This window comes from Eublepharis macularius, chromosome 8 (genome assembly GCF_028583425.1).
Source record: "Eublepharis macularius isolate TG4126 chromosome 8, MPM_Emac_v1.0, whole genome shotgun sequence".
Lineage (NCBI taxonomy): Eukaryota > Metazoa > Chordata > Lepidosauria > Squamata > Eublepharidae > Eublepharis > Eublepharis macularius.
In genome coordinates this window covers 87,084,016-87,660,731 of record NC_072797.1, presented here as the reverse complement: position 1 = coordinate 87,660,731, position 576,716 = coordinate 87,084,016, and the positions used below count along the sequence as shown (strand labels likewise).

The following is a 576,716-nucleotide window of genomic DNA, read 5'->3' as shown; positions in this document are numbered from 1 at the left end:
TGAAATGACATTATCTTGAATGTTATTATACTGAGTAAGATTTTGACATAGAATTGTTGTATAGGCATTTTGTATAGATACCCTGTATAAGTAGTTATGAGCACCTTGCACTTTTGATATCTTGGAATTAGATGAATGGAAATATCTTACAAATATATATGAATTGATTTTTTGTATCCTGTGGGTGTTTACCTTTATTTTCACATCACTGATTACAGGTACAGCCAGTTACTTTTGCTTCTGAATGTACCAACCAGCAGGAGGTTTGGTGGGCAGGAGGTTTGGTGGGCAGGAACATGTGGGTGATGTGTAGCATGGCTGACATCACTGCTTCAAGCCAGAAGTGTCAGTGGTAGCTCTAGGAATCACCACAACCATAGAGTTTTGCAATAGTTGCCAGCAAATCCTAGAGCTACCATTGTACCATTGTCATGCACCGGCAACTAGGTAAAAGTTCCCTTCATTTTTCTCCCACCACTGCTCAAAGTGGCAGCAGATAATGGACTGAATCCCTGGTACTCTGCCCACCATAAGTGGGTGAATAGCAAGCCTAGTGACTCCTGCAGTGCAGACCCATACTATCACAGAAGCCTCTTGGCTTGGTTTGCTCCAGGGTTGTTTTTTCTTCCAAATCTGCTCATATGCAGGGCTCATTTGGAGGCAGAACATGCTGGAACGGCGTTCTGGTAGATCAGAAAAGAGGTCACGTGGGTTTTGGCCTCGCCCACGTGATTACTTTTCCTCCTGGCTGTCCTTGTCTTTAGCAGCAGGCAGTGGCGGCAGCAGCACCTCCTCCTGGTTTCCTTGGTAGAAACCGAGGGAGGGGGCCTGGGCCATCCTTGAGGCCTATAAGCGGTGAGGGCTCTCCAAAGGAGGGTAAGATGCTTTGAATTCGTTCTGCTCTGCTGCCTTATTTTCATTTGTGACTCGTGAGAGAGGGAGAGAGGGAGTGAGTGAGTGCAAGCCAAGTGGGGCTGGCCTCCAAAGGAACGTAAGCTGCTTTGAATTCATTCTGCTCTGCTGCTTTATTTTAATTTGTGACTCATGAGAGAGAGGGAGAGAGAGAGAAAATGAGTGAGTGAGTGCAAGCCGAGTGGGGCTGGGCTCCAAAGGAGCATAAGCTGCTTTGAATTCATTCTGCTCTGCTGCTTTATTTTCATTTGTGACTTGTGAGTGAGACTGAGTGAGTGAGTGAGTGAGTGCAAGCTGGGTGGGGCTGGGCTCCAAAGGAGGGTAAACTGCTTTAAATTCATTCTGCTGCTTTATTTTCATTTGTGACTTGTGAGAGAAAATGAATGTGTGCATGTGTGCAAGCAGGGCTGGCTCGCCAGAGGAGGGTAAGCTGCTTTGAGTTCATTCTGCTTTAAGGAAATACCTGGAGATTTTTGGGGAAAGGGGCCTTAGGGGTGGATGTTGCCTTCTGACACACTTCTGGTGATGTCAGGGGGTGTGGCATATGCTAAGGAGATATGCTAATGAGTTATGCTAATGAGTTCCTGCCGTTTTTTTTCTAGGAAATGACCCCTGCTCATATGTATAACATATACTTATGTATGTAATGTATATACATACAAAAGAAGGCGGGCAGGTAGGTAGATAGGCAGCAGTGGATATTAAGTACCCAACTCTTTTTCTCTAAGTTCACTGCTCCTTTGTCACTTATTCATCAATAGGATATCAAGTCATGAATTAGCCTGATACAACAACAGGTATGCATATTGTACAAACTGGCCTAATCTTTGGGAACTACAGAGACTAGTATTATATTAATGCACATCCCAACAGAGATGTGAAACTTCCCAACCCCACTATTTTGTCATGAAATTTTCATTTCATTTTTTTTCTCCTGTGCAACTCAAAATGAGGGGTATCTTTCTGTCATTTTCTGTTTCATTATGGCTAATTCTGCCTGGTATATTTATGCTAAATACTCTTTTTGCATCACTTGCATATAATAGTGTCAAAATGGTATGTCTTCTCAGCTGTGGCACCAAAGCTGCAGAACTCTCTCCACAGTGATATTCCACTGTCCCCTTCTGCCATTGTCTTCTAACAGTGACCCAAACTGTATTAATTACTGTTTTAATATGCACTTTAGTTCTGGTTTTTATGGATTTTTAAAATACTGTTTTGTTTTGTTTAAGCAGCCTTGGTGGCCTTGACTGTGAATTAACTATCTGGTGTTCTTAGGGGTTTTTTTGAGGGAGAACGCCCCAGAACGGTGTTCTGCCAGCTCTGAAATCTGCCCACATAATTCCTTCCTCCTTCAGCCCTGGGCTGTGCAGAGGAGGTTAAGCTGCTTTGAATTCATTCTGCTTTCTTTTCATTCCTATCTCTCTCTCTCTCTCTCTCTGTGAGTGAGTGAATGAGTGTGTGTGTGTGAGAGAGAGAGACAGACAGACAGAGACAGAGAGAGAGCAAGCAGACGCTGCTTGGACCTGGCGCGGGCTCTCCAGAGGAGGCTAAGCTGCTTTGAGTTCATTCTGCTTTCTTTTCATTACTCTGAGAGACAGAGAGAGAGAGAGAAAGAGAAAGCAAGAGGGATGGGGCCTGGCACGGGCTCTGCAGAGGAAGTTAAGCTGCTTTGAGTTCATTCTGCTTTCATTTCTTTCAGGGGTTGCTGTGTATGTGTGTACTGCTTTGAATTCATTCTGCTTTCTTTTCATGTCAGTGTGAGGGCTGTTGGGGGGCTGCCTGTGTGTGTGCTGCTTTGAGTTCCTTCTGCTTTCTTTTCATGGGGGGTGGGGCAGTGTGTGTTTGTGTGTGTGTGTTGCTTTCATTCTTTTGTTGACTGAAGTTGACATTGTTATGGTTCCCACAGCTTTTGAATGCAGGTTCTGTGTTAGTTAAATATATCAGTTATGGTTATTTGTATTAGTTAAAATATCAGTTATGGTTATTCCAGTTATATGCTAGGAATGGATAGCTGTGTCCAAGTCACAGAAGGCTTTCATCAATATATTAATTAGCATATAAGTGTTCTTATGTCTTAATAGCAGTAACTCACATGGTTCTCCCCACCCTCAGCTGATTAACATCACTGAAATTGCAGTGGACATTTGAGTGTTAAGGAAGTTTTTATGAATATTGTTTGTCTGGGACATTGGAATATTTATTTATTTATTTTTCTGTTTTATTACAATACAACATTAACATAAAATACAAATATAAAGAGGGAAGGGGAACGAGGAGGAAGACATACCAATAAATACACTTTTTACAAGCTTGTCAGATTCGTTACTTAGTCAATAATTCTTTTGTATTACCCTTATCTTTACTAAATATGTAAATTCAATCATTATACACATGTATCCCCATTACACAATGTCACAACAGCTTAGCCATTGGTAAGGTAGAGTTGGCAGGCAACAAAAAAATGCCATTTTAAAATGCCATTTTAAACTAAGTATAAATCTAAAGTTGTTAAAGTTGAGTATCTAATTTTGAATTGCTCCAGTAAAGCAAAACCTTCCCTGAAAATCTGAAAATTCAATATTCATTACATTAGGAATTTCAGACTCTGGAATTTTGAGAAAGAATTTTGGATTTTCTTCTATGGTGGCAGAGGGAATCTGTTAGAATTTAATTTGTGAGATGAATTTTGGATTTTTAGAGGCCCCCTCCTTCTTGCATATTTTAAAATATGATTCCAAGGAAATCAAATGTTTGAGAAAGGAAATGGAAGACTTCATTTTTATAGAGGATACAGAAAGGGGAAAAAACCCTTTCTCATAATAATGTAATTTTCCAAGTTTACTAACATTTATCTCGTCGTAATGCATTGTGCTGGGTTCCGGGAAGTGGCATCACTTCCAGCTGGCTTCAAGCGGAGGAGTGGGGAATCAAACCTAGTTCTCCTGATTAGAGTCCCGTGCTCTTTACCACTATACCAAACTGGCTCTTACCTGACTAACATATTTACTGTGAAATGTGCAGCATCACTAATTCAAATACTTTGTGTCTTTAATGCCCCATTATTCTCTAAGGAAGGTGCAGTTAGACGGAAACCCTTATGTTTTTAAATCCTCGACACTTTTCTCCAACATATGCAGCTGTTCAGAATGGAACATAAGAAACATATGAACCCAAATCAGAACATAAGAATCCAAACCAGAATTTTCTGCATTGTGCAGGAGGTTGGACTAGATGATCCTGGAGATCCCTTCCAACTCTGTGATTCTATGATTCTGTGAAATAATAAATATAGATGAAGCTGGACAGATAAAATGTAGATTGGTTGGTGGATGGAAGGGGAGAAAGAAGCAGGGAAAGGTGAGGATATGGGGGCTATCAGAAAGAAAAGAGGAGATAGTGTGTGGAGTGATACAGGGGAAAGTTAGCTGCCCTTCACAAGTTCTTGCAGGTTCCCCATTACACATCTGGGCTCAGCCCAGTGGCTGACATTGTATAACCTGGCCATAATTTTTCCAAGTAGAGGCTGCCAGGGAAAGAGGAAAAGGGAAAGTTGAAGACGGGGTTCGGGGGGAGATAAAGGTAAGCTGAGCAGGAGAGAAAAGAGCAGGAAAAGGGGCGAGGGTATGGAGGCTTTCAGGGAATGTAAAAGAAGAATAGTGGTGGAGTAGAAATGACCCTCCCCCCTTCAAATGAGATGTGCTGTTTCTAGATTCCTCTTGATGCTGTTGAGCTCTGTGTTTGTGAAATACAGAATGGGACAGTATAGCATTATCATCACCTCTATTAAGCTACAATTTACAGAAATAAAACCAAGAGTGTATTATTTCTTTCTATGAAATGTGTGGAAATGCTTTGTATTGATTCAGTCATTAAATATCTAGTTCAGTACTTTTGTAGCATTTTCCTAAAGTTTCTGAGGTCTTTCCTGGCCTTGTACAGGACATCTTTTTATCTGGAGTTTCTAGGGATTACCCCTGGGACCCTCTGCAACACCAGTGATGATTATTTTCCCCTAGTATTTGCTGAACTAATGTAATGGCAATACATCAATTATTTCATTTAGATTTTAGATTTTTCTCAGAGATGTAAATACAAATATCCTTGATACAGAATAAAGAAAGTCTCAAATCTCATTGTTCTAGGTTCGTTGTGTCATTCTTTTCAACATAACCCTGTTCACGGGTTTTGCAACACCTTTGACCAACTGCAATCTTACGCACACCTACTTACTTGGGAGAAAGCTTCATTTTACTCAGAGTGACTTACTTCCAGAAAAACATAATAATGCTAACTGTGCTTATATACTGTTCTTCTAGACAGATTAGTGTCTTGCCCAGAGAGGTAAACAAGGTTAGTAATATTATTATCCCTACAAGACAGCTGGGGATCTGGGGCTGAGAGCAGTGGCTTGCCCAAGGCCACCTGCTGAGCTGATGGCAGTAGTGGGATTCAAATGAGCAAAGTGCTGACTCACAACCCAACCACTTAACCACTATGTTGCCTAGGACTGGACTATACATCATTTTTCTATGCCTATAAGGAATTTGAGTATTCTATATGATAGATATTGCATCTGGAATTCATTTCTTCAAAGGATTTGAAGGAGAACTGCTTTGGCAACAGAGTTTAAGTTAACTAATAATTCAAGTGTGTTATGCTGCTTCAGGTAAATTGTAACTTAGTTCTTAAATAAACCAAATCAATATTCTGCTAAAATATTACTTTTTGCTTTTTAATCCCTGCAGGGAAGAACATGAATACATTATTATCTGAGATTTAGTTGAAGCAGTAAATTAGAGCAGCTTCTTTTAACAAATAAATGTAGCATTCTAAGTTGTTCCTCAAAAATCATTAAAATTTTAAGATTAATTTTAAATTTCACTGTTTGGCATTTATTCACTATAAAGTGATACAAATACTCATCATGCTTAAGCATAAATCTGTCTCATTACCTTGAGAGTGTGCTAGGAGTACTGGAGGGTGAATATCAAATGCTCAAACGATGCAGGTTTTTTTCAGTACTTTATCTCTTCCCAATTCAGTGATAATTTAGATTAATATACTACTTAACAATTTGCCAATCTCATAATCTTACCATAATGTTTAGTGAAACAAAGAAAGAAGAGAGAGAACCATGGATGAAGATGTGAGGAAAAACTACTGAATGCTAATATGCCACCATTTCAATTTTTTAAAACGACAGTTTCTGACTTCTTTTCCCACATGGAACAAAACATGGAACAAAATTGAGGCCAGCTGTTTCCCCACTCATATGGATAAAATTTGGTAGAAATTTTCCCATAAAATGGACTTATTCAGGGCCTTTGTACTACACACATGAAAACACATGACACTGCCTTATATTGAATCAGACCATCAGTCCATCAAGGTCAGTATTGTCTGCTCTGACTGGCAGCAACTCTCCAGGGTCTCAGGCAGAGGTCTTTCACATCTCCTACTGCCTGGTCCTTTTAACTAGAGGTGCCGGGGATTGAATCTGGGACCTTCTGCATGCAAAGCAGTGGCTGCATGCAAAGCCACAGCCCTTTCCCTTGGAAGGAACTGTGTCCTAGTGACATGTTATGTTCTATAAGGTTAAAGTGGCATACATTTAATAAACGAAACACATCAATTCCAAAGAAAAGAATCAGTGTAGGGTATAGCCAGTCCTGCCGAGACCAGTTCATGCCCTTGTCCCCATAGCAGAAACCTGACATGGGAGCAGCAGAGGTATTGGGGACCCCAGAGTCCTTTCTATGTTGCCCTTGTAATTTTTTTAATTTATTCAAATAAACAGGTTACAGAGATGTACAAAAAAATCCAAAATATTTATAAGATACGTTGTCAATCTAAATCCCCTTCCGTCATGCCTCCATGGACATATAAAGCCTTTCACCATCAACTGATGTTATCAATACTATTTCCAGTTATACAGTTATCAGTTCCATTCTTTGCATCACTCCATAAAAGATGTACTCTATAGAGAAGATGGCACACCCAGCTGCATGTGAAACATGTTTAGGCTGGGTGCCACTTTTGCCTCACTGCACGGATGGAGAGACAGCCTTACATTCCTGGGCATCCAGGCTTTGGGAGGTGGGGCCTGGCCCTGTAAAGAGCAGCTCCGCCTCTGTAGGGCTCAGTCAGTTTTGAAAGCTCTCTCAGCCGAGCTCCTCTGAGGCCAGTTTTACTGCAGGCCCTCAGGGCTAGGTGGCTATAGCTACCTTCTTGGGGAAAGCTGTGATAATCCCCTGCTTGATATCTTTAAACAACAGGAGGAGAGCCAGGGCCCAGTGCCAGGCTCAGTGGTTTGGCAGAGTTATTATTATTATTATTATTATTATTATTATTATTATTATTATTATTATTATTATCATCCTCTTCTTATTTACACTTGGGGACTGTTGGTTATCAGTCAGGAGGGCTAAAGCAGGGTTATATCCAGTCCTTCCAGGCCTCTAGCCTAATTAGGCTTTGCTTCCCCTTATTTTGTTGGGTGTACTTTCAGCATAAACAGCAATAGGCTTTTCTGTAGGCTGCAAGAGAGAATTGTAGCCATATGAGGGGTGGATTACATTACTGCTTCTGGCTTAGCAGGGTGGATGCTGGTAGGCCTCCTCTCTGACTAGGCTGTTTTCCTCCCCCCCACCCCCCCGTTTATACTTACTTGGGAGGGAGTATTTCTAGCAGCAATAGCTCGGCTTACGGCCTTCAGGCAGCAGGGGGCGCATTTTGTGAAAAGGCTTGGCAGTTTATTCAGTTGGATGCAGCCATTTCGAGTGTGGCATCAGTGGCCTTCTTTGCCTCCTGGCAGTACAGCCTTATTGAGAAGGCATCTGCAATATGCATAGCTCCAGCAGTGGCCATTTTGAGTGTGGGTTTTATATGGTCTGATTTGCCTCCTGCTTACTGGCAGTGGAGGCCATTTTGGTGAGGCTTTTACAGCTTCTGCTGTGCTGGGGTGGCCATTTTGAGTGTGTCATCCTGTGGCCTGCTTAGCCTAGCACTGGCAGCCATTTTATAGATGCCTCTGCAGTTTACCCAGTGTTTGGGCTTCCATTTTGGGGGTATGTGTTACTGCAATACATTGTGTTACTGTACATTTCCATCATGCCACTATAAATTTAAACAATATAAAGGCTAGCAGCCCTGCTAAGGGCAAACAGCCACTGAATATGTATCCTGCAAAGCAGCCCTACCTGCACAGTTAACCTTTGAGGATGATGAAGTGGCCACAGGGAGTAAGGAAATTACTGGGCTATCAGTGTCCATCAGTCAGGAGGGCTTTTCTTGTTGAAAGCAGGAAACATGGTTAGGCTCAGTCCCTGCAGGCCTCTAGTTTATCTAGCCCCCTTCCTCCCCAACGTTTTCACTCTATTGGAGAAAGTACTTACAGCTACAGCTGTGAAGGCCTGGCTGAGGCTGGGGTAGGGGGTGGCTTGCAGTCATCTGAAAGGCAGATTGCTTCACATATTATTGCTATTGGCTTAGCAAGGGTTTATATGCTCAGGGTGGTAGCTTGTAAACCCCTACCCCTGCTCAATTTTGCAGCCTTAGCACAATTGATGGTAGCAGAACTGGCCTAGGCTGCTGTAACCTAGTCATGTGAGGGTAACAGTGAACCTGACTGGCAGATAGGTAAGTCCACTGGCTCCTAGTGCATGACTGTGGGGGCTCCTGGGGTAAGGCAACAGTCTCCAGGCTCCCATGTTTAGACTCCTGGGTTGTATCCTCTTGGGTATTGCCTTTGAGTTTTATAGTCTGGCCTCTTGAGTTATTTCTTGATTCAGTTATAAAGGGACAGTCATAGAGGGAGCAGCAGTTTGGGGGTTAACCCTCCTCTTCAGGAAGTGGAGGAGAAGGATGAGGTAGACCTGAGGAGGGAGACAGTGATTAGATTTAAGGTGGTTTACTGTACATGGACCAGGCAGCTGCCAGCCGGCCTCCTTTATGGGAGCTTCAGCAGCTGGCTGGGCTTTGAGCCTTGTCTCCAGGGTGTTGATACCTAGAGGTGGAGTTTCCTTGGAGTTTCTGCTGCCTTGGGGCTTAACAGTTCTGAGTTTAGTTCAGGGGCGCTGGTGGGCTGAGCAGTGGCCCATTTACCAGTCAGAATGGGGGACTTACTATACACCGTATATGCTTGGAATTTTCCAATCCTCCTGGCAGTTGGTGTGGGGGAGGGAACTAGATAACCCCTCAGCACACTTCACGTGGACAATTAGGCAGTGATGCCCATACCTAACCCTTTCATCCAAATCATATAGGATTTTGAGATGGGTTCCGGAGACTGGTCCTGGCATTTATGTTTCAAAGCAACACCCAGTCTCAACTGCAGATGCAACAGGGCAGTTTGCCCTCAGATTTCCTCTGAGCTAGGCCTTCAGGGATGGCTGTGGTTATTGGTCAACCAGATATTATAGCTCCCAGCACACGGTGCACCTATGTCTAAGTAGATGGAGGTCTCTAGGCTGGGGCATAGGTTGGTCTGTAGGAGTTATGGCTAGTGGATATATCCCACAGTTATGGGGGTGGGGTTGAAATTAAGGGGCTTGCCTTGTATCCAGTAGCAGCCATCAGGCAGCTTATGCGCCTTTAGGTTCACCAGTAAACCTCCCCGTTTGATGTCGGCCTGGGCATTTTCTGGGGCTACATGATGTTAATGGTTGGTGTGAAAGTTAGATTCTTGAGAATTTGCACAGTGATGCCCCAAGCCCTTAAGGAAGGGTCTGGTTGACACTGCACTTAGCCACAAGGAACATGATGGCCAGCTGTTATTTCTGTTTGATGGGACATGAGGATCTTTCCCTCACTCCTGGTCATTCACCAGGGGGTAATGAGTTGAAATTTCCAAGGGCACAGCCCTTCTATTACAGGCCCCACAGACGTGCATGTATAGGCTGGGTGGCCCAGTGTGCTTGAGGGGAGGAGCTGTCCTCTGCCTCACATATTGTTATTCACATGTGCAGTAATAACCTGGGCTGTGGGGCATGGCTCTTGCATGCATAGGCTGGGTGGCCTTATGAGCTGGAGGGTGGAGCGGCCTCCATTTCACATTCAGTTTGTTCACCTGGGTGGTATGACCTTGGTTCATAGGGTCTGGACCTTTCCTTACATGCTCACACAGACTTGCAGCCTGGGTTTAGGCTCTGTTTGGAAAAAGGTGTGCCTATCAGGATATGAGTCTGCACTATTCATGTAACGTCACTGATGGCCTTCTGCGGAACTCTGAGAGGAGTGAGCTGGTGGCCCAATTCCTCACAGATCTGTCTGGGTGTGCACTGAGGGCACAGGACCTGAAGTTTGAGACTGATTCAGTGACCCTTCATATTAGGTGGTCCAAGATGGATCAGTGACAGTGGGGGCACAATTGTTCAGGTGGGCCCTTGTGATGAGTCCGAGCAGTGCAACTGCACTGGGCTATCTGAGACCAAAGAGTAGGTCGGTGATAGTAGGCAGTGTATTGGGTATACGTGCACCCCTGCTGACGCTTTAAAGAGTTGTGTCTAATTGTTTCTTTTTCTTTTTAGGTGCTGTGATTCACTGCAGGAGGTGTTGAAGCCTCATATGTGGACACAGCATGATTTTCTGGGTGGCTCATCAGGCCAAGAGGATGCCAATCGGGTAGTGACAGGGCCTCTGCGTGCAATCCTCTGCCTCACATTTTGGTCATTCGCCGCATGGTGTTGACCTAGTCTCACAGGGCATGGTCCTTTCCTTACAAGCTCACACAGGCTTGCAGCGCCCAGGCAAGTAGTGGCCTGATGGTTTGAGGGGAGGTGCGGACTTCTGCCTCACGTCCTGGTCATTCACCGCGTGGTGTTGACCTTGTCTCTCAGGGCATGGCCCTTTCCTTATAGGCTCACACAGGCTTGCAGCACCCAGGCAAGTAGTGGCCTGATGGCTGGAGGGGAGGTGCGGACCTCCGCCTCACATGTTGGTCATTCGCCGCGTGGTGTTGACCTTGTCTCGCAGGGCATGGCCCTTTCCTTACAGGCTCACACAGGCTTGCAGCGCCCAGGCAAGTAGTGGCCTGATGGCTGGAGGGGAGGTGCGGACCTCCGCCTCACATGTTGGTCATTTGCCGCGTGGTGTTGACCTTGTCTCACGGCATGGCCCTTTCCTTACAGGCTCACACAGGCTTGCAGCGCCCAGGCAAGTAGTGGCCTGATGGCTTGAGGGGAGGTGCTGTTACCAGAACTGCTCTTTATTATAAGGGGAAATTAGCTTTAGCAGTCTGTAACTAAAATTAGCGCGGATCTAACCTATGTTTATGGAGGTCCCGATTCCAGACACTCTAGTGACAAAGAGGCAGACTACAAATAGGTTCAATCACATGTATTTACTAATAGTGTGGGGTAAGCCTGAACTTGCACATACATACAAGAAAACATACAAGACCTAGGAAATACAGAGTAGGAAATATAGAGACTTTCGCATTAGCAGGTTCCCAATGTTGGTGGGGAATACTCACAATCCTGAAGCGAAGCAGAGACACAACAGCGAGGTGGCCCAATGCCAGCACTGGGACCACAGATGGACAGCGAGGGGTTCTGGATAGGATGGCACGCGCACCATGCGGTCTGAGAGACCAACTTAAATACCCCAAAACGTACCCTGGGGCTGGTGCTGTACTTGGTGGTTCTCACAGATTAAGACAAAGGTTCTAATGGGTTACTGAATGGCTTGGATGGGACACTTTGGTAATCTGATTGTGATAAGTGACACCTCAGGAAGAAGGGACAAAGGAGGGAGGGGGAAATCCGAGTGGGCTGAAAGGATGTTCCAGCGGACAGGGCTTGTCCTGATGTCATCAGCTCTGGAATGCGGAGGTCTCTTTGAGATGCATTCTCTAAGTGCTTGGGATGGTCGGCACTTAGTTCCTTCTCCAGGGTGGCTCCTAAGATATGCAGAGCAGGGCGAGGTACTCTCACTGCGGACGTGGTGTGCCCGCTTCACCGAAATGGCTTCCCAAAGCAGTCTTTTCCTCTGGGTCTTCTGGCTGCCTGAGAACATGGATGCCGGCGGGGCATAGCTGGGGCTGGATAGCAGGCTGCCCGGTACCGGGGGCAAGCTCGGCGACCGGCCCGCGGGAGGCTCCAAGCGGGAACTGACCAGGGAGCGCCTAGCCAGGCTCGCTGGAGGTTTCCCCGGCAGGCGCCCGGCTGCTAGCAGCGGCTTGGGCCCATATGAGGCAGGCTTCCATGGAGGCAGGGGGAGCAGCACATAAAACACAGTCCAAAGCAGGGAACAGGCACAGTCCGTGGCAGATGGCAATGCAGGCTCAGGGCACACTTGTAATAAAGTCTAAACACACACTGGGAAGTCCAGATATAAGTCTGAGCAGGGCTGCCCAGGAAAAGAGTCCTTTGTGCAGTTAACCAAACATGGAGTCAGGGAACTACACAGTCTGTTGTAGCAGCAAGGTAATCAAACAGCAGACAGGAAACTGACACGTGTACCAGAACACACACGTGCAGGGCAATCTTTGTGTAGCAGTAAAACAGTAATGCAGGAAACTTTACCACAGTCCATGGCAGGCCTTAAAGCAGGAGAGGGGGCCTACTTGGCAACAGTGCACCTCCGCCTTACGTTCTGGTTATTACCTGGATGGTAGTGACCTTGGTCTACTGTGCTTCCCCGTCATGGTGGCGGGAAGGGTCATTCACCTGGGTGGTGATGACCTTGGTCTGCAGTGCTTCCGCGTCAGTGTGGCGGGACGATTGAGACCCACTAGGTTGGGGCTAGGCATATGGCCAACAGAGCCCAAGAGAAAGCTGTCGGGAGGGACTGAGCATCTATTTGCCACTCCCCTCCATAAAGGCTGAATTTGCTGACCTCTACAGAGGTTATCAGGGGTCATGGCATAAGGCCAAAATGGCCCTTTAAAAGGCTTTGGGAGCAGGAGGGGTATTTATTTGCCCTTTCCTGGCATTAGGGCCGAAGTTGCCAACCTCTACAGAGGTGTCGGTGTTCACCTATTGGTGAAGGGCAACAATATTCTGTGGTAACTGATGGCAAGGGTGATGGTTGGCACTAGGCTAACTGTGGGGTGCAAGGGCCTAAGCAGAGGCTTGACCCTAGCTGTGGCAGGTTAGATTTGGGTAGACAGAGCGGGTCGGTGAGCACCCAGTGGCACCTCCCCATTGGTGGGGAATAGGGGTCTGTCAGGGATTGGCTGGCGGGCTGTACGGCTGCCAGCTGAGAGGGCAGACTGCCTGTGGGACCCCCTGTACAAGTCCTTCCCTCGGGCTTCACGGCTGGGGTGTATGGAGCTTTAAGGGGGGAACCATTCACCTGGCCGGCCGGGTTATAGCCATTCACATGGATGGCTCGCACCTGGGGCAGGGGGTGCTCGCCCAAGCAGGTCGAGGAGTTGGTCCAATTGACCCCTTGTCTTGACCTGTAGTACCGCTAGTTATACCCTTGCCGTTATTAAGTTTAATGTTGGTCAATAAATGGCCCAAATTTATACCCAAGCCTTGTGTCTGTCTCTTCATTCCGAATAGGGGGGCAAATGGTTAATTTCACTAAAGTATAGATCTCCTTTATTTTCAACAACCAATCTTGTAGCTTAGGAATATCTGCTTGTTTCCATTACCTGGCAAAACCAGCCTGGTAGTAGTAATCATATGCAAGGCAACCATTTGCTGATCTCTAGATATATCAGGCAGATATATGGGGTTTGTTTTTCCAATCCAATTGATATAATTTTCACCACATGCTTCCAATTACTGGAAGCATGTATACATGTCCACCATATGTGAAAAAAAATCTGCCTTATCTTCTTTACAGAATCAGTATATGCTGGTACCAGTCTTCTAGATCTTTGCCAGCCTTAAAGAAATGCCACCTATAAATAATTTTCAACAGGTTTTCCCTAAAAGAGAGGCTAACTGTAAAGGAAATACCATGAGTGAAAATAAATTTCCACGTTGAATCATTTAAGTTGTTACCTATATTTTCTTTCCACCTACTGCAGAAGTTTTGATCAGGTTTGAGCATCATTTTCAATAAACAAAAATACATACTGGAAATAAAACCTTTATCACCCACTAAAAGCAATTCCTCAAACTCTGTTGTAGGCCTTAAAACAGCATTTTTGGGTATCAGTTCACAAAGGTAGCCCCTAACTTTGAGATATTCAAATACTGAAATGCAAGTTGCCTAGGTCATTTTTGCCCAGCATCATTGAGAGGAGGCAATTAGCTTGGAGAAAGCAGAAACTGTACCTAAGGCACAGCTCCCCATGGGGATCTGATGGAGGCACCAGGCAGAAGTAACTTCAAGTTAGGTGTGCCCCAATATGGACGGAGGATGCCGAAGCTTTCTGAGACACTTCCAGATTGCACTGGAGCAAAGTGACCGATGAGTTGTGTGTGTGTGTGGGGGGGGGGAGTCTCCTCTCCATCTTTTTTGTTTTGTTTTTGCTGGGGTTTGGCGGGTGGGGTGTTCCTGAATGACAGAACTCAGGGTCCTTTCTTTTAGCTTTTACTGTCAAGCATATTTTTTCAAATATAGCTATTCTCTCACCTGCCTTCTTTCTGTTACTTGGACGGCTAATGACTGGATTCCATAAGGCAACTCAAGTCAGGGCTGAAGCTAAATCCTGGGACAACCTTGCTCTAATACTGTTTGGTTAGTGAAGAGCATCCAGGGCACAGGATCACACCAAACTATCTCACCCAGGGATATAGTTGGGAGTATATGAGTGGGTAACCCATTAGATGCTGCCCTGAGATCCTTTGAGGAAGTGTGATAAATGGATAACTAAATAAATCAATAATCCTACATAGCATGAAATGTATCATGGACTCAGCTACTGATGAACGAGAAAAGAGGAGGGAAGAGGAAAACTGCATTTCTGGTGATGAGCTTAGTAACCATGGCTAATATTTTTTTTTAAAAAATGGGATATTTCTAATCTCTTGTGTCTATGGGCCAAGCTACAAGTGATGAATGACACTTGAACGGCAAGTGGATTGAGTGGAGGGCAAGTGAACAGGGAGAAATACACTTGCTGTTCAGGTGTCATTCGTCACTTGTAGCTTGGCCCTTTGTTTCTGAATCTAATCAAAACACTGCATTTATATTTTTGCATTAAATTCAATTTGTGAGCCAGACAGGTAACTAACAAATTGATAGTCAGGATTGAAGGCAGCTTGAAATGGTCCTTGATGGCTGCCACATTTTTCCTGTTCAACCACACACTTTTCTTGTTGAAAGCAGGATTAACATTAAGTAGATAATTAGTGCTAGCCTAAGGCATTTTTGCCCCTGAAGCAATACATAAATATTGATAATAATCCACTCCAAATAACAGGATCAACATATCCTCTAGCATTTTCTGTCTGAAAATCTCCTGCTTTTTGGTCAGCAAAGCTGACTTTATGCTCCATGGGTGGGCATTAACAGACAAGAAAGATGGATGTTCACCGTACAGGTAATAACTTCTCTGCTACTCTACCCTTCCAGCAGATTGCCTACTTTGAAATAGAGGCAAACATTTGTTGTTTGCTTTGTTTCCTTTTTCTAAAAAAAATTACATTTCATTTGCTGGTTCAGTTATTTCATTTTATTATTAAGATAATTTTCATTCCCAACTCCAGCTTCAGCAATCTTTCCCTACCCTGTTTCTGTATTGCAGTGAGAGGTTAGGATGGAAAGACTGCTACTAGGACTCCTGCTGCCCGAATTGGAAGTGCTGTTTATGACATGTTTGAGACAGGAAGGCCTCAGTACACCCTGAGGAATGCCTAATATTAAAGAGGAAGGGAAAGGACCAGGAAAGGAGAAGATTCTCAGAATAAATGGCACTTGATTATTCATTGTTTTCCCCATTAGTTTTCCTTGTTAAAAGTATGTAACAACCAAGACTATTTAAAGCTCATTTTCTATTAGTTTAACAATGAAAGCACTCTTTACTCCTTGCATTCTACAGGGAGATGTGCTAAGCTATTTGCTTGCTGTAAAAAGGAAGGAAAGTGGGTGTGGTGTATTGATTAGAATGTTGGACAAGAATTTGGGGTTAAATCTCCATTCTGCCATGTTTTCTAGGTGACCTGTCACAGGATTAAATAGAGAGGGAATTTCTAAAAATGGAAGGGGAAGCAATTCCTGCCAGTTCTCCCTCCTACAGCTGACTTCTGACTTCCCTGATGCCATTTCTTGGGGTCTCCTCTCCTCCAGAAACATCAATTGGGGATATTTTTCAGTGGAAGCAAGAGTAGTACAATTCCCTAACCAAAAAAAAAAATCCCTTCTGTCAGCTGAAATTTTAGATTGACTCTAATCCACACAGCCTCACACACCTTATAGCATTGTTCTCAGAATAAAATGGTGTATGGGGAACCAAATATACCACTCTGAACTTCTTGAGGGTAGGGTTGGATAAAATTGGACAGGGAGTCAATATGAAGCTAGACGCTAGGAAAATTCTACATCCATGCATTCTCTCACTGAGATTCAGTACTAACAGCAGAATCAAATTTATTATAACCCCATCATTTTCAACTTTTTGGTGCTTGGCATTATATGTCTATAGGCCCTGGTCCTCTCTCAAACCACCATGGGTCCAACACATTAAAGAGACCACATCTTAGACTTGATGTTTTGCATTGAGTCTTTTAGAAGAGGTTTTATTTTGGGATTGGGAATTCAGCCTGATTCATGGCCTCACTATTATCTACTGAATATGGCACCAACACCCTGCAAGAAGGAGGGCAGTAAAAATGGTCTGCCCACGGAGGCTCATGGATTTTCTGGATTCTAAAGTGCACTGGAGGATTTTAGAATTCCAAACACTTGCTTTGTTGAGGCTGTGGTGAGAGCTTGGAATATGAAGCACCTCATAGAGCCAAGCTACAAGTGATGCCTAACACGAGTTAGACACGTGTCAGTTTCACTCAGGCTTTGATGAGAACTGCAGGCATCCTTGCAGCTTGGCTCTCCATTTAATTTGAAGTTTACAGAGCAGTAGTCTATGGGAGGGAGAACATGTGGTCAGGAGGGGGCTGCAGGCATCGGGCTCTTGCAGGGCACCCCTCTTCGCCTCTGCTGGGTGGTGGTGTGTTGCAGGGCCCCTCTCCTGCCCCCTCCCTCCCCACACAGCAGACAGGGCAGGCCAGAACATCGCTGAATCTCCCCCCCCGCTCCCCCAGCCCCCACAGAGCGATGCTGCATGTGTGCCTGGGCCAGCGCTGTGGCGGGCCAGAGCTTCACTGCCTTCCCGCTCACCCAGTCCCCACCCAAAGCTGAACCATGCTACTGCTCTGTAAACTTCAAATTAAATGGAGAGTCAAGCTGCAAGGATGCCTACAGTTCCCATCAAAACTTGCATGAAACTGATACATGTCTAATTTGTGTCAGTCATCACTTGTAGCTTGGCTCATAGATCTTGACAAGATTACTCCTTGTCAGCCTCTCACACTTTTGGGTAGAAACCAGCCTTGTGGTTTATCATGGAGCTGGGTAATCTAAAGAGGTCAGAAGACATCTAGAAAGTCACTAATGGAAAAGATTCACTGAATTTAACAGAGCATGCCACTGGTAGATTTATGAAACAGCTGTGGTAGCAACAAAGAAAAGTTATTTCTCTATGACCATTGCATCAGCCAGCTAATACCACCCCACTTGTTTAAGGTTGTGATGGACTCAGCTTCAGAGGCTGAGATTTTCATTCAGTGAACATATGATTGACATGCCCCCCCCCCGGGCTAGCCTGAAATGGCAGTTGGGGATGGAATGTTGGGGAAACTGTCGGTTGGAGTTGGAGAGTAAACAAGAGAGTGAAAGGGAGTTGGAGCCTGGCTTTAGACCAGAGAGGGTCAGCCAGAGAATCCTCTGTGAGAGGAAATAATGTTTGTGAAACACTTTTAGTCCTAGGACTAAAGTGGGGAAAACCAGCACTAACTCCTACTTAGACTCAAGAGATCTGGGAATTATAGAGGGCCAAGGAAGTGGGTAGAGAGAAGTCTCCCCTTCAGTGCCAGGACTCATAACTATAATGCCTGCCCAGTATCTAGAAAGGGTTTGTCTCAGTGGAGCACCCTTAAGTCTGGAGAGGAGGGAAAGTTGTGCTGTGTTTGTGTTTGAGTATATAAAGTGTAACATCTGTAAAGCAGTGTCAACCTCTGAAAGAAGCCAGCAACCTAGTGTTATACCAAGTGTTTTGTGACTCACACCAGTGAAGTTCCTGTACAAAAACCTTTCTGTTTCTTCAGGTCAAACACCTGCCTACCTGCCTTCTGACTTTACCTACTGTAAATAAACCTTCAGTTGCATTTTGAACCTCCCCAAGCCTTATGTGCCAGTTTTCTGCTAAAGGGAAATGCAAACCCCGGATCTGTCGCCTACTAAGACTTGGCTGGGTAACCATCTTTAATATTTCCTAAAGGTGGGACAAGTAGGAAAGTTGAAGCTTAACATCAACCACGCTACCAGAGGCTTCCCAGCCCAGTATACAGCTTCATAGGCTTAAAGAGGAGAAGTTTTACCTCAAAGTAGGGGAAGGTCAGCCTAAGCCTGAGTTGGACATGGGTTTGTGGCAAAGGTTTAACACTTTTGCTGATAAAATAATCCATATATGCTCTGAGCTGGATGGTGGCTGTAATATAAACCAGGAAGAAGATAATACATTGTCTGATCAGATCCTAGAACCATGACGCCATATTCAGTAACAAACACATGGAAAGTGCTAGGTAAGGATCCTTTTAAATGAAACCAAGCTTTATTTAAATCCCTTACATATCCTAGGCTAGCTTCATTCACACTCCACACTCAACCAAGGTAAGGTTGCCCAGACATAGTTATATACACAATCTCCTGGAGAAGAAAAGCGCCACTGATGATTGCTGATAGAACTCTGCTCTGCCCCATCTTTGCCTCCCTCCTTTGTAGGGCAGATGACGACTTGATGCATCAGGCCCTTCTCTTCCTTCACCTCTTCTATACTTTCCCTTTAGCCTCCAAAATGTGGGTGTGCCCAGTTCTTGCTTGGAACCAGATGTTCCTTGTTGACATCTTTGTTTTCCTTTGCCAGACTAATTGGCTCAACCAGTCTTTGCTTTTCAGGGTTGTTTCTTATCTTGCTGGGCTGACCAAAGGCGGGGGGGGGGGGAGGGAGGACAAAGAGTCAAACTACTTGGAGAGGTTCAAGCATATCACATGTCATATTGGAGTGGAACAAGTTGTTCCAGTGCTAGCGTACGGTGTCCTTGATCGTTGGACTAATGTGGCTGTTCATGCATTCTTGCAAACATTCTCTATTTCTAAACGTGGCTTAAGAAACTATGAATCTGGTAAGGCCTAATTCAGATATAGGCATACACTTAGGAAGCCCTAAGCATCTAGTTAGCTTTCCTGTCTCAAATCATTTAACTCATGGCAAGAGGTACACCATAGATAACATTTTAGGTTTGCTATTGGGTATAGTACACAAATAATACTATTAAAGAATTTCTGTTTCCATTAAAAAAACTTTATTAATAAAACATAATTATTCAGCATTCTTAATATCAGCATAATCAACAGAAAATCATACCATCCATTATAACTACATAGATCATTAATGGAGAGCAATTCTATGAGTCCAAAAATGTATTTTATCGAAAGGTAAGCAGGTCACAGGCAAAGATTGCATTCTAGGAAGAAGCTCTCAATCAATCCAGCTTCTCATATTTATAGAAGAGCAAGATTTAGGACCAGTAGCACCCTGGAGACTAATTAGCTTTTCAGGATATGAACTTTTGAGAGTCAAAATGCTCTCTTTGTCAGACAAAAGGAGCTTTGAGTCTCAAAAGCTCATACCGTAGAAATCTAGCTGGTTTCTAAGGTGCTACTGGACCCAAATCTTGCTCTTCTACTACAGACCAACACGGCTACCCACCTGAAACTATCATATTTATATAGTTTCAAAGCCATCTCCTAACTGTCCTGCTTTAAGGGTTCATATTCTTGGCTAACTAATTATCGTATAACTTCAAATACCAGACAAGGTTATCTATATTTGAAACATCTTCTTAAAGAATATAAAAACTGTTAGTTCATTTTTGCTACATTTTATCTTACCAAATCTATGGAAAACTTGTGATCAGAAGTTTTTTTTTGTACATATGAATATCTTTTAGCCTTCAACTAATAGATACATCCTTAAATTAATATTTCCAACTTCCGTGAAGTTAGAAATTCTTGCCATTCTCAGATGCTCTCTGAACTTGGGCCTCAACAAATAGTATCTATACATATGTAAGATGGCTTTTCTAACCTACAAAAGGCCATACAACTGTGTTACTTTTCTGTTTTATGCCCAATCTCTAAGGTTGTTCTACTCTAGCTCTCTAGACTCCCTTTGTGGCATGTCTATCTAAGGGGACGGGTGAGTCCTGTTTCTGTGTACAAAGACATCTTCTATGATTTTCTTGGTCAAATCCAATAACTAATCTTCTATAGTTCTAGCTATATCCATCACAGTTGACTATGCCGAGGTTTCAAGCTAAAGTTGCTGAATGGACATGACAGTTGCAGTTTCTGAATTAGCTGGTTTACTTTGTCCTACAGACTCAAATGTAAACATATAGGCATTTAATGAAGCATTTCATAAAGCAGAATCTATGAGTCACCAATCTATATTCCATGACTCACAATGTATTTTCATTTCTACAGCATGGGTTTTATAGATATTTCTTCCTATACTGTTATTAGCTAGGCTGTCTTTTGTCTGACAATACCAAGATAATACCAGTTTATATTTTAAAGAAACATCTTTTACTTCACCTTCTACATAATGTTATGAAAACTGAAAAGGTGTGGACAGCTCACTATCAGTAAAGGTGTCAGAGGCATACTGTATAATTGTGACTGGTGGAGAAATAAATTAATTAATTTAAGGGGCCTCAGAGGTACTACTTTTTCCTTCTTGCTGTCAAAAGTTTACAAGTAAGGTAGTCTTGCTCTTCCACTTTATCTGATTAGTAAATTTCCCCAGTCTCAGCCTTAGTCAACAATTTTTCTCTGCCACGGCAATTGAATTTACTGCAGCTAAAACAAATAAACAAAAAATCCCTACTACGCCATGCTGCTAGTTTATATATTGCTACTGGACTTTTCCTCCTAACAAAGAAATCAGAATCTAACCTGCTGTTATGTAACCTCTGAACATGAGATTTCAATAGACATTAATAAAGTTATACGAGTTAATTTGTTTTAATAAAATAGCAACATGAGAAAATAATCACCAGGCTGCCCATATTCAAATGATAGTACAGAGTGACATATAGAGATAAATGCAGGCTATTAAAACATGTTGGGTTAGCTTCCTGGAGGTTCTTCAAATATTTAATTTCTATCCCATCTGGTTTAGACAAATGAGTGACTTTCAGCTACATGCATATTATTGTTGCAAGCATTGCACTGAATTCTCACCTACCAAAAAAAGGAGTGAAGGGGATGGGCTGCAAAATTCATGCCCCTTTTGCTTAGTGTTTCATGTTCAGTTTGCTATCTCTTCGAAACTGCTTCTTTCCCTGATCTGTAACTTTAGCAGCATTTTTTGAAAAAGCGTTTAGTGTGTTTCATAAGGAGGGAGAAGGTGTTTCATTAAACACATTAAACACACCTTGCCTCAGGTAAACCGTAAATACTACAGCTGCAATTCCCATCAAATGGGAACATATGTGTAAATGTGGCCATTAGGGATGTACATTCAAAATGTAATAAATAAAAATTTCAATCCAAACATGCCTTGTTCATTAATCTTAGCCAGCAACATCACTAAAATCACTATGTCACTTTTGGGTACTATGGAAGTGACAATAGGAGAAACAGCTATCGTTAAAAGAGGGTTCTAGAACCCTATAAATAAGACAGGCTAAACTGATAGAGAGCTTCTTATTAGAAGGGGCTCCTCACCTGTGACCTTCTTATGCTTGGATAAGAGTTTTGTTTTTGGGTTTTTTTACTCATGTTTATTGCGCTCCATAATGATCTCTTTAGTTGTTATAATGGATGGTATGGTTTTTGTTAACTGAGTTATTATAAAGAATACTAAATAAACATGTTATAATAAAAAAGGCTTAGAAGGGAAGCAGAGACTCCACCATTGTATTATTTGTGTACTTTACCCAGTAATGAACCTAAACCGTTATGTGTAGTGTACCTCTGCGAGTCACATGATTTGATATAGGAAAGCTAACTAGATGCTCAAGACTTCTTAAGTGCACACTTATATCTGAATCAAGCCTGACCAGAGTAATCCAGAAGAGTGTGTCAGACCAGAATACAAACATATATTACAGTTTTGCAATCATAATTCCCAGATGCCCTTCATTAGCAGGCTGTCAGAGACCCACCCCCATCGGGCGCTCTGCCTGCAGCTGATTCCTCCTCCTCTGAGGAGGGACTGGAAGAGCCGGTGCAGGGTGCACTCCCAGCCCCCAAAGCCCTGGACGGCAATCAGTGGCCCAGCCCCTCAGCGCAGGATAGTGGAGCTAAGGGGGCGCGTGGAGAGGAGACAGAACCAGCACCTCCGAAGACCAAGACCAGCGAGCCGGCAGCAAGGCGAAAGGCTTGCGCATGCGAGGCGCTGTGGGAGCGGAGGCGGAGCGCGCGACTCCAGGCACAGCGGCGGGCAGGGCTGTCTGCTGAAGACGAAGCAGAGCAATCAGGCGAAGGCGAGGCACCTGGCCCTCTGACGCTGCCCTGACCTTATAAGCAGAAAGCTGGGCAGAACCCAGCGTGGGAGCAGCTTTGCTCACACTCCGTGCGCCTGGCGGCTCACCTCGTGTCCTCCCTTGTTCAAAGGATTTCCTGCGTCCCGACCTCGGCTCCTTCCTCAGCTTCTTGACCTTGGCTTGGCTCATTGACTCCTCCCCCCCTCCCCGCGACTCTGACGGACAGCTTTCCCGGCTCCTTGACCTCAGTTCGGCTTATTGACTATCCTCCGCCCATGACTCTGATGGACAGCTTTCCCAGCTCCTTGACCTCGGCTCAGCTTATTGACTCTTCTCCACCTGCAACTCTGAGAGACAGCTTCCCCGGCTCGAGACCTTGCGAGCTCTGGGCTCCTGCTTGCAGCTCAGAGCTCAGCTCAGCCCTCGCCTCGCCAGGCGCCCTTGCCCTGACCATGACACATTGCTCCCACCCCAGCAGCTACTGGCAGCATGGACGCAGCCACAGCTGCTGCATTCGTAGCTCAAAACCAGATGCTGCAGCAGACGGTAACCCAACTGAGCAACGCTGTGGCCCAGCTTCAGCAACAGCTCCAGCAGCAAGCTCAGGCAACACCACCCCCAGCCACACCCAAGTGCCCAGTGAGCCCACCCAAGAAGTGGAAGAGTTTCCTGTTTTTCTAGCCCAGTGCCAGCTGTACATCAGCCTGCACCCACAAGACTTTCCTGATGACAAGACCAAGGTTGGCTTCATCCTGAGTCTTTTGAAAGGCCAGGTGGCCAAATGGTCTACGCCCCTGCTCCTGGAACCGTTGCCGCTGCTGCAAGACTACACCAGGTTTGTGGAGTGGCTCCAGCAAGCCTTTGCCAACCCCGTTAAGGCTGAGAGCACGAACCAGCGCATCTGACGGCTCCGCCAGGGACGGGGGACCGTGGCAGCCTACACGACAGAATTCCAGCTATTGGCTCAGGACCTTGCGTGGAACGAGGCGGCGCTGCAGGACCAGTTCATGGAGGGATTTTCTGATGAGGTTGCAGATGAGCTAGCCCGAACAGAACGCCCCAGTTCCCTTCAAAACCTTGTGGTGCTGGGATTCGGTTTCGTTTTCTCAGCCATGTCGGACGCTCCTCTTCGCAGGTCCGAGAGGAAGCGCCTGAGCACCCTGTCCGGGCGGCTGATCTGCGAAGATTAGCCCCCAAAACTCCCAGTGAGGGAGGCTGGGTCCGGGTCGCTGCGGGAAGAGCCCCCCGGAATCAATGCGGGGGGTTAATTGCCCGTTTGTCCCTACGGAGGCCGGCAGACGTGCGCGGCGCCTCAAGTGCTGCCGGGCCATGGAAAACGGCAAAGAGCAGAATTAGGCGAAAGCCTGCAAGTAAGTGAATCCCTTCTGTTATTACAAGCGTACGCGAAGGAGTGGTGGGATCTGAAGCTAAGAAGGCTCGTTCTTCCCCTTCGCTGAGTTTCAGAATCTGGTTGGCGGTTCCCCCCCCCCCTAAAATGGCAACGAAAAAACAAAGTCCCGCTCTGGGCAAGTCAGTTTCGGCTGCCCTGAAGGGAGAGTCGTTGGAGGAAGTAGTGCGGAGGGCGGTTGGTGAAGCCATAAAACCCTTTGTTGACAAGCTGAACGAAACAGATCAAAGGGTGGGCTTAATTGAGAGCGAAGTGAAAACCATTAAGGAAGCAGCGGGGGGGCAGAGAAGTCTGCTCGGGAAAGTGCGTCACTCGTGAAGGCTACGAATAAAGAGCTTAAGCTGGTGGAGAACCAGCTGATCGGGCTACAAGTGGAACGAACACAGACAATTTTGCGCCTCCAGAATGTGAAAGAGGAGGAAAATGAGGATTTACGGGGTCTGGTCTCGGAACTACTGGCGACACCCGCGAGGGCAACTAAAGAAGAAGTAAAAAGCGCCATTTTGGAAGTCCGTCGGGCTACTTCAAAATATGCAATGAAGCGTCAGCTGCCTCGCGAGATCATCATTGATTTTTCATCTAAGAGGATCCGGGACACTATCCTATATAATTCATACAATGCAGATTTGGACTTTTTGGGTAATAAAGTTAAGATATTGAAAGACGTCCCATTTCTAGTTCGGAAAAGACGTTTTAAGTATAAAAAGTTCGCAGCTCTTCTGAGAGAACGTGGAATAAAGTACAAATGGTTATTTCCGGAAGGAATTTGGTTCAGTCACAAAGATCAAGCTTTCAAGATATTATCAGAAGATCAACTAAGGGATTTTGAGGATAAAAATCCGGAATTTCAGTGCACCAAGCAAGACGAAAAGGAGAAGTCTGAGGGGGGGGGGAGGAAACGAGCACGGCGGCTGCAGTTGCTCAGAGAGAATTGCGTCCGGGACCCAGGAGGGGAAGGAAAATTTAATTTGAATTTAAATTGTAATTTGCATTTAGTAAGGTCAACCACTCCATCAATATAACATAAAGCTTTAACTTTTGAATAATGGCAGTATGAAGGGAAAACATTTTGTGTAGCATAGTTGTTACATGTTGTAGTTGTTGTGTTTTTTTTTCCTTCCTCCCCTTGTTCCCTTTCTTCCCTTTGTATTGTTAGTTAATGTAGTTAATAAAAAATAAAAAAAAAATAAAAAAAACCCTTATGGTGCTGTGCCAGCGAATTGACCAGTGCCTGGAAGCCTGGAGACAGGCACGCAGCGAAGGGCCTCGGCGGGGAGGGGGACCCCGGCCGGTACCTGAAGGCCCCTACACTGCCCCAGCTGCTCCAAAGGGGGCATACAACCTGATCTGGATCCAGCAGGGGGATGAGTGGAAGACGGCCTTTGGGACTCGCTATGGCCAGTTCAAGTACCTTGTTATGCCATTCGGTCTGTGTAATGCGCCCTCTGTCTTCCAGAGGTATATAAACGATGTGTTCCATGACCTTCTGGACTACTACGTCATCGTGTACTTTGATGACATCCTGATGTTCTCTTGGAACCCCGCTGAGCACCTCAACCATGTGCGGAATGTGCTCCACCAGCTGAGGCAACATGGACTGTATGCTAAGCTGGAGAAGTGTGCGTTCGACCAGGAGGAGGTGGAATTCCTAGGGCACCGTGTTTCGGCCCAAGGCCTCCAGATGGACCCAGCCAAGGTAGAGGCCGTGCTCTCCTGGCACACCCCCAGAAATCAGAAGGACATCCAGCGGTTCCTGGGATTCGCCAACTATTACCGGCAGTTTATCCCGGGTTTTGCTGAGCTGGCAGTACCCCTAACCCAGCTTGTAAGACCCCGAGTTCCCTTTGTCTGGTCCTCAGCCACCCAGCAGGCTTTCCAAGCCCTCAAGCTCCGCTTCGCCACTGGTCCTGCCCTGTGCTACCCGGACGTCAACCGGCCGTTCATCGTTGAAACCGATGCCTCGAACACTGCGTTCGGCACCATCCTGGCATAGCAAGACTCCCCTGAGGGCCCGCTACACCCCTGTGCATACTACTCCCGCCAACTCACGCCGGCGGAGCGCAACTACACCATATGGAGGAGAGAGTTGCTGGCCATCAAGGCGGCCTTCAAGACTTGGCGGCACCATCTGGAAGGTGCATGACACCCCATCATGGTGCACTCCGACCACCACAACCTGGAACATCTGCAGACTGCCTGGAACCTGAACCAACGCCATAGCCGGTGGGCCTTGTTCTTTGCCCGGTTCCAGTTCACTATCCGCTACATCCCTGGTGCCCAGAATAAACAGGCTGATGCCTTGTCCCGGAAACCTGAGTTCACCCGACCCGACGGGAAGGCAGCCATAGTCACCACCATCCTTCCACCTGAGGTCTTTGCCGTGTCCAATGGGCCAGGCCCCCTGAGACGCTGGATCCAGCATGCCCAGCAGGAAGACCCTTGGGCCTGGCGCATTGTCCAGCGCCTGCGCGACCTGGGCCAGGCAGACCCACCTGGGTACTGCCTCCAGCAGGACCTTCTCACACACCGTGACCAGATCTATGTACCCCTGGGCTCCCTACTTCGGGAGGTGCTACAGTTGGCACACGATACGCCGGCCGCTGGGAACTTTGGGCGGTACAAGACCCTGCACCTCCTCTCCCATGAATTCTGGAGGCCTTGGGTGCAGGGCGATGTAATCCAGTATGTACAGTCCTACGACGTATGCCGCCATGCCAAAGACGTTCCTGGGAAACCGGCCGGTCTGCTGCAGCCCCTGCTGACCCCGACTAGACCCTGGGAGTCGGTTTCCTTGGACTTCATCACTGCCCTTCCCCTATCGCGAGGACACACCTGTATCACAGTCATAGTGGATCTTCTCACCAAGATGGCGCACTTTGTCCCCTGTCCTGCACCACCCACGGCCGTGGAAGTCGCCCACCTGTACCTACACCATATCTTCCGCTTACATGGGATCCCTCAGCACCTGATCTTGGACTGAGGAGTACAGTTCACTTCCCATTTCTGGCAGGCCCATTTCTGGCAGGCCCTCCAGGCCCTTCTGGGTGCCCACGTCCACCTGCCCACCTTGCATCACCCACAGACTGATGGGCAAATGGAACGGACAAACGCCACGTTGGAGCAGTACCTGCGCTGCTACACCAACTATCAGCAGGACAACTGGGCCGACCTCCTACCCTTGGCGGAGTTCACGTGTAACAACTCCGTCCACTCCTCGACCCGGCAGACTTCTTTCATGGCCAATTATGGGCACCACCCCCGATATTTCCCGCAAGCCGCTCCCGAGTCCGCTGTCCCAGTGGCAAACGCCTTAGTACAGGAACTCCAAGCCCTGCACCAAGTACTCCACGAGCAATTGGATCAGGCCAAGCAGGCATACAAGGCCGCAGCGGATCATCACCGGTGGGAGGGAGAGGTCCTGGCAGTGGGCGATACCGTCTGGCTCTCCACAAGGCATATCTGGTCCCAACGCCCCTCCAGGAAACTGGACCATCGATTCATCGGGCCCTACCGGATTGCGGAACAGGTCAACCCCGTGGCGTTCCGCCTTGAACTACCCCCAGCCCTCTGGATCCTCCCGTCTTCCATCGATCCCTGCTCATCCCAACGGCACCCCGGCACTCGCTCCGTGACCGACCTCAGCCACCACCGCTGGTGCTGGTGGACGGCCAAGAAGAATATGAGGTAGATCGGATCCTGGACTCACTTTGGCACTGGGGGCAGCTCCAGTACCTGGTGGAATGGAAGGGATATGGTCTAGATGACAGGTCCTGGGAACCTGCAGGCAACCTCCATGTGCCGCGCCTCCTCCAGCGCTTCCATCGGGCATACCCCAACAAGCCGGGGCCTCCAGGGTGCTCACAGGAGGGGGGCCTTGGGGGGGATGGTGTCAGAGACCCACCCCCGTCGGGCGCTCTGCCTGCAGCTGATTCCTCCTCCTCTGAGGAGGGACTGGAAGAGCCGGTGCAGGGTGCACTCCCAGCCCCCAAAGCCCCGGACGGCAATCAGTGGCCCGGCCCCTCAGCGCAGGATAGCAGAGCTGAGGGGGCGTGCAGAGAGGAGACAGAACCAGCACCTCCGAAGACCAAGACCAGCAAGCCGGTAGCAAGGCGAAAGGCGCGCGCATGTGAGGTGCTGTGGGAGTGGAGGCAGAGCGCGCGACTCCATGTACAGTGGTGGGCGGGGCTGTCTGCTGAAGACGAAGCAGAGCAATCAGGTGAAGGTGAGGCACCTGGCCCTCTGACACTGCCCTGACCTTATAAGCAGAACGCTGGGCAGAGCCCAGCGTGGGAGCAACTTTGCTCATGCTCCATGCGCCTGGCGGCTCACCTCATGTTCTGCTTTGTTCAAAGGATTTCCTGCATCCCAACCTCAGCTCTTTCCTCAGCTTCTTGACCTTGGCTCAGCTCATCGACTCCCCCCCCCCCCACAACTCTGACAGACAGCTTTCCTGGCTCCTTGACCTTGGCTCGACTTATTGACTCTTCTCCACCCGCAACTCTGAGAGACAGCTTCCCCGGCTCGAGACCTTGTGAGCTCTGGACTCCTGCTCGCAGCCCGGAGCTCAGCTCAGCCCTCGCCTCGCCAGGCGCCCTTGCCCTGACTGTGACACAGGCTCTACACTGGAGTATCTTCAGATGTGCCTGTATATCTTCAAGTTATGCTAATATAGGACTTTGTCAGTTTCCTAAGTAGTTTGCCAACTGGCTTAAGAGTGCACTGGTAATTGTCATGACTTTTACTAATAAAAGGGGAGCTTGTTTCTTTGCTCTCTCTCTCTCGATATATATATAATATTTATATAAATGTAATTTTAATGATAAGATGTAGTATTTTTATAATTTTAATGATAGTTAAATATGTTTTAAATTGTGTTGTTATCCGCCCTGAGCCCGCTGATGTGGGGAGGGCGGAGTATAAATCCAATAAATTAAATTAAATTAAAAGTAGTAAAGCTGTGGCTCAGGGGTACAACATTTGTATCTTTAGTTAAAAGGATCAAGTGATAAGACCATTACCTGAGGTGAGCTTCTGCAATTTAGAATAGACAACACTAGTCTTTATAGATCCACAATCTGATAAGTCAGCTTTATATATATTAAGAAAGAATACATTATGTACTTATAAATACAGCTTTTTAGTTTTCAGCTACCAGCATTTACCTCATTTACTAATTTCAACATTAACACTCATACACCCAATATTCTCCACTTGTATAATCCATTTTACATCATACTTACTATTCTTCATTATTAGGTATAATTTATTAGTTCTGATTTTTTTAAAAGAAACTACAGTCTGTGGATTGGATTTGTTTATCACAGTGGAAGTAATTGTGGTAAATGTTCTCCATAATCTATCTTAGAAAATAGAAGCAGGTAGGCTTCCTTTCCAGAAAAGACCTACTGGCTGTTTGGAATACCACAAATGGTAAGAAACACTCAGGGATACAATTAAAGAAGTAATTCATCACCTGGAAAAATCTGTGAACATGAGATGTATCCTACTATATAAAAGGCTAACCATGTTCCAGACAACACACTTCCTACCCTGGTGCACCTATAGAGGGTGCTGCCATGGAGGGAAGTCCAGAAGAGACTGTCTGTCCCTCTGAGAGTGCACTGCAGTGGGAAGCCCAGCTGGGATTAGGAACAGAGCAGGGGGCAATGCCCACTCACCGCCTTCATCCAGCTGTGATCAGATGCAGAGCAGGTGGCAATACCTGCCTCATCTTCACCCAGCTGGGATCAGGGATGGAAGTAGGTGGCAATGCCCACCCACCCCCTGCCTTTACCCGGCTGGGATCAGGAGAGGAGCAGGTGGCAATGCCCACCACCTGGCTTCACCCAGCTGGGATCAGGAGCACAGCAGGTGGCAATGCCTGTCCCCCGACTTTACCATATCAAGATCAGGAGCAGAGCAGGTGACAATGCCCACCCCCACCTTTACTCAGCTGGAATCAGGAGCAGAGGAGGTGGCAATGCCCACCCCCAACTTCACCCAGCTGGGATCAGGAGTGGAGCAGGTGGAAATGCCCACACCCCCTTCACCTGGCCAGAATCAGTCACAGAGGAGAAGGCAAGGCCAGCCTGCCCACTCTCCCCTTTCTAGATCCCATTGTATTTTTTCCCACAACGGGCTTTGTTACTAGTCACACAATAATTGTTATGCAGAGTAAGCATACTAAAACAAAATGGTACAGAAAAATGCCTTAGAAAAATTGCAAATATTATTTATAATTATGGCAAACCATAAATATTCCCATTAATATTAAAAAACCCGGTCACAAAATGAGGCTGCTAACATTATAACCTATTCCATATGTGCACATAGTTAGCAGGGATCTGAAGCCTGACACGTTGATTAATGTGCTATGCTGGCAAAACTGCTCAAATTCTAGTTCATCATATTCCTCTCACATCTTTTTTTAATAAAAAAAAATTACTGCTTCTGCTTAATTAAATAAGTAAAACAATTATATGAGTTTTAGTCATCTATTAAATATGAATATATTTAATATGAATAAAACAATTGTCCTAAAGAAAAGCAAACCTTTGTGTTGGATCTAATGACTATCCTCTGCTGAATACATAGTCTTATCTTGGTAAACAAAAGCTTGTTTCACTGGATATAAGTTTCAGATACAGGCAGGTAATCATTGGATCTAAGTTTTGATTTTAAGTGATGGCCACATGTGACACATTAGACACCACTGATGAACATATGTTAAAGGAGAAAAACTATTTCTAAGTTGGAGCTGCCCCCCATTTTTGTATGCTATTGTATTAAAATAATTTTAACAATTTTTATGTGAAAGGGATACAACTCAATAGAGAAGCTCATTTCTGCCTGCAGAAAGTACTGAGTTCAGTGCTTGACATCTTCAGTGAAAAGATATTGGATAGCAGGGCTAGGGAAGATTTCTGCTTGAGACTCTAGAGATTTGCTGGTAGCCACAGAAGACTATACTCAGCTAGATGGATCAATTGCATCAGTATCTGAGTGATTCAAACATTCAGTAAACGTTTTTTAAAGAAAAAAATCTGCTATTTGTATTTGGGGCACTGTTCTAGTCAATTATTTGGGTTTTTCCAGTCTAGTTAATCAGCTTACCAAATATTTCAGCCCTATGTATTATAACAAAATATATTATATTTCAGTTCAAAATAAAAACATTCACAACTAAACATTTCAAATCTTTTTGGATATTGTTTTCCTGCCCTGTCTTTAAGCACCAGGTTGAACACTGAGAGAAGCAAGAAGCTGGTCTAGGATGGATCTGATCTAGCAAGGTTTATATTTCATTATTTCTCATGCAGTTAACATTAGAGCTAGGGATGCCACTGAAGGCATCTCCCTCCCCCTCCTTACATTGTTTGACATCATTCCAGCAGCTGGAGGGAGAAAAAAATATTAAAAATCACTGTCAGCACAATGATGTTATGGAACTTCTGGGGAAAGCATGGAAATGACATGATTCCACTCAAGGAATCATCAGAAACACTATGTTTTATCATAAAATTTCTAGCAATTCCTTGAGTAGAGTGATGCCACTTACAGGTGCTCTCCAGAGTTGATGAAAGATCATTGAGCCAATGGTGCCCCCTTGTTCCCACCCCTCTAGACTCCTGCTACTTGCCAGCTGTTGGCTGGCAAACCTAACAGGAGTGGTGGTGTAGTGATTTCTCTGCGTATGCAAAGGCTACAGTAACCCTATAGAGCACCAGGCATAGAGCACATTCATTTTGGTATTAAGAAGTTCTCTTACAGCAAACATAAATCAATCTAAAGAAATTAGTTTGCCTCCCTCCGTTTGTGTATAAACTCAGTGTATATTGTCAATTCCTCCCAATTAACCTTTTATATTATGGACAATCATGTTACCTGAGTGGAGCAAACAATTTTGGAAATAATTATTTGTGCTTTCAGACACTGCCATTGTCTTGTGCTTTCAGATACTGGCATTGACTGTTGCTTGCAAGGTCTGCATCCCAGATTGTTACAATCACAAAAGCATACCTAGTAACCAAAAAGCATTTCATTAGCACCTCTTCCAATGGTAGCCCCAAAATTCCTTGATTCATAAATGTCATACATTTGCACTTACGCATAATCTTCTGTGTACACAAGAATCACTGTTCATCTATTTTTTTCTACATGACAGCTTTTAAACAGAGAGCATTAATATCTGGAGACTGAATTGTTTATTATAATGTAAAATCTATGTATGTTTTAATTTCAAGGCCCATTACATAGGACAAGTGAATGCAACTAGTCTTCTAGAATCTCACAGCTTCAGGCTGCAGGAGACATTTTTTAAAAAGGAATAAATCTTCAGAGAGCCTCCAGACAACTGTATAAATGATGTGAAATGGAACTTGTGAAAGGTCATTGAGCCTGAAAATGATGCATTGAATGTCTATTATCAAAACTTCATAATAATGATCACTTAACCTTTTCATTTACTTACATCAAGTTCATAAAATCCTTCTTTTTACAAGGAAACTTAAAACTTAACTATTCCTAAGAGGGCTTTTTTTTTGCTCTTACAGATGTCAGATGCAATGCATCTGAAGTCAATACTGGAGTCAATATCGAGCCTACCTTTAATTTTATTGATTCTGCATAGCACTTGGACCATGCTTTGTTAATTTGAACATAAGTTAATGCTATGTGTGTATGTATGGAGAGTGTCTGCACATTGTAGCCTCTGGTGCTGTGTACTAAATCTTGCATGACATATCTGTAGCTGGGTAAGGATCTATAAGTACTTGCATTGCAGTTACTCTCCTATTTGCCACAAGTTATGTCCACAACACAAGAAAAAAAACCGGCGTAAAGCAATAACTCAGTCTAATAAATATAAGTATAAAATTTTTTACTTGCTATATTTACTCAAAGTGCAAAAGTGCTCAAAATTGTGCAGAAGATGAATAACATAGCCAAAGTACATATAGTATCTAATACATATCATATAGTCCTCAAATATGAAAAGTTCATGGGTCAAGCCCAGGAACAAGCCCAGCCATACATCTATGTTTTCTTCTGGATTTAAAGGTCACCCTTTGGGCCATTGTGCAATATGATTGAAGAAATATTATTCTATTGACCCATGAACTTTTCATATTTGAGGACTATATGATATGTATGAGATACTATATGTACTTTGGCTATGTTATTCATCTTCTGCACAATTTTGAGCACTTTTGCACTTTGAGTAAATATAGCAAGTAAAAATTTTTATACTTATATTTATTAGACTGAGTTATCGCTTTACACTGGTTTTTTTCTTGTGTTGTTGACAGTCTTGCATCCGGTGTGCCTTCCTTTTTTGCCTTTTACAAGTTATGTCCAAGCAGCCCTTCTAGAAAATCAGTGAGGTGTTGAGAGATTGATTAATTTTCTCTGTTCTTCTTCTTTGACAGAGTGTTATTTTCTGGTAGGACTTCTCTGTTCACATCAATGAAATAGTGATGTGCATTTACTACTCTATTTAAACCACAATCTAACCACAAATTCAGAGCAGGACCCTGGAACACCCATATAAAGTTAGCTTTTTACCACTTACTGTTCTAAATGATATAAGCAAATGATTTGCAAATACACATTCTTGCATTGATTTCCCACAACTATACCTTTCCCCTCCCCAGCTGATGTCTTCCCACTCTTCCTAAAAGCTAAGTATTGAGACTTACAAAAGAAGCACTTTCCTTTGTTGTCTCAAATGTGCTAGTGGGGGTGAAAAGCTTGCCATTCTAGTATTCCAGATCTGTCCATTTTGACTGCCTAACTCACTGAAGTGACTGTATTCTATTTATTTATTTAAATATTTTTATCCAATTTTTCAACCCAATGGGACCCAAGGCACTCACAAGAACAGATATGAGAACAAACAAAGTATTTGTGACCCAATGTAGAACAGCTACAGGTGTAAACTATGGGGGACTGGGGGGCTCAAGCTCCCCCTGGATTTGGCCAGGGGGCTGAGCTCCCTCCAGGGCAACCAGTGACAAGCTCACATGAGGGACTCAGTTACAATGGCAACAGAAGCACAGGACTGCCCGCCCTTCCTCTTTTATCCTATTACAATTTCCATGACTCTTCAGGGCTTTGTTCTTGTTTGCTAGTATGCATTTGTGTGTTTATTAAGAATTTATAATAAAATAGGCATCGTGGTTTATATAAATAATTTACAAATAAATGTAAATACATTTACAAATATATGCCTCAAACAATGCAAGAGAAAAATTTTATGGAAATGTTTTCCAATCCATTTTAGATTTTCAAGGAGACACATGAATAGAGATGGGCATGATCCAAAAATTTTTAATGATCCAGCGGATTGTGGATCGGCGCCGACGACAATCCCGAAATAACGATCCACGCCGATCATCTCCCATTCCCGAGCTGTGGATCATGGATCGTGGATCATGGAGGCCAAAGCAGGGCACGCTGGTATTATGTGGGAAGGTGGGTGGTGCCGGCGGCCACTGGGCCTGGTGGGCATGGGGAGGTGGCGACGAGCTGCCTCCTCTCAGGGGAGGCTGGCCGCTCGCCAGTGGCACCCCCCATGTGCCCGCTTGCCAGGCCAAACTGGAGTGCTCTGGTATTCCCTGCACAGGCAGGATGGTGGGTGATGACAGCGGCCACTGGGCCTGGCAGGCATGGAGAGACAGCGATGAGCCACCTCCCCTCAGGGGGCAGGGGGTCTGGCCACTCACTGGTGGCACCTCCCATGTGCCCACCCACCAGGCCAAACTAGAACACGCTGGTATTCCCAGTGATACATGAATGGTGGGTGCTGGCGGCGGCCACTGGGCCTGGCAGGCACGGGGAGGCGGCGATGAGCTGCCTCCCCTCAGGTCCCATTCAGCAACACAGGAGGTTTGTGTTTGACCATCAGAGCTGCCTATCAGGGTTTGCAGGGATGAGATTGGAGTGCCCATAGCTACAGAACACCCCCTTCCCCCTCCCTCCCCTGGGTGTCTTCTCCCAACTTGTGACTGCTTTGCTGCTCCATGGTTGGAAAGAGGCCCTGCTGATCAAGGAAAGCTGGGCTTCCATTCGGGTTTCCACGGCGACAGAAGGAGGGCAAACAGAGCTCAGGCTTTCCCCTGGCTCCATTGACAGGGGAATAGATAGCTGGTGCCTGAGTGTCTGGATCCCCGATCCGAGCCCGAACGCAACGATCCAGGCCTCTCCCGATTGCTGGATCGTTGGCTGTGGATGATCACGATCCGCTGGATCGTGATTGCGCGATCGCCATTATCGTAGGTTTTTTCGATCGTAATGCGGATCATGCCCATCTCTAGACATGAATGAGTGTGTGGCTTAGGACAATAAAATATTGGCTACACTTGCGTTATAAAGCAGAGGCAAGGAACCTTATATAACATATGTTCTTAGAGTCCAACAAGTCTAATTGGCTAGCCTACATTGGAAAAAAAATAACTTCCATAGGCATATCCATGGACTCCTTATACCTACTCTCATTTCTGGAGGCCTACCGAGTAATAAAGTATAGAATCCTAGATATCGAATAACAAAAGTTATTTAACCAGGCTAATACATTTTGTTCCCCTCTAAGTATTGAGATTCCCCTCAAAACAGCTGGCTTGGCTACATATTTATCTGCCCTATGGGCACCACATCTCCGTAGAGCTTTTTCTCTTGTAAGATTCAACACTATGCCGTCGGCAATCTTATACATTAGATATAATAAGATCCCATACCCAGATAGAGTTTGTCCTCGATCATAGCAGTATTGAGACAGTCCCACGTCCTGCTTTATTGCCATCTATATGGAGACTTGCACCTCAAACATTTAAACTCGAAATTAGTTAATATGAGGGACTTTCAAGATTCCCTAAAGGTCTATCACCATTTGAATGACACCTTGCCCCAAATCACCGTGAGGGTAGCAATGTTTCTTTATATGACTATAAAAATGCATCAGAAAAGTTTTCAAAACTAGTCCATGTTTTATGTTTCTGTATCTTGCTCTGTATTTACTGTGTCGACTAATGCCAATAAAGGTTGACTGACTGACTGACTGACTGACTGACTGACTGACTGACTGACTGACTGACTGACTGACTGAATGAATGAATGAATGAATGAATGAATGAATGAATGAATGAGAGACATTGTAAGGAGCAGGCCCTGTTCCACCATATACAGAGTAAAACTTTGGTTCAGGCTTCACGCCTGCAAAAGATCTTACTAGGCCTGTTTGCTGAGAGAGGCACAGCCATTGTTAATGGCTGCATTCCTATCGCTTCCTGAGAAGGTGGCCTTGAGAAGCTCAGTACCTAGCACTGCTCTCAGCTCTAGTCATACTCCCTAAACTTTCACACTGAGGAAATGTCCAATTAAGTAATGAGCCCTGATTGGTTCCTTTAGTGGGCTGATGGCCTCCACCATTTTGAAGAAGCCTCACTGTTTCTGGGCAGTTTACCATTCTACCATTACCATTCTATCTTTTTACAACAGTCCACACTTGACTAGCTATGCTACCTTGTAATCACTCCCAGCTACCAGCTATGGAAGAAGAGGGCTTCTAGCTCCATGCCATCTCCAGGATGCCTAGAGTGAGCTGGCATGGATGGATTTTGGTAAGGACAACCAACCTTGGAACCAACTCAGAGAATGCTTAGACAGCTAGCCAGCAAAGTAGTACTTTAGCTAGATAGAACATAGATTAGCAAGTTGTTATTTGTTTTTGCCTTGCCTAAATGCTTTTATGAGCGGTTTTTGCCTAGCAAATGCTCCTGTGTTCTTTTCCTAATAAATTGCTTTATATTTTACCAGTCTGTGTCCAGTGTTGCTTGCTAAGGAGGTACACACACTCAAAAAAGAACCCAGAAGCAAGGGTGCTTCAAACTAATGGCCAGAGCTCTTAGAGGTTTCTAGGGGTCCTGTGCAGACTGGAGAACCGACAGGGACAGGGGATGAGAGGCTCTGGGTTGATACAGACATGAATGGAGTAATGGATCTAAAAATAAAAAGGTGAAAAAAAACCAAAGGCAAACTCCCCCAAAATATGTTTAATTATATGGAAATGTTACAATTGGAAGATGCTTGGAGGATCAAAAATTTGAATATTAGATTCTTTCTTTTCTGACAGACACCAAACATATTCAAGGATTGATATGTGCTGGATATCAAGCACAAAGATACAATCAAAAACCTTTGCAGATTACAATCAATAACTTGGGAACAAAACAGACAGAAGAGGAATATGGAGATTAAATGACATTATTTTATTACAAAAAGACAGTAAAAATTATATAATTTTATTGTTTACAATATTATTGTTTATGATGTTTACTCTTTCTTTTCTTTTTTTCTTTTGATTACACACAATTGTGATATTTTTTCTGTTCTGTTTACATTTATAAAAATATTTTTTATTCAAAAGAATTTATGCAGTGCCTTAAAAGATCTGTGGCTATGATGCACACAAAGTAGCTTGATCCTTAATGGCTCCACCCACTTTCAATGTAGCATCAGTCAGACTGCAAGATCTCTGTTAGGCCCTACATACTTGCTTGGCTCCAATTTACATTTGGGGAATGTTATAAGAGGAGGATTTGATGCTGTCCCTTTCCACAGGTTTCAGAGGGAGACAAACCAAATAGAAAGGTTAGGGAACCCTTTTACTGTTTACTTCTTTACTGCCCTGAACAATCCTTTGATGTGTAGATTGCTAATCTCAGGATTTCTTCCTCATGACATCCTTATCTTCCTCCCTTTGGCACACTTCAACTTTTTCTCTCCATCTTGCACCATGCATGCAGGACTTTCCTGCCATCTATGCCCATCCTTAGACTTAGGTAGATAGGAATCTATCTCTCCACTTTCCTATCTAAGTATGGAGTTCCTATAATAAAGAATTCTTATTTCTTTTCTAAACCTAAGGCAAGTGTAAATTTGTTACTTTCTTTCTCACACTCACACCAGCCACCATGCCCCAACCACCCATCACATTTTTTCTGCAATCTATTCTACTCTGTTAAGAACCAGTTTCTGTTCCTTTTAATAGGGAAAAAAGTGAGTCTCTATTCTATTTTACTCTTCAGTTAAGCTATCATTACATTGTATTTTGGAAATGGAACAATAGGGAAGGATAGGGATTATGTTTCCTTGTTAAAATACTATATATAGTATATATAAAATTGATTGAGTACAGTTAGTTTTTTCATGGTAGTGTGTGCGTGGGGGGGGGGGCTGCTTCAGCCACTCCTAAGATCCTCTTTCAATTTCCATTCCATTTTTAAATAGTGAAGTGGTATCTGCTGAAGAAAAGGATAATTCCTAAAATGCCAGCCCGGGTGCTGTCTCTCTAAAGCAATGAGAAAGCCCATCTGCATGAACAAGACTGGAGGGGGGATGCAGATCAGAGGCCTTTTTAAAATTTCCTTTTGCCCTGAGTGAAGCTCAGAGATAACATTGGGAAGGAATATGCACTCTGTACATTGTCATGTATAGAGTGCTGTTTTTGCTATTACCTAAAATGGTATAGTACAGTTTCAAAGGAGCAACCAACTAGCTAATGCATAGAGAAGTTGAGTAGCACTTTCAAAACTACAGCAAATGTATTGCTGTAGGATCTGGAGATTCTTTTGATAAATAGTTTGTGTCTTCTTCAAGCCTGTGATATCCTATGTTTGCTGAAGTGGATGCTGAACCAGTTCCTTTTTAAAGTTAGTTAATGGCCCAACCAATCCTTTAAAGCATTTTTTTAAAATGTCTATAATCTAATCAAGAAGCTGTGTACTGATAATTATTCACCACTTAGGCAGCAACAACTAACATGAACTGGTTTCAAGCATATAATAGTATTATTGCACTGTGGCTTACTTTGCTTGGTGGTTGTTTGGATTAAAAGCTATAAAACATGGTGGCAAATTTGAAATGCTATTACAAAATGTTAGACGCTCCAGATGTTACACCCTGCCTGCACAACCCAGGCAAGCCTGTCCCAGCAGACATTCACACATAATATAACATCTAATGTATACAAAATATAACGTCTACAGACCAGAATATTCAGACAAGGAAAATGTCTGCATCAGCTACTACCAGAATTAAGAATAGTCCTTACTATACCTGTTTCCTCCTGTGCCTCAGAAAGATCATTTTCATGCCTTTATAGAATAAAGACCTTTCTATGGTCAAGCATGAAACAGGCCCAACCAAATGGTTCTTCTTTATGGACATAACCAAATATCTCAAGAAACTGATCTTAAAGTTATAGCTAATGAGTTCATTCAAAGAACATCAGTTAGAACAAACACATTCAGTGAAATTTAAAATCTAGGTAGCATTACTGTGAGTTTTCTTTGGGATCATGGCTATGGGCACTGTTCTGAATTGCCTCAAAATGTACTTCTACTCACTTATAAGATATGAGTGTGAAGTGAGAAAAAGATTGCTACTAGTCTGATCTCCGTACATTGCTCAGAAATTGAATGCTCAGAGACTTCACACAGAGCCAGTTTGGTGTAGTGGTTAAGAGTGCAGGACTCTAATCTGGAGAACCGGGTTTGATTCCCCACTCCTACGCTTGAAGCCAGCTGGGTGACCTTGGGTCAGTCACAGCTTCTAGGAGCTCTCTCAGCCCCACCCACCTCACAGGGTGTTTGTTGTTGTGGGGATAATAATAACATACTTTGTAAACCACTCTAAGTGGGTGTTGTTGTTATTCACCAAATGAAGACATCTGTAATACCATAATTTAGTAAATTTCAGCACTAAATTGCCCTTATGAATAAGGCACAAACAAAACTCCTGTAAATGAATGTCCAGAAATTTTTTTAAAATGTTCCCTTTCAGAAATTTCTGTGTTTCCTTTCTTATTGTCAAATTTGTGACCATTAGTTTGTCCTATGGACAAGGTATGTATATTTGTAGATCATAAGTTACTATCCTAAAAGTGAATTTCGAAAAAACAGGACACGGCAGGAGATCGATGAGATACTCCTATAACCACTGGCCAACTCCTACCTTTTTCTAGGTTTGACCCAGCCCAGTGGCATTGTTATGGGGGTGCCCAGGTCCCCTAATTTTGTTGGGAGCTCTTCTCTAAATCCCCCATGGCCTTGCCTCCATAGATAGTAGAGCCCCCTCCCTATGATGTCACCAGGGCCCAGTTCTTTTAAGGACCTAGCATAGCAACCCATCTGGCCCAGCCCCACCCCCCCACCCCACGAAGTGGGAAAGTCTACACCCCTGATTGTGGGCAATATTTTCTGAAACTTCACAGCAAGTTCTCTATCTTACTTCTTTTTCCTATTCATCTTCAGTTGTTGTCAAACATATCAGAATTTCTGAGCATGTAAAAACTTAAGATCACAAATATATTGGCTTTACAGGGAAAAATAAAATTGCAGTGTTGGATCACAACTGGGACAAAAGGGTTTCCTTCTTTCCCCCAGTTAATTGGTAGCAACTGACGGTGTGCCAATATGCTGAATGGGGAATGACAGTCAAGTGCAAAGAAAGGACCAAAGCTTGCTACACTCGAACACTTCTTGACTGCAATCAAATGCTTTCCACAGTGGCATGTGTTCATGTGATAAACCTGCTATGAATAAAATCACTACAATTTGCATACCTACTTAAAAAAAAGTCCTGCTTATTTTTCTTGGCCTCTTTTACCACATTATCTTCCTCAGGTTACTATTTTATATCCCAGCTGGTGGGCTGCAGATCAATTAAGTTGCTGTATCCACAGAGACTCAGAAAACCTCCTATATACCCTACCTAGAGAGTAATTTCCATTGGATTTATTCAGCATCTAGAATTAGACTGTATACATGAAAACTTTCTATCATCAACTTTGATGGCCTGATAGAATAGTTGCTTGGAAACATATTTTGAAAAAAATACACTCATTGATACCAATCTTATCTTACCTCATCTCCTGCCTTTCCCAGTTTGACCCATTTTCACTTCCTCTGTCACCCACCTTCAGAGTTTCTAGACACCAAGTTGTAATCTAATACTACTAATCCACAACTTCTAATACACAAGCGGAAAAAAATTAAGACAATTTACTCTGAATCCCAGTTAGCTGTGCAAAATGTTCCTGGGATTGTACTGTAAGGGTTTTTACCCAGTGTAATGAAGATGAAATTGCCCAAGGGTTTCAGTGACTAAGAAAGATTTTGTCAATTTTATTTCAATGTCCTTGTCTCAAGAAGAGTTTAGAAGTTAGTTATCAACCAGTTCCAATACCTAATTGCTATGCAACTTCATTAAAAATATGGTTATACAGTAACTTCTGGCGTTCATCCGGTCTCCTTATGGAATCTTGCTAGTTACTCTGTGATCTGCATATATTTTCTTACTTATTAATTTTAAATACTTCCACTCCACTGCTCAACCATGTTTGTTCCTAGGACAATATATGAAAAAGTTAACAGACGAGTACACTAAAAGAGTAAGAAAGTTTTTTAAATCCTCATAAAAGTAATAATCACAAATGAAACATAAACTAGAAAACCTGTAAAAACCTCTTAAAATCAGTGTTTAAGATAGAAATATCGTAATTATTTTAAGATGATTATTTGAATTAAAGCACAAACCTCAGCAAGTCTTCTCAGAATTCTCCTTAGGTCTACTCAATGTGTCTTACTCTCAGGAAAATGTTTTAGGTTCATACTCCTAGGTAGGTCTCACAATATCAGTTTGAAAAAAATCACCAGTTCTTGGAGGGAAGACTTTGAACATCTCATTCCAACGATGTCAATGTGATTTAATGTATCTCTTATGTGAATCACATTCTTTTTGTGCTCTTATTTCTTCACAGGAATTTTTTTCAAGTAAAATATTAGTGCATCAATAAATCAGCATTATATCCCATATATAAATAGTGTACATTATGCTTTTTCGTAACATATAAACTGCATATAAAATAGTATAAATATACAACACAGATTAATCTACAAAATCAACAATGGGAAATGGAAAAAATCATTTGGAGATATAAACAAGTATACAAAAAAGAGAGCATTACTTATCTTTGTTTTCTGGTCATATTATGATCTTTCAAGATGCAAAGAGTAGGTAAATGTGTTTAGCACATCTGCAATTGGCCATTGATAGTGACAGGAGAAATGCCACATGGAAGAGACCTATATCACATGGCATTACTTTGATATCATTTTATTTATGTTATTCACATGCCTTTCTCACTGAGATTCAAAATTCAATGACTGGGACATTTAATAAAAATACAATAGTGTGTGGATTGCAGAAATTTGAAAACAAACAGAAATCCGAATACAAAGCCGTAAACAATGCTGAAACAAGTATAGGCAATTTGACATATCATGTTAAACAACATAGAAATTGCCTTCTAGAGTATAATTATAGTACAAAGTAGTATAGTCTAAAGACCTTATCCCTGTACCAAAGCATCTCTCTGGACTATTTCCTTACAGTACAGCCCTATGACTCATGTTAAAAAACCTTCCTGAATAATTCAGTCTTATTTAGTTTGTGGAAATCCGGGAGAATGGGAGCTTTCCCGACCTCTTCAGGCAGACCATTCCACAACATGGCAGCAACAGTGAATTCACATGTATGGGCAGTTGTTGATTTTGTCCATTTGCAGGGTGACATCTGCAGAAGGCCCTGTTCAGATGAGCAAAACTATCTTAGAGGAGCATAGGGGAGAGGTGGTCATGAAAATATGAGAGACCAAAACCATGAAGGACCCTGTAAGTGATAGCCAAAAACTTGAATTAAGTCCAGTAACTGATGGAAGTGACTGCAGAATGAGCGTGATATGCATGTTAGGCCATGCTCCTGATAATAATCTAGTTGCTGTCCTGCACCAACTGGCGTCTCCAAATTGTCTTTGAGCAGAGACCTATACAGAGTGCATTATAGTAGTCTAGTCTTCATGTTACCATAGTGTGGCCAGATAAGCTGTGTCAGGGCAGAGGGCCCTCTTCTGTTCTACATTGATGTTCTAGTTACAAACTACTCAATACTTGATATCTGAAGAAGTGAGCTGTAGCTCACGAAAGCTCATACCCTACCAAAAATGTTGTTAGTCTTATAGGTGCTACTGGGCTCTTGCTCTTTTCTACTATCTCAGTGCTGCCATTTTAAAATATCACAAGATAATACTGAGAACATAAATTAGTCTAGGGATTGTTTTCATTTCGTTTATAGAATGTTAAAATTACTTAGCCAAAGTTACTGCTTTGTGTCATGAGAAACTGATCGATGTGGCAAACTTACTGATACTACGAGTGTAGCTCATAGATGGCCTTGTGATTGGCCATGGCTATTGATCACTTTAATGGACTTTCGGATGTCTATGACTAAGTATCTCTTTACAAAGTGAATTCAAATATATCATGATTGGTACCCCATAATGTAGAGCTTCGAAAATTGTTTTAATTTCCTGATGCTGCTGAGTAATGATACTTCCATTCTCTGTTAATATTATCCTCCATTACTGTCTTTATTAATTACCTGAAAAATACTTTTCAATGATTTTAATAATGGCTAGATTTAGGCTCATTATTTTATTAATATTTTGACACAGTTTCACCTGGAGCAGGATATGGTTTCATAATTATAATTATATCTTCCATTGACTTAAAGGGAAACTCACTTCTTAACCATATTTGCGCAAGGTTTTTTGGAATTATCCTTATGAGGCTTCAGGTATAAAAGAAAAAGAAATGAGTTCATCCTCCAAGAAGACAACTAATATAAGGCAAAGTTATGAAAGCTGTTGGTTGTTGTGCAAAAGAACCTGAGGAGGTTCTTTTGCATATGGATTGGTGCTTGATGTGCTAATCTTCTCTGCAGGGCTATTGTCGGGTATAGAGTGTTTTGTTAGCCTGGTGTTTTTCAGAACTGGAAACCATGCTCTGTTCATTCTTAAGGTTTCTTCTTTCCTGTTGAAGTTTTGCTTATGCTTGTGAATTTCAATGGCTTCCCTGTGCAGTCTGACAAAGTAGTTGTAAGTGTTGTCCAGTATTTTGGTGTCCTGGAATAAGACACTGTGCCCTGTTTGAGTTAGGCTATGTTCAGCCACTGCTGATTTTTCAGGTTGTCCAAGTCTGCAATGCCTTTCATGTTCTTTTATTCTTGTCTGGATGCTACACTTTGTGGTCCCAATGTAAACTTGTCCACAGCTGCAGGGTATACGGTATACTCCTGCAGAGGTGAGGGGGTCTCTACTGTCTTTTGCTGATCGTAGCATCTGTTGTATTTTTTGGGTGGGTCTGAATACTGCTTGAAGGTTATGCTTTTTCATAAGCTTTCCCATCTGATCAGTAATTCCTTTGATATATGGCAAAAACACTTTTCCTGTAGGAGACTGTTTTTCCTTGGTTGTTTGACTCATCCTGGGTATGATTGCTCTTCGGATTTCATTTCTAGAGTAGCCATTTGCCTGAAGTGCGTGGTTTAGATGATTAATTTCCTCATTGAGAAAGTGCGGCTCACATATCCGTTTTGCACGATCCACTAATGTTTTCATTATGCCTCTTTTCTGTTGGGGGTGGTGGTTGGAGTTTTTGTGTAAGTACCGATCTGTGTGAGTTGGTTTCCTGTAGACCTTGTGACCTAACTGAAAGTTTGCTTTGCAGATGACCAAGGTATCCAGAAATGGGAGTTTTCCCTCGATTTCTTTCTCCATTGTGAATTGTATGTTCAGGTGGATGTTGTTGAGATGATTCAAAAACCCCATCCTCAGGATACAGTGAAGCCTCCCACCATTAGCATTCCACACCATGGGAAACTCTTACAGGATGACTCAGCTCAATCCCACCCCTCCTGAGTAGATATAAATGACCTGCCAACGTCTTTTCCACACTGTGACACTAAGAGATCTCTCTCTTTTGGTGCTACACCTCTGAAGATGCCAGCCACAGCTGCTGGTGAAACGTCAGGAACTACAATGCCAAGACCACGGCAATACAGCCTGGAAAACCCACAACAACCATCGTTCTCCGGCCGTGAAAGCCTTCGACAATACATTATGAAAGCTGTGCTTTTAATGTCATGAATTATTAGAAACCAGACTTTAAAGATACAGGTACAACAGGATCGAACTATTTTTAAGGTCACTATTAAACCCCTGAAAATCTTTGCCTGAGAACTGGTAGACATGGAAATGATACTAAATATGAAATGAGGACAGAGTAGCATGGGGAGGGAAAAACTACAGAAACCAAATGTCTGCCATCTTTAAAAAACATACACAAAAATGGTTTTCTTTTACTCACACATCACACTATCTGTTTATTTGAGCTGTATTGCCTTATAGCCACAAAGTTCCCAAAGTATTGAATAGGAATAAAACCTCTAAAATAAGTTAAGTCAATTTAAAAGAATCCAACAGTAAACACTAATTCCACCCCCCCCCCAGCTCCAGAACAAAAAAATAGGCCCAACATATTGCAGCCACAGGAGCTCTTTCAAGATGGATAAGTCTCATACAATGCCATAGAATTCTACCCTCTGATGTATTGTTGAAGGCTTTCATGGCCGGAGAACAATGGTTGTTGTGGGTTGTAGCTACACCTCTGAAGATGCCTTCCACAGCTGCTGGCGAAACGTCAGGAACTACAATGCCAAGACCACGGCAATACAGCCCGGAAAACCCACAACAACCATCTACCCTCTGAAGTTGCAATTTTCTCCAGGGAATCAATTGTAACATTGAATGATCTCCAGGCCCCTCCTGAAGGTTGGAAACCATATCTGTACCCTGAATGTTGCACTCTTCAGTGATAGCCCCTGGTACATTGAATTATGGCAATTAAGTCATCATGCAACCAGAACATGGATAATTGTGTTTGGATTTGCCATAGTATTAATGCAGGCAATTCAACTATTTCACCATAAGATATCACTATGTCTATACCTATTCCATGATAGCTTTGCTGTCATATCATTGTGTAGCCAGCTCGAAAAGTGAAGGGCAAGAGGCAAGCTGACAGAAAATACAGAGACATCAGGTGGAGTTTAAAAGGCCACAACTTTATTGAATACCACTTTAAAGCGCATTGGTGCCTCATGGGGCTTGGATTCAAGCATCCGGTGACCCACCTGCCAGCCAATAACCCCATATCCCTTCAGCCCATCAGCTGAGTAGGAAACTGTGGGAAGGGAATCAGTGGGAATCCACATGAGCGCAAGCCTCTGTGTGGTTCTCTTGCCATCTAGAAGCATGCCCTAGCAGCCCTCAAGCTAGCCTTGCCCCCTTCTTTGCCTCACTCCCATGATTCCTTAAGAGGATCCCCAGCTATGGGGAAACAGTGCTGTCTGGCTGTGTTTTCCCCAGAAAGGATCCATGCTCCATGCCAAACTGCCCCTACAAAAATTGTGACAGAAGTGTAAACTGCAACCAACATCTGAAGTGCAAAGAAGACCCCCAGAGCGAAGAAGGGAGAAATCAAACTCAACTGAGCCAAACTCTGCTGAAGCCAAGAGGGGTGGGTGGGAGGAATGCCAACAGCAGGCAACTGTGCCTGAAGGCCCAACCAGCTCCCTATTTGCAGACCTGAGCAAAGCTCATCTTCACCCAGTCTGCCAGCCAGGGGCCCTCCCACTGCCCAGCCAGGCCATCATTGATTGGCCAGCTGGGCAGCCCAAGCCCATTGGCTCCTTACACTGGGCATGAAAGTCATTGGGGCCTGCTGGGTCAAGATAGGATGTTGACTAGAGATGGGCACGATTGGCATTACGATAGAAAAATACCCACGATAATGGCGTTCGCACGATCGGGACCCGGCGGATCGGTGCTGTCCACGGCGACCGATCCAGCATTCGGGGGGGGGGCTTCATCGGGGCTTGATTGGGCCATTGGGATCTGATTGGGGATCCAGACAATCAGGCGCCAGTAATCTATTCCCAGGGCAACGGAGCCAGGGGAATGCCTGAGCTGTGTTTGCCCTTCTTCTGTCGCCCTGGAAACCCGAATGGAAGCCCAGCTTTCCTTGATTAGCAGGGCTTCCTTCCAACCACGGAGCAGCAGCACACTCACCAGTTGGGAGAAGATCCCCAGGGGAGGAAGGGGGAAGGGGGTGTTCTGTAGCCATGGGCACTCCAAACGATTTTTGCTTTTTAAATAAATGGGGCTTTGTAGGAGGAATGGCTGTTTTTCTGTCTGTCACTCTCTGTTTTTAACCTGCTTTTAAAACACTGTATTTTGTGGGAAAACCTCATTCACGGCTCTGTGTGTGTGTTTAAAATATGCTTTTGGAAGACTGGCTGCTTGCTTTTAAAATCAGGTGGGGAAGAATGGAGGATTCTGTCCCTGCTTTTTTTAAAAAGCTGGCTGAAACATGTTGATGGGGTGTGTCTCTCTCTCTATTTGGAGAGGCAGGGATGGGTTAAAAACTCCTCCCCCCTCTGTTCTAAGTGTGTGTGTGTGTGTGTGAACATCCCCTCCCTGAGGGGAGGCGGCTCATCGCCAGGTTAAAAACTTTTCCCCCCTCTGCTCTAAGTGTGTGTGAACGTCCCCTCCCTGAGGGGAGGCGGCTCATCGCCGGGTTAAAAACTCCCCCCCTGCTCTAAGTGTGTGTGTGTGAATGTCCCCTCCCCGTGCCCACCGGGCCCGGCAGTTGCCGCCACCACCCACCTTCCCACATAGCTGGGAACAGCGGGGCGCCCCTCTGCTTTGGCCTCCCCAATCCCCAATCCCCGGATAGGAAATGGGAGATGATCGGTGTGGATCGGTGATTTGGGGTCATCGCCGGCGCCAATCCCCGATCAGCTTGATCGGTAATTTTTTTTGGATCATGCCCACCTCTAGTGGTGACTGCCCTGCCCCAAGCCCTGCACCCCACAGCTCACAAATGGCACACACAATGAGTTGAGAGGTTTGGCCTTATCAGTAACAGAATAATTTTACTGGTAGACAGCTTTGGCTAAATTCCTGTGACTTAGGACTAAGAACAGAAGACCAAGAAGTGAATGTCTTAATATAGTGTTGAAGAGCCAAGTAAAATAGTGGAGTGAATTAGCTACCAAATTCTAACTCTTAGAGACTTCCCTGCCTAAGGACTTCAGTGCATAAACATTTCTGTAAACATTAGAAAAATCAATACATTGAATCAATAGCTGCCTGTCATACTAGCAGTGGAGCCACTGTGTATAACAATAATGTGTTATGCTTTTATTTTCAGAAGATCTGCTCCATTGGCAAGCTTCTCAATATATGGTAAGTCAAAGAAAAAATAAGAATTTGTTCTAGAAGATGCTACTACAGACATAAACTAAGAATTCTATCTGGAATTTCTGTTATTGAATGATCTACTTATAAATTAAAACCATGAATATGATACAAATTAATAAATGAATGAAGATGTAATTAGTATTGAAGCACCTTTGTTTCCAGAAACAAACTGAACCCTCAAGCACATAAACATGATGTAGCTTTTTAAGCAACCTGAACTGATGTGTAGATACAGGCAGAAAAGTTGTGTTCCCCAACATATTATATACTGGGTAACTGGAGACAGTACTTAGATTTCTCATTACAATGTCCCATTTCAGAAATCTAGAATTGTGTCTGTTCTGAGGCTGAAACCTTGCCCAAGAATACTCACATCCTACAATATCTAGAGTAAGCAGTAATTTGAAACGCTTGAAGATGAAGACTCACCAAGGGACAAAAATGGAAAATGAAATTCAGTAACATTGCATTTCTGATTGACACATCCAAAACCAAAAGATGATTAATCTCTTTGGCTTTCTTTGTATCTATGCACTGCTAAGCAGAAAGGTTCATCACATGGACACATAGCATATAAACAATCTACATAAGTAAATACATCTTGCCACACTAGTCGGAATGAAGAGGCAGACACCAAGTTGGATCTAAGGGCCACTTTATTAACTAAATAAACATGCAATAAGAACAGTAACAACAGCGGCAAGGGGCTAAAGCGGTACAGGTCAAGCCACGGGGTCCCAACAGACCACCGCCCTGACCTGTCTGGGCGAGCCCCGAAGCCCCGGGTGCGACCCATCCACCAGATGGCTCGGACCCGGCCAGCCAGGCAACGTGGTCACCCCCCTCTTAAGCTCCTAACACCTCAGCCATATAGCAGTGAGGGAAGGACTTGCAAGCTGGCAGCCTGCCTTGCCTCTGGCAGCCGTCAAAGCAGTACCAGTTCCTCAGGCAGGCCTCTCTTCCCACTAAAGGGGGAAGCGCCAAGGGTGCTCACCGGCCCGCACCCTATCTAACCCCAAACCTGCCAACGCCAACGCCAAGCCTCTGCTTAGGCCCTGGCGCCCCACTGATAACCCAAGGCTAACTGAAACCCCTGCCGCAAATCATCCAACAATATTTGATTGCCCGACTCCGATAGGTGGACACTGTCTCCTCTGTAGAGGCCGGGCACACCAGCCCTGATCCGGGGATGAGGCAAATACATGCCCAACCCCCCTTCCAAAGCCTTCTGTATAGCCTGATTGGCTTTCATTCTGGCCCGTTCGATGGCCTGACGGCTCCCAGCCTCCCTCCAAACCAGGCGAGGGATCATAGATGACCATATGATCAGTACACCTGGCCAGCGCCATGCAATAAGGCGCAGATCAGACTGCGCCTGTGCAGACAAAGCCTTGCCTTGTATCATCCCAAGATCGTTGCCGCCCAAATGTATAACCAAGATATGGGGGGGGGCAACACCTGCCCCATACCAAACAGCAAAAGCAACAGGCCCGACCACCTGAGGCCCCTTGCCATTCAACAACGGCCCGTTCGCTCAAACCAAGTGGGGACCCAACCGATGTCTGTCTCGCTTGATGGGCCGCCCAAAATACATAACTGTGACCGCAGATCAGGATCCTCTGCTTGCCACCGGGCACCACAGGACCTAAGAAAAACAGTTGATTAACGACGTTCAACATGGGAAAGAGGACGTACATAAGAACGATAGGCCGCTGACCTCCACCGGCCCACCTGCTGAATAACCGGTGCCGGATATCCCATGGCAGCTGCAGTGGACACGGCCCCAATCCGAAAGGAATGAGTGCCAAAATTAAAACCGCTCAAACCTAACCTGGACAAAGCGCGCTTTGTCACCACCCAAAACTGGTAATGGGTCAGAGGGGCACCATCATGGTGCAAAAACAGGCAACCCTCATTAGCTCCTCCAACCCTCCAATACCTCCAATACCTACCCTCCAATACCTACGCAGAGCCCCAACCCCAACAGGAACCCAACTGGACCACCGCCCCCTTACGTCTTTGATCCGTCTTAGACCACCGTATAGTAAGAGTGACAGTGTCCCCCTCAAATTTCAAGTCTCTGGCCTGAATGGCATGACCAGAGGTATCCCTGCCCAACTGAGCCACGAGCTCCCTGACTCGCAAGGCTCCAAAAAAGGCCGTCAAGGCTGCCGCATGAAAAAGTGTAGCCTCATACTGGGAACTACAAACCTCCTTCCACGCTCCCTTAAGTCCCTTAAGGACTGCAGGGGAGATGGGTTCCCAAGAATCAACGCAACTGGCTCCTTCTCTGGCCCAAACTTCTAACATCTTCCGTACCCGAAAATCACCCGTGGCCTCAGGTAATCCCCGGGCCTTGCTAATGAAGGCCAAGGCTGCCAATTGCCCACGAATGGACCTCACCACCAGTCCCCTGTCTCTTTGCCAAATACAGAATTGGAGAACATGCTCCACCGGTACTGGCCAACTGTCGCCCAAACCTGCAGACTTCCTAAACTCCCCCAACTGGCCTACCACTCTCCGATAGGCTCTTCTCGTGCTGGGTGCGATGGCTACTTGAATAGCCCGATAAACTTCGGTCTCCCAAGCTGCCACAGCTCCGGTGGCATCCGCGCCGGTTGCCGATCGGCCTCCGGAGCAAGCCGCCAAAAACGCTCCATCTGCAGGCGAGACAAAGCGTCTGCCAGACCATTGTCCACCCCAGGAACGTGCTTGGCCCTAAACAAGATATTCCGCCGGAGACACACAAGCGTAAACTCCCTCACTAACCGCATTACTCTGGGGGATTTGGAAGTCAGTGTGTTAACCACCTGAACCACTGCCTGGTTGTCACACCAGAAGTGGACAGTGTGGTTGGCCAATTCCCGACCCCACAGGTGAACCGCCACTAAAATTGGAAAGAATTCCAAAAAGGTCAGGTCCTGCACCACTGCAGATGCCCGCCTGTCTGGTGGCCACTGCTCTGCACACCAATGCCTCCGGAAATAAACTCCGAAACCAGTGGATCCTGATGCGTCAGACGTTACCTGCAGTTCAGCCTCCAGCAGCAACTCATCCCGCCACAAGGTGACCCCGTTAAATTCAGCGAGGAAGGAGTCCCAAATGGCTAGATCCTCCTGCATGCCCTTGGACACTATCAAACGGTGATGAGGGGCTCTCAAGTGAGCCATGGCATCGCATAAGCGATGTAAGAAGGCCCGTCCCGGTGCCACCGCCTTGCAAGCAAAATTAAGGTAGCCCACTAGCTGCTGAAGCTCTTTGAGGGACACCTTACGCTACCCAAACAGGCCCTAAGCTCATTCACTTTATCCCCCGGTAGGCGCAAGGATTGCTGGACAGTGTCCAGCTCAATCCCAAGAAAGGTAAGAACCAAAGAAGGTCCCTCCGTCTTCTCCTGTGCCAATGGAACTCCTAGCTCATCGGCCAGCGCCGTAAATGTGGCCATAAGCCTGGCGCACTGACCCGACCCGGCTGGCCCAACAAACAAACAATCGTCCAAATAATGGGCCGTATCGCGACTGGCCACCCGGCGCTGCACTTCCCACTCCAGGAAGGAACTAAAGTGCTCAAACACAGCGCATGAAATGGAGCAACCCATCGGCATGGCCCTATCCATATAAAACTGGCCATTAAAAGCAAATCCCAAGAGTTCAAAATCATTGGGGTGCATGGGGAGAAGGCAAAAGGCAGACTTAATGTCGCATTTCGCCATCTCAGCCCCCACCCCACATCTACGAACCACCTTAACCGCCTGGTCAAACGAGGTGTACTGCACCAAACATAAGTGCTCGGGTATGGCATCATTTACTGACTCCCCCCTGGGAAAAGACAGGTGGTGTATCAGACGGAATTCCCCCACCGCCTTTTTAGGCACCACACCAAGGGGGGAAACCCTGAAGTTAGGGGTTGGAGGGGCCGAAAATGGCCCCAACACCCGGCCCTCAGCACATTCCTTGTCAATCTTGCCCTTAACTATGTCCTCTTTCCCAACAACTGAACGTAGGTTATCTGCCATAAACGGGGCGCGGGCTCCCTGAACCAGAATCCTAAAACCTTCTTTAAACCCTTGGAACAAATAAACAGCATCAACCTGTTTGGGGTAACCACACAACAGCCGCTTAAGGACCTTCATTTTTACCGGGCTGGTACCCTTTACCAGGGGGGTGCTGACCCGCTGCGCCGCCACCTCCTGATTTTTTACCTCCCCAGGCCTGCTTAACCCTGGAACAGGAGTTATAAGGGTGGGAGCCCCCGCAGGAAGGACACTCATCCTGGTACCGGCATGGCTTCCTAAGGCATGATCCCTTATAGGCAAACTCCCAACACAACAGCCAGGGTTGAACCGGCTGACCCGCCACACCGCGGGAGGTCTGAGCTTGTGAAGAGCGATACACCACGTGCCCGCTGTCAGACCTGTCCCCCGAATTTGGCTTAGCAGGGGACATCAACTGCAGCCACAACTCTTGATGGACCCGATCCCACGGGATATTGAGGTTCGTAGCTGCCCTCATACGTACTCCTCGTCGTACTGCACCCGAGAAGCCTGTATACCCCTTAAAGATAATGTCCAAATACTGAAATAACTGCATGGCCCGGCTGGGCTGAGCTCTAGAAATAACCCCGGCATATATTAAAAAACCAGGAAGACAATTATTCCAGGTCCTGTCAACATGCCTCCGCTTGGGGCGTTCCTTATCCCTCTCATCCCTCTCATCCTTACTCTTTTTCTCCAGCTCCCTAAAGAGCAGAGAAAAAATATCCACGGACTCCCCCTTCAGTATTTTATCCCTGGTCGCCTGCGTTAAGTGGTCCCCTAGAGGCAAAGCCGTGTCCCCAAATGGCATAGCATTGATGGGAACCTGGCCATAAGGTAAAGCCGGATGGGGGTAGAAACCCCACGGGCTCCCGGCAAATCCCGGCCATCCCATAGTCAAACCTGAGAAGGGGGGCACTCCTCCCCCTCCCCATGATGTAGAAACAGAAGCAAGGTGCTGGGAACCTAGTCCCACTCCAGATCCTGACCAAGCCGACTGACCACCTCCAGCCACAGCCCCAGAAAAGGGGGTGTAATTCCCCTGGGACAAAGCTGGCATTGCACAGGCGGCTGCCTGGCCCCATGGTCCCCATGGCCAGTGGCCACCGGCATGGGGTGCGATATCCTTACCCTCAGCCTCCGCCGGCTCAACAGCCACTGCCACAGGAGAGGAATCATCCGGCCACTCTGGCTCCAAGTCGACTGCTGGTCCCTGAGGTTCCTTGCAGGAGGCACCTTTCCCGCTGCTGCTTTCACCCGCTGAACTTCCACCTGTGCCTTCTAGAAGAGATAAACACCGCAAAATATCCCTGTTAGTTGCGTTCCTAGAAGCATGTCTAATAGGCCGCACAGTACCAGTCCCCTGAGAAGCTGGCTCAGAGGACACCTTGGCCTGCTCCAAAGCCACCAGCCGCTTAATAATATCCTGTTGATCCATGGGAGCGTCCTCCTCAGAGGAAGACAAGGCAACATAAGGCCTCTTAGCAGGCGCCTTCTTCGCAGGCTGCTTCCCTTTGGGGGCGGCCCTGCCTTTCTTGGGAGGCATAAGGCCACCTACTGAGCGTGTAGCAAGAATAAAATTTGAACCAGTGAAGTGCTGATTCTCAGCCACACTACTTAACCACTGTGCTACAGTGGCTCGGCCTAGGTGAACAATGCAGTCAAACACACGGTAGCCTTACAACTAGCCCAGCCCAAAATGGCCGCCAATGCTCCAGTGCCTGCCCAAAATGGCTGCCGCAAGTTGAAACACACAGCACCAAATCTGGGACGCTATACCCCTTCTAAAGCAATGTAATTCAATATCACCAACTCACACTCCCCACCCCTGCGTATTTCTGGAGCAGGGAGTGCATGCCAACTACCCACCAGCAGCTTTCCCACCAAGGCCTCAGCCCCCTTAAGTAAACTGAGGGGGGGGAGGAGAAAGGCTCCCACTCAACCACTTGCCCCCCAAAGACACCCTGTTTAAGCACCCCCCTACAGGCCCCGGCAGAAAAAAGGGGGGGCAGGCCACCAACAGCTGCACCACTTGTCCCCTCGCCGCCTCAGCCAAAAACCCAGACAGCGATAGGGACGCGCCGCAGCCCTGCTCACAGGGGTAAGCTCCGCTCGTTCCACCCGCTTCCCAGGCCCGCTACTACTAAGCGGGCAAGGCCGGCTCTAGATGGGCCAGCTCCTCCTCCCCCACGCCTCGGAGGCACCAAAACCGCATAGAACGAAAGGCCTTGCCGCGGCCCTGTTCAAAAGGGGGAAGCCCCACTTGCTCCGCCCGCTTCCCTGGCCCGCTGCCACTAAGCAGGCAAAGGCGGGCTAACGATGGGCCGGCTCAGCGCCCGGAACCGCAGAGACCAAGAGGCCTCGCTGCGCCGCCGCCGAAAAGCCTCGCGCTGCCGCCTCTCGAAGCTCCGCCGGGTCCTCTCTTCCAAAGCGGCCAGGCCGCACCGGCGCGCAAGGGCTCGTGCCACCGAAACCGCTGCCGCCACCTAAACGCCCGCTCCGCTCGGAGGAAGGCACGTCAGCCTTCTCCGAGCAACAAAAGCGACTGTGGCTGGGCTGGGGCAGCGCGGCCTCAACGGCTCCTGTTCTGCCCCGCCCAGCCAGCCTAACATGGAAGGAGGGCGGGGTTGGTGCAGCCTCCCTCCTTCCAGTGCGGCAATGGACGGCACCCAGCTTAGCAGCGTTGCTGCCTGCCGGGTAAGTGCCGCATTTCCTAAAGAAAGAGTGGCAATATAAGCATAACTGTTCTCCCCTTCCTAGCAAGGATATTGCCTTGTACCAGTCAATTTTCATCTCCCTCTGCAATACTTCTGAAGATCGATGGGGCTAGCATGACTGTAGATCTAAATATATAATCCAAAGAACTGAATATGTATGTCTACTTCGTAATCCTGTTATAATTTCTGTTCCTTTCTCAGAAATTCTACCCCCAATGCGTTCCTTTCTTTAATATAAGCATGTTGTAGCTACTGGGAACACACTTGGCTAGTCTCCTCTAAAATATGTATATGATCACACCCTGTCACTCCCCCCATCTCTCACCCCTCAGAAATGATTGGTCTATGGACTAGAAATGCTTGAAGAATTGCTCGAAGAATTGGCACAGAATCCATACTGAAGAAATAAAGAATGCAGTTGAAAAGTTATCCAAGATGGCAGCTTGCCTTCAGTTCTTACTTCATATGTTCATTAATACTGGGAAAATGGAGTAGACAGCATGATTCATTTGTAGATGATACTAAATTAAGAAAAGCTGTAGACCTCAAGCAGGACAAAGATATAAATCAAGAAACCCTAGAGAACTTAAAATACACTTGATAAAAAATAAAAGTTAGATTAGAAGAGACAAGATAAATTGTATAAGAAATAAGGATGAAATCTGCCACAAGCATCAGCTTGAACCACAAATATTACAGTGTCCAAACCATTTTCATTGTAGTAGTTCTCTTAAAATTAGTGGAACTATTCCAAGTCACTGATTTTACAATTTCAGTCAAAGTGTGAAATAGAATAACACATTGTAGGGCAATCCAACAACATTTTAATCTTTAGGGGTGATGCCTGAAGATCAAATTACTAGGTTACTACTGTATATTTTAAACTTGGGCCGTTTCCACACGTCATTAAAGGGATGGCCCACTCATCGAATGCTGCCAGCTTTTATCTTTCACTCCACACGTCTTCAATTTCAGAACATTAGCAGGCTGTTTGGCTTCTGTTTTCTTCGGCACCTTTTCTGAGAATGCATTTCCCAAGTTCCCCCAAAAGGTGCTGAAAAAATGGAAGCCAAACAGCCTGCTACCGTTTTGAAATTGGTGACATGTGGAGTGAAGGAGAAAAGATGGCAGCATTCAGTGAGTGGGCTGTCCTTTTAAGGATGTGTGGAAACAGCCTTGATTGGTAAGACTTTGGGTACCAATTCAGGTTCTTTGAGTGGAAGAACAAAACGTAATTAGCAAGCCAGATGCAATAATCACTAGGGATGTGTAATTAGAATTTGGAAATATTTAGAGTCACTAAATAATGCTATATTTGGAATAATTATGAATATTTCTGGTTCTAAAATGTATAGTTCCAGAGATCTTCAGAATAATTCCTACTATTTGGAGAGCCAATGACTTCGATAAAAAGCAAGCTAGGCTGCTTGCAACAGAAGAAAATTGAAACCGATTCCTCTGATAGACTGGCCTGCCTGCATGAAGATGAAGACTGAAACAATCCCCAGACAGGCCTTGACAGTAAGGAGAGGAGGGGACAGAGAGTTCAGTGTCCCCTGATTGGCCTTGTCTTGATTTTGCCAGAAGGAGGACATGGCAGAGGCAGAGGCAGAGCTAGAGGAGTATGTACATAAGCCCTGCAAATTGAAAGAGACTTGACTTTTTGGCTTAGTGGGCTGAGGAAGAAACTGGCCACAGTGGCAGTGGGAGTGAAGTTTTGCCCACCAACCAGTGTGCCCAGTGAGCAGGTGTTCTCCTAGGCAGGCAAAATTGAAAGTCCATACTGTTCATGCCTGGAACCTGGATCTGTAGAAAAACTGGTTTTCCTGAAGGTCAACTGGCCATTGCTAGGCTTCCCTGAGTTGCCCTTTGAATAAAAGACAATGGCATACTCCATTCCACAGTACAAGGCATGCCATGCTTCAGTCTGCTCCCTCTCCTGCTGCTCTTTCCTTTTGTTCACTGCTGCTCTAGTACTGTGCTCACACATTCAGCTGTACTGGGCCCCAATGCTCTTGGAAGAATTCCCAGACAACCCCCACTGTCTGTTTATCTGCTGTCCTAGTCTGTCTGCCTGTGCTGCCCAGGGTATTTTCCCACTCTTCTGCACCACCCCGGTTCAGGGGTCATGCTCAGATTGCAGTCATTGTCTAATGCCTGGCACTGCTGCCTGGTAATAATGGCTGTTACTGTGTGTACTTGGCACATCTCAACTAGGGATGTGCGTTTCGGCATTCAGAATGCCGAAAGAATGCCAAAACAAAAGTGTTTCGGCTTCTTTCAGGGAATGCCGAAACGTTTCGGGGAATCCCGAAACGTTTCGGGTAGCCGAAAGAAAAAAGCCGAAACGTTTCGGGATTCTTTCGTCTTTCATTCGGCTTTTCAATGGGAAAATGCCTCCGTCTTCCCGGACGTCTGGGGGAGGCATCTTCCCACCGAATAAGCCCAAAATTGGTGGGGACCTTCCTCTAACCCTTCTCTAACAACCACCCAAGTTTCAGACAGATTGGACTTTGGGGGGCCATGTTATGGCCCCCCAAAGCAGGTCCCCCCATCCTCCCATAAAGGAGCATCTTCTTCATTATTTCCTATGGGGAAAAAATGAAGAAGCAGGCTTCCTTTGCCAGGGGTGGCATTTTGCATGCAAAATGCCCCCTTACCCTCAGGGGCCCTTCTCCCACCCCTCCTCCCACCCCCCACCAAGGCTCAGCCTGCTCCCACTTGGGGGGGCCATTTCATGGCCTCCCCAAGTAGGTGCTCTAATCTCTACCACTGACAGCTGGGGGAGGCTTGTGTTGCCAGGGGTGGCATTTTGCATGCAAAATGCCCCCCAACCCTCTGGGGCCCTTCTCCCACCCCTCCTCCCACCCCCCACCAAGGCTCAGCCTGCTCCCACTTGGGGGGGGCCATTTCATGGCCTCCCCAAGTAGGTCCTCTCAGCCCCTAAAGTCCACCCCTTACATCTCCACACAAACCCAATTCCCCCCAGCTGCCACACACAGACCCAAATCCCCACATTAGCCCCTCACAGACCCAAATCCACCCCCACCTGCCCCACACCCATAACCCCAGGAACAGGCTGGCAAAGGCCAGCCCTCTCCCTTTGTTCCCTATGCTGGGAACTTCTAAACTCTCTTTCCCTGGGCAATTCTGCACAGCCCAGGGGTGCCACAATGGTGGGCACACTTCTGAGTGCCAGCTGGTCCCTGTGAAAGAGCACCTGAACCACAGACACCCTCCCTCAAATTCCCCCACCACCTACAGAGATGGCTGGCCAGCCAGCCCCATTGTTCCCTATGATGGGAACCAACTGCACAACAAAGAATAAAACAAGAACAACACAAAATAAAGTTTTTTAAAAATTATTTTCTCCCTTCCAAAGTACAAGTAGGCAAAGCATTATGACACATAACACCAGCAGTCCCCCACACAGAAAAATAACACAACTCACTTAACATCAGAGAATCACAAAGCACGATTCCTGTCAAAAACACTTTATTTCTTGAACAGCTTTAGGCTACACAGCAGGGGGGGAACACCAAAGGGCATGGCAGCAGTATCTTACACAAAAATAACACAACTCACTTAACATCAGAGAATCACAAAAGCACAATTCCTGTCAAAAACACTTTATTTCTTGAACAGCTTTAGGCTACACAGCAGGGGGGGAACACCAAAGGGCATGGAAGCAGTATCTTACACAAAAATAACACAACTCACTTAACATCAGAGAATCACAAAAACACAATTCCTGGCAAAAACACTTTATTTCTTGAACAGCTTTAGGCTACACAGCAGGGGGGGAACACCAAAGGGCATGGAAGCAGTATCTTACACAAAAATAACACAACTCACTTAACATCAGAGAATCACAAAAACACAATTCCTGGCAAAAACACTTTATTTCTTGAACAGCTTTAGGTTACACAGTAGGAGGGCACAAAAGGGCATGATAGCAATGTACTACAAAAAATAATACAACCCACTTCACCGTTTTTGACAGCAATTGTGTTTGTGTGATTCTCTGATGTGAAGTGAGTTGTGTTATTTTTGTGTAGTACACTGCTTTCCTGCTCTGTGGTGCCTTCCTACTGTGTAACCTAAAGCAGTTACAGAAATAAAGTGCTTTTGACAGCAATTTTTTGGGGTGATTCTTTAATGTGAAGTGAGTTGTGTTATTTTTGTGTAAGATACTGCTTCCATGCCCTTTGGTGTCCCCCCCCTGCTGTGTAGCCTAAAGCTGTTCAAGAAATAAAGTGTTTTTGACAGGAATTGTGCTTTTGTGATTCTCTGATGTTAAGTGAGTTGTGTTATTTTTGTGTAAGATACTGCTGCCAAGCCCTTTGGTGTTCCCCCCTGCTGTGTAACCTAAAGCTGTTCAAGAAATAAAGTGTTTTTGACAGGAATCGTGCTTTGTGATTCTCTGATGTTAAGTGAGTTGTGTTATTTTTCTGTGTGGGGGACTGCTGGTGTAATGTGTCATAATGCTTTGCCTACTTGTACTTTGGAAGGGAGAAAATAATTTTTTAAAAACTTTATTTTGTGTTGTTCTTGTTTTATTCTTTGTTGTGCAGTTGGTTCCCATCATAGGGAACAATGGGGCTGGCTGGCCAGCTATCTCTGTAGGTGGTGGGGGAATTTGAGGGAGGGTGTCTGTGGTTCAGGTGTTCTTTCACAGGGACCAGCTGGCACTCAGAAGTGTGCCCACCATTGTGGCACCCCTGGGCTGTGCAGAATTGCCCAGGGAAAGAGAGTTTAGAAGTTCCCAGCATAGGGAACAAAGGGAGAGGGCTGGCCTTTGCCAGCCTGTTCCTGGGGTTATGGGTGTGGGGCAGGTGGGGGTGGATTTGGGTCTGTGAGGGGCTAATGTGGGGATTTGGGTCTGTGTGCGGCAGCTGGGGGGGAATTGGGTTTGTGTGGGGCTGTAAGGGGTGGACTTTAGGGGCTGAGAGGACCTACTTGGGGAGGCCATGAAATGGCCCCCCCAAGTGGGAGCAGTCTGAGCCTTGGTGTGGGGTGGGAGGAAGGGTGGGAGAAGGGCCCCAGAGGGCTGGGGGGCATTTTGCATGCAAAATGCCACCCCTGGCAACACAAGCCTCCCCCAGCTGTCAGTGGTAGAGATTAGAGCACCTACTTGGGGAGGCCATGAAATGGCCCCCCCAAGTGGGAGCAGGCTGAGCCTTGGTGGGGGGTGGGAGGAGGGGTGGGAGAAGGGCCCCAGAGGGTTGGGGGGCATTTTGCATGCAAAATGCCACCCCTGGCAACACAAGCCTCCCCCAGCTGTCAGTGGTAGAGATTAGAGCACCTACTTGGGGAGGCCATGAAATGGCCCCCCCAAGTGGGAGCAGGCTGAGCCTTGGTGGGGGGTGGGAGGAGGGGTGGGAGAAGGGCCCCTGAGGGTAAGGGGGCATTTTGCATGCAAAATGCCACCCCTGGCAAAGGAAGCCTGCTTCTTCATTTTTTCCCCATAGGAAATAATGAAGAAGATGCTCCTTTATGGGAGGATGGGGGGACCTGCTTTGGGGGGCCATAACATGGCCCCCCAAAGTCCAATCTGTCTGAAACTTGGGTGGTTGTTAGAGAAGGGTTAGAGGAAGGTCCCCACCAATTTTGGGCTTATTCGGTGGGAAAATGCCTCCTCCAGGCGTCCTGGAAGACGGAGGCATTTTCCCATAGAAAAAAGCCGAAAGAATGCCGAAATAATGCCGAAAGAATCCCGAATCCCGAATCCCGAAAGAGATTCTTGTTTCGGCTTTCAGCTTTAACGATAGAGAATTTTCTTTCGGCTTTCTACTTTCGGCTATAGCCGAAAATTTTTGGCTTGCACACCCCTAATCTCAACTCTTTGACACTGGCAATGGCATAGAGAAAGTGTTAGAGGGCTGAGGAAAACCTTTTAAAAGGCTTTGCTTTTTAATTTTTTTAAAGAGGAAAACTGCTATTCCAATTGATTTTAATATTCGGAAAATCCAGATTTCCTAAATTCTTATCAGAATTCCTAATCTGGATACCAAATCTATATTTTGATGCTGGTGCAAATCCCTAATAACCATGCTCAGTTATTAGCTGGAGCTAGGAGAAGAATGAATATTACTCCAATTCTGTAGAAACTCCACTGACTACCTATCAGTTACTGGGCTCAATTCAAGGTATTGGCTATCACATACAAAGGTCTTCATGGCATTTGTCTTGCATTTCTATGGGCCTGTCTCTCTCCCAATATTCCACCATGGCAGCTTTGCTCATTTGAACAGGGCCTTCTGCAGGTGCCTCCACCTTATGGAACAGCCTACCTGAAGAGGTCAAGAAAAGTCCCACTTTCCTGGCTTTCTACAAACTGTGCAAAAATGAATTATCCAAGAGGGCCTTTTTATTCAGACAGGTGGGCTGTAGTATAAGGAAGTGGTCTCAGAGGGATGTATCTGTAGAAGGATGGGGACCATAGACTTCATTACTATATGCTACTATTTGCTTTGTGTATGATCTTACTGGGTAGTTCTAGCTTGTTTTATGTTGTTTAATCTATTATTCTTAGAATTCAGCATTTTTCTAACACTGTTTTAGATTTCTGCTGGTTTTAAATCCTTGCAAATTTTCATATATAGACCCTATTATATTGTTTATTGAAATGACCTTGAAACTGTCTGTATTAATCCGCCTTGAGTCTCAGTGAGAAAGGCAGACAATCAATCAACCAACCAACCAATCAAGATGCAAGATTTCCTTTTAAATATTTTAATGACTAAAACGCAAAAAAAAAGTTTTTAAGACCAGTTATTATGGTTATTGTTTGCATTGTGATATGCAGAGTTAAAGGTGTTCCCAAGGAATATAAAATCTGCAACATGGAAGAAAAAATTACCTCCCTTTAATGGCAGCTCTGAAGTCAGCGATGCATTGTCATACGTGCAGGCCTTTTTTTGCTGGAATGTGCCAGAACAGCATTCCAGCAGCTCTGCAAAGTAGTCACATGTTCAGGTGGCCCTGGCCATCTTGTGAGGGAAAGACGCTCTTTAACCCCCACTCTTCAGCTGGTGGGAGGAAGTCCTCCTCACCAGCTGAAGAGAGGGGTTAAAAGAGCTCCTTTTTGCTTGGCAAGCTGTGGGAAAGGAGCTCTTTAATCCTCACTCTTCAGCTGGTCCGAGGAAGCTCCAAATGGCTTTAAACTTCAGCTGAGAGGGGGATTCCCCTCCTCTCAGCTGAAGCCTTCCTTCCTTCTTCCCTCTCTTCTTTCTCTTTCCTTTTTTCCATGTCTTTCCATGTCTTTCCTTCTTTCTTTCCCTTCCTCTTTCCTTCTTTCCATATGTTTCTTTCTTTCTCTTTCATTTTTTCCACGTCTTTCCTTCTTTCCCTTCCTCCCTCCCTTCCTTTCTCTTTCCATGACTTTCCATGTCTTTCTTTCTCTCTTTTTTTCCTTCTTCCCTTCTTTCCCTTCCCTCTCTCTCTCTCCCTCACTTTCTTTCTTTCTTTCTCCTGCTGTGCATGATGACATCACTTCTGCACTTTGCGCATGTACATGTGTAGTTACACGGGAGCCACTTCCTGCCAGAAGTTGCCCCAGGTGGGAGTTCCCCCACCTCTTTCCCCAGAAAAAAACCCCTGCATACATGTTATGATGTACATTCTCCTGACAAGGTGGATTTCAAGTTATTTCTGAAAAGAAAAAATACATCTCCCAAATAAAGACAAATTCTATTGAAAAGTCCCCTTAGTGAGATGTTTTCAGAATTTCTTCTGCATATATGTACACAATGTTATCTGTAAATTTCACAGGCTTTCAAAAATGCTGACAGCCTGAAAATAATTCACAACTGGGACACAAAAATAAAAGCTATTAACCAGTTAAATACATTCAATAGACCATTATAATAATACACAATAGTTTTGTCTCAGTTAGAAACAAGTATATGACAATATAGTTTATTCGACCTTTAAGTGGCTGTGTAAAATAGTGCACCTTCTTTTACTGAAAAATGCTCCACTATTTTCTGTTCCAGGAAGATAATTAGGGACCATTATTTAAGCACAAAATGTTATAGAATTTCCTGTCTCTTAATTTATCAAATGAAAGAATTTCAACAATAGAGTTTATTCATTTTAAAATTAAAATAGTAATTGCAATCTGCTGGTAATTAAAGTATTCACTATTCTCCAAAAGAGAAAGTTGAATGGGAGTTGGCCAGTAAAACTTAATTGAAAATAATATTTCATTCCTTTTAAACTGAGCTACATGGTCTCCATCTCTACCCACCCAAGAGATTTACTGTGCATTACCATAATTAAGGGTAATACTTGAAAGTCAAGAATTCAGTTACAATTTTCTAATACATTTTTTTCTGCTGAGTATTTGGTACTAGTGGTTCATGGGAAGTTGGATTTGTCACATACCTCAGCAGCCTCAAAAAACCTTATGTATACGTTTCTAGCAATACATTCAGTGTAACTGGGTGCAGTTGCAATATACATGGCAAATATGAAAGTTATTATTTTTCCCATGGACAATTCTTTCTTCAGTGGAATAGAAATGAGAAAAGATGGTATCAATACTATTGACTATCTGACCTAGCAGCTTTTTGTTCAGGAAATATAATCTCATTTGGGTCAATGTAAGTGATTTCTGACCATACCTAAATCTTTCTTGTGATCCAGGCTGCAAGTGGGTTGAATCCAGTGATATTTTTCTATGAATCCCAGAGAGTGATTTTTGCTGATTTCCTCTTTTCACTGCAGACCCCCAGTTCGTTCCTCATGCCATTCCCTACACTGTTCAATAACAATCTGAGGAGCTCTAACTGTAGCAGAAGGAGATTGGCAAGTTCCATTCTACTGATGGAAATGCTTTCCCTTAGCAGAATATTACCAATAGAATGTTACCCTTTGTACAGAAATGTGCTGAAGTTGACTTCTAGAAGATCCATAGCAATCTTAAAATTATATTATTGATATTCATATAATATCTAATAACATTAAAAAGTCTCTTATTTTAAAAAGAGAAGGAGTTACCCTTAGTATCAATGACTTGAATCCAACCCCTATTATAGCACTCACTGAGCAAAGTATATTTATTTATTTATTACATATTTATACTCTACCCTTCCTTTCATTGGAAGAAGAGCCATTTAAGTTGGAGGAAGGCTTATAGAAGATGGTTGAACCCACTCAATGTCTAACATTTCAGGAACATCTCCACCATTTCCATCTCTCCAAAAACATATTAATATTTTTGGCATTCCTCTTCAACATGAATAACACTTGCAAATGTTGTTTATAATAAATTTCATATTTTAGTAACCACAACTTTTTTAGTTACCATTGTTTCAATGGTGGCATAATCTTAGTTCTGGTATTTAGCATATACAGATCAGGTCACTACAAACATATATGTTCCTTTCACTCTTGATATTGTTCCTTTCAGATATATCAAACAAACATATTTTAGGATCTAGTGCCAAACTACCCTTTGAATAGTTATCATGTTAAAAGAGAGACTCTGTAGTATTACTGCAGAAATCCTACTCCACATTGGAAATGTGAGGTAGAAGATTTCACATATCCTTCTAGACTACTTCATTTCCATTGCCTAATTCAGTAATTAACAGAACCTGATATTCTCTTTGTTGCTGGTCATAAGCGAAGGAGACTGTTTCAGCACATGATGTCAATGATGAAGATGCTCTCCTTTGAAGTGACAGTTTTCACCTCTATAATAATATAATAATAATAAAAATAATAACATCTGATTTATATACTGCCCTTCAGGACAACTTAATGCCCACTCAGAACGGTTTACAAAGTATGTTATTATTATCCCCACAACAAAACACCCTGTGAGGTGGGTGGGGCTGAGAGAGCTCCTAGAAGCTGTGACTGAACCAAGGGCACCCAGCTGGCTTCAAGTGGAGGAGTGAGGAATCAAACCCAGCTCTCTAGATTAGAGTCCCGCGCTCTTAACCACTACACCAAACTGGGTCTCTGTTTGCTTCTCGAAAGGCTCCTTTGGGGAGAGGAATGTTTTGTTTTATGAAAAGCTTACACCCATTTTGGTTCTTCCTTGTTTCTGAAGGATTTATTCATTTTATTTATGGGCAGCTCAAACCTAAAGGGGGGTGGGGGGTGGAAAGCGCTCAGAGAATGAACTAAGGCTTAAGCTGGCAGAACTGGCTCACATTGATGTAAACCTCTCTCTGCTGGTGCCCGCCCAAGGAGCACTACTGCAAATGGGTCAGTGCCAGTGGGCATGCTTGGTGGCCAGGCAGAGACGCAAGTGCGGCGCAAGTTCCGGCACCAGCATGGGAGGGGGCGGGGCAGGGGGCAGGCTGTGAGTTAGTCCACTTTCAAAGCCACTTCAGGCCCAGGAACGCCCCCTGCAGCAGGAGAAACTTATACCACAAAAAGGAGGTGTAGCCCATAGGCGCCCATTGAGCGAGAAAACTCGGGCCCCTCTCCCTGCACCCTGAAGGAGCATAGGATGGGAACTACCATGGGCGTAAATCCACATGCACTTCCAAGCTGGGCGAGCCCCCCTCCTCATTCTCAATTATCTGCCCATGCACACTACAAAACCTCTGGCTGCATTGCTCATGACCTTGGGTAGGTGAGCACGGGGCCAGAGGCTCTGCCCATCAGCCTCCTGCCATGGGAACTTTGTGCACGAGGTGGGAGAGTGGGTACTCACAGTGGCAGGCCATGAGTGCACAGGGGGGACTTTGCAGAAATTTGGGAGCACTTTGCACTCGCTCAAGGGAAGAAGGGCAAAGTCCAGAATGTCTGGTTTATGTACAATAACCAACCAAGACCCCTTGCAGGTTATCTGACTCTGCAGTCCCAGCACAAGAAGGAGTGAGGGTGCATTGACAGGTAAGAAGGAGCTGGGGCAGTGGCTAACCCAGCTTGCCGATTTGTGTCAGCTGTCCTCTCACCTGATCTCTCCTGACTGCCAGCCTCTGCGGGTGATACTTGGTGGGGAAGGGGATGGGGGAGGCAGCCCCTACCTGCCACAGAGGCAGTTGCCCAGAAAACTACTCTTGACACAGCCATTTGAGGGGGCACCAGCTACCCTTCTGGGTGCTTTATTCAGATTCCATCAACTGGGGACCCTCCTGGCGGAGGAGGAAGTGTGGCCACAGGTCAGATTTACTGGGTGTTCCTAACCCCCTATTGACTTTCTCCCTCACAGAATAAAATCATCCCAAGGCAGAGCGCTTCCTTGCCAGCAGGTCATGCATCATCTGGTTGCTAGCTGCACATGTGGGGCTGCCACTGCTGTATTCAACGACGGGCATTTTCCTAGGTGTTGCAAATTGGCCTTGGCCTCAGCTATGGACCAAGCTGGGTCATTTGCAACACATATGTCTCTTTCCCTTGCAGGCACATTGCAACTTGTCTGGGAGACCATGGAGCATGTCTGTTTCAGCCCACCCACCCCAAATCCCCTGCGAGTGCTATTCAGGTCCTGTCCAGGGAGCAGTTTCCAAAGGCAGCTCGAATCTCAGCCTCACTCTTGGGAGCACAGAACAAGGGCTGCGCAAACTGCCCTGGCTCCCTTTCCAGCTGAGGAAGGTTGGCACTTTTTCCAGTTTAATAAAACATGTGTTGAAAAACAACAAACTGCTGTGTTTTCTTGCTTGTCTGACATTGACAGTAGCCCCCCCCCCCCATTCCCCATCAGAGTGTTTCCAATCAGGGCAAGGATGGATGGGGTGGGCTCTGCTGCCAGGAGGAGCAGGTGTAAAGTGGCGCCCCGTCCAGATTCCCTGCCCCCTTCCTCTCCTCAATGTAACTTCAGAAAGTGGGGTGGGAATTGCAGATGAGTGCTGCATGCGAGGGAAGGAGGGAGTTGCTGCCAGAAGGTGGGGGATGTGGAGTGACATCTTGGGATCTCTGACATCCCCCTCCAGAAGGATGGACCCTTTTCCTTTCTGCTGTTTGCAGAAGCAGGGATGGACTTCGGAAATCTGGCACAGGGAGGAGCTGCAAGTCTGTGGGTGCTTTTCACACCCCTCACCTCCAATCTGGCTTCTTGTTTGGTTTCCAATGGGCATTCTTATCACTCATTGAAGAACCCACCTCTCCAGAACCTGGGGTCTGATTAGGGTTTTCAATCTCCAGGTGGTGGCTGGAGATCTCCTGGAATTACAACTGATCTCCAGGTAACAGAGATCAGTTCCCTTGAAGGAAATAGCTGCTGTGAAGGGTGAACTCTAGGGCATTTTACCTGAGTGAGGTGCCTCCCCTCCTCAAACCCTGCCCCCTGCAGGCTCTACCATCCAAATCTCTAGGAATTTCCCAACCTGGACCTGGCAACCTGCCAGCCTCTGCTAGACCAACCCTTGATGAATTCTTATGCTGCCTGGATTGGCTATTGCCAGACCCATGACTGTGCACAATCCTCATGTGCCTAGGGCCGATGACGGGCATTCCTGATGGCTCAGCATCCACATGCTGGCAGAGTGCATGGACACCCCTCGTGCACTGTGTGGTCTGATGCGCTGCTTGGCATTGGACCCCAGGTTTGGTCGGGGGTTGGCCTCTGTGCACAATAAATGCATGGGAACTGAGGGGGACGTGGGGCATGCTACCATGACTGCCACCTGGGCATCCGACCACCCCCATTCTCACTGCACCCCCTGCCTCTTGGACAAGCACGGCCAGCAATGGCAAAGCCTCTCTGCTCCCACGCCCTGGCCACTCCTCATCCCCCCTTCTCTGCATCCGTCTGATGCAGCGGGCGACACTAGCCCACAGCCGCCAAGGGCATGCCTGATTGGGCTACAGCCACCAGCTTGTGAGCCCAGCCATGCCGACCACCCACCCTGTCAATTGCTGGCCTCTCCCAGGATGGGAGGCAGGGTGGTCTGCCGGCAAGGGTGCTGTGCGTCTGTCGCTCTGAAGGTTGCCCCGGATCATGAGCAGCCCACTGGCTGTGCCTCTCCTCACCCCTCCCACAGCTGTTAGCCAGCAGCAGTGCCTGTTGGCTGTTGGTGGTGGAGCCCGCACATCCACCCCACCCACTATGCTTTTTGGCACTCCTGCTTTGCAACTCTGTGCAGCTGCCACTGTCACTGCCTCTGCACTTTGCTAGCACAAGAGCCAGTCCAGTGGCACCGCTGCTCCACTTCTGTGGCCACACTGGCATCACAGCCGACCATAGGATTGTGCAGTTAGAATATTTCTATGCTGCCTATTCAGAGTCCTGCTTAGGATGGCTTACAAATAAAATCACAATATTAAACACACAAACCATTAAAATGCACCATTAAAACAAGCATTTCTTCATTTATTTATCATTTCTGAAAGAAATTGTCCTTTGACTGCATCCATTTGATAGAATAATTGCAACTACTTTGCCAGTCCTGGAATAAAGGAGGGAAATAATGGTAATTCATTGTCTTCAGTTCTGGATCAGCTGCCTTCATGGAAATAAACACTGAAGGTGCCTAAAAAATTTATAGCACCAGTAGACCATTGTCCCTTCATGTTATTAATTTAACTTGTACATATTTTATTGCTCTCAAAACTGCTTTCTCCTATTAGAAGGATAGAAGGCATTTAGCAGTTACTGTTTCTGTAAGAACATTTTTTCCAATATGCCATTAAACATGCCACCCATGGTTCACCTGTAGGCAAGTGAATGTGACACTGGAACAGTTCCACAAATGTTAAAACAATCAAGAGTACAAGAGTTCCTGGTTTCCAACGCACAGGTGATTTATCTTGCAGTTGCGTATCTAGGAAACCACTATTACTTCATAAATTATGAACATAGTTGCTTAATTTGTGATGGATGTTTTTGTCCTTGAGAACTGCTTGTCTCAGACCACCAAACAAGTAATTTCATTCCTTACGGGAATTACCAGCTAATAAACTCAGAAAGCATTGGTACATCTTCAACTTTTGAACACTAAGTGAAGTCAGCACATTTTCGGGAAAATACTCTAACTTAGAAATAAAGGAAAGGGGGAAGGACCCATCCACTGGGGAAAATTGCAAAAGTGGATGGATAACAAGTTAACAACCTCTTCAAGTGGCCCAGGGAAGGTGCCCTGAGTTAGTGACTGATTTATTATAGACACCAAGTGCTCATTTATGTGGTCTTTACATGATTTTAGCAGCCAAGATAGGCTAGGATCCAGAGCATATGTAGAGTCTTCACAGATCCCAGAATCTTGTGAACATTTGGAAACTGAATTAAAATGACCCATAAACAGACCAGATGATGTATTAGACATTTATTCTGACTGACCTATGTTGCAACTTGCTTCTAGATCAGAGCATATTTGTAATATTTTATCAGTAAAAAAAAATTGCAAAAGTATCACAACTAAATAACTGTCCCTGAGATAAAAAAAGGTTCGGATTTAGGAGCGAGCAGATGCTGAGATATCTTAAGCAATCAGGATGGTTGTGAAATAGCTGGTACAACAATATCAGAAAAATTTCTTTGCTGCTGTCACTGCCACTTCATAAGTCTTCCAATGGGTTCTATAGCATAATCTGTCAGATTCACTACAAGTTTTCCAGCAGAGTCTTTCTACACATCTCTTGGCTATCTTCAGATCACCCAGATCTGTGGTAAACCAGGGAACTATGGGTAAGAGAGGTAAATGAGGGGAAAACTTGTTGTTAGCTTCAATAAGCTTCATGATCCAAGGCCACCCACATCCTTAACAGAGCATGTGTTTGGAATCTTAAAAAAACCCAGAGCATTCTGCAATCCAGTAGGATCCATAAGCCTCCATAGACAAGAAGCACTGAAGTCCACAATAGTGAGGTATACCAGCCAGTCCTACAAGGAAGGCATCTCCTGAGAGGGCCTATAGACAGTCACTTCAACTGCACTGTATTGACTCTCGATGGAGAGTGGGCAGATCCCCCCACTGTTTGGATATCCTGGCTCCATGTATAGGGTACATGTCAAGGACAGCTTCAGGTAGTGCAACAGATGCTTTTCTGGCTGCCAATCAATGGCAAACCAGTCCTGCAGCCTTTCAATCTCCGCCAGAAGCTGTGCCGCAGCTCCAGAACATTCTTGATGATGCCCTAGGAGCACATGGGAACCACAGCAGAGAGAAGAAAAAAGAACAGCCACTTTGTAGTATGATGTTACTGTGCGCCCCTCCCCCCCCCCGCCCCAGTGTAGGATCAGATTCAGGGACTCCGTGGCCACAGACTGGGAGTGAGAAATCAGCTCAAGCTTCAGGTCACTTTCCAAAGCATAATTCAGTTTTACACCTGGCAGTGTCTCCAAGAGGCACCAGAAATCAAAGAGTGTCTGCACCTTCTGCCATCAACCACACAAGCCTGCCACTCTTGCTCTTCTAGCGCCCCCTGGAGGCACTGTAACTCCTCCCAATGTGTCTGCAGCCTGCCCTGCACTTCTACCACTTGTCCTTCCATCTGCTCCTGCAGCTTGCTCAAGTGGTCCTGTTCCTTGTGATGCCAGTCCTGAGCACTCTTCACCTTCTCCTCCATTTCCTGCTTCTTGGCTTGGTAGCATTGCAATGTGTTTTCCAACAGCTGGGTCCAGTGGCGCACCTCCTCAGATTTGGCCTTGATGGCCTCAATCTTCTTCTGGTACTCAGCTTTGAGGGCCTTTCACTGCTGTTTGGCTTCTGTCATCTCATTCCGAACACCCAAAAAAGAGGCATATCAAACACTAGGGCTGGAGTTCAGGAAATTCAAAAGGAACTTCATCACTTGCAGCTGCATGAAGTGCAGCTAGTGTGTTTTTCTGGTGTTTACTGCATGTTCAGTCTAGACTTTGGTTGACAATTCAACCCCTGCCTCCTCTTTGGTTTGGCCCTCCAAGACAAACATGTCCTTCAGTTGAGCCGGGAGCCCCAGGGGCCCTCCACTGAGACATTTTCCTCCATCCTTTCACTGATTCATAAACACACACAAAACTTTCCCTGCAGAATATTGAGGCCACAGCATTGCCTTGAGTAGACAGTGGTCACACCAGGGTTCAGGCCAAATCTCCAAGCCTTCCCTAAACCACACCTCCTTTCAAAGGCTTTGTGCAAAACTCCCAAGTATGATCTTGTTCATATGTTGGTCCATCATGATTTGAAACATGCCCAAGGAAGTCAAAGAAGTTATAAAATCCTGGGCTGGCCCCAGCATGAATGGTGACATCCCCCAGAACAATTGGCCTATGTGTTTGCAGCACCATGCCCAAGAGCACCTCCTACTATTCAGACAGCATGTCTACCAGGGAAATAGGCAGTCAATAAACAAGGTGTACGCGTAATCTATATTTAGTCTCCTACATCAGGAGCATACAATCAATGACGGCGATAGTTTGCATTTGGAGTTTGAGGAAGTCGAAGGGCTCATGGAGAATAGCCACCTGGGGTTGGTGGAGGACTGCATAACCTGGCAGAGTTAATTGGAACACACAGACCATGTTATTTTCTTCATATTGAGTCTCTGTTATGCAAGGCGGGTCAATTTTCTTTTCCCGTAACATCCTGGATCAGCATGAAGTGTTGTGCCTCATTTATCTGGTATTGCACAATATTAGTGAAGAAGTGGAGAAAATAGGGGCCCTTGCACCATCAGTTCTCCGGATGATACAAAGGTTAGATAGGCAGTGAGCATTCTTGTCAAAAACTAGCCATCTCTGAAAAATCTCACTTCCATAACTATTATCTCCCATTCACACTGAAACAATGTATTCATCAAACATCTTGCCCCAGTTAAAGATTACCCCCAGAACCACTAACTCCCTCTGGCTTCCTCACATTCAACATTTACAAAGAACACTATTTGACTTGGAAGAACTAAGAAGATATAACTGAGGCATTAAATCAAGTTTATTGGTTGTTTGCATAACAAAGGTTTTATGAACCTAACGTGGCAGGTCTGAAAAAATAGAAGGAAAAAATACAAGGAAAAGAAAATCATGTGACTCTGACATTTGGCAGTAGAAGGTGTGTACATGTCAAAATTCTTTCCTTGTCCTGAAACGCATGGAAGTGTAATCTTGCAGTGAATCTGGGAGACTTACTGAAGAAGAAAAGTAGCAGTCTGAAATGTATTGGATGTATGCAGGTGAAATGTTGCTTTTGATTCATTTTTTTCAATGATATAAAATATACCTTAAAACCACATATATTCCCAAGCAAAGCAGAGAGTTCTTGAAAAATAAATTCATAGTAATAGACATTTTAGCTTGTTGAGACAATTGGGTGGATAAGATCCAGTGGAGTTTTTCAATAAGGACGTTTATCCATGAAGAGTGACTTGCATGGCTCTTCCCTCCTGCAGCACCTCAAAATGCATCCTAAAATCTTGTTCCTGAAAGTTTCCTCCCCCACAAGATCAGGATTTCAGGGAATATTCAGGGTAGGAATTTCATAAATAAATCATTTTGTTCATATCATAGCAAATCCATAATTTCAAGTTTTAATATCTTAGCAACAGCTGCAGAATCCTTCCCTGGAGCAAGCCATTCAATCAATACAGTTAATTTTGTTGTTTTATAATATAGTTTAACATTTGGAACTCCATGGCCTCCTTAAGAAATATCTGTATACAGACTGTTTGCAGCTACTCTAGGTTTTCTTTACTGTATAAAATTTAAAATAATTTCTTGCTACTGATTTACAATAGTGATCTTCACATAAAGAAGAATATTTCAAAATGAGATAACATTTTGGTAATAAAACCATTATACTATGTTACCTATTCTGCACAAACACAATTTATTATTTATTTTACTTAAAACATTTATATACCACCTTTCCTCCCAAAGTATGGTTCGCAAGGCTGCAAACAACAAATATTAAAACATTTAAAACATTAAAATAATATTTAAAATGTGTGTTTGTGTATACACACACATATATAAACAAACACACACACAACCTACAGAGGAGGAAGGGCAATAAGAGTTTACTGGAAATAGTCAGAGATTATCAAAAATCTCAGATTGCATTATAACATGATTATAATCTAATATTTTCTTAATGTCGTGGGGGATGCATATGCCTAGATATTTAATAGATTCTAGGGGTGTGCACCCAAAAAAATATTCGGCTTTCCTTCTTCGTGTTTACCCGAAGCAGGAAAAGCTTCAGAAAAAGCCCCAAAATCCGAAGCAGCATGCTGCTTTGGGTTCAGGTTTCTAAATCACTTTGGTATGCTCTGGAAAGATTCAGAGCATACTGAAGTGACAAGGGAGGGGGGAGGCCCACCACCACCCTTAAATTCTCACCCCCACCTTTAACCCCACCCCCCACCCCACTTACCTTCTCAGGCAGAAGGCTGGAGTGGTCCAACGCTGCACTGGCCAACTGGCTGTTGTGGAAGGCCTTCCATGCTGCTGTCGCCATGCAGCCACGGTCGTCGCAGCTGGGTAGCAGAGAGGGCCTTCCCTGCCGCTGTTGCCACACAGCCGCGGCCATCGTGGCTTGCTGGCAGAGAAGGATGCTGCTGCTGCCACCACCAGAGACCAGCAGGCAGAAGGGAGGCTGCCTCCTCCAGTACGGTGCCAGCAGTAAGTGGGGGTGGGGAGAAGTGGGGGTGGGGTGAGGTAAGGGTGGGAAATGGGTAAGTTTAAAGGGCCCTTCCACTTGCGAAAGGGCCCTTTAAACTTAATCCCCAGAGGCCCCGAAGCTTCCTGAAGCATTATGAATGCTTCGGAAAGCTTTGCTTTGGGATTTCCGAATCTGGGCTGATTCGAAATTCCCAAAGGTTTCCAAATCGGGCCTGATTCGGGTATTTTACCTGAATCGGATACCCAAAGCACACACCCCTAGATGTTGTATTATATTCAATATATAATACCTCAGACTGTTCAGTTGCGATGATAAATTAAAGCTAGTGCCTTCTTTGAAGATTTATTTTATAATTTACTAATTTACTAAACATTTGAATTGTCTGAATAACTCCTTTATCTGATAAACATGGCTGACTCAAAAACTAGTATATATCATCTGCATAATATTTTAAAAATATTAACACCAAACTGCACACCTTTAATTTGACTATTGTTTCTAATAGCCATAGCAGGAGATTCAATAGTCAAAACAAAGGAAAAGAGGATAAAGAATAACCTTCTCTAGTGCTTTTCTTAATTCATATTCTCTCAGACAAACAACCATTCACTAGGAGTCTTATCACATGTATATTTTAACCATGGTTTATCATATGTAAATTTTAACCCATTTAAAAATTGCCCCCCTAAATTGAAAGAATCCATAACCTGCCACAAATAATCCATGTGAATGTGATCATTCAAAGTCCAGTTTTCAGCCTGCAAAAACAACAAAGCTAACTCAGCCCCTCTGTTGAAGTTGCAACTCACACCCACCATAAAGACAGTGCTCTCCAGTTTTATCTTCTTCCAAATCATAATCTTATTCAGCAATCACAGATGTCCATAATCTGAATGAGATGGTTTTATATGAATCACAGGGCAAAGGATCTTTTCCTGGGTTTAGAATCACAAACATACATAGTTCCTTGCAAGGGGGGAGTTGCTGATGGGGATCTACATCATTAATGAGACCAGGCTGAGCTAATCTTATGAACAACAAAAAATTATAAACTCTAAAGGAAAACCAACAGATCCAGGAGCTCTATTATTTTAAATATTCATTGCCTTAGTATTGTAAAAAGAACATATAACTTACAAAGATCTTCCATAGAAAACTTGGGAAATCTAATTTTCCAAGTTATCCCTGGAATCCTAACTATCCCTAAAATCATATAGTACCTCGTAAATATCATAAAAGTTTGATTGACAAAAATAGAAAAAAGAACGTTTTCAGCAGGTATTCTACATTAATGTAAAGCCTTCCCCTAGGGATTCTAAATGATATATAACATTATGTTTAAGATCATGAACCAGTTATTCCCATTCTAGAGTCTAATAAACTCAGTACTGATTTGGGTGGCTTTAGGGAAGCCATTCTGTCTCAGCCTCATCTTGCCTCCAGTAATATGAAGAATAATGTAATCCGGGGGCCTTGAATTTTAAAACACAGAGGCTTTAATCTTAACCATACTTACTGTCCCATTGACATCCTTACTAGATTTATCGTCTGAGTATGAATCCAATAGGGTTTATTCACATGAGAACATAAGAAAGGCCTGCTGGATAAGACCAGTGGCCCATCTAGTCCAACATCCTGTCTCACACAACAACCAATCATTTGCTATGGACCAACAACAACAGGGCATAGAGGTTGAGGACTTTCCCTGAAGTTGCCTCTTGGCATTGGTATTCAGAGGTTAACTGCCTCTCGATATGAAGGTTCCATTTAGGGCCAAGCTACAAGTGACGAATGACACTTGAACAGCAAGTGTATTTCTCCCTGTTCACTTGCCCTCCACTCAATCCACTTGCCATTCAAGTGTCATTCGTCATGTGTAGCTTGGCCCTCAGTCAGCATGGTTAGTAGCCACTGACAGGCCTATCCTCTGTGACTGAGTCTAATCTCCTTTTAAAGCTTTCTATGCCTATGGCCATCAATACATCCTCCAGTAGTTAATTCTACATCTTAATCATTTGTTGTATAAAGAAGTATTTCCTTTTATCTGTCCTGAATCTACTGCCCACCAGCTTCTCTGGATGCCTTCAACTTCTAGTATTAGGGGAAACTGACTGGAATGGAATGGTAGAGAAGAAAGCAGGGAAAAGAGAGAGCTTATAGGGGCTTTCAGGGAAGAGAAAGAAGTAATAGTGGCAGAGGGGGAAATGAGATGCCTCCTGCAAGTCCTTTCAAGTCCCCCACTTGTCTTACCTAAACTCTGTTTCTTTAGTTACTTTACATTAAGAAGTATGCCTTTTGCCATGTGGGAGAAAATCATCTCAATGCCAGGCCAACATGTGTAGAGTCATAGATCCAGAGGAGCTAGCCATGTTAGTCTGTAGTAGCAAAACAGAAGAGTCCAGTAGCACCTTTAAGACTAACCAACTTTACTGTAGCATATGCTTTCAAGAACCACAGTTCTCTTTGTCAGATGCATGGAGAGTGTGAGAAAACTGATGAGATATATATAGGTGGTGAGGGGAGGGGGGAGTAGATGCAATCAGTAGCTTCTGATAATGAGATCAGTTTGCTTCTGACGTGTAGTGTCAGCCAGTCAATCAGTAATTTCTGGCCTTTGCGTGCAGTTCAAATTCCACTTTAATTCCTGTAACTTTCCTACTCCACAGGGAACAAAGAATTGACCTGTTGAGTGGTGTTTATGGGTTGAAGCAAACTGTGACAGTTATAATGATGAAGAGGCTACACTTAACAGTACAGCAGCTTCATTTCAGCTTTTCCTATTACAGTATAATAACATTCTGTATAGCTTCATCGCTCCTGTCCTCATTTATTTAAGAAAAGCATGTTGTGTAAGCTGCATGTGTATGATGTAAACAGAGATGAATCAGACAACTGATGTCTGCTAGAATCTCTTCGCCAAGGGTAAAATCATAATGAAAGTTGTTTTGAGTCAAACCTTGCAAATGGATATGCCTTAGAAGTATTGATTTGACAAGCTGTAATGAGCCATTCATTGAGCACTTTTTAAAAAGTTTTTTTTTTTTGTAATAAAAAAACAATTTGTAACTCCTGCTGCATCACCAAGTGTGAAGAATATCTGGAAGTCCAGTTGAGCTGTTACTTCCATAGGTATTGTAACAGCAGCAGCAGCAGCAGCATTGAACAGTCGATTTGATCAACTTCCAGACATAGTGTGATCCTCATTCCCAAATAAAATTAAGCTGGATTTCATGCAGTATGCTAAACAAATGTATAGAGGCAGATAGAGTCAGTCAATCATTTCTGTTTATGTCATCCTGTTTCAAAGTATTAGCATGGATAATAGCCTATGAAGGGAGATGGAGAGGAATAAAACAATTCCATTGGTATCTAATATAGATATAAGGCCTAGAAAGAGGAAAAAATGAGACAAATAGAAATCAAATTTTTAAAAGACGTCTGCAGAAAAAATGACTACAATTTGAATTGGAGAGTAGAGGGGCCAATCACAGCTGCTAGAAGCAATTTATGTGGTTCTGTCAGTCTGGCATTTCTCCTTTCCTTCACACAAGGACATTGGGACTTGTGGTGGTGATAGAGCTATCACTCCCAACTGGAAATAGCAGAAGATACAACAACTCAAAAAGAAACAACAGTTTCTCAAAACATGGTATATTGCTCTGAATAGAGTTCTGCTGCTGTGATTACTAAAAATTCCGATAGTTTCCATTAGATTTTAGCACCATGCAGAGACAGAAATTTGAACTAAGGAAGATGATTTGCTGTAGGCTGTAGCCTGGTCAATTCTGGCCGTTTCCACACATCCTAAAAATAACACCCCACTCACTGAATGCTGGCGGCTTTTCTGTGCACTTTCTGACATCACCGTTTCCAAAATGGATACAGGAAGTTTGATTCCATTTTTGTGGTGACATGAAAATAGAATAAAAACTGCTTGCACCAGTGACATCAGAAATTGTGCGGAAAAGCTGCCAGCATTCAGTGAGTGGGGTGCTAATTTTAGGACATGTGGAAACAGCTCATAAATAGGCAAACAATGTGCTTAGAAGATTCTCCTGCAGCACCTCCTTGCCACCTCCTTGCCTCTTAGCAACTCCCTTGATAATTCCACAGCCCCCGTGGGTGGTAGAGCACTGACTGTGGGAACCACTGATCTAGGTGAAAGTGAATTAATGTACACTGAGATCCTACATACTTGATAATCTCATCAGATACCAAACTAGGGTTTCTGATGAAGAAGTGAACATTTTGCAATGCAGTTAGTGGCAAAGCTCATTCTCTTGACTTGGCATTGCTGACAATGACATTCATACTTTGGTTCTGTGACTGAATCCTCAGTGCATTTTGATACTATTGTATCCTTATCAGTGAACCAATAACTTTCCTTTACTCCATTTATAACACAAAGGTGGTGGTGGTGGGGAGATGTTTCAAAGAGATGCACCCAGGACCTTCTCCAGGATCCTGGGACCAAAAAAGGGAGGCATATAATGTTCTTACTTTGGAAGCAAGCCTAACTGGTCTACTCAGATGGAAGTCTACATTATTCAATGGGAATTGCTTTCAAGAAAATATCTTTTGAATCACAGACTTTATGAATCAATAGAATTTTCCTTGTAATGAAAGTCTTTGATGCCGCTTCTTATATTGTTGTAGATTGTATTTTATGCCCACCTACATAATTACACATCATAAAAAGAACCAAGTGCCAAAAAGTCAAATGGGTTAAAAAGACTATCTCACTAAAATATGTGAAAGTGATTAGCATTTATGCATTTTTCTGTATCCTGGCCCTTTCTTTTGAGCATTTGCAATTTTGAATGGTCTGAAATTGGTAACAATACATTTCACTCCTGGATAATTCATTTACTTATAATGCATGCTTTGAAATGAAACAAATCAAGTGATTTTCTTGAATCTTCTTGATTTAATTATGTACATTTTCTGAAAGGAAATACAATAAGCTGGAATTCAGTTTTAACAAAGTATAAATTGGATTTCATTTTTTCATTCAATAAAAAATGACCAAACAATGCCACAGTTTCCAGAAGACTGTGGATTTAGGTAGAAAAGCATCAGCATGGAAACATTTAAATCTCCAATCCCATTGTTTAACTCCTTATTGAAAGTGTGTCACCCCATAGTTGCTTCTTCAAGCAGGTTGATGGATGTCTACTTTTAAATGCATGTTGAGTGGCCAGCAAATCAGTAAGATGGCAAAATGTGTTGTCCTTTAGACACAGGAACAGATGAGAATACTGACTGTCTAATGACCTTTGAGAAGGAATAGTTTTTCTACCCGTAAACATTTTAAGGTTATGGGCTTTATTCCAAGTCCCCACAAATGCTGACATTTTACATAAGCCAGAAGCAACTCAGAACCAGTTTTGTTGTCTAGGAAACATCTCCCATTGGTACCCATTAATATGAGTCAAATTTATTCAGGGTGCAATTCAGGCAGCCGCAGTTAAAATTAACAAGTTTGTGGATGTATGGTATTTGACCAGCTAGTTCAGATTCCATCAGTAAATTACATGAGTTTAGTATGGTTACTATAGTGAATCAAGATCAGCTTGTTTACATTAACTTATGTTGACCATTCTGTGGTCATTTATTCAGTTTGAGATCATTGTATCACATGTATCTGGGAGGGGTATATTGTAAGCTAAATGGTGTTATTTTTTCTTGAGTTTAGACTCCAGTTAATGGAACTTTTAACTCTGATAAAATATGTATTAGAGAAATCCAATTTTTAAACTTGCCTTTGGATTTCTACTTTTATGGATGTAGTCTTTATTGAAGTATGCCTCTGCAGATATAATTTAAGTTCAGTGGCACCTCAGATGCCAACAAGATTTTCAGAGTGTGAGCCTTTGAGAGTCAGAGCTCCCTTCTTCAGTGTGGGAGCTCTGACTCAGCTTACACACTGAAAATCTTGTTGGTCTCTAAGATGTCACTGGACTCAAATCCTGCTGTTCAACTGCAGACCTCCTAAAACTCCTAAAACTATCTGCAAGCAGAATATGGCCTTATTTTATTTATGTGAACTTCACAGCTCAACCAGAAATCAGGGGAAATTGGTTTGAACTATTACCTTGACTACCCCAAGTCTGCATAAGGGTGGCTCATAGTGCTAAAGATGTGGACTAGTTTCCCCCAGCCCACCATGAAATCAAATGTAGCACAAGGCATTATTGAAAGGTAACTAAAGGAGTCAACCAATTAGAGGAGAGCAGTAGGAGACTACTTATCTTGCTGCATCCTCTCCCTGCTAGCATTTTGCTGCTGCAATTGATGGATAAAGAGCCTTGGTAGAGCTTTCAGTTCATCCCCATGTCTTTCCCTTGCTTACTGATTTGGTTTCATGAGTTTCTAGCCGGGATGTGGCTGGTGTTTGGAAATGTTTTATGAGAGTGCGAATTGTGTGAGTTCTATATGATGATTTGGAGTTTTGGTTAAATTAATTGGTTTCCCCCAACCAATAACCCCCTGGCCACACCCCTCATCCCAAACCTATTGTAGGCATATATATATATATTTTAAAAAGGAAATTGTGTGTGTATGAGAGAGAAACATTGAAGGGAGTGAGGACTGCAGCAAATGCAGGCTTACCAGCACTAGGTTTAAACACACAGTGGCAGCAGCCAGAGTATCTTGCACTGAGGCCTTTTTTCCTAAGGCAGGAGCATGAGCACCTTGTTCCTCCTCCCAAGAGTAAGGAGAAGGTTAAGGAGTGTCAGTGCATTAGAAAAGAATGTGGGATAACTGATTGTCTGGTTATATGGCAGTGGTGATTCAAGACCGGTTGAAAAAGCCCCCATCATTAGTGAACTGTCACAACATAATTCACAGGGATAAGCTGTGAATTTCATGCAGGGTCTATGTGAAAACTTTCATATGAGAATGCGGCTCTCCCAGTGCGGCAGAATGCCACTGGAGCTGGGAGCCATCCTTTGAAGCCCCGCCCGGTGGAACGGAGACAGTCTCCCTTCCCTGGCATCCGGGGCTTTGCTGGGGGAGCGGAGCCAGGAGCCATTTGCTGGCTGCTCCGCCCTTCCCCAGCTCCAGTCTCTTCGATCGCTCGGAGAGGCAGGAGGCTTTTTGCTCCAGGCTTCCCCGAGCATCGAAGGGTAGGCCCTCCGCAGCAACAGCTGCTCGTCGGGAGGGCCTTGGAGCAGCGATAGCAGTCAGCTCTTGGAGGCTGTCGGAGGCGGCTGGCGGCTGCAGCTGCAGCGCACAATACAGGCCAGGGCTTCAGGGCCTGTTGGGGCTAGAGTAATTGAGCAGTTTAATTGAGCAGGCTGGTGGGGCACTGGGGTGGCAGGCAGCTGGGCTGTATTGGAGGGACTTTGGCCCAACTTGGGTGGGGTCTCTCCCCTTAATAGTTGTCTTGGAGAAAGTGGGTGGTGAGAGCCCTCTCCCCCCCCCACTCACACATAAACCCCTCTTCCTGCCATAAGCCTGTTTGTTTCCATTTAGCCTCGCCACCACCACCGGCAAGAAGTAAAATAAAGTAACTTAAAAACAGAGCCGGTGTTCTTCACTTTGGCTTACTGGTAAAGCGGCACCTAAGCCTATATTCTTGTGGGCCATAAAAGAGGGCCTGTCTCTGCCTGATAGCCATTCTGTTAGCAGGCAGATTTGCTCAGGGCTGTGCTTAGCGCCATCTTTTGGTGGAGAATTACTGGTGGCCTGTTTCTGCCTAACAGCCATTCTGTTGGCAGGCAGATTTGCTCAGGGCTGTGCTCGGCGCCATCTTTTGGTGGAGAATTACTGGTGGACTGTTTCTGCCTGACAGCCATTCTGTTGGCAGGCAGATTTGCTCAGGGCTGTGCTCGGCGCCATCTTGTAGTGGAGAATTACTGGTGGCCTGTCTCTGCCTGATAGCCATTCTGTTAGCAGGCAGATTTGCTCAAGGCTGTGCTCAGCGCCATCTTTTGGTGGAGAATTACTGGTGGCCTGTTTCTGCCTGGCAGCCATTCTGTTAGCAGGCAGATTTGCTCAGGGCTGTGCTCGGCGCCATCTTGTGGTGGAGAATTACTGGTGGCCTGTCTCTGCCTGGCAGCCATTCTGCTGGCAGGCAGATTTGCTCAGGGCTGTGCTCGGCACCATCTTGTGGTGGAGAATTACTGGTGGCCTGTTTCTGCCTGACAGCCATTCTGTTGGCAGGCAGATTTGCTCAGGGCTGTGCTCGGCGCCATCTTGTGGTGGAGAATTACTGGTGGCCTGTTTCTGCCTGACAGCCATTCTGTTGGCAGGCAGATTTGCTCAGGACTGTGCTCGGCACCATCTTGTGTGGCAGCTTGGTACTGCTCCTGGCAATTGCTACTTTTGCTGGGGCTTAGTGCTACCTGTCAGGGCTAGCGTCAACAGTTGGTTAAGGGGTAAAGCTGTGAGCCAGTCCAACACATTATTAACGGCTGCCGTGTCATCATTTGAGAATGTTTATGCTGCCCAGAAAAGGGGGTGTCCCATCAATGGGGAAGTGGCCTGTAAACGGCCAGTGCCGCGGAACCCTACTCGGGCTCTGTCTCCCTCAGACGAGGATGATGGCCCAGGCAGGCAGGAACTTATGGAGTGCATTGTTGCTCTTGAGAGGGCTAGGAGTGGTACAGCATCAGCTATTGCACCTGTTCAGCCACACAAGGGTGCTAAAAGAATTACAATTGCTGCTTTTAATAAGGATTTTGCCTCTTGTCTTTCTGCCCTGGAGGGAGTATCAGGAGTGGTGGCAAGTGATGGAGGCAGCAGCCAGGACCATCCAACATCAACTGAGAGTGTGGCTGACATTGACCAGGAATGGTCAGCTGACAGTGGGCAAGTTGCCATAGCAGTGGAACGACCCATGCCTGACGGTACGGATCCTTTGCCCAAGCAGAGTGCCACTTGGCCCTGGGGCTCTTTGGGGCAGGTAGCTGCTACCGGCGCTCCTGCATCTTCTGTTTTGGAGACATATCCCATGCTTGGTTGGCCTTCTGCAGGCCCAACTATTTGGCCTAGTTATGCCAGACGCTCCTTGCACCTCCAGCAGGTGCAAGTACTGCCTGTATCGGGCTGTGCTACCAGTTGGGATGGATAGGCCTTCCCTCTGTCTGTGACTGGGTGGCCTTTTGGTTATGGCAAGCTGATGGGCCTGGCCCCTTATGGACCCCAGGGATATGGCATGGTTCCTTATAGGACACTTCCCCCGGGAGATATGGCATTGCCTGCGGGGGCGGGGAGAATATACAAAGGGTTAGTACATGGATGACTTTACCCTTCTCTTCAGGGAAGTGGAGAAGAAGGATATAGATGATCTGTATGATAGGGATAAGGAGAAGATCCGCTGTAGGCAGATTGTCAGGAACTAGACTCATTGGTTGTCTGGGTTCCTGGTTTATGCAGGGGTATTGGCTAGGGCACAGCCAGGTAGGGCTCTCCCCCTTTTCCAATACATGAATATTATATACAGGGGGTACATGGACTTTGAGGGGGTGGCTTGGTTGATACAGCTGTGGGTGCAGGTCATGGCCCTTGCCAAGTCCAACCTCAGAAATAGGAGCGAGAGTGGTCATATGATTATTCTGCCCTCTCAGGGTTCAGGTTCCCACACTTCTGCAGGGCAGCAGGTTTAAATACGGCTGCTTTGTTGGGACTTCACGTCCGAGGAACTTTGCAACAAAAAAAGTGGGCAACTATATGCATGACTGCCCTGCATGCATGGGAACCCACCCATGATCTGCCTGCCCCAAAGGAAGACAGGGTGGGAAATGCTTTGGGGGCAGTGGTGGCCAACAAGGGCCTGGCAAAGGGGCCCAGCCCAGTAAAGCTGAGGGTACTTGAATGGTTTCTTCAGGTCTCCCCAAGGCGCAGGGTGCTGACTATTCGTCCATTGTTTAGATGACCTTTTGATGTCTGGGCCAGCTGGCATGGGGCAGTGTGCCAGGCTTTGGGCAGGGGTCATGGAGTGTTCAGAGGAACTGGGGGTTCCTTTAGCTCATGAGAAAACCGAGAGACCATTTCTTGTCATAGCGTTCTTGGGAATAGAACTGGACACAGTACAACAGACCTTAAGGTTGCCCTTAGAGATGGTGATAGATCTTGGGCTCGATTGGAGGGCTGCTTGAGTGGAGCCTAGATATCTCTCCTTGAGTTGCGGCAATTAGTTGGCCATTTAAACTTTGCCTGTAAGGCAGTTGTGCCTGGGAGGGCTTTCCTCAGGTGGCTGTGTGATGCTATGAGGGCCTTACGGTTGCCCCATCAGCGTTTAAGAATTAATAAGGGCATGCGGGATGACCTTTTGGTGTGGAAGGAATTCCTTTACACCTCTAATGAGGTGACTTTTTGGAGGGAGGAGCTTTTGCTAGAAGCCGAACTTCAAGTCACCTCTGATGCCTCCTGGTCTACAGGCTTTGGAGTCTTTTTTAGGGGGCATTGGTGTGCTGACCAATGGCCCGCTGATTGTGTAGCCCAGGGATTGTCCAAAGAACCTACGTTTTTGGAGACCTTTCCCTTGTTAGTGGCCATGTGGCTTTGGGGATCACACACTTTTGGTCTGACAACTTGGCTGTCATGCACGTGGTCAAAACCATGGCATCTAGATCCCCCAGGGTGATGAGGCTGGGCGGGGGCCTTGCAGTGAGGTCCATCAGGGGTCAGTTGGCCGCTTTAGCCTTCGCCAGCAAAGCACGTGGCTTACCTGAATTCACGGGTGTCTTCAGGATTAGAAAGATGCTGGAAGGCTGGGCCAGGGAGATAAAAATGCCACGTGACCCGAGGCAGCCCATCTCCCCATCAGTTCTTAAGGGACTGGGGACCACATGGGCAGAAGTCCGTTGGTCAGCGTTTGAACGGAAGCTTTTCCACGCTTCTGCCTTAATGGCATTTTTTGGAGCTCTGCGAGTTAGTGAGCTGATGGCCTCATCGCGTACAGATGCGTCTGGCCAGGCACTGAATGCCCGGGACATTAAAATTGTTGGGGATAAAGTCTCAATTGGGATCAGATGGTCCAAGACTGACCAGTGACAGCAGGGGAGCCCCTTGCTTTTGGGCCCCTGCTCTGAGCAGGAGCTGTGCCCTGTTAAGGCCCTCAAGGAATATGTCACGCTTCGTGGGGATGACCAAGGGGTTTTATTCTGCCACGAAGATGGGGCCCCAGTGACTAAATATCAGTTTGGGCGGTGACAGAGAGGGCCCTTAAGAATCTTGGCTTGTCAGGAGTCATGTTTGGAACCCAGACTGACCAGCGGCAGCAGGGAAGCACCTTGCTTTTGTGCCTGAGCTTTTGCTCTGAGCAGGAGCTGTGCCCTGTTAAGGCCCTCAAGGAATGTGTCACGCTTTGTGGTATGACCAAGGGGTCTTATTCCACCATGAAGATCAGGCCCCACTGACTAAATATCAGTTTTGGGCGGTGACAGAGAGGGCACTTAAGACAATTGGCTTCTCGGGGGTCAAATTCGGAACCAACTCCTTCCGGATTGGTGCGGCCTCCACAGCAGCTGCTATGAGATACCCGCAGCAGGCGATTCAGAGAGTGGGCAGGTGACGGTCAAGGGCGTTTCGGTCCTATGTCCAGCCCCTGCAGAAGTTTTAAATGGCAAACTACTTGTTCTTTCCTCAGGTGCTGTGTCGGGCCCGGAGAGGAAGAGAATCCTGATTTGTGGCCACAGCATGGTGTTCTGGGCAGCCAATCAAGCCGAGAGAACACAGTGTGGATCCCAGCTGGGCCTGAGCACTGTGGCCACAGTGGATTGGCAGGGCAGGCGTGGTCTCAGATGGCCTGGCCTGCTGCCTCTCCTGTTTAGGGGACGGAAAGGTCCTCCCCCACACATTGTGGTCATTCACCTGGGTGGTAATGACCTTGGGCTGGTACAGGGCAAGGCCCTGTCGATGCAGGTAGCTGAGGACCTTGAATACATAAGCAGCCAATGGACGGGTGTGCTTATAGTATGGTCAGAGATGCTACAGCGATGGGGTTTGGCAGGAGGCCTTTGACACCAGGGCAATAGAGAGGGCCCGACGCAAGGCTAACCACGCCATTAAGAGGTCTTTGGGGCAAGGCTTGGGTATTTATTTGCCACACCCCAAGATTAGGGCCGAATTTGCCCACCTCTATAGAGGCGACGGTGTCCACCTGGCACCTGAGGGCAATGATATTTTTCTAGATGACCTGCGGCAAGGGCTTCGGGTGGCTCTAGGCCACCTGTGGGGCGCGAGGGTCTAAGCAGAGGCTTGACCCTTGCGGTGGCAGGAGATTTTGGGAATAGGGTGCGGGCCGGTGAGCCCCTCTGGCATTTCCCCATGCGTGGGGTGCAGGGCTGCCAGGACGGCGGGATGCTTTTGATGGCTCCTTGCTAAGAGGGCAGGCGCCTGAGGGGATCCCCAGGAGCAAGGCCTAACCTCATGCTAGTCGGCTGGGGCGTAAAGGGTGCTTGAGGGGGGATCCAAGGCCTGGCTGCCGGGTTCCAGCCATTCAGGAGATGGCCTATACCCGGGGCAGTGGGGCTCGCCCAGACAGGCAAGGCGGTGGTCAGTGGTATGACCCCAGGGCTTGACCTGTACCGCTTAGTTAGCTCTTGCCGTGCATTACATTTATGGTCATTTTAATAAACGCCCCTTTATTCCAAGCCTGTGTCTGTCTCTTCCTTCCGGCTGGGGTTTCAAATGTCCAATGTCTTTCAGGCCTAGTTTGGGAGTTTAAAGAGAGTACACATGAAATCCAAGCGTTGTCTGAAGTAGTGATATTGCCAATTTGTGTGCTAATTACATTGTTTTTTATGTTTTCAGTTGTTAAAATGTAGTCAATTCTTGTGTATGTTCTGTGTCTAGATGAGTAATAGGTATAGTCTTTTTCAGTTGGATGCATTGTGCGCCAAATATCCAGTAAGTGGTATTTTTTCAGTATAGATGGTAATTCTGTGTCCTGTTTTTTCCCACTTTTTAGAAGTTCATAGTTTGATTTATCTAACTTGTAATTGCTGACATAGTTTAAGTCCCCTCCTATAATCATTTCTCCCTGTTGGAATGTGGTCAGTTTAGTAAGAGTATCTTCAAGAAATTCTAATTGATTGGAGTTTGGGGCGTATATTGAGCCTAGGGTTATTGGTTGGTTATCAATTGTGCCTTTTATGAATATGAATCTTCCCACAGGGTCTATTAAAGTAGATTCATGTTGATAGTTAACTGATTTAGATATTATTATCGAAACTCCCTGGGATTTTGATGATCGTTTGGCATTGTGTTGTTGTTGGATCCATTTTGCTTTTAATAACGTATTATTAGAAGAATGGAAGTGGGTTTCTTGAAAGAGGGCTACTTTTTGCTGTGCCAAAACATTCAAGATTTTCTTTTGTTTAATATTGTTGTTAAGGCCTCTCACGTTGTAAGATAGTATTTTAATATTGGTTTGCATAATTAGATGAAGTAATTTCAATATATATTATAATATACCTTGATTATATAAATTTAGGTTCCGTCTGACAGATACAGATTTGTTTAAAGAGATGTAGGTGGCTTTCTTTTTCTTTGTTTGTGGTTGGGTTTGTACAAAGAAATAGGATGCTAGATCTTAGCACTTACAATTTAGTTAGTATTAAATGAACTTATGTTGCTTAATGACACACAGGGTATTTCAAAAATGCTTTAGAAAACTCAAAATTATTACCTTTGTATATAGTAGTTAACAGTAATTATAAACTAACAATGTATATATGTATACAAGTTATAAGATGAAAGTACACATTCTATAATTAAAAATAACTATATATCAATTCAATATATGGATAACAATCGCCAATCTTAATATTATGTTTGTATAGTATATAGTTATTTAGCACTTTGTTATAACACTCCTCAAATAACAGTAAACCTTAATTCAGCAAGTAAACTTAATAGAATAAAGATAACAGTTACAAAGCTATTCAAAAATGCTGCGGAAAACTCAAACTGATAGTATTAACTTTGTATGTTTACAATTTTTATAGATTTATAATTTTTATCAAAGTAAATATATATATGTGTGTGTGTGTGTGTGTGTGTGTGTGTAGTATATATATATATTGTTTTTTGTTTTATTTAATTTTTATTATTATTATTTTCTTTTTTGTTACAAGGCTTTAAATTAATATATAAGTAACAGTTTCTAATGTATATTTTATATTATTATATAATGCAATATGATACTCCACTGATAACAATAAACCTTTAACTTAACAAATAAACTTAATGAAATTTTATTTATTATTATTGTTTATATTGATAAACTATATTTTTCTTGTTTCCCCTCTTTCCCACCCTCTACCCCACTCCCTTCTCCCCCAAAGACAAAGATTATTATATAATGCTATTAAATTCCTGATACAAACTAATTAAACCTCCCTATACCCTCCCACCACCCCCTCTCCTTCTCCTTCTCCTTCCTCTCTTTTAAAATCCCTCACTATTATTTAATTAAGGATCTTCTTTTAACTAAAACTTCACAACGTGTAATACAGAAAGTGAAATCAACTATTGTAACTTCTAACAGATAAATTGAACAGTTTAATATGTGCTGCCCCAGCTCCTATAGTTGGTGTGTTAAACTTCACTCACCAACTATTGGAGTTCTACACAAAAACAAGCAGGAGCTGGGCTTAAATATATTGCTTTTTATCTTAACAAGCTCTATAAATAAGTCTTGAAAACGAAAGGCTAAACTAAAGAGGTCACAGTTCCCCCTTTACCTAAAACCTGGCATAGAATGCTAACAAAAATTATAGTTGCCCCCCTAGTTGGAATGAGAGTCAGACACAAAGGTTTGGGTAAAATGAGCCGCTTTATTAAATGAAACAGCAACAAGAAAATACGGCAAGGAGCCTAACTAGTGGTACAGGTCAGGCCCTGGGGTCATTCACTGGGACCCCGCCCTGACCTGTCTGGGCGAGCACCCGCTGCCACCGGGTGCGATCCATCCATGAATGGCTGCAACCCGTCCTGGCCAGGCGGAGTGTATCGCCCCTGGAGAGCTCCCCCACCAGGCCGAACGGCAGCGGGGGGAGACCGGCTTGTCCAGGGGTTCCGCACCCAAGGGCGTCTGACCTCGCAGCTGGGCCGAACGGCAGCCTGCTGCTCCTGAAAGACCCCAGTTCCCCACCAATGGGTAGGTGCCAAGGGTGCTCACCGGCCCGCCACAAATATATCCCTAGCTAAATCCTGCACCCATGGCAGCAAATAAGGTCCACCCCTAAATTACCAAACTACACCTCTTATCCAGTGCGAGGTAGGCAGAAAAACTCACAACCCAAGGCCAATCAGGGCAGGGAGACAAAAAATTCCTACCTGGCCCCATCAAATAGCGACCGGCTAATCCCGCACTGAATTAGGGTGAGGAGGGTGGGCCGAGCACGAGGCGAGACTGTGCTGTGGAGGGCGGAGCGGCAGGCTGCTGCCTAGAAGCTCCGCCCACCTTAGCTAAGCCCAGGAAGCAGGGCTGATCCTCTCTGGCTTCATCCTGCCAGGGAGGCAAATGGCTGCCACCAGCCTAAGGGGCTTAAGCCCCTGGCTGGAATGGCAGTATTGCCCCCCTAGTTGGAATGAGAGTCAGACACAAAGGTTTGGGTAAAATGGGCTGCTTTATTAAATGAAACAGCAACAAAAAAATACGGCAAGGAGCCTAACTAGCGGTACAGGTCAGGCCCTGGGGTCATTCACTGGGACCCTGCCCTGACCTGTCTGGGCGAGCACCCGCTGCCACCGGGTGCGATCCATCCATAAATGGCTGCAACCCGTCCTGGCCAGGCGGAGTGTATCGCCCCTGGAGAGCTCCCCCACCGGGCCGAACGGCAGCGGGGGGAGACCGGCTTGTCCAGGGGTTCCGCACCCAAGGGCGTCTGACCTCGCAGCTGGGCCGAACGGCAGCCTGCTGCTCCTGAAAGACCCCAGTTCCCCACCAATGGGGAGGTGCCAAGGGTGCTCACCGGCCCGCCACAAATATATCCTACTTCACAACGTGTAATACAGAAAGTGAAATCAACTATTGTAACTTCTAACAGATAAATTGAACAGTTTAATATGTGCTGCCCCAGCTCCTATAGTTGGTGTGTTAAACTTCACTCAACAACTATTGGAGTTCTACACAAAAACAAGCAGGAGCTGGGCTTAAATATATTGCTTTTTATCTTAACAAGCTCTATAAATAAGTCTTGAAAACGAAAGGCTAAACTAAAGAGGTCACAGTTCCCCCTTTCCCTAAAACCTGGCATAGAATGCTAACAAAAATTATAGTAACTAGCATAACATTTCTAGTGATGCAGAAGAAGTTTATATAAGAGTTCTTCTTTTCCTTTTATTTTTTCAGTTGTACCTAACAGGAATTTTGCTTCCTTTGCTTGGTGAAAATTCCTGTGGCATCTTCCTTTTTTGTGATGTCTTATCTATATCCATGGAGATTTCCAGATTCAGATCAAGCAAGAGGGAAGATCCTGAGTCTGAATCTGTTGCAGTATAATGCTTTCCTTGATAGTAGACAGACAACTTGGTGTAGTTTATCCATCTATATTGAATCTTTGCTTTCTGAAGAGCTTCAGTTGTTGTTTTAAGCTCTTTTCTTTTGTTCAAGACTTCTCCAGGTAAGTCAGTAAAGACTTGTATGGGTTTGTTATTAAGCAGGATGAAGCCTTTATTTTTTGCTTCTAGTAATATCTTTTTATGGATTTTTTGGTCAGCAAACTCTGCTAAAATATCTCTAGGTTTTGATCTTTGCTTCTTTGAGCCCACACGATAGGCCTTGACAATTAGTGGAGCTTCTCCCTCCTCAGAGGCAATGGCATTTGCTAGCCATGAAGCTAGGCATGATGTTAGGTTTTCATTTAAAGTTAATGATTCTTCTATGCCCCTGAAACGGAGGTTTCGCTGCCGAGAGTTGATCTCAAGAAGCAGAACTCTCTCTTGGAGGTTTGTGTTTGCATTTTGCAGCTCTTTTATATTGCTGCAGGCTGAGTTGCAGAGTTCCAGTGCTTCCTCCGCTTTACTGTTTGTGTTTCTTAAATCTTGCTTGATTTCTGATAGCTGATCGTTTATAGGACATAGGAGCAGAGCTATTTCATCAAGCATACTGATTTTAAGAATTTTTAGTTGTGGAGAAAGATCTATTTCTGGGTGGCAAGAATCAGCATTAGTGTTTCTATTTGTTCCGTCTGCCATTTTGGCACCCTCTTTGTCTGCTGCTTCTTGTAAGGTTGTTTGGCTTGGAGACAAAAAACAGCTGCTGACTCACCAGCGAGTGGAGTTGGCACCCGGGGCTGGACGGAGTGGAGGCGGGGAGAAGAGTAGAGGCGGAGCATCCATCCCGCGAAGGTCCAGACGCTTGGTCATCGCCATTGTTGTCCGAGCATCTGCAGCAGCAAGATTCACCCTCCCACCCTCTGCATTTTCAGAGCTATTGAGGGGGCTCTGTCACAACTTTATGGGTTGGCGGTATTTTAGGGCATTGGGCTGGATCCCAACAGGGTGAGCGGGCCTGCGAGCTGCTCACCCCGACGGATTTGGAGGCAAGGGTCGCCAGGCGGAGCCGGCGACGGAACAGCTCGTGCCGAGGCGCCAGCGGGAGGCTGGCGGGTGATGCATCGGTTCGGCAGCAAGGCCTACGATGCCAACGGGGATCCAGCCCAGATGCTAGGCCAATGCTCCGTATAGCTGTAATCAATAAAGTTGTGGCCATTTTATAACCCACGCAAGTGTCTGGTGTGTTTATTGAGCCGCAACGCAGTTCGACGTAGCCCCTGGGTGACAAAAAGAATTCTTGCAATTTTTTAGCTGCTTTACTTGATTGCTTTTTGTCTGAGTCTTGCTTGCCCATAATTTCTAGGATTGAGATAAAGTTATGCTGCTTACTGCCAGGAAGTTGGGCTAGGGAGGATTGGAGCTCTCTAGAATGCACCCGACTCCATTACTGCCGAAGCCACGCCCCCCATGCATTTACACTTTTCACAAACCGTTGTACCACTGATCCAGAGGAGTTAGCCGTGTTAGTCTGTAGTAGCAAAATCGAAAAGAGTCCAGTAGCACCTTTAAGACTAACCAACTTTACTGTAGCACAAGCTTTTGAGAATCACAGTTCTCTGACGAAGAGAACTGTGATTCTCAAAAGCTTATGCTACAGTAAAGTTGGTTAGTCTTAAAGGTGCTACTGGACTCTTTTCCGTTGTACCACTGCAATAGATTTGGGAATGGTTTCTGATTCTATCTAACCACAGTTTCTGTTGTGTGAACTGTTTCATTATATCTACAGGAGTACAACTTTGCTTGTAGTCGCTGCTATTTAGACAAAGCTGTGTAGACTGGAGTAAGGGAATCCTGTTTTCCCCCTCTCCCTGGCAGAGGCAGATCATTTACTCTGCAGATTTGATGAGGGGATAAAAGCAGAGGTCCAGATTTTGTGCACTAGCAATAGAGTGCCCCTACAGCAGAGGCAAAATGTTTGCTTTTGTGGTATATCTATTGTATACCTTATAATGTTACAGGCTATTCCTCTCTCTGATATTTGTGTGTGTTGGTTTACTCTTGTTGTTTTGAATGCACCAAAGAGCAAGAATCTGAGTGAGTACCCTACACCTGATCTGTTAGAAAAAGGGAACATCACAGCTTGTACAAGGACTACTTGACTGGTGGGTGTGAAATAAAGCTGCAGAGGCAAAATCTTTGCTCCCCAATTTCCCCTGTGTAGACTATGGAGAAACAGAGTGGGAGGCTAAGGCTTCATACAGTAAATGCGCGCACACACACAAACCTGCTGAAATGCAAGAGATCAGTGATGATGAAGCATCAATTAATCTTAGAATATGAGTTTACTCACAAGTTGCCACCAGGAACTAGCAGCAAGCCCCCATGATGAATTTGTGCAGTCTGTAACATCTAATTACGGTCTCAGTCATTTTCATAATATGACAAACAAGGCCTATAAAATCTCAAACCACAACAAAAGTATCTCTAGGGATTTGGTTATTCATACTGTAAAAAATATTGCACGTGCATGCTTGTACTTTAAATGCAATATTAAGTGATGAAGTGCATATATGAAATAGCCTTTACAGTTCAAACACAAAGCTTTCCCATCGCATCACACCAAAACACACATTAATGGTGGCAATTCACTCTTTTTTATTTTTTAAGGATGCGGATGCTTTGTACATGCATGTGTGAATCATTTCATTCCCCCCCCCCTAGAATTAGTGTTAGCTACTTTCCACCAAATATTTCCATATCAACAGGTGTGCTACTGAAGAACTCCTCAGCGGCTTATTATAATGCCAGATAAGAAGGATCTTTTCAGCATCTGCCTAAATTGCATACCCTCTCTTATTTCTGCTTAGATCACTGCTGTTTGAGAAGTTCTGTTGTAACAGCCAGCATATATCTAATTGCCAGGCTTTTTTATCTCAGAATCAATGTTTAACTGTATTTGCTAGCATTACCAGGCCACAGCTGAGGTGATCTTGGTCTGCCAGCATTGCACCAGTGCACTTACTGCACTTTCAGTGAAAAATGAGAGAGTCATGACAGACACTCTAATGTTTTTCAAAAACTTTGTTTTTATTTTTTGCAAAATGCTAGAGTGTCTGCCATGTCACTTCTTGTTTCCATGAGAAAAAATTCCTTCCCCCCTAATTTTTTCCTGTTGGTGGCCAAGGTGCTGGGAAGCCTCCCTAGTATTTGCCATACCATTGTATTTTGCCATAGTGCAAAAGAAAGGCTATCAACATTATCTTGACTCTAAAATACATTTAAAAAGTTCACTGTTCTGCCAGGGACAATATCTTGTTTATTCCAGTTAAGATTGCCTTTTCATTCTTTTCTGAGTTCATCCCCCTACTGTGTTAGCAGTCAGACCCCTTCTTCATACTAAAAGGGCAGTTTATGGATACAGAATATCATAAACCCCTTGCCAGAAGTCCCAGACATTGCCTGGCCCCAGACAGAGTGGATGCCAGCCACTCTGGAGACTGGAAAGACATGAGTCATAGGGGATGACTGAATGAACACCCTCACACCCCCAGAGAGAAGCAGAGATAATGAGGCTTCCTGAGGAGACTCCCAGCTTAATCCCATCAATGCCCTTTTGTGCTTCCCTCACCCAGCTAACCTAATCAGGCTATTCAGCAAACTTGACAGCCTTCCAGTCCAACACTTACCAGGCCAATAAGCAATATTTTTACCTATAGTCCAGCCCAGAAAGCCATAGCACACCTTTCCCAACTTATTGTTCCACCTCTGGACAAACCATTAAGGCATTGTTTCTGGAAGCAAGACGTCAGTTTTGCTTCAGGGCATGTTTCACACTATAACTGGGCTCTTTAGCCCCATTCTGTGTGTGTGTGTGTGTGTGTGTGTTCGTACCTACTCACACACTGCCCCCCCCCCAATCTGTTGGGTTCCTTTTCTCTGTCAAATTCTGGTTGTTTTGCTGCTCTTCTGTGGACCTCCTCCTTCTTCTCTCCGAGATCTTCCCTCACCCTTTCCCTGAAACTGCTTTTCCATTTCCTCACTTTTCTTAGTTCTGTGTGCATCCTGTGTGTGTTTTCTGTGTGTTTGCCATTTTTATTGCTCTGTTAATAAAAAAACACCTTTCCTTTAGAACATCTGCCTGTTCATTTGAAAGTTCTCTAAGAGAACAATTCTGGTATATATTGGTAGAGAACCCAATTACGCCCCCTCACTGTGTCTCCTTGAATTCTAATTCCCTCAACTTACAAGAAGATACACCCCCTCCCCCAATTTGGGTAACAACTGTATTATTTCTCTACTCAACTTTAATGTCTTATCATACATTTCTGGAAAGATGATTTCTACTAAATTTTATTTTTACACTTAATCCTGATTAATTTTCCTTCTCTTTAAATTTAGTCTCAGTGGTGAAAATATATGGCTTGACACTAATATAGATTTATTCTCTTGGCTGTGGCCATAGCTCTTGCTGTCAGCCCTTTCCATTCATTGAATTTCATCTACTCCACTCTTTTGCTCTCTCTCCCTCATTAGTATTATTTTTAACCAGTTAAAAATTAAGACTGTAGGTGCAGATTTTGAAAATTTCCACTAATAAGGCAGCAAGGGAATGGAATCTCAGGGCCAAGCTACACATGACGAATGACACTTGAACGGCAAGTGGATTGAGTGGAGGGCAAGTGAACAGGGAGAAATACACTTGCTGTTCAAGTGTCATTCGTCATGTGTAGCTTGGCCCTAAGCTGTAGTGAAAACAAGCTACTATTCTGGTTACAGTCTGTTTAGTGAACTAAATCAGGCTCTTGCTAATTATAAGTAATTTCCCTTGACAAAGGACAGCAATGTGAAAAATACCCTATCATAAGTTTTCACTGTGAACTTATCCTTCTGATACTTATGCTTAATGATTGCCAAAAATCAGAATTCTTCTCATTAAATTCCATGTAGAGTTTGAGGCTATTAAGATCGTTCATGTCTAAGCCTATCTTACATTACATAAGATTGTGTTATGGCAGCAGCTGGCCTGAGTTGCAATTATCTTTCCTCCTCTAAGCACAGTGACAGCCATCATTTCACAATCCAGAACCAAGGAGGGTAGTCTGCAACATAGAGTAGTTTAATAGCCATTCGTTGTTCCCATAAAACTCTAGGCCAGTTTGGTGTAGTGGTTAAGAACGCAGGACTCTAATCCAGATGAACCAGGTTTGATTCCTCACTCCTCCACTTGAAGCCAGCTTGGTGACCTTGGGTCAATCACAGCTTCTAGCTCTCTCAGCCCCACCCACCTCACAGGGTGTTTTGTTGTGGGGATAATAATAATATACTTTGTAAACTGCTCTGAGTGGGTGTTAAGTCATCCTGAAGGGCAGTATATAAATCAAATGTTGTTGTTGTTGTTGTTGTTGTTGTTGTTGTTAGGAGTTGTAGTTCAGTACTTTACCCAAACTATAGCATTCAGGGTTGGGGAGGAGGAGCTTTATAAAAGGCACAAAACCAATTTAAGTTTGTAGTGTACACAATTCCACAATTGCAATGAATCAATAGTTTTCCTTTGGTTCTAAAAGGTTTTCCAGGCTCCATATGGGGCTTGGAGATCTTCTGGAATTGCAACTGAACTCCAGATGACAAAGATCAGGTTACCTGAAGAAAATGGCTTTGGACTCTATGGCACTATACCGTTCTGAAGTTATCTCCCCCTGGTTCCACCTCCAAATCTCCAGGAATTTCCCAACCATAGGTAATAATAATTGTAATAATTATTGAAAGTTGTACCTAGGGGTGTGCAAGCCAAAAATTTTCGGCTATAGCCGAAAGTAGAAAGCCGAAAGAAAATTCTCTATCGTTAAAGCTGAAAGCCGAAACAAGAATCTCTTTCGGGATTCGGGATTCGGGATTCTTTCGGCATTATTTCGGCATTCTTTCGGCTTTTTTCTATGGGAAAATGCCTCCGTCTTCCAGGACGCCTGGAGGAGGCATTTTCCCACCGAATAAGCCCAAAATTGGTGGGGACCTTCCTCTAACCCTTCTCTAACAACCACCCAAGTTTCAGACAGATTGGACTTTGGGGGGCCATGTTATGGCCCCCCAAAGCAGGTCCCCCCATCCTCCCATAAAGGAGCATCTTCTTCATTATTTCCTATGGGGAAAAAATGAAGAAGCAGGCTTCCTTTGCCAGGGGTGGCATTTTGCATGCAAAATGCCCCCTTACCCTCAGGGGCCCTTCTCCCACCCCTCCTCCCACCCCCCCACCAAGGCTCAGCCTGCTCCCACTTGGGGGGGCCATTTCATGGCCTCCCCAAGTAGGTGCTCTAATCTCTACCACTGACAGCTGGGGGAGGCTTGTGTTGCCAGGGGTGGCATTTTGCATGCAAAATGCCCCCCAACCCTCTGGGGCCCTTCTCCCACCCCTCCTCCCACCCCCCACCAAGGCTCAGCCTGCTCCCACTTGGGGGGGCCATTTCATGGCCTCCCCAAGTAGGTGCTCTAATCTCTACCACTGACAGCTGGGGGAGGCTTGTGTTGCCAGGGGTGGCATATTGCATGCAAAATGCCCCCCCAGCCCTCTGGGGCCCTTCTCCCACCCTTCCTCCCACCCCACACCAAGGCTCAGACTGCTCCCACTTGGGGGGGCCATTTCATGGCCTCCCCAAGTAGGTCCTCTCAGCCCCTAAAGTCCACCCCTTACAGCCCCACACAAACCCAATTCCCCCCCAGCTGCCGCACACAGACCCAAATCCCCACATTAGCCCCTCACAGACCCAAATCCACCCCCACCTGCCCCACACCCATAACCCCAGGAACAGGCTGGCAAAGGCCAGCCCTCTCCCTTTGTTCCCTATGCTGGGAACTTCTAAACTCTCTTTCCCTGGGCAATTCTGCACAGCCCAGGGGTGCCACAATGGTGGGCACACTTCTGAGTGCCAGCTGGTCCCTGTGAAAGAACACCTGAACCACAGACACCCTCCCTCAAATTCCCCCACCACCTACAGAGATAGCTGGCCAGCCAGCCCCATTGTTCCCTATGATGGGAACCAACTGCACAACAAAGAATAAAACAAGAACAACACAAAATAAAGTTTTTAAAAAATTATTTTCTCCCTTCCAAAGTACAAGTAGGCAAAGCATTATGACACATTACACCAGCAGTCCCCCACACAGAAAAATAACACAACTCACTTAACATCAGAGAATCACAAAGCACGATTCCTGTCAAAAACACTTTATTTCTTGAACAGCTTTAGGTTACACAGCAGGGGGGAACACCAAAGGGCTTGGCAGCAGTATCTTACACAAAAATAACACAACTCACTTAACATCAGAGAATCACAAAAGCACAATTCCTGTCAAAAACACTTTATTTCTTGAACAGCTTTAGGCTACACAGCAGGGGGGGGGGACACCAAAGGGCATGGAAGCAGTATCTTACACAAAAATAACACAACTCACTTCACATTAAAGAATCACCCCAAAAAATTGCTGTCAAAAGCACTTTATTTCTGTAACTGCTTTAGGTTACACAGTAGGAAGGCACCACAGAGCAGGAAAGCAGTGTACTACACAAAAATAACACAACTCACTTCACATCAGAGAATCACACAAACACAATTGCTGTCAAAAACGGTGAAGTGGGTTGTATTATTTTTTGTAGTACATTGCTATCATGCCCTTTTGTGCCCTCCTACTGTGTAACCTAAAGCTGTTCAAGAAATAAAGTGTTTTTGCCAGGAATTGTGTTTTTGTGATTCTCTGATGTTAAGTGAGTTGTGTTATTTTTGTGTAAGATACTGCTTCCATGCCCTTTGGTGTTCCCCCCCTGCTGTGTAGCCTAAAGCTGTTCAAGAAATAAAGTGTTTTTGCCAGGAATTGTGTTTTTGTGATTCTCTGATGTTAAGTGAGTTGTGTTATTTTTGTGTAAGATACTGCTTCCATGCCCTTTGGTGTTCCCCCCCTGCTGTGTAGCCTAAAGCTGTTCAAGAAATAAAGTGTTTTTGACAGGAATTGTGCTTTTGTGATTCTCTGATGTTAAGTGAGTTGTGTTATTTTTGTGTAAGATACTGCTGCCATGCCCTTTGGTGTTCCCCCCCTGCTGTGTAGCCTAAAGCTGTTCAAGAAATAAAGTGTTTTTGACAGGAATCGTGCTTTGTGATTCTCTGATGTTAAGTGAGTTGTGTTATTTTTCTGTGTGGGGGACTGCTGGTGTTATGTGTCATAATGCTTTGCCTACTTGTACTTTGGAAGGGAGAAAATAATTTTTAAAAAACTTTATTTTGTGTTGTTCTTGTTTTATTCTTTGTTGTGCAGTTGGTTCCCATCATAGGGAACAATGGGGCTGGCTGGCCAGCCATCTCTGTAGGTGGTGGGGGAATTTGAGGGAGGGTGTCTGTGGTTCAGGTGCTCTTTCACAGGGACCAGCTGGCACTCAGAAGTGTGCCCACCATTGTGGCACCCCTGGGCTGTGCAGAATTGCCCAGGGAAAGAGAGTTTAGAAGTTCCCAGCATAGGGAACAAAGGGAGAGGGCTGGCCTTTGCCAGCCTGTTCCTGGGGTTATGGGTGTGGGGCAGGTGGGGGTGGATTTGGGTCTGTGAGGGGCTAATGTGGGGATTTGGGTCTGTGTGTGGCAGCTGGGGGGAATTGGGTTTGTGTGGAGATGTAAGGGGTGGACTTTAGGGGCTGAGAGGACCTACTTGGGGAGGCCATGAAATGGCCCCCCCAAGTGGGAGCAGGCTGAGCCTTGGTGGGGGGTGGGAGGAGGGGTGGGAGAAGGGCCCCAGAGGGTTGGGGGGCATTTTGCATGCAAAATGCCACCCCTGGCAACACAAGCCTCCCCCAGCTGTCAGTGGTAGAGATTAGAGCACCTACTTGGGGAGGCCATGAAATGGCCCCCCCAAGTGGGAGCAGGCTGAGCCTTGGTGGGGGGTGGGAGGAGGGGTGGGAGAAGGGCCCCTGAGGGTAAGGGGGCATTTTGCATGCAAAATGCCACCCCTGGCAAAGGAAGCCTGCTTCTTCATTTTTTCCCCATAGGAAATAATGAAGAAGATGCTCCTTTATGGGAGGATGGGGGGACCTGCTTTGGGGGGCCATAACATGGCCCCCCAAAGTCCAATCTGTCTGAAACTTGGGTGGTTGTTAGAGAAGGGTTAGAGGAAGGTCCCCACCAATTTTGGGCTTATTCGGTGGGAAGATGCCTCCCCCAGACGTCCGGGAAGACGGAGGCATTTTCCCATTGAAAAGCCGAATGAAAGACGAAAGAATCCCGAAACGTTTCGGCTTTTTTCTTTCGGCTACCCGAAACGTTTCGGGATTCCCCGAAACGTTTCGGCATTCCCTGAAAGAAGCCGAAACACTTTTGTTTCGGCATTCTTTCGGCATTCTGAATGCCGAAACGCACATCCCTAGTTGTACCTTCTTCGTTCTTTCTTTAGCTCCTAAAGTTTTTAAGTCTTGTCTATCCACATTTCTACAGATACAAATAGATAATTATGGATAAAATATTATGTCATTTTATTTCATTGTGCTTTTTTTAGAGTATGGATTATTAATGGTGTGTGTTGTCTTAAGTGTCATTGAGAAGACAGGAAAATTTTAAATAAATATATATTAATTATAGAATATATTTTGGAAATCAGGGACCTGTCATTCAAATAGTCCCTGTTCATAGTATATTATAATTGGAAAGCAGACTCAATTTGCCAAGTGCTTTTCACCTCACAATTCATGAGGTGAATTACTATATTTTACATATGGAATTTGGCAGATAATGACCTCCTCAAGGTCACCATCAACCCCTGTTTAAACAAATGTATGTATTTAATTCAAATATTTATATTCCACCTTATCTCCTCAGATTGAAGGAGGCTAACAAGGCAACACCTAGTTGCCAAAGCACAATACCAATGTAAAAGTCCATCAATTTGATAATAGCACAGAGGTTTAAAATGCACAGGCCAAAATCTACAAATTCAAAGTTTATGTTTATGTTCTCTATCCACTGACTGATGCAGGAAAAGTGCTGGATCCAAATGAAGCTTTCCACTAGTGGAAGTTGCCTCTTCTTGTGCAAGTAAGGATCCAAGGTTTTCATGGATTTTTTACTGGTCCTGTGATTTTTTTCACTGCAACCCATAAGTCCTCTGAGATTGGTTGACCATTGGGAGCAACTTTTATTGTGCAGGAAGCTGAGGAAGGTAGCATGCAGAAAGACTTACTTCACCAATGAGACTTGGGGTGCGTATCAAAAGAAAAAGTCTGGGTGATCCAGATATGAGTTTCAGGGAGACAAAAAAATCAGTGTTCCCAGAAATCTGGGAATATTAGATAATTCCAGATTTATTTGACCATTATTTTGTATGGGAAAACCTATCTGGGGGCTATCTCTGGGTCTGAGTAGGCCATGTCCAAGAACAATCCACCAAATTTGCAGGGGATCTATTCCTAACTAGAGATGGGCACGAACAACAATACGAACTCAAAAAAGCCACAAACAGCCCAATCAGCTTCGCGAACAAGCTGTTTGTGAGGCCCCATTCTAAACGAACTCTAAATGAACAGCAACTCGTTCGTTGCTGTTCATCAAGCCAGACAGTTTGGCACCTGCAATCAATTCCCTTGGCAACCAGAGGCAGGGACTGCCTTAACTCGGTCTGAATTCCTGCTGTTGCCCTAGAAACCCCAGTCTAAGCCCAATTTAGCTTGATAGGCAGGTCTTCCTTTCAAGTGTGGAGCTACAAATTTGTTACAACAAGGGAGCAAAGAGCAGGGGGGAGGGGGGCTCCCAGCTCTGGCTTAGTTTGCAGACAGTGGAGAGGGAGCAAGTTGCTGTTGGCATTTTGATAGAGAGAGTGCATTGGAGCTTGAATTTTCTTTGTGTGTGGTGGGATAGGGATCTACCCCTTCAGGTTCCAGGGCTGCTGCCAGGCTCTGGGCCAAGCTATTATTTATTATTGGTACCTTTCCTGCTGCCTGCTCCGGTAAGGTTTCTGGAAGTGGTGCGGTAGGGATCTACCCCTTCAAGTTCCAGGGCTGCTGCCAGGCTCTGTGGCCAAGCTATTATTTATTATTGGTACCTTTCCTGGTGCCTGCTCAGGTCAAGTTCCTGGTGCAGTAGGGATCTTGACCAAACTTGGCTGATGGCTGGAGGAGACCCTGCTGGCCCCTATGAACAATGAACAACAAACATGTTTGTGAATAGGTCATGTTCATCAACGTTTGTTGTTCATTGTTTGTGGATGGCAATGGACAATTAACACCATGTTTGTTTGTTTTTCTGTTCGTGCCCATCTCTGTTCCTAACTATTCTCTAAAGACTCTCCCTCCCTCCAAGTTTCAGGAAGATTGGATCCCATGGTCCAATTCTATAAGTCCATGAACAAGGTGCCCCCAGCCACTCTTGATTCTTTCCTATCATTGGAAAAAAATCAAAGCTGACTCCCATTGCAGAAACACACTGCTCTGGTTAGACCTCACCTAAAGTATTGTGTTCAGTTTTTGGTACCACAATTTCAGAAGTATATAGACAAGCTGGAACATTTCCAGAGGAGGGCAACAAAGATGGTGAGGGGTCTAGAGACCAAGTTCTAAGGGGAAAGGTTGAAGGAGCTCAGTATGTTTAGCCTGGAGAGAAGACAACTGAGAGGTGATATGATAACCATCCTGAAGTACTTGAAGGGCTGTCATATAAAGGATGATATGGAGTTGCTTTCCATTTCCCTAGAAAGTTGGACCAGAACCAATGGATTGAAATTAAAGCAAAAGAGTTTTGGGCTAAGCATTAGAAAGAACTTCCTGACAGAGTGGTCCCTCAGGCCAAAACAGACTGGGGCAAGGTTGCCATGGCCAAGTCACACTCTCAACTACTAGCTCAACCCACAGAAAGCCCAAGAGAACCAAACTGAAGCAAGAGAATCCCCCCCCAACCAAAGCGAAGGAAGAGGACCAACATCAAACCAGAGAATCATGTCAAAACAGAGAATTTCACCCAAACCAAACTGAAGCAAGGGAGACGTGCAATTTAGCCCAACTGAACCAGTGTCACTCACAGAAGCCAGGCAGATAAGAATAGTTCCTGGATGGATTAGCCACTCATTCCCCCTCCCTGCCTCACTCCCCCCTCTGTCATGCCTCTGCCTCAGTCCCCCTCCCTCCCCCCTTTCCTCCTCGGATAAAAATGCAGGAGAAGAATACCCAGTCAAGAGATGGAAGTTGCATTTACCCAGATTACCCAGATTAAACCAAATTTATCTGGGGATGGGGGCTTGATTCAGGGCCCAGATCAGATAAGAGATTCTCTCATTTGATCTGGGAAAGCTGGATTTAGCTATATCATCAAAATCCATTTTTTAAAGCTGGTTCCCAGACCCAGATCACACATCTCTCAGTGAGACTCTGTTCATGATTCTTTGGGATTAATCCAGTATGCTCCATAGTAAAAGAAGTTATATACTAGGGTATTAACCATATAATATATAGCAGAGGAAACTGCAAAGCTTCTTTGATGCCCATCTAAAAGGTATACATCAGCTTCAGTATGAATAATAAAACAGAATAAGTACAGGATTGATTTATATGACATGGCCTTAAACAAACACCATTTTTCTTGCCTTCGGTGTATATGGGAGCATGTCAGGTCAGGCTCATAATCTTCAGTTACAATATGTACAATAAATCATAATTAACGTTCATGGACATTCTTGGATATGCTATACTGTGTTACATGAATTATTTAGCAGATTTTTATCTACATTTCCTTTCTTATAGAGGCTTTCCTACCAAAAATATTTAACAGAGGCTGCATTATTTAGGTTACCAAACCTGTACTTCTGCAAGGAGCATGAGAATAATATGCAGCTAACAAAGCTGGGGCTTTGATGTTATTTTCCCAAAGTTTCCAGTGATAAAGAGATAAGCAGTTTTTTTAACTGACCTGTAGTTTTTCTCTTCAACAGTGGAACAGACATAGTGAAAATTTGAAGTAAAACTTTATCTGGTTTTCTCTTTTGAACACAATCTCCTTCTTCAGATCTCAACCATATTGAATATGGTTCAATATTCTAAGGCCGAAGTATTTATTCATCAAACTTAAAATGACTGTATTGACTAATTACATACACAAGGGGCTTAGCGCTATCTCCCAATAATATAAGCAGCAGCTGCAGCCTTAAGAGACTAATGCCCTCTGTGGCCATTGCTAGGCAACTAAAACTTTATTGTCAATGTTGAAGTCTCAGTTTCTGTCAGTAAAAGGCAGAGGAAGGGCCTTGGGGGGGGGGCTGTTTTGGTCTTTGAGGAAGAACTCATCAGGGCCAAGCCCCAATTTTAAAATCTGGATTGGTGCATAATGTTAGTTTACCAAGTGCAAATGGCTCAAATTGATATTGTTGCGATATTATGAGCCATACTGCAGAAATTGCAGGATGAACAGAATCCATTTTAATGCATTCCTCTTAACATGGTTCTAAACATGAAACCTCCAAGAGAGCCCAAGACAGATAATCAAACAGAGAGGAGAGATCCCAATAATTTGAACAAGTTGAACAAATATGCCTAATGACATAAACTAAGATCCTGAAAACCAAATACTCCTTCGTTAACTGCAAGCTGCATCCTTTTTAAAAAAGATGTGCACATACATTTCTGAAACAGAGTATTAATTTTATAAATATATGAAAATGTATATGAAAATGTATATGAAAAGCAATTGCATACAAAACATATAATTTGAGGTACAATATTGATTTTGAGAGTATTTACTTTACCCCATAATTACAGGTTTAAAGTTGCCCATCTGTCCAAATCCAAGGATATATCAACCAACTAATAAACATTCAGCATAATCATGTAATTAATATTTCATGGAAGCAATACATTCCCTGATATATTGTCTCCCAATCATTTCTGATTTTGTACAATTGATTGAATAGCCAGACAAATCACCAAAATTATTAATCAAGCTTATTAATATGGGAATGGAAGACTGAAGTTTTGAAATAAATAATAAAAGATCTGCATATAAAATCATTTTAAATTCTAAAGAAATTATGTATATTATTATTTTTTCTAATAGCACAAGCCAGATGTTCCAAAAATAGGTCTAAAGTAAGAGGAGAAAGAGGACAACCTAGCTAGTATCTGTCTCAAGAGGAAAAGGCACGGAAAAGATGCCATTGTTCTGTACCCTAGATCTGAGGGATGAATAAAGAATTCTAATACATTTCAAGAATTCTAATACCTTGAGGCAAGCCAAATTTAGTCAGTGTGGCAAAAATAAATGTCTGGTATTATACCAGTGGTATATTTTGTCAAAAGCTTTTTCAGTGTCAAATGAAAGAATAGCAAGTTGATCAGATCACTTTCTATTTAATGCAATCACATTAGTGACCAAACTGAGAGCCAAGCTACAAGTGACACCTGACACAGGTTGGACACTTTTCAGCTTCCCTCAAGTTTTGATGGGAAATGTAGGCATCCTGGTTTTACAGTTTGGCTCTCCATTACAGCTGCAAGACCAGGATGCCTACATTTCCCATCAAACCTTGAGGGAAGCTGACAAGTGTCCAACCTGTGTCAGGCGTCACTTGTAGCTTGTCTCTGAGATTATCAGAACCTTGTCTACCTCATATACATCCTACCCAGTCTACAAGAACCAAAGTTGTAATAACCTTTTGAAGTTTTTTAACAAGAGTGGTAGTTAATATCCTAGCATCTACATTCATCAAAGAAATAGGTCAAAAACTTGCACATTGGATATGGTCTTTGGAATCATAGTAATATAAGCTTCCTTCAGCAATATTGGGAATAAACCAGATTAAAAAATCTCATTGTATAATTGATATAATTTTAGAATTAGAAAATCTGAAAAGGTTTTATACCATTCAGTAGGCAACTTATCTGGTCCTGGAAATTTGCCAGTGTTTATATTCATTATCACTACATTAATTTCATCCATATGCAAAGATCCAGAAAGAAGCTGTTGCTGAGTAATATCTAAACATGGAAAATCAAGGTGAGAAAAAAATGCTTCCAAGTTTTTTTCTAAAAGTTCTTTACCCTTAGAATAAAACTTCTGAAGCTGTAAATTTATTTCAGTAGAGGCAGTGTGTGTTACATTCTTTTTATCCTTAGTCAAAGGAATATAGTTCTTAGCCTTTTGCTGTCTTAAACGAGTGTGCTAATAATTTGCCTGTTCTCCCTCCCCTTTCCCAATATGTTGAGTGCAAACTGGTCAAAGCATATTCTGCTTTCCCAGACAATAAGTTATTCAACTCTTGATAGCGGGTCTGGTGTGGGAGTTGTAATAAATTGAACTAATAAACTTTTCAATGTAATCTTCACAATTGTGTCTTCCCTTTCTCTAAGCTTCTTCTGATGAGAAGCATAAGCTTCATCAGATTCTAATCTAATAGTCACTCCAGCAATGTATTTTATGAAGAGACTCATTTTAAAAGTGTCCAGAAAGCAGATTGTGCTGCACGATTAACTGGGCCAAGCCATTTGGGGCATATTATTTCAGTTTTGAGACAACTTCGCTGGCCTTTACTTTGTGTCCAGACCCACTTCAAAGCGCTGGTTTTTACTTTTAAAGTTCTTAAGGACTAGAAACCTGATACTGTAAGGTATGCTTTTTCCCATATAAATTCCCTGAAGTTTAATGTATGGCAACACAAAACTGGATCTTCTCCCTTTCAGCATCAAAGTTGTGGAATGCCTTCCAAGGAAGACTTGATATAGAGTTGTCAGTGATGTCACTCTGCATAAGGATGTCATTCTACATAATAGGGTTTGATCAAGTTTATTTTTTCTTCTGGGCAACTGTGGTATTCTTTTTGGTAGATGGTGAATTTAATGTTTATAGTTGTATTGCCATAGCACTGTAAATTGTCAACTGCCTAGAAGACCTGCAAGGTAAAAACTGTCAGGATAAAATACTTTAAATAAATAAAAAGTGATGCTGTGAATGAGGGGTCCTATGGCACAACACCAGTGCTTTTTTTCTAAAAAAATGTTTAGGGGTACTCTCAGTTTGACTCAAGAAAATCACCATTTTATAGTTCAAATTGGAAAAAATAAATGCTGTCAATGGACGAAATTAACAAGAACATGCTCACTCTTCACATGGTCAACAGAAGATTGGGCTGTGTGCCCACTCTCCACGTGGTCTACAGCAGACGCTGTATCACATAACACCGTTGTCGCATCTTTTGTTTTTACAGAGTCATCACTCACTTTACACTTCTTTGCTGGCTGTGATGATGTAAAATAGTAATTTTCCTACTCATATTGAAATACTGCCACTCAATGAGGTTATAGGCCAAACTTTCATCAGTAAAACACCACACTACTTCACAGATTAAACACTTGCTTCCATTCGAGACTCAGGAAACACCGTGAAAGGAAATGATGTCAGAAGACTGTCGGTGATGAGAATTATGGGTATTGCCAACAAAGCCCCTCTATAGTGACACGTGTGCACAACCAAAGAGTTTCGGTATAGACAAACTCTTTGCAGTCTTTGCGCAAAACGTACACAAATACACAAATTGGTCACCGTCATCGGAGGTAGCAACAAGACTGTCCAATCACCGTGCTAGATTCCAACTACCAGAGCTCCAAATGGCTTAGAGAAGACTTCTTTGTATTTGTCTGCACCCTAACAATCACCGATTATGCCAGCGATCTCAGTGGCGTGTTCGATGCTCAAAGACGTTCCATTTTTTGTAAGACGAACAGCGCTCCTAGTGAGTTTAAATATAACTAAACATCTTTGTTGCCAACATATGCTACATAAAACTTAACAAATCACATAAATATCCATAATACATTTGGAGTTTGTTTAGCGGGAATTCCAACATTTAAAAATTTTTACTTTCTTCCGTTAGATTCACAAAATGTTTAGGGGTATGCGTACCCCTGTGTACCCCCAGAAAAAAAGCACTACACAAGACTACTTGAAAATGAGGAGGAACTGTGGCTCAGTTTGCAAAACTGGCATCTCCAATTAAAAGAGCTCAGGTTGAAGAAGCTGGAAAATACTTTTCTGTACTTGAGAATCTGGGGAGTTGCTCCGATCAGGGCTGCTAAAATTCATAATGAGGCCCAAAGAGAGATTTCTTTACCCCTCCCCCCTCAACTCAATTCATATGTCATGTGAAAGCAAGTCCATGACTTGGCTGTTTCTATGGATGCACAAAGGTGATCAGGACCCCTGGAAATTTTCCTCTGGTCTCCCCTTCAATATCCGTCTTTGAAGTGGGGAAAGGACTGATACTACTATTACTGTAATTATATCCATGTAAAAATAAAGTTACTTATTGCCTTAAAACTTGTCATGTTTTATGATTGTGCCTTGAGATTTTTTAAAAAAATAAACCTGGAAAAAACTTTGACTCCTATTATGCCCTTACGACTGAGCCTACAATTAGCAAACATTTCTTAACCTGGAATTACCTGTATTAATTTAAAGAAAGTATGTTGAGAAATGTTTCTGATAAGGACAATATAAATACCTAAATGTATATAGATGCCTAAACTAAAGGCTGTCAAATCCTTGGGGACTGTAAGAATAGAAGCCAATTAGCATAAATATTTCCACTTGAGCAGCTCCCCAAATGATATTCCTCCCAAGCGAGCTGTAAACAATAATTAGCTATCTAGAAGATGTTCAATTTATGTACCTGTGGTTTTACAAAGTTTCTTGAGATATTCCTATTAGGCCTTAAAATGGAAGTGTCACTTCACTGTGAAATTTTTACTGAGAAATGCTAAACCTCACTATTCTATTTTTTATTACTGTGGCAATATATTGTACTTTGATATAACTACATAGCAAATTCATGAATAGATCCAAAAATGAAATAATCTGATTTCTGTAACCACCCAAGGAGCTATTTTGCAATAGAAGTATGTGCCCTTTGACATAATTTCCTGTGGGTATTATTTAGTGAAGGCTCATAATTAAGCTGTGCTGACTACAGAGAACAGTCTCTGGGTCAAGGTGGAGGTTAATGGAAAGATGTTAATATGGTACCTGTGTGACCAATAGGTCCTTGAATAAAAATGGGAGTTTATTTCCCTTTTCTTTCATCATTCTTACCATTCTAATAATGTGTGTGTGCGCGCGCACACACACACAGTTTAAAGCTCTGAAATTTATTGTTCTTTCATTAATCAATACAAACATATGTTTGCATAATTATATTAAGGCATATATGAGAAGGAAAAATTATATAATGCATGTGGAGAATGTTCTTTTCTCAGCAACAAAAATACCACTAATAAGTTTTTTGTGCTGTAAAAGGCAACAGGCTGTGGAGGTAGCAGGTTTTGGGTTTTATTAGCCATTCTGGTTTGGGACTTGTTGTGGAAGTCACCATGAATTTTAAGGCTGATGGGATACAATTTTTTTAACAAATAAACTAAACACATGTATGGCAAATAAATCTGTTTTTACTTTTTCTGCTCCAAGTAGCTTTCAAGTGTATGGACTAAACAGTTACAGTGATCTAAAAATAGAGGAATTAACAACAGTTTCTTTGTCAAGGACAGATCACTATTTGCTTCGGTTTAGACTTACATGGATACCAAGACTCCACAGGAGTGGGGGATCTAATGATCTGCCCCCAGAGCCAGGTGAATCTGAATGGCTTTCTGGTGGTTCTAGGTGGTTTTTCTGTTGATATGGTTGGTACTCCTGTTGATGCTTTGGTTGACCTCTGGAGTGAGGAAATGACCCAGGGGGTTGACACAATCACTACCAGGTGTCCTCTCTCAAGTTAGAGCCATGTAACCCCTTCATTTGCTGAGGGGCTGTGGGTGATAAGACAAGAGAAATGGCTAGAGGGACTGTAGAGGAAGACTTGAGATGAAGTGTGCATGCATTTCCACCACACAAGATGATTTAATTTCATAAGTGACATCATCATGGCAGGGTGCAGAGGTTAAAATGTAAGTACTGCACCTCCCCTGCACCCCTGCTCCTCAATCTCCTGCTGGTTGCCAGAGACACCTGGCAATTCTATGCAGGGTCCTGCAAGGTTCCATTACATCCCCCATGATTTTTAATATCTACATGAAACCACTGAGTAAGGTCATCAGGAGTTTTTGCCTGGGTAGTTACCAATATGCAGATAACACCCAGTTCTATTTTACACTTTCAGCTGATCCCAGGGAAGGTATAGTAATCCAGAACAGGTGCCTGGAAGCAGTTTTGAAGTAGATGTGGGTTAATAAACTGAAGCTTAATCCTGACAAGACAGAAATGCTGTTGGTGAGCAGAAGGTCTAGACTAGAGATGGGCATGAACATAAAAAAAGGAACATGATGTTCATTGTTCGTTGCCATCCATGAACAGGAACTCAAGAACAACCACGAACATGGCCCTGTTCACGAACATGTTCGTGGTAGGCCGTTCGTGGGGGCCAGCAGGCTTTCCTCCAGCCATCATCCAAGTCAAGATCCCTACTGCACCACTCCCAGAAACCTGACATGAGCAGGCAGCAGGAAAGGTACCAATAATAAATAATAGCTTGGCCCAGAGCCTGGCAGCAGCCCTGGAACTTGAATGGGTAGATCTCTATCCCACCACACACAAAGAAAATTCAAGCTCCAATGCACTCTATCAAAATGCCAACAGCATCTGTCTCTCCCTCTCCAGAGCCAGAGCTGGGAACCCCCCTCCCCCCTGGTCTTTGTTCCCTTGTAACAAATTTGTAGCTCCACACTTGAAAGGAAGACCTGCCTCTCAAGCTAAATTGGGTTTAGATTGGGGTTTCCAAGTCAACAGTAGGAGTTCAAACAGAGTTCAGACAATCCCTGTCTAAGTTGCCAAGGGAATTGATTGCAGGTGCCAGACTGTCTGGCTTGATGAACAGCAATGAACGAAGCTTGCAATGACTACCTGTTCATTTAGAATGGGGCGTCATGAACAGCTTGTTCATGAACAGCAGATTGGGCTGTTAGTGGCTTTGTTTTGTTCGTATTGCCATTTGTGTCCATCTCTAGTCTGGACTAAGATTTCAGATGTCAACAGTTCTGGATGGGGTTGCAGTCCCCTTGAAAAAAGAGGTCCATAGCTTGAGGGTCCTTTTGGACCCACACGTACTGCTAGATAAGTGGATGTGGCCAGGAGTGCCTTTTAGTGGCTTTATCTGGTTAGTCAACTGCAGACTTTCTTGGGCAGAAAAGGTCTGACCGCTGTGATGCATGCCCTGCTTACATCAAGATTAGATTACTGCAATGCGCTCTACATGGAGTTGCTCTTGAAAAATGTTTGGAAACTTCTATTGGTGCAGAATTCTGCAGCCACAGACTGGAGTGGGTCATAGGGACCATATCCCTCTGGTCTTGGCCCATGTACACTGGCTCCCAGTTTGTTTCTGGGTACAATTCAAGGTGCTGATGCTGCCTTTTAAAATCCTATATGGTTTGGGACTAACATATCTGAAAGACTGTCTACTTCCTTATGAACCTACACAGTGATTATAGTCATCTTCAGAAACCTTGCTTTGGGTGCCCCTGCTTTCTGAGATTAGATGGGTGGTAATCTAGGAGAGGACCTTCTCAGTTGTGAAACCAAAACTCTGGAACTCTCTCCCCAGGGAGATTCATTTGTCCCCTTCTGTTGTCATCTTCCACCAATGATTGAAGACTTTGTTTTGCTTTGCATACTCTCAGTGATCCCTCTTTCATGCTCAATGTTTTAAGTGTTTTAATTTTTAACTTTCTGACTTTGTATATTTTTAAAACTCTGGTTTTGTTTTAATGATGTGTTTTGGTCGATTTTAATGTTTTTATAATGTAATTTTATTACATGCGTTAATTTGTTAGTAGCCTTAGTGGCCCTGATGAAGTTAGAAAGAGGTGGAAGAAGTCCATCTTAGCTCAAGTGAACAGCTAAGAGTACATGTATGGTTCCCAGGTGCCCGCCAGTGGTGGAAAAACTCCTGAGGGTTTGCCATCTTGCCCACTGCCCCGCCACTGGTCAGCAGGAGGTTGCAAGCTCCTGGAGGTTGCCTGTCACTGGCAGGCACCTCAGGAATGCATGCCATGCTCCCAACAGGCCCAGAGATGTCACTTCCAGATTTGGGCCCCAAATGGGCCGAATTGGCCCTGCATAGAGCATGGGAGCTCTCCCATAGCTGGTGTGACATGTCACTTCCAGCGGTGATGTCATCATGCAGGCACCAGAATGTGCATGTGCAAAGCACGCTCTCGAAGAGGACCACACTATCACCATGAGTGCTCGGTTCCTCCCCCCACCCTTGTGGGAGGGTGTAGGGACCTGGCAACCCTAAGCACATGGTCCTGACAAAACAAGGGAAGGCCTCTGAATAAGCCCAGATGATGGCAAATGATGGCAACTGGGCAGCCAAGAGATGGGGAAAAGGAGGACAAAAATTCCCGGGGCCCATCAGCTCTTGAGGGCCCTGGAACCTAGCTAAATCATTCGTTCAGAGAATGCTTATTTATTTATTTTTTGGTACAGTTCTGTCTGCAGCCACTAGGGGTCGCAGACCCCAGGAGCAAACAGATTCCTGGTCGTCAGTGTTTTGCCTCCTTTTTCGCAGCGATTTTTTAAAAAGAAAACTCTCCATAGCTACAAGGCTTAAGCAAACATGGACGCATCAACTACCTGGTATGCTCTAATTCCTCTTCCCCCTCTTCTAATTTTACCTTCGTTTGTCTCTCCCATTACCTCTACCCTGGCTGGGGAGTTAAAACATTTAGCTACAGAACAGAAAAACTTTCTTTATATCATATTCAGAAAGGGTATGTCTGTGTGCACTTCCCAAGAATCAATCAAATTAGCTATAGGGTGATTCCCTCTACCTCGGACATAACACTTTGCATGCATTGTGATCTGTTTTAATGGTTGTGAATGTGGAATAGAGAAATATTAAGAGGTACAGAATGTGCAAACTGAGTACTTGATACAGGGAATCTTCCTGGGCTGATACAAAGGGAACAAGGAAATTTTTATAATCTTTAATAAATAGAAGAGTATTTTTGGCAGGAATACTTTGGCTAGAAACAGCTGAGGAAAGCTGCCCATGCTCCTTTTGCACATTTATGAAGGCTTATATAGATAGATAACCCCATGTAAATATAGAGGCTTATAAACTACTGAATTATGTGAAGACAATTAAGGTGAGGATTTTTTTATCCATAGCTAACCTGGGGCTCAGAACAGCCCAAAGGAGCTGCTGTATCATATGCTACATATTTAATTCATTGAATAAACTATGAGATAACACACTGGTTTACAAAACTTTAAAAAGGTATTAGAAGGATTTGTGGAGGTGGACAAGTCCATGAAGAGCCGTTAGGTATGATGGCCAAACAGAAGCATGTTCACAGGCTATATACTCTTGAATGCAAATTTTGGAGAGCAACTGTAGAGTGGCTGTTGCCTTTATTCTCTGCTGGTGGGATTCCCAGAAGCAACTGGCTGGCCAGCATGGGGAACAGGAGACTGTATTAGGAAGACCTGGGGTATGATCCAGCAAGACTATTATTTTATTGGTTTTTTATTTGATTATCATTTCTGTTATTTATAGTCTGCTTTTCTCACTGAGACTTGAGCCAGATTTCACAGTGTAAGTTGCTGTGATTAACAGCTGGGACATTCAGTAAACAACAGGGTAAGGATTGCAGAAATTTGAAAACAAGCAGAAATCCAATACAGAGCTAAAAACAATGCTGAGGTGAAATGTGAGCAAACTGACATGACATGTTAAAAGAGCGTGGAACTAACTATCAGTAGGAACATACTTACAGGAACAGACGGTACATATTATATGTTAAATTTTTAAAAGGCACATATGCAAGTGAAACAGAAGTAAGTTCCACTGCATAAAATTAGTTCTGCATAAAATTACTTCTAAGAAGACCTATTTAGCATTGCTCCCCAAAGATCTTGTCAATGCTGTTGATCTGTATCCTCAACTGATCAGAAGCATTGATTGGGCTACTCTGGAAATTTTTTCAATTGCTCAACCTGCCTCTGCTTCTGTTTTATTTTTTCTCTTTATGGAGGCAGCTGCAGCAGGGGGAGGGGAGTTAAGGGAGCTGGAGTTAGCTGGATTTTGACATCAGGGACTAGAATCTCTTTCTGAAGTTAGAGCAGGTATAGAGAGAAAACAGCATATGGAGGCTTGGCTCATCTGCCTCCTTTCTCTGCAGGATAAAACCGACTTTTCTCATCTCCCCGATTTTCCTTCCCCCTTCAAGCATCTTCATGTAACTATGAGTTTACTTTTCTTTTGGTTTAGTAGAAACATATTTAAAGTTTTTTTTTCCAATTTAGTACTTTTTGGGAGACTGATGCCTGACTTTATTCAACGGATCCCGTTCCCAGGTAACTTGCATCCCGCCAACGTTTAATTGCTAGTATGGCTGAGTGTTCTGCCTAAGCTCTTGGCTGGAGAGACTTCCTGACTCTGCTGTTGGGAGTGGGGGTTGCACCATGTCCTGCTGCAGTTGTTATTCTGTTTTCAGTAAGAAAAAGCCAAGTGATTCGTTATATATTTCTTTAAATGAGGAGGATTGCTACACTGAGGAAGGCAATGGCAAACAACTTTTGCTCATCTCTTGATTTGAACAATCCTTGGTTAGATGTATTGTCGAAGGCTTTCACGGCTGGAGAACGATGGTTGTTGTGGATTTTCCGGGCTCTTATGGTGCTGCACCTCTGAAGATGCCAGCCACAGCTGCTGGCGAAACGTGAGGAACTACAATGCCAAGACCACGGCTATACAGCCCGGAAAACCCACAACAATCCTTGGTTAGGGTTGCCATGAGTCGGCTGCAAATCAGTAGCACATTCTTCTTCTACTTATGGCTGGGAGATAGGGGGGGATATGAAATTTTTGTCCAGGCACCCATGGTGGCTCTTGGCGACCCTGGATGGCAACTCTGAAAATGATATAGTCTTTCTCTGTTTTAACATCCTAGCAGACAAATACATGCCAGGGTTAGAAGATTTTGCTTTCATGCTGACAATTCCTTCCAGCGCTTGGTAGCAACCACTTGGGGAATCTTCCAAGCTGACTTCAAATTGTCCAAGTCCATGGTCACCTGTGGCCCAGAGTAGGGAATCTAAAAAAACATCGTAAATCCATCCTATATCATCCTGGCAGAAGCCCTGTCAGCACAGTGCAGCTGGAACAACCCGCGTTCTGGCAAGGGCCCATCAACCCCCCTCTTGCACCATGAGCCTACTAGGAGATCATACTGGCTGTTCCAGGAGGGGTGTGGCTCCCCCCAAAGCCCTTGATGGACACCCCAGCAACCCCTGGTAACCTTTCCCCCCATAAAGGGCTGCTGAGCAACCACCATGTGGGAATCTGTAGCAGCCTTCACACACACACTCAAACTTGCACCCAGATCTGTGCATTTCCCTTGGTTAAACTCCCAGCACACCATCTTGCCTGTGCTACACTGGATGCCACTCTTCACCACCGGAGCTTGCTCATCCCAGCCATGACTTGGGGCCCCAACCATCACTAGCCAGACATTGCCATCAATCTGATCTCATCTTGTTTGTTCACAGTTGGATGCTTCCTTCTGAAATTCTTCATCATACTCAATGGTCCACCACTTAGCTTGCTAGGGAGTGGGCTTGTAGTACATTCATCAGGTGGCTGCTAAGATGGCATCCCCTCTCAGGGTATGTCAAGGCAATCACCTCCATGAAAACTGCATACCCATTGTCAAAAGTGCATCAACTGCCCATCTGCTACTGCTTTTCCTCCTCTTCTTTGCAAAACTGCAATCCCCCCGAGCCCACTCAGAGTGGGATAGTGTAAAAATATCCACATAGTAATTGTCCAAGATGTGCTCCCTGACCTTCCTCACTAAATGCATGCCCTGAGGGGGGCACCACCCGCTGAGGCAACTGATGTTGTGCTTTGCCTCAATCTGCCTCAATGCCTGTTGCATCCTGCTTGCCGCCATACTAGTGCTGGCTAGCCTATTCAGCGAGGCCAGACACTTGTGCCACCATGTTCCAGTAGATGCCCCATGATACCCATCCAAGGAAGACTAACCTGATGAATCCCGCAACATGGAAGAGTCACAGCTGAGTTATTAAATGTGTCCTGAGGTGCACCCTGCCCCTCAGAGCCCATTGTGCCACCCTGGATATAATCCAGCTGACCCTGGGTGATCCCGCCAGCTGACCCTCCAGGGAAGCCCATGGGCAGACTTCTGTCCTTCAGGCCAATGGAGCCCCGGGGGTGCCAGCAGGCTGTCCAATCACTGCTCCCTCCTTGCCCATATGCCTGATCGACCGCTGCTGGCTGCCCTGGCCAACCGCAGCAGCACCCCCCGGCGGGACAGTCATACCATTGTCCCTCAGGTCCAAGATTATCATGTCTGTGAGACCCTCCAGTATGGCCAGGACCATATTGTCCTGAGCATTGACCATAGTGCAAGCCTGCTTCCAGTGTCATGAAGCTGCTGCCATGGCCCATTCTGAAGAGAGGATAAGCCCGTCCCAGGACTAGCGCAGTCCACTGGCAGACCCCTTTGGTGATGGGTCCAGCTCAAGCCAACTTCGCTGCCCCTTTCATCTTTTGTCCGTTAGACATGCCTGCAAACCCAAAAGAAAAGAAGCCATAATAGACCAGAAGTCCTGCGAGGCACCAGTATTAGATTTCCTTCTACTGCCCCAGGACATGGCTGGCAAGGGCCACCTTTTTCACCCCTGCCACCCCGGCAACCTGCCTGGAGCCCATGAGGCAGAGGCCTGGGCACACATGGAATGTAAGGGGGACTAGTGAAGTGCCAGCCCCTGCCCCCCCCAGACTCCCCCCCCATGTACACCACATTCTGGCCCAGGCAAGCAGAGGAGAGCCTAGTGAATTGGGAAAGGCAGGCACCCCTCCTTGCCAAACCTAGGCCCTTCCCACCCATGAGATGAGGTCGGGTGGCAATGAAGTGAGCCCCACAGCCACACTTGCCACAGCGCAGGCTCCCCCTGTCCATCCTTGCCCCAAAGATGCCAAAAGATGTTCTGATGGGGTAGCCATTGCCCACTTTGGCATAGCAACCCAGATCCCCTTTGGATGTCTCCCATCCAACTACTAACCGGGACCACCCTGCTTAGCTTTTGAGATGTGAGATGATCAGGCTTGCCCAGGCTATCCATCATCCCAGGGCTGTCACATGGATCCATCCCCAGCACCGTGCATGGGTGGTCATGGTAGCAGGAGGAACCCAGGGCTGCTGCTGCCACCCATGCCACTGCAAGAGCCTGTCCCAGCGCTTGCCACTTTAAAGTAGGCAGGGTATGCAGAGCAGCCCCAGGCGGCCACACGTTCAGCTCAAGAAGCCCCAACCCTGCAGTGCAGTGATAAAAAAGGCAGTAGTGCAGGGGGGAAATGGGGCTGCCCTCCTCTGCCCTGCTGCAACCCACTCCCATCACTGTGCCCACCACCATGGAGGTGGCAAGGTGCATGGGCAACCCTGGAGTGGGCCGGGCAATGCCACAGTGTGGGGCCAAAGCCTCCCACTGCCACCATGCAGGCCTGCTGGATTGCCCCACAATGCAGCACATCATGGTAAAAGGCAACACTAGTAAAACAAGCTGTCCAGTGGAAGGCCTCTGTCGTATACCCCCTCCAGTGCACTCTAGGTGGGCGCATAACCCTTCTACCCAGGCCCCAGCTACTTACCCAAATATGGAAAACAGGAACATCCTGAAGAAGCATCCTGTTGTCTCTATCTCCACTTGCACAATAGTGGTGACCAGATGGGCTGCCTAGAGGAGGAGCCCACCCACTTTCTCTCCTCCCTCTATGCCCTCCACTCCTTTTTCACCTCCGCTGGGCCTCACCTCCAGTAAGTTGACGAGCTTCCATTAAGTGACCAAGAGAGGAATCTGAGCTCAATTCCTTGAGCTGAGTTCAGATAAATTCCTGATAGCTGCAATTGTTGTTTTAATTTGTATGCACAAAGATGCACAAACACTCCTATACATATTTGTGGTTGACATTAACATTTTCCATGAATAGAACACTCAATCTATAACACCAAAAAAAAAATTCAGCTTTCTAGGTAACATTTAGCTCTGCATTCATATTAAGGCTTTGCCGTCGCTTCCTTTCTTTGCTTATCATACAAAGTACTTAACAATTCGGTCTTAAATAGAGTTATATCCTTCTGTGTCTGTTAAGTCTATTGGATGTCTATTAGATGAGTATAACTCTGCTTAGGATTGCAGTGTAAACAGTCCACCTCATAAGTAATCTGTACTCAGAATAGTCACCACTTTCCCAATCTAAACAAACAAAACCAAACAAAATCAGCCTTTTCATTTGCCTCTAGACAAATTCAATTATCCTTAATAATCATTCTCCTTTGGTTCCCACAATGCATTCTGGCAGGCAAATACATATCCAGAAATATTGAGCTTCTACTATCTTTCCAGTCAATTCTACTCACAATCAACTCCATGCCAATAATTTTATTTCATTCATCAGACAAATCAAAACCACTCCATTCTAAGAGAGAGAGAGAGAGAGAGAGAGAGAGAGAGTTCATTGTTCAGCACTTAAATGCCAATGAGAATTCTTATGACAATTTTACTAATTTCTCCCTCCCAGTACAAATTTCAGCTATGAAACAAAGCTGTAATTCTGCCCTAAAAACAATATTTTTAAAACTAAAAGAGAATAATTTGAGAGCCAAAGAAAAGAGAATCAGTAAAAAGTTTGGTATAATTAATAAAAGAACTGGTAAAAATACAGAAGGCACATGTATTGTTTCCTTCTTTGAGAACTTGCTAAAACACTGTTAAAGAATTTTCCCCGTTCACATAAACTTATTTCTTTCATTTATGAACTTTCTTCAATGAATTAGAGATAGTTGAGCACCTATCAGTTTGGCTTACATCCTGTTCACCAGTGATAAACAGGTAGCTGATTAATGGATGAGCTGTCCGCAACCTGTTTGTATCTATTCTACTCTAATTTCACTTCTTCCAGTACCTCCTTCCACTGATATTGTCCTTTTATTTCAGTAAAAGAGCATTGGACCTGAGTATTCCTGACATATGATATTCTGAGAGTGATCTCCTCAGGGGATTTTGTTTAGCTTAATTAGTTTATCAGTAGCTAGCCAAAGGATGCAGCTGCATAGAGATGGCCCAGTTATCAAAAGTAAGCAAGAGAATATACTTGCAAACAGGACTGGCTCTGTAATGAGGTGGCCTTAGGAAATGGATTTTGGATAATGGCAACCTTTGCCTCTACCACTGCCTCCCTCCCTTTCATTCACTGCTTCTACAGTGTTTCCTTGCCACTCCCACCCAGGAGCCAGAGCAACAAACACTTTTTTGCTTCTCCAGATGTCTTTAAACGCAGCATAGCAAGCTGCACATGTTCAAGATGGCTTCCCAAACATGTTGCCACACTGTGTTTAAAGTTGTCTGTGGTAGAAACATCGGCTGCTTCAGGTGTAGGTAAGAGGCGTGGGAGCAGCCTCAGCCATTACCTGTTGTGGAGCTGCCACTACTTTCAAAGATCCATGACACTTGGGCCATCTGTACTACTTCAATTTACATGAATTTCACTGAGCTTTAATAAATCTATGACCTAATCAAAGGTCCCCAAAAAAGCTTTCCCTATACTTAACAAATGAGCAGTACAAGAGGAGAGGCACTATGTCTGTAGTGGCCACTTTCCTCCCATAGAGCTATAGTAGGTGGCTTGGTTAACACAGGAATGGGTATGCACTAGAGGTGGGCATGAACCAAAATATGAACCAAAGTGTGTCATGAACCAGGCTGATTCATGGTTCCTGAACTGGTGGTTCATCAGAGCTCATTTCTGACAAACTGTGATGAACTTTAGGCCGGTTTGTTTGGTTTGTTTTTCAGTTCATCACTGCGGACAGAGTGGCGCCGATCAATCAGTTTCCTAGGCAACTAGGGATGGGATTTCTGCAATAGAGGTGTGCACCTGGCTGCTTTTCAGCTGATGGGAGGGTGATCCCGCATAAGCTGAAAAAGCTGCCAGCATTTGAAAGCAAATATAACAGAACCAGAGGTGGCTCCTTAGACACAATAAACGACAAACCAACAATAAGGAGCCACAATGAAATATATAACAAAGTACAAATCAATGTAGTCGTGTATGCTATGTACAATAATAAAGTATGTTCATACAAAAATGACAGTATAATCAAACATTCTTAAAAATGTGACTAATTGCTTCACAATAGACCATAAACTCTCAATGAGTTCCACCAGTGAACAACACTTGTAAATGATTTTTCATGCAGTACATTCCAGGTGCATTCCCCTAGTTCACTGGAGTATCTAGCCACAGATGGCAAAGCATTGAGGGTCCCTAAGAAAAACTCCGAGTTGGGGTGGGTCGCACTATGGATGTGATGCACCCTATGGGGAATCCAGTCACACCGGGTTGATGGCTGCACCGCCCTACAAGCGTCCGGATTAAACAGCTTGTTTCAAGATGACCGCTTCCTCAGGGACGGTGTGGAAACGACCCTGGTGTGTAGTCCCAACTGTCGACGGAGAACCACTCTTTAATGCATAGATTCAGAGCACCAGAAAGGGACGGTCCCTTTCTACAATTCATATGTAAATTTGACTCAGTCAAGCTGGGATTGAATAGAGACTATGAATGGTTATCTCATTATCAGAAGTAACTGACTTCCTTAACAGAAGCAAACTGATCTCCATATCAGAAGCTCCATATTTGCATCTACTCCTCCCTCCCCTCTCCACCTATATATCTGACCAGTTTCTTCTTGCCCTCCATGCATCTGACGAAGAGAACTGTGATTCTCGAAAGCTTATGCTACAATAAAGTTGGTTAGTCTTAAAGGTGCTACTGGACTCTTTTTGATTTTGCTACTACAGACTAACACGGCTAACTCCTCTGCATCTATGAAATACTTTAAAGTCCCAGTGCCAAAAAGACCTCAGCTGATGGGAGGGGGATGCCCCTCAGCTGAAAAAGCGGCTGGTGTTTGAAAGCAGCAAGACTTTTTTTTTCGCACAAGAAAAATGTTGCTGCTTTCAAATGCTGGTGTCACGGTCAGGGCTGGAGTTCCAGCTTGGGCACTGGGCTGAGCAGGAGGGATAGAGCGAAAGTCCAAAGCATGCCAGGGTAGGGAGCCAGAAAGTCTGTCCATCAGGGGAGCAAGCAGAGGAGAGTCAGAAAGCTGAGCCGAGGTCTGAAAGCCGAGTCGTCAGTTCAATGCAGAGACAAGCAAGGGGTGGTCAAAGACAAAGCTGAGGTCAGGACACAGGAGGTCTATCCGAGCGAGTGCAGGGTACAAGGCAGAGGTGAAGCTTCCAGGAGCCGAGCTGCTGGGCGCAAGGAGTGGTGAACGACATTGCTCCCACGCTGAGCTTTGCCCATCGCCCCCCTTATAAGCTCAGGACGGCATAGGAGGACGAGGGGTTCACACTCTTTCACCGTTCCCAAACCACCTCTCTTGCTCGAGCCTTCCGCCTTGCTGCTGGCTCGCAAGACTTGGTTCTCCGAGGTGCTGGTTCCCCCTCTCCTTCGCTACCTTGCGCCAAGGGACTGGGTTGCTGGTCGCTGGATGGCTCTTCGGGGACTGCGGGTGGGTCTCCTGCTGGCTCTTCCAGCCCCTCCTCTGAAGAGGAGGAATTGTCAGCAGGTAGAGAGCCCAGCCAATGCAGGTCTCCGACAGCTGGCAGCTTTTTTCAGCTGATGGGGGATCCCCCTTCCATCAGCTGAAAAGCTGTCAGTGTTTGAAAGAGGGAAACCAGAAGCACACAGCCCTATTTTGCAGACCTTCTACTGCCCCAAAAGTGACGTTTTCATGACCGGGGCAAGTTTGTGAAAGTTTGTAGTTCGTGAAACGCAACAAACCACAAACTGCATAGTTCAGATTTTTCCTGGCTCATGCTAATCTCTAGTATGCAATTATGACTATTTGGATAATGGTTAGAGTCATTTGGAAAAGTCAGTCTCCCTGTGGTGGGAGATTCTGAGCAGCAGGAACGATCTACAAATGGAAAGCTCTGAGTGAACCATCAAAAGTGACTATGGGTGTGACCTGTAGTCCTGTCCTCCATGATACACTTTGAAATAATGGGGTTTGTATGCTTTAATTGTGAAAAGAATTTCAGCCATCCCTCAGAGAACAATACAGCTAGTGTTAATTGTTTGGCATTCACAGAACGGAGAGCAGAGTTTTGAGAGGCCAAAACACAACTTTTTCCTTCTTTTAATGGTATTTCCAAAGAAGGAATATAGAGACAGGATACCACAGGTACTTGTTATTTCTTTGAGCCCACTTTCTAAGGAGATATACTTCAAGGAATCTCATAAAAGGTAACACAGTATATTGAACCCTTTAAAGCTGTGAAAGGGATTCTCTTAGAAACTGAAAAGATCAAAGTTAATCCTCCACAGAATACACATACCAAAGCCCTTTTGAAATTCCCTCTGGTAGAAAGTTGTTTGACAACTTCTTAATTTAATGAAATCATACAACTTCAGTTCCCAAACTATATATCTTTATATCTATCTCTATCATAGCTATATTTATGTATCTCTACATCTCAGCAAGATATCAGTATGAATCTCTTTACTTCTTGGGCTTCACTAAGTCATAGGGACTGAGAGGATCAAAACTGTTAAGGTACTTCCACATGGATTAGAAAGCTGAATATTGCTACACCCTTATACCCATAAAATTTTGGAATGTGTGTGAGATGCCATTAATAATAGAAAAAGTATCCAATGGAACATTTTTATATTCAGTAGGTCAAACAATATTTTCCACATGATACGGAGAAGCATTTCATCACAGAATAAGCAAAACCAAATACTAGTGAATACCACCCTTCTGGTAACTCTCTGTGCTCTGCCCGTTGTAAGCCATGTTTAGCACACCATTCTGCATTAGGCATGGAATCATAGTTGGGTATCACCACCACCCCACTGAGTGCCAGTTCTTTACAGACAGATCTTGAATTATCAGAGACAAAAAAACATTTGTGTGAAATGGGCATCAACAATAGAAATGGAGCCCTGACCTGGATAGCCCAGGTGAGCCTGATCTCGTCAGATCTAAGAAGCTAAGCAGGGTAGGCCTTGGTTTGTAATTGGATGGGAGACCTCCAATGAAGACCAGGGCTATAGAGGCAGGCAATGGCAAACCACCTTTGTTAGTCTCTTGCCATGAAAACTCTACTAGGGGTCACTGTAAGTCAGCTATGACTTGAGGGTACTTCCACCACCAATGGAAGTGGAAGAGGATAAAGGCAGAGGTTTCAGTTTTGACTGATTCGCACTCCCAAGCCTACCACAAAGCTCCAACTGGGAAAATGGCAAAGACTTTCCTTTGCGACAGAAGGGCCTTGTCATTATTTTATGGCTGATGCCGTTCTATTATTTTTATTTTGAAAAGAATTATATACATTTGACAGTGAACAGAACTACATTGTTCAGTTTTAACATTCTCTTTGCTCTTTATACAAGAAACAATAATCTCTTTAAGGGTAATTTATATTTATCTTTTTTATAAAACTATCAATCTTGGCCTATTATCCCAAGGTCCTTTGCTTATAAAAGACTGTTTAGCAACTCAATTAGTAATTAAAGTTTGTTAGAAAAGGTCTCATTAGAGATATATTCCTATTTTAAGTTTCTCTACACACTTGGAACTCTTTAGGGGTTGTATTCTCCATAGAGTAATACCTAGGAACATTATAGCATGAAACTGATTACTTCTCTAAAGGAAGGTTAATGGAGGTGCAATCCAAAAACTGCAATTCAACACTGAGAAGGTTGTGACCTGACCTTGTTTCAGAAGATACATTTTTATGGATTTTTAGGATTGTTTCAGCATCATTTAAAGGAGTACAAATATATAAGTCATATCTGCTTAATTTTTAGAACAAGAGATGCCAGAGCTCAAATTTGTCTAGGAAGTTCACCTTCTGTTTGTGAACCCATCACACAGTTCCTGGTGTACAAAATATAGCATGCACCCAAACACTTTCTGCCCTTTTTGTGGTCATTTTTAATTCCGCTTTCTTTGATAAAGGGCATAAATGTCAATTAAGATAAGCACAATAGCAACAATAGGTTTAATTCGAGCAGCAATTTTCATTGATAGAAGGCATTTCTATCAATTTCTTTTATCCCCATTCTGATTAGGCCAGAGCAACTCCTTGCTTCTGAGGGACTCCTTGAAATAGAAAGTAGCAACAAGCAATCTTATGCCACTCTTTTAATAAACCCATATCCATATGCATGCAACAGGAAGGATAATCCATCTCTAAGAGATAGCATGTCTTTTAAGTTGTAAGTTGAAGTCTTGTAAATTGTAGACATCAAGAAACTGGTTTATTTTTTAGTTTGTGTGTTCTGTATTTTTCATCTCCTCAGTTTACCCATTGTTTGTGCATAGATTAAAAAATAATCCAGTTTGTTCTTTGATGCTGACAGACTTTTTGGATTATTTTCCCTCATGAGCCTGTTGTTCAAGCACACTCTATCAACTAAGGGAGAAAAGGAGAGGTGAGATTTCTCCCCCCCCCCCCGCCCAAATCATACATGAACATTTCAAGAGTATACTTATTGGCTGACTTACAGCAGCTGATGAATACACTATATAATAATAGATGGTGGCAGAAACTACTTGAGGGTCATTTGAGGCCCAAGATGCTGGGCTGCCCACATAATGATTCATATATGCACACACAGCAGATTCAGAAAAAACGGGTAACTATAACAGAAACAAGCTCATCTCTGCTCTCCCTTTCATTTTCAGCCTCCAAGAATCAATGCTCCATCTGTCTTCATAACTCTTATCATGCAGCATATCTTTTTTTCAGTCTATATCAGTGCTCTTCCTTATTTCTACTTTTTAAGGAAAACTTCTATAGCCTCTGGAAGGTTAACACCAATCCAAGTCTAGAGAAACCTGTCCTTTCCTACCACTTTGCCTGACTTTACAAAGCTCTCCCTAAGAAGGTGTTCCTTAGCAGGTATCTTTTTGAGAGGAACTGGAAACTGGCTACTTTGAACTTCCACCTTGAATTTCAGTGAGAAAAGGGGACTATAAATAAACAACCAGTTAAACAAGCTTCCTGAGAGAAACTTAGCAGGGCCAGTGGCTCTTCATTTTTGTTTATTTTTACTACAAGACTGCATTTCAGAGACAGAACCCAACCATAACATACAACAACAACAACAACAACATTCGATTTATATACTGCCCTTCAGGACAACTTAATGCCCACTCAAAGAGGTTCACAAAGTATGTTACTATTATCCCCACAACAAAACACCCTGTGAGGTGGGTGGGGCTGAGAGAGCTCCTAGAAGCTGTGACTGACCCAAGGTCACCCAGCTTGCTTCAACTGGAGGAGTGGGGAATCCCCCTCCCTGTTTTTACTGCTGCATGTGCACAGAATACTCCATGTGGAGCAACAAAACAGAGACACGCCCCCCCCCCATCACTTGCTGTTTTGGAAAATGGTTTGAGGATGAAGAGATGAGCCCTTCCTCCACACACAGTGGCTTTCTGAGGCTGTTTGGGCTCTCCTTTATTTTTTCACAGCCATTCCCCTCAGCTTCTGTGTGGTGTGGGACCTTGAACCTGAACATCTAAAGAGGCTCTTAAAGATAGACAAACAACATCTGCAACCCTATTGAGTATTAAACAAGAAGTCAGCCTTGCAAGGTTGAATACCTGCAGGTTGAGTTCCATGAAAAAATTACTTAGTAGCTGTAGTGAAATTCAGCCAAGGTACTTGTTTTAGATTGAAGCCTGAAAATCCAAATAACAGTACAGAAATATAATGAATGACATTTATTAAGAATAATGCAAAAGAATACAACTAGAAAGTGTGCAAAACAGGAAAGGAAATAATAAAACTACATAATTATCCTAAAATAGTGTATAGGTTTCGGTGACCTAATATAAATGTCACCTTGTTAGGTCCAAAGATCCAAGGTCCAAAAGCTCAAGATGGTGCATAAGCAGCTAGTATCTACAAATAGCAAAAAGCACACAGAATAGAAGACCCTTGCGTCATGTCATGCTGTCCACAGCATGGCCTGATCTTGCTTGACCAATCAGGGGTGTTACTAGGACATGTGACCACAACTCTCTGCAGCTGGGATGTGTTTGCAATCGGAACAATCCTTCTAGTGTGCTTTGCATTAATTAGATGGAATGCAGTAGAGATCTTTCCATCTTGGTCTATGGCCTTGAAGCCCTCCTCACCTGCACCAGTAGTCGATCTTATCTGCAAACTGCTAGCTCAAAGTACAGCTAATTTCCAGAGACTTCTCTTCCTGCAGCCTGACTAGGCCCCAAAGCCTGAACTAAAGATTTAGGAAAGCCAAGAAATGGGCTAGACAAGGCCAGTTTCTTGACAAACCATATGTTTAAAAAGCCAAAAACCCTTTCAGCCTATAAAGGAATTTAAAAAGGAAGGAATGCTATCAAGTTGTTATTACTGTAATTCTTTCTTTATAAAACGAAGAAATATGTGGGGTGATTAAAAATGTTCTGTGTGTAAGCATGCACAGAATACCCCTGTATCAGGGATTTGGAATCCAAAACACAGTAGTGCTCTTCTAAATCCATGGTCTTAGAAGCGTGCTTTGGATTGTACTATTTGTTAGGATAGTTCTTTGGATTTTTAATACTTGGAATCAGACACAGTAGCCCAGACATTAAAGTCTTCCAGCTTGCTGAAAGGTACCCTACTCTCTTGTCCTAATGATGTTAAATAATTCTGGAGTCAACAGGACTCAGTGATCATTGATTCATTTCCTTCCTGTCAAAAATGCTTTCTCTGCCAGCCTCTGTCTAAGCTTAGTACAATGCACTTAACCTTCACTAAGAAAGCCAGTGGTAATAAGAAGAGAGAGTGTCCTGCCTGTCAGCTTCTAAGATATATCTTGCAGGCCACTGTTAGAAAGAGAATGCTTAATTAGAAAAGCCTTTGATCCAAGCCAGCAGTACTGTTCTTATATTCTTCACTCATGTATGAGGAGGCCCTGCATACAACAGCCACCACATGGAGAGATGTAATGTACTTGCGTAGTGGTGATCATGATAGGTAAGCTGGCCCTAGGGCATTAGATGCAGTTTTCTAAGAACTATTTATAGCCTCTTACTTCCACATCAAAAAAATCCGACGATTTTAAATTAACAGCTGGCATCCAATAGCCCATGAATCAAATGGGGCTATCTGGCTGGGCATATGACAAGGCCCCTTATTTGGTAATCTAAAATTGAGGAAGTTGCACAAAGGAGACTGGTAAGAAGGATGAAACTATATTGACAAAAAGTCTACTTCTGCCCCATCCCCTTGAAATTATTTTCCCTTGTTCACCGTAGTGGCCCAGTTATGCTTTAAAAAAAAAAAGAGAGAGAGCAAGTGTCTGAATAAGTAGAAGTCTAAAGTTCCTTTTCAGCCCTGTATTTCTTTGAATAACACTCTAAAATTATTCAAAACTGCTGGCAACAAAAGTTCTAGTTAGACCTGAAGATGTTTGCTTGACAACCACTGTTCCATTTTGTGTATGGCAGTTTTCAGCACTTCTGACAAGCCAGAAGCGCTAGCTTCCCTGTTCTTCATTTATTCAAAAGAATTGACAAGATTCCAGGCAACAGAAGGAACCACATTGCTACCACATTCACAGTACAAGGTTTTGCTGTCACTTGAAAATATTCTTACAGCTAGCTATGAGCATGTGTCATCTCAACACCTATGACTATGGTAAGCCTTTTCGGCAGCAGCCCCAACATGGCATGCAGAAAATCCAATGTAAGCCAATGATACCTATCAGTTTCTCCTACCTGACAAGATAGATGAATATTTTGAGAATTATCATTTTCTCAACATACTGTATAGCATATTAATATGACCCGAACTACAATATTTGTGATACTATAAGAATAATTGGACAGTGTCATAATATGCTATTGTACTATCCCAATGTAATGTAATGTCATCTATTCTACAGTTGAGGGGAAAATAATTATTTTCAAATGCCTATAGTTCAACACCTTATGAAGGTAAAAAACCTTGAATGCACTTGTATGAAACTTTTATTGTTCAGCACATGGGGAGTAGAACATGCAGGAATGTTGGAAATCCTGGTGTTTGTCCACTTTCAATGTGCACTGTGCACTTCTGGTTGATTTTAATCTGCAGTACTGGACTGATTAATTTGTGTAGATGACATGGGTCACTACTGAACATGGGCTGTCCGTTTCAGTGACAAATCGGCCCAATTCATTAAAATATCTTGTTCTCATTTCTGAATACCTTCCCTAAATACCTTTCTAAGCCATTTTTACTTCTTGACACACTAGAATTGCCTTAGTCTTTCTCCTTCTGCTTTGACTAGTACATTTTATTTTTAAAAATATGCATCTGTTGCTCATTTGACACATTAAGATGTTCAAAATAGTCTCCAATTGAGTTCCCTGTCTGCACAGTCCTTAAAATAGTAAAGAGAAGAGGGGTCAAACATTAAGTGGATGTAGGAGAAACAAAAAAGACGAGTGCCTCATGCTTTGTCTCTTCACAGTACCAGAGAAAGATCAAGACAGTGTCCACAAGGCACTTTCAAAATATAAATAAAGTCATCTGCATATTTCCATTGTTTCTAAAGCCTATCCAATCCCCTACCTAGAGTTCTGCTCTTTTATATTTCTAACAATTAGGAGCTTTCCTACTTGGGTGGTGCTATGCCTACTAATTAATAAATCTGTAGACTATCACTCTCATGGCAATATACTGTTTAATCTTGCATCTGGCCATCTTGAGCAGCAATCATTCATAATAGATACTGACTTTTATATTTCTCCTCCTGCTTTGTGTCCTGTGATTTTAACACCTTATACTGCTATCACCTTTCACATTCTTTAAATCAGAACTAGTAACATGGAGAAGTATTAACATGGAGAAGATATCAGATTTGACATTGCAGGTCAGTATAGGTGATGGAGTACATCATAATTTCAGATCTCTCCTGTAAGGTAGTACTCAATACAAGCATATTCTAACAATCCAGTGACACCTGATCATTTTAGTCTTCCTTTCCCTGTCTTTGAAAACTGCAAAGGGCTACTACCTGTGATGTATTTAAATCAAGAACTGATTAATCTGTTGCTTAGGTATCTCCTGGGAAGATATGTGGAGGCAATAAAAATGAAGGCAACTGCAAGATTATTAGATACAGAAGCTGTAAAGAGAACTCACTGTCCAAGGGTGAAGTGAATACATTTAGATTGGATTTTTAACCAAAGAGAAATTACTGAAGCTTTCTGATAGGAAGATAACCATACATTGTCAGCATTGTCATTTTTTTCAGTGATCAAAATTTCTTTGATTGGTTACCTGACTGTGAAATACAACAGAAATCACTTACAAAAAAGTGGGATTGCCTGATTTGTATCTGTTTCCTTTCCTACCTAGGATAATTTTGAGTTTATCATCCCTGCTGTTTCAGATCTAAAATTCCTGATTTGATTTTTGCTGTAGCATAGCGGTTTAGTGCTTGGGTTGTGAATCAGCACTCTGCTGGTTCGACTCATGCTATGAGCTCAACAGGTGGCCTTGGGTAAGCCACTTCTCATAGCCCCAGCTCCCCAGCTGTACTGTGGGGATATTGATAACACCATTCTGAATGGGATATATAAGCACAGTTGTTGCTGTTCTGTGATCTTTGAGTGGAATCAAACACTAGGAATTTGGGAAGACCATACAAAGCTCACTGATCTTGGGGAGGGTCCATTGCTCAGTAGTACAACATCTGCTTTGCATACAAAAAGTTCCAAGTTCAATACCTTTAATTTAATTCTAATTCTTAATATTAGCTAAATCAACTGAAAATCATAGCATTCATCATTGCTATATCATGTCTTCTTAAAATATATGAGAATTGTTAATTCATTCTTCTTACTTTTTATTTTAACAAAGTCTATGTAAAATTAATGATTACTAGTTTCTCATACATGTGAATATCTTTTGGCCCTCAACCAATACAACTATCCTTGAGTAACATCTTTATTTCCATGAAGCTGAACATTAGTGCCATTTTCAGCCACTCTCTGCAACTGGGCCTCAACAAATAATATTTATTGATAATGGGTTGCATAGCTTCTAATCTACACAGGGCCATATCATTGTGTTACTCCTTTGTTTCATGGCCAACTCCAAGGCTGTTTTATTCAAGCCTCTAGGCTCCCTTTGTGGCTTGTTTAGCTGTGGGGCCAGGGTAGCCTGCCTTCTATGTGCAAAGACATCTCCTATGATCTTGGTCAAATCCAAAAGCAGGGTCAAAAATATAGTGCATATGTGTGTGGTTCCCTCAAGTCATAGCTGACTTATGGTGACCCTGACGGGGTTTTCATGGCAAGAGACTAACAGAGGTGGTTTGCCATTGCTTGCCTCTGCAACCCTGGTCTTTGTTGGAGATTCCCATCCAATCACTAACCAAGGCCAACACTGCTTAGCTTCAGAGATCTGATGAGATCAGGCTCACCTGGGCTACCCAGGTCAGGGCTTTTTTACTATATCCATGAAATATATTATATGTATGTTATAGGTATAAATTATGTTGTGTAGGAGAGTCACATTTTTCATGATCTACCATGTAAAAATACAAGTAAAATATTAACTTATCTGATCACATGGTATACTAGTTCTCTTTTTACTAGGAGTTATTACTATGAGAGAACTTTGAAAAATTATCTGCCTTACCTGCACACTGGACTGGTACATTCCACCTCAGTACTCTGCCACCTCGTTACCACTGCCATCTACTGTGTGGAACAGCCCAATATGGATCCTTTCATTGGTCTGTGAGGTTCTAAACATCATCAAAATCAAGTGTCAGTCCTTGATTAATGCCTCAGAACATGGAAACAAGCAATTCAAAAAGGATATCCATAGACTTTGCTATGGTAAGGTACTATTAAGACCTTCTTTCCTTTCCACTAATAAAGCTGCTAATGAACTTCAACTCTTGATTTTAAGTAATACACAGGTAAGTTTAAAACTCTTAAGCCGCATTTATTTCTTACAACAGGCTGCATAAACCATTGACATGTTTGCTTAGGCATCATTTAATACAAATATATATTGCTCAGATATATGCAGTGAATTTTATTTTTAAGAAAGCTAAGTTGCAATTTTCATAAAGCAGTTTTTTTAAAAATCTGACTGGAGGAGTATTCCTTTATTCCTCACTACTAGCACCACTGACAGCAGTCTAATTGTTGCAGTTTTAGGGCAGCCTGCTATGCTGCAGAATAAATATTTGAAGAAGGCAAATTGATGACTAGTTCAAGATGAAGAATAAATAGCTTAGGTCCAGATCTTTGGTTATAGCCAAATACTCCTCTCAGAGACATGGAAATACTATTCATGCTTGATCCTGGTTAGATCTTTCAGCAAATTTTGTGAATGAATAATAGCCAATAAATGTCAGAATATCTACAAAAACAGAATGACCAATATAGGCCATTCCATCTAAGCACTATATGCTGGAGATGCCTCTGCAGAATAATATTCATAGGAAGGAACAGCTCATATTGTTTCACAGATGGCTATTTCAGTATTATTATTTTTTATAAAGCTTTCTGAGTGGCTAACTCCTGGGCAATGTAGGCAGAAACTGAGGAGACATAGCCTGCTATGGCAGTTTAGCAGCCAACTATTGCAGCAGTATGACCACCAACAGGATTTTCTAGATGTGATAGTGTGCCCTGCTATAGATTCAGAGTTAGCCATGTTAGTCTGTAGTGACAAAATAGTAAAGACTCCAGTAGCACCTTTAAGACTGACCAACTTTACTGTAGCATAAGCTTTTGAGAACCACAGTTCTCTTTGTCAGATGCATCTGATGGAGAGAACTGTGGTTCTTGAAAGCTTATGCTACAGTAAAGTTGGTTAGTCTTAAAAGTGCTACTGGAGTCTTTACTATTGTGCCCTGTTAGTGGCTGAAGGGTTAGGACCAGGGTTTTCTTTTTCTTTTTGAGGGGCGGTGGGTGGGTGATGGTACTATTAGGAATAAATCTGGGAGGGGGGCTGGGAGGAAAAGGAGAAGTGATCAAGCTCTACCTTCCACTCCACCAGTTTGCACTGGGATTTGCTTTGAGCTCAGATACCAAGAAACAAATCTGCAGCTTTATTGATTATAGAATATGCCCTAGCGACAAGCATGCATCACACTCACCTAAAAGGCTGGCCAAGCTGGGACATTCAGGCTGCAATCCTAAGGGCACATTCCTGGGAGTAAGTCCCAATAAATAACATGCCATTTGCTTCTGAATAAACCTGATTAAGATTGCTCCCTCAGTGCTGACCTATCAGGAAAGATCTTCAAGGGAGCCCTCTGCACGCTCTTAGTGATAGGGTAAAGGTAAAGGTAGTCCCCTGTGCAAGCACCGAGTCATTAACTCATGGGTGGGGGGGACGTTGCATCACGACGTTTTCTTGGCAGCCTTTTTTACGGGGTGGTTTGCCATTACCTTCCCCAGTCATCTACACTTTTACATCTACATCTACACACTACACTCTTAGTGAGCACAGGTTTTATAGTACTGTCTCTGGTTCTCTGCTCCTACTTTCCTATTGGGAGTCTTGCCATGCATGGACATCATGACATCTATCAATTCATGTTTCATGGCTCAGAGTAACTTTGCCTCACATCCTTAGGATTAGGTGGGATGATGATGACTTACAATGTTCTGACTCTCAATATCTTTGTCTATGGCCCATTTGACTTCTCTTCCATCTTGTCATCACCTCCTCTGACAAGCCCAATGTTAGCCATGTTAGTCTGTAGTAGCAAAATAGTAAAGACTCCAGTAGCACCTTTAAGACTAACCAACTTTACTGTAGCATAAGCTTTCAAGAACCTCAGAGTTCTCATAGGAAGACCCTGAAGAGCCAAGGCCAGGGAACCAGGAGGACCAGAGGGATCAAGGAAAGCCTGACACTGCAGAAGCACTTGCTGACCATGCCCCAGTAGTGCCAGAGGCCACCCTGACAGATCCTGCAAGGGAGATCTTGCCACCAGCCTCTGAGATAGCCACTAGGCACCCATCAAGCAGGATGAAAACTCAGGCTCATTGCCCATCAGGACCCCCTCCCATACCACAAGAGCCACATCGGTGGAAGGCCTGGGCTGAGGTCACAAAAGAGGTGAAGTGCCAGACTGGCAGCATGCAATCCTAGCCTAGTTCCAGAACAGAGCTCTGAGAGTAATGTTTCTTTGCAGGATCCTGGCCAATGCCCAGCACAGTCTCAGGAGCCTCAACACTTGCCAGCAAGTGCAACTGAACCAGTTTAACTCCCTTTCTGTTTATGCTGAGGCTTGAGAAGGCTGCATTGCTGGATCAATTTAACCACTAGGTACAAACCCTGTGCTCCTGTGGAGCCTCCTAAACCAAACCTGAAGCCCTACTCTAGGAGAGACTAAACCAGGCCTGCCTGCACAGCACAGGGGAGCTCCAGTTGAGCCTTTGGTGCTTTCTAACCTGACAGAGGTGATCACCTAAGACTTTCCTACTGACAGTCCTCTTTCTCCTGGCCTAGGCCTTTAGCTTACTTTCATACTTCCAGGGCTTTTTTTCAGCTGGAAAACGGTGCAATGGAGTTCCGGAACCTCTTGAAAATGGTCACATGGCTGATGGGCCTGCCCCCGATCTCCAGACAGACAGGAGTTTAGATTGCCCTCCATGCTGCTCCAGTGCGGAGGGCAATCTAAACTCCCCTCTGTCTGGAGATCAGGGGGTGGGGCCACCAGCCATGTGACCATTTCCTCTGAGGGTGACCCATGGAGTTCCACCATCTCTTTTCCCAGAAAAAAAAGCCCTGCATACTTCCATATGCTCTCCCATTCATAAGCTCTTGCGCACACATGGACAGACTTGCCTTACTTACAAGTTACAAAGTTATTTTTTAAGTTGCATTCATTTTCAAATTTCTACTGTGCTGTCAACAGGAAGTTATAACACATTGACTACTCCATGGACTGTCTATATTATGATCACAGAATCTGTAGCAGTTCCATCTCTAAGTCTCACAACATTCACAATATTCTACATTATCACAACATTCTACAGTTCCACGCAACATGGAATTAATTCTTCTGTTTGAGCAACATGATCTACATAATTCCACAGAATGCCAGTGGTAGTACCCTTAAGATGTGGAAAGGCCTGGAACCCAGACCTGGAGCCAGCCAGATAAGTCTCCAGGCTCGTTCGGAGGGGCCTTTTCCTATGAGCAGTCAATTAGGCTCTATTCTAGATCATGATTGGGAACTGCCTGTGTATTTATCTCATATGTATCATGAGAACATAATAATCAGATCATCTATTTACATATTTAATTCATTTATAGCCTGCCTTTCTCTCTGGGACCTACGATAGATTACAAGTATGATAATAAAACTTTTCAGTCAATCGGTAAGAGGATTCCATGATAGCATGTGAAGATAACAGCACAGATCCCAGTTATAATATATATATTCTACACAATATATATATTCTACATATATATATATATATTCTACAATCCCAGCCCAACAGCACTTTGAAATATATATATATATATATATATATATATATATGTTGGGCTGGGATTGTAGAATATATATATATATATGTAGAATATATATATTGTGTAGAATATCCCAGCCCAATCCCAGCCCAACAGCACTTTGAAATATATATATATATATATATATATATATATATATATATATATATATATATATATATATATGTTGGGCTGGGATTGTAGAACAGGAAGAAAAAGCCAAACACCTCATGCAAATGTATCTGTTAATACAACAAGACTATCAGTATAGAAAAGACTTTATCCTCTTATTCTGTACATTTTGAAAAATACAGAAGCATGAGGGCCTTCCTAATATCTCTTACTTCCAGCATATGGAAACAGTGAACAAGTGCCTGGAAGCAGTTTTTGGAAGGATGAGGGCTGACAAACTGACACTTAATCCAAACCAAATGGATGTGCTCCTGATGGGGGGAAGATCTGACCGAGTAAATGGGTTATCTCCTGTTCTGGATGGGGTTGTATTCCACCTAAAGGGACAGATCAGTAGTTTTGGCATGCTCGTAGTCCTGGGCCTCCTATCTAGTTTGTGACTCCAGATAACACTGGATAAAAGTTGGATAAAAAATATATTAACTCTTCTAAAAAGAACAGGCTTTCCAGTGTTTCAGTGACCAGATTGTGACTGAGGAGCAAAATAACCCCTCAACCACAGAGCTGGAGAATGGCAACAACCTTCACTTTTACAGGCCACATGTTTATCCAGGATAAATATGAAATGCTGTTGGTTGTCAGTCTTGTGCTCGCTCCCCTCTCCTTACTCCTTTGCATGGTGCGATCAAAGGGTACCTGATTTGGGAAGCCTTGAATCATATTCAAATTATCATATCGAATCATATTCAAATTAACTGTTGCATTCTACGGTAGGTGCCTCAGAAAATTTGAATTTATTTCTTCACTTTAAACTGCACTTCTAAATGAGTTAAATTGAGGTTAAGAATTTTGTGGTAGAGGCAATGTTCCAATTTCCAGAGGCACTTGCATTTTGACATCATGGCAAACTAGTTTGATTAGAATTCCCCAATAAGGAATAATAGAAAATCTGTCGATATCATTCCTTACTTTCTTAAACAGAGCATAACAAGGAATAATGGCAAATGGAATACTTTCAGCAGCTTTTTTTTTGCCAGCCAGTCACTGCAGGAGTAGGCAAATGAAATCAATGCAGATCAATATAAGGGGATTTTATATTTCCCTATTGTCCACCTACAGTTCTCCTGCTTGGCTACAGCCATTTTAGGAGCCAGTAGAGAGAGAGGCGCACAGAGAGAGATCTACTTCAGGACTATAAATCAACCCCCTTTGTTCAACCTTCTTATAATTTAGGAAGTCTTTAAATTATAGGGAGGACTGTGCTCTGTGCAAATTTGGCACCAGTATCTTTATAAACAGCTGCCCCAGATTCTTGAATAGATTTCCCAGACAATAATGGGGGGGACAGATTTGACTCCTGCGTCAGTAATATCATACACAGAAATAAGCAATCGAAGTAAAAAAAATCCCCCCAAAGTCTGGATCAGAAATTATAACAAAAAAAATTTCAGTGCACATCTCTAGTCACTCTTCCTTTTTTTGGATCTGTGACCAGCTCCCCCCTGCCCCAGTGCATAGTCATTTCTGATATCCAGATACCTTATCGCTGTGGCATGAATTGAAAATAGTTTATGCCCCGTTTATATGAGGGTAGTTAAAACCACCAAGTACTACAACATCTGTGAGGGTAGTTAAATAATAATAACACTTTGTAAACCGCTCTGAGTGGGCATTAAGTTGTCCTGAAGGACGGTATATAAATCGAATGTTATTATTATTATTATTAAAGCCACTAAGTATTACAGAATTTGTGTTTTAATCACCTCCCTTATTTTCTTTTCTATCTTAGGATCACTATCTAAATTTTGGTCAGGCAACCCCAGTTTTAAGTTGCCTTTAAGTTACCAATGCCTTCACCCATAGCAATTCAGCAAGAAAGTTTATTCTCCCTATGTTTTATTTTGATTTTATGCTAGCTTTGATATATAAAGCAACATCACACTCCTCACATCCTTCCCTGTCCTGTCTGTAGAATTTATATCCAAAAATAACAATATCCCTTTGATTTTCCCCATTCTGACATGTTTCTGAAATGCCCACTGTATTTAAGTTGTCAGTAAGCACCAAGTGCTCCAGCCCCTTGCTCCAGCTAACTCTGAATTTCTGATCATGCACTAGAAAATTTGAAAACACAGTAATATTAAGATTAATATCATATTTAATGTGCTAAAGTACATAAATGCCTGCCAAAGTCTTGTGTTTTGCCTTCTGTGATGTCTGTTTGACATTGCAGGGTAAGGTTTTTCTTTTTTTCTAACACTTCCTCCAATTTTGAGAATTTTAGATTTTTCTGCAACCTGCAATTGTCCAATAATTACAGAACCATAAATGGAAACTGTACCTTGCCCTATTTGGGGTTTTTGTTAACTCAAGGGTGCCAGACTTTCATTATTACGCATATTGACAGTAATCTGGAGAGCTGGGTTTGATTCCCCGCTTCTCCATGTGAAGCCAGCTGGGTGACCTTGGGCTAGTCACAGTTCTCTGGAGCTATTTCAGCCCCACCCACCTCACAGGGTGTTTTGTTGTGGGGATAATAGTAACATACTTTGTAAACCGTTCTGAGTGGGCATTAAGTTGTCTTGAAGGGCGGTATATAAGTTGAATGTTGTTGTTGTTATAAAAACAGCAATTGGTCAACTTGGTTTCATTTTTTATTAGATCTGAATTGCAGAGATGAAAAGATTAAAATTCAATTTTCTGTATTTTTTGTGTGTACACGCTCATGTGTAGTGATCCATATTTTGCATCTATATGTTACAAAAATCATTCTATCTATTGTCTCTCAGACAAAGTAGTTTTTAGTAAATATTCAGCTGCTTATTCCCTACGGGGAGCCTATCTGAGGGGCTGGGGGGCATTTTTCAAAAAACCTCCACCCAATTTCTAGGGAACCTACTCCTTCCTGTCCACTAAAGAACTCCAAGTTTCATTAAGACTGAAACTAAACAAGGTGCCCCAGTCACTCTATTGTTTCCTATTGGGGAAGCATAGCCAAGGCTTTCCAGACAAAGGCCATTTCCACACACCCTTAAAGGGACAGCCCACTCAGGGAACACTAGCAATATCTCCATTTGCAAAATGTTTGTGGGCTGTTTGGCTTCTGTTTTTTCTGCACGTTTTCTGTGACCACAGAAAGTGTGCTCCTGAAAAGGCACTGAAAAAACAGAAACCAAACGGCCCACAACTGTTTTGCAAACAGAGACATCTGCATTCTTGGGGGAAAGCTGCCTGTGTTTGTTGAGTGGAACTGCATGTTCCACTCAACTGCATGTGGAAATGGCCAAGGAAAATTTAAGCAAAGGGGCAACACCTGGCCAAAAGCCAATTCACGATGCAAGGCCCAATGCAAGCTGAATCAACAAAGCCCAACAGAACCAAACTGATGAAAGGGAACTCCATCAGAACCAAATTGAAGGAAGAGGATCAAATTCACATCAGAAATTCCCACTAGAACCAATGTCAGACTAGAAAATCCCATGAAAACCAAAATGAGAGCAATCAATGTCAAATCATAGAACTCACCAAAGTCAATGTCAACCAAGGGAATCTCAGCAGAACCACATAGAAGCAAGGAACAACACTGTTGCAAACCCAACAGAACCAGTGTCACCCAAAGAACCCGGGCAGACAGAACCCAAGGCCAATGCAAGTATAACAGAAACAACTCCAAACCACCGTGTCTCAGCAAAACCAATGTCAAAAAGCCAATCTGAGTCAAGAAAGGACACTGTTCAACATCAACTGTACAACTGTACATCAACTGTACATCAACTGTACAACATCAACAACCCACATCAATCCATTGCGATACAACACTGGGAAGCCTGAGCAGAGGGGACAACTCACTCACCCACCCACCCACCCACCCCAGAGGAAAGAAAGCCCAGGAAAGCTTTGGAAAGCTGGTGGAGAAAAGAAAAGAGCTTGCAGGAGCAGCCAGCCAGGTTTAAAAAGATTGTAGCTGGATAAACCCAAATATATTCAGGTTTCTCAAATGTTATTCAGTACACCCAAATAATGCCAAATCAGTGTATATTTGGCTACATATTTGGTATGCCAATACTGAATTGCACACGCACACCCCTACTAGGAATACTGCAAATTTCTCAGTAAATGTAAGTCAAACTCACCTCATTCACAATCAGTCTGTGAGCCAGTCTGGGATATATTTGAACAAATCGAATAGCCTCCAATCAAGTTTGCAGCTTTCTGTTGGTGAGAAGCTGACTAACAGATGACTGGGGGATCAGCTGGAAGCTGGGTGCTGATTCACCCCCCTCCCTCAGCAAAATAGCTAATACATTGAAATTACAAGGGAAAGGAGCTTGTTTCTCTTCAAGCTGCATGGGGACAGAAACAATGGGGTTTTTTTTTACCTTGTAAAAGGGAGGGAGGGTCTTCCCCCCCCCGCCAAGCTACAAGGGGACAGCTGGAATGGGTTAGATCCAACCAGCTTTTTTGTTCAGTCTCCCCCAATTCTCCTCCTTACTATTACCCCATCTCATATGGCTTTTGCCCATGCATGTCCCATGATTCCAAGCTTAGTCATTTCAGGTGGTCAAAGGAATTCCTACTTTCTTTTTTCATCAGTAGACATTCTGGCTGGCTCCAATACAATTCTTTTAATCTCTGTACTACAATATGGAGAGGGGAAAGCATTCATTTTTCTTCCTTTATCTGAAACCCAAGTTGACAACTTGAGTTGGGGAGAAGGAAAACCAGCTGGGTTTCTGATCACCCACCCTTTGCTACATCACAGTCTGGGAGGCAGCAAAATTTTCAAGATGAGAGAGCAGAAGAACCTGATTTCCTGTTGATCACCTGGGAGTTGGCTCTTGATTCTCTCCCTTGAAAAACTTTGCCGGGTCCAGAGTAGGAGGAGCAGGAGATCAGAGGCCAACTTCTGTCTGATCTCATACATGTTGCAAGCAACCAGCTGAACACAAACAGGTACAAACAGCTCAAACAGCCCATTGATCAGCTGTCTGACCACCACTGGAAAAAGGGAAGTGAACTGATCCATCAGGTGTCTGATCATCCCTAATTACTACTCAGATTCATTTAATACCTTTTACAGAAAGAGGATGCTTATTTTTATTCTTTCAACTAGCAGTATTCTGTTTCTGTAGTCTGTCCCATCCTTTTCACCATAAGAATCAACTCTTTCCCTACTTCTCTGTACTAAACCTTCCCCCGCCCCCCCCCCCCCGGCAAGCTAGCTAAGATAGCTACAAAGTGTGATGTGGCGGTTATACAGCACACAAACAATTCTCAGGATTGTTGAGTGTATCTTCATACCTACGTACCTTTTTGACACTTAAGATAGTGATAGTGACAGAGCAATCCTAAACAGAATCCTGTTTAGGTCTATTTAATGGAGCTTACTCCCAGGAAAGTGTACTTAAGTTTGCATTTTTAAGAGTAATTTTTTGTGCTCAGCACAAACTTTATAACATGCCTCCCTGAGCTTCAGGACACAGTAAAGTATACCTGTTTTGCCCCCAACTTTAGTCTTGCTTAGTGTGAATATTTGCCCCCAACTTTAGTCTTGCTTAGTGGCCATATTTTATCAACTGATTCTTTCCTCATATAATCAGACCTACTTGTGACTTAAAACAACCTGAGAGAACCTGCAAAATGTTGTGCACATCACTATGTATTTAATGTATTGTCTTCTGAAATGAAGAAGGCACCATTGACATAAAAAACTCAATGTGTAGTATAGTAATGTGACAAAGATTATATGCCTATTGAACTTCTCAATGGTAATAATAAAATAATCTCAGCAGTGTTGGCCAGGAAACTGAAAAAGTCTGTGTGTGTAATGCATGTTAACTATATAGGGTTTGTTTCTTACAGACAAAGAGGACAATGGCCGTTTCCACACTACTCACCTTCATCCGGAATGCTGCAGAACGTCGCAAAAAAAACGTGGAAGATAGCGTCTTCTCATACGAGTTTTGCATACGTGGGGAAACGGCCCATGTAAGACTCTTTGTAGCCCTAACACTGGACACTGAAAAGGCCTGATTATTTTGCTTTCCACTGCATTCGTAACTTACTAGCTTTTCGGAACAAAATAAAATAACTGCATGCACCACTGACAAATAGTAGCTATTATTCTGATTCTTTCTGGAGTTACTTGGCACATGCCCCATTTTAATGGCACCTTAGATCTAATTATGTGTGCTATCTAAATTTCACCAAATTTTCAGGGGACCGACTCCCAACTGTCCTTTAAATATCCCCAAGTTTCAGGGAAACTGGATTCGAGGGGGCACTTTATGGATCCCAATGAAGGTGCCCCCAGCCACCTCCAATCTTAATTATTCCCTATGGGAAATACTGCTACCCACCCTTCTGTATGAGGTTAATGAAGGACTGATTAACCTGGTAATGTTAATTGCGTGAGAGGGACCATGTCCTCCTCACTCAACCAGCTCTCAGTCACACAAACCAGGTTATAATTGCCCTTCCTAAAAAGCTCCCAGAGGGTATCAATTTTGTTCTTCACTTACTTAGTATTACACAACATCAAACTGGAAGAGAAGGGAACACATTGGGCCTGACCACCACCATTCTGAGGGATGGGATGGAGTTTAGAAGAGAGCCAAGTATATCCATATCAACCCACTTCTTTGAATTCCATACCTTCTCCCACAGCCATACCTTCTTTTCCCAAATAGCTGAGAAATTCTGATTCTGGAAACACATTCCAACCTGTAGGCATGAGATGTAGACAGCTAGAACTAAAATCTGGCTGAGCAGTAAAGTGAGGCATACAGCAAGTTAGTACTATTCAAAGTATCTGCTGTCTCTCAGCATAGGCAGGAATTATCCTCTCTCTGGCAGCACAGTCCCTGGAGGCAGGAGTTCTTATAGTGCCTCAGGCACAGGACAGGGCAGAACTGAGCAGCTAGCTTCTCTCAGCATACGCAGGATTTGTTTGAAGTGTGTGTGTGTTATGTGCTGTCAAATCATTTCCGACTTATGGCAACCCCATAAATCAACAACCTCTAAAACATCATTAACAGCCTTGCTTAGATCTTGCAAACTGGAGGTCATTTCTTTCTTTGAGTCAAGCCATCTCATTTTGGGGTTTTCCTCTTTTCCTTCTACCTTTCTAAATATTGTTATCTTTTTTGGTGAGTCTTGTCTTATCACAACGTTATCACAATGTGACCAAAGTACAATAGCCTCAGTTTCATCATTTTAGCTTCTAGGGAAGATTCAGGCTTGATTTGATCTAGAACCCATTTATTTGTCTTTTTGGCCATCCATATAGGGAGTAAGTCAGAGGATTTGTCTTTACAGGCCTTGCAATCAAGAGGAGCAGTAGTCAGTGAGTAATTCACTACTGACAATATGGCCAATTAAATAGGGGAGGTAAGAAATCATTTCCCCCATTATCCTTCAATGGCTCAAATTTCATATTGTGTTCCCATAAGTCTCTAATCTCCTTCCTGAGAACTTCACAACTCATTCCGCATCAGCCTGTAGATTCCCTTACCTTTGGCTGGTGTGTTGGCTGCTGCTGCTTAGCCCGATCCGCTGATGGAAATTGACAACTTCATAGTGACAGTGACCACCTCCACTGTTGTCCAGCCTGCTCGCTAAGATCCTATTTTAAAACCCTGCCATCTGTGTGTCTATATGCAGATTTATAACTAGAAACAGGCCCCCCCCAGAGATGGTGCCTAGCCTAACATGTGGAACATCCTCCCCCTTTTGGCTTGCTTGTTGCCTACCTTACTTTCAAGCCAATATATTCCTTTTTACCCAGCCTTATAATGATGTAGTTTTATGGTGTGTTCTTTGCCTGAGGACTGTTTTAGCAATATCTATATAATTACAAAATAGCTACATTTCCCAGTCTGCTGCCAAGCAGAGTACAAGGCTCAGGGAAAAGGGGAAGGGAGAGGGAGAAGGACTGCAAAACCTCCTTCCCACACACTACTTAGGTGCAGTGGCTGCCACCACCAGAGGTGTAACACCTGGGGAAAACAAGGATTGAAGAAAAAGCAGCTGTTTTAATAGCAAGATGAAAGTGAAAATTTTAAGAAGAAAATGAAGAGAAGAAAAGGAGGCTGGAGAATTAAGCAGAGCTGAAGAAAGATGCATGTTTTAAACTTTTTTTTATTGATTGCCATCTTTTCTTTAAAATTAATTCAGTATAAAATAAAAACCAGTTGGAATCTGAATTTCATTTCAGAGAGATTGTTGCAGGAGTTACCAAAACCAATTATTATTTTTGAAAGCAATTAGCAAAAAAGAAGAAGAGGCCTTTATTACTCTCTGTTCATTTGACAGCAAGCTTCATTTTGTCCCCTTCCTCATTTCCCCTATGGTGAATACACTTCTCTTCCATCTGTGTAACTCTTTCAAAAAGCAATAGGGAAGCAAAGCATTTTAAAGAAATTGTGGGAAATAGGTTTTAATAAAGCTTGTTGTGGGACATAAGAGCAACTGTGCTACTTGAAATTGCCAGGTTGTAATAATGATATTTTGCTCAAAGAAAGAAATAGCTGAGGAATCAGATCACAAAGGCTTTTCAAATGTGCTGCTCACTGAGATAGATTAGAGAAGGCATTTGTATATTCCTTGCTTTATTTGGTTTATGGGCCCTTTATAATTTAAGTCACAGAACAATTAGCAAAATGGAAAGCACACTAGATGATTTTGCATACAACTTTTTTGAAAACATAGTGCTCCTTTTGACTGCATGAAGTCTATGTTCCTGCTCCATCAGTATAGCAATAGGAGTAAGGCTGAGCAAACATTTCATGACTCTTCATACTTGTTTATACTTTTTCATGGGGTATCATTCTCTGCTTTTTGATGTTAGTTTAGTAATTTGTTTGCTTTATGCGTGCATACGGTATGACATTTATACACAATTTGTTTTAGACAGACAGACAACTTTATTTTTGATATAATGCATGTATCAGTAAATCTATATGATTATGGGAAAAATTGGTTAAAAGCCATGAAAATTAAGAAATGAGGATTTAATCTGGTGGGGGATCTACCATTGTGCCTTGTATGAACTAGAGTTTTATCCAAGAATCAAGGAATCAATGATATATCTCCTTAGTATGTCACATATTCTAAATAGTGCAGCTGTTTGCAGTTGTCCAATTGTTATCCAGTCTGTATTGGTATCACCTAGGTGTTTAGTTAGTCCTTTTGGAATTGCACCTAGCAGCACTCCTGTTGCTCCTGGAATAACCATTGTATGTTTTTCCCAGATGAGCTGATTTTCAAATCTTAAATCTCGTTATTTTGTTATCTTCTCAATCTTTTTTTCTTCAAATGTCACATGGGATTGCTACATTAATCAGTTTGATCTTCTTACTTTCGTTCACCGTAATATCCAGAGTATTATATTTTGACTTCTTATTTCTTTTGATTTTGAAATCCCACAGAATGGTCACTTTCTCATTTTCAACAGCTTATGTTCACACCAATATTTTGCAGATTGTATGTAACGATTTACTTAATTTTTATACCTTTTTAAATGTTTGCTTTTGTCTTTCAATTCAGCTCTTCTTTACGTTACCGTAAACTTATGATGGACTTCAGTTAAAACATTGTTTTTTTCTCTACAGAGCTTTGGGTATTCTCTACTTTACCCAAGCTTCTAACTCGAAAACACCTTCCCTTTTGTGTTTGTGTAATTTATGTATTTCTGCCTCCCTAACTGCCTCAAAAAGTTTTTACAGCCACCAAAGACTTTCGCTTTAGACTTTCTTAATTTAACTGGTAATATAGGAAAGCTATGGTAGTTTGACAGAACAGTCAGCATGTGAGTATAGTTGTGAGATAAAAAGGATATATTTTTTAAAAACAAAATATATGTGCATAAGCATGATGGTTGCAGAGTGTTAATAAGAATATTGGTTTCAGGATAGTTCTTAAGCTTAGTGGTTTCACAACTAAGTATCTCCTTAAGTATCTCACAGACTCAGTCACACAGTTTAATTTTACATACAAATCTTCACTAACAAACTAAACTCTAGAAAAAAATAGAGTCCAGTAGCACCTTTAAGACTAACCAACTTTATTGTAGCATAAGCTTTCGAGAATGCAGTTCTGACAAACAGAACTGCATCTGAAAAGAGAACTGTGGTTCTCGAAAGCTTATGCTACAATAAAGTTGGTTAGTCTTAAAGGTGCTACTGGACTCTGCTCTTTTCTGTTTTGTGACTATAGACTAACACGGCTAACTCCTTGGGATATAAGACTAAACTCTCTTCTCACTTACACACAGATAGATTCATTCAGGCCTTTCTATACTGCTTGCCTGACCTAGATAGATTATTCTCTCAGATATACACAGACTGACTCAGGTGCTCACACAGGGCGAAGCTACAAGTGACGAATGACACTTGAACAGCAAGTGTATTTCTCCCTGTTCACTTGTGCTCCACTCAATCCACTTGCCATTCAAGTGTCATTCGCCACTTGTAGCTTGGCCCTCAGTTTGCCTGACTTAGACAGAATTAGGCTCTCAGGCTTCCACACAGTTTGCTTGCTTTATCCAGAATTCTTTCTCCGAGACATACAAAGGCTGACTTAACCAGAATCTCCTGGGTGGTTAACTTTCTTCAGAAATACAGACTCTCTCTCTCAGGCTCCACAAAGTTTGCTCGACTCAACCCAAAAAAGAACACTTTTCTCAGAAACACACAGACACAGACTCTCAGGCACCACACAGTTTGCCCAATTTAACTAGAATGGTCACTTTCTCTCAGCAAACCAACTAAAAACTGCAGTTCACTCCACCTCCAAGGATACAGTTACTGTTCAATCACTGCATTCTCCTATCCAGTCTCCCTCTTTCTTACCTCAGAGGCCTGCATTTAAACCCACAATAACAATAAAAAAAAACATTAACAAGCAGAATGAAAATCCAAACTACTCAGATGCAAAACATTACATGGCAGCTTGCATGTGTTTTGCATAAATTCCAGTGCAGTGTTGTAGGTACTTTATCATGGTGTTTTTATTATCAGTTTATGTGATCTTAGTATACCAGCTGATGAGATATCAGCCATTTCATCTACTTCATTACTTAATCTACACTAGCTGTCATTCGTGGTCTTTTCAATTTTCTCTTCATATAGTTTGTTCTTAATGCCTGTTCTTGTACTGCTAATATAAGTCCTTCTGTCTCTTTTTCAATATCCCTTGTGTTAGCTATTTCCAGTTGTTACTCTTGTTACTGTTGTGGGAGCGCATTTTTCATTGAAACCAAATGCAGTAATTCAGATCACATGCCATAAAAATACTAAAGAATATGAAAAAATGTATTGGACAAAATTACAAAATCAAATCAAAATAAAATTTCTGTGCACAGTTCCACTAAGTCAAAATTAACATCTGAATGAATAGTGTCCACAGTGTGTACCTGTACAGATTTACATTAGGAAGTATTTTTTATTTCTTCAACAAGTGAAAGCTCATTTTCTGCCAAGAGTATACTAAGGAGGAGATTGTTGCCTATTAATGCAATCAACAGATTTAGTCTAGATTTGTTAAGCACTATGCTAAAAATTGGCTTTACCCAGTAAAGAACTTACCTGATCACTAAAGGTACTCTGAAATCACATTTTCACAAACAACTTAATAGTGTATATCTAGTTTTTGAGGTAAAAGATCAGATACAAGTTGCAACCCCAGCCAGAATGAAGAGACAGACACAGGCTTGGAATTAAAGGGCCATTTATTAAAATGACCATTAACATAAACAAGGCAAGGGCCAACTAAGTGGTACAGGTCAAGCCACAGGATCAGCTCTGGACCTCCGCCTTGACCTGCCTGGGCGAGCCCCAAAGCCCCGGGTGTAGGCCACCCCTTGAATGGCTGCAGCCCAGCCAGCCAGGCAAGGGATCCCCCCATCAAGCACCTAACGCCCCAGCCGTACAGCATGAGGGAAGGCCTTGTGCCTGGGGATCCCCGCAGGCACCTGCCTGTGCTATGGTAGCCACCACCAGCATACTGCACTAATGGCAGACCCTGTTTCCCACCCCTGGGGAAGAGCCACTGGGTGCTCACTGGCCCGCACCCTATTCGCAAAACTCTCCTGCCAGTGACATAACCCAACAGCACCACCACTCTAATGCCTCAACACTGCCATTAGTGCAAGGTAGACGAAAAAACTCATTTCCCCATAGCCAATCAGGGGAAAAGGGTAAAAAAATCCTACCTGACTCAGCCACATCAGCCGGCTAGTCCTTCACTAAAAACAGAGAGGTGGGTGGGCCGAGCGCGTTTCCAACTGCGCACAGGGGAAAGCGGAGCCGCCTGCAAAAGGCTCGTGGCTCCGCCCTTGGCCAAAGCCCCGGATGCCTGGGAAAGGAGCCTGTCTCCTTTCCTCTGGGCGGGGCTGCAACAATCGGCTCCCAGCTGAAGATTTATTTAGGATTACTTCTTTCATTTATTTATTTATTCATTCATGTAATAAGTCCCACAAGGCCCGGAGAAGGCCCTGGCCCTGGTTGAGGTCAGGTGAACATCCTTGGAGCCAGGGACCACCAGCAAATGTTAGTCTGCAGAGTGTAACACCCTCCAAGGAACATACGAGGAGACACAGTCCCATAGACTGTGGGCAAGTGGAATTAAAATGGAAATTTAAGGGTCAAAACAGCACAGATTTTTAAAAAATTGAAATCACTACTGTCCTGTCTGTTGTCTAGCCTTTTCTCTGCATAAACTAAAGCTACTCCCAATTTAAATGTTGTGAAATTCCTTCGAATCACTTACCAAATATTTCTCTGATAAGTTATTTCTTTCCTCCATTCTCTGGCTAGTGGTTCCATCTTGGTTAGACTTGGGAGCAGAAGTCCAACCCTTTAACAGGTTCAGCCCAGTAGCAACCCAGAAGACCATTTAGTGCTTAGTCAGAAATTACCTTACTGTACTATTCTCCTTCCAGACATTTTTGTCCGCCTGTCATTAATTTGGGTTCTTCTTTCTCAGTCTATGGCCTACTAAAGAGTTCCTAACTCTTCCCACAGCTTCCTTGCCTTTGCTGTCCCAATCCCTTAGTTCTTTTAATTCATAGCCTGCCCCTAAGTAATGTTTTCATCCAAGTCAAACTGACAACTTTCTCTTCACTTCCATAATCTGAACTGCAAGCTATCTGGCCCCTGAGAAAAAGAAACTTCCATGATACAATACCAGTCCAGATAATCAGTATCAGAGACTTCACAGCCTCAACTGCAATAAAGTACAGGCAGGTTTCTACATGTGGACCAGTCCAAATTACTCTACTTTTAACTGAATTAGTAAATCATAGCAGAAAATTAAAGACATACTGTAGTGTAGAATACAATTTTGCTCACCACAATGTGCCATAATATATATAAACAGACACTCCACAAGGACAACATTGACAGTAGTATTGCTATTATGTGCCTCATTTCTGTTTTAAGATGGTCCATTTTAGCCATTATAAGCTGTTCAATAATCAGCATTTACTAAAGCTCCCATGGTTAAATTTTGAGTAAATGGGTTTATAAGCAATTATGAAAGGAATGTGTTAAAGCATACAAACATCTGACAAGCACAATACAACAGACTGTGCCAACAGTGTTAGGCTTTCAAGAAAGGGGAATGTAAGTATATTCTAGCATGTATTGAAAGTATTGAGTTAATCCTGAATCCAAATACATTTATTTGCAATTCCCTATTTATCATGTATCAGGTGGGTCAGGATACTGTGGGTAGAGACAGGAGCTTGAACAGTCAGCTAGAGAAGCAGAATAGTCTAGCAAGAAAAAAGTGTAGTACAGGATCAGCTCCGTTGATGAAGGCTCCAAGTTTTAGGACAGTAACTACTAGGATTGTATGTGTAAAATGCCATCAAGTCACAATTGACTTATGGCGACTCCCCAACAAGTGGCTGTGAAGGCAAGTGAGAAGCAGAGGTAGTTTGCCGTTGCCTTAACTACCATGGTTAGGCTGCAGGATTTCAGCACATGGCCAATTCCAGTTTTTACAATAGCACTATTGACTTGATCAGGCCTAAATCTCCAAATGGGTATAAGCACAGCTGTCTTCTCCAAGTTTTTTTTTTCTTTCCAGGCATGTTGGGGGGGGATACCTTGTCCTTCAACCTGTGCTCTCATGGCTCCTACCACAGAGCTTGCCTGGTGCTTCGAGCCACTTTGTGCTGGTGACCTCTTGCTTGCTGCTGTGCCACCTCTGTTGTCTGCTTTTCTCTGCAAGGGCTGTGGGTTCCCATCCCACCTCCACCCCCAAGCTCCAAAAAACAAGCTGCATCTTGACTGGCAAGCCTAACTCCCCCTCCTCACTTCAGTTTGGAATTATCTGGTTTTACATTGAGGTTTTCTTGTTTGACATTGGTTCCTTTGCTTCACTTTGGTTCTGTTGGCTTTGTTGGTTCAGCTTGCATTGGGAGTGGCTTTTGGCTAGAGGTTGCCTTTTCTTAAGTTTTCCTTTTGCCTGGAAAGCATTAGAAATGTTTCCCCTATAGGAAACAATGGAGAGTGGCTGGAGGCATCTTGTACAGGGGCCCATAGAATTGGACCTCTGGGTCCAATCTTCCTGAAACTTGTGAGGGAGTCTTTATTATTTATTTATTTATTTATTTATTTATTTATTTATTTATTTATTTATTTATTTATTTATTTATTTATTTATTTATTTATTTATTTATTTATTTATTTATTTATTTATTTATTTATTTATTACATTTCTAGACTGCCCTCCCCATCAGATGGGCTCAGGGCAGTGTAACAACCAACAATTTACAAAATACAATTTAAAACAATAAAAACATCATGAATAAACATTTAAAACATTTAAAACATGTTTCTGTATACAATAAAATTTCTCAGTGGCGGATATAAATATTAAAATTCAGCATTTTAAATGCAGGGCCTAGGTCTTACAAAATGCCCTGCACCAGACTTTGTGAGCTCCTGCATGGGTGGTGGATGTTCTTCAATGGTATGGTTGGCAAGAGGACAGACTAGCCCCCATCAAATGCCTGGCAGAACATCTCCTTCTTGCAGGCACGGTGGAAAGATAACAAATTCCACCAGGCCCTAGTCTCCTCAGAGAGTTCCACCAGGTCGGTGCCAGGGCTGAAAAGACCCTGGCTCTGGTAGAGGCCAGACGGACCTCCCTGGGGCCAGGGGACATCAGCAGATGCTTATTAGCTGATCGAAGCTACCTCTGGGGAATATATGGGGAGAGGTGGTCCCGAAGGTATGCTGGGCCCAGTCCACATAGGGCTTTATAGGTCAACACCAAAACCTATAACCAGACCCGGTACTCAACTGGTAACCAGTGCAGCTGTCAGAGGATAGGTGTTGTATGTGCCATGGTTGGAACTCTTGCAATCACTTGTGCAGCTGCATTCTGAACCAGCTGCAGTTTCTGAATCAAGCCCAAGGGAAGCCCCACGTAGAGCGAGTTACAGTAGTCTAATCTGGAGGTGACCATTGCCTGGATCACTGTCGTAAGGTCATGGGTCAACAAGGAAGGGACAAGTTGCCGAGCCTGTCTAAGATAGAAGAATGAGGACCGAACAACCGCTGTGACCTGTGCCTCCATAGATAGGGAAACATCCAGGACCACCCCCAGGCTCCTAACTCTTGACACTGGCACAAGTGGCACTCCATCGAGAGCTGGGAGCCGGAGTCCCACACCCATGGACCCTAGACCCACATGCAGGACCTCCGTCTTCATGGGATTCAATTTCAGCCAACTCTGTTTCAACCATCAAGTCACAGCTTCAATGGCACATTCCAGGACATCTGGGGTAGAGTTGGTCCGGCCATCCATCATGAAATACAATTGGGTGTCATCTGCATATTGATGGCACCCAAGTCCGAAACTCCATACTAGCTGGGCGAGGGGGCGCATGCATACATTAAATAGCAAGGGGGAGAGTATTGCCACTTGGGGGACACTGCACACCAACGGGTGTGGACAGGAAGAGGTACGTTCCCTGAATATTTGGTGGATTTTGCTTGAAAAATGCTTCCCAGCCTCTTGCATTGATTCCCCCATAGAGAATAATGGCCAGATAAATCTGGGATTCTCTAAATTTACCAAAACTAGATTAGAGAATTTGACCTGAATTTCAGGGATACTGATTTTTTTATGGTATTCCTGATACTCAGATCTGGATTGAGACTTTTTTTTTTTTAGGTGCACATTCATACCCTTATATACTTAAAACAGAACTGATAACCACTCCTTAAAGTGAAGCTGCAAATGATGTCATATTTTAGTTGACACTGCAGTCACAACCTGTGATGCTAACACGTCCTCGTCTGGGAATCTCATCAAAGTAGACAACCTTTGATATTTGGTGGGCTAATGTGGCAGAATTTTTGATGTCTTTACCTTAAGAATCTGAACCAAATTTCATTGGCTGAAAACCTGTCCTCCGTTTCACAGTGGTTTTCAGTGAGTTCCACAACAGGGTTTTTCTTAAGTGAGTTTTAGATGCTGCAGAATTTCTAGGGTGGTTCCTGTTGTCTCAAAGGTCACTATTAGAGAAGTCCAGAGGCTGTTTGATGATAAGGAGAAATGCTTTGGCACTGTAATAGGGCACTGCAATTACAACCATTCCTAATCTTCATCAACTAGGTGTTGATAGAATTGCAGGGGGTTTGGCCTGAATTGAATCAGCAGAAGGCTGTGCTTCTCATTGGCTCCCAGAAGAGAGTGATGTCCAGGGAAGATATGGACTGAAATTACAAGTTAAACATGCTTGCTTTTGTTTATTGTAAAATACAAGTTGTTGCTCAAAAAGGGAGAGAACTGGCAAGGACTGGTGTTTCTGTGAGCCTTTATTTCATGAATTCACAACAGCCCATGAAGTTCTGGTTGACCATCATGGTGGTATTGTTAGGAGGGGATCAGTCATCACTAGTGTACACATAGTTGTAGCACAGAGTTTGTATGCTTTCATTACACAAACATGCTGGTACCATATTTATGATGTTAGTAGTGACCCCCACTTGCATATTCATAGTAATATTGTCTAGAAGATTGATCAGGCATGCTATTATAATTCAGTTTAGCATTGGTATATAGGTTTTGGACTTCAAAGTGTAATAAAGTGCATTAAATTTCCCGAATCACAAGTATTATTCTTCACATAATTTGCAAGAATCAGAAAGGATAGACTGGAAAGGTAAACAGTTGTATCAAGGCTGCAAGAGAGTACACCGGCAAGATAAAAACTCTAAAGTACAAAGTGCACTTCAAAACCTGTAAAAAAGGCGCAGTAATTACTTGAAACACTTGGAAGCTATCAATGTTCAGACTGTCTTGAGCTTCCTATTCACAACTCTTTCTTCTTGGTTCAGCAAACAATATGTTGGATGGTTTCTACTTCAATTACTGTCAACTCCCAAATGGTTGTTTGGAACAGTGCTGTGGAATAGGTGAATCAAGAACCATTACTTTCAGTTCCTAACCTTATAGTATGTAACAAAGGAAAGCATTCTAAAGTTGGCTGATGTCTTTAAGTATGAAACTTTTTGGAATGTTATAGAACTACACGCCCTGTGATACTACTAGAACTTAAAGGCATCCAATGAAGTTGATGAGCAGTAGATTCAGGACAGTGTGAGCCTCAGCCCCACCCACTGGGTCGTCCCCACCTTCAGCCATCGTCTCGGGTGCATTGACAGGCTCCCCTTGTGCTTCAGAGTCATCAGGGGAGGGGGTTTACTTCACCCCAATCCTCCTGGCCACTGGCTGGGAGATCTGTCCCTCTCTCTGTGGCTTGTCTCCTCACACCAGTCTGCTCATCCCCAGCCTCAGGGAAAGGCTCCTCTTTTATAGGACCCTTCCACCCCTCCCTTCCCAGGGCCACCAATCGCCCCTTGTTCCCTATCCTCCTCTCACCCCCCTCACCTGTGCCCAGTGGTGCTCTGCCCTGCGATAGGGTAAGGTCCCTATCCTCACACCAGTGTTCCCACCCCTGCTCTATCTTCTGCCCAATCAGCTGGGGTCTCCCATTCTCCCCTGACTCCACCCCCTGCCCTGGCCCACCTGGCGTTCCTCCAAGACAGCCTGGCTGGCTCCTGCACTGTCTCTCTGCTGTGCGGTGGCCGCGGGCTCAGGGCCCGGTTCCCCGGTGGTTGCCGCGGTGGTTCCTGTGCTCCCTTTCTGGTCTGCACTCCAGCCCACCCAACCGCGAGCTCCTGGGTTGCTGCCCGGCTGGGAGGATGTGCTGCCGCCATGCCCAGCTGGCCAGCGGGCCCTGCCGCCCTTCCCCCATCATCACACCTCTCAGCTGTTCCAGGGGATCCCCCCTCACCCTCAGCCCAGCGCAGCTCCTTCCCCATCGCTGGAGCCTTGGGTAAGTTCAGCTGGGGAGGGAAAGCCCCCTGCAAGGTCTCCTGGGCCAGGGTTGCCTGGGCTCGGGCTGCCGGCTAGGATTGGGTGCTGGCTCTATGTCCGGGGCAGTTGGAGGCTGCTCCGGACAGACAGACAAAAGGAAATATTTCTCACAATGAGTTGTTAAAAATGTGGAACTTGCTGCCAGAGGATATAGTGATGGCATGGACAACTTTAAAAGGGGATTAGACGGATTCATAGAGGATTGGTCTATCAGTGGCTACTAGCCATAGTGACCAAGGGGATCCTCCACATTCAGAGGAAGTAAAACTCTGAATACCAATTCCAGAAGGCAACATCAGGGGAAGGTCTTGGCCTCTATGCCTTTTTGTTCTCCCTCCAGAGTAACTGGTTGACCACTGTGTGAGACAGGATGCTGGGTTAAATGGACCATTGGTCTGATCCAGCAGGGCTTCTCTTTTGTGACTGCACGTCTTTACATTTTTTCAACACAGCATGAAGAAAGAACCAACATAGCCTATATTTCACTAAGTACAAGCAGCTTGGGACAAATAATTGGGACAAAACCCACTAGCACCATCACTCCAAACCATTTTTGACTGACAATAATTACATCAGCAGTAGCACCAGGTTTTTTTTTTAATTGGATTGCCTTTTTCACTTTTCTGTGGATAGGATCTTGGTTGGATTCTATTCCAAGACACTGATTTGCAGTCCCATCCTACCCATGTATACATAAAAGTAAGTACAATCAATTTCAGTGACTAATGTCCAAATAAGCATACTTGAGCAGGTCTCTGAAGAGATGGCATTCACTTTTTCTAAACAAACATTACAGCATAGAGAATATTATTTGGTCCTTTGTACTGTAACAAATGGCATTTGAGATAATCTTTTGCCTGAATTCAAGCTTCAGGCTTCCCGCCCTCCCAAATAACAGTGGCATAAAATCTGCAGAAATGTTGCTTAAATGGAATTCATTGATCATCTTATGCTTTCAGAAGAACCACAATGAGAAATTCTCACTCTCTCTTTCCCTTTCATATACAAACACACACCAGCCTTAAGAATTTCAACAAGCATTCTTTAACTATTGATATACTCCTCTTGATAGAGAGGTTTGGTAAGCTGCATAGCAATAAGGGATGTGCTAGCTACAGCATTGTGGTTATGGGACCTTGGAAGAAGCACAGAATTAATAAACTAGTTATAGTACAACATTTTTGCTTTAGCTGGAATAGTGCAGAAATGACAGAAGTAAATAAATGCTGCGTATTTATGAAAGGTGATCTACAATAATTGACTTGAAAAGCTTTTCTTATCTGAACTTGCAATATTACATCTGGAAGTCACCTCATAGTTAACTTGATTTGTGGGTATTTCTGCACTAAAATTGTTGTGTGTCTAAGATAACTCATTTCCTATCAGGAGACAATCATGCCTTGTCTTTGACTTAACATGATCAGAACCACCTCTTCCAAGAGGATGACAGTCTTTCTCGGTGTCCTGGATCCAGCTCTCATTGATCTGGAAAATCTGTGTTTGGATTATATCATTTCAGATTACAGGTGGAGGCTCACATTACTGGACGCTTTTCCATAGAAACAGTACCAGCATATAGGAAAGTGGATGGCTTTAAGTCCTCCCTGTGGAGGCCAAAGGCCAAAGGCCAAAGTAGCTGTGGGAAAGGCCTTGCCCTCCACTCGCCTGTGACTAAACTCCTGATGATATTCTCAGTTTCACTGATAGCTTCTGTTGGTGCTACCCTGCAAATATGCAAAATAAACAGCTGTCCAACACATGTGCATTCTCTGCAGTGGCCCCCAGCTTACGGTCTGCCTAATTAGATTAGGAAGGCTTCCACTCTCCTGAATTTCTGCAAATCAAGTAAAACTTAATTAGTCAATTTTATTACATGAGTAATAAGGCTGTACTATAAGGAAATGGTTGAGAGAGATGCTTCGGTAAAGGGATAGGGACTGTAGACTATACTAATGTATACTGTGTTGCTGCAAGTATGTTCATATTGGGTAGTTTCCACATCATTTAAAATGTCATGATGCTTAAAAACTCTATATTCTGCTTAAAACTGTACTTACCATCCTTCCTTATTGCGGTCTATTTTTCTTTACAAAGAGAGGGGGACCTTCCTTTGTAGATCCCCTTTCTCCATCAGTTTACCATCATTCCCAATAGGAACCCCAAGTTTCAAGCAAATTGGACCAAGTGTTGCAATTCTATGGGCCCCTGAACAAGGTGCTACCTGGCTTTCAAAGGGAACAATGAAGTCAGTGAAAGCTCTTTGCAGCTAGCCTCCAAAGATAATTGGCTGGAAATGTTCTTTGAAAAGTGATTGGCTGAGAGCTCTCTTTTCCAAGGATATAATTAGAAGAGACAATTGCCATTTCCCAGGAACTTAGTAGAAACCAAGAAAAACACCAGCGCACGCTGCATTGATGGAACTTGGGAAGGGGGTATGTTTTCTTTGGGAGACAGAGTAATTTCTAAGTATCCAGTTGGGAGACAGAGTAATTCCTAAGTATCCAATTTTTTTTTTACTGTCCCAGAAATCAAGGTAATGATTTGGAACAGTGATTTTCATGTATATTTTTGAATCAGGAGTTTTGTTATGCATATCCCTAATCCCAGCTATTGATCGTATTGATTTATACTATGTAATCTGTCTTGAGCATCAGTGAGAAAGGCAGACTATAAATAACATAAATAATGAATAATCTATTAATAATCCACAATATTCTTTGGGAACAGAGATATTTTATGCTGTGACACATCGGTCATGATAGCCTTTTATGAAAAGGAAATACATTGCTAAACAAATGAACCTCTCAGGAACAAGTTAAACAGGAATTAATTGACCTATTCTCTCTGCCTCTTGCCCTACATATTATTGATTTTTATTAAATCATGTGTCTAAAATGCCAAAGAAAATGAGGGAGGAAAGCCTCTGGGAGGTCTGCAGAGCCATCATATCATTTATCCTTTTATTTAATACTAATTTCAGTGATTTTCAACTTTTTTATATCTTATGCTTGATAATGCTCAATCTCATTAAGTGATCAAAAACACCAGGGATTTGTTTGTGCTTGTTTCTGCAAAATTAAGATTTCTTTAATAAAATTCTGAACAGTTCAATTAAATGGTAGCTTGCGTGTACAATGTTATAGAGAGGATGAGATCTGTTTTTTTAACAAGAAAGACTTTCAACCCGAACATATACTTTTGCAGTTTTGCAGTCCCTCTATTACACAGGCCCATTTTGCACAGCACACTTTAAGCCAGCGATGCTGAGCATTCACACTGATCGGTGCTGAAACAGTTTGGGGTCTCATCATTCTGCAGTTATTCTCTGTGATTTGATGTCTGCTGACGAGTTGAGATGTGTCTGTTTGGAGCCGTATTTTGTGGGGCTGGAGCTGATGTTATTTTTTTCCCACATGCATGGTAACATTGCAATGTTAAAACCCATCCCCCCTCCCTGTATTTGCTGATTGGGCTGTCCTGTGCCCACTGGAGAGGCAATTGGAGGTGTAGTTCTGGGGTGGAAATGTACTTTTCATGCTTGTTCCACTCTCATTTTTTTTAAGTCAAGCCAGGAAAGGGTTAAAATGTTGCTGCTTTATTCCCTCCCTGCAGCTTCCCTGCTGCTTTGTTTTTTCCCCCTTCTTTGACATTAGCAGAAGCCTAAAACATACCAGGAAGGAGGGGAAAGCAGCGATTTAGCCCTTTCCTGGCTTTTAAAGCCAACAGGGAATAAGCAACAATGTTAGAACTTGTTCCTGGCTTTGAAAAAAAATGAGTGTGTACATACACAGGAGGAAGGAATCCAATGGAGAAACAGCTTTATGACCCTTACCTTGCTTTACTGATTAAAATGGTGGAAAAGGAGTTCAGAGAGCTGAGCAGGGTGGGAGTGGTTACCAGCAGACAGACCAATCAGCTCCTGATGAAAGGAAGTGGGAGGTGGGAGAAGTAGAATGGGAGGTTTTGATTCTTCATGGACAGACTGCATGCCAGCAGTTACTGGGCAGCAGCTTAAAAAAAATCATGGAATGTGCACAGGGGGAAAGATGAACAAAACTGTTTCTGCTTCTCATGACTCCCTTGCAGGTGCAGAACTCGAGAGAACATGGGAAACAGAATAGAGTCTGAAATACTGTAAAGTGACCATGCAGAAAACACCACACATGCACATGCGCATGCATGAATGTGCACATGCACATACAATCTATGGTGAATGCCGTCATTGGTATTTAGAATGACACGTTTTTGCAGTTCCATTTATTGACATCCAGGTATCAGCTACTAAACTGCAGGAATTACACAGCTTTTTCTGTGCACCTGTAAATATTTAGAGCTATGTGACATGCACAATTTCATATATGGCTATTTTCCATATAGCATTTACCTGGTTGATACTTTGCTCTGTATTTTGATATTGAACATATCATGAGTCTTTGACATTCTGCACTTGCACCCTAATCCAGTTATCTGAGCATGGAAACTCCATTGCATGTAGGATGTTTCTTTCTCCAAGAGTTTCCCAATTCTATAGAAAAGGCCATATTTTTCCAGTAAGTTTGTATAAATGAATCTGTCCTCACCTTTTAACTTCTATATAGAAGCTTCCGTTCAAACGCTGACCAACAGACTTCTGCCCATGCGGTCCCCAGTCCCTTAAGAACTGATGGGGAGATGGGCTGCCTCGGGTCACGTGGCATTTTTATCTCCCTGGCCTAGCCTTCCAGCATCTTTCTAATCCTGAAGACACCCGTGAATTCAGATAAGCCACGTGCTTTGCTGGCAAAGGCTAAAGCGGCCAACTGACCCCTGATGGACCTCACTGCAAGGCCCTGGCCCCGCTGCACTACACAAAGTGCATCAAGTGCTCAGGTGGGATGAGCCACTACTGCTGGAGCCCCGCCAACACCCTGAACTGGTAAAGCTGCCCAACCGCCCGGTCGTAGGCCTGGCGTGTACTGGGGGCAATGGACAGCTGGATTGCTCTATTTACTTCCGCCGTCCAAGCTCGCATATCTCCTGGGGCATCCTCGCTGGTTGCCTGTCAGCCCAAGGGGGCAAGCTGCCAGAATCATTCCATCTGTTGGCAAGACAAAGCGTCTGCCACACCGTTATTAACACCTGGAACATGCCTGGCCCTGAACAAAATGTTCATCTGCACACATTTCAATGTAAAGGCCCTTTCCAGCCTCATCACCCTGGGGGATCTAGATGCCATGGTTTTGACCATGTGCATGACAGCCAAATTGTCAGACCAAAAGTGTGTGATCCCCAAAGCCACACGGCCACTAACAAGGGAAAGGACTCCAAAAACGTAGGTTCTTTGGACAATCCCTGGGCTACACAATCAGCGGGCCATTGGTCAGCACACCAATGCCCCCTAAAAAAGACTCCAAAGCCTGTAGACCAGGAGGCATCAGAGGTGACTTGAAGTTCGGCTTCTAGCAAAAGCTCCTCCCTCCAAAAAGTCACCTCATTAGAGGTGTAAAGGAATTCCTTCCACACCAAAAGGTCATCCCGCATGCCCTTATTAATTCTTAAACGCTGATGGGGCAACCGTAAGGCCCTCATAGCATCACACAGCCACCTGAGGAAAGCCCTCCCAGGCACAACTGCCTTACAGGCAAAGTTTAAATGCCAACTAATTGCCGCAACTCAAGGAGAGATATCTAGGCTCCACTCAAGCAGCCCTCCAATCGAGCCCAAGATCTATCACCATCTCTAAGGGCAACCTTAAGGTCTGTTGTACTGTGTCCAGTTCTATTCCCAAGAACGCTATGACAACAAATGGCCTCTCAGTTTTCTCATGAGCTAAAGGAACCTCCAGTTCCTCTGAACACTCCATGACCCCTGCCAAAAGCCTGGCACACTGCCCCATGCCAGCTGGCCCAGACATCAAAAAGTCATCTAAACAATGGACGAATAGTCAGCACCCTGCGCCTTGGGGAGACCTGAAGAAACCGTTCAAGTACCCTCAGCTTTACTGGGCTGGGCCCCTTTGCCAGGCCCTTGTTGGCCACCACTGCCCCAAAGCATTTCCCCCCCTGTCTTCCTTTGGGGCAGGCAGATTATGGGTGGGTTCCCATGCATGCAGGGCAGTCATGCATATAGTTGCCCACTTTTTTTGTTGCAAAGTTCCTCGGACATGAAGTCCCAACAAAGCAGCCGTATTTAAACCTGCTGCCCCGCAGAAGTGCGGGAACCTGAACCCTGAGAGGGCAGAATAATCATATGACCACTCTCGCTCCTATTTCTGAGGTTGGACTTGGCAAGGGCCATGACCTGCACCCACAGCTGTATCAACCAAGCCACCCCCTCAAAGTCCATGTATCCCCTGTATATAATATTCATGTATTGGAAAAGGGGGAAAGCCCTACCTGGCTGTGCCCTAGCCAATACCCCTGCATAAATCAGGAACCCAGACAACCAATGAGTCCAGTTCCTGACAATCTGCCTACAGCGGATCTTCTCCTTATCCCTATCATACAGATCATCTATATCCTTCTTCTCCACTTCCCTGAAGAGAAGGGTAAAGTCATCCATGTACTAACCCTTTGTATATTCTCCCCGCTTCCGCAGGCAATGCCATATCTCCCAGGGGAAGTGTCCTATAAGGAACCATGCCATATCCCTGGGGTCCATAAGGGGCCAGGCCCATCTGCTTGCCATAACCAAAAGGCCACCCAGTCACAGACAGAGGGAAGGCCTATCCATCCCAACTGGTAGCACAGCCCGATACAGGCAGTACTTGCACCTGCTGGAGGTGCAAGGAGCGTCTGGCATAACTAGGCCAAATAGTTGGGCCTGCAGAAGGCCAACCAAGCATGGGATATGTCTCCAAAACAGAAGATGCAGGAGCGCCGGTAGCAGCTACCTGCTTCAAAGAGCCCCAGGGCCAAGTGGCACTCTGGTTGGGCAAAGGATCCGTACCGTCAGGCATGGGTCGTTCCACTGCTATGGCAACTTGCCCACTGTCAGCTGACCATTCCTGGTCAATGTCAGCCACACTCTCAGTTGATGTTGGATGGTCCTGGCTGCTGCCTCCATCACTTGCCACCACTCCTGATACTCCCTCCAGGGCAGAAAGACAAGAGGCAAAATCCTTATTAAAAGCAGCAATTGTAATTCTTTTAGCACCCTTGTGTGGCTGAACAGGTGCAATAGCTGATGCTGTACCACTCCTAGCCCTCTCAAGAGCAACAATGCGCTCCATAAGTTCCTGCCTGCCTGGGCCATCATCCTCGTCTGAGGGAGACAGAGCCCGAGTAGGGTTCCGCGGCACTGGCCGTTTACAGGCCACTTCCCCATTGATGGGACACCCCCTTTTCTGGGCAGCATAAACATTCCCAAATGATGACACAGCAGCCGTTAATAATGTGTTGGACTGGCTCACAGCTTTACCCCTTAACCAACTGTTGACGCTAGCCCTGACAGGTAGCACTAAGCCCCAGCAAAAGTAGCAATTGCCAGGAGCAGTACCAAGCTGCCACACAAGATGGTGCCGAGCACAGTCCTGAGCAAATCTGCCTGCCAACAGAATGGCCGTCAGGCAGAAACAGGCCACCAGTAGTTCTCCACCACAAGATGGCACCGAGCACAGCCCTGAGCAAATCTGCCTGCCAACAGAATGGCTATCAGGCAGAGACAGGCCCTCTTTTATGGCCCACAAGAATATAGGCTTAGGTGCAGCTTTACCAGTAAGCCAAAGTGAAGAACACCGGCTCTGTTTTTTAAGTTACTTTAGTTTACTTCTTGCCGGTGGGGTGGGGGGGAGGCTAAATGGAAACAAACAGGCTTATGGCAGGAAGAGGGGTTTATGTGTGAGTGGGGGGGGGAGAGGGCTCTCACCACCCACTCTCTCCAAGACAACTATTAAGGGGAGCGACCACACCCAAGTTGGGCCAAAGTCCCTCCAATACAGCCCTGCTGCCTGCCACCCCAGTGCCCCACCAGCCTGCTCAATTAAACTGCTCAATTACTCTAGCCCCAACAGGCCCTGAAGCCCTGGCCTGTATTGTGCGCTGCAGCCGCCAGCCGCCTCCGCCAGCCTCCAAGAGCTGACTGCTATCGCTGCTCCAAGGCCCTCCTGACGAGCAGCTGTTGCTGTGGAGGGCCTACCCTTCGACGCTCGGGGAAGCCTGGAGCAAAAAGCCTCCTGCCTCTCCAAGCGATCTGGAGCTGGGGAAGGGCGGAGCAGCCAGCAAATGGCTCCTGGTTCCGCCCCCCAGCAAAGCCCCGGATGCCCAGGAAGGGAGACTGTCTCCGTTCCACCGGGCGGGGCTTCAAAGGACGGCTCCCAGCTCCAGCGGCATTCTGCCGCGCTGGGAGAGCCGCATTATTGACATCCAGGTATCAGCTACTAAACTGCAGGAATTACACAGCTTTTTCTGTGCACCTGTAAATATTTAGAGCTATGTGACATGCACAATTTCATATATGGCTATTTTCTATATAGCATTTACCTGGTTGATACTTTGCTCTGTATTTTGATATCGAACATATCATGAGTCTTTGACATTCTGCACTTGCACCCTAATCCAGTTATCTGAGCATGGAAACTCCAATTCTATAGAAAAGGCCATACTTTCCCAGTAAGTTTGTATAAATGAATCTGTCCTCACCTTTTAACTTCTATATAGAAGATTACTTACTACACACACATCAGTTTACATGTGGGGCTTTGGTTTTGTATGTATGTTTTTCCTACCATTTCCTTGTATTCAGAGGAACAAGGACAACAACCATTAGTAGCTACAGTAACAATATTTAATATGTGCATGGAACAGAAATTGCATAATCTTTTTGAAGGTATTGCATTCACACTGTAAAGCCAATGTAGTGTAGTAGCTAGAGTATCAAACTGAGATGTGGGAGACTCAAGTTTGAATCTGCAATCAGCTGTGGAAGCTCACTTGGTGACCTTAAGCTAATCACACATTCTCAGCCTAACCTATCTCATAGGACTGTTGTGAGGATAATGAAGAGGAGAGAAAAATGACCCACTTAGGGTCCCCATTGGAAAGGCAGGGTATAAATTAAGTATACACTGATTTTACGTATTTATACAACCATCCTATCTTATTCAACCTATGATATGTGATCTTCTACACCTTTGGAATACCCTCTTCCTTGAGGCTCATCCAGCACCTACTTTACTTTCTTCTAGGAACAAAGCTAAAACATCTTTTTTTACCCCCAGGCTTTTAATTAGGGATTGGGGGGGTAATGTGAGGGGGGAGGAAAGATGGCGACCAGACCAGACGTGTAATCGGGAGCTCCGTGGCTTTAATTAGGGACTTATTAGCTTTTAATGGTCTGCTCTATCTTACGGACATTTTTTTATACTGCTTATGTCTAATTGCTTGATGTTAATGGATTGTGTTTTGCAATGTGTTTTTTTAACTGTAAGCTGCATCAAGCAGGACATTGAAGAGAAATATTCTAAAAAAATTAATATTATATATTATTGTATCTGAAATCAAAAGTGGTATCTTGTAGGTGTATTATCACTGGTAATTTAAAAATAAAATCACAACAGAGAGATTGGACACAATTGTGCGCTTGCCATGTAATAAATGCATACTTTTCCATTTTGGCCCGTTATATGGAATGGACTCCCGAGGAAGTGAGGGGATCCCCCTCCATGGATATATTACTGAGATACTGCAAGGCTTATTTTCCAGGGCTTTTGAGGGGGTGTGAAGTGCAGGCATCTTTTAAGGGAGGAAGAGAGAGATTTTATTTTGGTTTTAATTTGGAATTTTAAAATCATTTTGAAAGATGCTTTGAAATATATGGAAAGGTGGAGTATAAATACTTTAATCAATCAATCAACCTTTATGTTGTTTTAATTCTGATTTTTCTACTTGCAAGATGTTCTGCCAGGCCTACAGTGGTGGTTGAGGCATGGGTGAACTGCCCGGTTGGCCTCTCTACTGCAGCCTTTGGACTGCTTGTTTTACGTTCTAGTGACCTGCCTGCCTTACCTCCATGATACTGGTATGTGGTAAATCATCACATGCTGCATCTTAGATTGTGGTTTTAACTTTTGTATTGAATTATGAAATTGTGTATTTTATCTTTTATTGTGTATTGTTGTTTTAATTTATTGTTTCACTATATAATGTTGTAACCCACCCTTAGCCCACTCGCGGGGAGGGTGGGCAAGAAGTCTAATAAATTAAATTAATTAAATGTTAAGCTAATGACCCTCTAAACAAACAAGCAAACTGTAATTCTCTGATAAATTATTTATCAGAATGAAAGTAATATTGAACATACAAAGCTGCCTTCTACAGTTCACTCCATGGGGCCATGTAGCCCAGTATCGTCTACTCCAATGGTCCATGGTTCTCCAGAGCCTCAGGCTTAGAAACTTTCCTAACACTTGCTATCAATGGTCTTTTGATTGCTGATGCCAGGGATTAAATCTGAGATTTTCAGCAGGCAAAACAGAAGGAAAGCCTTGCCCTCTTCCATTACCAAACATGCTTGAATTTTTAATTTATGAATCATTACAGTTCTTTTGTAGCCTGATTGAACCCAAACTGACAGTGCAATCCTATGAAAATTATTCCAGTCTAAATCATTTTACTAAACATGAATTAATGTCAAATAAATCTGAGTTTATATCATCGATATATGTGATTGTCTCCTGCTATCACTTTAGAAATAAGAATTCTGTTTAACTGAGCATCCTTGCTTGTTTGGAATATATAGATGATTTCTTTTATCTCTTAGCACATCAGTTTGGCTGTCTGCTATGATGTAAATCGTGATATTACTGATGTATGTCATTTCCTATATACAGTACATCATGGTGAACCTACATTAGTAGTCTCCAATATCAAGCAATCATTAGGTTCCTAGGAATGAAATCCTAAAAAGAGTTACTCAGCCTAAGGTAATTGAAATCAATAGGCTTAGACTGGAGTAACTCTGTTTAGGATTGCACTGTAGATTTGTTTTACCATTCAGATTGTAATCTATGCTGACAAATTCATCATTACTTCCACCACCACCCCTAGTATTCAAGGCATCCAAATCTGGCAGTGTGCAGGATACTAGGAGTCCTGGGAAATACAGTTTTCCCAGATTTCCTTTTTTAAAATTTCGTATTTTCCCAATCCACTTACAACTTGATCTGGTTCCTCAGTTTCCAGTGGGATTTGGGAAAATTATGGATCTTTACATTATCTGTCACAATACCAAAAAAGGCACACTCATTTTTGATTATGTCAAATCATACTAATTCAATTTTCACTGATTCAAACTTAGAAAGAACCACACTTACCAGTATATCGTATACACTTCCTCATTTTTTTTTTACTGTTTGGAAAAAAGTATCATATTGTCTTCCATCGTTTAATACAAGTTTTTTTTTTTTAAAAAAAGATATTTTTCTCTCTTTATTTTAAAAATTGATTGTTTATTAACAGGGAGTTGATAGGTTACAAACTGGAGCAATAGGATCCAGGGAAGGACAGCAATGGCATATGATGGGTCAGTATAACTTGAGACTACCATTTCACAGGGCCAGTTCCCAGAGGTGGTAAACCTGTATATGATCTGTGCCATTTCAGAAGATGCTTCTGAACTTCTCTTCCAAATATACCACTGGATTTGGAAGCTCTAAATTACCAGGCCTTTTTTCCAAATTGGAACTATTGCAAAACCTTATATGGGGGCGGGGAGGGGGGTTGTTTCGAAATTGTGTACCGCATGCTGTGCATGTGTGCTTTGCTGTATTTTCCCCACTCCTCTCCATTAACAATGTGTACATGCATTTTGATAAAACATTACAAGAAAAGCAATACTGATGTCCTCATATGTGAAGTTGTATCAAGATACTTTTTGTAGTAGTATATAATCAATGCCAAGGAACTAATGTTTACCTATAAAATGCTACTCAAAAAGGATCTTCAGTACTGCTTTTCATTTTATCAATGCACACGTGCACATTTGATAACAGAAGAGATAAAGAAATGTAAATGCTCCAATCTTGGAATTAATTTTACAAATATTCTTAGGTAAAATAAAATTGAGTCCTTTCAACATGGATCAGGAGTCTCAGGACTCAGCAAATCTGTCCATTTGCAGCCACTTCATACAAAAAAGGAGGGCTCATATAACTGAATGCATACCCTTACAAAACCATTCTCTCCCCTTAGATCACTAACATGTCAGGGAAAGAGCTAAACTAGAACCCAGATTTATGACATTCTAGTTTTCTATGTAGAAAGAATATCTTTGTACAGAGGAACTTGCAGTCATGTCAGCTGCACCCACTACAGTATGAAGTGGAATGGCCCAGATACAGGTTTACAAGCTCCATTAGAACTAGGTCACTAAGGAAGCAGCAAACAGGACTTATTGCTGTTTTCCTGCCTCTGTATCTGGATCTGTGTCCTACAGGCAAATTCATTAACATTGAGCTCATCTTATAAGTGAACAAATGAGGAAGCATCACCTTTCCAACAAAACAAAAACCAAGGCAAATAAGAATAAGACAAACAGGTGTTTGTGAAAGATTTAACCATTTTAAATGACAATTATAGAAGGGACCGGTCAGGCATGTAGTGAGTTTCCCTGGATCAACGGAGAATGACATTATTTACAGTCTCTGCATTAATATATCCCCAAAGAAACAGGCACTTCTAAATTTGCCTGGGCTCATCAAAATGCATCCATATTTTAGGACTGATTTCTTACATATGCATACATATGTATGCTTATGTGTATATGGGCTCCTTTTCCAAATTACAAATGGGCTAAGCTCTCTATAAGAAATTAAGTTATTTTACACTATATATCTATAGACAACATTTCAGCTAAAGTATATCTTCCAAATTCCTTCCAACAAAACCATAAAGCCTCCCCCCTCCCCCAAGATGTGTTGTGTACTTATCAAGTATTCCCTTATCTTTTTCAAATATACACTACAAAGTGGGTAAAGGGATACTCCTGATTTACTATCTTCCTCTTGATGGTTTGAAAAGCAGTCAAAAGACACTTCATCATTCCTTGGGACTTATACAGTTGACTCAAAAAAGTAAAACAGAAACCAACATGCTATTTCACAAACATAAGTAAACACAGGGGGGAAATCATAATAAATCAACTACAGATGTCCAGCTTGCCCCAGTTCACAGCTGTATGGGTTAGGTATGGTTGGTAACAATATGGTGGAAAAGTCGGGACTAGAGGTGGGCACAGACCAGGAAAAAAACACAGACTGTTGGTCCTTGGTCTGTCACATTTCACAGACCATGAACTTTTCACGGACCCACCCCAATTCATGGACCGGTTCATCGGTCCATGGTCTGTCACTTCCAGGGCCCACGTCACACTCAGAGATGCCAAACTCACAGAGAGTCTTCAGCAAGCTCTCCTCCAGCCACCCTCCAAGTGTGATAAAGACTGGATTTTGGATGTCCAAATTATAGACACCCAAAGCGGCTGCCCCCAGGAAAGTCCCATTAAATATAATAGAAGCTGCAAATGCCAATTGACTTCCATTGGCCCCACTGAGATACATTGCAGCACTAAAGAGTAGCAATGAAAATGTGGAATGGAGTCCTCTGTCTTCCTCTGAGAATGGAAAGTGCTCTACAGAGGCACTTTTCTCTGTTCTTTCTGTACAAGCCTAGATGCACTGCTCTGCTCTGGGCCTAGGGTTGCCAGCCTCCAAGTGGTGGCTGGAGATCTCTCTGAACGTTTCCAGGCCACAGAGATGAATTCATCTGGAGAAAGTGGCTGCTTTGGAGGGAGATCCCTATGGCATTATACCCTGCTGAGGTCCGTCCGCTCCCCAAACCCTGCCTTCTTCAGGCTCCACCCCCAAATTCTTGCAGAATTTCCCAACCTGGAGCTGGCAACCCTATCTGGGCCTGGAATGAAGGCCCCCAGAGTGGAATGACAGTCCCAACTGCTCTGGGGCTGGAATAACAACCACCAGAGTGGAATGACAGTCTCTGGGAACAGATGAAAGGGAGTTGGTAAAAGTCAGATCAAGATGATTTTAAACGGATCCTTATGAATTCATATGACTTTTATATTGAAAAAAGTGAATGCCGAACCGGGCTGGACTGTGTCAAATTTTGGTCCTTTTTTGGTCTGTGCCCACCTCTACTCAGGACCTTAATGGGCAACAATGTTATTTGGTCTTTATAATGACAGATATACTTCCCACACAAGAGGAGGCATTGATTTAGCACATTCATTACAATACAATAAAATAAAAGTGAATGCTTGTGCTTCAGGAGATGCTGAGGGAAAAACCAAGCATATTCATTTAAGCAAATGGGACTGGAACAGTGATTTCAATGCTTCTGTGTTTGCTAGCACATGTGGAAAGGATTAGATCAGCTACAAAGCACTTTACACGATCAAGAGACTGAAAGCAGTGCAGCAGATTCATAATCAAAGATAGCAGATCAGATTTAACAACAAAAAGGTACAATTACAAAAATTTCTAAAAATAAACTCTAGTATTATGTCTGAATTTTATAGTTTGATATTTCTTGAGGACATCATTTGAGGCTTCTGAAGCCAATACACTTTAGCAAGAACTCCAGCTTTAAAACTTAGAGAGATAGCCATTTTTATGTTTTATGCAGTACAAACAATGGAGGGTCTTGTTTTAGCATAACAACAACTAAGGCTGCAGTCCCATGCACACTTATCTGCAAGTATGCCTTATTGAATAAATTAGGACATCTGAATAAACATACATAGGAATGCCCCTTAACATATTTATTATTGTGTAAACTGGCTATTATAAGTCTGTTGGCTATGAACTCACCCTCCCCCATTGGCTGAGTTGTGATGTCTTAATATCATGAATGTTCTGTCAGTGATATAGTGATGAGGATCAGAGAAGCCTCTGTAAAGGAAGGACAAATCGGTTTGGCTGGGAGATAAATCCTTTTGTGGGGTATAGGAAGAAGAACTTTCTGCTAGTTTCTGAAAATGTAGATGTTGGAAAGAGTGGTGATCAAGCATCAGGCTGTGTGTCAGGAGCTGAGTGCTGGGAAGGCCCTGAAGGAATGGAAGTACAGAAGAAGAGAAGGTGGGATTTGGCGACAAGATACACAGAAGGCTGAGAAGCAGGGCCTGGGAAGGTAGGTGGGGCCGGGAGCATCAGAAATCAGAAGAAGGGGGAGCACAGAGCTGAGGGAAACAGACAAGGAAATAAGCAGGGGATAAAGCACACACAGGAAAAAGAGAAGGCAGGTGCTGTTAACAAGAATGTACTGAATAAACACAACAGCACTGGAATATGAAGAATGTCAACGAAGGATGTAGTATCAAGGGACTGAATTTCATATATTTATTTCAACTAAATGGACAAATCTTTGAATTTAGGACTCAAGATATTATATGAATTAACTTCAAAGATGGGGAAAACAGCACACGAAGTTGTCAAGAAATATGTATACTTATCCATCCAAAATCCAAACTGATTGTTTAACTATAAGAAATGTGCTTATGAGTATAACTGAACTAACTTTGGGAAAGTCCACTCTAGATCTTAAATTCATGTTTATGTCTTGTTTACAAAAAAGAAGCTATGCTGAAGGGAAAGTCCAAGCCTCTGGTACCATTATAGCCCAGATTAATGGTACAAGTACATTAATATGGGAAAGGATGGGGACAAAGGGCATCAAAGATACTACTTTGGCTGCTGCAAAAGCTTAAACACTTCAAGTTGCTTCCTGTTCTCTATAGTGAGATCTCATATCAATGACATATGTGCACATATACTCATATCACATGAGTTCAGCCAGCTGAACAGGCCCTTCCCCTGAGTTGTCCTTCATCAGGAGGAATGATGGGAAAAACTCATAAAATGGACCCACCCGCATAGGGGCACAGATATCCAGGCAGATATTTTAGCAGTTTGGAGATCTTGCCCCAGCATTCAAAAAGCCCCATATCCTTCCTGCATGGTGGTCAAGTAGTGAGAGGATTTCAGTTTTGCCTTTTCAGTTCTGTGCTTACAATTTCTGTGTATCAGAATATATATGTAAGTTTTTTATCAGCTACCACTGGAATGCTTGTAGTTATAATACTAAAGAAATGGTACATATAATTTACCTACTGAACTATCAGTCAACACCACAAAAGCTAGTCTGTCTGGGAACAAGTCTATAAGAATAACTCTTGTGTTGTGAATCAGCTTAAATAGGCATCACATAGAAATACAGGTGGGTTGTCTTGTAGGGTCAAGTTATAAAAGGAATAAGTGTTTATCAGGTTAGGTTTTTTTAAAAACATCTTTAAACACTGAAACTGGCCAACAGTGAATGAAAATAACATTTTCAGCATCAATTATCTGAACTGATTTAACTGGGAGCACCACAAGGCCCCAGTTCAGCACAAGTAAGCATTCTAAAATTTCTTGATTTCAATTGTTTTCAGCATGTTCAACAGTGTATTGAAACATGGATCAAGTGTTTAGATGTAACATTACAACCCACCATTTATTTTGAACAACATTCCTGTATAGATCTCTAAAGAGAACAACTGGAAGGGGACTTGGCCAAACCACAACATTATGATTTCCCCCATCAAAATCCATGTTCAGTTTGCACGTTAAGCTTCCATTTTAGAAAGTCACAGCAGAACAGTCGGAAACTACCAACAATGAAATTGGTTACAATATCTAAGTCACTGTTACATAAAATGTATTTATGATATAATAGCTAAGAAATGCATGTCATTTTAAGAGGCCTCCCATAGCAATCAACAAGACTGAACATATGCAGTTTAACAGATTTTAAATCCATTTTGTATGTTCTTTGAGTGCAACAGCTTTTATTGATTCATATTTTGTCCATCAAGAGCCCCTGGCTTAGCAAGAGAGTCAGACTGTTACATTATTATTAAACTAAACTAAAAAGTAAATCAGAAGAAGTACTCCTTTTGATTTTCATGGACTGTATTTTGCACGCTGAGTTCACTTTTCAAGGCAGTCTCAACACAGTCCTCATTTTCTGATACTTTCACCTCCTTTTTTTTATAGATACTTTTCTTTTTATAAATCCGTATAGCTATGGCAGTAATGCAAAGCAGGATGAATATCACAACAGCTATGACACCTGTGGGAGAGAGATTAGAAAGTGAGAAATTTTGTGACACCAATAATAACAGCATACAACACGTTTCATTTTTTTTTTATTTACATGATGCTGCGAAGTAAATTAGAGATCAAACTTGCCCAAGGCCATAAAAGTGAACTTCAGGACTGAGCAGGGGTTTGAATTAGGGATTCTTACGTACTGATTCAACTGTGTCCCCTGGTCATACTTTCCCCATAATGACTAGATCATTCTCAGAGAAGAAAGTTTTGCTCAAAATTCAGGTAACACTGATTGAAAACAGTGCTTTTTTTCATGCCATAGATACCCCAAGGACTGGCAGTAGAGGAGGAGGACAAAGTTCAGTATCAAGAAGTAATGGGAGATTTAAGAATTAGAGCTGGGTGTAGAGTTGCTTGCATGTTACCGAAGGACTGAGTTCCACTTGAACTGTCATGTAAACCAACAGACTGCTGCTGCTTAATGTTAAAAGGATTACAAAGTATATTTTAAACTGACATGTAGAAGAAAGCTGCGGTGCTAGGAAGCATTTTGTTGGGGATGATTCATCCCTAGAGATGATGTTGCAAAGAACTTTCAGATTCTAAAAGTGGGTATAGGGTAGAACTTGGCAATGGACATAGAAAAACAAACAGGAGACACTGAAGGGGTCACCAAAAAAGGAATCAAAAAAGGGAGGAGAATTGTAATAGGGATTCGGTGTGTCAATATGCTAATAGCAGAAGCACCAAAGACAAAATGACGGAACAATAAAAGTCATGTGAATAGTCTTTATACAAAATCTATAGAAAGAACAGGAAATGATGGGTCATGGCTAGACGTTACAATATATTCAGAGAAGGCAGAGTCTGAGGAACAGAGTATTATGTAATAGTAATTTGTCATCTGTTTAAACTGTAATTTGCTTGCAAATTACTAGCAATACCATGGAACACTTGATAAAAGTTCAGTGTTTTACAAATGTTATAATTTGGATTGCAAATAAGGAGCTGCAGTCCCTGATTGGGCATCTGAATTTTGCTTGCCACGTGGTCCCCCCAGGGTGGGCCTTCTGTGCCCTCCTAGCCAGAGCCTTGGCGGGGGCCTCTTTTCTGTCTCACCATATCAGGATCACAAAGTACATGAGGGAGGACCTTGGGGTGTGGCTGTCATTCTTTTATGGATATAATGGGGTTTCCTTCTGGCAGGACTTGTGGGATACCGGTGCAGAGTTGCAAGTGCACTCTAATGCCACTAGGATCAGGGGCTTTGGCGTATACCTGCAGGGCTGATGGTGAGCCCAGTCGTGGCTAGACCATTGGTCTGGTTCCAACCTGCTATACAACTTCACGTTCCTGGAACTATTCCCCATCTTCATGACCATCATCATTTGGTGGGACTAGTTTAGAGTCAAATTTGGTGCCAGTTTGGTTTAGTGGTTAAGAGTGCAGGACTCTAATCTGGAGAACCAAGTTTGATCCCTCACTCCTCTACTTGAAGCCTGCTGGGTAATCTTGGGTCAGTCACAGCTTCTAGCTCTCTCAGCCCCATCCACTTCACAGGGTGTTTTGTTGTGGGGATAATAATAGCATACTTTGTAAACCGCTTTGAGTGGGCATTAAGTCATCCTGAAGGGCAGTATATAAAACTAATGTTATTATTATTATAAATGTTTCCATTTCTGGTGTGACAACTAGACAGTGGTCAGGGTGTTAAATAAGCAGTCTTCGTGTTCTGAGCAGGTCATGCACCTCGTGCACACAGGTTCATCCTGGCATGCTTGTTGGCTAGCATTTCATTTTCAGCTTGACATGTAGCAGGTATAGATAACAGCACCACAGACGCATTGTCCCACTTCCAGATGGACAGGTCCTTTGCTGTAGTGCCAGAGGCGTAGTAATATGTGGACCCATTCCCAGAGAAGTTGTGGGAGCTTGGAAACTCATGATAATGCAAGGAATATTGGCGTCAGTGGCATCCTCTATACTATGGACCTACTGGGGAGCCTTAGCGAGCTTTCTGACCTTCTCAGCACATGGCAGGAGGCCTACCTCCCTGCTGGATAGTGATCACAGGGGGCAGGGGCCATATCTCCTTTCGGGCAGCCAGGCCCCCTCTATGCTCCTTCTGGGCACTGTCAGCATACCTGGTGACCTGCCTGCTGGGTGAGGAGCCCCACTTGGTCATGTAGATGGCTGTCCCCTCATGCCATTTCAGTTTGCCAACATTCTATAGTCAGCTCTGCAGCCACAGTCAGACCTGCTCACTGGGGAATTTGGAGCCACTCCTTTTGGATCGGGGTGGCTATGGTGGCTTTGGCAATCGACCTGTCTCCTGCATCCATACAAGTTGTAGGTAGATGGCACTCCAGCAAATATAAGGCACACGTTTGGCCTGAGCTTTAACTAGTCTGGATCTTTGGATACAGCATTGTCCACTGGCATGTGTGCTATGCTGTAAGTTCTGGTTGAAGTCTGGACCTGGAACTTCAGGTGAATCAGTGAGATGGAGATCAGCAAATGGAACTCCTTGCTTCTTAATTTCTGTAGGCTCACAGACCAGAGGGGATGCCTAGATGCCTTGGTGATCCAACTTGTGGAGAATGACTTGTGCTGGCAACTGGGACTGGCTATATTGAGGACAATTCAAGCAGACCTGGTGACTTTGCAGGGTCAGTTTCCAACATACACATCCTGTGGTCAGACTGGTTGGACTGCCATGTGTGGCACAGGGCCTTTTCCCAGGAGAAAATCAACATGGCAAGAAGTAGGGTAGCCAAAACTGTCAGGCACTTTGTAGAGGTGGTAGAGGACATGGTTATTTGCCATCCTGACATTTCCTTTTGGCTGAAGGCATTGTACTGTTCCAATGGGGTGCACCTGTCCCCAGTACCTGTGTACCTGTCCCCATCTGAGATGTCCTGCAGCCAAATGTCCTGTCCCCAGCTGAGGAGAAGACATTTGGCTGCAGGACATCTCAGATGGGCTGAGGGGTTGGTTGCAGTTATAGGAGCTTTGAAAGGACCCATTTTGGGGGCCTTGTGGTGGTTTTAGCATTGGTCACGGATCATTTGAGGGGAAAATATGGCCTGTGTGCACTGTTTTCCTATAGTTGGGGATCTCCATAAGGGTCCTTGGGGTGAGCATGGCAGAGAAAAGCCCAGCTCGGGGGCTGTCAGGGCATATCCATTCCCAGGTGACAAAGGAACCATGCAGAGGCTTACACCCCTGTGGAATCCCACTTACTCTCATCCCGTGATTTAATCCTTCAGCAGGGGGCAAGGGGGTCATTGGCTGGCAAGCAGAACAGCTGATGCTTCCACTCTATATTGCACCAATGCTCCTAAAACTGTAATCAATAAATCTGTGGCCTTTTGACTCCAGGTGATGCCTCCGTCTGTTTTGTCACCTTGCCCCTCATCCTTGAGTTGGCCCTCAAGCAGCAACCTGATTTTAGCAAGTGAGTCTCTGCGAGGTAGAAGTCTCAGGAATCTGATGAAGGGAGCTTTGACTCTCAAAAGCTTATACCCTGAAAATCTTGTTGATCTTTACATGACGCATGCATATTTACATGACGCTGCATATTTACATGACGCATGCACTCCCCCTATATACATGATTTTGCAAGTCATGTATTGTTGATGTTATTCATTCTAATCTTTAGACAGAACCAAGGTACATATCATTCTTTAAATTACATCTCCTTTTACACAAAGCATCTGATTAACAGTGCAATCCTAAACAGTATCACACCCAAGGATGCCTCTACTGTAGACAATATTTTTCTGCACAGGCATGCACTCATTTTAACTTGTTCCCTGCAATCACACAGCAGCTGCAAGGAACTGCTTCTTAAGAAAAGGAGAGCTCAAATAGGCTCAGAATGGTGCTGTGAGGAGGAAAGAAAAGGCTATTCCCCCCTCCAATGTAGTTTTCTCAGTTAAAACTGCACAGGGGGAGTCGTTTAACTCATTTTGCTGTTCAACATGGAGAATCTGTGCACAGATGCTTCACAATGAGTAGGAAAATTGGTGAAATAATTCCCCTTTATGCAGTTTTTGTGTGAAAAAAAGTTGTTGTTGGGGGTGGGGGGAGGCAGGAGTGTTTCCTATCCCCCACCCTTGCAGCATCATTCCAAGGGGCTCTCCATTTTTAAAGAAACAGTTCCCTCAGCTGATGTGTGACTGCACAGAGTACATTAAAACAAGTGCATGCCCATGCAGAAAAATATCACCTATTGGTGCTCCCTGCCCACTGACTTCAGTAGACTTAGAAAGCTGTAACTCTGCTTAGGACTGCACTGTTAAGCAATTACTAATTATAACGAGGTCTTGGAGCATATGTGACTTTTAAGTTATATTCCCATTTACCAGAAGCTTTAGTTAGTTTAATAAACAGGAATTTAGGAAGGAATCACTCATTTCAGGCAGTTTCTCATGCATTACACAATCTTGGATTATTCCAATGATGGCAACTACTTCCAAGTGCCCATTGTGATGAGTGCACAAAAATGCAAAATATATCCCCTTTGAGAGCATAGAGAATCCTAAAATAATCTGGGTATATGAACAATGGAAATTTGTATTACTAGTATATTATTTATGATGCTATGAGTGTAACCCCTGTGAGGTAATTGGTTTAGCCCAGCAAGGTGGAGTCAGTAACTAGAGACAGGCTGCTGAGGAGGAGGCTGGTTGCTGGGGAGCTGAATAATAAATTACATGCTCTTATCACCTTGAATAAGGTAATCAAATGTTGTATGTAAACAATATGACTTAAAATGGTGTTTGTGTACTGTGTTTGGTTGGTGTTATTGGGACTGTATTATTTTGCAGGGTTGTAATTCGCCAACGAGGACAGAAGACTGGGCCGCAGTTGCTTTGAATTAGTGAGAAAGGACTCACCACTTTTACCTTTTCAAAGACATTGTTGATTTAAAGTTTTCTGTATGATTGCACTTATAAGTTTAGTTTTAAAAAATAGTTGTATTTTATTAATGGTTGCACTTATGAGTTAGTTTAAAAAATTATTTTATTAACTGTTAAAAGTTTTTAAAAAAGAAAAAAATCTTTCTTAAAGTTGTGTGAAAGTTTGCTTCCTAAGCTCCATAAAACCCATAAGAAGAGAAGTTACATGAGCATTTCCATAGAATCACTCAGGATTGAAAGACAAGCCTCCAAGAACAATTTAGGACAGGGGACCTATCACCTCTCTGACCAAAATTCTGATTGTGAGTTTGACAAAGCAAGAAATCAGAGACAGCCAAACCAGAAAATTGCAGTAGTGACTCCACAATTTTCACATTAACTGCATGAATGAACATTCAAATTGTATGAAAGAAACAAAAATATCCAGATATAGTAAATGATTTTGAGCAGTAATTCATGGTCAATTAGAGAGGAGGTGGCCCTTAATTTAGTTATAAGTGGTACCCATGATCTAGTGTGAGATGAAACAATTGTTGAACTGAGTAGGAACAGCAAGCATGGCGCTATCAGTGTCAATGTTATGCAAGTGGAAAATTTCCCAGGAAGTCAACACAGTTCAAGAGAGGAAACTTCTCAAATATAAGAGGAATACTTAAAAGAAATGTGAAGAGGGAAGTTGTGTGTGTGTGTGTGTGTGTGAGGGGTCATTTGTCTTTAAGATCTTGTTGGTTATTCAAAACCACAAAAAGAGAAGAGCAGGCAAAATATAGATCGCATATCAAATGAATGTAGAAACCTAAGAGAAAACAAGCATGGCTATCAAGCAGAATCTGGTAGAGGGTTTTCTTTACAAAACTGCCCAAATTTTCAAAATAAAGAGAAGTGTTAATGCAGGCAAATGTAAAGAAAGTGAATAGGTAATTTGAGGAACATATTGTTAAGAATATCAAACAATAAAAACATTCTTTATATAGATCAGAACCAGGAAAACACCTAGGAAGGTGTTTGGCTATTAGATTACAAAGGTGTGAAAGAAGAAGAACAGAGAGCCTGCAGGGAAGATAAATAAATTCTTTAAGTTGGTCTTAACTGCAAGTGGAAGATGCTGGGCAGTGAAATAATCAAATTTATAAATGACACAAATTATTTAGGATACTGAAAAAAATCCAAACATACTGTGAATGGCTCAGAAAGAAGTTAGTCAAGTTATACAGATGCATAATAAAATGGCTAATGAGACTTAGGATACAACAATAAGAATACTTCCCTTTGGGGTTGCCAGGTCCCCTGGAGCCAAACTGGAGGTTTGCCAGGTCCCTTTACTTCCCTGGTGGGAGATTGGGAGCCTGGTACTCACCTTGCCCCTGGGGGGGGGGGTGTTCTTTTTTGCATGCATGCATAGAGCGTGCAATCCTGGCTTGCGCGAAGATGTCATTTCCAGAAGTGATGTCATCACGCAGGGGTCAAAGTGCTCCTGCACTCACCAAGGGCCGGATCGGGCCTTGCGGGGCATGATTCTCCCCAAAATGGGCTCGCTGTCGGTGCAGGAGTGTGTTGCGTGGCTCAGGGAACGCAGCTCGGGGCCCACGCCACCACTCGGGGGGCACGCCCCGGGAGAGCGCGCTCCCCCACCAGCCAAGTAAGTGGGTGTGGGGGGCATAAGAGTGGTAAGCGGGGGAATGGTACGACTACTTTCCTTGAAGTCAGCCCATAATAATAGGACTTATTTCCGTGTAAGCCTGCTTAGGCTATATGTAAAGTGATACACATTAGGCAAAACTCTCTCTCTCTCTCTCTCTCTCTCTCTCTCTCTCTCTCGCTCGCTCGCTCGCTCGCTCGCTCGCTCGCTCACACATACAGGCTGATAAAGTTTAAAGGAACTGTGAAAGAAGAGATCTTCAAATCAAGATGGACATTTCAATGAAAACATCAATGTTTGGCAGAGGTGAAAAAAGCACATTCATTGCTAAGCATTATTAAGACTGGAGGGGAAATAAAACAGTTGGTATAATGGCCGTTTCCACACGGTCAAAAATCCCACGAATCAGGCGCAATGAATCGCCTGCCCACAACCCCACGATCATCCTCCTCATTGCGGCTTCTTCCGCATCCTGCCGCATTGTTCCGCTCCCAACAGCCCACACGGGCATTAGAAACTGCTGGGCAGTGGGCGGCTTGGCCACCCCCTGTCTCCGCCTTTTTTTTTTGTTTGGGAGCTGAGTTTTGCGTTAGTTCGGGATTTCAGTAGATAAACCTGACGCTCCTCCCATGACGGCTTGTGATAGGACTGCTACTTTGCCTGCGAAAATCTCTCGGGGGGGCTATTGGTTGCACTGGTTTATGGGCACTGGTTTATGGGATGCACTGGTTTATGGGCAAACTCCAGATTAGGGGCTATCATTCCAAGCACCAGAGCAGCAGGACTCTTAAAACCCATTCCACGTTTTCTTTGCAGTTTTTTTGTGCTGCCTTCCTTCCCTCGGGGAGCTTCAGGCGCTCTCCTCAACGTCCCACCTCGGCTCCTTCTCCCGCCACTCTTGCCCCCACGGCCAAAGGAGCCTGTGTCGCTGCCGCCTCCTTTCCTCCCAGCGGAGCCATCGCTGGTACTCCACAACAAAATCAACCCACTGTATAAAGGATTTCTCAGTTTAATGAAAGAGGGAGAGAGCCAAGCATCAGCTTCTTTGGTTGTTGTGGGTTTTCCGGGCTGTATTGCCGTGGTCTTGGCATTGTAGTTCCTGACGTTTCGCCAGCAGCTGTGGCTGGCATCTTCAGAGGTGTAGCACCAAAAGACAGAGATCTCTCAGTGTCACAGTGTGGAAAAGATGTGGGTCATTTGTATCTACTCAGGAGGGGTGGGGTTGAGCTGAGTCATCCTGTGAGAGTTTCCCAGGGTGTGGAATGCTAATGGCGGGAGGCTTCACTGTATCCTGAGGAGGTTCTTTTGCATATGGATTGGTACTTGATGTGCTAATCTTCTCTGAAGGGCTATTGTCGGGGATAGAATGTTTTGTTAGCCTGGTGTTTTTCAGAACTGGAAACCATGCTCTGTTCATTCTTAAGGTTTCTTCTTTCCTGTTGAAGTTTTGCTGATGCTTGTGAATTTCAATGGCTTCCCTGTGCAGTCTGACAAAGTAGTTGGAAGTGTTGTCCAGTATTTTGGTGTCCTGGAATAAGATACTGTGCCCTGTTTGAGTTAGGCTATGTTCAGCCACTGCTGATTTTTCAGGTTGTCCAAGTCTGCAGTGTCTTTCATGTTCTTTTATTCTTGTCTGGATGCTACGCTTTGTGGTCCCGATGTGAACTTGTCCACAGCTGCAGGGTATACGGTATACTCCTGCAGAGGTGAGGGGGTCTCTACTGTCTTTTGCTGATCGTAGCATCTATTGTATTTTTAAAACCACACAGGCGAACCGCATTTATGACCGTCTAGAACAGGCCCTCTTACGTGAGAGAATCCACACTACCCGCAGAGAACTTGCTGCCACAGACAAGGAGCTATTTTGCTTGCATATCAACACCAGCCATAAAATGAGAAGTCAGGATTGGGACAAGGTCGATAATCTCACCTACAGGAAGATGGAACAAGTTTTTACCAATCACACATCCAGACAGAAGCAGAAGTTTAACAAACTACAGGAAAAAAGACAGACAAGCCCAATGCTCGACAATGCACGCATTGTCATCAATCTGACAGACCGTCAACTCTCACCAGAAGAAACCTCCATCTTGGCAAAGGGAGGAAACTTTGCAGTCACCCCCACCAGAATTCCTGTGGAAGACATCATTGCAAATGTAGAAGCTGCCATTCGTCATCTACCTGAAGAGGAAGCTGAGGAAATAAGAGGAGAGACAGCCAGGATTCTACGAAAGGCAAAGCTTCCCACCAGCAATATAACACGCAAGGAGAGAAATGCCATCAAGACCCTCAATGCAGATCCAGACATCATCATTCTACCAGCTGATAAAGGCAATGCTACAGTGATCATGAAAACAGAGGAATACAAAAAGAAGATTAAGGAACTCCTGGACCCCTCCACCTACAAAAAACTAAAACGAGATCCCACTTGCAAAATCACCAGGCTAACAAATGCGCTGATCAAGAATTCCTCACTACATCCCGACACGCACAGAAAACTATGCAAGACTGAAGCACAGCCACCTAGACTATATGGACTCCCCAAAATACATAAGGGTTCAGTCCCACTCCGACCCATTGTGAGTGCCATTGGTTCACCGACATATGAATTAGCTAGACATCTGGCAGATCTCCTGCAGGACCACATCGGGAAAACCTCCTCTTACATCAAAGATTCAGCAGATTTCATCAACAAAATCAGTTCTCTGAAACTCAATCCACAAGACATACTTGTCAGTTTTGATGTTGTATCCCTGTTTACCAAGGTTCCAGTAAAAGACACTATTGCACTTATTAATCAGATTTTCCCAGAGGATGTAACAGCCTTATTCCACCATTGTCTGACAACCAGTTACTTCCAATGGGACAACGAATTCTATGAACAGATGGATGGGGTGGCCATGGGGAGCCCACTCAGCCCAGTTATAGCAAACTTCTACATGGAACATTTTGAAAAAAACAGCTTTAGAATCAGCACCCCACAAACCTAGTGTATGGTTCCGGTTTGTGGATGATACATTTATCATTTGGAGCCATGGGGAGGAAGAATTGATGGGGTTTTTGAATCATCTCAACAACATCCACCTGAACATACAATTCACAATGGAGAAAGAAATCGAGGGAAAACTCCCATTCCTGGATACCTTGGTCATCCGCAAAGCAAACTTTCAGTTAGGTCACAAGGTCTACAGGAAACCAACTCACACTGATCGGTACTTACACAAAAACTCCAATCACCACCCCCAACAGAAAAGAGGCATAATGAAAACATTAGTGGATCGTGCAAGACAGATATGTGAGCCGCACTTTCTCAATGAGGAAATTAACCATCTAAACCACGCACTTCAGGCAAATGGCTACTCCAGAAATGAAATCCGAAGAGCAATCAAACCCAGGATGAATCAAACAACCAAGGAATACCGGCCTCCTACAGGAAAAGTGTTTTTGCCATATATCAAAGGAATTACTGATCAGATGGGAAAGCTTATGAAAAAGCATAACCTTCAAGCAGTATTCAGACCCACCCGAAAAATACAACAGATGCTACGATCAGCAAAAGACAGTAGAGACCCCCTCACCTCTGCAGGAGTATACCGTATACCCTGCAGCTGTGGACAAGTTTACATCGGGACCACAAAGCGTAGCATCCAGACAAGAATAAAAGAACATGAAAGACACTGCAGACTTGGACAACCTGAAAAATCAGCAGTGGCTGAACATAGCCTAACTCAAACAGGGCACAGTATCTTATTCCAGGACACCAAAATACTGGACAACACTTCCAACTACTTTGTCAGACTGCACAGGGAAGCCATTGAAATTCACAAGCATCAGCAAAACTTCAACAGGAAAGAAGAAACCTTAAGAATGAACAGAGCATGGTTTCCAGTTCTGAAAAACACCAGGCTAACAAAACATTCTATCCCCGACAATAGCCCTTCAGAGAAGATTAGCACATCAAGTACCAATCCATATGCAAAAGAACCTCCTCAGGATACAGTGAAGCCTCCCGCCATTAGCATTCCACACCCTGGGAAACTCTCACAGGATGACTCAGCTCAACCCCACCCCTCCTGAGTAGATACAAATGACCCACATCTTTTCCACACTGTGACACTGAGAGATCTCTGTCTTTTGGTGCTACACCTCTGAAGATGCCAGCCACAGCTGCTGGCGAAACGTCAGGAACTACAATGCCAAGACCACGGCAATACAGCCCGGAAAACCCACAACAACCATCGTTCTCCGGCCGTGAAAGCCTTCGACAATACATCAGCTTCTTTATTGTACAAGGCACAGAATTTCACACACTTCCTGCCCAGCGACAACCAGCGGCTTGCTACAGCCCTGCACGTTGCCAAGCACCGGCCGCTCCTCTCAGCCACGCACGGGCGAAGAGAGCCCCTCGCCCTGGCACTCCTTCATCCATTGAAATTACGAAACTGTGCAAAATGTGCCTTTAAAAAAAATGGTTGGGCTGCCTGGCAGCAGCGACAAAAAAAAAGGAAAAGGGTGGCGGGTTTCCACAATGGTGGAATGTTTCTTCCTTCCCTTGAGGAGCTCCAGGCGCTCTCCCCTACGTCCCACCTCGGCTCCTTCTCCCGCCTCTCTTTTCCCCGCGGCCAAAGGTGCCATCTCCGGCTTGTCTTCCTGCCCAGTGACAACCGGTGGCTCACTTCAGCCCCCCACGCCGCCAAGCACCAGCCGCTCCTTGCAGCCACACATAGGCGAAGAGAGCCCCTCGCCCCAGCGCTCCTAGCCAAGCAGGGTGGAGGTCTGTGGGGCGCTGCGGGGGTGCCAACGGCAAAGCTAGTCTGGGAGCGAGGGGTGTTGCAGGCTGCTGCTGATCAAAGCAGCCCACCACAGCACATTGGGATCTGCCTCTCCATTTTTTAAAAAATCACCTTTTCTTTTGCATCTGAAAGAAAAATCACTTTTTTCATGGATCAAAAACATTTTTTGTGATGCCCATCAGTGGGTCCAACTCATAATATCGTGCCCCTCATCCACTGAAATTACAAAATTGTGCAAAACGTGCCTTTAAAAAAAAATTGGCTGGGCTGCCTGGCGGCGGCAACAAAAAAAAAGGAAAAGGGGGGAGGGCTTCCACGATGGCGGAATGTTTCCAAACGTTAGGAATCGTCATCAGAGGATCACACGGACTGCTCAAAAATCGGAAGGACGCAGAATAAATGGAGGCGGAACAAGACAGGTAATGTCGGGTATTGCCGGGTTTTGATGGGTTTTAGAGTGAAAGTATGCGGGAGTTTCTCGCTATATCTGGACCGTGTGGAAACAGCCAATGTCTTCATATACATCTACTGCTCTGTCAACAGCTTTTTATTAAAGTGTAGTGGAATCTCCATGTGGACACTGAAACCCAACAGGAAGGGAAAGGACTGCAGTGTTCATTTGGGTATCTAGCATCTGGCCACTTCTGGATACAGGTTGCTGGACTAAATGGACTCTTGTTATGCTCCAGCAAAACAATTTTATAAATCCTTTATGGAATTTTGACATAAACATACAACTGTTAAATACAACAGAAATACAGTGCAAATTCTAGTATATAATAATATATATATTTTCCTCTAATCAAATGAGTAACTGGCTTTCCAGCCTTTCAATAGACTCTATCTATTAGCCTATCCTTTTCCGCAGTCTCAAGACCTTTTAATAGATATTCCTTTATCCTGGGACCTAAAGTAGATTTTCAATGTCTTGCTAAACATTTTTTCTGCTGCAAAAAGATTTTGCAACAAGACTTTTAACATTATTGTCAAAGCAATTTTAAATGAATGTTAACATCAAATTTCACCTTAACCCCTGTCATCGGATATATCAGTTAAGACACTTGAGTTCAATATGTTTGTCCCAAAGGGTATCTGTACTATACACAGCAAAAGTTTGCAAGCTGACTTACATTTCAAATAGCTGAAAGTGTTTGTTGCAAACACATTACACAATATTAGAACTGTCATATTATATATTGTCTAAGCAGTATATTTTCAGCTTCTCTCAAAAAAGAAATTACTGAAAATAAATTAATAAATAGTTCTCTAAAATGTAATCTGAAATAGAAGACTTTATAGAATTACTTTTATCTCAGTTCTGAGGGCTCTTTCTATTTTTTCATGACTATTTTATGAGAAAGCATTTGGGATGGGCAGCACAATCCTAACCCTCCATCTAGACAGGGCTTAGGATAGTGACTAAGCCTCTGTGCTAGTAGATCCCAAAGATACCATGCACATTTAGATGGAGGAGCTTTGGGTGATGGGAAACCCACAGAAAGGGCATTTTGCATACAATGGTGCACTTTGAACAAACTGTCAAAGGACAGATCGAATGTTTTGTGTCATATTACTAGCAGCACTCTGTTCAGAACCTTTTCCATTGCTGCTGCTTCTGCGGGTAGAAAAACCATGCACCCCACTCAGGAAGAGGATCTCTGGCCTCAGGCTGGGACAGCTAAAATTGTTCACACTGTTTCTCCAAATATCTATGCTATTTCCCGGTACAGTTGCTAGCAGTAAATATGTTGAGTGCAGAAAAGGGTGGGGGCTTGTAGATATGCCAGCAGCGTATCACTGCACTGTCAGAACTGTCCCACAATGAGGACTGCACTGTTCTCAGGATGACATGATGGGAAGGGAGGCAGGCCTGCAGAAATATACCCTGCTTGGCTGTTTCCATCTCTGCCTGTTACAGGGATATTGTTGGAACACTGCATCATAGTTTCTGGGTTATAGTGGGGATTGTTTTGACTTTGGTACAATTGCTATGCTCTCAGCACTTAGGCACGTCATCATTTATATACTTTTCTCTGCCGAGACATCATAGGATACCAACTACATGCTAGAGTCTTAGAGTTAAGGTGTCAGTCATACAAAAGGGAAGGAATCAGTTAAACACAAGGAACACTTTTGATCAACTGTTGTTTAAGTTGCTTTAAGGTAGTGATTAATGAAGATAATATGCCTTTAATGAGGTGCCTAATGAATAGAAGATGCTATTATTTCAGCAGTAACAGCAGCTGTGTAGGTGAGCACATATTCCTATTTGAGCACAGCATTCTTTTAACCTTTTCCAAGTATAAGTGCTGAGCCCACAGTGGGAATTGGTAGTTTTATTCCACTAAATTCTTGTGTTTGTCACTTATCTGTGCAGTCTCTAGTGACTTTACCAAAGAAATCTATTCAGGAGTTAACTGGAGGTTATCAAGGATACAGGCTGGCTTCTTTTCTTTCTTCTTTAAAAATAACTTCAATGGCAATTGGATAGTTGAATTATATTGTAGAGAACCCATTTCCAGTGGAGAAGAATGCTTTTTCTCCACCCTTGTTCCCAAAGGGAAATAATGCCACCAGAAAACTGAGTCTCATGGAATAACTCCTTTAAAATAATCACTGAATCTTACAGACTTAGACTGGTTTGTATGCTTGTCACAGAAACTGAAATCCTCTTGGGAACTTTCTGAGTCCACAAACATGTACTGTTTAGGTATACTTAGCTTCTCTTCATTTGTTCTGAATTAAGTTAAAACAATATGGTACTTAAAAGCAGGAATAAATGGAATTTGACCAGGATTCGAATCTCAGATCCAAGACCATACTTCTAGTTAATTACCTACTAATATTCACCATTATCAATAAACCACTTAAACTTAAGTATTTTTGTTTAAATCAATCTGTCAGAACTTTGGGCTGCTTCAGATATGAGGCTTGCATATCTTCTTTCTAGTCTTTTGACACTGGATTTAAGAGAAAGCTTGTACCAGGTATAGAAAAATTATTCAATTCTTTACTTTTTATCACTGCTACTGCACAAAAGTATTGACTGAGGGCCAAGCTACACATGACGAATGACACTTGAACAGCAAGTGTATTTCTCCCTGTTCACTTGCCCTCCACTCAATCCACTTGCTGTTCAAGTGTCATTCGTCACTTGTAGCTTGGCCCTGATAGACAAAATCAAACCACAAGGGAAGCTCCCCAATTTTGCAGTGCCTGCAAAGATTCTTTGTGAGAATTGCCAATTCTTTGCAATAGTGATTTTGTTAGATGTGTTGATAATGTTGACGAGAAGGTAGGGTATAAATCTAATACATTCCTGTAATTCCTGTAGGGAATTAGATGTGCTCCCAGTCCAAATTAAGTAATTCTCCTATGGAGGAGATATGCAAATTTCCATTTCACACAGTGTGTTGGATCATGAAATCTACCTGGAAAAGCTTATTCCAAGTGTTGAGGAACTCATATAGTACCTGCAGTGGAGAGAGGGAAGTGGGCAAAATAACTCTCTCCTGGCTCTTCCATGGGAAGTGCTCTGTTCAGGGAAGAGGAAGAAGGAAGCAGTTTCACACCCTTCCTACTGCAGCCTCCTAATCCATGGAGCTACTACCCCAGTAGGACCCATGTCTTCAGCAATAAACTTTCCCAGGTCAGAAAGGACTGGCTGGTGGAAGGGAAAGGGGTGTGTGTGACATGCTGGAAGCCACCAGAGCACATGGCAAAAAGGCACATGTGCATACTCTGGAGGTCCCAGTGGCAAACTTCTGGTTGAAAACCAGAAGCTATGGAGTCTTAGCAAAGCAAAATTGGCCCCAAATATAGTGAAAATGGGGATGATTTGGGGATGATATCGGCCATGCTGAGTCCCCATAGCTTCAATTTTCAACCGAAGGTGATGTCATCAAGGCTTCCAGAGAGCGTGCATAAGGATCCTGGACTGGAGTCCTGTACCTGACTTTCAACACTCCATCCCCAGTCTTTGAGTTGGGGGGAAGGTAGCAACCCTAATGCAAGCATTTTGTGAAATCATTAACAAATCTTCACTTCCTTGTATGATATGAAGCTGTCCTGGGCCTTCCTCAAACACACTCCAGGTTATGGCAAAGCTTTAGGGTTAATGAGATGGGAAATATTCTTCAAGATATTCTGCAATCCTTAAGAAATCTTGTAATCTTATTGCATAACACAATTAAAATAGCCGTTGGCAGTTCCAGTTTCATTTTGTCAAAAGGAAGGCAGGGTTTTTGTTGTTGTTAGTTATTCATGAAAATGTTATTATTGGCATTTTTGGTGAATGTAAGGAATTTCCCCAAACGCCTAGCTGAAGAAGAAAGTTGAAAATAAAATCCTCAGTAATGTCATCTGCATTTCTCTTTATATCCTCCTCATGCTATGTTTTCTGTTTTGGTTCTCAGATTAAAGCAAGTAGCGCTTACAGAAATATTTTACCCAGATCCCTTAATTTTGAGACTAATAGCCATTCCTTGATCCTGTTTCTGCTATTGTTTTCCCTACATGCTGTGCTGTAGCTCTAATTTTTTCACTTTTAATCACTGCTTCTTGGATTAGTCACATGGACAATCTGGTACTCAGAAATCACATCTTGAATAGTGTGACATCACAATGTTAGGTATACAACCAGATTTCATTGTTTGATGATGTCCCTGAGAACAAACAAAGCCTTGTGGATCAGTCACATTGGTAATACCAGACAATTAGTATACAAATAGGATCACTGAGATACTCCATTGTCAATTTGAATATAGGGTAATAAGTTAAACCAGAGTGGGAACAATGCTTTCTAAGAACAAATATTTTCAAAGCAATTATAAACATTACCAAAAGGAAATGCTGTTTAGTGCTGCCAAAAAAGTTTATAAGAAATAATTACATTCAGCTCAGCTCCACACTTGCAGTGAAAGGATTTTAAGTTCCTGAAACAAGGTCCCCTTACCCTCCGGGAGGGAGGGGGGAATCTGGCACTTACCTTTAGAGATGTGGCGTGATGATGTCACTTTTGGGAGTGATGTCATCACTCCCAATGGTGGGCATGCTCCCACCCTTCACAGGGGGCAATTGGGGTGCGATGATGTCACTCCTTGAAGTAAGGTCATCACGCACACGGGTAGTGTGCCCACTTTGCATACTGGCCCAAGAGATTTTTTGCCCCCAGGACTCATTTCCCAGGGCCTCTTCACTCTACCAGCCAGGTGAGTGGCAGCAGAGGGCAGTCTAGGAGTGGAAGATCCCCAGCCCCAACCAGGGGACCGGCAGCCCTACCTGAAACACAGGCTTGGCATGAAGCAAAAATGTTTTTCTTTCAACCTCTGTTAGTGAGACTGTTAAAGAAAGGAGATACTTTGAAGGCTCTAAGTGGAAACCTTGAGGCCATTTTTCATTCAGGAAAGTCATCAGAGTGGGCAAGCTATCCTGACTGAAGCACTGAATAAGTTATTTTTTTCTTTAAGAGCTGACATGGTGTGAGATGAGGACAGCAAGTACGTTAACAGGTTTTATTCCTTCAGTGCTTGTGAACTAGACTGCATCTGCTATGTGAATTTATATATTTACCAATTAGTTTACAATTAGCTTGGAAACCAATGTTTCCTGATCTACATAAGCCCATGTTATAAAGATGGAGGCAAGAATTATGGGATCATAATATAAATCAACCAATCTGATATATCCTTTTTCTATCTAATTTATTTAATATTGATTGAAAGGAGGACAAGTGTGAATCTCTTCTAAGTTCTTATTGATTGGGGTTTTTTTTAAGGAATTGTATTTGCATGAATGAGAACATGTAAACGGCTTCAGGATGTGTTAGTTGTTTTAAATAAACTGATAAAAATGCAAAAAATTTAAAGACTTATTGTTCTAGAAGGCAATCCCCCCATTTTGAATCAAACACAGAGAACAATGAATCTTTAGACCTGTCCAATTTGCACCCAACAACTCAATATTAAATTCTTCTCCAATGAAATTGAAATCCCGGTGGATTTTCTTCCCCGTTTATGCATGTCGAATGTTAAATTGTGTGTTATAAAGTGTTCTGAAGGGACGTAAATCTGATCTGAGGGTAAGAATCACAAGTTTCTGCTCAGCCAGGAAGTTCCTTGGATGATTTCAGTCTATTCAAATGTCCAAGACAGTTGTGATGATGGATTTTAAACACACTTTGCTACAGAAATAATCAACAATTATGCAATTTGATAATAAATACATATTTTCTAGAAACACTGAAGGGCATTTCTTATGTAGGAAAGTTGGGTTCCAGGTTTTTACAATATGCTGACCACATCTTTTCTGTAAAATTTGAAGCATGTGGGCCATGTCTGCATATGTAATAAGTATGTTTCTGGGAGTTTTGGCCTACAATGATTCAAAGAAACATAAGTTTTCAAATATGCAAATGCCTTTAAACATTACAAAAAATATGATGCCGGCCTTCCATGAAGTGGACTGCATGTGATATGCCTAAGACAATAAGACCAAAAAATTGCAGGTGGGATACATTATTGAAATAATTGCCTTTGTTTCTAAAACATACTTGTGTATACTGCTTCTTAGGCACCCATTCACTTTGCCTTTAAGATGAAAAGCTATTTAAAAATGGTACCAGCAGGGATGTTATAGTCCCAATTACCTCCAATAATTGCAGAATCATTTGTTATGGCATTAGCTAAAGGCTTTCCTTCGTCTATTGGTCCTGAATGATCTGTAGCAGAAACAAAAAAGTAAAAGGACAGAATCAAGCAGATACAAGAGTTCTGAAGATACCCACATACATAGTTAAGGACTACATATTGTATGCAATTACATTATAAGCTTTGTTATATGACACTTGATTATCCAAAATCCTCAATTAAAAAGAAACACCCAGAGCAAGACCGGTTCCAGGGTTTGGAGGGCCCCGGGCAGAAAAACCCACTACCACCCCCCACTCTTGTTTACCCACCCATGTGCCACCTGCCTATGCATCCTTCCTTTTCTCATTCACAAGCTCTCCCACCGCTTGCAGTCACAGCTGCCCACACTGCCTACCTGCCCTTTCCCCAATAGTGCTGGGTGATGGGTAGACATGGGCATGAACAGCATTACGAATACAAAAAAGCCACGAACAGCCCGTTCGGCGGTTCATGAACAAGCTGCTCATCTGACCCCATTCTAGACGGACAAGTGGTCATCACAAGCCTCGTTTGTTGTGTTCATCCGCTGTTCGTGAAGCCAGACAGTCAAGCACCTTCAGTCAGTTCCCTTGGCAATGGAGGCAGGGACTGCCTGAACTCTGTCTGCACTCCTTCTGTCACCTTGGAAACCCCAATCTAAGCCCAATTTAGCTTGATGGGCAGGTCTTCCTTCCAAGTGTGGAGCTCCAAATTGGTTACATGGGACCTGAGACCGGGGTGAGGGAGGGGTGAGGCATGGTGTTCTGTAGCCATAGGCACTCCAATCTCATCCCTGCAAACCCTATTAGACAGTTCAGACTGCCAACCACAGACCTCCTGCTTTTCTCTATGAGACCTCTGGTTATAAAAGAAAGTGTGCTCCAAGCTCTGGCTTTTCAGTTTCAGCAGGCAGTGGAGTGGGACAGAGCTGTTGCTAGCCTTTTGGGAGCGAGACAGGGAGAGTGCATTGGAGCTGGGATTTTTTTGTGTGTAGTGGGATAGGGCTCTATCTCCTTTGGTTCCAGGGCTGCTGCCAGGCCCTGGGACTAAGCTCAGTAGGCACCTTGCCTGAGGGCTCACACTGATTATTATTATTATCAGTGCCTATTATTATTATCAGTGCCCGATCTGGTCAGGTTTCTGGGAGTGCTGGGCTAGGGCTCTACTCCTTCCCTCTGCTTCCAGGACTGCTGCCAGGCCCTGGGGCCAAGCTCAGTGTGCACCTCAGCTGAGGGATCACCCTGATTATTATTAGGGGTATGTATATTATCCACCCAATGCTATCTAGGTCAAAGGGCTTTTTAAAAAAAACAATAATTATTCAATCTGTTACAGCACAATCCTAAACAGTTACTCGAGTCTAAGCCCATTGATTTCAATGGCCTTAGACTGGAGCAACTCTTTTTATGATTGCAATTTTAAAGAAAACTTTTTGAGGAGAAAAGACAAAAGTTTTGGGAGGTGGGGCATGTTAGAAGAACTGAATACCTCTGCATACCATCCTTGATCATGCTAAGTAACATTACAACACTGACATTCTGTACCTTTTCGTACATTCTGTTACAGACAGTAGAACAAATGACACCCATATATGCTTGCTACCTGCAAGTGAATGCGTTGTTTCACTTGATGTTGAGTCAACGCTTGTTAAACTGCCACATTTGGATTCAGTGAAATGTCCCTTTACAGTAACTGGAGCTGAGTTGGAATCGTACAGTGCAGCCTTCAAAGGAGCAATATGGTTGAATTGCACTGAAGAAAGACATCCAATAAATCCCTGAAAGCTAGCCTTCAGAGTATCAGGGTCTACAATGCTATTCTCCACTAATAAAAAGAAACAGAACACAATTAATCATGGAGCAAATGTACAAAACAAAAAGACAGAAGAATAATTGCATAATTAACCTGTATTCTTCAGAGTCTGTGTGCTATGGCGATATGTGCAAATTTGCTATATTCCATTTTTGTCTGCCTTTAATGAAAATCAATTCCATATTGTTTTTTTAAAAAGTATCATGAATGACCTGCTAGCCTACTGAGGGAGATATTTTTTTCTAACTACAGCAAGTTCTGAAGCAAAAATATAGAACTCAGCTTTGGTAATTCAAATTACTACATGTCCTTCTCCTCATGATGAAATTTTCATGCAAAATAATCCTAATAATTAATACATTCACTATACAGTGCTCTTTTAAAAGCTATGAATGTTACGTTCATCAACCCCTAATCTCTTCTAATTACAAATTGTATCAATTTTTTTTTACTTGGATAACTGATTCCTAGATCTAATTTATTTTTTGGTTAAATATATTTATTTTCTTCACATGAAATTGTTCAATACATGAGGGGGAGTTACATTTCCTCCAATTTTAAACTGTGAGAAAATCCTATCACTAAAGTTCCTCTAACTTGTGAAGTGTAGAGTGTGTAGTATTATTCACTCCACAAAAGATAAGCCTGCAGGAGGCACAGTTCCTTGCAAGATAATGAAAAGCATTATTTCATAAAGTCAAACTAATTTCTTATTGTATAATCTATCACTATATTAAATCTAGCAAATATTTTAGAATATTTTGAACCAATGCATTTCTGGTAATAATAATCACTGCTATTGTTTTAATAAACACCTGTATGTTAATTTTTCCCTATATACAGAATAATGTCAGAGCTCAATTTTAACTTGTTAAGTGAAGATTATGGCAAAATGTCAGACTCATGTTTTTATCAGTTAGACATTGCATGATTCCAAACAAACTTGTGCATTATGCTGGATGCTGACTGAGACAGTTATATGTTCTATATAATTTGCATATGCTTTAGAAAAAGATGAATGATATAAACATTAAATACTACTTTCTCAAATATGACACAAATGTTGCTTGAATACAATTTTATCATGGAGAAGTTAATAGACATTGTAACTTTATTTTTAAAAAGATACAGAGAAGAAAAATGTTCCTATCAATAAAGGTTACAGGTGCTTTTTCTTTTTTAAAAAAATACTTTTTATTATCAAAGGTTTTTTCTTTTCATAACAAGTTTTTTTTTAACAAACAGAACCAAGAACAACATGCAACCAGTCGGTACAATGCAGGTGAGCTATTAACATATACATTGAATCTATTAAAATGGTTTATAACCCCAGTACAGAGTTACAAATTTAACATTTTTGTAGTAATGTAATTCAAAAAAAGAAAGGATCTAATGGGTACTTCTTTTTAGGGCCTACCTCCTTTATGATCAGGTAGTCTAAAACTGGTAGCTAATCTTCCCCAAAATCAGATTGCGTATTAGACAGTTCAGCACACTGTATTTGATATGTTATTTTCTCCCTATAGTATTGGTCCCAAATTTTGTTGTACCATAGTTGGAGAGGAGGTCTGGGGTCCTTCCACACTGAAGCAATGGCTGTTTTGGCTGCAGCCAAAAGCATAGCAAATAGCCTTCTAGATCTTGTAGGAGTGTCTTGGCTCGACCAGAGACTAAGCAAGATCAATTCGGGTTTAAGGGGAACAAGGATGCCAGTAATTTGTTTGATGGTTACTATTACATCAGACCAAAATTTGCTTATCAGGCTGCACGTCCACCAGCAATGGATGAAGGACCCCACCATTCCACACTTTTTCCAACATTTGGGCGATATAGTTTTATTAACACAATTAAGTTTTTGTAGGGTGATGTACCATCTTGTCATAAATTTTTGGTATTGGGAGCGTACATTTACTGAGTTAGATTTAAAGATTGAGGAGTTCCAAATATTTAACCATTGTGCCTCTGAGAGTTTTATATTGCAATACTTTTCTGAGGCTGGTTGGTATGAATAAGGTTTGGTCCTTGATGTTTTCAGAAGAAGTTTATACAATTTTGATAGAAGACCCTTACCTCCACTGCCACCAGATTTCAAAAGTTCTTCAAATACTGTTGTTTCACATCTCAATGAGCTTTGTATCTCAGGAATGGAGAGAAGATGTAGAATCTGTTGATATTGTAGCCTGGAGATTTTGGATTGAAGTTTAACCTCTAGTATTTGCCTAGACTTGAGTTGTCCATTATTAGTTATGTCTATAAGTCTTATAATATGTTTGGATTTCCAGGTTGTAAATGAATCTTTGTCAAAAGCTGATTCAAACCACTTTTGACCTGTAAAACAGGAGTAAGGGGATATAGATGGTGCCAACCGGGACCTATTTCTATCCCAGGTCTTCAATGCTGGAGCTAGTAGGATATGGCTTTTTGATCACTTTTGGGCAATCAGGCGCCATATTCCAAATAATTTCCTGTAACGTTCGGGGGGATGAATAATGCTGTTCTATGTCCTTCCAATCTGTACAGTAGTCAGGATGCAACATAAGAACCAGATAGGTAAGTTGGGTAGCTTTGTAATATAATTTAATATCAGGCATTCCCAAGCCTCCCTGATTGGTGTGACCTTTCATAATGGCAAATCCAACCCTTGGCTTCTCGCCTGCCCAGACAAATTTATTTCATAGTCTCTGCCACCTTTCCAAAGTTTGTGCTTTGATAGAGATGGGCAGTGCCATCCTGGCATCCACCTTACATCTAGGTGGAAGATAAAGAGCACTGAAGAGCTCATCTTGGAGTCAAAGGAAATAAAAGGGAGAGAACTTTCAAAAGTCCACCGATTCTCGGCTTCCACTCCAACAGCTGTGTGTTCATGCAAAAACGCTCTATCAAAGGCATCTTGATTCTTCTAGGCAAACAAAATTGCCTTTCAGAGTTTAGGTGGAGATGAAGGGCTGACTCTCTTCCAACGTTCGGTTCTTCTTGGTAGCTTAGATTCTCTCTGGAGGGATTTTGTAGGTGCAGTTTGTTCCACTGTAAGATTCAGAGTGTTCAGCCGTGTAGAGCCTTCATCCAAGTCTTTAGTAAAGAGGCGATTCCCTTCATGAAGCACGGAATGTCTGGAGGATAATCCAACCCATCTGTATTTCAAATTTGCTTTTTTTAAGTGCAGCTATAATTGGTTTAAGTTCTCTGCGCATTTTAAGCGTTTCCGCTGGAAGATCAGGGAAAACTTGAATTTCTTTGCTTTTATAAAGTAAATAGCCACATCTTTGGGCCTCTTTCAAAACCTTTTCTTTAGTTCTCACGTCTCTGAAAATCACTAAGATGTCTCTTGGTAAACGAGATTTATTTGCCCTGTTAGTGCCCAGGTGAAAGGCAGCTTCAACGTCCGGCGCAATCCCTTCTTCAAGCTTAAGTACTTCGGCAAGCCAGGACATCATAAATATAGGAAGAACTGTATTTTCCTCCTCATTCTCTGGAAGTCCCCTCAGTTTGAAATTTCTGGCTTTCAGTTTCGTTTCTAAATCCAGTACTTTTACTGACAGAGCTTCCTCTACCAACTGGGTTTGGTTTAATTCTTCTTGTACATTCAGCCCTAATTCCAGAGGTTTGTCTGCCATTTGGGCAACAGCAGGGAAAGAGTCCCGGATTTCCTTAAGTTGCTTTGTTATTGGTTCCAAGCAGCTATTTATTTTTTTGGCTAATTTTTCTGATATTGAGGCTATGATATTTGTTTCTAGCATTTGGATAGTTAGTAAACTACTGCCTTGTTAAAATTGCCATGCCGTCCTTCTGCTCCGCCATTTTGGAACTGTTTTCAGCGGGAACTTTACTGTCACTTTTAGCCTCTTCGGGGGTAAAATAGGATTTTACTGAAGTAGATTGGGTTTGGGGAGGTTTTGCCTTACTTACCCCTGTCTTTCCCATCATCACATGATGCTTTTATTGGGTTTCATCAGCATTTGAAGCGGGCCGGGATTGGAGACTTAGAAAGGAGCGTCCGCCATCTTCTGAATGTCACTCCGCCCCCCCCCCACAGATGCTTTTTCAAAAATATTTTGATGATTGTGCCTAAATGACTTCAGTTGCAACAATGGGCCTTTCATCAATGCATATATTTCATTACTGGAAATAACAGCCTTCTAAGGGTTCAGAATAGAGGTGGGCACGAACAGAAATACAAATGAAAAAAAGCCACAAACAGCCTAATCAGCTGTTCATGAGAAAGCTGTTTGTGAGGTGCAATTTTAAATGAACAAGTGGTCATTGCAAGCCTCGTTCATGCGTTCGTCTGCTGTTCGTGAAGCCAGAGAGTCAGGCACCTTCAATCAGTTCCCTTGGCAACTAAGGCAGAGACTGCCTAAACTCTGTCTGCACTCCTTCTGTGGCCCTGGAAACCCCAATCTAAGACTAATTTAGCTTGATGTGCAGGTTTTCCTTCCAAGTGTGGAGCTCCAAATTGGTTACATGGGAGCAAAGACCGGGGGAGAGGAGAGTGTTCTGTACCCATGGGAAATCCAATCTCATCCCTGTAAACCCTGTTAGGCAGTTCAGACGGTCAACCACAGACCTCCTGTTTTGCTCTATGGGACCTCTAGTTATAAAAGGAAGCATGCTCCAAGCTCTAGCTTTCAGTTTCAGCAGGCAGTGGAGTGGGAAAGAGCCGTTGCTAGTATTTGGGGAGACAGACAGGGAGAGTGCGTTGGAGCTGGGATTTTTTTGTGTGTAGTGGGATAGGGCTCTATCTCCTCTGGTTCCAGGGCTGCTGCCAGGCCCTGGGGCCAAGCTCAGTCATTACCATGGCTGAGGGCTCACATTATTATTAGTGCCTGATCTGGTCAGGTCTCTGGGAGTGCTGTGCTAGGGCTCTAGCTCCTCCCTCTGGTTCCAGGGCTGCTGCCAGGCCCTGGGGTCAAGCTCAGTGGGCCCCTCAGCTGAGGGCTCACAGTGTTCTCTCCTTTTATTTCCTCGTTAATTCTTGTGTGCTGGCACAATGAGGCTTTGGGCGGCGGCCAAGGGTGGTCATGGGGGGAAGTGCAAAGATTGTCCTGGTTACCCCATGGGAAGCAGTATTGGGTGGGGCTGGGGGGCAGCAGAAATTCCTGCTCCCGAAGATTCACCTGTGGGGGCTGTGGAGGAGGCCAAAGAGGTGTTGCCTCTAGAGGAAGAGGATATCCTTAAACTTTTTGTGGAGGAGGAGGAGGGGGAGGGATCCATGGAGGAATGGTTGGGGTCCGATGACACATCCATCCTATCCCCATCCCAAACTCTCATCGCTGTCCCTGCCTGCAGTCAACCCCTCACTCCGTCTTGCTTTACCAGCTCTGTGCTGCAGCCAGTAACCCTTAGTCCTCCCTCCCCAGGAACAGTTAGTGAGCTATGGTTCAAATCGTCTGTACAGAGGCACTTTTGGTCCCTTCTGAAAGACCCCCGTGTGGTGCGGTGCCATGTCTGTGATGACCCGAAGCACCTGTTATCGACGGTCCTGACCAGCCACCTGAAGACGCACCACCTGAGCCTGTGGTCTCTGTCCTTGGCCAGCGAAGCATCCGGCGGGGGGAGACAGAGGGCTACCAGATCCTCTGAGCTGGGATCAGTGGGAGGGTCACCTGAATCCACCCCAAGCAAGAAGCCTTGCCTCAAGGGTGCTGCCAGTGGGAGCAGAACAGGCAGGCAGGCCGCCCTTGGGGAGGTAGTTCCATTGGGGTAGGGGATAGTTCCATTGAAAAGGGTGAAGTCAAGGGCTCAGGAGGTGGGCGCTCGTGTGGTGGCGGAGACAATTGCCATACAAGGATTCTCCCTATTTTTCATGGACGGTGTGGGCTTCCGCAGGCTGCTTCAGCATTTCACCCCATGGTTCTCCATGCCATCATGGTGCACCATTGGCCATTGATTCCTGCCTGCCCTCTACCAGTGCATGTGAGACATGGTGCTCAGGGAGCTGTCGGCTGCCAAAGGCCATACTGTACACTTCACGGTAGACCTCTGGAGTGGCTGCCATCATAACTATCTTGCCATCACCACCCACTGGTGGCAACCAGAGGACCTCCGCCACCCCAGGCCAAGATCTGGAACCCAGAAAAAGGTGCCCTGCTTGATACTGGGCTACAGGGCAGTTCTTCTCCAGGCCCAGGGAATACATGAGGTCCAAACTGGGAAGAACATCGCCACCACTGTAAAGGCAGCTCTGAGGGAGTGGATGGCTGTGGGAGGGGGGAGGGTTTGTCTGTGGCTTCATGGTGACGGATGCGGGAAGCAACATGTTGGCAGCCCTGAAAGAGGTATCCCTCCCGGGCCTGGTGTGCATGGCGCACAAGCTGCACCTGGTGATGAGGCTCGGGGGCAAGCCAAGGGACAGCTGGGATGTGGGAACTTTGTGGACATGCAATCTGCTGGACAGCTGCGGGCACATTACTTCCTGCGTCTCATGCACTATCAACTCTTCACACGAGGTGTTCCAGAGGCAGGGGGAGGGTGGACCCCAAGCACCAACTCTTCTAGGACCTTCCCACCCCCTCTGGAACTCCACCTACGACATGATATGTTGTCTGGTGGAGCAGAAGGGCCCATTGCAGGACATCCTGTCATTTTTGTACATTCTCAGGAAGGGAGAGGAGTTGAACCTCAGCTCCATGGAATGGAGAGTCCTTGCCCAGATGTTCCAGATACTGAAACCCTTTAAGGAGGCCACCGAGCTCCTGTGCTCCTACAAGGCCAGCCTGGGTCAGGTCATCCCCCTTGTACTTGGCCAAGGAGCTTGAGCATGAGAAAGAGCCGCTCCCCAGCAACCGGGACTTTGTGTGGAGGATCCAGGCATGCATGGCCATGCGCTTGCATCCTCTGTGCTATGAGGTTCTGTACCAAATGGCCTCCCTCTGTGACCCCCAGATCAAGGGCAGCATCACCATGTGGTTGGGTCAGATGCAGTGCTGGAAAAAGGAGCTATGCGCAGCAGTGCTCCATTTCCTGACAGAGAAGGCAGGATGGAGGGAATTGGGCAGGGGCGAGGGGCAGGCCACGGAGGAGGAGGAAAGAGAGCCACGCCTGGAGAGACCCACCCAAATGGCCTCATTTGATCCCTGGGCCTTGTCAGTGGGATGTGTGGTTGGCCACAGCACAGTGGGCACATCTCTCGCAGTGGAGGACTCGGTAGGGGCCATGGTGCACGAGTACCTTGTAGAGCCCACCAAGCCCCCCTCATTCCAACCTGTTGGAGTATTGGGCGAGTAAATCTGCCATATGGCTGGATCTGTCCATCGTGGCAACCAACATTTTGTCCTGCCCTCCCACCAGCATGCAGAGTGAGCGGGTGTGCTCCCACCTGGGAGACATCTATCAAGGTCAACCTCAACCTATCTGGGTATCCCTCCATGGACCTGTACCTACCTGGGCTCTGAGCCATCCCAGTCTACTGCAATTCTAGGCCAAACTCAGTGGGCTCTAGCCCCCCTCAGTTCTTGGGGCTGCTTCCATGGCTGGTAACCCTTTGCCTTCCTCTCCCAGACAAGTTCCCATGCCCTCTTTCAACCTCTCCCTCTCTGGATGGCAGCAATACAACCCTTCCCCACAACTTGTCCTGCCCATTGCATCCTGTCCTAGACAAGTTCCTGGTCTCTCTTTCAACCTCTCCCACTTTGGATGGAACTAGTACGACCCTTTCCAACGATCTCTCCTGTCCTGCCCATCCCATCCTTTCTGCGAAGGCAGGAAGGTGGGTGCTGTCAGCTTCCACCATTTTTGGGCATGAGGGGCACCTCAAAGGCTTTTGATGATATGGTTGTGCTACATGGTGCAGCCCTATCCATGGGCACCAGCTGTTCCCCCTGTGCATGGGGAGAATGGGTCCCATGACTCACTTCATTTCTGCGAAGGCAGGAAGATGAGTGATGTTGGCAGCAGTCTCCAGCAACACAGGAGGGGCAGACAAGCCTCTCCAGCAGCAGTCTGCGCACTCCTTCAAGGTGGATATTGGGGTCCTCCATCCCGGTCCCACTGCGCAATGTGGCCAGGAAGCCTCTGTCCTCCTCTCCCAGAAAAGTACCCAGTCCCTCTTTTGACCTCTCCCTATCTGGAATGCCCTGACCCCTCCCAACAACCTCTCCTGTCCTGTCCCTCCTGTCCTTTCCGTGAAGGCAGGAAGGTGAATGATGCTGGTGACAGCCTCCACTTCGACACATGAGGGGCGGACAAGCCTCTCCCAGAGCAGTCTGTGCAATCCAACACAGTGGATGTTGGGGTCCTCCAAATCCTGCTCCACAATGCCAGGAAGCCTCTGTCCTCCTCTCCCAGAAAAGTACCCAGTCCCTCTTTCGATCTCTCCCTCTCTGGAACCACCCCAACCCTGCCCTGCGACCTCTCCTGTCATGTCCATCCTGTCCATTCCACAAAGGCAGGAAAGAGGGTAATGCTGGCAACAGCCTACACTACTTACTGCCTGATCAGGTGAGGTGTCTCTGAGCGGTGTGGATTCCATGGAACTGTCATCTTCTGTAGGGTGCAGATGCTGAATAGACTGCCATGTCTGTGAAGGCAGGTTGGTGGGTGATGCAGGGGGCAGCCCACAGCTCCCCTTGAGGGCACCTACTTGTCTGCCCACAATCCCTTTCCTAGGGGAACCAATGCCTTCCTATGATGTGGGGGAAGGCATCCTCCACTGCCTCAATAGCTAGCACATGAGCCTCCGCTTCTACATGTTAGGGGCAGGCCTCACCTCCCACCCTTGGTTCTTTCCTTCCAACTTTCTAATGACAGAATAACGCAGATATTTGTGCCATACACCTGTCTCCCCAATATCCCTGTATATGGTATATGTCTCTCCTGTCAATCCAATACAGGTATTCAATGTATCCACGCATCCCTTTATCCTATACTTTCATCCCATAGAGCTATGCACCTGTCTATTGAGAAACCTTTCTATATCATACCTTTATACCAAGGCAGAAAGTAGCCTCTGGGAAGCCTGGTGGGCAGGCATATGGGGGGGTGCCACTGGCAAGTGGCCACACCCCCTGCCCCCTAGAGAGGAGGCAGCATGCCACCACCTTCCCAAGCCCGCCAGGCCCGGCAGCCGTCGACGTGACCCACCTTCTGGCCTACACCAGAAATACCAAGTTCTCTGAGGCCTGGCGGGTGGGCACATCGGGAGTGCTGCCCATGAGTGGCCACAAACCCCTCCCCCTAGAGGGAAGGCAGCACACCATCATGGCTACCTTGGCATCACGGGTGGCAACAAGAGGATCTCCACTGCCCTAGGGCAAGAACTGGCACCCTGAAAAAGAGTGCAATTCTTGACACCGGGCTACAGGGTAGTTCTTCTCCAGGCCTGTGGGATGGATGATGTCCATACTGGGAAGAACATCGCCACTACCATAAAGACGGCTCTGAGGAACTAGATGGCCAGGGGGAAGGGTTTGTCCGTGGCTTCATGGTGATGGACGTGGGAAGCAACATGTTGACAGCCCTGAAAGATGCATCCCTCCCAGGCCTGGTGTGCATGGTGCACAAGCTGCACCTGGTCATGAGGGACATTCTCAGGCTAGGGAGCAAGCCGAGGGACATCTGGGATGAGGGAAGGCAGGATGGAGGGAACCGGGCAGGGGCAAGGGGCAGACGGTGGAGAAGGAAGAAGAGAAGGAGGGGGAGGAGGTGGGAAGAGAGCCACGCCAGGAGAGACCCACCGAAATGGGACCACTTGATCTCTGGTCCTCGGCTGTGAGCTGTATGGTTGGCTGAAACACAGTGGGCACGTCTCTCACTGTGGAGAACTCAGCGGGGGCCATGGTGCAAGAGTACCTTGTGGAGCTCACCGAGCCACCACCCCCAGTCCACCCCGTTGGAGTATTGGGTGAGTAAATCTGCCATATGGCCGGACATGTCCATCGTGGCAACCAACATCCTGTCCTGCCCTCCCACCATCATGCAGAGTGGGTGTTCTCCCACCTGGGAGACCTCTGTCCCCACCGCGAATGTCTGCACTTGGACCTAGTGGACATGTTGACCTTCATTAAGGTCAACCTCCACCTGCTTGGATATCCCTCCTTGGACCTGGACCTACCTGGGCTCTGAGCCATCCCAGTCTACTGTGGTTCATCCAAAGGATTTTGAGCTGTTGAGTTTCTCTTTTGAAGGCCATTTCTACATGGACAGAGCATTGCCCATGGGGTGCTCTATTTCCTGTGTGGTCTTTGAAAGTTTCAGGTCCTTCCTTGAATGGGCATTGTGTCACCGGCTTCATTGTTGGGACACTGTTCATTACCTGGATGATTTCCTTCTTTTGGGGTCTTCTGTAACCGGCCAATGCACCTGGCTCTTGGAAGTCTTCATTAAACTAGCAGCACAATTGGGGGTCCCTTGGGCCCACAAAAAGACTGAGAGCCCTGCCACTGCCCTCACTTTTCTGGGCATCAAGCTGTACACTGTCCGTCAAACCTCCAGGTTGCCACTGGAAAAATTAGCCAACCTCAAGGCGTGGCTTGCCTCGTTTAAAGAGTGGCATAGAGTTTCTATGATTGAGTTACAGCAGCTTGTAGGCCACTTAAACTTCGCTTGCAGAGTTGTGGCACCTGGGCGGGCTTTCCTAAGGTGTCTCTGTGACGCCATGGGAAAATTAAGGCTTCCCCACCACTGGTTCAGGATAGATGACGGGATCAGGGAGGACCTTATGGTTTGGGATGGATTTTTACAGGCTTTTAATGGTGTCTCCTTTTGGAGGGATGATCTTTTGCTGGAAGCGGAGTTGCAGGTGCACTTGGATGCTTCAGGCTCTCTTGGCTTTGGGGTGTTCTTCCAAGGGCTGTGGTGTGCCAAGCAGCCATCAGACTGGGTTTAGCAGGGCCTTAGTAGGGACCTCATTTTTCTTGAGTTTTTTTCCTCTTAGTTGCAGTATTCCTATGGGGACGGGACCTTGCCAATCACATCGTACACTTCTGGTGTGACAATCTGGCAGTAGTTCATGTTGTGAACACCCTTACCTCTAAATCATGAAGGGTCATGAGGCTGGTTAGAGCTTTCACTCTTCGCTGCTTGAAATTGAACATTGTGTTCATGGCCAAACATGTCCCAGGGCTGGATAATGGTGTGGTGGATGCTTTGCCTTGCCTACAAATGGAGCAATTTCATCACCTTGCCCCAGAGTCCATCCTGATGCCTGCCCAGATGCCCCAGGAAATATGGCTGCTTGGAAGGTTGAAGCCTACAGGGCTATCTAGCTAGCCATTGCCCCCAGCACACAGAGGTCCTATGATCATGCAGTGAGGCAGTTTTCAGGGTTTAGGAACGAGCAGGGTCTGCGACAGGTATGATCAATCCCGGTTGATCACCTTATGCAGTTTTGTGTTCAACTGAGGGCTAGAGGCTTAGCGATAAATCAATTAGAAGACAGCTGGCAGCATTAGCATTAGCCAGTAAAGCCCACGGGTTTGCGGAAACCACTGGAGATTTCCTTCTTAGGAAAATGTTAGATGGTTGGTCCTGAGAGACAGCCAGACCAAGGGATGATAGGGAGCCTATGACTCCAGCCGTCCTCAGTGGCCTTAATGTGCAGTTCTTGTTATAAAGCGACTCTATTTCATGTAGCTGTACTGATGGCCTTTTGGGGCGCACTTAGAATAAGTGAATTGGTGGCTCATTCTATTAAGGATGAGTCATGTAGGGCCTTAATGGCCTTGGATGTAAAATTTGTTGGGATAATGTTACTTTAAAGATTAGGTGTTCTAAGATGGATTAGTTAGAGTGGGGGGTTGTTATCCAGCTGGGTCCTTGTGAGGACATAGATTTGTGCCCAGTCTCGGCTCTGAAGCAATATATTGCACTTAGGGGAGATGGCAGGGGGTTATTATTTCAGTTCAGTTTAAGTACCAGTTCTGGACAGTTACTGGACGGGCTCTGACCAGATTGGGTCTGCAAAATGTTAAATTCGGCACCCATTTCTTCCATATTGGGGCAGCCTCGACAGCTGCAGCCATGGGTTACCCTAATCAGGTTATCCATCGGGTGGGCTGGTGGAGATCCCAGGCTTATCGTTTGTACATTCGCCCAATGAGTGCTGGGTCCAAAGCTTATCATTCATTTGCCCACTGGGTGCTGGGAACTGACTTGTTTTTTCCTCAGGTGCTGTGTTTTGCCGTGGAAGGTTGCAGATCCTTATATGTGGACACAGCATTTTTTTTGGGCAGCCCACCAAGCCAAGAGGGCAGCGATCGGGTCCCAGCTTGGGTTAAGTGTGTGGGCCACCGTTGAGTGGCAGGGCTGCTGGGGCCTAAGGTGGCCAGGGCTGCTGCCTTTGCTGTTTGAGAGGAGGAGTGGCCCTCCACCTGACATACTGGTCATTTATCTGGGAGATAATGACCTTGGGCTTGTAAAGGGTAAAGCACTTACTTTGTAGGCACAGGCTGACTTGCAGTGGATTAGCAAGCAGTGGCCTGGCATCTTAATTATTTGGTCTGAGATACTTCAGTCCCAGGTATGGTGTGAAGCTTTGGACTCCAAAGAGATAAAAGAGGCTAGGCACAGGGCCAATAGGGCCCACCTGTACCACTGATTAGGCCCTTGCCAGGTTTTAGTTGTTGCAGTTAATGTTGTTACCAAATAAACAATGTACCTTTATTACCAAAGCCTTGAGTCTGCCTCTTTATTCCAACTGGAGGGGGGCAATATGGCCCCCACCTGGCCGGCAGTCAGAGGCTTGAGGCCAGAGGCTGCATGTGCTGCCACGGAGAATGAGTGGCAGCATTCTCTCAGCCTCGTAGGGTCACGTGGTAGGGGCAAGACTAGGTGCCTTAAAAGGCTGCCCTGCCCTCAGTAACAGCACTTGCTGCCTTGTGCTCAGCCCACCCACCTGCTCTGTTGCAGTGCAGGTTTAGACCAGTTGCCGTTTGGGGGCCAAGTAGGATTTTTTTCTTTTTTTCCTGATTGGCATTGGGAAGGAAGTTTTTTGCCTACCTTGTACTGCTTGCTGGAGCTGTGGCTATTGGCTAGGGTGGTGCTGATATAGGACAATATTGGCAGAATTTAGTTGGGGGGATGTGAGCGGGATGGTGAGTACCTTTGGCACATCCTCATTGGTGGGGATATTAGGGACCTGTCAGGATCAGCTGGCATGCTTTATGGTGGCCAGTTGAGAGGGCAGGCTGCCTGGTGGGATCCCCTGGACAAGTCCTTCCCTCATGCTCCACAGTGGGGGTGCTTGGAGCTTTAAGGGGGAAACCATCTGCCAGGCCAGCCAGATCCCAGCCATGCATTTGGATGGCTCTCATTTGCGGCAGCGGGTCTCACCTAGACAGGTCAAGGCGGGGTCCAGGAGTGATCCCAGGGCTTGGCCTGTACCACTGGTTAGGCCTTTGCCAGGTTTTAGTTGTTGCAATTAATGTTGTTGCCAAATAAACAGTGGCCCTTTATTACCCAAGCCTTGTGTCTGCCTCTTTATTCTGACTAGGGGAGGGCGGGGGGGGGGGGACAAATGACAGATGCTTAAGAACCACCTAATACCAGAAATTTACTGATTGACAAACATATCTACATGCCTCCTGTCTGCATTCTGCTGCTGTAGCATGGCAGTTATGTAGTTGGTCTGCAAATCAGCACTCTGCTGGTTTGAATCCCACTAGTTCCATGAGCTCAGTAGGTGGCCCCTGTTCCCCAATTGTATTAAACTATATTTGGAAAGGAGATCAAAAAAATTCCTCTATTTAGATACCAGTAACATTAAAAATAATCAATTCATTGGTTCTTCATCCCAGGGACAATTTTTGTAGCATGTTTCGTGTTCAAGCCAATGAAGCTTTTTGTAGATAACTTTAGCATGTAGAATGCAAAACCTTAGGGTATATCAAGTCAATTATCTCCATCCACTCTCATAGCATAATCTGATTCATAGTTGATTAGGGAACTCTTGATAATATTAAGAGAAGAGCATTAAAGCTGCATTTTTCTGGAGCACTGGACTAAACTTTCCTGCTGAGAGTATTTTCCTGAAGCTGATTTAGTATAGGGATAGTTCAAACAGAGAGGCCTTTTTAAAATTGTCTTTAAAGACACAGGTAGGGAAAACTCCATACTTGGCAAGAAGATCTTTAGTGTCTAAGATTTGCCTTGGAAGATTGGCAGGATGAAAAGTAAGAATAACCCATTCAGTCTTTGAGAAGCCAGGCAAAGAATAGGTTGAAACAAGATCAATTAATCTTATTGATAGGCCTAATAAATAGCTTAGCTGGTTCCTAGCTCTCCACTTGGTTCTCCAAGAGAGAAATAGATTATTTTATGGAAAGATATGTACTAAAATTTTATTAGGTTCCAAGGAGAGAGCCATTGTAGGCTGCATTTTTTTTAATTACCAGTTTCTAAATAAGATGTAGCTGTCTTAGTTAAAACATAAGGTTTCATAGCTATCCTTCGATATACTGATTGTAAGGTATTTAGGTTCTAGCTCATTGTTTTTAATGTGCTAAAAATATTTTGAAGAGTTTCTGCTGCTAACATTGTATGGGAAGCTAATATATTGTGTATATTATTCTACTGTACCTTCAGCCATGGTGCAGCTAGAATTTGGACTCCCACAGATTTCAACAATAGCATGGTATCATGCTATCAAGTTTAGATTATTACTTTGTGAACCTAATGCTCTACCATCCCATACTGCAATAAGTAACAACTGACTCCTGGTTGGGAACTTGGCTCTGCCCAATTGACTTAAAGCTTGCTATACTAAATTTCAGGGATCCACTGAGAAAATTTCTGTTAACTATATGAAATCAATTACTTAAAAAATATTGGGCTATGCTAAAACTCCAAGCAGATTGGAAATGCTCTTCTATTTACTTCCATTTATCTTAGCAGAAAATGTTTGAGCTGTCCAAATAGTTTTTTATTTAACAATTCTAAAATATCGTTGCTCTTTCCTGTTATTTAGATGCAAAGCATTACCTTCAGCTGAGATGAAGGGCTGTTTTAGTAGAACCCCTCCCAAGAAAGTTTCTGTACTTAATGTAAAGGTCAAGTTCACTAGTTGCCCATATCCTTTTTTAGTTGCACCTGTTATATCTCACTTCGTAACCAGTATATCACTCCCTGGACTGACTAGCTACAGAACATTTCAGAAAAAACAGAAATTAAAGATCTTACTGTCAGACAAGATAAAAAGTGCACATGTGATTTAGCCATATTTACCTATGCAGTTATATGTTACTTATAAAATACTTCAATGTATGGCTTATAGGCTGTTAAGTTGCAAGGAAAACTGATATTAAAGCTGTATTGAAGTTTATAACTTTAGTACAGACTCATTTATAGTTTGTAGCAACTAAACATCAGAGACAAATCTATCTTTTCACTAATATATATATATATATATACACCCACCCACACCCACACACACTATGAGGAACCATGATGTACTCTAACTGTTCTTATTACAAGAGAATATCACTGTAATGTGATATGATTGTCATTGTGTTGGGTCTTGCTGAATCAAATTCCTGGTCACCATCTATAAATTAATTCATTTGAATGTTGAACTTCTGTGATGACATTCTCAATTCTGCATTGTTCAAAAAGAAAGAAAATGTGCAGTTTAGGCAACTGATTAGTGACTAATTCATTATCTTTACCTATGATTTGAGTGCAATTTAGCCTTTTCTTTGTTAGACTGTATTGAAAATGCCATGTTTCATTATGCCTGATTGCAAAACGGAAAAGATAAGTATGAAATTATTTTTAATGGAATCCACTTGCTCATCTTGCTAGAAGCACTTACCAGTGATTATCAATACACTCTGACAAGAATGAAGCTTACACCTTGATTGTCACTCACTGCCTAATCAAATGCTGAAAAGAAATGTTTTTCAACAAGATTAGGGTTATTTTTTACATGATGTGATGACATTTATGATTCATGTTTGGGGGGGATGCAGCACTGTACTTACCTAAGATCTTGCCAAGTACAAGTTGTTTGATTGCATTGAACTGTATATCTGAAGACAGTCTGAATTTCATTCTTTCATTCTGGTTAACCTTCACAATTGTTCAGCAAGACACAAAAAGTAACATAATGGAAGACAGTTCAATAGGGATGCACAGCAAAAAGAAAGGGTCAAAGAGAGGCAAGGAGATAACAACAAAAAAACTAGTTAATAGCATCATAAAATTTAAGAAAGCAACACTCAAATATTGTGTCAACTTAGTAAATACCTTTTTTGTACATACTTATTGTGTCTAAGACAGTGTTTAAGCAATAAACAGCTTGTATTATAATGTGTTCAGATTGTTCCTTTTTATTCATTTGTAAGTACAGTATAATTGCAAGCTTGAACTGCTTTCTTACCAAATATATCTCAGAAAGACCTTCAGAACTGAAACAATTAAATACTATGCTATGAGAGTTCAGCATCATTACATACTTTGCTTGCCTTAAAATGCTGATGGCAGTATATCTGTCTGCTCCTCCAACTCATAGTTCTCTATATATTGAATTGTGACATTTGCACAATATTTAATGCTACTGCATTTAGGTATGATTTATGCAACCTAATTTTCCAATTCTGTCAGAAAATTGTGTAACAAGCTAGATGTAAAAACATTTTCAGGGGACTTTTTCATTAATCTAGTAGGAGTACAAATTCCATTCAAGTAAGTAGATGTCTCAAGTAGTGATACATTTTAAAATCAGATACAACCGATCTATATTTTCTTTCAAAATAAATGTCATAAAATGTATGCTCACTCCTCAGCTCTAATAAAATAAAAGTTAACTGCACATAGTAGGTTTCTGGGCACATGTGCAAACTGTTCAGAGATGTGGGGTACATGTTTGTTATTTCTGTTTCACTATGGTGACTGGCCTGTCTGGTTTGGCAAACAATGCCTGGGAAAAGCCAAGGCTCAACGCTCTGAATAATGTTCTTTTTTGGACTGGGAAAGAATGTGTGCATATTTATTTATCTGTATGAGCATTCATGCCCTTGAAAATAAAAGCTAGTAATGCAATCTATGTACCTATCCCACCCATCCTGCAAGGACCTCAGAGTACATGGTTTTCCCTTCTCCATTTTATCTTCACAAGAAGATAGATTAGGCAGATAGAATGTCTAGTCCATAATCACCTGGAAAGTTTCATAGAAACTCAGAGATTTGAACCCAGATCTCCCATTATCTAATTCAAATTTCTAACACCTGCACAACACTGGAACTCCAATAATACCTACTCTGCACAACAATGGCTTGTCATTTCAATCACATTTTTTAAAAATCTGTTTTTCTTTGAACAGCACTCTAAGACTTTCAAGTACCCTTAAAAAAAATCTCGGGAGTGCAATTGACTAGAACAAAAACGCCCCAAGAGCCCATGCACCAATTCTGTGTCAAGGCACACTAAAATGCCACAAGAAAATGGCTAATGTGCTGCAAGGGGGGGGAGTATTATTTATATAGCAACTTAATTGTGCATAGAGCTTTATAGAATACAAGTTCCTTACCAAGGAGATTTCAGTCCAAAAACTGAGAGAAGGGATGCAGTCAACAAAGAGGGAAGTGAAAATGGTCACAAGCAGGGGGATGATAGGTATTAATTTCAACTACATATACAAAAGATTCAGTTCAGTAACAAAAGGGGACTAAGAGGTTGCACCCCAAAGCTCCATGGAAAAGGGACAGGTGGGAAATGAGGGAAGTGAGAAGGTTGGTCTGGGACTGGGAGGAAGATCCAGGCATAAACAATGACAGAATTCATGTTACATTAACAAAATTAAATATAATTTAAATTAATTAGTCAAACCCAAATTGCCATTCCTCAAATGAGTTTTCAGTTACATGTATGCTTACCAGGGGTCATTTCGTAGAAAAAGAGCTGCAGGAACTCATTAGCATAACTCATTAGCATATACCACACCCCTTGATCAGGCCAAAATGGGCGAGATTTGGCTGCTGCCAGATGGGGGAGTGTCCATTTTGGGCATGTTTTGGCCAGGATTGGGCCCCAAATGGCCCAGATCGGGTCAGTGCTGGGCAGGGAGGGGTCCTCCACCAGGCACCAACCCATTCCTGGCAGTTTTGTTCCTGATCCAAACCAAAACGGGCCCCAACTAGGCAAAAATGGCCATGTGGGCCCTGTTTGGGCCCAGATCAGGGTCAAAACAGCCAGGAAGAGGTCAGTTCCGGGCAGGGGAAGGTTCCCCCACTGGGGAAGATTCCCCCGTGGGGCCACCTGACTTGGGGGAACTGCCGGAACGCCGTTCTGGTTCATTCCCCCTCGAAATGAGCCCTGATGCTTATATTCCTTCCATAATTTTGTCAACTTTTGGTGAATGCAAAATTACAATGCCATCAAGAGTCAAAAATAATAAATTTGGACTTCCGGTTGGGGATTATGGTGGTCTGACGTGATCCAGGGAGCTGGATCATCCGAGGTGCTGTTTTTTGGCTGGCGAGGTGCCTCGACCACCCGCAGCCCCCTGATTTCAGGTAGAAATCAGGCAAGAACACTTAGTGGCCCTAAGAGCAAGTGATCTCAGCAAGGGGAGTTTCTGAATTAAGGATTCTCCTCTCAGCCTTGAGGTCCCCTCCTAGAAGGGTGGCAAATATCTCTGCAGCAGCTTTTGGAGCCATTAAATTGGCACAGGACCATCATGCCCCAAGCCTCAGAAATGCATTTAAGCAGATTTGAACAAAAGAAACAGTGAGTACAACCCAAAAGGAGTTTAAGAAGTAGAGATTACTATCTCCCCTAAAGGACTGAATTGCTAACCAAAGACCGACAAATAAGGAGTTTAAGAGACAGAGACCCAAGCGGAAAGAAGTTATAAAGAGGTGGAAAGTAAAATTGTGACTTTTGAATTTGGAAAAAGGCTAAAAAGACTGAAAAGAGAATATTGTTTTGCATACCTACGGTTGGGGAGATAGCAACGGGAAGGGGAGGATCGTGGTAAGCAGCCGAAGAATCGCGAGAAGCAGCTTGTTTACAGTACCAGTGAGAAGCAACTAGAGCAGCAGGGGATGGGTCAGGAAAAAGCAGAAGAAAAACAATGCATGGAAGAGGAATAGGAAACCCGGTGAAGGACACTTACCATAGAAAAGAGATAGCTGACATCACTACCATAGAGAAAGTTCGCCTGGCTTTTTGAAGACAGAGTGAAGCGTGAGTCACCATTTTGAGTGAGGGCAGAATTATCGGATATACAATTGAGAAAAAGACGCCTGGCATTTTGGAAGAGGGCAATTTTTTTTTTCATTTTATCTGCATCTTGTTGCAAATTATTGAGCTTAAGTTAATTAAGTGAGTTTAAAGTAATGTTGAGACAATGGAGTTGAGGAAGAGAGCAGATTCATGGGGAGCAAAGGTAAGCCCAATGACATCGTCAAAAAAAGATAAAGACTGGCAAATTGCCATTGAGAATTTGGATAAAAAAATAACAGAAGGTAATAAAGAGACTCAGGAAATGGTGCAGAAATTACAACAAAATGGTGCAGAAATTACAACAAAATTTAATGAACGAGATTAGAGATGTTATTAAAAAAGAAGTGGCGGAGGTAAAGAAGGATATTGATGAATTAAGGATGGAGCTTCAAGTGACACAGCAAAAGGTACAAGATGTAGAAAAGAAGATGGAAGTCTTAAAAGTGGATACGACCGGTGTGTGTGATGGGATGGTGGTGATGGAATGCAAAGCAATGGGAAAACAACTGCGTTTTAGGGGTATTCCGGAGAAAATGGGTGGAGTAACCCTGAAGCAAATGGCAGAAATAATAGCAGAATTTTTAGAACAAAAGGAAGATGAGGTGATGACATATTTGGATGTAGCATATAGAGTTACTTCAAAATATGCACAACAAAAGGACTTGCCAAGAGATGTTATTGTCCAGCTGACAACTAAAAGAATGAAGGAGGAAATTATTAGAAACCATTTTGAGTCCCCATTGGAGATTGGAGGGACAAAGATTCGGATAATGAGAGAATTACCGAGGAAGGTCTTGCAAGAGCAGAAAAAATATAGGGATTTAACGCAGAAATTGAAATCTATGAATATCATATATAGATGGGAGCTACCTGAGGGTTTGAGCTTTGAATTTCAGTCTGCGAGACAGGTGATTAAATCAAAATATGCAATGGATGTGTTTTTGATGGACAATGAAAAAGACTTTCCAAGTTCAAGTAAATCCTAAATATGGAATACAAATTAATATCGTGGAATGTAAATGGACTAAATTCACCCTCTAAAAGACAAGCAGCATTTCATTGGTTGGCCAAGCAAAGATGTAATTTGATTTGTTTACAAGAAACCCATATAAGAGATCAAGATGTAAAATATTTAGTTAATAAAAAATTGGGAAAACAATTTGCAGCAGCAACAAAGCAAAAAAAGAGGCGAATTGTAATTTATATTAGAGAAGACCTGCAACCAAAATTAATTGTTTCTGATAAAGATGGTAGATACCTGGCAGTAGAATTTCAATATAACGCTAAGAAAGCGCTGATAGTGGGAATCTATGCACCAAATGGATCCAAAGAGCAATTTTTTAAGGAAGTAATGAGTCAAATGGAACAATGGACTTATGAACAAGTAATTTTGACTGGAGATTTGAATGGAGTTGTGGATTTACAAATGGATAAAAAAACAGCTGTGAGCAAAAATAAAATGGGGAAACTGCCAAAGTCTTTTTTCAAATTACAAAAGCAAGAAAATTTGAAAGATGTTTGGAGGAAGTATAACCTTAAGACTAAACAAGACTACTTTTCAGTGAGCCACCAGTCGTTTTCAAGAATAGATATGATCTGGGCATCTAAAGAATTGGCAGTAGCCACAAAGGAAATAGATATTCTACCAAAAATTAGCTCAGATCATAATCCGGTGATGTGGAGATTTGGAGGGAAATGTAAAAAATGGAGGTGGAGAATAAATGAAGATCTTTTGGGAGACCAAGGAAGCTTGGAGGTATTAAAAAGAGAGACAAAATGCTTTATTCAAGATAACGTGGATAAAAGAGTTCCAATATATAAAGTTTGGGATGCATATAAAGCAGTAATTCGAGGGGTTTTGATGGACTTAAATGGGAGAGACAAGAAAAATAAAGAAAGGAAATTAAAGGAAATACAAGAGAAAATAGCGCAAATAGAACAGCAATTAAGGAAAAGACCAGGTAAAAATAAATTGATATATGAAATCAAATTATTGCAGGAACAAATAAAAATAATGGAAAATAAAGAAGTGGAGTGGGAATTGAAAAGACTGAAGCAAAAGTCATTTGAAGGGGCCAACAAACCAGGGAAAAATATATTTAGCATGGCAGTTGAAAAAGAGAAGAGAGAATAAAATAATAAGTAAAATAAAGGAGGATGGAAAAGCGTTATATGATCAAGGCTCAATAGAGAGAGCATTTTATAAATATCATGCGAAATTATATCAGAAAAAATTAGTGGATTACAAATCAATAAAAGAGTACTTTGACAAATTGAATATGCCAGCCGTGCCTATAAAATTGAGGGAGAGACTAAATGCTGAAATTACAACAATGGAAATTCTGGAAGCGATACAGACTACAAAGATGGGAAAGGTGCCAGGACCAGATGGACTTACAGCCAAATTTTATAAAGTAATGGTTGAGGATTTAAAACTATTGATGCAGAAAGTAATGAATGCAATATTGGAAGAACAAGAGATACCGGAAACATGGAATGAAGCAAATATTACATTGATACCAAAAGAAACTTTAGATTTAAGTAATGTGAAAAATTATAGATCGATATCATTAATAAATAATGACTATAAGATTTTTGCAAAGATATTAGCAGAAAGACTTAAAGGGTGGTTGATGGAATTTATAGTGGACGAACAAGCCGGCTTTCTGCCTGATAGGCAAATAAAAGACAATATAAGAATAGTACTGAATGCCATTGAATATTATGATAAGAATCCAAGTAAACAGGTTGGCTTTATAAATAAAGATAAATCCAAAATATTATGTAAAAATATGACTAAACAACAACAGCAAGAACTGATGGAGAAGACAAAGTGTGAAGTGGTCCACAAAGTCAAATATTTAGGTATTGAACTGACAGCTAAACATATTGATATATTTAAGAATAATTATGAAAAATTATGGCAACAAATAGATAGAGACATGGTGAAGTGGAATAAGTTGAATCTTTCATGGTTAGGGCGTATTGCTGTAATTAAGATGAATGTACTCCCAAGGATAATGTTTTTACTGCAAACAATACCAATTGTTAAAGATAATAAGCAACTTGAAAAATGGCAAAGAAAGATTTTGAAGTATTGTCGAAGGCTTTCACGACCGGAGAACAATGGTTGTTGTGGGTTTTCCGGGCTGTATTGCCGTGGTCTTGGCATTGTAGTTCCTGACGTTTCGCCAGCAGCTGTGGCTGGCATCTTCAGAGGTGTAGCACCAAAAGACAGAGATCTCTCAGTGTCACAGTGACACTGAGAGATCACTGAGAGATCTCTGTCTTTTGGTGCTACACCTCTGAAGATGCCAGCCACAGCTGCTGGCGAAACGTCAGGAACTACAATGCCAAGACCACGGCAATACAGCCCGGAAAACCCACAACAACCAAAGATTTTGAACTTTGTGTGGGCCGGGAAAAAACCTAGAGTGAAAATGAAGGTATTATATGATGCCAAAGAAAGAGGTGGATTACAATTACCAAATTTAAAACTATATCATGAAGCTATATGTTTGGTCTGGCTGAAGGAATGGATGGTGCTGAAAAACTATAAGCTTTTGGCTCTAGAAGGATATAACAAGCGTTTTGGATGGCATGCTTATTTATGGTATGAAAAGGCGAAAGTAGATGCTATGTTTTTGCATCATTTTGTAAGGCGAAGTCTATTTATAGTATGGACAAAATACAAGAAATACCTGGAAGAGCAAACACCAATGTGGATTATACCAGCAGAAGCTGTAAATCCAAAGATGGAATGTGCTGGGGAGGAGTGGCTGATGTATAAAGAAATTCTAGAAGTTAACCAGAATGTATATACTCTTAAAAATAATGAAGAATTGCCATTTCAGTATGGTTGGTTTAAATATAGACAAATAAAAGATTTATATGATGTAGCCTGTAGAAAAGTAGGTTTTAGGATGGTAAATTCGGAAATTGAAGAATGTTTACTCCAAGGGGGGTAATCTATCTAAAGTATATAAGATTTTGTTGAAATGGTTTACAGAAGAGGAAGTTGTTAAAGTTCAAATGGTAAAATGGGCAATAAATTGTAATAAAGACATACCAATGGAAGCTTGGGAGAAGTTGTGGGAAAATACAGTTAAAATTTCAGCATGTACCACTGTAAGAGAGAATGTTTATAAAATGATGTATAGATGGTATTTGACACCAAGGAAGTTAGCCAACGGTAATAGCCAAATGTCAGATAAATGTTGGAAATGTAAGAAACATGAAGGTTCAGTTTATCATATGTGGTGGACATGTGAGAAAGCTAAACAGTTCTGGGGAGAAATAATAGAAGTTATGTCAGATGTTTTACAGAAAATTGTGAATAAATCCCCAGAATTGATGTTATTGTGTATGAACCTAGAAGAATTTGATAAAATGGACAGAATAATGGTGTTTTATATGATTACTGCGGCTAGAATGTGTTATGCACAACTATGGAAGACTCAAGAAATACCATCAGTGGAAGATTGGATTTTGAAAGTAATGAATATGGCTGAAATGGACAAGTTAACAAGAAAGTTAAAAGAACAAGACGCTTTGGACTATGTTATGAACTGGGAGAAATTTAAGAATTATGTGGAAAAAAAGTGGGACATGAAAGGAAAAATGTGGTCTTTGGATAATGGTTAGAAGGGGAGAATAGATCTTTACTTGTTTGTAATTAGTGATGGAAATATGATAGTATATGTTAAGAAGAATACAGTAATATTGAAATAAATATTAGAGATATTTGTAATATGATAGACAGAGATGAGTATATCATGGTTATACTGTACTAAAGGTTAGCTTATGTTATATTATATAGTATATATTATAACGTAGAAATATTTAAGGTTATATAGTAGGAGATAGTGATTTAGTATAAAGGAAGGGAATGGAAAGCCGTTGGAAGTCAACTGAAAAGGGGGGGAATGGGTGGGAATAATATAATGTGATGGTTGTTACAAAGTGTGTATGGTGATTTATGTATATATTGACCCTTCCAATAAAAATTCTTTAAAAAAAAAGAGTCAAAAATAATAAATTTGATGTACAAATTTACTCAGCTTATTTAAGATAAAATTACTTGCCCCTGAAAATGGTCATCTGCTCTTTGATAATCTTACAAAGTTATGTACTGATTTTGCACTTGCACATTTTCATTCCTCAGCATAAGTTCTAAAAAATGTACTGGCTGTATTGACACATGCCCCTTAATTGCTAAATTCAATTAAAAAAATTAAAAGTCACAACAATACCCTGTTTCCTGACTTGCCCAATTAATTTGGCCAGCAATTCCAAAGTGCAACAAAGCCTCAACTTATATGCACACAAGTACTCATCATTTATATCACTTAATCATGGCCTTTAGAAAAGAACGAATCAGAAGAAAGGGAACATCACACTGTTGCCTATAGAAAGTGTTAATTTTCCTAACTGGCCTCTTCACTACAATCCTGGAGCAACAATTTAAGAGCATGCATGTACTGACACACATGTAGAGATCCATGTGTGCAAACACCCCCAATATGCATAAAAAAATAGCGAATTTAGAACTCAGAAAAAGAAATGGGCTTTTTTTTGGTTGATAGCTAATTATGGTTAGAACCAAGGGAGTTCTACCATTGTTAATGCAGAATCACCCTCCCCCTGAGAAATATGCCTGAATGTTGCATCCTTTGATGAGTCAGTGCTCTGTGTTGGTCCGCATCAGAAGGCATGTTGTAATCTATGTAAAAATTGCTTTTGAGAGGAGGTAATACTTCTACTCTCAAAACATAACCTTTTGAGAAATAATAGTGACATGTACCTCTCATTTTATGTCAGGAAAAATGTTCATCTTCACTATAAAAGGAACTCAACATTATGAAAATGGAGCAAAATAACTGACCCCCTCCTAGATGAGACTTTCTCCTTCTCCTTTAATTTTCAGTTCTTGATAGGGGTTCATACTTCTATATACCCCACTGTTCTACTTAAATTACTCTCTGTACACAGCTATAGATTTTTCTTAAAAGGCTTACTGGAACTGGAATTATTTTGCTTTTGTTGTTGCTTTTATTAAGAAATGTGAAAAAAGAATGTGACCTTTTAAAATGGGAAAATGTGAACTTCAAAGACAACACTTAGACAAGATTCTCCCCATGCAGTGAGAGCCTAGTCTGTTTTTGGTATTTTTAAAAAAATATATATGTATATGCATGAGCACATGCTATATTGTATTTATTTATTTTAGTTTGCTTTGGGGCTTGTACCCTTTGATGACAATCTGATTTTTTTGAATTACCTCCACAAATAGAATTTCTTCCTCTCTGTTAATTTTCACTCGGTGAAGCTGCCCGTCGGCCATGCTTTTGAAATTGATGCTAAAGATATCAGGATCTTGATGGCTATCTAGCTTGTACCTGATCTGTAAACTTCCTGAAGGAATTGGGAAAATGATATTTTAGTTTCAAGATAGCTATATATACAAAATAGCTATATAATGTTTCCTTTCCTCAAATACATTCAAAAAGCTATTGCAGAATGGAATTTTATTTTCTGAAAGGAATATCATACATAATAGATACACAGAGAAGACATGGAAGCACTGTCATAAATAAAGAAGAAGAGGAAAAACTATGAAAACTATTAGATTTAAGAAATTAAACTATCAGATAGCAAACCAACGTTCAGGTATACCAGGGCAGCAGCCAAATTTTTAAAAGTACTTCACTGTGAAATCTCCATTGAAAGAATGAAAATTTGTACTTGAGAAGTGACGTCTGGTTTCTGACCTCTGGTTTCTGGATGAAATTGATTAACTTGACCCTTATTAGTATGGTTTCTGTCCAAGTTTCTAACCAATTTGGCTGAGAAATATTTGCTGGACAGTTGACAAGAGGAATGGATCCTGCTATTTCATCACTCCCATCTTCCCAGTAAACTGGTGAGCTGAATGTGATCTCCCCAGTGTGTGAAGATGTTTTGGGGTAATCATGTTACTGGGATTTGTTGTTTTCCAACCAAATGTCACCAACATTGCAATGGATCTTCTTCTATCTGTCCAAAGAAGTTTCAAGCAAATTGGACAAAGGGTTTGAATTATATGGAACCCTGAACAAGCCTAGGCTTTCTACTTTCAGAGGGAGGAGGTACTCCTTCTTCATCCCACAAATAACAGAATAAAGAGAATTTGGCCTACCTGGCCAGCAATGTAGCTGCTTAAGGCCAGGGGCCACCATTTGCCTCCCCGCAGGAAGAAGAGCTGACAGACAACTTCCCAGCCAATCTGGAAATTAAGGAAGGGGCAGAGCCAAGAGCCTTATAAGTTGGCTCCGCCTCTGCTCCTGCAGTTGCCTTGAGTTCAGCCTGAGCCGAGCTCCTCTGAGGCTGGTTTTATTGAAGGCCCTCAGGTCTAGGCAGCAGTAGCTGCCTTGGAGAAGCTGTGCTATTCCCCTGCTTGCTACCTTCAAACTCCAAGATGAGAACCAGGGCCCAGTGCCAGGTTCAGTGGTTTTGCAGGAACTTTTTCTTATTTACATTTGGGGCTTGTTGTCTGTCGGTCAGGAGGGCTAAAGCAGGGTGAAGCACAGCCCCTGTAGGCCTCTGGCCTACCTAGGCTCCCCCCCCCTTTTTACTTTGTTCGGAGGGAGTACTTCCAGAAGCATCAGCAAGGGCTTTGCTGTAGGCCGCAGGGGTGAATTGCAGCCATCTGAGGGGAGGATTGTTTCATACTTTATTGTTACAGGCCTAGCAGGGTGGATGCTGGTAGGCCCCCCTCCCCTGTCTAGGCTTTTCCCTCCCCCCCCCCCATTGGGAGGGAGTATTTCCAGCAGCAATACCTTGGCAAAGGCCTTCAGGCATCAGGGGCCATTTTGTGAGAGGGCTTGGCAGTTTATTCAGTTGGGTGTGGCCATTTTGAGAATGGCACCTGGTGGCCTGCTTAGCCTCCTGGCAGTGGTGGCCATGTTGTGAAGGCATCTACAATATGCACAGCTCTGGGGGTGGTCATTTTGAGTGTGGCATTTGTGTGGCCTGATTGGTCTCCTGCTTACTGGCAGTAGTAGCCATTTTGGTGGGGCTTTTGCAGCTTATCCTGTGCTGGGGGGTGGCCATTTTCAGGGTGGCACCTGGTGGTCTGCTTAGCTTCCTGGCAATCGTAGCCATGTTGTGAAGGCATTGGCAATGTGCACAGCTCCAGGGGTGGCCATTTTGAGTGTAGGCATTGTGTGGCCTGATTTGCCTTCTGCTTAATGGCAGTAGTGGCATTTTGGTGTGTGTGTGTGGGGGGGGGGGAGGTGGCAGCTTGTCCAGTGCTGGAAGTGGCCATTTTGAGTGTGTCACATGGTGGCCTGCTTAGCCTTCTGGCACTGCCAGCCATTTTGTAGAGGCCTCTGTGGCCTACACAGTGTTTGGGCTGCCATTTTGGGGGTGCTGCATTCCTATTGGGCTTTGAAGCTCTAAAAGCAGTCATTTTACAGTACATTACTAAGGGGCTGGGAACCCTGCCCTCCCTGATGCCCCCCCCAAAGATGTAGCAATGGGTCCAGTGGCTTACCTGCTGGCCCCAGAGGGATATGGGGCTGAGAAGAAAGAAGCGGCAGCGGAGACGAGGCCACTGGGGTGGACGCAGCCTGGGTGGGCCGTGGCTCCGTGGTTGGCTGCCAGGCTGGCAGAGCAGCTGGCAGGCGGGCTGGTGGAGCCTAGGGCCATGACATCCCCACAGCCTACCCAGGGCCAGCCCACCCAGGTGGCCGGATACCAAGGGAGTTGGGACAGCCACTGGAGATGAGGCAGGAGGCAGCCCAACCCTCCCCGCTGGTGGCAACAGGAGCCCTGAGTGCGACCAGTTGGGAAAAGGGCAGAGGCAGGGCAGAGCAGGTGGAATGGGGGCCAGCCACAGTGGCTGCAGGTAGCATAAATGGTGGGAATGGCTTTAAGAGCCAGAGGCTAGGGGCAGAGCTGGTGATTAGGGAGAGGGATAAAAAGATGGGAGGCACTAGGGGGAGAGGAGTTGAAGAGAGGAGCACAGGAAGGCAGGGACATGGAGTGAGAAAGATAGGGAGGAAAGCCAGCATGGGGAAGGCAGGGAAGAGGGGACCTAGGGAGGAGGGGCTGGTTCTGAGATGAAGGGCACAGCTTCTCGGGGGAAGCAGAGGTTCTAGGGGCTAACCCCCCGCACTTGTGTGATCCCGCACAGAGGACTGGCCCAGGAGCTCTGTGGCCTCTCAGGGGCAGCAGCTATGGCCAGGACCTGCTCTGGCAGAGCAAGCAGTGGGAAGCCAACATGGCTGAGCAGTGGGCAGTGGTAGCAGACATGCAGGGGTGTGACAATTGCATTACATTACTGTACATTTCCATCATGCCACCCCAAAAGGATAGTAGCCATGCTAAGGGCAAGCGGCCAGTGAATAGGCCTCTGTCTCTCTCCCTTGAAAGGGTCCGATTGGAAGGAAGAAACATCACTATCCAGAAAATCAGTAGAATTAAAACAAAAGTTCTCATGCTTCATGGCTGGTAAACATTGGAACTTGATAAAAATACATGGATGTTTTTGGGAGGGTGTTTCATTATTCCCAGACATCTTGGATTTGTTTTACAGTACTGAAAAATCAAAGTAATGATTCAAAACAGTGATTTTCATGTATATTTTCAGCTTGGGAATTCTGTTATGCACACCTCTAATGTGTTTATATTCTGTATATTCAAAATGGGGGAGCTTCAAAAAAGGGCCGTTGTGACTGAAAATATCAGAGCTGCTGTTGTTCAGAGAACAGGGTGTTAGACACAATTCTGAAATTTCTACAATTATTGTAATGATCAGGCCCAAAGTCACTGACTGACCTTTGAACAATTTTCTTATCTATTGTGGGTATGCTCTACACTATGATTATATTTATCAAGCATCATATTTGCATATAATTGGGCATGTAGCTGGCACTTTTTAATTCATTCTAAAAAAAATCATCATGTTTTTCTTGTTTCCAACACTGAAAATCATTACAGTGATAATATGATCAATACAATAAAACCAGTAAAAAATAAAATTAGATCTCTCTTAGTGCACTTAATTTTTAATTAACTTTTTTTGTTCTTTTTAAATTATCAAGCTCTGGCAGACTTCTCTGGGGAGAGAACACCTTCATATTATGGCCACAATAAAGAAGGGTTTTGACCCATATATGTTTCTATTTAATGGAATAAATGAAGGAGTATGAAGCATCTCCAAATTGGAAGTGATACTCAGTTAAGTCCAGGTGCTGATTATGCTGATTATGTTTACGTTTTTTTCTTTTTGACTAAATACTTGGGCCTGGATTTTCTGGAATACATAGAATTCACCTGCCTTAAATATACTGAGGCCATCTCCATATTATGAATATACAAGTCTACATACACCTCTGCAGACCAGAATGTATGAAGCTTTTGTGTAAGAAACAATTCTAGCTCAGCTTCTCTTTTGATATAATTGGAATTTTAGAATAAAATAAAGAAGATAAGGACTGGAAAGTAGTTTGCAAATTGCAACATTATAAATATCAATCACTATTGCACCTTTGATAAATTTTCAAAAAGAGCATACTCACCATTTTTGGCAAGAATAATTGAAAGATATTCCTTATAGAATGAATTTATATAAAGAAGTAAGCTTGGAACCCATGTGGTTCTAAAGGTAAATGTGATTACTTCTCTAGTCAGTGGCATATCAGGATGGAATGAAGCTGCATGGGAACTTGAGTTTTTAGCCAGAGTATATGACTCCTGAAAGTTGTACATTATTGAAGAGCCAGCTCTAAAATATGCAGAGATCTCTGAAACAATACCAGTTTGATTTTGTTAATATAATCTTGAAATAAACCATATATTGAAAAAACTAATCTCATGTCAAAAGGTTGGAATCACTTATCAGCACAATAGCTGAGAAATTAGCCATAATTTACAAGTGCTTTTTTTTAGGATGGCTATAGGAAAATTCTAAGACCAACCCAATGTACAACGATATGGGTACTCTATTACAATCAGAGAGAAGGAAGGACCTACCCCAATTTTCTCAAACCTGATGACCATCTATGTTCAGAGGAAGGCAACTCCTCTGGGTTAGGTCTTTATTTATATAGCCCTGGAATGGAATGGAGCAAACAGCAGCTGCACTGGATGATAGTACAGATGGCAAAATGTATAAACCCTGCTGTGAGAGCACTGTGTCCCTTTCCTTTCCACCCTCCCTATACCATTGCTCAGAAAGGCATTCCTTTGAAGGCAAGAAGCTACATTTCTCAAAGTGTCTACAATCGCTTTAATTTGAATGTACTTTGAAAATAAGAAACAAATGCTTTCGATTCCTGAGACTACAGGCTGGTTAACAAAACATCAACCAAGCACCTTGGTGAAGTCCCGGTGCTTCTGCTACTGTGGAGAATTCTCCTTCCCTAAATTGATACTCAGGTGGTGATCCCATAGAGCTTGCTAATTTAATTTCTAAGGCATATTTTAGTTGTAGGTAAAAAGAGTAACCTGTAGCTGTTTTCAGTGGATGAGTGTTTGCCTTTATACATATATGAAGTTTGCCAGTCAAGGTCAATATAAAATAATGAACATTCTTAGTCTTGTTCCATTCAAATCACAGATTATCCTTAGCACTAAGACATTTCTCAAGCTCTCTGTCTTATTCATGTTTAGCTGGATCTTTTATGATATCCAGTCCTGCAAGTTTGACCACCTACTCCTCAGATTGATTTTCTGGGAAAGACTTCAGTTTGCCTTCTTCTCATACCCATCTCATCTCAACATAAAAGCACTTCAGCTTGATCTCTGCTTTCATTTATCTGTTGGCTAGAGGCAGAAAGAAATGGTGGGACACTCACAGTTTGCCTGTAGCAGCAGGAAGTACAACTGACTACTCTGAACTGAACTTTAAACATTTTATCACCTTTAAGTTTAGGATACATTTCCATTCATTTTTCATTAAGCAAGAATAAAATGAAAATTTCAATAAACGCATAAAACCATCTCTCCGCACCTCATCTCTTTAAACCTAAGTAATATAGTGGGAAAAGATCTGATCTGCTGAAGAGTCAACTGGAGTTAATTGGAGAGAAAATTGAAAATGTTGTTTAGAAGTGTTGCTAAAAGATATGAAATACTGATCTGACATGAAAAATCATCTTATAGTGAAGTAAGTCTAGAGATAGTTTTGCTCTGTAAAAGTTTTAAAGTAATGTTAAAGCCAATTTAGGCATAATTCTAAAGTCGCTTAGACTCAGTGAAGTCAATAGGACTACTCTGCAAAAACTACTTTGGGGCAGTTTTAGGAACATGGTCTAAATAGTAGTAGAGTTTCATCACATATGGCACTCTGGTGCTACAGATTGCCATGGCTACTGAGTTTTAAAAGTACAGTCCTGTGGAAGACACATATAAGAAGCTTATCTGCAGTATGACAAGACAGCTACCACCTCAAGAGTTACTGATGTTAGATAAAGGTGTGAAAAAAATCTTTCACAAAATTTTTCTACGGAATACAAGGGCACAATTTTTAAAAAATAGAAATAACACCACAATATTTACTAAACATTAGTTACAATTTAAGAAAATTAAAATCTGAAGTAAATCATGTAAAGTAATTGGCATCATTAGACTGACATTTAAAAAAAATAAATTTACAATTCATGCTTGCCTTTCTTACAGAATGGCCCTGCATAGGCAGACAAAGTGCAGTCACAGGAAAATCCACTATATTTCTCTTTGCATTTTCCTCCATTGTGGCATAATCTACCATAGCTGCTACAATGTCCAGGGCAACCTGGTTTTACACCTGGGGTTATCTTTGCTCTCTCTTCCAGGTCAAGTGCACCTCCATTTAATTGCAAAGAACGAATACACCCCAGAAATCCTTTCTGTCTGGATGCTGTCCCACCTGGAATGGAAATAAATCAATGTAGTTTGAGAGACTGCTGTAAAATGATGTGTAAAAACCTCCATACTTTTTAAATCCTTATCCTAGCTGTTCAAACGCATAGCTTGAAAATTGTTCTGGCTTTAGTCAAGTTATTAAAATAAGTTCTTATAGGTATTTATGACACACAACTTTTTTGTACAATAACAGTAAGCAAGTAAAAGCATAGACTTGTATTATCTTAAAGTAGTGAAATACATAAAGATTAGAAATGAATGAACAACTACACACATGTGTTGTAATTTCTCACTGAATTTCTTCCAGTGTTCTTGACTTCTCAATATCTAATGTTAGGTTTCACATAAATAACCAAATAACCACAGCCTTCAATTTAGGAAATCATGAGGAAGAAGAAAAGAGAGGGAGCAAAAAAAAATTCATATGAAAAATATGGGTAACTCTAATATGCAAGTCCAGTATAATGATATGAAATATTTATACACATCAATTTTAGTGATAACAACGTATCTGCATACTCCCTGAATGAGTGAAGTAAAGGATAGAAAACAACAGAATTACATAAGATCATGGGCCCTGTACAGATTGCTAGGTGAGAGGATACAATGGGCTAAGGAAAGCTGAGCAACAGTAACAAACTTTCAGAATAAGGTGGTGGAATGTTTTCAAACCAACCTTCCAAACTTTTAAAACCCTGAGACATTACAACCTCTTTCTAAAATTAAATTCTCCTTGTAATAGCTTAGCAGGAGATTTGCACCATCACTAATCTTCTCTACTAACACCAGAATTCTTCTACTTTTGTCTCACTTCCCCAAATTGTGGGGAAGAAAAGAATTTTGGGTTATGTAGAGAAGAAAATGGCAGTCTAGTAGCAACAGTTAAGTCACTGACCAAGAGAAACAATAACAAAAGCCTTTCAGTTCCCAGGATACTTGTTGGCATTTGTCTGCCTAGAAGATTATGTTGAAGAAAACCAAGAACCACAAACAATTAGAAAAAGTCTTTAGCTTTCATTCTTAGTGTCCCCTCCCATCCTTAACCCTCCAAAGCCTAATAGTGTAAAACTTAGAAAAACCAGGAGAAATGAAAAACTGGCAGTTGAGAAGGTTGGAAATGATGAGAAAGTTCCCTTATTTCAGTCTAAGTTCCCCAAGAAAGAGCTGGAGAACTCTCAGGGTGCGGGGAGGATTGATCTTTAAAAAAGCTAGTTCATTCTGTCTCAAGATCAGTGTCTTTTAACAATCACTAGCCAAGTAAATGGGAAGACAGATGACAGATATTAGTAAAATATGCAAAATAATTTTGGAATACATAATACTGCCACAACTTAGAGGGAAGTCTTTCTGTCAATAGTTAATTATTATATTGACATGACACAGGTATCTACAAAGAAATATATATATATATACAGGGCTCAGTTGGGGGGGGGAATGCGCCAGAACATCATTCTAGAAGATCCGAAAAGAGATCACGTGGGTGGTTGCCCCGCCCATGTTATTCCTCTTCCTCACCATTCCTCGTGTCTTTAGCAATTCCCAGCTGAACATAAAATTTATTACACATCTCTTGAGGGAAATAAAAATTTTAAAACAACATTCTAAAAATTCATCAAAAAAGTCTGCAACATGTTGTCAAAGTGGTTATAGGATATGAGCAAATAAACAAGAATTTAACCCTAGTATAATTAGGAAACAGTGTGTTCCAGCTAGACTGAGGCTTATCCTCCTGAGCCTGAGGCACTGTAAGTATTGTGGCTCAGATCTTTGCAACTCATACCAGCTGACACAGTATTTATTTATTTATTTAGATTAATTATAGTTCGCCTTTCTCACTGAGACTCAATGCAGATCATACAGTGTGACTTAGTACAGTTAATATCAAAGACGTTTCAATAAAACATGTAATGGATACATTTAATGCAAAGATTTAAGAAATTTGCAGAAATCCAGCACAGAGCTGAAATGGAAATGCCAAAACCAAACAGAAACAATTCTACGACTGACATAGTAAACAACAAAGAAACAACCCAGTAGCATCATTCTTATAGCAATAGTAGCAGAATCTATGGTCCATCAATGTTTACAGCAATTGTAATAAATTCTGTGGTCCCTCCCTATCCCTTTTCCAATGGATCTCTATGAGACCAATTCCTTACAATACAGCCCTTCCATCTGAGTAAAAAGACTTCTTGAATAATTCAGTTTTGCATCATTTGCAGAAGGCCAGGAGAGTGGGAGCTTTCCTAACCTCCTCAGGTAGACCATTCTATAAAGTGGGGGCCACCCAGAGAACGCATGTGTACAGGCAGATTTCGATTTTGTCCATGTGCAAGGTGGAACCAGCAGAAGCCCATGTTCAGATGAGCAAAGTTGCTGTGGAGGAACATAGGGAGCGAAGTGATCCTGTAGATATGATGTTCCAAGGCCATGAAGAGCTTTGTAGGTGATAGCCAATACTTGAATTGGCCTCAGTGATAGTTAGCCAATGGAGTGACTGTAAAATGGGAGTAATATTCATGGTTCTGATAACAGCAGAACAGTAGGGTTCTGCACTAGCTAGAGTCTCCAAATAAACTGAGAGGGAAGATCAATGTACTATGCATTACAGTAGTCTTGATGTTACAATGGCATGGATTTAGGTAGTCAGATCAGCCATGTCAAGATTAGAGATGGACATGAACAGCAATATGAACAAAAAAAGCTACGAACAGCCCAATCTGCTGTTCGCGAACAAGCTGTTAATGAGGCCCCATTCTAAAAGAACAAGCGGTCGTTGCAAGCCTTGTTTGTTGCTGTTCATCAAGCCAGACAGTTTGGCACTGGCAATCAATTCCCTTGACAACTTAGGCAGGGATTGTCTGAACTCTGTCTGAACTCCTGCTGTTGCCCTGGAAACCCCAATCTAAGCCCAATTTAGCTTGATAGGCAGGTCTTCCTTTCAAGTTTGGATCTCCAAATTTGTTACAAGGGAGCAAAGACCGGGGGGAGGGGGGCTCCCAGCTCTGGCTTTGCAGACGGTGGAGAGGGAGAGACAGTTGCTGTTGGAATTTTGATAAAGTGCATTAGAGCTTGAATTTTCTTTGTGTGTGGTGGGATAGGGATCTACCCCTTCCAGGGCTGCTGCCAGGCTCTGGGCCAAGCTATTATTTATTACTGGTACCTTTCCTGCTACCTGCTCAGGTAAGGTTTCTGGGAGTGGAGCAGTAGGGATCTACCTATTCAAGTTCTAGGGCTGCTGCCAGGCTCTGGGGCCAAGCTATTATTTATTATTGGTACCTTTCCTGGTGCCTGCTCAGGTCAGGGTTCTGGGAGTGGTGAGGTAGGGATCTTGACCAAACTTGGATGATGGCTGAAGGAGAGCCTGCTGGCCCCCACGTACATCCAACCATGAACATGTTTGTGAACAAGTCATGTTCGTAAGTGTTTGTGAGTCCCTGTTCGTGGATGGCAACAAACAATGAACATCATGTTCAGTGTTTTTTTTCTGTTTGTGCCCATCTCTAGTCAAGATAGGGGGGGCATCTTCCAGGCTATACTGAGTTTGTGGACATCTAGGGCTGAGAAGAACTGTCTTCTCTGCTGAACCCACACATACTAATAGGACCTAACTACATATTACATTTTCCTTACTTCCTGCCTTGGTCTACCTTACTTGGATTTGGACTACTATGCATATTGAATTTGTAAAGATTCTTATTCCCTTTCGGACTTCCAGAACCCTGTGTGTTTTTAAGCCAAATGCTTGGTATAATGTTTCCTGATCTCCTTTCCATGATAGGGAAAAAGTGAGAGACCCTCCCCCCTACACACACACACACACACACTGTCTTGTGCATAGAAGTACTTGAAAAAAATACTTGAACAAGTACTTCCAAAGCAGAATAATGTTTTAGTATTAGCTTGAAAAAATACACCTATTAAGCAAATCAACTGTAATATACTCTTCTGTCATACTTTTAAGGCATCATTCCTAATGTTTGCGTTTTTAAAAGTCATTTTTCATCAGTCCTTCTCCATACTATTTGAAAGAATAACTGCACAGATCTTTGAGGGATTGTGAGCTGCTGTAGTTATAATGTATAATATTTCAATTTACTTCAAAGATCCTAAAGAACAGGACAAAAGTACTGGTATATCTCTAGACAGAAAAAAGTGAAATGTAATGTAAAAAGAGAAGAGTTCTTATATCAGAAGACACCTACTTACATATTTCTTTGTCTCTATGCATATGTATGTACTTTAAAGCACACAACAGCAAAGCTATTACAAAGATTGCATTGAAATAAAATTCAAAGAGGAACCAATAAAATGTGGAAATATCCTCTCCTCAGTTTGGCATGGGTGAGAGGGATGATTAAATATGAAGTTTCAAAAACATTAAATCAACCATAGGAGAGTTAACGTAAAATAAAACCTACTCATTATACTATATGTAATCATAGAAATATCTCTTTTTGCCCATATGTAAAATTTGAATACTGGTCCCCAAGAATGATCAAGGTATCCACTACCACAACAAAAAGGTGGCCACAACATTCTGGCTGAAAAGGAAAAGCCTGAAGGAGCTGACAGGGATAACTGATCTTCAGGGTTGGGAAAATATTTTCTTCGGGGTGGGGATAGTAATGAACATTTATTTGTTGTACTCCCTCAGCAGTATAATTTGTTTCTTTAGAACATTTTAAGGTCACTTCTCACGGAACCTGCCTGAGGTACCTTACAAAATAGAATAAAAACAAGCATGAAATGATATTAATTAAATCCAGATTTTTAAAAGTCCCAGCATGGCATGAAACTTAGTTCAAAAAACAGACCGACGGCAGCTTAAAACAACAATTTCCATGCTAAAAGAGCTTAATGGAAAGCCTGGGTGAACCAAAATATTTTGATCTGGTGCCTTAAAAAAGGTAAAATAGGTGCCAGGTGAGCCTCACCTCCAAAAGTGAGGTCCCACTACTGAAAAAGCCCTGTCCTCACTAGTATTTATAAGATGCTCATTTTACATGAACCATTATCTTTATTTTATGATGATCAGGAAACAAGGAACAGTACGCTTACCGACAAAGAGCTGACTGTTGAGCTGCAAGTGAATATGCCCATCCAATGGAGCTCTATGAATCCTTTGAGGGAGCTGATCCACTTGCAATGAAGCCTCTTTGATGTTTCTTTCAGCCTTCACATAGTGCCACTGGTTGTCATTTAAGGGACTGGGTGATTGTACTGTGATCTCATTTGGCCCATTGCCCACATCAAATGAAAATGTCACTTCAGTTGGAGCTAGAAAGAGCAAAGAAACCTAAGACAATTTAGGATTTGAGAGGTCACCAAAATGCTTCCAGATATTGCACAGAACAATGCTTTGTCAGAAAAGGGGTATGTTTCATTTTTCCTTTGGTTTTGAAACAATAGAAAGATTCATGGGGGTTAATAAAAATATAACCTTTGCAGTGCATTGCACTGCAAATTGAACACTTAATTTACAGCTTTAATTAGTTTTCAGTATAAGTACAAGAAAATACATATTGATTTAATTGGCTGGCACAAACTTAGTTAAAATATTGTTACTTGAATTAAGCAAGTAAGTAAAACTAAACTTCTGTCACACAGCTTCTATAACAAGTTCAATCTATCCCGCATAATATCAATAATACAGAACACTTGGAAATAAATATTGTTACCTTCAATAGCAATACCTTCAATAGCAATGCAGAATATTTAGTATCTTTTTCTAAATACTCTTAGTTTTAAAGAGAACTTCTACAAAAGTTCTGTTCTAAGATGGTTTAAATAAAAATTATAATGAAAAGGTTTGGTTTCCTTTTAACCACTGTTATCTACTGCACAATTCAATCACAACTCACTGTAGTCAATGGGAAAATGTAAGCCTAATTTGAACAGTTTTGGCTTTAATCTTTTGCCAGATCCAATATATACATGTTCTTAACTACCTGCATCAATTCTCTATCACACTGTGGTTTGTCGCTCATTATGGCCACCATATTTTCTTAGCGCACCTAACTCATAGAAAATTTTCTGAATTTAAAATACCTTCTGCATTCCAATACAGATGTATACATAGGGCAAAGAATAGAAGTGTTGCTAGATTCTATCTATCTCTAGCTAGACTTATCCATGCCTTGTTGCAGAGGCATACTAAAGATAGGACTTTCCCCTTATATCTCAGTAAAGGAAGGCACTAGAGACTTACTTTTTTAAAAATGAAAGATGAGAAATTCAGATAATCTGTTACACATGTTTTGACAATGGCATATTAGTATAACAGTATTCTAGAGTTCATTTAAAAAGAAATAAAAAGCCCTTCAAGTGACCCAGGAAAGAAAACAGACCCCACAGGGACAGAGTCAGAGAATGTGGCCATTCTGGCTGGTAGCGAAGCTGCATTAAGCTAGGGGACATCCTTTGCTCCTCTGATGGAGGAAGAGATGTGGCATGCTCTTCCTGGCCATCCAGAGATCTAGGGAGGGGCAGAGCCAAAGGCTTGGAAGGCATCTCTGCCTAATGCTCCACAGCAGTTGCCTAATGCTTGATTACACAGGCATGCAGTTGCAGCTCTCTTCTGATCGCTTTCCCCAAAGCCTGTGGCAACACTTTGCAAGGCAACATTGGGGAGTGAGGCAGTGGCAATAGGCTGTGGCAAGCGAGCAGCAGCTAAATGAAGCGTGGTGGTGGTGAGCGACCAAGGCGTGGCAGTGGCCTGGCGGTGCAGTGTCCAGCGGATAAGGCCCTCTGCAATGGGCCTTGTAGCACTCACGGTGACAGCACAACTGAACCCAGGGTGGGAGCACTGGCCTTTACAGCCATTTTAAGGGGGCTATGGCTCAGTACATTGTGGGCTTGCTTTGCAGGCAGAAGGTCGAAGTTCAGTCCTTTACAGTATACTTATTGTTGTTCAATTGAAGAGGGATCATGTCTCCCAAAAAGGGTGGGGGCAAGTCCAAAGGAAAGCAGCTAGCCAAGAGGCCAGCACCCCAAAGAGCTGCACCAGCAGCCTCATCATCAGATGACAAGGAGGCTGCTGACATGCAGCAGATGTTTGTGTGCATAGCCACAATTGAGCAAGCCAGGGGGACTCAGGGACCTGGGACTGCCGGAGCTAAAAGTCAGAGAGCGGCTAAGTTGACTTCTAAGGCAACATTTCAATGTGAAATTCCTGCCCGTCTCTCTGCTCTAGAAGGAGCCCTGGACACAGGCGACATTAGGGATGCAGCACTGGCAGCGGAAAGCACTGGCGTGACTGGATTCTGAGGAGCCAGGATGTTCAGTTGAGTCCTGCCCTGTAGTTGTGTCTGTGGACCCAGTCAAAAGAGAAGGTAAGCCCACTGCACCAAAGCACGCACGTGCCTGGCCTTGGGGGCCCTAGGGGCAGGCTGTGGCACCTACCACCCCTGGTGCCTCATATTCCTCAGAGTGCAACCTAGCAGGGGATGGCCATGGCCATGTTGGCCTCCACTGGCCTTACCCATCCAGTACGAAGGGGCATTTAATGGCTCACACCCTGCTTCTCTGTGGCAGGTGAGTGAGGGCCAGTCCCCAGCCGGCTCTTGGAACACTTGGCAGGCCTTCCCAGGTACCCTCTGGGCTCGTTCTATGTATGGCCCATCCTTTTACAGGTCAGTCTTCTTCAATGCCTTGCCTTTGGAGACATGGCCCTTCTGTTGGGTGACCATCTTACACAGGCCATCAGAGATAAGATCCTTAAGGGAGAATATGTTGACATCTTTACCCCTCTCTTCAGGGAGCTGGAGAAGAAGGATAAAGATGAAAGGGATGAAAGGGACAAGGAAAGGCAGAAACATCGAAAGGTTAATGGGAAGTGGGCTAATTGTTTGCCCGGTTTGCTGATATACTTGGGGGGTTACAGCCAGAGCGCAGTCATGGAGGGCTGCTTCACTGTTACAGTACCTGGATATAATATATAAAGGGTATAATGATTTTACTGAGGCTGCATAGCTCCAGTATGATGAGGAATTTCGGATGAGGGCAGCCCTCAATCTGATCATGTCCTGGGATTGAATACACCAACAACTGTGGTTTCAGATAATGTCACCAACTAAGCTTAACATGAGGGATCGTTCGGACAGTGGTCACCTAGTGCATAAGTCAAATGTCAGCACCAGCATTTGCACTTTGGCAGGGCAGTCAGTTCAACCCTGGCTGCTCTGTAGGAATTCACCTCCCAGAGGGTATGTAATAGAAAGTTTTGCAAATTCAGCCATAAGTGTCCAATTTATGGGGGCGCCCATGCCTTTATGGTCTGTAAGCACCAGAGGACAGGCAGCAAGCGTGATGGTAGGGCAGGAGGGGGCACCCAGCAGCAACAGGCCCCATAAATCTGAGGGCACTCAAGCAGCCGTTGGCCTTATACCCAGACTGGATGATGCCCAGTATCTTTTAGAGGAGTTCACAACAGAGTTTCAAATCCCATTTCAGAGCCTCAGGACCCCTTTCATGGCAGCTAACCTGAACTTGGTTGCTGGTATGGAGGGGGTGGTGAGGGAAAAACTAGCTAAAGAGTATACGGAGGGCAGGGTGTTGGGCCCCTTCTCTGCCCCCCCTGTACAAAATTTTCGGGTCTCCCCATTGGGTGTGGTGCTCAAAAAGACAGTAGGTGAGTTTAGAATCATTCACCACCAGTCTTATCATGGGCGGGGGGGGGGGGGTTGTAAATGATATGGTACACATCATTTGACCAGGCTGTCAAAGTTATTTGGTGATGTTGGGCTGGCACAGATATCGCTAAATGCAACATTAAGTTGGCATTTTGCCTTCTTCCAGTTCATCCTGAGGATTTTGAGCTGCTGGGTTTCTCCTTTGAAGGATGGTTTTACATGGCAGGGCTCTCCCAATGAGTTGTTCCATTTCCTGTGTTACCTTAAAGCGCTTCAGCTCTTTCCTTGAGTGGGCGCTGCATCACCGGCTGTAAAGCCACGACACAGTGCACTATGTGGATGACTTCCTTTTCATGGGCCCCATGGGATCTGGCCAATGTGCCAGGCTTCTGGAAGGGTTTGTTAGTTTGTCATGAGAGCTGGGGGTCATGAGAAGACCAAGGGTCCTTCAACAGCCCTGACCTTCTTGGGGATAGAGCTTGATACTGTGCAGCAAATGTCGCATTTGTCTCACAACAAGCTGTTGGACTTGCGGGCCCACCTGTCATTCTTTAAGGGATGGAATAAAGTCTCCTTGTTGGAGCTCCAGCAGCAGGTAGATCACTTAAACTTTGCTTGCAGAGTAGTTGCACCTGGGAGGGTGTTTTTGTGATGCCTATGTGATGCAATGGGGACCCTTCAGCTGCCCACTCACAGGTTGAGGTTCAATAGGGGCAAGGAGAAGAACTTGGAGGTGTAGGAGCAGTTCCTGGATTCCTTTAATAGAGTAACCTTTTGGAAGGAAGATTTGGTTTTGGAGGTTGAGCTCCAGGTTACCACTGATGCTTCAGGATCCACTGGCTTCAAGGCATATTTCCAAGGTCATTGGTATGCTGAGCAATGGCTTCTTGATTGGATTGTAGGGGGTCTTAATAGAGATCTCACCTTCTTAGAATTATTCCCGATCCTAGTGGCAGTTTACCTGTGGGGCAAGGACTTGGCTAATCGCACAGTGCGTTTCTGGTGTGACAACCAGGCAGTGATCCATGTTATTAACTCCCTCTCATCCAGGTCCCCCTTAGTCATGAGATTAGTTCAGCCCCTTACATTCCATTGCTTGCAGTTGAACATTTTGTTCATGGCCAAGCACATCCCAGGTATTGATAACAGTGTGATGGATGCTCTGTCTCACCTCCAGATGGAACATTTTTGTTAGCTTGCTCCCAAGGCTGACTACCAGCTGGCCCGGAAGCCTCAGGAGTTGTGGGATCTTGGAAGACAGAGACATACAGGCTATTCACCTAGCCATGTCACCCAGCACTCAAAGGGTATATGACTGCTCAGTATGCCAGTTTGTTGGGTTTAGGCAGGCAGTGGGACTGCAGCAGGCTTGGCCGGTTCCTGTGGAACACCTGATGCAGTTCTGCATTGAGTGGAGAGGTGAGGACTTAGCAGTAAATGTCTATTAGGGGACATCTGGCGGCCCTTGCCTTTGCCAGCAAAGCTCGCAGTCTTGCCTAGGCCACGAGTGATTACAGAATTAGAAAAATGCTTGAAGATTGGTTCTGACAGGCCGGGCCTTGTCAGGACAATAAGCAACCCATTTCCCCAGCAGTCCTCCATGGGCTAATGTCAGTCTGGACTAAAGTTTGCAGCTCCAACTTTGATGAGACTTTCTTCCATGCAGCATCTTTGATTGCATTTTTGGTGTCCTATGGGTGAGCAAATTAGTTTCCCAGTCCCATAAGGATAGGTCTGAAAGGGCCTTAATGACCCAGGACATCAAGTTTTCAGGAGACAAAGTCACCCTTACGTTATGACATTCTAAGACAGATCAGAGGCAGAAGGGGGTAGTAATTGAGCTTGGCCCCTGTGCAGACAGGGAGCTATGCCCCATACAGGCATTAAAGTGTTATGTTTGAGTTTGGGGTTATGATGTTGGGGTGGTTTTTTGCCACAGTGATGGCTCACCCCTAACTAAATACCAATTTTGGTTGGTGACTAGTAGACGACTATCCAAGTTAGGTTTGTCTGGAGTTAAATTTAGGATCTACTCCTTTAGGATCGGGGTGGCCTCCATGGCAGTGGTGATGGGTTACCCAGGGTCTGCCATCCAGAAGGTGGGCAGGTGGCGGTCCTCTACCTACCATGCATACATGCGTCCTTTGTCTGTGTTGTAACTTCTTCTGTTTCTTTTTTTTCTTTTAGATGCTGTGTTCTGCCAGGAGAGGCTTAGAATACTGATCTGCGAGCACAGCATGGTATTTTAGGCTGCCCATCAGGCCAAGAGGGCACAGATTGTATCCCAGTTTGATTTGAGTGAGTGGGCTACCATTGAATGGCAAGGACACAGAGGGTATTGTTGTTGGAGTCTGCTACAGACTGCCTAACCAGGGAGAGGAAAGGGATGCTGTCCTCCTTGAACAAATTGGTAGAGTATCCAGACATCAGAACCTTATAATTATGGGTGACTTCAATATCCTTGATGTGTACTGGGAGACAAGCTCAGCAAAGCCTAACAAGAATCATGCAACTTCCTGACCTGCCTGGCTGATAACTTCCTTTTTCAAATGGTGGAGGAAGCTACAAGGAGCTTGGCCATACTAGACTTAATATTAATCAACATGGAAGAATTGGTAGATGGGATGAAGGTGGTGGGGACCTTAGGGGAAAGTGATCATGTCCTCCTTGAATTCCAGTTGCTGGGTGGGGTGGGCAAGGAAGTTTGTAGCCAGACAGATATGTGAGATATGTGACAGATATGTGACAGATATGTGAGAAGCAAACACAAGGTAAAAGAGGCAATTGGCTCTTGGAAGTGGAAGGAGAAACTCTGATAGAGGACAGAGAAAAAGCAGACAGGCTTAATTACTATTTTGCCTCTGTTTTCTCCCTGAAGAACTCAGGCACATCTAGAGATGGTAGTAGACACGACAAGACACCTGGGGAGCTAGTTGAAATTGACATTGACAGAGAGGTTGTGGAGAGGTACCTGGTTGTACTGGACGAATACAAATCCCCTGGGCCGGATGGTGTGCACCCAAGAGTGCTCAAAGAACTTTCTAGAGAACTCACAGAGCCTCTGTCCATCATCTTCAAGGCCTTCTGGAGGACTGGGGATGTGCCACAAGATTGGAGAAGAGCTAATGTTATCCCAATCTTTAAGAAAGGGAAGAAGGATGACCCGGGAAACTACAGGCCGGTCAGTCTGACTTCTGTTGCTGGGAAGATACTAGAGCAAATTTTAAAGGGATTGATCTGTAAGCATCTGAAACACCACTTAGTGATCCAGGGAAGTCAACATGGTTTTGTCCCCAACAGATCTTGTCAGAAGAACCTGGTTTCCTTCTTTGATCAAGTGATGAGCTTACTGGATCGTGGGAACTCAATGTGATTTACCTGGATTTCAGTAAAGCTGAAATTTGGATACCTGGATTTCATTAAGGTTCCCCATGACATTCTAATAGGTAAACTGGAAGATTGCGGATTGGACTATAGGACAGTTCGGTGGATAGGGAACTGGTTAGAGGACCGCACCCAAAGAGTGGTGGTCAATGGCGTTTCATCAGATTGGAGGAAGGTGTCCAGTGGGGTGCCACAGGGCTCTGTTTTGGGTCCGGTACTTTTCAATATTTTTATCAATGATCTGAATGAAGGAGTAAATGGGCAACTCATTAAATTTGCTGATGATACCAAATTGGGAGGAGTGGCAAACACCCAAGAAGACAGAGTTAAAATTCAACAAGACCTGAATACTCTGGAGAAGTGGGTGGTTGTGAACAGGATGCAATTCAACATAGATAAGTGCACAGTATTACATCTGGGCCACAAAAATGTGAAGCAGAAATACAGGATGGGGGATACACTTCTGGGTAGTAGTGTATGCGAAAGAGATCTTAGACTGTAAACTAAATATGAGCAGCCAGTGTGATGTGGTGGCAAAAAAGGCAAACTCAGTCTTGGGTTGTATCTAAAGGACCATTGCATTGAAATCGCAGGAGGTCGTAGTCCCTCTTTATACTGCCTTGGTTAGGCTGCACCTGGAGTACTGTGCACAGTTCTGGAGGCCTCACTTCAAAAAGGATGTGGACAAAATTGAGAGGGTGCAGAAGAGAGTGACAAGAATGATCAGGGGTCTGGAGACTGAGCCCTACGAGGAAAAGCTGAGGGCCTTGGGAATGTTTAGTTTGGAGAAGAGGAGATTGAGGGTGGGGGGCATGATTGCTATCTTTAAATATTTGAAAGGCTGTCATTTGGAGAGGGCAAGGAGCTGTTCCAGTTGGCAGCAGAGAATAGAACTCGAAGCAACAGACTTAAATTAAATGCAAAAAGGTACCGGCTGGATATTAGGAAAAACTTTTTCATGGTCAGAGTAGTTCAAAGGTAGAATCAGCTGCCTAGGGAGGTGGTGAGCTCCCCTTCACTGGCAGTTTTCAAGAAGAGGCTGGATGAATATTTGTCAGGGATGCTTTAGGCTCATCCTGCATTGGGCAAGGGGTTGGACTAGAAGGTCTGTATGGCCCCTTCCAACTCTGTGATTCTGTAATTAGCTTTGTGGTGGCACTATAAATAGGTTCCTCACTGGCAGGATAGGGTTTAGAAGAAATGAGTTGGCCAGTGCACACCCTTGGTACGTTCTCATTTGAGGGGGAAGTGGGGTCTGTCAAGATTGTTGGTATTGTTTGATGGCTGCCAGCTGAAATGGCATACTGCTGTGTGGGACCTCCTGTACAAGTATGGCCCCTCACCTTTGATGGTGGAGGGGGGGTCAATAGGCTTGGTCGAGATTCCATACACCTGGCCGGCTGAGTCCCAGCCATATCTTTGGATGGCTCGCACCCAGGGCAGAGGGGCTTGCCCAAACAGGTCAAGATGGAGGTCCAGGGACCCCAGGGGTTGATCTGTATGGCTAGTTAGGTCCTTGCCGTGTTATGTTCAATGTTCTGTTGTTGCCAGAATAAAATTGGCCATTAGTTCCCAACATTCGTGTCTGTATCTTCATTCTGTTGGGGAGGGTGGTGCAAAATGGCTATTATTAGGGCAGGAAAAGCTGAATGTTCCCATCCACGTAGCAGTCATCCAGGCTTTGCTGCATTCTTTTCCAAAACTTCAGTTCAAAGCAGACTTGAGAAAGATTGGAGAAAAGCCTGGGAAATCTTGAGAGGAGCATGATGCTGTGGAAGAGCAGGAAAAACACCTGCTTTACATCAGCATTAAACCTGGGGCAGATAACAGGTGTGGAAATCACCTGTATTTTTTGGTGTTATATCAGAGTAGAGATCTTAGAATAGTCTTCCAGGGGTTGAGAGAGCAATTGTGTGCCTGCTCCATCCTTTACTTTGTACCTTCATTGTGTTGCATTCTCTTCCCAAGCCCCAGAGGCACAGACACAGAGCCAATGTCCATGTAGAGCAAGGAAACAATGTTTTTTCTTGCACTGAAATCCCAGAGTATGATGAAGTTTTGTTTTTCTGCTGCTATAGGCAAAGAGTGCATGTGTTGAACATATATATTTCGAAGTAAAAAAAAAAAGTTGTGTCAAATAGTGCGTTCAGACTTGAGGTAAATCCAACAGCTCTTTATTTAGCAGGAACACAACAACAACAATAACTCAGACTGAACAGAAACCCTCAATATATATACAGCAGCTCCGCCCCAAGAATAACTGATAGCCAATGAGAACACATACTTTACAATACCATCATTTGCATAAACCATATACAATGTAACTTATTTACAGCTCAGTGATTGGTCTTCTTTATCTTATTACCCTAATAGGCTGCTATGCGTAATTAGTAACAAATGATAGCATAGCCTTAAGTTCTCTTGAAAGCTAGAGTTCGACCAATACATTACAAGTTATAATTAGTACCCCATAGTGAGAAGACTGACACGTCATTTAAAAAAACTAAGAACTAGATAAAATAAGTAGGATTTATTAAGACAATCAAGTGGCCATTTATCACTATGATAACAACATTAAGAACAGCTTTTAATTTTGTAAAATTAAAGGTACAACTAAGCTTTCTGAAAAGTCCATTTTTAATTTTTTTGCTTTTATTCCTCATCTAAAGTCTGTGGAATATAGTCTTGGTAGTCCTGGTTAGTTAGGAAACTATTTTGTGTCCACTCATTTGCTATTATATCATGCAGTTGATCACTGAGCCATTGCACTGAAAAGAGTTTCCAAGAGATATAGTTAAAAGAAAAAAAATATTTTGAAGTTTCCAAACAGAAGACAGAGAGAGATTAAAAATCACGAGGGATGCTACTTTATAAAATTTCAGTTGCACCTTTCAGACATTCCCTATAACTTGTTTACTTGAGAAATAGGTGGAAATCAATTATGTAGCATGGAGCAGAAATGCGACTCAAGAGTCACATTGAGCTCACTTTATAGATCTAAATAAGGGATGAGCTATATGTGACAGCATCTCTGTGTCCAGCATGGTACACTACCACTATTCTTAGGCTTGGATTTTTCTTCTTTAAAAAATACCACAGAGTCCTGATCCTGAAAGCCAACCTGAGAGCACCCCAGCTGGGCGGAGAACCCGGTGGTCTTCCTCTGGCTGAAGAGACGTGAAAAGAGCAGCGGGGGGGGGGGGGGGAGACAGGATCTCTAGTGGCAGTGGAGGTATGGGGCAATGCTTTCTGGGCAATGAGAGAGCAGTCAGGAGCAAAACTGGGGGCACTTCCATTGTCTGGAAGCAATGACTCTCACCTCCACTGTTACTGGGGCTCCTGTCTCTCCCTTTCCATGCTATTTTCAAGATTTCTCAGTGAAGGGAAGATTGCCTGGGTCTCCCAGTTGGGGCACCATCAGGTTGGGTTTCAGGATTGGGACCTTGTGATATTTTTGAAAGAAGAAAATCCCAGCCTTAAAATGGCAGCAGTGTCCCTGTGGTGGCATGAGGATGCCAGTACTTCTGGCTGAGCCCTGAGTAAATGTGCTGCCTGCTGCCTAATTAAGGAAATAGTTTTCCAATAACATTGTAAGCAGGACTCTTTTAATTATTGATTGCAGTAAATATCAGTTGCACAGGAAGTGCTTTGAAGAAAAGAGAAAAGGAGTTTAAGTGTAAAATACTCAATTTAAATCTATTTTCAGGGAGTAGGATTGCTTCACAATGAGGGAGAATCTACCCAGGAATAAATTCAGGGTAAACTTGGTGCACAAATTCAGTAAAAGTAAAATTCAGGCTTGGTGCACAAGCCTTGGTGCACAAAGTAAAATTCAGGCTTGGTGCACAAGTAAAATTCAGGCTTGGTGCACAAGCCTTCTGATGAAAGCAATCAGTCAAATATATATGGTTGTAACAGTAGCTGCAATAAAATGTATTTATGTGACTAGCTGAATTCTCTTTGCTGGATGAGAAAACCCTATAAGGGATCTTTCAATAATATGCCTTGTACACTGGTGTTCTGAAGCAATTATCACAGTTTAAAATATTAAATTATGTAATCATAAAAAATAAATAAAATGGGAGAAAAATGAGGGATCTTTCAATAATATGCTTTGTACACTGATGTTCTGAAGCAATTACCACAGTTTAAAATATTAAATTATGTAATCTTAAAAAAGTAATAAAATGGGAGAAAAATTAAAATTCAGAACTGCCCAAGGCTAGCTCGTAGTTTAGTTGCTTGACCAAAGTCTACACTCCAAATCAAAAGAAAATGGGTATTGGACACACAAAAATGTGAATTAGTGATCCAGTTTTAGATTTTAAGGTCTTCAGCGCAGCCCCCCCCCCCATGGCTCCTATTCAACAGGGTCTACTCACTGAGTAAATCAACTTTCTGAAGTTCAGATTTGATTGCTGGGAAGAAGAGAATATGAGAAAGAGCTGTGGTACTTGCCATTATGGATAGCTGAATCTATGGGATGTCTAACAGCCAAACTAGATGATACTGCATCCCCAAATCTGTTATACAGATGCAGCAGCACCATTTTAGAGCCTTTTTAAAAAAGCTTTTAAAAATCACCATGAGGACCCAGTACTGCTGGGCAGCACATCATGAGGGGATCGGGGGTCCAGTCCCACCTGCCATTTTTAAGATCCCAAACAGGCAGCAATTTTTGCCTGTTCAAAACTGTGTAGGGTGATAAGGAGCTCCTCAAAACGGCATGGGGAGAAGGTCTTAAATGGTGCCTGGTCCCAGTAGTGGACTTAGGGAAGCAGTATTACCTAGTTTGGCCCACATTGTTTTCTCTAAATACATGTCCTGAAACTGTGAAACTACCTGTGACTTTCTCTGAACTTGCAAAATGCCTTTTTATGACATACTGGCCTGGGTCATAAAATAAGCAACATTATTGAAGATATAAATCAGAAAAACAAATGGATCATAGTGTCTGAAAGGGATACACAAGGAAAGGCTTATGTCCACATTATTAAAGTTCTTACAAGGAAACTTTTTGAGGAGGCTTTCTGCAGTAGTAAACGGACACCAACAAAAAATGTGAAGTGCAACACAAAGAATTGAAGCCTAACAGCTCTATCTTAAATTCTTTCATTTGGAACTAAGGCCTATTTATGGATAGAGTTTACTCTTTATTCACATTCAAAGATGTGTGTAAACGTACATTTACCCAAAGGTAATGGATTATAAATCCTAGAGTGTGGAGCTTATCCTATGGAGCTCCACATGATTTGATCTTTTGCCAGTGTTGTTGAACTTCTTAGACATTTAAATAAGATTATCCAAAGCTTTGGCTGTGTCATCAGTATGTTGATGACACCTGTGACAAAATAACTTCATTACACAGTTTTATAAATGTTTTAGTTATTTTAAATACATTGCTTAGTTTTTTAATATGTAAAGATTAAGTTCTGTTGCATGCAATTATTATCCAGGAGTCTATGGGTTAGAAAGGAACTGATATAGGAAGAATTACATGGATAGCCCTGCAATAGGACTGTGCAAAATTAAACAAACAATCTGGAAATACACCTAGAAATTGCTGTTTTGTTTTGTTAAAGCAGCTTCCAGAACAGTGAACAAAATCCTGGAAACCATGTTATAACAACACATCTCCACCCAGAAGTTTGTGTGTTTCATTTTGGTCCATACCTCACAGGAGCAGGCAGGCACTGGGCTGCCATGGCTGCATCTTGTTTTCCTTAACAGCATTCCCCAATCAGATTCCAAGGAGAGAGAGCCTTTAACTCTATTGGTGGGAAGCAGGAATATGTGTAATGTGCATGAGTGTATTTTTTCTTTTTGTTGCTACGTGGGCAATGGCATTTCCCACCCCAGTCATGGGATGCAGTCTCACTTTTTGTCTGCTGTATCCCCGATTTTTCCCCCTGCGGACATACCCCGATGTTTTTTTAAGTTCGCTGCCGACTGGCAGCTGGCCCGCATTTTGCTAATGTGAACACTTTTGCCTCCTTTTTGCTTCTCTTCCCCCCCCTCTCCTTTTCCCTGGGAGCTGATTGGTTTGTGCAGAATTAACCACTCCCACCCTCCTCAGCTCTCTGAACTCCTTGTCCACCATTTTTTTTAGTAAAGCGAGCTGAGGGTCATAAGGCTGCTTCTTCGTTGGTTTCCTTCCTCCCGGTATGCATGCTGTTTTATTTTTTTTCAAAAGCCAGGAATGATTCCTAAGCTTGCTGCTAATTCCCTGCTAGCTTTAAAATCAAGGAAATTGTTAAATAGCTGCTTTCTCCTTCCTCCCTTAGGGTATGCACACACATTCTTTTTTTTTTTAAGACAAGAATGGGTTGCAACGTTGTAATGTTCCTGCACTTTCTTCCTGGCTTTAAAAGCCAGGAAAGGATTAAACGGCTGCTTTTCCCTCCCTCCCAGGCATGTTTCAGACTTTGCCAAAGAGGGGGAAAAAACCCAAGCATTTTGCACAGCCCTTTGGAAACAAGCCTCTGCTTCCTTGGAGGAGATTAATCGGCAGCATTTTAACCCTTTCCTGGCTTGATTTAAAAAAATGAGAGTGGTATATGTTTTCCCCCAGAACTCTGCCACCAATTGCCTCTCCGGTGGGCAGGGGACAGCCCAATCAGCAAAAAGGGGGGAAGGGTTCCAACATTGCAACGTTACTATGCATGCTCAATTTTTTAAAAAAAAGTGTGACGTGAATTGCAAGGCCCCAAAAGCCCAAAATTGCACCGAGGTTTTGAAATGAAGCACAGACACCAAATCGAAATTGCAGTGGACAGTGTGAAATGAACAGGTGCAATGCCGAAGCCACTGCGATCGGGGCGAATGCTCATAAATGGCGGTTTAAACCATAAGTGCGAAAAGGGCCTATGAATGGTTATCTCATTATCAGAAGTAACTGATTTCATTATCAGAAGCAAACTGATCCCATTATCAGAAGCCACTGATTGCATCTACTCCCCCTCCCCTCTCCACCTATATATCTGACCAGTTTCTTCTTGCCCTCCATGCATCTGATGAAGAGAACTGTGATTCTCGAAAGCTTATGCTACAGTAATAATAACAACAACAACATTCAATTTATATGCCGTCCTTCAGGACAACTTAATGCCCACTCAGAGCGGTTTACAAAGTATGCTACTGGACACTTTTCTATTAGAAACCAAAACATTCAAAAACCAGTGGGGAACAATTTAACCTTCCAGGACATTCAGATGCTGACTTAAAAGTAGCTGTTATCCTGCAGAAGAATTTCAAAGGGATATTCGAAAGAGAGATTGCTGAACTGCAACTGATAACACAGCTCAAGACAATGCATCCACCTGCACTGAATGGAGACATTGACTTCTTGTCTCATTACCAGTGCTAATTTCTCCACACCCACTACCCCTCTGCATACCCCACCCTATTCAATCAAGTCTGCCCTTGTTATTCACTGGCTGTTATTATTCGGCGTCTGCAATCACTCTACTCTCCAAGATATAAGGACAGATGGACCCACATTCTAGCTGTATCTGAAGAAGTTAATGATGGTTCACGAAAGCTCATACCCTACAACAAATTTTGTTAATCAATTTTAATGGTTCTAAAGGTTTGAATATTTTGTGTTTTTCTTCATAATTCATTGGGTTGGATCCAGACTAAACTAGGGGTGTGCATAAAAAAATTTGCTCAATCTGGATCTGGATATCAGGGATACCATAAAAATTCAGTATCCTTGAAATCCATGTCAGATTTTCTATTAGTGTAGCATAGTGGTTAAGTGGTTGATCTGTGAATCCTACTGGTGCCTGGAGCTCAGCAGATGGCATTGAGTAATCCACACCTCTCAGCCCCAGTTCCCCATCTGTACTATGGGGATAATAATAATACTGACTTTGTTCACAGCTCTGAGTGGAACACTAATCTGTCTAAAAGAGTGGTATATAACTGCAGTTACTATTAATCATGTTCAGAAGGATTAGAGAATCTTAAATTTATCTGGCTATTATTCCCTATGCTGAAAATTATCTGGGGTCTGGGGGTATTTTTTAAGCAACCACTACCAAATTAGCAGAGAACATACTTCCTCCTGTTCATCAAAGATCCTCTCCCCAAGTTTCAGGAAGATCGGTCCCAGGGTCCAATTCTATAGGCCACTGATCAAAGTGTCCCTAGCCAGTTTCCATTGTTTCCTATGGGAGAAACATTTTCAGGGCTTTCTAGGCAAAGAGAAACCTTAAGAAAAGGCAACCTCTGTCCAAAAGCCATTCCCAATGCAAATCCCACTCCTAATGCAAGCTGAACCAACAAAGCCCAATAGAACCAAACTACAGCAAGGGAACCAATGTCAAACCAGAGAACCCCAATGTCAAACAAGAGAACATGAGAGACTCCCAAATTGAAGCCCTGGAATTTAAAAGGCAGCCAGCGGTGGTTTGAAGGACTATTTCAGAGCTCTGGAAGGGGAGGAGGATGGCTGGAATGGAAAGCACAGCCGTCGCTTCATGGAGAAAAGCAGGCAGCAGCAGATGCAGAGCAACAGCTAATGGGACAACTGCAGTGGTGCAAAGAGCCTCAAAGCACTGCTAAGACAAATTCTGTAGCAGGAGAATAGTGCAAGACTGGTGGAGAACAGGAAGCAGCAGATAGGGAGCCTGGGAGAGGAACCAGACAGGAGCACGGGGAGCTGTTAGGGCATGGGTTCAGATGGTCTTGCCTCCCCCTCATGTCTGAATTTTTTTTTAAAAAAAAACCTAGCCTGCAGCAGCATTTGCTAGATTAAACTGAATAAACTTGCATTAATCCAGCCCATTGGTATCTGTCTTCCATTTCCAATATGGGAGCCTTTATTTTGAACCAACATGGGTGGATTTTGTTAGATAGGTACAAAAATGCTGGATCACCAACCACTATATTAAACTGCCAATATATACCCTATACTCCAACTTGTTGCAGATCCCCCTCATGTTGTTCTTCAGGGTTTCCTGTCCCCAGGAGCAGCATTTTGGAAAGCAAGGCAGGAAAGTTTTATTCTGCAATGAAAAAATTAGTCTGGATCCAACCCATTGTTTCTTTTTACAGAACCAGAGTATCTTGTTAACTTCCCATTCCTATCAGCCGTGTACTTGGGGATTGCAGAGAAAGTGACCAGTCCCTAAATAAATCTCCAATAACTATATAATGGGGCAAAGAAGTGTTAAGAAGCCAGAAGTAAAACAATACGGCACTCCCTTACTGGGCAAATTGTTTAAAATCCCTTCTTAGTGGGTGTTTATATCATGAAAGTAATGTTCTCTCCAAATTTCATGTTTCTTGGTCCACAGGTTTGGGCTGGGCATTGAGGAGTCAGAAAAAAATTCAGGGAAAAAACCCCACTGGTCATAACTAAAATAATGCAAGCATTGAATATGTCTTATTTTACTAAATTTCTCTGATTCACTGTTAACTTTCATACAATTTTATTCTTGTAAACTGCTTGCTTTGTTGGGAGGGATTAGTTCTCATAGTGAAACTATTAGATTAGTAGTATGGGAGGATGGTTCAGTGAAAAAGTTCAGATTTATTAAAGATTCTAATTGATGGCAGCAGCTGAAGTATAATGTAAGTGGGTCAGTGCTGGGAAGTAGTAGGACATTTGATACATCTGGAAGAATACTGATATTCTTCCAAATGCTATGGCTATAGCAGAATGTGGGGTTAACTGCTTTCATCAGGTGCCTGGACAAACACAAATGTAATATACCACAGCAGAGTCCTAGAACTGTGTTATAAAGAGATATAATATGAAGCAAAGAGGGCAAACATTAAAGATTTATAAAATGCAAAAGTGTTGTGAGAGCCAGTTTGTAGTAGTAGTAGTAGTAGTAGTAGTAGTAGTAATATTGTTGATTGTGTTTTGGATAATTCAAATAATAACAACAACAACAACAACATTCGATTTATATACTGCCCTTCAGGATGACTTAATGCCCACTCAGAGTGGTTTACAAAGCATGCCATTATTATCCACACGAAAAAAGACGGGGGTATGCTCTTCCCACTAGACCAAGGTAAGAAAAGGGGGAGGGAAGGCAGCGAAAACCATACTAAACAATTATGGAAAACTTTTTATATATGCTGGTAATAGTGTAATGTAAATACAAAATAAATTGCTTGTACAAAAATTAATTCCTCCAATTATTAGTCAAATGAACATATGTTGCAAGATAAATACAAGGTCAGAGACCTTGATCAAAAATAAATGTCCATATGTGGGTGGTACACTGGAAGGCTGAAGGTTCTGATGCAAACGCCAACGGGATTATGCCTGCATATTATTCCATTTCCCCCATTTCACAATTCATTGCTTCCTCAGGGTGTTAATCAGGTTCCACGCACAAAAGAAAAACTAGTCACACTCCAGTACCAAACCAACATGTCAAATCACAGCCACAATGGGAAGGGTCCGGCAGCACAATGACTCAGCTGAGGAAGCAATGAATTGTGAAACGGGGGAAATGGAATAATATGCAGGCATAATCCCATTGGCGTTTGCATCAGAACCTTCAGCCTTCCAGTGTATCACCCACATATGGACATTTATTTTGATCATCATGATTCTTCTGTATACATTGTGTTCTAAACCAACTTACTTTTGAGTTTATTGGCTATTCATCCTGGTACCTTGCACATTACTAATTGACATTCATTGTATTTATTGTATCCTTATTATTAATTGACATTTATTGTATTTATTGCATCCTTTTCATTGTATTTATTGCATTCTTTTGGTCTCTGGCCTTGTATTTATCTTGCAACATATGTTCATTTGACTAGTAATTGGAGGAATTAATTTTTGTACAAGCAATTTATTTTGTATTTACATTACACTATTACCAGCATATATAAAAAGTTTTCCATAATTGTTTAGTATGGTTTTCGCTGCCTTCCCTCTCCCTTTTCTTACCATTATTATCCACACAACAAAACACCCTTTTAGGTGGGTGGGGCTGAGAGAGATCCTTAAAGCTGTGACTGACCCAAGGTCACCCAGCTGGCTTCAAGTGAAGGAGTGGGGAATCAAACCCGGTTCTCCAGATTAGAGCCCCACGCTCTTAACCACTACATCAAACTGGCACCAAACTGTAGTAGTTAAGAGCATGGGACTCTAATCTGAAGAAATAGGTTAGATTCCCCACTCCTCCTCTTGAAGTCAGCTGGATGACCTTGGGTCAGTCACAGCTTCTAGGAGCTCTCTCAGTACCACCCACCTCACAGGGTGATTACTGTTGTGGGGATAATGATAACATACTTTGTAAACCACTCTGAATGGGTGTTAAGTCATCCTGAAGGGTGGTATATAAATAAAATGTTGTTGCTGTTGCTGTTGTTGCTGTTATTGTTGTTGTCTGAAATATTACAATGAACACCTTAGAAAGAGTGAGAAATTACTGCAGAATCCAAAGATAACTTTCCTAAGAGTAAGACCCACTGACTACATCTGAATAAAAATCTGAATACATCTGCTTAGGATGGCACCGTTAGTATTTTGTTGCAAGGGACTGAATTAGTAAGGTTGCATTTCCGTAATGATGGAGCCTTCCACTGAGGCAAGGACCATTTCTCAAGCTCAAGCTGATGGAGGGTTCCTTGTCCCAGAGATAGGCTCAGAATTAATTTCTAAATATCTTGCCTTATCCAGAGTTTATTAGTTCACAGGTTGCCACCATAGGAAACTATCAAAGGTGAGATACAACTTAGATGGGATAAATAAATTGCTTGGATCTCCCCTCCTCCACTTTTTAAAATAGTTCAGTAGCTTACTTAGATGTCTTTTCTAGTACCTGTTGCTATTTGCTGTGTCAGCCTTGAATTTCAAACACCAACATCTCATAAGGTTATCTTTGTAGCTTCTAAGTTTCTATACAGAAGTCCTAAAAAATTAAATATACAGTTGTTCTAGGGTTTCATGACTCTCTGTGGCAACTGCATGGTACTTTATGGCAGTACCAGAAGGCAATGCAATGATATTATTGTCTAATATGACACAATTTTAGGAAAAGATTCATGTAAGTGCCAGAGGCCGGCCATACAGACATCAGAGTCCCAGCAGGTATTCGTTAGGTCCCCAGCATTTATCCCTTTTGGACTGTCAATAGACTTTTCATAGTCTTTTGTAATACAGCCAGCCAGAAATGGGTAACCTGAGTTATATAACAAGAATGTTTCATCGTACTCAGCTGTGTTTTGCTAACTTAACTTCCAGACTCATCCCTCTAATTCTACTCAGTTTCAGTAATCTTCTCATTGTAAAGTTGTGCAGCATGAACAATCCAAACACTTGAACCAAACAGACAGAAAAATCTTAATTAGACAGGACTTACAAAGCAGTTCTATTCTTATGAAGTCTTTAATTCCAAGATTTTCTAAAAACACACCAGAGGAAGCAGTTGTCTTAAAGAAAAGTGACACATCTGCACTAAGTTCTCCATGAAAAGTAGGGAAGTGAAGATATGAGGCTTCAGTGTTGAAAGAGGCAGCATTCCAGAATTCTCCTAATTATTAAAAAAATAAATAAAACATTTTCACATTTTCTCTAGCCAAAGCAAAAAACTGCATTTTAACAATTGCTAGAAAGATTATAACTTCCCTTACTCTTATAACCATATGTAGTGCTCACTCCTGATCTCTATTAGTATTGTAATACATAAATAAAGATAATGTGTGTGTGTCCAGACATGCCAGTTAACTTTGATGGATAAAACAGCTTCAGTTTGTATTCCTGCAAAACTATGGTACCATTTTAGCTGTGAATACCACACTCTTCTCCCCATTCTATACACCAGGATCAGGCCATCAGACTGCTTCAGTGATATTACTGCCTGTCACTTTGTAAATAGCCTATTTCCTGTTTGGTGGTGGTGGAGAGTGCCATCAAGTCACAGTTGACTTATAGTGACCCCTGCTGGTGTTTTCAAGGCAAGAGACAAACAGAGGTGGTTTGCCATTTCCTGCCTCTGCATAGCAACCCTGGTCAGCCTTGGAGGTCACCCATCCAATTACTAACAAAGGTCAACTCTGCTAAGCTTCTAAGGTCAGGGTATTTCTTGTAAACATTGATTGTTGTTATAGATTTGTAACATAATTCATCTCCAAGGAGGATATGTTTGACATTACATGCTCATTTAAATATACTTTCTTATTTCTGCTAAATCATCACAATTGTATCTGTTACTTTCATAAGCTCTACTGCTTTCTAAATCATATTAGCCACGGGATTGACATTGTTATGTCAATCCAATAACAATTTGAGAAGCCAGCAAAGCCCACATAAGAGGAACACTGTGTCCAAAAAGAAAAAAAAAAGCTAAGTTGGAAGTGAAAGACAATTTAACCCAAAAACTGAAAAAAATTGGAACCAGACCACAAAAGAACAAGAGATAAAGGACAATGGGAAGAAAATAAGCAGCTAAAGGACCAAATAGCTTTATTGGTGGAAGAAGAAATTCAGAAATAACTGAAATATCTAAAACAAACACTTTGACGCTGTAAGTAAACCTGGAAGATATTTGGAATACTGTCTGAGAAAAGAGAGAGAGAAAATAAGGATACTGGGAATCAGGGAAGGCAATCAAGTAATCTATAGAGAGCAAGAAATGAAAGATCAAATCAGAGCTTTTTTCTCCAATCTTTACAAAGAAGAATCAACAAAAGAAGAAGAGATGGAGAAATATTTACAATAGACACCAATTAAAGAATTCACAACTGAGCACAGAAATCAAGCAATAACTATACAAGAGATAAACTCTGCAATCAAAAAGCTGAAGGCTGCAGCAAAGGCTCCAGGTATGGATGGATTCATGGCTGCTTATTACAGATCTTTTGACGTTATATTGGCTATTCCATGGACGTGGGCAAGAAGCTAACATAACTTTAACACAAAAAGAGGGAAATGATCCATTAATACCTCAATCATATAGGCCTGTCTCTTTTTAAATGTAGATTACAAGATATTTAAAACAATAATGGCTGAAAGATTAAGATTCATGAATGAAAATTCATTTCAGAAGTAATTCATGAAGCTCAAACAGGCTTTGTCCCGAAGAGGTATATGAAAGATAACATTAGATATCTCCTCAATTAGATATCTCCTCAAAACATTCAAGAAGAAATGGCAAAAAAAAACCCTGCATTTATGTTTCTGGATGCTGAAAAAGCATTTGATAATGTTTCTTGGAAGTTTCTTATGAAAGCACTGCAAAGAATGAATTGTGGGAATGAGTTTTTGAATTGGATCCAAAATATTTACACCAATCAGCAAGCTGCAATTTTAGTGAATGGTTCACTTATGAAGAAGATTAAAATAACAAAAGGAACACATCAGGGATGTCCAATATCACCATTACTGTTTATTATTGCATTGGAAAATCTGGCAGTGAGAATCAGATAAGACAGTAGAATTGCCGGAATAAAGAACGGGAAAGAGACATATAAAATGAAAAGCTACACAGATTATGTGGTCATATTCGTGATGAATCCACACACTTCCCTGACTTACGTAATGGAACAAATATCCAGTTCCAATTCCAATAACCTTTATTGGCATAGTGTACAAATCGATAAGAAAAGAACATGGCAGTACAGCACAATTTGCCAGTTTGTCAGCATGAGAGCAGAGTGAATTTCAGGTAATTGTGACTCAAACAGCTAATAATCAAAAACAATCTCCCTGCCCCAGGAACCCAATAATAATAATAATAATAATAATAATAATAATAATAATAATAATAATAATAATAATAATAATAATAATAATTTAAAACCCTCAGGTGTCATAATTGGCCTTCTCCCTTCAGTTTCTCCCCTTCCTGGAACAAATATCGAGATTTGGACACTACTCAGGATACAGGTGGAATAAAAAGAAAACAAAAATAATGCTACTTTTGATAACGACAGAGGAACAAGAAAAGATTGGAAAGATAACAGACTGTGCCACTACTACAAAGCCGATAAAATACTTAGGTATAAAAGTATCACCACAAAATAAGAATAGAATTGTCTATATCTTATAGACAATTATCAAAAAGTTTGTACAAGAATTATTGAAGATTTGCAGAGATGGCTAGGAAGAATTTGCGCTGTCAAAATGAATATCTTACCCCAACTGATTTTTTTATTTCAAATTATTCCAATTTATGTAAACCAAAATATTCTCAACAAGTGGCAGAAAGGAATAAATAACTTCATATGGAAAGGGAAGAAACCAAGTATTCCAAGACTACAGGAAGACAAAAACTGAGGAGGACTGGCAGTACTGAACATCAAATTGTATCACCAAGCGGTGGCGTTAGTTTGGATAACAGATTGGATTATAAATCCGAGTAGTAGATATATCAAATTGGAGACAGCAAGTGCCATAGAAGGCATCCATAATTACTTATGGATCAAGAAATCATGGAAATCCATTCACAAACAGGATGGGACCCATATATTAAGGGATAGATTGCTTAAATTATGGTTTCAATGTGGAAATAGATTGAGTCCACAGATCTCCCCAATGATGTCACCAATTAACACTCACTATGACGCAACCTAGAGAAATAGAATTGATCAGCTCAGCTATGAATCAATGATTGATAAGAAAGGAAATGTAAAAACATGGCAAGAAATTCAAGCTCAAGTTAAAAATATCCCATGTCTGATATATCATGAAACAGTATCAAGACTAAAGGAACAAACTCTCAAAGAAGGCAGTAGGTTGGGAGAAAAAACACAATTTGAACTATTTATATCTGGAGATCTGAAGCATCACTTGGAGAAGATCTACAAAATTTTACTGCAACACCACACAGAAATGGAGCAAGTAAAAACCTGTATGATAAAATAGATGGAAACCTTTGGAGAAACTATTTCGATGAACTTATGGGAAAATTTATGGACTAAGGACATAAAATTTACAGACTGCCAGTTACTGAGAAAGAATTGGTATAAAATGTTCTTTAGATGGTACACTACCCTCAAAGACATTGCAAGAATTAGTAAGGGTTGCAGTGGACACTGTTGGAAATGTCTAAATATGGACGCAACATTTTACCATATATAGTGGACCTGAAAGATAGCGCAAAAATATTGGATAAAGGTACATGATTTCCGAGATACAGAAGATTCTCAGACTCAAATTGCAAACTGATTGTATGTGGCCATAGGCCTTCACAATCTAAAATCATTCATTAAAAACAGAACAAAAAATACAAGAATACAGATATACTAACTAAAGCTAGAAAAGAAGAGGGAGACCTTTTCCGTTACATGGTGACAGCAGCAAGAGTATTATATGCAGCAAAATGGAAAACAGATATTTGTCCTGATGTGTCAGAGTGGAAAGATAAGATTTATGAATATGCATCAATGGCCAAATTAACTACTTATCTACATAACAGACCGATAGCCAAATTTTGGGGAAAATGGAAGAATTTATTTGACTACTTAGGTAGAAATCAACATTAATGAAGGTGACTTAGTATAAAGACAAGAAGATAAAACATAGGGAATTAAAGAAAAAAGCCGATATTATAGTTTGTATAAGTAAAGATAACCAAGGAGAGGGAAGGAGAGCTATTACACAATTACATTTGATTAGGGCAATTCTGAATGTATTCTTCTGTTAATTCAATATTACTTTAAATGCAATGCTTGTATTCCAAATGTACTATTTATATAAGATTGTACAAGTCTCAACTCTATTTCCAGTGTAGTGTTTGTATAATCTGTTATTATGTACTTTCTACTTTCATATCTTTTTCTTTTTTAATAACATTTCTTTAAAAAATAAATCATATTAGACACTCAGTAGCTTTCAGTAAATGCCAAATGCATTTTCTCTAGTTAATTCCATGATTTTCTGAAAAATATAGTTTTCAGCATGAAATGATACTTAAATGAGTAGTTAAAGATTGTCAGGATCAAGTATAATATATACTTTTGAAACTGAACAATATTTAATAAGAAGGCAGAAGTAGCAATCATAACAGAAGAAAACAAAGTATAGTGTCAAATGAAATAAATCTGGTTGTGTATACAGGGCTGGATTGATGGGGGGCAGGGGGGTAGTCTGCCCCCAGCGCTGCCAAACCTGTCTGTATGTGCACATTTCTCCATATGTATTTAGGTTTACATTTTCTAAAAGTTTATTTTCAAAAATCCATCTATACCTTTTTACTGCCAGAGCCGTCTAAGACATTATGATTGCTATGGGAAATTCCAGCATTATACAATTGAGTCTCAAAGCAAAAATATAAAGAGTGATTGGCATGCCTTAAAATGCATGCTTCTTTAAACACCTGTGCTTTTGTATCTCGGAACTCTAACTGTATTAGACAGTTGTGTATGGGTATTGAAATATATGCTCTAACTTGGCTGGCTCAGGTTAGCGCATTTAAAATATATGTGTACAACATCCACATTTAAACCAGTGGAATGCCATTTTTTGCAGCAATAGCAATGTACAGAGCTGCCTTCACTTCTCATATGAGTCTCACCATTTGCCTAGTATTTCCTCAAATGCTACACTTATTCATGCAAAAGCTGAATGGTAGATTAGTATTTTGAACCTAATTGGCCCACTACATTCTTAATATTATTATAGTCCCATTATGCTTTTGTTACTATGCATTTTGTGCATTTTTAAAGTGAGGCCTGGAACAGTGACATGAAAATTAAAAATCCTTTATATGGAAGGTATATTGTGGATAGTTATACAGCAGTTTGTGACTCAAATAGATCTTATCTAAGATTAATTGCAGCAATAGCCACTGTTTCAAAATTTTGTATCCCAATGTTTGCAGTACTTTTCCATATCTATCAGTTATGGGAAAGGAGTCTTCAATAAGCTCTTCAGCTAATGTGAGCTGTAAGTCTTTCAAATATTAAAATTTAGATCAGATCTAAAATCTTTTCTCATTGGTACCTGAAGCTAACAAAAGCTGAAATAATAGTTTACAAATATACGTTGCATGTAGCCTCATTGGTATTATTTATTAACATACTACATTCGATGTATTAACAATGAAACAGTCTATGAGATTTTGCCTATTTCTCAAACAGTTATCAATATAATGAATGCTACCAACCATTCTTTTGTTTCAAGCAGATTCTCTGTATGAAAAGAAAAAAACAAAGATTCTAACCTCTCATCTACAGCGGAAAGCTGTCTTAGATCGTGCAACTGACATCTATACATACAAGGCTCAAATCACCTTTGCCAGCAATTCTGAGCATTATAAATTAAATCTAAAAATACTCTGTAGTTTAGAGACTGGAATATGTTTCTTACAGCAAGATGCTCCGATCCAGGCTACACACTGTGAGACATATTCTCATCTGTTTAGCAATAGATAACATTTACTTTGCCCAGTATCCGATCTGAGAGTATGAAAACTCTGAGGCAAATCTTTCCTTAGATCAATTGCATATTGATATATTTTATATTAATTGCATATTGCCTGCTGGAGACAGGCAATAATTTTTAAGAAGCAATTGTTATTCATTGGAAGATTGTTCACTTAGGAAAAGGAAATTACTGGATCCAACTGGATTCTTCATCTCAAGGACTTGTGTTTAAAACAAGAAGTGCTCCCAAGCTTCCATAGAAGTCTAGCATTTTTGTATGTATAGGAAATCTTATTTTAGGTAGCTAGACTTGATTTTGCTATGAACAAAAAAATACAAACAAGGAAGTTGAATTTACTGTCAATTGCATTACACCCATGTTTAAACCAATAAGAAATAATTTGCCATTTATATGCAACACAGTCTTTTGCTTTTGTGATTTCAAAGGCTCAGTAAAAGAACAACATTAATTAACTCATATTTTTTTCTTGACAATTTGGAAATAAAATGCAAACAGAAAAGGATACAAAGGAAACATGAGTCAGAAAAATTAGCGTTTTTGAATGCTGTCCAATCCATTACAACGAAGTCTTTCATTACAACCTCATATCTGTAAAAAGTCATTATGGCACTCCAGTGTTTGAATCACAACACAAATTTGTTTGTTTCTCATTTGCAAAAGTGCTATTGTAAATACTATTATGTAATTAATCATAAACTTTCTATGTATAAAACTCCAGAGGGGATAAAAATGATGGTAGCAGTGACTAAATGGAACTGCACAGCTTGTTTTGGGAAACAATTTGCAGTCTTCAGATCGCAGATCAACTGGCAAATTATTACTGGCAGATCATTTAGCCAAAAGAGTGAAAACAAAGCAAAAATTGCATGTAACATTATGCTGTCAAGGAGCATGAAAGGATCAGAATTACTAAGTTCTGTTTTCGAAGTTCCTACAGCTGTCAACTATGATAATAAGGAAGTTCTTCTATGCTACACTCTGTCCATTTTCCTCTGTCTACACTGGACTGATTATGCTGATGCAAACTTTATTTCATCTTCCCAAGCTAAGGAAGATTAGCCTTGGATAGTAATTCAATGGGACATCTCCAAGGAAGACCCAGGTTACTCTGCAAAGACAGGAAATGGCAAACACCTATTAGTCTCTTGCCTTGAAAACCCTAGCAGGAGTTGCCATAAGTCGGCTATGACTTGATAGCATTTTACACTACCACCTACACCAGCATGCATGGAATTCTGGATGCTGAGGGAAGATTGGGTTTAGTATTATTTCGCTATCGTCCAAGGATGTGGATTACAGCAGTTACCCCACGCTTCAGTGTTGCAAAATCATTCGAGCTCACTTAAATGTGCTTAAAGAATTTCAATTGTGCTTTTGGCTTCCTTTAAAGCTGCCATTGCAGCCCTAGTTTTGACCATTTGTTCTGGAATTGCTTCCCACCAACCAATTCAGGATGGATGGCAAGCTGTAACACGTGAAATCAGACAGCAACAAGTTGAATAAAAGCAAGAAGGGAAAGGTAGAATAAGCTTGCCAAGTGTATTTTGGATTTTTTTCCTATATAAGATGCAAAATGTGTGAAAGACTGACTGTTTAAATATTCTATACTTTGGCAATACTACTTTCATAGCAGAAAAAAAGTATAATGCAAAAATATATTATGCACATTCCCAAGACTAATTTGGGGGAGAAAAGATATATAAAGATCACTTACAGGCAGCATACATAGGCAACCAAAATTCAGTGAAAGCAAAAATTCAAAGTAGGAGCTTTGATTATTTATTAGGATTGATTGATTAGGAGCTTCAGGATTATTTTTGAAACAGTATATTCAATCCCAAATTAATGAATTTTAGACATTCACATAAGTTTTATCTTCATTTGCATTTAAATTGTAATCCAAATACAAGACTAGTCCTTATTCTCGCTAAATGGGGGGGGGGGCATTTTTGCTCTCCCACAATCAAAAGATGAAAACCAAGTCATCTATGGAGGCATACTGGCTACCAGATACCTCATACACCCTGCCCAATGTCCAAACTCTGAGAAATAGCTATTTAGAGCCGTACTGCCTTCTACAGACAGGCCTTTTGCCCAGTCATTTTTCCACCATCCACCCTTGAGAAAAACAGAATGGGATTACAAAGTAACTTCAAGCCAAGGACAAATGTTTGCCAATCATGTTAAACTGGCCAACATGAGGACCTTGTTTGATCTGTTCCACACTGTTTTATTAGGAATTGATAGAACTAATTAAGATTGGTATTAGGATTGAAGGCCATTGACTCGTTCGAGCAATAATAGCACAGGTGGCTGTAACATATGTAGGTAATAATGGTTAGTCCTCTGAGGCATGTTTAGATGAAAGCAGATTACCCAATCCAGCTGCTCATCAACTATATGAACAGAGGGTTAAAGAAGAAGATCCCTTGGTGCTGGGCACCATCCATAGCTGCTGTATAGAATGGTATATGGGAAATGAGGCACAGGTGTGTGTGTGTGTGTGTGTGTGTATGCGCGCACGCGCTGTTGCCTGGAACTTCCTCTCAGAATCTGGACATGGACTTTATATATGGACTGTGCACGACTTGGTACTGAGGCCAATGTGATGTATGAAGTGGGGAACGTCATGGGACTGACAGGGCAACTCCCTGGTCAGCACGCACAAGCAACCCTCTCTGCAAACACTCTGGAGTAGCCACCCTGCACCCAGATAAATATGCCTGCTTGCCAAGATGACAGCCACTGACATCTCTACAGCAACCGGGACCAGTGGTGAGAAAGAGAGAGAAGCCATGTTCCAGAAGCAGTTTAAAAGAACAACTATTTTCCTGTGGAAGCCATGACATGTCAGCTTCTTGTCACAAACTGTTTTCCAGATGTGCCTCTTGACATGGAGATGCCAGGAACAAAAGGAACCTCCAGATCATCTGGTAATCCCACATCAAGACAATCACTTCCATCTATCAAGCAATGGACAATCATAAAATGCAGATCACTTTTCATCCGCTCTTCCTCTTTGTCCTTTCTTCCCTCTGGAAGTGTTACCATGGACCATCATAAAAATCAATCACTCCCCATCCTCTCTTCCTCCTTGTCCTTTGTTATTCTTGAGTTGTCACAAACACAGACATTAGACTCCAAAGTACCCAATCCAGATCTCCTTTATCCCACCTGAGTGTTACATTATTTACTTTTGTTAAATTTCCTGAGAACCATTCAACAGGGCATAAGCCCACCCTGGGTCTAGCCCAGGGGCTGAAATTGGCTATATAAGGGAGATGCTCAAACTCCCCAGGGCTTCTCCTGCCCCATCCCACCTAGTGTGTTGCTGGCATTCCACTAGGCATTCTGCCCTTCGCTGTTGAATCTCTGCTTCTCACCAGGACAGGTGTATATTGCCCACCAACGATATTCTTGTTAATGCAACCATCTTCACATTTTTCCTATATGTATTTCTTAGCCTTGTAGTGAATGTGTGTATGATTCTTGTACTCTGTATACTCAAAGTTATTAAGTAAAAGTCTTGATTTATTAAATTAGTAGTCTCCTCTCTTGTTGGGTGTGCTCCAGAAACTCTGACCCTGGTATACACAGGTCATGATCCCTTAATATATGCCAACTGCCTATTAATTCCCCATCTCTGAGGCAGTTTGGTTAACAGTGCAGGCAATAAAGAATGAGGGATGGTTGCAAAGCTGGACCACATTTGGAGCAAGGATGAGGCTCCCTGTGTGAAGGCAGCCAGGCTCCCTCTTAGAGCCAAACTAAACAATACACTTTAAGCGATTCAGGAGGACCCAGTTCACGTTTGCCTTCATAAATCAACCCAGAGTCCATTAAATCAAAAATCAGCAATGATAACTCACAGATAGGGCAAGATGATGACAGTCATCCATCCCAAGCATCTGGTAATTAGAAATATACTGCCAGTGAACATGGAGGCTTCATTTAGATATTATAATTAATTATCATTAATAGACCTATTCTCCATTGAATTGTTGACCCCTTCTATTCACTGCCATAACACACTGAACTTGTGCTACCAGTAGCTTCAAAATCAAATGCCTGTTTAGACTTATTCAAGACATCTGTGAACTTAGGATTCCACCCATCCCCCTCATGCACTCACTGAACACTCACAATGACTTTCGTCTGGCATTCTATTTTCAAAACGTTCAGTTTATAGAGACCCTTGTGCAGCTCTTCAGATTTTATTGGGATTTTACATATTTCATAATTAGATGTCATATGCAATTCACTACCATTGTTAACCCCTGATTTTAATTTTTGATAATCCCCCCTTGTTTATTTAAATATGACAGTGTTTGGCCTTCCCAATATGGCCCTTTCCCGGCATGCAGCTATGCTGCTAAAGCTGGGGGCCATTAGTTGCCGCCCTGGAAGGAGGGAGGCAGCACCACCCCTTTCTTCGAGGGTTTGGCTGGGAGGGCAGAGACAAGGGCTTTAGGAGGCTGCTCCGCCCTGCCCAGTTGCAGTTGGGAAGAGTTGCTCGGCCCACCCTCCTCACCCCGTACTGGTGTGTTGGTGCAGGATTAGCCGGGAGCTGTTAGAGCCAGGTAGGAATTTTTTACCCTCTTTCCAATTTGGCATGGGAATGAAGGGCTTTTCGCCTACCTTGTACTGATTTCGGGGATTGAGGTCATTGGCTAAGGGTGATGCAGGTTAGCAGTGTCATTGGCAGGTTTGAGTTTGAAATAGGGTGCGGGCTGGTGAGCACCCTTGGCGCTTCCCTATTGGTGGGAAGAGGGGCCTGCTTGAAGGGCTGGTACTGCTTTGATGGCTGCCAGCTGCAGGGGCAGGCTGCCTTTGGGAACCCCCATGTGCAAATCCTTCCCTCACTGCTGTACGGCTGAGGTGTTCAGGAGCTTGAAAGGGGGTGACCAAATTGCCTGGCCAGCCGGGTCCATGCCATCCATGGATGGGTCGCACCCGGGGCTTCAGGGCTCGCCCAGACAGGTCAAGGCGGTGGTCCAGGGTGGACCCCGTGGCTTGACCTGTACCGCTTTAGGCCCTTGCTGCTGTTCTGGCTTGTTCTAGTTGTATGAAGTTAATAAAGTAGCCCTTATATCTAAACTTGGTGTCTGTCTCTTCATTCTGACTAGGGTGGCAATATCATATATGTTGAAGATGACATAACAAAACTGGCCAGAGTTTTGTAATAGTTTTACCATGTGTCAGATCCTGGATACTGCTTGAGATTAAATAAAGAATCAACACTCCTCCTAACTATACTAAGGCATCATTATTTGTTCAGAGAATTGTATTGTTTTGTCAGAAACAACAGCCCTGAAACAACAACGATTTGTATGAAGGGCTGCAGGATATTGTGGAGGGCCCAGCACAGGCAAAGAGGAGGACTGAGCTATGTGTTTTTTTCAGGATGAACTTTATATAATAAGTACAGAAAATATGTTTTATTTTGCTGTTTACACTACAGATGAGAGAAAAAGGAAAAATCAAGTTTAGCGTCATTCATTTTTTAAAAATAATTTGGCCTGATAAAACCCTGCTCAAATTAAGCCCTTGAAGTCCCCTATTAATCACATTCTCATGGGTAGCATATGACAAATGACTCAGTAAATAAAACTGAATTGCTTACTGTCACCCCGGCAAAGCAAAGGTCCAAGTTTGTACTCTGCTTCAGAGTTTGGTCGGTGTGTATCTGTGATGACAAGTTCTGTTACTGGAAGGTGGTCTTTATATGAGAGGAGTCCTGTGTCGTTAGTCCTAAAATGTACAAATGAAAAAGTTTTCATATAATGCTTTTCATTTTTCTTCGGCAGAAACAGGAAACAGCTGCATTTTGAGCAGCAGTACTCACAAATATTTACCTAAGTGGCATCACATTATAGTATGCTTCTTACCAGCATGAAAATATATTGTTCTAAAATAAAACTGCCACAGCTAGGTTTCAGATTGCACTCAGCTTTATACAAGTTTGCCATTTTCAGCACTATTAGAAATCTACCTGGCCTCTTAAAACAGGTTAGAGTATTTGTCAATAAGAATTTATGACTTGCTGGCAAGCCTCTCCACATCTAGGAAAAAAATTTGGCCTTTAACTGAGGGTTCCAAGTCCTCGGTTCCATATCTAAAGCTCCTCATGGCTTGTTTTTTAATTTATTAACCAGGCTTGTGGGGATCTAATCTGGTTTAAGACTGCAGCATGAGGAGTGGGTTTTCAACAACTTTTCTCATCTAAAGTTTCCCCATGGAAGCCCCCAGCCCCGACTTACCGAGGCCCGGCTTTTGCGGGGCTTGCAAGGGAAGAGATGAGCAGGAGCATCTCCTTCCCTTTTCTGGCTCTGGCCTCAGCTTTGCGTGGCTCTAAACAAAGCTGTGCGGTGTACATCACCCAGCCGGCCAATCAGTGGTCACCTGGGTGTTTGAAAGTGGGAAGTGTTGCTGGACCTGAGGGAAGGAGTTTTCCCTCAGGTCCTCCCACTTTCTATTTAGCTGGAGCTGGCAAGCAAGTCCTTCTGTCGGCTCTGGAGCAGTGATCGGAACAGACATGCCGGTTCGCTGCTCTGGACTCCCAACTGGCATGGGGCTCAGCGGCCGTCTCACCACACCCGCATTCCACTCCTGCAGCCCTTGGAGGGCTGGAGGAAGGGGTATTTTCCCCAATCAGAGTGACGGCGGCTCAGAGGTGAGCGGGGCGGCCAAGAGTCCCATGTAAGGGGTGGCTGTGGGGCATTTACAGGCCCAGGCTGTGGGGCCTGTGCAGGACTCAGGGGTTGTGGGCAGGCAGTCATGAGGTATGGGGGAAGGGCCTGGCCTGTGTTTCCCCAGCCAGAGGCCTCTCTCTGTCATTGGCCCGCGTTTGTAAGGCCCAAAGCCACAGTTTAGTAGGCCCGCGTGTATCGGGCCAGAAGCCCACCTCTATCACAGGCCCACGTTTCACAGGCCTGAGGCCCCAGTATAATAGGACCACATTATAAGTCCCGAGGCCCCATGCTTGCACAGGCCCATGGCTCAAAAAGGGTGGCAACAACCCCTAAGGGCAAGGGGCAACACAAAGGTAGGGCAAGTCCAAAGGGCCAGCCCCGACGGGGGGAAAGGGTACAAGGCAGCCATAGGGTTGCTACTCCAGCCACTGCAAGAGGCAGGGTACAGGGCACAGCCCAGGAGGGGATGGGGCCAGAAGGACTGCCTCACAAGCCTCTGACAGCGGCAGGGCTGTCACCCCAAGAGGCAGGTCTAACAACATTTCTGCTCCCAAGGTGGCCAGAGTTGCCAGCCCATCTGCAGGCACAGAAAGCCCAGCCACCAGGCTCACCTCAGGGACTTTGAGGCGCTCATGGGTGCCATCGAGGGGCTGGGCTGCCAAGCCATGGCAGGGGGCTGATGGGCATTCCACTTCTGCCCGGGGGGCCGCCCCGGCTAGGCCACCAGGGCCTCAAGCTTCTTCACGGAAGGGTTCTTCGCTTAGGGGCATTTCCAGGGCACTTCAGCAGCTGCAGGAAAGGGTAGGGTTGATGGAAGCTTCCAGCTCTTCAGATGAGGGAGGGTCCTCTGCCGTCGAGGACTCACCAGGTCACGAAGCAAGCATGAGTTTAGTGGGAAAGAGGCCTTCCAGGAGCGGACGGAGGGTTTCTCCTCCATCAAGCGGTGGGTCCTCCAGCCCAGAGGCCAGGAAATGTCCAGCAGCAAAAAAGAGAAGAAGGACATCGCGGCGCGGGGACAACTGATACGCAACTACGTCTTTGAGTGAGTCATCCTTAGGGGAGGAGGAGAGGGACTCTGATGGAGACTACTGGGGGGTGGCTGCTCATGTTTCTGCTATTCCACCTTGGGCTGCCCAACGGCGTTCTGGTAAAGGGTCTGGTATATCTGGTAAGGGGTCTGGTATATCTGGCCCTGGGGCAGTATGGAGGGAGGATCGTGACGAAGACATGGGTTTCCACGCTAGGAGCCATGGGGAACAAGAGGATCCACCTGGGGCCCACTTATCTCGTAAAGTGCATAGGTGCATTCTGGACGGATATTATGTGGATGTTTTTATCACTCATTCGTCCAGAGGCTGAAGAAGGCCTCTCCCGCCCTCCTTCCAGGAAGCGCAGGGCAAAGGACAGGAAAGGGGAGGTCGATAGGACCTTCGCCAATTGGATAGAGGGCTTCATGGTTCTCATGGGAGTTGTTCAGCTGGCTTGTCCAGAGAGGGGGTGGCACTTATCTAACCATATGTCCAGTGTACTGTGGTCTAGGGTCTTGGCTGGGGAAGGGGCGGCGATAGAATATGATGAAGCCTTTCGCAAGAGGGCTTCGTGTAACACCTGGAGGCAGTGGGATTTGATCAATCAAAAGCTATGGTTATGGTTGGTCGGTTCAAGCATGCAGGGCAAGGCTGATTCCTTGTGCCAGGGGCGTTGGGGCGCTAGAAGGGACAGGAGGGCTGTCTGCTGGGAATATAGTCAAGGCAAGTGCCAACTTACTCGCTGCAAGTTTGAGCACTTTTGTGAGCATTGCTTTGGGCCACACCCTCGTTCCTCCTGTCCCCGCCAGGTCTCCAATCAGCCCTTTCGTGCAGGCTGGCCCTCCAACGCAGGTGCCTGAAAGGAAAGAAGTTTCGCCGGCTCCAACAGCACCATCTCTCTGCTCCCAGCTGGTGGAAAGTAGCATGGCATCTCTGGAATTGGCTCTCGCTCCTTCTCCCATTCGGAAGGAAGCTCCCCCCCCCCTCTTAGATCATTACCCTAACAGATCAGCAGCTGACTACTTGTGGGCTGGGTTTACTCCAGGTTTTCACATCCCCTTCATGGGTCCGAGGGTACCCACTACTTCCGGAAATCTAAAATCTGCCAAGGATATGCCTGAAGTTGTAGCTGCTAAGCTGGCCAAGGAAATCAGAGCTGGGCGGATTGCAGGTCCCTTTGAGTCACCCCTAGTACCTAATTTGCAGGTGTCACCTTTGGGGGTGGTCCCAAAGAAAGCCCTGGGTGAATACCCCCTGATTCACCATCTTTCTTACCCAAAGGGTTCCTCTGATAATGATGCTATTCCACCTGAGCTCTGTTCTGTGCACTATGCATCCTTCGATCATGCTGTGCGCTTGGTCTGGTCTTGTGGCCCCAGTGCCCTTATGGCTAAGTATGACATTCAGTCCGCTTTCCGGTGGTTGCCTGTACATCTTGATGACTTTTGCTTGTTAGGCTTTAAGTTTGAGGGTTCCTGGTATGTGGACAAAGCCATGCTCATGGATTGTTCTGTTGCTTGTGCAGCCTTTGAGGCCTTTAGTACCTTCCTTGAATGGGCTGCCAAGGGTCGACTAGGGTGCCCTCAGGTCACACACTGTCTTGAAGACTTCCTCCTAGCGGCACCCCCGGGTGGTCAAGCTTGTGCTGATAGGCTGGCAGGTTTCCAGGCCCTCGCCTTGGGGCTGAGGGTCCCATTGGTGGGGGAAAAGACGGAGGGTTCTGCCTCCTGGCTCACCGATCTGGGGATTGAGTTGGACTCTGTGGCAGGATGCTCCCGGCTTCCCCAGGATAAACTCCTCACATTGCGGGAGCTTATTCTCCGGATGCTGGACGGGCCAAAAACCACACTGAAGGGGCTGCAGTCTCTCTTGGGTCATCTCAATTATGCCTGTAGGGTGGTTTCCCCGGGTCGCCCCTTCTGTGCTCGCTTGGCTCAGGCCATAAGTGGGGCATCCTCCCCCCATCACCACATCAGGGTTGCTAAGGGCATGAAGGAAGATCTTCGGGTTTGGCTGGACTTCCTATCCTGGTATAATGGGGTGTCCTTCTGGCAAGAGACTTGGATTGCATCTCCTGACCTGCAAGTTCATTCTGATGCTGCTGGCAGCGGGGGCTTTGGGATCTACCTTGACGGCCACTGGTGTGCCCAGCTTTGGCCTGCCCACTGGAGCGGGTCTGGATTACTGTGTGATCTCACGTTCCTGGAGCTTTTCCCTATTCTAGTGGCTGTTATCATCTGGGTTGAGCATTTTCAGGATAAACGGGTGGTATTCTGGTGCGACAATCTGGCTGTGGTCAAGGTCTTGAATAAGCAATCCTCGCGCTCTGAGTGGGTTATGCGTCTGGTGCGCAGGTTTGTGCTAGCATGCCTGGAAAGTAACATCTTTTTCTCTGTAAAACACGTAGCAGGCACAGATAACAGCGTCGTAGATGCATTATCTCGCTTCCAGACAGAGCGGTTCTTTGCCTTGGAACCAGAAGCACGTCGGGACCTGGATCCATTCCTGGAGGATCTCTGGAACCTTGGGAATGTTCCATAGTGCAGGGAGTATTGGCATCTGTCGCACCGACATCATTGAAGGTGTACCATAGGGCCCTGTCCAGTTTCCTGACCCTGTCTGTACAATGGGGAGGATTGAGTAGACTCCCTGCCTCGGAGGTGCTGGTGCTTCGCTACCCTGCCCACCTCTGTGAGCAGGGTTTTGCCCCCAGAACCATGAAGTGCCACTTAGCAGCTATTTCCTTTTTTAGTAAGGCTTGTGGCCTTCCTGACCCATGCACCCTGTTTACGGCTCGTAGAGCAATTGAAGGGTGGAGACGCATTGCTCCTCCTCCTCCAGATTCTCACCAGCCCATTTCATATGCCATCCTTATACGGCTCCTGTGGCAGCTTTCAGGTGTCTGCCATTCAACCTTTGAAGCGATACTATTTGAGGCTGCATTCACCTTGGCCTTTTTCAGCGCATTCCGGGTGGGAGAGCTGGTAGCGGGTTCCCGTCGAGCAGTAGTGGGTCGAGCTATTATGTTTGGGGACGTCTCTTTACTCAGTAATGGTGTTAATATCCATCTCCATTATTTCAAGATGGATCAGTGGGGTAAGGGGACCCAGATTGCCTTGGGCATTTCTGATTTGGGACTGTGCCCCTTTTGGGCACTTTCAGCCTATATGGCTGTACGCCGCAAGGTTGGGGGTTACTTTTTTATACACCAGAATGGGGCCCCTCTTTCCTGTTTCCAGTTTGTTAGTGTTCTCCGCTTGGCCTTGATAGCTGTGGATTTGCCAGCTCGGGACCTTGGGGCACACTCATTTCTGATAGGGACTGCCACCAAGGCCTCTTATATTGGTTTGCCCCCTGGTCATGTGCAAGCCATCGGCCATTGGCGCTCCAGCTCTTATAAAGCGTACATTAGGCTGGAGTTGGTGCTTAATCCACCTTCTTTTTAGTTCTTTCAGGTCATCGCAGGCAGGTATGTATCATGGGTCACAGTATCATTTTCTGAGCAGCCCATTAGGCGAGAGAGTCTGGCTGGGGATGTGACTTGGGGCTTGGAGACTTTGTCACCATCAAGTGGATTGGATTGAGGGGGGTGACTTGGAACTCGCTGGTGCCTGGTTTTCAACATCTCGTGGAATGTGAGGGACCTCCAGAAGCGCTTGTTTTGCAGCTGGGGGAGAATGACCTGCCCCAACGGACCAAGCTGTCAGTTTTGCAGGACATGTTATAGGACTTGGGTTGGTTTAATGATTGTTATTCGGGCATGAAGATATTTTGGTCAGCATTGCGGGAGCGCTGCACCTGGCAGGGGGCAAGGGATAATGCCAGGGTGGACCTGGCCTGGAGGCGGCTATCCAAACTGGTGGGAAAAGCTGTCCTAGATAATGGGGGCCTACTTATCTGTCACCCTGACATTTCTTTCAGGATTACGGCCTTGTACCGTTCGGACGGTGTGCACCTCTCCAGCTGGGGACAGGACATTTGGCTGCAGGATGTCTGGAATGGTTTATTGTGTTGGTTGCAAAGTTAGGAGCTTTGGCGGGGAGCCATTTTGTGGCTCCAGTGGCAGTTTGGGCATTGGACATCTATCCCTTGGGGGGAAGCAGGGCCTATGGGCACTGTTTACCCATAGATGGGGATCCCCATAAGGGATCTTGGACCAGGCATGGCAGCAGCAAGCCCAGCCTGAGGGCTGTTTTTCTCCAACAAAGTTGTTTGTGTATTTGTTCTCCTGCACTGTCACCCTTGCCTTTAAGCTGGCCCCGCAACCCATGTTTACACCATTGTAGAAAAATTGAAGTGCAGATATTTGTTCTTATATGTTTGCCCTTCAAGAAAAATAGCATTTGTTGAGGTCGCGAGAGCCAGTTTGGTGTAGTGGTTAAGAGCAGCAGGACTCTAATCTGGAGATCCAGGCTTGATTGGGTCACTCACAGCTCTCCCAGAGCTCTCTCAATGCCATCCACCTCACAGGGTGACTGTCGTGAAGATAATAATAACACACTTTGTAAATCGCTCTGAGTGTGACATTAACTTATCCTGAAGGGCGGTATATAAATTGAATGTTGTTGTTATTATATTGAGCAAATAGCAAGGGAGAGGTGGTGGAGAGAGTCTTGACAACCCATTCCCCAAAGACAGTCTCAATTTGAACTGCTGTGTTAGATGGATGACAGGTTATACCCCTACAATTTGGTAACTAAAGAAATAAATCTCTGGAAGCTATCAACATGGAACGTCCAGTGTCTTATCTGGTTTGGACCTGAAAAAGAGACATCAGAATTTAACAGCATTTATTTTCACCGAATTCACATGTTTATGGAAAGAATGAAGAATGACATGTTATAAAGGAGTTTGGCAATAATGTCCCTTTCCAGAGTGCTGCATATACTCAGAGCTATGTGGACGTTCCTTCTGCAGAAGGAAATTATTCTGTATTGTCAAGTTTTATGCATATATCAAAGTACATGTATCTGTGACAGGTCACTAAATTTGTTATGGTCACTCAGAGCTCAGGGGCTCTGAGTAATACTCCCCCCCTTTTTTTTGTTTTCATATGAGAACAAAAGATGATCGATCTGTTACTATAAGGATGGGAGAATCTTCACTTCTTTCATGTTCAAGTTCTTTAAGAAAGCAGGTGGAAACTATATATTAGTTTAAAGGAACACTGTTATTTAAAGTAAAAAATCTTAGATATTAAATCTTGTAACTACTTTCATTTTTAAAATTTGCTGGTTTCTATCCTGGTTCTTTTCTGATTTTCCACTCAACAAAAATTCCTTATTCCTTTATCTGTGAATTCTTAATTATAAAAAGAAGTTCAGATTCCCCACTCACTTTTTCTGACTGATACAGTAAAGAAGAATTGACTTGCCAGTGTATAACAAAGCAGTTTCTAGAAGCAGTGGCATCTTCTGCACATTCTGAAGATTTGTTCAGGATGCCTCAAAAGAGAAATGGCAAACATACACTGCCAAGAGGGTATTTATGTCTTGCAACCCCAAACCATGATACTGGAGACAAGAAACCTGCTGTGCCCATGTCCGCCCCAAGAAGTGACAGCCCGAGAAAGCAATTTTGGCAGAACATTTCTGCATGATAAAGTGCCCCTTCAGGTGCACGATCAGTTCTGATTTATATGACTGATCATTCAGTTTATGAGGAGGTAGTAGTCTTCCTTTTACAATATCATGTTTACAATATCATTGCTTCAGAATAATTTTTTGTTTAGTTTAGTTCTAACCTAATTAATGAGATTTATATTGGGTAGGACAGCCGGTCACTTGTCTCAAATGGAGAGGCATATATTAGGAGCATCCCGCACCTGTACTCTACTAAGATGTGAGCTGTTTTCACATGTTGTTAACATGGTGCAACAATCACGGAACACTAGCATCTTTATGGTGTGATTTCTGACATCATCGCGCCACGAAAACAGAATCATGATGAGGTGACATCAGAAATCATGTCACGAAGATGCCACTATTCTGTGAGTGTTGTGCGATGTTAATGATGTGTGAAAACAGCCAGTGTACCAGTGGGCTCAATTTAGTCTAATCTCGGACGCTAAGCAGGGTCAATAGCACCTCCACTTCCATCGGATGCTATATGGTTTTTATACGGCGAACAGGTGTTTTATTAGAAGGCTGTGTTAAATTATTGTGATTTTATCTCTGTATATTTTATTTATTGTTATGACCCGCCCTGAGCCCACTTGCAGGGAGGGCAGGATATAAATATAATAAATAATAATAATAATAGTTGGCTGGGCAACCACCAAGGCAGAGGAAGGCACTTACAAACCACCTCTGCTTCTCACTTGTCTTGATAGCCTCTTGGTAGGATTGCCATAAGTTGATTGGAACTTGTCAGTACATACACACATATAGAATTCAGAACATCTGGTCTGAGTTGCTGTAGAGGATGCATGAAAAAGATGACCCTGATCCCAGTTTTATGAATTCTTACTTACCAGGGTGGATTCAACACCCTGATATTTCTCATAACAGCTCATAAATCTAAAGGGGTAATTGCATGCTCCATTAGGCTGGTCTGTTCTGGAGAGCTGTTTCCATGGTTTGAAAGACAGAATCAAGAGAACTGGCTCCTTTCTGTGCAGCAACTCTAGTCTAGGGGTAAGAAGAGATGTGTTCCTGAAAAATACCATGGCTATCTCTTTAAGAAGCTCTAGTAACAGCAGCAAATAGCCACAATCTATGAGCCAAATTAGATGAAACAGGCATTCCCAGTTTGTGCTGGGATTGTACTGCCATTTTAAACAGTGAAGTCTCATTTGTGAACTCTTTTGAACTGTCCCGCAGGGCCTGATTAAGGTTGGGACCACCACAGCATGGACATAGGGGTCCTGCCTTCCTCCCCAGTACCATTTTTCCAACCATTAACAGTAAAGGGAGGCACTATTTGCCTAGGTTGCAGCTCTTTAAAATGGTGATGCATCCCCAGGTTGAACTCAGGAATGCCCATCTTGCCTAGTTTGGCCTTGAGGATGGTTACAAAAGCAGCAGAAGTATCTCAAGCTGCTTTTTATCTTCAACCATTCTTCTCTCTTGGTCATCCAGCAGGCAGTCTCATCATTGGCACGCTTAGCACATGGGCTGAGAGCAACATTAGAATGTCTCTGCTCATAGTTTCTTGATTTGCAGAGGCTGTAAATAATATAAAGCTGCGGCCAGTTTCAACAGAAGGCTGTGTCTGTGTTATCCTCTTCTCCACTTCTTTTCTCCACTGCAAGCACAATTTAATGCCTATTTTAAAGATAGTGGAACTGATGAAACAAGAAATGAATGTCAATTTCTCTCTGCATCATGTTCCTTATCCAACTGCTAGAAACTCATCACAGGTGCTAGAGGTTTTTACATTTCAATATTTTGAACTGAGATTGTTTTGCTATAGAATATATATGTACTCCAGAGCTATTACTATTATTGGTACTATTACAGTTCTAAAGCATATTTGTGTGCCTATCAAAACCCTTTTTGATGTAACAGTTCAAGATTTTCTATTGCTGAAACTAAATTATGACTTGACAACAAGTGTGCTGTTTAACGAACAGTATATCTAGGACCAATTTTCAAAGATGTGTCCATAAATTTGAGCTGCCAGATTCACATAAGCAAAATAAAGTATCTTGCTATTATTGCAACAGAATGTCAAGTGTAACACTTAAAATGACTATTTAAATAAAGATTAAATAAGTATTTAGAAGCTCAGTTATAAATGATTTTATCCTAAAGGTGGTTACATTCTGCAAAAGAAAATTAATTGAAAATCGATATTCTTGTGATCATCAGATAACTAGTAACTGTCAAAAATTGTGGAAACATATTTTAACATTATCATGTGCTGTTTTTTGATCAAATGAAAATGAAAAAAGGCACCATTCATTTCTGTCAGCATCACAGTTGCAGTCATGCTGGGAATCAATGCAGTTTCCTTGTATTCCACAAGCACATTTTTGAACATCTGGCACGGAACCTCCCCAGTATGTCTGTGTCTCATTGATTTTTCCGATCCACCAGCTGAATGGAATTCCTTCTAAAATGACATTAGAGAACATTGATACTCATTGAAATTTCATGTTCCACCTGTTTCTCTTCAGCTGAAGAAAAGATATATAAATGACTAAAAGGAGGATTTTTTAAATTTTTAAATAAAATTAGTCTCACTTCTTTAAAACACTAACAGTTTTTTTTTCATTTTAATATTTCATTATCATGAAGCAAATGACTGTGAAGGTTTTTTTGCTTATAATACTGGAAACAGAGAACCAGCAGTTCTTAAGGCAGCGAGGCATGATATTACAATCATTTATCTTAAGCAGACTACCTACAAGATAGCATATAAAAAAGGCTACTATCACCCCTCCCAAACCTCAGATAATTTAAACTGTGATAAAGGCTCAACAGAAGGGAGAAAATGAGAAGTGTAAGGCTGTATCCTGGTAATAACAACAAATCTATCTCATATGCTAAGAATCTGGGATAATTTTGTACAGGTAGAATTAGAAATGTTAGTAGTAAAAATCATGCAAGAAATTATGTGCAGTAAGTGAGGGAGGGACCATATTAATTACTGCCCCTCATAACTGGTCTGTTGTACCCAGTAACAGGAAGTGATTTCTCACAGCCAACCTTCTCCTCAGTACCATTTACAGTAAGATTAGAGATTCAGGTGTCTCCTTAATTCTACAGGACTGTACATTAAGGCAAAAGATGCTGCCAGCTAAACAGAGCGGTAAATGCACAAAATATACAGAAAAGGGTAATTACTAAAGGATTTGAAGCATGAAGATAATCCATCTTAAAGGAGAAGGAAGGAAAGGGGAAATTTTCAGTGAATGCAAAAGTCAAGGCACCAGAGGAATATAAAGTACCATTAAACTGTACAGCAAGGGATAGGTGGATTCTGCTTTTGTTTGCTAGGAGCATTCAAGCATTCAGAAATGTAGCCCCTACTCCAAGAATCTGGAACATGCCTCCTTTTTCTTACCAGGAACTGTCAATACTTAATGCAGCTCACTGTTAGATAAGCCATTTGCTATCCTGGCAATATTTCAGTTTGCAACATATTGACTCATTTACATACAACACAACTGCCAACCCAGCAGGCCTTCAAAACAAAGTACCGCAATTCCAATTTTTAAAAAGTTGTATCATCTGTGATGACATCAGCGCTGTCTTGGGTTTTTGGTTTTGCAATTTATCATGGGGAAAAAGAAAAGCAGTGAACATGTATGCATATATGGAATGAAAAATGGCAGATGTTCAAGTCAGATTCAGAAAAGGAAGAGGCATTAGGGATCACACTGCAAATTTACAATGGCTAATGGAACATACCAGGGAATTTCAGAAGAAAATCAGGCTATGTTTCATAGATGACAGTGAAGTTTTTCACTGTGTAGACCATGAAAAGCTATGGATAGTGTTAGAAGAAATGGGGGTACCACAACATCTCATTGTTTTGACGTGCCTGTACTCGAGACAAGAGGTTACTCTTAGGACAGAATATGGGGAAACAGAATCTGGACAACATTCTGCCTTCCATCTTGCTCCATATAGTACTCTTGCCCTGTCACCATATATTTAAATAGTTTGCTATGTATTTTTAGAGTATTACTTGTTAAGATATTTAATAACATATCTTTAGGACAACACAAAGAAAAAAAATTAGTATCTTTTGCATTTCTTCATGTATTTCTATCCAATATTTCCTCTTACTTCTGTATTACAGGTGGTATCCCAAACATATCATATTCAAGCTATTTTTGAGGTGGAGCCTGGAGAGGGGGAGGGGAGAGAGCTCAGAGTGTTATAATGCCATACAGTCCACTCACCAAAGCAGCCATTTTCTCCAGGGAAATTGATCTCTGTGTCCTGGAGACGAGTTGTAATTTTGGAGATCACCAGCCACCCCGTGGAGGTTGCAAAATTTAGATGGGGTAAGGCTTCCTGAACCCACATATCATGCTTTATCAGTCAGGAGGTTGGGATGAGTCCCGCTTGGGCTTCATCTATTATTTGCAACCCTAGTGTTTGCCAGCATGGTGGGAGGGTGATGCAGCCTCTCTCGGCATACATTAATATGCAGGACATGAAAACCGATTGACAGGTTAAGGCCAACTCCTGCCTGGATCCATGGTGTGTTTGCCTGTTAATGCTGGCATGCCTCGGACAGCCTGTTAGGTAGATGTCTGCACTGAGTGTTGTGAATTAATAAGGCTCAGATCAGTTTAATAAATAAATCCTAGATGAACCCAATTTTGTGTGTGGAGTCTTTATTTTGGAGATGGTGGGGTAAAAAGCAGGTTTCCTATTTAAACTTTTGCCTAACAGACAAAGCCAAAGGAAAAAGAAAATACTTGGCAGATATCCCCACCCATTTTTCTTCTAAATATACAGCTCGAGATAAGGAAGCGTCTACATTTGTCATCTGTCAGTTAAAAATCAGGGACAGGAAAACAGAGTATTAAATGGTGAGTAGCCTCTTTCTTCAATGTCCAGAAAAGTGAAAGGCAGTAAGAAAAAAGAAAGACCCAAAATAAGATGGCTTGACTCAATAAAGGAAGCCACCTGAGCAAGTCTGCTAATTATAGGATATTTTGGAGGTCTTTCATTCATAGGATCACCATAAGGTAGAAGCGACTTGATGACACATAACATACACACACACATTATGAAGCTGGTTAATAGTTTTGTGTGTATTCCTGAAGAAATACAACTTAATATTTCTACTTAATTTATTTAGATTCTTTGATCTGGTTTTAAATGTTATCATACAGTGACAGCTATGTGGTTTTAAATGAGGCTCAAGACTTTATTTTCTCTTTTCACTACAGTTAGTTAACAATATATATTAGCTGTAAACAAATGCTATGGGCTTTTAGATGAATTTCTCAAGTTAACAGAAAACCTGAATTGTTTATATATTGATACAAGATCAGTAATACTATTATAGGATTATAACTAAGCAGTGATTAGTCAGGGTTCTGCTTTGTTTCTGAATGCTAATAATCAGATGAAAGACAAATGATAGAATCTGGTGCAACTCCAGTGGGAAAATAAGCTAACTATGCAGAAATATTAGCCTGTGACTTATTCTGGTATGTGTGTATACATACATAACCCAAGCACAATGCTAGTCCCAAAGCAATATCAGCTTTGTGTCCTGGACTTAGAAAGCAGAAAACCTGCAGCCTTTTTGTGTGTGTGAAAAATTAACATGTACACCTATAGATTTCATTCTCCCCAAATACATCAAAACTTTTCCCCACTATAGTTGCACTGATGGAATCCTTAGCATTCAATGATACTCCACAATTGCATACTCCTCTCCTGCATTTTTCAAATTCTGTAAATTCATCCTTCAAGACCTGCATGCAATCCTTTTTTAGTTACTGCAGTATCATTTTGTTCCTTAAAAATAATAATGGGTTGGATCAGACTATTGTTTTCCACTAAATGATGAGCTTTACTGCTGTGGAAGGAAACTTGCTTCAATGGAGAAGGCTTTCTTTATAAGTGCAAAGTCCCTCACTTTGTGGAAGACAGCTGTAGTAGCCAAACCATTTTGTAGTACTTGTATTTTCAACTTTCTTTGCATTATGTGAATAAGACAGTGTGGAATTAAAATCACAAAGAGGAGGGGTATTGTTGAAGGTGCTGGGGGATTGTTTTTATCTAAGAATCAATCTATATTTACTTTTGCTCCTGGCAAAAATCTGAAGCCCTTTATATGCAGGGTAGGAAGGAGCTTTCTTATAATGTCTGTTAAACTGTAGGATTAAGCAAGGAATTGAGTTAGAAAGTAAAAGCTTTGAATGAAGCTCATTATAAATTGACCTTGATGCTTTTCTTGTTCAGAAGCTATTCAGCAACTTACAGGGTTGGGATTTGTTTGCTAAATCTTTTAAAAAGACAAACTATAATGGCAAGATGCCATAACCTTGGCAGAATTAAACATCTAGCCATTTGTTTGGTATCACACATTATACATCATAATAAGATTTGTCTGCATTACTTACCTCGCTTATTTGAAAGGCGCGACTTTTTGCAGTGGTAAGCAAGCTCCTGCTCACAGTGTTCTGCATGGTTAATTGTAGCCTGAAGCTGTTCTAGGTTGGCAGCATATTTGAAAAACACAGTATGTGGGTTCTCTCGATTAGCACTCTTGACTCTAGTTAACTCTGTATTGTTGTGCTGTATAATTGTCCAAGTGGTATCTTGCAAAAAAAAGAGAGGCAGAAAACACAAAGGCACAATGAAAGTCAAATGTACACCCAGCAATGCACAATAAGTTGGAATAATAATGTCCTTCTGTTCTGCAATCTTCTGAGATATAAAAGGACCAAAAGCCCGAACTAGTTTCAGCACATCTAAGTATTTCCTTGTGTACTACCGTATTGCCCCTGTAGACCCCCAGGTCATATCACAAGGTATTTTTGTGGGGCTTTTATCTGAGAAACATCCATCAGAAGCCATGCTGGGCATTGAAGCTATTTATTTACACAGTTCTCTGGATTGTAAGGTTATCTGACAAAATTAGTCATAAATAGTCTAAAACGATTGCTCTGTTCTATAAAATATTATTATCTTTACTCAGTATGGTACACTGAATGAAAACCAACAATGGAATTTAACTTCTTACCTTCTTTGCAAATGGGAATCAAAGCTAAATTTTGACATTATAGTCAATACGTTGCAAGCAGTTTATTTATAGTTTGAATTAATTTCTATTTCATACTTGGGGGAGAGAGAGAGTCAAGTCATCATGACAGGACTGTGTGAATGCTCTTGTTGGCTTTGAGGTATTCAATCATATTAGATTCCCCTCTGTATTTTTGGCATGTTGTATATTTGTTCATTCCTGAAGGTTTTTTTGAAAGTTTGTTTAAAAGGGTATCACAAGGAGATTTCTCCTTACTGTTTTCACTGGGTAAATCATTCTTGTGAGAGACTACGGATTGGTTCCTATGGAGCCATTTTGCTAATGGTAGACTTTTCTTCTGGTGCTAGGAAACTCTCACTAATACAAGGAGCTTTGCTGTAGCAGAATGCACCTTTTTCACCAGAGAAAGCTCTGGAGAAAAGTTCAGGAGAAAAGGCTCTGGAGAAAGGTGCTACAAGTAGTGAAACTGATACAGATGATCCTACCCAAGGAAAGCAGTCCCAAGCCATTCTGTGTAAAATGCTATCAAATTGCAACCAACCTATGTCAACCCCATAAGGTTACCAAGACAAGAGAAGAACAGAGGTGGTTTGACATTGCCTGCCTTTGTGTAGTGACCCTGGTCTTCCTTGGTGGTCTTCCTCCCATCCAAATATTATCCCGGTCTGACTGTGCTTAGTTTCAGGGTGGAAGCAGCTCTACTTATAAATAACTCCAGTTACTTACTACCAAGACTTACTACCAAGAAAGTGTCCTTAGGACTACTGCCTATATCCTCATGTAAATAGGGCTATTTACTAAAAAAATCAGAAGCATTTTTTCTTCAAGGTATGATCTACTGTTAACAAGAAAGGATGAATCTTATGCTGAGTTCACAAATACAAATGGTAAATTCAGCCCAATCACTATGATTTGATCGACCATGGATCATTGCTTCTTATTTCCTTGTGTGAATGATCCAGAATGAGAGATGAGCAAAAAATTGGAAAAATAAAAATTAATAATCTACAATGGAATAATCTATAATCTATAAAGACGACATGTTAGTTTGAATGTGCGAATACACACTTTAATGATTTGGAGTTGGAAGTAAGCTGTAAAATGGCTAAGTTTGCAGATGACACTAAATTGTTCAGGGTGGTGAGAACCAGGGAGGATTGTGAGACACTCCAAAGGAATCTGTCAAGGCTGGGTGAGTGGGCGTCAATGTGGCAAATGAGGTTCAATGTGGCCAAGTGCAAAGTAATGCACATTGGGGCCAAAAATCCCAAATATAAATACACAATGATGGGGTCCAAACTGGCGGAGACTGACCAAGAGAAAGATCTTGGAGTCATGGTAGATAACTCACTGAAAATGTCGATACAGTGTGCAACAGCAATAAAAAAGGCCAACCCTATGCTGAATCAAAAAGAGTCCAGTAGCACCTTTAAGACTAACCAATTTTATTGTAGCATAAGCTTCGAGAATCACAGTTCTCTTCGTCAGATGTATGGAGGGCAAAAAGAAACTGGTCAGATATAGAGGAGGAGAGGGGAGGGCGGAGTAGATGCAAACAGCTCCTTCTGATATGGAGATGCAAACAGCTCCTTCTGATATGGAGATCAGTTTGCTTCTGTTGAGGAAATCAGTTACCTCTGATAATGAGATAACCATTCATAGTCACTATTCAGTCCCAGATTGACAGAGTCAAATTTACATATGAATTCCAATTCAGCAGCTTCCCGTTGGATTTTGTTTTTGAAAGGTTTCTATTGAACTACAGTGACCTTTAAGTCTTTGATGGAATGTCCTGGTAGATTGAAGTGTTCTCCCACTGGTTTCTGGACGTTGCCATTTCTAATGTCAGATTTGTGTCCATTTATTCTTTTGCGTAGAGGTTGGCTTGTTTGTCCAATGTACAGAGCAGATGGACATAGTTGGCACATGAGGGCATATATCACATTGGAGGATGAGCAGCTGTAAGAGCCAGAGACAGTGTAGTTGATGCCATTGGGTCCTGTAATTGTATTCCCTGGGTAGATATAAGGGCAGAGCTGGCATCTGGGTCTGTTGCAGGGCCTGGTACCTGTGCTGGTGACTCTGCTAGCCGATAACCCTATGCTGGGGATTATTAGGAAGGGAATTGAAAACAATTTAGCTAGAGCTAAAGCCCCTGTATAAATCAATGGTACGGCCTCATTTGGAATACTGTGTACAATTCTGGTCACCATACCTCAAAAAAGATATTATAGCACTGGAAAAAGTGCAGAAAAGGGCAACTAAAGAGATGGAACACTTCCCCTATGAAGAAAGGTTAAAGCGCTTGGGGCTCTTTAGCTTAGAGAAATTATGACTGAGGGGTGACATGATAGAGGTTTACAAGATTATGCATGGGATAGAGAAGGTAGAGAAAGAAGTATTTTTCTCCCTTTCTCACAATACAAGAACTCGTGGGCACTCAATGAAATCGCTGAGCAGTCGGGTTAGAACGGATAAAAGGAAGTACTTCTTCACCCAAACATATGGAATTTACTGCCACGGGAGGTGGTGGCAGCTTCAAGCATAGACAGCTTCAAGAGGGGATTGGATAAACGTATAGAGCAGAGGTCCATCAGTGGCTATTAGCCATAAGGTATAGATGGAACTCTCTGTCTAGGGCAGTGATGCTCTGTATTCTTGGTGTTTGGGGGCAATCAGTGGGAGGGCTTCTCGTGTCCCTTCCCCACTGGCAGACCTCCTGATGACACCTGGGGTTTTGGCCACTGTGTGACACAGAGTGTTGGACTGGATGGACCATTGGTCTGATCCAACATGGCTTCTCTTATGTTCTTATAGTTATAGCCTGTTCTTTACATTATCTGTGCAGCCTTTAAAGACATGAAAATATCTAAAAAGCTTTATTCCAATGACTGGATATCTCTTTTTTGCTCCCTTTTTCAAAAAGACAGTAAGTCAAGAGTACCCAAAACAGTATTTCAAAATTTTGGCAATGCTTCTCAAGACTTCCCTTCACAAAGAGACATTTGTTATTTTGGGATTTCATGGCTAGTTAAATATACTGCTTTATGCAAATAGCTCTTTTATTAATTTATTAATTCAAAGAATTCTTTTTATAGTTCTCAGAGTTTCAAGATTGTTTTTCTTAAGACATTACATACAAAACTTAAACTGAAATGCATGCTTTTGTGCATAGACCCTGTAACATTCATGCCATCCTCTTTATATAGTTTCTGGATAAATGACATAAAATTATTTAACTGAGTCAATTTATAAACAAAGGTAAACAACTGTAGAAGATCAGAGTGTGAATTTTGGCATGCAAACAAAAAAAAAAGCCAGAACTACAATTAAATAACAACAACAAAACCTCCACTACATACAATATCTTAAGAACTGCATTTCAAAATGTTAGGGAGAAAATTAAATTTGCTACTTTCTGAGAAGCACAATTTTTTGTCATATATTGATTCCATATATGGCATTCTTTGGTAAACTCATTTCAGAGTATTTTTTAAATACAATAATAATAACTGTGTTTAAATATATATCCCCTCCCCCCAAAATAGGGCAATGTAAATTAAATATATTTTCTTTATGTGTTTTGCTTCATTTTAACAGCATCAATACATTCTTCAGGGTAGGCTGTATGACATAACTCTTCAATTTTAAAGAGTAAACACCAATTCTTGGTGCTGCTTACCCTCTAATCATTTCTAGACTTCGCCTTCTTAAAAAGTTGAGTAACTTATTGTTTTGTAGTTGCAGATGACGTTGGAAGCTCTGTGTTTGCAAGCACCATATAGGAACCAATCCAGAGACCACCATTTGTACTTTTGCTTAACTGACCATTTTAGCTTAAAAACTGTGAAAAACCAAACGGGCAGCCCAATCCTAAGAAGGGCACGGAAAGTGAACAGGAACCGAACTAAGGCTTGCGAGGGCGCATCTAGCCCGTACGCCCGCGTAAGTGGCCTTCCGCCCGCGCTGGGACGCGGCGCTGGCCCGCCGGCGGGCCAGCACCGGTGCAAGCCACAGGCGCCCGGGCGGCAGCGCAGAAGTGGCGTAGAGCCCTACGCCGACGCAGGGGGGGGCGGGGAGCAAGGCGGGGTCAGAGTTAGTCCGCTCCCTAAGCTCCTCCAGAAGCGGGAACGCCCACAGCGGCGCAAAAAAGCTACGCCACGGAAAAAGAAGGCGTAGCCCATAGGCGTCCATGGAACGGCGAAAAATCAGCCCCCTCTCTGAGCGCCTCGCCCCGCCCCTATGGCCCGAAGGAGCATAGGATGAGAACTATCCCGGGGACCAATCAGCGTGCGCGCCCGGCGTGGACGAGCCCCCCTCTCTGCACCCAATCACCTGCGACCGCGCCCTACAAAACATCCGGCCAGCGCCGCCCAAACCCCCAGGTAAGTGAGCACTCGGCCGGAGGCTCTGCCCATCTGCTGAGTGGCATTGCCCCTTTGAAAACCGAAACAGGCTGAGGGCATTCACATTGGCAGGCGCAGAATGCACTCCGGGGACTTTGCGAAAAACTGGGGGAACTTCGCATAAAGGGGAAGAGGTGCAAATGTCTGCCTAACTCTCTTTCTACCGTGATAGAAAGAATGACTCCACAGCTAACTGATGCATGCTAGTTGCTTCTAACTAAGCACAAACAAACTAACCCTTCCGTGGCAGAAGGGAATGACACTTTGCAAATTAACCGCATGCTCTCCCGTTTCCTTGCAGGTGCCCTGACTCTGGCGCTCCCACCTGGTGATGACCGACGGAGCGCTGACAGGTAAGGAGGAGGTGGGGGGGCATTCCGCAGATTAGTGCAAACCGCCCATTCACCTGAACCCACCCGCTCACTTGCCGCTTTGGGTGAGGCCCAGCAGGGGTGGGGGGCAACCATGGCCGCCCCTGGCTGCCTCAGAGGCAGGCGCCTCGAAAACCACATGTGGCCAGGTGTTTGTTGTGACCAGCTCATTCTCTCCCTTAGAGGTAAAGGCTTGCCAAGGCCGAGTGCATCCTCACCAGACTGTCATGCATCAGCTGCTGCCCTCGACCATGTGCAACCCCCCCCCCCGATGGCGGAGTGTGGGGCTTGCCTTGCCAGTGGAATGAGGCAAAGCCCACACGTGTCTTTTTCCCCCACAGGCACGTCCAGGGCATGGCTGCTCCCCCGCGCCCCGCCCTCCCCAAACATCTCTGACGGACGGTTGGCTGCAGCCCAGGAAGCACCGTCGCGCCGCGGCCTGCATCCCAGCCCCGCCCCTCCGAGCGGGAAGGAGGGCTGTGTGGAATGCTTCGGCTCCCTCGCCAGCCTAAACGCAAGCCCGCTCTTTCCAGTGCAATAAAACGAGATGTACAACAACTGTTTTCTGTGTCTGCGAGTCTGACTTCGTCCTCCGCCCCTCCCCCAACACTCCCGTCACATCTCCCCACCTGCACATTGCCACAAATGTATCCGACACACCCCGTCTTGCCTCCCCGCCCCCTCCCTCCCTCCTCCCCCCTCCTCCTCTGTATTTGACCAGTGTCTGTACCACCCATCTGCCGAAGAGAACTTGATTCTCAGAAGCCTGTGCCACAATAAAATTGGATAGTTGTAAAGGTGCTACGGGACCCTTTTTGAATTCGCTACCACAGGCTAACACGGCTAACCCCCCTGTATCTATGGCCAGGTAGAGGGTTGGGGCGGGGCATGTGAGCGGGGATCCCCGGTGGGGAGAGTAGCTGGCACACGATAAGCCAGGGAGAGGGTGGTGCGAGCTGCAGCTGCAAGGGGGCGGGAGATGGCAGGGCAAACGGTCCGCTCGCTGGAACCCTAGCCCCCACCAATGGAGAATCCAGGGTGGTGGCAGGTGGATGCCATATCCCGGGCAGGAGGTCTCGCGCGCCTGGGGAGGGTCGCCCCCATCGCAGCCGCAGCCCCAGCAACACAGTCCCATGAGCGGCCGCCTCCCAGAGTGGGTCCAGCCCCTCGGGCGTCTGCAGCAGCCCCATTGGTCATTCCAACACCTTCCACCCCAGGGCGTCCTGCCTCGCATCCAATCCCGTGGAGCAGTTGCCAGCCTCCCACGCCAACAGGCCATGGTTGTTGGGAGGGGTGGGGTGTGCCTCTCAAGTCCGTGCCGAAGCCCTGCTCGGGCGGCTCGTCGCCATCCTCGACCCTCCGGCCCCACCCGCTGCAGCAGCTCCGCCCGCCCCAGAGGCACCCCTCCCTCGGGCCCAGTTGCGTGCGAGAGGCCGGGCCCGTGGACGGCCAAGGGGGTCCGGCCGCCGGCCTCGCCGGTGACCGCCGCTGCCGCCTTGGGGGTGGGGTGGGGTGTTTTGCTGCACAGACGGCTCTCCTACACGCCTCCCCTTCCTCACGTCTGCTGGGGGAGGTGGGATGATATAATAATAAAGGCTGATTTCTGTGCAATGGGTGTCTGTGTTCTTTGCCTTGGGATGGGGACGAGGGGGCAGGCCCGCTGTGTCTGCCTCTTGGTGGCGGCCTCAGGCCAGCCCTCCCCTTCGGCACTACTTGGGGGCTGTCCCCTGCTGCCAGAGACTGGCTGCTGCCCTGGATTCCTCATGGCAGGGCGCCTGCCAGTCCCATGCCAACCTCTCTGGACGCGGCCGCCAGGGACTTGGTGCTACATTGGGCAAACGGGGGAAAGGCTTCTCAGACTACGCCCACCCCTCTCCTTCCCGACTGCGAGCCCCGCCCGACACACGAGCCGAGGCAGTCTGCCAGCATGGGCGCGGTTTGCCTGCTGCTCTGGGGCCTGGCCGGGATCGCGTGCTGCCCATAGGCTGCGCCTTTCCTGGCCCCTCCCCCTGACGCTTGTCAGGAACAGCGCCCTTTGGCTGCGCCTGGCGGCGGCCGTGGATCAGACCCACCCACAACACTTTCTGGTTCTCCAAAATTGCATCTCTGCGCCGCTGCGGGCGCCACTGCGGCCACACTTTGCTGGCACAGGATCCGGCCCGGCGGCGCCGCCACACCACCAGTGCAGCCGCGTTGGCCTTGGGGCCGGCCATAGGATTGCGCTGTTAGTTTGGGTTTTGGGTACATAGTACAACCAACCGGGTACAATACAAAGTCTCTTTCAATGTAATCCTCCCAAGTCCTCCTTGATGTTAAGCGGAAAAAAGTGAAGCCGAAAGATGAGGTTCCAGACCACGCCCAATCTGGGGCCGGCCACATGCTGCAGATTTCGTATCAACTTCGTCAGGAGCGTGTGGTCCGCTTCAATACAGGAGGCGCATACATAATTCAGAAGGACCTGGAGTGAGGTGGCATTGCTTTCTCTCTTGCGCAAATTGGTTGGTTGTACTATGTACCCAAGAAGAGCTCCCTGTATGGTCTACTTATATATATGTATGGAATGAGAATGTATGAAATATTCATGAATTATTTATAGCACTTGCACTTTCAATACACTTTTGTAAATGATTGATAATTTGTATAATTAATTGTGTTGTGCTTCCCGCGGAACTGTTCCTCTCCTTTCCTGCTGGATTATTACGGGGACAGCCTTTGTTTTTACCCTGACACATAGGAATTGTACAGCTGCTGGGTGCTCCAATTGACCCAGCTGAAGTAAAGCATGGCTGGGTAAAGGGGTGCATAGTTGCTGTGGAGGGAACAGAGCCCATCTCTGCCACCAGCATATGCCTCTCCCTGCCCAGGTCAAAACTGTGAGTCTGGTTGAGCCACTTCAGGCTGGATCAATATGGTTGCAAGCTGCTCCAGGCCTGGGTTACATGGCTATAAGCCCAGCTGAGCTGCCCCTGGCCTGGATACTGCACCAAGGTAGGGAACACACAGAGTGACTTTGGGGCAAAGGAGAAGGATGTTTAGGTGGGAGGAGACAAAGGACTTTGGGAGGCACACAGGGGAAAGATGATTGAAAGGGGGAGCTAAGGGGAAGGATCTTTGTGTGGGAGGAAGAATCTTGAGGGGGGGGACATTTTGTCTGTTTAAAAATTGATGAGGCCATGATCCAGATCAGGCATGTGGCATGGTGCTGGATTGGGGCTTCATGCCAAGTTAGCCAAACACTCATTAAACACTCCCTGAGGGGAGGTGGCACGCCACCACCTTCCCGTGCCCGCCACGCCCGGCGGCCACCATCAACATTCACCTTCTGGCCTGCGCCGGAATACATGCACGCTCCTCTGAGGCTTGGCAGGCAGGCACATGGGGGGTGCCACCGGCGAGCGGCCAGACCCCCCGCTCCCTGAGGGGAGGTGGCACGCCGCTGCCTCCCCATGTCCACCAGGCCTGGCAGCCGCCATCAACACATTTAGAATTCCTTGGTTACTCAGTCCTGGAGTTGTTTGTCTAGAATGCCAGGCTGCAATCATACTACAAAGTGCTTTCTCTAGCTTTACCTAGTGAGAAATCTATACCCCTTCTTCTGCAGTTCAGATTTGGTGACATTCATTCATATCTAGACTATTATAATTTTGTACTTGCAACTGATTAGAAGCAGATGGCAAAAGAAGGAGGTTATCTAACATATCACTCCCAATGTCTGTATTGGTTCCCTATCAACTCCCGTGATGAACCAAAGCTGCCCTTAATGAAATGGTACTAATAATTCATATACGGTCTCTCCTTTAGGTGGCTGAGAATGGACACATTTGCAGCCTCTCAACAGAGCAAATAACTAGAAGCGCACACAACCAAAAAAATGAGCTGAAATTACACATGCTATAGATTCTGGTGCAGTTGTGATGCTCTCTGGATCTTGGTGGGGGGTGCTTCTTTCACATTTATTCTCTTAATGGGGAAACCAACTAGTGGTGCAAACAATGTGCAGAAATCAGGGTTTTAAAATTCAGCTTCCAGTGTTTTGTATTTCAAGTGCCTTGTATTACCAATTTTTAATATGTAACCTTGATGGCCGCAAAAAGGAAATCTGGTAATAAAAATGTACGGCATCAAATGGATCATTCTGGTGTACCAGATATATAAACATTAAATGTTTCCATCTTTGAAAATGTTTCTTTCCTTGTGAGCAGAGAATCAAGCAAATCTTCTCTTGGGCCACCCACACTAAAAACTTGTATCATTTTATACCGGAGTAGGACAGATAATTTACCCTCTATATTGCAATGACATTCATTGCCTTATAATAGTGTAATACAAATTATAATCCTATTTTCTAGAAAGCAGAGATAGAGAACTAGAGACTTGCTGGGCAGGACAGTTAAATTTAGAAATAGCTGCTCAGCATTTTTGATACATTTTGTCCAATTTATTTTATTAGTTAATAATTCTTTGCCCTTGCTAGATTCCTACCTTATGTAAGAACTCACTGCTGTAATATTGGTCAATTCATTCACTGAATTTATTTATAGACTTAGAGTCTCCTGAGAAACTGAATCAATATTTTACAGTGTTTTAACTATGCTGCAGAACAGGACACGTTGCCTTCAACTTTCTTGATTTACAGCAGCCTGAGAATGACTGACAGTAAAAAGAACACCTTTAACAACAGGTGAAACAGTGATAGCAGGAATGCGGCACTTACCCAGTGGGCAGCGACGCTGCTGCAGCCGGGTGCCGTTTATTGCCGCTCTGGAAGGAGAGAGGCAGCACCTCCCCTCCTTCCGTGTTGGGGTTGACTGGGCGGGGCAGGGCAGGAGCCGTTGAGGCTGTGCTGCCCTTGCCCAGTCTCAGTTGCATTTTGTCGCTCGGGTGGAGGTTTCCTCATCTGAGCGAGTGAAATGCGGTGGCGGCGCGGGAAGGCTCGCAGCGGCAGTGACGCGGAGAGGCTCTTGGTGGTGGCATGGCGTGGATTTCGGCGGCGGAAATTGCGAGGAGAGCATTCGGCGGTGCTAGGAGGTCTTCTGCGGCAGTGGCAGCGCGGAGAGGCCTTCGGCGGTGGCGGCGGTGCTGGGAGGCCTTCAGTGGTGCACGGGAAGAGGCCTTCAGCGGCAGCTGCAGCAGGGAGAGGCCTGCGGTGGCGGCAGCATTTGGAGGCTTCAGTGGCAGCAGCAGCCTCTCCAATGGGAGCGCCTTTGGAGGTGCGGGGAGAGCTGTTGGTGTTCTGGCCTGGATCGTCTGCTGCGTTGCAGCGTATCAGTGGGGCCGAGCGTAGCGAGCGGGGCAATCTTTTTACTGCGGCTAGTGCCGTGGCTTTTTCTGCTGCTTTGCCTGGCGGCGGGTACGGGGGGGCCAGCACTTGCTTATCCCCCCCTCACCTTGTTCTACCTTTAGGGCATTGGGCCCTTGGGGGGTTTCTGGTCACCACGAGGGTGGTGGAACAACCCCTGCCTTCCTGGGAATTGGTTTGGGGGCTAAGCGGCTGTATTGAGGGACTTCAGGGCTGTCTGTATAGCTGCTAAGGTCAGCCATTAGAGTTGCGGCAGTCATTTTGAGAGGCACTTGGGCTCTGGTGGGCATTTTGTGCAGGGTGGTTTGAAGGGGCCTTGTATTGGTTGTGTTGTGTTATCTGTAACATGCCTCCCAAGAAAGGCAAGGCTCCCACCAAAGGGAAGCAGCCAGCACGGAAGGCGCCAGCTAAGCGGCCTTATTCTGCTGTGTCATCCTCTGATGAGGATGTACCTATTGATCAACAGGATATTATGAAGCGACTGGTAGCATTGGAAGAGGCCAAGGGTTCCCTAGGGGTGGTGTCTCAGGGGGCTGGGACGGTGCGGCCTATCAGGCACGCTTCTAGGAATGCGACTAACAGGGAAATTTTACACCGTTTGTCTCTTTTAGAGAGTTCAACTGGAGGATCAGCTGGTGAAAGCAGCAGCGGGAAAGGTGCGGCCAATGTGGAGCATCAGGAACAAGTGGAGGAGTTGGAGCAGGAGTGGCCTGACAATTCATTACCTGTGGCAGTGGCCGTGGAGCCTGTGTAAGTCGTGGGTAAGGACTCCATATCACAGTCGAGCGGTCCTTGGCCGTGGGGACCATGGGGCCAGGTGGCAGCCAATTTAGTTCCGCCATTGTCCCAAGGGAATTATACCCCTTCTGTTGGGTCGGCGGTGGGGGTAAGTCAGGCTTCGTGGCCAGGGCCAGGGTTAGGGATGGCTTCACAACAGCTGTCTGTGGCTTCTACAGCATGGGGTGGGAGTGGAACATCTACTTTTTCAGGTTTACCGATGGGCTGGCCGGGATTTACCAGGGGCCCATGGGGTTTCTACCCCCATCCTGCTTTAGCGTATGGCCAGGTCCCCTTTAATGCCATGCCATTTGGTGACACGGCTTTGCCACTAGGTGATCACCTGACACAGGCTGACACAGTGATAAAATTCTGAAAGGGGAATACGTAGATGTTTTTGCTCTTTCAGGAGCTAGAGAAGAAATATAAGGAAGATATGGACTATAGGGATAAGGAGCGTCTTAAGCGGAGGAACGTTGATAGGACCTGGAACAATTGGCTACCCGGTTTTTTAATATATGCTGGGGTTATTGCCAGAGCAATTGTTTCAGTATCTGGATATTGTCTACAAAGGGTATACGGGCTTCTCAGGTATTGCTTGGATGCAGTACGATGAGGAGTTTAGTATGCGGGCGGCTATGAACCCCAATATCCCGTGGGACCGGGTTCATCAACAATTGTGGCTCCAGGTTATGTCCCCGGCTAAGCCGCACCTGGGGGACGGATCCAATAGTGGGCATGTGGTATACCGCTCTTCACAGGCTTCCAGTGCCCGCACTGTTGTGGGTCAGCCGGTTCAAGCCCCGGCTGTTATGCTGGGAGTTTGTGTACAAGGGATCGTGCACTCGGAAGCCATGTTGGTTCAGGCATGAGTGCCCCTCCTGTGTGGGCTTCCACCCTTATAACTCCTGTACCAGGGTTAAGCAGGGATGGGGTGGTAGGAAGTCAGGAGGCGGCAGTGCAGGGGGCCAGCATGCCCCTGGTAAAGGGCCCCAGCCCGGTAAGATTGAGGGCCCTTAAGCAGTTGTTGGATAGTTATCCCAAGCGGGATGATGCGGTTTATTTGTTCAAAAGTTCAAGGAGGGTTTTAGGATTCCAGTACAAGGTGCCCGGGTACCGTTTATGGCGGGCAATTTACGTTCAGTTTGGGGGAAAGAGGACATAGTTAGGGAAAAGATTGATAAGGAATGTGCTGAAGGCTGGATGTTGGGGCCGTTTTCGGCCCCTCCAACTCAGAACTTCAGGATTTCGCCCCTGGGGGTGGTGCCTAAGAAGGCAGCTGATGAGTTTCGCCTGATTCACCACCTGTCATTTCCCAGAGGAGAATCAGTGAATGACGCCATATTCGAACACTTATGTTCGGTAAGGTACACCTCGATGTATTGTCGAAGGCTTTCACGGCTGGAGAATGATGGTTGTTGTGGGTTTTCCGGGTTTTGCCAGCAGCTGTGGCTGGCATCTTAAGAGGTGTAGCACCAAAAGACCGAGATCTCTCAGAGGTGTAGCACCAAAAGACTGAGAGATCTTGGTCTTTTGGTGCTACACCTCTGAAGATGCCAGCCACAGCTGCTGGCGAAACGTCAGGAACTACAATGCCAAGACCACGGCAATATAACCCGGAAAACCCACAACAACCAAGGTACACCTCATTTGACCAGGCGGTCAAGGTGGTGCGCAGGTGTGAGGTGGGGGCCGAGATGGCAAAATGAGACATTCAGTCTGCTTCTGCCTTCTTCCAGTCCACCCCGACAATTTTGAGCTCTTGGGGTTTGCGTTCGACAGCGCATATTACATGGATAGGGCCCTACCAGTGGGCTGCTCCATCTCTTGCGTGGCCTTTGAGCGCTTCAGTACCTTCCTGGAGTGGGAGGTGAGGTGCCGGGCAGCTAGTGGCGATACGGCCCATTATTTAGATGATTTTTTGTTCGTTGGGCCAGTGTGCCAGGCTTATGGCTACGTTCACATCGCTGGCAGAGGACCTTGGGGTCCCATTGGCACATGAGAAGGCAGAAGGGCCTTCTCTGGTCCTTACTTTTCTTGGGATTGAGTTGGACACTGTACAGCAGTCCTTGCGCTTGCCAGTTGAGAAGGTGAATGAGATCAAGGCCCGTGTGGGTAAGTTTAAGAGTCAGTGTAAGGCGTCCCTAACAGAACTCCAGCAGCTGGTGGGCTATTTGAATTTTGCATGTAAGGCAGTCACATCTGGGCGGGCATTTTTGCGTCACCTGTGTGATGCTATGTCCCACCTGCAAGCCCCTCATCACCAGTTGAAAGTGACGCGGGGCATGCAAGCGGATTTGGCTGTTTGGGAGACCTACCTCGCTGATTTTAATGGGGTTACCCTGTGGCACGAGGAATTGCTACTTGAGGTGGAACTACAGGTGACTTCAGATGCATCAGGATCCACTGGCTTCGGAGTTTATTTCCGGAGGCATTGGTGTGCGGAGCAGTGGCCGCTTGACTGGCAGGCATCTGCTGTGGTGCAGGACCTGACATTTCTGGAATTTTTTCCGATCTTGGTGGCTGTTCATCTCTGGGGTCAGGAGCTGGCTAACCACACTGTCCACTTCTGGTGTGACAACCAGGCAGTAGTGCAGGTGGTCAATTCCTTGACTTCCAAATCCCCTAGGGTAATGAGGTTAGTGAGAGAGTTTATGCTGGTTTGCCTGCGGCGGAATATTTTATTCAGGGCCCGACACATTCCTGGGGTGGACAATTGTGTGGCAGACGCTTTGTCTCGCCTACAGATGGAGCGTTTTTGGAGTCTCGCCCCAGAGGACGATCAGCAACTGGCGCGGATGCCACTGGAGCTGTGGCAGCATGGTAGGCTGAAGCGTACCGGGCTATTCAATTAGCCATCGCACCCAGCACGCGGAGAGCATACTGGAGAGCGGTAGGCCAGTTGGGGGAGTTTAGGAAGGCGGCGGGACTGGTAGCTTGTTGGCCAGTGCTGGTGGAACATGTTATTCAATTTTGCATCTGGCAGAAAGGTAGGGGAATGGCTGTTAAGTCTATTTGGGGGCAATTAGCTGCACTGGCCTTCGTTAGCAAAGCCCGGGGATTGCCTGAGGCCACGGGTGATTTCCGGGTTAGAAAAATGTTGGAAGGCTAGGCCAGAGAGGGTGCCAGTTGCCTCGATTCTCGTGAACCCATCTCCCCTGCAATCCTTCGGGGACTTATGGCTGCATGGGAGGAGTTTTGTAGTTCGCGGTATGAGGCTGTGCTTTCTCATGCAGCAGCCTTGACGGCATTTTTTGGGGCATTGCGAGTCAGTGAGCTCGTAGTGCAGTCGGGTAAGGATACCTCCGGTTGGGCCCTGAAGGCTGGGGACCTGAAGTTCAAGGGGGACCTGAAGTCCTTACCATCCGTTGGTCTAAGACAGACCAAAGGCGGAAGGGGGGGGGGGTTCAGCTGGGCTCATGTGCTGACTCGGATTTATGCCCGGTTAGGGCTTTGCGTAGGTATTGGAGAGTGAGAGGATCCGAAGAAGGATGTTTGTTTTTGCACCATGATGGTGCTCCTTTGACTCATTACCAGTTTTGGGCAGTGACAAAGTGTGCTTTGTCCAAGTTGGGTTTGAGTGGAGTTAATTTTGGCACCCATTCATTTCAAATTGGGGGCCCGTCCACTGCAGCAGCTATGGGATATTCAGCGCAGGTGATTCAGCGGATGGGCAGGTGGAAATCTACTGCCTATGTATGTCCTCTTTATCATGCCAGACGTTGTTAACTGATTGTTTTCTTAGGTCCAGTGGCGCGCGGTGGCAAGCAGAGGATCCTGATCTGTGGGCACAGTTATGTTTTCTGGGCGGCCCATCAAGCGATATGGATGACTGTTGGGTCCCAGCTTGGTTTGAGCAAATGGGCTGTGGTTGAATAGCAGGGTCGCTGTGGTCTCAGATGGCTGGGCCTGTTGCCTTTGTTGTTTGGAATGGGGCGGGACGTCCCTCCCCCCATATCCTGGTTATACATTTGGGCGGCAACAACCTGGGGATGATGCAGGGCGAGGCCCTGTCTGTGCAAGCACAGTCTGATCTGCATCTTATTGGGGAGCATTGGCCTGGGGTGCAGATCATGTGGTCAGCCATGATCCTTCGTTTGGTCTGGAGGGATGCTGGGAGCCGCCAGGCCATTGAATGGGCTAGAATGAAGGCCAATCGGGCCATTCAAAAGGCCTTGGAAGGGGGGTTGGGCATTTACTTGCCTCATCCCCGCATCAGGGCCGAAGTACCCGGTCTTTACAGAGGTGATGGGGTGCACCTATCAAAAGTGGGTAATCAAATTTTTCTAGATGATTTGCGGCAAGGGCTACAGTTAGCCTTAGGCTACCAGTGGGGTGCCAGGGCCTAAGCAGAGGCTTGGCCCTGGAGTTGGCAGGTTTGGGGTCAGATAGGCTGCAGGCCGGTGAGCACCCTTGGCACTTCTCCATTAGTGGGAAGAGGGGCCTGCCTGAGGGCCTGGTACTGCTTTGATGGCTGCCAGAGGCTGGGCAGGCTGCCTTTGGAATCCCCCGCTTGCGAGTCCTTCCCTCACTGCTATACGGCTGAGGTGTTAGGAGCTTAAGAGGGGGGTGACCACGTTGCCTGGCCGGCCAGGTCCGCACCATCCGGTGGATGGGTCACACCCGGGGCTTCGGGGCTCGCCCAGACAGGTCAGGGCAGTGGTCCAGGGGGACCCCGTGGCTTGACCTGTACCGCTTTAGGCTCTTGCCGCTGTTGTTATTGTATGTTTATAGTTAATAAAGTGGCCCTTAGATCCAACTTGGTATCTGCCTCTTCATTCCGACTAGGGTGGCAATGCGGAACTTGCCGGCGGGCAGTGACGCTGTGGCAGCCGGGTGCCGTTTATTGACACTCTGGAAGGAGGGAGGCAGCACCCTCCCCCTACTTCCGTGTTGGGGTTGACTGGGTGGGGCAGGGCAGGAGCCGTTGAGGCTGCGCTGCCCTTGCCCAGTCTCAGTTGCATTTCATCGCTCGGCCCACCCTCCTCACCATGTATTGGTGCAGGATAAGCTGGCTGCTGTTACCAGAGCCAGGTAGGAATTTTTTCCCCCTTTTCTAATTGGCTCACTGGAAAGGGTTTTTTTCCGCCTACCCTGCACCAATGCGGGGATTGAGGTATTGGCTTAGGGTGGTGCTGGTTAGCTGAGTCATGGCAGGTTTGGGGTCAGATAGGGTGCGGGCCGGTGAGCACCCTTGGCACTTCTCCATTAGTGGGAAGAGGGGCCTGCCTGAGGGCCTGGTACTGCTTTGACAGCTGCCAGAGCCTGGGCAGGCTGCCTTTGGAAACCTCCGCTTGTGAGTCCTTCCCTCACTGCTATACAGCTGAGGTGTTAGGAGCTTAAGAGGGGTGTGACCACGTTGCCTGGCCGGCCGGGTCCGCACCATCCAGTGGATGGGTCGTACCCGGGGCTTCGGGACTCGCCCAGACAGGTCAGGGCGGTGGTCCAGGGGGACCCCGTGGCTTGACCTGTACCACTTTAGGCTCTTGCCGCTGTTGTTATTGTATGTTTATAGTTAATAAAGTAGCCCTTAGATCCAACTTGGTGTCTGCCTCTTCATTCCGACTAGGGTGGCAATATGAAATATAGAGATTCATGTCTCTGATAATCAAGTACAGTACTAATGTTTACCAATTAATACATTGGTTTTGGTCAATATTTTAAAAGTGCATTCAGCAATGTTAGTTGGGAAGATTTCCTGACTGTTTAAATGAAAAACTACTTCATACACACTTACACCCTTTTAAAACTGCCTAGAAGAACAAAATGATAATGTTTCTTTGCAAAATGTTGTCACCTGATTCCAGGGTTTGGGCATACACTATTGAAAGTGACCTCTAAGAATAAGACAAAATAGCATTCTCTCCCTTTCCAGATGCCTCAGATGTCTTTCCAGAAGAAAGCCACATGAATATCAATGATAAGGTAGCAGCAGACGAAATGTGGGCATCTGCCTTCATTGCCTCTTGGTGGGAAAAGGGAATACCAGCCATGAGGAAATAGAGAACAAAGCAAATACTGAAAATTCATCCTGTCAGATTGCATCTCTTGATGAGGAACTGATCAATGAGATTTGCTTAATGTGTAGAATAAAGAGTGACTGATGAGAACTCTAGCAGCTGTTACTGGATACAGAAAGATAAATCAAACTACATTTTACCTCAGAGGACTGGACTCCTTCTGACACAGTTTAAAATCACCAGAGCGCATAAATTGCACCTCTTTCCCCTCTTTGATTTGGTCAAAATAATGGATAATTGTATCTCTCCCTTTATAAGTAGCGTCATCATAGCCGCAGCAATGAATGTATAGCATTCAATATAATCAGGACCTTTCAGGGTCTTGACAGTGTTTTGTAAAGCCTTTAGGCAAGTCTCTGGAAACACACGTAGATAGCTATATTGACAGCTTGCTTGTTTGTTTTTGTGCTGGTGCTCACTGGTACTGAGAACTGACACCATTTTCAGGGTTCTCCCAAGTCCAGAGGGTGGTGGTGGTAGAAATTTGCACAACCTTATAAATGAGTTTTGGCACCTCTTTTTTTTTTTACCAGAAAAGTTCTCTGAAAGTTGACACCCATATTTTCCCTAACTTTTGGTTACAGTTGCAAAACTGCTCTTTATATTTCAATACTTTCTTAAGTACAGTAAGAACCTTGGGGAGTAACCAAATTCCTGTTTCTCCCCTCTCCTACATACAATGAACAGGAAGCACTCCTGGGAAGTCAAAGGAACAGATGATCTTTGTGTGCCTCTCTATCCAGCCCTCCTTTTCTACTCCATCAAGTTATACAAACTTCCTTGTGTGCCAAGGGGGGAATGGTAGGAATTGGACAATAATTGTACTTGAATTCCATTGTATATAGTTGCTGGGCCCTGTGCTGGGCACGAACGTAGCTAAGTTTTCTTTTCAGGATAAATGTTCCTTGAAATGTGTACTATATAAAAATAAATTTCAGGAAAATGTGTGTTCAAATTACACATTAATCGCCTTTTCATTACACATTTTGCAGTTGTGTATCTGCAGCATTTAAAATCTAAACAAAGCTTTTTTGAAAGGCACTAAACAAAGTACAGTATACTCTGTACAAGCAAAATGTTGAAATAATTCGGATACACAAGCTCATTCCCATAGTATAATCTTGGAATGAAAGTATAAACAGTGGTGCATGGAGCAGAACTTATTCATGATGAAATGTTCTAATATAAAGGTAATTACTGTTATTTATCTATTTGTCTAGGCACAATTCATCAAGATAGATAGAAATAAGTCTGATTAAATTAAATGTCATTAACATGCAGCTTGATCCTGATCTTAGCCATGTTTACTCAGAAGTAAAACCTATTATGTTGAATGACACTAACTTCCAAGCAAGCCTGCCTATGACTGCTCTAATGTGTATCACTCTCCAAAGAACTTGAAAGTATTGAACTTTTAATAGATGATGCCCTGTAACTATGGTTTCAAAAGAAGCAGACAGCATTTTAAAATGAAATTGTAAAAAGCAAAATGAACAAATTCTCTTCAAATGATTTAAGATACACAATACAGAAAAAACAAATACCATTAACATTACAACTGAAGGCCCAAATAAAAAGTATTTTATAATTAGGTCCTTTCTTCCAGCAAAATGAAAATTAGCTTTAAGTTCCTTGCAGAGCTGCAGAGAAATGTTAACTTATCAAATAAGAGTATGTGCAGAATAAGAAAACAAAGCACATATAACTCACTTATGCACAACAGCAACAAAACAGTAGCTTCACAGTCTGTCTTACTGTTATTGTAATTTCCCTCTCTAATTCAGTTCCTATATTCTGAGCTAAGAAGTCACCTTCATCTGCTTGTACTGTAAACTGATGAGCTCCAAAACAGGTACATTTCCTACTTGATAGATTGTGTTTCAATATAATATAATGAACATGCATGCTGACAGGGCCATGAGTTAAGGGAGTTTATCACCTTACCTGTCATATTGCAGTATACAAGAAATGGCCCCAAGGGGCCACTCCCATCTGAATCGATGTAGTAAAAGCCTGAAGTGTTCCCTCTGTGCTTATAGGCTTCACACGATTGCTCATAAATGGCTGTAAAAGAACATCTTCCATCACAAGCATAATGGCATCCGTTTGCATTTTATTTGGGGCATGAACAATGGGTGTGTGTGGGGGGGGGTTGAAATATACAACATATTCATTCAAAGCTCAGGGAAACAGAAGAAAATTGCACAATAAAAACTGCACTTCTCCTGGTATAAGTAAACAGCATTTACTTCCCCCATAAGAAAATGACTGAGTGGGTGTCTCTCTTTGTATCTGCAGCTATGGAGTTCATGGCTCTATTACCCCATCATATACTGCCAAAGAGGGTAATATTAAGAAACTTGTTTTATCAGAATTGTGGAGAACTGGGATTCTAACCATTTTAATTGGTCTTAATCTCAAAACAGGTCAACATACACAACATCCAATATTATGCATTTCTATACTTCAGCACTGCACACTGAGCAAGGAGGCAGAGCTGTGCAAAGCCTTTAAAATCCATTTGCCTCAATCCTTTTGTGCAATAGCAGCTTCTGTACCAGTGCAAACAAGCATAAATTTCATATGTACATCTGGCCAATGGAAGCCAATGACTGGCAGGGGATGAGTTTCAGGAAATAAAGTTTAAAATGGGTCTCCAACTCAAAAGATTTGAGAAGCACTGGGCTTTTTTTTTTGCTTGTACAAACATATACTCATGTTAACATACAGGAGCATTCCAATATCTATTATGGTCTAGCACATGAAATTTAGCATATTCAGAAAAAGAAAAATCTTTGTAAGAAACAACTCCCCTGTATAAGTGCTTCAACAGGCTGTTGGCACAATAAGTACTGATGGTTGCTACTTGGTTGGTACCACAGGGGGCAGTGCTATCTGCCGGCAACTGTTCCCTTATGCCAGTGCTGAGACCCTAGTGCCAATCTTCTCATCTGCTTTAGTGAAGCATTAGATGGGGCCAACAATACACAAGCTATGGAAATGCTTCAAACTTAGAATGAAGTACACAGCACTTGACATTTTCTGCTCATGTTCCTAGTTGATTAGAAGGATTTGTTTCTGTTTTCTGGGCAGCTGGACAAACTAACTGTTAAATCTCTCATTTCAAAGTTAAATAAGTTCTAGCAATTCTGGCTTCTCACTTCCACATGCATCCTCTATTGCAGAAGTCAAGCTGAAGAAGTTTTAAAAGGTCTTTGATATAAACTTTGGAAAAAAACCCTCCTTCATCCACTCTTTAATTAAACAGCATATAAAGTACGTTAGTTCAATCTTCTAAAATTATTCATTTTATTTTGATAATCATGCTGTACAAGGTTACATTTTTATTTTTAAAAATGTTATTGAATGCTTTAAAATGTTTATACTTTGGGTTTTTTTTATTTTAAAATATCTTGAATATACTTGGTCAATGGAAATTTTCCTTCAAAAGAAATGAAAGACTTTCCAAAAGAAAACCCCACAAATCTGAACTGCTTCATCCACAAGAAAAATGAAGTAGAAGTTCTAAATAATGAAGGAAGCTATTGTCCAAAATACTGATCTATAGAAATATAAATCTTCAGAATTTTCTTCTATTTTTATGCAATCAGTGCTTATGTTTATGATAATGATTGGTTCAGAGCAGTAGCGCTCTGCATGGAAAATTCAGCAAGGCTGGTGGTACAAAATCATGATATGGAGAGATGAGTCTGAACAGTGCACCATCTGATGTAAATAATGATGGTAGTTTCATGACATAGAAAGTAAGGCACAGATCAATGGCATTATATACTCTGCAGGGTTTAAATTTCATCAGAGTCTAAATTTCATTAAGACAGATGAGCATTCACTGACTATTTGATCTCAGTACTCTAAGATGGAACACAAGAATTAGATTGTTTCATCAGATCAAAGGCTTGTCTCGACCATTAGGCAACAGTTGCTTCAGGAGCTTCACAACTTCTGCCAGATATTGGCACCAATCCTGTAACCAAAGATACATTACTTCTGATCACATACTACCCTTGGCTGTTACAGCTATTAGCCACTGCTGAACTATCCTCCATGTGTTTAACCATTTTTAATAAAGCTTTTTATAAAGACCCTGGCATCAGCAACATCATGGGGCAATAAATCCTATTTTTAACATCTATATTCCACAAAGTAGTTCATGTTTCCATGTAGCTCTGAACACTGCAATAAGCCTAAATTGCAAATTTCAGGTATGCCAGAAAGCACATAAATGAAATTTGCCATGCAGTGGACACCAACACTACATCCAGGCTTCATGCTAAGGCCTGTGGAATCCACATTTCCTGCCTCCTTGTCTTTGGTAAGTTTGGGATTTTGAGGATTCTGCCATAGAGAATTCTTCCAAGAGAATTCTGCCATAGAGAATGATTAAATGAATTAATTTATAATAAGTCCGGCTGGATTCAAATGCAGTGCTAAATTTGATCAGGAAAAAAAAAAAGATGGATCCGCAAATCCTCTGTCTGAACTTTCCCTTAAATTTGCCCCCCCTCCATTTTTTCCAGAATTCAGTATGTGACTGGATGACTTCGTGTTTTCTTTCTATACATTCCATTCACGATTCAAGATTTGTAAACCTGTCCCAAATTTCCCCCTTTTGTTATCTGATAGCCTTTTTCTAAAGTGCTTCTTAACCCTTTCTTCATAAGGAAGATGATTCATCCCTGATTGGTATAGTATTACAAAGGCACACTATAGAATGTTTTATGTATTGTCGAAGGCTTTCACAGCCGGAGAACAATGGTTGTTGTGGGTTTTCCGGGCTGTATTGCCATGGTCTTGGCATTGTAGTTCCTGATGTTTCACCAGCAGCTGTGGCTGGCCTCTTCAGAGGTGTAGCACCAAAAGACAGAGATCTCTCAGTGTCACAGTGTTTTTCATTGAAGGATTTCAGACAAATTTAGCTCTTGTCAGCATTGTAGGGGAAGATGTGAGACAAAAATATATTGTACAGCAAATATTCTAAGTACACATAGCATTTAAACATTCATAATCCCTAGTAGCCTATCCACATGTCTCATTGAAGTCATTACAATCAATAAGACTTATTGATTTGAAACTAGAGACAAAATTGCATCCATACCCCAATTAAGACACAAGGTCTCGAGTTTGTGAGATTCAGCTCCCCCAACTGTATGGTTATCTTTCATTCACCTCAATGTAGAGGCAGCTCTGCATGCACCGATAATGAAGTGAATGGGAGAGGCATTCATATATGGGAGTGTAACACAAAACTCTAAATGGGACCAACTTCCTTTATTTTCATTTCAAAGTATAGTGCAATTCTAAACAAATAAACTACAACTACTACTACAGCCAAGTCTCCTGTTTCTAAAACATGGTTTTTAAAAAATCAACAATGTGTCTAAGACTTACAGTTATGACACGTGGCTCCCATATAACCTGTGTTTGCACAGTTGCAATAGAAACTATTCCAGGATTGTGAACACTCACCACCATGTTCACAGTAATTGGGCAGACATCTAAATGGACAAAAGGAAACATGTAAATATACTGATTTAATGATGTTGATGTTATGATAGCAGTTGTGCTCACAAATATATTCCCCTGAGATACAGTAGAGTAATGGATAAAAGAAAAGGCAGCTGGAGTGATACCAGATTCAGTAGATTTCATTTCGCACGCTAGAGGCAGAAGGTGGTGGTGGTGGCTACAAAGTAAGTTGCAGCCAGGTCCAGTTTTACCATGAGGCTAACAGAAGTGGTCACCGCAGGGATAGGTGGTGGTGACACCTGTTCCAGCCACCTGCTTCAGCCTCACTCTCACTATTGCTACCTCTATCACCTCTACTGCACCTTGTAACCAGAGCAGGTAATCCTTACTCTTTCTCCCTCAAGCCGTTTTTAAAAACAACACACCAAGTTCTGTATGTCCTGTATTGTATCCTGAATTCTTGTAAGAACCCTGTCTCTAGCAAGATTTCAGCCATTATTTTGTTAGTCTAGGCATCTATGGTAATCTGCTAGGTTGCCAGGACAATAAGAATGAAGACCAAACCCTTGGAAGAAGTAGGGATGCCACAGGAGTTTGAGTAGCCCTAATGGGCATGGGTAGGAAGCTGTGCAGTTTTTTAAAAAGGACAGGGGAAGGAGGAGGCAAGGAAGATTAGCTGTTCCAGGGTAGAGGAAGTCGTGGCTGCAAAACAAGGTGGTCTGGCATGTACAAAGTTTGTCATGTGACCTAGTCTCTCAAATGTCTTAACAAGCATCTTCTACTGTTGTGGATCCAACCTTTCCATGCACAGAACATAAGTTGTTCCTGCATTCCTTTCTGACCCTGCAACCCTTCGGACATCCAGAAAGATCATTCTTAGGATCATGGGACCTGCATGAAAGAATAGCTATGCAAGGTAAGGAGTAGAAGGGCAAGCAAGTCATTTTTCTTCTGCATATGCAGCTCTGCATCTCCTTGTCCTTCCTTCCTCCAGCCCATAGAACCTTTAAATGGGTCTTGCAACCCAGTAAGCATTTTTGTATGAGACAGAAGAAGCTGACAAAAATGGAAAAAATATAGGAAAACTGGGTATGCCTTCCATGCATGGATGGTTGGATAGATGCCTTAGTTACTAATACAATACAATAGTATATTTGACTTTATTAGGTTTAGCAACAGAAGGAAAACAGATTTGGTATATGGCACATACACATCAAGTCTACAAACAGAGAAGTAAAAGCATAAACAGTAGAGCATATACAACCCAAAATTAATTCTTCCAAAACTCTTTGGTCCAGAATGTAAAAACTACTGAAAGCTGTCTGGGAATGTGGCAATCCCAGTCTCAGCCAATGGACGTTATGGCCAGGTGCTGTACTTTGCTGCCCTGGAAGGAGAAGGGGCAGCTCCTCCATCCTGGGCATCTGGGCATCCAAGAGGGGTGGAACGAGGAGCGTTAAAGCATGCTCTGCCTGCCAGCACTTCATTCTGTGCCTTGTGCTTGGCCCACCCTCCACACCCTGTAGCAGGGCAGGCTTTGCCAGTCACCGTTATCAGGACCAGGTAGGAATTTTCTCCCCCTTCTCCAAACTGGCCATGGTGAAGGGTTTTTTTCACCTACCTTGCCCTGTATGCAGTGGTTGTGGTAACTGGACTTGGTGGAGCCCTCATATAATTAGGTCACTAGAAGGTTAGAGTGGGGGAAATGAGAGTGGGCCAATGAGCACCCTTGACACATCCCCATTGATGTGGAATTGGGGTCTGTCAGGAGCAGCTGGCATGCTTCATAGTAGCCAGCTATGAGGGAAGACTGCCTGATGGAATCTCCTGGACAAGTCCTTCCCTCAGGCTCCACGGCTTGGAGTACTTGGAGCTTTATAGGGGGAACCATTCACTTGGCTGGTCAGGCCCAAGCCATACCTCATGGATGGCTTGCACCTGGGCAGTGGGTCTTGCCCAGACAGGTTCAAAGAGGAGGTCCCATGGGGACTGCTGGCTTGACCTCTACCACCAGTCAGCCCCCCGTTGCCATGTTCACTGTTATGTTGTTGCTTTAATAAAGTGGCCCATAGTACCCAAGCCTATGTCTGCCTCTTACTTCTGACTAGGGTGTCAAAAGACATTATCACTCAGCATTAGCAAAAGCAGCATTAAAAATGCAATACTGGAAAAATAAAAATGTTCTTACCTGTCTGTAATGCCACACAAGTCTATCTGTAGGTCACTGAAATTCCCCACTGAATTTTGTTGAACTGAAATTAAATCTACTGCTTTGTTATCAATAGAAATTAGTTTCATACAACCAAGGAAACCACCAGATGGATTTTTACATTCCAAGCTGCTGGCATTAGCAGGGCATCCTAGAAATATAATAATTTTTAAAGTGAACAGTTTCTTATTTAAAAGGATTAATAACAGAAATATAATTTATACTTTGGCAAATTTCAAGGCTATTAAATGGCCATTCAATATTCACTGCTCTTGCTGAACACTGTTACTAGAATAGTATCAACAGCTCTCAGCCAAGATATTGCAAGGATATTAATACCTAGTAGTGGAAATGATGGGGCAACAAGCAGTGATCTGTTGTGGATTCTTTTACTGTTTGCAGCAGTGATGGCAATATTGTACATGAGTGCCCAACGTATAATAATAACCCAGAACACAGGTGCCCAAACCTGGCCAATGACAGTAAGGAGGCATCAGAACAACACAGTGGGTTAGATCTAACAATCTGCAAATGCAAGGACAACAATCTTTCCCAAGTCCCCTCTCCCAAGCAATTTCTGACCCTAGGAGAATTTATTCATGGGTTTGTGGGACCTGTGCATTCTAACAATAATGTGGGTTAGGAGGCAGTGGGGTGGCAAAATTATTTTTTCCTCTTCCATCAGTGGGACTATGAGCCAAGCTACAAGTGACGAATTACACTTGCCTGGCAAGTGAACAGACTCACGTGTATTCCTCCCGGTTCACTTGCCATTCACTTGCTCTCCACTTTATCAAGTGGAGCACAAGTGAATGGCAAGTGAACAGGGAGGAATACACGTGAGTCTGTTCACTTGCCAGGCAAGTGTAATTCATCACCTGTAGCTTGGCTCTATGTGCTGATGAAAGAGGCAGAAAAGGGAGTTTATCCACTTCTCCCTCCCTACTTTAGCCTCTTGACTGTCATCACTATTAATCCACTTAGGACTTGCAACCCCAGAAATAAACTTTCCCAGGTCAGAAAGGGCTGTTGGTAGAGAAGTGACAATATCCTGGGACCATCAATGACTTCCACTGACAGCTTGCTGAATCTGACCCAGCAATTTGTTTCTAACCGCCCTTCTTGCTAAAATAAAAGTATTACTTTATATAATTACCAAGATTACAACCAGCTTGAACTATAGTGCTAACAAGTTATGAAACATCATAAATCATAACTCATTTTTCCTGGGTAGTTTTCCTTATAGGATAATATTGCATCAAGACTAATTTGATTTAATCAAAAAGTATTGCCTTCTGGGGCATATTGGTCTAAGCTCTTATTTGTTACAATGGATCCTGTCCTACATTAGATTATTTCATATGCATCTTTATAAAAAAATCTTCCTTATTATTCAGATAAAGAGTAAATAATTCATGTGGTTATTAATATGATTAATGGTAATAATAATAATCGCATATTTCTGGTTAGTCTGCTAGTTCTAACAGTAAAGTTGAATAAATAGTTCTATAAAATTTAGGAACTTGGTATATTTGCTTTTTCATTCATCTTTCTACTTTTACACGTTTCTAAGACACAGTAACTGATGTAACAGAATCTTCACGCGTACACTGTTTGGTTTCAAAAAGTTCAAGAATTCCCCTACTAATTTACATCTATTTCTCCCCTCCATTGAACCACAGTCAATGTATTCTGCCTTCTAATTTACAAGCAAAGAAATCAAGTTACATAAATCTTGTATTTTACAAGGCCAAACTGTGGATCAGTTTCTCGGAAAATAACAATTCAGATAATGATAACTTCTGTCACACCATAAAGCTGCTACACTTTGGGCTGAACTAGACAATATGCTGTGCGTTCTGTATATAGAAGTCCCAGTATTTGTTTAAATTCTCTCTTGCCATGACAGCCTTTTCTCTATTAAAAATAGCTCTGGGGAAGAAGCCATTTTTGCCCAGTTACTTATTTTTTTTCAATAAAAGAATCAGAGCTTCTTGGGAATGTTTCAGATCAGGAAAATGACACTAATCAGGCCCCTGCACACCTGGTAAGCTTCATGAAAAACTGGAAATTTCATACACAGCACACCAATTGTATCCAGTGAAATCCTAAGCAGAGTTACTCCAGTCTAAGCTCATTGAATCTGTTTAGGATTGTACTGATTATCTGGTTAGAACCTTTAGATATGAATCACACTGTCCAAATTAGGGATGCTCAAACTTCTGCCAATTTGACTTGCATCCTGTTCTCCATTCATAAACAGTGACCTCATTGGCAGATTGCATATCACAGCCACGTCTATATATTGAACAATAAAAAGCATTGATCCAGTGCTTTAGATCATCAGTCTGTTTATCTCTGTTCAACAGGATGCTTCACTGTATTCTCACACTGTGAACACCTGCCAAATAGAGGCTTCAGAGCTCTAACTTTCCTTTGTTTTAACCTTCCCGAAATACAGCAAAGCCAGGTGTGGGCTAGAATCTGATAATACCCTTCCGCCCGGAAAAAAAAATCACTGTGTTTTGAAAAGGCTGAAACACAGCAAAATTAGAGATTGGGGGCTTGCTGTGTTTCTGCTTTCCCCATACAAAGCTATGGTAGGGAGGTGGATTAGAAACTCATTCTGTAGGAGTAATTGGTTTCTCATAAATTTATAAGATTTTTACACTGAAATAGAACAAAACTGTCATCATATCATAGCTCATATCTTGGGCTAGAGGCAGCATCATAAAAGCATGGCTCCTCATTACTTTTACATGGGGTTACCCAGAACACATTGGCAGATTGCATATCACACATTGCACAACAAAAAGCACAGATCCAGTTTCTGGTGTTGTCTAGGAGTGGGTTGCTAATCCATCACCCAAAACTCCTATGTCTGTGGAAAGATGAAATAAAGCTGAACCCTCTTATTTCTAATTTTTCCATGTTTCAGCCTTAAGGAAGCACGACAATTGTAAGGGGTAGGGATTAGAAGCTGAGTCCTAGAGTGAGTTTCTAACCCAACCTACCATGACACTAATGATACTAGTCAGTTTGATTCAGCTGCATCTTTGTGCATGATCAGTTTTGTGAAAACCCAATGCAAACCTCTTCAACAACAACAACAACAACAACAGCAACAATGACATTCAATTTATATACTGCCCTTCAGGACGACTTAACACCCACTCAGAGCGGTTTACAAAGTATTTTTTTATTATCCCCACAATAACAAACACCCTGTGAGGTGGGTGGGGCTGAGAGAGCTCCTAGAAGCTGAAGCTGTGACTGACCCAAGGTCACCCAGATGGCTTCAAGTGGAGGAGTGGGGAATCAAACCCGGTTCTCCAGATTAGAGTCCTGTGCTATTAACCACTACACCAAACTAGCTCCTGTTCAGCAGGAATTCATGGCTGTTTGGTAAGAACCAAACACATCAAGTGATGGGTTTGCATCTGATCAACACCTCTGAATATGATGTCTGACTGTTGAATGTATTTATGGCAAAATTCACAGCATCCCTAGATCAGATGCTAGTTTGATCACAGAGGTTGAGTTATGGGACAAGTAATTTGGTTTTAAGTATTCCTTCCACTAATAGGTGACCAAACAATCTTTTTCCTACTGTATGATAAAAAAGGGGCTTGAAGACTTACCTGTGGGCTACACTGCGGCTGGGAGAAGGGGCTGGGAGAAGTTCTGGGGGGAGGAAGGGCTGTACATCCACAGCTGTGGTTGTGGAATTGGTGGGGGTGGAGTGGGGAGGAGCATAGGAGGAGCTTGCTCCTCATCAACATTCTTCAGCAGTGGAGGAAGCCAACAGACGGTCTCTTCAGAAATTAAGATAAGTTATGCTAAATTTGGGGGGTTCATAGTGATTGTAGCCTAGAATCAGGATATTGTACTGCTAATAATAATATCCATAATATTAATAGAATGAGAAATATCCTTAAAGTGGTTCTGAATCTTCTTATTGGCTAGAACAGATGTAACACAAATGAAATATGCTCCTTTTTCATTGCTGGTTTGGAATGTTCATTGCAGAACATATGTACAGGAACAGGTATGTACACTGAATACAGAGACAGTGCATGTGTCTTCCCATGGGGAAAAAAGATACAGAGTGTCATTTTGTAATTTCTAAAAACAGATGTAAGTCACTTCGGAAATTAATGACATTTTCATGTATTGTAAATGGTCATTCTGTCTATCAGAGCAATGTGTAAGCTGTAATACCTTGGGAAAACAGAAAGTAACACAAACATTTTGTACATACTCTGCCCAATATTATATATTGTTTTGAAATAACCCTTCTATTAAATTCAATCAGGCTTCATATAAGCCATAACAGTTGACTAATCCTTGGCATGACTATTGTAACTATTGCTTAATGTACCACTTATTTTCATTTTATAAAATAAGTCAAATCCTCCTTTAAAAGCCTGAGAGTGCAGTTAACATCCAATTAAAGTCAACAACAAAATTACCATTTATTTCATGATTCTGTGTTAATCTTAGAATTCCTGTTTGGGATCCATGGAGGTCTAACACAGCTCTGGGAGCAGAGCTGACCGGGCTGCCGTTTTTAGTGACCGGCGGGGGCAAACAAGCCCGCGGTCCCCTGTTCTCAGGCGGAGAACAGGCTTTGAACGCTCAAATTACCATTTATTTCATGATTCTATGTTAATCTTAGAATTTCAGAAAATACTAGTAGCTTGCTTTGAAAATGAAGGTGAACTGAATGTCACTCTTGATGTTCATATCAGTCTTCTGTCACTAAGCAGTTTAATGTTGTTTCAAAATTCAGACTCTAAACAGCAAGAAATAAAAATGCCTCTCACCTCCGAAGTAATAAGTGTCTCCTGAAAGTATCTGAATAGGTACTGAAGCATGAGGGGAAGAGGCGACATCATTGTCTACTACTAAGTTCACACGGCTTCTTTTAACTGACAAAGAAACAGAATGCCACTGTCCATTATGTAACCCAGCACCTGGAACAAAAACATTCAAAGCAAACATAATTCATTAAAATAAAACATCAATATGATATCTATACTCGATTGTATAGCTTATTGCATGTCCCAGCCATCGATTGAGTTGATTGACACTGTGTAATCTGCCTTAGCCTCAGTAGGAAAGGCAGACTATAAATAACAACAATATTCTGAAACCTTTCACTATTCATGTTCACTACTTTGGGGGATTTAGTTGGAAAAGTGGCATAAAAATGTTTTGAATAAATAAATATATCCGGCATATCTTCTTTGCCTTGTTTTCCTTTTCTCTAATATGTCTCTCACCCTGGGCTGCCAGTCCTGAAGTTGCTAAGCAGGTTTTAGTGGAAGAGCCCAGGAAAAAATAATAAAAATTTGCTGTTCACCAGATACTATAGGGGCTTCTGTCTGCATGAGGATGAACTTCAATCAAGCTGTGTTGCAGAAGAACTATTACATTACATTAACGTTACATTAAGAAATATATGATGAAAGATTTCTACTACTTTCTTTTTAGATAATACCTGAAGGAATAGGACAAAGGCTGATTCCGCACACGTTGGATAATGCACTTTCAATGCACTTTATCAATCATTTGAGGTGGATTTTTTATTCCGCACACAAAAAAATCCATTCCAAATGATCGATAAAGAGGATTGGAAGTGCATTATCCAACGTGTGTGGAATCACTCAAAGTTTGATTCCTCTATCTTTGTTCAGCATTAAAGAAAGTTCAGATTGATCAATCAGAGAGGGAGTAAAAAGCAAAACAAAATCATAACTGCAAAGATGGTGGATGGCTAAGTTATGACAAGAAAACTACAAGGAATGAAGCATAAGAAGGAAGGGAGAGGGGGAAGATGACAGAGACATCTAGCATTGCACAGATGATAATAGGAATATTTCTATATACACCAGAGGGCCTGTTTTGGACTTTAGCAGTAACTTTCCATTTATATGAATGCTGAATTTAATAGCATTGTGTTCAGTGTTCCCAAATGGTGCAACAACATCAACCTCTATCACCAGGTTTTGAGCCTAGAAAGGAACCAAACCCAAGATCACTCCCCCTCTGGTTGGTTCTGTTACCATTGGTTCTGGTACACAGTTATTTCTGATGTCTAGGAATCTCATTTTTACAGCATGAATCAAGAGCATGTTTACCCATCATTGTGAAGGTAGTTGAAGTATCACATTATCTGCTTTAGACACCTCTCTTGTTTTCTTCTCCATCTCAAGATCAGCCTCAAGGGTCTGATCAGGCAGACGATAGCATACTTGCACTTTTAAATAACCCTTAGGACCCAGTGTTTCCACTCACACCAGTTTTGTTGGGGAGTTCATTCCCCTAAGATTTTCTAATTTATTTGATTCTATGCTCTCTTTGATATAAAATGCAAAACCACCCCCAACACGTCCCTAACTGTCCTGACTATAGAGCTTCTACCCAAGGATGTCCATTTCCCACTGATTTCCTCATTCCACCATGTTTCTGAGACACCCATTTTTAGGTGTGTGCAATGAAAAAAATTCAGTTTCAGTTTCATATCCAGGTTTTTTGGACAAACTCTATCCCGTTATTGGTTTGTTCCAGCTGGGGTGTTGCCAGCTCGAATATAATCTGTTTCTTTTTTCCCATTATCATGAGTTTCAGCTCGTTGAATGCACACAAGGCAAGTGTTCGCTGTGTATGTGCACAAGCGTGCTGTTCTTTACAAGCAAGGTTGAGGAAATGAGACTCTGGGTAGCTGTTTTTGCACTTAACAGCACCAAAATCTCACAGGACACAGTTCTCCCTCTAAATAATTGACTCACTGTATTTTTCCTCAAGCATACCACACATACAACAACAACAACAACAGACTCCTGAGGTGGGCAAGTGTCAGTGGCCAGGCATACGCTATGGCGGGTAACTAGCTAGCAAAGTGGTAGCAGTGGTATGGCATGAGTCCAACCAGTTCATCAGAGCAACAGCATTTAGTTAAAAAAAAATCCTACTTTTTCTTTTCCAAGTAATAATATAGTACCAATAAATTATTCTTACCCTTGCATCCTTGCATGTTATGTGCTGCCATGTTTCCTTGTGCTTCTTTGTAGTTTCATCCATGATGAGGGGCAGCTGGTGGCTAATCCTTCCATTTCAGCATTCCACTGAAAAATGGGGTGTGTCACCTTAATCACTGCAAATATCCAAGTGCAGGCAGGCAGGAGGCACCAATCCACACACACCCCAGACACCAAACAGACTTTTCATTTCCCATAACTTTTAGTTTTGCTTGGTAGGCAAGCTGAGTTGAGCAGGCCAATGGCTTGCAGCAGCAGTCAGAATTGATTTTTTTTTAAAAGTAGTGATTTGACGGTTGAATGCTGCTGGGGGGCGGCATTGCAGAAATCTGAAAACGATATTGCATATGTGGGGACTGTGAACCAACTGGGGTACACATTTCCCATTTACACAGAAAGAGAGAGCATCAAGCCCTGAAAGACAATGAGTGAAGTCTTCTGGGGCTTTGATGAAGTTTGATTGGTCAAGGGACCACTTCTTCCACCCCTCCTCTTGGCACTTTTCCTTATAGTGACTAACAGTCCATTGTGCCCTGAAGGGGAAGTAGGAGATCGACCAGTGTCGTGGTGCTGCTGGAGTGGTGCATTTCTCTGGTTAACCTGCATCTTTGCTCCAGGAGACCTTAATTCTAGACCAAATATTTCCCTATGATTTGTTCAGGCCACAATTTTCCATTTGCATAAATGATCTTTTACGCTCATCCTGGAGGAGTTCCCCTTTCCATTTTTGTTAATCTGTGAGTGGAGGAAGGGGAAGAAGCTGATGAGATCAGACTCAGCTCCTTCCTCTCAGCTCTGATCTTTGATCTGGATCTTCAGAAGTGAAAAGCCCAGAAACAGAAGACAACTCTTTCTGGGCTTAATATAATTTAAAGTGAGGCATAGTTATTTGCAGCACAGTTATTTGCTCACTGTCACAGTGACCTGGTTGAACAGACCTGCATAAGGAAGTGACTGGCACTTAACTGAATGCTGTCTGTGTCTGAGCCCCTGCAATTCTTTTAAAGTCCTTATTGTCACATGTTTTGGGCCAAAAAGTACAACTTGCATCCAGCAATGCCACAGGGGCTAGTAGTGGGGACGTAACCACTTCTAGAAGTAGCACAGGATACCAAATGCAACACATTCCAACCTTAGCATACATTCTGGGCCCACCCTCAACCTTATGTTAAAGGGCTTTTCCATTGAGATACGGGACAGGATGAGAAGATGATGGTGACTCAGATTTGGATTAGTTGTATATAGCTGTTGTGTTGTTGTTATTCCACAATTATGTTTAAAGATGTTGTTTGTTACTTGTTTACCAAAGGCTTCCCAATGCAGCACAAAATTGTATGCTTAAACACTCAGTAGTGGTTTATGTAACATTACAAAAAATACACAGCAAGTCACTTTGAAATAAACATTCTTGGCTTTGGAATTTAAGAATGAAACATTCTTAGTTTTGGAATTTAAGACAGAATAACAATGATCCCCCAAACCCCACCCTGCCTCCTCTTCAACATCCAGCTGTAGTTCTGCGAAGAACTTCACCGCCAATCAGGGACAGAGTCTAGTAGAAAAGAACAGAAAATAAGTAAGGCAACATTCTGGCAATGCCTCAAAGAGCTGATTAGAAGACAGGCCGCATTTCCATGTAGGATACTTCTTTGGAACACTTATGGGGGGAACAAACAATAAGTCCACTGCTGTACTTTCATCTGGAGATCGTGCCCTTTTTGCAGTCCTGGTCTGTGCCAGAGGTACATTTCCAAACCAGAAGCCCCCTTTTACCAAGGCCTCCCACCTATGATCTTCCTGTCATTGCCCACAGAACTGACTGGCCTCCAAAAGAAAATAGGAGACACATTTTATGCCATCTTTCCTTGTCTGGGAAAGTTTCTGCTGCTGTGATCTAAAACAAAGAGGTTCTGTACCCTTGCCAAGTGACAAATGATGGGTAAGTGTTACTCCAGGGACATAGGGAGATGGTCTTGGGTGATGACAGAGCACTGGCAAGTGGTTCACTCCCTAGCAGGATGGTTGACCACACTCACCTTCAAACCTTGGCACTGAGCCAACATGACTCCTGTGCTTCCCGGTGTGGATTGGACTCTGTTGCAGGAATGGAATTCCACCTGAAACATAAAAGGGAACTCTGTCAGCAGATGTGTCTGTCACTGTCACCTAAAGTAAGTCTTCTGTGTTCAGTTTTGGGGGTTTTTTTCCCCCGAGTAAGGGGAAGTGATGGGGAGGGGAAAGTAAGTACAGTGTACATTGGAAACACCCACTTAGCTAGCTTCTCTGCAATGTGGGTTCATACAGATGGATGAGGATGTTCTTCTGCAGGGCAGCCACTGGATGGTCTGTCTGGAAATAAACAAGGAATCCTCATCACCACCACTGGAATATCCAGGAGCCTTCTCTCTGAAGCACAACAATAACGGAGAAAATGATAGTGGTCAGAAAGTGTCCCTTACCTGTACCTCCAGAGGAAGGGATGTTTCTCTCACCACTGATGTTGTTAATGAAGAGGTGTGCAACATGTTTGAACAAAGATAGAGTATGTGAAATAAGGTTAATGAAAATGAACTGTAACAGAGAGAAATAACTGGAACTCATCTCCTTTGTAGGGAGCTGGAGTGTATTTCCCCAACCTGTCCTCTTGGCCTACCCACACAACCCATATGCTACCATGCAGTGCCAGCCACCCTCCTAAGCTTCCTCAAAGTCCAGGTTTGGGAAGGTAGCAAGTGGGATGTTGACCTCAAGGAAGACCAACCGTTTCACATGCCAGGGGAGCACCTATGACAATGTCTCCTGTCTGTGAGAAGACCCTTCACTGTGCTTGCTTATAGAAGGGCAGGAGAGGAACTTCTGCCCCACAAGGGAGAGATCTGGCCAGACTGCTTCCTTCTTGGCCCAGCCAACAACAACAACATTCAATTTATATACCACCCTTCAGGACAACTTAATGCCCACTCAGAGCAGTTTACAAAGTATGTTATTATTATCCCCGCAACAAAACACCCTGTGAGGTGGATTGGGCTGAGAGAGCTCCAGAGAACTGTGAATAGCCCAAGGTCACCCAGCTGGCTTCAAGTGGAGGAGTGGAGAATCAAACCCAGCTCTCCAGATTAGAGTCCCGTGCTCTTAACCACTACACCAAACTGGCTCCAAAGGACTACTGTCAGGCACTTCATACATCTCCATATGATAGACCATGTTCTCTACCTGTTCCTTCCTCCAGCACATCCACTTCCCACTGGAACCATGTATGACGGGGCGGTTCTCTGGCACAACCCACTTCACCTTCTTCTCATACCATCTGTAGGTAACCTTCACATTGTGTGAAAAGGAGGTTGAAATCTTATGGCAAAGCTGGATCACTTGCTGAAAGTTTGGAGCCTTGGAGACCATGTGGACAATGGTCTTTTACAACCCAAGCACAACCCTTAAGATGAAGTAAAGGAGGTAGGCCATGCAGTAAACGTGAGGCCCAAGCCCACAAATTCTAACTGGATGTTTGCACCACCATCCATCACTACCCTTGTCACCCTCTCTAACATTGGTAGTCTCACTCCAAGGTCCTCAGGTTGCCATCAATGTGCATTTAGCAAGAGGTACACATGCTGTACATTTGTCCTGTCCAAAGGTCTTATGTGAAGTGCACAGTTCTCCCCAAAGCTCGGGACAACTCCTTGGCCGCCTTATAAGGAGCAGGCAACATGTTCCAGCTTATAGAGGTGCAAGCGGGGATCGTGCACCAGGAATACATATCATGGAGCAGCTAGTGGAAGTGGAAATCCTCCTCTATGCTGAGGGGGTCTGCTATCCAGAGCAATTATCTTGCCAGTGAGGTGAATGACCCCCTTGGTTGCCTGCCTGAGCCCACCCAGAGCAAGTCTATTGCCTGCAGCAACAAACATCTCAGTAAGAGATGTCTGGCACTCCATGAGTAGCAGAGACTCAGGAGAAAGGGAAGTGGAAGGGGAGGTTAAGGAACCATTCTTCTCCCCTGTGGCCAGTGATTGGACAACCACCTAACCAGCACCACATCTTTTTTCCTGAAGAAGCACTTTTGGGGGGTGACCATCTTCTTCCATGTCAGCACCAAACATCACAACAGATTAATACCCCTCCCCAGTCCTCTGGCTGCTGCTGAGTCACAACAGATGCCAGAGGTTCAGGGAAAGCAGCAGGCCCAGTTGTACCAGCTGCTTGTGGAACCTGCACAGGAGTACAGAAGCAGCAGCCTCAGTTGTGCCAGCCATCCTGGTGGTCAATGTTCCCCCTTGGCCACCTTCAGGGGTGCTTGCATGCTGCTACACTGCCTGCCTCTGGAAGCCTCCCCCTCTGCATCTCTGCACCCCACCTCTTAGCAGTCTTCAATGACTGCTGTACCCCATGACCCCTCCTAAGTGGCATGTTGCTCATAGTGTGGGCTGTGAGTGTTGTTCTAATCTTCACAAAGTATCCTAGAGTATGCAGTGTTGTCTGTCTGATGGTCCTGTCTACTGGCAGTTCAAACCAAAGTGAGTCTGACCATTCCCTGGGCTGAACAGGGTTGGAATGATACTACCTAGCAGAAATGTTTGGTTCAAGCCAAGTTCTCCTAAGTACTGCTTCACAGGACAAAGCAATAGGGCCCCAGTGCACATGCCTACAGACAAGACAGACCCACCTATATCTCTACTGTACCCAAACCTAAAGCTTTATCCACTCTCCCAACACACTCCAGTTTACCACATGAGCTGGAGTCAACAGTGGGGGTCAAACCAAACTACACTCCCACACTGTCTGTCAGTGTCAGGCCTGAAGGTTAATATAAGATATTAATCCAAAAGTCTACAGACACACAAACACACATAACACAAGACATCCATTCAGTGACCTTGTTTGCTGCTTTTCTTCTTTCCTGAACTGTGAAAGCCATCCCCCTTGGCAAGCATGCAACACAACAGTATAAAGTTTCCCTCATGCATGCCCACAGAACATAGTGTTATTGTTTGTTTGTGTTTGTGTGTGTGTCATTTATAGTCTGCCTTTTTCACTGAGACTTAAGGCGGATTACACAGTGTAAGATTAGTACAATCAGTATCAAAGATATTTCCATACGGTGTCAAGGACATTTCCATAGACAATGCCTTAGGATAAATAAATACAGTTTACAAAGACATGGCACTAGCAAGGATCCAATACAAAGTTCAAGAATTGCTGAAACAGAACATAATCAGTTCTAGGACTGACAATAGGCAACATGAAGCACAAGTAGTACATAGTAGGAGTACAAATTTAAAGCAACAGATAATATATAAGGCCGTGCAGAAGCCATTATCTGTTGCTCCCACATCTCTCACTCTTAAAATAACTTTAACTTATTAATTTGAAACAAATAAGTCTTGGAAAATGCCACCCAAGGCTTTGAAGGCTAAACAGAAACTAAAGAATGTCGGGGGAGCTTCTTCATTAGAGGCCTTTTTTGCTTCAGCAGAAGCAGCCAGCACCTCCATAGCCTTGTCGAGCCACAAAGATATACACAATGCAGGCTCGCTCCTAACAACAACATTCTTATTAGAAGCCTTGGAGAAACAACATCAAGAATTAAAACAAGATAGGATGGACATGATAACTCTTTTAGCTCACCATATGGATGAACTGGAGACTCAGCATAAGCAAATGGTTCAAAAAGCAGAAGAAGCTTTAAAGAAAGCTGCTGGCTTGGAAAAAAAAAGATTGGAATAACTTCTCAAGATGGCTGGTTCAGAGAAAAAATCATGATACTGGATTCTTGTTTACGTGATAAAAATTTAAAATTTCATGGGTTTTCATCAAATGCTGAAGCAGGAACGAAACTCGTTATTTTTATGGTGTCCTGGTTAGCTACTTCGCTAAAACTGAAGGAGGGGGTGATGCCTTTAATTGTGAGAGCCTACTGAGTTGGCAAAACAACACATATTTCTGAAGCAGCCTCTCCCAGTAGAGATATAGTGGTGGAGTTTGCTGATTACCGGACCAGGAGGAAAATCTTGATGGAAGTACGCCAGCAGAATGGCTTGGAATTCCAAGGAAGTAAGATATCTATATTTCCTGACCTCCCTTCAGAAATGCTCAAGATTCATAGAGACTTAAAACCCACTATTTCTAAACTGCAGGCAGCTGGGGTTAAATATCGTTGGCTATGCGCTGGCAAAATATTTGTAGAGTATAAACAAGCTCAATATATTGCATCTGATCATGCTTCTGGAGCAGCTCTGCTATCTGCACTGGGACTGTCTACTTCAGAGCAAGTGGGAACTAGAGCGGAAAAAAGAAAACGGCACTCCCGGTGTGCACGTAGCGTTTCTCACCCCCTTTTTTCTGGCAGTACAGGATTAGCTGGTCGCTGTTTTCAGGGCCAGGTAGGAATTTTTTCACCTCCTGCCTGATTGGCTGTTTGGGTGGAGGTGTTTTTCGCCTACCTTGTACTGCTATTTAGGGAATTAAGTTTTGCTGTTAGTAATGGTTGATGTTCTGGCAGGTTAGTTTGGGTAGGCAGAGCGGGCTGGTGAGCACCCAGTGGCATCTCCCCATTGGTGGGGAATGGGGGTCTGTCTCGGATCGGCTGGCGGGCTGTACGGCTGCCAGCTGAGAGGGAAGACTGCCCGTGGGACCCCCTGAACAAGTCCTTCCCTTGGGCTTCATGGCTGGGGGTTTATGGAGCTTGAAGGGGGGAACTACTAGCCTGGCCAGCCGGGTTACAGCCATCTACCTGGATGGCTCGCACCTGGGGCAGGGGGTGCTCGCTCAAGCAGGTGAGGAGGAGGTCCCATTGACCTCTTGGCTCGACCTGTACTGCTAGTTATACCCCTTGCTGTTATTATGTTATTGTTGGTCAATAAAATGGCCCTGTTTTCACCCAAGCCTTTGTGTCTGTCTCTTCATTCCGAATAGGGGGGCAAAAACTCAATCTCCATTGACTTTAGCTAAAAGCAATAAATGTTTTGTTACTGAAGAAGCAGAAGATGGAGAAATAGAAATAGAGGGACTCTAAGTTCTAAACTTTGAAAAGTCTGAAGATGTTTCAATTAGTAAGTTGAATATGTAATAATCCTGAATTTTCTGTATGCAAGGAGCTGGGGGATATGGGTAGTAATTAAATATGTGCTCCTACATCACATGTCTATGGGTGGGACAGAATTTCTTTTTTTGGTCTTCTTTCCCAGTCCATTACTTAGGCTTCCCTAGACTTGTTAAGTTTTTTTGAGTCTCTGTACATATACCTGTCTGATAATTAGTTGTATTATATGGTTCAATACAAGAAGATAGAAGATCTCGAATAACCTGAGAAGTTAGAGATTGTTGATTGTATCATAGCATTTAGAAATGATTGTTTTGTAAAGTTAAGTAAGAGAAGAAGAAGAACATAGCTTAAATATAGGACTAGCAATGACACTGTACTATCACTATCTAATGTTAACTTCAAGTTAGGTTGGAGGTGTATTGTAGATTCTCTATAAGGACTTAATAAACTTCAAATGTGTTTTTATTTGATTCTAAGTTAATATACTTCAAATGTATTTCTGTTCGGTTCTGTATTGTAATTAATTAGTTATATATGGTTCTTCAATAAAACTTTATTTTTTAAAAAGTCCATGGTCCCTAACTCATTAGCGGAGCATCTGAGACCCCCTCCCTACAATACTGCCCTCCTATCTGAGTAAAAAGCCTTTTTGAATAATTCAATTTTGCATCATTTGTGGAAAACCAAGAGAGTGGGGGCTCTCCTGATCTCCTCAGGCAGGCCATTCAACAGGATAGGGGCCACCACAGAAAAAGCCCAAGTGCGAGCTGCTGTTGATTTCACCCATGTGCACCTGCAAAAGGCTCAGTGCAAAATATTGTTTTGTTTGTGGCCTCTTTCATGTGTAGGTCCTGACACTATCTGAGAGAGGCCCAGGGTTGCCAGGGAAGCTATAAATTCCTGAGATGGGCCTGACTTAGAACACTCAGCATGGATGTTGAAGTCTCCCAGAACAATGTTTAGGTGTCTCCAACACCGTGTTTGCTAGCAGCTCTGCCAACTCAGAAAATGTGCTTATGGGGTTGCTGGGTGGTCTGCAAATGAGCAAGATTCCCAGTCTATCTTTCATTCCTAAAGACAGAAAAATGCAGTCAATATCAGCTATAGTTTGTACTGGAGATTTGTGGAAATTGAAGGACTCGCAAAGAATAATAGCAACCCCTCTGCCCTGGCTACCATATCGAGGTTGGTGTAGGACTGCATAGCCAGGAGGAGTTAGTTGGGATAGACACACCTTGTCATTTTCCTGCAGCCATGTCTCTGTTAGGCAAGCCAAATCAATTTTCTCTTTCTGCAACATCCCAGCAATACATGCAACCTTGTTCCTGTCAGATCTGGTATTGCACAGTATTAGTGTAGTGGTGTGTGTGTAGAAGTGGCCCTATTGTCAGCAGGTGGAATACTAGAGAGTTTGGATAAGCAGTGAGCATTACTGCTTGATGCTGGGTGCCTTTGGTAAATCCCACTCCCATATTTACCAGCTCCCAACTGCACTTGAATAATAAATTTGCCAGACATTTTCACCACACAAGTAAGTAGTAAGTAAGAAGCTCAGGATTTGACCCCACAACCACGTACTGGGGTATCAAACATATTGGTGGTCTCAACACAGGCAACAGACTAGAGTTACAATCATAGTATAATTAAGCAAGCAGTGTCAAGCAGGTGTTGCACCCATCCTAGAAGCAGTTCATAATAAAGTGATATTTTTCTGAGTACAAATGTTAACCAGGTGGAAAAGTAGCATGGCTTATGCCATGCCACCATTATCCCCTTACATGGTGCAACATCAGATTTCTCCCACTCCACACAACATGAGAGGACTGGGAACAGGACAGACCCACCCCTCCCCAGAGTTGGAGCACCATGGTCCCATCCACTCAACCAGTCAGGGAGTCAGGCTTTGACTCCCTGGGGGATCTGGTGAACCAGACAACACAGCAGAGAGTGGTGGACCTGGCAGTCCTCTAGCCTCCTCCCAGACCCATGAGGATCCTATGGTGGTGCTGCATCAGGGCCACTTGATTTGAACTAGGGTGCGTAAGTGGAAGGCGGATTCCTTTCCCTTCTTTGGAGCTTTCCCGGACTTACCACAACTACACAGTTTCAGAAAGAAAATAAAAACAAGGGAAAGGAGCCAGGAACAAATTTGGACCTACTGGAAAGCAAAGAGGCCCTGCAGGTGGTCTCCAAGCCATGACTCACTGACACAGATGCAGGAACAAGGAAAGATCACACTGAGCCAGCAATGTAACTGTCTTTATAGGTTCTTGTTCCCTCTACTCCAAAGCCAGTAGAACATGATTGGTTGGGAGACCATGCCATTGCTCAGGTAGTGCCAAAAAAAAGGACTCATCGTCTGACAAAGGGAGTTAAATTAAGGGAGTTTTCCCAAAGCTGATATGCTGGAAGGGGTCACTCAACGACTCTGTTAACTGCTCTTCCAAGTCCCAATTGGTAGGGAGACAATGCCAAAAAAAGCAAACAAATCCACACACAAGGTGTACCTTTCCCCCTCCCCTCCAATGAAGTTAAATTAAAGGAACACTTCTGAAGCTAATGGGCAGGGAGAGAGGTCAGTGCTCCTCCCCTTTTAATGACCAAGTTGGCAGAAAGACAATGCTATTGCCCAGGAAGCGCTCAACAAAAATTGCAGTCATACAAACTGCACATATTCCTCTTCCCACCAACAGAGTTAATTGGTCTAACAGTATGGGCTCAATCTTTCTCCCTGGGATCTGACTGGCTGGGAGACTTGCCATTAGGGAAAGCAAGATTCTGCTGGGCTGGCCCATTGTTTCCCTGCCTGTCTCTCTGTCTGCCTGTTAGTGCCTGTGCTTCCACTGTGCAGAGGAAAATCAAAATGAAAAACATGAACTTTTTGGTGTGGGGAACTCATTACACTTTTGAATCCTGGATTTGATTGACCATTCCAGAAGTGCTTTAATGAAATGAAACAGCAAATTCCAGGTATATTTCTTGCTTACTTGTTTCATTTTGCACACTGATACTCACTATATCTATATCTATATCTATATCTATATCTATATCTATATCTATATCTATATCTATATCTATATCTATATCTATATCTATATCTATATCTATATCTATCACCAAGCACTCCAGCACTCCAGCTCCCCCATCTTGGCTTAGAGGCTTTTAGCATCGGCATATAGACACATATAATGTGTCTATCACTCCCATAATCCTCGCCTCCATCATCCTCTTTATCTCCTCACATGGCCCTTCTTTGATATCCTACTCTCACTTTCAATTTTGTGCTCCTACCATTATTACTCTGAGGGCTTACACTATCATCTCTTTGGACTGACTTGTCCTAAACTGGAGGCATCCCAGCTCCTGTCAGTTGTCCCCTTGGGATTAATTTAAAAGCTACTCTACCACCTTTTGGGTATTAAATGCCAGCAATGTGGTTTTCTTTTGGTTCAAGTGAAGTCTCTCTCTTTTATACAGCTTAGGCATGTCCCAGAAAGTTCCCCAGTGCCTAACAAACCTAAACCCTTCCTTCTAGCACCACTTTCTTACTCATGCATTAAGACTTTAATCTGTGCCTATCTAGTAGGCCCTGCTCTTGGAACGGGACACAATTCTGCCAACTTTGAGGTCCTAGCTTTTAACTTCCTGCCTAGTAACCTAGATTTTTCCTTCAGGTCCACATGCAAGAGGCTGTAATCCTTTCATTCCTTAAAAAAAGTTCCTTCATTTTAGTGCCTGCAAGTAAAATAAGTCTTTTTGTTTGTTTATCATCATTGGAAGAGGCTTATTGATCAAGAGGAATTTTGCATATATTGAGAGGGAAGAGGAGAGGTTCCATGGCTGCAACTGCCAAGTTCCAGGTTGAGGACAGGGCTAAAGGAAGTGAGTGGACACTTTTACTGGGCTCTACTTCTTTCATCCTGGTCCTGATCCAGTCCAGGATGTTCAGCTCACCTGTATCTGCCCAGAACAGCCCAGCCAGTAGAGTTTGTTTTTGCACCACCTCCACCACCTTGGACTGTACTCACTTTGCCTTGCCATACAAAACACACACAACCAGACACCTCAGGCAGTGTAGGTACAGTGGTATAAGTTGCCATATAGATATTATGGTGCATATATGGTGCCATACAATATACCCTCTTCCCAGCTGAGTTGGGGCTTTGGATTTTTGACCCAAGCACCTGCCATAATAGAACCTTTTCTAGCAGCTACACTCACCCTAGAAAGCATTTACCTCAAAGACAACTCACTGGCATCTATAATCAAAGCTGACATATGCAAACAAGCAGAAAAATTGCTCACATATGTAAAATAATCTACAGCATATCAACAGTATGATACCATTATATAATGATCAGGGCAAAAGTAAACCACATATTAACTGATACATGAGTAAAGAAAGACTCAGGACTAGAGATGGGCACAAAACAGAACACGAACCAAAAAGAACCATGAACCAGCCCGGTTTGTGATTTGCAAATCAGCGGTTTGTGGTTTGCGAACCAGCAGTTTGTGGAAGCTCATTTTCCATGAACTTCCATGAACTGATCTACTGGTTCGTTTGGTTCGTGTTAAACCAATATGCTCCTTTCCATGCTGCTGGAAAGGGGCATTTAAACCTGTGGATCAGCTGCTTGTTGGGGAGATCCTCACCAAGCAGCTGATCATTTAAACAGCAGGGACTGGCTGCCCGACCAGGAGTTCCCGGCTGGCCAGCCCATCCCCACCTGCAGTTTAAATGGCCATTTTCCCGCTGCTCTGAGCTCAGAGTGGTGGGGAAATGGCCATTTAAAGAACGGGTGGGGCTTGGCTGGCAGTTTAAGTGGCCATTTCCCCGCAGCTCGGAGTGGCCATTTAAACAGCTTCACTGTTTAAATGATCAGCTGCTTGTCAGGGATCTCCATGACAAGCAGCTGATCAGCAGGTTTAAATGCCCCTTTCCGTGCCGCTGCGAAGTGGCATGGAAAGGTGCATTTAAACCCCATGAACCACAAACCACGAACCTGTTTGCGAACTTGCCCCAGCTCATGGAATTCGTGATTCATGGTTTGTGAAAACGCACAAACCATGAACCGCATGGTTCATTTTTTCCACAGTTCATGCCCACCTCTACTCAGGGCTGATGAAATAAATTGTTCTAAACCACTTTTGGTCCCCATTGGGAGAAAGGTGGGGTATAAATGAAGTAAATAAATAAATAGGTTTTCTGTTACCAGTGACAGTATCATTCAACAAAATCTAAGGCCATCACACCTTAGAGACCAACAAAATTTTTCAAAGGTATAAAGCTTTTAAGAGTCAATCACCTTTCTTTAATCTTGAAAGATTATACCCTTGAAAAATCTTGTTGGTCTCTAAGGTGCCACTGGACTGAAATCCTGTTTTTCTACTACAGACCAATATGGCTAACTACATTAGTATAATTCAACAGATTAATAAATCTACTTAACTCACTTTTCTTGGTCCAAGTTACTTGACTCTACCACATGCCTGTTCATTCTACTGATTAGCCATCAATTCTTAATTATGGCATCAAAAGTTGGAGCTTCTTCAGAAGGTTAATAGTGGAAATCTGTAGATACTGAAACCTGACATATTCCTGTTGGAGGATCTGCACTCACAACGTCCATTTGTAAAGTTAAAGTTTAATGAAGAACGTGGATAGCAACAATGTGGTTCAGCCTCCTCATAATCTCGCTGGGAGACATCAATGCAAATTAAATTTCCCAGTTCCTTGCCTTAAACTCCCACCTTCTAGATACTTAATGAGCAACTTGCAAAACAGGGAAAATATACAACCCCAATATCTTTTGCACTAGGTAGTCTTGATTTATTGTAGATTAATCAGTCATGAATTGACACAGTACTTTCTTCCTTTGTATGTGGACAAAGAAAACTTTATAAATCTCTGGTAATGCAGTTTCTGAGCTGTGCTCAAAATAATATGCTCTGATTTAATTATCACATATTGTATGTGTGAAAGCCAGGTCATAAGTCTGCCTGTAGGGGAACAAACCTGTCCAACCATTTATAATTTAATTATCCAATTTCCAAATGCAGACTTGACTTGCTCCAATGAATGCAACAACAATAAACGCTTCAAACGTATTAGAAGAAAAGTTCACTGTATGGTTTGGCTAGATAGCTCTCTGTTGCAGAAAGCAAAGCAGGAATCTCACTGAAAGATTTAACACTCTAAAACTGCATAGGCAAAGATACATTTGCAACCACACTTGATTTCATTTAACTCACATGCAATAAAATAAATCCTGCCTTTAATATACCAGTTTAATTTTTTGTTGGGAGGATTTTCTTGTTAGAGAATATTTTAGAGCTTTAGATTTGTGTTTGTAGCTTAAGTAGTTTGTCAGGAAAGCATGACAGTAAGCCAGTTAGAAATGACAGCATATTCTGCCAACCTGTTAAAAAGACACTGAACTAAGGTTGTGTCATTAACTTGCATGTAATTGCTCTGTGATTTAAACTGCTCCGTAGGAAGTCAGATACATCACAGAAAACTGCACATCAGTGACACTCTTACCATGGAATTAACATTTTCAGATAGTGAGTCCTGGGAAAACTCTTAGTCATAAACTGGCACACTCATTGCATTATTTATTTGAGTTGGTTAGCATGCATTGCAGTTGATCCTGTTGCCTCCAAAATCAATGTCAAAGCTTCCATTGCAGGCTGAACCCATTATGCAAATCAGCAGCCTAACATCAGCTTGCTGTTGGCAACCATTCCATTATTTCCAGTTTTATACTGTTGTTACTCTTCATTACTGAGACTTGTGAAGCATTTTGGAAATACAGACATGGAAAAACAGGACTCTACACATGCTTTCTGGGGGTTACAGGTGTTCTAAATAAGAAGACAAAACTAGAATCTAAATAAGAGCTGATAAAGGAGTTAGAAGATGATGCTGACTTCCGCCCTTCAGGATTCCTCTTGAGTATAACTACTGCCTTATTTACATATATCACCTTCGATACTCCTTGTCAGAAGTAAGAATGGCTTTGCAGAATATGACCTTTGGTTCATGAAGTGTAGCTTTCTACTTCTCCCTGTGGCCAACCAGAACTGCCTGGGAAGCAGTTAATGGTCTGGACAGCATACTGAATCTTGCACTGTGTTAAGGTACATAGAATTTCATAACCTCCATCCTGACTGGATATCAAAATAGTTAGATAATCATAAGGTTAGTCTGTAGGTACTGGTACAACAACTGGTATATAACAACAACAACAACAACAACTTATATACCGCCCTTCAGGACAAGTTAATGCCCACTCAGAGCTGTTTACAAAGTATGTCATTATCATCCCTACAACAAAACACCCTGTGAGGTGGGTGGGGCTGAGAGAGCTCCAGAGAGCTGTGACTAGACTTGGGCACGAACAACATTACGAACGGAAAAAAACCACAAACAGGCCGCTTGGCTGTTCATGATGCGCCATTCCGGCCGAAGAGGTGGTCGTCACAAGCATCATTCGTTGCGTTCGGCTGCTGTTCAGGAAGCCAGACACTCAGGCACTTCCAATCAATTGCCTCATCAATGGAGGGAGGGACTGCCTGATCTCTGTCTGCACTCCCTCTGTCGTCCTGGACACCCCAATCAAAGCCCAACTTAGCTTGATGGGCAGGTCTTCCTTCCAAGTGTGGAGCTGCAAATTGGTCACAATTGGTAAGATGGGAGCAGACACCAGGAGGGAGGGAGGGAGGAGGGGGGTGTTCTGTGGCCATGGGAACTCCAATCTCATCCCTGCAAACCCTGTTAGGCAGTTCTGACTGTCATCCACAGACCTCCTGCATTTCTCAATGAGACCTCTACTTATAAAAGGGCACTGTGTTCTCAGTTCTGGCTTTCACTTTCAGCAAGCACTGGAGTTGGACAGAGCTGTTGATCACCTTTTAGGAGAGAGACAGGGAGAGTGCATTGGAGCTGGGATTTTTGTGTGTGGTTAGATAGGGATCTATCTCTCCACTGGTTCCAGGGCTGCTGCCAGGCACTGGAGCCAAGCTCAGTGGGCACCTTGGCTGAGGATTCACCCTCATTATTACTGCCTTATCTGATCAGGTCTCTGGAAGTGCTGGGCTAGGGCTCTAGCCCGTCCCTCTGGTTCTAGAGCTGCTGCCAGGCCCTGGGGCCAAGCTCTGTGGGCACCTCGGCTGAGTGCTCACATTATTATCAGTGCCTGATGTGATCAGGCTTCTGGGAGTGCTGGGCTAGGGCTCTAGCCCCTCCCTCTGGTTCCAGGGCTGCTATGAAAATGACCCTCTCTGGAAACCCTCTATGAAAACGACCCTCTCTGGAACCACTCCAACCCTCCCCAATGACCTCTCCTGTCCGGTCTATCCTTTACTTTCTACAAAGTCAGGAAAGTGGGTGAGGTTCACTGCACCTGCTTTTGGCCACGAGGGACAGCTCTGCTGCTGTTGCGCATAAAATTATAAGTTGCGGTGGCCCCTGTCAACAGCAGCAGCTGTCCCCTCTGGGCAGGGGGGAATGGGTACAGCCACGACCAGTCACGTCCTTTCCATGAAGGCAGGAAGGTGGGTGATGCTGGTGGCAGCCTCCAGTTCAATGTAAGAGGGGCGGACAAGCCTCTCCAGCAGAAGTCAGTGCAGTCCTTCATGGTGGATGTTGGGGCCGTCCGTCCTGGTCATGCTGCACATTGTGGCCAGGAAGACTTTGTCCTTTTCTCCATGTCAACTCCCACATTCCCTCTTTCAACCCCCCCTCTCTGGAACCACTCTGACCCCTCCCAACCGCCTCTCCTGTCCTGTCCATCCCATCCTGTCCATGTAGGCAGGAAAGTGGGTGATGCTGATGGGAGTCTACACCACTTATTTGAAGTTCCTGTCCTGCCTGCGCAGGAAAGGTGTGTCTGAGTGGTGTGGACTGCTCTATCACCACTCAGTTCCTGGGGCTGCTTGTTCTTTATTTAAACATCTCCCTATCCGGAACCACTGACCCTTCCTAACCTCTCCTTTCTTGCACATCCAGCCCTTTCCGTCAAGGTTGGAAGGTGGGTGCTGTCTGGTGCTGCTGGTTTTGGCCACAAGGGGCAGCTCTGAAGCAGTTGCTGTCTGTTATGAGCAGGGGGGAATGGCTCCCATGGCTCCCATCCTTTCCGTGAAGGCAGGAAGGTGGGAGATGCGGGGGCATCCTACAGCTGCACACATGGGCACCTACCTGTCAGCCCACAATCCCCTTTCCTAGAGGAAATGATGCCTCCCCCACAAGGGGTGAGGACATCCTCTACCGCCTCAACAGCAAGCATGTGAGCCTCCACTTCTACACGTTAGGGGCAGGCCCCACCTCCCACCCTTGGTTCTTTCCTACCAACTTTCCAATGACGGGGTAACGCAGATAGTAATGCGATCCACCTGGCTCTCCAATATCCCTGAACACGATATCTGTCTCTCCTGTCAATCCAATACAGGTATTCCATGTATCCATGCATCCCTCTATCCTATACAGCTATCCCATACAGCTATGCATCTATCTATTGAGAAACCTATCTATCCCATGCACCTAAACATCCAATGCTCCATGTCCAGCCAGTGCGTTTGTGCGGTGACAGCCTCTGCACCACGCGTGGCGTGTGGACAAGAGCTTTGGCTCCAATGCCATAATGTCCCCATCTGGTGAACGTGTGTTGGTATCTCTGACCCACCAGGTTGTGTGTTTGTGTGTGCAAGGCCTCCACGCATGCCATCATGTCTTGCTGGAGGGTTTTCTTTGCAGATTCTTGCTGGGTCATTTGTTTATGCAGTGGCTGCAGGCATACTGCCTTGGCAGAAAGTAGCCTTGGGGAGGCCCAGCGGGCAGGCACATGGGGGGTGCCACCAGCCAGCAGCCAGACCTCCCGCTCCCTACAGGGAAAGCAACCCACCTTCAGGTCCTCTGCACGGGGCCAAAGTGAACTGGGGAGGGTGGCTCCATTTGTGTTGAATGGGAGTTTCCTGGGGGCATCCAATTTGGGAATGTATAACTCCAAGATCCATACTGCACTCTTGACCAAACTTGGGTGGTGGCTGGAGGAGAGCCTGCTGCACATTCTCTCTGAATATGGGCTCTCTAAGTGCTAAGGGGTGCTCTGGTGCCAATGAACACCAAACATGTTCATTAATGGGACATGTTCGTTTCTGTTTGGTTGTTCGTGTTCGTCATCGGCAATGAACAATCAACAGCCTGTTTGGTTTTTGTTTTCCTGTTCGTGCCCATGTCTAGCTGTGACTAGCCCAAGGTCACGCAGCTGGCTTCAAGTGGAGGAGTGGGGAATCAAACCTGGCTCTCCAGATTAGAGTCCCACACTCTTAACCACTACACCAAACTGGCTCTCTATATGAGTATATGTTAGAGAAACACAATACATTCATATTACACTGCAATTTGAAAGAGACCTTCTTCACATTGTTTTCATAATCTTGCACTTCAAAAATTAATGGAAGCGATTGCGCATAATTATTTCCACACAGAAATTGTTTGCTCTCTGTTACCTGCAGTGATGTCACTCTGTGCCTTTCCTGGCATATAGAAGCTGAGTTTAACCTTCCCATCACTCAGATACAAGAGGAGGCCACCTGCATTTGGGAACAGTTTGCTTGAAAGCAAGAGCCCTTCATTATTCCAGGTCCGAAAATGGAAGCTGACTGAAATATCATCTTGTCCCGATAGCCCAGGCAATGCTAGATAGCTATTGGAGTTCAAAAACGTAACGGGAATAATTGGGGGCTCAGCACAAGAGAAAGATATATTGCCCTGGAAACAAATGAAATGAGTAAAACATTAGATAACGGCAGAGAGAGAATTTTATCCATTCATGTCAGCCTGCCTCAATGAGGAATTGGGCAAAAATTAAGGACAACACTGGCTCAGTTAAACTTTTTCTATCTATAATGTGGATAAAATGAAGAGAATAACCATCTGGTGATGTAAGAATTTCAGAAATTATGAGAAATATCGATCCAATGATCTGTTCTGTCCTAACAATAGTGGCCAATGATTTTCCAAGTAAAATCAGAATAAACATAGAGTTTGTCCACACTTCAGTAGCCCTCATAAAAGCACCTTAGGGCAACAAAAGTTAAGATTTTTCTTTTTAACTAATTGGAATAAGTGCAGTTTTAATTGTGAGCCTTAAGTTCATTCTGTGTAAAGAAGGGCACCTTTTGTGACAAGAAAGAATCCTGTGAATGGAAAGGAATAGTTGGATTCAACTAACTGGTTGGGATCAAAACCAAAATTTTTCCTTAAACAATTCAGAGAAAACATGAAGTACTTGGACATGCCTTTGGAAGAGTAAGGGCCGGTTACACGTGTGCTAAAGTCAGGTGAGATTGGGGGAAACCATAATGTTACTTGAGTTTAACATGTGACTGCACACCTTCAAAATAGTTTGGGGGAAGGGAAAAGGGTTTCCATGTATGTGCATGGATGCAGAAGCGGCTTTGTTTCTGCTTTTCATCCAGTGCACTTTTGCAGATATAAAAGAGCCATGATGGTGTATGGGCTCTTTCCCTCTTTTTTTGTCCAGGAAATGCACGGAACAGGCAGTAAGAGAAAAGAGCTCTCATGGCTCTTTTCTAACTGCAAAAGTACCCTAGGTGGAAAGCAGGGACAGAGGCAGCCACTCCTACCTGCACCCTTTTCCTTCCCCCCTTCATTTTCCTTTCCACCTTCATTTTGAAGGTGAGCACAGTCACACATTAAACACAAATAGAGCTGGGGTTTTCCCCAATCAAATATGAGTTTAGATTACATGTGACCAGGCCCTAACATACAACATTTGTGTATTTTGTTTTATTATTCTTTTTTTAAAAAGCCTTTCCTTTATAAATGCAATCACATTAAAATTGCTGAAATGATGCACAGAGAAAAGGCAAGAAAGTTAATTTGCCTTTTTTTAAAAATACCCTGAACATTACACCATCTGTGTGAATTCCCTTGTTCACATCTTTTGGATAGCTGCCTGGTAGCTACCTACCTATTTAGCAACAGATTTCACAGAGAAACAAGACTTGGCAGTTTTACATTGCAAATATCCAAATATATTTTTCAAATATTTAATAAGGAAAGTAATATGGCCATGTAAATTGTTCTAATAAATACTGATGAAGTAATTCTGATTTTTACTAAGTTACGGTACCACTTTACCTTTTTAAAATTCATATTTTAAAAAAAATGAAACTATAGATAATGCTATAGATAATGAAAACACTTGAGCATAGTTTACTCATGATGACCTCAGTATCTAGGTTCATTTTGCAGGTGGGGTGCATGGGTCAATCTCAGACAGAGCAAATGAATCACCAAAAGGTACACTCATACAAGCATATTATTTACTCATACTGAAACATTCATGTAGGGGTTCAGGTGCATTATTCTTATACTTGCATCCACTCCCCAAAGCCTCCAGATGCCGTTCTATTTATAATCTAAGGTAGAATTTACATTGAATTATTAATTATGAAATCTGGCTTTCTGATAGATCAAACCAGTGCCACAAAACAGCTGACTGACCCATCAGGATCTTTGAACAAAAAATAGCTAAAAAATCATTGAGACAAGTTTTAAGATGCAATATTTCTTGCATTAGCTCTTATCAGCCTATATGACTATGAGTGGTGCTGTGCTATCCTAAGCAGAATTATACCCTTCGATGCCTATTGAAATGAAGTTATGATTCTGCTTATAATAGCAATATAAGCTGTTTATAGACTGTGGGGAATATGGACACCGAACATACGGTGGAAGATTTCCATCAACTTACATTTTCTAAATATGTGCAAAGTTAGCCCATTGGTTTAACAGGAAAGCTTATACAAGAACCCACATGCAGGGTTTATTTAATCTCAGGAAACATTCAAAATCAGTCCTTTTTGCAGGAGAAAGTGGAACAATCCAACAACTGTATTTTTGAAAGAGTTCTCAGTTAACGTGGGAGTGTCTTTGGGGCTCCAGCTTCTTCCTTTATGTTATATTGTGCAGACATGGCAGGGGAAGATCTGAATAAGCTCTCATCATTTATATCCCTCAGTTCCAGTCCTTTCTGCAGATCCTTCATGCAGATGTTCAGAAATACTAGCTTCCATTTTGTGATTTACAGTTTAATCCCTAAGACAATTAAATGAGAGTGCTTAAATCTAAGCCAGTTTCATCACAAAGTTAATGAAGTTAATAGGACAGAGTTGCCTTAAATCCAGGTGGCTAACTACTTTGTGGATTGCAACCTTATCCTGTGATTTGAATGTCCTTATAAATAAGATAACAAATGAAAATGTCCCCTTTATATCTCTTACCATAATGTTGATTTGAGGTTTATGTCTCTTGGCCAAATCAATAACATTCACACCATTGTAATAAAGATTTTCAAAGCATCCCTGAAATGTTTTCCATGGTAATATCCCTGGTTTTCCTGGCACTGGTATCCCTCCAAAGCTGAGCTTAGAAAGAAAAGAAAAATCAGTAACAATATTAAGTAATTTTCTGACAATCTGGCTTCAGTGATGATGATAACAATGTTAAGAATGGTACAGCAGTACCCACATATTAGTCAATTCAGAATCAATCTATTTTCTAGCTTTTCAAAAATTGTCAATGCATTAATTTAAAATATAGGTTAAAAGACCACAGGAGAACAAACTATCTAATAAATATATGTGCCTTGGTTCTCCAAAAAAATTTGTTTTCTTTAGTCTTTAATGAGAAAGGAAATGGGCCTTGATTTACTGTGCTAGAACTTATACAAAATGTTATTCAAATTTTCTGAGTCTTTTTCTGCTTCGACATATTATATACATATGTTTTTATATATGTGTGTGTGCTTAGTATAATACATTAAGATACCACAGCTAAAATATCCTTGTTACACTGTAATTCATTGTGATCAATGAAATGTAATACATTTAAGCACACATTTAATGGTAGTGTATCAGTATCCTCAACAGAGATGGACATGAACTGAAATTCGAACCAAAATTAAGCACGAACCAGGCCGGTTTGTGGTTCGCGAACCACGGTTTGTCAGATCCCATTTCTGATGAACCGCCATGAACTTTTAGGCTGGTTCGTTTGGTTCATTTTTTTGGTTCGTCACTGCAGACAGCCTGGTGCCAATCAATCAGTTTCCTAGGCAACAGGGGATGGACTTCCTGCAGACCTTCTGCTGGCCAGGAAGTGACCTTCTGCTGGCCCGGAAGTGATGACCTTCTGACCTGAATGTGATGTTTTCACAAACCAAACGAACCAGTTCGCGGACCAGGGACAGGTTTGTGAAAGTTTGTGGTTCATGGTTCGTGAAATTTGATCAACCACGAACCACATGGTTTGGTTTTTTTCAAGTTCGTGCCCATCTCTAATCCTCAACTAAGGATATGAGACAGCAGAATGTGGGTTAACTAGTTTATTATCAACTGATTTACATCAGTGAAACATTCCTGAATTAATTCAAGTTGCAGCTAACTGGCAGCCTACACAGCAAAACCATCCTGGCCAGTGTTATTGCTGGTTTTGTTTATCCTACCTGCATGTAAAACAGTGTTGAAAATTGCCTCATTCTACAACAATCCACTTCAACAACTAATGTAGGATTGCCATGTTGAGCCTGGCAACAAAGCAGGAGGATTGGGGGAAACTGGGAGAAGGATGTGATGCCAGTGACATCACTACATTACTTCTGAGTACATTAAGTAGCTCGAGGAATCGCTGGAATTTCGGATGATTCCTAGAACTACACATTGTCACTTTCATGTACAACTCACACAGAGGCTAGTAGCACCTTTATTTTTCTCCCACCTGAGTGGCAGTGGGCAACAGCAGCGATCAATGGAAACCCTAAAGTAAGGACTTGGTTGATGCCATTCAGCTACCAAGAGCAGTCTCTCTCCCCAGCCCACCAGGCTGCTTGAGCCATTGACGGGCTAGCTTGAGAACAGCATCCTTAGATGTTATCTTTGCAGTATTCCTGCCCAAATTAGTTGTGGTCTAACGTCAGAAGACCAGGCCTATTGAGAGAAAACCACTACTCCCCAAGACACTGTGAGGCTAGGGAAAAGGTCCCCTTTTCAGTCAAATTGAAGAAGGCCCCAAAAATTCCTGTTCATTTCATCAAATGGTGATCAGCTACTTGCACATATTGATAGGGAGGGATGGTGGGTGGGGCAAATTGCAGCAAGAGCCTGCTACAAGGAATAAGGTAGAGCACAGCTTCTTCAGCATCTTTATGATTGGCTGCTTTATAAGGTAGCAAATTGTGCCTTATTTAAAATTATGATTGGCACAAAGCAGTACTCAAAACCTATAGGCTGGAACTAAATTATTTGAACTACCTTATACCTTGGCACTTCTTTTACAGGCCATCAGTGTACTATGCAGGCCAGAAACTAAGTACTGGAGCAAGTTTCCCAGGAGACATACCTATTTGTACAAAGAAAGCTGTTCCATCATTTGAAATAGACAGTAATGTGTGAATCTCACCTCAGCTTGTGGTTGCCAGGTTGCAGTCCAAAAAGACAACAATGCAGCATTAAATTGCTCAGTTCTGTAGGCATACAGTACTGTACTACGTAATACTGTAGGCCTGCAGCAAAAAGCACCACTGAGTACTGTATGCAGGTTAGTAGCATGGATAACAGAAAGAGGTGATGGAAGGGGTGTGGAGAAGAGACAGCTGCCTTACATCCCACCCTCTCATGGAATTTAAAGGTACAGGGCTGATGCAAATATGCCCTTCATGCTGCTGCTTTTTCAGTGCTCCTTCCTAACCCTCAATCCTTCATGGCACTGCTATATTACACAAGGACCACAATGATCTTACCACACCATGGACAAACATTACATTTGCAAAATAAATATCTGTCTGTTAAATATTACAGAACAGTCAAGAACTTCCTCTTGTTAGCCACACAGGAGCAAATTTGCACTATATTATTATTATTATTATTATTATTATTAGCAGCAGCAACAGCAGCAGCAGTAGAATGGAAGCTCTGATAAGAGTCTGAATTTTAAAGTATTTCCCCAAACCACTTATGGTCCCTTTCAATTGTTTAATTGCATTTTCATAACAAAGTCTAATAAATGAAAGATAATTCTCACACCTCATAATCAAGGTCCAAATAATTGAATTCTCCCTTTGCATGAAAATGGTGAGTGTGTTTATCAACTGTAAAGTTCACTTGATTATTGAAATGTTCAATGAGGACTGAATGCCAATGCTGATCATCCAAAAGGCTACCCAGAGTGATATTAATCTGGGCATCAGCAGAATACATTTTAGCATCACCTTCAAGAGGAGAAAAACAAACTGTTAGGTCTGTGGTAATAAACAAAGAGAACACTGGAACTTGTATAGTCAGTTCATGTTTTTTTGTTTTTTTTAAAGTAGATTATGAAGTATATATGCCAATGTATGGTACCTATATTGATGAGTAAAGAAAGCTTTCCATTAACTAAAGCCAAGGTGATATGGTCTCCATTCTGTCCTTCTCTGTGAAGTAGGATCCCATCTCTCTGGATAGTTTTAAACTTCAGAGAAATTACATCTTTCAGTGCTGTTGTGGATTTGGGGTTAAATCTGTAGAGCAGCAAACTTTCCCCATCAAAATCTGCCACATCAGACCCTAGAAACAACATAAAGGATCTCTTATAACAAGAATACAAATACTGTTATTTTATTTTCCTCGTGTAATACTTAATGTGAATGTTTGCTACATTTCTCCATTCCAGTCTATAAATAACCAAATCAATGTTGCTTTCCTAATGTGTCTGTCATGGCTGTTCCCAGGTTTGCCATATGCAGATAGATAAGAAATTACCTCTGAGTCATTTCAGAGGGACAATAATTTCAGTAGTGGTGGCAGTAGAGGAGAAAAGCTGTTTCCGATTCAGAGGCATCCCTTGAAACTATTTGATTTACATTTTAAAAGGCTATTTATTTTCATTTGTTACAGGTAATTTTTATACTTCTAGTAACAAAAGGTTGCATCCAAAGAATCACAAGTGAGACTGTATTCACAGAAATAATCTTTCCTACCTCCCCTTGTCTTTTGCAAGTTCCCACCATGTCACCTGCATGTCTGCAGGTTCCCACTATGTCATCTCCATGTCAAGAAGTTCATGGAAACAGCATGGGATGCAGCACAGAGGTTCCCGGCTACATTCCATGGGGGAAATCTGCAGTAACTTCACAAAGCTTTTGTATAAGTGGAAGTGTTTCTTGCTCATGTGAGGGCTATCAAGGATCCGAACCCATAACTACCTATCTACCTACCTACCCAACCTGACCACCTGCTGAGGAATAATCACATGTTGTGAAATACTGGGGGAACAAAGTGACTGTCCCCTGTCACAACTGGGCAAAAAATAAAATAGTATCAATAGATGTCAGCATTTCACCAAAAGAAATGTATTTCAGTCTCATGATGCATTATTGTGTCTCTTTCAAGGTCATATGTATTCACTTCACTATAAAGAAAAGATTTTTAGACCAATAATATAAAATAGCATCTGTCACAATCCGTTACAGCCTGACTTAGAAATATATAAAGGAACTAATAATAGTAGAGAAAAGCTCATACAGTATTCACACTTCATAAGTAAAGAAGACAAAAGAGGTAATAGTTCTTGAAAGATACATTTATGAAATAAATGAAGACATAGCAAAAGCCAATAATAAATGAAGTCATTTTTTAATTCATTGACTGACTTTTAAGTCTGCTGTCTAACTTTACTCAATATTTCTAACTTTTACTTTAAAAATTGCATTATATTTCAGGCACAATCTACTAGGATGTTATCCTGTGCAAATCCTGTTGTGGACCCCAGGGGTACTGAGGTGAGGTGGAAGATGATGGAGGACAAACAAAACTCACATCAAGCTGCAGTAAAATCAGCTACTTTATTGATTATAGCCATTGGAGCAATGGTGCAGCATAGGGTATAGATCCAAGCACTGAACAACAAACTGGTGCCTGATGGCACCCCTCCCAGGCCACATGCTGGGAGCCAACCGCAGGACAGCAGGTGATGTGATCCTCATCCAGGTGCAGGCTGCACTGTAGTTCCCCACCACCTGGAAGCAAAGCTGGACTATGACCCCCAACCCAGGAAGTCCCTCTCTGGTTTCACCTCAAGGTTCCTTAAGAGGACATCCAAAATGGGATGAGACAGCCAGCCAGTATTGTCTTCCTCCAAATGGATCTGGCCCAGTTCCCCCAAAAGTTGTGATGACTATCATGAATAAACCAGCAGAAATATTACCCTTTGGTAAAGGTAATCCCCTGTGCAAGCACCGAGTCATTACTGACTCATGGTGGGGGGATGTCACATCATGACATTTTCTTGGCAGACTTTTTGTTATGGGGTGGTTTGCCATTGCCTTCCCCAGTAACCTTTCGAGCACTAGTTAAAAGGAGAGTGGGGAAGCAGCAGCTGATCTTACTGCCACTTCATGCTCCAGATAATGGGAGAACCTGGGGGAAAACTTTACCCTTGAAGGGTGCCTTCCCCCCCCCCCATACCACCCACTGGCTTGCCAGGGCCACTTGGGTTTGGGTGGCCAGGTCCTACCACAAGAACTGAACAGGTTGCCCTTCCTACACACTGCCATGACCAGATAACATGAACAAGAGTGCCCATCACAGATGTTCACAGCAAGAAGGGGGAGGGGGCAAAGGGAGAAACAACCCCCACTGCTTCCTTGTCTCACCTCAGCCTTCAGTGCCATAAAACTGCCCTCTGGTGAGTCTGGAAGCCCTGCTTGAAATGAATCCAGAATGTACAGCTGATTATGCCCATGGCATTCACAAATAGTTTAGTATTTGAGGAACCCTATTTTGTTCCAATGTTTTTGGTGCCCCCCACCCCCGTAGCTTCAAAATTTCTGGAAATTTTACATCTCTACTTCATCTCTTAGTTCTTTTTTTAAAAGAAAAATACAAATGCAGGTGATTATTCTGTTCTATTTCCAAAAACATACACAAAGGTCACCTAATAAGTTTTATTAGCACAAATCAAAATGATAAAAAACAGTCTCCCAGCTTTTGGGTTCCCCAGAACTCTTTGTCAGGTTGGTTGTTACAAAAATAAAGGGGGAGGGGGACAGATGTCTCGGGTCATGATTGTAAGACCTTTTCTTGTTTGCATTCTCTGTAATTCATTGAGCAGCTACACAGATTTAAATTGATGCTGGCATCAGCTTGCACCTAGGAGACATTCAGGAAGAAAGTAGTAAAAAAAACCCTGAATCCTTAAGAACAAAGGCTTTAGATAGTCTTAGCCAGTTGTCTTCCCACAAGCACTGCAAGAGTGATCAGTCATTGTAGACTTGCTGAGGCAGCATGATCATCTCTTATTTCTCCTTTTGCTGAATAGATCCAATGTCCACTCAGGTCTTAAAGGATAACAAGATTTATTGAGTACAAGGTGTATGGATCACACAAAGACAGTGCCATAGCCATCAACAAAGAGAATTCATTCTAAGCCTACCTAACCCTACTGCCCATAGGGCATGCATGGGAAGCCCATTCACTTCTGAGATTTTACTTCAGGCACCCAATACAAAACACATATAGAGGACTTACCAAAAGAGGTTGGCTAGTAACTTGAGATTATGCAGGAACTCAGCTCCTCGCCTCGCCTCCTGGGCTGCGTGCAAGACTACATACCCCTTAATTCCAGTTTTCCACCCCTGGTGATTGTTTATCTGGATCATACAGGAGATGGGCAGTTCTACCCCATGGGTATCCCTGAAGTGGTTCTTTCTCCTGGAATGCTCCCCTGTAGCTGGCATTTTTCTAGATTAGGACAACTTCTGCCCTGCTATGCTATCACACTCCTTGGAACTGTATGGTGCCAAAGAAGGGGACTTATCAAAACTGTGTAAGAAGTGTATCCTATTCCCTACATTATTTTACCTAAACATGCCTAAGTACTCAGCTGACCTTGGTTCTTTTTTTAGAAAACAAGTCTTTTCTTGATAGTCACCAAAGTTTTGTAATTGGCCAGTGTTTAAATTTCTTGCTTTTATTTTAATCAGTAGGTAAAACTGTTAATCTTTCTTTTCACTTGCACATTCCTTTGCCCTGTTTCTTAAGAGGTAGCTGATAGGTCATACAAATTGCCATGGATACTTAAAACAGAGGGATATATCAGACCAGCCTCTGGGAAAACGCTGACCAACCATTCTGAGTCATTGTCCTAACAAAGTTTAAGTCAGTCTACACTTTCAGCACTACTAATACACCCCAATGGGACATTGGGGCTGAGGGCCTTTAATGCCTTTAGCAGATAAACATCTTCTGGTGGTCACCGGCAGCAACCAGGACCAGGACCTTCTTGGTCCTGGCCCCCACCTGGTGGAACTCTCTCTCTGTGGAGACCTGGGCTCAACAGGAATTGTTATCCCTCCACTGGGTCTGTAAGATGGAGATGTTCCACCAAGCATATAGTGGTTGAGGCGGGCTGGCCTCCTGCCATGGGGGGGAGTTACCACACACCCCTGTTTTGCTAACATCTAGCAGCTAGTTACCCAGCCCTATGGTTTGTTGTTATTGCTAGGTCATGCAATATGTATACCACAGCTGCTATCTTTTAGAAATCTCTGTTTTTAATTGATGTTTTTAGTTGGTTTTAAACTAAATTGTTATGCTGTTTTATATTTGTTGTACTCCGTTCTGAGTCCACTTGCAGGGAGAAATATAATAGTAAATAAAAAATAAAAATAAAAAATAAAAATGATAGGCCTCAAACTAACCTGTTCAATCTTTCAACAAGTTTAGAAAAAAACACATAGCAGATGACTATAACATTCCAAGTCTGCAAAGAAACAAAAAAGGAGAAAATAGAACAACAGCCAGAAAGAAAGAGATAAAACATAGATAAACCTGCTAGAAAAGAAATATGCCTCTGCTCACATGCAGCTGCCTGATACTGAGTCAGACCACTCTACTATCAAGATCATTATTGTCTACACTGACTGACAGTGACTGCTGCATCATAGGCAGAGTCTGAGTCTTTCACATCACCAAACGGAGCTTGATGAAGGGAGCTTGACTCTTGAAAGTTTATACCCAGAAAACTCTTTGTTGGTCTTAAAGGTACTATTGGACTCAAATCTTGCTTACTATCTGATCCTTTTATATGGAGATGCCAGGGAGTGAACCTGGTAGATGTTCCACCACTGAGTCACAGCTAGACATCGGCATGAACAGAAAAAAAAATTAACATGGTGTTAATTGTTCGTTGTCATCCACGAACAATGAACAATGAACAACGAACATTGACGAACATGATCCTATTCACGAACATGTTCGTTGTTCGTGGGGGCCAGCAGGCTCTCCTCCAGCCATCAAGATCCCTACTGCACCACTCCCAGAAACCCTACCTGAGCAGGCAGCAGGAAATGTACCAATAATAAATAATAGCTTGTTCCCAGAGCCTGGCAGCAGCCCTGGAATGTGAAGGGGTAGATCCCTACTGCACCACTCCAAGAAACCCTACCTGAGCAGGAAGCAGGAAAGGTACCAATAATAAATAATAGCTTGGCCCTAGAGCCTGGCAGCAGCCCTGGAACCTGAAGGGGTAGATCCCTATCCCACCACACACAAAGAAAATTCAAGCTGCAATGCACTCACCCTGTCATTCTAACAGCAGCTGTCTCTCCCTGAGAGCCAGAGCTGGGAGCCCCCCCCCCCCCAGTCTTTTCCTCTTGTAACAAATTTGGAGCTCCAGTCTGCACTTGGAAGGAAGACCTGCCTATCAAGCTAAATTGGGCTTAGATTGGGGTTTCCAGGGCAACAGCAGGAGTTCAGACAGAGTTCAGACAATCCCTGCCTGACTTGCCATGGGAATTGATTGCAGGTGGCAGACTGTCTGGCTTGACGAACAGCAATGAACGAGGCTTGCAACGACCACCTGTTCGTTTAGAATGGGGCCTCACGAACAGCTTGTTCATGAACAGCAGATTGGGCTGTTCATGGGTTTTTTAAGTTCATATTGCTGTTTGTGCCCATCTCTAGTCACAGCCCCTCTCTCAAACTAACCTGTTCAACAAGCAATTGAATAAGCTTAATTTCATCTTCCTTGTACTTTATTTCAAAAGAAATTATTTGAAATGTCATAATTCCAATTCAGCAGATAATCCTAAGAATTAATTTCTTTCTCTTGCTTTCTACATGATTTATATCTTGTCTTTCTGCCTTCATATGGATTACCAAGGTGGCTAACAATAAAAAAATGATATATAATAAAATTACATCAGTTTATTACCCTGCATCCATTCCAAAAGTACTTTCAGTTTCAGGGTTTCTGTTGCCTCCCTGGGATTAGCCAGAAGCTTGAGACAGAGCTGAGTGCCATCTGCATATTAGTGACAACTCAACCCAAATCTCTAGATGACCTCACCCAGCAGTTTCATGTAGATGTTAAAGAGCACAGGGGATGAGCTTGAGCCTTGCAGGACTCTACAGACCAAAGGCCTAGTGGATAAGCAGTAGACCCCCCAGCACCACCTTCTGAAACCTGCTCTCCAGGTAGGATAGGGTTAGAACCCCTTACCCTTCCGGTCGGAGTGGGGGAGACATGGCTCTTACCTCCTTTTCCCCTCTGTATTACTTATTATTATTTACATTTCTGGTGACATCATCGGACAGGTGCAGGAGGTACTGCAGGCTGAATTGGGCCTCAAACAGGCCCAATTCAGCCCATTTGGGGCATAACCGGCCCACAGCGAAGTGTGGGAGTGCTTCTGGTGCAGCACGATGACATCAGTGACATCATCATGCTGCCTTGGAAGCATGCCTGGGAGGTCCGTTCCCGTGCCTTCCTTCCCCACAGGCCAGGTAAATGGAGGCAGGGTGTGGAGGGTGAAAGCGGGGATCCCCCACCCCCATTGGGGGAATGAGATCCCTAAGGGAGAACCATGCCTCCCAATCCAAGCACAGAAATGAGGATAAGAGGGATACCATGTATGCTTAGAGTTCCAAGAGAATCAACAGTTACATTCCTTCTGTTCATCTCCCAGTGCTCGTCATCCACCAAGACTGTTTCAGTCCCAGGGCTAAAACAAGATTGGGAAGGTTCTAAACAATCTGTTTCATTCAGGAAAGCCTGAAGTTGTCTTGCCATCACCCGTTCAACCACCTTGCTCAAGAATGGAATATTTGAGGTTGGTCTTTAATTATTGAGATATCCTGGGTCCAGAGTAGGCTTTAGTTTAGTGTAGTGGTTAAGAGCAGCAGGACTCTGATCTAGAGAGCCAGGTTTGATTCCACACTCCTCCACTTGACTTTGGGTTAGTCACAGCTCTTTCAGAGCTCTCTCAGCCCCACCCACCTCATAGGATGATTGTTGTGAGGATAATCACAAATGAAGGCATGCCCTCATTTGTGGTTCACCTTTGTTGGTGTTGTATTATACTGTTTGAAGGCGTGGTTTTTTGTTTTTGTTTTTGGTTCCGAGGATAATGACAACACACTTTGTAAACCACTCTGAGTGGGCATTAAGTTGTCCTGAAGGGCAGAATATAAATTAAATGCTATTATTATTGTTATTATTTATTAGTGGATTTACTACAGTCTGTTTAAAGACTGGAGCAACCACCTCATCTCTCAAGGAGGCATTAACTACCTCTCAGACCCAATCAATCAGCTCCCCTTTGTGGCAGATTTAAGTAGACAGGAAGGGCAAGGGTAATACAAGCAGGTGGTAGGCCTCAAACCTCCAAGGATCCTGTCCACATCTGCAGATTGGATAAACTGAAAAGTATCCAAACAGCTGGACTAGTTGGCCTCCTGACACCATCTGGCCCTGTCACTGCTAATGTATAGTCCACACAGAGATTATATCTGCAACAGATATGAGAGATGTCACACCCCTACTTTTTAACCAACTATCAACATTCAGCAGAAATCCACTACGAATTGCTTTTTTCTCATGCCAGTAAAATGAATAAGTTTTACTTTGGATGGTAAGGACAGTTCAAAGGAAGACACTGGAACTCTCAGTGCATCCATCACTTTTTTTTTTTAATCAGCACATTTCCACCAGGAAAATTAGACTATTAAACTGGGGCATCAAGTCAGTAACAAATTACATTTAAATCTATTTTTAACATGTTGCCATCAATCCTTAGCAGAACAGCAGATAAATAAAAATCAATTAATGAATTGTATTGTCGAAGGCTTTCACGGCCGGAGAACATTGGTTGTTGGGGGTTTTCCGGGCTGTCTTGCCGTGGTCTTGGCATTGTAGTTCCTGACGTTTCGCCAGCAGCTGTGGCTGGCATCTTCAGAGGTGTAGCACCAAAAGACAGAGATCTCTCAGTGTCACAGTGTGGAAAAGATGTAGGTCATTTGTATCTACTCAGGAGGGGTGGGGTTGAGCTGAGTCATTCTGTAAGAGTTTCCCAGGGTGTGGAATGCTAATGGCGGGAGGCTTCACTGTATCCTGAGGAGGTTCTTTTGCATATGGATTGGTGCTTGATGTGCTAATCTTCTCTGCAGGGCTATTGTCGGGTGTGGAGTGTTTTGTTGGCCTGGTGTTTTTCAGAACTGGAGCCCATGCTCTGTTCATTCTTAAGGTTTCTTCTTTCCTGTTGAAGTTTTGCTTATGCTTGTGAATTTCAATGGCTTCCCTGTGCAGTCTGACAAAGTAGTTGGAAGTGTTGTCCAGTATTTTGGTGTCCTGGAATAAGATACTGTGCCCTGTTTGAGTTAGGCTATGTTCAGCCACTGCTGATTTTTCAGGCTGTCCAAGTCTGCAGTGTCTTTCATGTTCTTTTATTCTTGTCTGGATGCTACGCTTTGTGGTCCCGATGTAAACTTGTCCACAGCTGCAGGGTATACGGTATACTCCTGCAGAGGTGAGGGGATCTCTGCTGTCTTTTGCTGATCGTAGCATCTGTTGTATTTTTCGGGTGGGTCTGAATACTGCTTGAAGGTTATGCTTTTTCATAAGCTTTCCCATCTGATCAGTAATTCCTTTGATATATGGCAAAAACACTTTTCCTGTGGGAGACTGTTTTTCTTTGGTTGTTTGATTCATCCTGGGTTTGATTGCTCTTCGGATTTCATTTCTGGAGTAGCCATTTGCCTGAAGTGCGTGGTTTAGATGATTAATTTCCTCATTGAGAAAGCGCGGCTCACATATCCGTCTTGCACGATCCACTAATGTTTTCATTATGCCTCTTTTCTGTCGGGGGTGGTGATTGGAGTTTTTGTGTAAGTACCGATCAGTGTGAGTTGGTTTCCTGTAGACCTTGTGACCTAACTGAAAGTTTGCTTTGCGGATGACCAAGGTATCCAGGAATGAGAGTTTTCCCTCACTTTCTTTCTCCATTGTGAATTGTATGTTCAGGTGGATGTTGTTGAGATGATTCAAAAACTCCATCAATTCTTCCTCCCCATGGCTCCAAATGATGAATGTATCATCCACAAACCGGAACCATACACTGGGTTTGTGGGGTGACATCATCACGGGCACGCACGCGCTGCCAGCCTGATTGCTGTGGCAGGCAGCTGGGACGGTGCATGGATGGCCTCTGAGCTCTACTGCTCGGTTGCCCTGCGCCACCGCAGACACCTGCCCGTGGCTGCTGAGCCCTGCCGGGGGCATGTACTGGCGGTGGCGGTGGTGTGGGAAGGCTAGGAGGCTGCAGCTCTATGGTGTGCGCTCCCACCCCCCACGCCTCCTCTGGTGCTCCCTCTGGCACCCCACACCCTGAGGCCACTGCCTACCTGGCCTCAATGGGCACGTCGGCCCTGGGAGGAATCAATGGAAATTCCCACACTCTCTTACACAAATTGAAAAGCTATTCAGTCACATGAATTATATGGTTGAATTCACCTAGGATTGGCCATTCGGGGCTGAGAAATTCCTATATATTTGGAACTAAGCCTAGGGAGGGAAGGGCAAAGTTTGGGCAAGGAAGAGAGCAGAGCATGGATATGAGGTTGTATAATCTACCCTCTGAAGCTACCATTTTCTTCTGGCGATCTCTGTAGCTTTGGTATCTAATGAAAGGAACTTTAATTCTTGAAAGCTTACACCTAGAAATATCGTTGGTCTTTAAGGTGCTACTGGACTTGAATCTTGCTCATCTGCTGCAGACCAACAGGGCTACCCACCTGAAAATATCCAGAGATCAGTTGTCATTTTGAGAGAATTCCAAGCCCCACCTGCAGGCTTGCAATCCTACCCATAAGGCCAAGTCAGATGAATCTCATCACAAGTGGGGGTATTAAAACCAATATCAATTTCTCATCATTGGGTGTCTAGGCATGACTAGGGGCAGCTTTTGCACTATGCTATCTTAAAATTAGACAGAAGATACTTCTTATGGTAGAGATACAAAGAAATAATGCATTGACACAGGAGGCAACTTGTAAATGGAGCCACATTCTTCAGAAGAGGCAGCTGCCTTTAAAATTTATCAAATATAATGCATATAATGTATAATTTACTTCTCCAAACACTCTAAAATAGTGCCTTCAGCAGGTGTCATAGAGAAATTCCAATAATGAAGGCAAGGCACACCAGAGGAATCAACTCCTTTGTTAATTGGAAGAGAGTCCAGTATAAATCAGGCCCTCTGTGTCAGTGCCTGATAGAGGCAAGCATGAACCAAAGTAAGAATCAAAGTTCATCATGAACCGGGCTGGTCTGTGGTTCGCAAACTGGCGGTTCATGGGAGCTCATTTCTCACAAACCGTGACAAATTTTAGCCCGATTTGTTTGGTTCATATTTCAGTTCATCACTGCAGACAGCCTGGCGCTGATCAATGGGCCCTCTTCAAACCTTCTGCTGACTCAGAAGTGCGTTTTCTTGAACCGAATGAATGGTTCATGAACCGGGGCAAGTTCATGAAAGTTCGTGATTCGTGAAATGCAATGAACCACAAACCACACAGTTCAGAATTTTCCTGGCTCATGCCCATCTCTAGTGCCTGATCATTTGAAAGCTTTTTTCATTTGCGTCTTCCTTCCTTTTTTGAATGCTTAGTGTTTCCTCACAATCAAGTCCTAGTTCATATGGGAGCTTGGAGGTGTAGAGGACTTATGATATTCTTTCTCTGCAGCTATTTCAGCAACTCCCTAGCTAAACATATGAGGTAATATATAGTGTAAAACTGTGAGGAAAATTCTTAGTCAGACTCTCTTAATCTGAATTTGCTTTCATTTAATTACTTGTTTCAGTTATGGTTACTGTTAGATTGTGTTTTATTGTAAAAACTATCAAGAAAGTATGCAACATGATTATTTTATGGATCATTCTGAATTTTTTTTCTGTTTGAATTTATTCCCAGGATTTAGAGTTTTGTGTCTAAAATGGAATGAACACATTAGGAATCATTCATTGTTTCATTTGAAAAATTCTGAATTTTGTACAAGCTCAATACATATATCATTTCACACAGCTTTCAGATCCTTCAGCTCATTCACATTTTTATTCCCTTATCTAAATTTCATTTATTTATTAAAATATTTATACCAAACTTTTCCTCTTGCCTCAAGGCAGCTCACTGATAATAATTAAACATTATAGATTAAACCCAGATAAAATAAAAAACCCGAATACCCTCTCCCTCCCCATAAAGGATCCCTGGTTATGCATATTCCATCAGAAGGCTGGGAAGCAAACAAGTTGTGCAGTATCTCCTCTAGTGAGATGGCTTCCCTCATCTCGGCAGGGAGCCCATTCCACAGAGTGAGAGCCACAATGGAAAAGGCCCAGACAGCCAACCTAGATATGGGAACAGCCAGTAGCTAACCTAAGTATGGTAACAGCCAACCTGAAGCCTGTAGTTGGCTCACGGGAATATGTGGGAGGAGAAGAATGAGGTGAATTAAATGCATGTACACATTGATAAAACAAAGATGATTTTTGAAATTCGTACAAAAATTCATTTCATTTATAATATCACTTACATTGGTTTATAGCATAGGCAGAATATTAACAACCATACTTTATATGCCATTTTTTCTATAATATGAAGTATGATTTTGGAAAGCAGCATTTTTTTTTTTTGCTAGCCAATATTCTGTTAAAATCACTTTATATAGACAGGACTGGAGATTTTCTGAAGGAGAAAATATTGCCAAAGTGATACATTTAATACTAACATGATAGGGAAAGAAAAATGCAGCCAAAATCTGCATTTGCAAGAGGAAATACAGTGAAATTTCCCCTTAAATTAGTATTATTGAGAAATATTCCAGTTCATTACATGGTACCATTGACCTCAAAATGCTAATAGCAAGATAATAAAGAAAAGCAAAGTGCTGTTACAGAATACAAAAATACAAAACTCGTGTAAAATGTCTTTGTAACAGACAAAGCCAATTAATATGACGAATTGAATTTCATTTTCATTTTCAAAAGCTTCTATAAATAATTCAGCTCATTAAAAAAGAGCCATTACTTACTATAGGCACAACCATAGACTTCAATTCGCATTCCAATCCTGCCATTTGTGTTCCAATCCAAAGGGACAAACCGAAGAAATCTCGCTTTGATGGAATGCTGGAGCTTAAAATACACCACACTATCTGCATTCGTGTTTCCTGAAAAAGCCTGAAAAGGATATTTTTAAAAGTCAACTTTTTCTAAGTGGTTTTAATTATAGTATAAACTCTCTCCTGCAAATGAAAATATTTTTTTCTCTTTATGCTTTAAAATTCTGTGCAAGAAATTCTGCATTTATCATATGGATATAGATTTATGATGATACAAGATACGGCTACAGATTTCCAAAATGAAACAGGAAAAGTTTGTTGTGACCCTGCTCACTTTTCTGAAGTTTGCATTATGGCTATTGGACCAGGCGGACTATACTTGCTTTCATTTAAACTGACTCATTCTCATTTTTTTTCTTTTATAAGAGATGAATATACTGGGTTTTTAAAAATTTTCTTATACTAAGACTTGTTGCTACAACAAATTAATATTGTAGATGAGGTATATCAGTTTCATCAGTAATCATTGCCTCTTGACTTACCTCTCTATAATGATTTTCTTTTATAAAAACCTTATTAAATCTTTACTTTTGGACCTTCAATTCATCTCCTCCTTACATTACCTTAAACTTATACTTCACAACCAATACTTTTTTTATTTCCAGTCACACAGAACATCAGGTGTTCTCTACTTTACCCAGGCATTTACCTGGAGAATACCATCCCTTTTTTGTGTAACCAATATATTGCTACTTCCATGATTCATTCAAAAGGTTTTTGCTGCCACCAAAGACTTTTTTCCTTAAGCCTCCTCATTTTAACTAGTAATATAGGAAGGCTTGTTAAAGATAGTAGTTTGACAGAACAGTCAGCACGTGAGAGTGGTTGTGAGTTTAAAAAAAGGGAATCTTTTGGCTTAAAGAAAAGAATAATTTATTTGTAAGTACATAAGTGTTATGGTTAAAGCGTATGGTAAGCATATTGGTTTCAGAATAGTTCTTAAGCTTGGTAGTTTCAAAATAATTATATTTTCTTGAAGCTACATTCACAGAACTCACAGTGCAATTCTAAGTAGCAATTCCAGTCTAAGCCCATTGAACTCAGTGGGCTTAGACTGGAGTAACTCTGTTTAGGATTGCATTGTCAGTAGAGATGGACACAAACAGGAAAAAAGCCTGAACACAATGTTCATTGTTCATTGCCACCCACAAACAGGGACTCACGAACATTTACGAACATGACCTGTTCACGAACATATTCATGGTTGGATGTTCATGGGGGGTAAAATGCCCCCCTTGGGACTTAGAGAACCCATTTGCAGGGAGTGTTCAGCAGGCTCTACTCCAGTCATCATCCAAGTTTGGTCAAGATTGCAATACAGATATCAGAGTTATACATTCCCAAAGCCGGCATCCCCAGGAAACTCCCATTCGATACAATAGTAGCAGGCACCAGGAAAGGTACCAATAATGAATAATAGCTTGGCCCCAGAGCCTGCAGCAGCCCTGGAACCTGAGGGTGGGTAGATCCCTAACCCACCATTCCTAGAAACCTGACCTGAGCAGGCACCAGGAAAGGTAATATTAATACATAATAGCTTGGCCCCAGAGCCTGGCAGCAGCCCTGGAACCTGAGAGTGGGTAGATTCCTACCAACCACTCCCAGAAAAAATTCAAGCTCCAATGCACTCTCCCTCTCTCCCTCTCTCAAATGCCAGCAACAACTCTTTGCTGAAACTGAAAGCCAGAGCTGGGAGTACTGTGCCTTTTCCAGAGGTCCCATAGAGCAATACAGGAGGTCTGTGGTTGACAGTCAGAAATGCCTAACAGGGTTTGGAGGGATGAGATTGGTGTTCCCATGGCTACAGAACACCCCCTTCCCCCCTGCTCTTTGCTCTCATGTAAAAATATGGGAGCTCCACACTTGATAAGTTGGGCTTAGATTGGGGTTTCCAGGGCAACAGAAGGAGTTCAGACAGAGTTCAGACAGTCCCTGCCTATGTTGCCAAGGGAATTGATTGATGGTGCCAGATTGTCTGGCTTGACGAACAGCAGACAAACGCAATGAATGGGGCTTGGAACGAACCAATGTTCGTTTGGAACAGGGCCTCACAAACAGCTTGCTAGCGAACAGCAGAATGGGCTGTTCATGACTTTTTTTGTTTGTATTGCTGTCCATGCCCATCTCTAATTGTTAGTCACGGTCTAATTTTCTACACAGATTAAACTCTCTTCTAACTCTCTTCTGTTTCTAACAGAATAAACTCTCATCTTATCCACACAGACATAGAGTCACTCAGACCTTTCCACACAGCTTGCCTGACTCAGGTAGCATAATCTCTGTCTTGGATATACACAAACAGGCCCAGGTACACACACAGTTTGCTTGACTTAGACAGAATTAGGCTCTCAGGCTTCCACACAGTTTGCCTGGTTGAGACAGAAACCTTTTTCTGAAATACCCAAAGACTGATGACTGAAAACCTTTATCTCTGTCCTCTGACTAAAAAAAGCAGTTCATCCCATCCCCTAGAGTACAGCTACCAGCCAATCATATCACGCTCCATTCACCCATCCAGTGCCCTCCTTCTTTCCTCAGGGGTCTGCATTTAGATGCACAGTAACAAATATATGTAAAAAAATCACATTAACCGGCAGAAATAAAATCCAAATTAAATACATTACATACAAAACATTACATTCTCTATTAGTGATCAATTGTCCATGGAATGAAAAGGGGGGAAAGAGCAAAGGCAGATATGCCTTTTCCTTCTAGGTTTACCTGCAAACCGTATCTACCTGTCTTTGTGGTTGATTCAAAATTCCGAATAGACATAACTGGTGAATGGGCTCCTTCCATCCCACACCAATCAAAAAGAAAGCAGCATTGCTGACCATTTGAATGCATTATAATAGTTCAATCTGGAAGAAGAAATTATTAGGGCCATGACTAGAGATGGGCATGAACAGCAATACCAAAAAAAAAAAAGACACGAACAGCCCAATCTACTGTTCGTGAACAAGCTGTTCGCGAGGCCCCATTCTAAACGAACAGGTGGTCATTGCAAGCCTCATTTGTTGCTGTTCGTCAAGCCAGACAGTCTGGCACCTGCAATCAATTCCCTTGACAACTTAGGCAGGGATTGTCTGAACTCTGTCTGAACTTCTGCTGTTGCCCTGGAAACTGCAATCTAAGCCCAATTTAGCTTGATAGGCAGGTCTTCCTTTCAAGTGTGGAGCTCCAAATTTGTTACAACAAGGGAACAAAGACCAGAGGGGAGGGGGGGCTCACCGCTCTGACTTTGCAGACAGTGGAGAGACAGTTGCTGTTGGCATTTTGATAGAGAGAGTGCATTGGAGCTTGAATTTTCTTTGTGTGTGGTGGGATAGGGATCTACCCCTTCAAGTTCCAAGGCTGCAGCCAGGCTCTGGAAGAAGCTATTATTTATTATTGGTACCTTTCCTGGTGTCTGCTCAGGTCAGGTTTCTGGGAGTGGTGCAGTAGGGATCTTGACCAAACTTGGATGATGGCTGGAAGAGAGCCTGCTGGCCTCCACGAACAGCCAACCACGAACATGTTCATGAACAGGGTCATGTTCATGGTTGTTTGTGAGTCCCTGTTCATGGATGGCAATGAACAATGAACATCATGTTGTTGTTGTTTTCCTGTTCGTGCCCATCTCTAGCCACAACTCAGTAGCAGAGCATCTGCTTTACATGCTGGAAGTCTCAGTAGCTCCTGGCATCTTCAGCTAAAAGGATCAGAGAGTTGGTATTATGAAAAACCATTACCTAAGATCTTAGAGAGCCTCCACCTGTTCAAATATACAATGCACTGGCTCAGTAGAAAATAATAATGACAACAATAACTGTGTTTATATACTGCTCTTCTAGACAAATGAGTGCTCCACTCAAAATGGTAAATGAAGTAATTGTTATTATTAGCCCCACAAGACAGCTGGGGAGCTGGGGCTGAGAAGAGTGGGTTACCCAAGGCCACCTGCTGAGCTCATGGCATTAGTGGGATTTAAATCAGCAGAGTATTGTTTGCAGTCCAACCACTTAACCACTAAGCTACAGCAGCAATGGTCTGATTTAGTATAAAACATCTTCTCATGTTCAATACACAGAAGACAATGGAAAAGTCTCTATGGTCCAGTAGCAGACAAAGCATATCAAATGCTGTTGGGAGCCTGGCCCCATGCCAACTCCCAGAGTCTCCACTTGAAACTGAGAGCCAAGCTACAAGTGACGAATGACACTTGAACGGCAAGTGCATTACTTGCCCTCCACTCAATCCACTTGCCATTCAAATGTCATTCGTCACTTGTAGCTTGGCCCTCAGTCTCCAGTGGCTGCACCTTGCCATGGCTATCAGGCAAGCCTGCACTGCCTCCCAAGGAGACCAGAAAGCCAGGCCGGTTGATTGCTGTGGTGCCGCACCTCCTCCTGTTGTTGTGTCCCCCAGAAGCTAGGGATGCCATGGCAGCCTGCTCTGAACTGGGGTGGGGGAAGAGCTGTCTAGGAGTTGCTCCAGGGAGGGGAGGGGGAAAGACTAGCACCGAAGGAGCCGACTCAGGAGATTAGGATCACACTGAACATTTCCATCCATCCTGTCATACATAGCACCAAATCACAGTAAACAAGGTTTGTTTCTGCAATGAGACCCTTAAGTTAAATTATCTTTATCTACAACATATTTGGATTATCTAAAAGCCACTTAATATTAAAGTATACAACAAATAAAAAAAATGAAAACAGAAGCCACTTAATATCAAAATATACAACAAATTAAAAAATGAAAACAGAAGGCTACTTTACCAGTTAATCTGGCACTTAGATATCCGATTCTATCTTTATTATGTAGTAATGCTAGACTATATAATTCTAATCACATAAATGTCTGTATAATGACAGGATCCTTCTCCCTACCTTCAGGGTGCTTAATATCACTGAACAGCTTCTAAACATACTAATTAGAGCTAACCTATAATGCTTGAAGGTCTTCCAACTCTAAATGCTTAAATGCAATCGGTGTCAAACTTTCTAATCATGCTATTACTGTGGGTGAAAACAAAACCAATACAGGAAAACTGCCACAACCCTGTCCAGGCTTTTTCATCTTTTACAGTCATTGTTTGTAGTAAGTAATGTGTGTAACATCTATTGACTTCACCAATTAATTTGCTGACAGAACCAAAACCCAGGCCCCAGCAGCTGAAGCACTGTGAAAAACAAAGTATTCCATTAACACTCATTTGTATCTAATGAAAACTAAATGTTATGTTTTGAATTCATAATTTCACACTTATATCACAATATTCCAGAACAATGTGTCCTTAAGTTATAATCAATCCTCACTTCAATAATATGAAAGAAAATCAACTTCTCTTAAATGATCATTCCACTATTTGTTTCAAAATCAAAACTGTCTGTTACTTTTAAACAAACCAAAACAAACTTCAGTGAGTTCAAACTTTGCCATCAGGGCACCCCACCCACATGCCCGCACTAGGTTCACTGCTTGCTCGAATAAGGCATAGATGCACAGTACAAAGCTCAGGAGGAATTGCATCATTAACTGACGACCATCTCAGATAAGACAAGTGATGGATCAGGCAGCATTCCACTGGAGTTTTCTTGGGTACTACCCCCCAAAGGAGATACTCTGAGGTTAGGAATGGGTGGAGAATCAAACGGACTAGCTACCCACCCAGTGGCTATCTCTTTCAGAATCTTGGCTGCCACCACATCTGGCAGGTCCCGGGCTGACTCCAGGTTGTCTCCATCCATTGCAATGTGCAGTCCTTCTTATGGAGTCCTCCTGATGCCTTCTGTGAAACTATCCCAAATTGTTTTTGTGGCTGTCCAATTTTGGTAGCACTCCAGTAGGAGCTGAAGCATCGCTGGGGACAGTGATGCATTCTCCCAGCTGCACTGCCACCCCAAAAGGACTACTGGGCCCTGAGGCCCCAAGGGCATTCTGGCCGTGGGTGTCATCCGTAGAATCCCTCACAAACGTGATCGTACCTGCACTGGGTTCTCTGACATCTGTCCAAATTGAACTCCCAATACAGCTTCCTGATCATGTATCACTGCGTGCTGCCCCAGGCTGCTGAGGCCTGTTGTAGCCTCCTTCATCCACTCTTCCAAACTGTATTAATTCAAACGATACTGTCCATCTGATCCCATCTGGTATGCTTGTTACTGGATGCCCTCCTCCTGAATGCCTTGTCATATTCAATGGCCACCATTGCCCCTCCTGCTGCCTTTGCCTGCACCATTTGCAACAAGTGCCAGGCTCTCTTGGGATATGCAGTTGTTATCACCCCATGTACATGCCATACCCCAGAACCCAGTTGAGAAAGGTGCACTCTACTGGATGCTCTCTCTCACTTCTCTTGCACTTCCTCGTGCATCCACATTCCCAGGCTGACTTGTCTAAGCACAGCAAGGTGTAAACATTCACATAGTATCCATTCAATACGCGCTCCCTGACCTTTGGCATCAGGTGGTACCCCACCGGCACCCTGATGGGAGGAGATGATTTTCCTCACCAGCTGGGCTCAGATCCTCCCAGGCAGCACGTGTGTCCTCTGCTGAACATTCCCTGTGCTGTCATTGCTGGGCCCAATTTGCCAATCCAGGGGTGTACATCACCATCTCATTTCCTGTGCCTTGCTCCTGGCTCTATAACATTACTCGTGGCCCTTCCAGATCATATCCAGGCGGAGGTGGTGGCAGCTACAAGCATTGCCAGCTTCAAGAGGGGACTGGACAAATATATGGAGCAGAGGTCCATCAGTGGCTATTAGCCACAGGAGATAGATGGTATTCTCTTTGTGGGGAGGTGGTGCTCTGTTGTCTTGGTGCTGGAAGGAAGGCAGTGGGAGGGCTTCTGGTGTCCTGGCCTCACTGACAGTCCTTTAGATGGCACTGGATTTCTAGCCACTGTGTGTGACAGAATGTTGGACTGGATGGGCCACTGGCCTGATCCAACATGGCTTTGCTTATGTTCTTATGTACCACCTCCCAGAAGTCTCACACCTCTTTGCTCCCAATCCTCATCTGAGGATGACTTACCACGTGATCCCACAACGTTGATGAGCTGCTGCTGCAGGCCCTCTGCTTCACTTGATGGGACCTCCATCTCATTTCCTGTGCCCTGCTCCTGGCTCTATAACATTACTCGTGGCCCTTCCAGATCATATCCAGGCCCAGGGTTTCATCTATCTGCTCTGCTCCACCCGGGCCCCCAGCTGTTGCCACCCTCCTCTGGTGTCTGGCCCTCTGCAAGCCTCTTTTGGAGGGTTACATGCTGTCCTCCAGGTCACCTGCCAGCAGGCCCCCTTGCGGCATTCCTGGACTGGCTCTGCCCAGCACTCCAGCCGGCTGGCTGCTCTGCCACTGGCAAAGCTGGCCTGCTGCCACCACCCAGGAGTGCTGCGATGGTCTCCATGAGGCCCTGCCTAGACTTGTTCATGGTCTCGGAGAAACCCTGCAGTGCAGCCTGCACTGCCCCACTGTTGCTCGATGCCTTGGTGGGATGCCGGCCCTGGCTGCTTGGGCAAAGTAGCTCAAGCATGGCTGGGCATTCGGAAGTGCTCCACCCAGGACCTGTGTGTGGCTCCACTGAACCCCTAGTCATAGGCCCAGCCCAGGCCACCTCCGTAGTCACCTTATCTTTGGACCCCACTGCCATTCCTAAACAAAGCAAACCCACAAGACTGTGAAGTGATGCCCTGTGAGTGACATGCCTTGGACCCGTACATCTTTGCCAAAGTCCCCAGCTAGCCCCCCAGGTGGGGGCTCTAGGGAACAGCCCCCCCCGGCCACCTCGTGTTTCTCTGTTTCTTTGTTTTTTGGCTCAATATCCCACTGTGCTCCTCTGGTTAGCCCTGGGTTCCCTATTATTCCCCCCCTGCTGGGGCAGGGATGGGGTCTCCAGCCTCCCAGCTGTAGGAGTCCTGGAAGGCAGGGGCCCTGCTACAAACCACTGGTGCAGTGCTTGTTAGTCTCTCACCTCAAGAGGTGTGTGTGGGGGTCTCAGCTGTGCTTCAGGAAGCCACTGGCAAGCATGTGTAGTTCATCCGGACAGCAGCTTGGGCCACTGTACCCAGCCACCCCACTACCTCTTGCCCGCTTAGCTTGGTGGCAGCAGGCAAACACATGTGGCCCCCGGTCCAGCTGATAAGCAGCTTGGACCACTGCATCTGGCTGCCCTGCAGCTTGTTGCCCACTCAGCCCTGGGAGTAAAAGTAAATTAACCAGTTTACCAACATAGCAATACAGACCATTGCTTCATCTAACACCATACTAGAGTTGCCAAACTCCAAGTGGGGAATTACAACTGATCTCCAGATGAGAAGGTCAGTTCTCCTGGATAAAATGGCAGCTTTGGAAGGTAGACTCTATGGTATTATATCCTGCTGAACTTCTTTCAACCCCCAAACTCTCTCTTCCCAAGGCACCATACAAAATCTCCGCTAATTTCCCATACATATCTAGTATACAGATTGAGAGTGACTTACTAAATGCAAAACATGTACTACATGCAAAGATGTAAAAAGTTACAAGCATGAGCGAGACTGAAATCTAATGATATACCACAGATAAGATTTAAGGTAGATATTGAAAAAAAGGTAGACAGTAGGAAAAAAACAGGCTGAGGATATAAAACCTAATTAACTTTTCAAGAGGGTCAAGAGAATAAATTATTGTGATTTCTATTACACTGACAGAAATATAAAGTGAAGAGCGAGAAAAGATTTAGATGGACAGAAGTATTTTGCTGCAGTTAGAACTAAAGTCTTTTCTATTCAAGTCCTTTGCAACTGTTAACAGAACACAGATTTCTTCCAACTCAATATGACAACTGGGATTTTACCCTGATCTTATCCAAAGAGGTAAACCTTACCAGGGAGGTAAAGCTATTATTATATTTCTGTTATTATTATATTTCTAATTTCTATTATATTTCTAGTTTCTAATTATATTTCTATTATTATATTTCTAATTTCATACTCCATTAGAATAGGGGATAGGAGCACTCTTTACATTCTTATCTTATATTTACCATTGTCTTACTATACTGATTTCCGTGAGAATACTATTAGTTCTACCATGAAAATTTGGAAAATTATAGTAAGACCAAACCTTTGCAATAGGAATACTAATGCTCCTTTGTCAAATAAAAAGCCCTGAACCTCCCATTGGGGATATTACACATTCCTATACCCAAATAGAAATGTCACTAAACTGTACAAATGAAACACTAATAACACTTCAGAGTGCTAGAAAACTATCGATTTTTGAAATGGAACAAAATATTTATATCACATAGAAATTTATTATTCTAAGAGCACTTCTGTAGATCCATAAAAATATTGAATCCATCACTCAGCTAGGTAGGTACGGTTTAATTGTATATGGCCAAAGGCCATCACAATACAGAGTTAAGAACAGTAAAAATAGGAATTTATCATACAAGCATAAAATACAGTTGTTGAAATTAAAAAATAAAATGCAATTAAAATAGAACCTTAATAAATCCAATTGAACAGACCAGTATTAAAATGCAGTAAAATCATAAGCATCTGAAATGATACCAGAGGAAAGCTAATTTTCTGAAGAAACAATCTTGGCCCTAATCTTTTTTGCAGCTAAGGCAAACGAGGATACTCTGCTAGTGACAAATGAATCAGTATCAGATAACAAAAAAAATAATGACTCCCAGACTCATCTGGGGGCCTGAGTTGTGGGCGATGCAGGGGGAGGCGAGTTTGGAAGCAGCATGGTGGCCACCATGTTGTGGAGGGGCGGGGAGTGTCCAGGGGCCAGGTGACTCCACCCAGGCACATCCAGCGCAGGCCCCTGGTTGGATAGCTGATCCCCACCCTTCAGCACTTGGCCTGTGGCGGCATGGAGGCAGGACATGCCTGGGGCCTGCTTGCAGGGGCCGAACAGAAGCCACAGTCCTGCAAGTCATTCGAGGCCTTGGCCTTGCCGGCAGTGAGGGAGCGGGCTGCATGGGGCCTTACTGGCGGCCATGAGCTGTGCAAGGCCTCGCTGGTGCTGGCAGTGCGAGCGAATGAGCCATGCAAGGCATTGCTGGCGCGGCGGTGACAGCGACGATGACAGTGATGACGAGTGACCGAGGCAGCGGTGACGATGATGAGCAAGGAAGCTGCATGAGGCCTCTTTGGTGGTGGCAGCAAACAAGCTGTGTGAGACCTTGCCGGCGGTGGCAAGGGCTTTATCCAGGAAGGGGAGGCCAGGCTGCGGTGGTGTGAGGCAGCAGCAAGGTAGCTCAGGAGCACGTGGGCCAGGTGTCCCTCACCCCATGGGCCCTGGGGATACAGGGAGAGCAGGGGCTGCGGGCGGGTTAGATGCTCCCGCGGAGCACAGGCCAGGAAGGAAGGAGTGGGGGTGGAAGCTGGTATAGTCTGCGTAGGAGCACGCGGGCATGGGCCTCTCCTCCTCTGGGCTTGAGACCCAGGGCTATGGCCTCTCCTGCTTCACCCCGTCCACCAGGGCTAGCATTGGTGGGGGAGGGCAGCAGGGTGTTTAACGAGTAGTTCAGGTCAGGAGGGAGGAGCGGATGTTGTTAAAAAGGGATTTGGCACAGCCTCTCCCTCGCCACTCGTGCACCAGAGCAGTTGGGAGATCTCCCAGCGATGGGAGCAGAAGCCAGGCAGCTGAAATCAGGGGAGGAGTGACATGCTTCTCTGAGATCTTGTGTTTAGGAAATAATGTGCCTGTTAGGGCTGCCCAGGCCTGCCTCACCTCCTCTATCCTATTCTTCCCAGCCCCCTGTTGGTAGCTAGGGGGTGGCAACAATAGGGAAAAACAATTCAAATGTTTGGGAGCCATTCATTGCCAAGAGGCAGCAACTGGCTTTATTCTAATTATGGGACAGCCAGTTCCCAGGTAGTAGCTGTAGATCTCCTGGTATTACAACTGATATCCAGAGGGCAGGTCCAGTTTCCTAGGAAGGTCACTGCTTCTTGGCTGTAGGGCACTTTACCTTGCTCAGCCTCAGCTCTCATAGAGCTTAGTATCTCCTATGTTTCATATACACTATTGCAGTAATTATGACACTAGGCACACGAGAGAGACGTGGCACTCATGCATGGGCTGGAATAGAGCTTTGCATCCCAGACTAATGAGGCATGTAAACCGTGGTTCCCACAGGAGGGGGGATAGATGCACTCAGACTGCTTGCCAGGATTGGTGGCTGTGGTAGTCTCTGTAGCAGTAGAAAGAGCAAGAGTCCAGTAGCACCTATAAGACAAACGAAATTTGTGATAGGGTATGAGCTTTTGTGAGCTACAGCTCACTTCATCTGATTCACCTATAATGTGAGTTAAACCTGTAACCAGCATCCAGGGGGGTGTAATTCTCAGGCTCATCAACTGGGAAGGCACACAGAACAGCATTAGTTGAATAATCAATCTGCAATCATGCTGACCAGGAACTTTAAATATGTATAATGTATTTTGTTAAAGCATATTGCGTGTCAATGAATTGTTTTGTTTTGCTTTGTTTTGTTTTTAAACTGCAGAGGTAAAATGCAGGCATATTGTACAGATAAAATTAAATGGATGACCAGTGGCACTTAAAACCTTTAACTTCCAGCATGTGAATTGGAGAGGGTAGCTCAGTGAAGGGAGTTCTGAGTTAAATGAACAAACAAACAAAACAAAACCCAGACTTATACAGGAATGATTTTGTTGGGGCCACTGTGCTGCTGAGCTTCAGTTTTAAATTTGCAGCTTCAGATTAGCATTGCTGGCGTGTTCACTAAAATGTCTAGCATGGTTTCTTACCAGATTTAGGCAGCTGACTGAAAAGAGATCCCAAGTCAGATAGCTGCCTAAGAGGTCCAATATGGGCATCTTGAGCTACTGTTGGTTCATTGCAGAACTACCATTTTAGTGTCTTGGGCTAGGCATGTCCCCATGCCTGGGGGGATAGGCAAGGTGGACCTTTCTCTTTCAGTTGTACCCACCACCACATTCCCGCACAGAGGAATGGCTATAGTTTCTCCAACACACATGCCCATCACTTCTCTGCAGATTTCGCAGTGACACAGTCCCTCACTTTTCTTACTTCACAGTATAATACCCTGAATAGGTAGAAAACGTCTAGCCCTGTGTAGTTAATGCTCAGGATTAACTCAGTTACCCTCAGCATGCATTGCTGGATTTCTGGGTGCGTGGAGGTGGCCAAGAATGGCACATTGCATGTTCCCCAAACTGGAGGGGAGCACCATGGTAAGCCCCTATGTGGGAATGGCACAGCCTCCACTGCTGTGTTAGGGTTTTAAATCCTCATGACCATGGCTGGAAGGGGGATTCTTCCTTGCGATCAGAAGCAGCATTCCCGGCCTCTGTGTAAAATAGAAATAGTGGGATAGCATGTCCCATACCCTTTTTGGGGATTCAACATTAGGCGCTCCTCTCATTTTGCTCTGAGCACAAGTAAATAATCCCCAGCTTTCTCTCTCCTCACCTCCAAGTTTCCTTGAGGATCAGTCAAACATATGTGTATAGGTAGATATATAGATAATTATAGAGATGGATATGGATATTCAGCCGCAGCATGCATTAGATTATTTGTTATAAAAATGGGATATCACTGCACAAATTGCCTGATTATTCAATGGTAAGTTGCAGTACTGCAGCCCAACGTTTGCTAATGACCTGAGTTCAATCCCGGTGGAAGCTGGGTTCAGGTAACTGGCTCAGGGTTAACTCAGCCTTCCATCATTTTGAGGTCGGTAAAAGGAGTGCCCAATTTCCTGGGGGTAAAGTGTAGATGACTAGGGAAGGCAATGGCAAACCACCCCATAGCGAAAGGTCTGCCAAGAGAACGTCATGATGTGGTGTCCCCCCATGGGTCACAGAGGACTACCTTTAACAAATGATGTACATATCATATCAAGCATTCTAAAGTGTAGCTCTGAATACTTGTTCATACACCCCATGCGCAAGTTCACCTTGCCTTGTCAGCTAACAAATTTTCTTCAGCCCAGTATGCTGCAGGACGTGTAATCTGCACTGCGGAACCCTAGGGAACTGGTTCTTCAGGTGCATCCTGGAGGGGGTTATGGGCCGGACATGTTGCCAGCGACCTGCGGAAATTTGTAACCACTCACGGGTCAAGGGAGTTCTTGGAGAGTGGGCTTCTTCCACCCCGGCAGCCCTCTTAGATGGGGCTTTAGTATTTGGCCTGAGTCTCCCAATGTCCATAGCCTTGGCCGTGCATATGCTGATCTTCCTGGGGGGCATGGGGCCTTGCGCCCAACATCTAGAGGGGTACACAGGGTCTAGCTTCGTGGCCCTTTCTCACGTGACCAGGGTAATGCTGATTGCCAATTCAGGGTCAGGAAGGAATTTTCCTCCAGGCCTGATTGGCTCTGGGGTCCTGGAAATTTTTTGCCTTCCTCTGGGCATAGAGCAGGGCTCACTGTGCCATCCAGGAGCCGCCCCCCCCCCCCGCCCAGAATGCATGTCCTTGCCATTGGTGTGGTCTGCCTTCTCCCCTTTCCCATTTCCTGGGGAAGGTGGTCACCAGCAGGATGGTCTGGAGTTTTCCCTGCTGTGGATGGGGGTGTTTCACACAGCCAGAAGTGCTGAGCTACATTGTTGGATCCTAAGCTCCCTGCTGATTCTCTCTTTTTAGCTGCAGGTTCTGACCTGATTCTGGTGCAACTTGCCAGAGGGGACAGCGATGGCCAGGTCCTGTGGTGACAAGGCGGCCAGGTCCTGGAGGGGGTGCGCTAGCACAGTAGATCCTAGCAGTGGCAACATGGGCATCCTGCAGTTCTTCAGGACTGAGGGGCGACCAGTGGAGTCCCATGGGGTGATTCTTCCCTGGTCAGCTATCGTGGTACGGTGATGGTTCTCGCCTGGTGATGCCCTTCCAGGTGGGGCCTGGACCTGTGGCTGTAGGACACTGAGGGGCCCACTTAGTTTGGGTTTGCAGCTCTTGGAGCATTGGCAGTGAGCCATTTTGTGGCTCTTGTGGCAGATTGGGGCATTGGGCACCAATCCGTTTTGGGGGAAACAGGGCCCTCAGGCTCAGTTTCCCTATTATGGGGATCCCCTTAAGGGGTTTGGGGAGTGAGGAATGGCCAGTGCATGCCCAGATGGGGGCTGTCAGTCCGCTTCACTCCCAGGTGACAGGGGATTATCCACACAGGGGTGTACACCCACCTGGCATCCCACTGACTGTCATCCCATGGTTCTCCCCCTCAGCAGGGGTCTGAGAGGACGTGTGGGTCATCGGCTTGGCAGGTAGGTCAGCCGATGCTTGGATCTGTGCCCTATATGCGTCTTTGTTCCCAGAGGTGTAATGTCAATAAAGTTGTGGTCTCTTTACCTCCAGCACTGTGTCCGTGTGTTTCTTGTCACTGTGCCCCCTCCCTGCTCTCCCCCCCCCCACTTAGCACTCACCTGCAACTAGTTTGTCAATATCGGAGGTAAAATTGCGCCCCACTAACAAATTAGCAAGAAATTTAGCTCTATCCTCTGCATACATATGACAAAATAAAATGTAGTGTAGATTTTCAGGCACTGAGGCACATATACAGAGACAAAGAGCCATTGGGGTTTCAAGATATCTTCCTGTAAGTAAAGCTGTCGGCATTGTTTGAAAGCACAGGGAGGTAAACGATTGTCTAAGATTTTGAGATGTATGTTCACTAAATAAGGAGATCTAACATGGTCTCTTTTGATCAGTTTAAACCAGGGAGAGGATCTGGATTGGGAAATTGTAAGACTGTCCAAAAGACCATCACATCTGTAGACCCAATTTTGTAAGTTGGAGCCATTATTTAAAACCCCCGGCAAATCATCTCGGATGGAATAATGAACAAGAATGTTATTGTAGCAGGCTACCCAGGGTGAGTTACTGTGTGTCATCAGCTGAAAGCATTGCTTGCTGAAAATATTGGTAATAACAGTATTGCCCTTGCTCCAAAATTTAAGTATGGCCAAATGAACACACGCTCTAATTGAAGGCAGACCAAGTTCCGCCCTCATTAGGGCTGCAGGGGTTCCCCTGGGTAGTGCAAGCAGTCATCTAATGAAAAGATTTTGAATTGATTCCAGACGGGTTATAATATGTTCTTTCCAGCCCCAGACCTCTATACCATAAAGAAGGTGGGGGATTGCCTTGCTCAAATACAGTTTTATTTCTGGATCTACAAGAAATCCACCCCTGGTATAGTAAAATCTCAGAATTGCTCCTATAATTTTTAATTTAACAATATCCAGATGTGTATTCCAACTTAGAGTCTCACTAAAGGTCACTCCCAAATACTTATAGGAGCTGCACTGTTCAATGGAAATTCCATGAATACTCCAGGAAGTCATTCTGGGCCATCTTCTAAAGACCATAACCTTGGTATTGTCATAATTTATTTTGAGGGCCTCCTCTTTGCAGTATTTATGTAATTGGTGCAGTAACCTTTTTAGTCCAGTTTGGGTAAGGGAAAGCAGGACCATGTTGTCAGCATATAAAAGGATCGAAATTTTCCGATGACCAAATGAGGGAGCAACAAACTCAGGACCTGATAACCTATGCACTATGCCATTTATATACAGGTTAAAAAGCATGGGAGCAAGGACACATCCCTGTTTAACTCCTCTAAGAATTGGAATTTCATCTGTTAAAGAGCCTGAAGTACCCACCTTGATTTTGGCAAAGATGTCCGAGTGTAATTCCTGAAGAAGAAACAGCAAGTGTTTATCCATCACTCAGCTGTCACAAGGAACAGGGGCCCTTTTCACACTTACAGTTTAAACCACCATTTATGAGCATTTGCCTCAATCACAGTGACTTTGGCATTGTACCCGTTCATTTCATACTGTCCTCTGCAGTTTCTATTTGGCATCTGTGCTTCATTTCAGACCCGCTTTGAAGCCTTGGTGCAGTTTCAGTTTTTCGGGGCTTTGCAATTGATGTCACATCTCTTAAAAAAAACTTTGAGCATGCATAGTAATGTTGCAATGTTGGGAAAAAAACCCTCACTCCCGCTTTTGCTGATTGAGCTGTTCCCTGCCCACTGGAGAGGCAATTGGTGGCAGAGTTCTGGGGGGAAACATGTACCACACTCATTTATTTTTTTAACAAGTCAAGCCAGGAAATGGTTAAAATGCTGCTGCTTCTTTCCCTCCAGCCATTTTGATTGGCAAAGGGCTGTGCAAAACTCTCCTTTTTTGACATTGGCAGAAGATACGGGGGAGGGAGTGACAAGCAGCCATTTAACCCTTTCCTGACTTTTAAAGCCAGGAGAAATCAGTAGTAGTGTTACAACACTTTCCTAGCTTTGAAAAAAGAATAATAAAAGTGTGCTCATACCACTGAGGGAGGAAGGGAAAAGCAGCCATATAACCATTATCTGGCTTTTAAAGCCAGGAGAAATCAGTAGTAGTGTTACAACACTTTCCTAGCTTTGAAAAAAGAATAATAAAAGTGTGCTCATACCACTGAGGGAGGAAGGGAAAAGCAGCCATATAACCATTATCTGGCTTTTAAAGCCAGGAGAAATCAAGAGTAACATTGTAACAGTTTTCTAGCGTTGAAAAAAAAGTGAGAGTGTGCTCATACCACTGAGAGAGGGAAAAGCAGCCATTTAACCCTTTCCTGGCTTTTAAAGCCAGGAGAGAATAATCAATAGAATTTCAATGTTACAAATCATTTCTTGCTTTTAAAAAAAGTGAGAGTGTGTGCATACCCTTGAGGGAGGAAGAGAAAAGCAGCATTTTAACCCTTTTCTGCCTTTTAAAGTCAGCAGGGAATTAGCAGGAAGCTTAGGAATCATTTCTGGCTTCCAAAAAGAAAGAGAGAGAGTGCGTACATACCCGGGAAGAAGGAAGCCAACAGAGAAGGAGCCTTATTGCCACCCCAGTCAGAATAAAAGACGGACACCAAGTTGGATCTAAGGGCCACTTAATTAACTTTGTACAATCAAACAAGCCAAACAGCGGCAAGGACCTAAAGCGGTACAGGTCAAGCCACGGTGTCCCATCATGGACCACCACCTTGACCTGTCTGGGCGAGCCCTGAAGCCCCAGGTGGGACCCATCCAATGGATGGGGCAGACCCAGCCGGCCAGGCAATTTGGTCACCCCCCTTTAAGCTCCTGAACACCTCAGCCATATAGCAGTGAGGGAAGGACTTGCAGGCTGGGGTTCCTGAAGACAGCCTGCCTCTGCATCTGGCAGCCGTCATAGCAGTACCAGCCCTTTAGGCAGGCCCCTCTTCCCACACTAGGGAAGCTCCAAGGGTGCTCACCAGCCCGCACTCTACTCCTACTCAAACCAGCCAGGACACTCCTAACAGCCACCACCCTCAGCCAATCACCTCAATCCCTAGGTATCGGTGCAAGGTAGGCAAAAAAACCCCACTTTCCTGAGCCAATTTGGAAAGGGAGGAGAAAAATTCCTACCTGGCTCTGTAAAAGCAACCGGCTAATCCTACACCAACACAGGGAGAGGCAGGTGGGCCGAGTGACTAAATGCACTGAGCTGAGAAGGGCTGAGCTGCGCAACAGGCACTTGCTCAGCCCTCCCAGCCACTCCTTATAAGGACAGAGGGGGGGGTGCCGTCTTCCCCTCCGGCGTGCCAATAAACGGCCCCTGGCTCAGCAGCATGGCTGCATGCCAGGAAGGGGCGGCATGACCTTTACCTCATTTTATTTTTAAAAAACGGTAGACAAGACATTCAGAGAGCTGAGGAGGGTGGGAGTGGTTAATTCTGCACAGAGCAATCAGCTTCCAGGGAAAAGGAATGGGGGGAGAAGAGAAGCAGAAGGGGAGTATAAGTGTTATCACTGACATTGACCGTGCCAGCCGTGATTCGGCAGCAGTTTCAAAAAAAAACTCGCAGTATGTCCGCAGGGGGGGAAATTGGGGATGCCACAGACAAACATCGGTTCTGCATCCCATGATACCTTGCAAATGTGAAAGTCCCGCAAACATGGAAAACAGAAAAGGTGCTGAAACGCTTTAAAGTCCCAGTGTGAAAAGGACCAGGGTCTAACATTCCATTAAAGTAGTCTATTCCCAAAGAATGACCCTATCTGTAAATATTAAAATGTCTTAAATGTGACTATTAATTTTCAGTAATATTTTGAATACTAAATTCTGAAACTTGTTTAAACAATAAATTCACCTGTACTTGCACACATGACTTAGTAATTTAAATAGTATTTCAGCAGGAGCAGTCCTCAATGCACTGGCGCTGATGCAAAAAAAAAAAAAGCCCTCTATTATCCATTCTAAAATCTGGTAATCACATTTCAGATTGCCTATTTTAATTTTCTCCCTTCCACCACACACATACTTAATCTCCTTTCACTCTATTCATATTATGTAAATTGAGCGTGGGTTTGGCAGCCATTTTACATGGAGGGAGAGTGTTTAACCAATGGCATTAGGTAGTTCCTAAGCATGCTAACTGTTGAGAGGGTTGTAGCTTCTGAAATGAGTAAATTCATGAGAATGATGATAATGCTCTTCAAGTACAGGGCCCATAACAAAACAGCTCTTCCACAATAAGGTGAAAGATAAAATTGTAGACTCTGAAATAGAACCATTTAAAGCAGAATTAAAATGCAAGTTTGTTTCTACTCATGAATTTATCTAAGGAATTTCTAAGAAGAAAATACAATTTTGAAAATTTTTCATGGGAATCCTGTGCATACCACCCCTTTCACTTTTGAGGCATGCAGTAATCAGTTTGGATATCCAGTTCCATGACAGCACTGTCTCATAGCACTGTCTCATTAATATCAATCTTTCTCCACTTTCTGGTCACTGGTACATCACCTCTCAAACAGCAAAGAAATCTCAAACAGTGTGTATGGATGACTAATGATGGAAATTGGAAGCATTAGTTAAACAAATATTTGTACATCTCTCCAAATATATGAAAGCATCTAATCTAATAAAAATTAAATCACTCTTGTTATGTCAGGTTAGCAATCCTTAAAGCCCTGTTGTTTTCTCAGTGCCAGGTCCAGATGTTCTATAGTGAGACTGAGTACTTTTACTTTTTATTAACAATATCATCCTCTGTATAATTTTTACTAGGGGTATGCATAAATGAAATCACAATCTGGAAAAATCTCACACAAAAAACCTGTTTCTGAGGACCCACCCCATTTTCCTGCACAACCAACCAACCATATTTATTTCTTCCAATCTGAAAATCAGGAGTGGAGCTGTGCCAGCCAATCATCACAACCCTAGATGTGTATGGAAGGCAAGGCATGCCTTGTTTTTCTGTCCTGATTAGAGGTGGGCACGAACAGGAAAAAAAATGAACATGATGTTCTTTATATTGTCAAAGGCTTTCATGGCCGGAGAACGATGGTTGTTGAAGATTTTCCGGGCTGTATAGCCGTGGTCTTGGCATTGTAGATCCTGACATTTCGCCAGCAGCTGTGACTGGCATCTTCAGAGGTGTAGCACCAAAAGACAGAGATCTCTCAGTGTCACAGTGTGAAGAAGATGTTGGCAGGTAATTTATATCTACTCAGGAAGGTGGGTTTGGGCTGAGACATCCTGTAAGAGTTTCCAAGGGTGTGGAATGCTAATGGAGGGAGGCTTCACTGTATCCTGAGGAGGTTCTTTTGCAGATGGATTGGAGTTTTGATGATTGGTGTCGAGGGTGGTGATTGGAGTTTTGGTACTTACACAAAAACTCCAATCACCACCCTCGACAGAAAAGAGGCATAATAAAAACCTTAGTAGAGCATGCAAGACTGATATGTGAACCACACTTTCTCAATGAGGAAACTAATCATCTAAACCATGCACTTCAAGCAAATGGCTACTCCAGAAATGAAATCAGAAGAGCGATTAAACCAAGGATAAATCAAACAACTAAGTAAAAACAGTCTCCCACAGGAAAAGTGTTTTTGCCATATATCAAAGGAATCACTGATCAGATGGGAAAGCTTATGAAAAAGCACAACTTACAAACAGTATTCAGACCCACCAGAAAAATACAACAGATGCTACTATCAGCAAAAGACAGTAGAGACCCCCTCACCTCTGCAGGAGTATACCGCATACCCTGCAGCTGTAGACAAGTTTACATTGGGACAACACAGTGTAGCATCCTGACAAGAATAAAAGAACTTGAAAGACACTGCAGACTTGGCTATCTGGAAAAATCAGCAGTGGATGAACATAGCCTAACCCAAACAGGACACAGTATCTTATTCCAGGACACTAAAATACTGGACAACACTTCCAACTATTTCGTCAGATTGCACAGGGAAGCCATTGAAATTCATAAGCATAAGCACAATTCCAACAGGAAAGAAGAGACTTTAAGAATGAATAGAGCATGGTTTCCAGTCCTGAAAAACACCAGACTAACAAAATACTCTACATCCTACAATAGCCCTGCAGAGAAGATTAGCATATCAAGCACCAATCCATATGCAAAAGAACCTCCTCAGGATACAGTGAAGCCTCTCTCCATTAGCATTCCACACCCTGGGAAACTCTTACAGGATGACTCAGCCCAAACCCACCTTCCTGAGTAGATATAAATTACCTGCCAACATCTTCTCCACACTGTGACACTGAGAGATCTCTGTCTTTTGGTGCTACACCTCTGGAGATGCCAGTCACAGCTGCTGGCGAAATGTCAGGAACTACAATACCAAGACCACGGCTATACAGCCTGGAAAATCCACAACAACCATGATGTTCTTTGTTCGTTGCCATCCACGAACAGGGAATCACAAACAACCATGAACATGACCCTGTTCATGAACTTGTTCATGGTTGGCTGTTCGTGGGAGGTAGGGGGGAGACTTGGAAGGGAAGAAAGTTCCCTGCGCCGTTTGCAAATGGCGTGGGGAACCTCCTTCCCTTCAAAGTCTCCCTCCTTCCAGCTGGCTAGAGGGAGGGGGGAGACTGAAGGGAAGAAGGTTTCCCATGGAACCTCCTTCCCTTCAAAGTCTCCCTCCTTCCAGCCAGCTGGAGGGAGGGAGGGGAGACTCTGAAGGGAAGAAGTTTCTCCATGCCATTTGCAAACGGCGTAGGAAACCTCCTTCCCTTAAAAGTCTCCCTCCTTCCAGTCAGCTGGAGGGAGGGGAGAGACTTTGTCAGGAAACCCCTGACAAGCGGCTGAGTTGGGGGTGAAGTGCTCCTCTCCCTGCTGCTGTGCAGCAGCAGGGAGGAGGGCATTTCACCCCGGCAGGCTGCACTCAGCCGCTTTACATCCCCCACTCAGCTACTTGTCAGGGAAACCCCTGACAAGTGGCTGAGTTGGGGGTGAAGTGCCCCTCTCCCTGCTGCTGCACAGAAGGGCATTTCACCCCAGCATGCTGCACTCAGCCACTTGTCAGGGGTTTCCCTGACAAGCAGCTGAGATGGGGACTTAAATGTCTCTCTTCCTGCGCTGAGCAGCAGCAGGGAGAGGTAAATTTAAACCCCGGCAGGCTGCAATCATCCCTTGTTAGGATTTTTCCTGACAAGCAGCTGAGTCAGGGGTGACGTGCCCCTGGGCTTAGATTGGAGTTTCCAAGGCAACAGGAGTTCAGACAGAGTTCAGAAAGTCTGTGCCTACTGTTGCCAAGGGAATTGATTGAAAGGTGCCAGACTGTCTGACTTGACGAACAGCTGACGAACACCTTGAACAGGGCTTCATGGCTTTTTTTTGTTCGTATTGCTGTTTGTGCTCACCTCTAGTCCTATGCACAATAATTTTTATTGGATGGGTCAATACAATCAGATTAAAATACATGTACAATTCATTTAATTTCCCACAGCTATATTTCCCCACCCCCTTCCCTTCCCATTTTCCATGTTGACTTCCAACAGCACTCCAACCCCCCATTATTATTATCACATTATTTCTATACTATAATTGTTCTTGTCTCATTATTGGTAAAGATCTTAGCTATATCTTATCTTACTTAATATCTTTAAAACCCTTCAAAAGACCATAATTGTCCCTTAACTAACATCCCATCTCTTTTCCATATATTTTTTTAGTTTTTTCCAATCTTCCAAAAACCTTTCCGGATCTTGATCTTCCAAATTTCTTGTTAACTTGTCCATTTCAGCCATGTACAACAATTTCCTTGTCCATTCTTTCAGGTATTTCTTCTTTCTTCCAGTATTTAATTTAATTTGAGCATATAACATTCTTGCTGCTGTTATCATATAATATAACAATGTCTTATCATTTATATTAAAATCTTCTAAATGCAAAGATAATAACAACATTTCTGGATTTTAACAACATTATACTGGAGTATCAAAGACATCTCAACACAAATTTTAGTCCAAAAGTCTCTAGCCTTTTGGCAAGTCCACCACATATGAAATAGAGAGCCCTCATGCTCCTTACATTTCCAACACTTATTGGATAGCTGTTTATTGGCTATGGCTAATTTTTTCGGTGTTAAATACCATCTATATAGCATTTTATAGCCATTCTCTCTTATACTGGTACATGTTGATATTTTTAACGCATTTTTTCACAGTTGTTCCCACGCTTCCATCATTATTTCATTATTACAATTTATTGCCCACTTTACCATCTGTACCTTGACTGTTTCATCTTCTGTAAACCACTTCAATAACAATTTATACATTTTTGAAATTGCTTTAGTATTATCTCTTAACAAAAGTTCTTCAAATTCTGAGTTTTTAATTCTAAAATCTGTTTTCCTTTGGTCTGAGTCAAATAAATCTTTTATCTGTCTGTATTGTAACCAACCATACTTAAAAGGCAACTCCTCATTTGGTTTAAGCTTCAGCTCCTTATCTGCTACTTCTGTTAAGTCCTTGAGGGTAAGCCATTCTTTTCCCTTATACTCTAGATTTGGGTTGATCACCTCAGCTGGTATAATCCACAGTGGTTTCTTCTGATCTATATATTTTTTGTACTTTAGCCAAGTCAACAATAAATTCCTTCTCAGATAGTGGTGCTGGAATGTTGCATCCATTTTATACTTATCGTACCACATATATGCATGCCATCCAAAAAGCTTATTATAGCCTTCCAAGGTTAACAAATTATGATTGGTTAAAGACACCCAGTGCTCACCTCTAGTCCTGATATCCTGGACTACTTCCAATCAAATCAATGAGCACAAAGCTATGTCAGCCTATCAATTGTTCAGCACAGAACATTCAGCATCAAATGTAATTTGATATTGTGCATCATCACATGCAAGAAATACATACGGGAACTTTTTGTTGTTTTCTCAAAGGCATCTTGGTAACAGGAAACTATTAATTAACCATTTTATTGCCACTATCACAGTGCAAGAAGGGAAAAAAGTAACCATGAAGCCAGATTTCTTTTTCAACGTTGCTGGCTAGCACAAGCTTCTGCTGATTTCCCCCCTGGTCACCAGCCCACTGCTAACTTGGCATTGGAGTCAGTGAAATAACAAGCCTGCCTGCGCTACCAATACTCCTATCTGAGGGTCCATTAACACTGGCCCCCTTGTTTGTGTGGACTAGAACCTCAGTGAGTTGATAGTTTAGATGGAGGACCCTATTCTTTTAAATTTTGGTGATGTTGAGTGCAAAAATAGCTGCCCCAGAGCCTCCAATTGACTCCCCTTTTCTTCCCCAAGAACGGCCATGAAAATCATGGTAACAACAGAAAACGAATGAATTTCAAGGCTGAGCCGGCAAAACTCACTGGAAAACTTACCCAGCCACAATAATAATTTCACCCAACAGTCACAAATTTGAAAATAAATTTTTACACGCATACCAAAAAACACCCTATTTTTCCCAAAGAGGCATTATTTCTCCCTATATGTGTTAATTTGCCATGCAACAGGCATCTGAAGCAACCCTAGTGATTCAGAAAGGATTTATTTATTTATTTATTCATCCATGTAATTTATAGTCTGCTTTTCTCACTGTTACTCAAGGAGGATTACCAGTGTGAGTTACTGCAGTCAATTTCAAGGACATTTCATCAAACTATGTAATAACAGGGCCTATAAATGAAAATTTCCAAATATTTATAACCAGCAGAAATGAAATACAGAGTTGAAGAAATGCTGGAACAGAGCATAAACAACTCCAAGACTGATACATTAAAGTGCATAGAACTACTGGGTAGGATCATATCCAAAGCAACAGATAGTACACAGAAGTACATAGTAGTAAAGTCTATGGTCTCTCTTTATCTGCCTACCAATGCATCCATCTGTGAAAGGGGCACCAACAGATTTCATCAGGTCAAGAGGCTGCACCAGACCCCAAAGTGAAAGTGTGGTGACTTTGTAAGTTGCACTGATTATTAAGCTTACACATTATCTCCAAATAGGAATCACTTGCATACTGATTTATGGTATCTCAAGAATAACTGACATCACGTTGTGACATTATTTCACACATATTGAATAATGCGCTTTCAATGCACTGTAGCAATTATTTGTGACTGGATTTTCCCCAGAATCCAATCACACATTATTGTTAAGATACATTGAAAGTGCATTATGTAACAAATGTGATAGCTGCTTATCTTGCAATTTTACTGCTACTATCGAATGTGTCTACTCTCCTAAAATTTACAGTACTATATTCATCAAAACACAGCCCTGAGATACAACATAAAATTATTTGTCACCACTAGAGGTCATTCTGGTACTAATACAATGTTTTCTCTATTATTAAAAATTTGTTTCACAAATTCATCTTTTTACAAAATAAATGTCTCTGAATTACCACATCAATAGAAAATGTCACAACATCTGTGGGAGGGCAGGATATAAATCAAATAAATAAAAATAATAAAATAATATTTCTTCCAATCAGCCTTCAGGTCACCGAAGAAAATTTAGGTGTATGTAAACAATCAGTAAATTTTGAGGTTATGTTGGGTCCACTTCTTGCACCTGAGATAGAAACTGCATAGTCAACTGAATAGGACTTACTTTTGAATGAACATGTTTTGGGTTGTAGGGTAGGGGAGAAGAGCTACATTACTCATGCTTGGTCCCTACTGAGTCCTCTATCTCGCCTGCTGTAGTCCTTATTACCACATAAGACAGTACTGGTGAAGAGCTACAGGAGTTATGGGCATGGCTTCCTTGTCTCTGATTGTATCAGGTATTTAAAGTTGAAGATACAGTGGAAACCTTAGGACCAAGTGAAGGGCAAAGAGAAATGAGAGATACAAAGGCCAGGAATTAGGGGAAGCAGAAGATGAACTGTCCTTGGATTTTCTTGCACAACCATTTCACCTTGTGGTTCAGAGTATAAAAAGTCCTAGTATAGAATGTATGGTGGTGGTGAGTGCCCTCAAGTCAGGGTTGACTTATGGCAACACCTGGTGGGGTTTTCATGGCAAGAGACTAACAGAAGTGGTTTGCCATTGCCTGCCTCTGCAACCCTGGTCTTTGTTGAAGGTCTCACATCCAATTACTGACCAAGGCTGACCTTGCTTAGCTTCTAAAATCTGCCGAGATTAGGTTAACCTGGGCTATCCAGGTCAGGGCTACTACAGAATGTATAATCTACACGTAATATGGTGGCCTATTCACTACTCTTTTTTGTATCCATTTTGAGTTCTTCTATAATGGCTTCCTTGATCAGTCTGTCTTTTTTAATGAGTGCTGCTGTGAATTTTTCATAGTTCCTATAATAACATCTTTTATGTATTTGAAGTGCCTCATACATCCTACTAGTGGTATATTTAATATAATGCAATGAAAAGAAGTAATGCATTCAGTGAAGATAGCAATGAACTCTTTGTTGTGTGTGTGTATTTTAATAATGTAATGCTAACAAAGTGTCTGCAGCAGTACCAAAAAATTATTGGGATGCTTATTTCTTGATAGAAATGTAAAAGAACAGGTAAAAATTACTGGAGTACATTGTTTTGCACACAGTTTCAAACTTCATTCTGAAAATGAAATTAAAGGACCAGAGAGAAGAGGCTCATAAACTATGCAACCCAAAATTGTGAAGGAAATGGTTTGTAACTCTTATGTCCAGAGGGTCACAAGCAATGAAACAGTGCAATAAAAAAGGTTTCATATTCAATTTATGGTTGTAACCTAGCATTTATAATGCAAAAGCTTGAGCTTCCAAGCAAACAGCAGTGTGTGAATCTTTTTGCAATTAATTCATTATGCTGAACCTGCAAAGTTGTACTTCTCAGAATATTAATAGTAATCATAATAATATTTTGCATCTGTAGTAGCTTCAGAGCGGCCAAGATTGTATAGTGCATTAACTGGCTGTCGGAAAAAATTACTTTTTAAAAAAAGTTTCTGTGTCTGAGCTGCAAGAGAAACTTTCACTAAAAGGAGTTATGGCTTTGCTGCCTATGCAAACCTTTGGTGAGTTTTTTTAAAAGCCACCTAAGTTACAGGTCATCCAAGAACCAGCACAGTGAAATTTTACAGCATGAGATTACCTGCTGTCTTGTACTTTTACTTGCAACATACTAGCCAGCATCTTAACTTTGTCCTGTACCGCTTCACTACTTTCATAGTTCTACTGTACTCTTTTTGCCTCAAGAGGACAGTTTTGGGTTGCCAACTGTTGGGAGGGGGGGGGAAGTCCTGTTCCTTTAGTAAAGGCTTAATGCAATACTGTTTACCAAGGGGAGCCTGGTAGACTATCTTGGCATGCACAAGGTCCCAGATTCAATCCCCAGCATTTCCATTTAAAGGATTAGGTAGTAGTTGATGTGAAAGACCTCTGCATGAGTCTCCAGAGAGCTGCTGTCCATCAGAGTAAAACCTTGATAGACCAATGATCCAATTCAGTGTAAGGCAGATTCAAGTGGCCATGTATGTCCAGCCAATGAAAAGTTTCCACTGCCCTTTCCCACAAATTAACTCTCTGCTAAAGAGACAGGATACCAGATGGGCATGGACAGGGAAGGGATGGGTTTCATATTTATGATGGCAGGGTAAGGATTTTATTTTGCACAAAACTTTTCTACAAAGAATATTAGTGACATCAATACTAAGGCTCAGGATAAGCAGGATTCTCATTGACAGATGCTAGAAATAGGGGTAAAAATTTCTGATCCATATTTTGTGTAGAGCACTGTTTTCATTATCCTGTTTTTTTCAGAAGTGTTGTTACTGGTGCAGGAATTTGGGGGTGAGCTTCCTGGAAATTTGGGGCCATTATTTTGTCACATGCCCCCCTTGAGATGCCAGGAGTGGAAAGGAAAAGAAGCCAGCCTTAGGCTTACTGTTGTCCCCGCTGGAGTCTTCTCCATGCCACCAGCATCAGAGGCAGCAGAGCCTGCCCAATAGCCAGAAAATTACTGGTGGGCTTCAGGATTCCCCCAAGGTTTGGCTGTCGCTGTGACCCAAAATCCATAAACCGGGTAACACAGGACGCCCCATCGTCTCAGGAAGAGACACTATCACGGTAGGAGTCTCAGGATACATGGACTCTATCGTCAGGCCCTATGCCACCAGCACACCCAGCTATTTACGGGACACCACTGACTTCCTCAGGAAAATACAGTCCATTGACAACCTACCTGATGACACCATCCTAGCAACCATGGATGTGGAGGCTTTATACACCAATATCCCACATACGGATGGACTGCAAGCCATACGGAATATTATCCTGGACAAAACCACAGCACACCTCGCCACTGAACTTTGTCACTTCGTACTCACTCACAATTACTTCAAATTTGGTGACAACTTATATCTACAGATTAATGGCACAGCCATGGGCACACGCATGGCACCACAATATGCTAACATATTCATGGCAGACTTGGAACAACGCTTCCTCAGCTCCCATCCACTGGAACCACTACTATACTTAAGATTCCTGGATGACATCTTCATCATTTGGACCCATGGGAAGGAAGCTCTTGAGAGATTTCATCAAGACTTCAATAACTTTCACCCTACTATCAACCTAAGCCTGGACCACTCTACACAACAGGTACACTTCCTGGACACCACTGTACAACTACATAATGGACGAATAAATACCACCTTATACCGGAAACCAACAGACCGATACTCATATCTACATGCCTCCAGCTACCACCCTAAACATACCACTTGGTCTATTGTCTACAGCCAAGCCTTACGTTACAACCGTATCTGCTCCAATGCTCTCGACCGAGACTCACACTTAAGAGATTTACAACAAGCATTTTTGGGACTACAGTACCCACCAAATGAAGTGAAGAAACAAATCAACAGGGCCAGACTAGTACCCAGAAACAGCCTGCTCCAGGACAAGCCTAAAGGAACTAACAACAGAACACCACTGGTTGTCACCTATAGTTCCCAGCTCAAACCCATCCAATGTATCATCAGTGAGCTACAACCCATCCTGGAAAATGATACCTCTCTCTCAGAAGCCCTGGGTGGAAGACCTTTCCTTGCCTACAGACAGCCCCCCAACCTTAAACAACTTCTCACTCACAACCATGAATCGGCCAGTAGAGTCACCAGCACAGGTACCAGGCCCTGCAACAGACCCAGATGCCAGCTCTGCCCCTATATCTACCCAGGGAATACAATTACAGGACCCAATGGCATCAACTACACTGTCTCTGGCTCTTACAGCTGCTCATCCTCCAATCTGATATATGCCCTCATGTGCCAACAATGTCCTTCTGCTCTGTACATTGGACAAACCAGCCAACCTCTACGCAAAAGAATAAACGGACACAAATCTGACATTAGAAATGGAAACGTCCAGAAACCAGTGGGAGAACACTTCAATCTACCAGGACATTCCATCAAAGACTTAAAGGTCACTGTAGTTCAACAGAAACCTTTCAAAAACAAAATCCAACGGGAGGCTGCTGAACTGGAATTCATATGCAAATTTGACTCTGTCAAGCTGGGACTGAATAGGGACTATGAATGGTTATCACATTACCACAGGTAACAGATTTCCTTTACAGAGGTGGGGTCTGGGGGAGCTCAGTGGTACCTGGCGTGGGCTTTCGGGAACCACAGATCTCTTTTCAGATGCATCTGGCAGGGAGAGCTGTGGTTACTGAAGGCCCATACTGCATTGGAATTGGATGGTCTAGCTGTTTGGCTTCTACAAACTAACAGGGCAAACTCCTTTGAAGCCAACTGATACACACACCAAAAGGAGATGTTTACATATACTAGCAAAGGAATGTTTTGATTGCTCCCTCCCCCTCCCCCCCTAATTGCCTCTTCCCTCTCTTGCTCTTCTGTGTTTGACCAGTCTCTGTATCAGGCATCTGACGAAGAGAACTTGATTCTCGAAAGCTTATGCTAAAATAAAATTGGTTAGTCTTAAAGGTGCTACTGGACTCTTTTTGATTTTGCTACCACAGACTAACACGGCTAACTTCTCTGCATCTATGGTTATTGTATACTGTCATATCAATATAATACTGTTCAACTGCTGATTTTTTAAAAATAAAAAGCCCTTCCCCCAATGGCTGGGTAGGAATAAGCTGCTCCAAAAGCCAATCCTCACAAGAGTCAAGGAGTCCCACCAGCTTGCCTCCTATTTTTTTGCCTGTTTGGGGCAGGCTCTGCAGTCTGTGATAGTCATAGCAGGGAGTAGCTTCCAGCAGGGACAGTGTAGACATGGTAATTCTGGGGTCAGTCCTTTCTCCTTCAAAAATCCTTGAGCAGAGGCCAGGTCTACCTGACCACCAGCTTCTAATTGCTTTCTCTCTTCCCTACAGCTGTTCCTTGTACCAGCTCCCTCACTTTCCCTCCCCATTCCTCTGCCATCCTGAAACACTTCCAGTATCCAGAGAGAGAGAGTTTTGTTACTCCTGGAATTTATGGAGTGCTTTGTTATTTTGGGTGTTTCTGAGCTAACCCAAGAAAGCTAATTTGGCGTATAATTTTGGCTTGTGGGTGTGAACACACAGGTGCTGGGGATACTGGCATGATAAAGGCCAATGTGGCACTACTGTGGGAGCATTTTCTTGATCTCCAACTTGTTGGTATGCCTTTAGGGAACAGTCCAGTGGCTTTCCTGTTGAGCCAGCTGCCACCCACTTCCACCACTTTCTCATCCTTCCCTTTAAAGCTACTGCAGCAGTTTCTTTCCTCTTCCTCTTTTGTGTGGAGGAAGAGGAGACATATGCTTGTGCCTGTGCTCTGTTTGGGAAAAAAAACAGCCTCAGCACTCTTTCCCATCTATCTCTCCTTCCACATGTGTGCACATATGCGCCTTTTGTTCTGGGTAGGAAATGATTCTGCTATTGACGCTTACTATGTGCATCAAAGTTGCAAGTTGGGTTGCCAGGTCCAAGTTGGGAAATTCCTGGATATTTGTGGGGTGCAGCCTGGAGAGGGTGGGGTTTGAGGAAGGCAGGGGCCTCAGAATGGTATAATATTATAGAGTCCACCTTCCAAAACAGCCATTTTCTCCAGGGGAATTGATCTTTGTTGTCTGGAGATCAATTGTAATTCTGGGAGATCTCCAGCCATCAACTGGAGGCTGGCAACCCTAGCTGCAAGGTATGTGAGAATTTGGGGTAGTGATGGTAGTTTGCTTTGGGAAAACAGAAGAAGATAGGTCCCCCCACCTGAACACTGTAGACCTGCTCTAAAATGTAGCTGCATTCATCAAGCTACTATTTTGTGACCACCTTATGAAAAATTAGGTATTTCCCAGAAACATGAAGTCTGTTTTCCTTGCTTTACTTCAACAAACATCTGCTCAAATCCTTTATTTATAAAAGGAAATTGGTGACTAGTTGAGCACAGAATTCTTTCTCAAAAAACATTCAATCAAATACCTTTTTGTATGACTACTGTCTTTTAAAAGCGTTTTATAAGAAAGTTGATAACTCTTCTCTAGTTCCACTAAATTGTTTTTCTTATTCCAGTTAATATGACTAACTTACTTTCTATGTTTTCCTGGATCCATCAATTTACTGTACAGTGCTGCCTTTAAACTAATCCATGACTTGAGTTCAAAGGAATGAAATGCCCTTAGAGGTTTAAAGGAATATGTACTGGGATCCCAGAGTCCTCAGCTACAGCCTATTTCACAGGCCCATTTTAATATGTAAAAGACATCATACTGATATTTGCACTTATTTTTATTTTCTAAAATGATAGTTTGAATGCACATTTCCTGCACATAATTTTCTAGGACATGGAAATATTGTTAGAAAAAGGGACTGGTGATGTCTCTGGCTCAGACCTTCAAGATGACAAACAAAACAAAAGGAAGACAAGAACCGTAGGATTAGACAGATAGATAGGCTAGTATCAGTCTCCTTCCCGGCTAATCTACTATCACTCACTTTCTCTGATTGGTAGAACGTAGTCCAAGATAACTTCCTTCCTTTCTCTTCTTCTTCCTTTTCCCCTGTATGCACCAGGAGAAACAGCATGGGATCTCCTCCTGGGACAAATTAAACAGATGGCTTATTATCAATCTGATGCCATCCTAGTTAGCTAGATTAGTCAGTCACTTTTTCTGTCCCCTATACTTAAGTTAATGTACTTCTCTAAATAAATAGACCACTATTGGTTCTTTAACTCAAAGGAGAGGCTCTCTGTGTGCAATTTGTAAGATAGTGTGGTAAATATTAATTTAGGTCACACTGCTGCACTGAAGCTTAGGAGGAACACTCTGTTAATCAAGAAAGGAAGGGCTGTCTTACTGGTCCAGCCATCCTTAACTAAACTCAACAATTAGGGCCAAGCTACACATGACGAATGACACTTGAACAGCAAGTGTATTTCTCCCTGTTCACTTGCCCTCCACTCAATCCACTTGCCGTTCAAGTGTCATTCATCATGTGTAGCTTGGCCCTTAGTTATGGGCCCAGCCTCACCAAGTTAATTATCAGAACATACTAATTGAGTTTTGATTAAACAAGTGGAAACTAAAACCTCAAAATTATGGAGAGAGAAAAGAAAGAGTAAGGCTGCTAAGGATCAAGACACACATGTCTTTGTTCTTGAAGATGATAACTTTGCTGAATGGAAAATAAGGCTGAAGTTTAATCTCAAGAAAAGGCACCTAGAGAAAAGGCACCTCACAGAAGGCCCACCAGCCAAGAGCAACATGAGAGTGAAGTGGAACCAGAAAGATGATGTAGCACAAGCAGTCATTGTAAGTTCTGTTTCTACCTATTATCTAGAATTGATTTGGGACTGTGAAACAGCTAAGCAGATGTATGACCTTATACTCAAATAGCATGTGACAGATGTTTGGGCAACCAGGTCACTTTTGCAGGATCAATTGCAAGCATTAAGATATTCAGACAGACAATCCTTTAAAGGGCATGTGAGAAAGCTACAGGACCTGTTCTTTCAGTATGCCTAAGCAGGGGAAGAAAAGGATGATTCTTCCAAGGTTGTAGTTTTGTTTAAATATCTAGACCACACATTTCTGCCAGTAATCTCTCAACTTGAAATAAAAGGAAAAATTGAATTTTTGAGAAGCAGTCATACAAATTGAAAAGGAAGTTGCAAGACATAAAGCTTTAAACCCAAATTTATGAGAATTGCCTGACCAGTTTGTTCATAAAGTCTCCCTACGAGCAAAAATGCAAGTTGCCACCTCCAGCCCTGGAGAAAGACATTTCTCAAACGATCAAATTGGCAAGCAGCCCAAGGGAACTATGTTGGCTAGAAAGAGAGAATTCTTAAGCAAACAAAGGTTCACTACAGCAACCCAGCATGAGATGGGGCAAGACTCATTTGTAACTACTCCAAAGGCAAAACAATTCATGTTATAAGGAGGTATGAGCCATAATTAAATCAACTGCTCTTCCCCCAGAACAATGGGAGCTCCACCTCTCACTTTTAACATAAAAGCAAGTAATTTTAAACACAAGGCAGACCAGCACAGGAAGTTGAGTCTGAATTCAATCTGCACCAGCCTTACAAATGCAAATACCATAGTATTAGGCAGTGGAGTATCTATATCAGTTTTTCACTCTAAAGAGTTCTTCAAAGGATTAAAGGACTTAGAATATCCCATCAAGTTAAAACTGGCTGACGCATGTGAAATCCTTGCCATTAGAAGTGGAACTATCAGCATTCCTCTCCCATGAGACAGTTCCAAAGATCAACTATAAATACAACACATTTTGTATGTTGCCATAGTCCAAAGCAATGTCTTTTCTATAAAGCAGATCTGTGAACAACATAACCTGGAAGGACACTTTGATAAAGAGGAAATTATACTTCTGAAAAATGGAAAGGTATATCTCTCAGGCAGTATCAAAAGTAGACTTATATCCTGGACAAAATATCAGAAACTGTTCAAAATAATTTTTACATAGACAAATATCAAGAAGAATCAGACATAGAGGAAGATGATGAAGAGAAAGATTTTGCTGATATGTTGCAGCTAGAGCCCTCTGATTGTAAAAATGGTGAAGAGCAAGTAAATCTCACTACAACCTGCAACCACAAAGAATGCACCACTCTATGGCACTATAGATGTTGCCACAGGAGTTTAGAAACTAAAAAGGAAATGCATGCAAAGGGCTTGTCAGAAATATGTGTGTTAATGATTGCAAAATTAACCAAAGTTGTGTTTCTTGTATAGAATGCAAGGCAGTGCAGCAGCCTTTCCCAAACGGAAGCCAAGAGAAGACAAATACCCCAATCCAGTTGGTTCTCACAGACTTATGTGGACTACTCCCAACCACAGTGGGACGAAATGGACACATTCTGAATTTTATCAACAATTTTAGCATGTATAATGTTTTCTGTCTCTTAAAGGAAAAGTCTCAAGTGTTTTACATGCTCAAAGAATATAAATAATGATGGTGTCCAACAGATTTCGAAGAAAGTAGAGGACCTATGCTCAGACAAAGGAGGCAAATACATGTCCAATGATCTCCAACAGTTCCTGAGAGACCAAGGCATTGTTCACCAAAGGACCGTCCCCAGATGTCCAGAACAAAAAGGCGTAGTTGAAAGGAAGAATTGCTATCTACTGGATGTGGTGAGATGTGTGATTAGAAGTTCATACCTACCATGCACCTTTGGGGGAGAAGCCACCCTTATGGCTAATTACATACAAAATAGGCTACCCACTAAAGCCACAGGTGTTACACCATACCAACTTTGGTTTGGCTATGAGTCTTCAGTTGAGCACTTTTGAAAGCACAGCTTATGCACATGTCACAAAAGAAAATAGGCACAAGCTAGATGTTAGAGCAGTGGCCAAAATATTCATAGGTTATACTGCCAGCTGCAAGGGTTACAAAATCCTGAATCCTCAGACCAAAGAAGCAATAGTAAGCAGATCAGTTCATTTCATGGAGAACGTAGAACATCCAAGTTCATAGGGGGCAACTCTAGACAAAACCAAGAAGCAGCTCTAATATCCTGCCATTCCTAACATCCCAGATACAAGAGAAGAGAGAGGAGGTGGTAATCCATATGTAATCATGATGGATGAAGCTGCCCAACAAGCAGTGCCTGAACAAGAGGGGGAAAGCAAAGATGTTCTGCCAAATGTACAAACAGTAGCTGAAGAGCAGAGGGAACCCAAAGAAGCTGCACAGCTAATGCTGAGATGGTCAGAACACTCCAACAACTCCGGGCCCCAAAGTTAAACCTGATGATTAGGGCAGAGGAAGAATTGGAGCCTAGATCCTGGACATGCTTATCTAGCTTACCACCAGCTCAAACACAGGAGTGGAAGCAAGCTCCAAGAACAGAGTTGAATACCATGTACAAGAACAACACATGGGCACTCAAAGAACTTCCTAGAAATAAGAAAGCTGTGGGGAGCAAGTGGATTTTTAAACTGAAACATGACAATGGAGGTAAAATCCAACGTTACAAAGCCAGACTTGTTGACAAAGGCTACACACAAAATTTTGGTGAGGATTACGATGAGACATTTGCACCTGCTGTGAAACACATTATGATAAGAACACTCCTTAGTGCTGCCACATGCAAGGGGATACAAGTAGAGCACCTAGATGTCGAGACTGCTTTCCTACATGGTGATTTAACAGAAGAAGTCTACATGAAGCAACCACCAGGTTTCATCAAGAAAGGCAAGGAAGAACTTGTGTGCAAGCTTTGGAAACCAATCTACAGCCTAAAACAAAGTGCAAAATGATGGATCAACAAACTAAATGACATCCTTCTAAAGGCAGGCTTCCGAAGAAGTGAGTCTGACATGCACAAGGTGTAAAAATGAATAATGGACTTACAGTCAAGTTTATGTTGATTACCTAATTTGAGTCTATGAGAACTCAAGTGACGGCATAGAAGTTGTAGCTCATCTGAGCAAGGAAGTCACAAACAAACAGATTAGAAACATGACTATTTAGGCATTCAAATACAGTGGAAAGCTAATGGAAGCTTCCTTCTCAGCCAGGAACAAAAGATCAGAGATTTAATAAAGGACCTGGAATTGGAAGACAGTGCTCCCAAATACATTCCAATGGAGCCTAACTATATCAAACAAAATGAAGTGTCTGTAGAGCTACCCAAAGAGAACCGATATCATGAGATCTTGGGTAAGATCTTATACAATTCAGCCCTGACATGACCAGACATTAGTTCAGCTGTCGGACTATTGTGCCAAAAGTTTACCAAACCCACAAAGAGAGACTAGAAAGCCCTAATGACTTTAGTGAGATATTTAAAGCAAACTGCAAGCCTTGCACTAAGCCAAGATCCATTGAGAAGGGGTGTTAGAAAAAGGGACTGGCGAGGTCTCTGGCTCAGACCTTCAAGACTACAAACAAAACCAAAGAAAGGCAAGAACCATAGAATTAGACAGACAGGCTAGTATCAGTCTCCTTCCTGGCTACTCAACTATCACTCACTTTCTTTGATTGGTAGAATGTAGTCCAAGGGAATTTCCTTCGTTCCTCTCTCTCCTTTTTCCTTTTCCCTGCATGCACCAGGAGAAGCAGCATGATATCTCCTCCTGGGACAAATGAAACAGATGGCCTGTTTTCAATCTGATGTCATCCTAATTAGCTAGATTAGTTAGTCACTTTTTCTATCCACTATACTTAAGTTAATGTACTTCTCTAAATAAATAGACCACTATTGGTTCTTTAACTCGAAGGAGAGGCTCTCTGTGTGCACTTCGTAAGATAGTGTGGTAAATATTAGTTTAGGCCATGCTGCTGCGCTGAAGCTCAGGAGGAGCACTCTGTTAATAAAGAAAGGAAGGGCTGTCTGACTGGTCCAGCCATCCTTAACTAAATCTAACAAATATTAAGTGATATTAAATGTCACACTTACTGTGCATGAGAGTGCAGAGATTCTAGAAGCTTGCAGTAAAAAAGGTCAAAAGGTAGTTGGAAAGCTGAATTCTTTATATCCTCTTCCTTTTGTGATAAAGATGAAAATAACTGCACCTGATTTCTGTATCTTATCATACTGAAGCGTAGCTGTTTCTAGAACTGTACTTGCATAATTGCCACCAGTACCTGTACTGTCTACAACAAAATATACAGCATATAAAATTATTTGATTATTGCTTTACTGTCCTCTCAGGACTGCAATAAACTACCACTACTGGTGGATCTGCTGCTGTGATGTTCTGAAATATTCATGAACATTCTAACAAGTGAAGGAATGAGTCAGTTACTGAATGCTAAAAATAAATGGATGGTTTTATTTATTTCAAGAGTAAAAATTAAACAATAACAGCAATAAAAACAGAAGACAGGAAAGAGCATATATAGCTAACTAAATTAATGGGCAAATCAAGAAATTCTTTTTAAAATTCGTATGTATATTTCTCAAGATGGCCAAATCTGTGGATACTTAAATCCATAAATTGAAACCATGAACAAACAAGACAGATCATTCTACAAACCTGAGAAATGCCCCAGGTTTGCAGAAAAATATGAAATAAAAACAACAACAACAACAAATAACAAAACAAAAAATCTTTGGCGGCTTAACATCCCCCCAAAACAGCACCTGTTACTTTGAGAAACAAATTCCTTCAGTGGTCATTGCTAGATAACCACAGCATTATTGCTAGCCTTCAAGCTTTGATTTTTTTGTCTAAGGTGGGAACACCTCCTGACTTCTCCTCTGTGTCTGTGTCACTTGGGAGATTCCCCTGCTTGTCTCATGGTCTTCAAGTATTTCTCATGAAGGCCTCATCCACATACCCACATCGAGCCTTGATGCCATACAAAGTGACTGTTGGTATAGAGAAAGTGACTTTTTAGACTAGGACTCTTCTTCCTAATCCAAGATATTGCCATGAATGGAATATATTTCAATAAAACGTAAGTTCTATCTTTTCTACAATCTGATTGCCTGAAGATTAATTACTACACATTGGGGGAAACTCTTCTAAGTAACTCTGCTACCAAACAAAATAAAACTATTGCTAATATGTGCAACTTGCTAACACCCAACTTGCATGACTTACCAAGGCCTGGCTATTGTGCCAATGCCACTTCATAGGTTTTCCAGTGGGCATGTGGCATCAGATTTGATGCAAGCTTTCCATAAGCACCATTCTAGAAATCTCCTGTCAGGACACCCAGATCTGTGGTAAATCAGGGCTGAATGAAATTGATGGTAGGCAAACTTGTCGATAGCTTCAAGGAGACTCTCATTCCAAGTGCCCACAGCAGCCTCAACAGAACATATGTTTGAAAAACTAAAATCCCCCAGACCATTCTGGAATCTGGTGGAATTCATTAGTCTTTGTGGGTGGACCATTTTAACCAGGCCCCTTCCCTAAGGAGTAATGGGGCCATGTTCACCCTCACCTTGAGTAGGTATTGGTCAGCCCATGGTTCAGGCGAGCTCTCTAACCTGAAATCAGTTATCCCCTCAAAGGCTCCATGCAAAAGATGTAAGTCCAAGATGTTCCCTCATTCATGTGTTGGGCTCGTCACAATTTCACAGAAGTTCAAGGCAGTCAAAAAACTCTATAAAGAGGGAGTAACCAAACCATTATTGAAAGAGAGAGAAAACAAAACAAAAACAGAACAAGCCACAATATTAAAGCTATCATTTGCTTTGTTCAGGAAGGATGACAGATAAAAATGGACTGGATATTTACAAGCTAAACTTGTAGTATCACACTGAGGCTGCTATAAAGGATGACAGCTGCTTCAGCTTAATCTCATTAACCTCCTGTAATTTTTTCAGTAATAAACATGAGGCAACTGTATTAAAGCGCATCTAAACCCATGTAAGGAAGATCCCTGTAGTTAATCAATATCATTCTTGACGTGAAGCAACTTCATAAGTTTTGGTTAAAACAATTTCCATCCACAGAGTATGAGTGGCTCAATGTGCTACCTTTATGCTTTATACCTCCCCCCCCCACAAAGTTTAGAGACTCACTTCAAAGGATCTTCAAATATTGCTTTATCATAAGTGCATATATGCACATTTCAAATCACAATGATAAAGAATTACATGAAACAGAACATGCAGTGAAATCCAGTTCCCCTCCCTTGATTCTTGGTTGTTGTTATTACAATTTCCTCTACAGACCAAGAACTTTCTAGACCTCCCACAGAAACTTGTAAACCAACACCTTTATGTCATAGAAGCTTCAAATCACATAGAAAAACACTTTGAACCATTCCCTTTGCTTTATTTACCAACCTGAGCTGATCTGTTTAGGGTCTAAGTATCCCAAAACAGTTGTGATAACAACTGTCTCAAAAGAAAGGTATCTTCTCCACTATATTGTTCCCAGAGAAGAGAATGAAATCTAGATAACATTTCCGTAGATCACATGTAGCTATAGAATACTTTCTTCACTGTCCCTTCTTTCTGAGATTTAAATGGATTGATTAAAAGAGAGTTTGCAGAACATCTCCAAGTCTTCCTGGGTAATTCCAGCCTAGTTTCAGGATAGGCTATTGGATGGGGACAGCACTGTTAGTTTAGTTGGTGATCTCTGCTTGAATGTAGACAAGGACAGTGTCACCTTGTTGCTGTTATTAGATCAGTCTTCTGCCTTTCAAATAGTAGACCATGATATTCTGCTGAGTTGTTTGAAGATAGAAGTAAGTATCAGCCCCATGTATTGTGCATTTCCCAAACAAAATCTAGATGTAACCAGGGTGTGTGCCACAATGGACTGATCTATTCTTCCCAGGAAAGGTTGCAGCCGGCTAACCAGTCAAAACTGGTAAAAGGCACTTGCTGCCACCTGTTTATTCAGCAGTAGGTCTAACTCCAAGAGCACCCCCTAATTATAGACCATTTTTTTCAAAAACAGTGCAACCTAATTTAGAATGGGTGACACCTTAAACCCCAGATTAGACTTTACACTTATCAAGCAGCTTCTGTCCAGAATGGGTGAATCCTAAAAAACACATCTGTCAACATGGCAAGGGTATAACTAGCAATACAGGTCAAGCCCTGAGGTCACTCCTAGACCTCTACCCTGACCTGTCTGACAAGCCACCCACAGCCCTAGGTGTGAGCCATCCATCATATGGCTGGGACCCGGCCAGACAAAGTGGTACACCCCCTTAAAGCTCCACAACCCGGCTGTAAAACTGGGGGAGGAATGGCATGTCCAGGGGTTCCCCACCAGGGCATCTGTCCTCACAACTGGGCTGTGAAGCAGCAAGCTGCTCCTGACAGACCCCAATTCCCCACCAATGGGGATCTACCAAGGGTGCTCACTGGTCTTCTCATTTTTCCCAACTTCTAACCTGCCCGGGGAGAATCAATTCAACCCATGATAGCCAATTACCTCCCTGCACAGACAGAGCAAGGTAGGCAAAAAAACCCATCCTCACCCAATTGTCAATTGTGGGAAAGGAGAAAAATTCCTACCTGGTCCTGATAAACTGTGATCAACTAGACCTGTATTGAAATAGAGTGAGGTGGGTGGGCCAAGCACAAGGCACAAATGAGACACCAAGGGGCGGAGCAGCCTTATAAGGCCTCCAGCTCTACCCCTCGTAGTATTCCCGGATGGCTAGGAGAGCGCCGCTGCCTCCCCCTTTTCTGGGGAGGCAAATCATGGGCCTCAGCTGAAGTGGCTGTTGCCACTGGCCAGGAATGCTGCATTGCCCCACCATCAGAATGAAGAGGCAGACACAAGAGTTGGGAACTAAAGGGCTGCTTTATTAAAACAACACAAGTCTAGAGTCACTCCAGGACCTCTTCTGTTATCTGTCTGGTGAGCCCCTTGCTGCTGCTCCATCATATGGCTGGGACCCGGTCTGGCCAGGCAAAGTGGTTCACCCCCTTAATGCTCCACCACCTGGCTGTAAAGCAGGGGGAGGACTGGATTGTCCAGGTGTCCTCCCAATTGGGCCGAGAAGCAGTTGGCAGCTCCTTACAGACCCCTATTCCCCACCAATGAGGATATGCCAAGGGTGCTCATCGGCTCGCACATTTCCCCCAACTTCTAACCTACCACCCCCAAGGCCAAGCCTCTGCTTAGGCCTTCAGGCCCCACAAGTGGCGTAAAGCCAACATAGCCCTTGCCGCATATCACTCAAAAAATGTAGTTCCTTCCATCTCCTCTGTAGAGTTCAGCAAATTCAGCCCAAATTTGTTCATGGGACAGGTCCCTAGCCCCTAATAAAAATGGGGAGGGGGGAAGAGGGCCATCCTCTCTCTACTTCCATTCTCGTGAAGAAAAAAAACCAACATCTAGCCCTCCCTTTCTGTGCACTTTTACACACAGTAAAAGGACAGGCCAGCAGCCAGTGGGTTTAAACAGGGAGTCCTGGGCTGCAGCAAAGCAGATTAGGGAAGGATGAGGAGGATTCTCACATCCCTCATCATGGAAACGAAACTGCAAGGTACAGGGAAACATGGCATAAGAGCAGGATTCAAAGGTAATCTATTGGCTTTGTTACTATTATAAAGAAGCAATTTTTAAAAAATTCACTGCACTGCGCTGGTTAGTAATGGAGCATTTTTTTGCCTGAGCCCCATGCCAGTGCCACTTTGCCAATAAGTTCCCTGCCATTGTGTGCGCCCACAAACAGTTGCTTTCTTTAGGGTCCATTGTTGTGTAAATTTTCACATGCTTCAGGAGAAATTAATTGAATCGATGGGTTTTTGGATGATGTGTTTTCTGGTCAAGAGTGAATTCAGCCCTCATTCCCCCAACCCCCCCTTTAAATGTACAGTATTTGCATATTTGCACACTGCTGCCCTGCGCAACAGTTGCCTTGACATGGGCCTTCCCAGGGCTTTTTTTCTTGGAAAAGAGGTGGTGGAACTCAGTGGGTTGCCCTCAGAGCAAATGGTCACATGGCTGGTGGTCCCGCCCCCGATCTCCAGACACAGGAGAGTTTAGATTGCCCTCCATGCTGCTCAGCGGCACGGAGAGCAATCTAAACTCCTCTCTGTCTGGAGATCAGGGGGCGGGGCCATGTGACCATTTTCAAGAGGTTTCGGAACTCCGTTTTCAGTGTTCCCGCTGAAAAAAAGCCCTGAGCCTTCCCCAAGCATTCCTCAGGGTCCAAAAACACAGTTCCTTGGCAGGAGAAGAGACTAGTAATGAAATGTGGTGGGAAAAGATTGATCCTATGTCATGCCTTGAAGCCCTTAAAAGTGTAGCCATTGTCCCTGCATTCTTCACAAGATGCTGCTGTCAACATTATTCATTGTTAAATTTCTATTGTTATAATTTTCTTTTTCTTTTCCTTCGTGAGTTTCAGGATTTAATAATGTGAGACTTAGTTTATATGATATCACAAGTGGAAAAAATACGGTATTCTCTGGTCTCAGTTACTTGAGGCTGTAATAAAAGTAATAAATACAAGTTAAATGCTAACCTGATCAAAAGAAAATTTTAGTAGCTCATAAGACTCTTGAAGAGTAAAATGTTGCTTATGGCAAAACTTTCCATATGCCTTCCTGTCTTACAATGCCTTTTTCTGACAGTGAATGTCTTTTGAGGATTGAAATGGTTTCATTAGAACTGAGTTTTACTGCAGATCATTTTAAGTAGAAGTCTATTTGATAGTATATTTATACAAGAATTTGGTACGTTTGGTAATTTATAATAAAGAATTAAGTAAAATAATTTACATCATCTTTCAAGTGAATAACTGTAATATAATGCTAATTCTTTCTCCTGCATTATGAGGTTCTAAATCTTCTGAAGACACAGAATTTTTTAATAAAAAAATATGCAGTCATGACAGTGCAGTATGGCTATAGCCAGAAATACGGGGTCAGGAAAGTCAGAATAAAGAAGTTTCTTTTTAATATTTTAAAAATTAAAATGTGGGTCCTTATTTGACAATTCTGGAACCTAGAATTGTGTAACTGTCTACGTATGGTGGTATACAACATTCACATCTAGTGAATTGAAGCCCAATTTTCACTACGTTTTCTTTGAGTCTGAAATAAGTATTAAATGACTTTGATTGCAAGAATATATTTTTAAGATGTTCAGCACATGTCCATATCAAGAAAATGCCTTCTTTTTAATGACTTATCCTGGTCAGATGAGAGACTGCCTGTTTTGTTTTCTTTTCACTAGTGAAATCAGAAAATTTTGTTTGATTAGTTTTCAGTGCATTTGATTTAAAAACCCTTCACATTTATTCTTCCTATGACACCCATTCAGATTCTTTATTATATTTAGGTTTTTTTTCTATTGTCTTTCTCCCAACTATTTTGAATGAAGTTCTCACCCCTTACCAAGGCATTCTTCCGTATATGCTTCAAGAAATGCAAATATAGAATCCATGTTTAATGGGGAATTATAACTCACTTGCAGATTGGCGAAGGCATTACAACATGATGTGAATAGTTTTTGTCCCTGTTTTCTTAAACAGGAGCACATGGGAGAGTCCATTTTATTATAACAACAACAACATTCAGTTTATATACCGCCCTTCAGGACAACTTAATGCCCACTCAGAACGGTTTACAAAGTATGCCATTATTATCCCCACAACAAAACACCCTGTGAGGTGGATGGGGCTGAGAGAGCTCCAGAGAGCCGTGACTAGACATGGGCACGAACAGGAAAAAACAAACAAACATGGCATTCATTGTTCATTGCCATCCATGAACAACGAACATTGATGAACATGACCTGTTCATGAACATGTTCGTTGTTCATTGTTCATGGGGGCCAGTAGGCTCTCCTCCAGCCATCAAGATCCCTACCACACCACTCCCAGAACCCCTACCTGAGCAGGCAGAAGGAAATGTAACAATAATAAATAATAACTTGGCCTCAGAGCCTGGCAGCAGCCCTGGAACCTGAAGGGGTAGATCCCTACCGCACCACTTCCAGAAACCCTACCTGAGCAGGCAGCAGGAAAGGTACCAGTAATAAATAATAACTTGGCCCAGAGCCTGGCAGCAGCCCTGGAACTTGAAGGGGTAGATCCCTATCCCACCATACACAAAGAAACTTCAAGCTCCAAAGCACTCTCCCTGTCTCTCTCTCAAAATGCCAACAGCAACTGTCTCTCCCTCACTATCTGCAAAACCAGAGCGGGAGCCCCCCTCCCCCCTGCTCTTTGCTTCCTTGTAACAAATTTGGAGCTCCGCATTTGAAAGGAAGACCTGCCTATCAAGCTAAATTGGGCTTAGATTGGGGTTTCCTGGGCAACAGCAGGAGTTCAGAGTTCAGGCAGTCCCTGCCTCCAGTTGCCAAGGGAATTGATTGCAGGTGCCAGACTGTCTGGCTTGACAAACAGCAATGAACAGCAATGAACGAGGCTTGCAATGGCCACCTGTTTGTTTAGAATGGAGCCTCATGAACAGCTTGTTCGCGAACAGCTGATTGGGCTGGTCGTGGCTTTTTTTAGTTCGTATTGCTGTTCACGCCCATCTCTAGCCATGACTAGCCCAAGATAACAAAAGCCAGTGTCTGTGGGAGAAGACAAACTGCTCAATATGCTTAATATATTGCAAAAATTTCATCCCAGCTTGTCAGAGTTCTAGTACAGTAACGTATTGGATAGGGTTAGGATTTAACTCCTCCAACCTTCACTGTCTACTTTTGTTTAAAAAAAGACCTCCCATCAACCCTTATTTATAAACGATGGGAGTGTGGTGGGAGTTTGCATCAAAGAAACAAAACTTCTGCTTTCAAGATAAACATTCAATTCTTCCTAGAGATATATTTTATCATCTCTCATTTCTAACATATTATTTCATATGTTTCTGCTTTTATTAGAGGAGGTCATTACCCCTCTGCTTTGCAGCGGCCTGACTCCCTTCCTGCCTTCTTCTAAAGAGTACAGGCAAAATGACTGTCTCTCTTCTCTAGAGCTCCATGGTGAAGGAAGAGGAGGATGTACCTCTTCCAGAACTCCCAGTCTACAATGCCTATCCAATACAAGCAAAATTTTAGCTCTTGGCAGGAAACAGGTATAGTACTAATGCACAGCAGATAACAGAGAAGCAAGCAAATGGACTCAATTCTGTTTATATATTTTTGCTTATATACTATAGAATCCAGAAAGTCGTTAACTGCAATGGCTGGCAAAAGTGTAAACATTGTACATAAAAATTTCTATGTGGTAATGGTCTTTGACAGGACAATGCCTTTCCAAATTAATGTGCTGGGTTACTCTTTTTCTCTTTGTTGTATCTTCTAAAAAGAGTATGCACCCAGAAAACTTCCTTTTCAGTTTCAGTTGCAGGGGTTCCAGAATAATTCTGTTTTGTTATTAGTTATTTCCAAGTGGACTTGTGCAGGCTTGGATCTGACCCAGGCTCCCCCCCCACCCATTTTCATGAGTTTGGCTCTTCCTTTTGATGCTCATTATTCTGCTGCAAAATGAGGCATTCTCACTGCTAATTTTCTCCATCACCCAAGTGCAGGCAGGCAGGCAGGCAGGTGGGCAGGCAGGCAGAAAGATTATCTGAATTGCTCCCCTGCCCAAACAGACCTATGTTTCCCCCATCCGTTTTCCTTTTGCTGTGGGGGCAGGCAGAATTGTTTTTGAAAGGGCCAAGCAAGTACACATTTGGTATTTGACTCAGAAAAAGAAAGAGCTCTGAAAGACTATAGAAGCAATCCTAAACAGATCTACTTAGATGTAAGTCCCATGTTATTCAATAGTGCTTATTCCCTGGGAGATTGAAGAGTTCCAGACCGGGGTGTGGGAAGAGGCAGACATCCCTTGGGATCTGATTGGTGAATGTTGTCCAGGAAAACAAGACGCTACCCTGCAAGGCAAGTCCAGTGCCTGCCTGTTGCTGCAAGGTACAAAATGAAATGAAACACACTCATTACAATTCAGTTTCCCAGATTTTGTTCAATATTGCCAAAGCTGCTTTAACAAAGCAAAACAGTGATTTCTGGGTGGGTTTTTTGGGGTTCTTTCCCCCCTATTATGCTCACTCCTGTCTTCTTTTACCCTTACCTCAGATCTGAGCAGATCATGGGGCTCAGGTTACTGGTTGCCATTGTTTTCAGTGGATTGGATTAATTATATTAAAGAGTAGATAGGATCTAGCCTGAATTTTTATTAGTTCATTTCTGGATACATGTATTAACAAAGAATTGATAATAGATCCTTCCTTGAAATAGGCTGAGATATAAGGGAAAGGTTTGACAAGGAAAGGGACATGGATTGAAATTGAAGGATGTATATAGCAATTTCCATGTTACAAAAAGTTTAATAGGTAAATGAAGATGGGAAACAAGCCACATGTGTGATCCACTTCCATGGGTTCTGGTATCAAGTGCCATAATGTTCTAATACAGTAAGAAAACAAGTAAAAAAACATATAACTCAAGATCAGAGATTCAATGCAAGCAACTGCACAAGCACCAGCAACAAACAGGAGGAATTGCTGTGATTCAGTGGAAGAGCCTCTGCTTTGCATGCAGAAGTTCCGAGGTTCAATCCCTGGCAACTCCATTTAAAAGGACCAGTTAATGATGTGAAAAGACTTCTTCCTGAGGTACTGGAGGGCAAGTGCCAGTCTGACTAGACAACATTGACCTTGACCTTGATGGACCAATTGTTTGATTCAGGAAAAGGCAGCAGCTTCATGTGTGTGTATAGCAGAAGGAAGCAGACTAACAGGAGGGAAAACAATAGAAGTGGACTACGTATGAAACAACCCATGTGAGAAATGACAGCTAAAGAAAGTCTTTGTCACCACACATAGGAAAAATAAAAATCAGCTGCAGTGGTCAGCATAAAAACATCCTAATATTCCCTTCAATTTTCCCAGAAGCTGACATAGCTCAGGATCAGATCCCCTTCCAGTAATGGAAATGTTGCAGGATAGCAGAAACCCTTAAGAAACAACACCAGGATCATCTCATCTCCAGGATTCCTTTTTCTTTGCATAGGACGTTATAAAAACTATAAAATATGCCTTCTAAGTAGACATGGGCACAAAACAAAACAAAAACAAACCATGGGGTTCGTGGTTCATGGGGTTTCCACGAACCACGAACTGGCACGGATCTGACCTAGTTACAAACCAGTTTGTGGTTCGTGGGGTTTAAATGCCCCTTTCCAGCAGGGAAAGGGGCATTTAATCATTCAAAGGGCCCTTTCCTGCCACTTGCAAGGGGCAGGACCCTTTAAACTGTTCACTGGCAGGTGGGGGAATTCCCCCCCTGCCAGCTGATAGTTTAAAGGGACCTGCCACTTGCAAGGCAGGGCCCTTTAAACAGCCCAAACCTGAGCCCTCAGCCCCAGCCCCAGCCCCAAACCATCACCCCCCCAAGCCCCAGCCCCAGCCCCCCACTTACCTTCCCTCTGCTGGGGTGGTGGAGGCCTCCTTCTCTGCCCTGAAGGCCCGTGCAGCAGAGGAGAATGCCAAAAACACCCTTTCCGCCATGGCTGCCATTTCAGGAGCGGAAAGGCCGTTTCTGAAGCATCAGATCTGAGCAGAGGAGGCCCAGTTCACCTTCCTCCTCCAAGGTATACAGCAATGGTGACTTGGAACAAGCCGACACAGTATGGGGAACCTTGATGACCTCCAAGTCCACTATATCCAGCTCAAGTGCAGAGGGCCAATATAAGGGCCAGCTTTTTCATGGCGGAGTGTTTCAACTTTGTGTTCATCCTTTTCTTGTGTGGCTTCAAACCCCCATGAAACTCCAGTGACCTCAATTTCTCAGGGTTCAGATCAGAGTGCTACGTACTCGGTCTTGATATGATGATGGGGCCGTCAAAGCTGGCTCTGAGGAATACCTGCATCTGGAGCATTGTCAGATCCAAACTGGAGCTGTTGGATCCTATGACCACTGAACCTCCCTGCCAAGTACTTTTTCTATGTTCCTTCACCTGCCCCTCCTTTCCTCAACAGTGCCAAAGATATGTGAAGGGTGAGGGTGTTGCTCTTTCTGACTCCCCATGCCTGGAAGTCAGAGGAACCCCTTAACTTAATACTCCCTGGCAAGACCATCAGTTACTTCTTCCCAGGTTCCAGAGTTGGTATACTCACAAGCAAAGATAACTGTGATAAGAAAATAATCTCTTTATTAAAGAAGTCAATTCAATGTAATTAAATAATTAAAAATACATCCAGTGGCGGTCTCTATAACTCTGAATCATATAAAATAATAAAGTCTACATTAGCAGGATGTTATCAGGAGCCTGTGTTGTTTCTTAGCTCCTTGCTTACACAGTCTGAACATCCAGAGTATTCACAAGGCACCACAAAACATTAATCCCTTATTCTCTCCTTGCTTAATGTTTGCCCTTATAATCCTCTATGATCTCCCCAAAGAGAAGCTAGCAGGATCCGAAAGAAGGGTCAGATGGTCCAAGTGCTCTTAGGCCAGTTATAGCCCCTGGATCCACTTCAGCCAATCAGGGGGGGGGGCAGATGGTGGTAGCTGTCTTTTGGGTGCTCTTTATTCTCCCCTCCCAATTCTGAAATCAGGCTGTAGCACTCTCTGGCTGGACTAATTATACTGAAAGAACATCTTCCAGCCTAGGTGCATGGAGTTACCAGGACTGAGTCCTGAGCTGTTTTTATTAACTCTTTCTGTACCAGAATTGAATGGCATCACAGATGCAACAAGGGTGGGGATACAGTTCGACATGCTTAACTGCACGAGATCTGGTAAATCTGTGAACTCTGCCAAGGCAGATTGTGCTGCCAGGCTGCTAGTACTGGAAAGTGCCCTTTCCCAAAGAATTGCCTTGAGCCAGGTGGCTCTCTCAATATGAGCTTAGGGTTGAAGACCTGGCACTACTTACATGTGCCCATGTTATGCCCTTCTCCAAGGCAAATAAGGCAAAGAGAATGACCATCTATCCTTTTCATTTAAGTGCTGCTCTACTTGCACTTTTTAAATAAGGTTTCATCAGGCATGATCTTACAAAGCTTTCTTTGTCTTCTTTTCTTATAGATGAACTGTGCAAGGGAGCTGAAGAGTTTGGTATGATCATTCCTCTCCAATCAGTGGTTAACAGAAACTGAAAGTGGATTTCTTGGGCAGGAAACAGCCACACAGGCGCTCTGGGAGGGGAGAGAGCCTCCTTTCCAGTGTTAAAGCTATAGAAAATTGTTAACTGGCAGGCCCACACACGTAGAGTCACATGTGGGACTGCACAGAAGACTGACAATGAACTATAGTTAATTAAGGGAATGTTTCAACTATGATTAGAGGAACTGTATTTACTGACAACTGTTGAAATATTGATTGTTGTTCCCATATATGTTTCTATTTTCCTATGTTTCTTTATTCACTTATTAGTCATTGAAGTTTTCTTTGACTTCTTTGACTTCTTTGACATTTCTATTTCCATTGGGTAAAGGTAGCCGATGTATACACAGACTTGAAGGTCCCTAAAATATGGGGTAGGATAGGGATGCCTATATGTGTCTATCACAGGTTTCAGATAATATAAAGGTAGTGCTTTTTCATTTCTGACTTTTATTACATATGGAGCAGTTGAAGAAGGGTAGAGTCTGCTATGAAGGGTAGAGGCTGCTATGAACCTGCCTTATACTGAACTATACCATTGGTACATCAGGGTCTATTCCAACTGGCAATGGCTTCCTAGAGTCTCAGGTAAAAGTCTCTCACATCACCTACTAGCTGCTATTTTTAACCAGAGATTCCATGGATTCAACTAGCGACCCTCTCCTTGTCAAGCAGATGACATGTTGAGACCTAGCACGTCCATATGTGAGTCTGCCTCAGGTTCCTGGTGATATAAAGGTACTACTTTTTCATTATTGACTTTCACAATGCACTGTGGTTGAAGTAGGATATGGGCTGCTATAAGTACCATTTCAAGGATTATCTATCAGCCATGTTTTCTGTTATTCACACTTTTGTAGTAATGCTTGTGTTTTTAAATAGAAAAATGTTCCAATTGATGGCTTTGGATTAAGCCAATTTATTAGCAGTAATTGTGGTAAGAATAGCAGAAAATGCTTGCTTGATACACAAGTGACAAAGAGGAGAATGAAAGGAGATTTCAGAAATGAGGCAAATATCTACAGTGGCACATTACTGTAGATACATTTGCTGACTTTGTTTTTGAATAGATTTTCGTTTTCTTTTTTGGTGACAAGCTGATGATGGATTCAGGGGTGATGTTGAAAGTTAGCACACACTGTGGCAAAACATCCTGTATTGTGTCATCTGTTTGTTTGCTCTCTATTTGATTCAAGAGAGGAATAACCATGCTGAAGCAATGCACAAAAACCTTGCGCCATACACAGAAACAGTGCACTGCACTAAATATATCAATATCCCCTCTACCTCCCTCTTTATAGCCACTATAAACCTTAGGTTTATAGGTTGATGGATACGGCTTTTGTTTATACTCTTCTTTTTTTCACCAAAGCTAGAAGGAAGATACAATGTTGGAGGAGGATTGGCAAATTAGGTTTCCCTCAAAATATTGTGTGTGCCTATGTGTGCTATCTGCATGGTGCCAAAGGATGACAGTCAAAGAAAGAATGTTGTATCATATAAAAGCACTAAACTATGCCTTTGTTTCAGCTGTAGGACTGTCAAACATATCATTTGGAGTTTATATAACACAGCAGTTGAAGTGCTAATAGAATTTCAAATGCCTTTGTTGGCAAACATACTACAAAAACTTTTAAAGATGACAGGAAAACAGTAATCTCTCTTTTTTTAATCCATAGTAACAAAATAGATACTTCGGAAAGAGTAATATTTTTAAAGAGGTTTACATACTAATCCAGATATATGATGGTATTATGCATTTGTTCTGTAATGAATATATTTATTTATATATAAATATTAAATCTGCCCATTAAAATATTAATAATAAACAAAAGGTGGCTTTATCATGCCCACTATTATATATCAGGAATGGAAAACCACACAGAAGTTTTACAATAAAGTGATAACTTCAGTGTAATTAGAAACAAAATTTTTAAAAGGAATCCTTAAAATGAACTGGGTGCTATCAAGAGCCAAACTGAACTAGAAAGTGAAACTGTTGTTCCCAGTACATCAAACTAGGAGTGTTAAAATCTCCATCAGGAAATCATGGAGGTGGAGACTTGCATTTAGAGCATCACACTGACTGCATAATGTGACATCAGCCTGACAGGGTAATGCTGTAGCATTTGCCCAAAATTCTATGGGTTAACCATAGAACTCTGGGCAAATGCTAGAGTGTTGCCTGAAGTGATGTCATGGTGTTGTAGGGTTGCTGTTCCCTCAGTGGGGGATCCCCCGCTCCCACCCTTAGCTTCCTGCCATCACTCACCTGACCAGCAGGGGAAAGGCTGGGGAACAGACCTCCTGGGCACGCTCCCGAGGCATCGCAATGACATCATTGCACCGCCCTGAGAGCATTCCTGTGCTTCACAGTGGGCCAATGTGGGCCCACTGGGTGGATCAGACCGATTTGGGGCCCATATCAGCCCACTGCAAAACAGACACGCTCTTCAGGGCCTGTCCACTGGGGCTACATTTCCCAGGAAGTTACTAAGAGGGTGGCACATGGAGCATCATGGGGCTTGTAGTCCAGCTATCCAGTTTTCACAAGGTTCATTGCCTTGGCATGTTGGGCTAATGGACTTCAATTCCTAGAGGGCACCACAGAAGCCCCAGAATGCTCTGGGAGAGGGGAGGAGGAATGGGTAGCCAAGTGAGAGCAATTGAGCAAGGGATGGAAGATAGATGGTGGAGCAAGGGATGTGGTTCCCCCATAGCAACAACCAGCCCCAGCAGAGAGATGTTGCCCAGCCTGAAGCTGCCTCCTGATAGCAGACCATCTTGGCATGTCCCACCCATGTTTGTGCTGCTGTGACGGAGCCCTCATGGGCACCTGAGGTGAACTGGGCTGCCCTCTCACTGGCTGGGTGATAAGAGCGGGGGAGAGGGGCAGCTAACTGCTTTGCTGTGGGCCAAACTGGGACTGTTTGGCGGGGGGGGGGGGACTGGCCCGTTGCAAAGTGTTCATGTTCCCAGGCCTGCATGGCAATATCACTTCCAGGAAGTGATGTCATCATGCAACTTGGGAGCACGCACACACAATGCATGTGCACAAAAGAAAAATTAAGGTGAGTGCTGGGCTCCCAGGCTCCCACCCTCCCACTGGGAGGGTAAGGGGACCTGGCAACTCTATGGTGTTGGCATGACACTTAGTGCCCTCCCATCTTCCCCAGCATTCTCCCTGCCTACCATCAAACTGATCAGTGTAGACAGAGCCAGTGGGGGGTGGGCAGAAGTCCTCCTGTTGAAACAAGATACCTGGTGTTCCTAGTGCCAATACAGGTATCTGCTATTGCCTGTTGACAATATTATTTATTTAGGGAATTTTAATACCACCTCTTGTGTAAGGAACCTGCCAGAAGCTGCTTACAAAATAATATAATAAAACATAGCATGGGAAGTTATAATTAAGGTCAACCATTAAGAAAACCCAGCCAGAAGATTAAAAATTGAGCAGCTTAAAATGAATTTAACAATTTTCAGACTATAACATGATTTTAAAAGATCAGCTCCTTAATTAAAAACCTGGATGAGCAAAAGCATTTCAGCCTTGCACCTACAAGAAAGCAGCATAGGCATTAGGTGGACTTTAAGGAAGGCATTCTATAAACAAGGAGCCACTACTGAAAAAGCCCCATCTCTGGTTGCCATCCACCTGACGTTTGAAGGCATGGAGAGTAAGGCTTGTGAAGCAGATCTTGGCTGGCAAGCTCGACAATATGTATGCAGTAATATGTCTGCAAATGGCATTATTTGGTACCAAACAAAGTTGTTCTCTAATGCATAATCTATACCAATCCTGCTTTAGTATTATACATGTGCTGATATAGGCTGCACACTCATACAACCTAAACAGATTATCAGTGCTGACAGTCCTTGCAATGCCAAGTACCTGTTTGAGGAAGGAAAACCTTTATTCAGTCTCCCATTCTTTGAACTGATGATAGCATAGTAAAAGCTGATTATGATGATCAGAGCTACGTGTATGATTACCAATCATGTACTGTTTGGCCTTCATAGTCAGCTGGAATGGGACAACATTACCATGTGTTGCCAGAGGACAGTAAAATAAGATTGTATAAATGGTGCTAATCCCTGCAGAAGACAAACCTGCTAGTACTACAGGATGCTAAATGTGTACCTGAATGCATGCTATACATACTTTGCACAGGAAAATAATAGGATTAATATGCATATTTACAAAGGCAAGTTTATTTAACTTCCTAACAGTGCAATCCTGAGGGGAGGGGTGCAAAAATGCTCAGGAAGCTGACTTGGAGTTATGCTGGCATATCTAGTTTCTTTGATGTTGCAACCCCTAGTTACGACGGCACAGTGGCCAGGTGATGCTCCACCCAGCCTCCCTACCAGTGCCCAGCCACTGTGGCTGGTCAGAGCCAAATCTGCAGCATAACTCCTTGCATTGGTTGTCCAGGGGTCATAGTGGGGTACATGGCACAAGTTAGTAATCTCTCTAAGCCCTTTCAGGATTCTGAATGACCCCCGCAGCAGCAGAAAGTTATTCCAGAAAAAAAGTGGCATAGCCTATAGGTGCCCATGTTGTGGCAAAAGCTGCCTACCCCCTCCAGGCTTGGCCCCATTCAAACTTCTGGGAAGAGCATAGGATGCTGACTACAGCCACAACCAATCCTTTTGCACCCCTGCAGTGGCCAAACCTCCTCCCAGGAGCCCGATCACAGCCCCTTCTACCTTGCAAAAACCCATGTTAAGGCACCCATTAACCCAGGTAAGTAAGGTCTCAGTATGAGGCTCTGCCGAGAGCCCTCTGCCATGGTGACTTAGAGCACAAGGAGAGAGAGAATGTACATGGTGGCAGGGAAAGACAGCACAGTAGGCACTTCAAGAGATTTGGCAAGCACTTGGCACTCACACACAGAAGGAGAGCTAAGTTAAGAATGCCAAGACCACGGCTATACAGCCCAGAAAATCCAGAACAACCATAAGTTAAGAATGTCTGACTAACAACTTCTGTTCAAGTTTTGGTACAGGTCACTTGCTTCCAGAGTCTCAGTTAGAAGGACATGGATACACTTACATGTAAGGAAAATCAAAAAGAGTCCAGTAGCACCTTTAAGACTAACCAATTTTATTGTAGCATAAGCTTTCGAGAATCAAGTTCTCTTCGTCAGATGCATGATACAGAGACTGGTCAAATACAGAAGAGGAGGGAAAGAAGGGGAGGAGAGAGAAGAGGCAATTAGGGGGGGGGGAACCAAAACATTCCTTTGCTAGTATATGTAAACATCTCCTTTTGGTGTGTGGATCAGTTGGCTTCAAAGGAGTTTGCCCTGTTAGTTTGTAGCAGCCAAACAGCTAGACCATCCAATTCCAATGCAGTATGAGCCTTACTGCATTGGAATTGGATGGTCTAGCTGTTTGGCTGCTACAAACTAACAGGGCAAACTCCTTTGAAGCCAACTGATCCACACACCAAAAGGAGATGTTTACATATACTAGCAAAGGAATGTTTTGGTCCCCCCCCCCTAATTGCCTCTTCTCTCTCCTCCCCTTCTTTCCCTCCTCTTCTGTATTTGACCAGTCTCTGTATCATGCATCTGACGAAGAGAACTTGATTCTCGAAAGCTTATGCTACAATAAAATTGGTTAGTCTTAAAGGTGCTACTGGACTCTTTTTGATTTTGCTACCACAGACTAACACGGCTAACTCCTCTGCATCTATTACATGTAAGGAGGAGCTGGAAAGCCAGCTGCCCAAGCTTGCTCATTTACACGTGCCTCCCCACTTCCCCTTGCACTTGGGCTGGTGCCTTCACCCAAGTACTGGCCTCTGCAGTTGAGTCTGACTGACACCCAGGGGGGAACAGCCTCTCTTCCCAAGGCACCAAGGCCAAAGAAGGAGTCACCCAGGGAGCCACACACAATGAAGCTGTCTTGGACAGGGTGGGAATGCTAGCAGCCCATGTCAACACTCCCCCTTAGGCAGAAGAGAGCACAGCCATGGATGAGGGTGACTGGGTGCTTGCTCTCATAACTCATGACCACCCCACAATGGTGGCCATGAATCCCTCAACTGTGTCCCTCATAGTCTCAGAGCTCCAAGCAGCTGTGGCAGGAGCAAATCAGCCTAATGCAGTTGAGGAGCACTTTCTTTCCAGAGGGGCATTCATCATCATTGCCATGGCTGGAGATGGAGCCACTGTCCGGGCCACAGACACACATGGTGTGCAGACTTGGCCATGGCTTGTACAAGGATGAGTCCCTCTTCCTTGCTGCTATGTCTCTTTTTCCCCTCCAGGCAGATCACAACTGTCAGGGAGTCTGGGAGAATGGTTGTTTCATCCCTTGGAAATCATAACTGCCTTTCTAGTATGGCTCCAGGAGTGGTTCTCCAGTAGACCTCTGACTCAACCTCACTCCCAGGAAAGCTGTACGATGAATAGCTCTCCCAGCTCTGACTTCTGTGTGTATAGGAACAGTCAGCACCCCAGACAAAGTTAGTTGTCAATCTGTGTCCAGACATCCTCTTCACTTCTGTTGACATTATTAAACTGCCTGTTAGTTTTAGGTTACCTCCCTGTTAGTGTGTTTGGCTGTGGATGACAGTAGCTCCATGCCCTCCCAGTGAAATTCCCTCTCACCACACAGAGTAGGGTCACTCTGGAAGATGCTCTTGATGCCTCTGGAGATCTGGTTTGCTCTGCTGTAAACTGAGCAGGGGGCAATGACACCTTGGAGGTTATGGCTCCACTTAGCTTTCCACCACAACCCCTTTGGACACAATGCAGGGGTCAGGGTGGGACTGGTAATGTTTACTGTTCTTGTCTGCTAGGGAGGCTAAGGAGGTCTCACATTCTCCCACAGAACTGCTGGTGTCAGATAAGCCAGGCAGCTGGATGATGTGGAGGGGTTGGGGAGTGAGGTTGATGTGAGGAAGGAAGGATGTGGTGGTGAGAATTGTAGAGTAATGTGCTGTCCAAACCAGAAGATCTCAGGAGTGCCTCATCAGCAAGTCCAGCCCTCTGTCTCTTCTGCTGTTTATAGAAGGGGAAGTGGGAGCCAAGACTTTCCCATGTCTCCTCCCCCCCTTGAGGTTCACACCACAAGCAACAATACTGCCATCCTGATTCCGTTCCACTGAGCCATGTTGATCGGCGAGACATTTTCTGTCTGGCCCTGAGTTGATGACATCAGAGTCTCAGAGGTCATTCCTGTCCTGCCTGACATGTCTCCTGGCAACCACCTTTTCTGGGAGAGGGATGTTCATATCTCAAAGTAGTGCCAGTGACAGGAGGGGAGGGCATTCAAAAGTGGGAGGCACTCTTGCTGCCAGCCTGGCCCTTGTAAGCAATGGGGCGGGTGTCCTGTCTGCTGCTTGGGTCTGTTCTGCACACACACACCCTCAAGCTCAGGAGGGCTCCTCTTGAGTAGGGTGAAGCAAGCACAATCATGGGGTCCTTGTGCCCCATGCACATGCTCTCTGTTGGGGAGAGAAGTGGCATTGGAAAGCAGCAGCAGGGAGGAGTTTGCGAGTAAGTGGTGATTTGGCTTCAAGCCTGGCCTTTGCCAAGAATGGGGCAGGGGGATGCCTTTCCCTGCCACTCATGGGGTGTCAACATCAGCTACAGGCAATTGGTGGATGCTGCTGGGGTTGCCAGGGGAACTAGTGAGCGTGCACTCCTGGCACACCTCTTCGCGGCTTGCCCGCTGGTGTGACTCACATGTGATAGTCCTTATGGAGAGAATGAACACTGCTGAAGATCCATGGGTGGCTGGCCACCTCAGTAAAAGTGAGGGTTAGGACTGCACCGTAAGCCATATACTTTATGCAAGCAGAAAATGCAAGCAGAAATGCATGAAAAATACCATAGTAGACATTTGTACTAAGTCAGACTTATTGTACTTGATGAGCACTTCCACTTGTGCAAGATGTCTGGCAACCAATTTCTGAGCAGTACAGGGAGATAAGCAGTAGGTGTTCCACAAGATCCTGAACAAACAAAACTTGAAATAAATCCATTTCTATTTCAGCCTGTGTATCACTATATCCAAGCCAGTTGTATCAACTGTTGCATAATTCTGAGGATTCTTTAGATTCTTTGTTGGAATAGATAAAGCTTTAAGATCCTTGCTCATTGGGAGTTAAATGAGTCTTGACATATGGAGTTTTGGCTGCCTCTCCCCAAGGGATCACATTCGACTTGTGCATATATTTTACTATTAATTGCAATAATTACAAAAAAATGTTTGTTTTGTAATTATAATTAATATGGAATTGAAACAAATCCTGCCCCTAAAGAGCCTATAATGAACTCCTTCCTCCATGATTTTAATTCTTTTGTTCTGTTTCTTTTATTATTCCACTATTGCCTTTCTCTGACTCTCCTGATTTTCCTTTTACAAGGCAGTCAGTGTTTTCCAAATAATACACTGAGAGCCCCATGATCCTTACAGCCAGTTTGGTGTAGTGGTTAAGAGTGTGAGACTCTAATCTGGAGAGCCGGGTTTGATTCCCCCCTCCTCCACTTGAAGCCAGCTGGGTGACCTTGGGTCAGTTACAGCTCTCTCAGAGCTCTCTCAGCCCCATCAACCTCACGGGGTGTTTTGTTGTAGGGATAATAATGACATACTTTGTAAACTGCTCTGAGTGGGTGTTAAGTTGTCCTGAAGGGCGGTATAATGCAAATGTTGTTGTTGTTAGAAGGAGGTGGGAGAGAGTGGCTCTGGGATTTTTTGATTAACTATAAGCTGTAACCAATAGGATTGCATACATGTATCCAGTTCTTAAGGATATGTATTTTCACTTGTACTGTGTAATCCACCTTGTATCTCAGTGAGAAAGGGGGACTGTTGCTGCGGCTGCTACTACTACTAAAATATGGGGTGGGACTCTGCCTCTCTCTCTCTCTCTCCTCTCAATGCCCACCTTGCTGTACCAAATTCCCTCTTACAAACTGTGCTATCTTTGCTTGCTTGTTTCTCTTCAAACCTTATTCCCTGTCCAAGCACATGTACCTCAAGGTCTTCCTGCTGCTTCTTTCCTGCCTGCCCAGATATCCAGCCATCGTTGTGCTGCTAAATGCCTTGTCAGTCTGCCTCTTCCATGTGCTACTCTTCTAACTAAGTAGCTGCAGTACCAAGTTCTCTCAAAAAAGGGGAATCCTTTTATTTTATCTCAGAAGTTTGGCAGCATGGATGTCCTAGGGAGGTATTGCAATCCTCCTGAGATTGGTCCCATTTGGATGGGAAACAATGAAGGCACCAGAGGGGGGGGGGTTCCACTGAAACCAATGAGAAATAATAACAAAATAGAATTATAAAAACAAAACAATAGCAAAAGAAAGAATAATGAAACAAAGCCTTACAAAACAATTCAATGTCAGAACAGTCCTTTGGGAATTAGTAACAAAAATGAAAGAAACAAAAAATTCCCATGCTCCAGTCCAGACCACATCTCCCTTGTATTGAGATGGTTTAGTTTGCATGACCATTTCAGTGATGCTGGCATTCAGGGAATAGTCATGGAAACGAAGGTGGAACAAATGTCACTTACTCTATTCTGAACTTATTCCATGGTTTTACTGGGTCAAGAGTACCATCCTGCATCTTTTTGATGATTCCCTATGAATTTCTGTGAACTTCATTTAAAGGGATGTGTACACAATACATTTTTTCAGTACATATTTGTGTGTGTACATTCATGTGTACACTCACACATGTTTTGTAATCCACAGTTATATAGCATTTCCATAAAGGTAAAATATGTATGCACATGCAGAAAGCATTTCAACTCATATATAAAGGATCACCAGTTTTCATTCCAGATTGTGTCCTCCACACTCTACTACTCACCACTCCATAGCTTTCTATTCATGCACCTTTAGATTCAGTCTTTCATTTCCAGATTTTATTTTGCTATTCTCATTATGTATTTCTGACATTCTGCCTCAAGATGAAAGGGAGAGGTGATCCTCCCTTTTTATTGAAATTTTAATATGCTTCTGCGAAGAGACTGATAAGCAAATTTGCTCTTGTTCTTGGACACTCTTTAGAATAAACTTTCACCAGTTGAGGTACTCTTTGTAACAATCAAGATACAGATGTTTCTTTACCAAGCCTGAACATTGTAAAGCATACAGATGAAGTAAATCAAAAGATGGCAGTTGTCTAGTTATTTTTCAGATTAGTTCCTTGAATTGGTTTCTTCTCAAGTGGTCTGCAATAAATATAATCCCCAACTCTTTATTCTTTATTTTTTTTAAGTTCCAATGCATAAGGCATATTTCCCCATACAAATAAGAGTGTGTCATCTTTTGTTTAGTCAGCCAAACATAATGGTCTACATACAAGTTTAGTCTTGGTTTCATGTTATTGTAGAAACCAAAATGTTCTTGCCACATCAGACAACTTTACAGCAACTTTGAATGTCACTTTCTGCATTATGATTTTAACCAGCCCATTTAAGTTCTTGCCTTATGAGTGATGTAAACTGAAAGAATGGAACTAACCTGGCATCTGAATTGTTTCGGTGGTAGAGCATACCTTCATATCATAGCTGGCTTATAGTGACCCTAGTGGGGTTTTCATGGCAAGAGACTAACAGAGATGATTTGCCATTGCTTGCTTCCGCAACCCTGGTCTTTGTTGGAGGTCTCCCATCCAATTACTAACCAAGGCTGACCCCGAGATCTGACAAAATCAGGCTCACCTAGGCTATCCAGGTCAGGATCTGAATTATATTGGTGAGGAATTATATTTTGTGTTATAATAGTACAAAGGCAGGGGAGCCACAAGAATTTGCACAGGGCATCTAATTTCCCCTCCCCAACTAGTTCCTCTTATCTTTCCTTGAAAGTCATCTGCTTCCTTCTCTCCTTCCCACTCATCCACCAACCTACTTTTTATCTGCTCCCCATCTTGTTTTTTATATATTTATTTACATCATTTATATCTCATTTTCCTCCAAATCAGGAACCCAAAGCAACTTATCCTATTCTCTTCTCCAGGATTTTATCTTCACAACAGCCCTATGAGGTAGGTTAGGTTGAGAAAGTGTGACTGGCCCAAGGTCACACAAGCAAGCTTCAATGGTAGAATGGGGATTCAAACCTAAGTCTTCTAGATTCCAGTCTGAACTGCAACCACTAAAACATACCAGCTTGCATGGGGTAAACTCCTGATGAACAGTAACAAGAACTAGGCCTGGGCCAGTCATACAAGTTGTGAGGTTGCTGCCAGGTAAAGCCAAGATAAGTTCTTGCTTAAAGACCAAAACAGTCCTGGAAAGAGCCCACTCCCTCCCCTAACTTGATTTTTAAAGAAGATTTTAAATAGCAAGTAGCCTGATGGTTGCTGCCAGAGCTGGCCTCAATGTGTCCTCCCTCAGAGGTCAAAACTAGACATGGGCACGAACTGCTTTACGAACTTCAAAAACCCACGAAATTGGCGATCATGTGAGCGCGATCCGGCAGATCGTGATTGTCCACGGCCAATGAACCAGCGTTCGGAAGAGGCCTGGATTGGTGCGTTTGGCCACGGTTCGGGAAGGCAGACAGTCAGGTGCCATCAATCAATTCCCCTGGAAACGGAGCCGGTGGAATGCCTGAACTCTGTCTGCGCTCCTTCTGTCGCCCTGGAAACCCGAATGGAAGCCCAGCTTAATTTGATCGGCAGGTCTTCCTTCCAACCACGGAGCTGCAAAGCGGTTACAAGTTGGGAGAAGACACCCAGGGGAGGGAGGGGGGAGGGGTGTTCTGTAGCCATGGGCGCTCCAATCTCATCCCCACAAACCCTGATAGGCAGCTCTGACGGCCAAACAAAGACCTCCTGCGTTGCTCTATGGGACATGAGCTTATAAAAAGCACTGCGCTCCCAGTTCTGGTTTCACTTTCAGCGAGCAGTGGAGTGGGATGGAGTTCTTGCTTGCTACTTGCTAGCCTTTGGGTAGAGAGACAGAGTACCGGATCAGATTCAAGGTTCTGGAATTGACCTATAAGGCCCTGTGCGGACTGGGACCAGTGTATCTACGGGACCGTCTCTCCCCATATATTCCCCAGAGGACACTTTGATCAGGGGACAAACAGCTGTTGGTGGTCTCTGGCCCCAAGGAGGCCTGCCTAGCCTCGACTAGAGCCAGGGCTTTTTCAGTCCTGGCTCCCACCTGGTGGAATGCTCTGTCTGCTGAAATCAGGGCCCGGCAGGACTTACTATCTTTTCACGGGGCCTGCAAGACAGAGTTGTTCCGCCAGGCATATGGCTGAGGCTGGGCCTCCGCCGGCCTGGGGGGGGAAGGGGGGTGTATAAAACCCTCCCTATGAAGGCTGTCCACCATCTTGTTTTAAATATGTTGTTTTAATGAATATGCATTTTTAATTGTATTTTAATTGTATTTTTAATATGTTGGTATCCGCCCTGAGCCTGCTTGCGGGGAGGGTGGAACACAAATTTGAAATAAATAAATAAAAATAAAAAATATAATCGAGCTTAGATTTTGGGGATAGGGTTCTATCTCCTCTGGTTCTAGGGCTGCTGCCAGGCCCTGGGGCCAAGCTCAGTGGGCACCTTGGCTGAGGGCTCACAGTATTATTACTAGTGCCTGATCAGGTCAGGCCTCTGGGAGTGGGGGGCTAGGGCTCTAGTCCCTCCCTCCCTCTGGTTCCAGGGCTACTGCCAGGCCCTGGGGCCAAGCTCAGTGGGTACCTCTCTGTGCTTGCCAGGCCCGGCAGCCGCCGGCAATACCCACCATCTGGTCTGCACTGAGTGGGCACATAGGGGGTGCTGCTGGCGAGTGGCCAGACCCCCCACCCCCTGAGGGGAGTTGGCTCATTGCTGCCTCCCCATGCCCGCCAAGCCCAGCGGCCGCCGGTAATACCCACCTTCTGGCCCATGCCAGGAATACCAGCGCACTTCTCTTTGGCCTGGCAGGCGAGCACATGCGAGGTGCCACCAGTGAGCAGCCAGACCCTCCACCCCCTGAAGGGAGGTGGCTCGTCGCTGCCTCCCCATGCTTGCCAGGCCCGGCGGCCGCTGTCAGCAACCACCTTCTGTCCACTGGGCCAACTTCAACCAGTGGCTCTAATTGTATCGAGTGGGAGATCCCTTTTGCAATCTTGTCCAAACTTGGGTGATGGCTGTAGGAGAGCCTGCACAACACTCCCCGGGAATATGGGCTCTCTAAGTGCAATGGGGGCCGTTCTGAGCCCCACGAACCGGTTCGGCAATGGAAAAGGTTCATTGTGGTTCGTGACCTCGGGATTGTCAGTGGCACCGAACCACGAACTGCAGAGTCATTAAATTTTTTTGGTTCATGTCCATGTCTAGTCAAAACACCTCTGAAAAGGGCCTTCCCCTGTCTTTACTGACAGAAACCAAGGCTTGAACGCAGACAGTACTGTTGTTATTACCTAGCAATGTCCACAATGGCTTCTGTAAAGGACATTCATTTCTTAAAGATACAAGTCTTATTCTATTACTGGGGGTATTTATGGATATATTATGTATGTATTTGATTTCAGAGTTTTCTGCAAACCTAGGGCATTTTCAGGTTTGTAGAAAGGTCTCTCTTGTCTATTCGTGGTTCCAGTATCTAGATTTAAGTATCCACAGATGAAACCATGTTGAAAACAGAGATACATTGATAAGCATTCTTAGATGCATTGATATGCATTCTTCTTAAGCATCTATTGCATATATGGCCTAAGGTTCATACATTGTAATGAATACAAACATATGTTCTCCATAATATAATCTTCAAATAAATGCTGTAGGAATCAAACTGTAGAAATTAATCAATGCTGTACAATCAGTGCTGTAGGAATTAAACAAAATAATTTCATGGTGTCAGAACTGTTGAGTTTCCCGTCATAATTCATTTTTATTAGAGGCCAGTTTTCACACTTATGCAATAGTGGCATAGCACTTAGAAAAGTAATTACTATGGGCGAATCTTCATGAAAAATATACCACTCAAATGGTGCTTCTCTAAGACAGAATTTGGACCACAAACTTTTCACAGACCAGCCCAGTTCACTGACTGGTTCATCAGTCTGTGGTCTGTCACTTCCAGCAGCCCTGGCTCTGTCGCCTTCACACCCTGAGAGCCCAAACTCACAGAGAATCCAGTAACCTCTTCTCCAGCCACCCTCCAAATTTGGTCAAGATTGCATGTCAGACATCTGCGTTACGGACCCCCAAAGTGGCCAGGAAACTTCCAGTAGATACTGGAGTCACAAATGCCAATTGACTTGTATTGGCTAGCAGCACCAAAAAGTTGCAATGAGGCAAAATCAAACAGAAAGGGTTGGGGGAAGAGCCCTCTCACTCACCACACAGACACCTTTCCAGCCGTTGCATAGGGAATTAATTCTTGCTTCTTGCTTGCATAGAGAAGAATGGGAGCTCTCTGGTTGGCAGGCAGAGCTGCCTATCAGGGTTTTGAGGGCTAATATTGGCTGTAGAATGTCCACCCCTCCATTGCCCAGGGAATTCTGTCTTATTCATAGCTCCATAGATCAGAATGGGATGTATCTGGTCAGCAGGCAGAGCTGCCTATCAAGGGGGCTAAGATTGGGTGCAGAATGTCCCCCCTCCCTTGCAGAATGGGAGCTTTCTGCTTGGCAGGAAGAGCAGCCTATCAAAGTTTTGAGGGCCAAGACTGGCTGCAGAACATCTACCACTCCCTTGCAGAATGGGAGCTCTCTGGTTGGCAGGCAGAGCTGCCTATTGAGTTTTAAGGGGTGCAAAAGGTCTATGAACTTTCCCTCCATTGCATAGGGAATTGATAGATTGGCACCAGGATGTCTGGACTCACAGACCATGGAGCAACAGACTGGCCCAATCGGACCAAAATTCGTGTAAAAGGTGAGTCCCATGAACTGGGTCAGACTGTGTCTAATTTAGGTCCATTTTCCGGACCGTGCCCACCTCTTCTTCACCTAAGAAAACATAACCCTATTCACTTGGTTTGAATGGGAGTCTCCACTTACTACCCACTCACTCAGCAAAAACACACACCTTTCCCCTGACTTCAGAGGAGTACCTGTCTGACCCTCCTTGTGAAACCCTCTCACACACTCAACTCTCAACTGCTAAGTCAAAATCCTGTCAGCACACTCATTCTGAAGCTGATTCTGACTAGCCAATCAGAGAGGGGGGAGGAGCAGCCTGTCAATCAAGCACTCATTCCAGTCAATTATTAACTCCTTGCCTTCCATCTCTGAGTGCTGCACTGTGGAAATCTTTGTTTAAATTGCATTCTGTCATATCACCCTACGATTCATTTTTTTTAATATATATGTTTTATTTTCTAAACAATAAAAGGGAACATTACCCTATTATCCTTAGTAGTAAATAATACAACAATTTCAGTTGCATTAATCAATGCAACAATTATAACCTGTTCAGTGTAAGGTATACAAACATTACATCCCATGAAGAGAAGCACAGAAGATACATATTCAAACAGGAAAATTAATCATAACCATATATCTAGAAAGAAAAGATACATCTAGAGAAAAGCTGCAGCAAGAGCAAAAATGAATTGGAAAGTGAAATTATCTTGCTAAGAGACTGCACTCCAGAACTTCCTAAAATGGCAAGCCAGGAGGGCCAATATGCTACACTTATTTTTAAAAGTGGGATGGGTGTGTGCTGATGTAAAGGCATAATCCTCAATTAATTATAAAACTTTTCTGTTTGGACTTATTTGGACTAATACGATTCACTCATTTTATTCTCATATTTACTAATATGGATTATAACTATTGTTGGCAGTAGGGTAGCCAGCCAAGTAAGGTGGCCATTGACTGGTAGGAGAGTGAGGAGGTAGGGACAGAGGCAATTTTGTCAAAGCACTGGCACACTAGCATGATGCTCTATGATCCCCCACAAACTCTATGGTAAAATCACACTCTAGGATCCTCCCAAATTCTATGGTTTTAAAACTGCAGGTTTCGTCAACCCCCCCCCCCTTCGCTAGCCTTTGTGACACTTTTTAGACAGTGACCGAATCTTGGACAGTTATCAAAATACTGACCCTCTTCCCACTATTGACTTTGTCTCTGTCCACAAGCTACAGCAAACACTGCCATAGATAAACATTCCTTGTTTTCCCTGTTCAAAGAATATAGCATTTGGAATCTTTCCCGGATGAGACACAATCTGTGTCTGAAATATAATCTTCTGTTAAAATGGTACTTTCCATACTCAAGATGGATTCCAGGATTGATTGATAGGCTGGCTTCACTATACAGGAATACAACATCATGGAACTGATTAGGCCGTAACTAGAGGTGGCAGGAATAGTGTGCATTGCTAGAGCATAGGTAGGACTATTTGGCGAGGCATCTGTAGTGAAATGTTTCACACCCCCAGGATTAGTGTCAAATTTTACAACTCAAAGGGATATGTCCAGTAGCAGGGGTCTCTGTGTCTGTCCTCTAGCCATTGGCCATCTTGATGTCTCTTCTCTGGGGCTCTCTCAAGCCTCTCAAATAAGTAGGGGCAGCGTAGGGTTATGTAACCCAAGTCCTTAGCCACCTCCCTGGAGGGCTGCTGGGGAGCTCCAGTCTCTCACATGTACCTTGTTCTGAGATGAAGCCCCTTTGGTCTCCTTCCCAGCACCAATATGGAGACTCTCTTTTATACCTCTTGTCCTGTCCCCAAGACACTAGCCAATCCAAAGGCTAGACATCATAGCCCTATATGAGGTAGGCCCTACTTCTTCCTTTGCCTGTATCTGCCTTCTGGACTCAGCAGGACTACTGGGACTCTAGGCTAGGTAGGGATCACAACTTGCCCTCCCTAGCAGGGATGCCTCTGTGCCCTGCTGGAGGCTCAGGGTGGCAGGACATGTTTGTGTTTGACATCACAAGCCTGACTGGTTTGCCAGGTGGCAACTAGGCTGTTGTGTGAGCCCTCAGCTGGCTGCATGGGAGGCCCACGTTGCAGCCAGGTGGATGCCTCAAGCCCAAGCAGCAGGGCAACCTCAACCAGAGAACTTCTGCAGGTGGTTAACTCAGCCCCCCCCCCCCCGCCACTCGCTCACCTCCAACCTCTCCTGCAACTGCAGGTGAGTTGCAAGTGGCAGCAACAGGTCTTTGGGCAGCTGCGGACTCTTGGAGGAGGGTGGGGTTTCCAAGACTGGGGTGCATGTCAGTGCTGCTCCCAGACACACCCTTGGACTCTCAGAGGAGGGTGAGGGTGCCAAGTCTAGGGTACCTGGTAGTGCTGCTCCTGGACTGGACAAAAATAGGATTTGCAATCCAGACAGGGTGAGAAATTATAAAATACCTTTTGCTGACTGCAAATGAGTTTAGCCAGCAGAGAACAAAAGGCAGACAACATCACACTTAAGCCATATTCACACCTAGGCTATAGTGAGCTACAGGAAACTGAAGGGTAGAGGAGACCTTCATATAAACAAGGAAAAAAAGGAGAGAAAGGATCAGCTTTCTCTTGAACATTTTGCACACCAAGGAGAAGGAAGGAATCAAACTTTCCTCTAGAAAGGCATGTTACACCTACCAAGAACAGAAGGGGCAGCTGTTAACCTTAGCCCGAAAAGGGTATAACTAATCATATAAGTCCCCTAAGTAGTGAGTAGAAAGGGAGAGGGAGATGAAATACAGAGAAGAGCCCTTAATGGCAAAGCTATAGAGCTAGTCTGAACACTAATCACCAGGTGGGATCTCTAAAAGAAAACTAATTAGGTGGTGCTGGTGATACCTAGAGAACTGAACAGGAGGGCTAGGAGGGCTAAATGACAGTCCCACTCCAAAGTGGGCAGAAAGGAGTGCTTGCAACACCCATTTTCCTACAGAATGTATAGATGAGAGCTGTTCTTAAGCCAACCCATCACTGGGTTGTGTGTCTGGATGGGCATCTATTCTTTGGATGAGTAGAATGTGGGTGACTTCTTGACACAGTTGTTAGGTGCAAGCAAGAATAGATGAAAGATCAGAGATGCCCACAAACACTAGTAGACAGTCCAGGGTACTGAAAAATGAGATGTTTAATTATGTTGCTTAGCTGTAGCAAATTCTAGTTGAACCTATGCATTTGGTGTCCCATGCCTTTGCGGGGGGAGGGGAGGGTGTATAAGACTCTTTTTTATTTCAGAATGATCAGGATAAGCATACCTTCTTTACTAGTAAATTTCTGGAAAATTATATCACAAAAAGGGCTCAAGTCTGGCGGTAACTTATTTCATAGGTACTTAAGTAATGGTTAATCTTAATGTTTTCTTGCAATTTGGAAGGGATTGATTTCCTCCTTTTGTCTCCCATGAACAGACCATGTCTTTCATGAACAGACCAAGAGGCTGCACAAAATTGTAAGGGGAAGGATGATTTTTGCCAATTCTTCCTCCTTACAATAGTTCCCTGTATGCTGCATCCCAGTTTGATCAGAAGGATTACTTTTGACTGCTCAGGGTCAAGTAGCAACCAACTCATGGTGTGTTCAAGATAAGAGGTGACCAGAAGTGGTTTACCATTGCCTTCTTCCTCATAGCAACTCCACTCTTCTTGGTAATCTCCCATCTAAGTACTGACTGTGGCCAATGCTTCTTAGATCCCAAGTCAAACTGGGCTAATCAACCTGCTGATTTTCAGGGGGGAAGGGATCTATTTTGTGAACTCTTCCTGGTTCATAGGATCCAATCAACTGAATACAACTAATGATTGATAGCTGGTTATGCACTGCATTAACACGTGATTCAAGTTAACATATCTGCAAATATGCAAGATCTGCACATATCTACAGCATCATGGCCAATAGGAAAGATAATTTATCAACATCATTATTGATTGCTAACAAAGCGGAGGACATATTTCAAGTCATAATATGAAGTGGCTTGTAAGAATGCCAGAATACAGCTCTAAGGGACAGCTATGTGGATAAATCAATTTAGTTTTCTTAAGCGGTCCGACCAAAGATGAATTAAAATGTTCAGTTCTTCAAGGTCTATGTTCCTAACCTTGAAAATGGTGTATTAGTATTATCAGCACTTAGGTCCATTCCACATGGCACACTTAAAGCCCACACCATTGAGTATTCATGCCAATCAGTGCTGAATCAGCTTGGGCTCCGAGCATTCTGCACTGCATGATCTTGAGGCAATTTGATGCCTGCTTTCTTATTTCAGATAAGTTGATAAGCATCTGTTTCAAACTACCTTTTGTGGGGGCTGGAGCTGACTTTTTTTTAAAAAATTCAGTGCATGTGTAGTAATGTTGCCATGTTGGAGCCCAGTTTGTTCACCACCACCCCCTTCTCCCTGTCCCTGTATTTGCTGATTGGACAATATCGTGCTCTCCAGGTTTTTTTATTTTTGAACATGAACCCCAGTTGTAAAGAAAGAGAAAAAAAAAGATACCCAAGAAATAATCAGTGGAGAATGTGGGTTGCTATCAGGGAACAGGACGCACATTGTGCTTAAAGGGGTAGAATGCAGGAATATCTCTCAGCCTTGTGATTCTCCCCTAAAGGGGGGGGAGGGCTGGATGCTCATTTGCTCGGGGCTTGTCTCAGTCTTCTCCTAACACCAAAGAGGAAAAAAAATAAAGACTCGTGTGGGGAGTTGGGGAGAGAAGGAGGGGTTTCAACAGCTGTCTGAGAGAGGAGGACACAGTGCTATGATCCTTCTCTGAAAACTTCACTGTATGCCAGCCAAGATGAAGTTTTTAGATTAAGACTTTAAAAATGAGAAGGAAAATTAGTACAGTAATGTTTCAGCATTACTACCCTATTTGTTTAATTTTTTAAAAAAGCAGTAAAGGAATTCAGAGAGCTGAAGAGGTAGAGAGCAGTATCCACAGTCATTTGAGAGGGGAGAATGCAGCGCTATGATCCTTCTCTGAAAACTTCCCTGTGTGCCAGCCAAGATTTACGTAGAGTTTTTTAGATTAAGAATTTAGAAATGAGAAGGAATATAACTGCAGTAACATTCCAGTGTTACTACCCCATTTGTTTAATTTAAAAACAATGCAGAAAAAGAGAACAGAGAGCAGAGGAGGATGGGAGTGGTTACCAGCAGACAACCACCAATCAGCTCCTAGGGAAAGGAAAGGGAGGAGAGAAGAAGCAGAAATAGAGTAAGAGTTCTGCACATACATAATACACATCTATGGCACTGTCAAAAAAAGTTGCCGTATGTCCACAGGGGGGAAACTTGGGGGGAAGATGGACAAAATTCAATTTTGCATCCCACATCTCCCTTGCACATGTGGAACTCCGGAGATCATAGGAAGCCAAATGGAATCTGAACCGCTGAAAAATGGCCATGTGGAAAAGGCCTTAATCGAGTTGTCTTTAAATACAAGCTGTATTGTTTTTAATATAAAAGAATGAAATCCTGCCCTCAAGTCATAGTTGACATAGCAATCTCTCATGGGGTTTTCATGGCAAGAGACTAACAGAGGTGATTTGTCATTGTCTGACCCTGCTTAGCTTCTGAGATCTGACAAGATCAGACCCCCCCCATGACCACCCTTTTATTTCCAGTTCCATGCAAATAACAGTTGGTAACTATAAATGAAAAGCAAAAGTGGTTAATACCAACAGCTACCTTTTTACCTCACATTTATGTATGAAGCCATGTGTCATCCATGTTCCTCTAACCAAGAGTGTCTGTTGTTTCTCCACCCAAATGTATTGCCAGAGAAAGTAAAGAGGGCTCCTTCAGTGTTATAATACAGAATAGAATAGATTAAAGCAATCCTGTTTGTCAGGGCTGTCTAGTAGAGATGGGAGTCCGTAGGTGGCCGGGGCCCCTCCCGACTTGCGCCCGCCTCCAACCCAACGCGCCCAGAGCCCAGCCCTCCAGACGGCCCCGAAGCTAGCTCCCTTACCTGTCTCCAAGGAGGGTGCCAGCAGCCACTGCCAGAAGGAGCCAGTGTGAGAACAGAGGAACTGGACAGAGGCATGGGGCGGTGCACCAGAGCCACCACTGAGACAGCTGCCACGTGTGCAAGAGGTGTGGCCGCCGCAACCTCCATCTGAGCTGGCTAGGATGGGGCGGACAGAGCAAATGCCCAGGAAAGGCCACACCTGGGCAGGCCAGCGGAGAGGATGCCCACCTGGGAGAGGAAGGGCAGGAGCAGGGGATGGGGAAGGAGGGGTGGGGCTAGAAGGAGGGATGGGGGAAAGGATGGAATCACAGACCAGGAGCACAGGTGTAGGGAATGGGGAAGAGAACATGGTGAGGATTGGGTGCCTGGGAAGAGGGAGGGATGGAAAGATACTATAAAGAGGGACTTCCCAGTGAAGCCAAGGAGGAGAGAGCTGATGAGACCAAGGGCGCACGAGAGAGAGAGAGAGACCCAGGTCGATGACCAGCAGGCAGTAAGAGGGTCAGGTGATGCAAACCCCCTCCTCTGCCGGTCTGAGGCTGAGGGAAGGCTCCTAGCTGGCACCCAGGAAGATGGTGGAGTGCGAGGACGGCAAGGTGGGCGGAGGGGCGGCTCACAACGTGGTGGAGAAAGCAGGCATTGGACAGCCTGTGAGCCAGCCGCTTCCCCATATCCCAACCTCCACTGGGTGGAGCACTCGCCGGGCCCACCTGCGCCCCCCAGTGTTCCTGTAGGTCAGCAGCCTGCCCGTGGCCACCATTGACGCCAAGAACCCCAGCCCATCTCCCACAATGGACTTCGCCCGGTTCGGCCAATGGCTGGCTGAACACCAGGGGCAGCTCCTTCGGGAAGTGACCCAGCAACAGCGGGATGCGAAGGCCACCATTGTGCAGCAGCAACTGGATGCCCAAGCGACCATGGTCAGGGATTTTCAACAGGCCCTGTAAGGGGCTTGGGGAGGAGCCAATGCCGACGGTGAGCCAGCCGGCCCTGGCAACCGGGGGACGTTCAAAATTCACATTTTCATCTCGCCAAGTTGGGCCTGGAAGACGATGTGGATGCATTTTTGGAAGCATTTCAGCAGACTGCCGAGGTGGCACAGTGGCCCTGAGCCCAGTGGACATTCATAGTGGGCCCTTATCCCACTGGGGAAGCCCATGCAGCACTAAAAGCCCTTCCAAAGGAGGAGAGTGCAGACTATGACCGGCTAATGGTGGCAGTGTTAGATTGCTACGAAATCACGCCCAAAACATACCGGCAAAATTCTCAAGTCATCACCTACCAGAAGGTGGACCGCCCGAGGGCCCTGGTATCAGCCCTGAAGGACGCGGCTTACCGGTGGCTGAAGCTCACAACAGACGAAGGGCGGAGGATTGCGGACCAGGTGATCCTGGAACAGCTGCTGCAAGTCATTCCCCCACGAGCACGCAACTGGGTGGCCTACAACAAGCCTGAAACTTTGAAGGATGTGACAGCCTTGTGGGAAAACGTGATGGCCATAAGCCTGAAGGAGACACTGAATCCGGGCCTGAAGCCGACCATCTGGGGAGGCCCCACCTCAGGGGAGGGTACCTGGGGCGAACGGGCCAGAGCCAGCCCCCAGCCCAGGAACACATTCCAGCACCGCAGGAACCGACCACTGGCCACGACTGAAGGCGGACCCCAAGGGCCTGCACTCGGCCTAGCATCTGGGAGACCACGGGCAGCCAGTACTCTGAGGGACTCCCGGGAACCCGGACCCTGCTTCACCTGTCAAAATTGGGGTCATTGGAAGAAGGAGTGCCCCCTGATGGAGTGCGACTTAGGGTGGGACACCACCATGCAGGTCACCGCCAAGAGCCCTTGCCCACCCCCAATGCTGGTGTTGATGCACATTGCAGAATAGCGGCTGACAGCCATTATCGACAGTGGCAGTTTGATATCCATGGTCTGCTCTCACCTCCTGGGGCCAGACCTCCCTGTGGCATGCACAGCCACAATAGCCTGCTTCCATCAGCACGTGGAAGAGTGTCCAGTCGTGAGGGTGCTGGTGTCATACCATGGCCAGACATGGGAGACCGAACTGGCCCAAGTCCAGAATTTACCATACCCACTGCAGATAGGAAGGGATACCCCCCACTTCCGGGTGGCCCTGGAGGCTTCCGCTGCTACGCCCCACCAGATCCCGGAGTCCGGGCTGTGGGGTGACAAGGAGGACCCTGAGGAAGCACCCGGGTCATCCCGGGGGGAGGAGCAAGGAACTTGTGGTATCCAGGAGGGTTGGCAGAATGACCCCCAGTTTGCGGCCGAACAGGCGCAAGATGAATCCTTAGAGGACCTCCGCAGGTGGACCGCGGTAAGTGAAGGGGTGGTCACTGACCAGCGACAGGCGACCCGCCTGCCATGCATTGTCCAGGAGAGGGGGCTGTGGTTCCACCTGGTGAAGGGGGCCAGTGGGGAAATACACCAATTGCTGGTGCCGGCCCAGTTCCAGAAGGAGGTATTAGCGGCTGCCCACGATCATCCTTGGGGGGCCACCAAGGGGCCCCCAGCACCCTGGCCAAGGTAGCAGGGATGTTCTTCTGGCCTAATATGGATAAGGAAGTGAAGGCATATTGCCAAGTTTGCCCCATCTGCCAGCACATGTCCTCGTGACCGCCCTTGTGAGCCCCTCTAGCACCGCTACCAGTGATCCAGGAGCCCTTTGCCCGGGTTGCAATGGACTTCGTGGGACCGATCCCTCGAATGCCCAGGGGCGCTCAGTATATCCTGGTCCTTATGGATTACGCCACAAGATATCCGGAGGCGGTACCCTTGTGAGACATGAAAGCGCCGGAGGTAGCCAGGGTGCTGATGCGCTTCTTTGCACAAGTGGGGATTCCCCAGGAGATCCTGATGGACTGCGGCAAGCCCTTTACAGTTAACTTGATGAAGCAGCTATGCCAGACCCTGCAGGTGCAGCAGATCTTCATAAGCGTCTACCATCCCCAGACAGATGGGCTTGTGGAGCGATTCAATCGGACCTTGAAGGAGATGCTCCGCAAGTTAGCCCATGACTGCCCCTGGCAATGGGACCTTTACATAGACCCCTTATTGTTTGCCATAAGGGAGACCCCCCAGGCCTCCACAGGGTTTGCCCCCTTTGAGCTGGTGTACGGGCGTAGACCTAGAGGCGTACTACAGCTTGTGGGGGAATGATGGGACAACCCAGCCTGGGAGGAGGGCCATCCCCCACCGGCATATGTCCAAGACCTACAGAACTGCCTTGAGGTGGCACGGTTGATATAAATTTTTGTATTAAATCCAAAGTGCAACAGTGCAGAGGTGCAATATATCTCAAACAAGATTTAAAGTGCATATATATACAAGAAGAGGTAGTCTATCGGGTAGACAATAAATATATTTCTATATACAATGAATATTCTGGTGGTGGGAGAGTGTAGACAGATGGAAGGATGCACACAGGAAATGTCCATATGTCCAAGAGTGGAAAAAGGACGTGTCCAGAGACACCTAGCCGACGGGCTACAGCTTGCTATTTCCAATTCCCGTTTCGGTCTTTCTTCATCCTGGGCTAGACTCTATGGACTATAAATAAAATTAACCCATCAGTAATAAGCATTATACACAGCCTGACCAATGTAGCTACTGGTTTACAATCTAGGCAATTAAAAGTTTCCTTACTGTCCACTGGCATCTCCCCTCACTCCACACACCATTGCAGTTCCAAGTACACCGATAGTTACAACTAGTACCAGACACACCCCATGTTTATATAACAAGCCTAGGGTTATCCAATTAGGGAAAAAAACCTCTTAAAGGGGCAGTGTCAGCAGGACACAAAACAGAAAAGTAACCAATACAGCACAAATGCAAACATGACAGAGAGGCAATACATGTACAATTAATCCATATACAAGGCAAATACAGAGAATGGACCATAGTATATACATATCAGGCAATCATAGATGGAAACACCCTGCTGTTTATCCTAGGAAACAGGAATAATCCATTGTAAGATTTAAACCCCCCGGCGTCAGGCTCTTGAGTTCTAAAATCCACCTCGCCTCCGCTTGCAAAAGGTGCTTGGTGCAATCATGCATGGCATGGCAGGTGTATCACATCTTTCCAAGACGGAGACAGACAGCTCCCTGTTGTCAATATGCTGCGCTAGAAAGTGTTCCACTAGGGGTGCCTCCCTGGTACAGGTTCTTATACGTGACATGTGTTCTTGTATTCGCACGCGTAATTGGCGTGTCGTACTGCCCACGTAATTCAAATGACAACTGTGACCCTGGTTGTTGTACTTGTGTTGTCTGTATAGCCAGGGGGTTCCTTTTGTTGGTTTGAGGTGGCACGGGCCATGGCCTGGGTGCGCTTGACAAAGGCCCAGGCTGCCCAGAAGAAGTATTACGACAAGAAAGCTCAGCTCCACAGCTTCCAAGTAGGTGACAAGGTGTTGGTGGGCCAATGAGTGATGGCGCCGGGTCCCGGGGATCCCTGGTGTGGGCTGTTTCTCGTGACCTGGGTACTGGGGCCACTATCATACTAAGTCCAGTGCGGCCCGCTACCTCAGCACAAGAAGCGACTGCACATCAACAACCTGAAGGCCTGGCATGAGCCCCCACCACTGCACTGCGAGCTGGCTGAGGAACCTCTGGAGCTGTCAGAAGGGGACTTACCCTGGACCAGCAAAAAAATGAGGTGAGATCATCTTAAATTTGCATGCAAGTTACAGTTATGTCCAATAATATATTTTGTAATGTATAATATGTTAAGGGGGTTGTCTTATATTCAAGGTCATCTTCCTTGTGAATAAATATATTACTTTAGAATGATAAAGAAGCCTCTGGAAAAGCATTCAGTGTAGCACTAGGAGCTACACTGAGAAGATGATCCTGCAGAAGCCCTTTCTGCACATGCACAAATGTATTTTATATAGGTTTGTCAGCATCTTTAGATACCAGCCCACATAAATTTGAAATAAAACCACAAATTGACTTTGGAATTATATTATTAAGCTACAAAGCAATTATTAAGAAACAATGGATTTCTGCTATACGGGTATGCGAACATGAAGCTTAAAATATCACCATTCAGAATTATTAAGCAATATCAATTTCTTATGACATGCACCAGGAATAGCTATTAAGATTGTTCATGTTTCTGTTAAACCAGTAAACTACAAATACATTTACAGTCATGCAGCATCTCTCATTCTAAAGTTATCTTATATATAAAGATCAAATGACGAAAGAGCCTCTTAAAGTTGAGAATTACCAATACCAATCACTATAATACGTATTGCATTAAAGGCTGTGGTGAAGAAATGGATAACGTGCATGTTAAATCTATTTTCACAGGCACCTAACACCATATCACTTTTAAAGATCTTTTATATAATACATATAAAACTTCATTTTTCTAGCAGAACTTGTGATGCCAAGCAAACTTACTTGGAAGAAAATTCTTTGGAAACAAATAGGACTCAAGGTGTTCACAGTTTGAGCAGACAAAAATAAAAACCTTAAGTCAGCACTGAAAGTTAACAGCAGCAGTTTCCCTCAGGTTGTACAAACTGTTTCAGGTGTTGTGGGAGAACTATTGCCATCTTCCAAACCTCCATTCTATTAAAACTAACCCTAAATACATACAACTAGCAGTGGTACATAATCTCCTTTGCTTTATCCATCCTTTCCACTGCCTTGCCTTCCCATTCATTGTCTCTCATTTCTATCTGTTTAGATTGTAAGCTCCTATGGGCAGGGATTCTTCTTCCAGTACATTTTAAATCACCAAGGATCTTAATAAATGTACTTTCCAGCTGTACCTATTCATCAAGGTCAGCCACAGTCCCCAGTAAACCACTGTCCTAATTTTGTCCCTTTAGAGTCATTTGGCATGCCTTATTAAAATGGTTTTAGCATAGGTTGCTTGAGTTGTCACTTTCCAGGAGTTAGCTGTCTCTGTAGTGTCTCCAGTGAGTGACCAATGAGCTCTCACATTGGGGGGAGCTCTAATTCTCTGGCCAATCACAGTGATTCTTTGATAGAGATTCTTTTTCAAAATCTTGCAAGAACATAAAATAGGCCCAGACTCAGCAGATTCCATTTTAGAGTGAGATTTCTGGAGTGTGCTGTGAGTGCTATAGCATCTGGTTGCTCTGGGGTGTATGGGCCAGAAAAGAGGTGGTCTGACTGGACCTCTTTGTTGTAGCTCAAAGGCTTCTGTCATGCCATCCAACAGGAGTGCAGAGAGAGCATATTTTTTTCCCATGTGGATAACATGGTTAGCCCGCATCACTCTCACCTGCTTCTCTTGAGAGATGAGCAGTTGGTCTTCCTCATAGTCAACTTACTGCTCTTCTGGTCTCCTGTCACTCATTTTTATGCCTGCTGTAACCTATACTAACTAGTAACTAACCCTATTAAACAGAATCACCAACTCACCCAAAGCATCTAGCCAAAAATGAGAGTTTCTTTTAAAACTCTTTTAAAATCTTTTAAATCTACTTACTCCTAATGGTTGTGGATCTTAATCTAGAGATGGACACAAAAATCTCTTTTTAAAAGGCCCTATTTACATATATGATGCGAGCTACACTAGCAGGCAACTTCTCCTTTGAAAGAACTCAAGCAAACAGCCCCAAAAGCTGCCTTGTACCCACTGCAGGTCTGAGAGTGTGTGGGGTCAGAGCACAATAGAACCCACCAGAAACCCAGAAGCAAGTAAGAGTTTGAAAAAAAACCAAATAGAAACCCAGAACCCAAGGATTTGAATGGGGAAAGAAATCAAAGTAACCCGATAGCAAGGCAAAAGGATCAAAAAAAAAAAAAGCTGTTCTCACCAAGCAAGCAAGAATTGAAAGGCAAAAAAAAATTAAACAGGAATGGAGGAAAGAGTAAGCCCTCTTGCAACCAAAGCCCCAAAGCCCCTTGCTAAGCCACAAGTGCTCTCGCAAAGTGCAATACAAAAGCCGCTCTCGCAACGTGCAATGCCACCCACCCACAAAGTGAAGCTGCGCCTTATGTGCCTTCTCTTATATACAAAATGCTACAGAATAATAGGAGCTCTCTGTTTTGCTGGGCTGAGGTTGGTGTGTTCCAAACGAGGAAGGTGACGCCATGCTGTTGCCTAGGAAACTGATTGAGCGGCACCAGTGGGATTCCTGGCATAATGGGCCAACAGACAGATGAACAGAACTCCCCAAAATTTAGCACATTCATGAAAAAATGTGTGCGCACGACCTTCCTCTTCGTGAACACCGAACAGCCTGAAACCATGGTAAAATTAGGTCCGTTATCCAGACCGTGCCCACCTCTTCTGCCTAGTTAACTCCCTGTAGGACAGTTTTTAACAGGCCCTCACTTTCTAAAGTATCCCATTGGCAAGAGAAACAGCTTCTGCGAGGATTGGTCACTCACTCCCCCCTCCCTTCTCCCCCCCTCATATCTGAGGGGAAAAGGCAGGAAACAGTGTTTCTTTGCTGTTCCATAGTAAAGGAACAAACCAACTGAAGTTTACTGAATTAAACTGAATTAATTCAGTAACCTTCAGTCAGGTAATACCAAATTTCACCAAATCAGGTGGAATTTGGAATTTGTAAGGGATTATAGAACCTGAATTGCACATCCCTAGATATATACTCATCTTAATATTTTGAATATTATTACTTAACGAGCACCATATGGCCATAGGCCATGTGTAACCACAGTAGTTCTGAAGCAGGCATGAGAGCCTCTGCATTAACTAGCAGAGCAGCTATGATGGGATCTTACAGTGTTCCACTGCTGGTTTTACAGTAGTCCGTTGTGCTACAGCAATGCTGCTTTAACCTAGTACTTGAATTACTATGTTGTACCACAAAGGCATTTATCCTGCTCCACTGGTCATTTAGCATCCAAAAGGTCATACCATAAAAACATTTGAGTTCAGTCATCTCATGCATCTTTATTTTATTTATGTACAGGTGTTTTTTTTCTGGGAAAAGAGGTGATGGAACTCAGTGGGTTGCCCTCGGAGAAAATGGGCACATGGCTGGTGGCCCTGCCCCCTGATCTCCAGACAGAGGGGAGTTAGATTGCCTTCCATGCTGCTCGGTGGCGCAGAGGGCCATCAAAGCTCCCCTCTGTCTGGAGATCAGGGGGCGGGGCCACCAGCCATGTGACCATTTTCAAGTGGTTCCGGAACTCCGTTCCACCACGTTCCTGCTGAAAAAAAGGGCAGTTTATGTAGCTTTCTTTTATTGCTAGATGGATAAGTAGGGGTACAACTGATTAGCTGAAAACAACTGGCAAATGTAGAGTGAAGGTTTAGCTGCAATAACATAAGATAAACCACTATTGTTTGATAGGGCAGAGAGGGAAAATGTGGGGTGGGGGGCATCCTACAATATTATTACCAACTGTGCAACAACAGTTATATCACTGTGTTGCAAGATGCTCTGTGGTTCCCCCCAAACACTGTGTTTTATCATAGAGTTTTGGGGAAATCCTAGAGAATCCTGTGATGCAGTGACATTACTTCTTGTTGTGCAGCTAGAAGTGGCATCAAAGGGCATCATTTTGGTAAGTCTCCATACTCCTAGTCTCCCACCATGAATCAAGCATACAGGAATGTAATTTGCCTTCAGAAATCTACATTATATAGACTATAGACTTTTTGCATTAGAAAATTTTTGCATGAAACACTCAGAAATGAATGGATGTTTTTTGTTTTTGACGATTAGGAAAAAAGATAAATAGAAAAAAGAGCTTTTTTATAACCATAGATTAAGAGATAATTTTATAATTATACTTGTATTTGCTTCAGAGAAAATCGGAAGCTTTTTCCCCATTTCTTTATATTTCTTTTTTATTATATTTTCTCTTTCCCCCCTCTCTTTCTCTTCCTTTCTTCTTCTTTCTCCCTTTGTTTCCTTCTTTCTTTTCTCTGTTTTTTCTATCTTCACCATATTTTATATTTTGTTATTTGTACTTTATCTATTTAAATAAAAAATAAACTTAAAAAACAAAAAGAAGTCTACATTATATTTCAATGACTATAATTTGCATTTTTGTGAACACTCAATAGAGTTGAAATAAAGTTATAAGCTGTACAATATCAGAAGCAATTAATTATGTTGCATTCCATGGCTAACTAAAAGTGCAATGCAAAGCAGAGTTACACCTTTCTAAACTCCATTGACTGCAGTAAAGTTGAAGAGTAGAATTCTGTTTATAATGGCACTATAAATGTGCACCCCCCTGCCCAACTCCTCACCATTTCAAAGTATCCCCAAACCTGGTTTTCAGCATTATGTATAATCTGATCTAGAATGCTGAAGTTGCAAAGCTGTTGTTTTCACATAAACTATAAATAAAGCAAAAAAATCTACCCATAGTGGATATTTTAGGAGGGGCAGTAAACACCTTAAAATAATATTGATGACTATGGAATTCATGTATAAAGATATAATGCCTGTTCTCACGATTTTAGACTGCAAAATTTCAGTTGAAACAGGTAACAGGAGAGCTTGTTTTGCATAAACGTAAATCAATACTTTCTATCAGTCAGCAAATAATACATTTTACAGGCACGCAGTTATGTTTTGGACAGATACTGTGCAGAAAAGGAAATGAAAATTTAATCTTTCAGCCCTTCTTGAGCTTGCTAGTTACAAGGAACTGAAATATCAACCAAAATTAAGCAAGAACCAGGCTGGTTTGTGGTTTGTGAACCACGGTTCATCAGATCCCATTTCTGACGAACCACCACGAACTTTTAGGCTGGTTCATTTGGTTCATTTTTTGGTTCGTCACTGCAGACAGCCTGGTGCCAATCAATCAGTTTCCTAGGCAACAGGGGATGGAGTTCCTGCAGACCTTCTGCTGACCTGGAAGTGATGATTTTCTGACCTGGAAGTGATGTTTTCACGAACCAAATGAACCGGTTCGTGAACCAGGGGCAGGTTTGTGAAAGTTTGTGGTTCGTGGTTCATGAAATTTGATGAACCATGAAGCACATAGTTCGGATTTTTTTTCAATTCGTGCCCATCTCTAGTTACAACTGGGTTCCCTATACCCTATATTATTATTAGAGCTTTAAAGAGAAAAAAGGCCCATCCTTTTAAAACCTGACCCTCCCCTTAAGTGTAAAATTTTAATAAAAGTACCAGAAGGCTAGTTTCATTAAGTGAAATTCAGCACGCATTGAATGGTTAAATCCCCTCTGTTCTTCCCATGCAACCCAGATCTGCATTCTGTGCAATGTACCATTTACAAACTGATAGAGTTCTGTGATTTCCATCCAGAGTGTTTTGGCCCTCAAGCCTTTGCCAAGGCAGTGCCAGGATACTGCAGGAATACTGGGGAAAAAAGGCTTGGCCAAAGCAAGGGTTTTTGATGGCTCTCGCAGAGGTAATGGAATGGATATTTCTTAAAATACACAACTATTACTTGTATGGATTAGAACTAGAAGAAAAAAGGGCACAAGATCATTTCTGAGTATTGCTCAGAAGATAATGAGGAATGCTTATGGCATGATACATCTAATCCCTACGAAAATTATTCAGTCAAGGTCACAGGCTCGAAGGGAGGCTGTAGCAAAAGGCTGAGAAGAGATAGTTATTTCCACTTCCATTAATTAAAGTGTATTTAATTACTGTCCAAAACACAGCAGCAAGATTGTGGTGCCATATATCATTTTGTGGAAAATATGCAGCAGAACTTAGGCTTTGGCTTCACATGAAATACCTAAAATATCTCATACAAGCTTCCAGTACACAAGCCTGAATGGATACCCTGTTTGAGTTACTTATGGGAAGATATGGGATGGGATGCTCATAAAAATCTTCATAACATTTAGAATGTCTTGTGTACCCACAGCATTGCTTACTGGAAGCCTAACTTTGTATTCTGTTCCCAAGAAAACCTTTCCAAGCATTCTTCATGTTACAAACACACCAAACACTATTAAAGACACATTCCCATGGTGCCACTCCATATATATAGATACTAGCTCTGTTCATGTTACAGTGAAAGCGCATACATCCTGCCTGTGCATGGATTTGTAATAAAGAGCCAATGTGAGATCAGTTGATGAATGAAACCAAAGATCAGTATCTGGATAAATGTGAAGTATGTATAACATGTTCAGCTTTACGTAAGAATTATTCAACACACATACAAAAAAAATCAAGTGTACATTGTACCTGGATTGTATGTGTGTTGGCTGTATGTTTTGAATGGGATTATTGTAGTGTCCGGCTCGTGGGAAGTTGCAGAGTTGCAGACTAATGTTCTCCCAGTTACATGCATGATACAATAGGCAGCATAGTAGTTCCTGGACTTCTTTGCATGATCAGCTTATTCCCAATTTTCTTAGGAGTCGATCCACAAGCACTGAAATCAGTTTGGGTAAACTTTTTCCCCACATTGGCCCTCCTTCTGCATTTTAACAGTTGTAGAGTCTGTTTAATTATTCCTCACGTTCACTAAATAATCATAATTTTCAAAGGGGATGCTGGGTCATGAGAGGCATCATAGCACCATTCCCTTTTTTAAAAAAAAAATCATTAAAAAAGTTATCAATTTCAAAACATTATAATGATCAAATATTATAATAATAGATGTAGTAGGTTCCCTAAATCCCCAGCTTTCATTAAAAAAAGTAAGTCTCTGCCCCTTTCCATTGCAAAAATATGCCTTTTTCCTTGTATACCTGCAATGGAAGCTAGAGACTTGTTTTGTTTTTGTTTTTTAAATGAAAACTGGTGATTCAGAGAATCAGCTGCACTTATTATTACAATGTTGCCATAAAAATATAATGACCTAACATTGTTATTATATTTTACATTGTCATTGTCATTTTATGATGAAAGCTGGGGATTCAGAGGACCTGCTTCATCCATCATTACAATGTTAGGTTGTTATAATGTTGTGAAATCAATGATTTAAAAAATAGAAAGTGAAACCAGGAGGGGTGTTACAATTTAAGACTAGAGATGGGCACAAACCGCATTACGAACTTCAAAAACTCATGAAATTGGTGATCGCGCGATTGCGATCCGGCGGTTCATGATCGTCCACGGCCAACAAACCAGCATTCAGGATATGCCTGGTTCGGTGCATTCGGCCACGGTTCGGGAAGGCAGACAGTCAGGCGCCAGCAATCAATTCCCCTGGAAACAGAGCCGGGGAAATGCCTGAACTCTGTCTGCGCTCCTGCTGTCGCCCTGGAAGCCCAAATGGAAGCCCAGCTTACCTTGATCAGCAGGTCATCCTTCCAACTATGGAGCTGCAAAGCGGTTACAAGTTGGGAGAAGACACCCAGGGGAGGGAGGGGGAAGGGGGTGTTCTGTAGCCATGGACACTCCAATCTCATCCCTGCAAACCCTGATAGGCAGCTCTGATGGCTAAACATAGACCTCCTGCATTGCTCAATGGGCCCTGTGCTTATAAATAGCCATGGGCTCCCAGGCTGGGTTTCACTTTCAGTGAGCAGTGGAATGGGACAGAGCTCTTGCTTGCCACTTGCTAGCCTTTGGGGAGAGAGACTGAGAGTATAATTGAGCTTGGATTTTTGTGAGAGTTTCCTGGGGGCCTTGGATTGGAGAGGGTATAACTCCAAGATCCCTTTTGCAATATTGTCCAAACTTGGATGATGGCTGTAGGAGAGCCTGCAAAAGACTCCCCGGGAAAATGGGCTCTCTAAGTGCCACAGGGGCTGTTCTGAAACCCACGAACCGCGAACTGGTTCGGCAATGGAAAATGTTTGTTGCGGTTTGCGACCTCGGGATCGGCAACAGCACCGAACCGTGAACCACTAGTTCATTACATTTTTGGTTTGTGCCCATGTCTACTTAGCACCCTTTCTTTCTCTTACACCTTCTGGGTAGATTTGGTCTTTAGGCCTTCTATTCTTGCCCCCTCTTGGTAGATTGCTGCCACCAGGAATTAAATTCCAGAATACTTAAATTTCTACTTTTAGTGCCCAAGGGTCAGGCTTTTTCATGATACTATGTGGCCCTGAGGAAAGGAATGGGATATAGGAATGACAGGTACTCTGGGATACAAAAAAAACAAAACAAAGTAAACTTTTATTTTTATAAGAAGCATATCAGTTTCATATTATTTCTAAAACTTGATGGTTTCCAAAGAGTAGTTCTCAATTCTTAAAGTTACTTTACTTATACCCAATCACACAGATCTTCTCTCAGGCTTCACACACAGTTTGCCTTCTTTTGATATTAATTTCTCTCTCAATTACAAGTAAGACCTTTTCTCAGGTGCACACACAGTTTGCCTGTTTTTCTCTGACTGAATGTTCTTTCACAAACACACAGTTCAGGTTTCCACATAGGTTGTATTTCTCTCAGACAACATAAACTTGATAAGGCTGCACACAGCTTGCCACTCTTGCCCTGGCTGACTCTTTTTTCTCCACTCTCAGTCTAAGACTGCATTCACTCTGCCCACACTCTCAGTCATCAACCAGTCATATCACTCACTCATCCCTCTCTTTCATCCCCACTCTTCATCTATACCACACCAAGCATTTAAAGACACACACACACATTTACTTAAAATCATTACAAGGGGGAAGGAAGATGGAGGGAGGGAGCAGTGGTTTGACTATGATGAACAACCAACCATCAGAAAGTGGATTGGAAGTGGGTGGGAGTGGGCAGGACAAACAAAATTGAAAGAAACGTTCTGCACAAAGAACAAAAGTGTCCCAGAACTAGCTTTTAAAAAAAAGACGGGGGGAAAAGTGATCTCTAAAGAACTGAGCAAAAATTGGAGAAAACAAAAAACCTGAAGTCAAAACTAAAGGCAAAAAAAGGTATGTGGAAATCAGGGGATACATTGGAGGTGTATGGGACCAGAACCAATGGAAAAAAAACATATGGAAAAGCCCCCTGTAAGCCTTATATACTGGGAGACCAGTAATGTTGCAACGTCTGACTGCTCTAAACTTTATGGATTACCAAAATTCTTACAGTGCTCACAGTTAAAAGCTTCTTATCATGCCTTAAGACAAGTATAGTTATGAAAACTGGAACTCAGAACTTTGCCATGAAAGAACACAACCTTTATTGAGTTTCTGTTCTTTATCATCTATAAGACTAACAAAATTTGTGGTAGGATATGAGTTTTCATGCATCATAGCTCACTTCTTCAGATACCTATGACTCATGAAAACTCATACCCTACTACAAATATTGTTAGTCTTATAGGCGCTACTGGACTCTTGCTCTTTTCAACTGCTACAGACAGACTAACATGGCTACCCATCTTGATCTGTTCTTTTATCATGTTGAAGAGTTCCTTAAATATGGACTGAGCTTCTGAAATGTGGGATTTATTTTGAATTGTATGGACCTTCCATGTGTTCAAAAGGGATGTGGGTGATTTTATTCTATTCAAGTCTCCTTAGCACCCCTCTCATATTTTGATGCATTTTATTAACAAGCCTCTCCAATTACCAGCAGATTTTCAGTGGCCATTAGAGATGGGCACAAACAGAAAAAAAAACCGAACATGATGTTCATTGTTCATTGCCATCCATGAACAGGGACTCGCGAACAACCACAAACATGGCCCTGTTCACAAACATGTTTGTGGTTGGCTGTTCGTGGGGGCCAGCAGGCTCTCCTCCAGCCATCATCCAATTCAAGATCCTTACTGCACCACTCCCAGAAACCTGACCTGAGCAGGCACCAGGAAAGGTACCAATAATGAATAATAGCTTGGCCCAGAGCCTGGCAGCAGTCCTGGAACTTGAAGGGGTAGATCCCTTCCGCACCACTCCCAGAAACCTTACCTGAGCAGGCAACAGGAAAGGTACCAATAATAAATAATAGCTTGGCCCCAGAGCCTGGCAGCAGCCATGGAACTTGAAGGGATAGATCCCTATCCCACCACACACAAAGAAAATTCAAGCTCCAATGCACTCTCTCTATCAAAATGCCAACAGCAGCTGTCTCTCCCTCTCCAAAGCCAGAGCTGGGAGCCCCCTCTCCACTGCTCTTTGCCCCCTTGTAACAAATTTGGAGCTCCACACTTGAAAGGAAGACCTGCCTATCAAGCTAAATTGGGCTTAGATTGGGGTTTCCAGGGCAACAGTAGGAGTTCAGACAGAGTTCAGACAATCCCTGCCTAAGTTGCCAAAGAAATTGATTGCAGGTGCCAGACTGTCTGGCTTGACGAACAGCAATGAACGAAGCTTGCAAGACCACCTGTTCACTTAGAATGGAGCCTCACGAACAGCTTGTTCATGAACAGCAGATTGGGCTGTTCATGGCTTTTTTTTGTTCGTATTGCTGTTCGAGCCCATCTCTAGTGGCTACAGGAGACTGTGGGGAAAGGGAAAGTATGAAAAGACCTGCTTCTTCAAGCTAAAAGCAAATAATCTTTTACTCTGTTTCACAGGGAATATATCCCAGTCTCCTGAAATGTGAGCAGTTATTGGCAAGGAGGCTGAAGCATAATATACAATGCAACTAGTGGCTAAGATTTGGGGCTGTCAGATTAAAATTCTGGTCATCCTGCATTGCACTGACGAACTTTAATGATAATTGTTGGCAGAAGCATAATCTCAAAAAGCCCTTTGCCAATTCAGGGATCTGCTTCTGTAGATAAGTTGGATTTGAGTCCCAGTGACACCTATGAGACCAACAAGATTTTCAGAGTGTAAGCTTTTGAGAATCAGAGCTCCCTTCTAGAAGCTGATTCCACACACATTGGATAATGCACTTCCAATGCACTTTAGCAATTGTTTGGAAGTGGATTTTTTGTTTCACATATGAAAAATTCAGTTCCAAATGATCTCTAAAGAGGATTGGAAGTGCATTATCCAACGTGTATGGAATCAGCCTTAGATAAATTGCAGCTGTTTGAATCCAGTTTCAGCTTTGACAATGTATTATATATTTTATAGCTTCCCTCCTAGCTGATGCCTAATCTATAAATTAAGAGGAGGCTTTCCATAAACTAGTGTAAGAGAAGGAAAACTATAGTATACTTTCTACTGAACTGACTATGAAAAATCTGTGTTCCTTGAAGAAGCTAGGGAAACTCTCAGGATTCTAAAGCTTTTTATCTGTAAAATTTGCTGTTTATGAACTTCTGTGGAATTTGAACTGCCAGCACTGGGCTAGACAGTTTTTACACTTGCCAGTGAATAATATGGACAGAATCTGGTTTATGAGGTTGACCTTTTGAAATGGGTTCATCTCATTCTTAAGGTCATTGCCATCATGTATAGTAGATAATTGGTTGGCCACTGTGTAGTTAACAAAAGCTTTGCAACAGAGTATTTACAGAAGGTAGAATCTCTTCATTCCTAGAGATTGGTAGGGGGTAGAAATTTCATTACTTTGTAAATTAACCAAAAGGGAAAAATGCAACCTGATGAAAATAAATTATTCTGCAGAACAGATGGAATGTTGAGAGCCACCAAGTGACAGTTCAAGGTGAGGAATAGTAAAAAAAGATACCCGCCTGCTTAAACCACTGAAAGAATCCTAAAGAGGTGATATTGTTGATTTCCATATTGTTTCACACTCCTTCTTAATTTATTATATTTTATATCATCTTCAGGCCAAAAATGTTCGAAGAGGCTGACAGCAATAAAAAAATCTAATAAAAATAACAATTAAATGTAATTTTAAAATGTTCATGGCGGAGAAGATTATCTGCTGTCTCTCTGAGTCCAGTCAAGGTGTCTGGGTATTTGACAATAACTACTCCTTATCTATTTATTTAGATATTTATTTATATTCAACTTTTCTCCCCAAATGAGACCCAAAGCAACTTAAAATATCATTATTCCCACCTCTATTTTATCTTCACCTCTATTTTATCTTTATTCTATCTTATCTTCACAACTCTAAGAGAGTGACTAGCCTAAGGTCACACAGAAAGCTTCAATGTCAGAATGGGAATTTGGACCTGAGAAATTCACATACTGCCTTTCTCCTTAAAAGGGACAAGACATGGGCATGAATAAAAAAAAAAACCCGGACCATGGAGTTCATGGTTCATGGATTTTCATGAACCACAAACTCCCACGAACTGGTGCAAGTTCACAAACCAGTTCATGGTTCATGGGGTTTAAATGCCCATTTCCAGCTGCTTAGCAGCAGGGAAAGGGGCATTTAATCATTTAAAGGGCCCTTTCCTGCCATTTGCAAATGGCAGGTCGCTTTAAATTACCAGCTGTCAGGTGGTAGGGGAGAGTCCCCCCCTGCCAGCTGGTAGTTTAAAGGAACCTGCCACTTGCAAGTGTCAGGGCCTTTTAAACAGCCCAAACCCCAGCCCCCAACCCCACACTTACCTTGCTGCTGGGGTGGTGGAAGCTGGAGCCCAGACATCCTGCGCGCCCACCGCCTCCTTCTGCAAGGGGCAGGAAGGCCGTTATCGGCCTTTTCTGCTGTCCTGAGGGCTTGCAGGGTGGTGGAGGAGGCTGTTTTCAGCCTCCTTCACTGCCATGTGGGGCTGCACGACAGTGAAGGATGCTGAAAACAGCTTCCTCTGATGCCGCGAGGGCCCGCAGGGCAGCAAAGAGGCCAAAAACGGCCTCCTCTGCGGCTGCGCAGACCCACAGGGCAGTGAAGGAGGCCAAAAAACGGCCTTCCCGCACCTCAAATGGCCACCACGGCAGCGATTTGAGGGGTGCAAAGGCCGTTTTCAGCCTCCTTTGCTGCCCTGCAGGTCCTGGCAAGCATTTGAGGGGCAGAGAGGCCATTTTTGGCCTCCTTTGCTGCCGTGTGGGCCCGCAGGGTGGTGGTGGAGGCCAAAAATAGCCTTCCTGCCCCTCAATTGACTGCCATGGTGGCCATTTGCGTGGCACGAAGGCCTTCAGCCTCTGTCCCTGCCCTGCAGGCCTGTGGCCAGGGCCGGTGCCACCATTGAGGCCATGAGGCGGGGACCAAGGATGCCGCAGGGCTGGAGGGGGCATTGGAGGGGGCCCCGGGGGTGGAGGCGTGTGTCCCGCACCGCCGCTGGCCAGCCCCGTGCTGCCGCCGGCCAGCCCTGTGCCGCCACTGCAGTCACCGCCCGCCCCCAGGCGGGCGCAGCAGAACAACAAGTGGCCCAGGTCGCGCGCAGTGCACGGGCAGCCTCCTCACTCCGCCCCAGCCACCTGCCGGCAGCACTGCATGATGATGTCATCACACAGTCCAGGGCCGCGCACGCTCGCCTCCAGCGCTGGAAACCCTGGTGCCAGGGCTGCCTATGGCAACCATTTGAGGGGTGGGAAGGCCACTTACAGCCTCCTCCACCATTCTGTGGGCCCGTGCTGCAGTGGAAGAGGCCAAAATTGGCCTTCCCGCCTCTCACAGGAGGGTGTCGCCCACAGGGTGGCTCCACCACCCCAGCAGCAAGGTAAGTGTGGGCTGGTGCTTGGGGCGTGGGCTGGGGGGGCTGGGGCTGGAGTTTGGGCTGTTTAAAGGGCCCTGCCACTTGCAAGCAGCAAGTCTCTTTAAAGTATCATCTGGCAGGCAGCAAGGGGGGATCCCCCCTGCCACCTGTCAGCTGATAGTTTAAAGGGCCCTGCCACTTGCAAGGGGCAGGAAAAGTTTAAATGACCATTTCCCCAGGGAAATGGCCATTTAAACTGCCCCTTTAATATGAACCAAACAAACCAGTAGACCAGTTCGTGGAATTTCATGGAAACGAGCTTCCAGGAACCACTGGTTCGCAAACCACAAACTGGCGTGGTTCATGCATTTTTGGTTTGTATTTAGGTTCATGACCTTCTCTAATAGGGACACAAAGCAGCTTCCATTTTATCCTCAGAACAACCCTGTGAGGTAGATAAGGCTATGAGTTTATGACTGGCCCAAGATCATTCAGTAAGCTTATATGGTAGAATCTATCATTCATATTTGACACTTTAACCACCACACTACACTGGCTCTCACTCTCACCACTATAACACTATCCCTCAATCTGAGGACTTCACCAATGGCAGTTCTCTGGTGTACATTACATTCATATATTTGTAGACTTCTGGGGTTTCATTTCAGTTTACATGACAGCTGCCTTCAGCAATCCATTTTGTACCTTTTACAAACCAACATTTATTACAATGCTATTCTAAGTGTATTACATATTTTGTTTTGGAAAAATTGTTAAAACTGAAAATAAAGTTTATTTTAAAAAAGCACACTGTGTTTCTCAATTTTGAGAATAATTATTATTTTACTTGGTGCATATATTAGTGCTTTACAATGTTCAAGCATGTCACATGTATTATCTCAGTAATCTTATCAATATTAGACCAATGTTATTATCCATATTGTGTTTTTTCCTGTGTTGTAACCTTGGATTTTCCTATCAACAAGAATTAATTATGATACAAGTAGTTTTTTCTTAATCGAGTACAACTTTGACATATAATTGTTCTACCCTTTTAACAGCTGCTAAATATGTAAGTATCAGTCCAATTTATGAAAAAAATGTAATCTTAAAAGAAGTTCAAAAGAATTATTTGCATAACTAGTGCCTGGAGTAATACCAGTAATACTTCATGAAAGACATGTTTGAAAGGAAAATGTCAAATTTGCCCCCCTAAACAATTATGAAGGTGCTGGAGATATGTTGATTAATACAAACCTTGTTACTATCATGCAACCCACCTATCATATGAAGGACAAATTCACACATTACAAAGTCCCATGGCTGTAGGCCTGCCACCACCCCTGGTCAGAGTGGGGAATTCCTCACCCCAAGCTCCTGTTTCCCACCACTGCTCCAAGTACAGTGGGGGTAAAATTAAAAAACTCACTGGTGTTGCAAGGATGACCATAAAGTTTCCAGTGAACCCTAGAGAATAGTCACCTTGTATTTCCCCCAAAGTGACGTCATCACACTCAGATTGACATCTCTCCATACTGTCCCATCCCCAACCCTCCTGCCAGTTTCCAGGGTTGGTCTGGCAATCTTACCTGGCCACCAAGAGGAATTTATATCAGACTGTGATGGGAATTTTGTGTCTCTTAGATACATGCAGACCTGATTCTGATTATGAATGTGGCATGTGTGGTGAAAGGGCTTCCTCCATACATACCCCGCCATTTTTATATGCTAATACTGTCCCAGGGACCCTGACCTGGATAGCCCAAGAGAGCCTGATCTCATCAGATCTCAGAATCTAAGAAAGGTTGGCCTTGGTCAGTAATTGGATGAGAGACTTCCAATGAAGTCCAAGATTGCAGAGGCAGGCAATGACAAACCAACTCTGTTAGTCTCTTGCCATGAAAACCCCACCAGGGGTCACCATAACTGAGCTATGTCTTGAGGGTACACTCTACCACACCACTGTCCCAGGGAGTCACTGTTTGCTCCATTGTAAAAATTGCATAACTAATGTGGCTATGAAGATTTTGTAACAATATTCATAGTCAGCCTGCAAATCTGCAACAGCTTCTGTTCTCTCTTAAAATTAGCATGTGGACATCGTTGTTTTCTTTGCAATTATTTTATCTATGTTAACAACAACAACAACATTCGATTTATATACTGCCCTTCAGGATGACTTAACACCCACTCAGAGCGGTTTACAAAGTATGTTATTACTATCCCCACAACAAAACACCCTGTGAGGTGGATGGAGCTGAGAGAGCTAGAAGCCGTGAGTGACCCAAGGTCACCCAGCTGGCTTCAAGTGGAGGAGTGAGGAATCAAACCCAGTTCTCCAGATTAGAGTCCTGCGCTCTTAACCACTAAACCAAACTGGCTCTCAGTTTGATTAGGATATTGATTAGGGCAGGAAAGCTCATGGATTGTGATACCTGACTCCTTCTTTGCTTTCCTGAAAATTGGAATGGGGTGGGGGAGTTCAGTAATATAGGATAGTTAACTTTACTGGTTCTGGAACAATGGCATTGACACAAAGAAGACTGTAATTGGTACAGGCTCAGTTGTATTCAAGAATTGAAAACACTAGATAATTGGTAATATAATAAAACAAAGCTTGTAATAGTTTGCAGGTAATATATCACCAAAATCAAAATTGAATAAGCAAGAATATGAGTGCTTGCAGAGGCATTTTATCCCTAGACTCAGTTCATGGACTGTATACCTATTTGCAAAATATTCTACATACCCAGCAAAATATTACATTGACCTCATTGTTCTCAGACAGGCAGATTTCATTCCCAGTGCTCCTGATTACTTGGCAGCAATGTAATTGTGATGAGAAAAAAATGCATTGATATGTTTGATCTATGAACTTTTAATTCCTTTAAAGCATCCACTTCCATAAACTCTGGAACAAGGAGGACTTATATACACATTACACTCTTCATTGTCTAAATCTCAATTCCCTGACTGACACAAGTTGCCTGAATGTAAATTACCTCAGTGTTTGTTCTGAGATTAAATGACTGCATCATCAGTTATGTTTCTCTGTATCTGTCATTTCTTTAATATTGATTCAAGTAAACTTTTGGGTCAACATATTACAGAGCTTTCTCATGCACACACACACACACACACAAACAGAATAGCAAAGTATATTCTGTCCTAAATTATTTTAATTCTACATCTGTAGTAGATATTTAAGAAGTTGGTCATTTCAGCAAAGTAACTGGTTGGAGGAATGTGATATATAAAGATTTTTTTGAAAGTGAGTTGTTTTAACATTTACATTTCATATTCTAAACAAGTCAGTTTTATGTGTCCCATCTGCTTTTCCCTCAAGTTATTTTTAAAAAGAATACCAGCTTTTATACTTACGAAACTATTCTGTGACTGTTTCACAGTTGTATAAAACCAAGAGTGCAACCCTCCAAGCTTGCAGCATACACTGCTTCAGCCGCGGGTCAAGTTTGCAGCCCCGGAGGAAAGGAGGCAGACACTCCTTTCCCAGGCTCCCGGGGATTTTCCCTGGGGGGGTGGAGCAAAAGGCATATAAGCCTGCTCCCCCTCCCAGGTTCACTGCATGCTCCTTTGCTCAGACTACCCACCCTCCCCATTGCAGCGCAGGATTAGCCGGTCACTGTTATCAGGGCCAGGTAGGAATTTTTTGCTCCTATCCTTATTGGCTCACTTGGTTGGGAGTTTTTGCGACCCCTCCCCCTGGTGCCTTGTCTGCGGGTTTCCCCGTTGGGGGTAGTACCCAAAAAGGCAGTGGGTGAGTTTAGGCTTATACACCACTTGTCTTTTCTCAGAGGGGGCTCAGTTAATGATGCCATTCTGGAGCACTTATGCTTGGTGTGATATACTTCATTCGATCAGGCGGTCAATGTGGTAAAGAGATGTGGGGTTGGTGCTGAATTGGCCAAATGTGACATTAAGTCTGCATTTCACCTTTTGCCGGTACACCCCACTGATATTGAGCTCCTTGGTTTCTCATTTGATGGCCAGTTTTACATGGACTGTGCACTTCCAATGGGATGCTCGGTGTCTTGTGCTGCATTCGAGCATTTCAGTACTTTTTTGGAGTGGGCGGTTCAGTCCCGCCTTCAGTGTCGGGACACTGCCCATTACCTTGATGATTTTCTTTTCATGGGCCCCATATGGTCTGGACAATGTGCCAGTCTTCTTGTGGGGTTTATGGGTCTGGCCAGGGAGTTGGGTGTGCCTCTGACGCATGAAAAGACTGAGGGGCTGTCCACAGTTTTGATCTTTCTGGGCATTGAATTGGATATGGTGCGGCAGACTTCCCATCGCCAGCTCACACCAGAGGCTGTCTTGCAGCCGGCTGTGATCCCCCTGGATCTGTGGTGCCTTGGATATTAGACGCTGACAGGGCAATTAGTTTAGCAATTGCTTCCAGCATGAGGAGGTCCTATGACTGGGCTGTGCACCAGTTCAAGGACTTTAGGCAGTCCAAGGGGCTGCAGCAGGTATGGCCCATTCCCATGCCACACTTGATGCAGTTTTGCGTCGAGCAAAAAGGTAAGCACCTAGCAGTGGAGTCCATTAGAGGCCAACTCGTGGCTTGGGCCTTCACCAGCAAAGCCAGGGGATTTTTGGAGGCTACGGATGACTTCCATTTGCGGAAGATGCTGGAAGGTTGGGCCCAGGAGGTTGGGATGAGGAAGGATGGTAGGAAGCCCATCTCCCCATCGGTACTACGGGGTCTAGCTTCAATGTGGGGCAAAGTTTGTAGCTCCAGGTTTGAGGTGGCCCCTTTTCATGCCACTGCCCTCACTGCCTTTTTTGGCGTGCTGCAGGTTAGTGAGCTAGTCCCCAGTTCCAGGTCAGATGAGTCCTGCCAGGCCTTGCAGGGGCTGGATGTTTTTTTTATGGGGGATAAAGTATCCCTTTTTGTCCATAGGTCCAAGACTGACCAGGTGGGTACAGGGGCATCTATTTCATTGGGCCCTTGTGCAGAGCCGGGTCTGTGCCCTGTGCACGTGCTAAGGAATTATTTGGCGCTGAGGGGTGAGGGGGTGGGCCTCTGTTTTGGCATGAAAATGGCTTCCCTCTGACCTAGTATCAGTTTGGGGCAGTCACCAGGAGACCCCTAACAGGGTTGGGGCTGAGCGGGGTCAGATTTGGTACTCATTCTTTTCATCTTGGAGCAGCATCGACTGCTGCAGCGATGGGCTACCCAGTAGCAATGATGAAGAAGGTGGGTTGGTGGCGGTCCTCTGCGTACCGCTCCTATGTTCACCCGTTGGATGGTTTATGAATGTATACTGAATCTGTTTTCGTTGTGGGTGCTGGGCCTTGCCGCGGGAAACTGCGTATCCTCATCTGCAGGCTCAGCTTTGTTTTTTGGGTGGCTCATCAAGCCAAGAAGACTGCATGGGGGTCCCAGCTCAACCTTAGTGCGTGGGCCATGGTGGAGTGGCAGAGGTGCCAGGGCATGAGGTGGTCTGGCTTGCTGCCACTGCTTTTCAAGGGGAAGTCCAGACCACCTTCTGACATCCTTCTTATCCACCTGGGAGGTATTGACTTTGGCTTGATGAAGGGCCATGCGCTGTCTGCACAGGCTCAAGCAGATTTGCACTTAATAAGTGGATGCTGGCCTGGGGTCCTTATTATGTGGTCCACGATGCTCCCATGCCATGTGTGGCAGGAGGCATTGGACCCAGGGGCCATTGAGAAGGCTAGGCAGAAAGCCAACAGGGCCCTCAAGAAGGCCTTGGCTGGGGGATTGGGTATTTATTTACCTCACCCCGGGATACAGGTGGAGTGTGCCAACCTCTACTGAGGTGATGGCATCCACCTTTTGGTTGCGGGGAACAACATATTCTTGGAAGACATTTGGCAAGGGCTCAGGGTGGTCATAAGCCACCTGTGGGGTGCAATGGTCTGAGCAGAGGCACAACCTCTGCTTTGGCAGGATAGGATGGAATTTGTGTGGGATGGTGACCTTGGCTCATTCCCTTAGGGGGATTGGGGGTCTGTCAGAAGCAGCTGGTGGGCTTCACAGCAGCCAGTTGAGAGGACAGACTGCCCAATGGGACCCCTGGTCAAGTCCACCCCTATGGGCTTCATGGCAGTGGGGGTCGGAGCTTTAAAGGGGAACCACTTGCCTGGCTGCTGGGTACCAGCCATCCTTTGGAGGGCTCACCCCCAGTCAATAGGGGCTCACCCAGGCAGGTCAAGGCAGAGGTCTGGTGAGACCCCAGAGCTTGACTGGCACCGCTTGTTAGATCCCTTGCCAATTCCAAGTTTATTTTAAAAACCATGAAGTGGCCCATATTTTTATACCCAAGCAACTTGTCTGCCTTTTATTTTGACTGGGGGGGGGGCAATGGGACCCTCCCAGCTTGCAGCATACACTGCTTCAGTCAGGGGTCAAGTTTGCAGCCCTGGAGGAAAGGAAGCAGATGCTTCTTTCCTGGGCATCCGGGGATTTTCACAGGGGGGGGTGGAGCAAAAGGCATATAAGCCTGCTCCACCTCCCAGGTCCACAGCATTCTCCTTTGCTTGGCCCACCCACCCTCCCCATTGCAGTGCAGGATTAGCTGGTCACTGTTATCAGGGCCAGGTAGGAATTTTTTGCTCCTATCCTTATTGGCTCACTTGGTTGGGAGTTTTTTCGCCTACATTGCATTGTAGGGGATTTAAATATATTATGGTGGAGCTGTAAATAGTTGGTCACTGGCAGGATAGGATGGGATTTGTGCGGGACAGTGACCCCTTGGCTCATTCCCTTAGGGGAATTGGGGGTCTGTCAGGAGCAGCTTCATGGCAGCCAGTTGCGAGGCCAGACTGCCCAGTGGGATCCCTGGTCAAGTCCACCCCTATGGGCTTCACAGCAGTGGGGGTTGGAACTTTAAAGGGGAACCCTTTGCCTGGCCACTGGGTACTAGCCATCCTTTGGAGGGCTCACCCCCGGGGCAGTAAGGGCTTACCCAGGCAGGTCAAGGCAGAGGTCTGGTGAGACCCCAGAGCTTGACCTGCACCGCTAATTAGATCCATTGCTGATTCCAAGTTTATGTTAAAATCAATAAAGTGGCCCATATTTTTATACCCAAGCAACTTGTCTGTCTTTTATTTCAATGGTGGGGGACAATGAGCAGAACCTAGTAAAGTTTAAACACTTTCAGTTAGAGACACGAGCACAGCAAAAAACTTAAATATTGTAAATGCTTACATGTGGCTAGTTATACATTATAAGTATATGTTCTCATTTAAGTTTCTGGAGTCCTCTGTTCTCTTGTATAATGAATAATAACTGAAATAAGACAAAAGTCAACTGACACTTTAGATGCTAAGAGAATTTAAGCATAAGCTTTTGTGGATTAGAACTGATGAGAGTGAGCTCCAGTACAGTAATGTTTATACTGGATTTAATTCTGAGTCTCTAAGGTACCACTAGCTCCATTTTATTTTGCTGGCACAAACCAGCATGGCTACTCACACTAGTAAAATAACTGATGGCGCAAGAAGCTTAAATCAGAAATTTTCAGAGCCTGACAAAAGGACAACAAGAAAGAGTAAAGTACAAAAGGACAAGAAAGAGCAATTTAGCAAAGAGAATCTTCAAACATATTTGATCTTATTCTAGATCTATATTTTATTCATAAAAGAAAGAGTAAATCAATGTAAATGACCTTTTTAACTATAATAAATAAAGAAGAAATAAATAAATAAATAAATAAATAAATAAATAAATACATTTTGAAGAAAGTGGATTGAGACAAACATTAGAAATGCAAATGAATATACCTTAATGTTGAATATTGGTGCATTTCTGATCTGCTCTGTTAGATTGAAGTACTTTAATATGTTCTAAAGACTTAGGATAAATGAACCTGTATGTCTGCAATTCTTTTCTATATTCAAAAGTACCAAATTCTTCCTACTTAGATTTTTTTTTTGGAAGTCCAGCTTTTTAGTCAAATAAACCATGCCTGTTTACACAATTTATCCCCACTTTTGTGTTCACTGCTGTTCTAAGTCACAATATTATCTTTATAAACAACTACCCCAGACCGTTAAAGAGATTCCCCATTGAAAATAATAGAAAAACCTCATGGATTGAACTCCCAAACTGGTAATATCCTACCCAGAAATAAACAATCTTGGTAAAACGTTCTTCTCCCTGAAATCCAGACCAGAAATTATAATAAAACCCTTTTTGATATACACCCCTAGGTGCTACCACTGCGTAGATTTTGTTATTGGGCAATCAAGGGACTTTTACATTGTTTATAGGACTTCCCCCCGACATCACCTGAGACGACAAACAAACACTGAAATTTATTAATTAAAATCCAGCATTGCAAAAGCTCCAGCCCAGCATAAAATCATCGATCAGACCACAGACAGCTTCCTGGCTAAAATGATGTTTTAAAAATCAACCATTAAATTAAAAGCCTGGGGAAACAAATGTTTTGGCCTGGTGCCTAAAAGAAAGCAACGTAAGCACCAGACAAGCCTAAAGGAGAAGGGCATTCCACTAGTGAGGTACCACTACTGAAAAAGTCCTGTCTCTGGTTACCACCCATTCCAGCTCTGAAGCAGGGGCACAAAGATCAAGGCCTGTGAGGCAGATCTTAACTGGCAGAGTGGACAATAATTTCCACTGTTCACAACAAATACCTCTTCAAGAAAAATCATTATTTATATTCTGCTTTTTGCACACAATCAACAGGACTCAAAGCAGCTTAAAAATTAATATGAGTTTTGAAACAAATATGAGGTTAAATAATCTTTTCTGAAGATTAAGTAAATTCCCTAAGAATTAGAAAGGCTTGTCCAATAATATGCACATCATCATTATTTACAGCTGTTTGATTAGCAAATGGTAAGCTGATCAAACTATATTAAACAAAAGATACAAAGGGTGGTCTCAAGAATTATGGACTGGTACAAAGGGTGGTCTCAAGATTTACGGACCATAAAAAATAGCTGATGTAATTGTTAAGGGTGATATTCATAAGCACAATTAAGAAAGAAAGATAAAAAATAATCCTGATGTGTACCCCACCACCAAATCATTCCTGTCAAAAGTTTCAGGAATGCCCTTCCAAAAATGTATAAAATATAGCAAATATAACAGATTAATGTATTCACAAAATAAACATTTATTCACTGAAATTGACAAATATGTACTTGTGTAATAAAGTTTGGAATGTCATTATCAGAAATCCAAAATTAAAAGCAAATATTTTCTTTTTAATAACACGCATAGTGATAATAGCTATTTCATGCAAAACACAAGATAGGTATATGTTTGTCCTTTTACTTGTTTGTAGGATTAAGAACTCACTTCTTCCCTGTGATATTTCATTAAATGATTGATACAATTTTATCCAACCATCTACATGCAAATACATGTAGAAAGTTATTCTTTGTTGCCGTTCCAAAATTCTGAAGCTCCCTTCTCTTAGAGACCCATTGAAGCCTGAATATCTTTCAGGAGTAAATTTAGCTAGCATTTGGTAGTCATTGGTAAGCCAGTTCAAGTAGTATTTTCAATATCTATCATTTTTCTTGTTTTATATCTCCAGTTAGGAGAAAGAATTGTAAATCTTTATTTCAGGTTATAATTTCTTCATCTCTTGCCTTTATTTTTCTCACTTTAAATATTAAATGCAACTAAACAGTTTACAGTTGTAATTAGACATGGGCATGGACCACAAAAAAACTGAACCGTGCAGTTCGTGGTTCGTAGCATTTTCATGAACCGGGAACCACGAACTCCCATGACTGGGGCAAGTTCACAGCAGCAGGGAAAGAGGCATTTAAACCCCTGGATCAGCTGCTTGTCAGGGAGATCCCTGACAAGCAGCTGATCATTTAAACAGGAGCTGTTTAAATGGCCACTCCCAGCATCAGGGAAATGGCCATTTAAACTGTAAGAAACAGCCAAGCCTCACTGGCTCTTTAAATGGCCATTTCCCAGCCACTCGGCCATTTAAACTGTGAGGCTTGGCTGGCCGGCCGGGAACTCCCAGCCAGCCAGCCAGCCAGCCAGCCAGCCAGCCAGCCAGCCAGCCAGCCAGCCAGCCAGCCAGCCAGCCAGCCAAGCCCCACCCTGTTGTGTTCAAGGGCTAGGCGGGGTGGAGGCACCAGGCGGGTGCTGGGGCTACCAGGCATCAGGCAGTCCACAGTCAAGTACAGGTACGTCAGTCCAGAACACGGCAGGCAGGAGTGTGGTCAGGAGACAAGCCAAGATAACAGCCGGGAGTCCAGTCCACAAGGGAGAAGGAAAAGAGCAGGTCCAGAAATGTAGCTAAGATCAGAATCCAAATCAGCCAGCAGTTTCATGGTCAGGGGAGGGGCAAGGACTAAGGCAGGAACAAAAGCTTCCAGGCATGAGGCTCAGGTCGCAGAGTGTGGCGAGCGAAGTTGCTTCCATGCTGGGGTCTGCTTAGCATCTGCCTATATTGCTGCCTATAATGAGGTGCAGGTATTACTTCCTCCTCTGAAAGCCTTGCCTCGCTCTCAGACAGCCTTGCTCTGTGTTGTGCCTGTAGGTGTGCACTCTTCTGCCACTCCCACACAACTGCCTTTGCTTTACTCTTCCTTCTCTCCGCTGGCCCAAGCAGCTCAGGCTTCTCCTTTACTCTGTGGAAATCTTTGTTTCCAACAGCATCCATACAAGTTCCTGGCTGCTTCTCCTGGGCTTCTTCTGATGCTACAGCTGGCACAGCTGGCACTAGCGTCAACCCTGCTGACTCTTCCAGTCCCTAGTCCTCTGAGGAAGACTCTGGGGCAAGAGGTAAGGTGGCAGGATGAGGCTGACTCACAACACACTCACAGTTTAAATGGTCATTTCCCTGCCGCTCTGAGCATTTAAACCCACAGATGGAGCTTGGCTGGCCAGCTGGGTAGGTCTTGGCTGGCTGGTCGGGAGTTCTTGGCTGGCCAGCCAAGCCTCACCCACTCTTTAAATGGGGCCCATTGAAAGATCGGGTGAGGGTTGGCTGGTCGGCCGGGAGGCTTTAAACCAAACCTCACCCGCTCTTTAAATCATTTAAACAGCGGGGCTTGGCTGCCTGGCCAGGAGTTCCCAGCCAGATAGCCAAGCCCCACTTGCAGTTTAAATGGCCATTTCCCCACTGTTTGGAGCTCCTGGCCGGCCAGCCAAGCCCCACCCACAGTGGGCTTCGAGTGGCGGGGAAATGGCCATTTAAACTGCAAGTGGGGCTTGGCTAGCCAGCCAAAAACTCCTGGCCAGGCAGCCAAGCACCACTGTTCAAATGATCCGTGGGTAGAACAGTTTGTGGAAGTTCGTGGAAATGAGCTTCCATGAACCACTGGTTCCCAAACCACAAACTGAGCTGGTTCGTGGGGGGGTTTGGTTCATATTCAGGTTCGTGCCCATCTCTAGATGTAATACTTTAGTTTTGCTTTATTATCGTCCTTTAAATATTTTGCGTCCATCATCTTTAAAAAGTTGTTTTGAAACCTCACCTAAAACTGGTTTTAATCTGATTATGTAAACTACTCAATAAAAGTTCATTGGATCATAAATTGATCTGATCAATAAGGCATTAAGGAAACTAGATGCACACTAACACTATTAATCAGTTTCAATGACATGCGAAGTAGATTGATAGGCCTCAGTACTGCCATATTTTGGTACCAAGGTCTAGTTAATTGGCTTATACAAAACATCTCAGTGAAACATGGGTAAAAATTCAGTACAGTTACTGAACATTACATGAAAATTACACCAAGACTCAATATTAAGAAAGAGCTGAGTTAACACACCAGTACTCTTAAAAACTATTTCCTTCTTTTCACATAGATTATTATAACAAAAAGTCATAAACATGATATCAGCAAAACTAAACCAGCAGTTTTGTTAACTACAGGGGGCTGCAGTGAAGGTAAAACTGCCTCTTCTTACCTCTTCCAATAATTATAACATACTAGACAGCCCCTACTACTGCCTCATAGGGTCCAGCCCCTTCTGTTTAAATTTATATTATTTGTTTTAGCAATGCACAAATATAATGTGGTATTGTACTGAAAATAAGATACTCAACATACCCAAATGCTTTCTTCTTGACTATATTGCTTCCAGTTTCTTCCACTGTCACTAAACATCAGGAAGTAGCTTGTTACCCAGTCAGAACTCCCATATCCACCTTGGGTAGCAACAGCAGTGATTTCAGTTCTTTCACCAAGATCGATCTGAAGCCATTGATATTTATTTGACACAAATGGAGTCCAGCCACCAGCACCTTTAGAGGTGAAGATAAAACAGGGGGTGGGGGGGAACAGAGATTAATTTAGAATGGAAAAATAGTAGCAACAAAATAAAACAGGAGTCCAATGGCACCTGACCAACAACTTTTATTTCAGCGTAAGTTTTTTTGTTAAGGGCTCACTTTCTTAGATGCATGATGTATGCATCCATTGGGCAGAAGTATTTTATAGTTAAAACCGCAAACAGAAAAGTGGGAGTAGGGTGAGACCCATTTAAAACAATGTTCAATCTAAAGGTTAATAAGTATGATAGAAATGGCTGGGCCAATCATGGCTAGAAATGCCATTGGTCAAAGGAGTCTTTCTTTTTCCTTTTCATGAATACAAGTGGTTTTGTTCCTGATAGATGGCTCATTTGAATCAAAAATGTCTCCTGGAACCTATTTTGCCTTTTTAATAGATTCATGTAAACTAAAGACATCACATCCCTATTACCTTGATTGCTTATTTCAAAGTGACAAGCATTGCTATGCAGATTTTGCAGATTAACAGTGCAGCCCAGAATATTCATAATCGGAACAACTAATGCTCCTCTATTGAACAAAGATCTTCAGTCCCCCAACATGATATATACTTTATATAAGCAGTATATCCATGAGCCTGCACAAATGAAGAAAAAAAACTGTGGACAAGTTGTTTTTATATGCATCTGTTAATACACATGATGTCAGCTATAGAGAACAGATTTGTTAATAACAACTGTTCCTTCTAACAGCAACTCTAATGGTTCCAGGCTTATAAATAGGGCAGCATAATGGAGCCACTTAGTGTGAAGATAGGAAACTCCCAAATTATACCAAGGAATAATAATTTGTAGGAAAAGTACAAAAGTATAAGTACCCTTATAATGGCCCAATAAACACTGTACTGACTTCTGGAAATCATGGAATGAGGAAGGCAGTTGAGAACCAGTTAAGGGGGGGATTAAACTGGGGAGGAAAGGGGATATTAGCTAACTTGGGTCTGTATCAGTTTTTACTCTTCTGGTGGAGGTAAGGATCATAAATGCATATCAAGAGTCACACACGCCCTCAGTTCTAAGCCAGTCCAGGATTCAACTTTGAAGATGCAATCCAAAGAACACTTTCCTGGGAGTAAACCCCACTGAATAGATCTAGAGTTGCAAGCCTCCAGATTGGGGGCTGGAGTTACAGCCAATCTCCAAAATACAGAAATCAATTCCCCTGGAGAAAACTGCAGTTTCTAAGGGTAGAATCTAAGCCATTAATTCCCTGCTAAGTTCCTCTCCCTCCCCAAACTTTGTATGAAAATCTCCAGAAATTTCCCAATGTGAAGTTGGCAATACTAGATGTGAGTAGGATTCTTAGTAGGCCTGTTTGTGAGTTCTTTCTAAATATCTTAATCATGCTGTACGGTTATAACATTAACATCTTGGTTCACATAAAGGATTTTTAAAAAAATATTGTTGCTATAGAAGATATTTCATCTTTAAAATATGACACATGACTTGCTTTTGCAGAAGTAATTAAGTTGCTACTTAGTTAGCCATGACCCTCTTGAGTATGCTCTGCTCATTTACATCAAAGGGCCATAATAATTCAAAGAGAGTATGAGTCAGCAGGTAAAAGAAAGAGTATTTACATATGATGCTTCCAGACAAGAAAGTCTGTAATTCAAGGTGCAGATTGATTGTACTGTCATTGTTTTGAAGGTAATTTTAAATATATTTAATGGCAGCTTAAGAATCCTCAGAGATTTCTCATTTCCACTACACAGAATGACATGAAATCTCTTATCAGGTTTATTACTGCATCCATGCTATTTATATTTAATCTCCTACTGGGCTGTTTAAATGTGGCCAACAGTCAGTGACTCATATTTGATAGCGCTTCCTGTAACAAAAACTTTGATCACAACTGGGATTCATGTTGTATTTACAGGCATTGATCCAAAGACCCCCAAACTAAACTGTCAACAATGATAGATAGAGCTCCATGAGTATGTGGTGTTCATTTCCTTTCTCTAGTTGTTATGCGTAGAAGGTCTCTCAGCATTCATATAAAATTAGCTTGATCAAGTTGACTGAGTTTTAGATAATTTTTTTAAAAAATCAGTAGAGGCTTAAATAATTGTTCCATCAATGAACACAGTCCAAACAACAAACATCTTTTATATAACCTAAATAACACTTTCCAGCTTAATGTTTATGAATGAAATCACTGAAAGTAGTTTATTGCTTCTTTTGCTTTATGTGTCTGGGTTTTAGTAATAAAGGGGGGTGATGGAAATACACACCATTATTTGTGTGTTTTTAGCAGTGGGAGAAATGGTGGCAGGAAAGAGAGTAACCATGTAAGAGGATTAGACCATTGGTGCCTGTTCTTTGTTTTGGTCACTCTCTCATCCAACAACATCCTGACAGTCTTGTCAGCAAATTGCTGGCTCTGAAAGTGCTGTATCTGAATGTTAAGGAAGTCCATAGTAATATATTAATTTCCCAACATGAAAGACTGACTTGGCATGTATAACCAAGTCCTGGGAATAGAAATGGGCACAGAGAAAATTTCTGTTCCAGTTCTAATCTGAGATTTTTGAATGAGCACTGATGTGGGATGTGCACTGAAAAAATTCCATTGCATGTTCAAATCCAGAATTCCCAAACAAACTATGTACTGTTATTGTTTTTTTCAGCTGAGGAGTTGCTGGCTCAGATCTAATCTGTTTTTTTTAAATTAATCACGAGTTTCAGCCCTTTGGTTCTTTGCAATGAGGGATTCCAGGTTCTTTGGGCAGCTGCTTTTGCACTTAACAGAACCAAAATTACACAGAACACAGACCCCCCTCTAAATCATTGATCCACCCATTTTTTCTTCAGTCACAGTACACATGCACAACAACGGACCCTGAAGAAAGCAAGTGTCAGCAGTTGGACACTATGGTGGGAAACTGGCTGGCAAAGGGGTAGCAGAGTGACAGTGACATTAAAAGCAATCCTGCTTTATATTCATTTTTTCCCTTTTTCTCTAGTGCCAATAAATTATCTTTATATCCTGCTGTTGCTTGTTGGTGTCATGTTTCCTTCTGCTTTGAAGTTTTGTCCTCCCGATGAAGGGCAAATCATTCCTTTTGATGGTCAGCCTATACTTGAAGTCTACCAGGGCCTTTATCGAGTTTGATTTATTGAACAACCATTTGCACCCCCCAGTGGCACTTTCCCTCATAGCAACTGACTGTCCAAGTGCCCTGATGGGGGTGGGGGAGATAAACCAGTGCCTAGGTAGTGCCACAAAACAGTCCAAGGCGCACATCCCCCTAACATAGATGTAAGTTCCATGTTATTAAATAGTGCTTACTCCCATGCAAGTGTCTTTAGAATTGCAGCCTATGATTTAAGTCTGCACATTCCCCCTTTCAAATATTTTCAGGGCCAAAAAGCAGAGAGAGGTCTCCCCTGATTGGGCTCCCCTGATTGGCAGGGACACAGTGCCATTGCCCAGGTAGCAATGGGGAAAACATTCATGTGCATTGTACACATTCCTCCTTCCTGCCAACAGAGTTAATTAATAATATCAGGACTCTCCCTTTTGAGATCCAGTTGATGAATGCCATAAAGGAAAGCAAGATGCTGTCTCTGCTGTGAGGCAATAACTAAAACAAAACACACGAAATGTTGGGTAGGAGGATGTCATTATAATTTGGTCATAGACCCAGAACAGTTAGCCGTGAAGAAGCCTGTAGAAGTCTGTTAGTCTGTTAGCAAAATAGTAAAGAGTCTAGTAGTACCTTTAAGACTAATCAACTTTATTGTAGCATAAGCTTTCGAGAGCCACAGTTCTCTTCGTCAGATGCATCTCTAATGAAAAGAGCTGTGGATCTTGATAGTTTATGCTACAATAAAGTTGATTAGTCTTAAAGGTGTTACTGGACTCTTTACTATTATAATTTGGTTTTCTGGGTTTGATTCACTATTCCAGAAGCTGCTTTAACAAAACAAAGCAGCGATTTCTGGATGTTTTCTCAGTTCATTTGTTTTGTTTTGCAGACCCCTAATATTAACCATTACTGGTTTTCTCGTGTAGGTTGTTGCTGGTTAGGCTCTAATCTCTCTCTCTCTCTCTCTCTCTTTCTCTGTGTATATTTCATTTTCATGAGTTTCAAACTCTTTTTTTGCAATAAAACCTTCAAAGATCTTTGGGACAGTTGTTTTTGTGGTTAAAGGCACTAAAATCTCACAGAACACAGTCCTCCATCTAAAGCATTGACCCACTGAGATTTAGCACACACAACAAGAGGGCTTGGTGTTTTCAGACACTCAAGAGCAATAGGGAAAGAGTCAAGGCATCTGCTGGCTGTGCATGAGCACACTATTCTTTCCAAGGGGTGGGTGGAGAAATGAGGTTCTGGGGCAGTTGTCTTCACTCTTAAATAGAGGTGGGCACAGACCAGGAAAAGATCACAAGCTGGCAAGCCATGGTCCATGGAGTTTTATGAATCAGATGGACCACGAACTTCCATTAACTGGGGACAGGTTCGTGGGTCTGTGGCCCCACTTCTGGGGAGAGTGCTTTAACCCCCCTCCCCATGCTTCAGATGACTGGTGGAGACTTCCACGCCAGTCAGCTGGAGCAAGGAGGGGTTTAAAGAACTTCCAGTGCTGCTTGCAAGTGGCGTGGGGAGCGTTTTAACACCTCCTTGCTCCAGCTGACTGGCGAGGACTTCCCCGCATTGAGCATGTTGGGGAGGGACATAAGTTTGGGCTTCTCCAGGGATGAGTTTGCATTTGGGAGCAGGCCTTGAATGTAGCAGCCTTGCCCTATGTGTATGTACCCCTGGGAAAGAACTTGGAAAAGTTCTGATCACTGGAAATAATGGAGAATGGCTGATCAGTCTGATCCGGAGCCACTGGGTTATTTGGGGCGGGGTATCTGGTTCTGTTGGACTGTCTGGAGAGGAGTTTGCATTTCAGAGTGTCTCTCTGGCCATGGCAGCCTTGGTCCATGTGTTTCTGCATTGCAAGTCAGCTTGGAAGAAATGCATTGGTGGGGGGGGCACCTTGTTCAGGGGCCCACAGAATTGGCACTCAGGTTCAATCTCTCTTAAACTTGGGGAGAGTCTTTAGAGGATAGTCAGGAGTAGGTCCCCTGCAAATTTGGTGAAATTCAGTCAATAATACCCCCCCCCCCAGGCCACCAGATAAATCCGAACTGAGTTTTCCATTGGAAACAATGGCCAAATTTTACTTAATTTGCACTATAATACCAAACCAAACTAGAGAATCAGTTTGGTATTCAAGGACTACCAATTTTTTTCTCCAGTTTGGTATTATCAAACTGAATTTTCCTGTACACACCCCTCTTCGTAACATCACATTTATTGTCACAGTGGATTGGTCAGAGAGAAACCCGCAGAATGAATTGATTGGCATTTAACTTGATGCCCTCTCTCTGAGCACCCAAAAGTTAATGTTACTATGTTTTGATGAAGAGTAGATAATTTTGCATACCATGATGCTTTAAGTTGGAACCTTGATTTCTTCCTCTATCTTGATTTAATGGTCTCAACATGAGAGTCAGATTGGGAAGAATGGGTGGGGGTGCTCCTCAACCCATTACTTTGGGAGGACTTCTTTATTCACAGATCACTGGCAGTGGAATCTAAGTGACGTGCAGCAGCATAAGGCCAGTGAATGAGCAACCTGGTCAACACATGCCTGGGTTCTTCTCAGTGTGGCAGTCCTCTAATAATTTATTTCCAATTTTTACTCTAAGACATGAGTCTTGAGTGAAAGACTCATGTCTTAGAGTGGCCCAGGACTCAGAACCCACTCCCTCCTCAAAGCCATATGATAAACACCTGCATAGATGTTGCTTGCTGGCCATTCCTTGCATTTTGTGTAGAAGTGTACAGAAAGGAATAGGGATGATGCCAGGTCTACTGTTACCCTCTTTTTCTGCTTAACCTGCTTTTGCAGTCCAATTACGAGCCTATTCCTCTTCAAGGTGTATGTGTGTGGGGGGGGGGGCGCCATACCTGAGCACTGAGAGCTTCAAAAACAGTCCTGCAGTAACCAATGATGAAAGAAAGATTGTCCCTTCTCTCGTTTTGGAACACAACACATTAAGTGGAACTGACCAGTCTTTGCATTTCCCCCTTTTTTCTATCATTGCACTGATAGGTGGGAGATGGTCCAGCTATGAAACTTCTTCCTTTGAAGTGATGAAATTAACCAAATGGTAAACTGGAGATACACTGGATCTGTGCTTCCAACATGAAGCTGGTCAGGAAGAGACCTGCCACTGCAAACAGCTGCCCCCCCCACGCCCCGCCAAACTGCAGAATCAAATCAATCCTTTACAGTTTATATACAAGTTCCACCCAGACTTAGCTGGCCTCCCTCCCACAACAGCATACAGTGAGTAATCTTGGAATATAACAAAAAGGAACCTTCAACCCAGAGAGGAAAATAGCTCCATACCACTTTAAGCAGCCCCACCACTTTAAGCAGCCCCCTCCACACACACACCATTTTCCATCATACTTGCAGGGGTGGGACAGTTAGGATAGCCTAGTCCCAAAGTATGTTTTTTGATGGCCCTTTGAGAGTTTCTGACTGACTGTAGAAGCCATGGTTGATCTGAGAAATATGGAGAGGACCAGGCACTCGACATATACTTTCCATGTAGCCTAATACTAATTCATAAAGTCTTTCTTTTACTGGAGCATTCAGGGAAATGAAATAGTATTAAAAAGGTGGAAATATTATAGAGTTAAAAATTAATTGGGAACCCCAATAATAAAAATGGGACAGTTGTAAATGCTTATAGTGGCATCATATGAAAAAATAAAGAAATGAAAGGGGGTGCATATTCCTACATATAAATTATGTATGGACTTTTATATTATGCCTCTGATGATGTTGGCTCAGAAAATATCAAAGCTCTCTGTTTTTCATTTGTCAGACAGTTCACAGATAAAGTGTTGGGGGTGGCTGGGTGCACACAATGGCAAGAAACAAGTGGCATCAGCATTGTGCACAAGCAGGAGAACTCTTTATTGCCATTCTTTCCAGCACTGCACACAATTAAAAGGCTCCACAAACAAGAAGCTAGTGACTGAAGATTCAAGATCTTCCATGGAATGCAAACATATACCAATTCTTAATTTAATAAAGTGCACAGTGCTAATATGTGAATAAATAACAAGCCTATAAGTATAACAATCCTATAAATATAACAATGTACCTACAATAAATATTACAATGTATCCAATAAATATTCACAAAATGTATCAACAAATACGTTCACATTCTATCAACTATTAACGTAACAAATCACTATTCCCAAGGACCATATAATCTTTGACTCTTTACAAAAAAGAGCTCAAGTACTGGAAATAAATTCCCAGATTAAGTCAATGTATTGTTCTTGATCCAGACGTAGGGCCAATACAGGTAAGTATGCAATTCATTACTTCTCTTATCCAGGTATTCAGTCCTTCAAGTGATCTGTGATGCCTGTACTTCTACAAACTACATTCCAAGCCACTCATATATCAAATCCAGGATTAAATGTCCATAATGTCCAACTAGGATGCTAGTTCTACTCCTGTTTCAAAGTATCTTCCTCAGGGACACCATGGATATATAAAAACAATTTCCTAAGTCACATAAGCACAAAGAACATGATAATAAATATTGGTCCTGCATATAATTCATATCACACTCCAAAGTCATTATAAACTATTACTTACAACACTGCAATGTATGTTTTCTTTTACAATGTTTCCCATAGTGAATGTAATGCAGTCTGGGGGTGGTAATTGCTGATGTACTCTCTATATACACTGGTCTATGCTAACACCAATCACACCAGAGCATTTGGAGGTAGCCTTAAAGAGATATGCAACATCCAGGATGGACAAACTAATATTCTGTGCTACCATCATAAGTAGCACCAATAATCAGTAGTTTGATTCAACCCTTTAGGGGTAACTGTGGGTAATTTCACATTCAGTCTTTGCCCTGTTTTCAATACTTATTTCACTTCCAATGTTTGTCTGTGTTTTACACTTCCGAGCTAGTGATGTGACACAGCTCCGGACTTAGCCTGGGGCATCCCCAATTCTTCTCTCTGTGGACATGCCCCAACTTTTATTTGAATCAGCTGTAGAATCAAGGTTACCCCCATTCATCTCAGTGTGTAAACTTTTGTTTCCTCCCCCCCTCTCCATTCTTCTCGGTTTTTGATTGGTCACAGCTGATTTAACTGCACCCACCATCCACATCCCATTCATGCTGTTCCTTTATTTTGGTGATTTTAAAGTGGCAGTAAAATTTCAGAGTTATTTTGCTACATGTGAACCCTGATTTCTTTAATATCTAGCACCCCCTCGCTATTTCTGTTTTGTTGCCATCCTTCTTCAGGGTCTCTGCTGAGCAAATTTTCTATTTCTTAAATATGGGGCAGGCAGGTGGGCGCCACTGCAAACTCACATGGTGAAGCACCGTTCGGTGCCTCACCAGGTGGGCTGGAGGTGCTTGGAATGGGGGGGGGGCAGGCAGCATTGCTGCACCTGCAAACTCACATGGTGAAGTGCCATTCGGTGCCTCACCAGGCGGGCTAGAGGTGCTTGGTGTGCAAGGGGACAAATATCCCCCCCGCACACCAATATAAAAATATCTCACCATTGTGCCCCCCCCCCCACCATCACTTCCCAGCTTTTATTTTTTTAATGCAATGCAACATTACAGCCACTACATACCCATACCGTTGTCACTTGGGCACATTGGACAAATGGAGGACTGGCATTTTGAAGAGGGAGGGTTACGAGGGGAAAAGACAAGACGTCGATTTCAGAGCCCACAAAACCTGCTACTGAAACAGTACCTGATAAGAAGTATAAAATCAAATGCAGGACTTCAAATCAAATCTGTTGTTAAAGTATAAAACGCCTGGGCACAAAACTAATGCCTTTGAGATCACAGCAAATGCTCACTAATAGGAATTTAAAATGTGAGTGGGAAATCAGCCTGCATGTAATTCCTGGATCCAAAAACACTCACATCTCAATAAATCCCTCTGTAAGTCACTGGACCTGTTGGATTTCAGCACCTGTATTACCGAGTACCGAAACTCCCTTGCTTCAATATGGTGATCAATAAAGTGATGGACAAGGGGTGCTTCCATTGTCCTAGTTTGAATTCTTGAAATATGTTCCTGCACACATGTTTTTACTGCTGTCTGTGTTCTGCCAATATAAACTTTTTGACAAGTACACTCTATGGGCCAAGCTACAAGTGACGAATGACACTTGAACGGCAAGTGTATTTCTCCCTCTTCACTTGCCCTCCACTCAATCCACTTGCCGTTCAAGTGTCATTTGTCACTTGTAGCTTGGCCCTATGATGTAAATGATGCCAGCAGTGCTGCACGTCAAAAAGTCACACGGGATGATGGTATATCTGGTGGAGTTTACCCTGAATTCTTTGTCAGTAGCTGCCAAATTACAAACATTATATCTGCCACACCTAAAGTGGCCCTCAGGTCCATCCTGGGTGGTCTCAGGGGGCTATATTGCAAACTGGTATGTAGTCTACCAGATGTTTCTTTATGGTTTTACTTATGCTCCTCAAGAGGTGGGTATAATCAATTGTCCACTGTAACCTCTACCCGGTTCCTGTTCTTTGGGTTTAAAGAGCTCATCCCTAGACACCCCAGATGCCCTGGCTGCCGTGGACTCCAGCACTTTCGGGGGATATCCTCTATCGAAAAGGTTGCTAGTTAGTCTATCTCTTTCCTTCAGAAAATGCTGCTGTAGGGTCACATTGCGATGCAAACATAAGTATTGGCCGTATGGTAGATTTCTGCAAAGGTGTTGAGGGATGATGATAAGTGAAATGCAAATATGAGTTCCTGTGTCTTGAATCATCTTATCCCAGTTTTATTATCATTATTTCTATATGTGACCACATCTAGGAAACTCACACAATTATGGCTATATTGCCATACTACTGGATGTTTTGGTCCAGTGGACTAGATCACTAAAGGATATGCTGGTCCACTCTGATTCCTCCTTTTTTTTACTCATAAAAGTGCAATACTGGACAGGTTGCTGGCTTCCAGTCTCTCTTTCTGACTAAAACTGGGCTCACAGAAGAAACTGAGTCAGAGAATTTTGTTGTTATACCTGAAAATAAAAAAAAAATCTGACCAAAAAAAAATCTGACCACATGGAAGACTGATCTGGAAAGACTTGGGTGTGTATATATATGCGAGTTGGATTAACAGATTTAATCAGAAAAGTCCCCCAAACCAGAAGACTTCTTGGGCAAGATCAAGTTCCTCCTGGTGCTTCATGAGCCACTATCTTTCTTAAGTCACTGTAGGCAGCCCTGGCACCAAGGCACCAAAGTGAAGGACAGCAGCAGAGGAATACCAATGGATGGGCATGACCCAGCTCCATTTGCCTGGGACATTCTGGCTCTCCTTTAATAATTGCTTTTTCTTTCCAATTTTTACCCTAAGCTGCATAACATGACACTTTGTGACAGTCAGGGATTCAGAACCTGCAGGAAACCCTTCCCTCCTCAAACCCATGTGTGCACACCTGCATGGCCATTGCCATGCTGGCCTTCCTTAACATACTGTGTAAAACCACACAGGGGCCCAATAATGTAAAAGTTGCTGGGACCCGATAATGGCAGCTGTCATGCCCTGAATCCCATCAATCTCTCTCTCTCTCTCTCTCTCTCTCTCTCTCACACACACACACACACGCGCGCACAGGGCCAAAGGTGAGTCTTTTGGCCTTGGCTTAACACATATATTTTAAGTTTAAAAAGAAATCAACTGGCTGACAATTAACATATGGACACAATTAAAGGTTGCTGGTTCTTACTGTTAATTGGGGACAAACTCCAATATATGTCTGCACATCAGCTGAGATACGGAGCATGTTCTATGTGCCCTCAAATTGTGAAGTATTTTTTTTTTATTTATGTTTCAACTTTAAAAACTAAGTCGAACATTTTTGTAGAAATTGTAGCATAAAAATAAATGGATACGCACATTGGCTTCACAATAACATATTAGTCTTGATAGCAATTTATGACATATTATCATGCAATATATAAGAACAAATATTTGTATAAATTCAGTTTTTCTAATCTAATTGGTTCCTGTGGAAATGTATTTATGGAGTATATATTACACTAATAACAAAGTCCGTTGTGGGGAAAAATACAACGGGCTCTAGAAAGGGAAGGGCAGGCATTGCCTCCTCCTCCATGACTGATCCCAGCCAGGAGAAGGTGGGGGCAGACATTGCCTCCTGCTCTGCTCCTGATCGTAGCTGGGTGAAGGGGGGGCATTACCACCTGCTTTGCTACTGATCCCAGACGGGCGAAGGGGGGGAGGCATTGCCACTTGCTCTGTTCCTGATTCTGCGCAGGTGAAGGTGAAGGGCAAGCATTGCCACCTGCTCCATGCCTGATCCTGGCCATATGAAGGGGGCGGGCATTGCCACCTGCTCCACACTTGATCCTGACCAGGTGAAGGTAGCACACATTTTCTCCTCCTCTATGCCTGATTCTGGCTGGGTGAAGGAGGTGTGGACATTGCCGACTGCTCCGCACCTGATCCCAGCTGGGTGAAGTTGGGGGTGGGCATTGCCACCTGGTTTGCACCTGATCCTGGCTGGATGAAGGGAGTAGGCATGCTGCCAGCTCCATATATTCACTATTCAAAAAGGCTTTTTACTCAATTGGGAGAGCTGTATTGTAAGGAAGATTCTTTGCTAATGAGTTAGGGACCGTAGACTTCATCACTACATTGCCTTACATATTATCTGCTGCTTTAAATATGTACTCCTATGTACCACCAGTGCTCCATGTTGTCTAATGTTAGTCCTAGATTTGATTGTGTTCTGCTTCAGTATTTTTTCTACTCTGTATTGGATTCTTGCTAATACTATGTCTCTTAAACTTATATTTATTTACCCTATAGTATTGTTTATGAAATGTCCTTCATACTGTATTGAAATGTATTTGATACTGATTGTACTAATCCCATACTGTGTAATCTGACTTGAGTCTCAGTGAGAAAGGTGGACTATAAATGACAAAAATAAATAAAATAATAAAATATGACCCTGAGAGGTAAATGGGGCAGGAATTGCCACTTGCTCCACATCTGATCCCAGCTGGGTGAAGGCTGGGGTGGGCATTGCCACCTGCTCCACTCGTGATCCTGTCCAGGTGATGGCAGGGGGCTGGCATTGCCACCTGCTCAGCTCCTGATCCCAGCTGGGTGAAAGCAGGTGGAGTGAGCATTGCCACCTGCTCCTCCTCTCATCCCAGCTGTGTGAAGTAGGAGGAAGGCATTGCCACCTGCTCCACATCTGATCCTAGCTGGGTGAAGGGGAGGCAGGCATTGCCACCTGCTCCACTCCTGATCCCAGCCAGGTGAAGGTGGGGGTGGGCATTGCCACCTCCTCTACATCTGATCCTAGCTGGGTGAAGGGGAGGCAGGCATTTTCACCTGCTCTATTCCTGATTCCAGCTGAGTGAAGGCAGGGGCAGACATTGCCACCTGCTCCACTCCTGATCCCAGCTGAGTGAAGGCATGGTCAGGCATTGGCACCTGCTCCATGCCTGATCCCAGCCGTGTGAAGGGGCAGGCATTGCCACCTGCTCTGCACCTGGCTCTCTCCACATGAAGGGGGTGGGCATGCTGCCTGCTCTGCATGTGATCCCAAGAGGTGAATGGGGTGGGCATTGCCACCTGCTCCACTCCTGATCCCAGCTGGGTGAAAAGGGGGCTGGCATTGCCATCTGCTATGTATCTGATCCCAGCTGGGTGAAGGGGGTGTGGGCATTGCTGACTGCTCCATGCCTGATCCCAGCCAGGTGAAGGAGGTGGGCATTGCCACTTGCTCCACTCCTGATCCCAGCTGGGTGAATGGAGTACTGGCATTGCCACATGCTTTGTGACTGATTCCAGCTGGGTGAAGGCAGAGGTGCGCATTGCCACCTGCTCCTCTCCTGATCGCATCTGTGTGAAGTTGGGGCTGGCATTGCCACCTGCTCTGCTCCTGATCTCAACATGGTGAAGTCAGGGGGCAGTCATTGCCACCTCCTTCATTCCTGATCTCAGCTGGGTGAAGGCAGCAGGTGGGCCTTGCCACCTGCTCCACTCCTGATCCCAGCTGGGTGAAGGTGAGGGGGCAGGCATTGTTTCCTGCTTCACAACTGATTCCAGCTTGGGCTTCCCACCACGGCACACTCTCAGAGGGACAGGCTATCTCTCCTCGACTTTCCTCCACGTCAACACCCTCTAGAGGTGCACCAGGGTAGGAAGTGAGTTGTTTTGAACACAGTTAGCCTTTTATATAGTAAGACAGTCCTACATGCTTAGGAGATGGTATTAAGGAAAGGAGTTGGTTGATTGTAGGGAAAGATCTAGCATGAAATTGAATGATGCCTTTTAATGTGCTTACACTCATGTTCATTTCAGCAGTTTTTGAGAAACTATTATTTTCTTTTAGTTAGTTGTGGGGGTATTGACTTGAATCTATAAAAACAAATATTCACATTTGATTACACAAAAAGATTTGAAAACATGTCTAAATAGAAACTGACCGCTAAGGGTTTATTCTAAGTCTTATTGGAAATAAGGGTCAGAAAAGTATGCATGAAGACTCAGAAAGAGTGTTTTATGTCAAATGATTAAATAGAGCCACAGTTATAACTATTTTCAACCTCTTCACACTCCACTGTAAATGACACCCTTTAGATTCTGGGAAAGTCACAGTAAAATCATTTCATTTCAAGACAGAAGATGTACAATGAAATTTTTCAGAGTTTCTTTCCGAAGAAAATGTTTATTTCAACTTTGGTCCTGCTCTAGATCAGATTATAGGAAAATTCTCATGAGCATGTCATGGATTCTTCCACTAATAAAAATTGCAAAGCATTCTGTGAATCGGGTATTCAAAGTCACTTTGCCCAGTGTGCTGAACATGGTGCTGGCCCAAATCTACCTCCAGATAATTGAAAATCAATGTACAAGTGTCTAAACTAAAGATTAAAGCAGAATATATTTATTAAATATAATTAAAGACCAAGCAGAATATATTGAGCTCTCCCGCAACAGCAACTTCTAGGTCAATCAGTGGAGTATTATATGCTTCTCAAACCATAAAAAACAAAGAAGGTTTCTCAACTCAAAACCACCATCAAGGCTCATTGAGGGTCAGAAAAACATTTACAGTGTAATCCTAAACAAAGAATCCTAAACCCATTGGTGCCAATCTAGGTAGAAGGGTCTAATCCTATTTAGGATTGCAATGTATCTTAATCTTATAAAGATTATTTGTACAAGTGGGTGATTAATGCTGAAAGTAGATCTGTCAAGAGAAACAGCAGGATCATAGCACACATCTGCCTCAAGAAAGAAGTGGTAATGCAACTTCACCCCTCCACTTAGGCTCTAAACTAGAAGTGATTCCAATGGGGGAGAAACAGCAAGGGCAAGGGTAGCTACCCAGTTCTGGGTTGGAAAGTTCACAGAGATTTGGGAGTAGAATTTTGGGAGGGTGGTGATTGAGGAGAGGAGGGACCTTAACAGGATATAAGGCCATAGACTCCCCGTTCCAAAGCATCCATTTTGTCTAGGGAAGCTAATCACTGCCATATGGAGATAACTTCTAATTCCAGTTGATTTCCAGGCTCTGCTGCTGTGCCATAGTCATTGGAACAGCTGTGCTGCAGATTGCCACTGCAACACTGCCAGTGCAACCTTCTCTACCAGTGTGGAAAGAGGCAGGCTCTGGAATGTGGCAAGAATTAGTCAATTCCCTAAACTACCCCAGCCTTGGAATGCCCCAGGAAAGTTAACTGAAGTTATGCCCTCAAGAGCCACAGCATAACCTATAAACACTCATGTCCCCAAACTCTGCTGCAGCATGGGCTGCCAACTAAGACTGCAGCTGATCACACATACACCGTCAGCAGCAACCTGTACCCAAACACAGAACCCCTTCACATGTGCCAGGAATCCCTATATTCAAGGAACAGGATGGGTTCTGTCTCTGAAGCCTCAGTCTTCTGTACTTAGAACATGCAGCATTTCACCATGATGACAGGAAATGCACAGAGAGGGCACTTACCCCAGAAGAATGAGCACTTAACACATCTCCTTGCTATGTGACTAATATATCCCATACAGGTAGCCAATTTCCAGAGATGCCCACCAAAGGAGCAACCATGAATTGACAGGTGAATACTGATAGGGAACTAGCATACTCAGCCCAATAATCTGCACTAGGATTATGAAAAACAAAATAAAACAAGAGACAAAAATACACCCAGAAATTGCTGGTTTTGTTAAAATAGCTTCCAGAATGATGAACCATATCAAACTGTACCAACATTCTTCCACCAAAAAGTTTGTATATTTTGTTTCAGTTCTTATTTCTCATTGGAGGCAGCAGTAGGCAGGCAGGCACTGGGCCCACACAGTGGCATCTTGTTTTCCTTAAAGGCATTCACCAATCGGATCCCAAGGGGAGATAGCCCTTACATTATAACTAACTCAGTTGGTGGGAAGGGGGAATATGCACAATGCACGTAAGTACATCTTTTCTTTTCCATCATTATCCAGGCAATGGCATTGTCTCCCTGACAACTGGATCCTCACAAGGGGAGACCCTATGCCTATCAGCTTTGAAAACATTCAGAAGAGGGAATGTGCAGACTTCAATTATAGGCTGCAATTCTAAAGTCACTTCATATGAGTAAGCACTATGGAATAGCATGGGACTTACATCTGAGTAGACCTGTTTAGGATTGCTTTCCCCCATACTGTGAGCCATTCACCTAGTCTGCTCTTTCAAAAACAGTCCTGCCTGCCCAAAGCAAAAGGAAAATTTTTGGAGAAAACACAGGTCTGTTTGGATGGCCAGGGCAGGGGGTGGAATTCAGACGATCAGGCTGGCTGGCTGGCTGCTCTAGGATGATGGAGATCTGTGACTATTAATGTGAGAACATCCCCTCATCATGGGAACAAGACTGCAAAGCACAAGGAAACATGGCATCAACAGGTAACAGCATGGTGTAAAGATAATTTATTGACACTATAAAAAAAGGAAAAGGTGAATATAAAACAGAATTGTTTTTAATGTCATTGCCACCCTGTTATCCCTTTGCCAGTCAGTTTCCCACCATAATGTGCACCTAATGACACGTCCCTTCTTCAGGGTCCATTGTGTATGTGTGTGTAGTGATGAAAACCAAAGTGGATCAATGATTTAGGAGGAGGTCTGTATTCTGTGTGATATTGATTCAGTTAAGTGCAAAAACAGCTGCCTCAAAGATCCTAGAAGGTCTCGTAGCAAGGAATGGAGCCAACACTCATGATTAGAGATGGGCACGAAGTGAAATACAAACCAAAGTTTGTCACAATCCAAGTCAGTTCGTGGTTTGTGAACCAGTGGTTCGTCAGAGCAAATTCTGATGAGCCATGACAAACTTTGGGTTGGTTTGTTTGGTTTGTTTTTTGGGTTGTCAGTAGAGGTGTGCACCCCCTCAGGTTTCCTGATTCTGGTTTTCTGAAGCTCAAAGCAGCACTTTTCTTGCCATTTGCAAACTGCAAGAGAAGTGTTGCTTTCACACCACTGGCCACTTTTCAGCTGATGGGAGGGGGATCTCCCATCAACTGAAAAAGGCTTTTGGCATTCGAAAGCCACTTTTTTCAGTTGAGGAGAGGGGAGGTAGGGGACTCCTCCCTCCCCCTCCCCTCAGCTGACAAAAGGTGCCAGCATTTGAAAGCAGCAACACTTTTCTTGCATGGCAAGAGAAGTGTTGCTGCTTTTAAACACACTCCCCTCGCCGCTTTTTTCAGCTGAGGGGTTTGAAAGCAGCTTTTTTCAGCTGACTGTCACTTCTGTTGAAAAAAAGCTTCTTTCAAATGCCGGCCACTTTTCTTTTTTATTTTTTTGCTGAGGAGAGGGGGGGTCCCTCCTCCCCCTCCTCCTCCCCCTCCCCTCAGCTGAAAAAAGCAGACGGCATTTGAAATGGCTTTTTTCAGCTGAAGGGAGCTGCTTTCAAATGCTGGCAGCTTTTTTCAGCTGATGGGGGATCCCCCCCATCAGCTGAAAAGCAGCCTGCATTTGAAAGTAACACTTTTATTGCTACTTGTAAAGAGCAAGAAAAGTTATGCTTTCAAACTTCCTGCCCTGCTTTTTTCAAACTTCCTGCCCTGCCTGGCTTTTTGCCACCTCCCATCGGGCAAAAAGCAGCAGGGCATGAAAGTTGAAACTTTTCTTGCTGTTTGCAAGTGCAAACATCTAGAAAATTTATGTGGCTGCCCCGAAGTGATGAGCCAAGCACTGGTTCATGAACTGGGTGAATTCATAGTAGTTCATGGTCCATTGCTTTTCATGAACCATGAACCGTCATGAACCCTCATTTTCCTGGTTCATGCCCATCTCTACTCATGATTATTATATAATAAATGGATTAGATCTGAGCCAACAACATCCCATTCATAAACATCCAATAACTGTACATAGTTTATTTGGAAACCTCAAGTTCAAAACTGAAATTGATTTTTTTTCAATGCAGACCCATAGTCTGCACCCACCTCCCCCTTCCATGCATCTGTTTGGCATCCATGCAAACAGTGATTCAATGAGAAGGCCTGGGAGAATGACATTCCTAGTGTGGACTAAGCTGGCTAAAGTGAACTGTGTTGATTCTGCCACTCTGCCATAGGGCTGCTATCTCACTGGTTCCAGCCCAACTCCTGCAGCATCCCAACTCAGAAAGCCATCCATCAAGTAAGTCCACCGCACTAACAGGTATGTTGTGATAGGGTGGGCTCTCCCCAGGGCTTCCTGGAGCAGCTTGTAAAGGCACAGGGGCCATACTGAATAACTTGTTACTATTTCCCAACTAGTGTTCAATAATTGCTTTTTTCAAGAAGGGACAAACCAAAACTTAAAAGCACTGAAAATCACAAATGGGACACTAATATTCCTACAGAGAAAGATCTAAGCTATGAACCTAATCTTTCATGACAGGCTGACCTCTCATTTCCAGCCTATTCCTAGACAGCTCTTCAGAATTAGACATGGGCATGAACTGCATTACGAACAGAAAAAAACCCATGAATGGCCCAATCTGCTGTTCGTGAGCAAGCTGTTTGTGAGACCCCATCCTAAATGAACAGGTAGTCGTTAAAAGCCTTGTTCATTGCCTTCAACAGCCCTTCAGCAAGCCAGGCAGTCTTGCGCCTTCTGCAATAAATCCCTTTGGCAACTGGAGGCAGGGACTGAACTCTGTCTGAACTCCTGCCTTTCCTTCTGGCTTTAACCCTTCAAAGTACTTCCGGCAGAGAGTCCCGTTTTTGCCACTGTGAAGAGAAAATGACAACCCATGCATCATGCCTTTCCTGGGGTGCAATCTCTCTGAACCTTGGGGGGTCTTCGGAGGACAGCGAGGACTATGTCCCCTGCAATTTGGTGGGTATTGGACATTGGGAAGGTCAGTTTGTAACCCTTCAAAGTAGCTGCCTTCCAACAGGCAGTTCCGTTTTTGCCACTGTGAACAGAAAATGACAGCAAAGGGGGGAGACACATGGATCATCCCTTTCCTGGAGTGCAATCTCTCTGAAACTGGGGGGAGGGGTCTTCAGAGGACAGTGAGGACTAAAGGGGGAGAGCCATGGATCATGCCTTTCCCAGGGTGCAATCTCTCTGAAACTGGGGGCGGGGGTCTTCAGAGGACAGTGGGGAATAAAGGGGGAGAGCCATGGATCATGCCTTTCCCAGGGTGCAATCTCTCTGAAACTGGGGGGGGGGGGTCTTCAGAGGAAAGGAGGGGGGCTAGGTGGAGGTGGTGGGGGGTGGGGGTAGTTCTGGCCCCCACGAACAACGAACATGTCTGGGGACAGTTCATGTTCGTCCTTGTTCGTTGTTCATTGTTTGTGGATGGCACCTAACGTTGAACAGGGTGTTCGGGTTTTTTTTTCCTGTTCATGCCCATGTCTATTCAGAACATTCCTACTCACTTGATTCAGATGAAAAGGAGAAATAAAATTTCACATTACCAGTAAAATGATCTTAGCTCAAAATCTCCATACTCTCCCATCAATTTATTATTAGACTGCATGGGATAAAATGGAACCCTCTAGACTCCGCACTGCAGATTTGTAGAGTAGCTTTCCAATGCCACTTTCTGGTACTGATCAGACTGATAAGTGAATAACCACTGAATATAGAGCCCATAATCTCTATCCTATCTAACTTATCCATAAGGATGCAATATGGAATGCCACCAAACTAGTTTTATTCACCAACTGGATTATTCACATAAAGCAACGAGCATGACTGACATTTTTTTACACCAAATAACTGCATGGATGAGAGGACTAGAATATGCTCTCCACTATCATATTACCCTGTGTTCTATTGCTTCAAGCTTTTTTTCTCTGAACTTGGCTCCACTCCAGTATTGAAGTCAGACTTGTACGAATGTGTCTAGGGTGAGGAGGTGTAGGAGGCTGAGGGAGGGTACAAGAGTTTAGCTCCCTTCACTGGCCAATTCTTTAATGCAAAAATGAGAGCACGCCCCCTTCCCCCAATCAGCTATTTCACAATACATGCATGGACAGACACATGAACAAATAAGGCTGCCTTCGGCTTCAGTCACTCAATTCCATGCGTTTTTCTGATGATTTATATTAATTCTTGAACCTAGTACTTCTGAGATTTCTTTTTCTTTTCTTCATTGAGCATAGCTTTGATTATGATTTCTGAACTGATTAGGCTTGAACATCTGCCAGTTCAGCTTACCAGTTGCAAACTGAGAGCTGATTATTTGACAAATGAATCTATATCTGTCTCTTTGGATAATTATACTGCTTTCTCACACAATTTCTCTCCTCCTTCATCTACTAAAAATGGCTCCAATTTTGAAAGGCCGATCATGTTATGAGAAAAAAAGCTAAAAAATTAGACAATTTATTTTTCCACAGAAATCTTTAGTAAAAGGTGAAAGGTTTATATGATCTGAAGGGAAACCAGAATATAGACAATTTATTATGTTTCTAAATCACTTCTATGCAGGAATAGTAGAATTTCTCCAGTGAAGGTGTCAAACAAATCTAAAACAGACCTACTGATAATATTTCTGCCACTATTTTTAAACACCTGAAGAATATTGCTGCTACCAGGATGAGGAGGTAAAGGTAAGATTGGGGGCAGGAACATTTATTTATTTATTTATTTATTTATTTATTTCCTGCCCTCCCTGCGAACAAGCTCAGGGTGGCTATCAACATATATTGTACAATTAAAACTATAAATATATCTAAAAACTATAAAAACAATACAAAACAACTGGCACCATGATCAACCCAGGCTATATCATCTTTAAAAAATTATGTAAATAGCAGCAGCATTGCCCAGGGAAGTTGCCAGCAAAGCACGAGATGTGGCAAACAGGAAGGAGACAATTTGCTGGCTCTCAGCCAAAGGCCCAGTGGAACATCTCCGTTTTGCAGGCCCTGTGGAACTGTAACAGATCCCACAGGGCCTGCATCTCAATTGGGAGCATTTCAAATCCAGAGACTTTTCTCTTGGGAATAATGGACAGCCAGTTGGAAAAAAGTTTTAGAACACAGTTTTAATACTTTATTACAGCAGCAACAGTACTTTATGCACAAAAGTGGAAAACTACAACATTGCCTACAGTGGAGGAATGATTGACAAAAGTTTTGGAGTTTGCGTTAAAGGCAAAACTTACTGTATTAATTAGAGAAAGGACATTAGTTAACTTCTTGACTGAATGGAAACCGTTAATAGACTTTTTGCATGAAATGGATAACAAGGATTTGATGACATCTGGATTTATGGATTAAGAAACAGGAACAATAGAAAAAAGAGGGGGTTTATGATTATGACTAACTTAGAATAAGTGGGACTCTAGAAATGATATATACTTGTGGCAGAGAAAATCAGAACTCAATTTGTAGTGTAATCTAGGTGTTTTTTTACTTTTTTTCTCTTCTTCTCAATCTTATAGATTGTGCGCTTAGAGAACATTAAAAAAAAATGACTGCACTGACAGATTAGTGCCCCAATCAGAGTAGGTGAACAAAGTCAGTGTTATTATTATTCCCACAATAGAACTGGAGAGCTGCAGCTGAGAGGGGTGGCCTACCCAAAGCCACCTGCTGCTTTCATGGCTGTAGTAGGACCCGTAAAGTGCTGATTTGCAACCCAACCACTTAACCACCATGTGGAAAATGTGAGCTGGAGGCCTAAGATTCTAAACTTGATGCCACTGTCCTGTTTGCAAATACACTGCTGCTATAACAACAATCTAAGGGTATATCACAACCTACTCTTAGAGTGGTGTCATAATAACAATGCATTTGCACACTTTATAAAGACAAAGCCTTGGAAACAGCTTCTTCAGGGGTCTTACTAGGGTTCCTTTAAAAATGTGCAACTTGTCACAAATGTTCAGTATTTGGGGGAAAGTGTGTTCAATCACAAAAATATTTGTGCAGTTCAAATTGTACAAGGAACACACATTGTACCACTGTGTAACAGAGTGAGCCTATAAAAAACTCAAAAGTGAAAAACTTAAAGACATAAACAAATATTTAAACAAACCTAATAGGGAACATCTGCTCATCCCCCCAGCATCATGGGCATCCCCCCAGCATCTGTTCTCCACACTGTCAGAGATGAGGCAACATAGCAGAACTATGAAGCTTGCACTTTAATGGCTTGGTTCTTTTACTTACCAACTTCAGAAGCTAACCAACACCCTAGGCCTGGCTAACTTGCTGCTAGGGCCACTTTCCTCATCTGGCTCCTTCTCCCAGGCCCTGACTGCTGTACCTTTCCCGTCAGATTAAGCCAGAGGTTAGTCCATTTACCTGGATCAGGGCCGTTTCCACACGGCTTACCTGAAGCCGGGCCATGGTGCAACGTTGCGGATCATGCCGGGGAAAACGCAAAATATAGCGTTTTCTCGAGTGAGTTTTGCACGATGTCGCGCAAAACTCGCGTGAGAAAACACGATATTTCACATTTTCCCCGGCATGATCCACACCGTTGCACCATGGCTCAGCTTCAGGTAAGCCATGTGGAAACAGCCCAGGTGTGAAACATTCTTCCTGGCTGCGCTTGAGCAAGGAACACTAACTTCTAAGCCTTCAGAATGCATGGTCCATTCCTCTACAAAGGTCCCACGACCACCTGCTCACAACCCTCTCCTTGCCCTCAGTCAGTTGCCTCCTTAACTCTTTCAGCTAAAACTTTTTATCCCTCTTCCCTTGGCCACTCCTACTTCCTATTCTCAAATAAGCCCTTCATCTCCCCCAGAAGAATCCATTGCTTCAGAAGGAGCTAATACTGGTGGGGCATGCTTTCTGGCTCCTCATTCATTGCTGTTTCCATACTATTCAACTCTTTTCTCAGCTTTACCACATGACTGCTGCCCTCCACTCTACCCCTGCTAGAGTTGACATGTCTCTCACTGATGAGCTGGAGATCGGTAAGTAGAGGTTTTAATTGTTGGGAGTTTTCCCACCATAAGTGGGCACCTTCTCTCTCAGGGGTAGGTGACAGTATGTTGGCTGGGTTTTTTTCCTGGTATGCTATATAGAGCTTCTGCTGTTGTTGCGACATATATTTTTGTTTCTGCAGCTATTGTTATACTGTTAATTGTTAACATGCACAAAACTATGACTGTATTATATCAATATCAATCTTGATATAAAGTCCATCCAGTGCAGAATGATCAAAAGACCAGCTTACTTATATTACAAGTAAAATGTATTACTAAAAGTATATTTTGCTAAAGCATATCATTAATATCAAATAACAATATGACAACTGCTGATATTTTTTTCTTCTGCATAGCTATATTTGTTCAACCAAAACAGAGTGACATTTCTCTGTGCTTAGAATGCCTCAGTGGCTCCGTTCGCAAAGAAACTTGATGAGCTATGCCGAAGCCTTATTACTACTTCAGCAGATCACATTTAATAGAAAATACTCATAGCAGGAGCTTATCCTTTACTGCACTCAGATAAGAAGTGTTCAACCCTCAGGAAGCCTTGGAGAATTCATGCTTTTTCTGTAAACACAGAAACACATCTTCCCATCTATCCATATTCTCCAACTATGTTTCTCCATATTTCAGGATATAAAAACATTCACATGGAACCTGAGGAGAAATCAAACTTTTCCAGAATAACAGAAGCAAAGTTTTTTTTTTAAAAAAAACTCTCAGTTATCTTTAATTTTAAAAAAATTATCTCCATCTGTAGTAGTATTGCAGAAGCTTGTATATTGTAATGATCACAGGACATTTCTGAGCCAAAAAATTAAATGTCCCTGTCCTAAAGAACTTTTAATTTAAATTTTGTTCATCCTTTTTATTTTCTTTGCAATATGGTCCCATTTCTAATTGTGTAGGGATTCAAATTGCTATTGTCTCCTTTCTGTCCTGTAAATGTGCATTAGCTACACTGAAAAAGTTTTCTTTCCCATGGATTAAAAAATTGTATATCTTTAGTCTGTTCTAGAAATGGGCACAAACTGGGAAAATGGTGGTTCATGGCAGTCCGTGGTTCATCGCATTGCATGAACCAACACAAAATTGTCCAGTTCACGAACTGGTTTGTTTGGTTTGTGGTTCACCACTTGAGGAGGCTGTAGAATGGCTCCCTTGGCAGTCAGAGAGGCCAAACTCACAGGGAGTCTTTAGCAGGCTCTCCCCCAGCCACCCTCCAAGTTTAGTGAATATTGGATTTTGGACGTCTGAGTTATAGACCCCCAAAATGAGTGTCCCTGGGAAAGTTCCATTAGATATAATGGGAGCTATGAATGCCAATTGACTTGCATTGGCTCCATTAAAATACACTGCAGCACCAAAAAGTTGCAATGAAAATGTGGGATGGAGTTAGAGACTCTTCCTCTGAGAATGGAATGACAGCTCTTGGGGGGGGGGGTCAAAAGAACCTGGCTCTGGAGAAGGAGGTTAAAATCCCCCTTTTGTTTGTGTGTGTGTGGGGGGGGGGTGCATTCACACCTGGCAAAGACTGTGAGTCCTCACAGGAACATACCTGGCTTGGCTCCTGAGCCTGGCAGTGACACAGAAGCAGGTGCTTCAGAGCCCAACAGCAGTTCCTTCCTGTCTGACTGCCTGCTGGAAACTGAAACTACTCACCTGAGAGCTGGGGAGTTATTTTCCTTGTGCTCTCATAGAGCAGAATGGGAGCTTTCTGCTTGGCAGCCAGAGCTGCCTATCAAACTTCAGAGGGCTGACATTGGTGTTCCCAGGGCTGCAGAATGTCCTAGGGAATAGATTGATCGGTGCCAGACTGGTTGCAGTGACGAACCAAAAAACGAACCAATCAAACCACCCTAAAAATCATAGCAGTTCATTGTAGTTTGTCAGAATTGCACTCTGACAAACCACTGGTTTGTGAACCAAAGAATGGCCCAGTTCATGATGAACTTTGGTTCGTGTTTCAGTTCGTGCCCATCTCTAGTCTTTCTTCAATGGCCCTACAAAATGTTTGCCAGTACTAATTCTTCTGGAAGACGTATTTGACACCTGATATCTAAGATTTGAGAATATTTTATATCAATATAAGCAACCTCAGGAATGTTTGTTGAAAAGTGGCGTTTTAAAGAAAATATCTCAGATAAATAACCCATTTAAACTTGCCACAATGCCTCTTCTTAATCATCATTTGATTTGATTACAAGTATGAGTAATTAAATTGTGGAATTCACTATCAGTGGATGCTATGATGGACACAAGCACAGATAGCTTTTAAAGGGGATTACACAGATTCATGGAGGGTAGGTCTATCAATGCTAATGAGCTGTGGCAAGTAAAGGGAACCTCTATATACCAATGCTAGGAGATAGCATCAAGGGAAGGCATTAAAAGTAGTTCTGTTGGTGGGCCCTCCATGGTAATTGGTTGGCCACTGTGTGAAGGAAGATGACAAATTGGATGGATCACTGATCTGATCCAGTAGGGCTCTTCTCTCATTCTTACTCCCTTTCATTAAAATGTTCCTTATATTTCAAATATACTGTAACTTTTATTATCTTTGAAGCTATCCCTTTAAGTATTTCACTTGTATATTTAATGCTTAAAACAATATAAAATGCATAATGATATTGATTTATTATCCAGTACTACAAAGCAGTACTTCAACCATCCATTTTTTCAAACATTGAAATCACTGGGATGGAATTCCATATCACCATATAAAGTTGAATGTCATGATCTGTCAGAGGAAGGCATTAACAGTTTCAGATCTTTCCCACATTCTTCTCTACCCAGTAGTCCTTCTCAACCCTAGAAAGGTTTATCCCCAGGGTTGCAGGACCCACATGGTCTAACAGCTGTACATAATAGGATGCTGCAGCAGTGGGGAAAAGAAACAAAATTACTCTGTCTCTTCCATCATTACAGCCCCACTGATGGAAAAGGAGAAGGTTTCTGGTAACAATCTTAGCTAGCATATCCACTAAGCTGATAAAAGGTTTACATGCCATGAATGAGACCTGAGTCTACAGCTGTAGACCAAGATCCATCCAGAACCTCAAGCTTTGTTAAGGACAAACTGAACCTCAATCTTCAAGCAGCTTTCTCATTGACCAACAGGAGCTCTGTTTTGTCTGCATTGAACTTAAGTTTATTGGCCCCCAGCCATTCTATTATTTTCTCAATGCAATTATTCAGGGAATTTACAGACCAATCAGATTTTACTGTTAGGGAGAAATAGAGCTGGATATTATCTACACATTGCCCATAAACCTCTCAGACAATCTTTCTCAATAGGATTCATGTAGATGTTAAACAGTATGAAAAACAAGATGGAACCATACAGGAAACCTTAACATACACACCAGAGAATCAAACAACAGTCTGCCAGCATCACTTTCTGCAGGTAACCACACAGGTTGGAGAAAAACCCTAATCTAGCCAGGCTATTCAGAGGGGTACCATGGTTGATGTCATCAAAATGTATGGAGAGGTCTAGAGAATCAACAGAGTAGACTTCCTCTGTCACTATACTGTGGTTGGTCAGGATTGTAAACCAGGGTGACTGAGATGGTTTCTGTCCCAAAACTACATCTGAATCTGGAGTAAAATGGATCTAGATTATCTTTATCTTTCAAGACTGTCTCAGTCTGCATTGTTATCACACATTCAAACACTTTGCAAGAATAGGATGCTGACCACCTGGCAATAATTATTCAAGTCATTCAGGTCAAGGCAGTTAAGATCTCCATACCCCTCCAGGAGGTATTTGTAACATCCTAGATGCACTCATCCAGCACATACTGGTTCAGTACTATTGGCCAAGAGGAGACAGTATTAAGCTTAGATATAGTGGGCTAAACTATTCTAATCAGCTTGTCCACCATCAGACCATACTAATAGGCCGTCATCCATAGAACCAGATCAAGTATTCCAACATTATCTTCTAGCACACTTCACCTAGATGTTGACTTAAAAATAATTTCCATGTACTGAAATGCCAGTATAACTATTTTATGCCTGAAATTTTATAGCCTGAAAAACTGCATTTAAGTTTCAATAGAGTAAAACATAAATCTGAATAAACACAAAACACTAGAAAGGCATCAGCATTTCAAGCATGTACGTTTTATTTTTTTTAAAAAAAATACGACCCTGTGTATTTCTACAGCTATCTTGAACAGGAAGCTAACCTTTAAACACTGCCATATATTGCTTTTGACTTTGGGATTTCCCATATGAAAAGCATCAATGAAGTGGAACAGCATTGACACTAGCACATGACACTGCCACTAGACTTTATGAAAAGATATTGAAGCAAAAGTGAAGGTTGAAGTTTTAGAAAGCTTTTTTTTCCTCATGTGATTAATGAAACTGATTAAATTGCAGTATCAGTGGCAATTCCCAAATGCCAAAACAGAAAAGCTAGTACTTAGTATGGATTTTCTTCAGGTCTTAATGCCAGAACTATTCCATTTAAGTGTCCAGAAGACAGTTGCTGACTTGCCTTTTAAATTAATGTAAGTTCTCTGTAGAATTGTTTTGCCTTACTGAACACCAGCAGACATGTTCATGCACACAGCAGAATGAATCCCCTACTGGATTTAACTCCATTCCCACAAACGATATTATCTGTTCTGCTTTTATGGTGCATTGAATGCTCAACACAAAATTGTAGTAATACTGGGAGTAATATGACAGAACAAGACACAACTATTATATCTAGATATTTAACAACTATATTCATCATTCTCAAAGACCAGATTACTGCATGAAGAAACAAGTTGCTTCAGTTTCTACTGTATTAGTTTGTGAAGTATATTGCAAAAGTTATGGTTTGCAGATATAAAGAATTGTCTGTTTTTAATTGATTGATTAATTCCATTCCTCTGAAGTTAATTCATGATTAGGGGTTGGATCTGAAGAAGTTTGAGCAAAGGAAATCAACACATGCTGTTCTGTAAATTGGTATGGGGTTAAAGAGAAACCAGGTGCAAGGTGAAGAGATTTATTAAGGGTTTTTTTTATCCCAATTGTTGCACAAATGCTACCAGTGTCTCATGAGTAGTTTTGTCACATTATGTAAACATGGTGGATAAGGAAGACAGAAGATGGGATCCAAATGGTGTAGTGCAATTCAACTTTGTGAAGTACAGTAGGAAAAATAAACAGAAGGGGTTATCCTTGGGTGCTTCTCCACAAACATGTCTGAAGCATTTTACAATATAAAATTATAACAATAAACAACATTATAATAAATATTAATGAACCTATGAATTAGCAGAGAGAAAAACAGAATTAGCAAATATAAAAATTTGTCAGACACTTTCAAAAGGCACAATTCTCATTCCTTTTTCAGGCTGATTTTTAAACTACTAACAGAATGTTCAGCATCTAAGGCATTCTACAGTCCAGGCACCAACACAGAAAGGTCCCCCCTATGCCTTGTTGCCACCAACCTTACCTCAACCAGATTGGGCATATAGATTGAGGCCTTAGATGTCAAAATTATCAACTTGTTTGACATTTATAGAAGTTCAAGTATTCTGGTCCAAGACCATTAGGAGCTTTACAGGTGAGAACCAGCAATTTGAATTAAATTCAGAATGACATAGGGAACCAATGAAGGCATTTTGAGGTTGACATGTTGTCTACATTTTATATCAGTCAATAGTCTTTTTGCCACATTTTGTACCAACTGAAGTTTCTGAATAACAAAAAAAATCATACTAATTTCAGATCCAGATTTTCGGTAGGGCACCATTTTCATTATTCCGATTTTTGAGAGCATTTTATTGGTTTGAGACTTGGAGGGCATGGGGGGCTAAAAATTGGGCTTTTGCCATTTCTCTCCCCCAGAGGTATCAGGACTTACTGTTCTGGCATTGTCCACACTGGAAGCCCTCCTTGTCACCAGCATCAGCCAGGAAAGGGACCCTCAGGTGGGCAGGGCCTTAGATTCCCACAAAGATTGGCTGCCAATAAATGAGTTAACTCACAAACTTATATTGAGAGGCAGGAGACATACATATATAGAAAACAAATAAAAATGGTCAGTAAATGAACAATGCCCAGGAATGGGAAAACAGGCATTTCTGAATAACCTCATCATTCATGATCTGACTCTTTAATTAACAATTAAGTTGGTGATCCTATGACCTTCTGCACACGAAGCAACGTCACTTTGTCCAGAAATCACACCACATTTTTAGCTTCTTACCATAGCTGCCGATATGCATGAAGGCATGTTTTGTGCATTAACTGGTATTTGTATAAACATTGTCCTGCTTTTTTGTTATGAATTTTAATCTATTGTTTCTATACTTTTATTAATTTGAGAGGCAACATGTTGTAGGGCATTAGATTAGAAGATGGGAGACCTCAGTTCAAATGCCCACTGTGCCATAAAGCTTGCTGTGTGACCTTGGGTACTCACACACTCTCCACATAACCTACCTCTCAGGGTTGCTGTGGAGATAAAATGGAGGAGGGAGAAATTATGAATACTACCTTGAGGAAACAGTGAGATAAAAATGTACTAAATAAAGAAGAAAACAATACAAGTGTGATTCTAAAGAAAGAAAATAAATCATTTTCTATCAATTATTTAACTGAAGTAAATCTGTAAGACTTCATAGTATATCAGAAAAAGAAAAATGGGTAGGCAATATCTCAAAAGTTATTATTTCAATAAGCAATAAACAAACTCTGTTTCTCATCATAACTGTCTTCTAGGGTATTGTTTTCAGTTCTTTTAAAATATGTCGACTATAAAAGTGATTGGCTATATTTTTCGGTCCAATAGAAGTGGATCGGCAGATTTCTAACAAATTTCCAGTAGAACTTTTCACATGATGTGAGTAGGATTGTGTCATACAAAATGGCTCCTGGCATGCAATAGGACCCACAATCTGAGAGGCTGCCAAAAACTGAATTAATGATGTTCACCCAAGGAACTCATTGCAATACATTTTCTTTCACGTTGAAAGTACTCTTAAGTCATTGGACACTTGTTTTTATATAGTTAAATTTATTTTAAGTTATCATACTAAATTTTTATTCAAAGGTTTATTCATTTTATGGTAAAAGATTTATTCTCATTTCAGTACATAGTGAATCCTATGGTTTGCAAAGCTCTTTAACACAATGTTGAAGTATGCAGCTGCTATGCATATATGTTACTTTTAGGTCAGTTTATTTTGGCCATACAATTCAGCATATATGTTCCAGAAGGGATTTTTGGTACAGGACCAATATTTTAAGATTCTTTTAAAATGAAAGGAGAAAAAGTATATCACAGAATGTTTTCAGGAACAAAAGTTTATGTGCAGGGTTAAACCATATCTGCAATTGTGTCAATTTTCTCATACCCTGTTCTACAGTAGGGTCAGAAATTGCCCTTCTGTGAATATAAGACACCTTTGCATCTGCAATGGTATCTAGGATATATTTTTTAAAAAAAAAACAGCTTCAAAAAATGTCAACACTTGTTTCTCTCTCTCTCTCTCTCTCTCTCTCTCTCTTTTTACATGCTCCTTTATTCTTTTATTTATTTAGTATGGGGGGGGGCTTTTTCTCTTCAAAGCAACACACTAGCATGCGTTTACTCCATATAGCATCCATTTTATCCTTATTTCTAACATTTTTTATTGAAATTAGACAAGTATAACATACAAACTGATAAAAAACAACTTATAGCTGAACAAGTGAGAAAACTATTTTGATACAGGAAGAGAATTGAGAAAAAAGAGACAAAGATATACAGTTCGCCAGATCTTTAAAACTACAGAATAAAGCCTCCAGAGTGGGTTATTGCTTGAAGTATTTTTGATTTGGGTTGGATATTATACCTATCAACGTATTCAAAGAACGGTAGCCATTTTTCCATAAATTTAGAACTTACAGGAAACTGTTCTGCTATATAAAGATCATTATGAGTTTTTTCCAGTATAAAATGATTCCAGACTTTTTCAAACCAAGAGTCTACAGAGGGTGCCTTTTCTTTTTTCCATTCTAGCGCTATCACATTTTTTGCCACAACAAATGATGTCGCAATCAGCTCTTTCCTGATCTTTGGAATAGCTAAGTCTTCCTATTGACTTAGAAAAATGATTTTTGGATCCAGAGGGACCCCGTACCCTGTAATTACCCTAATTGCTTCAATGATCTCCTCCCAATTTTTTTTTTATAAATTTACATTCCCACCAAACCACTTGTTTCTCTTTCATGTCTGGATAGTATTTTAAAGAAATAAAAATGTAGCTTATACATAACTAGTCAGATGTGCAAATATGTCCATAGTTTTGCCTTGATATTATTAAAATTAAGTAATTCATTATAAGTGTTAATGAACTAATTCAATGTCATGAATTCAAGTGTTAATGAACGAATTCAATGTCCTATTCATGTCTCAAATATGAATACTACACTACCAAATTTGGCTTCTGATTCAGAAGGGATACTGTAAGCTTGAGCTTGGCGATGGTATGTACCATCTTGTGAGAAGGCTGGGACCCTTTTAATGAGATGAAAAACTGGCACCTGTTACTTATCTCTTCAAGTCTAGACTACAAAAGTGAGATCTGTATGGGGCTGCTCTTGTCAACTCTTTACATGTTTCAGCTGATTAAGGGATAGTGACACTGGCATCTCCACTGCCTTCCTGTTACCTTTCAGGGCCTTTTAAAGTGCTGGATTTAACCCTCCACAGCTTTGAAGCTGTAGTATTCCAATAAGACTGAAAATGCCTTATTGATTACTATACCATCCATTTATAAAATTTGAAGATTGTTTTGATGGTTTACACATTTTTAAATAAATCAAGAAAATTTTCAGTGATATGCTGCCAAAATGTTCACCTTTGCCTGCTGAAATTTTACTTCACTTACATTCATTAATCTCATTTATATCCTTACCTTCATCCAGTGAATTAAGGTCAGTGCATGTAAGGTTATCTGATTTCCAACATTTCTATGATGTAGATTAGGCTATTCAGATTTCAGGTGGCTTTCTTCTTTATCCTGTTAGCCAGGGCCAGCGCATCCATTGAGGCGGTGCCGGCAGCTGCCTCGAGTGCTGACCAGGGCAGGGGCATGCACTGTGGGGGTGGTGGCAGCAGTGCTGGTGGCTGAATGGGAGGGCTGGGAAGCTGCTCGTGTGCTGCCCCAACTGCCTGCTGCACCTGGCCAGGAGCACGTGCTGGTGTAGGCAGCATGGAACAACTGGGCAGGCAGCCTCCCAGCCCTCCCACTCAGTTGCCCCGTGCTGCTGCTGCTGCTGCCACCACCACCAGCACACAGCGGCGGGCCAGCCAGGTGTGGCAGGCAGCTGGGGCAGTGCGAGGCAACTAAGTAGGAGGACTGGGAGGCCACCCGTGCGCTGTCCCAGCTGCCTGCTGCGCCAATGGGGTGGCCAGCTCGCAGCAGCATGCCCTGCGTGGTGATGTCACACACAGTGGTGTCATCATGCAGTCCGGGAGCGTGTGCGCGCTTTGCACATGTGCACATGCACATGGGGGCAGCAACACCCCTGAAGCTGCTCCTGGGTGCAGGTATCTGGCCTCAGGCGCCAGAAAACCTGTCACCGGCCCTGCTGTTAGCTGTTTAATTTTAGTTAGATATTCCAAATCTGATCCCAGACAAGTTTAAATATAAGTAAAAGCATTCAATTTCTGATTTGTTTAGATACTATTGAGATTTATGATAGTACAGCTTATCTGGATTATGCTAGAATGGTCCACATATCTCAGTACATTAAAATCAAGGGAAGCCTTCCCTTTGACCTCAGTAAGATTGTGCTCTCTATCTCCTGCAGTGCTTCTTATTTTCTCCATGTTATCCTTGATGCATTCTTGTTTAAGCAAGGGGAACTGATCTGGCAGATTCTATTCTTCATTCATTGAAACCCCAATTTGAGAAAAACAATGCCAAAGTAACTGGCTGAGTATCACTGGAACCTATGGTCACAGTATGGCTATCAGGCTGCCTGGTGCCTCACCATAAAGAGAGAAGTGTACAACTTTTTCATCAGTTAATAGATGGCTGAATTTCCAGAATGCCTAGTTAAAAAGAAAAACAACAACTTTGGTGGTAGCAGTAATATCCATCAGATCTCTATATATTTCTGCACATTTTCCTTCTTTTTGATTGCACACTCTTAACTACATAAACAAGTCCAACCAGTATTTCAAGTCCAAATATTTAAAACTGAGCCTGTGATGGATCTTTTTCAGATGGTTACACTTCATGAAATGTTTGCTTCATAATGGGAAAGCTGATTCAGAGGCTTTGGAGTCTTTCACAGCACATGCCACATGGTCCAACGGTGTAAACTGCTAGAATGAGACACTTCCAAATGTGGAGGAAAGGAGAAAACTTCATGTACTGGTTGTAGATTTAAAAACACCCAATTTAAACACCCCAAAACACCCACTGTGACACTGAGAGATCTCTGTCTTTTGGTGCTACACCTCGGAAGATGCCAGCCACAGCTGCTGGCGAAACGTCAGGAACTACAATGCCAAGACCACGGCTATACAGCCCGGAAAATCCACAACAACCATCATTCTCTGGCCATGAAAGCCTTCAACAATACACCCAGTTTAGTTTTCCTTCCATTATTACACATGTGAATTGATGCCACTTACATCTGGAAACATTAACCAATTTCATCTGGATATTGTCATCCAGGAACAGCATTTCAGGGGGTATTTGAGTCTGCATCTGGCAGTGAGAAGTTGTGCTCCTCAAGCAGAAATTGTTTTTTAAAAAGGAATGGATCGGGGCAGAAAATAATGGACTCGTCAGCCTAATATCTGCTGAAGGTGGAGATTTACAATTACGTAACATATTGTCATGTGCTCCCCACTTCTCTGAGTAGCAATAGTTCCAGCAGCTGTACCTATCAAGATTAGCTATTTTGGGGAACAAAAGGGCTACCAACTTACAGTATTTCATAAAGTTTATTTTACTTACAAGTATCAAAGCAGCATACAAGTGTAGTCTAAAAGGCACATCTGCAGCACAGCAAACCCACTACGATCTCACTAAGAATCTAAAGCAGAGCTCTCCAGCCTTTTTGAGCCTGCAGGCACTTTTGGAATTCTGCCAGAGGGTGTTGGGTACAACAACAACAAAATGACTGCCACAGAAAATAGACGCCACCACTAAATGGCTGCTGCTAAAGGTGGAGGCAACCACACAATGGTTTATTATTACAGCAAAAGCCAGTAAAACAAGACAATTCTGAGATAGGGGATAAATTATCCCATCAAAACATAGCGGTAAGCAAACCATTAATAGGAATTAATATGATAAGAACAGTGAGAGTAAGAAAAAAAGAGAAAAAAAGCAATTAAACCACATTTTCAGCTAAAAGCAATCTGCGTTTCTTAACAGCTAAAAAGCAAAATTCAGCCACAGCACACATTACTGAGCTCTCAGTGTCTTCTAAAAGGAAGTTATACAAAACTTCTGGTCTAAAATCAAGATACAACTGCAAAGGATTAAATGTGGTCAAGAAGGGCCATATGAGACAGGTCCATTCCAACCACATAATGTCAGGGAGTGAGGTTAAGCATATCTCTGATACTCACTTTTCAACTTTTCAGACAGAAATTTTGTTTAATGGGGTGTCTGTTAAAATTAGCATATTGTTTGAAAATATTTTCTTGCTCACACACAAAATGCATATACATACTGAGCTAACTTTAAAAAAAAACCTCATCTGGCAGTATGTGTCTTTATTTTGCAGGCATCTAACACACTTATGCAAAAGGAAAATGTGGGGAAAAAAACATGAAGCAGAGGACCGCACCTCACCTCAAGCCATCAGACCACTACTTGCCTATGCACTGCAAGCCTGTGTGAGCTTGTAATGAAAGGGTCATGCCCTTGCGAAGCCAAGGTCAGTACCACCCAGGTGAATAACCAGAACATGAGGCAGAGGGCCACACCTCCCCTCCAGTGCACCAGACCACCCTTGCCTATTCCTGTAAGCCTGTGTGAGTTTGTAATGAAAGGGTCATGCCCTTGCGAAGCCAAGGTCATTACTAGAGATGGGCACGATCTGCATTACGATCGAAACCCCCACACACAATAATGGCGATCGCGCGATCATGACCCAGTGGATCATTATTGTCCACGGCCAATGATCCAGCGATCGGGAGGGGCCTGGATTGGGGCAATTGGGCTCGGATCAGGGATCCAGACACTCAGGCGCCAGCAATCTATTCCCCTGGCAATGGAGCCAGGGGAATGCCTGAGCTGTGTTTGCCCTCCTTCTGTTGCCCTGGAAACCCGAATGGAAGCCCATCTTTCCTTGATCAGCAGGGCTTCCTTCCAACCACGGAGCAGCAAAGCAGTCACCAGTTGGGAGAAGACAGCCAGGGGAGGGAGGGGGAAGGGGGTGTTCTGTAGCCATGGGCACTCCAATCTCATCCCTGCAAACCCTGATAGGCAGCTCTGATGGCCAAACACAGATGACCAAACACAAACACAGATGCCGCCGGCATCACCCACCATTCCTGTATCGTTGGGAACAGCGGGGCGCCCCTCTGCTTTTGTCTCCACGATCCATGGATCAGGAATGGGAGATGCTCTGTGTGGGTCATTAAATCAGGATCGTCGCCGGCACCAATCCATGATCGTTAATTTTTTTTGGATCATGCCCATTTTTTTTGGATCATGCCCATCTCTAGTCATTACCCGCAGGTGAATGACCAGATTTCAGGCAGAGGACTGCACCTCCCCTCAAAACAGTGGCAGCAGCCGGACCATCACAGGCCCCTCCAGACCTACCACTTGCCATTGGCCCATTCACTAAGCCCAACTGGGACCCAACCAGCATCCTCTTGGCTTGATGGGCCGCCATAACACCATACTGAGTCCGCAGACAAAAATTCTCAGCCTCCTGCGGCGGGACACAGCCCTTAAGGAGAAAACATAGTCAGTAAAGCTTTCTCCACACCACCATGTGGTGCACTCAGGATCAGTCCTCAGCTGACCAGACCCAACCACTGGATAACCAGCCCTCAAGTAACCCAAGGCTGCTGCCGTAAAAGTTTCCCCAATTCTAAAATAATGGGTACAGAATTGCCACCTGCCAGGTCAACTGGACAGTGCCCACAGTACCGTCCCAAACTGGTATTTGGTGAGTGTATACCATCACTGCAGCAGAACAGTGGATGGGACAGGGCATCACCTTGGAGCATAACTGCCCAGACCAGTCTCATAATCCTATCCAATTTAGATGAAAGAGGTTTGGGTATGTGCACACTATCTGATCATCACACCTGAAGTGGACTGAGTGGTTATTTAGTTACCTCCGCCAAATCAAACTATTATGATTGGAAAATTTCCAAGCATATAAGTTCAATGATAAGACCTCCTTATGACCGGTCCACAGGCAACTGCTCCAGCCACCAGTGCCCCTGAAAATAAACCCAGAAGCCAGTGGGCCCTGAGGCAGCAGAAGGGCCTGAAACTCTGCTTCTAGGCACCACCACCCTGGAGACAAGGTTCAGTACCCTGCCACCTGCTGGAGCTCCCATAGAGGAGGCTGGCCATGCCCAACAGACCATCATCCTTCCAGCCAGTAAAATGAGAACGATGGTGAGGAAGCCAGAACTCACCAGCTATCATTACAGGTATGAAATTAACTCAACACTTTCTAATGAAACAAAGAGTCTGTACATTTAGGCTATGACTGCAGCATTCAGCTAAGTACCTTCAGCCACATGAGGTACAGGCCAATTTACTGGCCCACAGCTGGGGATCAGTCCCCCCATGCTTAACATCCGCTCTCTGCAGCCTGGGGCAGTGTAAAGGCATGGGGGCAGCCACAGCTTTTGCATGTATGCCTGAATTGTACATTTCTTGGAATAAGCCCCCTGAATTAAGCACATATATACATAATAATGTATAATGAAAGGAGGGGGGCACCCACTCAGGTTGCCCACAGGCTGGAACCGCAGCATAAATTGGAAACCCTGGTAATCAATTGCCCCAGGTGCAGTAAACCTTCCTATTTCTCACGTCACTTGCCTCCCTTATAAGATCCTCCTTCTCCAGTTCCCTGAAAAAGAGGATTAACCATAGTGCCCCTTTTATGGCTATGTCCTTGGTGGCCTAAGTCAAATAATTCTCCAGGGCCTAACTGCATAACCCAAGGGCAAGGCCCAAACTGATACTTCCCCATAGTTGGCTAATCTCTGAAGGGGAGGGGGGTTGCCATGCTATTACCTATCCTGCAAAGGACTGCCCTTCTCTAAGCCAGGGAAAGGTCCTGTTGTCACCTATGCAGGAGGTACCACACTACTAAACCCTAGTGTAACCCCTTTCCTGATGTGCCCTGACCCAGGAATGGGCTGGCAAGTGTGTCTGGTGGCTGTACAAAGCCTAGGATCCTGGAGACAGTCACCTGACCCAATGGTCCCCCATGGCCAAGTGGATTTACTGACCTTGTCAGTCGGGTCCACTGCCACCCCAACAGGACCAGATTATGCCAGTCTAGCCCAGATCAGCTACCACCTGTCAGTTGTGCTAATCTGTCAGAAATGTCAGATAACATCTTAGACTTCTGTGCCCTGCACAACAGCTTTGCAGGTTTCTGCACTCCCCTCAGAAAGTTCCCCACTTATCCTCCTCTTCTGGGCCCTGACCTGTCAAGATTTGCTACTAGGTCCTTGATATGGAGGAGTGGGGAATCATACTCAGAAGATGAAGAAACTTGTCTCAGGAGTCTCCTGGCTATGGGGCACATACATGCTCCCTTTTTCTTTTGGGTGGCTTTTGGATGGATTTCTTTGGCGGCATTCCATCATGCTGTTAAAGCAACCCACAAAGCCTGTCACCTAGTAACTGTGATTATTGTCCTTTAATATCTGTTCTGTTTGTTGAAAATAAATATTATTCATCAAATCCCACACACTGCCAATCAAAGGGTTTACTTCTGCTCTCCTCTTCTGTCCCTCTTTTTCTTTGCACAAAATCCCAGTTCTTCCTAAAGCAGATACAATAACACAATATGCCATCCCTCCCAATAAAGTGAAAACTGGGGGGAGAGGGGGAAGAAGCCTAGATAGGCCAATGGCCTGCAGGGGTTGGTCTAACCCTGCTTTAATTCTCCCAACTAACAGGCTCCAAATGTAAATAAGGAAAAGTCTCTCTGATCCTGATACTGGCCCTGGCTCTCATCCTAGAATTTGACCAGGGGAATAGCACAGCTTATCCAAGCCAGCTTCTGCCACTTAGGCCTGAGGACCTTCAGCAAAGCCAGTTCCACACAGCCCTCTGAAGCGTATCTTCTTCTCTTCCTATTTTGTATGAGTCCTACTGACTATGGTAGACAACTCTTAGCTCTGTAAGGCCATCAGGAAGACTCCAGGAAGCCCTCAATCTCTGCAGGCCGAGCTCAAGGTGATGTCTGTTAAACCAGAGAGCAACGCTTTTAATAATAATAATAACATTCGATTTATATACTGCCCTTCAGGACGACTTAATGCCCACTCAGAGTGGTTTACAAAGTATGTTACTATTATTCCCACAACAGAACACCCTATGAGGTGGGTGGGGCTGAGAGAGCTCCAGAGAAGTGTGACTAGCCCAAGGTCACCTAGCTGGCTTTAAGTGGCGGAGTGGGGAATTAAACCCGGCTCTCCTGATTAGAGTCCCACACTCATAACCACTACACCAAACTGACTCCAAACTCCTCCCCCTTCCCCAAGTACCCAAATGGCTGGGGATGGGCCCTGCCACTTCACCCTTCCAGGGTGGCAGGGCCGACGCCACCATTGAGGCAATGAGGTGGGCATTATGGGCACCGTGAGGCCGGAGGGAGCACCAGAGGGGGTGCCAGGGAGGAGGCGCGCCCTATGGAGCTGGCATGCCTGGCCTGCAGCTACTGCTGCAGCCAGCCAGCCCCGCGCCACCACCGCCACCACCACGGCCAGGTGCAGCAGCCATAGGTCAGGCATGGCAGGTGGCCAGGGCGGCATGCGGAGTGTGGGCAGCCTCCTCGTGCCACCCCAGCCACCCGCCAGCCAATGGGCCCAGCTTTTGCTGTGTGATAACATCATCATGTGATGACATCATCACGTGATGATGTCATCACACAGTCAAGGGGTGTGCATGCACGTGCACACAAGAGGGTGGCCGCAGACTCCAGAAACCCTGGCGCCAGCGGTGCAGGGTGGCAAAGATGGCCTCCAGCTCTAGCAGCTGTGTCTGCTGGCCAAGAGGGCTGAATTAAACATGTGAATAGTGAGAGATAAATTCTGGCCAGATTTTGAGAGGAACATAAACATTTTTTTACAAGGAAGATTCACGTCCAGTAGCACCTTAAAGGCCAACTAGATTTCCAGGGTATGAGCTTTTGAGAGTCAAAACTCCTTTCAGATACATTTAGATACCAAAAAGTTACCAAATTTGATGTAGTGATGTTATTATCAACTTTCACCTGAATTATAAAAATATATTTGAAGTGGAAAAATCTGACAATTTCAGCAAAAGTTCCAGTTAGGTACATTAAGCATTTTAGCAGGGCTGTCATAACATATTTAGTCAGAAGGAAGTCCCACTTTGTGTTTAGAATATCACTATGCTATTTGCACCGGTGAAGTACTTTACATAAAGCCACTGTCAGCATACCATAAATATCAGAAGCTCAAAAACTTCCACTTGACCCTATCTACTTTTAAAAATGCTTGGCAGGAGCTGAGAGAGCTCCTAGAAGCTATGACTGACTCAAGGTTACCCAGCTGGCTTAAAGTGGAGGAGTGAGGAATCAAACTCCAGATTAGAGTTCTGCATTCTTAACCACAACGACACCAAACTGGCTCTCTTCCTGCTTCCTGCTACTTAGGCTGCCATCAGTTGCTGTCCCCCCAGGCTCATGTTTATCAACTTCCATTGGATCTATTCCCATCCCCATTTCTTGATCTTTTAGCTCATTTTGCTGCAGGGTTTGGGTCCCAGTAATGCACTGGCTATCTTATCACTTGGTCCTGATATTGCTATGTTAACTTGACCCTGCCCCCACTCAAGGCTTCTCTCAAGATTTTCTTGCATATAACAGGAGCTAAGGTCAGCCTCTCCTTCACAATTGATTTTATTAACTTTGAGCATTCCAGTGTACCTTTTGATCTTTCCAGATCCGTTTCCCATAGCTTTATTTAAATAAAGGGAGTGCAGAGCTGTGGCATTTATTGCCCGTTCTTGGAAACATTTGGCATTTTATTAATAGTTAACCAAAAGTTATATATGTCTGGAGACATATTTTCCATTGTATATTTAAAGCTTTGAAAACATATCTTCTATGAAGCATTTCTTAAAGTCTGTGTACAATTGATAGTCTTCTTTGGGCCAAATCATTGTGCCATTGTTGTACTTGATTTATTTATTAATTTTATTTATTAATTAAACTTCTATCCCACCCTCCCTGCAAGAGGGCTCAGGGCAGGTACACTAGTAAAACATAATTTACAATAAAACATCAATAAAACCACAGAATTCCTGTTAATACCACCCCCAGACAGCGCTCTTACACATCATACCTGCCATTAATACATAAAGGGGTGAACAAAAAGGAGGAGGAGGCAAAAAGGAGGAGGAGGAGGACAATGATCTGACTTGAATAAAATAAATGAGCGAGACTCCCCATCTTCGTTTTCAAATAAAAGTAAACTGCCAGTGTGATAGTAGATATGGCCTTGGGTTTTAAATGTAAAGACTGTTTTCTTTTACATTTTAAAAATTGTTTCAGCATGGCATATTCTCATCTCTTAGTGTTTCTCATAGTAGGGCTGCCAGGCCTCCCATGATGTCCAGGGGCCTCCTCCTGATAGCTCTGCTTACCTTCTGCCACTCCACATGGTAGCAGGACTTTTTAAAAAATACCAGCATACTGCGAGCTGTTATGTCACTTCTGGGGCAAACATGGACACAACATGAGGTTGCTTTAGGAACTGCAATTTCCAGCTCCTGAACCCCCGCCCCGGCACTAATTGCAACCTTATCTCACAGTATTTCCTGTTAGTTAGTAAATGTTTTTATTTAATGTGACCAGATATTACAGGGAACAAACCTTGCTTGAGCTTTGTCTTTCCTATACATTCTTTACTCTTGCATTAGAAGACTCTATGAGCAAATCCTGGCCATGAGTAGACATGGGCACGGACGGGGAAAAAACCCTGAACGGGCTGTTCGGCGTTCGTTCCCAATGACAAACACAAACAGCCGACTGGAAGCGAATATGTCCTATTACCGAATGTGTTTGGTGTTTGGTGTTTGTCAGCATCAGAGCGCCCCCCCTTAGCACATAGAGAGCCCATATTCACAGGAAATGTGCAGCAGGCTCTCCTCCAGCCATCACCCAAGTTTGGTCAAGATTGCAGTATGGATCTTGGAGTTATACATTCCCAAATTCAATGCCCCCAGGAAACTCCCATTCAACACAAATGGAGCCACCCTCCCTCTCCAGTTCACTTTGGCCCCATGTGGTGGACCTGAAGGCAGGCCCCCTCCCCTGCAGGGGGCAGGCAGTTTGGATGTTGGCCAGCGGCACACCCCCCCCCCCATGTGGCCACCGGCCAGGCCTCCCTGTGGCTATTTTCTGCCAAGGCAGTATGCCTGCAGCCACTGCATAACCAAATGACCCAGCAACAGTCTGCAAAAAAAACCCTCCAGCAAGACATGATGGCAGGCGTGGAGGCCTTGCACACACAAACACACACCCTGATGGGTCAGAGACACCAACACATGTCCCCCAGATGGGGACATTATGGCATTGGAGCCAATGCTGTTGTCCACACACCACACATGGTGCAGAGGCTGTCACCGCAAAAATGCGCCAGCTGGACATGGAGCACTGGATTTTTAGGTGCATGGGATAGATAGGTTTCTCAATAGACAGGTGCATAGCTGTACACGTATAGGATAGAGGGATGCATGGATACATGGAATACCTGTATTGGATAGACAGGAGAGAACGATACCATGTTCAGGGATATTGGGGAGACAAGTGGATTGCATTACTGTCTGCATTATTCTGTCATTGGAAAGTTGGAAGGAAAGAACCAAGGGTGGGATGTGGGGCCCTTCGCCTAACACGTAGAAGCAGAGGCTCACGTGCTGGCTGTCAAGGTGGTGGAGGATGCCCTCCCCCCCCTCATGGGGGACAGGTAGGTGCCCACATATGCAGCTGTAGGCTGCTCCCCCCATTACCCACCTTCCTGCCTTCGCGGAAAGGATGGTTGTCGTGGTGCGGGACCTGTTCCCCCCTGCTCAGAAGGGACAGCAACTGCTTCTGAGCTGCCTCTCATGGCCAAAACCAGCAGATAGCAGTGCAGCACCCACCTTCCTGCCTTGATGGAAAGGGCTGGATGTGCAGGACAGGAAAGGTTGGGAAGGGTCAGAGTGGTTCCGGACAGGGAGAGGTTGAAAGAGGGATCAGCAGCCCCATGAGCTGGTGATTGAGCAGTCCACACCACTCAGAGACACCTTTCCTGCGCAGGCAGGACAGGCACTTCAAATGAGTGGTGTAGGCTCCCATCAGCATCACCCACCTTCCTGCCTGTGCGGAAAGGATGGGATGGACAGGACAGGAGAGGTGGTTGGGACGGGTTGGAGCAGTTCCGGGGGGGGGGGTGTCAATAGAGGGAAAGTTCAGAGTTGACATGGAGAAAAGAACAAAGGCTTCATGGCTGCATTGTACTGCATGACCGGGATGGACGACCCCAACATCCACACTGAAGGATTGCACAGACTTCTGCTGGAGAGGCTTGTCCGTCCATCCTGTGTTGCAGTGGAGGCTGTTGCCAGCATCACTCACCTTCCTGCCTTCATGGAAAGGAAGTGAGTTGCGGGACCCCTTCCCCCCATGCACAGGGGCAACAGCAGGTGCCCATAGATGGGGGCGCACATTTCCTTTCCACAAAACCATATCTGCAAAAGCTTTTGAGCCACCCTTCGTGCCAAGAAGCAGCAGAAGCAGTATGGCGCCCACCTTCCTGCCTTCACAGAAAGGGTGGGAGGGACCCATTCCCCCCCATGCCCAGAGGGGTCAGCGGGAACCATAAATAGGGGCCCCCATGCTGTGTTGCCTTACCACTATCAGCAGCAGCAGCAGCAGAGTTGGGTAGTGGCGGCAGCTGGCATCACCCACCTTCCTGCCTTCATGGAAAGGATGGGGTGGGCAGGAGAGGAGAGGTCGGGAGGGGTTGGAGCGGATCCAGAGAGGGAGAGGTTGAAAGAGGGAACATCCAGGACCTTGCTGGAGAGAGGACAACATGTTGCAGCCGCCAGCTGCAACATGTTGCAGGACTCGGAATACCTCTTCATTGGAGAGGTCAGGAAGTGTTGGAGCAGATCCAGAGAGGGAGAGGTCAAATGAGGGAATGTCCAGGACCTTGCTGGGGAGAGGACATGTTGCAACTGCTGGCTGCAACATGTTGCAGGACTGGGAATACCCCTTCATTGGAGAGCCACGAGCTGAGAAAGCTACTGAGTCGAGGGCTGGCGGCGGCAGCAGACATGTCCCACCTTCCTGCCTTCACGGAAAGGATGGGAGGGACCCATTCCCCCCCAAACCCAGAAGGATCAGCAGGAGCCCATAGATAGGGCAACAGGACAGTATCAGCAGCAGCAGAGCTGTCCCTTATGATCAAAAGCAGCGGCAGCCGAGCTGACATCACCCACCATCCTGCCTTTGTGGAAAGGATGAGAGGGAAAGGACAGGAGAGGTCATTGGGAAGTGTTGGACTGGTTCCAGAGAAAGATAGGTCGAAAGAGGGACCGGGAGCTGGGAGATCCCAACAGTTGCGAGGCCTCCTCTGAGCAACCCACTGATGTGCTCAGTGGCGGCAGCTCACATCACCCACCTTCCTGCTTTCACAGAGAGGATGGGAGGGAGAGGAGATGTCCTTTGGAGGAGTTGGAGCAGTTCAAGAGCGGGCGAGGTTCAAAGACGGATGGTGAACTTTTCTGGGATACAGGGACAGAGGGTTACCACTTCCTGGCTGCCTTGTGGAGCGGACTGGGAAACACCCAAATATTTGAAAGCCTTCATCTTTGAAACCCACTGATTTTGTCAGCAGCGGAAGCAGCCATCACCCGCCCTCCGGCCTTCATGGAAAGGATGGTATGGACAGGTCAGGAGAGGTTGTTGTGGAGGGTCAGAGTGGTTCCAGAGAGGGTCATTTTCATAGACGGAGGGGGAGCTTGATGGGGAGAGGAAAACAAGGAGGACCCCAACATCCAACATGTCGGATTGCACAGACTGCTGTGGCATAGGCTGGTCTACCCCTCCTGTGTAACAGTGGAGGCTGTCACCAGCATCACCCACCTTCCTGCCTTTGCGGAAAGAATGGGGTGGGCAGGAAAGGAGAGTTGTGAGAGGCCAGAGGGTTCCAGAGAGGGAGAGGTCTAAAGAGGGAATGTCCAGGACCTTGCCGTGCAGAGGAGCACAATGGGTTGCTTGTCACAGCTGCATCGCAGAGCTGGACTGGGAAGGTCCAAAGATGGTGGCCAAAGTGTTGTATTCTCCCATAGCCAAAGGTGGAGGCAGCACCTTCCTACCTTCATGGAAAGGATGGGAGTTGTGGCGCGGGACCCATTCCCCCCTGCTCAGAAGGGACAGCAACTGCTTCTGAGCTGCCTCTCATGGCCAAAACCGGCAGCACCCACCTTCCTGCCTTGATGGAAAGGGCTGGATGCACCGGACAGGAGAGGTTGGGAAGGGTCAGAGTGGTTCCAGACAGGGAGAGGTTGAAAGAGGGTCCAGCAGCCCCATGAGCTGGTGATTGAGGAGTCCACAGCACTCAGAGACACCTTGCCTGCGCAGGCAGGACAGGAACTTCAAATAAGAGGTATAGGCTCCCACCGGCATCACCCACCGTCCTGCCTATGAAGAAAGGATGGGATGGTCACAGGACTAGTGGAGAGGTAAATGGGAAGGGTCAGGGTGGTTCCAGAGAGGGTGAGGTTCAAAGAGGGACCTTGAGCTCAACTTGGAAAAGAGGACCTTAACGGCTGCATTGCACAGCAGGACCGGTAGGACCACAACATCCACCATGTTGTATTGAGCAGACTTCTGCTGGAGAGGCTTGTCCGCCCCTCCTGTGTTGCACTGGAGGCTGTTGCCAGCATCATCCACCTACCTGCCTTCACAGAAAGGACGTGACTGGTCGTGGCAGTACCCATTTTTCCTTGCCCAGAGGGGACAACCACTGCCGTTGACAGGGGCCACCTCATTGTACAATTTTATGTACAACAGTATGCAAGCTGTCCCTCGTGGCCACAAGTGGGTGCAGCAAACCTCACCCACCTTCCTGCCTTCATGGAAAGGGTGGGAGGGATCCATTCCCCCCCCCATGCCCAGATGGGTCAGCAGGAGCCCATAGATAGGGCAACACAGGGCATCAGCAGCAGCAGCAGAGCTGTCCCTCATGGCCAAAAGCGGCGGCAGCTGACATCACCCACCATCCTGCCTTCACAGAAAAGACAGGATGGAAAGGACAGGAGAGTTCTTTGGGAAGGTTTGGACTGGTTCCAGAGAGGGATAGGTCGAAAGAGGGACCAGGAGCTGGGAGATCCTGACAGTTTTGAGGCTTTCCCTGAGCAACCCACGGATACGCTTAGTGGTGGCAGCTCACATCACCCACCTTCCTGCCTTCATGGAAAGAACAGGGTGGGCAGGAAATGAGAGGTTGAGAGGGCCAGAGGGTTCCAGAGAGGGATAGGTTGAAAGCGGGAACGTCCAGGACCTTGCTGGGCAGAGGAGCACAACGGGTTGCTTCTCATAGCGGGACCAGGAAGGCTCAAAGGCGGCTGCAGTGCCATGGTAGTCCCCCGTGCCCAAAGATGGTGGCAGCTGACATCACCCACACTCCTGCTGTCGTGGACAGGATGGGATAGGCAGGGCACGTTGTGGGGTGTGGTGGTATTGGTGCCATACAGAAATGGAGAGGTTGAGAAAGGGAAGGGGAACGGTTTCCCCAACAGAGGAGTGCATTTCCACAGAATCTGCTCCAATCAAAGACAGTTTACCTGCCAAGGCAGTTCAGGCAAGCTGCTGACTGCATAACCAACCTTCCTGCCTTCGTGGAAAGGATGGGTGTTGCAGCCAGGACCCACCCCCCTGCTCAGAGGGGAGGGGACAGCAGGTGCCCCATGCTCTGCAACTACATGTGCAACAGTTCCTGATCTGTCCCTCGTGGCCAAGAGCAGCAGAAGCGGGCAGCACCTACCCTCCTGCGTTCATGGAAAGGGTAGGTGGGCGGGTCCTGAGGGGTCAGCGGGAGCTCATAAATAGGGGCTCCCAGGCTGTGTTGTCCTACCACCATCAGCAGCCGCAGCAGAGCTGTCTCCAGTGGCCAAAAGTGGCAGCAGCTGACATCACCCACCATCTGGCCTTCACAGAAAGGATGGGGTGGGCAGGAGAGGTCATTGGGAGGGGTTGTAGGAGTTGCAACCTCAGACAGCAAAGATGAAAGAGGGACCGTCTGGGGAATTGTCAGCTAGAGGACAGGATGGGCAGGTCAGGTTGTGGGGAGGGGTTGTAGAGTTGCCATCAAGAGAGGGAGAGCTAGACAGAGGGACCATTGGGGAACTTGTCTGGGAAAGCAGGACCAGAGGTTGCCAGGCATGGAGGCAGCCCCAAGAACTGAGGAGTGCTGAATCTGCTGCATAGCACCTTGGTGGAGAGCCACAGTAGACTTGGGGAGGCTCAGAGGGCCGATAAGTCCAGACCCAAGGAGGGATGCCCTAGGAGGTTGAGGTTGACCTTGGTGAAGGTCAACATGTCCACCAGGTCTGGGTACAGACGTGCGCGGCGGGGATGGAGGAGGTCTTCCAGGTGGGAGAGCACTCACTCGCTCTGCACGCTGGTGGGAGAGCAGGACAGGATGTTTGTTGCCATGATGGACAGGTCTGGCCAGACAGAAGCTTTTTTCACCCAATACTCCAAGGGATTAGAGTGGGGGGGGGCCTCGGTGGGCTCCACCGGGTACTCTCGTACCATAGCTCCCGCCGATTCCTCCATCAAGAACAATGCCCCCACTGTGTTGCAGCCAACCACGCAGCCCATTGACGAGACCCAGAGATCAAATGTGGCTGTTTGGGAGGGTCTCTCCTGGCATGGCTCTCTTCCCAACTCCTCCCACCCCTCCTCTTCCTCCTCCTGCTCCTCCTGCTCCTCTTCTCCACCGCCCACCCCTTGCCCCTTCCTGGTTCCCTCAGGCCAGCCTTCTTTTTCTGGTAATGGAGCACCGCTTTGCGGAGCTCCTGTTTCCAGAGTAGCACCTGACACGCCCGCATGGCGATGCTGTCCTTGATAGGGGGGTCACAGAGGGAGACCATTTGGTACAGTGCCTTGTGGCACAGAGGATGCAAGTGCTCGGCCATGCACATCTGAATCCTCCTCACAAAGTCCCAGACCCTGGGGAGCAGCTCTTTCTCATGCTCGAGCTCCTTGGCCAAGAACTGGTTAAGCCCATGGATCAGGGAGACGACCTGACCCAGGCTGGCCTGGTAGGAGCACAAGAGCTCAGTGGCCTCCTTAAAGGGTTTCAGCATCTGAGACATCTGGCCAAGGACTCTCCATTCCATGAAGCTGAGGCTCAGCTTCTCTCCCCTCCTCAGAATTTCCATGGATGACAGGATGTCCTGCAACGGGCCCCTCTGCTCCACCAGATGACATATCATGTCATAGGTGGAGTTCCAGCAAGTAAGCAGGTCCTGAAAGAGTTGGTGCTCGGGGTCCCCCCTCCCTCTGCCTCTGGAACAGCTCGCGGGAAGAATCGCAAAGTGGTGGCAGCTCTCCAGCAGATTGTGCATCCACAAGATTCCCTCGTCCCAGCTGTCCCTTGTCTTGCTTCTCAGGCCGAGCACGTCCCTCATCACCAGGTGCAGGTTGTGCGCCATGCACACCAGGCCCCGGGGGGGGGGGAATACCTCTTTCAAGGCTGCCAACTGTTGCTTCTCATGTCCGTCACCATGAAGCCACAGACAAACCCGCCCCAGCTGTCCACTCCCTCAGAGCCACCTTCACAGAGGTGGCGATGTTCTTCCTGGTATGGACCTCATCCATCCCCTGGGCCTGAAGAAGAACCACCCTGTAGCCCTGTGTCAAGCATGGCGCCTTTTTCCAGGAAACAGTTCTTGGCCTGGGGTGGCAGAGGTCCTCTGATCACCACCAGTGGGTGGTGACAGTAAGGTACACATGATGGCAGCTGCTCCAGAGTTCAGCCACGAAGTGGATGGTATGGCCTTTGGTGGCCAACCGTCTAGAGGGCAGGCAGGACTTGATGCCCAACAGTGTACCATGACAGCATGGAGAACCATGGGGCAAAGTGCTGAAGCAGGCTTTGGAAGCCTACGCCCTCCACGATGGATGGGGGAATCCTTGCAGGGCAATCGTCTGTGCCGCCACACAAACACCTGCCTCCTGAACCCTTAACCTCTCCCTTTTCAATGGCACTATCCCCGAGCCCAATGGAACAACCTCCCCAAGGGCGGCCTGGCTGGCCATTTTGCTCCCACTAGCAGCACCCTCGAGGCAAGGCTTCTTGCTTGGGGTGGATTCCAGTGACCATCCCACTGATCCCTGCTCAGAGGAGCTGGTAGCCCTCTGTCTACTCCCACTGGATGCTTTGCTGGCTGAGGACGGAGACCACAGGCTCTGGTGGTGCGTCTTCAGGTGTCTGGTCAGGACCATCGATGACAGGTGCTTCGGGTCATTGCCCCTGCGCACCAGCCCATCACAGACACAGCACTGCACAGCATGGGGATCATTTGGAAGGGACTGGAAGTGTCTCCATGCAGCTGATTTGAACCATGGCCCACTATCTCTTCCAGGGGAGGGAAGATGAAGGGTTGCTGTCTGCACTGCAGAGCAGGTAATGGAAGGTGGAGTGAGGGGTGGACTGCAGGCAGGGACAGCACCAGGAGCTTGGGAGGGGAACAAGATGGATGTTTCATCGAACCCAAACCATTCCTCCATGGATCCCTCAGCCTCCTCCTCCTCAAACATTTAAAATAGTTCGTCTTCCCCCGGCGGCAAGAGCTCTTTGGCCTCCTCCACAGCCCCCACAGGTGATTTTTGGGGAGCGGGAGTCTCTGCTGCTGCAGAGCCCTGCCCAGTACTGCTTCCTGTGGGGCAACTGGGGCAATCTTTGCACTTCCCCCCATGACCACCCTTTGCCCCCACCTGAAGCCTCATTGTGCCAGCAAACAAGAAGGAGGAAAGAAAAGGGGACAACACTGTGAGCCCTCAGCTGAGATGCCCACTGAGCTTGGCCCCAGGGCCTGGCAGCAGCCCTGGAACCAGAGGGAGGTGGTAGAGCCCTTGTCCAGCACTCCCAGAGCCCTGACCAGATCAGGCAATAATAGGGTGAGCCCTCTGCCAAAGTGCCCACGGAGCTTGGCCCCAGGGCCTGGAAGCAGCCCTGGAATTAGAGGGAGGGGCTAGAGCCCTAGACCAGCACTCCCAGAGACCTGACCAGATCAGGCAGTAATAATCAGGGTGAGCCCTCAGTCGAGGTGCCCACTGAGCTTGGCCCCAGGGCCTGGCAGCAGCCCTGGAACCAGAGGGGATAGCTCCTATCCTACCCACCACTCAGAAAAAAGCCCAGCTCCATTGCTCTTTCCCTGTCTCTCTCCCAAAAGGCTATAACAGCTCTCTCCCAGTGCCCTTTTATAAGCAGAGGTCTGATTGAGAAATGCAGGAGGTCTGTAGTTGGCAGTCGGAATGGCCTAACAGGTGTATTGTCGAAGGCTTTCACGGCCGGAGAACAATGGTTGTTGGGGGTTTTCCGGGCTGTATTGCCGTGGTCTTGGCATTGTAGTTCCTGACGTTTCGCCAGCAGCTGTGGCTGGCATCTTCAGAGGTGTAGCACCAAAAGACAGAGATCTCTCAGTGTCACAGTGTGGAAAAGATGTAGGTCATTTGTATCTACTCAGGAGGGGTGGGGTTGAGCTGAGTCATTCTGTAAGAGTTTCCCAGGGTGTGGAATGCTAATGGCGGGAGGCTTCACTGAGTCATTCTGTAAGAGTTTCCCAGGGTGTGGAATGCTAATGGCGGGAGGCTTCACTGTATCCTGAGGAGGTTCTTTTGCATATGGATTGGTGCTTGATGTGCTAATCTTCTCTGCAGGGCTATTGTCGGGTGTGGAGTGTTTTGTTGGCCTGGTGTTTTTCAGAACTGGAGCCCATGCTCTGTTCATTCTTAAGGTTTCTTCTTTCCTGTTGAAGTTTTGCTTATGCTTGTGAATTTCAATGGCTTCCCTGTGCAGTCTGACAAAGTAGTTGGAAGTGTTGTCCAGTATTTTGGTGTCCTGGAATAAGATACTGTGCCCTGTTTGAGTTAGGCTATGTTCAGCCACTGCTGATTTTTCAGGCTGTCCAAGTCTGCAGTGTCTTTCATGTTCTTTTATTCTTGTCTGGATGCTACGCTTTGTGGTCCCGATGTAAACTTGTCCACAGCTGCAGGGTATACGGTATACTCCTGCAGAGGTGAGGGGGTCTCTGCTGTCTTTTGCTGATCGTAGCATCTGTTGTATTTTTCGGGTGGGTCTGAATACTGCTTGAAGGTTGTGCTTTTTCATAAGCTTTCCCATCTGATCAGTAATTCCTTTGATATATGGCAAAAACACTTTTCCTGTAGGTGACTGTTTTTCCTTCGTTGTTTGATTCATCCTGGGTTTGATTGCTCTTCGGATTTCATTTCTGGAGTAGCCATTTGCCTGAAGTGCGTGGTTTAGATGATTAATTTCCCCATTGAGAAAGCGCGGCTCACATATCCGTCTTGCACGATCCACTAATGTTTTCATTATGCCTCTTTTGTGTCGGGGGTGGTGATTGGAGTTTTTGTGTAAGTACCGATCAGTGTGAGTTGGTTTCCTGTAGACCTTGTGACCTAACTGAGAGTTTGCTTTGCGGATGACCAAGGTATCCAGGAATGAGAGTTTTCCCTCACTTTCTTTCTCCATTGTGAATTGTATGTTCAGGTGGATGTTGTTGAGATGATTCAAAAACTCCATCAATTCTTCCTCCCCATGGCTCCAAATGATGAATGTATCATCCACAAACCGGAACCATACACTGGGTTTGTGGGGTGCTGATTCTAGAGCTGTTTTTTCAAAATGTTCCATGTAGAAGTTTGCTATAACTGGGCTGAGTGGGCTCCCCATGGCCACCCCATCCATCTGTTCATAGAATTCGTTGTCCCATTGGAAGTAACTGGTTGTCAGACAATGATGGAATAAGGCTGTTACATCCTCTGGGAAAATCTGATTAATCAGTGCAATAGTGTCTTTTACTGGAACCTTGGTAAACAGGGATACAACATCAAAACTGACAAGTATGTCTTGTGGATTGAGTTTCAGAGAACTGATTTTGTTGATGAAATCTGCTGAATCTTTGATGTAAGACGAGGTTTTCCCGATGTGGTCCTGCAGGAGATCTGCCAGATGTCTAGCTAATGCATATGTCGGTGAACCAATGGCACTCACAATGGGTCGGAGTGGGACTGAATCTTTATGTATTTTGGGGAGTCCATATAGTCTAGGTGGCTGTGCTTCAGTCTTGCATAGTTTGCTGTGCGTGTCGGGATGTAGTGAGGAATTCTTGATCAGCGCATTTGTTAGCCTGGTGATTTTGCAAGTGGGATCTCGTTTTAGTTTTTTGTAGGTGGAGGGGTCCAGGAGTTCCTTAATCTTCTTTTTGTATTCCTCCGTTTTCATGATCACTGTAGCATTGCCTTTATCAGCTGGTAGAATGATGGTCTGGATCTGCATTGAGGGTCTTGATGGCATTTCTCTCCTTGCATGTTATATTGCTGGTGGGAAGCTTTGCCTTTCGTAGAATCCTGGCTGTCTCTCCTCTTATTTCCTCAGCTTCCTCTTCAGGTAGATGATGAATGGCAGCTTCTACATTTGCAATGATGTCTTCCACAGGAATTCTGGTGGGGGTGACTGCAAAGTTTCCTCCCTTTGCCAAGATGGAGGTTTCTTCTGGTGAGAGTTGACGGTCTGTCAGATTGATGACAATGTTAACAAACTACAGGAAAAAAGACAGACAAGCCCAATGCTCGACAATGCACGCATTGTCATCAATCTGACAGACCGTCAGCTCTCACCAGAAGAAACCTCCATCTTGGCAAAGGGAGGAAACTTTGCAGTCACCCCCACCAGAATTCCTGTGGAAGACATCATTGCAAATGTAGAAGCTGCCATTCGTCATCTACCTGAAGAGGAAGCTGAGGAAATAAGAGGAGAGACAGCCAGGATTCTACGAAAGGCAAAGCTTCCCACCAGCAATATAACACGCAAGGAGAGAAATGCCATCAAGACCCTCAATGCAGATCCAGACATCATCATTCTACCAGCTGATAAAGGCAATGCTACAGTGATCATGAAAACGGAGGAATACAAAAAGAAGATTAAGGAACTCCTGGACCCCTCCACCTACAAAAAACTAAAACGAGATCCCACTTGCAAAATCACCAGGCTAACAAATGCGCTGATCAAGAATTCCTCACTACATCCCGACACGCACAGCAAACTATGCAAGACTGAAGCACAGCCACCTAGACTATATGGACTCCCCAAAATACATAAAGATTCAGTCCCACTCCGACCCATTGTGAGTGCCATTGGTTCACCGACATATGAATTAGCTAGACATCTGGAAGATCTCCTGCAGGACCACATCGGGAAAACCTCGTCTTACATCAAAGATTCAGCAGATTTCATCAACAAAATCAGTTCTCTGAAACTCAATCCACAAGACATACTTGTCAGTTTTGATGTTGTATCCCTGTTTACCAAGGTTCCAGTAAAAGACACTATTGCACTGATTAATCAGATTTTCCCAGAGGATGTAACAGCCTTATTCCATCATTGTCTGACAACCAGTTACTTCCAATGGGACAACGAATTCTATGAACAGATGGATGGGGTGGCCATGGGGAGCCCACTCAGCCCAGTTATAGCAAACTTCTACATGGAACATTTTGAAAAAACAGCTCTAGAATCAGCACCCCACAAACCCAGTGTATGGTTCTGGTTTGTGGATGATACATTCATCATTTGGAGCCATGGGGAGGAAGAATTGATGGCGTTTTTGAATCATCTCAACAACATCCACCTGAACATACAATTCACAATGGAGAAAGAAAGTGAGGGAAAACTCTCATTCCTGGATACCTTGGTCATCCGCAAAGCAAACTTTCAGTTAGGTCACAAGGTCTACAGGAAACCAACTCATACTGATCGGTACTTACACAAAAACTCCAATCACCACCCCCGACAGAAAAGAGGCATAATGAAAACATTAGTGGATCGTGCAAGACGGATATGTGAGCTGCGCTTTCTCAATGAGGAAATTAATCATCTAAACCACGCACTTCAAGCAAATGGCTACTCCAGAAATGAAATCCGAAGAGCAATCAAACCCAGGATGAATCAAACAACGAAGGAAAAACAGTCACCTACAGGAAAAGTGTTTTTGCCATATATCAAAGGAATTACTGATCAGATGGGAAAGCTTATGAAAAAGCACAACCTTCAAGCAGTATTCAGACCCACCCGAAAAATACAACAGATGCTACGATCAGCAAAAGACAGCAGAGACCCCCTCACCTCTGCAGGAGTATACCGTATACCCTGCAGCTGTGGACAAGTTTACATCGGGACCACAAAGCGTAGCATCCAGACAAGAATAAAAGAACATGAAAGACACTGCAGACTTGGACAGCCTGAAAAATCAGCAGTGGCTGAACATAGCCTAACTCAAACAGGGCACAGTATCTTATTCCAGGACACCAAAATACTGGACAACACTTCCAACTACTTTGTCAGACTGCACAGGGAAGCCATTGAAATTCACAAGCATAAGCAAAACTTCAACAGGAAAGAAGAAACCTTAAGAATGAACAGAGCATGGGCTCCAGTTCTGAAAAACACCAGGCCAACAAAACACTCCACACCCGACAATAGCCCTGCAGAGAAGATTAGCACATCAAGCACCAATCCATATGCAAAAGAACCTCCTCAGGATACAGTGAAGCCTCCCGCCATTAGCATTCCACACCCTGGGAAACTCTTACAGAATGACTCAGCTCAACCCCACCCCTCCTGAGTAGATACAAATGACCTACATCTTTTCCACACTGTGACACTGAGAGATCTCTGTCTTTTGGTGCTACACCTCTGAAGATGCCAGCCACAGCTGCTGGCGAAACGTCAGGAACTACAATGCCAAGACCACGGCAATACAGCCCGGAAAACCCCCAACAACCATTGGCCTAACAGGGTTTTCAGGGATGAGATTGGAGTTCCCATGGCCACAGAACACCCCCTCCTCCCTCACTCCCTCCCTGGTGTCTGCTCCCAATTGTTATCAATTTGTAGCTCCATGCTTGGAAGGAAGACCTGCCCATCAAGCTAAGTTGGGCTTTTATTGGTATGTCCAGGGCGACAGAGGCGGTGCAGACAGAGTTCAGGCACTCCCTCCATCCGTTGCTGAGGCAATTAATTGAAGGCACCTGAGCATCTGGCTTCCCGAACAGTGGCCGAGCGCAATGAACGTGGCTTTGTGCCGACCACCTGTTCAGCTGGAATGGCGCATCCTGAACAGCCTGTTCGTGAGAAGCCGAGTGGCTTGTTTTGGGTTTTTTTTCCGTTCGTATTGCTATTCGTGCTCATGTCTACTTGTGAGTTCTTTAGTAGACAGGTAGAAAAAGCTCTGCTGCAATTTTTGTGTCATTTGGTTAAAAACAATTACTCCAGTTCCCCTGAGAACGTTCCCCATAAGAAATAATGGCAGACCAACAGGATTGAGGGAGAGGGTACAGTGGAAGCCTTCTTCACTTTCTGAAAGGAAAGAAACAAAAAACTATAACAAGGAAGGATAGCAAATGCTTTAGTTTTCAGTGGAAAGATTAAAAAAAAGTCAGTTACTGTAAGAGTAGAGATATGAAATAAATCCAATCAAGGCTTTAAAAAAATTGTTGGTGGTTGGCTGGAGCTCTCCCATTGGCTGTTGCTTGATGGCCATTTTAAAAATTAGTAAAGAGAATTTAGTGCAGCTGTGCAGAGAAAGAGACTTACTTTGGGATCTGTAAAATCAATCTCCTTTTGTTTAATCTGCTGGCAGCATAGGGATTATTTAGATTAGAGCAAGTACTGTGTTCTGTGCAAATCTGGTGCCATTATCTTTATAAATAGCTTCCTTAGACCCTTGTATACATTACCTATTGAAAATAATGGTATCCTATTGAAAATGGTGGTACCAGAACTCCAAAACCTGAAAAAACACACAAACTTGAATCTGAATGGGTAATTTACTACACGGAAATCCAAAGTTATAATGAAAATGTTCTTGGTGCACATCCCTATTTGAGCAACTACTTTCAACGGAGAATCTACTAGAGATTCTGGTGCAGCTGTTTATAAAGAGAAATTTAACAAATTTGCACAGAATGCAGTACTCCCTCTAATCAAAGACCACTAAAGTTTCAAGCACATTTGACCAAAGTGTGCAATTTGACAACCCTTCGAAGTAGGTGCCTCTGGATACAGGTTCTCCTCTCCTATGATTCCTATTGGGGGAGGAATGGCACTAGCCATGGGCATAACTTGCCCCCTGATCTGCATTCATTTCTTTTTCCTACCCTACAGTGACTGACAATAAAAATATATTAAATTTTCTGCTGAAAACTCCATCCATCTTTTTTGTGGCCTGTTGTTTGTTTCCTTTCACAGAGTGAGGAAGGCTTCCTTTGCAGAATTCTGATCCATTCCTATCCCATCACCTGGTCTGTCATTACTTCTTGCCAAGAACTGCAGTTCTTCTATTATTACCTCTGGGGGCCTTTGGGGCTGGTGGCTGTTTTTCAGTGGAGCTAGTGTTGCCTGTCCACTAGTAGAGACCTCCACCTTAAGTTTCAAGTGAATTTGACCAACAAGTCCACTTCTATGGGGCCCTGGCCAAGGAGTCTTCAGCCATCATATTTGTAAAGAAAAAAAAGAGGACTTTGTCCTCACAAAGGTGGGAAAGAAGGAGAACTGAAGTTCTGTGTGGGTTTTCTCCAAGATGATTGGCTGAGACTGCTCTATGCTCTCCCCTTATAAGGATCCAATTGGAGATATAATATTGCCCAGGAAATCAGTGGAATCAAACATAAACTTAAGCACATGTTAGCAGCATCCAAAGAGCGACATGGATTTAGAGGATAAGGCTAATAATACAAATCTGTGATTTTTCGTTACCACCTTTTCAGGGAATCATTGTAACAACACAAACCAGTGATTTCCATGTATATCTTCAGCTGGGGAATTTTGTAATGTACACTCCTAGAGCAAATACAAGAACAACTCAATGTCTGAGATCAGCCAGATCAAAACGAGAAAGAAATAGAACATATAAATAAATCCCTGGAACACAGAATTTTACATGGAAGCAAATATCAGAGCAGCATAATAAAAATCTCACACTAATTGGTTTCAGCAAGAAAGCAATGTATTTTTGTATTGTATGTTGGATTCCATTGATTTACACTATGTAATCTCTCTTGAGTCTCAGTGAAAAAGGCAGAGTATAAATAACACAATCAAACAAATAAATGTTAATTAAGATATTTGATGGCTTTAATTAGAGACTTCTCCCTAAAACTGCAGAGTTTTCAGGCAGGCCCATATCTCTGTGTTGTCATATTGCCAACTCCAGGTTAGGTAATTCCTGGAGATTTGTGAGCAATGCCTGGGGAAGGCAGAATTAGGAAAAGAAAGGAAAGCATAGTGAAGATATGAGGTTTAGAGTCTGCCGTCTGAAGCTACAGTTTCCTCCAGAGAATCTGATCTCCACTCTGAAGATCATCTATAAATTCTGGGAAAAATCCAGGCCCTATCTGGACTTGGGTAACCCTTGGTGTCCAATAAATAACTACATTATTTCAAAATTAAAACTCTTGAATTTTTAAATGCAGTGAACTAAGAGTCTTTAGTGTTCCTTTTTGCATTTTGGTGGAAACCATATTTAGGCATCTGTATAGAATGTAATTTGCTATAAATGTTACAACTTTTTTACTTACAGCATGTTTCATATTTCAGTCTTGCTGAGTACTGTCCATTATAATTTGTCATTAAGTCTAAGAGGCTATAATAGTCTAGAAAAAAATGGATCCAAATATGCACACATGTACAATTTGCAAATGCAACTGAGTTAAACATAGCCTACTTACCAGCGCAATAGTTATACACAGTTGCAGTAAAATCGGTGCTGTTTATGAATATGAATCCTTGAAATCCTGATTTGGCTTTTGAAGCTGCATAAACATAATGATAATCTGAGAAACAACAAATAGTATGATTGTTGTATCCTCTGAAGTATAATGTTGTATTTTTCCAAAACGTGATGTGTTTTGCTTTGAGAAAAGTAACTTAATTTTAATTCTGAAATTTTCTATAACTGCCTGTTTTTAAAAAATAAGTTTTGTAGAATAACATGAAACAGAGATAAACATCCTTATCCTTATGGATATGTTCTGTTTATGGAAAATTTAAACCCCTCCACCAAAACATAGTTTTGTTAGTTATGGAAATCAAGCTACTTGCAATGATGTTTGGCAACAGTGATCTCTTACATTAGTCTAACTCAATTGCATTTTCTATGACAATTTTAGCATGATGTATCAATACATTGACTGATGACATTCATACTATTGCCAGTAGCAATCTGAAATTGGCTATCCAGAGTACATTCTACTTATCCCATTTCTCAGCTCTTGGACTGCTTACTTTAATGCTTTTTCACAGCCAGAAGGGTGTCTTTATTAATACTGCAATAATGCTATATCAACTAGGATCCATGAATTCTGATCCACAAATCATCCATTGACGTTTTCATTCCCTTTGGTTTGAAAGGAAATTTATGGCCTGTGTTAAGCTTGTTTTTACTTATGGGAATTTTGAAAATTTAAATTGTTGATACAGAAATACAGCATGAGAAGTAAAGGGATGTATTTATTTATTAGTATGCTTTCTACTTTAGGAACATTTGGGGCCAGGTTAATTTCTTTAAAAAAAAAAGGATTCAGATATGTTCCAAAGTTGTATTATCGCAGCCCAGAGCCTTGTCTTCTAATTCTTGCACTTCTGTACTGTCAGTGAGTGTAGGAAAATAATTTTACACATGTATAAACATGCTAGATAAATGCTAGTAATTAATTGACAGGCTCTCTGTGGCATAGTTGCCATATTTAAGTTGCACAAATCTGGATGACCTCATTTGCATATTATGCAAAATGAGCATGTTAATTATTGTGTTAGCTATCAATTGCTTTGCATTTCCTCCTTTTAACTGACCCACAAAAGTTAGGGAAGGATAATAGAAAAATATATTTACCTGATCCTTTGCTCATGGCTAGTACGGTACGTAAAAATTTGGGATGATTTCATCTCAGATAAATTACACAATAAAGTCTTTCAAATTGAGCACTTCCCAAGAGTTACAAACTTTTTAGAAAAATGGCTCCCATTCCTGGACTACCTTGAAATTAACAGATCCCATCCAGGCTTAAAAGAGTTTTATATGTATGAATATGTGTAAGTATTCTTCACACTCTTCTTCTGCTGTTTCTAATGTTGTGTAACACATAGCTCACTCTCTTTAAGGTATTTGCAAAGAAATTGGTATAAGTTATTGCAATTTAATGTACTGTATTTTATCTCAGAATTTTCTGTATTTGTCATGTTGTAAACTTTATTTTCTGTATTCAAGTTTTAATAAAACATTTTTTTAAAAAAAGAACATGAGAAATATAGAGCAAGAAAGAGGCCACACTGGTTGCTGTGACTAGGAATGTTAGGTCTCTCATCTCATTGCCCTCCAGTGCCTCATGCACTGGTGGGAAGAAGTGGGGGAAAGAATATGTGCCAGCATCACAGCAGTATGCCATGCCTTTACTCCTGGGGATTGCCATTTGCAGCCAATCTTCTCTGTGATAGTGACATTGACAACTGAAATATCAAGATCATCCACAACATTTCCCAATTAAAGAGAGGTTCAAGTATTTCAAGAAGCAATGGATCCATTCCATTTATGAAAAGAAACCTCTCTATCTCTGTGATAATCTCTACAAATACAGAACAGTTTTCATTCTGTAAGAGGCAACTCTATCATTCTAAGATGTCTAGTAAATAGTACAGTGAGATGGATATATTATGGTTTATTACATCTTTGCTTTCTTGGTTCTTCATAAATTGCTCTTACATGTTTGTTCTATTGATTTTCATGGTCATCTTTATACTAAACATCAATGACATCTACGTGAAATGAAATGATAAAGTTGAGAGTGAAGTTTACATACAAGTAGCATCGAGCTTATGAATTTGGTCCCACAAATAGTTTGTAAAGGTTCGATGTAGGCAAGAGAAACGGCAGCTGCTACTTGGTAATGAAACAGTAAAATTAATCATCACAGGTTTGATCTGTCAATTGGTATGGAGACATCGAGAGTTTTAGGTCAGAGTGTAAAGAAAATTACAAGTTCTGATTTCATATCCTCACATAAAACAAGGTATTTTATAGCCCATTGACTCAGAAGGGTATAACTCAGCTTAGGATGGCACTATTAAGTCTAACTACAGAAATCTTTGGGAGAATGCCACTATGATCCAGAACAGATACATATTTAGGGAAAAGAAGCAATCTTCCCTACTCATGCATAGCACAGTCAGATCACTGTCTAAAGTGTCAGATGATTTTCTTGTTGTTTTGCAACTAACATTGCTAACCTTCTGGAATTAGGTACCCTTAAACACATTTATTTTCTGGTTATTATTCCGTACGTTCAGACTCTGTAGTGACTCATACCAGAAGTCTTCTACACAACTGCTGATGGGTGGTGGGAAATGTGCTTATGTTCACCTGAGACCAAGAATTTTCCTGGCCCCCAGCTCAAGCCACTGTGTGGCAGCCATTTTTTGAAACAGAATTGCCTTTTGTGTATGTAAAGTTTAACAAAACTAACAGAGACATGTGCTTAGCTTAGATTCTTTACTATTAAACAGAAGATTTACAGTAAGTTTTAACTATTTTTAAAGCCACTGTATATATTTGTTACATGGACTTACTCATTTTCATAGTGCATTTGTTTGTATAAACACTTTCTGTGATTGTAACACTGTATACATCTTGGGAGAGTCTGTGCTAAAGACATTCCAACCACAAGGAACTTTTTTTGTTGTTGTCCTTTGCCTACCTTAGTTTTTGTTGCAGCAGGAAATTTTGGTGTCCAGGCAAAAAAAACCCCTTGCTGGTGTTGCTCTCTGTTGTCACAGTGCAACTCATGAAAGTAGAAGTGAAAAGACGGGAAAGGAAGCTTAGCTGGGCAATCACTGATGCTTCCTCGTACTATGGGCAAAGCCTCATAAAGAACTTACAGAAGCAATTTGTCTCCAGGAGCAATGGGATATCCCAACAAACAGGAAGTCAGAACATACAATGACTAACAAGAAAAGAGGGAGGAATATGACGCAACCCATGAAGTTCAGAACAAAAATTCATATACAATCACTTCAGAAAAATACAAAGGAAATTCATTTTTATACATTTATGCCAATTCCAATTGAAGGCAAATGTTTAAAGTAACTCTAAATTACACTAAATTAGTAATTTAATATAATTATTTAATAAAATTAAAATCCCATGAAGTGGAATCCAAGTTTTTATTTATACCAATGTTTGGGGTGGGGCAATGTATTCCCTTATCACTGTTTATCTCCATAACTGCATTGTAAGTAAAAAGGAAGAATCACCTCTTTCTGTCAGCTAGTGAGTGCTTTAAAGAAAAAGTGAAGTAGTACATTTAGATCCATATGCTTCTAGCTATTTGGTCTGAAGTATTTTTCATTTGAATTCACACTAGGAAGGACTAAAGTATACTATATGTCTAGAATTTCACACAGATTAAATACTTCTATTCCTTCAACAAGCCTAAGGTTGCTCAGGAGACGGGCAGCTCAATCCTATGCACCGAGGCAGCATCACCACTCATGCACAAATGTAAATGGGGCACCGCTCCACAGCTCCCTATGGACTTTTGCAGGAGAGTCCTGCCAGTGGTGCCCAAGCATGACAAGGCAAGGTGTGGCTTCTGCCAGGAGTGCCCACCTGCCATTCCCCTGACAACCCCACTCACACCAGCCAATGGCCGCAACCCTCTCCTGACATCCAGGTGAGGGGCAAGCAGCAGCGCAGCCAAGGGGGAGGCCACAATCCCCGCTGCTACCAATAGGCCCCCGTCAGAGAGCAGGCATCCCTGCCAGGGAGGGGGGCAGAGGTGACAGTGAAGGTCCAGATTGAACACCCATCCTCTCGTTTGTCTAGCCCCAATTTCCAATGAGGACCAGGCTAATGGCTGCAGCTTGGTGCACCTGCAAATCCACACCGCCGCCGCCACCAACACCACAAGAAACAGGTTTCCCCCTCCCTGAAAAATGGGGCCAGACAGTAGGGAACTGATCTGTGTTGGTTGGAGATCAGTTGTAATTCTGGGAGATCTCCAACTACCACCTGGAGATTGGCAACCCTAAGTAGTCCCCAGGTTCCAGAGAAGCAGGTGGAGAGGCAGGGCTTTCAAAGAGTGACAGGAATGCCCATTGGGAACCACGTGGGAGGCCAGGAGGCCGTTTGGAAGCGAGGGGAATGAAAAGCGTGAACAAACTTGCAGCAGTGCCGCTCGAACACACCACAGCACCTCTATGATGCGAGAATGAGGGCTGGACCTTGACAGCCATGCCCTAGTACTGGGAGATGCCCTTCCCCATGTTGCCAAGCAGGCCCCCTCCCCTGCTTTAAAGCCTGCTATGAACTGTGTTAAAGTTTCCTGCGTTACTGTTTCACTGCTGCACAAAGATTGCTTTGCACGTGTGTGCTCTGATACACGTGTCAGTTTCCTGCCTGCGTGTCAATTACCCTGCTGCTGTAATAGACTGTGTAGTTTACTGACTCCATGTTTGGATAACTGCACAAAGGACTCTCTTTCTGGGCAGCCCTGCCCTGACCTGTATCTGGAATTCCCAGTGTGTGTTTGGACTCTGTTACAAGTGTGCCCCGTGCCTGCATTGCCATCTGCCACGGACCGTGCCTGTCCCCTGCTTTGGACTGTGTTTTAAAGTGTCGTTCCCCCTGCCTCCATGGAAGCCTGCCTCATATGGGCCCAAGCCGCTGGTAGCAGCCGGGCGCCTGCCGGGGAAACGTCCAGCGAGCCTGGCTAGGCGCTCCCTGGTCAGTTCCCGCCTGGAGCCTCCCGTGGACCGGTCCCCGAGCTTGCCCTCGCTACCGGGCAGCCTGCTATCCAGCCCCAGCTATGCCCAGCCGGCATCCATGTTCTCAGGCAGCAAGAAGATCCTGGGAAGAAGACTGCTTTGGGAAGCCATTTCGGCGAAGCGGGCACACCATGTCCGCAGCGAGAGTACCCTGCCCCGCTCTGCATATCTTAGGAGCCGCCCCGGAGAAGGAACTAAGTGCCGACCATCCCAAGCACTTAGAGAATGCATCTCAAAGAAACCTCCGCATTCCAGAGCTGATGACATCAGGACAAGCCCTGTCCGCTGGAACATCCTTTCAGCCCACTTGGATTTCCCCCTCCCTCTTTTGTCCCCTCTTCCTGAGGTGTCACTTATCACAATCTGATTACCAAAGTGGCCCATCTAAGCCATTCAGTAGCCCATTAGAACCTTTGTTTTAGACTGTGAGAACCACCAAGTACAGCACCAGCCCCAGGGTACGTTTTGGGGTATTTAAGCTGGTCTCCCAGACCACTCGGTGCACATGCCATCCTATCCAGACCTCCTTGCTGTCCGTCTGGGGTTCCAGTGCTGGCATTGGACCACCCCCCTCGCTGTTGTGTCTCTGCTTCGCTTCAGGATAAGTGAGTATTCCCCATATCATCGTTGGGAACCAGCTAATGCGAACGTCTCTGTATTTCATACTCTGTATTTCCTAGATCTTGTGTGTTTCTTGTATGCTTGTGCAAGCTCAGGCTTACGCCACATTGTTAGACAATACACGTGTTTGGAACTTATTTGTAGTCTGCCTCTTTTTCACTAGAGTGTCTGGGATCGGGACCTCCGTATACATAGGTTATGATCCGCGCTTAATTTTAAGTTACAGACTGCTATAGCTAATTCCCCATTATAATAAAGAGCAGTTCTGGTAACACCCAGCGTGGACTGACAGGCCCTCCCCATGCCAGATTGCCCAAGTCCATCCCTGCTTCCACAAATACATCCCCCACCCCCTGGCAGCAACTTCCCACATGCAGCGATTATCTTCCTAGTTTATCAGATGCCAGCAGCTCAGACTATCAGAGAATGAAAGTCCTCAGTGCCCCCCCACATACAGTGCCCCCCCACAGGCCACACTTCAATTCCCATCCCACTGCCTGAAGTTACATTGAGGGGAGGAAGGTGGCAGGGAGGCTGGATGGGGAGACACTTGAAACATTTGCAGGTATGCGTGAGAGGACATTCCGACAGGGAGTTGAGGGGCTGGCTACTGGGAATTTCAGGCAGACATGCCAAAACAGAAGTTTGTTGTTTTTCAACTCATTTTATTAAACTAGAAAAAGTGCCAATGTCCCTTGGCTGGAAAGGGAGCCAAGGCATTTTGTGCAGCCCTCGTTCTGTGCTCCCAGGGGCGAGGCTGAGATGCAGACTGCCTTGAGATATTGCTTCCTGGGCTGGATCTGAATGACACTAGCAGAGGATTACGGGGGGGGGGGCTAAAGCAGACATGCTTGGTCATCTCCTGAATGAGTCATAACATGCCTGCAAAGGAAAGACACACATGTGCTGCAAGTAACCCAGACCAATCCATGGCGGAGGCAAAGCCCACACTCCAACATCTGAGAATATGCACATAGTAGAGAGCGGCAGCGGCAGCCCCACAGGTGCAGCTAGCAACCAGCAGATGCAAGGTCCTCTGGCAAGGAAGTGCTCTGCCTTGGGGTTCTTTTACCTTTAAGGGAGATAGTTAACAGGTAGTTACAAACACTTTGTCAAGAGTAGTTTTCTGGGCAACTGCCTCTGGGCAGGCAAGGGCTGCTGCCACCATCCTCTCCCCCACCAAGCCTCACCTGAAAAGGTCAGGTGAATTCAGGTGATGGGGCAGCCAGCACAAATCAGCAAGCTGCACCACAACATCTCCTTCTTACCTGTAAGTGCTACCTTGCTCCTTACTGAGATGGAACTTCAGAGTCAGATAACTTGCAAGGAAACTTGTGTGGTTATTGTTAGTTAGCCAGACATTCTGGACTTTGCCCTTCTTCCATTGACTGAGTGCAAAGTTCTCCCAGTTTTCTCGCTAAGTCCCCCCAGCGCACTCAGTGCCCACCACCATGAGTACCCTCTCTCCCACCTCATGCTCAAAGTACCCATGGCAGAAGGCTGACGGGCAGAGCTTTTGGCTGTGTGCTCATTTACCTGAGGTCATGAGCAGCGCAGCCAGACATTTTGTAGGGTGTGTCTGCAGATGATTGGGTGGGGGTAGGGGGGCTCACCCACCCTGGAAGCAGACGAGGATTGGCTCCTATGGTAGTTCCCATCCTATGCTCATTTGGGCCACAGGGGGTGGGGCTGGATGTCGAGAGAGAGGCTTGAGTTTTCTCATTCAATGGATGCCTATGCACTGTGCCTCCTTTTTTCATGGTGTAACTTTCCATCACTGGAGGGGGCGTTCCCAGGGCTGGAGTGGGTTTTAAAGTGGACTAACTCACAGCCTGCCACCTCTTGCACCAGTGTGGGGACTTGTGCCAGACTGGCACCTCCGCCTGGCCACCAAGTCTGCCCATCTGTGGCAGCCCGTCTGCAGAACTGTGTCTTGAGCGGGCACCAGCGGAGAGGGGTTTGCATCAACGTAAGTGCCATTTACACCCATCCAAGGCTTAGTTTTCGTCCTATGTGGTTTCCACCCTGCTGCTTAGGACTGCACTGTTAATTAAACATAAAAATAGAAACCAACATATGTTTCCTAAATTTATTAAATTAAGTCAAGTAGATATTCTGCAACTGATAGGGTTGGACGGATAATTTAGGAGAAAGCCTTTAAGCTAAACAGACCTGAAACATTTTTAAAATAAATTAAACAATGGAAGATAGCTAGGCATCTCATAAGATAACTGTATATAAACATGCCAAAATACCTGCCTGAAATTCTCAATGGTTCATTACAAAGGGAAAGTTACAGTAGTGGATGCAGGAGGATGTGATGGATTTTTAGGAATTAGGATATAAATATGATTTCTTACAAACAGAAATATGATTTCTTACAAAGAGAAAAGTTTTTAAAAGTTAAAAAGTATGACCCATGATGATGGGTAACCTTTTTTATTAGCCATTCCTTTTTTATTAGGCAGCAGGACAAATAACTACAATAGATATATGTGGGCAGTCGGGCTAATAAAAATATCTATCAGCTAGTAACTTTTATGAAGGTATTTGTAAAACAATTTTAGGTAGGGTCAAACCTAAGGAATCTTCCTCTAATAGAAGAGGTTCTTTTAAGGCTGTCCCAGCTTATGCTAAACAACCATACGGCAAATGGTTGAACATATGTTTTCATTATTTATTTTTATTTGAAAACAAAAGAAATAATAATAATAAAATAAGTCTCATACATAATAGAAAACATACGACAACACTAGAGAGAAATCTACACATAAGCATCCATAAAAGATTTCAAAATAGCTAAAAACAAACAAATAAATCAATTCACAGTTGTTGTCTATATACCATAAATTGAATATAGAGACAGTTGTAAGGACTTCCCCCAATTATGGCAGATGAGCATTTGTCTCTCCAATGTCGTAATATAAGTCTTTTAGCTACACTAAGGGCATGGAAGGCCCATTTTAGTTGACCAATAGTTAGGTTTCAGATTGCAGGCTAGTAGTTTAAAAGTACATAAACATCCTAAAAAAATCAGTAGATATTCTAATACAAAATTAATGTGAGTAATAAATTCCTCTCCAAAAGATCAAATAATTGGACATGCTTCAGCAAAATATATGCTTAAAAGACGAAGCTGGTAAGCTATAGCACTGGGAAATAGACACTGTACTTAATCCTTTACTAAAAAATATGCTGTGGTGTCTGGTATATCCTACACATAATTTTTTTGCTGAATAAACTGCAGTTTAGGATCCATAGAGGTTAACAAGTATAGTATTTAAAGCCTGATCCCATTGTTTTGGAAAAATTGGCTGATCTAACTGCTTATGCCATTCACTCCTGAGACTGCATATCCTATTTTTTAACTTACATCAAATATTTATAAACAAATACTGTAGGTTTTGTATTTTGTACAAATAAGAGTTTAAAAAGTGGGGGAGACTCTGAAACACTCATTGCTTTAGGGTCATATTTGAATACCAACAAATGTTGTGTAACTATTGGCATTCACCAAAATTTACACACACCAAAGAGGCTCCCCCAGTATACAGACCCGGTATACAGCCCACAGCCACAGGGATAGAAATATTGTCTATAGTCAATATATATTTATCAATAACAGTTTTTCAGTGTACAAAGTGACTACATTCTTACATAAATACTGATAAATATTTTTAAAACTCTTAAAAAATCAATCAACATTCCAAGCATAGATGATCACATTACAGTCAAAATACATGTTTGTGGATTCAATAACAATGTCTCCTGATTGTCACCTGTAATTATACACTCAATATCAATCCCCAATATCTTTTTCTTTAGGTGCGCAGAAAATGGATGCTCCGGTGGGAACACCATTACTCCAGGTAAGTTTTGAACGCAAAAGAACAGTGTCTAATCCTGTTTTCTTTTCTTTTTCAGGTAGAACCACAGACAAAGGGTGTGTGTGGACAACCCCCTGGCCCAACATGGGCCAGCTACTTATCATGCTTATTTCATATGTATACTTCTTCAAGGGCTATGTCTTCTTTAGATTTCTGTATGGTTGTGAAAGTCTGATTATATTTATTATGTGGCCAAAACCCAGCACAAAACAGGCCACCTGGTCTGGCCCTTCTACTACGGCCCGAGCTAGACTGGCCCAAGTTGAGGGGTACAGGAACTGGTCCATCAGTACTTTACCCATTAGCTATAATTGCTAATCCACCCCTGGGTTTGATCAAGAATAGCTCTCTAATGTTTTATACTGAGCCCTTTTCTAGTACCTGAGATACCATAGACTGAATTAAGGATCTTATTCATTCAACACCCTATTAAAAATAGTCAGCTGTTTGATGCCTTGAAAGATTTTTCAGTTATATTCACTTACAAGTGAGTTTCCCTCCCTTCCAGAATGTGTCTTTTAAGTCCTTTCACAGCTAGCTATAAAGAGTATGGTAATGTTCGTGATATGTAAAGACAGCTGATGGCAGAAGAGATGTAAAACAAATCAACTGATAATAATTCAAGTGTTGGATTTGACCTAGGTTAACCTGCTATTAATTACCACTGCTGAGCTGAAATGATCCACAGAATTAATAAGTTAGCTAAAATAGTGTCCATACTGAAAAGGAACACAAATATACATTGCATGTTCCTAGATTAGGCAGCTGAAAATTGGATGAAGATCTATAAGTGCTTTATAGGACATAAACACAATTCTGTGTTGCTGTATTTTCCAGTCTTGTCAATAGCAAATTAAACATTTAGCAGTGGTCTTGTCTGATTTCAATAAGCTATCCACTTCTTCCCAGTGCAAATTCTTTAAGTACAAATAGTGTGATCAAAGTAAAGTATAAAGTTAAGTGCCGCCAGAGAAAAGTATTTTTAATAGCTGGATGATACTCAACAACTTTTAAATATATATCTCCTTTTTTCCAACAGCTGAAATCAGATCTACCCACAATTAGAGGTGTGTCCTGAGAAAAATCTTATATACTAATAGCAAAGTGGCTCTGACCTAAGTATACTTAAATCTGGAGAGTGGAGCCATGAATGGACAAGACAGATCTTCCTACACACTTGAAAAATGCCCCAGGTTTGCAGAAAAATATGAACTCTATAAAAAATATACACTGTTTTTTTTAAAAAAAACTAAGCAATTAAAGGAGCTCCTGTAGCTTTAACCAGATGTCCTCAGTGGCTGTTGCTAGGCAACCAAATAACAGGTCAGTATTCCAGGCTTACTTTCTGTCAGTAAAAGGCAGGAATGGAGGCCAGGGCTGTTTTGGCATTTGAGGGAGGACTCATTGTGACCAGACCCAGAAATCACCACATGACTTGCATGACTCACCCAGGCCTGGCTGCTTGCTACTGCTCAACAGCACCCGCCCCCAAAGCTAGTGTACTGCAGAGGTTAGAGTTTCAAGTAGGATGTTCAGGACCCATGTTCTTGTGGGAAATGGATTTAATGAAAGAGATTTTATGTACCTTATGTGCCTTCTATCACTGTTATGCACTTTTACTACTCTCAGGAGCTAATGTAGGATTTGTAAAGCAACTTGCAAGAAAATGAGACTTGAAAGAAAAGACACCGAGAGATCTCTATCTTTTGGTGCTACACCTCTGAAGATGCCAGCCACAGCTGCTGGTGAAACGTCAGGAACTACAATGCCAAGACAACAGCTATACAGCCCGGAAAATCCACAACAACCAACTACTGTTTGTCCACTAAAGACCACCCAAGTTTCAAGCAAATTGGACTGATCATTCTACATCTGCTGGTTCCTTTGGGTTTTCTACTTTAGAAGGAAATCTCCACACAGGAGGGGGGAAGGAGAAGGCGGTTCTCTTCAATTTGAGATTGGCTGGGATTAGCTGGGACTGCTTTGTTGTCTTCCCTTGCAAGGATCTGATTGGGAGAAATGCCACTGCTCAGGAGATCAGTAAAATCAAAGAAAAACATGTTCATGCTGCATGCCTGGTAAGCACTGTAACTAAAAAAAAAAAAAAGTTTTGTTTTCCAGGGAGGGCTTTTGTAATTCCCAAGCATCTTGGATTTCTGTAACAGTTCCAGAAAATCAAGGTAACAAATTGAAACAGTGATTTCTGAGTATACTTTCAGCTCAGGAATTTTGTTATGTACACCCCTACTTAAAACTATTACCATATTATTGTACTCTTTCATACAACTTCATCATTCATGTAGTACTACACAATTTCTTCTGCACCACTTTTTTCACTTGCCTCCCTATTACCTAGCTATCAATACCTCCTCACACTGCTCTCAGGTAGCAAATATGATAGTACAGAATAATATTTTTAGTATAGAAAAGAATTGGATTTCAGTCACTGTAAACAATTTAATAGTAATAGTATAATAGTATATTGTGTATTACCTACTTTTTACATATTTTAAGTGTATTTCAGTTTTTTGTTCTGACATTATATTCAAGTTTTTCTTTTTCTTCCTACAGAATCTTTCAAGACCAAATGCTAATTGATCCAGTTCTTTCATTATAATACTATATACAACACTGAATGAGCAGACAGATAAGTTTTCCATTATCAAGGGATCTATTAATTGCATGTCTAAATTGGAATGTAGAACCACTGATTTTTATACACTGCTTCTTCAAAAACCTGTAACTCATAATTTATCATCTGGCCTGGACTGGGGGAAATTTTCCTTGAGAATTTGGCAAATGCAATAAAGTGAGGTGTATATATAATATATGTATATATTGCCACCCCAGTCAGAATGAAGAGACAGATGCCAGGCTTGGCTCTAAGGGCCACTTTATTAATTAACTTTAAACTGACAACAACAATTAACACTGTGGCAAGGGCCTACTAGCAGTACAGGTCAAGCCACGTGGTCACTCCCTGGACCTCTACATTGACCTGTCTGGGCGAGCCCTAAAGCCCTGGGTATAGGCCATCCCTCGGGATGGTTGCGACCTGGCCAGCAAGGCAAACTGGATCCCCTCTTTCAAGCTCCTAATCCTCAGCCGTACCGCAGTGAGGTAAGGACTTGCACATGGGGTTCCTCAAGGCAGTCTGCCATGCAGAATGGCAGCTGTCACAAGCAATACCATCTGCTCCTGGCAGACCCTTCTTCCCCATCAATGGAGAAGCACCAAGGATGCTCACTGGCCCACTCCCTATTTCCCAACTTTTTCCAGCCCACGACATCCCTAACCAGCACCACCAAGCTAATTACCTCAACCCTATTAAAGGTGCAAGGTAGGCAACCCCCCCCCCCCATACCCCTCATCAATCCAGGTAAAGGGAGGAAAAAATTCCTACCTGCCTCTGAATACAGCAGCCGGCTAATCCTGCACCAATACAGGGAGAAGAGGGTGGGCCAAGCGTCTTTCAGCGACTGAGGCTGGGGTAAGGTGGAGCCACCTGAACAGGCTAGAGGCTCTGCCCCTGGCAAGCCCCAGATGCCCGGGAAATGCGTTGCTTTTCCTCCTTCCAAGGAGGCAAAATGTGGCCTTGGCTTGCACAGCTTGCCGGCAGCCAAAAGGGACCATTTTAACACCCCAGTCGGAATGAAGAGACAGACGCCAGGCTTGGATCTAAGGGCCACTTTATTAATTAACTTTAAACTAGCAACAATAATTAACACTGCAGCGAGGGCCTACTAGTGGTACAGGTCAAGCCATGTGGTCACTCCCTGGAGCTCCGCCTTGACCTTGTCTTGGAGAGCCCGAAAGCCCCAGGTGTAGGCCATCCTACACCTTGAAAGAGGTGTACCTAGTGGAGCAAAGCTCCTCTGGTATGGCATCATTAATGGAGTTCCCTTTGGGGAACGACAAATGATGTATAAGGCAGAACTCACCCACAGCCTTCTTGGGTGCAACCCCCAAAGGTGACACCCTCAAGTTGGGTACTGGGTGAGAGTCAAAAGGGCCCAACACCCTCCCTTCACTGCATTCCTTAATAATTTTCTGCCACACAATGTCTTCTTTGCCTACCACTGAACGTAAATGTTCTGGCATAAAGGGAGAATGTGTCCCCTGAACAGGAATCCTAAAACCAAAAGTGAAACCCTCTAACAAAAACAGGGCCTCCCGCTCTTTTGGATGGGTTTGCAACAGGCGTTCAAGGACCTTCAGCCTTACCGAGCTGTGTCCCTTTACCAGAAGCCTGTTGACCCTCCCTGGCACTGGCTCCTCCACCTTCTTTGCTGCCACCACCCTGCCTAGCCTTGGAACAAGCATTGTGCGGGTGAGGTCCTGCACAGGAGGGGCACTTGTGCCTGAACCTAAAAGGCGTTTGAACACATATGCCCTTGTAGGCAAATTCGCAGCAGAGCAGCCGGGGTTGAACCTGCTGCCCCGCAGGATTAAGGGTACTAGTGACTAAAGCTGAATGCTGGACAATGTGTCCACTATCCAACCTGTCCCCCAAACTCGGTTTAGCGGGTGACATCACCTGTAGCCATAGCTGCTGGTGAATGCGATCCCAAGGAAGACTGGTGTTTAGAGCAGCCCTCATCCAGAACTCCTCATCGTACTGCAACCAAGCAGCTCCAGAGAAGCCCGTATATCCTTTATAGATAATGTCTAAATATTGAAACAGAGGCGCTGCCCTATGCAGTTGAGCCCGAGACAACCGATTAGCCCAGGTCCTGTCAACTCTCCTATGCTTAAGGCATTCCTTGTCCCTGTCATCAAGATCATCCTTGTCCTTCTTCTCCAGCTCCCTGAAGAGAAGTGAAAAGACGTCCACGTACTCCCCTTGCAGAATTTTATCCCTAGTCACCTGGGTCAAATGATTCACAAAGGGCATGGGTGTATCCCCAAAAGGCAGAGCATTAAATGGGACATTGGCATATATCAATAAAGGGTATGAGTAAACCCCCCAAGGACCCACCATAATTCCAGGCCACATTGCAGATTGGCCCGCATACAATGAGTTAGATGCTGCTGAAGAAGGAAGTAAAGAAGGACCCGCCAGGCCCTGACTAGCCCAAGATGGGTGTGCCATTTGAGGTCAAGCTGCAGGGAATTGAGTGCCTGGGCCCGGCATCACCCTGTGGTCCACAAGTGGTGCCCTGGCCCCCAGGACCCCATGGCCAGGGGTAACCAGCTTGAGGCATAATCTCCTTAACACCGGAAACTACCGGGTCCACTGCCACCGGCACAAATTCAGTTGGTTCCTCATGCTCAAGGTCCACCACTGGAACCTCAACTTCTTGAAGAGAAGACATCTAGGAACCACTGCCTTCACCTGTCGCAGCCCCTTCTAAAGCCGAAAGGCGCATTAATATTTCTTTATTAAGAGCATCCCTGGCTGCTAGCCTACCTGACCGCTTCCGGTCCCCTCCAATGGGGGTGGGCCCTGGAACCCTTTTGGCCCTCTCCAATGCAGCCAAATGCAGCAAAATGCCCTGCTGGCTGGTGGTCTCCTCCTCCTCCTCAGATAACGAAAGCGTCAGAGGGGGCCTCTTGGGTGGCGGCTGTTAAGCAGGCTGTTTGCCCCTTGCAGGGCCAGTTCCCTTCTTTGGTGGCATAAGTGCAGGGGAAGGCTTGCACGCACCCCTGCAGCAACTTTATGCCCCATCCCCCACAAAAGCACTTCCAGGCCGGCCCTGCTCAAATAAGGCACAGCCCAGTTAGAGCCGCGAAAGTGCAGTGCTTGCAGGCTGACTGCCACGGCCAGTGCCCCACTCTTGCCGTACTCCCTCCCAAGAAGCGGGCCTGCAGAGGGCCGCAGTGGCGCAGCACACTGAGCAAGCCTCCATGACTGCTGCCCTCCCCAATGCTGCGCTTCTGCCCAGAGACAGGTACGCAGAGGACCGCCTCAGTGCATCGCGGTGTGGCAATGCACACAACCACCGCACTCCTCCTGGATGACGATGTGCTCCTCCTGGATGCCACCGAAGCTGCAACTGATTGCCACCTCCGAATCTGCTGCCGCCGAAGCCACCACCAAATCTGCCGCTGCTCCACCGCAAACGCTCAGGGGAGCAGGCAAACGTCCTGCCTCACTGAGCGTCTTTCAGCGACTGAGGCCGAGGTAAGGCAGAGCCACCTGAACAGGCTAGAGGCTCCACCCCCAGCAAGCCCCAGATGCCCAGGAAATGCATTGCCTTTCCTCCTTCCGAGGAAGCAAAGTGTGGCCTCGGCTTGCACGGCTTTCTGGCAGCTGAAAGGGGCTGTTTTCCTGTACATTTATAGAGCTGAATTATCTGCACAAAGACGTTAGTAAGGGTTAATGTACAACGTGTAGTATAAATTGCTTCTGTCATAGGCCTATAATGTTCTAGCCCACCCACCACCCTGTTCTTGGATTGACACTTCCATACATTTCTCATCCAACCCCAAGTGACAATAACAGAAAAGGAGGAAGGCAGCAGGTATCTCATGCTTAAGGCTGAATCTGAATTTTGCAAACTTACTAGCTGAATATAAATATGTGCCTTTTGATTGCACTTCTCTCTTGTGAAAAATGAAAACTCTCTTTTTATTTAACTTTCTCTTTTTGATTGATCAACTTCCCCCTGTAAAATGTATGCATTTCCCTGTATTATTTGTCTGTCAATTGCATAAGACCAGCATGTTAATAGCATAAAAATGGCATGTGGTTAAAATATTTTATACTACTTCTCCAATAATATGTCAAACTACAGTAACTAAGAGTAATATAAAATAAAACCAGGACTCTAAACCTATAAAAATAAGGTAAAATAAAAGCATAATAATACAACATAATAGAGGCAATACACAACTATGAAAAATCTCTCCATTAGCGGTAATTTATATATCAGCAGTAAAACATTTTTCCAAATGACTAAGGGGTCAAACAATGCACACATTTAAAAGCCAACTGAAACAAAAAATGGTTTTGTCAACAAAATAAAGTTTGCTCCAAGTGAGCACCCCAAGGAAGATTGTTGCACAATATAAAAGGCACAAAAATAGCCTAATACCTACAATGAAGTGTCATTAAAAAACAAAAACAGAAGAATTATCTTTTTTTTTTAGAAAATTTTTATTGGTGAGTATACTTTTCAAATTCAATACATACATTCCCTCAATATCTAATTAACCCTATCCCCCACCCTTTTCCTCCCCCCTCTCTATCGACTTCCAACAGCTTTCCAACTCTTACCCCCTCTTATTACTTGATAATTCCCTTAGTCTAAGCACATTCTAATTTTTTTTCCCAGGTATTCTATCATATATATCAACTATCCTATCAGTATAGCATGCTTCTATCAATTATACTATCAAATATTCTATCAGTATAATATACATCTATCAATTATACTATCAATATAGTATAAATCTTATACCCCTCAATATAGCAGACCAGTATAATATAATATAATATAATATAATATAATATAATATAATATAATATAATATAATATAATATAATATAATATAATATAATATAATATAATATAATATAATATAAAACAAAAGTCTTAGTTTAAACATATTCTATTTCTTTTAAACATATATTCTATCAAATATACTATTGTCATTATAATATGTATTAACACCCCTACTGTGCACCCTGCCACCAATGTGGCACCGCACACAGCACCATACTGCACATTCATTATATAATATACAATCTGATCTACCAACATAATAGTATATATAGTATGCCCCATCAGTATATTTGTTTAACTATTCCCTTATTCATATACTCTGATAAAGGTATTACTTATCGTAACCTCCCTATCTTATTCTTTAAAAAATCAGTTCTAAATTTCACCCCTCTTCTGCTATATTATAATCCAAGCTTAGATTAAAATAGATATAAATTCTTAATGGTAAAGTCACTTCTCTCTTCTGTTTAAAATGTCTTATTTCAAAAGTTCTCAAACTGCCACAGTTCTCCTTTCACATCCCATTTTTTTTCCAAAAATTGTTTCAGTTTCGCCCAGTCCGCCAAATACTGTCCCGGATCCAGGTCTTTAAGTTTTCTTGTCATTTTATCCATCTCTGTCATGTACAGCAATTTGTAAATCCAGTCCTCTACAGTAGGTACTTCTTGCACTTTCCATTTCTGCGCATACAGTAATCTTGCTGCAGCTATCATATAAAATAACAATGTTCTATTTTGCACTGGAACATTCTCCATTCCCAAGTTTAGTAGCAGCAGTTCTGGGTTCTTATTTATTTGGGTTTGTAACACCTCCTTAATTACTTCTATTATATCTCCCCAGTACTGTTTCGCTACTTCACCAGTCCACCACATATGGTATAATGATCCTTCGTGCTTTTTGCGTTTCCAGCACTTATCTGACATTTTAGCGTTCCCCAGCGCAATTTTCTTCGGTGTTAGGTACCATCTGTATATCATCTTGTATACATTTTCTTTAATATTCATACATGTTGTAATCTTAATTGTATTCTTCCACAAGTGCTCCCATGCCTCCATTGCTATTTCTTTATGAAAATTTATTGCCCACTTCACCATCTGTACTTTCACAAAAAGTATTTTCTATTTAACTGTGACTCCTACAAGTCTCCATTCAGGATTTCCACCCACAAACACACACATATTTGTTTCATATATCATAAAAGGTAGATTCTTTCCACATGTGGTAGATGCGCACACAGGAAGCAGATTATTGGGAACAAGAGATGAAAATTGTATCAGTTGTGTTGGAGAGAAAAATTTCCTGTAACTAGAGATCTTACAGTTAAATTGTGTAGTTGTTATATCTTCAAGCACTAACCTATGATTACCGCAGCCAGCTTAGTCTTCGATAGGAATTGGAAGCAAAAAATAAGCTCCAAATTTATGATTGCATGTGAAAGTAAAAGACTACTTCTTGGTGAAAGTAATGGCCTACCAACAAAACAGGCTGTGGTTTAGGGTTTTACAAAGAATGGATCTTGTAGTAAAGAGTGAGAAATTGAATCCATACTTTCTTATGGTATGGTTCCAGTTTTATGGTACATTTTGTTCAGGTCATGTTGGTTTTCCACTTACTACAGTTCGTATGGAATGCTATGGTCTGAATGTTGACTGGAGTAGGTTGTAGGGACCACATCACTTCACTCTTGGTTCACCTACACCAATTTAGTTCACTAATTTGCTTCTGGGCTCTATTCAGTCAAGATGCTAGTTGATCTTTAAAGGCCTATATGGCTTGGGACCAGCATAATTCTCATATGCAGGAGCGGGTCCAGGGTTTCTGGTGCCTGCAGCTGCCCCATGTACGTGCACACATAGTGCACGCACCCTCAGACTGCGTGATGACATCACTGCGTGATGATGTTATCATGCAGCAAGCTGGCTGGGGAGGTTCCACATGCCGCCCTGGATGCCTGCCGTGCCTGGCCCGTGGTTGCTGCACCTGGCCAGGGGCGTGTGTTGCTGGTGGTGGCGGTGGTGGTGGCGGAGGCAACACAGGGCTGGCCAGCTGCAGCAGTTGCGGGCCAGGCACATCAGCTCCGTGGAGCACGCCTCTGCCCCCAGCACCCCCTCCGGCACCTCCTTCGGCACCTCAGCACCCGTAGCGCCCACCTCACTGCCTCAATGGTGGCGCCGGTCCTGCCCATATGACCCTGCCCATCTACTTTGGTCATATTCAGAGGCCTTGCTTCAGGTGTCTTTGCCATCTAAGGCCAGAATGGTGGCAATATGAGAAAGGGCTCTCAATCATGGTGTCCAAATTTTGGAAATTCCTCCTCAGGGAGATTTGACTGTTATTGTCTTCTGCCAGTGAAGACTTTTGTTTGGCATACTCCCAGTAACTCTTATGTGCCCACCTCTCTGGTTGTGTTGTTATGTGTGTTTGTATGTCTGTATATTTTTATTTGTTTAAATATTTCATATTTACCTTATTTTAAATGCTGCTTTAAAAGTTTTGATATATGTTGCTCGTTCCATGTGGTTGATGTATATGGCCTTATTTGGTTGCAAATGTGGCATAGAATAGTTTTAGATCAATTAATTGATACTATGTATACTCTTCTGAGTATGTGCATTTTTTATTGTATTATTTTTTTTTAAAGATAGGTTTATTTCTGTCTTTGTATGATCTATTAGGCACATTTCCAATAATTTTCACTTATGAAAGTATAAGTGTACTCTTAAAATAATAAAGGCTTAATTGTGGAAATGGGCCATTAAATCCTAAAAGTACATCATAGAAAGGGGAGAGACAGTATATGATGATCTATCAGATAACCAAAGGAAACTGAATCTTGATTTTAATTTGCACCATTTAACCAAGCTGTCAATCCATAAAATGGATTCAGTTTCGTTTTCCCAGCCATGTCGGACGTTCCTCTCCGCAGGTCCAGGGGGAACTGTCTGAGCAGGCTGACTGGGCGGTTGACCCGCGAGGGTTAACCTCCAGGACTCCCAGGGAGGGAGCCTGGATCCGGGGCGCCACGGGAAGAACCCTTGGGAAGTAATGCAGGGGGTAAATTGCCCGCTTGCTCCAACGGAGGCCGGCAGACTTGCGCAGCACCGCGTGTGCTGCTGGGCCATGGAGAATGGCAATAAGCAGATTTAAGGTGAAGACCTGTAAGTAAGCGAATCCCTTCTGATTTTTAAGCGTATGCAAAGGATCGGTGGGAATTGAAGCTAAAAAGGCGCAGACTTCTTCCCCTGCACCGAGTTTCGGAACTTAGTTGGCGCCCCCCCCCCCCCTAAGATGGCGATGAGAAAGCAGAGCCCAGCAATGAGTAAATCGGTGATGGCGACGTTACAGGGGAAGGGGGAAACACTGGAAGAGCTGGTGAGACGAGCAGTTTTCGATGCTGTGCAGCCCTTTGTAGCGAAATTGAATGAAATGGGGCAAAAGGTTGATTCAGTGGAGAGCGAGGTGAAAGCCATTAAAGAAACAGCGACCGGAGCAGAGCAGTCTGCGCATGAGAACGCAGTACTCATGAAAGCAACAAGTAAGGAAGTGAAGCTTTTGGAGAATCAAATAATAGGATTACAAGTGGACCATGCCCAAATGGTATTGCGTCTTCAAAATGTAAAAGAAGAGCAAAGTGAAAATTTAAAAGATTTGGTGTTTGGACTTTTGGCGCCATTCGCAAAGGCAACTAAAGAAGAGATAAAAAAACGATATTTTGGAATTCCGGCGGACATCTTCAAAGTATGCAATGAAGCAGCAGCTGCCTCGCGAGATTATTATTGACTTTTCATCTAAGAAGATTCGGGACACCATCTTAGACAATTCGTATAATGTGGACTTGGACTATTTGGGCAATAAGGTTAAAATATTGAAGGATGTTCCATTTTTGGCTCGTAAAAGAAGACTCAAATATAAAGGACTTGCGGCTTTCTTGAGGAAATGTGATATAAAATATAAGTGGCTGTTTCCAGAAGGCGTCTGGTTCAGATATAAAGATCAAACTTACAAGATTACATCGGATGCACAGCTGACAGACTTTTTGTTCAACCATCAGGAGTTTCAGCAGGAAGAAAGTTCGAAGTCTGAAGGGGAAAGTGGGGGGGAGGAAAGAGCGGGCGCAGCTGCTCCAGCTGTGCAGAGAGAATTAAGACCGAGACGCAAGGGGGGGGGGGAGAAGTTCTGATCCTGAATATAATCTGTATTGTATAAAACCTACCAATCTGACAGCATATTAGAAAGTTAATTTTTAAGAAAAATGAAGGGAATACAAGACATGTAGTGTAGTGTTTGTATGTTGATTTTCCCTTTCCCCAGTTCTCCCTTCCCCCTTTTTTCCCTCTCCCCTCCCCTTTATACTTTTGTAGTTTCTGTAGTTTTTTATGTTAGATATTAAAAAAAAATCCATAAAATGGTTAGCCTGGACTGGAGTTGGATTGTGTAAAGACTCTTACATCATTCATGAACATGCCTGAAAGTCGATTAGCAACTGCCCATGTCAATGAATGGAGGTGTAAGAAATATCATTAACTGTGGCCAGACTTTGTCCCCAGATTATACTTCATCCTGCTGAGATTGTCCTGAGTGTATTCAATCCTGAGGTATTTCTGTATGGCTCCAAACTGCCTTTGTTTGTGTAGCTAGAGGTACCCATTCAAGAAGACACAGGTGATATTTTCCTACTGTACTTCCTCTTTTGACTAATTTTTTCCCCCATTACTTGCTGCTCAGAGAGTAGCATCTTAGCTTCAGGTCCTTTCTGGCCATGCACAAACAAGTTGTTATTATGAATGTGAAAAATGAAACAAGTGAGTAAGAAATACACCTGGAAATCACTGGTTCAGTTCATTGAAGCAGCATCCAGAATGGAGAAACAAATGCAGGAAACAAAGTTGTAACAACAACTCTCACCACTGAAAAATTTGTGAGTTTCAGTTCAGTTCTTATTGCTCAGCAGCAGCACAGGCAGACAGACACTGGGCCTGTAGTGGCAGGTGGAAGCATCTATAACTGTTTTCCTTAACAGCAACCAACCAATTGGATCCCAAGGGGAGAGACTAAGCTCTAGCACTGTGTAACTTAGTTGGTGGGAAAGGGAATGTGCACATTGTACGTGATGGCATTCTGTCTTTGGCACTTCCTGGGCAATGTCAATGTCATTGAGTGGCTCATAGGGATTGATTTGAAAAAGGATTGCTTTGCACTGAGGAGGAGAACAGCAGATGGCACAGCACTGTTGGTGTCACCAATCCCCTTCTGTGAACTTTTACACAAAATGGAGAAAAGGCTGGCAAGAAACCAATGTCTATGTGGGCATGCGCACACAGGTTTAAGAACAGAGATGCAGCCTCTAAGTCCTGGGCTGCCACAAAGGTTCTTGTAATGCAGATTAGGGTGAAAATTGGAAAAAATGAAGAATTATTAAAGGAGAGTTGCATTGAGGAGAACTCAGGCATATGTTGACTGGGCTACCTGTTCAGTGGCTGTTCAGTGAAAAGAACAGTGTATCTATGCAGTCACCCAACACTCACCTTGATGCTTTTCCCCAAGCATTCTTTGGGGTCCATAAACACCAACCCCCATTGTTTGTGTGCTCAAACATGGTGAGTTTATGATTTGGAGGAAGGACTGTGTCTTGTACAATTTTAGTGCCATTTAGTGCAAAAACAACTGCCCTACAGCCTCGTTTCCCCACCTCCTCTGTAAAGAACACTGTGTTTGTGTACATGCACATTTAACACTTGTCTTGTAGGAGCACAACAGCAGGCCACAACTCCTGACAAGAGAAACCAAATTGAGTGGATCCAAATTGACACTGGCCCACTTGGAACAAACAAATAACAGAACGGAGTTCATTCAGAAATCTAAGATTCAAAACTGAAACTGACTTTTTTTTCAATGAACATCCTGAGTTGTTATAATCAGGGATGTGCAATTCAGGATTCTGATTCAGAAAAAAAACCCAAATATGGCTCGAATTGGAAAGATTTGGGATTCCTGAATCAGGGCCAGCATTGCTGGCCGCTTTCCGAAGTAATTTGTATCACTTTGGGAAGCTTCAGGCAAAGTGGCAGCAGCTGCTCCTGCAGCACTTTTCTAGCTGTTTGCATTGCAAACAGCAAGAAAACGGCTTTCCCGGTGTGCGCGCAGCACGCTCACCCGGGTGCCGCCATTTGCCCGCCTGCACAGAGGGAGAGAGAAGCCAGCTTTCCCAGGCATCCGGGTGCTTTGTGGGGGTGTGGCCTGGCCAATATATGCCAGCCTTGCTCCCACCCTCCGCGCAGTTTCCTTTGCAAGCTCGACTCTCCCTCCGCACCCTATTTTGTGGCAGTACAGGAATAGCCAGTCGCTGGTTTTCAAGGCCAGGTAGGAATTTTTTCACCCCTCACCTGATTGGCCATTGGCGAAGGGTGTTTTTCGCCTACCTTGCACTGCCAGTTAGGTAACTGTTGGTTAGGTTGGTGCAGCGTTATGGCAGGTTAGTTTGAATAGGCAGAGCGGGCAGGTGAGCACCCAGTGGCACCTCCCCATTGGTGGGGAATGGGGATCTGTCTCTGATCAGCTGGCAGGCTTTGTGGCTGCCAGCTAAGAGGGCAGACTGCCCTGGAACCCCCTGGAAAAGGCCTTCCCTCGGGCTTTATGGCTGGGGTGTATGGCGCTTTAAGGGGGGAACCATTCGCCTGGCCAGCCAGGTTACAGCCATGCACTGGATGGCTCGCGCCTGGGGCAGGGGGTGGTCGCCCATGCAGGTCGAGGAGTAGGTCCAGTTGACCCGTTGTCTCGACCTTTACCGCTAGTTACAGCCTTGCCGTTATTAGTTCTTGGTTAAGTTCTAGTTACTGTTGGTCAATAAATGGCCCTGTTTTTACCCTAAATGGCCCTGTTTTCACCCAAGCCTTGTTTCTCGTCTCTTCATTCCGTATAGGGGGGCAAAAGTGCTGCTTTCTTTCAAAGTTCCTGTCGCACTGCTTTTTCCCTTGATGGGAGGGGGAGGAGGGTTCCCTTCTCTTCCTCCCATGGAGGAAAAAAGTGGTGGGGAGGGAAGTTTGAAAGCGGAAAGAGAAGGGGCGATTTCAGTTTCAAACACCCACTGCCAGCTTCACCTGATGTTTCAAATGCCCCATGCTGGCTTCACTCAGTGTGCATTGTGTGAAGCAGGCATGGGGCATTTGAAAGTTCCCCTTCTCCTGCTGCTCATATGTAGCACAAGAATGGCAGCTTTGAGCAGCAGCATGCTCCGAATTTTTACGGAGCATACCAAAGCTTTTAAACACCTGAATCCCAAAACAGCTTGCCACTAGGGGTGTGCAATTTGGTATTCTGATTAGGTTAAAAATACTGAATCAGGGCTGTTTCAGGTTTTTTCAGTATTACCAAAACTTTTTCTAAATACCAACATTTTTTGGTAATACTGAAACAGACTGCTGAAAAAAAGATTTGGCCATTGTTTTCAATGAGAAAACCTTCTCCCGGGTTTCTGGGAGTCTGGGGGGGCATTTTCTGTCCAAATCACACCAAACGTGGTGGAGACCTTCTACCACCTCTCCTCTAACTAACCTCCACGTTTCAGAAAGATTGAACTTTGGGGGGCCATGTTATGCTCCCCCAAATAAGGTGCCCCCATCCTCCTACACTCTCCATGGTTCTCTATGGGGAAAAACAAGTCATCTTTCTAGGTGGCTTGGGGTGGCATTTTGCAAGCAAAATGCACCCAGTTTTCAGGAGACTTGCTCCCACCTCTTCTCCCACCCTCCACCAAGTTTCAGGCAGATTCCACTTTGGGGGGGGGGCATTTTACAGCCTCCCAAAGAAGGTGCCCCTATCCACCTCCACTCCACTATTCTCTATGGGGGAAATAAGAGAGGCTTGTTTGGCTAGGGGTGGCATTTTGCATGCAAAATGCCCCCAAACTTCAGAGGACTGCCTTCTACCTGTCCTCCCTCCCTCCATCAAGGCTCAAGCAGATCTCACTTTGGGGGGGGCATTTTATGGTCTCCCAAAGATGCTGCTCTTAGCCCCCCTTTCTCCATTATTTCCTATGGGGGAAATAAGAGAGGCTTGTCTGGCTAGGGGTGGCATTTTGCATGCAAAATGCCCCCAAACTTCAGTGGCCCATCTACTACCTGTCCTCCCACCCTCCACCAAGGCCCAAGCTGATCCCACTTTGCGGGGCATTTTATGCCCCCCAAAGGTGGTTCTCCTGCCTCACCACTTTGTCTTTCTACTGTGGGGAAGACTTCCACACCGTAGAAACATATGGGATTGGGGCTGCCAATAGCCACAGCCACAGTCCATCTGCACCCAAACTGCCAAATACCACACACACCCTCCCCAAAACCTAACCTCCCCTGTCCTGTGGCCAGCCACTTTCTATTGATTCCTGTTATGGGAAAATCTCCCACAGCAGGAACCCACAGAATGTGGCATCTATGGCCACAGGAACAGTCCCCCTTTTAAATCTCCCCCCCCACAGCCCCACACTGACCCAAAGACACCCTCCCCAACATTCCCACACCGGCCACTAACCCAGGAGCAGGCTGGCCAGCCGTCCCCCATTGTTCCCTGTGATAGGATCTTTTAAACTCTCTTTCCCTGGGCAATTATGCACAGCCCAGGGGTGCCACAATGGTGGGCACACTCCTGAGTGTGAGCTTATCCCTGTGAAAGAGCACCTGAACCACAGACACCCTCCCCCAAATTCCCCCACCACCTACAGAGATGGCTGGCCCGCCAGCCCCATTGTTCCCTATGACAGGAACCAACTGCACAACAAAGAATAAAACACAAACACACACTGAATAAAGTTTTTTAAAAAAATATTTTCTCACTTTCAAAGTACAAGTAGGCAAAGCATTGTGACACATTACACCAGCAGTCCCCCACACAGAAAAATAACACAACTTACTTAACATCAGAGAATCACAAAAACACAATTCCTGTCAAAAACACTTTGTTTCTTGAACAGCTATAGGTTATACAGCAGGGGGGCACACCAAAGGGCATGCCAGCAGTATCTTACACAAAAATAACACTTCACATTAAAGAATCACAAAAACACAATTGCTGTCAAAAACACTTTATTTCTTTAACTGCTTTAGGTTACACAGTAGGAGGGCACAACAGGGCATGAAAGCAGTTTACTACACAAAATAACACTACTCACATAACCGTTTTTGACTGCAATTTTGTTTGGGTGATTCTCTGATGTGAAGTGAGTTGTGTTATTTTTGTGTAGTAGACTGCTTTTATGCCCTGTGGCGCTAAATTTATGGTCGTGTGACGATGGCCAATGATCCACTGGAAGTGACGATAATGCATATTTTCTGAGGCTCCTCTGATTCTCTGACCCTTCTCCCCACCTCAAACTGTCCATTTGGGCTGTACAGCAAAAGATGAGATCACTCCTGTTCTTCGCCTCACAATTTGGAATGGGGAGAATTAAAACAAATTGTTTCTCTCTTCTTTACCCCTTGGGTGTCAGGTTGAGCTGGGGGAAAATTTGAAGCCTTCCTCCAGCCAAAGGAGCCTTGCTCCAACTTAAATGTTCCTTGGACAATGGTTCTCAATCTTCTGTTTCCGAGTATGCAATCTATTTGGTCATTCTGTGATGTCCACATAGACAGTCATCTATTAAGTTACTTGAAACATGTATTTATGATGAACATACTGTTGGCTTCACAAAATTCTATGAGTTGCTCTTCTATTTCATTTCATAATCTGATTTTCCAACAATAATTGATTTTGCATTCTAGTCATCTTTGATTATCAGTGCATCTTGTTTAGGTGCATGATCAATTTTTTCTTGGACACTTGCATAAAAGCTTTCAATTTCTTCCTCATCAGCCTTGGTAGTTAGGGCGTAATCCCAAATCTGAATGATTGTTACATGATTGGATTTCCATGAAATTTGATCAATATTATTTGGTCAGACCGCATTATAGCTACAGGTTGCTTGTGGTACACCTCTCCTCACTATTAGAGCAACACTGTTTGCCCTCCCAGTCAGCTTAAAGAGGCAGACACAAGACTTGGGTACTAATGGGCCACTTTTATTTGACAACAACATAAACTCTAACATGGCAAGGGCCAGCCAGGCAAAGTAGTTCCCCCCTTAAAGCTCTCCTTCCTGACTGTGAAGCTGAGGAAGGACTGACATCCAGGGGTTCCCCACCAGGCAGTCTGTCCTCTCAACTGGGCCATGAAGCAGCCAGCCACTCCTGACAGACCCCATTTCCCCACCAATGGGGATATGCCAAGGGCACTCACTGGCCAGCTGATTTTTCCCAAACTTTTTCCAAACAACCTATTCACAGCTCTACCTTGAGGCAATTATCACAACCTCTGCATGCAGTACAAGTTAGGCAAAAAAACACCTCTCCTGGTGTTCCTACCTGGTCCTGGCAACCAGTGACTAGTGAAAACTGCACTGCTACAGGGTGGGTGGATGGGCTGAGCACAAGGTAACCACTGAATGGCCCAGGGGTAGAGCCACCTTTTAAGGCATTCAGCTCTGCCCCAGTTCTTAAGTGCCCAGATGACTGGAGGCGTGTGCTGGCACTTTCCCTTCTGGGGCAGCAAAGACAGTCCTCAGCCCTAGCAGCCAGGGCTGTGGGCTGCAAAGGGCCAGATTCTTTTGAGATTTTCATTTCTAGAGTAAAACACTATGTACTTTTCTGTCCAGAAATGTCTTAATCTGTTGGACTTTAGTTCACTCACACCCACGATTACAATTTTAAATACCCCATTTCTCATTTTTACAATTTCAAGCTTAGCTGAGTCATACTTTTCACATTCCGCATTCCTATTATATTTTGTTTGATTGATTAACAGTGAAATCCTAAGCAGAGTTACTCCAGTCTAAGCCCATTGATTTCAATGAACTTAGACTGGCGTAACTCTGCTTAGGATTTATTGTGATTTAATTTATTTATATCCCACATCTCTGTTCAAAAGGACACTCAAGGCCACTAACAAATATGGAATCCTATAATAATAAAAATGATAACGTCACTATAGTCAAATACCCAAGTTTTTAGATTTGTAGAATAAGTGTAAAATATATTTTTTTTATCATTTAGAAAAAACAGCTGCTCTAGAAAACCTGATATTTTCTCACCATTTTTACTCATGGAGTATAATAGGGAGCAGAAGGGCTGGGACACCTTCTTCAAAGCATCATAAAATAGACCCATTTGTTGATTTAACTTGAAACATGGGCAGATCTTTAGTAGAGGGGACAGACAGATATGCAGAAGTTTTAGTGCTGTTTGGTGAACAAATGGCTGCTCCAGAAAATATCTAATTTCCTCCCATTTTCCCACATAGAAAACAATGGGAAAATCTGATCCAACATTTAAGAAAATGGGAATTTTCCATGGCGTGCTTTTCTGATACAATAAATACATTCCCAACATTTGATGAAAATGGTAATTTCTGTAATTACTATATGAAATTAAAATAATTTTTCAAGTGCAGCCATCCAGACACTTATTTCTAGCTCTCTCTACCTCATACTGTTTGTTAACTTATTACTTTTAAGCAGATTACTAAAATACAAAAAAATTAGACCACATTTAAATAGCTGCAAAAATCAATTACAAGTGCAAAAAGTTTCACAACTGAAAGAGTGATGCGTCTACTATTATCTTATAATAAAAGAGGCAATTTTGGAGCAAATTCAAATGGACAAGAATGGAAGCCAGTATGGTATAGTGGTCTGCACTGAGTTCAGATTTGGGTTCAAATCTAACCAGCCATGAAGTTCATTAGGTGACCTTAGGTATAGTATAGATAACAGAGACATTGTGAAGATAAAATTGCAAGACAGAAAACATGTCTACTTGTTTAGTGTAGTGGTTAAGAGCAATGGGACTCTAATTTGGAGAGCTGAGTTTGATTCCTCACTCCTCCACTTGTAGCGAGCTGGGTGACCTTGGGTCAGTCACAGCACTCTCAGCTCCACCCACCTCATAGGGTGATTGTTGTGGGGATAATAATGACATACTTTGTAAACCACTCAGAGTGGGTGTCAAGTTGTCCTGAAGGGCAGTATATAAATCAAATGTTGTTACTGTTAGTAACCTCTTGGATGAAGGGCAGGATATTGTGTGTGTGTATACATACTTTTTCAGCCCAGAATAAGTCAGAGGCACATGTTTTTTTTAAAATTGTATTGATGTCTTTGTTTACATAGCCATACATAGTCACTTCCATTATATTAACATACTCCTACATCAATACAACCTTTTCCCCTTTATGTTACCCTCCCCCCCTTCCCGTGAGCGACCAATTGGAAAATAATACTTTATACTTGCAACCATAAGCACACCCTTTGGATTTTGTCAAATGTATCTTTGTTGCCCCCCCCCTTCCCTTACCCAATTTATATACCCAAGCCATTATCTCTAATATATTATCCTCCCATGACTTTTCTTGTTTTAATATGGACAGAATGTCTGATTGAATCGTTTGATATAGATACAGGTTCCATCTACCCATAGATGCAGAGAATCTACCCATAGTCCACTTTGCCGCATCCTTCCAGCCATAAGCTATGACTGCATGTGCAGCAATGATCATTGTTTTAAACAACTCCTGTTTAGAGTTATCTACTTTATTATTCCCCAAACTCCCATAAACAATACCTTCCCTGTCAATTCTAATTTAACTTTACATAAATCCTCCATCTTTTCTAGTACCATTTGCCAAAATTCAGTTACTTTAGGACATTCCCACCAAAGATGAACATAATATCCCTTTATCTTCTTGCAATGTCAACAATTTGAATTCATTCCCTTAATCATATAGGACAATTGGGAAGGTGTCCTATACCATTTCAATATTAATTTCATCTTCAATTCTCTAAATTTTTCTATTTTTATTTCAGTCTAACTCTGGATAATAGGAGTCTTGTCCTAGCAACTTGTATTGGTATTTTCCTTAACCATGAAAATAAAATAAAATAATTCATAGATGCATATTGCATATTTCCAGTTTAGCATTCTATAGAAGACCTCATTTATCCTAATATGTTTCCACTATAATGAAATGCTTTTCATCAAATGCCCAGAAATTAAGGTTAAAAAAAACAAGTAAGACTTACCATCTCTTCGATTAAGCCTTGCAAATCCTGGGCTGTGACTACTGGATAGCTCTGATGAACTGCTGAATGATGACTGAGGCAAGGCAGACACCAGTTGATCATCACAATTATCTGTCAAAGAAAAACATCACGCTTCAGGCTCATTCACTTAAACAAGAAATGCTGAAAACTGTAACTAAAACAGAACACTGTCAAATATCTGAATTGACGTGCTTCCTCACAGTGTCCATCTTGAGTCTCAGTACTGATAAGACACATTTTATTTGATCAGTTTTTCATCATATTACCATAGTATAATTTACTGTGTTCCCTGACTCCTTTTGTACCTAACCTTACTTTGAAGTCAGGGTTGATAAATGGCCAGGAACTCACTTGCTACTATTTACTACTGTAGCAACTGACACCTGCCAGTACAGCTTTAACTTGAGTAATAAATATACCATTTATAGCTTTTGGTTCTGCTACACTATCATACTTCTAGTCAATTATTATTTCTAGAATTCATTTTAAAAGAAAAGCCTACATTAAGAGTAGAGTAAGCAGACTTCTTTTGTTCTGCCAGTGTGTGTGTGTGTGAGTGTGTGTGTGTATGCTTGAAATGTAGAAGAGACATGAAATCATTATTGGACAATTATTAGCATGCAAGTCTTGAGAGTTTTATACAAAGAAACCACAGTGTTTCAGAAAATAGGATTTAGCAGCGGTTCACAATCAATGGCACATAAGCAAGCAGATTTGAATCAATATTTTGGGATGTTAAATCCTTTTCTAGCTCAATTGCTAAACAGGACAAGCATTCTTTCTCCATTTATATTTGCAAAAAATAAATTGAGAATCAATACATGCTCTAGTTTTAGCTGAAAGAAGCCTGGATGAAATCACACACCAAAAAGTAAGAAAATGGTGCCCTGATTATGTTGTTTAGTAAAAGCAGGAAAATTATGTAAAACATCACTGTTTATAAAGCAACCAACCAATAGGTTGGAAACAGCTACACGGTTGAAGAATTATCTCTCTGGCTCCTGTGAGGATGGACCCCCCTTCTACCCAGAGCTGCGTTCAGTGAAGCTAGAAAGGTTTAGAACATTGCACTTGTCTTTAAAAAAAGGATTTAATCCTAATTCATTGAGCATTCTTTTCAATACATTAATATTTTAGGGATTTAGATGAAAAGCAATTATGTTCATTCAACAAATCATGATAAGACGAACTATGGTTCTTTCAAACACTGTTGTTTGCATATTCTGTTTAGAGCTTATGTTCAGTCAAATCACCTCACCCCAAAGTTCTTACACAAGGCTAGTTTTGCAGGTGTTCACATAGAGCACAGTTTTTTGGGCTGCTCTAGTCACGAGCCACTAAGATACAAACATAAGAGTTGCCAAGGATCCATCTAGGCTAACAAGAGCTAACTAGTTACCACAAAAATGAATCCCAGTCTTCATCAGCTACATAGAACTAAGGGCGAAACAAGAAATGATGTTTTTAAATGAGCTGGGTTCAAGTTACCAGGACCACAGCCATGCTACAGCTTCAGGGAACTAATTTTTAAAGCATCACAGTGGCCTGATTCAGTTATAGAACATGATATGCAGGGATGAAAGCTTCTGCCTCCATCCCATTTTTGAAAACGGTCCCAGGGAGGGGACCATTAGTTGTCCCAATTTGGAATTGTATGTGCAATATTCTGTAAATCTCTATCAGTGTCTTGCAACACCAGATCCCTGCTATGTTGGTAGCAACAATACCATCTAGCCATTTGCTATGATGCTGCCATAGCATAGTAGACCAAACCTGCCATGTTGTCCTCCACACAATGGCACAGAGAGTGAGGTGTGTAGTTCCTGTTGTTAGTCAGTCTCTAGCTAGAGTACATTGTCTGTTCCTCCAGCAGCAAAAGTGCCAAACAAAGCTATTGTTTTCGTCAGTCCCGTGGGAAAATTGAATAGGCTAATTAATTCCATTGGAAAGTACTGTGTTTGAGGTGCAAAGTGATATGCAAGCACTGTCAATGATGATTGGTCTGTTGATCTGTTAACACATAAATGTTATCATTATATTTTTAAATAATAAGATAGGAATGGAGAAGGGGAAATGGAAATGATTGGTAAGAACCACCAAGATGATAAAGAGTAGAACAGACACTACTCTGTAAGGGATATCATCTGGAAACACCCCATAGATCGCCCTAAAGCTATCCATAGCAATATGTTTTTAGACTCACTACTAAAGACTTGGGATTATAACAGGAAAAAATTAGTTCCAACTATTTATCGCTACACTCCTTTTATACACCACCAGGTCAAAGCAAATCCTTCTCTGAATTTTGGACCCAGTTAAATCTGATGAGAATTATAGATATGACTTCCAAGAAAGGGCTGTTTGAGAAATCTAAACTTGAAGATACCTCAGAGAATAAAATACCTTGGAGTATGTACCTGCAACTCTCTGGTCTCGCTTACCAGATTGATCTGAAGAAACTATTACTCACTCCTAATACAGAATTTGAATGCATGGGGGGCGTGGCTTCGGTTCCGTTGTAGATGGAGGCTAACTGAAGAATCTCCATCCTCCCCAACCCCCAAAATACCTCAGCATCGTCATTTAAACAGGTAAAATAAGCAAACATTATGGGAAAATCTGACTCTGATAAAAAGAGAAATCAGACCAAAATATTTAAAAGCCAGCAGGAGGTTCCCCCCCCAGGACAAAAAACAGACATCAGAAAGCCTGTTTGCCTCAGCTGTTAAGATGGCAGATGCACAGCCTGCCACTGTTCTATTACAGCCAGTAACAGCAGAACAGTTAGATATGAAACTGTCAAGATTAGAAATCAATATTCAACAACAATTCTCACTTGCAATTAAGCCACTTCTTGATCAACTCTCAGATATGCGCTTAGAAATTCAGAGTGGCTACAAAATCAGAAGACATGAAGGAGACAAGCACAACAGCTTGTAATGAAGTTAAAAGGCTTCTTACAATAAATGAATCACTACAAGATAGAGTACTTAAACTAGAATTAAATGCAAGACAAAAAATATTAAACTGAGAGGGGTGGAGGAAAGATATACACAAAAAGTTGACGTAACTGCCTATATAACTTCATGGCTGGCAACTCAGACAGGTTTGGAGGATGGCATAACACTGACTGTAACTAAAGCTTACAGAATCGGAGCGAGAAAACAAAGTATCAAAGACTCTCCTAGAGACATATTAGTTGAATTGCCAGATTACCATACTAAAAAAAAGATCCAAGAAGTGGCAAGGAAAAAAGGCTTTTTTCAGCACGAGGGCAAAACAGTCTCAATCTACACAGACCTACCAGGAGTGATCCTTGAAAAAAGAAAAACGTTAAAGGCAGTAACAGCAACTCTCTGGCGTTTAAGTATTAAATATAGATGGCTGAACTTGACAAAGCTGTCAGTTCTTCACAAAGGTAAACTTCTCATTGCGACGGATGAAGAGTCAGGATGTAAATTGCTACAAGACCTAGATGTAGAAACCAACATGGAGACTGAGAGGCAATCTCAGAAGAGAAAACTGTCACAATTGATGTCACCATCGCCTTTGAAGGGAAGCAAGATCCCTGTGCGCCCTACTTAAGATTTTGTGGCAGACTGCCTTATTTTCAACTAAACCAAACAAAATTATTTTAGGGGATGGGTGTGTGTGATTTTCTGTGTGTGCTCCTAGTGTTTCTGGGTAGCAGCACCATGTTATTGCCAGTGGTAATTACTACTGTGTGTTTTAATACAGTAGTATACAGGTGCTGCTAGCTAAAGCCATTATAAATAGTTATATTTAAATCTAGGTTTTATTTAAATCTTTTAATCTTTTACTTATACATCTATAATTAATATTAGATTAGATTAACTTTTAGGGTTAAGTACAAGGGGTTGTTCAGGTTTAAACTAATTGGGGAATCAGGGAGGGAAGGGTGGGGGGATAAATTATCAATACAATAGTATAACAGTAAGTTTCATATAACATTAGGAATACATATTACTTATTTAAGGGTAGGGTAAGATTATTAACTGTATAAAACTTTATTTTTACACAGCAAATCTATATTTATATATTCCTATCTGAATTTCGAACTCTCATCAATATCAAGACTCAGGAAGTGATATAACAATATAAGGCTATAATTAACTGGGTTATAAAGTAAGAAAGGATAGTGAACTAGTTCTTTTTTAGATATTTATTAGTATAAATTCAAAACATTAATTATCTGAGTCTAACAGCCCAATCCTAAGAAGGGCACGGAAAGTGAACAGGAACCGAACTAAGGCTTGCGAGGGCGCATCTAGCCCGTACGCCCGCGTAAGTGGCCTTCTGCCCGCGCTGGGACGCGGTGCTGGCCCGCCGGCGGGCCAGCACCGGTGCAAGCCACAGGCGCCCGGGCGGCGGCGCAGAAGTGGCGTAGAGCCCTACGCCGACGCAGGGGGGGGCGGGGAGCAAGGCGGGGTCGGAGTTAGTCCGCTCCCTAAGCTCCTCCAGAAGCGGGAACGCCCACAGCGGCGCAAAAAAGCTACGCCACGGAAAAAGAAGGCGTAGCCCATAGGCGTCCATGGAACGGCGAAAAATCAGCCCCCTCTCTGAGCGCCTCGCCCCGCCCCTATGGCCCGAAGGAGCATAGGATGAGAACTATCCCGGGGACCAATCAGCGTGCGCGCCCGGCATGGACGAGCCCCCCTCTCTGCACCCAATCACCTGCGACCACGCCCTACAAAACATCCGGCCAGCGCCGCCCAAACCCCCAGGTAAGTGAGCACTCGGCCGGAGGCTCTGCCCGTCTGCTGAGTGGCATTGCCCCTTTGAAAACCGAAACGGGCTGAGGGCATTCACATTGGCAGGCGCAGAATGCACTCGGGGGACTTTGCGAAAAACTGGGGGAACTTCACATAAAGGGGAAGAGGTGCCTAACTGCCTAACTCTCTTTCTACCGTGATAGAAAGAATGACTCCACAGCTAACTGATGCATGCTAGTTGCTTCTAACTAAGCACAAACAAACTAACCCTTCCGTGGCAGAAGGGAATGACACTTTGCAAATTAACCGCATGCTCTCCCGTTTCCTTGCAGGTGCCCTGACTCTTGCGCTCCCACCTGGTGATGACCGACAGAGCGCTGACAGGTAAGGAGGAGGTGGGGGGGCATTCCGCAGATTAGTGCAAACCGCCCATTCACCTGAACCCACCCGCTCACTTGCCGCTTTGGGTGAGGCCCAGCAGGGGTGGGGGGCAACCATGCCCGCCCCTGGCTGCCTCAGAGGCAGGCGCCTCGAAAACCACATGTGGCCAGGTGTTTGTTCTGACCAGCTCATTCTCTCCCTTAAAGGTAAAGGCTTGCCAAGGCCGAGTGCATCCTCACCAGACCGTCATGCATCAGCTGCTGCCCTCGACCATGTGCAACCCCCCCCCCGGATGGCGGAGTGTGGGGCTTGCCTTGCCAGTGGAACGAGGCAAAGCCCACACGTGTCTTTTTCCCCCACAGGCACGTCCAGGGCATGGCTGCTCCCCCGCGCCCCACCCTCCCCAAACATCTCTGACGGACGGTTGGCTGCAGCCCAGGAAGCACCGTCGCGCCGCGGCCTGCATCCCAGCCCCGCCCCTCCGAGCGGGAAGGAGGGCTGTGTGGAATGCTCCGGCTCCCTCGCCAGCCTAAACGCAAGCCCGCTCTTTCCAGTGCAATAAAACGAGATGTACAACAACTGTTTTCTGTGTCTGCGAGTCTGACTTCGTCCTCCGCCCCTCCCCCAACACTCCCGTCACATCTCCCCACCTGCACATTGCCACAAATGTATCCGACACACCCCGTCTTGCCTCCCCGCCCCCTCCCTCCCTCCTCCTCCCCCCCTCCTCCTCTGTATTTGACCAGTGTCTGTACCACCCATCTGCCGAAGAGAACTTGATTCTCAGAAGCCTATGCCACAATAAAATTGGATAGTTTTAAAGGTGCTATGGGACCCTTTTTGAATTCGCTACCACAGGCTAACACGGCTAACCCCCCTGCATCTATGGCCAGGTAGAGGGTTGGGGCGGGGCATGTGAGCGGGGAGGGGGATCAATCCCCGGTGGGGAGAATAGCTGGCACCCGATAAGCAAGGGAGAGGGTGGTGCGAGCTGCCGCTGCAAGGGAGCGGGAGATGGCAGGGGAAACGGTCCACTCGCGGGAACCCTAGCCCCCACCAATGGAGAATCCAGGGTGGTGGCAGGCGGATGCCATATCCCGGGCAGGAGGTCTCGCGCGCCTGGGGAGGGTCGCCCCCATCGCAGCCGCAGCCCCAGCAACACAGTCCCATGAGCGGCCACCTCACAGAGTGGGTCCAGCCCCTCGGGCGTCTGCAGCAGCCCCATTGGTCATTCCACCCCAGGGCGTCCTGCCTCGCATCCAATCCCGTGGAGCAGTTGCCAGCCTCCCACGCCAACAGGCCATGGTTGTTGGGAGGGGTGGGGTGTGTCCGAGGCTGCGCGTGGCTCCGCCCTGGCTCGGCGCCGTCTCCTGCGTTCAGCAATTGTGGCCACTCGCGTTGCCCTGCCGGGGGGGGGAACCACTCCGAGGCTGCCAGCCCCGCCAATCCTGCAGGGAAGGCCGCTGGCCCCGCCCACAGGGGCAGTGGAAGAGCGCATCAGCTGCGCAAAGTGGCTAAAATGCGGGAGCCCGAGGCCTCCCGGCTGGCTGCCACAGCGTGCCCCTTCCCCAGCCGGGCCATGCAGGCTGGGTGGCCACCCCAGGCCCGGGAGGGCCCCCCGATGGCAGGTTGCGTGACTGCCCCAGCTCAGGGCGGCATGCCAGGCAGGGCAGGTGCGTTAGGGCAATATGGAAGACATGCCAGAGCGGCCCCTGGCCAGTCCTTGTGCATCCTAAGCCCCCCCCCTGGAAGGGATGCGCTGTCACCGCGGGCCTGGTCATGTGCTCATGGTGCCAGGGCAGGATATGGCTGGCAGTTCACCAAAGTATCGCAGGCAGACACGGGTCCATGTGTAGATGAGCTTTATTCCCAGTCCCACGGCGCAACGTACAGCCAGGCCCAAGGGTTCACGTCCCGCAAGGATGCACTTGAGCAGCACAGCATCCCCGCAAGGGAAGAGGGCCCTGGGGCCATAGGAAGCCAACCACCACGGCCCCCTCCCCTCCAACCCACAGGTCTGAGACGGGGGGGGCCTGTGCTGAACCTATCCATGAACTATGCAGCTGCCAGACAGAAGATAGGGAATTGTTACATCTCAGACCCTCCAAGGTCATGCCGGCGGGCGGTGTAGTTCGGTGGGCAGCACAGAAACACTATACCCACAGCGGTCCCGGCTGCATGGAGGGCGACGGGTGGCGGGAGCAGTGGGCGGCCAGGCTCGGGGCCCAGCTCATTGCCAAGGCTGCCGGGAATGACCTCCTGGCAGATGAGGGTGCGATGACTGCGCGGCCAGTTTACCTGGAGGAGCTCTTCCCTGGCCGTGCGGAGGAGGCCCACCTCATACGAGCGTGGCTAGACACGGCGCTGTGCGAGGTGGAGCATGACCTCCTGGAAGAGGAGGTGGCTGCGGGCCCTGCGCGCAGTAAGTCAGGGTCCTCGGCGCCATCCAGGGAGCCTCCTCCGCTGCCAAAGAGGGCAGGCCATAAGGGCCCGGAGGCGTCCCAGCCACTTCCGTCGAGGCGCAGGTTGCAGGTGCTTGCAGCAGATGCCGGGCTGCCACCAACGGGTGCCCCCCCTCCCTCTCTCCCCCCTCTGCAGGGACCATCAATGACAGGTGGATGGCTGCCATGGACCGGGTTCACGGGGCATTCCAGCAGGCGCGGGCAGCGGCACCATGTGAGTCTCGCCAACAGGAGGGGCACGGGCATGTGGGGTGGGGCGGCCTGCGGCCGCGACAACAACCCCAGAGCCCACAGGGGCCCTGACGCTCCCATCCCCCACCTCTTGCCCCCACAGCGGCGCCCGCCCGGAGCCCCTCGCCAGATGAGGAGGAACTTGGGAGGGGCTTCACCGCCTGGTCTCCACCCCGCTACCCGCCACCCGCTGAAGACCCAGAGGGTGACCCAGTGGAGGGGCCTGGCAGGAAGCGGCCAAAGCTGGAGCCCGTCCCCGCAGACGGCCGGGCAGCTGCCGATATGCCATCCCAGGCACAGGCATCTTGGACCCCAGCCGGGCCCCTGCTCTGTAACGGGGATGCCGTGGCGGGGTCGCTGGCCTCCCCCTGCTCCGACGCGCTACCTAGCCCTCACCCTCCTGGCTGCTGAGGCCGGGGTTCTGGGTTGGCAAGCTGCTCTCTGGGCGCCTGATGCGGCCCTGGAATCGATTGGGAATAAAGCCAAGTTCGTTAACCGCTTTTTCCGTGCAGCCCGTCCATGGGGGGCGGTGGCTGCTGGCCGGGGCGGCTTTCCCATGCTCTCTACATGCAGGGGTTGAGGGAGCGGGGACTCGGAGGGGCCGCCTGGGACACCATAGGGGCGTAAAGGGCGAGTGTTTGGCCGGCCGAGCCCCCCATGGCCAGGCATGGCCCTCAGCGCGCAGCATGCCACAGGTGCTCCGCGACCCTGTCTCGCACAGCTCGGTCATGCTCCTGGGGCTCTGCAGGGGCGTCAGGAGAAAGGCGACCGGCGGGCGGCAGCCAGGGGTCCTCGCCTGGGCCCTCTGTGGCTGGCAAGGGGAGCTGCTGGCGCACGGCAATATTGTGCAGCATGACACAGGCAGCCACGAGCTTGGCGACGGTGAACGGCTGCATGGCCAGGCGGCCACCCGTGTGATGGAGGCATCTGAAGCGCATTTTCAGCTGACCGAAAGCACGTTCGATCACCATCCTCGTGCGCCGGTGGGCCTGGTTGTAGTTGGCTCTGTCGGCGGGCTCATCCGCAGGGTATGGCGTCAGGAGGTAAGGCAGCAATGGATAGCCACGGTCACCTGCAAGGGGAGGCAGAGTTAGGATCTCCCTTCCCATCCCCGTCCCCTCACAGCTCCCCCACCAACTCCTGACCTAGGAGCCAGCCTCTCCCCTCAGGCCATGATGACAGGAGCCTGTTCAGGCCGGAGGTGGTGAAGATCTGTGCGTCGTGGACGCTTCCCGGGAACTTGGCAACGAGGTCCGTGAAGATCCCCTGGTGGTCACAGGCTGCCTGGACGTTGATACTGTAGAACCGGTGCCGATTCCTGTAGACCTGCGGCTCCTCTCTGGGAGCGCATATGGCCACATGCGTGCAGTCGACTGCTCCAATCACATTGGGGAAGCCTGCAAAGGAGGAGAAGCCAGCCCGGATGGGTGCCAACTCTGCCTCCGAGGTGGGAAAGTGGATGTGCTCGCGGATCCGACCAACTAGGGCGTCCAGGAAGGCATGCAGGCAGCGGCTGGCGGATGACTGGGAGACCTCCAAGGCCTCAGCCATGACTCCCTGGAAGGAGCCGGTCGCAAGGTAGCGGAGGGACAGCAGGACCCTCTGGAGGACGGGGATGCCCCGGGGAGCCGCAGCTTGCCCCTGAAGGGCGGGCGCGAGCTCCTCGCACAGAGCCTGTATGGCTGCCCTGTCCAGGCGGAAGCGGTCCAGGCAAGTCATGTCGCCCAGGAGCAGGGATGGCACCCTGGCCTGGAACCGGCGGCGGCGTCTGAGGCGGCGCCGCCTGAGGGCCGCTCGGACAAACACGGCTGGCAGGAGGTGGCTGGTCCGGATGGCTGGGAGCCGCGGCGGCAGTGGCGGGCACCAGGCGGGGATGATCAAGGTCCTGCCTGGAAGGAACGCAGGTTGAGTTTCAGCACCCTGAACCCCCCCCCCCACGCACAGCAGCAGGCCTACCGGTCTCAGCGGCCCATTGCAAGTGGTGCTCAGGAGCAGGTCCTCTGTCCGCTGCATGGGCCGTCCCAGCCACCCTTCCCGGTCCTGCACCCCCTGTGCCCTCCTCCATCTTGCCGAGGGGATGGGTGAGCACATGACTAGGTGGCTGGTTCCCACCACTTATCTCGGGGACCGGACATTCCAGCGGGCACTACCCCCATGTCTGCTGAGAGCACTAGTGGCGGCGGAAGCCAGCGCCAGGCAAACTGGACAGAGGCCGAGAGAGTGCTGCTTTTTGGGCTCGTGGTGGAGAATGCGGAGGTCGCCCTGAGCACGCACAGGGGCGCCTCGTCCCGGTCTCGACGACGGGCATTCTGGCAGATGGCAGCTGACAGGGTCTCGGCTGTGGGCAACGCGCCCCGCACTGCTCACTCGGCAATGAAGCGCTGGAATGATTCTTTCGGGCCCGCGCGCAAACGAGTGCGCCTCCTCATGTCTCAGGGGGTTCCTTATGAGCGGGCCCTTGACGAGGGGCTCCCAGGCCCAGAGGCGGTCATGCGAGCGGTCATCCCGGAGGCGGTGGTGGGCGGCCTGGGCGTTGAGGTCCTGCCCGGTTAGTATTTGTGGATTCAGGGAGGCGAGGGGGGGGACGTATGGATCGTGGCACATGTGTGACAGGGCCTCTCCCGTGAGTAGGCACGGCCCCTGAGGGTCCAGACCCAAGCCAGGCGGAGGCAGAGGCAGCGGAGTCTGTGCCCCCCCTGGCAGAGAGCGGGGCCCAGGAACAGGCAGCCCTTCCACCGCCACAGCAAGCCCCTGCTGCCAGCGACGAGGAGCCTCAACCGGGCCCGTCGGGGGGCATGGATCCGGAGCACGGTATGTATCTGTGGCCCTGCTGCTGGTGGGGCCAGGGACCGGCTCGGCCGCCGGCCTCGGCCACACATCCAAGGCCACTCATGGCGCCGACCGGTCTCAAGACGAGGGGCTGCGGCCGCAGTTGGAATGGGTGTGCTTGGCCCGGCTTGGTGGCCTGTGGCAGCCCATGTTGGGCCGCTGCTCTTCCCTCCCTGGGGCCTCTTCCCACCCATGTCTCGCTCCAGCAGGGACCATGCGCCTGGAGATAGGCGGGGAGGTGATTGCCCAGCTGCGCGAGCTGCCACCCTCCCGGAGGACCTCTGCTGCCGGAGCGGCTCTCCTGCAGTCGCTCGGCTTCCCTGTGTCGGTGGAGGGTGAAGGTGGCCCTGGGACTCCGCCGGTTCAGGACACCTCATCGACAGAGCCGCTGGAGGAGCTGTCCCAGCCTGCAGCACCATCCCCTCCAGCCCCCCCGCCCCCGGGTGCCATGGGCCGTGTGCGGGAAGGACCTGGCTCTGCCTCTGAGGGGGAGGGGCCCATGGAGGGGATCCTTCCAGGCGCACGGGCTCGCGGCCCCCGCCCTGCCCAGCGGCTTCCCCCGACACTAGCCGCAATGTGGGCGGCGATCGAGAGGGAGCGGCTAGAGGTGCACGCTGCATGGGAGGAGGTGAACAACCGCGGCCGGGAGTTCATGGCTGCGGTACTGGAAGTGGGGGAAGGGGTCCGGGCCTCTCAAGTCCATGCCGAAGCCCTGCTCGGGCGGCTCGTCGCCATCCTCGACCCTCCGGCCCCACCCGCTGCAGCAGCTCCACCCGCCCCAGAGGCACCCCTCCCTCGGGCCCAGTTGCGTGCGAGAGGCCGGGCCCGTGGACGGCCAAGGGGGTCCGGCCGCCGGCCTCGCCGGTGACCGCCGCTGCCGCCTTGGGGGTGGGGTGGGGTGTTTTGCTGCACAGACGGCTCTCCTACACGCCTCCCCTTCCTCACGTCTGCTGGGGGAGGTGGGATGATATAATAATAAAGGCTGATTTCTGTGCAATGGGTGTCTGTGTTCTTTGCCTTGGGATGGGGACGAGGGGGCAGGCCCGCTGTGTCTGCCTCTTGGTGGCGGCCTCAGGCCAGCCCTCCCCTTCGGCGCCACTGGGGGGCTGTCCCCTGCTGCCAGAGACTGGCTGCTGCCCTGGATTCCTCATGGCAGGGCGCCTGCCAGTCCCATGCCAACCTCTCTGGACGCGGCCGCCAGGGACTTGGTGCTACATTGGGCAAACGGGGGAAAGGCTTCTCAGACTACGCCCACCCCTCTCCTTCCCGACTGCGAGCCCCGCCCGACACACGAGCCGAGGCAGTCTGCCAGCATGGGCGCGGTTTGCCTGCTGCTCTGGGGCCTGGCCGGGATCGCGTGCTGCCCATAGGCTGCGCCTTTCCTGGCCCCTCCCCCTGACGCTTGTCAGGAACAGCGCCCTTTGGCTGCGCCTGGCGGCGGCCGCGGATCAGACCCGCCCACAACACTTTCTGGTTCTCCAAAATTGCATCTCTGCGCCGCTGCGGGCGCCGCTGCGGCCACACTTTGCTGGCACAGGATCCGGCCCGGCGGCGCCATCACACCACCAGTGCAGCCGCATCGGCGTTGGGGCCGGCCATAGGATTGCGCTGTAAATCCTTCAGACCAAAACAAAATTTAATTAATTAAAAGAGAGGGTGTTAATAATTATATTAATATTTTAATTAGGGTTAGTAATACAAGGGGTGATATTGTATTACTAGATTTAAATCAATTGGGTTACAGGGGAGGATAAGGGAGGGGGGAAACTTAAGCACAATTATAATATATTTCAGAACAAATCAGACTATTGTAAGTATAATTTAAATATATATACATTAAGTACTCAAGAAAGGGGGAGGGGGAAAGGGAAGGGGAATTAGAGTTATAAGAGAAGGGATAAGGGGGTATTTACATACTCAATAGTTATTTCTATAAAGTAAAATTGTACACTCAGTACTCAAGTTGACACAAACTGATCATTAAGTTTAATTTAACAACTCACATTGTCTTTTTAATAATTTATACTGTTATTTTTTAACTTAAGGTTGCCTAAGCGATAAATTGTTTATTAGCAATACTGCAAGAAGTTATTCTACACTATAAAATTTAGAAATTTGGACAACAAAATTTGTTGAATTATAGCATTAACTTATCACAGGGTTAAAAACAGCAACTTATTAAGATATATGTAAATATAAAGTAACTGAACTAAAGTAAGGACATTTAGAATACATAGCTTTAAATAAGTACAAAAGACCAAGGTAGTAAGTGTGGTATTGTATAGAGACAAAATTTGATAATCTGCACAAATCTTATAGACACAATAGTGTTGTATAGCCTATAAACAGAACATCTATTGTGATTGATAAACAAAAAAAGAAGAATAAATTAACACACTCAGCTGTCATACCTCACCCAAGTAACTTTAGTAACAACAAACTTATCTACTAGACGGTTGGTGAATTCTAGGAAACCATTTCTCATTTCAATTAGCAATAAATATGTGTTCTACAATTAAATTTACCTCCTACAATGTAAGAGGACAGGGAAACCCGATTAAGCGCAAACATATTCTTACCCAATTGGCTAAAACAAAATCACACATCATTACATTACAGGAAATGCATTTTAACCCACAACATGACAACGAATTGAAAGCTAGCTGGATCCAGACCCAATCCCATGCCACTGGCACGTCAAAATCCAGAGGAGTTTCTATTCTGATATTAAATAAAGTATCATTTCAATACAAAAAAGTGTTGATGGACCCTAATGGTAGATACATTTTTCTAACAGGGATGATAGAGGATCACACATACATGATAGTTTCTCTATATGCTCCAAACAGTAATCAGTTACAGTTCATTGAAGAAACTATGAAAGAACTCACACAATTTAAGGAGGAAGAGGTGATCATTGGGAGTGACCTAAATTACGTAATAAACTACAATTTGGACAAATCTAAATTTAATAAAAGATATAAAAACAAAAAACAGGGAAGGAGAAACAAAATAACAAGGCTAGCTTCTATCATTGAAAACAATCAATTAGTAGATATATGGAGACACTTGCATCAAAATGAAAAAATATACATATTTTTCAGCACGCTTCAGAGTCTATACTAGAATAGACTACATTTTAATCTCAGATTCACTTGTTGGGGAAGTTGTTGATTCAGATATTGAAGCAATCTCAATCTCAGACCATGCACCTATTAATATTACCATTAATCTTGGTAATGCAAAGCAAGATCTGAAAATGTGGTGCTTACCAAAAACACTACTCACCACACAATCTGCTTCTAAAGAAATTGAAAAAGCATTAGAGACTACAATAACTGATAATTCAACTGATGATGTCAAAGCCCATATTTTATGGGACACCATTAAGGTTGTAATTAGAGGACATGTTATTGTTCTATCAGCCAAGATTAGCTGATTAGCTGAAACTGAAACTACTTAAAACTATCAAATCTCTCAAAGAACAACACAAAAAAACAGGAAGTAAAAAAATCTATCATAAACTAACAATACAACGTAAAATGCTAGATTCTCTAGAAATTAAAACAATTCAAAAGAATATGTTATACACCAAACAAAGATTTTGGTTCAACAATCTTAACAAAACGAATAAACATTTTCATTTCTGAAAGTGGGCTTCGGGAATAATTTTCTCACAGCAGTCAAAGCTATTTACCCCACTCCTCTGCTACTATCAAGATAAATGGTTTGTTCTCAGATTCTATCCCTATAAAGAGAGGAACTAGACAGGGATGTCCTCTATCCCCAGCCCTGTTTGCACTAGCTATAGAACCATTGGCTATTGCAATTAGGAATCACCAACTTATAAGAGGTATCGATATTGGGGCCTCCTCTTTTAAAATTAGCATGTTCGCTGACAACATGTTACTGTATCTAACAGATCCACACTCATCCTTATATCATCTACAGCAACTACTAACAGAATTTGGAAACATTGCAGGCCTGAAAGTCAATATCACAAAATCTTATATTCTCCCAATTAATTTGGATAAAACAATGTGTAAACAAATCTCAAAAAATTACAAATATGAAATAGCCTTGAAGCAAATTCACTATTTAGGAGTAAACATTTCATCCAACATCAACTCACTCATTAAACTGAATCACACAGAAATAATGAAACAAATTAAACTACTTTTTAACAACTGGACCAACCTGCATCTATCATGGTATGATAGGTTACATCTAGTAAAGTCATTTGCTTTTCCCAAAATACTGTACCTGTTGAGGACCATTCCAATTGATATTCCAAGAAAACAATTACACCAATGGCAAAGTATGCTAAACAAATTTCTTTGGGAAAACAAAAGGCCGAGAATTGCCTTTGAAATACTGCGCCAGAAACGTCCGAGTGGAGGCCTTAAATATCCAGACCTTTACAACTATCATACTGTAGCTAGTTTGGCTAATGTACTCCATATTCTCAATCAAGCAAATCCCCCAATTTGGGCTAAAATATTTCAACCTGTCTTGGGAAAATATATCATAAGTGATATAATTTGGAAACGTTCAATAGACCGTCCTAAGAAATCATCTAAACCACGCACTTCAGGCAAATGGCTACTCCAGAAATGAAATCCGAAGAGCAATCAAACCCAGGATGAATCAAACAACCAAGGAAAAACAGTCACCTACAGGAAAAGTGTTTTTGCCATATATCAAAGGAATTACTGATCAGATGGGAAAGCTTATGAAAAAGCATAACCTTCAAGCAGTATTCAGACCCACCCGAAAAATACAACAGATGCTACGATCAGCAAAAGACAGCAGAGACCCCCTCACCTCTGCAGGAGTATACCGTATACCCTGCAGCTGTGGACAAGTTTACATCGGGACCACAAAGCGTAGCATCCAGACAAGAATAAAAGAACATGAAAGACACTGCAGACTTGGACAGCCTGAAAAATCAGCAGTGGCTGAACATAGCCTAACTCAAACAGGGCACAGTATCTTATTCCAGGACACCAAAATACTGGACAACACTTCCAACTACTTTGTCAGACTGCACAGGGAAGCCATTGAAATTCACAAGCATAAGCAAAACTTCAACAGGAAAGAAGAAACCTTAAGAATGAACAGAGCATGGGCTCCAGTTCTGAAAAACACCAGGCCAACAAAACACTCCACACTCGACAATAGCCCTGCAGAGAAGATTAGCACATCAAGCTCCAATCCATATGCAAAAGAACCTCCTCAGGATACAGTGAAGCCTCCCTCCATTAGCATTCCACACCCTGGGAAACTCTTACAGAATGACTCAGCTCAACCCCACCCCTCCTGAGTAGATACAAATGACCTACATCTTTTCCACACTGTGACACTGAGAGATCTCTGTCTTTTGGTGCTACACCTCTGAAGATGCCAGCCACAGCTGCTGGCGAAACGTCAGGAACTACATGCCAAGACCACGGCAATACAGCCCGGAAAACCCCCAACAACCATCGTCCTAAGAAAATTTTAAAAAAACAATTATTTAGCTTCCCTACTGAGAATATGGGACAAGAATAGAAAATACCTAGTTCCAGTAATATCAAGATATTCTACATTCACACACCAACACTGGTTACCTCAGAGTCATGATAAATCCTTTTCAGAATTTTGGAGCCAAGAAAAAATAACTAGATTAATAGATATAACCACGCATAAAGGATTAGCATAAAAATCAGAAATAGAGAATATCATGAATCATAAAATCCACTGGTTTAGGTACTTCCAGTTACAAAATTTGGCTGACCACATCAATTTATCAAAAATATTACCTCCCCCAAAACAGAGTTTGAATGCCTATCCTTCTCTTCATAAAAAAGGTTTGTTATCCAAAATTTACAATATAATGCTGTCCATCCAAAAACATAAATTATGGAAATTTCAAGCCCAATGGAACAAGGATTGTCAAACAGAGCAGTCTACAGAAAGATGGGGAAAAATTTGGTCTTCCAATGCCTATACCTCAAAGTCAATTGTCACTAAGATGCAAACCTACAAAATAGTTAACAGATGGTATATAACTCCAAAGAAAATATCCCTGATCACTTCCTCATCCTCCCCTAATTGCTGGAAAGATTGTGCAGAAGAAGGAGATTTTGTCCACTGCTGGTGGAGGTGCAAGCATATAGAAACATTTTGGAAAGAAGTGCTAAAGGAAATCCAGAAAATAACAGGATATGAAATTCCTCTGGCACCAGAAATTATCCTGTTAGATCAATGGGATAATTGGCAGACCCATATTCCCATATTAAGGAGAAACCCAATAATCACCTTACTGGTAGCTGCAAAGAGTGAAATAGCTACACTTTGGAAATCTAAGGCTACCCCCTCAATTGACAACCGGCAAAAAAAAAATTGGGACCATTATATATCGGAAAAGTTGTATGATAAAATCTATCAAGTAGAACACTTCCCAAGAACAACTAATTTTATGGAGAAATGGTTTCAATTTTTTGAATATCTGGAATATAACAGCTCCATGCCCAGCCTAAAAAATTTTCATACATATGCAAATATATAAAATACCTCTTAGTTTCATAGAATATCTGGTGTACTTTGTAAGAATTCCCTCTCTTTACTAGATCAACTATAATTCCTTATATTGTAATAAGCATCACTTAGTATAATTACTACTCATTATTAACATAGACTTCTTGTGAGTTATAAATCTTTGTATATTTAATTGTTACTTATTACTTGCTTTGACTTAATGCATGTTTTTAAATTTTGTGTGCTTATTGTTTAACAGTTTATAGTTGTGTTTTACAGTTTTAATAAAATTTTATTTAAAAAAAAAAGAATTTGAACGCATGTTAGAGCCCTCTTCCTTCAATAATAAAGGCCTGATTTCAAAATTGTATAATGTAATTTTAATTTTATTCTTAAATCTAAAGAATTGAAAATTCAAGCCCAATGGTCCCAAGACTGCAGAAATGGGGGCCCCAGACTTACCTGGCGCCACCCGTTGCCGCCGGCGGGTGGAGGAGCGGGGATCGCGTCGGCTGCGTGCTCGCTGGCTCGCCCGGCATGCCTGTCGAGGTCTCCCAACATAAACCGCGGGGAAAGACAAAGAGAGGCCGCGGAGCCGCTCGGCGGCAGGAAGCTCATTCCCCCTCCAGCTTGGAGAGCAGCAGCAGTGGGGAGCGCCAGAGGCCAGCCAAGTGCAAGAGGACATCTTGCAGGAAGAGGGGACACCACCATCATCGGGATGAGACAGACAGCGACTGGACGTCAGGTGAGTCCTCTTCCTCGGATGAAGGGGCAGCGGGGGAGGACTATTGGGAGGTAGCAGCCAGGGTCCCAGGCCTCCCAGGCTGGTCCCAGCAGAGGAGGGGCAGGCCCCGGCCGGGGGAGGGTGATCCCAGGGAGGTTTGGGGCCCCGAGGAAGCCCCCCCACGGGTCGCCCCTTTCACTGATGACGAGGACCCCCCGGGGATTCACTTAGCACGCAGGGTCAGGGAGCGTATCCTGGACGGCTACTATGTAGACGTCCTTTCCCTGCTCCATCCAGAGGCGGAGGACGGGAGATGCGCACCTCCGGCCAAGCGGGACAAGTGGGGGGGTAAGAAGGAGGTGGCTGAGCGGACATTTGCCAACTGTCTCGAGGGATTTACGGTCTATATGGGGGTCATCCAGGCCGCTTACCCTGAGCGGGGATGGCACCTGACCAATCACCTGGGGAATGTTCTGCGGGCGCAGGCCTTGGCCGGGGAATCCGCAGCCATGGATTATGACGAGGCCTTCCGGAAAAGGGCCTCCCACAACCCCAGGGCCTGCTGGGACCTCATTAGCCAGAAGCTCTGGCTCTGGCTGGTAGGTCCGCACATGAAGGGAAGGGGTGACCCCTTTCAGGGGGTGGTGGTGGCAGCCCCGCAGGGACAAATCATGGGGTGTGTGCTGGGAGTACAACCAGGGGAAATGCCAGCGCTTGAAGTGCCGCTTCGAGCACAATTGCAATGCCTGTGGTGGGCCCCACCCACGCCCGTCCTGCCCTCGGGGGGGAACCCCTCACACCCCTTTCGAGGGGGCCGGTCCTCCAATAATTCCCGTAAGGATGGGGGATCAGCTGCACCCACCACTCAGCCCCCCAGTAGCAGTTAGTCCCCCCCCCGCGAGGGGCTGGGGCTTGCCCATAACCCTGTCCGACTCCGCGCCCTGCTCTCCCTGCTGGCGCGCTACCCCAACAGATAGGCAGCGAGGTATTTGCGGGAGGGGTTTGCATCGGGCTTCCGCATCCCCTACATGGGGCCGCGGGTGGCTTCCTCATTGGGGAATCTTAAATCCACCAGGGAGCTCCCCAAGTTGGTGGTGGCCAAAATTGCTAAAGAGGTAGCAGCCGGACGCGTGGCGGGCACCTTCTCTAGCCCCCCCTACCCAACCTGAGGGTGTCACCCCTGGGGTTCGTCCCTAAGAAAGCCCCAGGGGAGTTCCGGCTTATACACCATCTGTCATACCCCAAGGGGTCGTCGGTCAACGAGGCAATCCCCCCTGACTTATGTGCGGTCAAGTATGCATCTCTCGACCATGCAGTGCGCCTGGTCAGAGCTTGCGGGCAGGGGGTTCTCATGGCCAAGTGCGATGTTCAGTCGGCTTTCCGGTTGCTGCCAGTTCACCCAGGGGACCATTGCTTGCTGGGTTTTAAGTTTCAGGATCACTGGTACATGGACAAGGCCATCCCCATGGGGTGCTCCGTCGCCTGTGCGGCCTTTGAGACCTTTAGCACATTTTTAGAATGGGTCGCTAAGGACCGCATGGGGTCTCCATTTATTACTCATTATTTGGATGACTTCCTCATCATGGCCCCACCCAACAGCTCGTGTTGTGCCTCCCGGCTCGGCACCTTCCAGGCCTTGGCCGCAGAGCTGGGTGTCCCCCTGGCCCAGGAAAAGACCGAGGGCCCTGCCTCGTGGCTCACTATTTGGGGATCGAGCTGGACTCGGTGGCTGGACTGTCCCGGCTCCCCGAGGATAAGCTTGCTCGCCTTCGGGACCTGATCACCATCATCCTGCCCCGCTCGAAGTGTACCCTCAGGGAGCTACAATCTGTCATCGGCCATCTTAATTTCGCCTGCTGGGTGGTTTCCCCGGGGTGGGCCTTCTGTGCCTGTCTTGCCCAGGCCTGCCGGGGGGTCACTGCCCCCCACCACTGTATACGGGTTACTGCAGGCCTCAGGGCAGATTTGCGGGTTTGGCTGGAGTTTCTGCACAAGTTCAAGGGGGTCTCCCTATGGCAAGACCCCCTGGACCTGGGGATGGATCTGCAGGTCCATTCCGATGCTGCTGGTAGTCTGGGGTTCGGGGTCTACTTCAGGGGACGCTGGTGCGCCCAGCGCTGGCTGGACTCATGGGCGGGGGCAGGTATCCTCCGGGACCTCACCTTCCTGGAACTGTTCCCCATCCTGGTCACTGTGTCCATTTGGGGGGAACTCCTGCGGGACAAGCGGGTGACATTCTGGTGCGACAACATGGCAACGGTGAAGGTGCTCTGCCACCAGTCTTCTCGCTCTGAGCAGGTCATGCGTTTGGTCCGCCGTTTCGTTTTATCTTGTCTTGACTCTAACATCACCTTCTTTGCTCGACATATAACAGGGGTAAATAACGATTTGGCAGACGCATTATCTCACTTCCAGATGGAGAGATTCTTCTCGCTGGCACCGGAGGCTCGTCGCGGGCCCGACCCATTCCCGGAGGAGCTGTGGGAAACTGGAGGGAGTCCATAACACAGGGAGTACTGTGCTCGGTGGCACCTTCCACCCTCTGAGCTTACACCACAGCGGCATCCAGATTTCAATCCTTTTCTGAGGGCAGTGGGGGTGGGGCGGCGTGGCCTGCAACCCAAGACACAGTGCTGCGGTATTTGGCCCACCTCCGCGAGCTGGGCTTATCCACCAGGACCATGAGGAGGGACCTGGCAGCAATTGCGTTCTTCTGCAAGGCAGCGGGCCACCCAGACCATTGTGGCGGCTTCCTGGTGCGCAGAGCAGTGGAGGGTTGGGCTCGGTTGGCCCCCCCTCCTCCAGACCACAGGCAACCCATCACCTTGCCATGCTGGGCGGGATCCTCCGCGTGGTACCTGACCTCTGCTGGTCCCCCTTCGAGGCCCAGCTGTTCCACACGGCCTTTTCATTAGCCTTCTTCGGGGTGTTCCAGGGGGGGTGAGCTGGTCGCGGGCTCCCGGGCGGGCGCCGGGGCCCGGGCCCTGCAGGTCAGCGACATCGACTGGAACCCCCGCCGGGTCTCCATCACTGTGCGCCATTCCAAGATGGATCAGCGGGGGAGGGGGCACACTGTCACCCTGCGGCCCTCCCGCAACAGGGCCCTGTGCCCAGTCCGGGCGGTGGGAGATTACCTGGGTCTGTGGCCCGACCTCCACGGGCCATTCCTCCTGCACAAGGACCACTCGCCCCTTACCCGCTACCAGTTCGTGGCGGTCTTGTGTTCCCACCTCCGGGCCCTTGGGTTTCCCCCCCAGGATTTCGGAACACATTCCTTCCGCATCGGCACAGCTACGGAGGCGCATGTGCGTGGTTTGCCCACCACTGCCATACAGGCCATCGGGTGGTGGTGGTCTTGGGCATTCCAGACCTACATTCGCCCGGCGGGCGGTGCCTGTCATTAATTTCCGGTCCCATGCTTTTCTCTGGCAGGGCGGAGGAGGACTGTGTGGATCTGCGGGCACAGCATCGTGCACTGGGCTGGCAAGTACGCGGAGTCATCTGGCTGGGGCCGGCACGTGGGTCTTGAAGAACACCTCAGCCTTCACTGGCTCAGAGTGTGGGGAATGCTCTGGGAGGCCTTGGTCCCCATGCTGCAGCAGCAGGCGCGCCAGTCGGGCCCTCCGGATGTGGTGGTCATACAGCTGGGCGAGAACGATCTTTGCAAGCGAGAGGGTCCAGAGCTCAGGCGAGCCATGTGTGCCGACCTGGAATACCTGCGGGGACTCTTGCCACAGACCTCCATCCTTTGGTCAGACTTACTCCAGAGATGTTCGTGGCGGGGGGCTCGCTGCCCCAGGAAGGTGGAAACCATCAGGCAGAAGCTAGTGCACGCCATGGGCCAGCACGTGACGGCGGTCGGGGGCTCCCTGATCACTCACTGGGACATTTCACATCGGGTGGCCCCCCTTTTTCGCCAGGATGGGGTTCATCTCTCCAGCTGGGGCAATGACATCTGGTTGCAGGACTTGCAGGATGGCCTGCTGCAGTGGCTACAGAGTTAGGAGTGTTGGCGGGAGCCACTTGTGGCTCTTGTAGTGGTTGGGCATTGGATCGGATCCCATTTGTTGGGGAGCCGGGCCCTCGGTCGCAGGCTCCCCAGGCAGGGGATTCCCATAAGGAATCTTGGGAGGGAGTTATGAAGGCACGCCCAGCTCGGGGGCTGCCAGGGCATTCTCCCTCCCAGGTGGCAGGGGGATCACCAAGGGTGTACACCAGGTGACCTCCCCCCTTTACAATGCCACTCCTTGGTTCCCCCCTCAGCTGGTGCCTGGGGGGGCGGGGGGTCATCGGCTGGCAGGCGGGTCAGCTGATGCAGTCCTGAGGATCTGATCCACATGCCGCGCCAATACTCCTGTTGTTATGTTGTTATGTTAATAAAGTTGTGGCCATTTTTTTCTCCCAGCCGGTGTGTGTGTGCTGTTATTTCACCACGCGTCCCTTCACGCTCCTCTTCCTTTCGGCCATAGGTGGTAACAGATCTTAATACTGATACCTGGATGCATATTTGGTCCTCCAATATATATAATTCCAAAACAACTGTCACCAAGATACAAACTTAAAGGATATTAAATAGATGGTATCTAATGCCGAAAAAAACTTTCTTGGTGCTCGTCTGTATAGTCACCAAACTGCTGGAAAAATTGCGGTGAAATAGTTAATTTTGGTCACTGTTGGTGGCAATGTAGAAAACATAGAAAAATTCTGGAAGGAGGTTCTTAATGAAATACACCAAATCACAAACTTTCATATTCCATTGTTGCCTGAACTCATTTTTTTAGATATCTGGGACAATTGTCAAGTTAGTATACCAGCAATAAGGAAAGACCTCATTGAAACCCTACTAGTGGCCACTAAGAGTACAATTGCTGAACTCTGGAAGTCAAACACCAACCCTTCAATCAACAGTTGGTATATGAAAATCTGGGATCACTTCATCTCAGAGAAATTACATGATAAAATCCTCCAGATGGAGTACTTCCCAAGAACCACAAATTCTCCAGAAAAGTGGCATCCCTTCCTTGAATATCTTGAAATTAATAGACCCCATCCAGGCTTAAAACAGTTTTATTTACATTCATATGTGTAAATCACTTTTACATTTCTTACTAAAGTTAAGGGTTTTTATGTAGGTTGTTGTGTATAAAAGTATTCATTCGCCTTTTGACTCTCATAAGCAATTGTTATATTTTATTACACTTTGGTGTAAAGTTTATTAATCTAAAATTTTCTGTAAATAACAAAACTACAATCTGTATCTTCTGTATTTGATTACAATAACACTGTTTAATAATAAAAAAGAGTAGAACAGAAAAGACAATTTATATCTGTCTCTTCTATGTATACATTTATATATTTGTATTATATGGCTATGCTCTAAAAACAAATTCAAACATTTTCCCAACAGGTATTTAACTTGTGTTGAATAAATCAAGTTGTAACTCCACATAATAGCAAAAATTTAAGAAGGCATTCCACAAATGAAAAAAGAACAAAACTGGGACAATGCTTGATACCAGCAAACAAACACTATCCTTTGTAGACGGAGACAGTGGGAGTAAATTAGAGTGCAGGCATCCAGCATGGATAAAGGATCCATATGTATTCCACGAAGTGTTGTCGCTTGTTAAGATGCTAAAGTGCAAACCTCTGGTGGCAAAGCAGAAATGGAACTGCAGACATCAGGCCTGAAGAGTGAACAGGTTGCAAAGTTAGCTCAAAGAGTCTTGAGGGAAAAGAATAAAAAAAGAAGGCAGACAGTTTCTTGTGGTACCAGTGGTGCCAGGGGCTGATGGAGCGGTATATTGACTTTACTTATAATAGTAGCAGTTTAAAAACCAGATGTCTGAAAATGAGCAAGCCAAAGGAGGAAAGTGAACAGAACATTGCATGAGTAGGAGGGGGAGCTGAAAAGGCAATTAAAATGAAAGGCCTGAGGGAGATAAGATGCAGACAGAGGAGGGACTGGATCAACATATAAATAAATATTGGCCCATTCGCTATATTAAGGCTCATTAAAGATATCTGGAACCTAATTCCTCAAAATATTGTAATCTCAATGCAGATTAATGCAATATGGAAAAAAGATTAGTTTTCTTGTAGAGTAATATAGCAGTAAATGATTCGTATGCAAAATATGGAAAGGATGATTTAGCTCTTTTTTCCCTTTGAATATAGAAAGGCTGATGATGCTAAAGGGACTATTGTAGCTTTACTATCTTGTGTTGCAGGAACTGCATTAAGAATGGAGTTTGCACAATCTTCACTGAAATCTAATCTGAGATTGAAGTCCCTTTCCTTAGTATCAAACTCCTATCAAGGTATTTTACATCTTTTGAGGGAAGACACTCATAAAAGTCACTGGGTAAAGCAGGTAAATAGCAAACCTGAGTACCTTGGTCTCTCCCTCACTATGATTCAAAATATGGGCTATTGTGAAGTGCTGAGAGAGATTAAAAAGAGGGCAATACAACTTGATTGAAGTAGTATTCAGTCTCGAGTGTGTTGAGTAGAGATGGGCATGAACAGCAATACGAACAAAAAAAAGCCACAAACAGGCCAATCTGCTGTTCACGAACAAGCTGTTCATGAGGCCCCATTCTAAATGAACAGGTGGTCGTTGCAAGCTTTGTTCGTTGCTGTTCATTGCTGTTCGTCAAGCTAGACAGTCTGGCACCTGCAGTCAATTCCCTTGGCAGCTTAGGCAGGGATTGTCTGAACTCTGTCTGAACTCTTGCTGTTGCCCTGGAAGCCCCAATCTAAGCCCAATTTATCTTGATAGGCAGGTCTTCCTTCCAAGTGTGGAGCTCCAAATTTGTTACAAGAGAGCACAGACCATGGGGGAGGGGGGCTCCCAGCTCTGACTTTGGAGAGGGAGAGACAGTTGCTGTTGGCATTTTGATAGAGAGAGTGCATTGGAGCTTGAATTTTCTTTGTTTGTGGTGGGATAGGGATCTACCCCTTCAAGTTCCATGGCTGCTGCCAGGCTCTGGGCCAAGCTATTATTTATTATTGGTACCTTTCCTGGTGCCTGCTCAGGTCAGGTTTCTGGGAATGGTGCAGTAGGGATCTTGACTTGGATGATGGCTGGAGGAAAGCCTACTGGATCCCACGAACAGCCAACCATGAACATGTTCGTGAACAGAGCCATATTCGTGGTTGTTCGTGAGTCCCTGTTCATGGATGGCAACAAACAATGAACATCATGTTTAGAGTTTTTGTTCATGCCTATCTCTATTGTCGAGTATGTTCTATAGGTATGCATAACGGAAACAATGAGCCGAAATTATACACAGAACTTGCTGGTTTGGCTAATAAAAGTAGCTTCTGGAATGCTAAACAAAAACCACAAAACTAAATTGAAATGAGCCCTCCCACTAAAAAGTCTGTGCGTTTCATTTCATACCTTCAGCACTGGGCAGGACCGCCTCACAGGGCTAGCACAGCAACTTATTTTCCTGAAAAACTCCAATCAGATCTCAAGGGAAGAGAGAGACTTACTTTATTAAACTGTTGGCAGGAAGAGAGAATAAAACCAATGCGCTTGAGTGCATCTTCCCCCTGTCAATCAGGTCCTTGCATAGGGAGATGTGCTCCCTTCCCTGCCTATCAGCTCTGAAAACATTTGGAAGAGAGACTTCATAGAATCATAGAATCATAGGGTTGGAAGCCACCTCTAGGATCATCTAGTCCAACCCTCTGCAGGAACTTCACAACTACCTCCTCAACTGCCCCTGTGACCCCTGCTCCATGCCGAGAAGATGGCGAAACACCTCCTGGACATGTAAGAAGGGCCATGAAAATCAAGCACGGATGCAACCCCTTCTGCCCTTCCCCTCACGATCTGCCTGGGTTCACAGAATGCTGTCATATGGCTGTGGGAAGTAGATTTAATGAAAGAGATTTTATATACCTTTATGTGCCTTTTACTACTGCTATGCACTTCTACTATTCTCAGAAGCTAATGTAGTATTTGTAATGCAACTTGCAAGAAAATGAGACTTGAAACAAAAAGACCAAAGCAGAATGTATGTTATATAGGTAAATCACTGTGAGAAGTGAGATCAAACATTATGAAGCTTGCTACCAGGTAGATTGCGCTTGCCAAACACCTGCTTATGACTTGACACCTGTTCATGACTTGATACAGAAACCCCTTTGTAAAATTGCTTATGCAAAATGTTGTAATGAAAGCTATCTGCAAGCTAATTAGATTAGCAGAACCTTTCAAGGCTGAGCGGAAACCACTAAGCAGGGGAATGGGCGCTGAATATAACTTTGAGCACATTTCTCGGGAAGGGAGAGCACTCCCCTCCCATGGAGCCCAGAGAAATATTCCCTGCTTGAAACTCACAAGGTTGCCAAAAGCAACAGTGGGGCGCCTTTACTAAATGTTACATAGACCAAAGGAATGGGCATGAATGAAAAGCCTATGAAAGAGATGTGTGGGAAAGGAATGGAGATGTTCCTTCAAAAGATAGATCAAGGACAGATAAGAAAGCAATGGCAATCAGGTAATATTGTAATCGGGCTGTTGACCTACATTGTTTCTTCCAATAAAAATACCCCTGGACACTTGTATCATGAGAGGTGGTCACTCACTTGAGCCAATGGGGGCCACTGTATTTTGGAGCCAATAGAATAACAAATAATATAATTAACCAAAGGGTATTAATTGCTTTGTACAGCTATTGTAGCTTTGATGAGCGTTGGACATGAGGGGACCTTTTACTCTCTGCGTAACCATCGTTCCTCCATCGTTTAATAAATGGTTATTGATTGCTTCATCTACAGGACTCTGCATCTGTCTCTTATTATGATTGGTTAAGGGACATTTGGACCACAAGTTGTGTGCAACATGGCCATTTAGCCTCTGCTTAAAAACCTTCAAAGAAGGAGAGCCCATCACCTCCCGAGGAAGTCTGTTCCTCTGAGGGACTGCTCTAACTGTCAGGAAGTTCTTCCTAATGTTTAGCCGAAAACTCTTTTGATTTAATTTCAAGCCATTGGTTCTGGTCCGAGCTTCTGGGGCAGTGGAAAAAAACTCCAATTCATCCTCTATATTGCAGCCCTTTAAGTACTTGAAGATGGTTATCATATCACCTTTCAGATGTCTCCTCTCCAGCCTAAACATTCCGAGCTCCTTTAACTTTTCCTCAAAGGACTTGGTCTCCAGACCCCTCAACATCTTCATTGCCCTCTTCTGGACATGTTCCAGCTTGTCAATATCATTTTTAAATTGTGATGCCAAAAACTTAACACAATATTCTAGGTGAGGTCTTACCAGAAAAAAGTAGAGTGATACCGTCACTTCTTGTGATCTGAACACTATGCTTCTGTTGATACAGCCTAAAACCTCATTTGCCTTTTCAGCTACCATATCACATCACTGACTAGAGATGGGCATGATCCACATTACAATCGAAAAAAACCCATGATAATGGCGATCACGCAATCGTGACCCGGCGGATCGTGATCATCCACGGCCAACGATCCAGTGATCGGGAGAGGCCTGGATCATTGTGTTTGGGCTCGGATCAGGGATCCAGACACTCAGGCACTAGCAATCTATTCCCCTGGCAATGGAGCCAGGGGAAAGCCTGAGCTCTGTTTGCCCTCCTTCTGTCGCCCTGGAAACCCGAATGGAAGCCCAGCTTTCCTTGATCAGCAGGGCTTCCTTCCAACCACAGAGCAGCAAAGCAGACACAAGTTGGGAGAAGACACCCAGGGGAGGGAGGGGGAAGGGAGTGTTCTGTAGCCATGGGCACTCCAATCTCATCCCTGCAAACCCTGATAGGCAGCTCTGATGGCCAAACACAGACCTCCTGTGTTGCTGAATGGGACCTGAGGGGAGGCGGCTCATTGCCGCCTCCCTGTGCCCGCCAGACCCTGTGGCTGCCACCGCCACCCACCTTCCCACATAGCTGGGAAGAGCAGCGCAGCCCGCTTTGGCCTCCATGATCCACGATCCACGGATCAGGAACAGGAGATGATCAGTGTGGTTCGTTAATTCGGGATCGTTGCCGGCGCCAATCCACAATCAGCTGGATCGTTAATTTTTTTGGATCATGCCCATCTCTATGTGTCCTACATGAAGCTCCAGTTAGGACTTGTAGATGTACTACAGATCACTGCATGATCCTCCAACACCTTATAGAGTAATATAGAGTAGTATCTTTATATGTTGCCTATATTGACCTAAAGGCAGCATTTGATTCTATTTCCAGAGCTCTGGGGTAAGTTGGAGGCCACTAATACTGATCGCAGGCTACTCTTCCTGATCCATGCCCTACATGAAAATACCTCTCTAAAAGTCAGGTACAGTAAGCTTGGGCATCTTTCAATTGCTGTTCCCACTTTGAGAGGTGTGAAACAGGGCTGCATTTTAGCACTGGCTCTCTTCAGCTTCTATATAAATGACTTGGTCAAATCCGTAACCAAATAGGCCTTTCACCCTTTGAAATTACAGCAACTCCAGATCTCTATTTTATTATATGTAGATGATACAGCCATTTTCTCAAGGACCCCAGTTGGGCTCAGAAGAGCCCTAAAGGCTCTAGTACAGCACTGCAAGGAAGACTCTGTTACCATCAAAAACAAAAAATAATGGCCTTTGGTAAGAAAGTTTAGAACCTGGACCATTGATGGCCACTTGATTGAACAGGTACAGGCCTTCGAATATCTTGGTGCAGTATTTCATGCTTCTGGGTTAAAAAAAGCGCATATTATCCACAAAGCAGATACTGGGCAAAAGTCAGCTCACAATATACTAAGATTTCTCCAAACAAAGGGTGGACACTTCATCCCTGCTGCCCTAAAACTGTAAAGCCAAAACTTTGGCCCAACTCCTATATGTAACCATGATAGGGGCAACATCATCTTCTTTTGGCCCCCTTGCGCATGTGCAATCAAAGTTCCTAAGAGCAACATTACAAGCCCCCAATTGCATACCAAATGCGTTGCTATGTCTGGAGACTGGCACTGTCAGAGTGGAAGCTCTGGTGTGCCTTGCTTCTCTAAATTATGGCTTAAGATCAGCTACTTTGGGAAGGCTTTACCCCACTGCTCCTTCTGGATGAACATCAATCTGAATGGCTTAAGGCAGTCCTTTGCAAACTTGTGAGCCTAGGCTTTGCACCTTCCATGAGTTTAACCATGGGTTTTGATCAGGCAAAACAGGCTATAAAACAAAGGATATTGGACACTGAATGCCAGCTTGATTTAGGGAGGGTCTCTATGAATACCAGATATATAGTCAAGCCAATTGCCTATTTGTCCCTCTTGGAGGTATACAGTCACAGGAGGGCCTTTACACTTGCAAGGTGTGTGGCATTCCCTTCTGCTGTTTTAGATGGGCAATTTAACAGAATTCCCCATGAGAAAAGGCTTTGCCCCTGCAGTGAAGGAGAAATGGAGACTGTAGATCACAATCTTCTTTGTTGATCCTTCTATGAAGATGATCGCATCAAGCTCATCTCTCTTTTGATCAATAGAAAACCTGGAAGAATGAGCTTGGAATATGCTAGGCTACTTCTAGAAGACAGAAATCTGACAACTACAGCATCAGTCACAAAATTTTGTGCAACATCCTATAAAATCCGTCAAATGCTCTCATTATTAGGGTTTATGTAAATACCACCCTTTTATATTACTGTTTTAATTAATTGATTTTAAGTTGAACAATGAGAGTACAAACTAGGTACTCTCTTCCTGCATACTTAGATCCCCACATTAAAAGGTTTATGCTACTCCAGCTCAGTCTAATTCGGCCCCTTCCTGGCAAGTAGCTACGCTGCTAAGCCAGGGGCCGTTTATTGCAACTCCGGAGGGAGGGACGGCACCACCCCCTCCTTTCCTTATAAGGAGTTGCTGGGAGGGCTGAGCGAGCGTTTGCTGCGCAGCTCGGCCCTCCCAGCTCAGTGCGTTCAGTCACTCGGCCCGCCCGCCTCTCCCTTTTCATTGGTGCAGGATAGCCGGCTGCCTTTTTGGGGCCAGGTAGGAATTCCCCCCCCCCTTCCGAATTGGCTTGGGAAAAGGGTTTTTTTTTTGCCTACCTTGTACCAATGTTTGGGGATTGAGGAGATTGGTTTCAGGTGGTGCCTGTTAAGAGCGTCCTGGCTGGTTTGGTAGGAGTAGGGTGTGGGACGGTGAGCACCCTTGGTACTTCCCTATGGGGAAGAGGGGCCTGCCTAAAGGACTGGTACTGCTGTGACGGCTGCCAGGCCCACAGGCAGGCTGTCTTTGGGAACCCCAGCCTGCGAGTCCTTTCCCTCACTACTATACGGCTGAGGTGTTCAGGAGCTTAAAGGGGGGTGACCAAATTGCCTGGCCGGCTGGGTCCACCCCATCCACTGGATGGGTCCCACCTGGGGCTTTGGGGCTCGCCCAGACAGGTCAAGGTGGTGGTCCAGGGTGGGACACCGTGGCTTGACCTGTACCGCTTTAGGTCCTTGCCGCTGTTTGGCTTGTTTGTCTGTATAAAGTTAATAAAGTGGCCCTTAGATCCAACTTGGTGTCTGTCACTTTTCTGACTGGGGTGGCAATACTCATATTTCTATAGCATAAATAGTTTGCTGCAGTACCCAGTGAGATACATGGGAGTCCTATTGATTTCAATGATGGTCAGGCTCTGTGTGTGCAGCTGTGAGATATTTTTTAATATGGCAGGCTTATAACAGATTAATGTTGCTGGAAGAGCACTATTCAAACAGATAATTCAGCATGACAGATTAAACTTCTAATTTGTTTTCAATACAAAGCATTTTCTATCAGATACCGGTTATCATATTAAAACATGCAAGGATAGCTTTTGCCAACTGTCTTAGATAAACAAAAGTATTTTGTAGTAAGATAACCTCTGTATTTGGAATGTTTCAAGTATGAAGTCATTGCCTTCTTCTTGGGGAGATTTTAAGTCAATTCACTTTTGTATCAGGTCAGGTACAACTAACAGGGATCATTAGGGAGTGTAGTCCTTCTCCCAAAGAAGACAACAGTATAACTGGCATTGATTTTTAAGGAGCTGGAATGCATGTAGAATGAGTATTACAGTTTGAGCAGAATTTAAAAATAATGGCTTCTGTTCTGTGATATTGACTAATCAAATTGTGTATGCTTAAAAAGTTGCATGCAATGCCATGACTCAGGCCTACCTGGAAGTTTTGTTATTGTCCTGCAAGCATTACGCCTGATCTCAGGGCCCAACTATGTTATGCCATCCACAGATCCAACCTATGGACACTGTAATATCTATTTGGTACTCAGTATATATTATACTGGGAGGGAAAAGGCCTCATACGTAGCTCAAATTTCTTTGCCATTGCTCTGCATGTCCCAGGTCTGAGACCTGACACTGGTTCTAGAGCTTTGCTTAAATTAAACCCTTCTTTTACTGTTAAAGGAGAATAATGTATTCTTTCTGAACTTTTAAATCACAATAATGCTACAGTCTATTGTAGCAAATTGGGATTCAAATTAAATGTTTCATTTAGCTTTGCCAGCACGTGCAAATGCTTTGTAGGCTGGTATGAAAGGTTAATTCAATATGTAAATTCTGAGAATGCACACAGGGTGCATTAAAATAGCATCCTAATAAAACAGTAAGACCTTGAAAGAGATTTATGAATAGAATTTACGAATAAATTAATGGGAGTAAAATTAATGGATCCTCAATTTAAAAGTAAAATGATATTGTATTAATGAAAGGTAAAGGAGGAAATATATTTTTAAAAGCTCCCCCCTTCACTTTATACTATTGTATAGTATTCCAAAACAAATTTGATACCTTCTTGCAATGTCATTTGACTCTCAATTAAGGTTGCCTGGTGAATTTTACTGGATTATTAAATTGTCACTATCTTTATATTAGCTCCTATTCACATATGCATACAATAACATTATATTTTGGAAAAGAGAAAAACCTAACTGGAATTAAAACCAGCATTTTCATACAACAATTCATATATGTTTTAGGGGTATAAATAGTGGTGTTTATAAGTGATTTTCTCCTCACCCATCCTTCTAGCGGGATCATTCATCAAGAGCTAGCTTTTCCACCATTCAGTGGTGGAGATTTTAAAAACGAGACATATATGCACTCTCCTTTTCTTGTTCAGTAGCCCTATACCTGAATCACCCCCAGGGTTTAAAGCTATTGTCTTATCCCCAGTGAATTTAGAAATTTTCTCCAGGTTGAGACTAGGGTCCATCCTGCAAAGCAATTAAATGTGATTGTGGGTTTCCCTCAACTCCCATGAGCACAGCACCTTATTTGGATTAGGACAGTGATGTGCACGAAGAAGCCTTTCTTTCCACACCTTTTCCCCACCCTGAAATGATCCAAAGAAACACTTGGGAAGACGCATGCTGGTTTCCCCAAATGTGCCAAATAATGCTCCCCAGATCATTTCAAGTTGTGAAATGGTTTCTGAGAAGGCTGAAGCCTTTCTCCACACAAGCCGTGTTCCCATTCCAAATTCCTGCATGCATAGGAATTGAATTGAATCTGCAGTTCACATTTGACTTTTATACAGGACGTGTTACTCAATATTAAGTGCATTGGCCCTCATTTACCTACTCTCTTGAGCTTGCAAAAAATGCTTAATATTTGTCTCACACCGCCTCTGTATAAGCCACTTGTTTGCCAAATACAATCCTTTGATGTCACATCGCAGGTGAGATCTTCACTCAGACACAGATCCTAATCTTCAGTCTAGCACTCAGAGTGGACAATTTTATCCTCCAACATCTCATCTAGTTTGATCCTGAATGTACCATCTTCAATTATATATGAATGGATAATCATGTAAGCATTTAGTTACTGTGTCATGTTAAGCCTTAATTAGAGGACTAAAAATCATTGGTTAAATACTTAAATTTGCCTCTATTATATCCTAGAAATATGAATGGAACTGAACTTGTATATTATATTATTCCATACTAGAATATTGTCTTCAGAGTTCAAAGTTCCAAAATGATATTGGACTCATATCTGAACCTTAAAATGTTGTTCATTGGAAGATATCAACAACAAAGGATGTATTTATGCTACAAATTTGTATCAATATTGTATGCATGATTTTTTTAAAAAAAAATTTATTGGGTGAGTATAATATAAATGTTTACATTTCCCAAATCTGCCCATTCTTAATCTATTCCCCCACCCTTTCCATCCCCCCCTTCTACTATAGACTTCCAATAGCTTTCCAACCCAATATCTAACTACTCTGCTTAATATTATTTGGCTATTTAGCAAATAAATTGTTCTCTTAACTCAGTTACTATTTCACCTCATTGTCCATATTTCCCCCTTGTAATGATCACTAACTCCTCCCTGAATCAAAAACTAAAAATTATCCAATGCCCACATCTCCCCTTTTACGTCCCACTTTTTTCCCCACATACTGTTTCAATTTCCCCCAGTCTTTAAAAAAATCTTCTGGATTTTGTTCTCATAGCTTCCTTGTTAATTTGTCCATTTCAGCCATGTGTAGCAATTTTTGTATCCAATTCTCTACAGATGGCACTTCTTGTGTCTTCCACTCTTGAGCATACAAATATTGTATGCATGATTTAACTAACCAGGTTCCCTGTCCTCAACCCCCCCCCCCGGCAAATCCCCAAAACTGTAGTTTGGTGTGGGTGCTGAATATTGCTGCTTCCTTAAAGGTGAATAGTTCCTGGAATGCCCAGGCAAAGCAAAAGCATATTAAATTAGTGCAGCAGATATACCTCAATCATACCAAGGCTAAGTATCAAAATTCAAAAGTTTCCTGAGTGCTGCTAGGGTTAGAATCTGGAAAGAACACTAAGTGTTGGGCTGGAATGAAAAATTTTCAGAGCAGAAGTGAATTTCCTATGTCATTATGGTTTACAAATAATTTGAAAAAATTTTGAACATTTCTCAGGTAACCAGAGAATTATTTAAAAATGGGGGATTGAGGTTCTGTTACCTGCTTTTAGGTACATCATGAAGTTAATTATCTTAAGAGATACCTGAAGAATATTGACAATTAAGTGACCCAATTTAGATTCAAAGATCTGAAGAGTGTTTTCAAAATCAAAGAAGAAAATATTTGGTAGAAAATTGTTTTCTTTCTAATCATAAAACCAGCAATCCAGGGCTGGGCTGAAACTTTCCACATGCATCATCTAAGATGTATTGGTGTATTGTGGCTAGAATGTCAGAGTATAACCTGCAGAATCAGGTTTAAATTCTTCGCTTAACCATTGAGGTACATTCTATGTCCTTGGGTCAGTCACTTTCTCTCAGCCTAAATTAACTCGCAGGGTTGTCATGGGACAAATGGAGTAAAAGAAAACCATGTACCTTGCCATGGCCTCCTTGGAAGAATGAATTGTTTGCGATAGATTTCTAGTTGTACCCTTCACACATAATATAAAGGAATGCAGGCTTTGTGGTTTTACTGTCAATAATTAAAAACAACTTTCAGCCTTTCCCCTTCCATTTCCAGAGGGAAACAGTATGCAGTCTATCTAGATGAAAGTAGGTTTCTTTCCCCACACTTGACTCCTAAAGATGCTACAATTGGATGGGTTGGATAGAAAACTAGAGCTCTCTATTGGAGCAACAGTAAGAGTAACAGAAAGAAAACACTCTCAGGCACAATCTGGTGCTGGAACGATTACTCTATTGCCCATTGTAATGCTGCAGAATTCTTGTTTGAATGTAAATAGGAGCACAATACTTCCTAGGGGAACCCTTAAATTCTTGTACATAAATGAGTGTGCTGTGCATCTACGGACACTACTCAAGTAGCCTCCAACATGTCTGGAATGGGTCCAAGGATAAAGCTGTTACAGGACTACTTGGGTGGGGAGTTGCACACATAGACATAACAGTAAATATAGTCACCATGTCCCCAAAATATTACGAGTGATGAAAACAATCTTTTTATCTAGTTCTTCATTTTCTAGTTTAGACACTGTCTCATTCTTTTAAAACCAAATAGATATGACATAACATGAGAAAGAATATCACATAAATTTTTGAAAGAAGTTGACACAATCCATCAGGAATTTCTTCTGTTAGGTGCATTGAGCTGTAAATGCTTAAATATAGCTATCACATTTTTATCTCTCCCTTGCACCAAGGAATTTAAGGCAGAGTTCATATATGGTTCTCCTGTCCAACATACTGTAGTCACTACAACTCTGTGAGATGTCTTCATGATTGACTGGCTGAATTTGAGCTAAGTGCTCAAAGTTTAGCACTGTAGCCACTAAACCACAATGACTTTTTCAGTGCAATCTTAAACAAGTTACCCCAGTCTAAACCAACTGATTTCAATAGGTTTAGAATGGAGTAACTCTGCTTACGATTGCACTGGTTTTCTGGTCCCATTTATACTAGTGATCTTTGTATAGGGATTCCATGGACATATTATTTTGTTCCATTGAAGAATAAGCTTTAACAAGTTTCAGTCCAATGAGTTTCTAGATCTGACTTTAAAAAGCCAGATCTAACTTATCTAGCCTTCTTCATCAGAGTGCTGAAAATATATCCTTATAAAAGGCATTTTATGTACTAAAAAGACTGAGAAAATCTTTTAAAGATTTAAAGACTGTATTCCCAACAGAGAATACTGAAGAGGGTAAAAACATTTTAATTGTTAGAATGCCTCATTTAGAAGGACAATTTTGTAATGTTTAAACCAGGCCAATTTCTTTCTCTTTTAGCCAACATGGTATGAGCAATTGTTAACCAAGCAGTAGTAATAATAACATGTCATTGGTGAATAGCATAAGATTTCAATATGTTGTTTGAAAGCAAAGTACTTCTGTTTCTCAGCAATTGCTTTTTATTCAACGCAAAGAAAAAGAACTTTAAAGGCAATCTAGTTTTTGAAAAAATCTAGAAAATCCAGTTTTAGAAAAAAAATGCCCATTTGTTGCTTGTTTTTTTCCTCTCAGATTGATCTTCTTTTGGAAAGATATAGCATTTAATTATTCTCCTCCCTGACAAAAATAATATATCTATTGCCCTTCTGTGGAATAGGGGGAGGAGAGTATTACAGATCACAGACATCAGATGAATATTTTTAACTCTTGAACACAGCTATAGTTAGTGATAAAGAAGACATGTTAGTGTAAATCACACTGCAATCAATAACACAACATAGAAAATATAGATCAGATGCATTTCTATGGATTTTAAAAGCAGAATCTCCCTTCACTGATGATTATATTTGATTCCAAAACAAAACCAAATTGCAATGCTAATAAGTAAAAAAGGAAGAAATGTGATCATTTTCTCCGAGGGCAACCCCCCCCCAAAGGAAGAAATTTTTGAAGTCTGATTTGTATGCCTTAACATGTATTAAGGGACTTACCATATGTGCATAATATTACTATTTATTTATTTGTTCATTTATTCATTTATTTATTTATTTATTTGTGGTCTACCTTTCTCACTGAGACTCAAGGCAGATTACATAGTGTGAGATCAGTACAATCAGTAGCAAGGACAAGGGTAGGCATTTCCATACAGTGTCAAGGAAATTTCCATAAACAATGTCATAGGGTAGATGAATACAAGTTTACAGAGACATAGCATTAGCAAGGATCCAATACAGGGATGAAGGATTGCTGAAGAAGAACATAATCAATTCTAGGATTGTGTCAGGCTATGGATGACAGGATATGGTAGACAGGTCTCTGTCCCATTGCAACAAGAAATCCAAGCTCTTGGTTAAATGGTTTTATTCAGAAATCCAATCATTTCCATATATATATGTCCACAGAGTTACTCAGAGGCAAGAAAGCATCTCAGCAGTACATGTTTCCTTGATAGGAATAGAGACTTGAGGAAAAACACAGCTCTAAATACTCAATCATTCCCCCCCCCCCACTTTGACCACTGGTTTGCACGGGAAAAGGTCTGGGAACTTCTTCTGGAGTTTATACATCAACCTAGACAGGACAAAGAGGCATAAGAGTCAACGGCAACATTGCAGACAGTACAAGGTCCCTTCTGTGAGCTTTAAAGAAAAAAAAGATAAGACTGCCTTCTCAGGCTGCTAGTGGGAGAAACGAAAGTGATGGTTAGAGCATTTGCAAAATGAACTCAAGGTACAGCATTAGCAATGGTTCAACACATAGAACAATGGCATGGATGTAGGGGTACAGACATTACAGATTGACATTAGACAACATGAAGCACAAGCAGTATATACGAGTACATATTAAAAGCAACAGATAATATGTAAAGCAACATAATAGTGGAGCCCATGGTTCCCAACTCATTGGCAAAACATCTGAGCCTACCTACAATACCAGTCTCCCATTGGAGTAAAAGAGCCTTTTTGAATAATTCAGTTTTGCATTGTTTGCAGAAAGCCAAGAGCATGGGAGCTCTCTTGACCTCCTCAGGCAGGCTGTTCCATAGGGTAGGGGCCACCAAAGAGAAGGCCTGTGTACAGGCTGCAGTTGATTTTGCCCATGTGCAGGCTGGCACCTGCAAGAGACCCTGTTCGTATGAGTGAAGCTGCCATGGAGGGAGATAGGGAGGGAGGCGGTCCCATAGGTATGTCGGGCCAAGGCCATGAAGAGCTTTGTATGTAATAACCAGTACCTTGAATTGAGCATGGTAGCTGATAAGTACCTAGTGGAGTGACTGCAGGATGGGAGTGATATTCATCCTCCTGCTTGCTCCTGCTAACAGTCAAACTGCAGCATTTTGCATCAATTGGAGCCTCCTAGTTAACTTAGATGGAAGACCAATATATAGTGCACTACAATAGTCAAGTTTTGATGTTACCATAGCATGGATCCAGGTGGCCAGGTCGGCTGTGTCAAGATAAGAAGCCATTTTCCAGGCTAGAGTGAGATTGTAGTAAGCATTTTTTGCAGCTGCCTTAACTTGTTTTTCTAGTAGTAGTGCTGGATCCAGTATAATCCCTAGGCTCTTAACGAAGTCAGCGAGGGTCAAACAAATTCCATCGAAAGTGGGGAGTACAATGTCTTTCAGGATATCTGACTTACCAACAAGCATCACTTCAGTCTTGTCTGGTTTAATTTCAATTTGTTATTTTTTAGCCATTTCACCACAGCTGTCAGGCAGCGATCTAAGATTTCTACTGCATCCTGCGGGGATCTGGATAGCGAGATACAGAGTTGGGTGTGGTCCACATATTGATGACACCCAACTCCATAGCTGTGAATGAGTTCTCCTAAAGGTTTTACGTAGAGGTTGAATATCATGGGAGATAGGATTGCGCCCTTTGGAACCCCATAAGATAGTTCCCATTCTGGAGACAGCTGATCTCCGATGGCAACTCTTTGAGTCCATTCATTCAGAAATGATTTAAACCAGTCCAGGGCACATCCTTTGATGCCCACTTCTGTTTCTAGATGCTTCAACAGGATGGCATGGTCTATTGTATCAAATGCTGCAGACAGATCCAGGAGGAGCAATAAGGAGGCATGGCCTTTGTCTATATTCAGATGGAGATAATCCACTAGTGCTGTCTCTGTCCCATGCCCTGGTCTGAAACCTATGTATCATGTATACTCTTAATTTTCCAAGAGCACAGATTTAGGGATCTCAGGTCAATCAGTGGGCGTGTGGGAATCCCCCACTCCCACCCTCTGCCCCACAACCATTCACCTGGTTGGTGGGAGGGAAAGGAGGAGGAATAGGTCTCCTGGATATGCTCCTGGGGTGGTGCGATGATGTCATTTCCAGGAATGATGTTGTCGCACCACCCCAGGAGCACTCTCGCTCTTCACAAAGAGCCTATTTAGGCCAAAACAGGCCCCATTTGCAATCCCAATCAGCCTGCTGTGAAACATGAGAGCACTCCTGGCCCCTGTGTGATGATGTCACTTCCTGGAAGTGACATCATGGTCACTGGCTGGCAAACTGGTCAGTCAGTGCTTGGATCCATGTCTCATGTTGTGCCAAATACTCCATAAGCTATTAACCAATAACTCTGTGGCTTTTTTAACTCTGGTAAGATTTGCTGATTAACAGTATAACAGGAACATTTTCAGTGTATGTATGTATAGGTGTACTGTATCACATGTATGCAACAAAATCAACAGGTGTGTTTGTCAAACTGATGGGGTTTACATTAGAACTACCTGGAAGTGTTATCCCATGTAGGAAAATCATCATAACTGAAACAGTCCTTTGCATTTTCATGAAATCTGGAAGCAGCCATGTGGGACAGAGGGAGACACCTCACATTTGTAATTTAGTGAATGTGAATGCATATATTTTATATACTTACAGATCATGGTGAAGAGAAGGAACGGAGAGGTGGCAGTAGATGAGAACAGAAAAACTGTAAGAAAACTCTATGAGTGCACATGCACAATCCCCCCCCCACCCAAGGATCAAATATATGTGCACTGTTTGAATACAAATGAAATTAAGGGTATGAATGGTTAACTGTACTGACTGCAACTTGATGATGAATCACAAACAGAACCAGCGGGTACGCTCAATCATCCTGATCATATATTGGTGGAGGATGTGAATATTACAAGCACGATAAATTATCTTGTCTTGGAAAAGACCCCTTGAAAAGGAAGCAAGTTATTTAAACATTTAGGGAGCTATCTACAATTGAATGAACTCAATAACAAACCTCTTTTTTTGTTCTGAATGGATCTGAAATGTGTCCATAATTGCTACATGTACTTATTAGAGCTATTTTAATTCATATAGATATAATACTATCTGATGTCTGGAATCAGAGGGTTTCTATCCTATCTGTTTAAAAATTAGGTACAAGTTTCCTTTTATTGATGTGTTATTAGTGGATCCTAATAATACCCTGTCATCCTTTGCTTTGTAAGAGATCCATGGCTTGTGGTAAATAATGGATATATTATAGAGACCTGCATGGCTTTGTTATCAGTGGGTTTTATACTAGATATTTTGTAATTACTTTTCAGATTTATTGTGCAGTGTTTTATAGCAGCTTACCCAATTGTAAATTGGATCATGCATAAATCATAAACAATTGCGGACTCTCTGTAGTATTTATTTATTTAAACATATCATGATGAGCCAATGTTCTACTTTCTGTCTAAGACTCTCTAATTATTTAAAGAGTAGATGATATTACCCTCAGAGGATGTCTTTGCTATGTGTATAATGTTGATAAATATAATCATAAGTGCTCATAAATTTTGAAATGTAATATTTAATCATATGAAGTTCTTAAAATGAAAACCCAGGGGTGAATAATTAGCGTGGTCAATCAAATCAAGGTGATTAAAAAAATTATTTGGTTCTGTTAATGCCTTCAACACACATATCCACTTTGTCTATACAGTACAAGTTCCATTTGACTGTGGGATTTTATTCCAAGTGAGAACTACTATAATAGTAGTAGAGCTTTTTGGCCAGGTCATATGTTGGAGTTTAATTATCTTTAAGTAATTCTTATTACCTTGAAATATTTTAAACTTCAGCTTTATTTTGCCTCAAGTGTAGCAGTATGAAAAAGTTAAAGCATACTTACACTAAATTACGTTAGCTGTAGTGAAATATAATTTGACAATATAGTTGGAGTATATTCATATGAAGAACTACATTTTCATGGCAGGGGGTTAGTTGGATACAAAATGGGGGCTTTTAGTTGGATACGGCTTGGGGTTGGCAGCATAACTACACAAGATTAAAATAATGTAATTAGTTTTATTACTGCTTGCAACTTTTGGGTAGCTTCAGTTCTAGTAGGTTCAGAATTGTTTTTATTACATGTGCATTTTTAAAGTAAAGATTATCCTAATCTCTTTTCTATAGCATGGTGGTGGCATTTATCCTTTGGAAAAATAATTAACAATGATAGTTAGCAGCCCTGATCAGGCATGCAAAACTAATTCATGGAGGGGGCAATCAAGATCCTTTGCTAGGTGATCTCTATGCAGAGTCACTTGCCAGTCACTGCTGCACACAACCAGTCACCTGGCCAGCAGGGAAATGGAAGGGAAGTGGTGGGGCAGGCTGGGGCATAGGCCACAGGCCCACATCTCCAACCCACTGGGTGGGAAGCAAGCAGTGAGCCAAGTGATTTGGTGCTTGGCAGGCTCCCAGCTAAGTAGCTCAGTGGCTGACTTGAAAGGAAACTGTGCCTCCCAAGTCCACTGCCTGGCCCTGCCTTCAAAACAGCCTGGCCAGTATGCTCTGATTGGCTGGCCTCAATTTGAACCAAAGCAATCCACATAGCAATCTCACAGGTACCACTGACTATTTAACTGGGGCTCCGTGCAGGAAGGAGGAGTGCATACTTACAAGGAGTCTGTTTTTGAGGGCTAGATGGATGCTTGCTCATGAGGAGCTCTTGGGGCTTCCCTTTGATCTGCAGCTGGGGGCCATTTGGTGATGCAGGCCTTATTGCTCACCCTGTATTCTCTCTCACCGGTACTGCTGGCTATTTAACTGGGGCTCCACGCAGGAGGCGCAAGCCTCTTGTCGCAAGCACAATGGCTCTTGGCCTGTGGCTCTTACCTCAGGGAGCGCAGCCCAGGAGCAGCCATCAGCTAAATGAGTTGGAGGACAAGAGAGGATAAGAAAAATTGCTTGAGATTATTGCAACAACCAATCAACACTGCTTGTGTAAATACTTGAAGACTGTAGCCCTTAACTGTAGTCTGAGTTGAGACCAGCAGTATGTTTGATATTGTAATATGTGGTTGTAGGGTACAATCCTGAGCTTCTTACATACTACTTATTTGCTTGGCAGAAAATATCAGGCAAATTTACTATTCCAGTACAGTTGGGAGCTGGTAGATATGGGAGCAGGACTTATGAAAGGCACTCAGCATTGAGCAGTAATGCTCGCTGCTTATCCAACCTCTCTAGTATTCCACCTGCGGACAATGGGACCACTTCTATCTCCCCTGCTACACTAATGCTATGCAATACCAGATCTGTTAGGAACAAGGTTGCACGCATTGCAGGGATGTTGCAGGAAGAGAAAATTGATGTGGCTTGCCTAACAGAGACATGGCTGCAGGAAAATGACAAGGTGTGTCTGTCCCAACTATTTCCCCCTGCCTATGAAGTTCTACACCAACCTTGCTATAGTAGCCGAGGAGGAGGGTTGCTATTTTTTTTCCTGAGTCCTTCAGCTTCCGTAGATCTCCTGTACAAGCTGTAGCTGGTATTGACTGCTTGTTCCTGTCTCTGGGAATTAAAGATAGATTAGGTATCCTTCTTGTGTATAGACCACCTAGCTGCCCCATAAGCACCCTTTCTGAGTTGGCAGAGCTGCTAGCAGACATAGAGCAGACATAGAGCTGGAGACATCTAGACTTATCATTCTGGGGAACTTCAACATCCATGCTGAGTGTTGAAAGTCAGGCCCGGCTCAGGAATTTATAGCTTCCCTGGCAAACCTGGGCCTCTCACAAATTGTGACAGGCCTTACTCATGAAAGAGGCCACACTTTAGACTTAATATTGTGCACCCATTGGAGCACAATATTGGACCCATTGGAGATTGGGGACCCATGGTCAGACCATCATTGCTGAAGGCAAAAGTTAATATAGCCCCAACTCCCCACAAAATTGAGGGTCCAGTTAAACTGATTTGCCCACTAAGACTCATTGACCCATCTAGATTCCAAAATGCCTTGGGGGATATTAAAATCCCAGACACATGTCATGTGGAGGCTGCTGTCAGAATGTGGAATACAAAACTCCTTGAAGCCATTGACACCATTGCTTCTTATTGGCCACTCCGGCCCTTGGGACGGACACCAGCCCCATGGTTCACCACAGAGCTGGCTGACTTAAAGAGGGTTGGAAGATGTTTAGAAAGGCGCTGGAGAAAAACTCACACAGAAGCAGATAGAACATGCTACAGAACCTACTGGAGGACCTACGAAGTGGAAATGAAAGCAGCAAAGAAACATTATTCTTCAGCAAGTATTGCGTTGGCTAGGACACGACCATCCCAATTGTTTAAGATGTCCAGATACCTGCTAACCCCTAAATCTGAACCTTTACAGTCCCAAGAACAGGCAATTGACTGCAAGGCCTTTGCTAAGTTTTTTGCTGATAAAATAACATGAATACACTCTGATCTAGGTGCTTGCTGCAATGCAAGCGAGCTAGAAAAAATGCCAAATACACCATGCAGCTTATATTTGGACAGCTTTGAACCAATCACAATGACGGATCTTAAGAAGATCTTGATGTCTATGAAAATCACTACTTATGTGCTCAATCGTTGCCCATCCTGGCTGTTAACCTCAAATAGGACCACATAAGTGAGCCACTGAGGTCTATTGTATATCAATTGCTAACTCAGGGCAGCTTTCCCCGACAGCTCAAACAGGTGATTATCCATCTGCTACTTAAAAAAATCCCTAGACAAAAATGATGTGGCCAATTATAGCCCAGTCCCTAATCTGCCCTTTCTGGGCAAAGTAATTGAGAGAGTGGTAGCTGACCAACTCCAGACCTTCTTGGATAACTCTACGCTCTGGACCCTTTCCAATCAGGCTTCAGACCAGAGTATGGGACAGAGACAGTACTAGTAGCATTAGTGGATGATCTCTGTCTGAACATGGACAAGGGCCATACCTCCTTACTGCTTCTATTGGATCTGTCTGCAGCCTTTGATAAAGTAGACCATGCCATCCTGTTGAGGTGTTTAGAAACAGAAGTGGGCATCAAAGGATGTGCCCTGGACTGGTTTAAATCATTTCTCTTGGACCGAACTCAAAGGGTTGCCATTGGAGATCAGCTCGGAGGCTTCAGCCTGCAACCGCCCCCCCTCTCCGGGCACTCTCCTTGCCACCTCCATTCGCTCGCAGGTGTCAGGGACGTCCCTGACACCTGCAGGTGAATGGAGGCACGGGGATTGCAGGCTTCAGCCTGCAACCACCACCCCTCTCCGGGAGCTCTCCACACCGCCTCCATTTGCCCGCAGGTGTCAGTGACCTCCTTGACACTGGCGGGCGAACAGAGGTGGCGGGGATTGCAGGTTTCAGCCTGCACCTCAGGAGGCAGTGCGGCAGCAGAGGGCTCCTGGCTGCCGCTGCTGCCACCACAGCAGCGGCAACCCTGCTGCCCAGCTGATGTCCCAACCCTCTTCCCTCCAACCAGGTAAGTGGGGGGGAGGGGTTTCCCTGGGGGGGCGGAGGGGTTCCCCAGTGGGGGTGGGAGGTGTGGGTGAGGGAGTTGCCCCCCTCACTTCTGTATGCTCCGAATATTTATGGAGCATATCAAAGCGAGTAAAATAACATAATTCCAAAGCGGCTTGCCACTTCGGAATTATGATATTTCCGATTTTTTTTTTCTGCTTCGGGGTAAACCCAAAGCAGGAAACCCAAATATTTTCAGGCTGCACACCACTACTAACGAGTTGGGGATCATAGACTTCATCACCATTTTTGCCTTATATATTATCTGCTGCTTTAAATATGTACTCCTGTGTACAACCAGCACTCCATATTGTCTAATGTTAGTCCTAGAATTGATTATGTTTTGCTTCAGTATTTTCTACTATGTCTTGGATCCTTGCTAATGCTATGTCTTTAACCTTGTATATGTTTACCTTATGGTATTGTATTGAAATATACTTACCTGATACTGATTGTATTAACCTCATACTGTGTAATTCGCCTTGAGTCTTAGTGAAAAAGGCAGACTATAAATGATGTAAATAAATGAAATAAAAAATAAATTTTAAAAAATAGCCCCCAGGGGAGCATTTAGGAACCACTGGGTCACCAAAAAAGGAAGCTGCTATTTGCTGTGGCTTGTCCCCACCATGCAGGCCACAACTGGACCGCAGGTAGCTCCGGGGCCAACATTTACAATACAGAAGTCCTTTTCAGTTGTTACATTCAACTATGAGTATGAGGAGAATGTTCAACATGTGATCTTCCCAATACATGTAATCTCTGTGTTGATTGAAAAGAGCACAAATCCATGTGTTGCCCTTTCAGTTCAGATAGCAATTGTGCATATTCGGAGGATTGTAGGTAGCATGTTTTCCTCATATATGTGGTCAAATTCATAAAAGGGCTAGGATTGCCTACATGAAGCATGTGAGGTAATTCTAGCCCTTGAAGAAAGGCCAGAGATGTGAATGAACTAAATGCAAATGAATAGAACAGGACATACCAGTCTCACAAGTATATTCAAGAAATTGTAGAAAGTTTATAGACTACATTTAAATCACAGATTGAAATACCCTTTAAGTGGGCTTAATGCCTCTAACTCTGTGTTTGATTGTGGCCTAATGTACTATGATGTACTATGATGTGCTATGTGAAACTGTCAAATTGGCTTTACAGACAACTTTACACTTGTCCTGGCACAGTGTTATGCTATGCAGCACTGCTATTTTCTTCATCTGGTGAGACAGCTGAAAATTAGTATTCTGAGCAAGTTTTGTTCATGTACCTTGATCATAAAAACAGAGACCACTTTGATTGTTGACATCCATTATCTTTGAATTTAAAAGCACTTAGATGAGTTTGCAAGTAACACCTGATTCATATGTTACCAGCAGTGTGGAAAATCACTGTGGTTACTTTATTGTCATTGCTGTTGATGTTTGAAAGATCAGTTGGGAAGAGATGGGTTTGTTCTGCAAAGATATGTCACCATTTCACTCATACAATGCTCCCTCCTCACATTGTGATTGCATCTGGAAATTTAAGGTTTTAGAGAACAGTGAGATTATACTACAAAGTAACACACACTGGGCAAATGCCAGCTAACAAGCTGTTGGGGAAAGGATGAAAACAAAACAGCAAACAAACAAAAATACATTGTAAATTTCTGGATTTACCTCCAGTACATCTTCACAACTCATTCATACCAAGTTAAATAAAGGGACTTGAATCTGGACTTAAATTGTGAGGCTTTCTTCAGAACTTAATTACTTATACATTGGATAAAGGTCCAGTCAAGCACTGATAAGCAAAAAAGCCAGCTCTTTATAGTGTAAAAAACAAATACAGGTAAACAGTCTCTGTGTCTCCTGTGTACTGCAATATGATTAATTGGCCAAAACAGCAGCAGAAATGAATAAATCATTGGACTGGAATAATGTGTGCTAAATGGCCACAAAAGCAGCAAGGCAAAAGGGTTTTCACTCTGCGTATATACACTGAAGTTATAAAACCATACCAACTTCATATCACAGTGCCCAGAGGAATTGAGAATGGCTCTATAGTTCCATGACCTTAATTGTTATGAATTGGAAGACATTTTCTGTACAGATCAAAAAAAGTGTGTGTAGATCTACTCAGTGCTATTGCATCAATCATCAGAAGACGGCTGCATAGCAATTTGTGATGGTAGTGGCTGGTGGGCAGGCAACTGCTTAGTGGAAATGAAAATTTTTAAAAGTGTATACTCATAATTTCTGGAATGTTTTTCAGATTAGGAAATTCAATGGATCCAACAATTGTTTTCAAGTTTAATCAAGCAGTTTTTCCTTTGTATGGGTACAGACGAGAAAACAGACTTAAATTTGACATGAACTTGCCCTGTTCAGCATTCGCAAACAAGCAGCCTGTGGGAGGTACATTTTTTCATGAAGCTACAACTTTTGGGTGGGTCCGTTGGTCCCCTTCCACACCATTTGTTCCTATTGCAAAGAAGACTCTGACAGCAAATAGAAGTTTCCTGGGGACAGCTGTTTTGGGGGTCTGTAACTCGGACCTCTGAAATGCAATCTTGGCCAAACTTGGAGGGTGGCTGAAGGAGAGCCTGCTGAAGACTTGCTGTGAGTTTGGTTCTCTGAGTGCAAAGGGGTCCCTGGAAGTTACAAACCATAGAACAATGAACCAGTCCACAAACCAGGGTGGGTCCGTGAAAACTTCATGGTCAGTGGTCCATGGAACACAATGAACCACGGGCTGATGATCCATGTTTTTTCTCTAGTCCATGCCCACCTCTATATGGGACCAATCAGAGATATAATGAGTCTTATGTAATGGCTTCCAAGAATTTATGGTTTGGAGCACGTAGGCTCATGTGGAAGTTCTGTACATGTAATTGCCATAATTTGTTCAAATATGGTAGCTAAAAAACAAAAAACAAAAGTACAAATTGTGATGATTACATGTCTAGCCCATGCAGAAATGTTTGCTGTTACAGTTTATGACTTCATAAAATGCTATTTAGTGTGTAAGTTGCCAGAGAGACTGTGCTTCCAAAGGTCATCATGTTATAGTCATCAACCGTATGAACCTTCTGGAAATATAAATACAAGTTCAAACTTTATAGTAGCTGCAATAATGTTTGTAAGCAAACTACCGTACTTTTGGGAAGATCAAATAGTAAAATGACAGTTTCATTTACAATGTCATCCTGTAGAAAAATTTTCAAATGATAGTCACAAGGGGGCCACAAAGTTCAAATTGATAATTGATTTGAGAGAGAGGTGGTACAATCCTGAACATATTTATCATTATTTCAGTATAATATCATAAACACAGAAGAACTCTCACACCCTGATCTACATGTTACATAGCAACTCAATGTTCTGTCTAGATACAACTTTCTAAACCACCTGACAAGTTATTCTTGGAAGCTGTAGGAGTTCCCAAGAGCAGTCACTAAAACAATGCAATTCAGGAACTCACACAATGAACTTGAAGTAGCAAGCCCAGATAAAACACAGAATACTTTCAAATCCTAAGCAACTTTTCTTATTTGAGATTTGCCCTATTGATCTACTGTTATACCCAATGAATAATTACAGTCTTTCAAATATGCTTCTTTTTGTTGTTTAACTTAAGAAACAAGATGGTTGTTGTGGGTTTTCCGGGCTGTATTGCCATGGTCTTGGCATTGCAGTTCCTGACGTTTCGCCAGCAGCTGTGGCTGGCATCTTCAGAGGTGTAGCACCAAAAGACAGAGATCTCTCAGTGAGAGATCTGAGAGATCTCTGTCTTTTGGTGCTACACCTCTGAAGATGCCAGCCACAGCTGCTGGTGAAACGTCAGGAACTGCAATGCCAAGACCACGGCAATACAGCCCGGAAAACCCACAACAACCATCGTTCTCCGGCCGTGAAAGCCTTCGACAATACATTAAGAAACAAGCTTGTTTCTTTATATTTCTGAAGCAATGAGACAGATTTGAAATAGATTAGGCTAGTATTATCATGGAAAAAATATAAGACAATGCTCAGTTTTAAAAGTAATTCTCTGATAATTATTTTCATTCTATTCAGTGAGCTACTACTGCAGTGCTTATGTTGTTATTTAATGTAATTGTTAGCTAAAAGTTATTTCATTTAAAGAATAAGGTGCCCTGAGAAGTTGGGAAGTTGGGAATGAGCCAAAGTAATTTCCATAAAACTATCATTCCATTTAACTGCTCATGTTTATTCAAAATTATAGGCCATTACTGTTACAATGCTGAAAAATTTAATCAGTTAAAGAAGGTTTATATATATCAAGGGAAATGCAAAATTGGATAGTATCAAAGTAAAACAAGGTTTTCAAAGGTCTTTCAGTAAATAAATGGTTGTGAACTAGCTAAATAACTCCAGCTAGTTACTTGCTGATGCTGATGACGTCGGCATTTTGAATCTGAAACTTGATGAGATTCCATATGAAAAATTACCTGTAGTAGCTCAGAAATGAATTAGCTGAACTCAAAAATATACACACTAAAGTGCATAACAAAAAAGCAATCATATCCCAAATGAATGCTTCTCAGCACAAGGACAAATGGAACTTTCATTTCCTTCAAACCTATCTCACTCATAAATATAAAGTCCAATTCTAAACATGACCCCAGAGTATGGATCAAAAAAAAAACCCTACTTAGTAGATGTCAAGTGACGCCATGTTCAGATAGCAAAAATGTTTCTACAATCTGGGGAACCTCCAAAGTTGCTGGAATATAATTAATTTAAAAATAGGAGATCGAATGTATGATTTTAAGCTGCTGAGATCTCACAAGATTACCACATGAGATCTCAGTGACCTTTTAAAACTGCCTAGAGAATTTTGGACATCCTTACCAGTGATGTATTTTGTTGTCTAGGTAATCCATAATGGGTGCTGTAATTTCATATTGAAATTTCAGATGAGTTGGGGAGAGGAGGAAGACTGGGTAGGCAGGAAAGAGAAGAAAAAGGTTAATCTCGAGTAGACAGAGAGAAAGGAAAGAAAAACAGAGCAAGGGGAGTTTGGAAAAGGTGGGGGGAGGGTGTGAAAGAAGCAGAGAAAGGGTAATAAAAGTAATAGATGGAGGGGGAATTGAGATAGGCAGATGATAGAGAAAGACAGAAGATCTGGAAGGATCTGACAAAGGGGGGACAGAGGCAGGAAGGAAGGAGGGGAAATAGGGAAAATGTGATTGCCCCCTACAAGATCTCAGTGGCCTCTTAATCCAGTAATTTTCTGCATGAAAATGTTTATGAGACACTGGCTTGAACCAGGGCAGTGTTTCCAGGAGCAAAGTATTTCTGCTAGGTATTTCCCTGTTCCACAGGATCAGTATTTGGGGAATCTTTTTCGGTTGCACCTGGAGGGGGAGCTAAGGAATATTGTACTCCACAGGTGGAACTCCTTCCTCCCACTGTTATAAATTGAAGGGTCTTTTAGGTAAGAAATGAGTGAGAGGACCACATGATTTTTAGTTTATTTCATCATGCATGCAATGTTTATTATCCTAAGACATAAAAGGCTAAGCATGTTGCTGACAACTCACTTTTTATCTGTGCACATGTGCAGTATGCCACGCATGCACAGTATGCAGGGATAAGAAGTGAACAGAGGCAAAATGGTTTGCCTCCCCACCAACTCTTTGGAGCCTCCACAGGACTGGGAAGGACCAGTGCGGCAGCGGAAAGGCCTGGTGTCATGCACCAGGCCTTCCCGCTGTCCTGGAGTTTTGGAGGCCCAGGAAGACCCGGCTCAACAATGGGTAGACCCAGTGCCACGGTGCCAAGCCTTCCTGCTACCATGGAGCCCGCTGCCGCAGCCTGCAACCCAGGAGCCCACCACCACTGCTCGCTGCCACCAAGGAGCTTGCCACTGCCTGCCCCCGCTACCAAGAAGCCTGACTGCCCACCACTCAGCTGGGCAGAGAGAAAGCAGGGTGAACTGCTTTCTCTGTGCCCAGCTGATGCGTAGGCAACGGGGGCCGGTGGCAGAGCCCACCTGCCTGCCACTCAGTTGGGCACAGAGAAAGTTGGGCAAACCCACGATCTCCCTGCCCAGCTGATCCACAGACAATGGGAGCGGGGGTGGTCTTGGCCCAGCCTAGCTCTCACGATGCACAGGAAGACCTGGCACAATGGGCCGGGAGGGGAATGGGCAGCTGCAGCTGTGCCTCAGGCCCTCGAGCCAGCAGAGGCTGGGTAGAGAGCAGGAGGTTGGGAAGGAAGGGCCTGGGGCCAAGGCCACCTCTGCTGGCATCTGGAGCATAGTGCCAGGGCTTCTCCCCCCTTCCTCTGGACAGCTGCACTCAGCTGTGGAGAGCCTGGTGAAGCCCAGCCCCTCATGGCCCTCCTCCATCCCTGAAGACATCCCTGTGGTTCCCAGGAGGAGAGGCTCGTCAAGACTGGGGTGGGGAGACCTGGCGTGGCTTCCAAAAGAGGCGCATGGAGAGGCCCTCAGGAGGAGTTGGTGGGGCAGTGGTAGCCAGCCAGGTATTTACAAAAAGGAATGACAGGATTGCCCGCTGAAAATAACGGGAGAGGCTTGAAGGCCCATTGGAAAAAATGGGAGCCCAGAATGTCAATTTACTTGCATTTACTTCCATTGAAAAGCATTACAGCACAAAAAAAGTTGCAAAGAAAATGGAGAATGGATTTTCCATAAAGGTCTCTGGGCCCAGATAAACTACTCTGGGACTGTTAGTAGTAGAAATATTCTTGGACTGAAATGACAGGCCCTGCAATGGAATGACAGCCCCTGGAAGTAGGAGAAGTGTTCTTGGATTGGAATGACAGGTCTCAGAGTAGAATGACAGCTCCTGGGAATAGGCTTTCCCCTAAATCCACAGTAAGTACAGCACCAAAGCATGTTGTTTTACTCTTCTATTGGTCTGCCGGGTGTCATTGTCACGTTGCCATGGCGTCCCCCTGCCCATCACTGTCAGCCCTGCCAATCATTGGGGACAACGTAAGAAGAAGGGCTCTTACCACTAAGCCCAAAGGCAGAAGGAGAAGAAATGGGGAGGAGGGAGGGAGTCAGCTGGAGGGGGAGGAGAGCAGAGGGAAGCCTTGGTGAGTGCAGGCGTGTGAGGGTGCGCATCTCTCTGTGTTAATCTTTGAAACTCCTCATCTTG

The 576,716-nt window shown here is 43.9% G+C and overlaps 1 protein-coding gene across 1 annotated transcript; it reads right to left on the bottom strand.

Moving 5' to 3' along the window:
* Nucleotides 1-168,938: 168,938 nt before the first annotated feature.
* CNTNAP4 (contactin associated protein family member 4) lies at nt 168,939-527,362 on the bottom strand. The gene is made up of 25 exons (XM_054987581.1): nt 527,356-527,362; nt 525,562-525,672; nt 438,420-438,613; nt 338,875-339,022; nt 326,868-327,071; nt 326,550-326,734; nt 323,751-323,894; nt 320,949-321,210; nt 301,178-301,327; nt 296,331-296,502; nt 294,065-294,171; nt 290,600-290,719; nt 280,842-280,844; nt 271,139-271,336; nt 266,997-267,153; nt 257,002-257,129; nt 245,353-245,523; nt 226,056-226,274; nt 220,759-220,998; nt 218,669-218,893; nt 214,387-214,520; nt 204,862-204,949; nt 188,741-188,962; nt 187,117-187,188; nt 168,939-169,132 (listed from the first exon to the last, which is right to left on the bottom strand). The coding sequence occupies exons 1-25, from the start codon at nt 527,360-527,362 to the stop codon at nt 168,939-168,941; spliced, it is 3,855 nt and encodes a 1,284-aa protein (XP_054843556.1).
* Nucleotides 527,363-576,716: the final 49,354 nt, after the last annotated feature.

Bases quoted from the DNA above. Each gene is read 5' to 3' on its own strand.
- CNTNAP4 (XM_054987581.1), bottom strand. The intron at 339,023-438,419 runs GTATGTTGAGTA...TATCCTTTTCAG, and splicing joins GTCAAGAAGAAAGCATTTGG to GCTTTTTCAGGAAACACGAA. The intron at 294,172-296,330 runs GTAAGAACATTT...TTGTCCATTTAG, and splicing joins TTGTGTGGCATTACAGACAG to ATGTCTGCCCAATTACTGTG.